General features: G+C 45.4%; 11 protein-coding genes and 1 long non-coding RNA gene across 14 annotated transcripts; 6 read left to right on the top strand and 6 right to left on the bottom strand.

The window, feature by feature from the left end:
- Positions 1–52,528: 52,528 nt before the first annotated feature.
- Positions 52,529–55,115, top strand: MYOD1 (myogenic differentiation 1). Its single transcript, XM_080817678.1, has 3 exons — positions 52,529–53,346; positions 53,822–53,900; positions 54,173–55,115. The coding sequence occupies exons 1-3, from the start codon at positions 52,717–52,719 to the stop codon at positions 54,421–54,423; spliced, it is 960 nt and encodes a 319-aa protein (XP_080673804.1). The 5' UTR covers positions 52,529–52,716; the 3' UTR covers positions 54,424–55,115.
- Positions 55,116–67,450: 12,335 nt separating this feature from the next.
- Positions 67,451–110,011, top strand: KCNC1 (potassium voltage-gated channel subfamily C member 1; the record flags this gene model as incomplete). Its single annotated transcript, XM_080817677.1, has 4 exons — positions 67,451–68,020; positions 98,560–99,493; positions 107,714–107,902; positions 109,947–110,011. 4 exons carry the CDS (start codon positions 67,451–67,453, stop codon positions 110,009–110,011), a joined length of 1,758 nt encoding a protein of 585 aa, XP_080673803.1.
- Positions 110,012–115,977: 5,966 nt separating this feature from the next.
- SERGEF (secretion regulating guanine nucleotide exchange factor) lies at positions 115,978–335,675 on the bottom strand. 2 transcript variants are annotated; one of them, XM_080816889.1, is made up of 12 exons: positions 335,600–335,669; positions 331,701–331,836; positions 330,151–330,306; positions 328,054–328,148; positions 324,236–324,296; positions 319,515–319,628; positions 316,712–316,774; positions 312,663–312,821; positions 287,279–287,445; positions 198,964–199,000; positions 134,755–134,867; positions 115,978–116,565 (listed from the first exon to the last, which is right to left on the bottom strand). In XM_080816889.1, exons 1-12 carry the CDS (start codon positions 335,660–335,662, stop codon positions 116,236–116,238), a joined length of 1,494 nt encoding a protein of 497 aa, XP_080673015.1. In that variant the 5' UTR covers positions 335,663–335,669; the 3' UTR covers positions 115,978–116,235. The 2 variants fall into 2 exon arrangements, with proteins under 2 accessions (XP_080673015.1, XP_080673016.1); XM_080816890.1 differs by lacking the exon at positions 134,755–134,867 and having other exon boundaries at positions 335,600–335,675.
- On the bottom strand, positions 275,345–281,909 carry LOC308351333. Its single transcript, XR_013967576.1, has 3 exons — positions 281,601–281,909; positions 277,411–277,514; positions 275,345–275,600 (listed from the first exon to the last, which is right to left on the bottom strand). It is a non-coding gene; the product is annotated as an uncharacterized lncRNA (long non-coding RNA).
- Positions 335,676–343,972: 8,297 nt separating the features above from the next.
- On the bottom strand, positions 343,973–360,490 carry TPH1 (tryptophan hydroxylase 1; the record flags this gene model as incomplete). The annotated part of the gene is made up of 10 exons (XM_080815195.1): positions 343,973–344,147; positions 346,136–346,269; positions 347,502–347,597; positions 349,079–349,205; positions 350,159–350,294; positions 352,540–352,736; positions 352,875–352,942; positions 355,979–356,079; positions 358,136–358,319; positions 360,374–360,490. 10 exons carry the CDS (start codon positions 360,488–360,490, stop codon positions 343,973–343,975), a joined length of 1,335 nt encoding a protein of 444 aa, XP_080671321.1.
- A 32,075-nt stretch (positions 360,491–392,565) lies between these two features.
- SAAL1 (serum amyloid A like 1) lies at positions 392,566–417,737 on the bottom strand. Its single transcript, XM_080817510.1, has 12 exons — positions 417,565–417,737; positions 416,094–416,207; positions 409,519–409,602; positions 405,704–405,783; positions 404,019–404,078; positions 403,772–403,887; positions 403,245–403,425; positions 400,995–401,077; positions 400,718–400,906; positions 395,777–395,970; positions 393,653–393,745; positions 392,566–392,964 (listed from the first exon to the last, which is right to left on the bottom strand). The coding sequence occupies exons 1-12, from the start codon at positions 417,694–417,696 to the stop codon at positions 392,872–392,874; spliced, it is 1,419 nt and encodes a 472-aa protein (XP_080673636.1). The 5' UTR covers positions 417,697–417,737; the 3' UTR covers positions 392,566–392,871.
- Positions 417,738–420,956: 3,219 nt separating this feature from the next.
- LOC308351355 (serum amyloid A-2 protein-like) lies at positions 420,957–423,892 on the bottom strand. The gene is made up of 3 exons (XM_080816913.1): positions 423,803–423,892; positions 421,857–421,995; positions 420,957–421,474 (listed from the first exon to the last, which is right to left on the bottom strand). The coding sequence occupies exons 1-3, from the start codon at positions 423,888–423,890 to the stop codon at positions 421,312–421,314; spliced, it is 390 nt and encodes a 129-aa protein (XP_080673039.1). The 5' UTR covers positions 423,891–423,892; the 3' UTR covers positions 420,957–421,311.
- Positions 423,893–436,609: 12,717 nt separating this feature from the next.
- Positions 436,610–439,328, top strand: LOC308351263 (serum amyloid A-2 protein). The gene is made up of 3 exons (XM_080816785.1): positions 436,610–436,699; positions 438,507–438,645; positions 439,029–439,328. Exons 1-3 carry the CDS (start codon positions 436,612–436,614, stop codon positions 439,189–439,191), a joined length of 390 nt encoding a protein of 129 aa, XP_080672911.1. The 5' UTR covers positions 436,610–436,611; the 3' UTR covers positions 439,192–439,328.
- Positions 439,329–451,587: 12,259 nt separating this feature from the next.
- Positions 451,588–455,857, top strand: LOC308350989 (serum amyloid A-2 protein-like). 2 transcript variants are annotated; one of them, XM_080816433.1, is made up of 4 exons: positions 451,588–451,620; positions 452,668–452,762; positions 455,031–455,169; positions 455,559–455,857. In XM_080816433.1, the coding sequence occupies exons 2-4, from the start codon at positions 452,672–452,674 to the stop codon at positions 455,719–455,721; spliced, it is 393 nt and encodes a 130-aa protein (XP_080672559.1). In that variant the 5' UTR covers positions 451,588–451,620; positions 452,668–452,671; the 3' UTR covers positions 455,722–455,857. The 2 variants fall into 2 exon arrangements, with proteins under 2 accessions (XP_080672559.1, XP_080672560.1); XM_080816434.1 differs by having other exon boundaries at positions 451,590–451,620; positions 452,661–452,762; positions 455,559–455,853.
- A 13,798-nt stretch (positions 455,858–469,655) lies between these two features.
- HPS5 (HPS5 biogenesis of lysosomal organelles complex 2 subunit 2) lies at positions 469,656–523,356 on the bottom strand. The gene is made up of 23 exons (XM_080816666.1): positions 523,270–523,356; positions 517,022–517,185; positions 510,453–510,563; positions 510,221–510,285; positions 509,342–509,534; positions 507,557–507,690; positions 503,718–503,930; positions 503,337–503,408; positions 492,240–492,328; positions 488,913–489,091; positions 488,357–488,515; positions 487,391–487,577; positions 486,592–486,715; positions 485,196–485,345; positions 483,703–483,780; positions 482,630–483,201; positions 479,633–479,753; positions 479,282–479,437; positions 478,427–478,546; positions 476,861–476,974; positions 475,382–475,488; positions 472,409–472,679; positions 469,656–470,575 (listed from the first exon to the last, which is right to left on the bottom strand). Exons 2-23 carry the CDS (start codon positions 517,127–517,129, stop codon positions 470,515–470,517), a joined length of 3,384 nt encoding a protein of 1,127 aa, XP_080672792.1. The 5' UTR covers positions 517,130–517,185; positions 523,270–523,356; the 3' UTR covers positions 469,656–470,514.
- On the top strand, positions 511,190–511,930 carry LOC308351202 (acidic leucine-rich nuclear phosphoprotein 32 family member D-like; the record flags this gene model as incomplete). Its single annotated transcript, XM_080816667.1, has 1 exon — positions 511,190–511,930. The coding sequence occupies one exon, from the start codon at positions 511,190–511,192 to the stop codon at positions 511,928–511,930; it is 741 nt and encodes a 246-aa protein (XP_080672793.1).
- An 87-nt stretch (positions 523,357–523,443) lies between the features above and the next one.
- On the top strand, positions 523,444–563,036 carry GTF2H1 (general transcription factor IIH subunit 1). The gene is made up of 15 exons (XM_080816114.1): positions 523,444–523,911; positions 533,076–533,244; positions 536,624–536,816; positions 537,521–537,683; positions 538,840–538,933; positions 540,421–540,570; positions 540,697–540,776; positions 546,052–546,179; positions 546,287–546,374; positions 550,079–550,167; positions 550,737–550,854; positions 554,812–554,902; positions 555,353–555,468; positions 556,694–556,786; positions 561,900–563,036. The coding sequence occupies exons 2-15, from the start codon at positions 533,091–533,093 to the stop codon at positions 561,984–561,986; spliced, it is 1,644 nt and encodes a 547-aa protein (XP_080672240.1). The 5' UTR covers positions 523,444–523,911; positions 533,076–533,090; the 3' UTR covers positions 561,987–563,036.
- The last annotated feature ends 13,680 nt before the right edge of the window (positions 563,037–576,716 follow it).

The following is a 576,716-nucleotide window of genomic DNA, read 5'->3' as shown; positions in this document are numbered from 1 at the left end:
AGTAGGTTAAAAAGGAAAGAATAGAAAAAGAAACTTTACACAAAGATTAGTCATAAGAGCTATAATGAATATATTAATTTCAGACAGGGTGGACTTTGGAGCAAATATCACTAGAAGTTTTTTTTTTCTCAAGATTTTATTTATTTGAGACAGAGAGGGAGAGACACAGAGAGAGAGAGAGAACACGAGTGGTGAGGAGAGGGAGAGGGAAAAGCAAACTCCCCACTGAGCAGGGAGCCTGGTATGGGGCTCAATCCCAGGACCTTGAGATCATGACCTGAGCCAAAGGCACACACTTAACTGACCGAGCCACCCAGGTGTCCTTCATTAAATGTTCTTTTAAAAAACTTCTAATGATATTCCTGGGGTGCCTGCGTGGCTCAGATTTTTTTAAATCTCCAAATATCCAGAAATAAAACACTTCTAAATTATTCATAGGTTGGGGCACATGGGTGGCTGAGTGGGTTAAGCCTCTGCCTTCTGCTCAGGTCATGGTCTCAGGGTCCTGGGATCGAGCCCCGCATCGGGCTCTCTGCTCAGCGGGGAGACTGCTTCCTCCTCTCTCTCTGCCTGCCTCTCTGCCTACTTGTGATCTCTCTCTCTCTGTCAAATAAATAAATAAAATCTTTAAAAAAATAAATTATCCATAGATTGAAGAAAATATTTTTTTTAAATTAGTGATTAGAAATTAAAACATAGTACATCGAAATTTATGGGATGTTTCTAAAGCACTATTTAGGTGGAAAATTGTAACACTAATTGCCTATATTAAAAAAGAAGAAATGTCTCAAATCAATTATCTTAATTCTCACTAAGAAACTAGAAAGAGAAAAGAAAAATTAAATTCAAAGTAAATGTAAGAAAAAAAACAAAGGTTGTACCATTTTTTTAAAAAAGATTTTATTTATTTATTTGACAGACAGAGATCACAAGCAGGCAGAGAAGGAGGCAGAGAGAGAGGAGGAAGCAGGCTCCCTGCTGAGCAGAGAGCCTGATGGGGGGCTCAATCCCAGGACCCTGGGATCATGACCTGAGCTGAAGGCAGAGACTTTAACCCACTCAGCCACCCAGGCACCCCAGGTTGTACCATCTTTATTAGGAGGCTTTGAGATGAAAAAGACAAAGTAAATGTAAGAATGGAAAAATAATAATTAAAGTCAGAATGGATAAAATAGAAAACAATAGAGAATAAATAACAGAGGGAAGTCATTAAAACCAAAGTCTTGTTTTTTAGGGAAGCTTGATAAAATTGATATATCTCTATCCTAACTAATCCAGAAAGGGCAGAGGAAAAAATCACCAATATCAGTATTTAATAAAGGAGCATCAATGCAGGTCCTATGGACACTAAAGGAAAATGAAATGTCATTATGAACAACTTAATTCCCAGAAATTTAACAACATATATAAAATATAAAAATGAAACTAAAAAGAAAAATAGACAAACTCACAATTATAGTTGGAGACATCAGAAATCTTTCAGTAATAGATACAATAAGTACACAGCAAATGGTAAAAAGATACAGAATCTGAATAACACTACTAATCAAATTGACCAATTGACATTTAAGGAAAACTTTACCCACCAACAGCAGAATACTCATTCTTCTCAAGTGTACATGAAACATTCACCGAGAGAGAATATATTCTGGGTCATTAAACAAACCTCAAGAAATTGTTTAAAAATCTGAAATTATACGAAGTATGTTCCCTTGCCAAGCAGAATTAAATTAGAAATTAATAACAAAGATGTCTGGGAAATCCACAAGTACTTATAATTTAAACAATGTATTTATTAATAAATCATGGGTCAAAGAGGGAGTTGCAAGAGAAATAAGAAAATATTTTGAATTGAATGAAAATAAAAATACAACATATTACAATTCATGGGGTGCAGCTAAAGGACAAATATTTATAGCATTAAATCCATATGTTTGAATAGAAGAAATCAATTATCTAAGTTTTCAACTCAAAAAAACAGAAAAAGAAGAGTAAATCCAAACCAAGTAGAAGGAGGAAAATAATAAGGAGCAAAAATCAACAGAATTTAAAAGAAAAACATTACAGAGAAAAATCAATAAATCCAAAGTGGTTCTTTCACAAGATCAATAAAATTGATAACATTCTAGCCACTCAGATTAAGAAAAAGAAAAAGGAGAGATGATACATATTATCAACATCAGGAATGAATCAAGGGAGATTACTACAGACCTTACAGACACTAAAGCAGAATAAGACATTATTGTGCAAACAATTCCGATAAACTTTGGTAACTTAAAAAAATGGAAAAATTTTTGAACACATAAAATACCAAATTTTTTTTTAAAGATATTATTTATTTATTTGACAGACAGAGAGAGGGAACACAAGCAGGGGGAGTGGGAGAGGGAGAAGCAGGCTCCCGCGGACCCCGGGATCATGACCTGAGCCGAAGGCAAACACTTAACTGACTGAGCCACAAGGTGCCCCTAAACTACCAAATATTAAGAAGAATTAGACAATCTGAATAATACTATACTATTAAAATTTAATTAGTAATTAAAAACTTTCCAACAAAGAAAACTCCAGGATCAGATGTCTTCACTGGAAAATTCCACCATATATTAAGGAAGAAATAATTCCAGTTATATGCAAAAACTTTCAGGTAATTAAAGAGGAAGGAATACTTCCTAATTCATCTTATATGGCCAGAATTACCCTGATACCAAAACCAGAAGAAAGATATTATGAAAAAAACTATAGACCAATATGCTCATGGACATAGTTGCAAAATCCTTAAGAAAATATTAGAAAATCAAAATCTAGCAATACAGAAAAAAATTATATATCATGACCAGGTGGGGCTTATACTAGGTGTGCAAGGTTAGTTCAACATCTGAAAGTCAATGTAACAGAGAAAAAATCACTGTCAACAAAGGAATAGGAACAGACATAATATCATCTCAATAAATGCAGAAACAGTGTTAGAAAAAATTCAACATTTATTCATGAGAAAAGCTTCCAGAAAACTAAGATTAGAAGGAAACTTCCTCAACTCAATAAAAGGCATCTCAGAAAAATTCTCTAAGTTGTATCCTAGTTAATGATGAAAGACCGGGATGCTTGGGTGGCTCAGATGGTTAAGTGTCTGCTTTTGATTCAGGTCATGATCTTGAGATCCTGGGATCGATCCCTGTAATGGGCTCCCAGCTCAGTCCCAGGTAAACTCCCAGCTCAGCCCCCGCTCAGCAGAGCAGGGAATCTGCATCTTCCTCTCCCTCTGCCTCTCCCCCTGCTTATGCTCTCTCTGTCTCTGTTTCTGTCTTTCTCTCTCTCTCTCAAATGAATAAATAAAATCTTTTTAAAAAATGATGAGAGAGGGGCACCTGGGTGACTCAGTGGGTTAAAGCCTCTGCCTTCAGCTCAGGTCATGATCCCAGGATCCTGGGATCGAGCCCTGTATCAGGCTCTCTGCTCAGTGGGGAGTCTGCTTCCCCCTCTCTCTGTCTCTGCCTGCCTCTCTGCCTACTTGTGATCTCTGTCAAATAAATAAATAAAATCTTAAAAAAAAAAAGATGAAAGACTAAATACTGTCCCCCTAAATTTGAGAACAAAGATAGGATACCTTCTCTCACCACTTTCTTCAACATTGTTCTGCAAGTTCTATCCAATGAAGGAAGTCAAGAAAAAGAATCCAAAGGTATACAGATTGGAAAGGAAAAAATAGAACTATCTCTATGCCCAGATGACAATTATCTAAGTAGAAAATCCCAAAGAATCAACAAAGAATCAAGAAACTAATAAGTGAATTCACCAAGTTGGTAGGATACAGAATCGATACAACATCAAAGAACTTGAAATTACAATTTAAAATAAGTAATGTTTCAGATGATCTGCCATAATGAAAAAACATACAGTGGGTGGCTTAAATAACAGAAATTCATTTTCTCATAGTTCTGGATGTTGGGAAGTCCAAGATTCATGTGCAGGCTGACTTGGTTCTCCACCCTCCTGCACTGTCACTGATCTTTGTCAAGAGCAGTGAAAGGTTGATGGAGAGGAGCCTGCGGGTATGAACTACCCTCTTGTTCGCAGGTCCCAGCATTTCTATACTTTCATAGAAGCTCACACTTGGCCTTTAGCAGTTTGTTTTTAAAATTTCTCTCATGAAATAAGTCAGACAGAGAAGGATAAATACCATAATGATCTCACTTACATGCGGAATGTAAAACAAAAGCAAAAACAAAAACCAAGCTCATAGGTACAGAGAACAGATTGGTGCTTGCCAGGGGTAGGGGGCAGAGTGTGGGGGAAATGGGTGAAATTTCCAGTTATAAAATAAATAAGTCATGGGGATGTCATGTACAGCATGGGGACCCTAGTTAATAGTGCTGTATTGCAAATCTGAAAGTGGCTAAGAGAGTAGATCTTAAAAGTTCTCATCACAAGAAAGGAAAATTCTGTAATGATGTCAACTAGACTTATTGTAGTGATCATTTCACAAAACACACAAATATCAAATCATTACATTGTACACCTGAAAGCTAATATAATGTTACATGTCCACTGTACCTAAATAGAAAACATAAAAAAAATCATTCGATGTAACAAAGGTAAATAAATATTTGTCTCTATTCTTTTTACTTCTTTCTATAGCACCCAGATCTCTTCTCGTACTCTGCTGTAGGTAAGCAAATGCTCATATCCTGTCTCTGCTTGGAGGGCCCTGTATTTCCTTAGATTTCAGATGCCGGTTATCCTGGACCCTCCGCTCTCTGATGGGTTATTAGCTATCTACTGCTTCCTAACAAATTATCCCTCAAACATAGCAGCTTAAAGCAATACACAATTATATCTCACAGCTGCCATGTCTCGGGAATATGGGAGTGGCTTAAGGGGGTGGTTGTGGTTCAGGGTCTCCTGTGAGGTTGCAGTCACATTGCCATCCAGGGCTATAGACACCTCAAGACGTGAATGAGGCTGAAGAAGCTTCCCAAGCTCATGCATGTGGTTTTCAGCAGGCCTTGGTTCATTGCTGGTTGTTGGTCGGAGACTTCATTACCTTGGGCCCTTCCATTGGAACACTCTCAACCTGGCAGCATACTGCTCCTAGAGCAAGTGATGAGAGAGAGAGAAAGCCCAAAACAGAAAACCATATTCTTTTATAATCTAATCTTCAATGTGGCATATCATCACTTCTATTGTATTCTATGACTGGCACCATATAGTAGGAAATTACACATGAGTGTAAATACCAGGAAGTAGGGATCATGGGGAGCCATCTTGGAAGCTGGCTACTACAGAGGGGGTCAAGAAATGTTATGTTTTTTCTAATTGATCCAGCTTTCTCTTTTTGTTACTATAAGAACAATGAGCAAAGCTCTTTCCAGCTTTCTATATCACAGACATGTTAGAAGTCTCCCTCTACTTACACTTCTGTCTACACTTTTCACCTCTTTGCCTTATTGCATTGTATTTTGAGAGAATTTCTTGGCACTACTTTTCAGTTCATTGATTCTGTCTTGAGGATGTTCATCATACCTTCCACTATTTTTCCCCAACAATATAGTTTTTATTTCTGAGAAAAATTGAGAAGTTTTTAAAAAATCTATTTTTAAAGATATATTTATTTATTTATTTGACAGACAGAGATCACAAGTAGGCAGAGAGGCAGGCAGAGAGAGAGAGAGAGAGAGAGAGAGAGAGGAAGCAGGCTCCCTGCTGAGCAGAGAATCCAATGCGGGGCTCGATCCCAGGACCCTCAGATCATGACCTGAGCCGAAGGCAGAGGTTTAACCCACTGAGCCACCCAGGTCCCCGTAAAAAAATCTATTTTAATACGGACTAGAATGCATGCTCTTGGTAACTGCTATTGGTCCAGGGTTGCTCATATGACACAAAGTTGCCTGATCAGACTCAAGAAAAAGACTTACATTCCATGGCTGGGGAGAGAATATTTTCCTCTTTCCCATTAAACTGAATAAAGGGGGAAAAAAATTTCCCTTTTCTAGTGGCAGTTATCTTACAACTAGAAGGCGGCCATCTTATGACACAAAGTAAGGCAAAGCTGAGAGACAGAAAGAACCTGAATCCTTGATGACACGCTAAATAGACCAGCCCTGAAACCCACTTTATCTCTGAACTTCTTGCTCTGTGAGTTAATGACTGCTCTTATTGTCAGATCCAGTTTGAGCTGGGTTTTCTGTGACATGTCACCCAGTCCTTCCTGTGCCCATATAATGTCTTCCTTAGTAAATGAATCCCTCCTTCATGCAAACAGAAAGAGACAGTCACGGGCCAGAATCTAATAAGAATGGGCTCTCGTTAACCTTATCTTTTACCCTTAGCCACTGATCCTCCCCTCTCACCCCTCCTACAAAGTGGTCTTTGACTTTGTGGCCTAGTCACTCTTCACCACCAATCCACAGAGCCCCGATCTGTCACAAAACACTTTCAGGACAACCGTGGCCCCCAGTGACTATGAATCCAAGTTAGCCCTTGACATATGATCAGTAAAGCATCCCTGACGCCTGTTGCAGGATCCCATAGTAGGCAGACCCGTAAGTGAGAGCCCCACCGCCAGGTTCCCATCCTGGTCCTGTGTGATCTCTCTTCCCTCTCTGGGCCCTAGGCAGCCATCCACTTACAACAACTGAGCTGGACTCTATGTCTCAAGGTCTCTCCTGCCTCTGACGTTCCAGGATTTCTGGACTCTGAGATACATGAAACTCTACCTATCCTGGTTAGCCCAATGTCCCATTGTGCATTTGGCACACATCCATTCTGCACTGGTCTCCAGCATTATATGGCAAACATGAAGGAAAGAAGTTAGAAAACTGAGCTCCCCAATGTCCGGGCTCACGGCCCTGGAAGTCCATTTTCAGGCAGCTGATAACAGGCCAGCCTTTGTGGGGACTCATTTCCTGGCAAGTTAAGAGAGTTGTCCCTCATCTATAGAGACACCCAGGGGAGGAGTGGAAGTGCCAGGAGATGGTCTCTGTCCCAGGGATGCAGGACAAGAAGAGGAAAGACTGGGGTAAAGGGCAGACATTTGGCGGGGAAATGGGAGGGAAAGGAGTGGAGACCCCAAGGAGCTAGAGCTGGTCATCCAAGAGATCTCTGCTCTCTCCCCCTTGCTTGGGAACTTAGTTGGCCATTTCCTCCTCCAGCCCCTTCCCACCAGCTACACCAGTATCCCCTCCCTCCCCATCCCAAGCCTTGCTCCAATTTCAAAGCTTTCTCTGGCCCCAGCTGGGTTGGGAAACCAAGGAAGGGAGAAGGCATGATTTTTAGTCCTGTTTTGGGGAGGGGGTGTAAAGAAGGGGCTGGTGGAAGACAGAAAAGAAGTAGAGCCTTTTGAAATGAAAGCCGGGCCAAGCTCATCAGAGATTAATGTAGGAAAAGCCCCACTTGTGTGATGGGACCCAGATGGTGGGAAGACTTGCAGAGGCTGCTGACAGATCCTGATGGTCCACAGCCTGCCTCTCACTTCTCAGCCTCATCTTGGAGAAAAAGATGCAGGCCCAGCCCCTCAAGAAACTTGGGGCTGCCCCAGGGCTCCTCCAGACCAGGTGGAAAGCCAGAGTTCTAACCCAGTGGCTTCTTACTCCAGCTTCCTGAACACAGGCATACACATGCCTGTGGACACACGCACAGAAAGCGAGAGAGAAGAGAGAGCTGATCCTGGCCCTTTCTCCCATGAAAAGCCTGGCCTGGAGAAGAAAGGTCCCAAAGCAGACTGTGACCTTGTTTAATAGCTGGAAGTTGGTGGAAAGAGTGCTGTGACCACCATCCCAACTTCATGCCCAGTCACTGCCCTAATTTCTTTCCTTCTTTTTCTAGCCACACTCCTCAAAAGAGTTGACTCCCTTCACTGTCCTCTGCTTTTCCACTTACTCCAGAACTCCTTGCAGCATGCAGCCTGGTCTCCCCACCCAGAGAAACGATCCTGTTCCCACACCTTCCACACTAAATTGAACAGATATGTCCTCATGTCCAGACCTCCCAGCATTATAAGAGAGATTGGCAGCTGCCTCCTTCTGGAGCCTCTTGCTCCTTTCAGAGGAGCTCCCCTGGTCTCCCCTGACTGCTCGTTGTCTCCCTCATTCACGGGCTTTTCTTCTTTTGCCTTCCCATGCCTTTCTGTCCCTTCCCTAAAGATAGGCTTCGCAGTCTCCTCTCTCACAGTCGCTTCTGCATATGTCTTCTCCTCCCGGTCTTCAAACAGCAACTCCAGGCTGATGAGACCCAAAGCAAGGTCACTCACCTCACCTCACTCTCTTCCTGAGCCCCAGTTTATCCCCCATCTGCCTCCTGACAGCCCATCCTAGGCAGCTAAAACCCAACACAGCCCTTAACTTCCCACCAACTTCTTCCCCTCCTGAGATACCCATCTCGGGAGAAGTACCACCATCTACACGGTTACAGTCGGGAACCTGAGACTCATCACCACCCACCCCCCCCATCCACTCAGACCATAGGACATTGATTCTACCTCTTGAGTAACACCTGGACTCTGCTTCTCTCCAATCTCAGTAACCTCAGGCTTCCATGCCTCTTTCTCTCTCTCCCAGTCGGATGCAAACAGCTCCCATCTGATCATCGAAAATGACTCTCTCTTCACTGGGCTCTTCTGGCACCCTTCTCATGCCTCCAGTCCAGCACGTACATTGGGGTCTACCACACTCCTGAGGGTTCTTCCTCCTTGGCTAAACTGTGACCTCCTTGGGGGCGGTGAGGGTGTCTAAGTCACCTTCATAAAGCCATTCCTTAGTCCAGGACATAATGTGTGATCAAAATATTTAATGTTTGGCTAAATGATTCTATTTCAAGTATTGTGCCTGCTTCCCGAAACCAAGCCGACACTAGAATTTTCTGTGCTGAATCCAGGGTGTTGAATACCAGTGTGTCTGTCCCCAGATGGGGCATAAAGCTGAGCAATTATTTCCAAACTGGGTGTTTTCACCAGCACAGGCAATACTGTGGTAAGCATCTTTGGGCATAAAGCTATTTCTGTATTTTGAAGTCTGTCCTCAGGACAAGTAAGAAAGAACAGCGGTCACACTATCTGGCTCTCCCTTGGGAACAGATTCGCCCCGAGAGTGTGGTGAGAGCCTTTTCTGTAGCATCTCTGGGAACCTACTGTGCAACTTAACCACAGACTGCCGTGAGAAGTTAAGAAGTTACAGAATACGAGTGCCGAGGAGATTTGGGGACACTGTCGGTAAGACTCTCAGGCTCAGAGAAGGGGAGCAGCTCACCTAAGATCGTCCACGTTGATGAGCTACTGAGTCAAGCCCAGGAATGAGGGCTGCCTGATGCCTCTCTCTGCCCGAATCCCATGCCTGCTTTGGAACTGCATGCACTTACTAAGTTCCCCAGGGGGAGGCTCTCCCTAGAGAGCAGAGGGTCTGATGAAAGTAGAAACCTTGAGGATGAGAAGCAACTGGTTCCCCCTAGGAGGCAGGCCTTCCAAACCTTCTGCATTCCCCTGTCCTCTCAGGACATTCAACATTCGCTTAGGAGCTTCAGGAGGGAGATGGGAAATGCAGAGAGGGACACTCGAAGTGCACTAAGGCACTTGAAGGAAGCAGTGGAATCACCCTGCTTCCTCTTCATCATTCTTAAGAGAACAGAGAGAAACGACAACAACAACACTATACATTTAATTATCTAATTCTCTCAAGTTCTGTGTCGCCATGCTATTATTATCTGCATCCTACATATTTGGAAACAGGCTCAGAGAAGTCAATAACTCATTCAAAGCCATGCAATAAAGACTCAAGTGCAAATGTGCCAGACTACAAAGCCCACAGGATTCGCTCCCATGACAAAAGTTTCCCACCTTCGAGCCAGTTTCGGGCCAGGTTTCTGTCGAGCAGCTCTGGTCTGGAGTTGAGTAAGTTCTGAGTCCAGAGCTCCCACCTCTTCCAAAGAGCTGTTGTGAAGAATAAAATAGATCTGTGTGAACAGACACACATATCTATGGACAACTGGTTTGGGACAAAGATGCCACTGCAGCGCAACCGGGAAATAATGATCCTTCTAATAAATGGTGCTGGGACAATTGCATATCTACAGAGAAAAAATAACTATGTTGGCCCCCATCTCACTCTAGACATAAAAATCAATTCCATTTGGATGACAAATCTAAATGTAAAAGTTAAGACACCAAAGCTTTTAGAGCAAGATCTAGAACAGTTTTTTGACTTTGAAATAGATGAAAGTTTTTGGAATAGAACATTAAAAGCACTAATCAAAAAGGGATTTTTTTAAATAAATTAGACCATATTAGGATTAAGAATGCTCATCAGAAGTGCAATTAAGAAACTAGAAAAGCAACACATCAAAACACGGAGAATGCATGTCACACACTGGGAGGAAATATTTTCAAAAAGACATATCTGATAAAAGACTGTTGCCAAAATATATGAAGAACTCTTAAAACCCAACAATATGAAAATGAACAATTCAAATGTAAAAGCAGGCAAAAGATCTGAGCAGACTCCTCACCAGAGAAGATATACAGAAAGCAAGTATGCATATTAAAAGATGCTCAGTATTCATTAGGGGCTTACAAATTAAAACAATAATAAGATACTATTACATACCATTAGAACGCTCAAAACTCAAAACATTGACAACACCAAATGCTGGCAAGGATGTGGCACAAGAGGAACTCTCAGTCATTGCTAATAGCAATGCAAGATGGTACAGCCACTTTGGAAGACAGTTTAGCAGTTTCTTATAAAACTAAACATATTCTTGGGGCACCTGGGTGGCTCAGTCAGTTAAGCACAGCCTTCGGCTCAGGTCATGATCCCAGCGTCCTTGGATAGCACCCTGCATCAGGCTCAGCAGGCTCAGCAGGGAGCCTGCTTCTCTCTCTCCCTCTGCCCTTCCCCCAGCTTGTGTTCTCTTCCCTTCTCTCTCTCTCTCTCTCAAATAAATAAATAAAAATCCTTAAAAAATTTTTTAAAAACCCAAAACAAAAGCTAAATGTATTTTTAAAAGTTTTATGTATTTATTTATCTAGAGAGAGAGAAAAGTACATGATCACGTGAGTGGAGGGAGGGGCGAGGGAGAGGGAAAGAGAGAATCTCAAGCCGACTCCCCGCTGAGCTCAGAGCCTGACTTCCACTCACGAGCTGAGCTGAAATCAAGCTGGACGCTTAACCAACTGAGCCACCCAGGTGCCCCAAAACTAAACATATTCTTACCCTACAATCCAGCAATCACACTTCTTGGTATTTACCCAAATGAATTGAAAAACATATGTCCACACCAAAAAATACTACCCTGGTAGACATGCCATCATACATTTTTCCAAATCCACAGAAAGTACATCAAGAGTGAACCCTAACGTAAACTATCGGCTTTGGACAATAATGATGTGTCCTTGTAAGTTCATTGATTGTAACAAATGCAGCACTCTTCTGCCGGATGTTGATAGTGGGGAGACTGGGTGGGAGTGGAGGCAAGAGGTACATAGCAACTCTCTGTACCTCTGTACCTCTCTGTACCTCCGTACCTTCCACTCAAGTTGCTGAGAACCTAAAACTGCTCAAAAAAAATAAAGTTTTCGTAAAAAAAATAAAAAGAAAAAGGCAACGAACAGACTGAAGAGAATGTAATGCATATATCCAACGAAGCATGTTATCCAAACTCTTACAAATCAAGAGGGGAAATAAGATAGTGCAACTTTTACAAAGGGCAAAAGACTTGAATAGGCACTTCTCAAAAAATAATGTCCAAGTGGCAAATAAATGTATGAAAGGGTGCTTACCTTCACTAGTCATCAGGGAAATGCAAAGTAAACTCACCACACAGTACCACACGCATACCACTGCATGGCTAAAAGGAAGAAGACAGAAAATACTGAGATTTGGTGAGGATGTGGAAATGAGGATTCTGAACTGCTTATGGGAAAGTAAATTGGTAGAACAACTTTAGAAAATTGATTCACTGTACATATCAGAGATAAGTATACACATAATGTAAGACCCAGAAATCCTGGTAGAGATCCTGCAGAAATGCTTACATCTAGTCACTGGAATGTTCGTAACAGCCCCACTCATAACAAACACTGAAACTACCAAAATAGCCACCAACAGTAGCAGAGATAAATAGTTGTAGGATATGCACACAATGGAATACAATGAGAATAAACAAATTACAACGACACACAGCAACAATAATAAATCTTGCAAACATAATAATCAATGAAAGAAGCCAGGAATGAAAGTATATTATATGGCACCATTTAGATAAAGTTCAAAACCAAGGAAAACTGCGGTGATGGAACGTTTCTATATCCTGACTGTGGTGGTGACTAAATGAATCTACATAATGTGATAAATTTCATACAAGCACATATAAAAACTGACAAGAACTGAATAACACCTGTAGCTAAGTTACTATTATTGTACCTATGTCAATTTCCTGGTTTCGATACTGTACTATGGTTCTATACTACATCACTGGGGGAAATTGGGTAAAAGGTATGCAGGAACTCTCTGTGCCACTATTGCAACTTGTTGACAGTATAAGATTATTTCAGAATAAAAAAACTTTTTAAAAGCAGACTGAATTTATGTTGCTAGAAGTCAGGATAGTAGTCATCCTGGGGAGGGTTAGAAGGGATTAGGGGAGGACATTAGGAGGCTTCTGAGTTGCTGTCATGGTCTGTTTCTCAATTTGGGGGCTAAACACACAGGTGTGCACATCTTATACAATTTTATGAGAATCAAGTTGTACACTTATGTGCATTTGTTTCTATGTACATAATACTTCAACAAAAAATTGTTTTTTTTTAAGGCAAGGATTTGCTCATAAGAGCTTGGCCCAGTGCCCAGCATATTGTAAGGGCTCAGGAAAAGCATTTCTTTACCTGTGGCTCTTCTCCTACCTTACCCTCACAGGTTCCCTCTCATGTTGTCCTCACTGCCCAGGTGAGCACATTTCCTAAAGGAGGTGACTTGGCCCACAGACTACAAGGGTAGGTGTTCCAGGCAGGTCTTTTGGGAATAACAAGACCTTCTGGCAGGAAAAATAGGCCCCAGTGTGAAATATAATATGTCTCCTCCCAGCACGGAATATAATAAAAAAAGGCTTCATGTAAATTCTAGACATATAAATTTACTAACAATCAATAATTTCATTGGTTTATTGGTTAAAACAAAAGTACACCACACTGAAAAAAAAAAAACCCTGAAAATGTTAAACAATTCTTGACAGTATAACAATCAAAAATACTCTTTCCTTATGAAGAACTTTATACAACTTACAAAAGGTATGCTGAGGTTGCTATACCTGGGCAGGATTCCAGTCATTTGAGCCTTATTGATAAGCCATGGGATCTTGAATTAGTTTTAATTTGGAGAAAGAACATTTTGCCAAAGTCAAAAGTGATAGAAATTGCTCAAACTATAGCACACACTACAGAAAAGCAGGCACCAAAGTGGAACTATTTCAAAGTAACCATCCCAGCAAATTCAGTCTTAATTTTTCTCCAGGTTGGCATTTAATGATTTTGTAGAAAGCAACTTAATAATGCTTCTGAAGGGTCACTTGAGAATTGCTTTTACACCTTTCATGTGTCTGCCACACTGGATTTTTCACCCTTTTTTTTCAGAGTAAGATATGCAGACAAAGCCAATAGTTGTACTTTGCCTCTGAAATCTGGGTCTCGATAGGCAGTTAGTGTATCAATTACAGGATGAAAAATGATGAACTCTAATCCTTCCCCGTAAAGAATCTGCAGATCAGAGAACCATCGTACGCTCTGGAACAGATGACACAAAAATGTTTAAACTATTATCCTTTCAACCGAGAGAGTTTTACAACGCAGGAAATGTGATTTAAGGCAGTTGGTTTCGCATTGCCTTTTAGGACAATGCCACTGGCCACTATATACTTTTGTAAGTGGATTACAATGTATGCATTACAGTTCAGACTTGCAAGGAAATATGTGTTTCTTTATTGTTCCCTAAATATTTTTGTTATCTTGTTTCAAAGTCTCCAAATGAAAGGTGGGGGGAAAATATACTCCAGCTCCTCTGGTTAAAATCCCCTCTCACTCTCAAGGTGAACTCACTCTGCAGTGGGTTCTCAGCCTTCCCAGGGGCTCTCTGCCCACCCCTCCCTCTCTGCTCCCTGAGTACTGCAGGGGCACCAAGAGGGAGAGGGCCCTTGGGTCTGAGCCATAAGGCTTCTGCTGCTCTGGGGGAATGCGGAGCTCAAACCCTTTGGACAGGACCCCCTGTCCTTCCTCATCCTGTTGAGGGATCTGTGGTTGGATATCTTGCAGTGTCCTCAGAACAGGCAAACCATGTGGCAATTGCTTTCTGGGAGACGGCCCTCTCATTGCCGCTGGGCTCTTGCTCCAGCTGCTACTGCTGGAGATACAACTCCCACCTGCACCCTCAGCTTTGAGCTGCCTACCTGCACCCCCTTGTCAAGAGAATCCTCCTACTTTTGTACAGTGGGGTGGGTTCCCTGCACCTTCACTGCAGGGCAACCTTTGGGCAAGCCTGCCAATTCCCAATTCTCAGCCACCATCTCTGTTTACCATAGCAGAGCAGAAGCTTCTGGATCTCTTCCATGGCACCCAGAGACTGCTTCAGGCTACCGGTCTAGATACATCCTGCAGCATGAAGGTGGGGCTGGGAGAAAATGCAACAATAGCTTGCCCACTTGCAAAATTTTCCTAAATCTGTTGGGGGTGAGTGTATCTGTTGGGGTACCTTTCATTTTACCTGGTCCCCTGTATCCCTGACCTAAGGCAACACCCTGATCCTGTCTCATCCTTTCCTAGCAATTGAAGAGCTCTCTCTCTCTCTCTGCTTCCTGTCTGATGGGGCTTCTCCTACACACCCTCCGCCCCCTTTTCCACTCCAGCCCAAAGGCTGATGGCAAAAATGCCATAGGGCACAAGCCCAAACCACTTGGAACAGGAAAATACATCAGCAGGTATTAAAAAAATTATTTTTGATCCCTGACACCTGATTCTGACAAAGATTTCTATACACTTTCTGCTAACAAGCAGCCAGGTCTCAAATGCAGTGAGCCCTGACCCAGCTGTTTACCCTGGCCAGTGTTGACAAAAACTTCCAGATTCCTCTAGCAAAGGGCAGGCAATGACCAATTTTCAAAGGGCTTTCCAACATACTGACCAGATATATGTATATTATTTTTGCATATGAAAATAATTCAGGCATAGTAGGGCTTAATCATAAAATTGTAGAGGAATAAATGCAGGTGAAACATTCTTTGACAAAATAAAGTCTGAATTCCAAAAGCTGCATTCGACCAACCAATACAGCAATTTCTTGTGCCCTTTGTTTAACCCAGTGATGTTTTCATTTTTATCAGTACAATGTATCTTGTTCTTGCAACTGTTTAAACAAGTAAAGACTGGGAGAATGGCTACTTAGGGTTACTGGGCAACCACAGGGAATGGAGTAGCACAAAGATGCCCAGTAACACTCCTGAGATCTTCCTTCTGTCATAAACTTTGCACTTCATGATCCTGTAGTAATGTGTTTGGATCCAGATCCTTTATCCTATATCGGAACCCTGTAAGTATGCATTTCTTTCTTTGCTAATGCTTTTAATGCTCATTTTTAACTGCATTAGCATATTTAAAAGCCACAATCAATACTCTTGCCACCGCCCTACTCACTAGGTCTCTCAGAGCCACTGGTCTCAATGCAACATTCTTCATCCTCCTCCTGCCCCTCCTGGGTCTCTAACTCACACCGGAAACTTCTGAGGGACATCTCCTGAGGGACAGGCCCAGATAGGACCAGACCCTAGGGTTGCCCTCACTCAGGAAGATAACAACTGCATCCATAATATCACTGACCATTACTTGGGTCTGCACACTAGCTGATCTTTGGGCTGAATCCTTAATCACGGGATGACAAGGCTGGGTCTTTATTGTTCTGCAAGTTCCCTTCCCTCTAAACATACAACAGATAGCCAACATTTATTGAGAACTTACGCGTCACATACCTTACATGCATAACCTCATTTAATCCTCTCCAGGAGCCTTTGAGGTATTACTCTCTCTGTTTTATCGCTGAAGAAGAAGAGGCTCAGAGAAGTTAAGTAATCCATTCGGAATCACACAGCTATCAAACAATAAGCCATCTAACTCCAGTGCTCTTAGTTATTAAAATTGGGGGCATACAGAAGTTAAACAGCTGGGTTGCAGTTATAAAGGTAAGGAGTGGCTGGGCTGGGATTCAAAGTTCGATCTCACCTACCAGCAAAATTTTGTTCTTCACCCTACAGGACAGGAAAGAGGCAGGAAGCACGTGTATTTAAGGGAGGCCTATGAGAATAGCATACATTTAGACGATCAGAGCCGGAACTAGCCTTGAAATAGAAATTGGATGTAAAGTGTGTGAGAGCAGCGTCTTTTCAGCGGACTAGCTGGTGGGATTTGCCAATCAGAGAACAAGATCTTCGGAGAGTTTAGTGGACTCGACCAATGAGAGCTGCATATTGTGAGGCGTGGGGAGAGGAACCGGCCAATCAAGTAACTGAGAGACGGGGCTTCTCCCATGAAACTGGCCAATCAGTAAGTCGCAACTAGACCTGAGCCTCTGAGCTGGGAACTTGCTCCTTGGAGGAGTAGTCTGACTTCCTAATGTCACAGGGCTACTCTGGCCTCTGCCTGGCGCCAGGGTTCCCGGAAGCAGGTCGGAGGCCTTACCCGCGCCAGCAGCAACCGCCAGCGTGCCTTTGCTCATAGATTAGCCATGAGGTCAGCCGTTTTAGTGACTCACCTCGTGAAAATGAGGCGGCGGTGTCAGGCCTTACTGTTTCTCTTTGAGCATTTAAATTGATTTTTCCAGCTGGTTAAATTCTCCCCCTTTGTTTTTATACAGAGGCTTAAGATATGGCTGGGTATCAGCTCCAAAGATATTACTAGGTAAAACAGCCCCCCACCCCACCCATGTAGGACCCGCACTCTGTGACTAATGAAACTGGCTCATTGAAACCGTGGTCAGAAAGTGACCTACCTGAGACAGCCCCACACTGGTGACAGCCTGGGAAAGCCACCACCAAGGGCTGAGGGATAGCCCTAACTAGAGACGGGGACAGCTCCATCCAGAAACACCCCATTGAGTGATGACCCCACCCATTGCCACAAATTCAAGAAGTCACAGGTCTTTACTGGTCCCCCAAGGCATGCCATGCCTCCCTTTTGGGCACAGGCATCAGGAGCTCCAGGAATTTTGTTTTATTGTTTTTAAAAGATTTTATTTATTTATTTATTTGAGAAAGAGAGCACAACTAGCAAGGAGGAGGGGCAGAGGGAGGAGAAGCAGACTCTCCCCTGAGCAGGGAGACCCACACAGGGCTGGATCTCAGGACCCTGGGATCATGACCTGAGCCAAAGGCAGAGGCTTACCTGACTGAGCCACTCAGATGCCTCTGGGAATTTTATATGTAGAGAATCTTTTATATGTAGAGAACCTTTTATATGTAGAGAAGGAAAGGAGGTCTTGACTGCTGCATCCCTTGGAGTTTACTCTCTGTTCAAAATCGTTTGCTACTCTGCCACACTGTGTGTCCTCCCCCACCTCCCCTCCCCCCACCCACAGTGCTATTTCTAATTTACACAGCCTTCCAGGCACAGGCACACCATCTTGGTTTGGGTCACCCTGAAAGCAGGGCCTCTGGCAAGAATCTAATGCAAGTATTCTACTTAGAAGGTGGCCCAGGATGCAGACCTGTGGAGGTAGGAAGAGGGAACCGGGTGGAAAGGAAAAGCCAAGATGAGGGCTTGCTTCCTTGAGGTCTGCAGACACAGGGGGCTTGATTCTGCTGGAATCTCTGAGAAATGTACGGATGCCTCGCCGAAATAGCCACCCAACCCATGATAGCTGGATTCGTCCTTCATTGTCCCCCTCCCTCACTGGTTGAAAATTGCTTCTGGGGCGGCTGACTCCCCTGAGCTTCCCGACAGCATTTGCAAGCTCTGATCAAGCTTCTGCCGTGCGGCAGGGAACCATGAATCAAAATTCGGTGACTGGCTCTGCTTGAGGTAGGACAGGGAGAGTGAGTCTGAGCTCACCTAGGAAGGACTGTCCACTGGGCAGTGGCTAAAATCTGAGGAGGGTCAGAGGCTTGTGGTGCAGACACCACAGGTGACATGTGCTGACTACAACCTTTCTAAACAATGTTATGGGCTCTGCGGGAGAGCAACAAGAAAATAAACTCAAAAGGAGCAAGACGTGTGAACCAGTGTACCTCACCCAACCTGAAGAATGTAGTATTTCCACGTTTCTACCCAAAATTGGAGAAAAATGTACTGGCTTCTGAATCCTACAAGTTCGGGTTCAAATCCCAGCTCTGTCACTCTGTATGTTAGCAACCTTAGGTAAGCCACTTGGCTGCTCTTAGCCTCAGCTTTCTTAAGTATATAAAAGGGATAAAAATACTTTATGTGCAAGGCCCTTGGGACATAGCAAGACTTTTCTTGACATATGGCAACTCTTACTAAAGGGCTGGCACATTTTTCCTCAGCTCCAGGCTCTGACTTCCAGGCTGTCTCTGAGGGAAGGTGGCCATTTGACCTTCTCTAGACAAGAGCTACTTGACATCCTGACACTTTGAAGGCCAAGACTAGCTAGCCATATGGCCTCTGCTGTCCTCACCCTCACACCCTTAACAGAACCACTTCTTGTCCAAATATTTGGTTCAAACCTTTTAGAAAGTATAAGAGAAGCAGGTCCGAGTAAGATTGGTAAAATCCAGGTATCTTTTTTAATGGGATAATGTGAGAAAGATACATCCTTGAAGAACCATCTTGACCTTTCTCTCAACCACTGAAGACAAAAATGCAAGCTTTCCTCTATAAATTTTTCCATTTCATAGTTTAGGTTTCCATACCTTTGGGCAAAGCAATACCTTTAGGTGGACATTATAATAAGCAAACTCAGATTTCAGAGGTGAGTGTTCCTGTGTCAAATCCAACCGTTTGCATTCCTCAGTTGTGCTAACAAGTGGGGTTATGCCTATAAAAGATATTTTAAAAACTTACTTATTGCCCTTATTTCAATTATTCCCAAACTTTCATTCCTGCTGTTCCTCAAATTTCCAACTTCAAATGACTTAAAATTTGTCTAATTTTATCTGGGTTAAAAGGATCATGTGCTTTAGTTAAAAAACTGCCTTCCCCTCATATCCTCTGCCTTGGGAGTCTGGATTAGATAGGAGCTCCCATATCAGACCCCATCACCCAGAGATGGTAGGTCTACAGAACCTCTCCAGAAGGAGCTGGGGAAAGACCTAGGAGTGGAAAGATTAAAGTTCCGGTGTGGGCTTTGCAGTGAACAGGCTGTGTGACCTAGGGGAGGTACCTCACCTCTCTGGGCCTCGGTTTCCCATTCTTTAAGGTGAGGGGCTGAGACCGGAGGTGCTCTGAGAGTCAGCGGTTGTGATCCTTCAGGGCTTAGTCAGAGGTCTCCAGATAGCTGGGATTTTCTGAGCCCCGCCATGGCGTCCCTGGCTGGCTAGGAGCTCCCGCAGGGCAGGATCACATTGCCCCAGATTCCAGGACTGGCTGCGGCACAGACCCAGGATCGGGTGACAGATCCATCCAGCCTGGACTGGCTCAACCTCTCAGCTACAGTCGCAGCCATGGGGGCTGGAAAACCGGAGCTAATGCAAGCCAGCTGGAGGCTAGGACAAGATTGATGAAGGACAGGGAGAGGATTTGGCCAGGGGGCTGGGCTAGAGGGTAGAGCATAATTAGTCCTGCCTGCTTCCCAGAGGCCCCCAAGCCGGCTAAACCTTATTAATTGGGAACCCCCAGTGGGGAATGCCTGCTCATGACCTAGAGAAGGAAGGGCTAGGTAGGAGTTAATTAGTAGTGAAAGTGCCAATCGGGGAATGTTTAAACTATTAAATGGCTGAGCACCTGTTTACCTACAAACAACTGATATGTCAATTATTTGGCCATCAAAGCAGGTCCCCGAAGATAGTGATTACCAACCTCGGGTGATCCTCAAGGTCCCCTAGGAACCTTGTTAAACATCAGTCCCCAGTGCAGTAATCTTGATCGATTGGTCAACGGTGAGAACTGCTGCTCTAAACAATCCATTAGCACAAGATCTCTTGGCCCAATCTCAGTGGCTACATGTATCAGCAAGCAAGAAGTAACACCCGGCAGGTACCACTATCACTAGTCTTTCTATGACTTATTTAGCATTTACTATGCCCCAAGAACAATGCTTGGCTTTTAGAATGCATCGCCTCTTTTCATCCTTGTAACAGCTATTTTGGGGAGGAGTTATAATCCCTTATCTACAGAAGATGCATGGTAGTTGAATTCAAAGGGTGGAGGGTACTTACGGAAATAATAGTAAGTGGCAGAGATTATGTTTGATCTGATATTTTGACTTCAGAGCTCAAACATTCACTCCAACTTTTTTAATGATCCTGAAATCCTTTCCTGTCCTTTCACTGGCTAAGATGATACTGTCAGGCTTTTAGGGATAGTCATAGTGCTATGCAAGATACTGCCCATTAAACAGATGGGAAAACCAAATCCCCAGAAGGAGATATTAACTGATTTAAAGAGTCCAGGTTTATGGTTACCATGTCTGGGCTATTTTCCATTAGCTAGTTATGGACTAGAAGGAAGGAGAGAGGCCGACCTCCATCGCTAAATGTCAGCATGTTTCCTGGTATTCAAGGAGCCAGAGCGATTCAGTTACAAGCACTGGGCTCTAATCACAACCACTCCACTGACCCCAAGTGTGATCTGGAACAAGGCACTGAACTTCTATGGGTCTCAGTTTCCCCATCTGCCAAATAGGGATGCAGCTTATTTGGTTTGCCTCTGCTTTAGAAGGAACAAGGGAATGCATGAGTGAGAGAAGAGAGTGTTGTAATGGTATAAGGGATTGCTCCAACTGATGTGGGGTAACCTTGGCTTTAGGGAGCATCTTACACAACTATGTGACTACTTCAGCCTTGATAAGATGGTCCATTAGGCCCCAGGCCTCAGAGATGATCTTCCCCTCACTGGGTTACAGGAAGCAAAAGAAAACTCTTTCTAGTTTACTCTAGGAAACTGGCAAGATGGTTGACCAGATGGCTCCCAGGCTTTCCTGTGTAACTCCTGCATTTGATTTTATTGATTGGTCAAGACTTGCAGCCCTACCCCTCAGACCAAGGGCAGCTTCCCCCAGAGCCAACCTCACCTAGGGGCCACGTCCAGATGCTCGCCTTGTTCCCTTCCGGCCTTGGTGGAGGCATGAGCCTCCCCCACCTCCTGTTCACTCCTCGCTCCTCGGCCGCCAGCCCAGCAGCTGTTGCCTCAGATCAGTGTGGACCATCTAATCCTCTCTCCAGAGCCCTGGCCCCCTCCTCAGGCAGTAAATTAAGGAGGATGTAAGAACAGAGGGCACCAGCGTCAGCAGAGCGGCATCCAAAACATCCTCCCCCACCCTGCGCCTGAGTCATAGGGCCCTGATTTGCGCCCCCTCCCGCCCCGGCCCCCGCTGCCTGGGGAGAGGGAAGAGAAAGAAGAGAGAACCAGGCCTGAGGGAAGAAGGAAGGGGGAATCCAGAGGAGGGGACACCAGGGTCATGCAGGGCATGGAGTCCAGGCATCAGCTTCTTGATCATGCCCTGACCCCGCAATCCCATCCCTTTCACATGCCACACCCACTCTGACCACTATGTGTCCATCGCGAAGATGGGCAGAGAATAGTTAGCTGACAAGACCTCAAGGGAACACCTCACTCCAGGACACAGGATACAATGGGCAATCCCTGCGTTGAGGGCCTATACGACATCTTTGGAAATGACATCTTTGGCAGCTGTCCTTGCGTCCTACCCCTGGCAGCATAATCTACAGCAACTGACCTTAAAAATTCTATTACTCTCTGACTGAAAAACAGCATTTGGTACTCCCTATGCATGTCATGTCTTGAAGTGTACATCAAGAGCTTCCAGATCTGACCCCAGTCTACTAACAAACTGGAAATGGGAAAAAAAAAAAAAAAAGGAGAATGATGTCCAGATAAAAGTGGGATGACATCTACGGTATGACGTAGAAAGAAGAGCCATGTAGGGATGCTGCCCTGCTTTTCAGAGATGCCACCTGGGAGGAGGGGCTGGTGAAGAATGCAGTGGTTTCTGATGCAGAGATCAGAGTAGGGTGATAAGCCCCACGAGCTTGAGATTTTAGGCCAGCGAAGTCAACACTCCCTCTTAGATGTCATGGGGATGTAGCGGGATGAGACTCATCCCTCAGAAACAGGATGGAAATGATTCATGCAAAATGGGTCTGTTCAGAGGGAAGGACAAGCAATCCTATATGTCAAAACCATCAATGTTTGTATTTCAGTGTTGCTTTAAATACCATTATATACAGATGACTATCAATTTTCTATCTTCTGCCAAGATCTCCTGAATGATCTCCAAACTTACATCTATCAGCCTGCTTGATGTCATCACTTGGATATCCAACTGATGCTAATGTAACTTCTCCAAAACTGAACTCTTGATCTCCTCCCACAAACCTGCTCTACATATAGCCTTTCCCATCCCAGTGTATGGCAACTCCATCACTCACATGGCTCAGGGTAAAACCTTGACACTGCCTTTGAATCTTCTCTTTGTTTTTCCTCTCCATTCCCATATCCAATCTGTCATGAGAACCTGTTGGCTCTACCTTCAAATACTATAGCAGAAAGCTGACTACTACTTAGTCTTTCTCCCGTTAGCACTGCAAATCCAACTACAGTTGTCTTCTCCCTGATTCCTGCCAAAGCCTTTGTACGAGTCTCCTTGCTTCTACCCTTGCCTCATCACACCTCCCCACCCTGTCTGTTCTCAGCACAGCCACTAAAGGAATCCTTTTAAAATTGCAAGTTAAGGGGTGTCTGGTTGGCTAAGTTGAAATCTTTATCTCAGCACAGGTCTGATCTCAGCATCATGGGATCGAGTCCCACGATGGGCTCCACACTCAGCACGAGCCTGCTTGAGTTTCTCTCTGTCCCTCTCCCTCTGCCTCTCCCTCTTCATGCACAGATGTGCTCTCTCTCTCTCTCTTTAAAATAAATAAATAATTTTTTTAATAAATGCAAGTTAGGTCTCATAACTCTTCCTCTCAAAACTCTACAAGGCTCCCATTTCATTCAGACTAAAAGACAAAGTCCTGGCAATGCCCACAAGGCTCTATGTGATCTCGTTCCATCAACCCTTGGCCCTTATCTCACACTGCTCTTGCCTTTGCTCTGCTCCAGGCACACTGACTTCCTTGTTGTTTCTCAAATCCGATGGATGTGCTTCTGTTCAGAGACTTTGTTGCGATTGTTCCTTCTGCCTGGCATGTCCTCCTGCCAGATATTTACCTTTGTCATTCTGCACCACCTTGGAGTCTTTGCTCAGGTCTCATCTTCTCAACAAGGTCTACCTTGGCCATCCGACTGCAACTGAAGTTTCTCTTCACCAGCATCCTGACCACCCTTACTCAAATCTACTTTTTTATTTTTATTTTATTTTTTTTAAGATTTTATTTATTTGACAGACAGAGATCACAAGTAGGCAGAGAGGCAGGTAGAGAGAGAGGGGGAAGCAGGCTCCCCACTGAGCAGAGAGCCCGATGTGGGGCTCGATCCCAGGACTCTGGGATCATGACCTGAGCCGAAGCAAGAGGCTTTAACCCACTGAGCCACTCAGGCGCCCCTACTTTTTTTATTTTTTATAAGTAACACTAATACTCTTGGAGTACATAATTTATTTTCTTATTATGTGTATGCCTGCTGACCATCGCTCCCAGCTAAAAAGTAAGCCCCATGAGATTGGTGTTTTTTCAATACTATACCCCACGTGCCTGGAATGGAATGTGGCCCATGTACAAGTGAATGAATGAGTCCAGCTGGTAAAGGGGAGAGGAATGTTCCCTAAACCTCTCTGGCTAGATTATGGAAGTGGAGGTAGGTCTCTTGAAACATATTCCAATACTGGCCCAGAGGTTCATTTAGGCAATGATGGGGTTCCCATTCATCAGGACGTCCTGCCACAAGGGATCTCTGGCTAAAACTCTGACATGTTGCATATACTGAGGTGCCAAACTTATGACTAATCCAATCAAAATGGGCAAAAACTGGAAGCAATTTACTCCCAATAGCCTTTGGGTTCACTCCATGCTACTGTGTTCTTGACTTCATAACTGGGCACCTGTCCTGGTTTTTTATTTAATCCAACCCCTTAACTTAGATGTCTGTCATCCTACCCATGACAACCAGGCCCACCTTACAAGAATGTCATTTAGAGATGTTTTTGGCCACTCAACTCAAATGGCTTACTTTGTCAACTTTTGCCCCATTTCCATTTTTTGCCATCTGGGCATAAGAAAGCACCTGTATTAGTTTTCATTGTTGTGTAACAAATTACCCCAAACTTAGTGGCTTAAGACAATGCCCAGTCAACATCAATTGACATTAGAGAAATGCAAATTAAACCCACAATGAGACACACACTACAATGGTTTTAATGAAAAAATTTAGAAGACAGATATAATAACTGTTGGCATGGATGTGGAGAAAAGGGAACCATCATACATTGCTGGGGGTAATGTAAATAGGTACATTCGCTTTGGGAAACAGTCTGGCCATTCCTCGAAAAGTTAAACAGAGAGCTACCATGTAACCCAGAAATTCTAATCCTAGGTATTTACCCAAGATAATTTGAAACATATGTCCACACAGGAGTGCTGGGTGTCTCAATTGGTTAAGTGTCCAACTCTTGATTTCAGCTCAGGTCATGATCTCAAGGTCATGGGATCAAGCCCCACATTGGGCTCCTTGCTCCATGTCCGGTCTGGTTGAGATTCTCTCCCTCTCCTTCTGCCCCTCCCCTCACTTGCACATGCTCTCTCTCTCTCTCTCTCTCTCTCTCATAAATAAATAAATAAATAAATAAATAAATAAATATTTTTAAAAACCCAACATATGTCCACACAAAAGCCTCCTCACAAATAGTCATAACAACTCTATTCATAAGAGCCAAAAAAGTAGAAACAACTCAAATGTCAAAAATCAACAGATGGATAGATACATACAATGTGTCAGATCCAGAGAATGGGATATATTATTTAGCCATAAAAAGGAAAGAAGTGGGGCGCCTGGGTGGCTCAGTGGATTAAAGCCTCTGCTTTCGGCTCAGGTCATGATCCCAGGGTCCTGGGATCGAGCCCCACATCGGGCTCTCTGCTCCGCGGAGAGCCTGCTTCCTCCTCTCCCTGCCTGCCTCTCTTGCCTACTTGTAATCTCTGTCTGTCAAATAAATAAATAAAACCTTTTAAAAGAATTTTTTTAAAAAGGAAAGAAGTATGGTTACACATTATAATTTGGATGAGCCTTGAAAACATGCTAAAGAAACAAACAAACAAACAAAAAAGCCAGACACAAAAGGCCAAAAATTGTATGATCCCGTTTATATGAAATGTCCCTAATAGGCAAATCTATACATACAAAAAGTAGGTTAATGACTGCCAGGGGCAGGAAAGAGTGGGGAATGTGGGAACAACTACTTACTGAATATAGGCTTTTGTTGGTGGGGGGAGTGGTTGATGAAGATATCCTGGAATTAGACAGTGATGACGGCTGCACCATCTTGAGAATATAAAAACACAACAAAACATTGAATTGTACGCTTTGAAATACTCACTAATTAGTTCACAGTTCTGTAGATCAGAAGTCTGCATAGGCTTCGTTGGGTTCTAACCTCAAGGTCTCATAAAACCAAAATCTAGCTGTCAATAGGAGGGCGGCATGAAACATATTCCAATAATCTGCTTCTAAACTCAACAATTTGTTGGCAGGAGCCAGTCCTTGTGATTGTAGGGCCAAGTCCCTATTCCTTGCTGGCTGTCTCTCAGCACCTTAAAGCTCCCTGCATTTCTTCTCATATGATCCTCTATCTTTAAGCTAGCAAATCAGTTCAGTGCACGGGATCCTTCTTATGCTTCAAATCTCTCTGACTCCCTTTTCTGCCACCAGCCTGAGAGTGCTTTGCTACTAATGACTCATGGGATTACATTAGACCCCCTCAGATCATAGCTCCACTTCGGGGTCAACTGTCCCATATAACATAATATAATCGGGGGAGTGGTGCCTTATCATGTTCACAGGTTCCATGGATATAGGAGGAGAATCTTGGGAGGCATTCCTAAAAATTCGGCCCCTATAGCGCCTGATAATTATTTTGGGGTGTACTTACTGACAATTGTATCTCCAGAAGAAGCAAGCATTCCTGAGCATCTGTACCATTCAATGCTGGGGAATTCTGTGAGTTACTCCCTTGTCTCCCTGGTCCGTAGCCCAGTCCGGGCACACAGTGAACCCTTACATATCTGATTACTGTCCTCTACCCTGCGGTAGCTTCCTGTTCAGTTGAAAAGACAAGGAAATTCTGGAGGTTATCGCTGTGGGAGGTAAATACAAGTTCTGGGAGCATATGGAGGTTGTAACATAGGGAATGGTTTCTCTGAAACTACTCCTGACCTGTTCAATGAAGAGAGAAGCAGCCAAGTGACTTTAGAGCTGTGATAGCCATAAAGGTCATCTATCCACGTGAGAGAAAAGCCGAGCCTCTCCCCGCTTTTGGAAGGCAAATTTCAAAAAGTAGGAAGGGAGATGGGCTCCCATGAGCAGATGTGTTATTCAAAGGTAGTATTTTTTTAATTTAATTGCCAATGATTCCTATGAAGAAGAAAAGTTAGGGGGCGAAGCAGGGGGAGGGTAATATCCAAGGAGAAAAATCTGGAATAATAGAACCTCTGCAGAGATTCTTCTGATAACTGCTTTCATTCTTCCAACAAATATCTACTGAGGGCTTTGTGCTGGGTCCCAAAGCACAGGGAGAAACCCAATGGAAAATTCAGTGTGCAGCCTCGATGACGGCTCCCAATGATCCCTGCCTTATATATAATGTGATCCCTTCCCTCTGGAGTGAATATCAGCAGAAGTATTGGGATGTCACTTCTAAAATTAGGGTTTTTTTAAATCAAAGATGTGCCTTTGTTTGGAATACATTATCTCTCTCTCTCTCTCTCTCTCTCTCATGCTCTCCCTCAGCTCACTTGCTCTGAGAGAAGCCAGCTGCCATGTTGTGGGCTGTCCCACGGGGAGGCCTACATGGCAAGGAACTAACGTCTCCAGCCAACAGCCAGTGAGGACCTGAGGGCTGCCAACAGCCACATAAGTGAGCTGGGCCTGGATCCTCCCCTAGTCACGCCTGGGGTAACTGCAGCCCCAGCCAACACCTTGATAACCGCCTAGGAGGGACCCTGAGCCAGAGTCACAGCTGAGCCGCTCCTGGATTCCTGACTCACAGAAACAGTGGAATTGTAAAAATGTGTTCTTTTAACCTGCTAAGTTTGGGGGTAATTTGTTAGGCAGGAATAACTAATACAGAAAGGTATGTAATAGCAATGCCAATACTTTATAATAGTTATAATAAAGAATATACCCAACTATTCTTTATTTGAGGATGAACCACGGAGAGGGTTTGGGAGAAGGGAGGGTTTGAGAGACCAGAGTCAGAAAGGAGGGGACCCGTGTGGTGTGAGACTTGGGAAATGCTCAAGGCAGAAAACAGGATTTCTTGACTTTTGTTGAGGGCAAGAAGCAGACGGAAGAAGGCTTCCTGTCTGTCAGGGCCACGGGTGGCAGGGGAGCAGAACTCTCCCCAGTCTCATTCTTTACCTGTTGTCTCCAGCGGGGAGCCGTGAGCCTCCGGCTGCTTCACTCATTCCTCACATGCTGCTGGCTGGGGCAGACTGGAGGAGATGCTGAGGAAGACTGGCCCAGAGCTCAGAGCTCTGCTTCTGCTTTCTTCTCCTCAGGCCCCCCAAAACCTCACACTGCAGGCCCAAGAGCATGTGGAGTAAGATTGTTGAAATGCTATCGGTGGCTCTTGGAGGGGTCTGGGGGTATAAGTGAGGTCAAGTTGTTGTAGGGAGCAGACACTGTCCTTATCTCCAGAAAGACAGAGACGGGTCCTGAGACTCTGAGGGATCCTGATCTGAGGTGATGGCCTAGAACAGATTCTGAAGAGTTGATGTGTGACTCCAGGCCCAGCCCAGAGTTCACTAAACAGCTCAGGCCTAGGCTCATGTGCTTTCTTGGTTTTTAAATAGCAGAGAATGAGCAGTCACAGCCAGGACTCAAGTAACAATGTGGGAATGGCATATCCTGATTTCATCTCCTAACTGACAGCCTTAATTCCTGCAGAAAGTGGAATAAAAATGCCGCTAGGATGACTTATAACCATTGGAACAATTATGGCCAGAAATTACTGATCAAAGGAACATTATCAACTGTGGTGTCCCCAGGAGCCTCTCACCCTGACTGGATAATAATATTATCGGTTAACTTGCATCGTGGACTCACATTGTACTAGGAACTATTCAAAGCATTTTCTGTGGATTGTTTCATTTGGTTCTTCAGTCCTCAGAGAGAGATACTCATTATCCACTCCACTTAACAGATGAGGTCCCTGGGGTGCAGGGAGGTCGACAGAATCCCATAGTTAGTTTGCTATGTGGCCTTATCACCACAGAGAAGGCAATTCAGTGTTCTCCTACCTGGGGAGAAGCAACTTGGCTCAGTGTGTTTGAGTCTGAAGCAGGCTCTGGTGTGGCGCATGCGTTCATGCAGCCCCGTGTTAGTTCGCGTGTCTGTGTGAGCAGTGTGAATGGGTACGTGGGTTATATCTGTGTGCCTGTGTGCTCTGAGCCAGTGAGTTGCTGGGAAAAGCTGAAGGGAGGGGGGCAAAGCACTGCAGCCCTGATCATACAGGGGAGCAGCGGGAATTTGGTCAGTGGGTCAGGCAGCCAGTCACCCGAGCAGGAGGGTGACAGGTGGGCAGGGCTGAGGGGAGTGACTAGCCGGCTCCCACCTGCTGGGGCTGTCTGTCAGCACCAATGCTGGCAGTGCCTGAGGCCAGGACCCCCAGCAGGCTAGTCCCAGAGGCACACTCTTACAGGGGACATCCCAAGGTGGCAGAGCCACCCCCCCCCAGCCAACCCCAAGCTCTGACCCAGACCTAAACACCCACATTCCACCCTATTCTATCTTACTCACCCCCACCCCAGAGGCTAAAAAGCCTCCCTGCTGCTCAGACCCTGAGAGCTAAGTGATGGGATGAGATGGAGTGGGGCCACGTGGCCAGCGGGGGCCTCCCACACGCATCTGTCTTCAGCATACAGATGACTGGAAGAGCATGACCTTGCTAATGTTGTGGGATAAGAAACGGCAAGTGAGTGCTCAGAGGTCATCTAAATCACACCTCTTTATTTTTCAGACAAGTAAAACAGATTCAAAGAGGCCCCAGGATGCCCCCCACCAAAGACCCTAGGATCCATCAGGGGGTCTAGCAAAAGTCAGAGGATTAGAACTGAAGTTTGACTGCTCTGGAGGGAGGGGAGTTCTGGCTGGGAACAGCATGAACAGGCGAAGGCTGTATGTCTGTGTGGTGGAAGAGAGGCCTGGGGAACTTTGCTGATCCAGGTAGGGGAGGGAGCCGAGGACTGGCCATCGGAGAGGGGTAGAGCAGGTAAATGAGAGGGTCGCGCGGAGAGTGAGAGGTTGGGGCCCAAGAAACGATTCCCTTAGCGGCGATGGTAATGGAACCTGCCAGGTGGGTGGCTCTGGGGCAGGTCTGGGCAGCGCAGGTCCTGCGCTGGAGACCCGGGGCGGGGATGCGGCTCTAGCCCGCCTGAGGACCCAGAGGGAAGCTGATGGACAAACGGTGGGGAGGACCTGAGGGCGGAGCCGGAGCAGGGGGCTCTTGAGGGATAGCAGGGTGTTGGGAGCGCAAGGTCGCCAGCGATGGCGCCGGGGGCAGTGGAGGCTGCGCAGGGCTGGGGAGGTAGAGGCGGCGGGGCGCGGGGAGGGGCCCCCGGGGCGCGTGGCCGGGAGGCGGGTGGGCTGGGGCTGCGGTGATGGGCGGCGCGTGGCCGGCCGCCCCCAGCTGTGGTGTCGCTCAGGCCCGGCTTAGCGGGCCAGGCCCGGGGATTAGGGGCAGTGGCCGCACCTGGTGGGGCGGCCGCAGGGCTAATGCTGTGTGACCGCGCGGCCCCGCCCGACAACTGGCTCCCTCCCGCCGAGAAGGGCTGTGGGCTCGTTAGCCCGCCGGCGTGTGCGCGGGGGTGTGCGGCCCGGCGGCGTGCGCACGTGGCGGCTGTCTGCCGGCCACCGGCGGCGGCGCGGCCCTGGGAGGGTCCCCGGAGCGGGGCTGCCGTGGGCGGGGCCCGAAGGTGTCCTGCCCTGTGCCAGGGAGCTCTCGGGGTCAAGTGAGGGCCACTTGATTGTGTGCGGCTGTGAGCAGTTGTGGCCTGGTGATGGTGTTGCTCCGCGGGTCTGACTCCCTGGGGGTCTGACTGGGGCTACGTCTAATGTGACAGTCCCCATTATCACCCGATGTTGACTGCGTGTGGCCCGCCAGGACCTTACCCCGTATTTGCGAGACTGAGTGTCTCTGGACAAGACTCTAGGGGACACCTCCGTACTTTGGGTATGTACTTGGGGCGTATCTGAGGGGTATCCCTCTGCAGATGTAGCCTTGAGGGCACAAGCCACCCAACAAACTGCCTACTTCCCAGCGACAATGTCTCGGTCATGTGCCTTGCAGGACCCCGAGTCTCTGGTGCTGAGTGGAGACAGTAGGAGGGGAGTTCTGGCGCCCCTGCGTTCTTCCCCTCCCTAAACTTGGGCCTGCCCGGTCAAGAACTTCCCCAACCCAAGCCTAGCCCAGGGCCCCCAGAACTGCTTTAACAGGTATATTTTCCACCAAAATAATTGGATCTCGACAAAGTTTGTTCTGGAATTGGGAGTTCTTATCTAATGTCATAGGTAATCCTCTGGGCTTTTGTACCTGCTGTTCCCTCTGCCTGGAAAGAGGCTTCTCTCCCTTTCCTAGTGCGCAGGAGCCACCTCCACCAGCCTTCCCTGTAGCAGTCCCACCCCACCTGGCTCTTCCCTCTCCTTGCAGAAACTTGGATCACACCTGGCCTGGCTATTCCAATGTCATTTGTGTCTCCTGGAGCTAGGAGCTCTCTGAGAACGGAGGAGGGTCTGGACAGGGGATAAGTGGCAGGAAATGCTCACTGAGTAGAGGCACTGGGCAGCAGAGCCATGGACCCTGCCCTTGCCCACTACCAACTAACAAAAGCCTGTTACAGCCTTCAATTCTAAGAGGTGGGAGGGTCTGACCAGCCCTGCCTCCACTCACTCCTCTATGTTCACACACGTCCCCTCTCCTTCCAGGGAGGCACCAAGCTCCCATGAGTAGCCCTGACCACCCCCCAACCCTCCGCCCCCCACCCCCCCACCCCCCACCCCCCCACCCTCCGCCCACCACCACCACCACCACCACCACCACCCCCACCCCCCACCCCCCCACCCCCCCCACCCCCCCCCCCCCCCGTCTCCCTAGCAGTGAGGAGCTGGGCTGAGCTGTCCTTACCCGCCCTCCTGGCCTCACCCTGGCCTTGCCTGGAGATGCCAGGATACACAGCAGGTGCCTGGACAGACTTGGGGTTGGAGAGAAGGGCTGGGCATGGCAGGCCAGCCTCTGGCCAAGAATAGGACTCAGAGAGTAACAAAGTTCCAAAATCTTCCTCTACCTCCTTCTCCCCACCCCCTACTTCATATTATCAATATAACAGCTACTATTTACTGACCACTTAGTATCTGCCTTAAGGGTGTTTAATGATGTATGTGCATTATCTACTTAATCCTAAATCAATCCTGAAAGGTGGGTGCTATTATCCCTATCTCTCTGATGGGGCAGGAAATATTCAGAGAGGTGTACTTCTTGTCCAAGGTCACCTCGCAGAGCCAGGATTCTTTCCATGTCCTTGTCTTCCGGTGCCACCCCAGATGTTGCTGTCCTCACCCTGGGTGACAACTTTGTTATATACCCTTGCCTCCCACATTAGAGCAGGAGCTGTGGGATATAGGACTGTCCTGTCTTCCCGATAGCCCCAGAGAAGGCATCGAGGAATGCTAATGGAATGGTATTACCTTGGCTGTTAGCAGAGCAAGTGCTGGGGTTCCAAACCCAGTCCTATCTTAATTGTGCTGTAACATTGGAACACTAATCCTTCCATCTGTTTCATCATATGTAAGATGGGAAGGATAATCATGTGGTGGTATGAGAAAACTGAGTTAACTTGGGGAAGTTCTTGTCATATAGTAGGTAGTATATAAGCATTAGATAGTACTCTTATTTGTAGCTCCCACTAGTCCAGACTGGGCCCTGCCCCACTCTCTGCTGTATCCCCAGGCTTGGCCTCAGGTCGATCCTTGCATTTCCTTACCTGTAAGATGCAGCTAATAGCATCCAACCCCCAGGACTAAGGGGTTGTATGTAAAATGCCTGGCACAGGGCAGAGGCCGGCCATTGGGAGTGGCACTAGGGGCGTTGTGGGTATGTTGATGGGAGATGGAGCCAGAGCAGGCATTCCTGGACACCCCGTCTTCACATCTAGGGCAGAGGCTGCAAGAGCACATCCTCCTGCCCCCATACCTTTCGGGCCCCAGGACATAGGGCGCACAGAGCCCTATGGAGAAAGCCCCATGCCAGTAGTTACCTTGGAACCAAGATGCCTTCTCCTTACCCCTTTCAGGGTCTTCCCCAAGGAACTGGCAGCTTAGGGCTTTGGGAATAGAACCAGGTAGACGGGAAGTATCCAGGAGATCATCCCAAGGTGAACCTCTTTAGGAGCGGAATCCTGTTCAGACAAGTTCTTGTGTGAACCTTGATATATAAAGCAGAAGGAAGTGCCAATCTGCTATTACAAATTCATTTTTATTAGTTTAGGGGCCCGGGTGGTTCAGTCGGTTAAGTGTCTACCTTCAGCTCAGGTCATCATCTCAGGATCCTGGAATCGAGTCCCATGTTGGGCTTCCTGCTCAACAGGGAGCCTGCTTCTCCCTCTCACTCTCCTCCCCTCCTGCTCATGCTCACACACACACACACACACACACACACACACACACACACATTCTCTCTCTCTCAAATAATAAAATCTTTAAATTTTTTTTATTTGTTTAAATCTGTAACTCTCATTTCTTATAAAGAATGCTATTGTTCTCCACCGCTACAACAGAGCCTAGCACATAGTACACACTCAATAAATGATTATTGACTGAATGGATAGTCAATCTGTGGGAAAAAAAGGTATTTCAATGAGTACAAATATGTGAAATGGGGGGGAGGGGTTATGTATGATACTTGGAGAATCCTAGTAGCCTGAAATTCTCATTTAGCATTTGTGGAATCCCTGGAGCATTTCTGAATGGCCCAGGACTCCACAGAACACCATTTGAAAACAACTGGTCTACACAAGTCCTTTTAACAAATGAGGACCCTAAGGCCAGAGGGTGGGTGGGAAAAGCAGTCTAGAACCCAGACCTCCTGACTCCCCATCCCAGGGCTCCCTCTCAGCCTCTCCACATGATGCCTTCTGGGGCCCTAGGGTGGCCTCTTCCTGCCATTTCACCCTGCCTGGGACAGCCTGTGTGCCAGCAGCCCACAGCCCTGCTCCAGGCCCTTCCCGCCAGCCTCTGCCCTGAGCCCTGGCCAGGCAGGAGTCCGGGCCAGGCTCTGTTCCTAATGTGTGTCATCCGGGGAAGGAAGGACCATTGCCCAAGACCCCTCTTGGAACCACAGGGCCCCAAATGGCGGTCATTCCCAAAGGGTACCAGATTAGCAGAACCTGCTGGGTAGGTGAAAATTTGGGGGTGAGGGGATAAGTATAGCCATTGATGGCCTTGTCAGGGGAAGCATCTAGGAGCGCCCCAGATCACTGGCCCCACAGCAGTTGGGGGCATTTATGGGCCTTCCTATAAACTTCTGAGAGGGTAACTTTATCCTGCTTCTTTCGGCCAAGTATCCTCCTCCAGCAGCTGGTCACAAAGCTGGTTAATCTCCCAGAGTGCTCAGCTTAAAACCCGTGACTCACAGCACAGCCAGTGTGGGGGAGGGGGCAGCTGCCTCCAAAACGTGGCGCCCAGAGTCAGCTGTTCCGGGGGCCTTCTCGGGTTTCTCCAAACTCTGGTCTGAGGTTTGGGGCCTTCTCTTCCCTCCTGGAGTCCTGCTCCTCACTAACCCCTTGATATGAGCCATGAGAGGTTGGGGTCCTGGGAGGAGGGCCAGTTCCAGGGCCTTGGCTTTGGCCAAGATCTCAGGATGTCCCCAGGAATGACCAGCTGGCATGGGCCCTCAAGAGAAGGATGAGGTTTCAAGTGTAACTCTGGGACTAGGGAGAGGACAGCCCTGCAATTGGGGGTCCAGTGCTTGGATAGTTCTGGAAAATGTTTCCTTTAATCATGACCCCTCACTGAAGAACCCCTGTTACTAAATAAATAAATAAACAAATATGAAGCACATGGAAAACACCTGAGGCGCGCTAGCAGAAAGTGATGCAAATGTCAAGTGGCCTCTGACTTGAGATAGCAGAATAAACACAAGAACTTGAAGGGAGTGAAAGTGAAGTAATGAAGAGTGTTGTCCTTAGAGTTGGAGAGACTTGCGTTCCAGTCCCAATTCTGCCTCTTGCTAGCTGACTGGCTTTTCTGAGCCTCAGCAACCTCATCTGTCAAATGGGCATAGTGACAGTACCGACCTCTGTGAGTTGAGGTGAGAATCAGATGAGATTCTGTTTTGCCTCCTGTGTAGGTGGGAGCTATTATTATTCCGACTGTTATCATCATCGTCATTATCACTCAAAAGACAGAGGAATCCATTTTCATTTCTTTTATTGAAGTGAAGTTGATACACAGTGTCACATTAGTTTCAGGTGGATGACATAGTGATTCAGCGATTCTATACGTTATGTTACCCTCCTCACGAGTGTAGCTATGGTCCGTCCCCATACAGCGCTATTACCATAGCATTGACTAGATTCCTCATGCTGTGCCTTTTATTCCTGTGACTTACTCATTCCCTCACTGGAAGCCAGGATCTCCCACTCTCCTTCACCCATTTTGCCCATCCCCCGAGCCCTCTCTCCTCAGGCAACTACTAGTTTGTTCGTTTGTTCTCTGTATTAATGGGTCTGTTTTTTGTTTGTTTGTTTGTTTACAGCTGAGCCCATTGTGTATACGCCACATCTTCCTTATCCATCCATCTCTCAATGGACGCACAGGTTGCTTCCGTATCTTGGCTATTATAACTAACGCTGCGATGAACATAGGATAGCATGTATCTTTTCAAATTAGTGTTTTCATTTGCTTTCATTAACTACCTGGTAGTGGAATGACTGGATTGTATGATATTTCTATTCCGAGTTTTTTGAGGAAACTCCATCCCGTTTTCCCCAGTGGTTGCCCCAATTTATATTCCCACTAACAGCGCAGTCAGGGTTCCCTGAGGAGAATCCATTTTCATTTGTCAGGGACTGTGTCTGTGGACTAGAAGGGAAGCTAACGGTTTGAACGGCTCTCAGTGACTACCCATTCAGTAGGAATTTATTCAGATGTACTTAACTCTCTAAACGACGAGCAAGGATCTGCCAAGCAGTCGCATTGTACTCGCTATGGCTGAAGACAAAACCCAAGAAGCAGGGAGAGCGGACACATGATGCAGGGGCCCACTGGCAGCTCTACAGAGCAAAGCTTGAGTCCTGTATTAGCTTTCGCTGTTGTAGCTCCAGCAATTCCTAGTATCTTCTACCCTATCTGAAAAGCCCCAGAAACACCCAAAAATACCTGTGTGAGGAGGAACTGACCATTTTATAAGTTCCCATTAAGGACTATATATTTGACCACAACCAATCTTCGCAGAGAGCCTATGAGGTAAATGCACTATTCTCCCTATGCGGTAGACTCATGATACTGATGGACCCAATTCTTTGCTCCTCCTTGTGTCCATGCCCTTGGCCATGTGACTTGGCAGCTCTCCACCTCAAGTGGCATATTTTTCTATCCTTCCGTTCTGAATTCAGTCATGCAACTCGTTGTGGTGCAAGGGGTGACATCCATGACTCACATAGAGGTTTGGGGAAAGTGCTGCTTGCATTTTGAAAAATGCGATTGAGAAAGTGTGTTTTTGCTTGCATTTTGATTTCACGGCCATCAGTGTGAAAACATGCCCCGGCTAGCCTGCTGGACAATGAGAGCCCCGTGGAGCAGGGCTGAGGTGTCCCACTTGCCCCAGTCAAAGCCAGCCCAGAGCAGCCAAGAACCAGTCAGCCACAATATGTGAGTGAGTCCAGCTGAGCCCAGAACAGCTGCCCACAGGAGCCCAGGAGAACAGCCCGATCTAAATAGCCAACCTCACATAGCAGAGTCATAAATTAAATGAATGCTTATTGTTCGGGGGCCACTGAGGGTGGGGATGGATCATTACAGAGCATTATTATAGCAGGATAGATAATAGACACACAACTTTTTAAAACAAATAGATTGTTTGTTTGTTTGTTTCGAGAGAACGTGAACATGACAGGGGCAGGAGGGACAGAGGGAGACAGAAAAAAATCTAGAGCAGACTCCCAGCTGAGCGAGGACCCTGATGCCGGGGCTTAATCTCACAACCCTGAGATCATGACCCTGATATCGTGACCTGAGCCAAAAATCAAGAGTTGGACGCTTAACTCACTGAGCCACCCAGGCACCCCTCAAATAGACTATTTTTTAGAACCATTTTAGGCTAGTGGCAAAATTGAGCAGAATGTATAAAGGTTTCCTGTATATCGCCTGTTCCCATATGCACACAATCTCCCCCGCTATGGACTTCCTGGGCTAGAGTGGTACATTTGTTATAATCAATGTACCTACATTGATATGCCATAATCAGCCAAAGCCCCTAGTTTACATTAGGGTCCACTCTTGGTGTTGCACATTCTATGGGTTTAGACACATGTGTAATAAAATGTATCCACCATTAAAGTATCACATAGAATAGTTTCACTGCTTTAAAAAATCCTATACTCTGCCTATCGATCCCTCCTCTCCCCATAAGCCTGGTAACCACTCATCTTTTTACTGTCTCGGTAGTTTCGCCTTTTCCAGAATGTTTTATAGTCGGAATCATGCAGCATGTGTCTTTTTCAGATTATCTTCTTTCACTTAGCAATATGCGTTTAAGGTCTTTTCATACCTTGGTAGTTCTTTTAATAACATTCCATTGCCTGGATCTACCATAGTTCATTTATCTGTTTACTAACTGAAAGACATCTTGGTTGCTTCCGAGTTGTGGTACACCACATTTTCGTTGAGGAAACTAAAGTGCAGAGTGGTTAAGTAGTCTGTCCAGAATCACACAGCCATAAGTGGCAGGTCTGGGACTCAAACCTAGTTCTTATGGCAGAAGTCATGAACTTTCTGTTCTTCTGTTGAAGGATCCCTACAAAACTATGGTCTTTTGAAGCTCACAGCTTTGGCCTGCTCTGGTCCCTAGGATTAGAATGCTTTTCCTTCCCTCTCTGTTCATCTGTGTTTAACTCCAAGTCTGTCTCTGTGAGACCTTCCCCACTCCTCTCCTCCCCACTTCAGCCAAGGTATTCATTAGTTTTTTCTCTGTGTCTCCATTTTGAGTCCTTTGCATTGAAGATCTTGTAAAATTTCTCACAGAGGAACATGCCAAAGTGAGATCCCAAACTAAGACTCAAGCATTTCTAACCAGATAGCTAAGAACTAATTATCTTAAGGCATTAAGGGTTTGAGGGAGGATGTTCTTTGGGGGGAACTATTGGGACCATGAAGACTCCACCTTGGGGTGAGACATGTTTTCCCCTTTACCTCGAGTCAAGAGAGAGAAGCTTTAAGGACATCACATGGGGATCTGAACACATCTCTCCTACAGTTTGGGGGACAGAGCAGGCTGATATCTGAGTCATGAATACAAAACCGGAAGCATGAGAAGATGACCCAAGTGGCCTGGAGTTGCAGAGTACAAGGCTGCTTTCCCACAGATACCTAGGCAAGGATTCATGTGTACTTTCTGTGGATTATATGTGAGCCATGTAGGAAAGAGCCAGTATGGGGCAACTTTGAGATTGCCCTAGAGACCCTCTAGAGAGCAGTGGGGTCTCAGCAGGAGAACACTGGAGGTAGACCACTGAACACCTAAAGTTACGAGAGATCAGTAGAATAGAGTTGCAGGTGATGGGTCCCCTGCAACGAGAGCAGGAAGAATCACTAAAGAAAGCACCAAGATGGGAAGAGTGAGATTTAAAATGTCCTTTAAGCCTGGAAAGTGCTGCTAACTGGAATATTGTAACAGTAGCAGCCAAATAATTACATTTCTGCCCCACCCATCCCTCTCTTCTGTCTCCTCTTCCTGCAATGTGTAGCAAGTCTCACTGACTGTGGATGTCCTACCCACAGCAGACACAAGCTAGAGAGCAAGGGAGAGAAGCCTACACTTTAGTCACATTTCAGAACAAGAGTTTTGATCATTGTAATCTCTGAATTGAGGTTGCATTCGTGTTAGTTTTCTATTGCCCTGTAACATGATGATCGCAAATAGAGGCGTAAAGCAACACCCATGAAGTAGCTCTCCATTCGTTCTACAGGTCGGAAGTCTGGAGTGGCATGGCTGGGCTCTCTGCTCAGGGCCTCACGAGGCTGAAATTAAGAAGTCAATGGGCTGAGTTCTCATCTGGAGGCTCTGGGGAAAAATCAATATTCAAGCTCACTCAAATTGTTGGAAGAATCCAGTTCCTTATGGTCTTATGACTCAGGTCTGAATTTTCTTGGTGGCTTCTGCCTGGAGGTCCCCTTCAGCTCCTAGACTTCTTTCTCAGGCCCTATCTATGGGGCTAACTTATCCTCAAGGCAACGATGGCATGTCAAATCCTTCTCGTACTTTGAATCTCTGACTTCTTTCTTTGTGACAAACTGGAGAAAATGGTCCACTTTTAAAGGGCTCCTGTGATTAGGTTAGGACCACCCAAAGAATCTCCAAATCTTAAGGTCAACTATGTCATGTAACATGACCTTGAATAGGTTATGTTACCATCAAATCCACAGTCCTAGTGATTATCAAGAATGTAGTACCATGGAAGGTACAGGGGAGGTGGGGGAGAAATCTTGGGGGACATCTAAGATTCTTCCACAGTATTGTAAACCCAAAATAATAGTAGGACTTTTTATTATCTTAAAGAGACCAGAGAAGTCATGAGACTACCTAACATTTCACCCAGGACCAGAAAAAGAGCTATTATGCTAAAGAGCTGCTTTAAAGAGATTGTGAGAGACCCCTTCCCAACAATGACAAATATTTGTTCATGACGATCTCCCACCATTCATTCTTGCTCAGGGCAAGGACTGTCATGGCAGCACCCCTCCCATGTTAACACTAATTTCCTCTGCCTTCTGGAGTCAGAAAATGTTTCACCACCTGCCCTCCCCTCTAGAACTTTAGGGATTTGAAGGAAAAGACCAAGGCTGGTTCATTTTTACATCTTCCAGAACCGGGTGCAGACCAAAAGCTCATGGTTTGTTGAAAGAATGCATGAATGAGTTAAGCAAATAGGAACCATTTGCCACAAGTAGTAAAACTGTGATGCCCTTCCTCCCGAGAGCCATTAGAGGTAAGCCATTAAAGACCTGCCCTTGGGAGCCATTTTTAACAGGATCATGCCTGCATTTTATACATTTGCTGTTAGTTGCTCCCCATTAGGCCAAGCTCAGTCTCCATCTTCAGTTAGGACAAGAGAGAGGAGGATAGGGGGAGGGGGCAGGCAGGATAGACCTTTTTACTTTCTCCTTTACTTGGGTTGAACCTGTTAAATAACAAGTGTAACTACTCTAGAAGTCAGTGTGTAACAGAGACCTGCTTAAATGTTGGCAATTCAGAGACTGAGGGGTGTTGGGCCTCTCTACCATTCAATAGGTGGGCCTGACCATTGAGTTTGGGACAGGTGAGACCTTAAAAGAGAGCTGTTTATTGAGTCCTTCCTGTGTTTCCAGCATTGTGCCTTGGCTCCGCTCTTCATACACTCACTTACTCACATCCAGCACTTCGACAAATGTCAATTAATCTCTTCACTTATTAGATGGGGAAACTGAGGCTCCGAGAGATTGAGGAACTTGCCAAAGTCACACAATTAGTGGCAAAGTCAGGAGTACAACAGAGGCAACGTGACTCCCAGAGTCCAGAGGCTTAACTGTGTCCCTTCCACTGCTTCTCTTCCTGGACCTCTTACTCCTCTTTTTCCCTAAAGGTTACCCCACAACCTCTGCTGTCATCTCAGGGTCCCCATCTGTCGGCCTGAGGGAGAATCGCCAACCTCTTGGTCCTATCTGCAAAGTGAGGAGAACAATCCTTACTTACCTGCTGGCAGTCCTTTATGGTCACATAATTTCCTGGGCACGCCTCAGCCATCACACTTCACCACGTGCTTGATACATGTCATTTCCCAGGGCCAATGTCATTGCGGGACACATAGTAGTTCATGCACGTTAATTAGGATACAGCTTAGGCTACCGTAACAACAAAGACACCTAAAAATGCAGTTCATTCCTTTCTTACATGATGTTCCAGGAGCAGGAGATGGTCAAAGAATGGTGTGGCCGCTTAACAGTACAGGGGCCCAGGTTCTTTCTGTCTTATCGCTCTGCAATCTTCAACAAGCTTTATCACTACTACATGATCGAAGATGAGATATCTGTTTCCTATTGCTGCTGAAAGAAATCACCAAAACTCAGTGGTTTCAAACAACATACACTGATCTTGAGCACTGAGTAATGTATGGAATTGCTGAATCATTATATTTCACACCTGAAACCAATGGAACACTGTATGTTTTAGGAATTTTAAAAAGATGAATAAATGAATAAAAGAAGAAAACACATACTTATTATCTTACCATTAGGGTGATTAGAAGTTTGAAGTAGGTCTTACAAAGCTAAGATCAAGGCACTAGCAGACCAGGGTTCCTTCTGAAGGCTCTGGAGGAGAATCCTTTCCCTGCCTTTTCCAGATTCTAGAAGCTACCTCACTCCTTGGCTCATGGCCCCTTCGCCCTGACCTCTGGTTCTGTAATCACATTTTCTTCTCTGACTCTGACTCTCCTGCCTCCCTCTTTCCCTTTAAGGACTCCTTTGATTGCATTGGAATCACCTAGATAATCCAGGATAATCTCTCCTTAACTTAATCACATCTGCAAAGTCCTTTATTCCCCTAAGGTAACGAGCCATGAACTCTGAAGATTAGGACAAGGACATCTTGGGTGGCCCATCATTCTACCACTGGTGGCTACATTCCAACTAGTGAGGATGAAGGAAGAAGAAAAGTTACAACCGAGAAGTTACATGCAAATCATTTCCACTTTTACCACATTGGCTAGAACTGATTCATATGACTACAGCTAGCTGCAAGGGGTTCTGGAACATGTAGCCTTTTGCTGGGTGACGTTACTGCCAGCTAAAAATTGTATCAGTATGTTTTTTAAAAAGAGAAAAAGACCCACTACACTATTGGGAAGCGATAAAGGAAACCTCCAGAGAGTAGGAACTCCGCAGGACAAACAACTCGGGTTTTTTCAACAAATAAACTGCAGAGAAGAAAGATATGAAGAGCAAGTTTACAAGTAAAGGGACTTAAAAGACAGATTAACAACCACAATGGGTAGGCCCCATTTGGATCCTGATGCAAACAAACAGGAATATTTATGAGATAATTGGAAATTTGATTACTGATTAAATATTTGATTGTGTGAGAAATTACATACTGTAAATTTCATTAATATTCTAATGGTGTCGTACTTAAGTAAACAAAAAGCTCTTATCTTTTAGAAGTACGTAATCAAATATACACGAGTGAAATGATACAGTGTCTGAAATTTGTTTCAGAATAACGGCGGGGGAGGAAGTGGGCAGTATGTCAACAGGTCAGGTCAGTCAGTTAGTGACTGTCAGAGCTGGTAATGGGCTTCTTATACTATCATGTCTATTCCTATGTTTGGAATTCTTGGCAATAAAGAGTGAAAAAGGAGGTTTGGCAGGGAAGGGAAGAAGGGGCAGGGGAGGGGCTCAGTGGACAAGAACAAATTTGATGAGCCCAGCAAGGCCCCAAGACCAGACGTCTCTTTCTCCCCACTTCCCCGTCCTCTCTCTGGTTCCTGGATGATCCCACTCTCAGCCCCCATCCCGAAACAGCTAAGGAGGGACTGTGAGACCCAAAACCCCTGATCCAAATGAGTCAGACGTCTTATGTCAAGGCAGAGGTGGCTACCTCCTAGCCATAGATAAACCAAGTCAGCCCCAGCCCCTGGCGATCCTCCATTCACCTTCATCTGCCACAGGTAGAGATGTCCTTGCTTTAAGGGCGTGAGGTGGTGCAGGTTCATCCTGAATATCAAGGGACCTCAAGAAGCCATCAGGTCCATTCCTCTGTCTCCAAGGCTGGGCTTCCTAAAATTGGCTCGGCCGAGAGACCAACATTCCCATCCCAGCGCCTCCAGAGCTAAGCTTAGGTGAGTCCTGGGCGGCAGGGTACTTAGAAGCTTGGGCCTCATATCTCTCCATTATACAAAGAAGATAAATGTTGTCCCTGGTGTTGAAGAAGGGAGACGACACTGGCCACTGAGGTGTGGGCTCTCCTGGGCCTCAGCCTTCTCCCGGGACACCTTCCACAGAGCTGCCTTCTCTGGCCTCTCCCAGCCCCCGCCCCCTGGCCCAGCCCGCACCAGCCTCTCTGCATCTGTCATCGGCCAGTTCTGCTCCCCTCGGGCCAAGCTTTGTTTGGGGGCGACTGGCAGGCTGCCCGTGTGTGCATTGGAGGCGGTGGTACTTACTGCTGCAGTCAGATGCTCCACAGGCTTCAAGATGGCCCCCACCTCCAGCCACCTCACCATGGCCCCCACGTCCAAGAGCTCCAGAGCCCAGAATAGGCAAGGCCAGACCCCCCACTGTCCCAGCCCCACCCCACACACAGCCTGCTCCTAGCTTCTACTAAAAGGAGAACAAGCCAGGCTAGAATAATCTCCAGGCTTCTACTGTGCTCCATGAGACAGGCTTTTCACAAGGACGTCACGTGGCTTGCCATATTGAATCCTTAAGAGCCTACAGAGTAGGTACTGGGACTGGTCACGGTTTACAACTGGGAGAAGTGACACTCAGAGAGGGGAGGTAACTTACCCTAGCTAAGTAAGGGGCAGGGCCAGTGCGTGAGTCCCGGTCACTCTGACCCCTAAGCCCAATAGAGATCCCTGGCAACACAGCCTGAGGAACTGGAGACCCAGCCTCTGTGTCAGGCAAGATCAGCTCCATGTGCTCCAAGGGCAAGTTCAGACAGGCTGCAAGGGAGATTCTGCTGCGTCTTCAGGAGAGAACTAAGCAATGGCCTTCATGATTCCCCAGTGCTCCTTGGGGCGGGACCCCTCATGTTAACTGCCTTTCTAGTCTGAGGAACGGGCTTCTGGGTTCCATGCTGAGCCCTAGTCTCACTCAGGCTCCTGCTTCAGCTACCCCTGCTTCTGGGCAGGCCAGCTGGACAGGTCACAGGACAGGCTTCTTCCTCCATGACGAAAAGGGGGACCCAGGAGAGAGGCTGGGGGCTCAGGGAGAAACAGGGCCCTCTGCAAACCTCCTACCTGAATGGGAGGGGAGCCAGGCATCCAATGCCTCCAACCTACCTGTGGAGAAAGTGAGACCCAGGCAGGGCATAGAAGAGCTCGAGGAGACCACAAACCCGCGCACAGCCAGCGCAGTGAATACTGGTGTTTTGGCTCAGGACAGGCACTCTCCACTGTATAAGGTTGCTGCTCTCCCCCTGGAATCCTTGCTCACACCCTCCTCTACCCTTGGCTTAACTTGTCTTTTCTGGAAAGCTGATGAGCTTCACTTCAGACAGAGCCCCTTTACCCCTCTGGGGTATGAGCAGGTCCCAAATGACCAAAGGAACCCCAGATACAGTGTCAGCCCCCCCAGGACTATCCCATGGCATGCTACAGTGCCTCCTGGCCTTTACTCATGCTGCTCTGGAGTGCCTTTCCTCCAGTTCTCCCACTGGGCCTCCTACTCATCTTCAGTACCCAAGAAGAAGGATATCAATAGGTCTTTCTTGGGGCAGTCCTCTCAGGTACCCACAGGAGAGTTAGTTGCTCCCTCTGAGTATTCCCACAGGGTGATTTGATGATTCATTCATGGGTCTCCCTCTCTCCACCAGGTGGAGCTCCCAGAAGCTAGTGGTCCTGTCCGCAGCCCCTAGCTTGAAACCTGAGAACAGGGTGGGTACTAAGGAACACTTGAGGAATGGTCAGAGGGTAGACCTGTGGAGGCACTTGGGCCATAAATTACTTTCCCAAACCAGAGGGGAAGCAGCAATCCAGGAGGGCTTCGTGGAGGTGGCAGGGCAGGATGTAGGACAGAGAGGGATGACAGGTGTCCCAGGCAGCCCGGTTATTAGTCATGAGGCCCTTGTCCTCTCTCTCTCTGCCAGGAAACTCTCTGTCCTGGGTGCCACTGGCCAGGGATGGGCAGGTTTGGGGGAAAGAATCAGGCCTCCCCAAGGCTCCCCGCCTCCGCTCAGAGGCGTGTGGCTGGGGCAGCTGCTGGGGGCAGCAGCTGGTGTCTGTCCCTGGAGCCCAACGGCTATGTGTGTGTCTTAATCCCAGCTCCTTGGAGCCCCCCAGGCTGGCAGGTGGGCTGATTAGACAGAAAGAAGGCAAGGGAAAGGGGTGGGGAGCCGAGGCCCCTCCCCAGATGCCCACAGCTGCCCACTGGATTCTGCCACATGCGCCATGCCATCCCCATCCCCCAGCCCCCCATCACCAGTTCTTTCCTCTGCCCAAAGCTCTCCTCCCTCAGCCCTTACATGGAGGCCTGACCTGCTCTAAGCAGGAAGATGCCCTTAGAAAGTTCCAGCTAGCAACTGCAAAGGTGTGGATGCCACAGCCCATAGGCCCCCTAGTGTTTTCCTTCTGGATGGAGTGGGGAACCTCCAGGCACACAGGTGGAGACCAGCAGTCACACTGGGACCAAGGTGTGGATCCACCTGACCTAGACTATGAGCAGTGTGGAACACAGGTGTGGTGTGGACATGGAATGTGAGGCATGTTCTGCAGGGGGGATGGACACAGGCTATGAAGTGTACAGTGTGCGAGGTGTACATGGAGCTGGAGGGGCCCGTCGTCTACGATGTGCAATGCACGTGAGGTCGACAGAGCGTGAGAGGGCTACGTAGTACGGAAGGTGTGGCCACACGTGAGACAGACTCACCGGTGAGGCGTCTGTGGTGTGGGAGGTATGAACGGATCACGAGAGGCATGTGGAGTGTGGCGCGCATGTGGTGGGTGTGAGAGACGTGCATCGAGGATGAGCTGTGCACGGAGTGTGATGCGTACACAGAGTGGGAGGTGGACACGGGATGTGGGGTGGACACGGAGCATGTCATGTGCGCAGACTGTGAGGTGGGCCCGGGGCGAGAGGGGGCCACAGTTTATGAGGTACGCGTGCGCGTGACATACTATGAGAGAGCATGGGGGTGTGGGGGGAGAGGGCAAGCAGTCCCTCCAAGGAAATGTACTTGTCCACTCTGTCACGGGCCCAGATGCTAGGACCTTGGCACGAGCTCCACGGAGTGTCCTAGCCAGAGGAGGCAAGAGCACATCCTGTGGCTTTTTACTGATCCTTGTGTGGATAAAGGAGAAGGTGACTTTAAGAGGTCTTCCCATCTTTCTTCCTCCTCCACCCGAGCCATCTTAGCTTAAACACAAAGTACTCTTTGAGGAGATAGTACACTTGGGCAATAGTATTTCTTTTGCCTTTCTTAAATTCCTCACACTGCAAGTTAAATTCACATTTAAAAAAATGTGTTTTGGTATTCGATCAATAGGGGTGGTGAACTCTCCATTACGAGCTCTCCTCACCCCAAAAGCCTGATGTCGTCAGGCTGGAAGAAGAATTGGGACCTTCACGAAGTCCACCTTCCTGAACACTTCTGGTCGTGAAGCTACTGTCACCTTACTTGTGTTATTTAGTGAACCACAGTAAGTTTGTATTTCAGACTCCAGGAATCTGGGCCTTCGAAGACCGGAGAAAGGCTCTAGTTCTGTGAAGAATGTGCTTGAGGGGGAGACTCTGCCTGAGTGAACTCCTCAGTTCTTTCCAGAAGTCAGGCATCAGGTGATTTTTTTTTTCTTTAAAGATTTATTTATTTGTTTGACAGAGAGAGACACAGCGAGAGAGGGAACACAAGCAGGGGAGCAGCAGGGGGAGAGGAAGAAGCAGGCACCAGACATTTAGGCCCCAGGTTCCTAGAACAGGAACCTGTCTTATCCCCTGCAGAATCCTCTGCTTCTGACAGAGGCAACTGTCCCATAGAAGGTGGTCCATAATGATTTGTTCTTTCTGCCTGGAACCTTCTGTCCCAACGGGCACATGCCTCACTCCCTAACTTCCTTTACCTCTTTATTCCAATGTCACCTTGTCAACCTGACCACTCTAATTCTGCAGCCAGGCCTGTCCTGGCACCTGAGACCTGCTCGCCCTGCTCTACTTTTAGTATTTTTCCTCTGCACATCTCATGTTCTAATGCACGCCATAATTTACTTCTTTTTTTTTTTTCCAGATTTTATTTATTTATTTGACAGAGAGAGAGAGATCACAAGTAGGCAGAGAGGCAGGCAGAGAGAGAGGAGGAAGCAGGCTCTCCATGGAGCAGAGAGCCCGATACGGGGCTCGATCCCAGGACCCTGGGATCATGACCTGAGCCAAAGGCAGAGGCTTAACTCCCTGAGCCACCCAGGCGCCCCATAGTTTACTTCTTCGTGTGTCTCTTGGCAACTCCAGGTCTTGCTGGGTACAATGTCTGCTCCACGAGGGCAGGGGACTTTGTCTGCTTTGTTCTCTGCTATGCTCCCAGCACCTAGCATAAAACAGGAACAGCTCTGGTATCTGGAATACATGAACGAGGCCGAGCGGACAATGACTGCGGTCACACACACCCCTCCCCGGGCACACAATGCCCCACAGAGATACACCCATTCGCCCAGCCCAGGGCTGATATATGGGCTGTCTCTTCTCTCCCTGTTCCCTCCCCGTCCATGGGGGCTCCTTTTCTCCAGCTCTGCTTTATCTTCTGGGCTCCCTGCTTATTAAGTGGAAGGCTGGGGAGTCCCCTAAAGTGGGATGGGTAGCCATCTGTGAAGAATCCCTGGGACCCTGACTCTGAATCTGGAGCCACATCCACCCAACCAGACTGGCCTCAGGGCAGGATTCCTACCCAAGGAACAGCCAGATTCATGCCTTGCCAGGGAGCAAGGTTGGCAGGGGACAGCGTGGGGACACTCAGGGAGGATCCAGGGACAGGAATGGGAAGACTGGGGACAGAGAGGGGACCTAGAACTGGCCCTGTTCATGTTGTCACCCTGGGGTCCTGTGACACCCCCCAAATCCCAGCCAGCTATGCTGCCTATGCCAGTGAGAGGGAGAGGCCGTGGGTCCAGCCTGGGCAGGGACAGGGTGCCTGAAGACTAGGGCAGGTGCAGGCCGGATTGGGTTTCCAGAGGCTATATATATAGAGAGAGAGGCTGCTGGGAGCCCTGGGGCCGGCCGCTCCCTGAGGGTGAACACTAAGGGGCCCTGCCAGGCCTGCATTCCTGCTCAGGGCCAGCACTCCATTTATAGCCCCAGGCAGGCATCAAGGGAGCTGAGGAGGGTGGAATGGAAAGGGTGGAGGGAGAAAAGCCTAGGGATCCCTCTCTTCCCACCTGCTGCCAAAGGAGCTCCTCACTGTGCAGACCAGAGAACCAAAGGCCAGGGTGAGGTGTGCCCTTGCCCACCAGTCTGCTGAGCCCTGAGTCGGAGATGCCCCTGCCTGTAGGTCCCTCGGCCCATCGCCCCTGGCTTCCCCCAGAACAAGTCTGGCACGTGTGTCCCCAAGAGGCACCCTCGACTAGACTCCACACCTATAAGAGTTTGGACTCTTTCCACTTCCAGATTTGTCATTTTCCCCCTCCCTGGCCCCAACCCAGCACTAGGACTGAAAAGAGGGCATCAGCTCCCTGCTCTTTCAGCAACAGAGATGGAACGGTGGTGTTGGCAAACTTGTCCCCGAGAATGTGGTGTCACCACAAGGAGAGTGACCCCAGTCAGGCAGGGATCCCAGCCTGGAAGGTCTGTAACAGCCACTGAGTCCAGTGATTTCCAAACTCTTCAAGCAGCAAGAGCCTTGTAACAAACTAAATCCTACTTGGAAGTCTAATAGAAGAATGGCAGCGTGCCAGTGGGCCCGTGTGCTTCCTAATTACTGAAGAAGATGAAGCTACAAATCAAGTTTAAAACTGTCAAAGCAGTTTAGATGTCTAAGCCACAAGTGCTAATATATTATATGTTTGGTAAGTCTGAACGTACAACGTTTACTTATCCTAAAGGCAATTTGATGATGACCCCAAGGTGCTTTTTGTGAATAGAAAACCCAAAACACAAAGTTGTAATCTTGTAAGTCTTAGCATTAAGTCCTGCTTGCTCAGACTTGAGAAAAATTTTGATTTGCATGGATAAGTGATTTGAGGAGCTCACCTGGAAATCTCAGGGGACTCTACAATCAAATGGTCTGATTCATTAATTGATTCATCCAACGAGTATTTATTGAGAACCTACTGTGTGCCAGGCATTCTGCTGCTGATGCAGGAACAAGTAGAAAGAAATATGTGTTTTGATCTAAATCTATTATAACAATTATTTGCCCACACATCGTGAGTGTGTAAGACAAATGAAAAGACACAAGCTTCTAGTAAGTGCCCAGTCTATAGTACATTGTTAAGATATTGGAGCAGAGCATGTGAATTTGTTCAACAGACAGGCCCTGAGTCTTGCCTGGGCAGAACAAGTGTGACCCAGCATGTATGTTTAATTGTGTACTAGCTTAAAAGAGGTACAACCAGGGGGGCCTGGGTGGCTCAGTCATTAAGCGTCTGCCTTCAGCTCAGGTCATGATCCCAGGACCCTGGGATCGAGCCCCACACTGGGCTCCCTGATCGGCTGGAAGCCTGCTTCTCCCTCTCCCACTCCCCCTGCTTGTATTCCTTCTCTGGCTGTGTCTTTCTCTGTCAAATAAATAAATACATAAATAAATAAAATATTTTTTAAAAAAAGAGGTACAACCATCCTCATTAATGACCTATTTCACAATATTCAAATATATACATAGAGATTCAAAGGGCAGGAGGCCACCCATTCATTCATTCCACATTTATCAAGTTCCTACTATGTGACAGCCACTGAGATGGTTTCTGGAGATGCCATCGTGAGCAAAACGATTTTGCCTTCCTGAGGCTACATCCATCAGTGAGCGAATTAAGAAGATAATTACAGAGTGGCCCTGTGACGAAGGAAATGAGCAGAGTGACGTGACCCAGCTACCTTAGAGGAGATGGTCGGAGACATCCCCAGGAAGTGATGTTTGAGCTGAGACCTGATAAAGGAAAAGCAGCGATTGTGGGAGGAGCTGGGGCCAGGGCAGTAAGCAGCAAGGACAAGGCTCTGAGGTCAAATCACGCTCTCAGCGTTCAAAGATGGGAAAGGAGCTCAGACTAGAATGGAGTGATCAGAAGGGGTGGTGGCCCCAGATGAAATCAGACAGATAGGCTGAGGCCAACTTGTGTAGGACTTTACAGGCTAGTGTAAGGAGATGAGATTTTATTCTAAGTGCAACAGAGAAGCTCTTAAGGAGTTTAAAGCTGGAAAGGGATATCATCTCATTTACATATTTAAAGGATTACTCAGGCTGCTGTGTAGGGGGACAGATTATGCTGGGGCAAGAATGGAGGAAGTAAGGAGAGCAGCCAGGAAGCCATGGTGGTCATCCAGGTCAGGAGAGTGGCACCTTAGTCCAGGGTGGCAGCACTGGGGTTGTCTGATGTCTCAGTGGACAGGGCTTCCCCCTGCCCAGACCTACCCCCTGGAACTCCAGCCTCATAAAACCCCTGCCTACCTAATCTCTCCACCTGGATGTTGAACACCCATCTCAAATTGTGTCTTAACTTGGACTCCTGATCTGCCACCTGCAAACCTGCTGTTCCCCAACTCCGTTCTTCTCCAAGTCCTCCTCAACTCCTCTCTTGTCCTCCTGCCTACATCCAAACATGAATAAATATTGCTGACTCCATCTTCAAAATATGTTTGGAATTGAACTATGTTTCACCATCTTCACTGCTGGTACCCAGATCTAAACCACCATCATCACTTACTTGGCTCATTACAATAGTCTCCTAATGCTCTCCCTGCTTCTGCCTTTGCTCTCCAAAACCTGTATGCTCCTGTTAAAATGTAAGTCAATCGGTAACATTCTTCTCTTCCACTCAAGCCCTCCAGTGGCTTTTCATCTCAGAATTCAAATTCTTTGTCCCTCTTTGACCCCATCTGTTACCACTCTCCCACTGGCTCATTCTGCAGCAGACACACCAGCCTCCTTGCTGTACTTTAAATATGGCAAATACAGTCCTGCCTCAGGACCTTTGCATGTGCTCTTCCTTGTATCTGACTCCAGATACCTGCTTCTGCCCTCCCTTCATTCTGGTCTCTGCTCAAATGTAATCAGCTCAGAGAGGCCTTACCAGACCACTCCATATAATGAAATAATCTTCATCAGTTTTTCCCTTTGCTTTATTTTTCTTCATAGAACTGAAAACTTCCTGATATCACATTTTTCTGGCTTATTTGTTGATTATATATCTCCCTACCCTACAATGTAAACACCACGAGAGCAGAGTCTCCATTTTATTCATTGCTGTATCCCCCAACACCTAGGCCAATACCTGGCACATAAGGGATGCTTCATAATATGTGTTGAAGGACTACATGAAGGTGGAGTTACAGAGTGAAGGGAGGGGACCACATCAGGAAGGGGACCTTCAGCATTGCTAGTGGCAGAGAAGTGAAGAAGGCAGGGCTCCAAGGCAGAGCCATTAGGTTTGGTGGGAAGGGAGAGCTTCCCAGGGTCCAGGGAGCCAGTTAGGACAGCTTCTTGAAGTAAAAGGCACAATGACTACTCTTGCTTCTATCTACAGGTGCTGCAGGGAGAGAGCCCTGGAGGGCTATCTAGTCCAAGGGAGACCTCTAGTCAGAGTGCTGATAGGAAGATGTGGACGAGAGATTCAAGAAAAGATTAAGAGGCATTCTGGGGGTGGAGGTTACCCGGGGCTTGTGAAGGAGCCAGAGATCCCCCGAATTGCCTTCTCCTTCTTTTCCCAGTCTTTCCAGTGGGCTTGCTGGGAAGAAATGCAGCTAAGACCTCTGCAGAAGCTAAGCCCTGACATCACATGGGTCCCTGTCAGGGCTCAGTGCCCCAGCCAACAGCTGGGAAACCTGCAGGGAACCCACAGCTCAGTCTGGGCCAATGACAGAAGCAAGTCCCTTCAGTAATATAGCCTTGTATCTGGGACTAAGGGCCTCCACATCTTTGGTCTCTTTTAGATTCTCACCACCACCACAATTACTCCAGGAAATAGCTATTATTATCCCCAAATTTACAAAATGGGGAAACTGAGGCTTAGAAGGTGGTTTGACTTTGGCAAAATCACACAAGAAGCTATGGGATCTGGACTCGAACTTAGATCATTGGTCTACAAACTCTACTCTCAAAGATCCCCCTCTGAAGTGGGGTTCTCAGGCTGAGTCTGGGCGTTCGAGGCCTTTGCACCATGAACCTCACTGTGCAGCGCTGTGTGCAAGGAGGGAAAACCAGAGCCGTTTTCTTCCCAGCGGAAGACACATCTCCACCCAGACCCGCACAGGGCACTCCGCTGAAGAAACACGCAGGTCGAGCTAGGCAAGCGCTCACTCCCTCCCTCCAGGCCAGGGCAGAACCTGGGCTCGGAGACACTGGTGAGACGCTTTGGCAGCCATCCCCCTCTTCTGCGTAGATGCAGCGGCTCAGTTTCTAAGCATCCAGAGGGGGGTGCTGGGCCCACCGCCCTCTAAGCGACTCCCAGATACGAACTGGCCTATTGACCCGTCCCCCACGTCCAGTTTGTCTCAGGTTCATCCACTTAGACTGTAATTCTCCTTGCAGATTTCTCTGCCTCTGGCTTTAGCTTTCTGCTCTCTGTGTCTGTCTCTTGGCTGTATCTCTCAGTGTCTCACCTCTGAGTGTGTCTCTGCCCTATTGCCATGGGTCTGTCTCTAAGTCTCTCGAGATCTGTTCCTACTCCTACCCTGCACCTAGGTCCCCCCATAAATCAGAGGACAGAGGGAGACCCAAAGTCAGCTTGGAGTTGAGCGCGCGCGGCCAACACTTCCCGGGGACATAGGACGAGTACGGTGCTGGAGAGGTTTGGAGCAAGTGTGCCCCGGAGCCAAGTGCAACCGCGTTGGGCTGCCAGCCTCTGCCTCCCTCCCAGCCTAGGGAGGGGCCGGAGCGCCCGCGCGCGGGGGTCGAGGGGTAGGAGGTTGGCCAGTCTCTTGCCCCAGCAGCCACCCTGGGGATCCCAAGCTCCTCCCCACCTTGTTTCTATTGGCCTCGGGCGCCCCCGCCCCCAGCCGCCCGCTCCGGCTCGGGGGCCCTTAAGCTACTACTGGATAAATAGCCCCCCGCGCCTGGCTCGAAGATAGGGGTGGGGAAGCCCCGGGGCGCTGCCGCCGCTTTCCCATCAGACCCGACAGGACCCGGCAGAGGGGGGATAGTAGGGTGTACATTCAGACCCCCGGTACTTTACTATCGCACGGCCAGGACTGCAGAGAGGCAGAAAGTTTCGGGTAACCCCTACCGAAGCAGGGACTGCGCCACCCTCTGCCGGGATATGGAGCTGCTGTCGCCGCCGCTCCGAGACGTAGACTTGACTGGCCCCGACGGCGCCCTCTGCAACTTTGCCTCCGCGGATGATTTCTATGATGATCCTTGTTTCGACTCCTCCGACCTGCGATTCTTCGAGGACCTGGACCCGCGCCTCGTGCACGTGGGCGCGCTCCTAAAGCCCGAGGAACACTCGCACTTCCCTGCGGCGGTGCACCCGGCGCCCGGCACGCGCGAGGACGAGCATGTGCGCGCTCCCAGCGGGCACCACCAGGCTGGCCGCTGTCTGCTGTGGGCCTGCAAAGCGTGCAAGCGCAAGACCACTAACGCCGACCGCCGCAAGGCCGCCACCATGCGCGAGCGGCGCCGCCTGAGCAAAGTCAACGAGGCTTTCGAGACGCTCAAGCGCTGCACGTCCAGCAACCCGAACCAGCGGCTGCCCAAGGTGGAGATCCTGCGCAATGCGATTCGCTACATCGAAGGCCTGCAGGCGCTGCTGCGCGACCAGGACTCCGCGCCCCCTGGTGCCGCCGCCGCCTTCTACGCGCCTGGCCCGCTGCCCCCAGGCCGTGTGGGCGAACACTACAGCGGCGACTCAGACGCGTCCAGCCCGCGGTCCAACTGCTCCGACGGCATGGTAAGGCCGGGACCCCCAGCTAGAGAAGTGGGGGCAGCTCCTGGTATATCTGGGACGTGTTTCCGAGGGCGAGGATCAGGCCCTCCAGAGGGAGGTTGGGCAGGGAACCTTGCGACGAGTAGACCCCGGTGTCCCAAGCAGCTGTCACTAGGGGTGGTCTGGTGCCTTGGGGGCGCACGGGACAAATGCGAGCCACCCTACTGGGGGCGCTGTTAGAGCTCAGCTTCAGCGACATGAAGATCTGCGTTTTCCCACTTATCCGTATTTACAAAATGCAGACTTATGTTCTTAGGCGACTATCTGCCCTCTAGTTAGCCCGGGCGGCTGCAGACAGCGCCTGTCTGCCCCGAACCCCCAACCAGGGCCCAGAACTCGTGGCTGAGACTTGGGGACTTGAGGCGGGGTGGCTACAGGAAGTGATGCTCTGGCCCGACGCGGTCCCCGAGCCTGACTCGGTCGCCCTTACCGTTTGCAGATGGACTACAGCGGCCCCCCGAACGGTGCCCGGCGGCGGAACTGCTACGATGGCACCTACTACAGCGAGACGCCCGGCGGTGCGTATTCGCGCCTCCTTCCCACGTTACCCCCTTTGAGCTGCCCCGGCTTCCCTCTATCTAGAACCTTCCCCTTGCCCCCAGTCCTGGGAGACTGTACAGGGAATGAAATACTAAGCGTGCAGCTCCCTTCCTTTTCGCTCCGGACTCTCTCTGGGTCCTCTCGGACTCGGGCGGGCCTTCAGTTTCCTGTCTGCCCCAAAGCACTGAGCCCGTAGGTGGGAGACTTGTCCACCGCTCAACTGCATACTCTCCTACCCCTCCCCGCGCAGAACCCAGACCCGGGAAGAGTGCCGCGGTGTCTAGCCTCGACTGCCTGTCCAGCATCGTGGAGCGCATCTCCACCGACAGCCCCACAGCGCCCGCGCTTCTGCTGGCGGACGCGCAGCCGGAGTCTTCTCCCGGCCCGCAGGAGGAAGCCGCCCAGAGCGAGGTCGAGCGCGGCGCCCCCACCCCTTCCCCGGACGCTGCCCCGCAATGCCCCGCGGGCGCAAACCCCAACCCCATCTACCAGGTGCTCTGAGGGGGTGGGCGGCCGCATGGGAGGGCTCCGCTGCCTGCGCGCCCGAGGGACGGTACCCCTAGAGTCCCTTGCGCCCGAAAGATTGAGCTTAAATGCCAACCCCCCACTCTCAACCGCGCTTTAAAAGCGACCCCTCCCGAGTTGGGAGAGGCGGGAGAACTGATGTGTTTCCACTCCCGCACTCCACAGCAAGGACACAGTCCTTTTTTCCCACGCAACACCCTTCCCTGAGACTCGCTGCGATGGCCTTTAGGTGTTCCTTCTTGGGCCAGAGCTGATCCTCGAGGGGCCAGACCCTTCCTCTGCCTTTCCCCACCTCCCTAGGAGGGATGGGACCCGCGCAGATCTAAGCCCCGCCTCCGGACGCCAGTGCTGCTGAAGGGGGCGTGGCCTCCCTCCCCGTGCCCCGGCGACTTTGCCCTTCGCCAGCGCCCGCGGGGCGCCGTCGCGTTCCGCGTGTCACAAGTGTTAACAGTAACCACTCCACCCCCTCCCCCAGTTCAGGACCACTTTTTGTAATACTTTTGTAATCTATTCCTGTAAATAAGAGTTGCTTTGCCAGAGCAGGAGCCCTAGGGCTGTATTTATCTCTGAGGCATGGTGTGCGGTGCGACAGGGACTTTGTACGTTTATACGGCAGGTGGGCGAGCCGCAGGCGCTCGCTCAGGTGTTCAAAATAAAGACGCTAATTTATACCGCGGTGGCTCCGACTTTCCCTGGGGACGGGGCTAGGAAGGGAGGAAACCCGAAAACTTGGGCCAGCTGTACCGCAGCGACCCCTGTAGGCGGAAGACGGATTGCAGAAAGGAGCCTATACGTGGGGGAGGTTCCTCTGACCCATCACCACACACAAGTCAGTGGTTCTTCTGTCAGGATGCATTTCAGAATTATTTGAGTAGTGAAAAAAAAAAGATCCATGTCTGCCCCACTCACCAAAGATTTAATGTATCTGCCCCTGATATCTGGGGCCAGGTACTGGTATTTTTCAAAAGCTCCCCAAGTGATTCTAAAGCGCGTGCAAGGTTGAGAATCACGCCCCTGGATACACACTGAGTGAACCCAGGCATGGTGTCCAGAAGGAACACTGGGAATTCGTGCCACCCGGAAGTCGCATGGGTATAGACGATGCATCAGGTGCTCATAACATTATAAGGAAAAACTAAATGATTGTGAAGGGGCGGCGATGTAAGCTGTATGGCACTTACAGGCTCTCAGTGATAGGAGTAATCTTAAGGGGACCACATAGGAGGCCAGACAGGAACAGACATCTCTGCTTAGCCAGGAACTTAGAGCATCCTGGCCGTGTCAGGGCAGTGCAAATTGCCATCATCTCAGGTTTGGCTATAAACGCTCTGAGAGCAGCGGAGAGGACATTGATTTAGTCAGCGTGCTGGAGAGGGCTTCCTGGAAGAGGTGCCATTTGAACAGTGTCTTAAGAAACAATAAAAGACAACAGACAATGCCCACAGACCCATGCATGTGTGCATGCTCGTGCACAGCTGGGAGGACACCCCTGGAAGGATGGTCTGGTAAACGTTCTTCGCCATCCCCATGTCATGCAAGCCCGCTCCCAAACATACATATATTTGTCACCAGGACCCCAATGTCTCCTGCATCTCACACCGACAGACGCTTTTTTCCTGAAAACCTTACAGGCCCACTTTCAAAGGCTCTGCTTGGCAGGTGGGATGACCCTGAGGACTGCCGGCAGGGTATGTTGCCAGCAAGAAGGACTTCTGCTCTCTGCTCTGGGGAGAGCCTCTGCTGTCCAACACAGGGTCCCTGAAGAGCTGTCTAGAGCTGCTCTGTTACTAATAATCCTCAGTGTTTCTTCTGGCTGTTCTCCAGTTGCCCCTTGGGGTTCTTTACACTCCTTTGAGACCCTTTGGGGGCTCACTCATTCAGTAGTTGCCAGGTCCTATGCTGGGTGAAAACAGAGATCAATGGACAGTTCCTGACTATGGAAAACACTGAGACATTTGGGGAGATTGGATCTCTTAGCAGTTGGTTACATCACAATGAATTGTTATAATGGAGGTGTATGTGGTAGAAGAACACAGTAGAAACAGAAGGTAGAGACAAGCACGTAACCTCTAGTAAGAATCTTGAAGGAGTTGGTCATGAAAGGGGAGCCAAAGAAGGGTACTCCAAGCTACGGACACAGCAAGAGCAAAGACCACAAAGTGACAGAAAATAAACTGTTCCTTCACATAATTGGGTATAAGAAGGTACAGAAAGGAGGATGCAGAGTGTCTGCACTGAAGAAACCGATTACACATATGAAGAGGGCCCAGGAGCTAGTGTGCAATTGGAAAAAGCTGTTCCTTCTTTCCTGAGGGTGCTGCTCTGCACCAAGGTTCATAGCTGGGCAATCATAGAGCAGGCTGGACTTCAGCCCCCCACTGACCATTGTAGCCAGGTACATTTGTTCAGTGAACAGCATGCATAACTGTTCACAGAGCCTTGTATATGGAGGCCCTAAGGATGTGAGGGAAAAGGGGGAACCAAGGCTGACTCAGGCTCTGGTTTTGTTCAGAGTGGACAGTAATACCATTACAAAGATGGAGACCTCGGGTGAAGAAGAAGTGGATACGGCAGAGATTTAGTCCAGGAAACTTGCAGTTACAAGGAACAGAAACCCTGTTCAAATTAGCTTCAACCTCCCAGGGGTATGTGGGAAGGACAGGGGACAGTTCATATATAGAAGCAGCACTACAGGAACCATAACATCCATAAGTTTGACAGCAGGGACCAGAGCCTGAAGCCCCTTAGCCTTCCACCATTCCTTGGGTTGCCTCTACCTAGTTTACTCTCTCCAAGTCCATATTGGTTTTCTCCAGCAACTCAGGGATCTCACCATTAAACTCCAGTTTGAAAATTCCCAGAGAAGAACCCTTATTGGACTAGCTTAGGTCATGAGCCAGGATTTGAATCCAGGCAGACAGGCAGAGGTTGCATGCTTAGCTGCCTTGCCTTGTACCTGTGCATGGGAAGGAAGGAGGGAGAACTGAGAGGAAGTTGGGAGGGAGGGGAGCACCTGGAGATTGGATCATTCCATGGATGATGGGGTTTGAGGTCCCCTTCTGGCCCATCTCTCACCGCAGTCCCCTGGATTTAGGGGTGGGAGGAGTGTCTAGCTGAGGCCAACTCTATTTGCAATGTAGCTGAAGTGACCCTTGTCTTTGGGGCCATTTTCACATGGGCAGGATCTGAGGAAGCCCTGGGCCCATGTCCATACATGTGTGCTCATACAAGAGTACACATGAACCCAGAACATAACACGAGGGGCTGGTGCACCTTGTAGGCAACAAAGTTTAAGCTTAGGACCCTTGAATGAGCCCCTTTCTAAGGCCCTGGGCCAATCTCCTTCTTAATTTGCCAAGGTAAATTATTTTAGCCAATTAGTTATGACCACTATCCCCTTCTACTCTGACTTCTCCCTTCTGGAAGGTGGCATTATGAGCATGTTGGGGTCCAATCTAAAGGTATACATTTTGTTTGGGTTTGGTGGGATATGTTTTAGATAAATAGAATAGAAAAGCAATAATAATGAACAATGAAATTAATTGAAATGATCTGACATTGAAAAGACAGTTATACCCAAAATATCTTTAGATCATACCAAAAAGCAGTTCATTAAAAGAAAGAGGTGACTTTTGAATGGAATGATTAAAAAGACTCTTGCGTTGTTTGATAATATATTCAATGAAGAGTAAATTATATGAACACATTGGAAAGAGGCTTTAAATCTTTGGCTGATCTAACACAAATCACTGACACCAACAGAGTAAAATTCATAATATGCCACTGTCACAAGACCTTGACATCAACCAACCTTTTAATGAACACTATCAACTTTAAAAAAATAATAATAATCACTACAGAAGAAAACTCAAAATACGTTGAACTTCTACAGTCCAAAAATGAAAGATTCTTGATAGAGTTTTCCCCAAATCTGACATCAACCCTAAAATTGTACATGACATTTCCAATATAGGGGTGAGCCTGAAAAAAGCTTCCCTAAATTATGAATGATACAAAACATGTCTTGATCACCATGCTGAAGGAAAGACTAAACTCTCTGAATGGTCTCAGTTCTCCGTCTAGAAAATGTTGTTATAAAACCACTGTCACATGAAGAAGCAATTAAAGAATGTGCAGCCTGATATGGTAGAAGGGAGTGGGCAAGACTGAACAAAGGCAAGGAAAAAAGCAGGAGGAGGGAGGCAGAAGGCTGAGGAGATGAGGAGGAAGATGAAGACAAAAATGAGGATGGTGTTAATGATGAAGTTGATTCTAGCTCAGTGTTTTCTTTTCCTTTTTTAAGATTTTATTTATTTATTTGACAGACAGAGATCACAAGTAGGGAGAGAGAGAGAGAGGGAAGCAGGCTCCCCACTGAGCAGAGAGCCCGATGTGGGGCTTGATCCCAGGACCCTGGGATCATGACCTGAGCTGAAGGCAGAGGCTTTAACCCACTGAGCCACCCAGGCGCCCCAGGCTCAGTGTTTTCTAATCTATGAAACACTTAAAACATCTACACACAACTCACTACAATCAAAGGAAACACATGAGAATGTGAGGCTGTATAATACTGGTTTTTCTATTACACAGGGTCGTTTTCATATAGCTAATTTTTTTTTTTTTTAGACAGTTAACAGCAAGTTTTAATTCAGGCAGAGCCTTCCCAGTAGCAGGAGTTAAATGAGTCCTGGAGGGTGTCGATGACTACGTAGTTCCCGGGATCCTAGCCTGGCTGTCCAACTGACCAGCTCTGACGTTTGGACATGTGACTTAACCCATCTGGATCTGGGCTTTCTCTTTGTATCATTGGATTAATGAATTTAAAAGGTATGCATCAATTCTGAAATTCTTGAGTAATTTGCCTCAAGCATTTCAGAGAAAGAAAAAGATAATGAAATAGATCTTTTACAGAAAAGAGAACGGGCCCCATGACAAACTGAGATTTTTCTCAGCATAAGCAAATTATTTGTAACCTGGTACACAGATCCTTCTTTACTTTTCCAAAGTTAATCATTGAGGTATAATTCACCCACCATAAAATTCAGCCTCTTCAAATATCGAATTCAGTGGTTTGTACTATATTTGCTCTGTTGAGCAACATCAACACTACTGTCTAAGACAGAACATTTTCCTTACTCCCAAAAGAAACTCTTCCCCGTTTGCAGTCGCTCCCCACTCTTCCTCCTCCCCCAATCCCCTGGCAACCATGAATTATTTTCAGTCTCTATGGATGTGTCCATTCTGGACATTTCAGGAGCGGAATCACAGGCTCTGTGGCCTTTTGTGCATGACTCCTTTCCCTTGGCTTAGTGTTTCCAAGATCTATCCATGTTGTAGCATGTATCAGGACTTCATTCCTTTGCATAGCTAAATAATACTGCATTGTATGGATACTTTGTATTTTGTTTATCCATTTATCAGTTGGTAGGTACTGGGTTTCCATTTTTAGCTATTATGAATAATACTGTTATGAACATTCAAGTACACACTTTTGTGTAAACATATGCTTTTAATTCTCTTGGGTATATACCTAAAAATGAAATTGCTGGGTATATCATAAATCTATGCTTAAATTTTTGAGGAACTGCCAACAGCTTCCCCAAAGCAGCTGCACCATTTTACGTTCCCATCAGCAGTGTACCAGTGCATCAGTTCCAATTCATCTACATCATCGACAACACTATTACTGTTTGTCTTTTTTATTCTAGCCATCCTAGTGGGTGTAAAGCGGTATCTCATTGTGGTTTTGATTTCCATTTCCCTAATGACTAATGATGTTGAGTATCTTTTCATGTGCTTATTGGCCATTTGTATTTCTTCTTTGGGGAAATGTCTATTCAAATTCTCTGTCTTCTTAAAATTAGGTGGTTTGTCTTCTTATCATTGAGCTTTGAGAGTTCTCCCTATAATCTAGATACTAGACTTTTATCATGTCTGTGATTTACAGATATTTTCTCTCATTCTATAGGTTGTCTTCTCACATTCCCGACAGTGTCCTTTGAAGCACAATTTTGTTTCATTTTGATGGAGTTCAATTTATCTAAATGTTGTTGTTGTTGCTTGTGTTGAAGGCACAAGCAACATCCTCTGTAGGTTGCTTGTGTCTAAAAAACCATAACATAAGCCAAGTAAGAGTATTACAGTTTTGGCTCATACATTTAGATATTTCACCTGTTTTTAATTGATTTTTCTTTTCTTTTTTTTTTAAAGATTTTATTTATTTATTTGACAGACAGAGATCACAAGTAGGCAGAGAGGCAGGCAGAGAGAGAGGAGGAAGCAGGCTCCCCACCAAGCAGAGAGCCCGATGCGGGGCTAGATCCCAGGACCCTGGGATCATGGCCTGAGCTGAAGGCAGAGGCTTTAACCCACTGAGCCACCCAGGCGCCCCAGTTGATTTTTCTATATGGTGTAAGGAAGGCATCCAACCTCATTCTTTAGCATGTAGATACCCAGCACCTTTTGTTGAAAGGGCTATTCTTTCCCCCATTGAATTTTCTGGGCACTCTTGTTACAAATTAATTGACTACAAATGTATGGGTTTATTTCTGGGCTCTCAATTCTAGTCCATTGATCTACACATCTGTCCTCATGCCAGTACCACACAGTGTTGATTACTGTAGCTTTGTAGTAAGTTTTGAACTGAGGGAGTGTGAGTCCTCCAACTTCGTTCTTCAAGATCACTGTGGCTATTCTGGGTCCCCTGCATTTCATGAATGTATCTTTAAAAAACCCAGTCTTGGCGGTATTTTAAGTAGCCACAAACCTTTGTCTGGTACAAGTTAGGAGCTGCAAGTTGGCACAGAAATTTGAAGCAGGTTCTTGTGTGGTGGTGCACAGAAAAAATAGTTATATGGGAGGATGGTGATATTTTCATTTTCAGTCATCTTTGGTGCAGTTTTAATGAAACAAACGTGGTGTTAACTGAACATCCTTCTGTAATTGCAAAAAAAAAAAAAGTTGCAACTGCTTTTTTTGGCTTCCAAGTAAATATAACTTATTAAAAAGTCTTATGTTGGTGTGTTAGGCAGTTAATAAAAATATTAAGCAATTTTTTTCTGGATTTTTAAAGGTTTGTAGTATTTGTCAGCTTTCTAAAATTTCCATTTGTTCCTGATTTCTAAGTCTAAATATATATTCCCTTTTGTGCCCAACTTTCTATTCTTTCTTAAAAAAGTATAACCCCCAAAATATCTAAACGTCAGGCCTCACAAAACTGCCAATCAGGCTTACCTGCAGACTGACTCACGTACAGGTGTCCACAAGGACAACCCACAAGGCTCCTATCAAAGACATTGCAGCCCGTGGGATAGCCACACATCTCCAAGCTGCTTCCAGAAGATTTCAGTGGCCTCTGCCCAGTCCTGCTGGGGACACTCTTACAAAAGTGCCTGGACCCACCTATCCTCCCTACACGTACGTCATCTCTGACCATCCACAGGCTTCCTTCACCGCAGCCTTCATCATTTCCTACCCTCCCACCTCACTCAACCGGCATGAGAGGCATCGAAGCCTCATCTTCCCCAAAGCCAAGCCTAGGGAGGACTGACACTCTGCCCCCTGGGGCCACACTGAGACTGAGGGAGTGGCGGACATTGCTGAGGACTGGCAGGAGCCCAGGATAGAGACATGGGGTCAGAGCAGGTCACAGAGTGTTTGGAGGGGATAGGCAACCTGAGGGAAGGGGGGAAAGGGAAGGAGAGGAAGTTAGATGAGAGTCACTATCTCATGTAGTCCTCTCAAACTGTATCCCCTTTATACAGATGAGGAAACAGAAACCTAGAGATGAAAAGTGAACTGTTTACAGTCGCTAATAAGCAGCAAGTGAGATATGTGATCAAATCTGTCTAGACATGTGGTTCTCTCAATCAGGGGAAATTTTACCCTCCAAAGGACTGTTGGCAGCATCTGTAGACCTTCTTGGTGGTCACCACTGGGGATGGGGCTCTAGTGACATCTAGCTGGTTGAGGCCAGGGATGCTGCTAAACGTTCTACAAAGCACAGCAGAGCCACCACAACCAAGGATTGTCTGCTGTGAAAGGTCAGTGGTGCCAAGGTTGAGAAACCCTGGTCTAGAACTTCCCCTGGGCATTCGTTACCTTGCCTCCTTCCTAGACTTCTTGGCCTAAGAGATCTGGGCCCCACTCACCCAGGGGAGGGGGGGTCACAGGAAGGAAGAGCTGTGCACCCTACCCCATTCCCAGGTTAGGTGCCAGGGTCAGTGCTCACGCCACAGCTCCAACAGCAATGGTCACCAATTTCCCACTATGACAACTCTGATCTCAGTCTCCCTGTCCATTGGAGGGAGGAGTTCTGGTCAGGGCAGGAGACCCCAGTTGGTTACACTGCTTATGGTGGGTCACCCCCAAAGCCTGCTCAGTCCCAACCGGTTTAGGTTAGTTTCCAGTTGTGGCCACAAGATGGCACTCCTACCCACTGGGACTGCTAAGGCTCTGAGCCTGGGAGAGCAGCATAGAAGATGTGCCAAACTGGACAAAGGCCCGGGGGCTGGACTTGGGCCAGTTCCAGAGCCTAGCAGGACCAGATCTAAGGCTTGCAAGTGCCAAGTGTGAGAACATAGGCCAAACTTGGCTTCAGGACTCCCTTCACCTTTTTCTAGTCCACTCTCAGCCCCAGCTCCTCCTAGAGCCTTTCTCACCATAGAGCTTGTGGAACCTCGCACACTCTCCCCTCCAGGCAGAACAAGAGAAATCCCAGAGCTGAGGTGTTAAAGGATATAGGGCTTATTATTATTCATATCCAACAATAAAGAAGCTGAGGCCTAGAGAAGTTGAAGAACTTGCCCAAGGTCATAGCTAAGTCAATGATGGAGCTGGGATTTGAATACAGGCAGTCCGGCCCTAGAGTCTATGTTCTTGACCACTGAAGAACACCAGAGCACTGGTAGTTCATTGCATCCTCTTCTCACCAGCCACTGATCCCAAGGACCCTCTGGCATAGGACCATGAGGCTTCCTCTGCAAGAGAAGGGACAGATGGCTATGAATAAAGGGGGTATAGCTCAAGTGGAATGGGGTGAGGGTCTCGGCTGGGCTGAGGGCCTATGGTTAGTGGTTGTGGGTGAGAAGCTAAGGCTCAGGCAGCAATTCCTCCTCCCACCCCCATTTCTCTGGGGGAGGGGGGGTTCTTTCTTTCTGTGTTGCCCTCCCAATTTTTCTGGGCTTTCTGCAAATGCCAGCCTTTTACAGTGTGAAAAGGAAGTGAGAGAAGGGACTTTTATGTCCTTGCTTGCCGGGGGGTGGGGTGGGGTGCAGGGAACATTGTTTGGGGCCTGGGCTGGGAGTTGCCATCAAGGATCAAGGTGAAAATCCTAAAGTGGGATAGCTCCCCTGTCCCCTGGGAAGCTCCTCTCTCTGAGCCTTTCTGCTTGCCATGTAGGGGATTTTAGGGTATAGTGTATACACTTTTACATTTCCCCTCACTCCAACTTTTATCTGCCTCTCTTTTTCTAGTTCATCCTCCAGGGCCAGGACTGACTAGGGCTCCTAATCACTAACCTTGCTCCTACGAGCAGCCTTCCTCTACCTCTCCACCTTTCCACCTGTCCACTACATGGGGCACCCTTCAGCTTCCCATCGTGGTTCACCATGGGGGTAGTGGCCTCAGTGGGCTCTGCACTGACTCCCTGAGAGATCCTGGGTATGACCTTCTACCCTGTCACAGCCTTGGTTCAGGGCTCTGGACATTCCTGGCCTCTGACACTGGGATGCTCTGACCCCAGGCCCTCTCTTGGCCTTTCTCAAATCATCTAGCCCTGAGTGAGGAACTGCTGTGTTCTGGGCACTGTGGAGGAAAGCAAATGAGCAGCAGCCCCAGGGGAGCTGAAAGTCCGTTTCGGGGAAAGAGATGAGCTATAGTGAAGGCGGGGGAGGGATACTCTGATCCAATGTGGTTCTTCCTGCAGGAGAGGGAGGAGGGTGAATCCTGGACCTCTATGGCTAGTGCAAACACCGAGGCCTTCTGAGAGAGAAGAAGGGGTTAGACGTCTGGCTAGAAGGAAGAGAAGGTTTGCAGAGGTCTCTTTCTGGTGTCTCCCCATCGTGGTATCTCCTAGCCAAATGTGTGCAATGTGGATGTGGGTGTGTTTGTGTGTGTGTTCATCTCTCTGTGTCCATCTTTTTCTCTTCTTTCTGGGAGTCCCCATTTCTCTGTTTTATCACCTCTTTGGATTGGGGCAGAGCTTTCTGAGAGCCTGTGTCCTGGCCAATCTGAATGTGGTGAGACTGAGCTGCATCAGGTCGGACTTCCTCCTGGTATAAGGGCCCTCTCTTTGTTTTATCTCTGCCGCTGTGTCTGCCCCAACTCTGCCTCTCTCTCTCTTTCTGCTCTTGTCCTTCTCCCATCCCTCATGTCATGCTCTGCCCCTCGCCCTTTCCAAACTTCTCCACTCCTCCAAACCTTTCCCTACCACACACAGATTTCCCTGGGCTGGGATTTCCCTGGCCAAGTGAGGAGAGAGATGTCTAAGGCACAGCTTTGTCCTCAGGCTCATAGCTGTGTCTGTAGGTCAGTGTAGAGGGACAGCTGTCTGCACAGTTAGCAAGTGCCGACAGGTAAATAAGAGCCTCCTGTCTTCTTAATTAAATCGCCCTTTGCCCAGGCAGCCCTGTGTTCGATTGGGCTGGGCTGGGATCAATAAGCTTCTTTCCTGGTGCGGCCAACCCTGGAGCTGGGCCTGACCTCCCCAGCCCTGCTCAGGCCCACCTGCCTTCTTCCCCAAAAGCCTGAGAGCCCTGGGAGGGCAAGATGTCTTGTACCCGTGTGCCTGGGACAGAGTGTGAAACAAGAAAGGAGTAAAAGAGTGATTGAGTAAACTGAGGCACTGGCAGCAAACATGGGCCAGAAAGGCTTGGAGGCCCACACTGTAACCCCCCCATCCCCAAGATCAACTGTGAAGCTGTGGGAATCATAGCAGGAGCTGCTCCCATCCAGCTCCCTGCCCCAACAACAGCTTACAGCCCAGGGAAGCTGAAGCCCAGTTGGGAGAGGGGTGATGTCAGTGTTCAGGACAACTAGGAGCAGTTGCTCCTTCTGACCTCTAAAGTCAGAATACCCCTTTCATAGGGGATCGCCACCTAGGGATCCAGAGCTAGTGTGGGAGGATCAGTGAGCTGGGATCAGTATGGCAGAGTCTGTGGCCCTCAATGGGAGACTAGGGTCAGCCTGGAGTTGTGAAGGGCCCAAGGTGAGTAAGGGGTCGAGAGGCAATCACAAGGTTCCAGGCTTATTGGGTTGTTAGGAGGGCTTAGAGGACAGGGTTCGTTGTGTGTTGTGTGTTTGAAGGATGTTATTTTGGAGTCCATTCAAGAGGAACCTCTGACAGGATCACGGGGGCTCCAGGTTCTGCAGAAAAGGTCGGTATTAAAGGTTGCTTGGAGCCGCCAATACTGGTCCAGGTCAAGGCGTCTCTGATAGCGGTCGGGGTCGTCACATTTCACTAGGGGATCGGAAAGTCCCTTGTTTGGAAGGACAGGGACGCGTGCTGACGCCCTTGTAACCTCAGTCTGACCCGGGGGGCGCAGGCCTTAGACGTCTCCCGGAGCCCCCGCCCATCGAGTGGCGTTTCCCCAGGGCGGAACGTCGGCGGGTCCCCCAGGAGAGCAGGATCCACGCGGGGCGGGCGCCCCCAGCGCCGGGGTTGAGGGAGGCCGGCTCCGCGCCCGGCTGGGAGGGGGGCGCGGAATCGGGGCTTTTTAGGACCCAGCGCGGCGCCTCCCTCCGGGGGCGAGTGCGGCTGCGCGCGCCGTGTGCTTGTGTCCGGAGAGCGGCGGGCTGGACGCGGACCGCGCGAGCGAGCAAGCGAGCAAGCGAGCCTAGCAGCAGCCCGGGCGGCAGCAGCGTCGCGGCGGCGGCGGCCGCTCCGCGCCTCGCCTCCCCGGCCTCGCCGGCTTAGCCGGCCTCGCCTCGCCGCGCCTGGACCCGCCACCCCCGCCTCCCGGTCGCGACCGCCGCAGCCCCCTCGCCTTGACCGGCACCTCAACCGCCTTCCCGAAGCCGGGCGCGAAGCGCGGGGCGCAGAGGCACCGGAGCCAGTGCCCACCGGCCTCGCAGACCGAGCCCAGCCCGGAGAACCCGTGCCCGGCCCCGCGCAGCTCCGCCACAGCCCGGGAGCTGTCCCTTCAGCACCGCCGCCGGAGCCTGAGCGTAGCCCCGCTGAAGCCCAGCTCGAGGCGGAGCGCGCACCGAGCGCGGCGCTCCGCGGCCGCCGCACCGAGCAGCGCCCCGGGTGCCCCTGCCCAGGGGGCCCGCCATCTCCTCCAAGAGGCGGGGAGAAGGAGCGAGGAGGGCGGGCGGGCAGGCAGGCGCGCCCGCCGCCGGGGGGAGCAGGCAGCCAGGCAAGGAGAGAGGGAGGGGGCCGGAGCCTGCCCTGCGCCCGGAGCTGCAGCCCGGCCACGCAGGGAAGAAGGCAGCGGTCATCCATCTCCCCAGCGCCGAGAGCGCGCTGCGGCGACCACCGCACAGCCGAGCGCGAATTTCCCGGCCCCCTCTCCTCCCCTCCCCCTTCCGGGGGCTGATCTATCTGTCCGGCCTTTGGAGCAGCTGACCTTCCCCCAAAAAAGCTTTGTGTCAATTTCTTCATTTTCCCGCTGAGATGGGGACGGGAGCCCGGCCCCCCAACCCTCTTTTCCCTCCTCCCGGGGCTTGCCGCTGAGCGCCGTCCCTCTTCCTCCCTTCCTCCTCCCTTTCTTCCTCCCTTCTTTCCTCCTCTGCCTCCTCCGCAGCCGGACCAGCTCCCTCCCCACATCTGGCGCCTAGAGACCCCTGGGATCCCGCGCACACTCCCTCGGACCAGCACCCGACAGAAAGCGCCCCGAGGGGCTTGGGTCGCTCTTGGGGTGGCCAGAGCTACCATCCTCTGTACCCCCCGACGGCTGGGGGGAGGGGGGAGGAGGCCCCGCGCCCCCCTCCCCGGCGCCAACTCCCCCTGGCGGCCGCTCCCATGGGTGTCGCTGGGCCGCGCCATGCCTAAGGGGGCGCCGCGATGGGCCAAGGGGACGAAAGCGAGCGCATCGTGATCAACGTGGGCGGCACGCGCCACCAGACGTACCGCTCGACGCTGCGCACGCTGCCCGGCACGCGGCTCGCCTGGCTGGCGGAGCCCGACGCCCACAGCCATTTCGACTATGACCCGCGCGCCGACGAGTTCTTTTTCGACCGCCACCCAGGCGTCTTCGCGCACATCCTGAACTACTACCGCACTGGCAAGTTGCACTGCCCCGCCGACGTGTGCGGGCCACTCTATGAGGAGGAGCTGGCCTTCTGGGGCATCGACGAGACCGACGTGGAGCCCTGCTGCTGGATGACTTACCGCCAGCATCGCGACGCAGAGGAGGCGCTCGATAGCTTTGGCGGCGCACCCCTTGACAACAGCGCCGACGACGCGGACGCCGACGGCCCCGGCGACTCAGGCGACGGTGAGGACGAGCTGGAGATGACCAAGCGCCTGGCGCTTAGCGACTCCCCGGACGGCCGGCCGGGCGGCTTCTGGCGCCGCTGGCAGCCGCGCATCTGGGCGCTCTTCGAGGACCCCTACTCCTCCCGCTACGCGCGGGTAAGTGACAATCTCTCCATCAAAAGAGCGGAGCCTGGTGGGGAAGGCAGGGTCCTCTGCCTCCCTGGGGCGGGGGTGGATTCCAGAACTGGCGCTTATAGAGTCAGAACTGAAAGGAGTGTGTGTGTGTGTGTGTGTGTGTGTGTACATAGGAGACCGTGTATAAGAGGGAGGATAAAAAAGAGGGTGCTCTTCGAGGGTGACTAGTTTTGTAGGTATGGAAGGTCTGCGTCTGTATTTCCAAATTTAATACGTCTGAGTGAGTACAAATGGGTGTTTGTGTGTATGAGTAGATTGTGTGTGCATATTTATGTAAGTATGGTGGTGTCTATTTGGGTGGGTCAGATATTAGTGGGAAGGAGAGAACATGTGTGTATGTTTGAGTGTGCAGGAGTGCCTGTGCATGCATGTCTGTGTCTTTGCCGATGTACACTGGGAAGATGTGAGCTGCCCTTTAGATTTTGTTCTGGGGAGAGGAGCTGGGAGCCCTTCCTCCCTCCCAGGGAAAGGCATCTGGAGCCAGTCAGGGCCTATAGAGGAGGGCCTGGCCTGGTCCGATGCTTGAGGCAGACCACCCCTCCCCAGGGAACAACCTCGGTCTGTTGTGAAGAGATGGTCAAGGGGGAATCTTTATGGCTAATTAATAGCTTGGTAGTGGGTATGGATGGGCCTGGGCTGTGGAGAGGGTGACGTGGCCCCTCAGACCTGCTTCTGGGAACACCGCCTGTCCTTCTTCATCAAAAGGGGCAGCGGTTTGGAGGGGGCCACTAGGCTTATGCCTGTGCTGCCTCTGGGACCTGTCAGGAGCTGAGTGGGGGCTTCTAAAAGGGAGCCTGCAGGAAGGTGTGTGAGAGGTGGGCGTGTCTTCATCGGCCACTCCCCTTTCTGGATAGCAGCGGGTTGCTGGAGAGCAAGGGCACCCTGCTGCTGACCTTGGCCTCTCAGAGGCTTCTCTGGATTAGTTTCTTCCTTTGTAAAATGGGAGAGGGGGTCTGGTGAAATCTAAGGGTCTTTATTTGCTTCACTGAGCTGAAAAGGGAAACACTGGTAGCAGCCACCCACCCTGGAGGAGACGCCCCTTGCATTCCCTGGGTTCTGTGAGGTCTGAATGGAGCCTAAAGCATGAGGGGGAAGGTCTGAGATGGGAATTTAAAGCAGAGACCCCCCCCCAAACCCCTACCAGGCAAACCACTGCTCTTTTTTACTGCTCCACATCCCTTCCCTCCTGCCCCCAGGAGCCAAGGTGGGGAGGATGGGGCAGGGGAGGGGGCAGGATCAGTGCTGAAGGCTAGTGGGGGAAGGGGACTTGGGGGACACTGATGTGTCCCAGGGAGAAAAGGGCTGTGTTTAGGCAAAGGCCTGGTAGATCTGTGATGTTTTAGCATGTGAAGGAGGGAGAAGCAGGACAGAGTCTTATACGCTAAATCCTAGAACAGATGTGTGTGTTGGGGGGGTGGTTGGGGAGAGAACCAAGCCCCTCATTTTGCCACTGAAGACCCTACACAAGGTCACTCAGGGAGCTAGAAGCGAAGCAGGACTAGAACCCAGGTCTCCTGGGACCCCATCTTTCCCTGAGCTGGCTGCCAGCTCCCTGCCATTCCCAGAACGGACAGGACCCTCAGAGGTCTACCCTCCCCTCTCCTCTCCTGACAGAGGCCACCACAGCCAGGGGATTATGTAACTGGAGGCTGTGGCTGAGCTGTGGGGAGGGGCAGGAGAGGGGGACTGGGAGGTTGAACCAGTACGTGCTGGGGCTGGGGGCATGCTGGCAAAGGCCTGGGTTACAGCAGCCACCCATTCAGCCTGCATTTGACCTTGGACAGCATCTCACCAGCACCACCACCCTCCTCAGCCCAGGAAGGAAGGAGAAGGCCCAACTTCCTCATTGTCCTTTCGCCCACCTGGCTCCCCAGTAAGAGGCTGGATACCCCCACCCCAACGTTGGACTCAGCTTTCAGGTTCTGGGCTGTGCTCCTGACTTTCAGGATAGGCAGGGGCACATCAGGGGCCTCTTCCACCCCATCACCGTCCATCCTCTTCCACTTGACGTTCCTAGGCCATGGGGTGGCCTTCACCCAATGCAGATAAATGGACTGGTTAGTGCGGTTTGGGGTCTTATTGGTGTTTGAAACCTTACAGAAACGTCCGGATTGTCTCAAGTGTTCACTGAAGAGCAGACTCTAGGCGAAGGGCTGGAGTGTCTTGGGGAGGTGGAGGTGGGTTAGAAGCCCCCCACCGTCTGTGCCACCACCTTCTCTCCCCAGGAGACTCATAGAGTCATTTTAACTCCTTTGAGTGACATCTGAGGACACTGAGGCCCACAGAGGAGGGACCTGCCCAAGGGCACTCAGGAACTGAGGGCAGAGCCTGGATTAGAACCCAGGCTTCCTGCTGCACGCCGGGCTGGCCTAGCTGCATTGCGCTGCCTCTCTGCGGCTCATCTGCGCAGGGAGCAGCCGGCTGCCTGCCCTTCCTCCCCCTCTGTCTCTGCTCTGCCGCTGCTGTCACCTTTGTTTACCCCTCCCCCCTCCTCACACGGGTGGGTCAGGATTTAAATTTGTATTCTAGATGCTAGACCAGAATCCTGGATGTGTGCGACATTGCATGTACGTGTGGAAGAATAGCTGTACGTGTGTGAGAGAGACTCTGTGTAAGAGGGATTTTCTGTGGGTGTGAGAGACGCTTCATACGTGTGAGAAAGGCTGGATAAGAATAAAAACATGTGTGAGAGAGACTGTGGGAGTAGGGTGTGTGTGCATGTGCCCCTGTGCACGTGTGTGTGGTATATGTGTGCTTGTGGTGAGACTCTGTGAGAGAGATTCTGTGAGTCTCTGTACCAGAAATCCTGTGTGAATGTGAGAGAGGCAGGTTCCATGTGTTTGGAGATGGACTTTGTGTGTGAGAACGAGACAGCGTGGGAGACAGCGCGTACATAAGAAAGAGAGGGAGACTGTATGTGTAAGAGAAATGCCGGGTGTGTGTGAGAAACTTGAGGTGAGTGTGTCCCTGTGTGAGCGTATGGCTGTGTGTGGCGAGTGTGACATCGCACATGTGAAGCTCTGCCTGTGAGGCCGTGTGTGTGTGTGTGTGTGCGCGTGCGTGTGTAAGGCTGTGTGCATGAGAACATCTGTGCATGAGGCCATACATGGTGTGGGGGACCCTGCGTGTGGCTCGGACTGTGTGTTTGAGGCTCTGGGTGTCAGTGTGCTGTGGGTGCTTGTTTGTGACAGAGATCCTGTGTTGCCCAGATGTGGGTGTGCCTTGGGGAGGATGAAACTCCACACCAGCTTCCTGCTTGCTCCCTTGATCTCCTGGTCCTCCAGAGCTGCCTTAGTGAGCGGTTTTCCTCCTCATGCCTGTCCTCGGTTGAAATACTGCTCTAGCCCAGGCCAGTGGTGGGCGCGTGGATCAGACAGATAGTGAGGCCACCCTTTCCCAGGCCTTCTTGCTGGCCCTGGAAGGTAAGGGCTGTTTGGCTGGAGCGGGAGGTCCCATCTGACCCCTTGAGGGGTGACAGTGTGAGCTAGAGCAGCCGGTTTCCTGGGTCCCCTCTCCTATACTTTCCTGGCTGAGGGGGTGAGGGGTGGGGAGGTGAGCTGGCACAGGATGGGGTGAAGTGTGGACACACACAAGCAGAGGATGATGGTGACACTCTGTGGTAAGGGCTGTGAGGGGGCTTTCCTGGGCTCTGAGAGGACGCACAGTCCCAGAGGAGGCAATGCTAGGGTAAGCTTTAGGGGGCAGGTTGGAATTAGCCAGGCAGATGGCAGGGGATGGCAATCCTGGCACGCAAAGCCATGAGGGTGTGGGAGCAGGCACGGCTGTTGGCAAAGCCTGGGGCAGCCCTGCCTTCAATCCTGTCCTTCTCTCTGTCTTGGCTTTTATCTGAGATTTGCATGTTTTCATCAGGAACATTGTTCTGTGTCAGGTCAGGGCTAATGATGGTCCTTGTTCCGTAGGCCAGAGTGTATCCTTAGTATGTGGTGTGTACATGTGTGTGTGTCATGAGATCTGTCCCCCTTTCAAGTGACAGTCATTTGACCTTCCAAATGACAAGGAAGTGCCAGTGGCTCCCAAGCTGGGGAAGCCCCACCAGCCCACTGCCCACCTCCCCTCTGATGCTGGCTCTCTGTCTCTCTGCCTTGTCCCCTGCTCTTTGGGACCCAAGGCAGCCCTAACTTCTCCTCAGCTCCCTGGGAAGGAAATGCACTTGGTGACTGGAGTAAAGAGAGCAAGAGACTTCTGTTCCTCCCTTGGGTCTTAGCTGACACAGGGCTCTTGGAGTCTTGGTGAGAGGCGGAGGGAGAGAGCTGTTATCAGGGACTTCTGAGAGAGCCCCCCACCTCAGAGTCTGCCAGGGCCCCACCTCTACTCATGGTAACATGTGAAGGAGACCGTGAGCAGTGGAGAAGGGGCTGCTGGATTACCCTCCCTGCTGCCACCCCGTGTGCCCCCCACCACAGTGTGTCTGTCCCCCACTTGCTGTTTTTCTCCTTCTTATGATGCTTTTATAGGTGTCCTTGTGACTCTGGGTGGTACCACCCCCCGCCCTAGCTCCCTTGTCAGTAGAGAAAAACCACAAACCAGTGTCTCCCCATCCCAGTCTCTCAGCCCCTTCACCTCTAAAATTCGCCCTATGATTGAGTTAATGAAAGAGTCATTGAGGTGGTGTATGGAGAGCCCCCTGTCACAGGGCCTCACGTGCAGTAAGTGCTCAGTAAATGTTGGTTGCTATTATCACTCCGATTATCCGTCTTATCCTTCCCCTACAGGGCTATCTAGAGTCCACCCTTTGCCCTCCATCTCCACGTGCACTGTTCTGGTGCAAGCCACCATTGTTCCCCTCAGACCTACCCCTCCGGCGGCTCCCAGCTGTTCCCCTGCCTTCAGCTCCCGGCCCCTCCAGTTCATTCTCTACTTGGCCACCACAGAGAGAGGTCTCTTTAACTCATGAATCTGTCAGTCTATTCCCTTGCCTGTTTAAAACCCTTTGGTGCTTCCCTGGACCATACTTTGGGCTCTCCAGTCCTACCTGCCTCCTCAGTCTCCTCTGGCCTGGCTCTCTCTGTGGCTCACTGAGCTGCAGCTACCCTGGCCTCATTTCAGGTTCTTGCCTGGGCCAGGGCCTTTGCACATGTTGTTCCCTGGGGAGCATTCTTTCCTCCTGGTCTGCACTTCTTTATCCTTCACACCCTGCTTGAAACATTGTTCCTTGGTGATGCCTTCCCAGACCCCACACCCTGGGTCAGGGTTGAGAGTCCTTCCTTTCCTTCAGAGAAGCTATCTGGTATGTAATAAAATGTTCATTAGCAGCTTTACTTGATTCAAGTTTGCGTCTTGCTCCAGACTCTAAGCTTCCTATAAACTCAGTATAATAGGAGCTACTATTAGGACAAAATGAGGAAGTTGTGACCCGAGAGGGGCCACATGTGAGCAGATGTGGGGCTGGTTCAGAAAGCCAGATCTCTAACTCCCAACTCTGTGGCCTGAGAGCCCTCAGGCACCTTTGCCATGCCTCAAGGAGTGTCTAGAGTCCTGTGCCCTGGAGGCAGGTGTCTGTGCTCCTTGACTGTGGGCAGGAGGCCTGCTATCTGCCAGAAGCTTTGGGAAGACTGGTAGGCGGTTGTCTTAGAGGTGGGGTGGGGGCGGAGTCTGGAGGGGACTCATTTCAGGGCCCGCTGCTTAGGCCAGGGATCTTGGGGCCTCCCAAGACAGCTGAATATAGTGCTATGGCTATTCTGAGCGGTCCCATGACCAGTGTGCTCACTCTGGACTAAAAGGTCAGGGCCTTGAGCCGCTCCCTCCCATCAACCCCTAGACTAGCCACCGGCCTGAGCTTCCCTTCCCTAGAGACAGGGTCCGAGGAAAAGGGGACTCTTGGCTGCCCAGGCCTGATTCATGGAGACCCCTTGGGCGGGAGGGACCACCTTCCACATGCATGAGGGCTGTTGGAGATGGATGCTCCTGGGCCACCTCTAGTCACTACCCTCATCTGGTGGAGGAGAAGCAGACTCAGAGAGGGGAAGACACTTGCCCAAAATGACACAGGGAATTAGTGAAACTCAAACTCTCATTCGAAGCCTCTGGGCCCAGGGCCTGGCCATTTGCATCTCTTTTGGCTCTCAGTTTTAACAGAGCACCAGTTAACAGAGCACCAGGTACTACCTGCACATGCTGTTCTCTTACTTACCCCCATTATTTCCTCCCCTGAGGGAGGGGGATGAAGCCTTGAACGGCCCTCCCACCCCCCTTCTCCAGGCCCCCCGTAACCCCCACCCAGGACTCAGCACAGCTGGTTCAGATGTTTGCAGGTCATTTAACCCAGAGTTGTCCTAAATTCCGTTCTTACCATCCTCCTAGCAGGATTTTTCTAGAACCCCTTTCCTTTCTTGAATCATAATACTAACGGCTGCTATTTACGAAAGCATTTACTATGTATCCTTCATAAGGGCTTCATTTCCATATTCTCATTTAATTCTCACAAAAGTGCCATGGAACTGTATCATTATCATCACGCCAATGTCACAGATGAGGCTGCTGAGGCTCAAAGAGGTGAGTAACCTACCCAAGGTCACTCAGCTCCCGAGCGGGAGAGCCAGCCCTCGGACCTGGGCTGCCGGCACCGGAACTCTGTCTGGAACCACTGCTCAGGACTGCCTCCCACTGCCATTCCAGGATAGTGGGGTCTCTGGCCCAGGCTAGGGTTTCCGTCTCCTTCCCCTCCTCCCCCAGCAAACACTCATTCTTCACAACCTGTCTGGGATTCCTGCTCATCAAGTTGTGGGCCCTGAACTTGGGTAGGTAAGGGTCCAGCCTCATGGGCTAAGACGTGCTCTGGCAGTCCCGAGGGAGAGGGTCTTCTGAAGGTGCCGTATTGCCCCCGACTAACCGTGCAGGCCCTGGGGCTCCATATGCCTACAGGAGAGCGGCAGAGGGCTCAGGGAAGGTCCAAAGCTGTCCTGCACAAGGTGGTAGATACTTGGGGGAAGCCAGGGGTAATGCTGGCTCCCCCTTAGTGTGGCATTCGAGGCCTTCTGCGCTGGAACCCGGACATGAGCTGCTCCCTTCTGCCAGCCTCCTCCCAGGCCTCCTCATCTCCAGCCCTCATTCCAACCTCCGGGTTTTTGCTCACCTCTTTCCCTTTCTCGGTGTCTCTTCTAGATTTGCTGAATGTGACAACCCATTCCACAAGGCCCCTAACACTTACCCTGGCTGCTCCTGCCCTAGCTGACCACTCTGGGGAGCGAGGGTTGGGCATGGAGTCGCCAGGCTTGCACGATTTGAGCTGGAGGACAGTGGGGGCACTTCTGGAGGCCTGTGCTAGACCAGGTGGGCCCTCGGGATCAAGGACCAGGTGCATGGAGAGATGAGGCCACAGACAGTTGCCCCGTTGTGGGCATCAGGCAACTAAGCCAGAGCAAGGTCTGTAGCCGAGCCATTAAACCAGGCCAGGCTCCCCTGGGCCAATCCCAGCACCCCCTCAGGCTGCAGGGTGGGCCTCTGTCAAGTACAAAGGTCATTCCAAGTGACCAAGTCCCTCCCCAGTTCTGACATTCCAGGAGCTTAAGAATTCTGGGCTTCAGGTTTCCAGAGTTGCTGTGGATGCCAAGTTAGTCCTTCCCTATCTCTCCATCCACATCTTCAGCCCTGCCCCTCTCTAGGACACATTTGAGCTCTCCTGCCAAGGGCCCTGACACCAAGCAGGGAGGAGCCCCAGGGAAGGGCTCTGAAGAGCTTCCTCCTTTCCTCCTACATTCATTCAGGCTCTCTCCACCTGCTCTCATTCATTCCTTCAAGGCACAGGAATCACGCCCTGCCTGGGCTTGCCACTGTGACTGCTGTGACCCTTCCCTGGCTCTCCCAGCCACTCCTGGGCATAAATGTGTGGGTCCCACCTCCTCAACGTGTGCTTTGCTCAGGCCCAGCAGGTGGCACCTGTTTGCCCTCTTCTGCAGGCCGTTCCCTTGGCCTTGTGCCCTGTGGGAGCTGCAGAGAGCTGCATTCAGAGAGGAAATGCTGCGGCCGCCTGCAGGGGCTTGGGCCAAGCAGGGCAGCTGGCTTCGATGGGGCAGGGGGCGCTGTGGGGCAGTGAGCTCCCTCTGTGCCAGGTGGGGCTGGCCCTGGGCAAGGCTCTCGGCAGCGGTTGCTCTGGGGGCTGCAGGGGTGCTTATGGGGGCATTCCCACCTGTGACTGACTCTCACAGGCTGCTTCCAAAAGGTCAGGCTCCTGGGCTCTGTCCCTCGAGAATGATTCCTGGATCTGGGGGCCGGGGTGCTCGGGATGCTGGCTCCACTCTCGGGCGAGGGAGACTCTGCACTGGGGGCTGTGGACATAGGGGCTCTTGCCAGTTGGCGTGGTCCTCTGACCAACAGCACCGACGTCACCTGGGCACAGGGTAGAAATGAAGAGTTTCAGGCCCTACCGGAGACCTCCAGAGTCAGGACCTTCATGTTAACAAGATCCCCAGATGAATCATACACACCCTCGGTTCTGAGAAGTGCTGAGGCGGCAGCCATTCCCAGTTGAGAGGAAGTATCAGGACACCGGGAAGCCTGAATGGGTGTGTGCAGGGTGGCAGAGCTTCAAGAGGGGTGATTCTGATCTTTCCTTGTGCCCAAGAAGTTGGCACCAGGGTGACGGGCCTGGGGATGAGGCCCAGGCCAGCAAGTTCTCAGACCAAAGCCCTTGGCACCATCCTTGAGTCCTTCCTTTCTCTCATGCATCAGCAAATCCTGTTGTCTCCATGTTGAAAGCATCCCAGAACCCAAGTGTGTCACATCACCTCCACCACTAGGTCCCTAGTTGAAGCCGCCCTCTTCTCTACCCTGGATTACTGGGAACTGTCCCCCCTCCGGATCCTTCTCCACATGCAGCCTGGGCCATCCTGGGTAAAATGCTGGTCAGACCAAGCCACCTCTGTGCTCTGCTAACCCCAGCTTCTGATCTCACTCAGGGAGGAGCCCAAGTCCTCCTCAGTGTTCGGGGGCTCCACATGAGCTCCTGGCCCCTACCATCTCCCTTCTGCTCTCCTGCCTCTCTCCCACTTCTCATTCTGGCCTCTGTGGTTTTCCACCAATACAGTGTTTGTGCCTCTGCCTCAGGACCCTTACTCTTGCTGTTCCCTCCACCTGGAGCATCCCCCTCCCCCTCACTCCCGCACCTGCTTCAGGTCTGGCTCGGATGTCATCTGCTCAGCTCAACCTCCTGCCGTTCCATGCTCTCCTGTTTCTTCCTTTGCATCAACACCATCTAGCTGTATTTTACTTATTTACCTCATTTACCGTCTGTTTCTTTCACTAGAAGAACCTAGAACAGGACCTGGCATGTAGTGGGTGTTAAATAAATATTTATTGAGAGGATGGATAAGGAGACCAGAGTTCAAGACCTAGGTCAGACACCACACCCTGGAGCCTGTTCCCGGCTGACCCCCTTCTTCCTTGCCTCACCCAGGGACGCAGTGCCTCCATCCCCGAGCCTACAGCAGTGACAGAGAGATAGAGACTAAGGCAGTGCTGGGGCCTCGGAGTGTCCTGGTCAGGGCTGGGGGGGTGGGGGGAGGCAAGCAGCAGCCAGGACAGGTCCCACCTGCCACTGTCACCACCCAGGGCCACATGAGGCTTTTCCCATCCCTCCCCCTTCACCTCAGCAAACTCCTTTTTCACTCCGCCTCAGCCCAGTGAGCCCCTGGCCCGCCCCCCACAACCAGAGCTCAGAGGCTAAGGAACTAGTTTCCTGAACCAGGACTCACGAGCTCTCACACAAGGACACACGTGTTGCAGGGACAGTGTTCCCAGGTCCAGGTGGTCCGACCAAATGCCCAAGTGTCACTTCTCTTGCGACTCCTCCTGGAGGCCAGCCAGGCTCTTTTGCTGTCCCTCCCCATCTTCCTCCCCATCCACCTCCTTCTGTTCCCTCTCCCTTCTGTCACCCCCTTCTCTCTATGAGTTACTGGCTGTCAACACAGACTCTTCCCCTTGAAAGCCTAAGGATGCTTTTTGTCCCAAGGTCCCCGGCTAGGAGTCCCAGTCACATGTTCAGCTGAAAGTGGATGGGCCTCGAGGCCCCACTTGACAGTGTGACCTGGAGCCCAGTCTCTCCTAAGAGTGTGTCCTCTGGAGCCAGGAGGCCTGCATTCATGTCCCGGCCCCAGCAATTCCCAGCTGTGTGACCTTGGACAAGTTCCCTAACCTGTCTGTACCTCGAGAGGGATATTAATAGTGCCTGACTCATAGGGAAGGGGAGAGGCCTGAATGTGTTAAGCACTTAGCCCAGAACCCGAAACATAATAAGTTCTTAATTATCGTAGTTTCCATTATTGTCTTTTCGCCGGCGCTTGGCTCTAGAAGACCCAGACCATCAGCTGTTCTCTGTCTGCTTCCTTCTTTCGGAAACTGACTCCCCTTTCAAATAACTCTCTAGGGGTCACCTCACCTACCTTGGCCCTGGGGGGCTCCCGCTTCTGGAGTCTGTCTCCCAGGGGCCAGATTTCAGGGGCATCATCTTGGCAGGGCCTGGATTCTGTCTTGCTTTCTGTCACAAAGCTGCTGGGCATCATGGACAGACCACGGCCCCTCTGATCCTCAGTGCCCCCACTGGTCGGTGAGGGCCACTGGTCCCTGCTCTGCCTCCTTGTCCCAGTGTAGTGGGCGATGAGGGAGATGAAAGACGGAAGTTGTGCCGCAGAGTAGGGGGGCGGGGGGGCCTCTGACATCTGTGGTGGAGATCCAAGCACAGGCACCTGAGATGCTGACAGAACCACCAGTGTGGAGGGGGCTGGCAGGCAGGGGACCAGGTATCCCAGCTTCGGGCCTCAACATGCCTAACTTTACAGGAGATGGACAGTAAGCACTGGCTGCAAGGGGCCGGGGCTCCTGCGGGTGCCAGGGGCTGGTGCCCTCTTGGGCTGGCCTGCCCCGCCAGGCCGACGCCTGGCTGGGTGGGGACGAGCTAATATTAGCTGGGGCAGCCCCAGACAGCTGAGCTCAGGGGGCCTCGGAGCTTCACTGGGCCCAGGCTTAGATGTAGCTCCGGCCTGGGCCACAGCCGCCAAAGGAAGCTTTCTCAAGCCTGCGTACGGCCTTGGGTGCCCCTTCAACCCTGGCCGGGTCCAGACCTTCCCCAGACCTAGCCTGGCAGCTCTGCTCCTGCTTCACTCTGGCTCCGGGCCTGCGCACAAGCCCCTGGCCCCCTGCCCATGGTGTGCCCCCACCTTACCTCTTTCCTTCTCCATCCACAGTGCGAAGGGCCTTCTCGCCCTACACCCCTACTCTACACTAAGGATGCTCTCTGGCACAGCCAGGGGCTGCTGTTAGCATTCATTTGTTCCTTCATTCAGTCAACGTAATTATTGAGTGCCTCCTTACTCGGGGGCAGGCACTGTTTTAGAAGCTAGGAATAGAGTAAAGAACAAAATGGTCAGAAATCGCTGCCCTCAAGAAGCTTACATTCTAGCGTGGGGAGAATAAGAAATAAATGGACACATGAATATAAAGTGTGTTGGATGGTGGGGAGTGTCGTGGAGATACGTCACAGAGGGTAGGGCCCAGGAAGTGCTGGGGGGTGGGGAGGATTTTAACCAGCGTGGCAGGAAACGCCTCCCTGAGCAGGTGATGTTTCAGCAAAGACTTGAAAGCGGTGAGGGAAGGAGACATGTGACATCTGGGGAACGGGGGTCATGAGACATGCCGAAGTCCTGAGCGGACGACGCATGTGCCTAGGACTGAAGACCCCGTGGAAGGCCAGTATCCAGGGCCGGGCTCAGAGAGCTGAGAGACTGTGGGAGGTCAGAAAGAGAAGAGCAGAGCTCCCCACAGCCCCAGTGTGCTCTTGGCGGCAGGGTCTTGCCCCGTGGGCTCTCTGGGTGTGCTAGCCTGGTGCTTGGTGGTGTTTATGTCTCCACCGTTGTCCTCTTCCCTCCCCTTTCCTCCCCTCCCATGGCCTCAGGGGCTGCACAGTCCTCACATCTAGGAAGCTGGGCCTCAGGGAGGGGGCTCTTGCCTCACCACAGTGGCGACCCTCCGTCTTTTCCCTAAAGGCCAACTGTGCCAGTCAGGGTGAGGTGGTGGGGCCACACAGGGCTGCCACCAGGCTGTGGGGATGTGGTCCTCTCAGGGGCTCTGGGGCTGGAGAGAAGTTGGTGTGGGAGCAGAGGGAAAGGGCCCTTCCAGACCAGAGTCTTTCAGCAATTTTCATTCTCACAGCCCCCCACGGCTGCTTACCTGCTTCTCACTCGGTCAGACTTTGAGAAGATGGTCAATATAGTGTTCACCGGCCAGACTGGAGCAGACTGCTGAAGTCCAAACTTGGCTCCGGTGATTATTAGCTGTGTGACCTCTGTAAGCCTCAGCCATCTCAGCCGTAAAGGGGGGATACCAAGAGTTCCCACTTCAAGGGGCTGCCATGAGAACCCAACGAGATAAGGTCCAGAAAGCCGGTTCGCGCGGTACATGGCCCAACGCAGGTGTTCCAGTCATGCCTGATCATTCTCACCGTTCGGCACGTGAGGCATCTTTCTAGGAGGTCCCGCAGACACTGGCCTCTCCCTCCAGGGGATTTGGAGAACATGAAACGAATGTCTAGAAGGGGTTGCTGTAACCAGGAGGCTTTGCTGGCTCCGCAGGGACCTTCTCTGCCCATGAGGATGGTAGAGCAGGGAAGTGTGACTCCCTTGGGTCTTGTCACCAGGGCAGGACTCTGAAGTATTTTAGACCACAGCCTCCTACCAGGGCCAACATCTTACCACTTAAAGATTAATGTTTTATACTCAGCCTCAGGGGTTCTCTTAGCAGCTGTGAGGAACACAGTCACCCACTGGGCCACCTGGAGCCACCAGAGTCCCAGGATGAGGGCAGGGCTCTTGGCGGCATACATGACAGGCGCCTGCTGAGGGCCAGGTCCAGGTGGTGTGCTTCTCCCCATATTGCCACGGGAGCTCCCACCTGGGCGCCCAAGCAGCCCACACGCCCGGAGCATGGTCCTTGTCTTGGTGGGTGGGGGGGGCTTTGTTATCTCATCCATAAACTGTGCATAATGGTGTCACTTACCTCTCAGGGGAGCTGGGCGAATCCACCAAGCAGAGGCAGAAAGATAATTCGTGAGGAAGAAAATATGGTTCAAAGCAGGGCCATGTGTGCCGGAGACCGCTGTCTCAAGGGCAGGGGAAGGGTGAGGAGGGAACGGGTAGAGGCGAGAGCACAGGCCTCAGTGTGGGCTTAGGCAGGTGGCATCTGGCCAAGCCTCTTTGCTCCTGGTGGGGGTGAGCTTCGGAGAGCAGAGCCTGAAGCATTGTGCCTAGCACATGAGACACGCTTACCTACCAGGGGCACCACTGAACCTGTTCCTGGGTTCAGGTGCCCTGGGAGAGCTGGCATGCTGAGGGCCTGGCTAAGCCACAGAGACAAGGAAGCGAGCTGTGGAAGCTTCGTCCGGTGGCCCCACAGCCTCAGGGGCACGAACCACTGTCACCAATGATGTATTTAGCAGCACAAAGGTTAGAAATGCCGGGCACTGGCTTCTCTTCTAGGCAGCAGGAACCATGTCTCCTGAGGCCTGGCTGTCACCAAGCAGATTTTTTTTTTTTTCCGTCTGGCAATCTGGGGACCTGAGTAAAAGTCTCAGAGTAAGGAATTGCTGTGGTTTGTACCTGTTGGACAAGTCTTTCCATGCCCATGGCCTTCCTGAACTCTGTTGTGCTACCCTGGGAAAATCCCACCCAACATGTCTTTCCAGACCACCCACCCTTGGCCTCCAGGTACATTCACCATTTCCCTAGCTGCTCCCCTGTGTCCTGCCTTTGCCTGTTCTGTTCCTTCTTGAACAGTCTGCTCTGCCAGAGAACTTCTCCTGCCCTTGTTCGAGCTGCCCTATTGAGGTTTCCTGTCTCCCCAGCTCAGCTACAGCCTCTTCGAGGAGGAGGGTCAGCTCAGGGAATGATGGTTCCTGTTACATAATATGGAATCAATAAATCCTTGCTAAAGTGACATACTTCACCACAGCCCTCTCAGGTGGAAGGATGAGATAGTATCCGCATTTCATTGATGAAGGAACAACTGGCCCAGAGAGATTAATTTATTTGCATGGACCATCTAGTTAGTAAGTGGTGGAAGACGGCCTAGATCCCCAGGTCATCTTTGGGCGATTGAGAAGACCAGTTACAGCAGTGCTATGTTCCTTCCCATTCTATTATGCTAAAGTTGTCAAGAATGAGGTGCTTGGATGGTCAGATGGGTGATAGGCAAGTGGACGAAAGAATGGATAAAAGGAGGGGTCCATGGATGGAGATGAATGGGTAGAAGGAAGAAAGTATGAATGGACACCCTGCTGGGTGGGCACCTTGGCGGATGGGTGCTCAAATCAATGGTTGTAAGGATGGATGGAGGGATACTGTTCTAGTCGCTTGGCTTCAAGGCGGGAAAGGAAGTCTCACCTCTCATTCAAAGAAAGTATCCCAGAGGAGAGGACTGGGAAGCTGAAGACTTCAGGGTGGAAGGCAGGGTAGAGAAACCTAGCCCCTGAGCAGAGAAATTAGGTTTGCAGATGCAGGGGTGGACGGTTCTTGGAGCGAGGGAGCTTGGAACTGGGGGCCAAGACTGATCCAGGAGACCACCCCATACTCAAAGGTGAGAGGTTCTGATCAAGCAGCTGCAAGACAGGCTGGAAAGAAATTGCACTCAGAGCCCCATGACAGGGAAGCCTTGGGGTCCAGGGTTTTCTGGATGCCCTGCAGCCACTGGAAGGCAGACAGCGAGTGGCAGGGGCTCTGAGCCCCAGGCTGCACGGAGCATACCTCTGATTTCGGTCTGTCCTGGGGTCGGGAGGCCACTCCTCCTCCCTAGGTCCCCAGCCTCAGTGAGCAAGTCCCTCCAATAGCACCAGGAGGCTGTGTAAAAGGGGACAGTGCCGCTCTCCTGGCTGGGGCAGGGACCCTCCTGAGTCCCCTGGCTCGGGAACTCCCAGACACATCGTCTGCCCCTGCTTCTTGTCATCAGTCCCCAGGGTCTAGACATGAGCTCTGAGGCTTTCATTTTATTTACTCAGCAAGGGCCGGTAGAGGGACCACAGACATGGGCGGCAGGGTCTGGAGGCTTAGAGGATGCTAGCCTACAGCAGATCCTTCCAGCTGGAGCTGAGGACATCCATTTGCACGATGCATGGAGCTGTGAGCTCCAGGCTCCCTCCCAAAGCCCAGAGCATTCCCCAGTGCCAAGCTGCACCCCCTCCACACATACACTGGCCCCAGCGATCTCCCTGGGAAACCAGGTCCCAATGAGAGTGCCTGGTGTGCCGCTAACCACTCATTACAGTCACGGCTGCAGCTAAGTATAGCTCCAGCACACACAAGACCAAGACAACAAGGGGAAGGCTTTCCATAAAAAAGCCCCACAGGCGAACACACAAACATCTGCACATACGTGCTCCCCATGCTCGCGCGTGCCAACGGCCCTAGTTGGTCACAGACCTGTACCTGCACCAACACAAAGTTTCACTCCCTCCCTCAGGCTTTCATTCCATGAATGGGTGTTGAGGGGTTGGGAGAGTGGTGGAGAGCCTGCGTTCTGCAGTCAGACAAAGCTCAGACAAAGCTGGGTTTCCAGTTCCAACTCCATCACCTCCCAGGTTCCTGATCATGGGCAGCCTAGCCTCTCTATGCCTCAGTTTCCCTCCCTACAAAAATGGGGTGATCACCACAGTGCAGAACTCAGAGTTGGTCAGGGTCAGTAAGATGTGTGAGTGCTTAGGATGGGTCTGGCTCAGGGAAAGGGTCAGCACATGGTAGATGTCTGTATCCTCACTCCTGAGTGAGGGTGCCCAGCTCTGTGCTGGGAGCTTTATTTAAAGCTGTTGTTTCTGGAGGTGGTTGTGAAAAACGGTGCCTGGTGTATTATAGGCACTCAGTGAATACTGGATGATTGAATGAATGAACAAACCACTGAAAGCTGCATGGATGGATGGTCGGATGTCCCCGGAGCTCTCTCCTCTGAGGAGGCCTCCACCCTCACTCGTCTCTCGGCCAGGCTGTGTCTCCAGTAGGATCTAGGTATTCTTGTGGGTAACATAGGGATCCTAGGGGTAGAGGAGGAGCTCCAGGGGGTCTGGGCGCACCCCCGCCCCATTTTGCAGATGGGGGAACGGCCGCACCATGGGCAGTGCCCAGTCCTGCTTGGACAGACAGAGTAGACACGCAGCAGCAGGCAGGGGCCTGGCGACAGGCGGGCAGGCACTGGGGCCCCTGGGCTGGCACTAGGCAAGGCTCTGCTTGCCGGGAAGGGGCTGGAATTCTGTCCCGCCTAGATAGGAGGTAGGAAACCAGCTTCAGGGTTTAAGGGTACTGTCACCGTTCCCAGCCTTTGAATAGGCCGGCAGCTAAACTGCCTGGGCCATCTCCTCCCATCGCACCTCCTCAAAAAGAAAGTGACATTTCCTGGTGCTTTTTTTAAGCCCAGGCTGGCTGGGCCCGGCCCCAGGCGTGGGGTGGGGAGGGGGCGGGTGGCACTGGGAGTCACATAACCTGAGTCTCTCCTCACCTTGCGTGATCTCAAGGCCCTGGGAATAGACAAGGTCTCATCTCCTTGCCATGTGCCCCCGATGCCAGTGGCCACACTCCAGGACTGGCATGCAGGTTTTGAATTCCACATCCCCATGCCAGGGATGCCCCCAAGGCAGGCCTCGAGCTGTTACACTCCATAATGAATGTCTTCGGCCGGCCGGCCTGCTGGGGGTGAACAGGAACTTTCACGCCTTCGTGTCCACTGTCCTGACTCATTCATATTCACGGCCGGTGGGCACCCAGGTCTTTTTTGGCTTTGCCCACTGTCAAGAGAGGAACATGGTTGTGCCCGCTGCCGGGGTAGGCATGAGTCTGCTGTCAATGAGTGTCCCCGTTGCCGGTGTAGACATGGATCTGCTCTCAATCTCTCTGCCCACCGCCAGTGTAACAAACAGCCTCTGTGGAGATGAGGCTGATGAGGACAGAGCCAGATGATCAGTGACCAGATGAGTCACAGCTGCATAGACAAAGATTATCCTTGCACCAGTGTCCACATACATCTGCTGTAAGTGTGGTCAGTGCCGGTGTAAGCACGAGTCTGAAGTCAGTGTCTGTGTACCTCGCCAGTGTAGACACCGGCGCTGTGTCAGTGAATCAGGGACAGTGCACGCTGCCCGTGCAGAGGAGGGGACGTGGGCGCCAGAGGAAGTGAACCCCTAAGGAGGATGAAAGGGGTAAACTTCGCTCTGTTCATTGCATAGATAGAAGGATTGAGACAAGCAGACATGGGCATATATCCATGACCTTCTCACAGAAGGGAGGCCGTCCTGGTGCTTAGCTGTGCTCCTGGTCCCCGAGAAAGGGGCCCCTTTTTCCCTACTAGTGTGTGGCACATGGCTGGGCCTGACAGCAGGGCCAGCCCCCATCCCCAGATCTGGCCCCTTAACGGTACTTACATTCTAAGGTGGAAGAGAGGCCAAGGGCAAATACCAGAAGTAAGGAAGTCAGATGGTGGAAAGTACCAGCACTCACGCAGCTGGCCCCTCGGACGGGCTGAATGTGGCCCGCTGTAAGTTACACATCAGTAAAGCTGGGGAGGTCCATGATGCTCTGTGCTGTGAGGGGAAGGAGAGGAAGGAAGCTCGGATCGGAGAGGGGTGCTCGTTGAGAGTTAAGCCCCAGGAGGTGCCGAGGGAATGAGCTGTGAGGATACCTGGGGAAGGGCATCTGGCCGGGGGGAACAGCCAGTGCGGGGGCCCTAAGGCAGGCGTATGTCTGGCATGTTTCGAGAACATGTTTGAGGAGGCGGGTGTGGCTGAAACAAGCGAAGGGGACAGCAGCAGGAGAGGAGCTTGGCGGGGTGGCGGGGGGCGGGGGGGGTACTGTGGGACCAGATCACGCAGGGGCCGCATGGAACGGGAGGACCTTGGCTCCTCCTCTGAGAGAAACGGGGAGCCTGTGCAAGGGTTCTGAGCAGAGAAAGGACACCGGCAGATTTCTATGTTAAAAGGATCATCTCGCTGGTCTGTTGCGAATAGTTCTCGAGCACCAGGAATTGTGACAGCTGGGAGACCAGTGAAGGGGCTCTTACTGTGATCGGGGGGTGGGGGGGGAATGATTGATCCTGCCAGGGATGGAGGTAGTAAGGGTAGTGCTGGGCAGGCGGGTCAGACTCTGGATTTGTTTCAAACTTCGTAGGTGGCCTTTCCTTACGGATTAAATTCGAGGTAGGGCAGGAACGTCCAGAAGGTTGGAGCTGCTGCTTCATGGGCTGGAGAGGTGTGGTCAGTGGAGGCTCTGCGGGAGCTCAGGGGGCACGTCAAGTTGGGGACAGCGCTATCAGACCTCCCCCTGGAGATGCTAAGGAGTCGGATGCCGAAGTCCTGAGTTCAGGAGAAAGGCTGAGCTGCAGGGAGACATCTGGGAGTGTTCGGTGATATTTGAATGGGTGATGGTATTTAAGGCTGGAAACTAGGTGACTCGCTAAGGGAATGCATGTAGATGGCGGAGAAGACTAAGGTTCTAGGGCACCCTGATCGCTCGAGGCAGGGGAAGAGGTTGGCAAAGGACATCAAGAAGGAGCAGCCAGTGAGGTAGGGAGAAAATCAAGAGAAAGCTGGAGCCTAGGAACGTGACATAAAGGGGGGGCGTATGGGCAATTTCAGATGTTGCTGACGGTCAAGGGATGGGAGGACTGGAAATTGCTCCTTTTCTTTCTGCCTAAATTGCTCTTCCTTGCAACCTGTATTCCCCCTTGTTGGTTCTTACCCACTCTTCCAACCTCTGCACAATTGTCACTTCCGCCCAGAAACCACTTGAACCTCAAGACGTGTTGTTAAAGTCCCATCAGATGCCTTGTGCTTTCCCCTGAAAGCCCTTATCACCTCATACAGGTACATATTTGCTTGTATGTTTCCTTGATACATGTCAGCCTCCCCTACCAGAGGTCATGACAGTTTTTGTTCACTCTGTGCCCTGCACAGCCCGGGGATAAGGCATAAATATTCACCGGAGAGAGAGCAGGTGGGCAGCCAACTGTGGTCCCACCTGCACTGTGTCCACTGCCCTCCCTGAGCTGTCCCTCTTGGGGCCATCTTTTTATTCCCCTCTCCACGACACATGCATATGTCTACACACAAGCACACCCTGTTGGGAGTCAAGACCACTAACTTGATGCGGAAATACAAGTGGGCCCTGGGAGCAATTTCCCATTAGATTCCTAGTGGGAGATGATGGAGCTGCGGACCTCAGTTTTCTCTTCTGTCTAATGGGGACAATCAAGACTGTCCTGCTGATGGCACAGCTGTTGATGTGTGTGTGTGTGTGTGAGAGAGAGAGAGAGAGAGATGTGATTCAAAATGTGAAGATTATTGTAGTGTCGACAGCTGTACCCCATGTCATCATAATGGGAAGACTAATGTCCTCCTCCCAGCCTACCTAGATGGACATGGAAGAGATTTATAAGTGGAAGCCCCGGGGTTGGGTGGTTTTAGAGTCAGAGATACCTGGATTCTGCTTTTAAGCTCTGTGGGTTTTGGTGTTTTGGCACATGTCTTTACCACTCTGAGCCTCAATTTTTTTTTTTTTATCTACAAAATAGAGGAAATGACCTCTGCCTCTGAGAAGTTTTTAAGGATAAATGAGATCACGTTGGTAATAGCGATCATTATTACTTCATAGCAGAGCACAGTGGGGCTCAACAAAGCTAAACACTCCAGCCACTGAGATGATTGTGGGAATCCGAAAGGGTAACTTACGTGTGTGATCCATTCAGCCACACACAGTGAGCACTTAACCAAATCAGACTCTGAAGCAGGGGAGCTGGCCCAGGAGAGGGAATGTGGCGGAGGCCAGGGAAGGCCTGGCCTGCAGGAGGGACAGCTCAGCGGTGGGTCCGGAGGCCCATCTGCCTGTGTGGACAGGGCTGTCACAGGGAAAAGGAGCAGGTGTGTTCCAATGACCCCAGAGGGCAGAACTGGGATTGTTGGGAGAAAGGCGGGGAGATTGACTTAAACACAAAATCAATGCATACCTCTAGAGCTGTCCAAAGCCAGGATGAGTGGTCTTGGAAGGTTCCCATCACTGGTGGTCACCATCAGAGACATCTGCCTCAGGGTTACTGAAATGCCCACATGGGAGGCCTGTATCTCCTAGATGGGGCACCTTCCTACTCACTTCCTTATCTAGGAGCCTCAGTCACATAGTTCTTATTACCGTCTGTGACACCAAAAGGTTTGAGGCACATAAGACACACTTATAACAGAATCCTTAGAAATAAAGAAGAAAGGAAAACATGGGAGTGGTATAATAAAGAGAAGAAATAGCGATGCCTTGCACTTGGGTGAAAGATGAGTTCAGACTTGAGCATCAAATGTCACTGAGCTCCCTGGCAGCCAGAGCAAAAGAGGAATTCTGAAGGGTTCCATCACTCATCACTCACGAACAGAAAAGTCAGCAAGTGCAGCAGAGACAGAGAAACATGGTTCTGAACTCTGAAACAGAACAATTTCCTGCATGGAATACTGGTGTTTCTCCGAGTTTAACATGCTAATGGGTGAGGATATATGTGTCTGGTCTCCTGGAGGGACTCTCAGGTCACAGGAGTTGGCAGGATGTCGGCTTCTGGTGGGACCTTCTAGGGCCCTGACAGCCAGCCCTCCAGGCATGGGGGACTCAAGGGGCACTCGGGGACAGCATGGCCCTGCTTCCCTAAAGCACACAAGCCTGTGTACCTCGCTGGGGCTGTCTAAGGTCCACATCAAGCCAGAGCAGCCAGGTCTGGCTCTCGGGCACAGCTAGGCTGACTAGCACTGTGGATATAGTGGGTGGGGGGCTGGGTTGCCCACGGGAGGCCTGGAGAGCAGGCCTTCGAACCAGGCTGGGACTGATGGCACGGCAGAGGCCCTCCGAGTGCTTGGGCAAGCTTCTCCACCTCTGTAAACCTTAGCCTCCTCGTCTGAAAAATTATACCAGTCAAACTTCCCTCTAGACCCATGTGAGGTTTGAGAGACCCGATGCATGGAGAGCGCAGGAGGCAGGGACCCCTTGAGCCCCGGAAGCTGCCGTCATCAGCCTCCATCTTATCACCAGAGTTAGGCCAGAACGCCAGGAGCTCTGGCTCCCACCCTGCTTGCCTTATGACCTTGGGTGTCCTTGCCCACCAAGCCTCATTTGCTCCCGGGCCCACAGCAGGGGCTCATGTGGATAACCATGTGGCAGTGGGCATGTGAAGTCACCCTTACCCTGAGGACAGTCCCTCACTGGCAGGAGGCTGGTGTTCTGGGTCTCAGACATGGCTTTGCCTGGGTCTGTGGCCCCGGGAAATGGGCTCTGAAGGCCATGCCGTTGGCTCCCATGAGGCTCTCATTTGCTCCCAGTTTGTCAGCAGGCAAGTGGTAGCAGGAGAGGAAAACATTAGGGAAAAATTCTGAAATGAAACGTTTCTCTCGTTAGCTGTTTGCTGCTGCTCCCTGTAACTTCCACCCTCCCCCCCCCCAATAATTCAGGGGGGAAAATGCTGTGTTTAGATTTTTGTGGAAGGAAGCCTTGGCCCAACTCCTGGAATCCTAGTGTGCAAGGGAACTGGCAGTCTCGAGGTGTCTCCCAACCCCAGAATTCTGCCTGGGATTTAGGGAAAGCCTAGACACCTGGCCTTTTGCTCTAGGAGCTCCGTAGCATCCGACTTCCCAGGCTGTGTTATTATTATTGTTAGAGTCCCTACTTGAAAAATGATGGGGCTGCGTTTCCCAGAGCTCACTTGCCTGCTGCAGTCAGACAGACCATGGTGGAGCTGGGACTCAAACTCGGGCCTCTGAAGCCAGGCCTGGACTCCGCCTCCTGCCACGCTGCCCACTTCCCAGTCTCCAGGGTGTCCTGGGCTCATGAGCTTCATTATACACCGAGCTGCCCGGTGCTTGGGTCTCATCTGGCCTCATGGATACCCAGTGCGAGGATGGGGCTGGAGGCATCAGAGCCATGGAGGGCCCAGGTCGAAGGTCAGTTTCTGGTCCCACCTATACCTGCTGACCCTGTCTCTGAGCATGGGACCAAGGAGCCTGCATTTGTGTCTCTGCTGAGTCCCTCTCCCCCAGCACACCCCACTGCCTTCCTGTCCATCACGCAGGCCTCAGCCCACTCCTGCCCCGTGCGTGCCCCCACAGCGCCCCCAGGGAGGGCTTCTTACTTCCAGCCTCCCCATCACCCTTCCAAGGGGTCTGGCTTTGGCTGTCACCAAGTAAGTTCTCCTTGGTGCTGCACCCAGAGACTGCTCCCAGGGGCTGTCTTTCAGGGGACACTCCTCCCTGTGTCCTCCAGGACCAGGGCTAGCCCCGGTTGGGCAGACGGGTCCCCATGCTGCTTAGCCAGGACTGTGTCGGTGCGTGCGCCCAACCTCACTCCTGCCGCTCTCGGAAGGGCAGTGCTGTTGTGTTGGGATGGGGGGGAGGGGCACATCCACCTCAGTCCCCCAGCTGCCTCCCAACTCGGTGGTTCCTATGTCATGACTGTAAGAGTCTTCTCTTCTCTAAGTCTGCGATGCTCTGATCCTAAGCACTTTGTTGTGATGGGACCCATGAGGGCCAGAGGTGCAGGTAGGGTTTGATCCTGACTTCAAGATCCTGTCATTTCTGCTCCGGCCATTGCCTCCCTTTGACCTGGGGTCTGGAAGGCTGGTGGGGCTCGGGGAGCAGAGAGGCCTGGGCGGGCGTCTCAAGCAAAGGCTCAGAAGCCGTGACCATGAAAGCTCCAGGCAGCAGTCCAGTACCGACGCTCTTATCTCTGTCCGCCTTCAGAGTTCTGTGACCTGGGGCAGATCCTTTCCCTTGCTGGGTCTCCTTGCTGGGCCTCCGTTTCTCCATTCATGCCACAGGGGGCAGCTTTTAGACCAGAAACCTCTGAGGGCCTCCTCTTCCCTGGTGTTTGGGGTTTCTAATGACCTTGTTTTCACAAGTCTAAGGCACCATCGATCTAACACATGACATGAGTTGAATAATAGCACACTGGGGATGGGGTTAGACATACTATTTTAAAGATGTGTACATTTTATGACATGTTTTCATTTCCAAAATGCGACAAAAGAATGTGCATCCTGGAACGAAAGCAACACGGAAACTGTGGCCACCTCCAAATTTGCCTGCATAGCTGTCGGGGCAGCCCTTTCTGGATATGGCCTAGCTCTAGGGTCGTGAGGGAATTCAAGGAAGCCTCTCTCTGGAAGGCTGGAGGCCTGGGCCCTGCCTTTCCTGGCCTCGGTTCCCCCACTGCCCAGGATGGGTCCCAGGACTGAGAGGGGGAGTGTGACAGGAGGAGGGGGTTCTGACCTGAACACCACAGCCCCGCCTCCCTGTGGCCTTCCCCCAACCCTTGCCCTTTCTCTCCTCTTTCTCTCAGTCAGAGACAGTTCCAGAGAAAGGACCACACCCCAGGGCTAGTGTGTGAATGATCATCTCTGGCATGGAAAAGGGTCACAGCCCTGGGCTGGGTCTTATCTCAGAGAACACGTGTCCAGAGTGCCTAGCCAGCCCGATTCCCCTAGGAGAGGGCTCCTACGTGCCCCAGCCCCATACGATCCCATACCTGTCCTTATACACACACGCAGACACATCACACGCCAAACATGTCCTTATCTACATACAAACACACACACCACTCCTCATATATTCTTAACACACACACACACTTGTGCACGCATGCACACACTCACACACACACTCCTACCACCTGTAGGAACCACACACTGCACATGGTGATCATTTACACAAGCTTTTCACACATGCCTGGAGTCAGGTCGGATAAACAGGGGACACACCTTCACCATGTCTACACCCACTCCGCGTTGACAGTCTGTCCCCCTCTCCCCCCGGACTCTCCCACAAACATGGACTTGCCCAAAGAGGTGCCCACTCGGCCGTGTTATGTTCTCTGCACAAACTCTCGCACACTTCCACTCACCCCCTCTGTGTAGCATCGTGGGGAACTCATCCACCTGCTGCTCTCTGAGCTGGGTGCCAAGGGGGAAGGACTAGTGAAAAGGAACAGGGGCAGGGACCTGGATGCCGGGATGGACTGCCCAGGGCCCCCCATTTATTGATAGACCAAAAAGGAACTAGACTCCAAAGAGGCCCCTCCCCCGCTGCCCCCTTGCAGCCCTCAGCCAGCTCAGCATGCCGGGGGCCTGCCCAGCCCAGGGAAGGCCAGACGAGTGTAATTCAGTTTCCAAACTCAACTCGACTGACAATTTATTTAGTCCAATTAGCCATCCCGCCTGCTCTGCATCACTGACTCCGCCTGGATTAACTCAAACGCCATATACCCTCGCTGGGCAGATTTAATTAGGCGAAAAAACTGACCTGAAGCCTCAGGGGGCTTGGGCCTGGACAGCAGCCAGGGGCCCCGGGATCAGCCCCACTGCCTGCAGCCTTGCCTGGTCTCGGAATCCTCGGAAGGGACCGAGTCCAACCCTCAGTGTACCAGTGATGAATCTGAGGCCCAGAGAAGGGAAGTGACTTGCCAAGGTCACACAGCACGTGAGCGCCAGACCCGAACGGCGGTCCGCGCACCGCAGTCCCACCATCGCCTTGTTCCTGGAACGCCAGACTGCGAGCACGCAGATCCCCACCGCGAACCCCGGAACAATTCTGGAAGGCAAGCACAATCTTCTACAGATGACTGTGGCATACATAATTTATAAATGAAAGTCATCGCACATATTGGTCATTTTAATAGATAGTAAATTGCTTTTCTGATTTATGGTTTCAGGGGCGGGGTTACCATAAAAATAACTTGGTGATTTATAAAACATTTTCTTAAGTCAACAGAGCTTCAGTAGGTTTGTCTGACTTTACAGCCAACAGCCTCGCCACCCCAGTTACCATAGAAATGGGATGCCTCCTTCTGTTGCCATGGCTACCACTTTCTAGAACACTATTGGTGGGTCTTTCACAGTTTGTGATTTGGTTCTGATCGGGGAGGGGCGGGGGGGACGCCAGGACTACCAGCTTGGTTGGGTTTATGCTGCATTATCAGGCGATCTTGCCTGTGTTGTCTTGAAATTTCACTGGGTGGTCTCTGCGGTGGCCAGGCTAGGTGACAACTGTCCCTGTCCCTGGGCTGCTAGGCAAAAGTCCCTTTGTGCCTCTCTTCCTCCCCTGGCAAACTAGTAGCCCAGGAGACGCTGGTCTTACAGTGGCCTGGATCCTGGGTGCGGGGGGCAAGGCGGCCACTGGGGTGGGCTAGAGAAGGGACACGAGGCCTGGCAGCGGGGGTCAGGGAGGTGGGCAGGAAATTAGGCAGCTGGGGACTGAAGGGCAGATGTAAGGCCTGGAAATCCAAGCACTGGCACCATCACCGTGGGGAGGCAGGCTGAGGGCATCGAGGAAGGCCGAAGAGGCAGAGGCAAGGCGGGCTGGAGCTGCTGTCCTGTGGGAAGGACAGATGCTGAGCCAGCCACACCTGCAGGGGTGAGGTGGGCAGAGGAGGGGCTAGCCGGGTGGCCAGGCCTGGGTTCTACTGTACGATAGTGAGAATGCCGTGGGGGGATGGCTGCCGCATCATCGTGTGCTCCCAATGCAGGGGGACTAGAGCTGCAGGGGGCTGTGGGTGTGCTTCCATACAGCCCCTTGGCCCCTGTGTCATCTCCGGATGTGCAGTCAGGCCCCCAGGCTGTAGACTGTGTGGCTGCATGGTCGGCGAATGCGCTTAGGGTAAGGGTGAAGTGTGTGCTCTGGGTAGCTGTGTGTGTCCGTGGTCTCTGGGAGGCGGACGGCTCACGTCGGGTGTGGCCCTTGCCCTTGCCTTCAGCCCCTGCTGTCCTGGGAGCGTTGGCCCGGGATTGCCACAGACATGGCTCCCAGCGTCACTCCCTGCCAGGGCTCGGCCACCCCCAAGAATGCCCCATCCCCACGCACTTGCCCAGTCCCTCCGGCTGAGCTCCTTGAACAAGTTGGGATCATCTCCCAGCCTGCCCTTTTCTGGGCGTGTGAGGAGGTGGCCAGGTGGGGACACAGGTGAGCCCATCCCAGGCTGCAGTGGGTGGTGATTCCCTGAATGAGGTGGGAGGCAGCCTCCCTATCCCTGGGGCTGCTGTTGTCCCGTGAGCTAGCAAGTCCTGGGCGGCTGGGCCGGCCCATGAACAATTCACTGGGGGGCCGGGCAGCCCAGTTCTCTCCTTCACCGGGATAGGCATAACCTGCCCTCGGGGAGTCTGACCTGTGGGTGCCAAGCTCCAGGATGGAGGCGTCGGAACACAGGGCCGACCACCCAGGTGCGCTGGCAGCTCTGCTGGTGGAAGTAGGTTCGATTCTAGAGCTAGATAAACTTGGGTCCAAGCCTCAGCCTCATCATGAGCTCTGAGCCCTTGGTTTAGTCGCTGACCTCTGTGTACCTGGGTTTCCTTTTTGGCACAGTAGGGTAGGACTCCCTGTCTCATTAGGTCAGAGAGAGGACTAACGGTGCCGAGTGGGTCCTTAGCTTTGGAAGCTTCCTGCCCCCTCCTTCCTGTGCTCAGCTTCTCTAAGGACGGACCATAGGAAGCTGGGACTCAGCTGGAGGTGAGCTCTCCCTTTAGCTGTGTGCTGTGGCAGGCCTGCTGGTCTCTGGGCATATGAGAATATGGCAGTCTGAGCGAGCCAGGGGCACCGGCCTCTACAGCCCTCCTAGGGGCCCTCCTGAGGGTCTGGATGTTGCTGGGGCTTGGCCTGTGACCGAGGACCAGGCCTACCAGCAGCAGAGACCAGGCAGGGGGGTGCCCGGGAAGGCGAGGCTGGGTGGCAGGCCTGGCTGCCGCTTTCCTTGCTTCCTCCCTAGTCCTGGTGCCGGGTTCTGGGCTGGGCTGGACTGCCACCCTGCCCCTGCCAACTCCCTGGGCACTAGGGCCCAGAGAGGAAAGAATCTAGGCAGGATGTTCCATGGATTGCTAACTGTGTAAGACCCGCCCTCTTTCATGGCCTCAAGTGTTCCCATCAGGACTGGCCTGTGAGAGGGGCAGGTGGAGTGAGAGCTCTGCGGGCCGGCAGAGGCACCTGGGACATCTGGGCCCTGCTGGGGCTGTTCCCGTGAGCCTCCCCAAGCACTAATGAGCCGGCGTTGGAGACTGTTTGCTGCCTCCTTGGGGGTGAATTTAGAGACTCCTTGGGGAGGTCCCTTCATTTGCTGCCTCGTTAGGGCCTCAGCTCCAAGAGGAGCCTCACCTGGAGAAGGGGTCCCAGGAGTAGGGCTACTTAGTGGGGGCACTGAGGGATGAATGGGTTTTTCTAGAGGTAAGAAGACACAGAGACTGGGAGACCCAGAGAAGGGGGTCAGAAATGGCAGAGAGTTGTGTATGGCGAGAATGTTGGGTGCGGGTAGGGAGTGAGCTCTCGGAAGCCGGGGAGGCCGGGCGCAGAGCGTCCCCTGTGTCAGGGCTCCTCTCTGTGGGCAGCATGGTCGGGTGGCCTGGGCAGAGGGCTGGGATGCCAATGGGTCGTTCCCTCTGGTAGCCGTATGGAGACTGGACTCTAAGCCGGAAGCCTTCTGACTTTGATGGCAGTGGTCCTACGGAGAGAGGATCACATGTGAGCAGAGGGGATGGAGGAGGACAGGTAAAGGAGGGCTTGGGAGGAGGAGGCCATGGCTGAAGGGGAGTGCCTCGTGCCTCCTGTCATTGGTCAGGATGGGGAGCTCAGGGAGGCAGGGTGCCCCGCCTCTCCACATTCCTCAGCTGTGCATGTCTCTCAAAAAGCCCAGGGCAGGGACAGGACCTGCCCTTTGGGATCCGGTGAGTGCCAAGCCCGATGACGGGGCCTCTGGGGCCTGCGAGGAAACCTGGAGGCAAATAACCAGCATTTTGGAAGGCATTTTTAGCTCTAGGAGCTTTGGCCACTTTGGTGATGGCAGGAGCTTTGGAGCTAGATAAATGTGGGTCAGAGGTGGTGGCCGCTCGAAGTTGTTGCCACTTGGCTTTCCTAATCCACTTCTGGGGTGAGCCAGGTCTGCCCTATCCAGACCCTTAGAGAGCTGTTTCTGGAGTTGGGAGACCTGGCTTAGTCCCTACCCTGCCCCACCTTGTCCAAACCCCACATGCTTTCCAGGGCCTGAGGGAGAGTCTCTTTTGAGTCCACTGCATTGGACTTGTCCTTGCATGTGTCTTTTACTCTCTGCTGGGCAGGGAGCTCCCCAAGGCTGAGGCTTTATTCCACTCTGCTGGCCATAACCTGGTGGCTGGTAAAGAGTGGAAGGGAGAAAGGATGGGTGGATGGGTGGATGGGTGGATGGGTGGATGGGTGGATGGGCAGGCGGTGGAAGAAAGGGAAGAAGGAAAGGAGGGAGTAGAAGAAGAGGGAGGGAAGGAAAAGAGGAGGGAAGGGAAGAATGATTACCTGCATGATGGACGGGAAGCGGGGGGAGGGAAGGGAGAGAGGAACAAGAAAGGAAGGAGTGGAGGGAGGGAGGAGGAAAGAAGGGGGAATGGATAGAGGATGGGAGGGAGGGAGGGGTGGGGAGGAAGGGAAGAAGGAGGGATAGATGAGTGACAGGAGGGATCATCAGTGGATGGAAGGAAGGATTCACAGGGATCATACTTGATAGTGGTCTGGATAAAATATTGAAAAGTGTACAGTGCCCTAAAACCAACAGAACTATGAGCATAGCATAAGGCCCAGAGACTTCTTCCTGTCTGGGGGACCCCAGACTTCCCATCTGTAGCATGTAGTGTCTTGGACCAGATAATTTCTAAAGGCTTCTTTTACTCTGACATTCTAAAATGGTGTCTTTGTCGCTTCCCCTTTCCTCTCCCCTTCCTCCAAACCAGAATGTTCCTTGAAAGGTCCACACAGTTCTCGGTTTCTAGATCCATGCCAGATTATGTGGCAGGTCCATGGCTATGGTCAACCCAGACAGGGCTGTTCTTGGACTTACAATGCTGCCCCCACACCGACGACCACCACGAGGTGTTGGGGGTGGGGGGGTGCATCTCTGCACACTACATTGTTCTAGAAGCAGCATGGCTGCTGCTTGTTGTGGATACAGGGTGGGGCCTTGGCCCTCCTTGAAGTTCTCTGTGAGGGCAGCTCTGGAGAACACAGGGGTCACCCCCATCCAGACTGTAGCCCAAGGCTGCTTCCAGAAGATGGCCTGGCTCGGGACATTGTCTATCTTACACAAGCTGGGAGAAGGGGCCCCAGAGGGAAGGGGAGCTATGGGAACATGCAAGCAAGGATGACCAACTGGACACCTGGAGGAGAACGGACTGGCTGGGGTTCTTCTAGAGCTCTGGGGGACCCAACTGGAGGCTGTAAGAAGAGGCCTTGCCTGGAATTCAGTCTAGCAGGACAGCTAGCTCCTCGGTTCTCTTTCCTCAGGTACCCAGGTCTACTGGGGGCTAGTGAAGCCCGGGGTCATCAGATGGGGCCACCAAACCAAACCAAAGGAGCTCCTGAACCTTTCTCCAGGGGCGCAGGTGGTTCTGGACAGGCTGGGCCATCCCGGCCATTTCCTTCTCACTGGTGGGGTCTGAGAAGAGGAGGCAGCCACATATGTTCGGAAAGCCCCAGCCCTCCAGCGACTCCTTCCTCGCCTCCACCCACTACCATACCCAGCAGGAGAGAAGCAGACCCTATGGTTTTGGTGCCTTTGAGGACCCCCAGTGCAGTTGTCCTTCTGATACTGGACCTACAATACAGTGTCCCTGACAAATGAGCATTTAGCCTGTATTTCAGTACCTCCAAGAATGGGACGCTCACCTCCAAGCTGGTGGTGGGAATTCCTAGGAGGATGGGGGTGGGGGTGGGCGTAAAAGCTGTCTAAGGCCCTGGGGCAGATATCTATCTTTGCAGTTCTAGACTTGAGAGAACCCAAAAGAGACCACATCGGTGAGGTACACATTCCTGAAAAAGAGCATGAATGGACTGTGGTAGGAAGAGGAGGGCTGGGCCATGTGGCCACTGAGGGGCCCAATTCCACCATCACAGCCCTGTCTCATTCCTTTGCCACCTTGAGCCTCAGCAGACAAAGTCACTTTTATCAGTCAGGGTAGGCTAAGTGCTTTACTAAGTCACCCCCAAATCACAGCAGCTTAATACCTCAGTAGTTGATTTCCCACTCAGCTACTTAGTGGATATTTTTATTTTCAGGGACCAAGACTTCATCCTTGTGGTGGCCCTTCTGGCTCCTAGAGCATCAGCATGTAACCGGCAGCTGGGGGAGGAAAGAGGGCCTGGAAGATTGAGTAGAAAGGTGCTAAGCGCCTGGCCTGTCATTAGCACACATCCCTTTCACACGCTGTCCCCTGACTGGGAACTCAGTCACGGGACCCCACCTCACCCCAAGGAAGCCTGGCAAATGGAGTTGAGCTGTGCGTCCAGGAGGAAAAGAAATGCATTCGCGAAAACAAAGCAATTCTGCCCCAACTTCTTACCTCCCTGAGCATCCTAACTCGGTGCTCTGAGGAGGGAAAGGTGGCCCGTCCATTTGGCCCATGTTGGAGGGGGCTCCTCTGACCGGAGCCAATGCCAAGGTACCCCAGTTTGCTTTGCTCTGGATGGGAGGGCCTCCCTCTGACCCTGTGTTTCTCCTCCACAGTATGTGGCCTTTGCCTCCCTCTTCTTCATCCTGGTCTCCATCACCACCTTCTGCCTGGAGACCCATGAGCGCTTCAACCCCATCGTGAACAAGACAGAGATCGAGAATGTTCGGAACGGCACGCAAGTGCGCTACTACCGGGAGGCGGAGACGGAGGCTTTCCTTACCTACATTGAGGGCGTCTGTGTGGTCTGGTTCACCTTCGAGTTCCTCATGCGTGTGGTCTTCTGCCCCAACAAGGTAGAGTTCATCAAGAACTCGCTCAACATCATTGACTTTGTGGCCATCCTCCCCTTCTACCTGGAGGTAGGCCTGAGCGGCCTGTCTTCGAAGGCCGCCAAGGACGTCCTGGGCTTCCTGCGCGTCGTCCGCTTCGTGCGTATCCTGCGCATCTTCAAGCTGACCCGCCATTTTGTGGGCCTGCGGGTTCTGGGCCACACTCTCCGCGCCAGCACCAACGAGTTCTTGCTGCTTATCATCTTCCTGGCCCTGGGCGTCCTGATCTTTGCCACCATGATCTACTACGCCGAGAGGATAGGGGCACAGCCCAATGACCCCAGCGCCAGCGAGCACACCCACTTTAAGAACATCCCCATCGGCTTCTGGTGGGCCGTGGTCACCATGACGACGCTGGGCTATGGAGACATGTATCCGCAGACGTGGTCCGGCATGCTGGTGGGAGCGCTGTGTGCGCTGGCGGGCGTGCTCACCATCGCCATGCCTGTGCCCGTCATCGTGAACAATTTTGGGATGTATTACTCCTTAGCCATGGCTAAGCAGAAACTACCAAAGAAAAAAAAGAAGCATATTCCACGGCCACCGCAGCTGGGATCTCCCAATTATTGTAAATCTGTCGTAAACTCTCCACACCACAGTACTCAGAGTGACACATGCCCGCTGGCCCAGGAAGAAATTTTAGAAATTAACAGAGCAGGTAGGAAACCTCTTAGAGGCATGTCGATCTGACCTTTCATCTCCGCCCCCCGTAGCGATGATTCCAGATTCAGTCAGACTGCTTCCTTAGTTCCGTGGGCGACCCGGGACCCCGCACTCAGTCTCGAGGTGTGGAGCCCGGGGGCCCAGGGAGATGCTGGGCAGCCAAATTCACAAGGCGAGAGCCTGCTGGAGGAACCTCACTGGTGGCCCTGGGTAAGGAGGTTGGCGCGCTGGTCTCGTGAGGTTCAGAAGAGACGACATGGCCCGCGAGGTTGCTGAGGACTCTCTTGGCAGGAGCCCAGGGGGCTGCTGCTCGGTGGGCAGGAGGCAAGCGTGAGTCTCTGACTCAGGCCACTGTCCCAGGGCTGGGGCAGGGCAGGGCAGGGGTGGGTGTGATTCAGAAACACCAGATAGCTTCTGGTTTGGTCTTCCCTTGGCCCCCTTCAGGCTGTGCAGACAGCACAGCTGGTGCAGGGGATCGGGCAGGAGGGTCCCTGCAAAGGCAGTAGCAAGGATTCTCACCCCGCAACAGAGCCTGTCTCCACAGCTGAGTAGAACTCCTGCTCTGATTCCGGCTGCCTAGCTCCAGGTGCGTCCTCGGGGACACCTGTAGCCCTCCGTAACAAGCTTACTTACCCCACAGCATGCCGAACCAACTCACTTTCTACCACCACTCTAGAGTTTAGCATTTATCTTTAGGAACCTGTTGGAGCGACTCTAGCTTTCACGTTGTCTGTTTGGGTTGATGGTCGAGCGGGAGTTTCCGGTGGCCTTCTGATGGAAGCGGCTGGTGAGCAAAGGACGCGCGGGGGCCACCATCCCGGGCAGCTTTAGGCGAAAGCACTACGGACCAGCAGCCACCTCCCACCAAGGGTCCTCCCCATGTCCGGCAGTAGGGACTGCAGCAGCAATATGTGACAACCAGACCAGTGTCCAGCCACATTCCCGTGAATTCAGTGGGGGGCCGGGGGGGGGGAGGGGGGCCATGAAACAATACTAGTCACCGTGGGATATATTCTCATATTCCATGGCTAGTGGTTTGTTATGGGACTATCTCAGTTTTATGAGAACCTGCACATAGCACATAAAGTTGATCATGGGGCTCTGGTCTGAAGATATAAAGCCCATAGTCTACCTCTACCCATGGAATACCATCGACTTATTCTGTGGACACAGGGATTTCAAGGAAATGAATGACCCAGAGAAGAATGGCAACACTGAGCTAAGAGGTGCCGGGGTGAGGGAGGCTGAGTGAGTGACAGGTAGCATTTAGTCTACGGAGGATGTCCCCGTGCCCAGGTGTGGCAGGCGAGCTCAACCCTGGATGAGCACGTTTCCCCTGGTGTGGGTGGCCTCCCCCAGCGGATGAGGGGTTCCTCATTCCTGCTCCCTGCTGACACACCCACCACCCCGTCCTGCTCCCGATCTGGCTTCATTCCACACCTGTGCTGCCTAGTGCAGTACCCCCAAGGCCCACTTCTCTGCCCGTGGGGGCTCTCTCGCCCCTTCTTCTGGTCCCATACCCCTCCCTGCTTCCTGGATTCCTCGAGGCACTCAAGAAGAACATGGTTAGTGTCCCGGGCCAAGCCAGAGGGTGGGCGAGGGTCTCCAATGCTGGAACAGGGGGCCTGAGGTAGGGCTGCGTCCCCCTGGCCAAGGCATGGCTCCTGCTCATCAGGGGAGGCACATGCGAGTGAAAAGTTCCCACCCCACCTCTCTGCTTTGGATTAGGTGGACGTCTGACTTCAGGAGCCGCCATCATGGCAAGGAAAGTTCCTGGGGCTCTGGGGAGGGTCTGGGCTGGCCTGGCCCCCACCTTCAGTCCAGGCCCCAGCAGGGAGAGCTCAAAGTTGGGTGACATCCCTATGGCGCTACTTGGCCCTCAGGATCAGTGCCCCAAGCTTGGGTGCCCAGGCCAGCCTATCAAGGATCCCCAGTTCACTCTAGTCAGGCACAGATTCCTCTGCACTCCTAGAAAATGCCAGTATTCTCCATGTGCTGAGGGTGCACACACACACGCGTGCACGTGCATACACCAAGTGCAGACGTGTTCTGACATGCACACCAGCTAGTCCCAGAGACACAGCCCTCTTCCTGTGCTGCAGCAGACCCGTGAAGCCCTTTCACTCCTGGTGGATTCCCTGGGTCCCCCAGCCATGGCAGCCCTGCTCCCAGGAGCCTCCTGGTCCCTGGCCCCAGATCTCAGGGACCCAGAGAGCCCTGGCTCGGTCAGTCCTTGGCTGAGGAGGGATTTGGGGGCCTCCCAAGCTTGCCCTCAGGAGCCCAGATGCCCAGGCCATCCTGCCTTTCTTCCCCAGCCCCACACTCTGCCCGCCCTCCCTTTCCAAATGCTCACTTGCACTAGAGGTGCTGTCCTGTTGTCCAGACCTGTCCACCTTGGCTCCCAGACCCCTCTGAGCCTCCTCCCTTACCAGAACACTCCTTCCAAAAGCTGGTGTGTGAGACCCAGGTGATCTGTCACCAAGGTGTGTGGTCCTTAAAGGGACCTCCATCTCAGCATCATGGGGTCCCTTCCCATTTGCTTCCTTCTCTGCTTGTAGCCACATACCCAGATGGGTGTGGGGACATCTGTGAGTTGCGGGGGGAGAGGCAGAGGTGAGGAAGGCAAATATGGGTGGAGACCTGACCCTACAAGAATTGAGAGAGGTAAGACACAGCCCCCAAGTCCTTTCCAGCCTCGCTCCATCCCCAAGGACAGTCAGGTGGCCTCAACGAAATCTGGTTTTCCAATTCCGCTTTTAGAATCTGGTTTAAGGCTAAATGCAGCTTGCTGGGCTCTGGGGCATCCCCTACCCCTGACCACCCCCAACTCCCCAGGGCCAGACCCCAAGGTCTCAAGGCCTCCCAGTCATGTCAACAACACCTTTCCTCACCTCCACCTCTTGGTCTGTCCTGAAGCCTCAGGTCTGTGTGTCTGTGAGGGGTGATCTGGTCTCCTCTGTGCCATGGTAGGCATAGCCTCCATGTTTGGGGGACTTGTCCTGTGGGGATCGCGGGGGCGGGGATGCCAGGAGGGCATCCCACATAGGGACCGCCTGGGGCTGATGGTCCAGGAGAAGCTGCTCGTCTCCCAGAAAGGGTCTCCCACCCCATCTAGAGGCGGGGTCCTAGAGCACCTGCTCTGGACAGTTTGGAGTGCTCCCTCTGTCCTGCCATGTCCATCCACGTGTGTGTCTCGTTCATCTCTGCTCCTCTGATATGGGTTGGTCCTTTGTGGTGCTGCATCTGGGGCTGCGGGGTCCTACCATAGGTGAGCAGGGTGCTGGCATGGGGGAGGGTTGGTGGCCAGACCCACTTTTTGTCCACTGGCAGGCAGGGCAGCCGGCAGCTGTGAAGTCCCAGAGAAAGTGCTCCCTGGGCTCCCCAGGAGCCACACACTGTAGCCTCTGGGTCATCTCTGGAGGGGGGCTCCCCCCTGAGCAGCTGAGTGTGCAGCACCCCTGGCCCTGGCCTTCTGCCTTCCCCTGCCGGGCCACAGTGAGTGATGGGAGCGGCGGGAGTCCACAGGGCAGGGAGGGTGACAGGAGCGGGCAGAGGTGACAAGACAGGGTGTGGGCAGGGGCCCTCCGCACGGGCCGACCGAGTTGTTACTCGGGGTAGAGGGCCAGGTTGGGCAGCGGGGGCCCAGAGTGGGGTCCTCGAGGCCCCCAGGTGGGCCGAGGGGGGAGCGGTAGGGAAAGGAACCCGCTCTGAGGGCCAGGCATGGGCGTTCTTTTCTGTGTTGTTCACATTTTCTCTCTTTCTCTCTCCACTAATCATGTCTCTCTCTCTCTCCTCGTTTTGTTGCATGACTTGTGCCAGTTCTCGTGATTATACTCCGCTCGTGTCTCTCACAGACTATACCCACTTAGCCTGGGACTTTTCCCCCGAACCCCCCGCTGGGGAGACCCCTCAGGGCTAAACCCCAGGAAACGCCCAGCACCCCCCACCCTGCCCCAGCCCAGCGTGCGCCACCTCCCCCCGCCTCCCCCGGCGCCTGCTGCTGGTGTGAACAGTAAGTAGTCGGTGCTGCCCGGAGAACAGGGCGGAAAAGCCAGCCATGCTGGCCGAGGGCCCAGGCACCGGGTTCTCCTTGCTCCAAAGTTTAAAAAAAAATGACCCTCTTGCAGATGCTCATCTCTCTCAGTCCATTTCAAAGCCTGGAAACCATCTCCGTGAGACGCTGCCCATGCTCTCATTCCATCACTGCAGGCGGGCGGGGTGGTAGGGGGCCAAGGGGTCCGGGGCCAGGTGCGCAGTCTTCGGTCGGGGGGCCAGGTGGGAACCAAGGCTCCCGGTGGCCCTCTCCTCCAAAGGACAGCGTGGGGGCAGGAGGGCAGGGAGGTATGGGGGAGCCGGCACTTCTGGTCCTTTTCACGGGCTCCCCAGCTTTTTAGAGAGTTGGCCCCTGCTTGGTTTCTCTCTCTTCCAGCCAGCCCTCTGGACTTGGGGAGGGAGTTTCTGAGAGCAGCCTAAACCACAGATAAGCCCCCTGCCTTGGGAGGCTGGCTCCTTCGCAGAGGGAGACCTAAATACACCCACCCAGTCACAGCTTCCCCTCAAAGGGCATGGTGGTGCTTGAGAGAAGGAGCAGACCCCAGGAGTGACCTGGAGTCTTTCCAGGGACAGAAAGGTGCCTGATGGCTGTCCCTGCCCCCAGCCCCAGTAGGGGAAACCAGCCCAACTCGGGGCCCTTTAAAGGCCCTGGGAGCTCAGTTCCTCCAGGGCCAGGGCACCAAGGGGCAGAGCTGGTAAGTGGGAGCTCAGCACTCAGGGCCAAAGAAGGGGTGTCAAGCTTTACCACCCATTGACCCACTCCTGGGCCAGAACCACCGGCCGTAGATTCCTCCACCGATAGACGATGGCCTCCAGAGAGACAGCAAACCCTGGCTCCCCTCCCAGAGGGAGAGGCTGTCGGCTAGGACTTGCTGTTTTCCCCGTGAGGACCATTTGTGCAGGGTACTGTGGGCCCCAACCCCGCACCCCCATCCACTCTCACCTCCCTGAATACCTCTTCCCTTCTCTCTCCCCGCTGCCCTCCTCCCTCAGCCCCTCCCCTGGGAGGGAAGACAGGGGCCAGCCAGAACGGGGAGGCAGGCGGGGCTTGTCTGTGCGCACACGTGTGTGCCCACAGACACGCCCCAAGCGCTAGGCAGCTCCCAGACCCCAGAGAGGCCCCAGTCACGTGGTGTCAGAGTTACCTTGGTAACTGGCCTTTCTGGTTCAGAATAAATCGGGGAGCGAAGCCCCTGGGATTTGTCAAGAAACGCACTGTACGTGAAATGCTTTGCCATCTTGTACGACAGACTTTTTTTTTAAGTTCCAAAATTATGATGGGATTTTTTTTTTTGGATTTGCTTTACAAATAAACCTGATTGGTCCATTTCTCTTTTGACTGACTGCCTCTTTGTAGTGACATGATGTGTACACGGGCCGTGATCCCGCCCACGGGCACGCTGAGTGTGTGCACGTGGAGAAGGATCACTCGTGCGTGTAGTTACATGATGTGAACAGGGTCGTGGAGGAGGGTCCCCCTTTAGTCTTTCAGAGAGCCCCCTCTTGTGTTCACACCCATGTTGGTGGTGCCTTCCATTGAGGCTCTCCCCCCAGATGAAGTCTTTGAGGGAGTTCTGTTGCCCACCGTGGGGTCTGAGTTGCTCCCCCCTGGCCTGGAAGATTCTGCCTTGAGGGCCGAGAGCCGGGGGCAGGCTCAGCCCCCAAGAGTGATGGGCGGGAGCTGAGGCCAGACAGAGCCGCCTCCACCAGCTCCAGAGGTTTCCACAGCTCTGCTCCTGGACTTGGGAGAGGGAGAGCTGCTCGCTCTGGCCACACTTTGCCCCCCCCCCCCAACCGAATATCTCCTCAGACCTCTTCCCAGCTTCCTTCTCAGGCTGTCCCAGAGGCCAAGACTCCTCTTTACCCACCCGAGTCCATCCGCCACTGTTGTCTTTACACGTCCATCTGCTCTGCTTTGCTGGGACACTGCTGCGAGGAGGCAGAGGAATGGGAGGCCCTCCCGAATCATGGCCCGCTGTCACTGCCTCATGCATACATCCCTGTTGTGCCTTTGCAAGCTGACCAGGCCCGCTGCGGGCGGAACGGGATGGCGGGCGCTGGCGGGATCAGTGTGGGGGGTTAGAGCAGACGGAGTGACTAGCTTAAGTCTGCGTGGGGGATGGAGCAGATTCGATGGTTGAATTGAGTCTGTGTGGGGACAGAGGAGACTGTGTGACCAGGCCTGGCCTGTGTGGGGGGTGGGACATACAGGGTGACCAGCGTGAGTCTGTGTGGGGACAGAGGAGGCTCAGTGACCAGGCCTGGTCTGTGTCGGGGGTGGGACATACAGGGTGACCAGGGTGAGTCTGTGTGGGGACAGAGGAGACTGTGTGACCAGGCCTGGTCTGTGTCGGGGGTGGGACATACAGGGTGACCAGGGTGAGTCTGTGTGGGGACAGAGGAGGCTCAGTGACCAGGCCTGGTCTGTGTCGGGGGTGGGACATACAGGGTGACCAGGGTGAGTCTGTGTGGGGACAGAGGAGGCTCAGTGACCAGGCCTGGTCTGGGGTGGGGGACATACAGGGTGACCAGGGTGAGTCTGTGTGGGGACAGAGGAGACTGTGTGACCAGGCCTGGCCTGTGTGGGGGGTGGGACATACAGGGTGACCAGGGTGAGTCTGTGTGGGGACAGAGGAGGCTCAGTGACCAGGCCTGGTCTGTGTCGGGGGTGGGACATACAGGGTGACCAGGGTGAGTCTGTGTGGGGACAGAGGAGACTGTGTGACCAGGCCTGGTCTGTGTCGGGGGTGGGACATACAGGGTGACCAGGGTGAGTCTGTGTGGGGACAGAGGAGGCTCAGTGACCAGGCCTGGTCTGGGGTGGGGGACATACAGGGTGACCAGGGTGAGTCTGTGTGGGGACAGAGGAGACTGTGTGACCAGGCCTGGCCTGTGTGGGGGGTGGGACATACAGGGTGACCAGGGTGAGTCTGTGTGGGGACAGAGGAGGCTCAGTGACCAGGCCTGGTCTGTGTCGGGGGTGGGACATACAGGGTGACCAGGGTGAGTCTGTGTGGGGACAGAGGAGACTGTGTGACCAGGCCTGGTCTGTGTCGGGGGTGGGACATACAGGGTGACCAGGGTGAGTCTGTGTGGGGACAGAGGAGACTGTGTGACCAGGCCTGGTCTGTGTCGGGGGTGGGACATACAGGGTGACCAGGGTGAGTCTGTGTGGGGACAGAGGAGGCTCAGTGACCAGGCCTGGTCTGTGTCGGGGGTGGGACATACAGGGTGACCAGGGTGAGTCTGTGTGGGGACAGAGGAGACTGTGTGACCAGGCCTGGCCTGTGTGGGGGGTGGGACATACAGGGTGACCAGGGTGAGTCTGTGTGGGGACAGAGGAGGCTGCAGTGACCAGGCCTGGTCTGTGTGGGGGGTGGGACATACAGGGTGACCAGGGTGAGTCTGTGTGGGGACAGAGGAGGCTCAGTGACCAGGCCTGGTCTGGGGTGGGGGACATACAGAGTGACCAGGGTGAGTCTGTGTGGGGACAGAGGAGACTGTGTGACCAGACCTGGTCTGTGTGGGGGGTGGGACATACAGGGTGACCAGGTTGAATCCAAATGGGGGGGAGGCAGGATGAGTGATGAGATAGGGTGTGTGTGGAGGACAGTGTGGAGTGTGTGATGAGGTAGGATCCCAGTGAGGGGTAGAGTTGAGAGTTGGGGTCTAGATGGGGCTAGGGCAGCCTTGAGGAACTGCTAGATATGGGTGGGCAGCAGCCAGGTTCTGGTCAGCAAGAGAGAGAGGTCTGAAAAGGCCACCTCTCTGGACTGGAGTTTTTCTGAGTGTCTGTCTGTCTTCTCCCTGAGCTCTGTGTCTGGCCCCCTACCCATGACCGCATCCACACCACCCTGTCTCATTGGCCCTGCCTTGGGCCCTGGGCTCGGCCCCCAGCACCACGCTTGCTGGACCCATCACCAACTCATCTTTTTGCAAACTTTGAGCAAACACAGGAGCCCCTCCTTCCCTGCACTGTGGGCAACTCACAGGCTGCCCGAACGAGCCGGGAACCCGTAGCCTCGTGCCCCCCTCCATGGCCCACTCGCTCTTCTGTCCTCAGGGACAGGCTGCCCTTTGCCAATGCCCCACCTTTGGCCTGTCCCCCTCCCCCACTAAACAGTTTTCAGTGTCTCAATAGCTTCTGCTTATATGTTTGAAGATTCCAAACTGAATGGGGAGGTGGCGAAGGCCGCGCTGGCGAACGAAGACTGCCCCCACATAGACCAGGCCCTCACTCCTGATGAGGGCCTGCCCTTTACTCGCTCGGGCACCCGCGAGAGATACGGACCCTGCTTCCTCTTATCAACCGGGGAGTACGCGTGCCCACCTGGTGGAGGAATGAGAAAGGGTATGTAGGGGAGGCGGGGGCACTCTGCATCAGCTGGGCCGCCTCGCGTTCCTGCAGGTGGGCGGGTGGGCGGCGGGGGAGGGGTGCTGAGGGGCAGGCAGGCACGCGGGGTGGGGGCAAGGAGCAGAAGGAGCCCTCCCAGGGTTGGTCTCTGGAGGTCGGAGTCCCTTTCTCCCAAGTGGGATGTCAGGCTGGCAGAGAGCACTGGAGGTCCCCGCACCTGGGGTTGGACTGAGCTGAGGGGTAGGAAGGGGCTTGGGGACAGGCTGGATGACCACGGGGCTGTGACCCTCAGGTAGGGTGTCACCTGGGGATATAAGAGGAGCCTGGACTCCTCCAAGCTGCTCTGGGAGATAGCAGGTGAGACCCAGAAGGCCAACTGAGCTCCCCTGTCCTTTGGCAACAGGGTGGGCCAGGCCTGGCCAGGACCCTGTGGGCTTAGCCACCCAAGGTCCATGTTCTGGAAGAGCACCCTTTGAAGAGAATCTGTAGGTCAGTGGGAGGGGAGGCATGAAGACAGAGGTGGCCTCAGGGCTTGAGGTGAGGCCAGTGTCACTGCAGAGGTAAGATGTGTGCTAGTCAGAACATTGCCCGTGGCAGTTAGAGAACTCATGGAGAGAAGGTTAAGCAGGCCTCTGTGCCCCATCTTCCATCCTTGGTCATTTCCCCGGGTGTGGTTAGCGCCCCCTTGTGGTTGGTGAAGGTTGAGCCCCACAGTGACCTCTGTTCAAGGTCTCCTTGTATCAGACCCTTATCTGAGGCTGTCCCCCAGCAAGGCAGGGTGGCGGGGGGCAGCGGGGGGAGACTTCTACTAGAGCTTGAGCTTGGGCTGGAGAGAAGCTTGAAGCGGGGGCCCAGAGCACCCTAGCTCAGGCTTCGGGCATTGGCCTGAAAGGCAGAGGAAGCCATCCTGGGCCTGTCGACTGGCTGGGCAGCTCATGCATGCCTGGGAGTGCCTTGCGGGCTCACTCCGGGTGCATGCTGACTGGAGTGGGCAGGCTGGGCGGGAGAGATTGTGGGTTTTTCTAGAGCAAGAGTTGGTTAGCCTGTGGCCATTCACAACTGCTCCAGTATTTGAAGTGGTTCAACAATGCACCAGGAGAAAACACAGAATTCAAAGTCCAGGGCAAACCCAAACCCAGGAGAGGAGAGGCAGCCTACACTGAGATGGGGAAGTCCTTCTGGTCACTGGTGCTTAGTGGGCCCACCGGATCCAGGCTGGCCCCCGCTTCCTTACCCTGCCTGGAGGTCCCTCGGACCCCAGTGCAGCCTATACAGCTGCCCGCATGGTGCTGCATGGGGGAGGGCTGCGGGCCTGGGGTGGGCCCATCCCGGGCACCTTCCGTGGATAGGCCTGACCCTCCCCTTCTCAACTGGCTTTTTCCTGGGGGGAGTGCTCTAGAATCCAAGGAGCAGGGGCAGCCAGGGGGAGGGAGAGGGAAAGCAGGGAGGCTTTGTGGCTGTGCTCTGCCCGGTAAGGTCTCCTGGGCAGCCTGTCTCCTTCACCTTGAATGGTGGCTCAATCTGGGTGGCCTAAAAGAACGGACAGGAGAGTCTCTTCGCTGTGCTTCCAGAAGCCCAGGGAGAGTGGGACAGAAGAAGCCCCACCTCCCTGTAGTGGCCAAGGGAGCCCAGCGGCAGCCACTGTCCACAGGTGGGACCCGCTCCCCAGTCCCACAGAAGTGGGGGTGCCAGAGTCTCTGGGAGGCACTGAGGGTGAAGTGCCCCCACCCACATCCACCCGGCCCTGTTCTCACGGAGTCGTGACAGCGCTGAGGACTTGCTTCTCTCCGGAGAATCGCAGTGCCTAAGCCACGTGCAGAGTAGGGAAGTTAGGGACCCGACACGGTCCGCAGGAGGGAGAAAGAGAGGCGCGCTGGGCCGGCTCACTGCATGGGAAAACCAAGCCAGCTGGAGAAGAATCTGCCTGCCTCTGCATGCGTCTGCTCTGTCTTTCCTCCTCCTTCCTTAAAAACTAAGTACCAAGCGGGATGGGAAAGCCGAGAAGAGAAGCTCAAGTGTTAATTGTATTCTTTACATACAGATCTTTGCAAAGAAAGCCCTGTCATTGCTAAGTATATGCCGACAGAGGCTGTGAGAGTGACTTGACCAGGCGGCTTGGCCGAGGACACTGGTGGCTATTAAGCATCTGGGTGGACCAGCAGCCCCTCCTCACCCTCGGACAGAGTAAATTCACGCCAATGCAGGTTTGCCGGACGAGTCCGAGTGGCCCAGGTCTTGTACTAGGACGGACGTAGCTTTTTCTACGGCCAAATGGTAACTGACCGTAGAGGATTTCTTTTCCTTCTTTTCCTTTTCTTTTTCTTTCCTTTCCTTTTATTTCTTTTTCTTTTTCTTTTTTTTAACATTTTATTTTATTCGGGGCGGGGGGTGGAGGGGTTCCTTAGCATGACTTGCATGAAGTTAACAGAAAACCCAGCAAACCAAACCCACCAACCCTCCTGCAACTGTCATGATCACCCTAAACAACTACAACAACAAGAAACAAAAGCAAAAAGTCCTCTATTTTCTTTCCAAGCTCTTTACTTTGACACACGTTGCTGGAGCCAGACTGTATCAGCGTTTGGTAGAAACCTGTACGTTTCTGGGGGCGGTGGGGGGGAGGGGTGGGGACTGGGAATGGATGGATGGCTTCCCTTTTTGTACACGAGCTCGAGAGTCAAGGTTCCCAAAAGGGCAGTCGGTCAGTCATCGGTCATATTGACCTCACCTTCATAGTTCATCTCTCACACGGAAACCGAGAACTTTGCTCCAAGTAGAATTGTGGAAACGCGCACTGCTGCTTTCTTCCCTCTCTGTCTGGCATGCTTGTGACCCAGCGGATGTCTCCCCAAGACCCCTGACAGCGGCTAGTCTAGGTTGATTCTATCATCTTCTTGGTGTGTAGACCCAGTGTGACCAGCTCCCATAACAAGTTGTTCATAGTAAATAATCAACACCGTGCGGATCTTCCGAGTGTTACTTTAGAACACCAAAATCAGGACCACGGGAGGGGCGGCCCCCCTCCACCTTTATTAAGGCACAACCTGGCATTGTATGCAATTTAGTACTTCAGAGTAAAAAACTGCATGCCCAATGTGATGCAAAGCGATTCTAGCATGAAATAAATTTTGTATCATGGTTTCTGTATAGTCTAAAGCAGATTTGTTTTCCTGAAGCAATTGGAGGTTTGCAGAGACCCACTTCTGCATCTTGAATAAATATAGTATTTTCCCAACAGAAACAGAGGACAGTAGCTTGGCTTTGATCTGATTCTAAAATTAGTGGTGGGGTGGGGGGTGGGGAAGGATGGTATTTTTGAAAAACACATGCTTGAGTTGAAAAAAAAAAATGCAACATCTCGAGCTTTCACTGCAGCTCGCAACATTTCCTGGAAAGAGAGCAATGCTGCTTTAGCTCAACACCCTACCCTCCTTGGGCCCTGGCCCTCCATAATAAAAAGCTGACTTTTGAGATGAAGCATGGATTCGGGTTTTTATTGCCTTGGGCGGGGTTGCGATGTGCCTATAATCAGGCCTGCTGGGCTGGGCTGGGGTAAACCTAGGGGCTGGCTGTCCTCCTGCTGGGAAAAAGCAGGTTCTTCCTGTTTGGTGTGGGGAGGGAGACCATTCTCAGAAGGCTTGGAGCAGACAAAGACTTGACCCTAAAAGGAGCATGCCCTCTGGTGGGGTTCAGTGACCGGGAAACTTCTCTGCGCGTCATGCCCTATTGACGAGTCCTTGAACCTGACCATGTCAGAGCCCCCAGCCCCCGTGCAGACATTAGCCACCCCCTCCCAGGACCATTCATGCATCTGATGGTGGCAGAGGCAGGGGCCCGACTGACAGGTCTGGGTGCCCTACCCTGCGGCACCCTGCTGGGTCCAGTCCACCAGACCCCCTTACTGCACACATCTCACTCAGCCGGGAGGTGTTTTGAAGACGAGGAGCCCTCTCTCGGGGATCTGGATTTGTGCGGGTTGTTCACTTGGTTTCTCAAGGGGAATAGAGTAGGGACTGGGGTTCCAATTCTTTTTTTATCCATTGGAGAATCCAGGAATGTATGGGTGGAAAGTCCCTAACGGTCATGGCAGTCAGCCTTTGAGCATTTTATAGATGAGGAAATGAGGTCTGCACAAGAGAATGCAGGAGAATGGGCTTCCCAGGGCCACAACCAAGTGGGCGTCAGTCTCTCCAGACTTTGGCTCCCTTGATGCCCCCAGCATGGCCCAGGTCAGCCGTCAGATGGGTGGGTGGGAGGCTGAAGGTGGGCGTGAATTCTCCTCCAGCAGTGCCTTGCCCCCCCGGAGCCTTTGCCCGTGGAGCCCAGGAACCAAGGGCGCAGGGTCAGTGGGCAATGAGTACAATAAGGCCCAAGGGGTCATGCAGCCAAAGAGCTGCCAAGTCACACTGTGTGTGTCACAGCCGTTCACAAGTATCGGGACGTGAGAGCCAAGCAGCCTCAGCGGCTGCAGGGAACATCATGTTCATCCTGCCTGGGAGTCAGCCTGGTTCCTCTGGTGGACCCAAGGGTACTGAACACAAAGCCATTTGCAGTGCAGGTTTTCTGGGACAGAGTAGCTGATGGAGAAAGGAGACGAGCATACATTGAACGTCTGCTGAATGGGCGGGGTGTGTGTGGGGGGGGTTCATCTGGGAAAGAGCCCACAGTAATTCCACCTGCCCATTTTAGAGGCAAGAGGACAGGTGCAGAGAGGTAAAGGAACTGGTCCAGCGGCACACAGCTAGGGAAAGGTGAAGGAAGATTTTCACCCAGGTGGGCTGGCTCCAGGGCTCGGGTGAAGCCATCTCAAGCTAACTGTGGCCTTCTGGCGGCTAGAGCCCAGAACTGACAAGATCACTAGCATGGCTGGTCCTGAATCCCAGGGCGCTCAGGACCTGGCCTCCTGCCCTCCTTCATGAAGTGCCGCAGGTATGAGGGAAGTGGCCATTTTACACGCTGCTCGGAACCTTCCACACATCTGGCCACCTCACTCTCCTGCTTGAACATCTGCCCTCGCTCCCCCCCGACCGTCCCACCACGTCCCACCTAACATGCTGACTGCCAATTCCCATCTGTAATACTAAGTCTCTTTCTGTGGAAGTGGCAGGAGCCTGGGGTGGGGGGAGGGGGCGAGCAGGGTAGGGGGCGGGGAGAGCACTTTCCTCTGAGCCCCCGGCCTGGATTCACCTTTGGAAGCACAGTCTCATCTAGTTTGGATTTGACAGCTACTGGGGCCAAGATGGTGGCGTATCAAGGGAAGAGGGGGTGCCTGTGGCCCGGGTGGGGGGATTGTGTGGCAGACATGTGAGGGTGCAAACAGCCCACTGACACCTGGAACGTGGGGACCGCACAGTCATCGCAGATGCCAGGCGCAGGACCTGTGAGCACACCGTGGGGCTCACACCCCTCTTCTGCTCCCTTCCTTCTTCTCATGCGGGAGGAACTTGGAGGCCCATCTACTTGGCCTATCAGAAAAGAAGTAATTTTTAAAAATGAGCGGGTGTTTGCTCCAGTTGCCTCCTAAGGCGCATTACCTAACCAGGTGGAGGATACTGACCTTAAATTTCAACTGGTTAGAACGCACAACACAGTCCCCACACACGTGGAAGAGATGAATGGAGGCTAGGCGGGTTTGAGGGATCGGACCCCTTCGTTGAGCCTCCTCAGCCCTGGTGGCCCTAAGAGTGTGCTCCTCGGTTCCTTCGTGAACACTTACCAGGCACTTCCTCTGTATCAGGGCCCATCCTCGGTGAAGGGGTTCCAGAATCCACCAAGATTCTGTCCCTTGCTCTCAAGGAGCTCAGGATCTACTTGGAATGAGGGGCATGGACATCTACAAGTCTGAGAGTGACCACAGGAATCAAAGGGTCCGGAAAACATCTGGGCGACACTGTCGACAGCCCCCGGAGCTCCCAGGCACTCATCAGGCCCAGTGGACAGGCTTGCAGAAAGCCCGGCGGCTGCCGTAGGGAAGGCAGACAGACGGAGGAAGTGGAAGTGACGGGACTGTGTGCGGTGTTGTCGAGTGCCGGGAGCCATTCACTCCCCCGTGTGGGGAAGGTCTGTGCCCCGCAGGCTTGCCAGAAAGGTCTGAGTCAGCTTCTGAGCCAGAGTCTGAAGCAGGCCTGCCCCTGTTCCAGACTGGGAAGGAGCCCCGAGATGCTTCCTTCTTATGCCCACGGGGAGGGCCTCGGGAGAGGCACCAGGGCTCAGCAGAAGACTTGGAACTGGGGCTTCTTCCAGCCGGTGCTGACAGAGGCGGGAGGGAACCCTGGGCCACCACGCTGCGGGAGAGAGTGTGTTGGCTCCTTGTGAGCAGTAAGCCTGTCTAGGAGTATGGGCCTGAGTACTATCCGGGGTGGGACAGTTTTCTGGCCGATGCGTCTGATGCCGATCATTCGCCTGGAGGTAGGGGGCGGCAGTAACTGGGCTTGCTCCAGGATGGGTCATCTCTGGGCCATGCAACTGCCCCATCTTTGAGGGTGTGGGAGCCTTGGCAAGAGCAGCTCAGGTGCACAGAGATGGCCTTCCCATTGCGGAAGTGCCTAGAGGCCGTTCTAGCCTCTACTGCTTGTGGGAGGCAGGCACCCAAGGGCTGTGCTGGCCAGGGCAGTGCTGGTTTCTAGGATACAATACCAGGAGAGGGCTCCATGTACTGGTGTTCAAGGGCAGCCAGTGGCTGTGGGTGGTCTCTAGGTTCAGACCTGGGGAGCTCAGGACTGTCCTCATCCCCACTCCACAGAGCTGAACCCACTCCTGGTCCCAGGGGTGCCCCTTGTCTGCCCCCCTGGTTTAGCTCAAGGCTCTGGATGGGTCACCTCCCACTCAGGACCCTGGGCCAGGAGTGAGGTATGTGACCCCTTTCCCTTTACAGGCCTCTGTTTCTCCAAATGAATAATGAAAATGTTGGATAAGACCAGTGGTTTCAAAACTTTCTCAAGGACCCCTTGTCAATTCTGTGTGAAGCCCAGTATATAATATAGATGAAAATAAAGCTGCTGTGGATAACGTGGAGGGTGGGGACCCGGACCTCTGTCCACATGGCTTTCCTTCACCCACAGCCCACCCAGGTGGCCACTGAATTCTCAGGAGACGTCTATGGCTCTCACAAATGCACTTTGAAGGCCACTAGGCTAGAAGGTCACCTTTCTGGTCCTCTGCTCTGATGTCCTGGGGTTTTGTCACTTTCTAGAGCCTAGCCCTCACAGACCCAATCCTCTCCTGAGTCACAGAGGGAAGGTAGTGTGGAACAGGCCATGGACTGGGCTACCTAGCTAGCGACACTGCCACACAGTCCCCCAGGGAAAGCCATTCTCTGAGGCAGAGAGACAGGCACTATGTCCCTCCCAAGACACAGCTGCCACCTAGGGAAGCCTGGGGCCTGTGGTCTGGCCTGGTCCCCATTTTACCTGAAGGCCCTCCTCCTGCAGAGGCAAGGAGGGCAGACAGGCAGATATCAGGGGTTGGGGGTAGACTCCCCTGCCCATGCTGTGGCCCGTCCCTCCTCATCGGAAACTACACAGCTTAGCTGTTAGTTATACAGACCATGTCCAGGGGCCTGCCTGGCTCAGATGAAGACACCGATCTTCTGAGAGCCCACTAGGTCTAGATTCCCTTGTCCGTCCCAGGCATCTCCTCTGTCAGGCCTTCCCAGGAGTCCTGCCCCTTCCTCCACTCTCTCATCTCCACTTCCTTCCAGCCCCCCGTCCAGAACCTTCTCCTTTCTCCCTTCCCCTCCCTTCACCAAGACAAGAACTGCTTCCTGTCCGGGCACCCACCTGCCTGACTCAGTCTCCTTGAACCAACAAACTAACGCTCTGGGCGCTGAGAATCGAAGGCTGGGAGACCGTAACCACCCCAGGGGGCTGGGCTTTCTGTCCCCACCAGGTGAAGACAGACTGGAGCCTGCTGTTTTCCACGTCCTTTGGCGATTCTAGTTTAAATGTCACTCAGAGACCCGACTCCCCAGCCAGGCAACCCACTTGGGTTCTTGTTATTGCTCTCAAGAGGATCCTTGTTCCCATCTGTCTGTGTCCTTGAACCCCAGACACTGGCCAGGTGGCCTTTTTTTTAAAAATTTATTTTAATAAACATATAATGTATTTTTATCCCCAGGGGTACAGGTCTGTGAATCGCCAGGTTTACACATTTCACAGCACTCATCATAGCACATACCCTCCCCAATGTCAGGTGGCCTCTCATCGCTCTGGCCCGTGGTCAGCCCAACCACAGTGCCTCCACAGCCCTTCTCAGGCCAACCCCACAAGCTGACCAAGCAATCCTCTGGGAACATACTGGGTGGGAAAAGTCACTTTATTAAAGGGCCTCTGTCACAAGCCCCCCATTTCTGGACCTGCCAGATTGGCCTTGGGCAGAAGCTTCTGGTTGCCTTTCCTTCCAATTTCTCTCTTTGTCCATGGCTTCCTGAGATTCAGCATCCTCAGTGGCATCTGGGGAAGAGCCAGTGACCTTGGGGTGTTGACCCAACTCAGGGAGGGCTGGGAGCTGGCAGAGGGCCAGGGAGTGGCCAGCCCCACAGCCCACGAGGAGTCCCAGTGACGACTGCAGAGCCTGCACGGGCTTCGGGGCCCAGACGTTGTCTTCAGAGCCATCCCCGCACATGCCGTGCTCGTTCCAGCCCCAAGAGTAACACGTCCCTCCTGCGAAAGAGAGAGAAGACTGCTCTAGAAGAGGTTTGGAGAACAGGGCCGACGCTCACGCTGGGGGCGCAGGGAGACCATAAATCCCAGTTTACACACAAGGAAACCAAAGCTCAACCACACTTGGTGGCACACTCAGCACCCCTGCTTCCACCCTGCCCCCCCAGAGCAGTGTCTCCCACTCCTGCCAATCCACAACTGTCGCTGCCCCAAACCTGGCCCTCCTCCTTGGCCCTTCCCTCACTGTAACCTCCTCTACCACCGGCCCCGACCCACCACGATCCTAGACCTGCCAACTCTGCCTTCAGAAAGACTTCAAACCCTTCCATGTCCCCCCATCTCTGCTGCCATCCCCTGAGCCTGACACCATTCTCCCTCATGTGCAGCCATGCCAAGAGCCAACAGACTAGCTGGGCCAGTCACCATCCACCCCAACCTTCACAGAGCATGTGGGTGATCCAGTGGTCACATCACTCCCCTGCTCAAAAGTCTTCAGTGACTTCCCATGTCCTTAAAGGCCTTTCCTTGGCCCACGAGGCCCTGAGTGATCTGGTTCCTGACTACCTTGCTGGCATCCCCTGACGCAACTCTCTCCCTCACCTGCTGCATTCCAGAAACCTGCCTTCTTTCACATCGTTACATAGGCCTCACAGGGCCTTCCTTTCTCTTGAAGCCCTCTTTTTACTGGGCTCCAGACCTCCTCGTCCTTTATTTTATTTATTTATTTTTTAAATATTGTTTATTTATTTATCTGACAGAGAGAGATCACAAGTTGGCAGAGAGGCAGGCAGAGAGAGAGGAGGAAGCAGGCTCCCCACTGAGCAGAGAGCCTGATGCGGGGCTCGATCCCAGGACCCTGAGACCATGACCCGAGCCGAAGGCAGAGGCTTTAACCCACTGAGACACCCAGGCGCCCCCTCCTCATCCTTTAGATTCCAGTTAAATGTGGCTCTGCAGCCAGAGTCCCTGGCCACCCAGTCCAACTTGGATTCCTGTTATCACCCTTGGACTCTCCCCTCATGGGGGCCCTGGCACTCTGCAGTGAAGAGATGACTCGTGTGGTGATGTGTGCATTGTTCCTTCTCACCGGCCCGTCTGCTCTACAGGGACAGAAGGACGGGGTATGTTCCGTTCACTGCTGGATCCCTAGCCTGGTACACAGTTGGTGCTCAGTAAGGGCTCACGGATGGGTAAAAGATTGAATGAACTGAGTCATACAGCCAGAGAGTCTCCAGGCCAGCATTCAAGCACAGATTTCTCCGACAGCCAGTGATGCCCATACCCCACCGTACACTCTCTTCCTAGCTTTTAGACCCTTCCCCAGGGCCAAACTCACTCATATTTTTCTATTGTCATTAAAAAAATTTTGTCCAGTTTATTAAACTATCCAGTTTATTAAACTAATACATCTTCATGACAAAATGGAAAATGACAAAACAGAAAATACGGATGGGTATAAAGAAAAAGCAGACTTTGAGTCTTGCCACTAGAATGAATATTTTAATCTCTTTCAAGACCTTTAATTTGTGAAATTTGTAAATATTTGTGTATATGTTGTCCTGCTTTCGTCCCTTACTATTATAACACAAATATTTCTCCACAGAACTGCAAATTATTCAAAAAGTAAATTTAAAAAATGGTTTGAGGGGCACCTGGGTGGCTCAGTTGTTGGGCATCTGCCTTTGGCTCAGGTCAGATCTTGGGGTCCTGGGATCTAGCCCCACATCGGGCTCCCTGACAGGTGGGAAGCCTGCTTCTCCCTCTCCCCCCTCCCCAGCCTGTGTTCTCTCTCTCACTGTGTCTCTCTCTGTCAAATAAATAAAATCTTTTAAAAAATTGTTTGACATTTTGAAACAGTTCAATATCCAGAAAGGTACAAAAAATAATTTAACAGAAAAGACACATACTCCACCCGGACTTAGAACATTAGTCAACATTTTGCTGTATCGGCTTCAACCCTCCCTTAAAAAAAAAAAAAAATCAATCATAAAGATACAGCATAACCCCCACCTCCCATTCTTGCCCTGTAGCCACTTCTCCCAGCAAAGACCCACTCTTTCGAAGCCGGTGTTCATTACTGGTGTGCTCTTTTTACACTTTCTACCTATATGTCCTTAAATACTATGCAGTATTTTTAGTTTGTTTTAAAGATTTACATAAATAGTATCATTGAGATATCTTTTTTATACTTGCTCACTGAGCATTGTTTTTTAAAATTTATCTGAGCCTACAGGGATCTGAGCCAGTTAGGGATCTGGCTCATTATTTCAATGCATAGTATCCCATTAGGTAGAAGTCAGATTTTACTTGTCCATTTCCCTTCTGATGGATAGTTCTTTAATGAGAACTGTTATTTTATTACACAATATCACGTATAATGTACAGTCATATTCTACAACAAGAGGAATATTGCTGCTATTATAAGCAGCACTACCATGAACGTTCTTGACCATGTCTCCTCGTACCAAATGGTGTTTGTGCAGCATTGGTCCCTACAAGCATGAGGGTGGTGGACATGTTTGGATTTCGGTACGGCCTCACAGCTGTCCACAGCGGCTGCGGTCACGTCCAGCTCCATCAGCGATGGACCTGAACACTTCCCTCTATCTTTGCCTCTAAACTCTCACTATTCTGCATTTCCCTGACTCCTAGTGAGAGGGATTGTCACTCCGCGTATCGCCCTGAGTTGCCTCTTCTTATGAAGGCCCTCTGTTTTTCTTTGTTTGCCTTTTTCTAACTGCTTTGTAAGTTTTCTTTGTGTATTCTTTTATTTACACAATTCTTCCCTGTGCTGTGCATTCTAAGTGTCTTCCCCCACGAGTCCATGGTCTGTCTCTTCACTTTGCTTATGGTATCTTTTGTTAAACAAATTCCTTTAAAATGACCATCTAATTGCTCATTGTGGAGATTCAACAGTTTCCTTAACCTGTATTCAATTATCAGACGCATAGGTTGTTTCTAATTTTTCATTATTTGGAATAATCTTCCTATGAACATCTTCGCATGTGAATCTCTGTCTAACTAATTGCTTTCTCAAATTAGATTAGAATGGGAACTCCTCATCAAATGGCATGGACATTTTTGAGATTCCTGAGGGCTGTTCTGAGTGCTTCCACAGTATTTTCTCAGAAAGGTCACCCAAATACAACCAAGTCTACCTGCGGAAGTCTCCCTTTCACTCCAGCATGGCCCGTATTTATGGCTTATTATAACATTTAGAAATCTGCTCTGATTTGAAGACAGAAAAGGCATCTCATTGTTTTTATTGGTACTTTACTGCCATTGAAACTGAAAAATAATTCTTATGTTTCTCAGATATTTGTATTTCCTCTTTTGTGCATTGTCTGCTTCACATCTTTTTTTCTGTTTAGTACAGAAGGCTTTCTGAGGCAAGGGCCAGATGGTCTGGGTTCAAATCCCAGCTCTTCCATTTATTAGCTGAGTGACCTTGGGCAAGTTACTTAACATCTCTGTGCCTCAGTTCATTTCATCTGTTAAATGGGGACAATAGTACTGGTACGATAAAGTTGTTTACAAGAATTAAAGTATGTATAAAGTACTTAAGACGGTGCCCAGCATGTAGTATTATATAAATATTTGTTACTGCTCTCGGTTAAGAACCTTCTTGTTTTAAAGATTGTTAAGAATATTAATTCTTTCTCTGCCATATCCAGCATAAATATTTTTCTCAGTTTGACTTAAAATTTTGTTTTGGGTCTTTTGATATAAAACATAAGCTTTATCCTTCTTTGTAGTAAAATTCACTGATCTTCTATAATTTCTTCTACTGCTTCTAAGAACTGAAAGCCCATCCCTATCCTATCAGGAAATACTCTTTTTTGATTTTTCAGTAATTTGATTTTTTTAAAAAATCTTTACATTTCACTCTTTATCCACTGAAAAATCTGTTTCACCGACCACTTTTTCACAAGGGGAGGCTGGCTGGCCCGGGACTACCCTTCCTCTTCCTTCCCCCTAGTAGGAAGGCAATCACTGGCCAAAAGCTTGGGCTTGGGGAAACACAGATGTCTCCCTGTTTGGCCCACGAGTGAGGAAATGCACGCAGAGAGGATGGGCCCCGGGCTGCGGCTCCTGCAGCGACCAGTACTCTCCGCCAGGTTGGTGTGAGGCCCGAGTCGGGAAAGTGGAAGAGGCTTGGTACCTTGGGGCCTCGCTCGGCACCTGGTGTGGGCTCAGTGCCCGGCCCCGGCGAGCAGCAGCAGCTGACGGTCAGCAGGAATGGGGGCAGAGCGGGCCCGCCAGCAGGATGCGGCCCACCGGGCGGCTGGCAGGTCCCTCCCCTCCCGCCAAAGGAAACTCTCTCCGAGGGGCCGGGGCAGCCAGAGGCCTGGAGCCAGGGCTTTCATGCCCACTGGGTCGAGAAGGCTGGCTGAGGGCCAGAAATGTCCTCCCCCAGTACTTCCAAAGAAGCCTACTTGAAGTTAGGTGTTGTCTATTCTTCCTCTCTTTTAATTCGAACAACCCCGTGGGGCCGCCGCGTCTTACAGACTCTCCTCGTTTCATTGGGGACGACGCAGAGGCGCCAGAAACCAGGCCGAACGGCTCCAGAATCGGAGCCGACTCTGCAGAGGATACACCAGCCCTTGCCAAATTCATTCTAGAAAGGTAGATGGTAAATATTTTAGGTTTGAGAGCCTCATTTGGTTTCTGTTGCATATTCTTATTATAACCCTTTCAAAACCCTTCTTGGCTTGCAAGGCCATCCAAAATGGGCCCCAGGTCAGATGTGGCCTGCGGGTCACCCTCTGTCAGCCCATGGCATACCTGCAGGACATGCACTATTTGCTGTGGGCTGTGCTGTGCTGTCCTGGGTCCCACAGTCCCAAACACCTGCGTGATCACGGTGCCTCCGTCCCCATCTCTGTCCCATCCCCAGGGCTTCTGGGGGGAGGGGGGACTGCACGAGGAGACACATACAATGCCCCAGCACGGTGCCTGACGCCTGGTGACAGTTCATGGCCACGTATGAAGCAGACCATGGGGAATAGAGGAAAAGGCAAGATAGGCCATGCTAGGGTCCAATGGCACAGAGAGGGAGGGGCACCAGCAGACGGGAAGGCCTGGGGTAGAAGGACCAGCTTTGAGTTTCTGAACAAACTTCCTATGGGGCAAAAACCAGACTGCTGAACTTTGAAAGTGAAAGATTAGCTATGCCCTGAACAGAAGACACCTTTAAGTTCCGAGCCCCTCCAGCATTGTAGGATTGGTTCCCATATCCCTCTCCAGCCTCAGCGAGATGCGACCGTACAGGCTGCTCTCATGAAGAAGCGACAGGAAGGAGAACGGCCTGCAGTAGGCCATTCCCTAAGCTAACTGGAATGTGAACACCCAGTTTTTAAGACAGGTAGGTTACAGGATGCTCTCTCGGCCGCACGCCTGGCACTGCCCAGGTCCTGCAGCGGCTGAAACCCACCTGATTGATCCAGATCAGCTTTACTGGCCCCAAGGCACATAGCTAGGCCTTGGGTGGAAAGACCACAGTTACTGGGGGATTCCCTAGCCTCTTAAGAGTTCAGACCCGCAGCTTATGAGGCTCAATGGACTTGGCCCGAGCCAGGCTGTGACAAGGGATGGGCTTGTGGCCCACCACACTTGCGTCAGCCGAACAGCCCTGCGGGCAGCGGAACCTAGGGACTGGCAGGGTCCTGGCACAGGTCGGATACAATACTCAAATCTGTTCAGGCCTTGTGGCACCTGCATGAGCTTCTTGGCAACCTGGGTCCTTACAGGGCCTTATGGTGCTGGGATTATAGCCCAATGCTAGGGAGGAGGCCACATTTCTGCTGGAGAGCCTTGCCGAAGAGGAACAAACCCCTGAGCATGTGTGACTGCGTATGAGTGGGAAAGCTTCATTCTGAACCACACAGTGAAGACTACATTTCCCAACCTCTCTTGCAGCTGGGTATGGCCAATGAGATGTAGACCAGAAGGTTCTGCAATAGCTCATGGCACCCGGCCTTCAAAGTTGGATGGCATGCCCCTAGAATCCATGACTCCCAAGTCTTAGGCTCACTCACTAGGGCCAAAACATGTAAAATGTTAAAAAAGAAAAAAAATCACTGCTTAGTGTATGCCAGGCCGTGATAAACACACAGCTCACTGAATCCCCCCCCCAAAGACTGTGAGATACAATCTAACATTATCCCCATTTTCCAGAGGGATGGCATGAACCATGCAAGGTAACATAGCTGGTAAGAGGCGGAGCTGGATTCGAACCTGGGCAGTGCGACCCTGGGGCCTCTTCTGTTATTATACTGTCCTCTTGGGCAAAAACCTTGCTTCCCAGGTAATTAGGGAAAGGCACAGAGTGACAGCCTACCTGTGTGGGGACAAGGGCAGTGGCAGAGGCAAGAGCTGCTGCTGGCGAGAGGAGCACTCTGCCGAGCAGCGCAAATGCACTGAGCCCTTGCAAGCGCTGAGGCCCACGGCCTGAGGAGGCCGTGCGGGTCCTGCCCCTCCTGCCTCCAGTGGGGTGAGGAAGGGAGGGAACAGTGAGGACAAAAGTTCTGGCAACTAATGGCTCACCCTGTCTCCTGTCAAAGACCTCCCAAAGCCCTAGAGCGTCAGGAGGGGCTGCTCTTCTGTCATTCCAGGCAGAGGGAGAGGACGGATAAGGTCTGAGTACCCTTACGAAGAAGGCTCTGGAATTAGGAAGCTGGTAAATGTCAGCGTGGCCACAGCTGGCTGGGAACTGCGTAAATCTGGGGAAAACTTTTGAGTGTCCAGCCACCAAGCTCAAACGGATCCCACCCCTTTGGAGGTCACTGCTGGGGTGCTCCCTAAGGTCCTGCTGGGTGAGCAAGGAATGGCATGTGAAGAATCCAAAATTCAGGCCTCCTGAAGGGTTTCAGGTGTAGGCGGTGACTTGAGGATAGAAAGGAGTTCAGGTCGTCACCCTCTCTTGCCCGGACAACTGTATCAGCTACTTTATCCTTTGCTCAGAGGTGGCTGGCCTGTGTGGACTAGCTCCTGTGGACGGCCTCCCATCTCCCACCACCAAGGAACCCAAGGGCAGCACTCTTAGCTGGCTCTCCAGGCCCTCTGTGGTCTCGGCTATGTCACTCCTCTTCCCAAGGCTCTGCTCCAGCCCCGCCGGCTTGCTGCTGCTCCCTGCATCCCCCAGGCCTTTCACACTGTCATGAATTGGCTCAGACGAGCCCGAGCCCGTTTATTGCATCCTGTAGGCATGTCTTCTGCTGAGGCCCCATGCTGGACACAAGGCCTAGAAGAGGAAAATTCAGTTTCTGCCTCAGGGCTCCCAGGCCACTGGGGAAGACAGCCATGAGAAAAGAGGATGATGGGGACCAATGGTCTGTGTTTGCAGGGAACCACGCACAACAGTGTTCCCTGCAGCACTGTTTGCAATGACAAAAGACTTGGTGTCAGGGAGGGGAGGCAAAACAGTCATCAATAGTGAAGGGTTTAAAGAAACTATGATTTGACCCTACCACTGAGCTACTATGCAGCTATTAAAAATAGTGAGGTAGGGGTGCCTGGGTGGCTCAGTGGGTTAAAGCCTCTGCCTTCGGCTCAGGTCATGGTCTCAGGGTCCTGGGATTGAGCCCTGCATCGGGCTCCCTGCTTGGCAGGGAGCATGCTTCCCTCTCTCTCTCTCTGCCTGCCTCTCTGCCTGGTTGTGATCTCTCTCTCTGTGTCAAATAAATAAAATCTTTAAAAAAAAACAAAAACAAACAAAAAAAAACTAGGTAGTTGTCTATGGCCGGATATGAAAGATCTCTAAGACATTTTAAAGAGAAAATAGGTTGCAGAACAATAGAGAGTATGATTCAATCTATGTAGATCCCCTACACATTTCTGGATGTGCAGATCTTGAGAAATACATCCCCAATGTAGAACAATCTTGGAGAAAGGAGGGGAGAAATGGGGGCAGGGGAAGGGTGACAAAGATTTTGTCATTTGTTCAAATACTTTAAAAAGTAGTGACAAAGGATGATGATTTTTTAAAAACCAATAGTATTTCTAAGGGACAGAGGTAGCATAGAGGAGAGGATGACATGCTCTGTTGGGGAGAGGAGATGGGTGTCACTGAAAGTTCCAGAAGTTAATTCTTGGCTAGTGAAGGATGAGTAGGAGTTCACCGATCTTAAATAGAGGGTACCCACTGAAATTTGCCCACTCTGTGTTCTTTTCATTGATCCCAAAGGCATCCTGTTTTGCTGCAGAAATGAATGTGGCTGGGTGTAGGGCTGGGTCCCACTGGGCTGTGGGAAGGCTATTAATTTCACTTCCTCTAGCTCCTAAACCACCCGGAAGCCTCTAAGCATATGCACCACACCCCTCCTGGTTCTACAGGTAATTATATTTGCACTTGGCTCCCTAGTCTGGGAGGTGGGATATGAGTGGGTACTGAGAACAGGGCACACTCATCCAATAGTCCTCAGGCACACGGGACAGGCAATCGGGATACAGCTACTGAGGGGAAGTGAGTACACGTGGCCCTTTCCCCTGCCCGCAGTCTGTCTGGAGAGCAGCAGAGAGAGGCACATACACAGAACACTGAAATCGGGTGCCATCAACCCCAGTCCCATGCCTGCTTGCTTGCCTTTATTCCCTGGTCCGTGGCCAGAGCTGCCACCTGGCCACAGTCCTCAAGAACAGAAAGCTGCAAGTCTCTGTCCCCGGTCACATTGCCCAGAAGAGGGGCAGCTCCTACAGAGAATAGCCTTGAGGACAATGGCCCCACCAGGCCCAGCTGAGGGAAGAGGCAGGGGCAGTGTAGGACCCTTCCAATAATTAGTCCATCCATCACTCTCCAGGGCCAAGGATGCCCCGAGGCAAGAGCTGAGGCAGCAGGAAGAAGCCATTCCAGAATCAGAAAGTGGGGCTGTTTGCCCACAGAATCACTCTGGAGATGTTCTGGGATTTTGGCCCGAATTGCCTCAGGGAAGGCTGTCAGTGGAAGCAGTCTGGCCTAGGGGCCCTTCTAGAACAGGATCCATGGCAGCACTGTGAATGCACTTAGAAGACGGGGGTGAAGGCTGAAGGTGAGGAGGAGGAGGGTGGGGTGTCCACATGTAAGTAAAGATGAGGGCTTGTGGAAGAAAGGATTTAGGGAGGTAACGTTCAAAACACGGCCAGAACCCGGCCACTTCTCGCTGCCCCATTACCTCACACTGGAACCCCATGAGGGCTTCATACTTGTCTCTCTGCTGCCTCTCTTTCCTCTCACTGTCTGTCCTCCACACAGAGCCTGAGTGATCCTACTAAAACCTAAGTCAGACACGGCACTGCTCTGCTCAGAATCCTCCAGTGGCTTCTCCGCTTACCAGATAAACAACAGCATCGTCTCTGACCTCAAGTCCCATGTGTTCTACCCTGCTGACATCAAGATAGCTACACTGACTTCTTGCTCCTCAAGCAGTACTTGCCTCAGGGCCTTTGCACTTGCTGTTTCTGCTGTCTGGAATGCTCTTGCCACTGATAAATAACCACAGGTTCACTCCCTCATGCTGCTCAGGTATGTGTTCAAATGTCACCTTATCTGAAAGGCCTTCCCTGACAACTCTCTTTGAAATGGCTATCTATACCCCTCTCCATTCCTGTCTCATCTGCTTTATTTTTGTTCACATTTTTACTGTTGGTTTACTGTCTACCTCTCCTGACCAGAACATAGCTCTTTGAAAAAGCAGGGACTCAGTTTTGTACACTGTGATATCCTGGCACCTAAACAGTGTTTAGCATACATTAGTACTTAAAAAATAATTACCTGTTGTGGGATTGAACCAACAAACACATGAACGAATGAATGCATGAATGGCTAGTGAGAGCACGGAGCTGCCTTGTTCTCTCCTGGAGGGCCAAGAGAGTCTGTGGAAGTGGGGAGGGAGGAGATGCCATGGGCAGACCGATTTCAGCTCACTAACAGGAAGAAAGCTGGTATGGCTGGGAGGCTGCCCAAGAGAGCAGCAGGTGGCCTGCCGCTGGAGGTGTGGAGCCCCTGGCTGGCATGGGCCCTCCCACGGTGGGTAGAGTGTGGATGAGATACGTCAAAAGTCCTTCTGACCGCGGAGAGTGTGTGTGGTGGTGTGGGTGGGTGCAGACATGTGTGAGAGAGGGAGGAAGGTGGAGGCCAAAGGGCAGAGTAGGGGCCTACCCACCTGGGCCCCAGGGCTTCAGGCTGGCTCCCTCATACCACACAGATGAATGGCCTTGGTTCACATGATAAACAGAAACATGTTGAATTTCTGGGTTTGCCCTCACAGGTCTCACTTTGAGGCTGCAAGGCTGGGGGCTGCTTGAGAACCTCTTTTAAAACCCCATATCCCCAAAGTTGCCCAATTCTTCATCAATCTGTCCCATTACCTAAGAGGAAACTGAGGCCCAGAGTGGGGGTCCTCGCCTCCGCACCTTCCCGCTGCCCTCCACATGGGATGGTCGGGGCAGCCCAGTGAGGGAGCTTTGGGATCAACACTGCGCAGGAGAGAAAACGGAGACTGGGAGAGGTTTGGAGAGAGCTAAGCCGGGAGAGGCAGAGGCCTGCCTTGCCGCCGTCCCCCAGGCTCCCCGGAGCAGGAGGTGCTGGGCTGCTGGGGGTACATTTCCCCAGTCACCTGTGCAGAGAGCGTGCCGTGGCACGCGGCACGGTGGCCCCACTGGGGGGCTATTCTTAGATCTGGGGAGCTAGGCATGATGGATTTAGAACTTACGAGGTGGAAACGTGTTGGCCTGTTTTATAAACAACTGAAATCCTCCCCACAGACTGTCTTTCTGAATTCTGTGTCCTCTGTGGAACTGCTGGCTCTCGGGGCTTCCTGGCTGCACTGGGGGGTACTATGGCCGCGTACGGAGCTGGGGCTTTGGCACGACCCCTCCCGCTTGGCAGTACCACCCTGGGAAGATGGCACTGTGATCACACTCTGTGGAGGGAGAGAAGCTGGAATGAGCAGGCCTGGTGTGCAGCCTGGTCCTGTCAGTGGGTCTGGCCCTGGTGGGTGGAACATTAAGGGCGCTGGAGTTCAATTCCTTCACGTGTTGCCAGAGGCTCTCCTATTGTCTAAGCTTTCTTCACTGGAGGTGACCTATCAGCCCCCGTATACCCTGGTGGCCTGTCCTCCCCGCCAGCCAAGGACCCTGCCATCGCCCCTGAGTGTGTCCCCAGACTTGGCTAAGGGCTCTGGGCACCATACGCCTCACAAGCCATACACTTGGTCCTGGAGGATGCCTCTGTCAGTGTGGCCTGAGGTCACATTAGCTGCACTGGAGTCCAGGTCCTCTGCCTTTTGCTGAGCCCACAGCCCACATGTAGGCTCCTAAACCAGGCACAAGAAGCTATGCTGTCAGGGCCTGGCCTGGCCTGAGTGCTGCTGTTCTGAGCTTGGCCAGAACTTTCAGGTTGTCTCCATTAATTATCATCTTATTAAATGAACACAGCGATCCCTGAGGGGCACCCGCGGAGGGGTGGGGGCACAGATGCAGCTCTGGGACCAAAGGCTCTGGGACTCCTGCCATTTCCGGAAGCTGGTCACCGACAGAGCGTCTCTAATCTGTGCTCCCTGTGCCTGCTTGGGAATCATCAGTGTGCAGGCGAGGAGGCTGGGAGTTAGAGCAGCAGCGGGGGTGGGGGTGAAGAGGTCTGTTCTGGAACCCAGAGCCAGGGCCAGAAGAACCCACATGCAGATCAGAAGATTAGGGCTCTAGAGAGAAACTGCTGGATAACACAAGTCTGAGAAGGAGTTCTCCCTCGCTCTCCAATCACTCACTAGAAGCCTACTGAGTGTCCGCTCTGTGTTTGCTGCTGCACCCGGCTCAGTCCAATGCTCTTGGCCCACAGCGAACAGCTCTCAGACAGCGCGGCGCCCAGGTCTGCAGCACCTGGAAGAGCGGTGGCCGGTTCCTCAGAGGGATCAAACCCGTTGGGAAAGAGAGTCTGGCTCTTATTACCTTTCCTTTTCCAGATAGTAAATTTTTACTGAACTACAGGACAGTCAAAGAAAGAAAGAAAGAAAAGGAAGGAAGGAAATATAATAGTACAAAATAGTGAAAAAGCTAAAGGATTAATCCTTTTTTTTTTACCTTAATATATTTTTTCCTTTTAAGAAAACTTTATTTTTTAGAGCAGTTTCAGGTTCACAGAAAAACTGAGCATAAAGTACAGAAGGTTCCCGTCCCTACGCGTTCATAGTATCGCCACCATCAGCTTCCCGCAGCTGAGCGGTACACTTCGCTACAGTCAACGAGCCTCCCCTGACACATCGTTATGGCCCAGAGCCCACGGTTTACATCCGAGGCCACTCTTGGCATCGTGGTACATTCCGTGGGTTTAGACAAAGGCCCAATGGCATGTACCCACCATTATAGCGGCAGACAGGACAGTTCCACTGCCCTACGTCCTCTGTGCTCCGCCTGCTTATCTATGGTTTTATCCGCCAGAGTGAACACGTGAGCCGAGGAAGAGTTCAAGGGCACCCGAAGGTTCATGCGCAGCTCTAGTGGGAGGAGTAGAGCAGTAATAAGACACGGGCCCCCATCCTCCAGGGGCGACAGTCTCACGGGGGAGCGGAAAGCAAGGAAACACACACAGATCAACAGGATGCAGCTCGTGAGAAGAGCTGTGAAGAAACAGAATGGAACGACACGATTAGCAGCACAGGTGGTCAGGAGTCCCCTCTAGTGAGGTGGCCCCTGAGCTGTGACCTGGATGCTGAGAGGGAGCCAGCCACACAGGCACATGGGGGAAGAGGTCTCTAGGCCAAGGTGACAATAAAAACCAAGTCCTGAAGGGGCACGTCCTGCCAGTTCCAGGAGCAGCTGCGTGGGGCCCCGGGAGCTGGGGTGAGGTGGGCCTGGGGAGGGAAGGGAGGCCTGCTGAGGAGTGAGGAGTTTATTTTGAGAATGCTGAGAAGCCACCGGAGCTTTTTAAGCAGGGAGTGATAAGTCCTGACTTATGTGTGAAAAGGCTGCTCTGTGAAAGGCCAAGCAGGGAGATGCATTCAGGAGGCTCCTGCAGCGCAGAGGACGGCAGGAGGGGGCGCGGCTGAGCGGGCTGGGGAGGTGGGAACGGATAGATTTACTCTACTTTGGTAGCAGGGTGTCTAGGACCTGCTGATGGACAGACACAGGGAGTGAATGTAGGGGGGCTCACTACAGCAGCGCTATCTATGAGGTCCAGCAGCCTGAGGGAGGGGAGGGCCAGGCTTGGTGAGAAAACCTGAGAGTTCCATTCTGGACATTTTAAGGTGGACATGCCTGTTAGACACGAATGAGTGAATGAATGAATGAATGAATGATTGAATGAGTGAATGAATGAATGAATGAATGAATGAATACCTGCCCCACAGACAGACTTCTGGCGAGCCTAAGAGATTATGCACCCGAGTGAGAACTGGGAAACCGTGGGAATGACCAGCATAGGTGCTCCCAGGCGAGCAGCGGCAGCTCTGGAGGTAACAGTGTGCTTCTGACTCTATGGGGCCTTTGTTCAGGGCTCAGTTTCAATGCGACTTTCTCAGAGAACTTTCCCTGACCACTTAACCCCACCTCCTGTCCCCTCATACTGCTTTCTTTTCCTTCCTGGCACATAATACCCCATCATGTATTTACTTGTCTATCAGAATGAAAAAGTTCATGAGAGCGAAAATTCCATTTTGTTCAATTGCTGCGGCCCCAGCACTGAAAATAGTTATGGGTATATAAAAGGTGCTCAATAAATATTCATTTTAGGAATGGACGGGTGTCACCTGCCCCAGGAGGAGCTCATTTCCTTGAGAGGACAGCCCAGTCAAAGAGCTGGGCAGGCCACCCTGGGGGTAACCAACCCAGAGGAAGGGGGTGGGGGTAGGCGGAGGGGGATGTCAGGGCAGCCTGTGTTGAAGGCACATGCGGTCTGTAGTTGTGGGGAAGGGACATTACAGCTAACGACTGGCCAGACTCAACCTCTGGCTCTCTCGTCCCCGCCTGGCCCAGTCTGTCCCAGCTCTTTGAATAAGCTCCCACTGTAGCCCCCTGCAGGCAGACCCCCGCTCCCCCAGGCCGGGAAGAGTCCGCTGGGCAGCATGCATCTCCGAGTTGTCACTGGATGGACTGGAGACTTTGGAAACACTATTGCCCCTGAGCAGCTAGGGAGCCAGACAGGCTTGGCTAGGATGCTGCCTGTCACCTGCTGTGTAGATCTGAGCCTTGGTTTCTTCATCTGTAAATAAGGACAATCATCTTTCCTTTACCATTGTTTTTTTTTTCCTGAATGAACGTGGAGAGCACCCAGCCCAGAGTCCTGTGATCCTGTGATCCATGCCTGGTTGACACTTGTTCCCTCCCCCATCTCCCCAGCTGCTGCTGGGGTGGCCTCGTGCCTCCTGCCCAGGATCCAGTTCCCGCCCTCCTGGGTCTGGTCTATGTTGCTGCCAGCTGTTAGGACATTTGGGAGACTCCCCATGATCAAAGCGTGCCATCCTTCCTCTCCTCCCATTCCCCCAGACCCCTTGCAAGGAACAAGCAGGTAAACACCTCACACGAGTTCCAGCTGAGAGCTCAGATCAGTGATTGAGGTGTCCCGACAGGCACAAGCCACTGAGCATTGCTATGGAAACCACTCTGTTATTCTCCACGGTGTCACTCGCTTCCTGGCTCGGCTGCCTTCACGGCTAAGGCGGGAGGGCAGTGGATGAGGTAGGGAGATGGGACTCCTAGGGGGGGCCTCTGCGCCTGCGAGCTGCGAGACTGAGCCTAACTCTCCGCTTCTTCCTGGGTCTTAGTTCCCCGGCTCTAGGCAGTAGGCCACTGTTTCTCAGACCATGGCCTAATTACTATCTGCGCTCCTTAACAGCCAGAGTTCTGGCGCCCTGTCAGACCAGCCGTCAGGGTCTCCCTTGGACGGTTATGATAAACACCAGAGTTTGGGGAGCACTAAAGTAGGAGTCAGACGAGCTGAATTGTTTTCCATCTCCCAGTGGACAGAACATGCCAACCGGAGCTGCTCTGCTTGGAGCAGGGGTGATGGGCTCAGAACCCCATGTGCTCAGCCCCCACCACCCACAACTGGCTCCACAGCACCCTGGAGTTTCCCAGAGCACAGTCTGAAAACCCCTAGACTCAGTGATTTCTAGCATCTTCCCTGGAAGGGAAGTCAAATGTTCAGTCATAGATACTAATTAGGTGTCTTCTGCTTTCTTTACGCAGGCATTCGTTTGAAGTCAGAAGCTCCGCTACTTACTAGATGTGTAATCTTGGGGCAGTTAATGTCTCTGAGGCTCAAATTTCTCATTTGCAAAATGGGAAAAGAATACCTTTTTCCCTACCTTACAAGATTCTTATAATGGGCAAATAATCGAATGAGAACACCTATGAAGGAGTGGCTAGGGGCGCCTGAGGGGCTCAGTCGGCTGAGTGTCTGACTCTTGGTTTCAGCTCAGGTCATGATCTCAGGGTCGTGGGATGGAGCCCAGCATGGGGGTATCTGCATCCCGCCTCCTTCTGCCCCTCCCCCCACTTGCGTGCTCTCTAGCCTTCTCTCTCTCAAATAAATAATCTTAAAATTAAAAAAAAAGTGGTGTGTTACCTGGAGGAGGCTCTCCAGACACTAACCACCACTGCTCCTACTATTAGTGGTAGTAGATAGAACTGCCTCAAGTTGCAGAATGGAGGGCCTTAGAGGCGTCTGTAAATGTTAATCTCCCACTTTCTGTAGCTAAGCTTCCAGAGGGTGCTACAGGGCCCGGCAAGCCGTTCGTCTGAAAGCTTCATCTAAAAGATAGCAGGCTGGGGCGCCTGGGTGGCTCAGTGGGTTAAGCCTCTGCCTTTGGCTCAGGTCACGATCTCAGGGTCCTGGGATCAAGCCCCGCATCAGGCTCTCTGCTCAGTGGGAAGCCTGCTTCCTCCTCCTCTCTCTGCCTGTCTCTCTGCCTACTTATGATCTCTGTCTGTCAAATAAATAAATAAAATCTTTAAAAAAAATAATAAAAATTAAAAAATAAATAAAAGACAGCAGGCTGCCCCAAAGGGGTGTTCTTAAGGTTTAAGAGCATTACTCAGTTATCTTCTAAGTAGAATGTTTCTCTACTACCCAAACTTTCTTCACAGATCATATATGACTTTTATAATAAAAGATTTTTAAAAAATTATTGAGAATGCTGATACACAAAATTCTTTCAAAAATTCTTATGTCTTTATCTGATGCTTTCAAATGAGTTCAGACGAGGCACTCAGAGCGAGGGCGACCGTCAGGCTCTGCTGGGTGTGGGCAGCCCGGCTCTACGGGAGTAGTGAGGGACCAGCTCTGTCACCGACTCAGCACGTAGGCCTGGGTGAGCCACTGCCCCTCTCAGGTCCTCTGTTTCCACACTTGTAAACTGAAGGCACCGCTTTACGGCCCTCTGGCTCCGAGGGCTAATGTTTCGGGATGACGCTTCCCACACATCCAGGCTACCTGTCACTTCGGAGCTCATCTGGACGTGCTAAGGCTGCAGCCTTGCTGGGCTCCGGGTGGCTCATGGAGACACCATTTGCTGAAAACAATGCCCCTCTCGCTAGTCCCTCACCTGGAGTTTCAGACTTTGCAAAGCACCCTTGGCCTCACTATAAACCCAAAGCCGGAAGGTCAGGGAGCGAGCATGTTTAGAAGAGAGGTGCTCACTTAGGAACGGCATGATGGGGTCATGACCAAAATCATGGCATCTTGACTCTAAGCTCAGAGCTCCTTACCTCACTGTGATCACATCTCAGGGCTCTCAGTCCCACAGAAGAAAAATGGACCCCAAGAGCTTTCATCTGGTGGATCACCAGATGTCAGATGTCAGAAGACAGGACCACGCCCCTGCGCCAGCTCTCCCTGCTGTGTGTCTCTGGACCACCCACTTCCCAGTACTGAGCCTCCAGGAATTCCTCCTGAATGTGGGGACAGAACTCCTGACCCACGCTACAGTGGGATTCGTGTGAGAGCGAATGCAAACCTTCTGTATATTATAAAGCTATGTACTAGTTACCATTTATGCCATGTATTGTGCCCAAAGGTTGAAGGAATCTATTCCTGTCCTTCAAGAAACCAACAGTCCTGGGAAGTTTAAGTCCTCCACAGGGCAGCAGGGTCTGGGACCTGAGTTGCACACACCTGACCGGAGAGGAGAGTCCATCAATGGGCAGTTCTTTATTCCGAGCATCCATCCAATCCACAAACATCCTTCTACTATCAATTCCAGATGCAATACTATCTGGTGTTCATGCGTATGAGGAAAGAGAAGGAGGAATGAGCGAAGATGAATAAGGTGGTTGCCATTTCTTAAGGAACTTAAGGAACTCCCAATCTCTCACTAACCAACATTTTTGAGCGCTCACCACATTCCAGAATTCTGTGGCCCTACCTACATGCTCTCAGTTCTCACCTGTAATACCCAAGGGCAGGAATGCTCAGGAGCTCTACTTCACCCCTGAAGAAGGTGAGGGTCAGGCTCCCCTGGAAACTGAATGGTGGAGTCAGGACTCAAACCAGGTCAGTCTGTCTCCAGAACCTAAGTTCTTAACTCCTATGTCCCATGGCTTCCGTGTCTCAGAAACCTCAGGCAAGCATCTTCCTACCTGGATCTCAGTTTGTCTATGAAATGCAGAGGGTCAATGATGCTAGTGGGTACAAGAGATAAGGCAAACACTCGGGAGCCAGAAAGAGAATAAGAAATGGGCCCCTGAAGTAAGGCGTGAGGTGTGAGGTGCAGAGATGAGTCTCCATACCTCGGGAAAGGGAGCAGAGTGGCCTCCGCCCACTGTCTGGGTGGAGCGAGGCCACCATCAGGCTTTTGCTTAGGGCTCAGAGCAGCAAGTTTCAGAGAGGCAAGGCCAACACCTGTCTACCTCCACCAACGTCTTTTCTCCCACCAACCAAACTGCTCACTCCATCTACTCACTCCATCTGCCTTCCCAGCTGGGCCTGTGTTCATACAGTTCCCCCTACTCTTCCCCATCTCCTCTTACTTTCTTCCTCTGAGTGGTCTCTACTGATCCTGTGGCTCACCCAGATAGACTAGAACAGACAGAACAGATAGCTTTAACTATTTCAATGTCATTTCACCAAGCTCCCATACCAAAGGAACAGCATTTTCCTTTAAGGTCTGGTCCTCGGTGTATGGCTCCCTGCCTTCACAATTTGCTCAGTCTCTACTGGAGAAAGAGCAATGGCCCTTCTCCATCTGAATCTTTCACTGCAGCAGATGCCAGGAAGGTTACCTGGAGTGTCTGGAATGCCACGTTACCATAGTAACAGCACACCAAGGTTCGGGATGCTTTATCCCCCATGAGCTGCCCTGGCAGTGCCATCCCAGGCTGCTGGTGGAATCTTCCTTAATGAGCCAAAAAAAAAAAAAAAAAAAAAACAACAACCCATTAATGGACAAGCAATTGCTCCACTGGTGTTGAGGTTCAGCTCTTGCAAACTCACTTGTGGGCCACTCAAGTGGCTGTTGACTGATAAGGAGGCCCGACCCTGGCTCTCTGCACTATGGCTCACTCAGGGTAATACGGTTTTTTAACTGGCTCAGCCAACAAAGCAGGCCTTCCCCCACTCCAGCCCCCAAATTACCGCTTCTCTTGTTTGATGCTGCCAGCCAGGGATCTGCCTGCGTGGACCCTGGCAATTAGCACAGCACTTGCATTTGTTGGGGAATTAAGAGTCACTGATTAGCCTAATTCCACGCCATTTATAGGCAGTGAGTATCAGCCTGAGATTGACTTTTCCCAACAGTGGCCCAGAGGTGGCTAGATCATGGCCCGAGTTTGAAATGGAGGCAAGGGACTGGTGAACCAGACTGCGAACCAGGAGGAGAGACAGGACTCACCTCCAGGCCTGGCAAACTGTCAGCCACTGCCTCCCCCAGTTCTGCTTGCCTAAGGGAACCGAAGACCAGAAGATTGAGGTCATGCCAGTTTCCAAGTCAATCCTGACCAAAGAGGGAGCCCATTTCCCTTGGATAGCCTCCCTGCTGAACCCCACTGGGAATGCCCAGCCAAAGGACTGGTGAGGGTTTCTGAGGCTAGAGGGTCTGAGTTAATTGTAGCTGGATGGGCAGGACCCTGACACTATGTCTACACTCTGTTGCCATCTTACCACCTAAGGGCCAGAACTTTCTGTCCCCCAAGCTGATGTCTGGCTGGCTCCTCTTGGAATCTGAATGCCCCATGATCATTACCTTAAGATTCCTGCTCTCAGACCCCTCACATTCCTGTTGAAGAACCCCAATGGCCCCTCCAGGATACATAGCCTCCAGGATACATTCCCAGATCATACAGGCCCCACACCTTGGATGGTTGATCCCTATTCTGACCTAGCAAGAGCCAACTCCTTAGCGAGTATGGTTCCCCTGGGTTTCTACCCTTTCCTGCCAATTTGCTTGTATGCAGCAGAGACGAGGCACAAGGATGTGGAGCTCGCTATGTGCCCATGGACACTGGGTAACTTCCAGATCCCTTCAAGGAACAGCATAGGTATTGGGGCCTGGCTGAGCTTCCCCCAATTCCAAAGTCCCTAATTTCAAGCTTGCTCAAAAACAGGGGATTTTTTTTTTTTAAGATTTTATTTATTTATTTGACAGAGAGAGAGATCACAAGTGGCAGAGAGGCAGGCAGAGAGAGAGAGGGGGAAACAGGTTCCCCGCTGAGCAGAGACACCAATGCGGGGCTCGATCCCAGGACCCCGAGACCATGACCTGAGCCGAAGGCAGAGGCTTAACCCACTGAGCCACCCAGGCACCCCCCAAAACAGGGGATTAACCTAGGTCTCCTAGTTGCTCAAACATAAAAACATTTTGTTTTTGTTTACTTTCATAGATGCCTTCAGGGATACAGAATGAACCATCAAGGAATATGTAGTCTAGGTGATCAGAGGAGACTTTCTGATGAAAAAAGAAACGTTAAGGGCGGGGGAGGAGGGGCTTTCCAAGCAGCAAGAACGTGAACAAAGGGTTTGCTGGGAAGGGAGATGGTGCTTGCAGACCTATTGGTGGTAGCTCTGTTTGGTGGAAGAAGAGGCAGTGCACGAGGCAGTAGAGGGGAATAAATTTGGCATGACAGGTAGGGGGCAGATCACTGCAGATGGCTCAGGAAATATAATACTCAAAATGCCTGACTACAGATTTTGGACTTTATCCAGCAGCCACTGGAAGCCACAAGACTTTTGAGCAAGGGAGTAGCCGAATCAGAGCTGTGCCTCAGAAGCAAATTTGGGTAATAACTGTCATCATCACTATCGTTGTCGTCACGGTGGAGAACAGTGAGGGAGCACTTGGACTGAAAACAGAGGAGGGGCTACAGGAAGATCTGCTTGGAGGCAGAGGCAAGGTCCAGGGGAAAGAGCGCAGTCCACACTATCTCAGATGCAGTGGGAAGTAGTAGACGGCGGGAGAGAAAGCAAGGAGGCAGGACCCAGAGGGCCTGGCATCTGTGAAGCTGCAGGTTCAGAGTGGAGACGGGAGTCAGCCTGAGCCAGAGGACTGGGATGTTGGAGGTCACAGCTAGATCTAGGATGTGAGACCCTTTGATTCATAAGCCTTGTAGATGGATCTAGGATCCATTTCTGAGGACACAGTCAAAATATCCCTCTTGTCACCCTGACTTCAGGAAAACATTCGGGGAGGAGCAAACCATGACAGAAGGGCAGCTCTCTCGGGTAGATTTACTCTCCCACACTCTGCCCTGCTCCTACCAACCAAGAACCTGCTGGCTGAAGTGAGAAAGAAAGGACCTGGAGGGGGTGTCCTCTCCTAGCTTTCACCCTTGTCCCTTCTTGGTTGGAGGTCTTTCTGTCACAAGAAGCATTAGACTGGGGCCCCCAGATAGGGAGGGGGTTTAATCCACTTTGCTTACTTCTCTGTCCTTAGGGACCACTGCTACCCGTGCCCCTGGGGACAAGGGCTCTCAGAGGGATGGCAAGAGCTTCCTTCTCCAAGACTGCTCTCACTCCTCATGACCCACATGAACCCTCTGCATTCAACAGGAGAGCTTTCCACCCTGCTCTACCCTCCCCTATGCTTTACAGTCTCTGCCTGTGCTCACACACGCTCCTTTCACTTCGGCCAGTCAGGAAGGCTTGTATCCATTTCTCCTGGGCCAGCCCAAATCCTCGTCTAGCCTTCAAGGCTCGGCTCCACTCCTCCTTCCACTAGAAAGTCTACAACGAGCACTCCTTCCCTGAGCTGAGCTGCAGCACTTCAAAAAAAGAAGTTCCAGAGCAGGAAGGGAACTGGGAGATCACTGGCCCAACCCTCTCAATGTGACGGAAGAGGACACTGGGCACTGGAGAAGGGAAGAACTTGCCCAAGGCAGAAGGACTAGGACTAGGTAAATTCCCTGGAGAAGCCACTCAAGAACTTTATGGCTCTACTTTGTTTCTGTTTGTGTTTGTCCGTAACACGGATTGGCGTCCATGACACTGGGGGAGGGGGGAGTGCCTCCGCTGTCTTCACCTCTGACACAGAGCCCTGGCTTGCAGGCAGCTCAAGAAATGCAATCCTCGCTAGCCAAAGACTCAGGAAGGCAACAGGTCCTTAAGAAAAGCAAGACACGGGTGAAGAAGGAACAAACTCCTCCCTCCAGCAACTCCCCACTGTTCTGGGATACCGGCCAAGCCTAGCCTCTAGATTGGGGTGGACAGAGATGATGCATTCAAAAGGACTACTGCATCCAAAAGAGATTTCTGCAGCCAATGCCAGGGTTCCAGCTCAGAGCTTCCTGGGAGAGTAGCTTGAGAGGCAGGCAGAAGAGGTCATGCTGAGGCCAGCCTCCGACCCGGAGGCACTGGCGATGATGGTCACACCCGCTATGGAAAGATTTTCTTCTTTTAAAGTTGACCCTTCAGGTTTTTAGAGTGAAAAGAACTCTTCAAGATCACCCAATCCAATTCCCAAATTTTTCAAATAGGAAAACTGAAGTCTTGGTCAGGAAAGAGACTGGATCTTTCCTCGTCCCACATGGGTGTGGAAGAAGAGCGCCCGGGAGGGTAAATGGCCACCAGTACTTCCCATGCTGGTTTTTAAAACGTCCAAACTCAATTACTGACTGACAGGCGGTTCAGGTTTAAAGAAAAGTATGAGGTTTGACTAAGGCTCCAAGTGAAAGACCCACTTGCTTGAGACCATACAGCTAGAAAAAGGTTGTATCAGAACTCAAGCACAGATTGATCTGGTTCCAAAGTCCTTCCTTTCTCCACTGGCTCATGCTGCCACCCACGCTGCCTCTAGGCTCAGAAGAGAGGAAGAAAAACAGGACAGACAGACACCCTGAGAGTCTGAGTAAGGGTTCCACTGGCCACATACTTCCTGGGGGATCCCTTCTTTTGCCTGAGATCCTGAGCCGGGTGCTGGAGACACGGAGAGGAAATGAGATCCAGAAGTGCGGAGACTAGTAGGGAACTCCCAGGGAGATTCTAAATGAGCAGTGATAAAGGTTGGAGGAGAAGCACACACAGTCCTCTAAATTCTAAGAAAGAATGAGGTTGAGGAACAGAACAAGAAAGGGATGTGTGAAAGAACTGGCCGGCAGGGTCCTGCCTGAGGATGTGGAGTTTCCCCTCTCCTTCCACCCACCACCACCCTGACCCCCGCCCCCCAGCCCCCCGCCACAGTCATCTTTGTGCTGGCGGAGCACAGCGCCATGCCTGGCCCGCAGAGGCAGGCACGACAGAGTTGCTGAGTCAGTACACAGATGAATGAAACTCCCACCCCAAAGGGAATCAAGATGCAGCTCCAGTCCCTGCAGAGAAAAAGGACTGCCCACCCAGTGGGGTCCTGTGCCCCCTCCATCTGTAGAAGGGCAGGAGGCAGCTGGCAGGTCCAAAAATGCTGACACAGACAGGGACAAGAGCTTCCAGCCCCAACTGACTTCTCCATGGCAACGAGCTGACAGAAAACTGCACGGGAGACCGAGAAGCCAGTTTTAAAATAAAGACACAAAACACTGAGTCTAACATCACACATGCAAAGCAAGAGCTCAGCCTCTCAGGCCCCAAGGAGGGGTAGGCACAATCAGGAAAAAAGGTACGTCCTTCCAAGCCACCTGTTCCCCTGCCAAGGGCCCCCTGTGCCTCCCCTCCTCCCGGGTACTCCTCCAAGAGCTGCCAGGCACAATCTCTCTTGCTCTGCACTCTCCAGGCACTGCAGTAGATCTGACAAGCAAGGGTAGGGGCTTCCCCGGGGCTGGAACCGGCCATGTCCTCCAGCACACAGGCTGTAGCAGCCGGCTTCCTGTCGCACCGCAGCAGCGGTGGCTGCCGCAGGGGGCCACGGAGGAAGAGCAGGGCAGAGACCCCTTTCCTCCTTCTGTCTCCTGATGGTCAAATCCTGCTTCATCCTTCAGGGCTCAGCTGTATTTGCCTTCATCTCCCCAGGATGACTCAATCGCATGCACCTTCCGGTGTAAATCCAAAGCCCTATGTTTACATTTCAAATATAAAACTTTTCATTATACTTCTGTTTGCAGCAGTCCATAAGACAGTCTACTTTGTATTCTACGTCTGCTTCCTCATTCTGGCCCCCTCCTCCCTAGTAGAGAGCCTGGTCTGTGATAAAGCCTCCCTAAATGTTGTCTGAATTGTCAATAGCATGAGAAAACATTTTAATTGAGCAGTTGGAGACCAACCCTCCCTCGGTGTACGGGTGTCCATCCACTGAGACTAGCCTGTGCCTCCAAAGCCTTGGGAGCTTCGGGAGCATGACGGCGGTACACCCTCTCTGATGCTGCTATCGTCCCCACTGGCTTTCTGTCTACTCCCCCTGCGCTCTCCTTTACAGTTCTAGAGACGCTGCCATATTTGAAAGGATAACCCCGAGTGAGCTGGGCTCCATTCTAGCTACATCACCTCCTCCTGTCTGTGCGAACTGGGGCAAGTCATTTAATCTCTTTGAACCTAGTCTGCAGAAAGTGAACAATCCATTTCCCTGCCTATATCCTGCCTACCTCATGAGACTGGCAGGAGGAACAGAGATGACACATTGAGAAGATGGCTCTGAAACCTATAAGGTAGGGACGCCTGGGCGGCTCAGCGAGTTAAGTGTCCAACTCTTGGTTTTGGCTTTGGTCATGATCTCGGGGTCCTGAGACTGAGCCCCGCACTGGGCTCTGTACTCAGCGTAGAGTCTGCTTGAAATTCTCTCCGTCTGCCCCCTCTCACACACACGCTCTCTCTCTAAAATAAATAAATAAAATCTTAGATAAAATAAAAGCAGTGAGGTGCTATGTGTACAAATCTATGGTAGTGGAGTATGGTTTCCAAGATTTTGTGAAAGAGGAAGCTGAGGCCTACATTCAGGAAGTGACTTGTCCATGATCACACAGGGAGACTGTGGCAAAGGAGGGTCCAGGTCTAACTCCTGGTTCGGAGCTTTTTCCTTAACCTTATGCTGCCTTAGAAGTCCCATCCAGGCATTCTTTGGGCAAAAGCAATTCCACATTCCATTAGACTGAGAAGCAATTTGGATCACCTGCAGAGTATGAATCCCTGAGATGGAACGGAGGCCAGCTCTGTACTTCCAGGCAGAATGCCACCTGAAACATTCTAGGCAGGGAGTTAACTCTCACTGGCCCACCAAGCCTTTCCTCGCAGCCTCTCCGTCCCCGCTAACTAGCCCCGCGGCAGAAAAGCCATCCTGGCAGGTTGAACAGCCTTGCCCAGGTCTTCTGATCCAACCCCAAAAACAAAATAATGAATTCCACACCTCAGGTACTGGAGAAGTGGACTGGGAAGCCTGGACAGAGCACAGAGGAAAACTGGTATGGCTCCAACGGCAGACTTCAACGGAAAACCATGGAGGTGACTCCAGCTCTCGACTCAGTAAGTAGGGACACCAATTCCCTAGGGCATAGAGTCAGGAGAAACAGATCTCAGAGAGACAGGAGAGACACACAGGTCTCACTGCCCAGATTCTAACCGCTTCCAGGCCCACATGCCAGAGACGTCACTGAGTGAAGCCTCTTTGGACCTCAGCAATGACTTTGAAAAGAAGAGAGAAAGAGAGGGAAGGGAATGTCTTTGTTGAGAACCCGAGCCCTTTTGTGGTGTAATGGTTAACTCTGTGCCACCCTGGCCAGCTTATAGTGACTAGCTGTTTGGTTAAACACCCATCTAGATGTTGCTATGAAAGTATTTTTTTTGAAATGTAAGTTACAGTCAATTGTGGTGGGCCTCATCCAATCAGTTGAAGGCCTTAACAGCCGAGACTGGCGTTTCCTGAAGAAGGAATCCTGCCTCAAGGCTGCACTACAGAAACCCTGCTTGAGTTTCCAGCCTTTGGATTCAGGACTGTGACATCAACGCTTATCTAAATCTCCAGCCTGCTGGCTTGCCCCAAGGACTTCAAACCTGGCAGCCTCCACGATCAATGTGAAACAATTCTTTAAAATATATCTAGATAGAGAGAGAGAGATAGAGAGATCGATTGGCCCTATCAGTTCTGTTTTTTTTACCCCAACTAATACATGAATACATGTGAGGCCAGGTGTTTCCATCTAGCGTACAACATGTAATCCTCCAAAAGACCTGAGAGGTAGGTCTTGCTATTCTTTTTTTTTTTTTTTTAAAGATTTTTATATATTTATCTGACAGACCACAAGCAGTCAGAGAGGCAGGCAGAGAGAGGGGGAAGCAGGCTCCCTGCTGAGCAGAGCCCCATGTGGGGCTTGATCCCAGGACCCTGAGATCATGACCTGAGCCAAAGGCAGAGGATTAACCCACTGAGCCACCCAGGCGCCCCAGGTCTTGCTATTCTGATGTTTACTTACAGATAAAGAAACTGAGGTCCAGAGAGTTGAGTCACTTGGTAAGGGAGACCCCAAAGCCCATGCTTTACCAATTTCATCACAGGGCCTGAAGAAGCAGAATTTCTCTGAAGTACACCAGGACAAGAATCCTTCACAAACAGTATCGCTGCTTCCTGAGTTCTCCTTCTCCATGGGGGTGCGGTTAATGCCAGCAAGAACTGGGGGTATGAATAGGTTTGCTCATTCAAGCAGGACACCCTACTTTTGCAAAACATGGTCTTTAGGCTCTCCATTCTACCCTGGGATGTGTTTCTGATTTGGGATTTGGGTCTGCATCTATCCTCCAGGGTCTCACCGTTTCTAAAGCTGAGCTCTGAGTGTCGAGAGTGTCGGGGGAAGACACGGATTTTGTTTATTATCTATGAGTGGTTTTCAGCCTGAAGGCAAATCCAGGCTGGAGCCTATTTCTATCTGACTCCTGGTGGGAAGTGGGTAGATAGACTGTGTTCTCTGCTCAAATAACAGGCCGTGAAGGGGCTGCATTCCCCAGGGCGGTGATGGAGCAAGCAGGCTTTGCTCCGCCTCCCCAGGCTGCCCTCTCCACACCCCAGGCCGCTCACCACTGTCTCTGGGGGAGGCGGGAGGAGTTCCTCCCCTGAACCACATCAGCCCAAGGAAGGACGAACCTCTTTCCTCTGTTCCCACTAGTGCAGCAGAAGCACTATTATATACTATATATTATATATAGTATATAATATATTATATTATATACTATAATAAGTATATAATTTATTATATAAGTATATAAAAGTATATTATATACTATAATATATAGTATATTATATGTGGGAACCTTACTCACCTCTCTCTCTATATATATTTCTCTCCTTCCCTTAGATGGAAAGAAGGCCTAGGAGAGCCTTATTCCCATGACCAGGCACACATTTCCCTGTCATTGTATCTGAAGACTACATGCTTAAAGCTTCCTGGGTGTCCACTCTACCCAGGTGCTGCTCTAGAAGTGGCCTCATACGTGAATCTTCTTGTGTCCGAGATGGAGTGAGACTCAGAAAGCAGAGTCTTCCCAGTGGAAGGGCAAAGGCTTAGAGGGACCCAGAGCTACCATCCACGTCCTGTGGGGATGTAGACCAAGTTTCTTAATCTCAGAGTTTCAATTTCCTTACCTATGAAACAAAAAAAGCAAAGAAATTCTTCCTTTCGGGGTGGTTATGAAGAAAAAAAAAAAGAGAAGCATGAAATTTTACAGCAGAGAAAGAAAACATGTTTATTAAGTACCTATAATATGTCAGACCTTATATGTATGTATCTCAATTATATTTCACAGAAACCCCATGCGATAGCTTCTCCCCTTTATCATTAAGGAAACTGAAGCTCAGAGAGGCTAATGTTTGTTCACTGTCACATAGTGGCATGGCTGAGTCGTGAATCTAAACCCTCTGGCTTGAGTCTGGAAACTTCACCGCCACACCAACTGCCTCTCTAAAAAGGCCCAACAGGCTCCCCAGTTCCACTGGGGGGAGCACCTCAGGCCTTTCCCTGTCAGCGTGGCCCTCTCCTAAGGACTGAGGTGGCATATGCCTCCCCAGTCTTGGTTTCTGTGAGATTTCCATAAAACAAAGGAATGGATATTCCAGGCTTGAACTTAAGTGATCAAAGGGAAGGGCCCCTCTGCCTCTTCTCTCAGGTTTCTGGGTGGGATTCTTCCCTGGACTTTCAGATCCCATGGGGAAGAGAAGAGGCCATCATGGTAAGGTCGCTGTGGTTTGACCTTGGGGGACAGAGGCTATTCCTTTGCAGAGCCTTAAGCACCCATGCCTGGGAGGTGGCAGCTGCTATTGTCTGGGACATGGGTACAGAGATGGGCCTTTGGCAGCACCAGGCCCAGGGGGTGACTCAGCACCATCTGGCTCTGGCCCTCTGCCCCTGCAGGACAAACCGCAGAAATTCACGGGTCCTCAGAGCGGCTCTGATGGGGGCATGTGGCCTGGCTCTGTGCAGTCCTAGTAGGTGCTGTGGTCCCACCTGATGTCCACAGTTCCCGGTCACTCAGCCCTGTGGGGTCTGCGGGAAAAGATCGAGACGATGTTTCCTCTTTTCCATCCTCAATTTTGCTGTCCTAATTTAGGCCCTCATCCTCACTTCCCTAGCACAATAATATTAACTAACATGCACGTGAAATGTATTTTTTCTTATTGTTTTTTAAAAAAAATTGTGCTAAAACATATCTGACATAAAGTTCACCCTTTTAACCATGTGTAAATGCACACGGCTCCATGGGATGAGGCATGCTCGCACGGCGCAACCGCCACCACATCTCTGTGTCTTCCCGTGACGAAGCTCTGTACGCATTAAAGAATAACGTTCCGTCTACCCCCTCCTCAGCCCCTGCCACCCGCTGTCCTATTTCCTGTCTCTCTGAGCACAACTGCTCTCAGTACTGGCTGAGTGGAGTCACATAGCATTTGCCCTTTGCGACTGGCTTACGTCACTGAGCGTGACACCCTTGACGGAGGTCCGCACTGTAGCGTGCGTCAGAATGGCCTTCTTTTCCAAGACTGAGTGTCCCATAAAGACTATTTGCTTACTTAATCCTCCCATGATTCTCCTATGAAGCAGATACGTTATTATGTCCACTGTACAGAAAGGAGATGGACGGACAGAGGGACAAAGTGCTTGGATCCCTCTGCTGACAGGGAGCAGAGCTGAGATTGAGGCCCAGGGGGTGGCTTTCCAGAACCTCATGCTTCCTCACTCTGCTCTGTGCCTTCTCCCCAACATCCCTCCTACTCACAAGCCTCCTGAGCTCCACTCTCCCATCAGGGCAGTGATCTTTCTAAAGGATGAACCTAGTATTGGTACTGCTCTCCTTCAACCCCTTCCTGGCTTCCCCACCTATGAGTGATCTTAAACCCACTAGCACAGCCTTCAGGCTCGGCCCTGACCCAGCTCCCACCTCCTTTTCTGGCCTCTCCCCATGGCTCCCCCAAACCTTAGTCCTCAATACTCAGACTCTGCCTTTTAACCTGCTGTTCTCTCTACCTGCATTGCCCGCTCCCCAAATAAGGCAAACTCCAACTCATCTTTGAAGGCCTAGCCTAAGTATCCCCCCTCCTCCCCGGAAGTCTCCAGGCAGTTTGTCCGGCTTTCCTTTATGCTTCTGTAGAACCCAAACGTTGCTCTGTAAGAACACTGCTCCCATGCCTCTGGCTGGTCAGTTTAGCCCTCTGTGCCCCACATATTCAAGTATGAAGACTCCTTTTCAATATCAGAGAACCTCAGGATCTTTCCAGACACGCTGATAAGCAACACATAATAGTAAGACGTCACTATGAATTCAATAAGCTTTTAAATGTAACTGTATCTGACTCAATATGACCCCATCTCCAAATATTTGAAAGCAATGCTGCTTAGAGGTGTAAATAGTGATTTGGGGATCCTGTTCTTTACTCTGGATTCTAGGTCCCAGAGCTTACAGTTTGTGCACCCCTGCTCTGGCCCAGAAAGTGAGTTTCTAATGCAGTGGAAGTAACATTGATGGCCTCTATTATATTCTGGGCTGTGCCAGTCATTTCTCATTTTTATCTCCTTTAAATCTCAAAAAAATCCATATTTTTTTCCAGACAAGAAAACCAAGGCTTGGAAAGGTAAAGTATGCCTGGATGGAGGTCACGCAGTGAAAGAAAGGCAGCGTGGGATGTGACGCTCTGTGTTTTTCTCCTTTGCTGTACTACCTCTGGGGTAAGGACCACAAGGTATTCATCTCTGAGTTCCTGCCGCCTCCCTCAGAGCAGTGTTCAGGAAATGCCGGGGACACAGCTGACACGAACCAGAGAGCCCTTCCCCCCACATTCTCAGGTCCTCCATTTGTACCAGTGTCTCTGGCCAGGTTTCCCCAGCTGCAGGTGAGCACAGAGGAGAAGGCATCGTGCAAAACTTGGAGATGGCAGAGCATGGCCCACTTCTCCTCTATATGCTATTTCCCTCATTTAGCAGGTATCTCCTCCCCAAGCCTGGCTCTAGATGCCCCCCTTCATTAGCAGCCCTCTGCCTCCCTGCTCTCGTCCCTCCCCCAAACTTCCTTTCTATCTCCACCTCAGCCTGCTCTCAGCTAACAGTGGTCTCAGACTAGTTCCCACCAGATCTTAATGCTGGTAGAGCCAGGTGAGGGCTTCCCATGGCCACTTGTGGTTTTGTTTTTAAAGATTTTATTTATTTATTTGTCAGAGAGAGTGAGAGAGCACAAGCAAGGGGAGCATCAGGCAGAGGGAAAGCAGGCTCCCCGCTGAGCAAGGAGCCTGATGCCGGACTCAATCCCAGAGCCCTGGGATCATGACCTGAGCGGAAGGCAGACACTTAATGACTGAGCCACCCAGGCATCCCACCGCTTGGGTTTTAAAGCAAAAGGACAGATGGCTCAAAAATCTAGCTGGTCAGGAGCCATGGGAGGAAAAGAATGGATTTCAGAGTCAAGCATCTCCTGGAATCCACCCTTGATTCGGCTCCTTCCTTTTTGAATGCCCTCTGGTAAAGCACTTCCTTTCTGTGAACCATAATGTCCTCAGGTGGAAAACGGGACTACAGCCCATCTCACAGGCTATTCAAAGGCTATATGACCTTGCACTGTGTGGTGGGTTAGTGGCCCTCCAAAAGATATGCCCATATCTTACCCCCCAGAACCTGTGAATGTGTCCTTATTTGGAAAAAAGTCTTTATAGATGTGATTAAGTTAAGGATCTTGAGGTAAGAAAATTGCCTCAATTATCTGCATGGACCCTAAGCACCATCACAAATGTCCTCTTAACAGAAAGGCAGAGGGAGGTGGGAGGATGGGGATGCCAGGTGATGGGTATTAAGGAGGGCACATGTGGTGGTGAGCACTGGGTGTTGTATGCAACTAATGAATCACTGAATACTACCTCAAAAACCAATGATGTACTATATGTTGGCTAACTGAATATAATTAAAAAAATTTTAATAAATTAAAAAAACAACAACAACAGAAGAGAGAAAGGCAGAGGGGCTTCTGACACAGAGAGAAAAGAGGAGGAGGCAATGTGACCTTGGAGACAAAGACTGGGGTGATGGGGGCCACAAGTCATGGAATGCAGCTATCTGGAGCTGGAAGAAGCAAACGGTGTGCTCCCCCATACAGTCTTTGCAGATGTAACTTTGTGACTGTGTTCAGGGCCTTGAGATGAGATCATCTGGGATTATCCAGGTGGGTCCTAAATCCAGTGACAAGAGTCCTTATAAGAATCAGACCGGAGACACAGACACAAACAGGAGAAGGCCATGTGAAGACAGAAGCAGAGAATGTTCTCAGCCATAAGCCAAAGAACACCGGGAGCCACCCCAAGATGGAAGAGGCAAGGACAGATGCTCCCCTGGGCCTCTGGAGGGAGCACGGCCTGCCGACACCTTGTTTTCAGACAGAACTGTGCCCCTCGGATTGTGGTACTTCATTGCTGTGATCCTGGGAAACGAACACTGCTTATCTCCTTAGCTTACCACACATGGCACCCATCTCCTGCTTTATGTTGGAGCCATACAGGCCACATGTATAAGAATGTGGGCTTCTCAGGGCGGGGGACTTTGTCTGATGAGGGTCACTCCTATAGCCCTAACGATCAGCATGGTGTCAAGCTCACGGTAAAGGCCCAATCCGTTGCTCGAATACATGAATGAACTGTAGTCCTCCGAGGGCAGGAGCCGTATGTGATTTACTTCCACATCCTCAGCACCCGAGGTAGAGTACCACACTCCAGACCTGTGGAACGACCCCCTCCTTTCATATATTCTAGTGCCGAAGGGGCAAATCTTATCATGCCAGTAACCAGAAATAAACCTATGGGCTTCAAAGAGGCCTTCAGTTCTTTCTAGACCTTGTTTCCAAGCTCCTTCTAAACAGAAGCCTTGAGAGAGCCCATGACTGCAGAATCCCGGGGATGATATTGTTTAATTAAACAGAGACTCAAGTCACCAGCCTCTGGCTCAGGCTGGGCCTCTGGGACCTGAGCAGGCAACATTTCATCATTAGGAGGAAAGGAGATGACAAACTCTTTCCTGAAAGAACCCAGCAGGCAGTCAGAATTACTGGATGTGGATAAATAAAACCATTATTTCCGAATACATATCCCAGGCAGCACTAAATGCATTCTCCGTATCACAGGCAGGACTAAATTTAGAACTGGCAGTTTGAATCATATGCTGATTCCTGAAGAGAAATACCAAATTCAAGGTGGGGGGGATCAAGTGAAATATGAAACTAAAAATGCAGTCTTAATCCCTCAGAGCAAGCTGTCAAGAGAGGTGAGGGCATAGTTTCCTGCACAGAAGTCTGGCTAGAAAGGCCGTGGGCCGCGCTGGGGGGCCCAGGGACTGCAGTCTGTGGGGAAGCCTCTGGAGCATGTCTCTGTGTGCATCTGCAGGGGCAGGAGGGGAATCTGCATGCTGAGCAGTGATGTGGGCACACTGTTGCCACAGCGCTGCCACATGCTGTCGCACTGAAGCCTTTTCTCAATCCTGCTGTGAGGGTGCTGTCACCCCCACTCTGCAGCTGAACCAAGTCCAGTGGGGTGAGGGGACTTGCCCAGCTCACAGAGTCAGAGAGCAGGAGAACAGGGACTTATTTTAATCAAGGTCTAATTTTAGAATAGTGTGAGATTTATAGAGAAGTTGAAAAGATAGTACAGCTCCCAAGTGCCTCTCCCCAAATAGGGGGGCCTTCTTATTAACCTCTTATGTGAGTGTGTGGTGCATCTGTCACAATGAAGGGACCACTATTATTCACTAAATGCTACACTCTGTTTAGACTCCCGGAGGTTCCCCTACGGTCCTTCTGCTCCAGAAGGCCATCTGGGACACCACGGAAGGCTTAGTTGTCACGTCTCCTCAGGATCCTCAGGTCTGTTACCGATTTCTGACTTCCCTGTGCTTGTTGGCCTTGACCATTTTAGAAGTACTAGACGGTATTTTATAGGATGCCTCTCAGTTTATTTTTTTCTGACGTTTTACTCATGGTTAGGCTGGGATTCACAGAAGTGAAGCGCCCTCCTCATTGCATCATATCCAAGGTATTTAATATCGACCTAGTTTATCATTGATGCTGTTCACCCCCAATCAACTGGCCTCAGTAACGTTCGCTGGGTTTCTTCCCTGTAAAGTTCTGCTTCCTTCCACCAGCCATCTCCTGTCTACGCTTTGGAAGCAAGTCACTGAGCAGAGCCCACACTCAGGGAATGGGAAGTTAGGTTCCAACTCCTTCACAGGGGAGAACCTACATAAATTATGTGGAATTGTTCTGTATGGGAGAGTAGGAACTAAAATCTGGTCTATGTGAGACACCACCTATAATATGCTCCATCCCTCCATTTTTCTCTCTCATTGCATCCCGTTTTTTTTTTTCCTTGACAGTATTTCTCATAATTTGCAATTACATATTTACCAATGTTTTATGTATTTACCAATTTGTTGCCTAACCTCTGCAACTCCCTGTGTTCCCAGGTTAGCAGGCATCATGAGGACAGGGACAGTTTTCCCTATTGCTATAACCCTAGGGTCAAGCAGAATGCCTGACACTTAGTAGATGCCCAGTAAATGCTTGGAAAATCCTGGTAGTATGGCAACAAGACGATGCCATCCCTGCCCTTGGGGCAGGCACACATGAAAAACTTATTATATAAACTTCCACATACACACAAAGTAGAGACAATATCCTACATAATTCTTAATTGCAAGTGGCTCATGATGAATATTAAAATATACATGTAGGCAAAGTGCACGGGAATATAGGATAGGGAACACTGCACATCACCTCAGGTGCTCGCAGGAGGAAATGTTTGGGTGGGCCTGAAAGGATGGATAAGATATTAGGGTGTCAAAGGGCAGAGGGCATAGTTCAGGTAGAGGGAACTGGAAGGCAGGTGAGTGCAGGCATATTCAGGGAATGGGGCTAGGGACAAGGTGCCGGTGAATGGGTTAAGAAAAGGTTGCGAAGGCGGTTGACGGCAAACTGAGCCATTCCCTCCAGCCCAGCAGGGGCACAGGCTACCCTGCGGGCAGCAAGAGCCTCTCCTCTTGTAGCTTGCTCAGGGTACTGGTGGCGGCTCACAGGCTCTGAGAAATGGGATTGTTCTTATGACCGAGAAGCTCATTTCCAGACTGCTCATTCCCCAAAGTGCTCGTGCTTGCTGAGGCTATCTACTCAAGATCCATTCTCCCAGATTTCAGTCAGGGAAGCCATGTGTACAGCTGAAAGACTAATTTCCCAGCCTTCATTATGATTAGGTGTGGCTAATCATAATGAATCAACTAGAATCAACTACATTCTGGCCAATAAGTTGTAGATGGGCACTGCTGGGTATCACCTCAGGGTAAGTGCCTTAATAGGGCTACTTTTTGTGTTCTTTCCATCTGTTTACCTCCTGCCTGAATATGGATGTGACAGCCACAACTCTAGCAACTATATTAGACCATGAGAGAGCCTTGAAGAAGAAAGTCTGAGGACTTTCTCAATCCTACTATGCCAGCCCCAGACTGAACATCACCAAGACTTCTCATACATGTGTGTATCAGTCTCCTCAGCCTGCCAATGACAAATACCACAGACTGGATGGCTTAAAGCATAGAAATGTATTCTCGCACATTTCTGGAAGCTAGAAATCCAAAATCAACATGCTGTTAAGGTTGGTTTCTGGTGAACCCTCTCTTCCTGGTTTACAGATGGCCTTTCCACTGTGCCCACATGAAGGGAGAGTGATCTCCAGCATCTCTTCCTCTTCTGGAAGCAGCATGGTTTCTGTTTCTTTCTCTAGAGCAAAGAGCTTATTAAGACTGTGAGTGATCACTTCGAAATGGCACAGCGACTGGGGACTGGTAAATCCAGAAAGCTCTGAAGCTGGGACATTTGGTGTGTGACTTTATGAAGAAAGAGCAAGAAGACAGGAGTCCAGAGAAAGGCCAGGGTAGGTGGAAAGATGAAATACTGAGAATGAAGTCAATACGACTGACCCAGAGTTCCTTTCTTGGTATAGCACAACAGGTGGCATCTTACGAGAGAAAGAGGATGGGTTTGAATCCCCACTCTGCTACTCACTACTTACAAGCTCAGTAATTTGGGGGGGTGTTAACAGCCCAGAGCCTTAGCTGCCTCATGTAAAATGAAGATGGTATCTGTCTCTTGTGGGGATTAAATACCCAAACATTACACATAATAGCTCCGCCAGAGCGCAGTAACAAGTCACAGCAGCCTACATATACAGGTCTTATCTTTGCCAGGCACTGTATTATACACACGGCATGAGTTCTTTCATTTAATCTTCACCAGGAGGTAGATGCTATTGAAGAATTTAAAAACTGTTGGTTTCTCCCCAAAGCGATGCCAAGCCACATTCTTGGGTATTTTTAGAGGAAATGTACCAGTCCTTGGAAGCCTCTTTGCAGATCCAACCCATAAAAAGCAGCCGAACTGACATCTATTTTGTAACCATTTGCAATCCCCAAAGTTTGCTGCAAATGGCAGAGACCTTTAACTCCCAGTCTCCCCAGCGGGAGTTCAGAGAACTCAAAGAAAACCCTACCAAGAGCTACTTTCTAAGCCCCATTTCATGGGAAGAAAGACAGTGAAGAACTTGGAGCATGCTATTGAAAAAGAGAATGACCAGACTGGGCAAAGGAGGGAATGGGGAGTCATTGTTCAACGGGTAGAGTTTCAGTATGGGAAGATGACAAAGTTCCGGAGATAGATGGTGGGGATGGGGACACAACAATGTCAGTGTAATTAATGCCACTGAATTGTACACTGAAAATGGCAAGTTTTGTTATGTGTATTTTATCAGAATAAAAACTATAATAGTAATAGTAATCATAGTAATAAACAGAGTAACCATGGTAGCAAGTAGTCTAAATCCCACATTTGCTAGAAAGCACAGGAAAGAACTCAGGTGTACTTTAGGGCTAAGTTTAAGGCTAAATTTTAAGCTAAGAAAACTATTCTGGTTTTTAGAATAATGATATTCCCCACTCCTTATCAAGCACATCACATATGTAGGCCCTTTATCTGCATTATCTTTATTCTCCAGTAAGGCTCTTCAAGGCGTTTCTTGCTTAGAGAGATCAGGTGACCAGTCCAGGATCACACAACTAGAAAGCAGCAGAGATGGGATATGAAATAAATCGGTTCAAAATACCATGTCCTTCTACACCATGCTGCCTCTCACTCAAATATTCAATAGATACCTGGATTTTAAAATGCTGGTGATTTCTTTTAATCTTATTATTCTGAATTGGGGGGTGGGATACAGAAAAGTCAGATATCCATCTTCTTGAAGGCTCCTTACACTGCCAGGGCACGGAGGTGAACCCAACCCAATCGCATCGGTGCCCTGGTTACTGATGCCCAGGGGTAACCATTCTAGTAGGAGGAACCTGGAAGAACTTTGAGACTAGAAGCAGCAGAAATACCAGGTTGACACTACCAGGGGACTGCATCAGGACCCATGGACCACAGCTAGCTCCCATGACTGCGGAGGAGGCCATCAGCCAACAGAGGACACAAAGCAATGTCCAGATACACTGAGAGCTACTGAAAGCATTTCCCTCCAGCTCCTCCAAGTGTAGTCACCACATCCCAGAAGAGAAATTTGGAAGAGGAAGAGGAAGGAAGAAGATGAAGCAGGGGAAGGAATAGAGACGGGTGAGAGGTTCTGAAGGCAATGACTTCTGTTCAAATCCCAGCCCGCTGTTCCCTGTTAGTAAAAGCAAACTCATAACCACTCTAAAGCCAGCACATAATCTCATGACTGCCTTGGGTGTCCCCAGAAGTCCCAGGTATCACCTTCTCTTTTTTAGTGACCTCCCTCCTGCCACGGGATCTTGCCCTCTATGGACAAATGGGTTTGGGTCCTCAGGTCAAAGTCAGTATCACAAGCACCCATGATAACAAAGGTATTATGGCAGAGTCAAGGGATAGGTGACAGGAAAATGGGTTTTCCATAATGCTGGCTGTTGATCAGAGACTCCTAGACACCGACTCTGTTTCCTCCCTACTGGCCGAAATGTAGACTTGCTGACCCTGAGTTTGCTTCCAGAAGCAGGAGAGCTTTTTGTAAGAGAAGTGTTTGTAAACTTTCTCTTGAAAGAAAACAGAGAAATTATTAAGTTCTTCAGGAACGATGAGCCAGGCCTTGAGTAAAAAAGATCTGGGCAGCAGCAAGAAGTGGCTATTTCTTGGATGAGGAGGGGCCTCCTCTGCGTGGACAGCATCATCAGCAGCTGTATGCTCCGTTCTGGAACTAGGGGCTAGTGAGGGCAAGGCTGAGAAACTCCGCATCTCCTCCTGTCCTGCCCGGCCTCCTTACTCCCAGGACATACCTGCATCCTTGGGTTATTAAATCAGAAACTCAATGTAATCTTACAACTGGTGTGTGTGTGTGTGTGTGTGTGTGTTCCTACCAATTCCCACCAATCCAGAGACTCTCACTACCTTTCTCCCATTCTCCTTCAAGGATCTCCACATTTAGCTGATCTGTGGTACTCATTTGTAACTGGGACCCATTCCTAGCAGCTGCATGGCCACCCTGCACCAGCAGCAGGAGCCCCCTGCCAAGAAGGACCCCTGGGTCTCTGAGCGGCGCCATGGCTGACCAGCCCTGGCGCGTGGCTCGAGCGGGACTCTGCTGGGCTCTACTCCACAACGGTGCTGGCTGTCGCCTGCTCACTTTGAGTGGAGGATCCGGCACTTATTTTAGGCCCTTATAAATAATACATTCTGTCATCTTGATTCTTCAAGGCCTTCTTTTAAGCTATTTTCTCCTCTTTGGGAAAACCTCTTTTACTCTATGAGACAGAGTTGTTCATAAATCAAGAGGAGTTCCAAGTGACCGAAGCCTGAATTCCTGACTTTGGAAAGAGTGGGATGCCACCAAACCTGACTAGTCATGGAAGACGCTGGCTTCACACAGGCAGAGGATCTTCACGGATGAAAACAAATGCTCACAACATCTCTGAGGCCTTGACCTCTGCCCCAGGAAGTCCTAGTGTCAGACCGTTAAACATCACCTCCAACTTCTGCCTTACTAAGAGCCCCTACAGGATGGGTACACTCAGGAAAATGCGAAGAGTTCTTACCATCTGTAAAATGGAGACAAGGCTACCTGTCATGCAGACCTTCCAAGTGCCTGGTATAAAGTCAAAGCTCGGTGCGTGAGCTCCCCTTGACTCTCCTTTTCCCCTGCAGCTCTCAAGAAGATACATTAGTACCTTGAAAAAGTGTCATTGTCCTACTCTTCGGTGACCAGGAACCACTGAAGAAGTGCTCTTTAATTAATACAGCACAAAGAAGCTCACCTGTACAGTAGACAGAGCACTAAACTTGGAATTGGACAGGACAGGGCTTGAGTCCTGGCTCTACCTTTAATGTAATCTTGGGTAAGTTCCTTAGTCTCTTCAGACTTTAGTGTCTTAATCAATGGGGATAAATCATTAAGTTCAGAGTCTCTCTTAAACTTCAGTGGGCAGATGAATTGTCAGGGAATCTTGCTAAAGTACAGATTCTGACCCAGCAGATCTCAGCTAGGGCCTGAGGTTCTGCATTTCTAATTAGTGCTGGCCAAGGCCAAGGCCGATGGTTTGTGGATCACTGTTTGAATACAAAGGACATACATGGGCAGGGCACTAGGTGAAGGGCTATGTCAGTTTAAGTTTCTGATTCCTGAGCTAGTGTTGTTCTACCTTATAATGCAAAGAAGGCCATTCCGCAACTTAGCTTAGACTATGTATTAATCTTTGATTCTTTATACTGATTATTTACCTAGTAAAACCACAAGGGTTGGGGAAAACCACTTGTCACCAATCTTCCTCCCTCAATCAATCAATCAATCAATAACCAACAAAGCACAATACATCAGCTGGCTGATGTAAAAGGCAAATTTACAAAAAAAAAAAAAAAAAAACCAAACCATCTCCAGCAGGACTTAAAATCATTTCAGATGAAAACTTCTGGTGTAACAATGTAAACGGCATTTCCTCCACATACAAAAAGGCACCGTTTTAAACCCCAGTGTTTATGACTAAACCAAAGCTTGACTTAACACTGAAGGCAGGTTTTGGGAGGGTGAAGGAGGAAGTGGCTAAGACCACTGCGTCCCTGAGATTGGTTTGAGGGGGCAGAGGGGAGCAGGGGGAGAAAACTGATGAGAGAACTTGATGGAATGGAAGAAAGAAACCAGTGGAAAGGACTGTGCAAGAGGCTCTCCTTCCTGGAACAATCCACATTTGTGTTCAAGACACAGCTCCAGGGTCACCTCCTTGGTGACACTCCCTTGGCGACACTTTCCCTGACAGCTGGTTCCTGCTCTTGTTCCCAAAGCACTAATGACCACTTCTCTACCCCACCCACCCTACCCCGAGCTGGTCTTGAACTGTCATCGAATGCTCATTTCCATACTGATCTCCAGCCCTTTGAGGTCAGGGACCACTTTGTATTCATCTCCACAGTCTCAGCCTGGCACAGTGCATGGACACGAATTAGGCATGGATTAGGCGCCCAGTGAATGATGCTGATCTGGATGCATGAGGTGGAGGATACTAAAGAGAAAGCCTAATAACCCTGCCTCAAGGTTTATCTTATATAACGCTTTTAGCATTTTTCCAAAGTGCTTTTCTATTTTCATAATAATTGAAAACATAATTTCCCCATTTTCAAACAAGGAAACTGAAGCCTAGATAAAAAACAAGGTGATCTAAGGCAGTCTCAAACTTTAGGTTCATAAGAATCACCTGGAGTACTTGTCAAAAATCGAGTCCTGAAAAAAAAAAAAAATAGAGGCCTGGCCTCCAGCCCCCAGAGATTCTGATTCATTAGGTAAAAGATAGAGCTCAGGAATCTGCATTTTAATTCTCCCCAGGTTCTGGGACAGGGGGTCTACAGTTCTGGGGCCAGGGCCCCAGATGACTAGAGCTCACCCCAGTGCCTTCTTCAGGCCAGGTACCCAGCATATTCTAGAGCTCAGTGTCTGTTGAAGGTTGTTTCAGGGCTTTGGTTCCAAACCTAGAGTCATGGGATAAGATGCTAGTCATATAAGATTGCACCTTCACAGGGCCTGGCAGGAAACCTAAAACCAGAGACACTCAGATGATGATGGCAGTTCCCATAGCCCACGTGTAAAACCAAGAAGCCAGAGTGGTAGCTGGGGGGATGGATCACATTTCTGAAGATGTTAAGACCTAGAAGGCCAGGTTCTGGAAAAGAACCAGACCCTCTAGGCAGCAGGGACCACAAAAAAAAGAAAGAAAGAAAGGAGAAAAGAAGAAAAGAGAAGAGAAAAAAAATTGCAAAAAGGCTCAACTGAGGAAATACTGATGTGCTAGATACATTTATTTTGGATTTGTACCCCTTCTTCCTCACTGTAAGGTAGCTTACCAAAAGGAACCCAATGGTACAACCCAGTAAAGAACAGCAACTGAAGAAAGACAGGCAAGCAGACGTCTCCCTCTTGTTTGCCTTCCACATGCACACCCTGCTGACTGGACCTCTGCCTTGTCTCTCCCATCAGCCCCTTCCCAACACCCACCATGGCCCTGATTAAAGACCTCAGGTGTTACCTTTCTTCTGAACTTTATATAAAAGTCGCCCCAGGCTTTCCCTGTCACCCTTCTTTTTCCTTCAATCTTCCTCCACCAGAAAGACTGTGAATCTCCCAAGCACAGATCTCATCTTGGAGTGGAAAAGACCACTGGATCTGAATCCAGAAGATCTGGTTCTGGCCCTACCTCCAGCTCCAGCTCCGTCGTTAACTAGCTGCCTGACTTTGGGTTACTAACTTCCATTTTTGGGATTTGGTCTTTATGTGTGAGGCAGAGGGCTGCACTGGCTCACCTCAAAAATCCTTTTCAATCATAGGATTTTATACACATGCCTACTTAAAAACTATTAGTGATATCTTATTGCCTGTAGAATTAAATATACAACTGCCTCATCCTGGAACATTTAAGGAAGCCCTCTGTGATCTGGCCCAACCATGGACTGAATGTTTGTGTCCCCGAAGAATTCGTATGTTGAAATTCTAATCCCTGCTGTGATGGTGTTTGCAGGTGGGGCCTGTTGGAGGTGACTAGGTCATGAGAGTGGAGGCCTTGTGATGGGCTTACTGTCCTTATAAGAAGAGACACAAAACAAAGCTTGCTCCTCTCTCTGCTCTCCACCATGTGAGGACAAGGCAGGAAGATGGCCATCTGTGAACCAGGAGAGCTCTCAACCAAGAACCTGACCACGCTGGCACCCTGATCCTGAACTTCAAGTCTCCAGAACCATGAGAAATAAAGGTTTGTATAAGCAACCCAGTCTGTGGTATCTTGGTGTAGCAGCCTGAACTGACTCAGACAGGCCCCAGCTTTTTAAAAAGCATTACTCCCCTTCATGTTCCCTTTGTTAGAGTCAAAGTGAAGTATTCCTGTTTCTTAAATATGCCTGGAGTTTTGGGCTTCCTCAATGCTTTTGTCATTATTCTGGAAAACCTACCACACCAATTTCGATGTGGATATGTGGACAATCCCTACATTTTTCAAGGTCCAAATCACATGGATCTCTTTTAGGTTTCCCCTCCATGCCCTCGCCTCAAAGCAAACTCTCTCCTCCAACTGCTGGTTCTTCATCCCGCCCTCTCTCACAGCTGGCAATACAGCCCTTCCTGGGCCCGGCTGGAGGGCAGGACCTGTGTGAGTCTCCTCCCCACTTAGCACAGGGCCCTGCCCAGGGAAGGGTTTGGCGAGTAACTTTGAGGGGGCAGGGGGTAAATGTCAGAAAGTAGATGCTCTCATTGTGGTGAGATCCTGAGTTTCAGTAGCAGCCAGAGCAGAGAGGGTCACACGGGCAAACAGTTTCCAGTCTTACAAAAGAAAGAATATAAATTCTTGTTAGAGTCAACACATTTTTCTTGAAATCAACTCCAAGGGTGTAGCCATAAAAAGGGGCCCACTGAGTTTGGCCAAGCGGTGCACCCACTGCTCATAAAAGCCAAGGGCTGAGCGCCTGAGGTGATTTTTCCCTGCTAACAACAGCTAGGGCTGAGGTGCTCGGTTGGGTGGACTGGGAGCTCCAGGCAGCCACAGAGCACGTCTTCACGGCCGTGGTGGCTCTGGGAATTCTAAGCCCTACAGGGTGTGGTAAAAGACAGACTTCTTGAGTAAATGGTGTACTTGAAGGGATTTCTTCCTCCGACCTCCCCAGGTGGATCCAGCCTGTCCCAGCTTATTCTCTGCCCACCCGAGGTCACAGTCAAGTATGTATATGTTTTATCTTCCTGTCTAGACCGTCAGTTCCTGCCTGGAAGGATCTTGTTCATCTTGTATCTTGTTCATCCTCCTATCTCCCACATGCCTAGCACAAAACCCTGCTCATAGCAGATGTCAATAAATGTTCTCTGGATGGATGCTCAAATTTAGATCAAATTGACTCAAATCCCAATTAAAATCCCTAGTCAGGAAGACAAGATTTAATTCATATTTTTTTCCTACAAAAGGGACAATCTTGCTGTCTAATATAACCTAATACATTTTCTTCACAACTCAGAGACAGACACAGGTTCTGTTTTTAGAAGGCATATCTGAGATATTGTAAAGTAGTGCTAAATTTTGATATTTTGTTCTGATTACATTTGAGACCTATCAGAAATATGGGGTGCCTGTGTGGCTCAGTGGGTTAAAGCCTCTGCCTTCGGCTCAGGTCATAATCCCAGGGTCCTGGGATCGAGCCCCGCATCGGGCTGTCTGCTCAGCGAGGAGCCTGCTTCCTCCTCTCTCTGCCTGCCTCTCTGCCTACTCATGGTCTCTGTCTGTGAAATAAATAAATAAAATCTTTAAAAAAAAAAAAAGAAATATGAGCGATGACTTGGTTTGCTCTGAACCTTTCTATATACGCATCATTCTAGAATCCTAGAACAGCACAGTGAAGGTCTGTGGAGATCAACCAAGTCATTACGTGGCTGAGAGAAGGGAGGTGCAAGAGCTGGGCTTAGAACCATGTTTGGCGGCTGGTTCATTGGTTTTCTTTGCCCTGTTGGTTTACTCAGGTCCTGTGTTAGGTGTGAGGGATATGGAACTGGCATTGGCAATCACAGCCATGACTGAGCTCTCAGACTAATGGTCACTTCCTGGTTCCTTGGCCCAGGATATTCTACTTTCTTCAAAGGAGCAACATGGCCTCTCTAAGAGAGCTTCGTGAGGAAAGGACCAATGTCAGTAGGACAAGAAAGCCTTGCATTTACCAGAGCACTGCACTTCCCTACAAGTCAAGGGCATCCATTCCAGGGCTAGACGACTGGAACTCCTTAAAAAAGCCTAGTACTTTCTGCCACAGCACCGCCCTCTTGGAATTCATACAATCACGGCCACACTCAGAAATATCTTCCTTTAGACTAGACTGTTACTTCTCCCTTCAGTGTTCTCCACCACATCTTACACAATGGAGGCAACTTATGCTCATGGCTGATGAGACAACTGTATGAGGTAGTTTTGGGTCCTAAACATTTCCCCCTTTAAACTCATACAGACTCATTTTGTTTTGGGAATGGAGAATAGGCCTCATCCTCTGCCAGTTCTGGCTGACTGGAAGTGACTGCCTGGCGTGCCGTGTTGAGAACATTTCTGAGGCTGCATCCAGACGCAGTAGGAAATAGGAGATTTGATTGATTGGCGGTCTACGGGGGAGCTATTTGCTTTCCACCATCTAGACCCTGGCTTTAAAATCTCTGTTGGTCCCCTGGTGCCTAAAGGATTAAGTCCAACACTGTCAACATGGCACATAAGACCGTTCATTGTGCAGTCAACAACCTTACACACCAGCCTGTGCCTTAGCTCCACACACCCTACACCCCAGCCACGCAGAGGTGTTTTCTATTTCTTGAGTACACCCCAATCCTTCAGGATTCTGCGCCTCTGCAAATGCTATTCCTTTTTCCTGGAACGTTCTCTCTTCTTACCCCCCTACCCCTTCTTTTAGTAGAGAACAAATAGATATTGATCTTCAGAAACGGAACTGTTCCTGGTCATTAGTTGTATTATTTTAACTACATTTTTTTTTTGTTGAAATATAAAGTATTGGGGCGCCTGGGTGGCTCAGTGGGTTAAAGCCTCTGCCTTCGGCTCAGGTCATGATCCCAAGGTCTTGGGATTGAGCCCCGCATCAGGCTCTCTGCTCTGCAGGGAGCCTGCTTCCTCCTCTCTCTCTCTGCCTGCCTCTCTGCCTACTTGTGATCTCTGTCAAATAAATAAATAAAATCTTAAAAAAAAAAAAAAGAAATGATCAGTCCATTTAAAAATAAATAAATAAATAAATAAATAAATAAAAGGTATAGTGTCTTCTTAACCCCTTTTAATGCCTAGTTTACTTGTGAAGACCTTTCATACTTACTGCATGAAAAGGCAGTGTTCCTCCTTCGTGTTCCTACACCCCCTGGTTTGTCCTTTTGCTGATAGACGGGCCAAGATTTACCTATTTACATTTCTACCTCCCCCAAGAGGGGAGGCCTAAGGAGCAGAGCCCTATCTTGTTTGCAAAAAGTAGAACACCAGCCACAGATAAGGCACATGCTACAGGACTCATGAATGAATGAACGAACTTGAAAACGCCTCCCTTTTTCACTTCTCCAAGATGTCTTTCTGAGATGCAAGAACCATCCCTTACCTACAGTCTCTCAAGCTTGCAGACGTGCATCCTGGCAGTGAGGTCTGTCACCTGCCAACATGTCCTCCCCTTGCCCCAGCTTAGGAACAGAAACTAGGCATCACTTTGATCCACACTAATTGGGTACTGAGTAGGCTCAGCAGAGCGGATTACTTCATCTAATCCTTCATCAAACCCGTTGCCCTAACTTCAGCATAACACAAATGTATCTGATAGTCTCCACTGTCATAACCCTGTCCAGGCCATTGTCACTCTCCTGGGCTATTCTAACAGCCTCTTAACTGGCATCTCTGCTTCCCTGTTGACATTTTACAACCCATTCTCCACTTAGCCACCTCAGTCTTCTTTAAGATCACACCACTCCCTGGCTTAAAGCCCTTCAGCGGCTTCCCACTAATTCTAGAAAAGACAAAAAAAAAATCCAAACTCTTCCATGGCCTCCAAGGCCCAACACAATCCAGCTCACGCTCTCTTATCTTATGGCTCCTCCCTCTGGCACACTGTGTTCCAGCCATCCTGATTTCCGTTTTACTCCTCTAAGGCCCAAGCCCTTTCCAACACCGGGTCTTTGTTCTTGGCTCTCTCAGTCTGGAATGCTCTTGTCCTGCTTTTCATTTGAGATCTCAGCTCAAGTTGTTGCCTCCTCAAAAAGTCCTTCCCAGACAATTCTATCCAAAACGCACCAAATATCTTCCAGTGGGACTCAAAATCTTTATGGGACTTAAAATCTAAAACCATCTTACTGACTTACTTATTTTTCCATCATTGACCTCTCACACTATAATATGAGTTCCATGAAAGACAGATTCGCCTCCTTTACTGCCATAGCTACTATCACGGGGTCTGGCTGAAGTAGGTGCTGAGGGGTTGGGGGCTGGTGTGGATCAGTCAGTTAGGACTCTTGATTTCGGCTCAGGTCACAATCTCAAGGTCATGAGATCAAGCACCACGCCGGGTTCTGCACTCAGCATGGAGTCTGCTTGTCCCTCTCCCTCTCTCTTCCCCCGCAACTCGCACTCTGTCTCAAATAAATAAATAAGTAAAATCTTTAAAAAAAAGTACTGCATAAATAAATTTTTACTGAAAGCCAAATGAATACATTTCTGAAGATCTCCAAAGACAGGGCTCCGATGTTATCCCCTGACCTTCTGCAGACTCCTTTTAAACATGAAATTATAAGCTGGAGAACATGATGCTGGGAGTCAGGAGACCTGGATTCTAGGTCACTTCCATGTGTGGCCCCTCGTGAAACCCAACACAACAACCTGAAAGATCCAGGCAGGATGCCAAAATAAGGAAAACAACCTGTGTCTGCCTTAGAGAAAGTCAGGAAAGGGGAGAGCCCTGCAGCTGGAGAGGCCAGAATAGGCTTTAGCGTTCCAGAACACAGCCCTGGAGCAAATGTCAGGGGTGTGGTGCAGCATGCCAGGGAAGGATGGTGTTTCCTGAATTGGCAGAAGACTAAACAGGCAGTATCTGACAGGGAACTCAGATCAGAGGCTGCAAGTGGCCTCTGAGGGGGCGGCGGATATGATGAAGAAAGCTAGGGAGAGGACTTCAGCATGACCTCAGTTTCTAAATGTATTAAATGGGATGCAGTGGAAGGACCACTGGATTAGGACACAGAGGGGGAACTAGAGAAGGCAAAGGAGCACTGACCCAGCACCCCCTGCCCACTGCGTTTCTGTGCTAGGTAGTGCTCCCACATGACCTCCCTCCTCCAGTCCTCATAATCACCCTCCCAGGGAGGGAGCAATACTCTCATTTTATAGAGAAACTGAGGCACAGACACGTTACTTTAGGTCTCTGAAACTCAGGATGCTTCTCCGTAAAATGGGTCATAATAGAACCCATCTCCCAGGTCTAACGTGAGAAAGCAGGGAGACGTGGTGGGGAAGTACCTACATTGTGCCAGCTGTTTTGTAAATTTCACTGTTACTATTAATATTAATAACCGCTTGTAACATCAACCATTAGCTTGTGCAAAGACACATGGCTCACGAACATCCGAGGTGAGCTGGGAATGCTGGATGGGGTTTTCATGGTCAGGCTGCCCCGCAGAAGACCAGGAACTGAAACACAGCTCTGTCAATAATCAGCCGTGTGACCTCAGATAAACTACTGCCCCTCTCAAGAGCCATGCTCCCTTTATCGGAATAAAGGGGCCAAGAACTCCACCTACAGGGCCTAGAAGGAGGCGGGAGGAGTAAAGAACCAGGGAACGTAACTATGCCTTGTGTGTGCAGTTGGGAACCAGTACATCTGTGATAAGACCCCAAATGGGGACAAGTGTCTTCAGGTTGCCATGATTCAAGTGTGTTACATGGTGACACATGAAGCCAGAGCCCTTCCTGGGGTGCCATGGATTTGCAGGCAGCAAATGGCCTTGAGCTGACAGCGACTATGCTAGCTCCATTCAAAGGCTAGTCTATAGCTTGTTACTGTTGGAAAATAAAAACAGTGTGAACTTGCTAAGACACCCTCAGAAACATGCTACAGGATTTTAGCCAGTACATTAGGAAAATCACTCCTCATAAAATCAGCTTTAGGAGAGAGCTGGTATGAAAAAGGGACACAGCCAGAACTCTCCAGGGGGCTGAATACAAGCAGTGTGTCACCTTGGGCGCCCGAGAGGACTTTCTGTGATGAAGACTGAGTGAGTTCTTTGGGGAAACTTAAGCCGGGTGGGCTGCTTCAAGGAGCGAGCATCTCCTCAGGCAGAAGCGGGACAGTGTGTCCCTGCCCACTCCAGGCTGCCGGGGAGCTGACCTGCACCCCACATCTGTGCTCTGGGAGCAACAAATGCTCTGAGTGGAGCGCACAGACCCAGGCCACGTGTGCACACCGCAGAGGTGACGGCTGATCGGAGGTACCGCAGGCTTCGCCTGTTCTTACATCCTGGGGTGCTGGCTGAGAAGCTTAACTCATGGGACCCCGGTAAATACACAGCTCTGCAGGGTATCATGACCCTGGCTTGGCGGACTGGGAGAAGGAGGTGCAGAGAGCAACTCACCCAAATCACACAGTTTGAAGAGGTGGAACTGGGATTCAGCCAAGATGCTTCCGACTTCAAGGACCCTTCAAGTCCTCGACAGACTTAACTTGTCAAGGTGAAAGGCAAAGCCAGGAATCAGAGACTCTTAAGAGATGCAATTCTCAGCCCACCATCCCACCTGAGGAAGCAGTCTCTCTGTCCCACCGGACACATGGTTAGCAGCCCTCTGCAGGGACACCTCCGCTAACAGGGGCTCACCATCTGCTCCTGTTCTAAGAGGTTCTTTGTCCCACTGACACAGAGAAGGTCAGCTTTCCTTGAGTACCTGACTTGGCATCGTTTTTCCCCCTCCCTCACTGCACGTTAAATATACTAGGGGATTTAAAAGGACACCTATGTTCCCTTTCATGATGGTAATCACTCCTGTAGCTCGTGAGTTTAGATTTTCGCCAGGCAAACCTGTTCTTAGAGCATGTATTATTCCCCCTGGGTATTCATAACCCTATCACATGGCACCAAGGCTGGTTGTGTCACTCCGCTGCTCTCCTCCCCCAACACCCACCCGGCTTGCTGGTCCTTGACCATCTGATGGTCCTCGACCATTCCACGGGAGGACACAAAGCCTGCTCTGCCACTTCTCTCCCCTCACAGGGACACAAAGAGATGCTCTCAGACAATAAACCAGCGCACGTGGCACCGATGAGGGGTGGGCGGTGGGGCTCAGACTGCACAGCTGAGCCCCATTCAAAGTAAAAAACTGGCATTGATGTAGTTACTGTCTAGGGAGACTCTGCAAAAGACAGGAGGCCTGGGCATGGACCTGGGAGTCGCAGCTGCAGAGGGAGCCCCCGACAAACCAACTCTCAGAACTCAAGGACATGCCCCCTCGATAAAAGTCAGCAGCTCTGCATCCTGGGGAGGGAGTATTCAGAGAAAGGGCAGCATCCTGCTGGCATCTTTATGATCACAAGAAGAGCAATGCCAAACGGGTTCTGGGGATGTCACTTCCCAAAGAACCAGGGGTCCTTTCTGACTTGGCATTGTGCCTGCCACATTGTAGATATATATTAAGAGCAAATATTTTAATAATAAATGAATAAAGAAATGAAGAAAAGAACACACATCAAACACAAATATCTCACACACAGATTTGGGGAAAAAGGCACCTCAAACGACATGCATCAATATTTTAGCTGTTTCCCCTGAAGAAACAGACTCTCCCCCAGACTGTTCATGGGTCAGACTTCATAGGCTGAATTCTCTCATGTGTCCCTTTTCAGGATATTCTGGTAAGGAAATAGAACCACAAGGACCCACCATGGGTCAGACTTCATAGGCTCAATTCTCTCCTGTGTCTCTTTTCAGGATGTTCTGGTTAAGGAAACAGAACCACGAGGGGAAGCAAACCAGGAGTCCGCAGACCAACTGGAGTAAAAGAAGCCTGACCCCCACAGAGGCTTGATCTGGGTCAGACTGCCCAAAGGTATTTCAAGGCCATTGTGCCCTCCCACAGATGCCCCTGAGCATGGGACATCTATGCTTGGATGTTGAAAAGCACCCAAGCACAGTGTATTCAGATTCTCAAACCAAGATATTTCTACCCAAATCAGATTTTCTTCTACCTTTTTTTGTTTTTTTAAGTTTAGAATGGCAGGAAACCTGGTGGTTGTTTTTTTGTTGTTGTTGTTGTTGTTGTTTTTAATTTAAATTCAATTTAGTTAGCATTTAGTGAACTATGAGTTTCAGGAATAGGATTTAGTGATTCATCAATTGCATATAACCCCCAGTGTTCATTATATCACATGCCCTCCTTAGCCCCCATCACCCATCCCCCTCCTACCTCCCCTCCAGCAACCCTTAGTTTGTTCCCTATAGTTAAGAGTCTTTTATGGTTTGTCTTCCTCTCCGTTTTTATCATGTTATTTTCCCTTTCCTTCTCCTATGTTCATCTTTTTGTCTCTTAAATTCCCTATATGAGTGAAAGCATATGGTATTTGTCTTTCTCTGACTTACTTTGCTTAGCATAATACTCTCTCGTTCCATCCACACTGTTGTAAATGGCAAGACTTCATTGTTTCTGATGGCTGAGTAAAATTCCACTCTGTATCTGTATCACATCTTCTTCATCCATTCATCTGTTGATGGACATCTGGGTTCTTTTCATAGTTTGGCTATTGTGGACATTGCTGCTGTGAACCATGGGGTGCATGCGCCCCTTCGAATCATTATTTTTGTGTCCTTTGGATAAATACCTAGTAGTGCAATTACTAGGTCATAGGGTAGTTCTACTTTCGACTTTTTGAGGAACCTCCATCCTGTTTCCCAGAGTGGCTGCACCAGCTTGCATTCCCACCAACACTGTAGGAGGGTTCCCCTTTCTCTGCATCCTCGCCAACATCTGTCGTTTCCTGACTTAATTTTAGCCATTCTGACAGGTGTGAGGTGGTTTCTCACTGTGGTTTTGATTTGTATTTCCCTGATGCTGAATGATGCGGAGCATTTTTTCATGTGTCTGTTGGCCATTTGTACATCTTTTCTGTAGAGAAATGTCTATTCATGTCTGCTGCCCATTTCTTGACTGGATTTTTTGTTTTTTGAGTGTTGAGTTTGATCAGTTGTTCTTTAAACTCTTTGCCCATAGCTATATATATCTAAGACACCATCAAGGCCTGAGTTCTACTTCCTAAATATCTCAAACCCCCTCACTCCCCTCATCTCTGCCATCACTAGTCCTGCTCTGCCCAACCTTATTTCTCACTGGGACAAATGCAAAGCCTCCTATGAACTAGTTTCCCTATGACCATTCTTGCACCCTCCAACCCATTCTCAAGACCACTGTCAAAATAATCTCCTGTAAATACCAAATGGGTCATATCACTCTCCACACGTGCAACACACACATATTTTGCTCCAAAGCCTTCAATGGTCGCAATGCTCTTAGAATAAAGAAAAAAAATCCTTAACAAGGCCCTGATTTCCCTTTCCAGTCTCTTCTGCTCTTTCCCGCTCTCTACACTCAAGTCATACTGAGCCTCTCAGGTCTCTAAAAGCACAAAGCTGCCTCTCACCTTCAGGGCCATATGGATACATAGGCCTAGAAAGCTTCCTCCCCAATTGCACCTACTCCCTTCTCCTAATAAACCACTAATGACCCTTCAGATCTCAGCTCAGATGTCACTTCCTCAGCAAGTAAGTCAGGATCCCTGTTATATGCTCTCATGGCAGCTTGTCCCATTCTCTCCTAGTATTTAACCTAGTTTATAATTTTATACGACTGGCACAACTAGTTCTGTAGTACTGTGCGTGTGGTATTCATGCAGTCCTCCTCATACTATGGGGCACACATGATTAATCCTATTTTGCCGATGAAGAAACTGAGACTCAGAGGGGGCTGGCTAAAACATGGTGGGGCCAGGATTTGCACCCCAGTCTGACTCTAAAGTCTATAGTCTTAATTACCACCAGCTGCCCAGCAAAATGGAGCTAATCATACCTACTCACGGTGATGTCGTGAAAATTCCAGCACAGTAGGCCCTGGGTAAGGGGTGGCTGTTATGATTACTGTGGTGCTGGAGGCATTGTAGGGGGATCGCTTACCATTTTCCCCAGGAGAGAGCTAATCTGATTGCCTTTCTGGGGCTGTAACAGTTGGACTTGGTTTGAAAAAGAGACTTTTGTGAAAAGCAGCACGCTGTGGCAGTTCCAACACCGAGTATGTGGAGACGGGAGCTGATGTGCTAACAAAACCAACCCTAAGATCTCTGGCCCCGGGAACTAACCATTCTGAATGAACTCGGCTTTTTCACGGTAAGCCCAGACATTGGGCCTGCACAGGGAATCCAAACCTACAATAGTTCCTTGCATTTCTTTCACTACTTCTTCTTCTGTGTTCCTGCAGCGGGGTAAGAGAGAGACCATGCTGCGTCTGGCGTCTGATTCTGAGTCTGAATTCTGACATGCCCAGGGCCAAGCAAGAGGGGATCCACCAAGGTGCCTGGGTCTCAGTCAGAGCCTCAGGGTCCCAGCAAGCCAGGAGGCGACAAAGGACCACAAGTCATTCTCTTGGCCTGCTTGGGGATGGTCCACTCTTCTGAGTCCCCCCTTTTCCTGTCATTCACCTGCAACCATGGAAAGGAAGAAACCAGCCAAAGGAAATGAGCTCCTACTATATGTTGAGAACTTTTATGTGCATATTCTGATGTGGTAAATTAATCCTCCCAAATGTGGTGAACAATAAGAGCCTTTATTCTCATTTTATAATGAAGGAAACTGCATTTTAAAGAAATTAAATGACCTGGGGCAAATCACTACATAGTAAGAGGTGAAAGAAATTCAAATCCGGTTTTGTTAGATTCTGAAATCTGTATTTCTATTTACCATATCAAAAGACTTAGAATGACTGAGTGCACAAGAATAATTCTGGAAATTACTTGGATGTACAGAGTGGTAGTGAAGCCCATTTGTTCCCTCCTCCGGCTTACTAAGCACCTCCTCTGTGCCCAACATGTGCAGGATGCCAGCAACACAGAGGGGGCGAGATATGGCCCCTGCTCCTGAGAGGGTCACAATATAGTGAGGGCGGCTCTCTGGGGGGAAAAGGCTAAGACAATATCAGGAAATTAAGCAAGAGAGAGAAGGCAGAGGATTCAAAAACATCAGAACCAGATGGGGTTCTTGGAAGACAGCCACTCAAAACCTGGCTGCGTCACCTGGAATCACCTGGAAGATTATTAGAACTAAAAATTTCTAAGTATCCAATTCCCAGTTCTACAAATGTGCAAGTGGGCCCAGGAATCAGTACATTTCACCACTATCCTAAGTGGTTTGGCAGAACTGGCTCCCAGTCCAGGTGAATAAACCACGGATCCATCCCCGTTGCTTGGCAGGTATGAGAGCAGATGGGCAAAAAGGGAACGTGACTAACCCAAGGACACACAAGAATCCATGCTTCAGACTCAGGTCTCCAGCTCCCAGCCTAACGACTTGAAGTCATTTTTCAAAAATTCTGAATGATTTACTTGTAAGCATTACACATGCATTGATAAATGTACAGATGACGTATTTTATGCACATGTACTTGGTAGTTCTTTCAGGACAACGTTATGTGCCTTCTGGAAAAATAGTTTTTAAAAAAGTGCAGTGTGGAAAATAACACAGATCAATGCAGAAGACTAAAATAGACATAGAGAATGGGTAGAGGTTTTCATAATCAAAAACAGTTTTCTCTGCCCTCTCCTGCCTCTGACCACCTCCATCCTAGGGGAGCACTATAGGGCAATAAACTTTATTAATTAATTAAGGACGGTGCTTCAAGGTACAGGTTCCCAGACTGCGATGAAGGGAAGGTAATAGACAAACAAGGACTTTGGGTTGGCTAAAGCCTTGCTATGCCTACAGCACCTTTCTCCACCCAGGAGGGGACGTTCTGGTCACTGAAAAAGTGCTGAGCCGCCTGCTCCTGACTTCTCCACAGGCAGCTTGCCTCCCCAGAACATCAGAGTGACCCTTGTCCTTCCAGCCTTAGATTCCTTTCACTGGAAACATGTAGGTGACAGGCAAAGCTCAGAGGTTCTAAGGCTTGCAGGGAAGCAGGCCTTTCTGCAAGTGTGAGCTCACTGAGCTGCTGCTCACCAGCCACTGCCGCTGGGTCTTCTTCTTTTTCAGTTCCACAGAGGCTTGCCCAGACTGCTTGATAGAGCATTCTGACAGCAAACTCAGCAGGCTCTGCCTCAATTTCCTCACATCCTGCTTTTGGGTAGTCTCGCCCGATTTCAATCCCGTTTGCCAATATGCGTGTCATCCTTGCGCAAGGGCTCTGCTGACCTTCTCTGAATCATCCCAATTTTAGTGTATGTGCTGCCGAAGCGAGCACCCAGTTCCATCACCTTCTGAGGCCCGGCTACCAGAACGACTCCTTCCTCTTTCACCCGGGCTCTGAGGCTGGTAAGGGAGTCCAGAAGCGGTGGTTAGAGTGGTAGGTAGGAGAGGCTCAGCAGAGCTCAGCGTTGGAGAAGCTAAATGCAGAAAGGCTTCCAAGGAGGGGGGCAACAGCAGTGCTGGGTGGGAAGGGGCCTCCAGTCAGGAGGACTGGAGGAGACACGGGCTAGCTCACTGGCCTCCCCACCCAGGCTCTGTCACTGATATGCCAGGCAAGTCACAGCCTTCTTTTAGCCTCATTTTTCTCATCTGCAAGTGAGGAAATTGAATTAGCTTGTGTCCATGGTTCCCATCCAGATTCTGAAATTCTATTTTTTTCTTTTTTGGCATTGGATGCAAATGACTAAGATTGACACTATGACTCAATAATAAATGTTTATAACCCAGAACTACAGATTCTGCAATCTTAGAGCTAGAGAAGAGTGACCGATCCAGTTTTTTTCTTTCCTACCCATTTGATGATAAGGAAATCAAGGCCCACAGAGGGACTATAAATTCTCTGAGGGCTGGGACTATCTGTCTCATTCCCCACTGCATGCCTGGTGCATTTTCCAAATGTTTGTTGAATGAATGAATAAATGAACGAACGAATGAATGAATGAATAAATAACCTCCCTCCAAAGTCACGTGGCCTGGGGGCAAGGGAAATATCCTTACTCCTTGCCTGGAGGGAGGGAGCGGGATAAGACAGAAGCCTCAGGCTGCTTCTGGCCCTTGAAGGTATGGTGCTCTCCAGCTGGAGAGCCCGAACAGAGCCAGGAACAAATTCTCAAGGCTGGTGGTGCCAGCGGCGGTTGGCCACAAAGAGGGCTTCTGCTAGAGTCCTCCGTGCTGTGCATAATGAATCACGATATGTCAATTACTACATTCTGTTAACAAGCTCGGGTCCGTCTGTGCATCGCCAATGAGTGCCCCGCAATTTGCCACAGATCTGTGGCAGAGCAAGTGTGGCAGAGGATTCCGAGATACTCCAGGCCCGGGGAAATCAGGTGGTTGGTTTGTTTTTGGCAACGACTGCCCTCAGTGATTGGGCAGCAGTATGTAGGGATGTACATTCTCCTTTCTAGGGAACAGGTCTGTGTCCTGGGGGGAAAAGGATATCTGACTCAGCTAAGTCCAGCTGGAGGAAGCCATCTCTGTACTATTTTGTCTGAAGTACTGAACAATATGGGGCAGGGGTAGAGTGGGAATTAAAAAATCACCCCAAGCATGGTTTGACGGCCTGGTCATCTATCATCAGCTCTGAAGTCACAAACAGGATTCAAAATCTGGCTCTCCTGCATATGAGCTCTGTAACCTTGGATAAGTCTCTTAATTTTGCTATGACTCAGTTTCTGCATCTACAAATTGGGGATAATCTTACCTACTTTGCAGGGTATTTGCAAGGACTACATGAGATAATGCATATCCAACCCAGAATAGCAGCTGGCACATAGCAGGCGTGCAATTCATAAGCCTCCTACCATGTTCGAGATGTTTTCTGAAGGGATTCTACTCTCTGGAGGAAGACTGGGGCTGGGACCCTAGGTTATCCCAGACGAGCATGTTCAGACGTGTACGTGTACCTCTCCACCCTCCACCCCCTGGTGGCTCCACAGTGACGACTGCCACCACAGTCATGTGAGGACATCAGATGTGCCTCCCTCACCTCCACACTGGACGCGCGAGAAGTGAAGAAGCCTCCCAGTGAGAGGGGAGGCTGCTCATTGCTCAGGCGGCACCGCTGCAGCCCCTGACCTACTTTCTTACTAAAAATAGCCCCTCTTAGGTCACTGTCGCAAATTGAATTCCACTGCTTCACTGCACCCTGGAAGCAGGTGGGTGGGCGGCCGAGCACAGTTGGTGAGCCCGAGTCTCCGCCTCTGTGGCACACGGCTGCCCACAATGCAGGCTAATCCCACACATCTGCGTGCGGGGGCCGAGGGCTCCAGTGCCCACCCCGCCCTGGTCGGCATGGCTGCACACAGCAGGGCTGCACCGGCCCCGCAGTGGGGGCTTTGTGGGGGTGGGCAGGGAGAGAAGGGGTGGAAGCAGCGGTCCCAGTTCCTGGGCTTAAGGCTGCTAGAACTCCATTCAGCTATGAGCTCCTGCATTCTTGTTACTTCACCTTGAACAAGACACTTAACTTTTCTTTGTCTCAGTCTCCTCATCTATAAAACGGGGATACTACAACTGACCTCGAGTTATTAGACAGCTAAGAAACGCTGTATGTAGAGCAGTTGTTGGCAAAGAATAGTGCTCGATAATGAAGCGATGGCCATTATTCTCCACTGTCTGGCCCACCGCTCTGCAGTGCCCTCGTGCTGAAGCCTCCGATGGCAGCAGGGGTGAGGGCCAGAGGACTCTGAGAGCCAGATGGAGTTGAGGCTGAAAGCACCTTAGAGGCAGTTAGGTCAAGGCTTCACACACATGGCTAAGCATCACAGTACCAAAGTGGCTTATGAGCACTACTGATTCCCGGGGCACCTCCTGGGGCTCAGTCAGTTAAGCATCTGACTCTTGATTTCAGTTCCAATCATGAGATCCTGTCCCACATCGGGCTCCATGCTCAGCTGGGAGTCTGCCTGGGATTCTCTCTCCCGCTCTCTCTCCCTCTGCCCCTCCCCACTATGCTCTCTCTCTCTAATAAATAAATAAACCTCTAAACAAAAACAAATAAACAAACAAACCAATGCTGATTCCACGTCTTTGCCTTGGATTTTGGGATTTAGGACACTTGTTCAGGGACATGGGAATCTGCATTTTAATAAGCTTTCCAAGTATCTGTGATGCATTGCCAGGTTTGAGAACCTTTGAGTTAAGCCAATGACCTCCTTAAAAATAAATGGGTAAATGAATTACTGTTATTTGTCCTCCATTATAAGGAGAGTGAATGGTCATTATAAAATATGCATAAAATATGGAAAAGCAAAAAGTAAAAACAAAAAGTGAAAAATAGTTCAACCAACTTGTATCGAGTACCCATTAAATGCCAGACCCTCTGCTAAGCAGTGGGGATTTGATAACACAGTTCTGACCAGGATGCCTGGGTGGCTCAGTTGGTTCAGTGTCTGCCTTCAGCTCAGGTAATGATCCCAGGGTACTGGAATCAAGCCCCATATTGGGCTCCTTGCTGAGCAGGGAGGCTGTTTCTCCCTCTGTCGCTCCCCCTGCTTGTGCTCTCTCTCTCTGACAAATAAATTAATAAAATCTTAAAACACACACACACATAGTTTTGACCCTCAAGGGGCATCCAGTCTATGTGTAGAGACAAAAACAGACACGGAAGAGTCTTCTTACAAAATGTACAGAAACAGAGATGATGGTGCAATTTACTTTTTCTAGGAAGTCAGGGAAATCTAAAGCTGGCCTGGAAGGAGAGTTAAGTATTCACATGCTGGCCAAGGGAGGAAAGCTCATTTCAGAAGGAATGAACAGGACATATAAAAGCATACATGGTGTTTGTTGGGAAAATGTCCTAAGGTCACCTTATATGGCAAATGGTGGCATAGGGGTAGCTAGTGTGAGTGACCGTGGCCAGATCACAAAGGACCCTCAATGACATTAACAATGTCGCCTACATTGGGAAGTATGATTTTTCCCACTACAGTTTTGTTTTTAATAGATGCCTTTTTTGTTTCATTCTTATATGACCAATGCTGGTACTCTTAGTAAACACTGCAATTAGTCAAGGAGATGAACCATAATTTATCCAATCCCAATTTTCAGACATTTAGGCAGCTTCTAGTTTCACTAAATTGTACAAACACAACAATGAACCTCTTTAACCATAAAGCTGCTTCCATATTTAAGGTCTTTCCTTAGGAGACAATTCCAGGATATGAATTCATAAATGAAAGTGAATGGGCATCTTCAAGGCTCTTGATTAATAGTTTCAAAGGACTTTCCAAAAGTGGTCTGTTTTTGTAAATGAGGAGGTAAGGCCCAAAAAAATTATATGTCTTGTCCAAGTCACACTGCTGAATGGGGGTGGAACCAAGAGCAATACCCAAGCCTCCTAACTCCTGGCCCAGTGTTCTTTCTTCTACGTCATGTTGCCTTCCCATAGATGAGGGCTAAAAGAAACAAGATCTACTCAGCCAATGTCTGTGATAATGTCTAACTAAGGATTTTAGGTTTGCAGCGTACATGGGTAGGATATTAGAGTAATAGGTATAGATTTATGCATAAAAACACATGTGAAGATCTATATGAAAGGTTTTTTCTAATCTTATCATGTATGCTCCCCCTGCAATTACAGTTTCTGTTCTAACCAAGCCAAGCATATCTTACACTGTCTTACCTCTGTACCTTTGGTCCATGAAATGTTTCCTGTTCACCTCTTCAAATTCTATGCACTTTTTAAAAAGACAGACCTACATGATCCAAAAAGCATCTCCAGACCGTGGGCCATAACCGTCATAACACCCATATATGATACTCATTTTATTGCTTTGTAGCACCTTTGATACTGATGTGAAATTATTTAAGTTTAACTACAAAATACAAGTCTGTCTCAGGCCTCTGTTATTGGAAGCAAAACACTCCCCCCCCACCAAAGTGAATGAGAATAGATTTACTTCAAAAAGGCACTTCTGGAGTTTGATGGCCTCAAGACAGATCAGTCTCATACCCTGTACCTCCCGTAACACTACAGCAGACAGACATCTTGGTAGACTGGAAAGGATCGGAAGAGCAATAGTGCCGTGTGTTAAGGACCTATCCTGACCAGGCACAGTGCCAGCTGCTTCACATACATTACTTAGAATGACCTTAAAATAATCCCAGCAAGTGAAATAATCATTCTTGCCATTTTACAGATGAGGAATGGTGGGACCTGTGAGACTGAGTAACTTGTTCAAAGGTCAACACCATTAGAAAGTGTCAAAACTGGAATTTAAACTCAAGTATGTCTGACTCAAAGAACCTGGGTTTTTTTTTTTTTTCCTGCTTTACTACACTGTCTCGACAAATGTCATTTTAATTCTGGCTGTGCTGTGATCAAGCTCTGCGGTCCCCAGCGAGGATTCGTGCTGAGTCCTAGCTTTCTCACCTGTGACATGGGGATAATTACCTTCCCGTCCGGCCCTCACTCCCAACAGACACACACACACACACACACACACACACACACACACACACAGCTGTTGCCATGACTGAATGTTAAGAGTGTCAGAGATCCAGACAGACATACAATTAGAGTCGTGAACATTACAACGGGTCATTATGACAAATGACTGGAGACCCTGCCAAGATGTGTCATTCAAGAAGGATTAACTGACGCTCACTAGACAGCTTCTCCTAGCTCCAGAAAGTGATTTGCTGCAATGCATTTCATAATGATCTGCAACAAGACCTGAAACTAAGAAGTTAATACTCAGAAAATCCATTAGCCAAAACGCTGCATTCGTGGAGCTTCTAGGGAATCACGGTTTCCCAGGACATTCCCTTGCTCCATCATTTATATATATGTATTTGTACACAAACCTGTGTAGGCACACATGCACGTCTGTTACCAGCAGCCCGTTTCTAGAAAGCAGGATTCAGCAGAAGGAAGGCTGGGCTCAGGTTCCACCACCAGGGGGCTGGTTATAAATGGGTTTGGGGCATTAAATTCAGTTTTGCAGAGGCTTCTGGTACAATGTCAGGAGACCCGGCTGAGGTGTCAGGAGAGCTGGCTTATAATGCAGATTTTGTAGCTTACTATTGTATTGTATAACATTGGGCAAGATCCATGACCTCTCAATCTCCGTTTTCTTTCACAGAAAACAGGGTTAATGCCTTATCCTACACAAATGAGTTAACCCCCCCGGACTGCCGTTTGCTCTGCTCCAAGACCAATGCCCCGGGTACCATGTGTCAGGGGCTCACTGTGTGCCCAGTCCTGTGCCGAGGCTCTGCGAGCATTCTTTCACTCATCCTCACTGTCCTAAAGGACGGGACTACTTTTGCTGTCCCATAGATGCGGAAGCCTACACTCAGAAGAGCTCAGGAATTCGCTCCAGGCCACCCAGTGTTTGGCTACGGAGTTAGGATTCAAACCCTCCTCTCTTTGATTTGAAACCCTCTGCTCTTCACCACCAAACCAAACTCCTGCTCACCTGGGAGCTGTTGCGGGTGACATGCAATAACATTTATTACTATAATGTGTGCATTTTGAGAATGGAGGGGAGGGACAGGAACTGCCAGAAAAAGATTTACTGCTGCGCTCCCCAAATTCATGAAGTCAGCCGCACGGTGAACATGGGCCAGGGTGATGGATGAAATCCTCCCAGGCTGGAACAACTGGAGAGCTGAAGGCCAGTTTGGCAGTGAGAGAGCCTTGCTGAAGACCAGGACAAAGCGCTCATGTCCGAACAAAAGCACGGCTTCCTCGAAGCTCATGATGTCCAAGGCGACAGTGCTGGACATGCAGGAGGAGGAAGGTGTGACTGTGAAGGCGGGATAGCCCCTCCTCAACCTGACCCCCCCCAACTCTTACACTGAAAGGATGAAGGGACACTTGAGGCAGACACCACATTTTTAAACCTTAGGCAGCAACGAGCTAAAAATAGAGCTGTGAGTCAAGTGTCTATTACTGAGTCTTCTGCCTCTGCACTCTGGAAACCAGACCGTTTCACTCCTCATCAACCCCACCATCCCAAGGCGCTCATTGCCACAACTCGGAGACGCGGGGAGGTAAGCGTTACTGGGAGTCTAATGAGCACCGGCTATGATTCTGGGCCCTTTGTGATCTCCTCTGAGCTGCATGATGACCCTGTGAGGCAGGTCTTATCACTCCCGTTTTATAGATGAGGACACTGAGGCTCAGGTTGGCGTGAGGACTTGCCCAGGGACACTCGGCTTATAAGTGGTGATGTTGGGAACAGACCCCAGGTGAGTCTGGGTCTGGAACACCTGCTCTTTCAAATACACATGCCCTCTATATTTTAAAGAAAGAAGTTGAGCTTCACCTAAGTCTAGTAACTGAAGAAAGCAACAGTGCTATCCAATTCACCTTATGGCTCTGGAAGGACGCAGCAAAGCAGCCATCTGAATGATTCACTCCTGTGACTGACAAGAAGACTCCCCTTGGTTATAACTTTGGCAACTGCTCAGTCTGTGTGGCCACCCCACGCCCTCCAGCTGGCTCAGGGAGGTAGAATTATTTATGTAACAATTTTGGTGGCCTCCTGCCTCAATGCATGATCATCGGAGACTTTTAAGTGGTAAGAACGCCATAAATCATAATGAAGGACAAGAGGAGTCAGGGTCAGGGGAAGATGACAGGAGAGGATTTTCTGAAAAGCAGGGTAGTTGGTACAAAGGCAACAGAATAACCCCCAAAGTTTATGAAAACACTTTCTTAGAAATTTCTTCATCCAATGCTCATAACACCCTGGGAGGTAAGTGTCAGAATCTGCATTTTGTAGGTGACGAAAATGTGGTTCCAAAAGGTTAAGGTCTAAGGTCCCAGGTCAGACAGAGGCTGGACAAGAACCTACATCTCCTAATTCCCATCCAGGGCTTCCCCCAACCCACCCACTCCTTAAAGTTGTAAAGACAAAAATCTGTGAGGCCTGTGAAAGAAAAACCCTATAGTCTGGCTCCCCCAAATGACAGGAACAGCGACGGTCAGGGCCAGAGAGAAACAGCATAATGTCTGAAAGTCTAGGCATGGGAATCAGAACTTCTTTCAAATCCCACCTTATTTATTTATTCAAATCCCACACTAATTGTATGACCCTGGGCAAGTTACCTGATCTCCCTGCCTTGACTTCCTCACTTGCTGTGGTGGTTTTTTAAGATTTATTTATTTGAAAGAGAGAGAGACAGAGTGGGAGGAGAGGCAGAGGGAGAGAATCCTCAAGCAGAGCCCCTGCTGAACATGGAGCCCAGGGTGGGGCTCGATCTCACGACCCTGAGATCAGGACCTGAGCCAAAACCAAGAGCAGGACGCTCAACCAACTAAGGCACCCAGGCATCCCTTGACTTCCCCACTTGTAAAATGTGGCTAATAATAGTACCTATCTCGCATATCAATTAAATCAAATACCCGCCCAGTGCCTGGCACTAAGGCAAATACCTGGTGAGTTAATTGTCACCGTTTTCATTATTATCGTCACGAAGGAAGGTGCCCAGCACACTGCTTGGCCCACAGGCCCACACTGCTCAGGGTATACTGTCCCCTCTCCTTCTCCATGTTCTCACTCCTCCCAGGGCAGAAACTCCCCATCCATTAGCTGCAGATCTATTGAGGGGAGGTCGAGGGTTGGAAAGTGGGAGAACAGAAGGTGTTCTTCCCATGCAGCCTGACTAGGCCGGCCTTGTTTTGTGGGGCAGTGAGCTGCTACATGAAGTCGTTAATCCTGCTTTGTGTGATGTGCTTTCAGGTCACTCCCCAGACATTAGAGATTCCATCCAGGCTTTTCCTCAAGGAGACACAATCCTCATGTGTATGGGCTCCTATTGAGGACCAAACCCTCACACTGGCTTCTCGACATCTAGGGAGAAAGTCTTGCAGGCTAAGCAGATCCCTGCAAAACATGGCGAAGAAAGCTGTCCCTGCCCATGACTAGACTATTGCAGTGGCAGGAATAATCACAGGATGGTCCCATTGATGTAACAGTATCAAACGCATGATGACACCATACCCTAGAGCAGGGCCACTCAGCAAAAACACCATCCGTATAGACATGAAGGAAAAAACGACTCAAATAGTCCTGCTTCACTCACCTTTCTCTACAGAAACTACCTGACCTCTCCAATGAGTTAGAAGTCTCCATCCCAATCTCCTACCAGGTAGTTCAATTTGGATGTTCCACAGCCATCGCACACTCAGTTAAGTTCAAAAATACATCCATCGCCTTGCCTCTAGCCTGCTCGTTCCACTTCCCATGTATTGCCCTTCTTGGTCAATGACGGCGCATCCACCCAGTCTACTGAGCAGGTCACCGGATACCAGCCACCATCCTGCCCGTTTCTCTCCTTCCTTTCTCAAGCCTGTTCAGAATGGGTCACTGAATCCCAATAAGCTGAGCTCGGTCTTTCAAATCTCTTCTTACTTTCTATCTCAGTTTTTCAGTTTGCCGCTACTCATTTCAGGTCCTCATCACCATTCCCTTAAGGTAATGCTCTGGCTTTTCTACTCATCTCTCTGCTTCCAGACCCTCTCCCCTTCAATTAAAAACCCTCCTGTCCCCAGAACGATTTAAAATGCAAACTGGACCATGTAACAGTCAGTTTTATCTGGCATGTGTATCCAGTTATTCAATCAAACACTAACCTAGACATTGCTGTGAAGATATTTAGTAGATGTGATTAACATCTATAATAAATTGGCTTTATGGAGAAATTCTTCTGGATGATTTAGGTGGGCCTGATCCAATCAGTTGAAAGGCCTTAAGAAGAGACCCCTTTTGCTGTTTGTCTTCAGGATGGCTCGACTGCTTGTCCCACTAACAGTTTAAAGGCAGTAGAGTCATCAAGTTCATCTCTCCTCTGCCCACATTTCTGCTGCCATGGCTGGCTCCTTGGCCTTGACCTCACTGCAAGTTGACCAGAAATCAGGAGGCAATTAACATCCAACACTCAGAACTTCTACCATTAGGCCTGCCCTTACATTTATACCCAGTTAAACATTACTTTGTTGGCTTCAGCTCACATTTCAACAATTGTTTTGTTCCTGATTTTGTCATTCTTCACATACCCTCCCAGTTTTCTGATATCTCAGAAAGTGGAACATTCATTCTTCTCTGCCTTCATGGGGGCAGTCTGAGGCTGGAAACCTTGACAGCCATTAGAGATCCCTCTGCAGCTCTTATCAATCTACTACTGAATAATCTGGGAGAACATCACCCACTAATAGTGAATCTACCACATTGGATATCTAGCTCCTTACAATGTAGAGTAGCCAGGACAATGCTCTTCTCCTTGAGCAAGTTACTTAACCTCTCTGTGCCTTAGTTTCCCTATCTGTGAACAAGCATAGTAACAGTACCTACCTTATGTTTAATGTAAGAATCAATCAATAATGCATATAAAATGTGCATTATTGCACATTTATAAAATGTATACCTGCTCCATGCATAAAACCATACATGGTCCATAGTAAGGACCAATAACGTCAGCTATTACTGTTAATATGGCCAATAAATATTCAAGAGTTGGTAATTTACTGTGTTGGCTTATTTTCCTTTACCTTCCCCAAACCTGAGTTATTGAAGTCTTTTACGTTTTTTTTTTTTTAATAACTGCAATTAAGTTCATATAGCAGCCCCTGAAAGAGACTCAAATTTGGGGGAATGAAAGGAAACAGGTCTACTTTCTGTACTGCACTGGGCTGCATGTGCTAAGAACCTGTGACCTGCTACAGAGGAGGGAAATGGAGGACACAATAGGTCTACTGGGGACGAGCAGCAGTGAAGTCAATGGCTCCCCGTGGCATCCATGCCACGGATTCCAGGTCACAGTGACAAGGGTGAGACCTTTGGAGCTCACCTCCAATGTTGCTGAAACTCTGTTTCCAAAGAGGTATGATGATGCCAGCTGGAGCCAAGACTCAGGGGCTATCATCCTGGGCTAAGCCTCTGACTTGCTGTGTGACTTTGGGCAAATCATTTCCTCACTTAAGCCTGCATTTCCTCTTTTGTGGCAATTAGGCCCTCTCTGGAGTCTCCTATACTTGTAAAGTATGTGGTTCTATAATCCCAGGTCTCTTCTTAGATTAGAGCAGCTAAAATTCTGCTCCCCTCCCTCAGAAAGGCAGGCCCCTCCCACAGTAGACGCCCATAAACATTTGGCCATCCACTCCATCTGAAAAACTAAGCTTTTAAAATGCATTTGTCCGGACGCCTGGGTGGCTCAGTTGGTTAAGCCGCTGCCTTCTGCTCAGGTCATGATCCCAGGGTCCTGGTCCCAGCGTCCTTGCTCAGCAGGGAGCCTGCTTCTCTCGCTGCCTCTGCTGCCTCTCTGCCTGCTTGTGTGTACTCTCTCTCTCTCTCTGGCAAATAAATAAAATCTTAAAAAAAAATTTTTTTAAATGCATTTGTCCAAGAGTCCCTATCATTTTACTTGGGGTTTTTGTTGTTGTTTGCTTTCCGTTACATATTGCCATTTGTTGAATCTTTTTACAAGTCAGTTCCCAACTGATGGAAATAAATTATCTTCATATGTACAATTCCTCTTCTAAGAGGTGCTGCCTGAATAAAATGGACAGACTCATATAATTCACAAAACCCACCATTGCAAAGGCCCTGGTTGGGAGGCTTCTGGTCTGGGTGGCTTACCTTCCACCAACTCATGGCCTGCCTTGCAGGCTCCGGGCCACTCTGGGGAGGAAGTGGACTAAAGTAGGAAGAACTAAAGAAAGTATAAATCCACCAAGGAAAGGAGAACAGAAGGAGAAACAGAAGACAAGATAGCACAACACATTTCAGATGAGGAAGAGATGGAGGAGATAACCAACTTCTCAGGGTGGAGCCAGCTGCAGCCCACTGTGGGCTGAGGGGACAGTAAAAATGGAACCCGCTTTTCTTACAAAACTTGGGGAAGCCTCAGGACTAAGAGGTACCAAATGCTTCTGAAAGTGGGGTAAAGACACAGCTGAAATTAGAGGGATTGGCTGAAAGCCTCTGTATGGGATGGTTAGATTCTCAGACTCTCCCAACACACATAACCAGGCAATCTACTGCCCAAGGAAACACTTGATATTTGTTCCCTGGAGAAACTGACCCAGGGAGGCCCTGGACCCAGGAAAAAACCAGAAGCACTAGATGGTGGGAGTGACAATAAGGATGAAATTAACAGTTTCAGAGACAATCTGTGTATGAGTGATGGGACCCCAGGCCTCCCGCCTCCCTCCTGTTCCAGAAAGTCAACAGCCAGGCATATATACGCCAAAGTAAGAGATTAGAAAAAAGCCCATAATACTGATCTCTGGAGGTCCACGAATGAAAAAGCTTCTCTCATTCCTCTGTCCCCCATCTTACAGGGAAGTCTACCAGTCAGGGAGACCTCTCCATGCACACAGAGCTTCACAAAGTGTCTCACTTTCCAACATGAACAGACAGCTAAAGATCACCACGGTTCTAGAGAGGAAAGCCTCTGCAACAGTCCGGGCCTCAGCACCCCAAAGAAGCAGCAGGGAAGAGTTTCATAAAGGAACCACTCACAGAAGCAGGGACAATGTTCAGGGAAAGCAACAGGGAGAGTTTCGTGGCCCGGGACCACTAGGGAAAGCTAGAGCTTTACCACCTCTCAGCCAGTAGAGGCAAGGGAAGGTTGTGGCTAGTGCAACCAGAGAGGGTGGAGTTATGGAGAGGGATGCCAGGTGGCAGGAGCTGTGCAACCAAGCAGGGATTCAAGCCGGCGGGGGGGGGGGGGGATAAACACCCTGTACTCACCTTTTTCTGGTCCCCAGATCTCCTGCTGTGCCTCTCATTAGCCAAATCCCACCAGAAGCCAGAGGGCAAGGGAGCCTGCTGGTGCAGGCCACAGAGATCAGTCTCCTGATGCAGGCCAGAGAGATCCATTACCCGGGAGACACTTAACAGGGTGTAAAGGGTACTTATTGGGGGGCAATAAACAACATCCAGCGAGTCTCCAAGATGTAAGACAGAACCCCAAATAAAGAAAAAAATAGACAGAGAAAGGCAGAGGGCAAAAGAAAAACATTTTTAAGACACTACAATAATATCCATTGAGAAATAATAGATGATAAGACCGCATTATAATCAAAAATAGAAAATTAATTTTTTAAAAAAAGGATTGAAAAAGAAGAAAGAGTGCTTGAAAATTAAAAAGACAGCCAAAATAAAAATTTCATTTCAAAGGTTGGAAGATCAAGTCAACTAAATTTCCCAGAAAGTGATCCAAAAAGTATAAAGATGTCTAAGGGGAGAGAAAAACTAAGAAAACTAGAAGGTAAGTCTGGGAGGTTCAATATACAGTTAAGAAGTCCCAGAAAGTGAGAACTGAGACAAATAAGGAAAAAACTATAAAAGACTATTTCAAGAAAAATCTACCAGAACTGAAGGGCATAAGCCTCCAACAGAGGGTTCAGTGAGTACCAGGACAAGGAATAAAAGAACACCCACACCAAAGCACATCATCATAAAAGTTCAAAGCAATGAAGAGGAAGAGAAACTCCTAAAAATTTCAAAGAGGAAAAAAAAAAAAAAAAAAAAAAACCTGGTCTCATACAAAGGAACAGAAATTAGAAAAAAAAAAATGACAGACTTCTCACTAATAACACTAGAAGCTAGAAGACAATGGGAAAACCTCCAAAAATCAGAAGGAAAAGGACTTCCAATCCTGAGTCCTACACACAACTAAACCACCAAGTGTGGGAACAGAATACACGTATTTTCAGAAATTCAAGGAACCAAAAATTTATGTCCAACTACTCTTTCTCAGAGAGCTACTGGAACCTGTGCTCCACAAAGTAAGAGACCAATCTCAAGAAGGAGGAAGACAGAGAGCAGATGAAACAGGGTTTAACACAGGAGAGCAGTAAAAAGAAATCACATGGTAGCAGTGGTGCAGACCTGGGGTAAGCATTTCCGCCAGAGCCAGGAGGCAGGACTCTGGAGTGGGCGGGGGTGGGGACACTGCTAACAGACTTGACATATCTGACCATATGAAAAGAGTATCAAGAGGTGAAGAGGCGGGTGCCTGGGTGGCTTGGTTGGTTAAGAGTCTGGCTCTTGATTTTTGGCTCAGGTCATGATCTCAGGGTCATGAGATCAAGGCCCAAGTCCGGCTCCGCACTCAGCAGGGAGTCTGCTTGAGTTTCCCATCCTCTGCCCCTCCCCCTGTTCGCATGCACTCCCATACTATCTCTCTCTAAAATAAATAAATCTTTAAAAAAAGAAGAGAGATGAAGAGGTGTTTTATAGATATTTTGGTGGCATTTGGGAAGAATTAGCGGTTAGCATACAGAAAATCAAACCAAGGAAGAGGGAAAAAACAACAAAACAACAACCAGGCAATACCCCAGAAAAAGAGAAAGTCAGCCCAGGAGCTCTATCATGATATGTTACTTGGCTCAGCAGTGAGAAAGGTATTTACACTGATCTTAATAACAGACTAATGATTTCAAGTACAGTGGGAGGATGGAAAGGAAATGGGGGTGGTGGTATAAGATAATTTTTATTTACATTAAAAAATCAATAGAAATAATTTGCTTTATTTATTTACCTATTTATTTATTTAGAGAGGGGGAGAGAGAACAAGAGAGAGCAATGGGGAGGGGCAAAGGGAGAGAGAGAGAGAGAGAGAATCTTAAGCAGACTCCATGCCCAGCGCCGAGCCTGACATGGGGCTCGATCTCATGACCCTGAGATAATGATCTAAGCCAAAATTAAGAGTTGGATGCTCAACTGACTGAGCCACCCAGGTGCCCCTAAATTTTAATTTATATTAAGAAATCAATAGATGTAATTTGTTTTATTTAAAACTGATATCTTTTTTTATTTTATTTTTTTTTTATTTACTTGACAGACAGAGATCACAAGTAGGCAGAGAGGCAGTTAGAGAGAGAGGAGGAAGCAGGCTCCCTGCTGAGCAGAGAGCCTGATGCGGGGCTCGATCCCAGGACCCTGAGATCATGACCAGAGCTGAAGGCAGAGGCTTTAACCCACTGAGCCACCCAGGTGCCCCTAAAACTGATATCTTAAATGAACATTTGGTTTATAAACACAGAGGTAAATACCTGAAAAGAATTCAAAACGGCTGGCTCTGGGAATGGGTCTTGGGGTGGGAAAAGATGAGGCAGAAACTGCTATTAAGCCTTTTAGTACTTTTTTACTTGTTAACTACATATATTTGTGTGTGTGAGTATATATGCACACACACACACACATACACACACACACACACACATATACACACTATTCTGTAGTAAACAGAAAGTTATCTAATAAGAGCACATGTTCCAGATTCAGATAATCTGGTTCAAATAGTGCCACCCAGCATCAGTTGTAAGATCTTAAAACAAGATGTTTACCCTTCCCGAGCCTCATTTTTCTCATATGTAAAACAGGACTGAAGGCTACAGTGTAAGGAAGCTACAGGCGCACGTGAGTATGTGGGAGTGTATACCGGAGCTTAGAAACAGTACACGTAAGAGCTTAGCCCGGCGTGTGCCACAAGGTAAGCTTCTGGAGAAGGCAGGAGATCACTGGCCCACAGGATGGTCACATCCCCTTGGCTCTATGTCAAGAGTGAAGGCTAGACCCTCTCTGCTCCCACACATGCCCCACCAGGCCATATGCAAAGTGAGGGTAGGGGCCATTCCCTGTGTCCCATCCACAGGGCCCAGCTTCACACTGGGCACACAGGAAAAGTATTTCCAGTAGTCTATGTTGTAGCATTGACTTGAGAAGAGAGGAGCAAGATGACAAGAAGGGCCATATGGGAAGCAAGGCGAAACACCAGAAAGAGCCCTCGAGTGAGTCAGAATCAGACACGCTGTGCACCTTCTCTGTGCCAAGAGCTTTTCCAGAAACTACATGGTTCACTCTGGTGACAAGCATTTATAAAAGCAGTTATTACCTCAATCTTCAAAGAAGGGGAACCCACAGTTCAGAGAAGGTGACAACTTGCACACGGTCACACAGATATGAAGAAGCGGAGCTGGAATTAGAAGCCCCGGCCTCCTAACTCCAAGGCCTCAGGCTCCTTACACCAGCTAACGCTGCTGCCTGGGGCAAATCAGGCAACCTTTCTGAGACTCCCTGTCCTCACCTGCACGATAGGGACCAAACCTTTCCTGAGAACCCCTAGACAGCGGTGACCATGAAAAAGGGCAGGTGAGTTAGAGAGCCCTGGGCACTGGGAGCTGTGGGCACATGTCAGAGGCACTCATGTCCACACATGTGCCACACGAGGACTACGCTGTGAGCTTCCTGTCCCTGTTAGCTTCATGGATGCTTGGGGAAGAGGAAAGGATTAGCCTCGAGCTAATCCCACCTAGGATGGGGTGGGTCCAAGCCAAGGAAACTGATGGGGATTTTGGAGCCAGGATGCCTGGTCGGAGCCATCAGACATTCAGTGTGCTGAAGGCTGGAAGGTCAGCAGCATCTTTCTTGTCTCAAGCAGAAAAGCACAAGATTACTGAATTAATATCTTACAAAGCCACAAAATCAAACCCACTGCCATTCCTCTGTGATTCCTCTGTTGAAGTATATGGAAAATCAATCAAAGGAAGAAGGGAAAAAAACAGGCAATTGTAACCCCAGGAAAAGAGAAAGTATAGCACAGGAGCTATACCGTGATGTATTACTGTTACCCTGCAAGTTGAAGTCCCAACTCCTTAGCTTGTCATTTGGGGCCTTTGTGACCTGGCTGCAGACATCCCGCAGCCTTGTCTCCCACTGCTCTGCTCCCCTCCTGATCCCTTCTTTTCCCCCAACATGCCATGCCTTCTCTGTGCTCTTGTTCATGCTGATCCCATTTGCTGGAATGCCGTTCTCCTCCTCCTACTCATCCTTTAAGATCCACCATAAACATGACCTCTTCTGAGAAGCATTCCCTTAATGCTATGTTAGGGGCAAGGCATGACTCTATGGAAGAACAAAACCCAGAAAGGGGCAGAGCTGAAAGACACCTTGAAGATTATCTTATACAATTCTCTTCTTTTATCCATAAAGAAAAGGAGGACCAGAGAGGGAAAGTGGTCAGCCCAAGGGGACAGCAGCTAGTCCTGCACTCAGGTCCCTTGGCCCTGGGCTCTTTCTACTACATGGTGCAGCCTCTTAATGAATCAGTAAATCCATGAATGGCCAAATGGGCAAATAGAGCATTGCTGAAGCCCTGCCCAGAGAGAGCACTTTGGAATGAACAGTCTCAGCTGTTCTGTGTTAAGGGTTTTCGGTGCACGCAGGAGGGAGAGGGATTCCAGAGAGATAAGAGGTAGCAGGGACAGCAGCCATGGGGTTGGTGGTATTTAGGGCTCCAGCATAAGCCAAGGCCTTTGGGTGCTAAGGGGCAACACTGTGAGTCTAGGTACCACCCAGGCTCAGGAAGCTTGCTCAAAGGAAGGACAGAGCAGGCCTGCAGACCTGACTTCTTGGTCATGGTCAAAGCTGTCCCATGCTGTCCATGCTCCCGGAGGTGCTACGCTCTGAGGACAACGGGGCAGAGGCAGACAAGAGCTATCAGTACTAGCTCTGCTGCTGCTTCTTCCTGGCTTCCAAAGTCACCTGCACGCTCTAAGATTACTGGTGCTTCCTGATATGCTAATTAACCCAAAGCATGACCCCCTTCAGGGATGTGGCAGGATGAAGGGGGAATGGCAGACCTTGGAGTCGATAGACAGTTGGTCTAAATCCTGGGCTCCACCTCTTTTGAGTCTTCAATTTTCCATTTGAAAAAAACAGGGACAATGCTCATCTGTCTACTTTCTATCCTACATGGTGATGGTAAAATGAAATGATACATGCAAAATGCTCTGAATGGTGCCAGAACATAGTAGGCACCCAACTACCATCCATTTTCTTTTCTCTGCAAAAAGGCATTATCCATTTTTTAAAGGCTTTTATCTTCTGTTATAATTGTTAGCTTCTGAAGTATCTTCCTAAATGACCAATAATGGCTCCACACTGTTTATATGATAAAGTCAATGCCCCTCAGCATGCCATTGGAGACCTGGCCCTAGCTTACCCTCGGCTGTCCTGATGGTCGGCCACTGTCCCTCAGCCATGACTCACTCTTTTTTTTTTTTTTTTAAGATTTTATTTATTTATTTATTTGACAGACAGAGATCACAAGTAGGCAGAGAGGCAGGCAGAGAGAGGGAGAGGGGAGCAGGCTCTCTTCTGAGCAGAGAGTCCGATGCGGGACTCGATCCCAGGACCCTGAGATCATGACCTGAGCCGAAGGCAGCGGCTTAACCCACTGAGCCACCCAGGCGCCCCCATGACTCACTCTTTAAAGCCTAAACCTTCCTTCCCTTTCCTAATGTTGGTCCCTCAGCACACAAGGCTCTTTACCCTTCCTCCGCTCAAAAGCTACCTTTTCTATGAGCATTTGCAGAATTAGCCATTCCTCCCTTTCAACCCTTTCCTCTAATTCTTACCACTCTATGCTTGGGATTCACTCACTGTTCATTAAGTACATAACTATGTGCCAGACTTCATTCATAGTTCTTTTTCCCACTTAATGTGAGTTCCATGAGGGAACAAGCATTGGCTGTCTTCCTCCACAGCACCCAGAATGCCACAAGGCAAACTGTCAGCCACTAGTAAGGGAAGGAATGAGGAGAATGCTGTATGTAACAGTTGGTTGGTATTTAACAGATAGGCGCAGAGCCCTGCAGGCAAGGCAGGTAGAGACAATTCAGCCTATTAAGAGGTACGACACATAAAAGCACTCTGGCTACCATATACCCATGTCATAGGAATTCCATTTTTTCTAGTGGTGGGGAAGAGAAGGGAGTCCTGGTATAGTTAGGGTTACAGAAACAGTCCCAAGGAGGGACCCTGGTGGTGTGGACTAAGCAGTAGTAGTAGAAATGGAGCAAAGTAGACGTTCTCAGGTAAAGTCAGCAAGACCTCCTAAGGGAGTCGATGTGAGGATGAATGAGGACAGGAGAGGAATCAATATGGACTCCTAGATTTTTGGCTTCAGCAATTGGGTCGATGGTGATGCCATATACTGAGAAAAAGACCCAGTAGAGATGGTCTTGAAAAAGACAAATAAAAGATCTATTCTGGGCACATTACACTGGAGATACCTATTTAAAATTAATGTGGAGATGTCAAATGGGGACCTGGATATATAATTTGGTGCTCAGAGGAGAGGTCGGAGCCGAACATAAAAATTGGGAAATCATCAGCATACAAAAAGTGTCTAAAGCCATGGGACTGAATGAGGTTGACTGGAAAACCTGCAGAGAGAGAAGAGACGGGAGACTAACACAGAGCCCCAGAGCGCTCAGACCTTCAGCATTTGAGAGGAGGAGAGGCAGAGCCCATGAAGGAGACTAAGGAGAAGCAGCCAGTGAAACAGAAGGAATCAAGAGAGCAGGGTGTCATGGACACCAAGAAAAGTAACTGTTTCAGGAAGGAAGATGAGTAAGTTTTAGAGGTCCCTGGTACAACACTGTGCCAACAGCTAACAATACCATATCATACACTAAAAAATCTGTTACAACAGCAGGCCTCATTAAATGACACCACAATACAAAAATTATTTAAATAAATTAATTAATCTTTTTTGTTTAAATGGGCAACACAGTTTGTCTACATGAGGCCAGACCTGAGTGGTGCAGCAGACTTTAGAAACATTTCTTGTGTGGGGATCCCCAGGCCCAGAGAGAGAAATGACTGCCCCGGATCACATAGAAACAGGTGGCAGACAACGCTGGGACCAGACCTCAGCCTCTCCACGGCAGAAGGCTGCCTCCAGCTCATCTACCTCTCTGTAGTTTCTACCTTGAGTTCACCTTTGTTAGATTTACCTTTGCTAGGCCCCAAGCCTTGTATTTGTAAACAAGGACAATGGGTCACGATTGTGGTTTCTGCTCCTGGAAGCAATCCTAAAAGGACCAGAGCATTGTGCTAAAATGTGGTAAGCAACCTTGTGCCCACAAAGGCTGGCATGAGAGAGTAATTAGCAAGTACGTGAGTCTCCTTGACAGCCTGGCACCCTCATGTGTGGTCTCATAAAGAATGACTCCTGTGGAGTGATACTGCCATTGCTTCTTTGGAAATCATAGTGGAAAAAAAAATCCACCTTTATTGAAAGCTGAAAAGGCACACCTTGTGATGTGAGGCCAGGCCTTGAAAACAAATGACTCAAAAGAAATGTGACTTAAACAATAACCAGTGGTCCGTAAATACATCTCTGCATTAATTGTAAAAGATCTCTCCTGAATGCCAAAGATTTTATCACATTTTCAGCCTGATAGAGAAGAAAACGCAGTACCCATGCAGCGAGGTGTGACAGTGGCAACGAATATATCTCACTCCAGAGATGAGCAAAGCATGACCTGGGAGAGCGCACTGAGAGCCCACGGAACCAAGGGGCTGCTCTGTCTCAGCCAAAAGCCCAGGAGGCCACGACCCCCAGGGAAAGCTCCTCGAGAACCAGCCACCAGCTTCAGACTGAGCAGCATGAGCTGGACCCGAGGTCTAGCCAGCTCTGCCACTGACCAGCTGGCAATCTTGGGTCAGTCACTGCCTCTCTTTATGCCGTAGGGTTGCCCTGGAAGCAATGGGATCCAGGAGGGCAGCCAAAGAAAGGGAATTCAGTAAGCAGTGTTGAGACAGTATTGGGTAGCCATCTGGAAAAATAAAGAAGTTGAATCCACACTTGACATTGTGTATCAGAGTAAGTTCCAAACGGATCAAAGACTTACATGTTAAAAAACAAACAAACCAACCTAAAAAGTAATAGAGTAAAATATGAGAAAAGTCTTGTATACCCTGGAATAGGGAGGGCTTCTCTAACTCAAAATCCAGAAGCCACACAGGAAAAGACTGATAAATTTCGTCTGTAGAGAAAGAAAAGGTTGCATGGCAAAAACAGGACAAAACAAAACAAAAAAACACCAAGAGTAGAAACTAAAAAAAGATGAGAAAATACATTTGTCGTCTGAACCACAAAGGCCTAACTGCCTTAATACATAAAAAGCTCCTAGAAAATTATTTAAAGATTTTATTTATTTATTTGAGAGACAGAGCACAAGCCAGGGGTTGGGAGGCAGAGGGAGAAGAAGGAGCAGATGCCCCGCTGAGCAGGGAGCCCGATGCGGAGCTCAATCCTAGGATCCTGGGATCATGACCTGAGCCGAAGGCAGACCCTTAACCAACTGAGCCACCCAAGTGCCTGGCTCCTAGAAATTTATTAGATAAAGACCAACAATCTATCTGGAAAAAAAGGGCAAAGGATATTGAGACAAGCCATATGATATCATCCCAAAATCCTAATCCCTGGAGCCTGTGAGTGTTACGTTACATGGCAAAGGATAACTGAGGTAGCAGATGAAATTAAACTTGCTAATTAGCTGACCTTCAGATACGGAGATTATGCTGGATTATCCAGAGTGGGAGAGGGGGCCCAAAGGAATCACGAGGATTCTTAAATATGGAAGATATTGGCAGAAAAGTCAGTGTCAGAGCCGTATGATGAAATAAAGATTCAACCAGCCACTTGGGGCTTTGAAGATGGCAGGAGCCACAGTCAAGAAATGCAGGTGGCCTCCACAAACTGCAAGCAGCAAGAAAACACTCTTCTTATAGATTCCAGAAAAAAATGCAGCCTGTTCACACCCTGACTTCAGCCCAGTGAGACCCATTTCAGACTCCTGACCTCAAAGTCTACGATAACTCATTTGTGTTGTTTTAAGCCACTAATTTTCTGGTTTACAGTAGCGATGAAAAACTAATACATATGTGGAGAAACCCTTCATAAAGAAGAAAATACAGGGGTGACTGAGTAGCTCAGTCGGTTAAGCATCCAACTCTTGGTTTTGCCTCAGGTCCTGATCTCAGGGTCTTGAGATCGAGCCCCATGTCAGGCTCCGTGCTAAGTGCAGAGTCTGCTTGAGATTCTCTCTCTCTGCACCTCCCCTTTGTCCCTCCCTCACTGGTGAACACACACTCTCTCTCTAAAATAAATACATAAAATCTTTAAAAAAAATAAAGACAAAAATACAAAGAGCTCCCGAATATACAAAAAGGTGCTCAATCTTCATTCATAACTACAAGCAGAGGGACTAGAAAGGTCACAATCACCTTAAAGGAGAACAGAGTTGGAAAATCTAAGACCAGATATTGGAATTTATTATAAAGCTGCAAGCAAGGCGAAATGGTACTAGCATGCACATAGAAAAAGAAACTAATGCAAGAGAAGAGAGAATCGAAAACCAAATTTACACATATATACAGTCTCTTGATTTATAACAAAGGAGCCTCTAAAATTCAATGGGGAAAGGTTGAACTTTTCAATAGATGGTTTTAGAGCAATGTGTTGTTGGATTTTTTAAAATACAGATTCAAAATGGATTCTAAACCTAAATGTAAAAGGCAACATTAATAAAGTTTCCAGATGAACACAAAGGAGAATATTTTCATTTCGGGACCTTGGAGCAGACAAAAATGTTCTAAAGAGAGCACAAACACCCCAAACCATTAAATAAAAGATTGATAAACTAGACTTCATTGGAATTAAGGATATCTGTGCATCAAAAGACACCAATAAGAGAGCAAAAGACAAGCCACTGACTGAGAAAGGAAAAGATGTTCGCAATATATATACATATATAAAACAAAGGATTTGAATCCATAAGATAAAGGATGCCTTGTGCAAAACATTAAGAAAAACACAGAAAAAACCCACTTGAGAGTGTTTGCACTAAGTCTTTGCACTCGACAGAAGAAGCTGCCCGAGTGGTCTCTAAGTATATAAAAAGGCGCTCTGCGTCACTGGCTATGAGAGAAATGTAAATGAAAATGACAGTGAGGTTCCATACTACTTATTCAGCAGGATGGCCTCTATCAGCAAGACTGAAAACACCTGGCAAGGATATGGCACAGTTGGAACGCCCATATATTGCTGACAGGCAATATGTAATTGGCACCACTACTTTGGAAAACTGTTTATCCACTAATGCTAAGGACCGGATCCAGAAATCCTACTCCAGCTGTGCACTCAGGAGAAACCAGTGTGTATGTTCACCAAAAGGCATGTGTAAGAATGTTGACAGCAGCCTTATTCACAGTCCTCCAAGGGGAAGCAACAGTGAAATGGACATCTGAGTTGTGGTATATTCACCCAGAGGGCTAATACTGACCAATGAAAAAAACTTCCACTACACACAAAATAGAGGAGTCTTAGAGACACAATGCGTTGAACAAAAGAAGCTGAACACAAAAGGGTACACGGTGCGTAACACCATTTATATGCAGTTCAGCCACTGACACAGCTCATTTCTGGAGACAGAAGCTGGAGTAGTAGTTAACTCTGGGGCTGGGGTATTGCCTGAGAAGAGATACCTTCTTGGGTACCTGAAACGTCCTGTGTCTTGTACTAGGTGGTAGTTTCCTAGGTATGTGCATATGGAAAAACTCATCAAACTGGACCTCTAAAATCTGTACACTTTACTGTATATATACTGTAACTCAATTTAAAAAGTAAAAAATGACAAAAACCACCCTTAGTAGTTTTTCACCTATCAGATTGGCGAAAATCTAGAAGTTTCTTGACATACTCTTGCTGTAGAAACAGGCACTCATTTATTGCTAGTGGGAGTGAAAAATGGTATAATTCCTATGAGGGCAAAATTGCCTATGAAGGAAATAACTCTTGCAAAATTGTTATGCTTACTCTTTGATACAATAATTTTGCTTCTAGGGATTTATTCTTCAACATCTCACCAATGAAATGACATATATACTCAAGGTTGTTCACTACACCATTACCTATAATAGCAAAATATCAGAGATGATCTACATGTCCATCAAGAGGGTATGGGTTAAATAAATCATGGTACATAGGTACATTGGAATATTATATACCTGTAATACTATCTGGGGAGGCTTTTATGCTAATAAACTGTTGAAAGAAAAAAATAAGACACTACAAACTATGTACAATATAGTTCCACTGATGTGAAAGGAGGGATAAAAATATATCTTAGCATTTACTTAATATGTGCAAAAAGAAACTAGAAAAATACAGATGAACAGACATTAGTTGCACATGTGGTAAAAGGATTTTTGTACATTGGACAAATAGAAGGACAGGGAAGGAGGAAAGTTTTTCATTTTAAATCTTTTTATGCCTTTTAAGTTTGAATCATATGTGTGCATTAATTATTCAAAAATTAAATAAGTAATTTAATTTTTTAAGCGGTAAGGGACAATGAGAGGGGGGAAGAAGAATCCTAAAAAGGGGTAGTTTTCCAAACAATGTCATCAACTTCACAGTTCTATCTGGTGATTATACACAGAACTGCTGAATCAGAAGGAGAAGACATTTAGGGTGCAAGACAGAAGTTGCTAACATGAAGGGGAACTAAGTATTGAAAGGAAGGGATGAGATCATCTTATCTGGTGGCCTTAAAACCAGGCTAGACTGTCACTGGTCCGCAGCCTTACTGCATGGGGAGAAATATCCGCATGGGGAGTAGCGGACCACAGCCTCTGAAGTTAGAGGCCTGGGTTAAAGACCTGGCACACTTACTCCTCCCAACAAACTGCTCAGCCCAGGCTTCAGCTTCCCTCATCTAGAAAATGGAGTTAACAACGGCACCAACTCAGCGATTTGCTCTGAGGATTAAATGAGATAATATAAAGCATTTATGCTTTGCCAATCACACTGTGCACAGGACCGTACAGTTTACACTTGCCTCTAAGCTCTCTGCAAGCCCCTGGGGTTTGGAGGTATGGCCTCTTAGAGGAACAGCCAGTGTCAAAAAAGATTTAGTTCTCACATTAAATTGCTCTCTGACACTGCTTGATGGGTTTCAAGTGAAGGTCAGATGTTTTGCCACACATATTACAAAGGTACAAAGGTTCAATAATTGGAAATCATCACTGAAACGAAGGAGGGAAAAGATCCTTACATAGATTATAGCTCCGATTTGGTAAGAGAGCTGGCTTTGCTTGGAGGAGGAGGAGGAGGAGGCGGCATGACACTTTCTTGCCAAATATCTAACCCTTTAACAATGCATGTCTGGCAAGCCTGAATGCTCCAGGAAAAGGCCACCAATAAAATCCTTTCCAAAGGTCTGCATGGAGTGGGGAGAGAGGAAATGCAGTCAGCTCTTTTTTTCTCTGCAGGAAGGGAAGGCTGAACAACTGCACATCAGGAGAAAAGGCAAACAAATTGCCCATTCAAGCCAAAATAAGCTGCTCCCAGGGGAAGCAAAACAGCTGGAGCCAATTCAGCCAGACACAGAGGTGAGGGCCCCAAAGACGGAGCCGGACCTGGGAGCCAGCCTCTGGTAGGCAGGGATCTTCTGAGCAAGTGGTGGTCACATGCCCTCATGTCACCTCTGCTGACCTCAGTCTCTGCCCACGAATGGGAGCGAGTCAGCCAGCTCTGTGAGATGCAGAGGGAAATCCTAGGTGGGAAGGCAGGAAGAAAGAAACAACCAGGTGAACCTGCCAAGCGAGTGAGCACCTGCTAAGCACCTGTTACATGGCAGGCACTGAGCAGGCACCTGACATGCCTATGCCATTTCAAAGAACAACTTTCAGGGGCGGGTTGATCACACACATGAGGAATCAGGCCGCCTGAGCCGGCGTGACCGTGCACGGCACACAGTTAGAAAGGGTCAGGCCAGCTGTGGCCTCTGCCTCAGCTCTCTCCTTCCGGATCATCACTTGAGTTTCTCTGCGCCTCACTCCAGCAGCTACTCCTTTGTCTGAAGTAGGAACTCGAGTCGCCTCAACCATCCTGTCTAGCGACGGCCATGCCTCATGGCAGACACAGAGTATGTCAAGAGAAGCATCATTGGAAAATTAAGGAAAGAACCAAACCAAATTGCAAAAGAAGGGGAAAAAAGAAACCTAGAAGCAAATGAAGTAGCAGAATAGAATTATTTTGTTCCCTAGAGAAACCTCAAGTGTGGCTGCTGTGGGGTTTGCTTCAGGCTGGAACGTGCAGGTTCTGAATCCCTGTCTGGGGCAGCAGATAGCAGAAGCTCCATCTGGAACCAATCCGGCCTAGCACTGTTTCCAGATCCCCCAGATTGGCGTCCCCAGGCTCCAAGTTTTACAAATCCCTTCTGTAGCTACGCTGAGATCCTGCACTGGTCCCTGGCATTCTGGGCGGGGAAGATACTTCCCTCTCTAGCTCCTGAGTTCCTACCTTGAACATTAAGCCTTTTTATACTCATCTTATAATTACTTCCTTCCTTGAAGTCTTCATACATGATGATGATGACAATGATGATGATGATGATGATAATGCCAGCTAACATTTATTGAGCCTCTATTTTTGTGCCAAGCACTGTTAGCACTTTATGTAACAACCTTATGAGGTCAATAATATGATATTCCAGATGAGGCGATCAAGACACAGGGGGGTTAAGCCACTTATACAAGGGTACACAGCTCCTGAGCACAGGAGCCAGGACTAGAATCACGCAATGTGGCCCGAGGGTCTGTGCTCTCCCTGACCACCACCCACATTGGGTAGGGTGGAAAGAACAGTCTGGTAAGTCAGGCAGGCAGCTCTACTATTTATTGCTACCTACCCCTGATCAACCCGTATATCCTCTGAGTCTCAGGTTTCTTCTCTATTAAATGGGTACAGCAAACACTTTGTGGAGTGTCCATTCCAAAAGCAGGTCCTGAGTTACGTCCTTCCACCCATCTCTATTCCGCCTCCCTCTCTGGTTTGTCTGTCGCACATTCATTAGACACTAAAGCTGCTTCTACACTCGAGGAAAGTTTGGCTCCCTTATATTCTGTTATAGTCTATTCTGTAACTGTTCTGCGCCTACCACATGGGAGACCCAGCACCAAGCACAGAGGGCCCAGATCTCAGGGAATGAGACTGGAGGGGGAGGAATCCATCTAAAGTAGGCAATGGTAGAAGGGCTGAGGCGAGGAGCTGGCTGTGAGAACCAGGTTTTACCTCGGTAGGAACTCTCCTCCTTCAGCTAGTCTCCCTCTCCTGGCCTTCCGCCAGAGTCAACAGGCACTTCCTGTCACACAGCCTGCACTCTGCAGGGCACCCATGGAGGGCCCCATGCCTCTGCTCCCAGCTCACACACATGCAGGGAGACAGGCCCAGAGCCGTGTGACTGGACCCACCTTCCCTGACTCTGCAACCATGCATTCAATAGACTGTGAGCCAAGACCAGGCACTGAGGACAAAACAAAAAAGAACAGGTCCACCCTCCAGGAGCTCACTGGCACACCTTGCTCTCTGTGGCCTCTGATGTTCTCCACACTCAGGTAACGCTGGCCACTTTTCCAGAATGTTATCATCTCTTCCTCCCAAGTAACAATGACTTCACTAGCACAGTCACACTAATAAGCCATTCTCCCCTCTCCCCACCCTGACCAAGAGAAACAAGAAACAAACAGAACTATAAATATACACACGCACGCATGCGCACGCGCATTTCTCTCACACCTCCTATATACCAGGTATCTCACACACATTAATCCTCACAGCAGTCCTGCAAAGTGGAATTCCCCACATTATGGAGATGAGGCGGGAAATGGAGGCTCACGCGGAGATGCAGCCGGTGTGAACCAAGGCTAACTGCCTGCACAGGCTATGCTCTTTCTATAGCCCGAGGCTGCCTCTGTCTGCTCAGCCCGCTACCCTGCTAGCGCCGGCCCCTCTTTCATCTGGACTGTGTGCTTTCTCGTACTTAGAGTCCCTGCCATCTTCTTTTGGCGCTGGTCACAGAGGGAGCCAAGCCCTCTCCTGGACCGGCAAGTGCAGCAGTGGCCGCGCCCCTGGCACCACCTCAGATCCCCTGCTTAGCTTGTCTTCATTACAACCAGGCTGGAGCAGCTCTGGTACAAAGTATCTGGGGCGGCTGCGAAGCGGCACAGGTTTGCCATTACATTTTCTCGCTCCTTCTCTGACTCCAGCCCAGTTTACTCCCCGCCCCCCTCTGCTGGCTGGCAGCCTACCTCCTCAGCTGTCCTTGGTTCTGCCTCGTTGCACATCACGTTTGGGCCTACAGAGTAGTGTTTCCAACTGCTGCCACCACAGGCGGCTGAGCCTGTCTAAGCTCGATTCAGACAACAGTGCTCGGGTCTCTGCCGAGTACCAGGCACTGCTCTGGGTGCTGCAGATCGGCAGGAAACAAAAGGAAAATGCAGGGGCCTTGCCCTTCAGAAGCTGAGTTGGAGGCTGGGAGAGAAGTAGCCAGGAACAGAAGTCACCAACAGAAGGCAGGCAGTGATGGGTTTGTAATAGGATCCTAAAATATCAGAGCAGGAGGGAACCTTGATTTTCTGTTTTAAAGCCTCCATTTTACAGATGGGGAGCTAACGCCCAGAACAGGACAATTAGAACAAATATCAGATAATAATAATGGACATTTCTAAAACCCTTCCTAGGAGCTAAGCACTGCTCTATGTGCTTTATATATATTAACTCCTGGAACCCTCACAACTCTAGAAGGTAGGTGCTACTGCCCTCCCATGGAGGGGTCAAGTACCTTGTCCAAGTTCACACAACTAGTAAGTTTTTAAAGAGCTGAGATCATACCACATATGCAATACAGAGGCCTGTATTGCACTCAGGCAGCTGGGCCCTACAGACGTGCCTCTTGAATGCAGTGACATGGATACTAGTCTACCTGGAGAAGTAACGAGGAAGCATCTTGAAGGAATTACTCATAGGCCTAATCATAAAAACAGTGAACCTTGGTTATCCAGAATCACTGAAGAAGAAACCTCAACCAGTCAGAAGGCTGGCTTCTTCTGGGAGTTCCCGAGTGCCATGGAATACAAGGCAGTGGGAGGCAGTGAGCAGAGCCCCTTACTCCCAAGAAAGAGGAAAGAACCAGAGTAAGCGATTTGTTCAGAGAAACAAGAGCAGCCCAGTCTTCTCCCCCTTTTATGTCTGGCTTTCTATACATGATATCTCTCATCTGTAAAATCTTTAATACCCTCAAATGCCACTGCCTGCGGCAGGGAGGCCAGCTTAGGTACCTTAAAAAGACACTCAATAATGTGGATAGAAATTTCTAGCAAAGGGGCTTCTAGTGGGGCGCCTGGGTGGCTCAGTGGGTTAAAGCCTCTGCCTTTGGCTTAGGTCATGGTTCCAGGGTCCTGGGATCGAGCCCCACATCGGGCTCTCTGCTCGGCAGGGAGCCTGCTTCTCCCTCTCTCTCTGCCTGCTTCTCTGTCTACTTGTGATCTCTCTCTCTCTCTCTGTCAATAAATAAATAAAATCTAAAAACAAAAAAATGAGTTTAAAAAAAAAGGGGGGGGGGCTTCTAGTAAAGCCTTGAGCAACCAAAGACTTCCATATTTCCTAGAATCTCCCCCAACATGTGTACACACACACAAACACACACACACAGAGGTACCCTGGCCTTTGATCAACCAAGTCTTCTCTAACTCTGCCACAGAGTTTCAGAACACACACAGTTCTCAGTATACTAATTACTCACCAATCACAGCCAGATTATGCTCTGAGCCACAAGAGATCTAAAAAAAGAAAAAAAAAAGTTATATTAGAGAAAGAAAATTCCTTGTCCAAAGAAACGTACTCAACTTTTTCTCATCTGCTCACTGCCCCTTTCACCCTCCTGGCTCACAAAGAATATGACATGTACTTTCATACCTCAGGGCCTTTGCACATGTGGCTCCTCTGCTTGGAATGCCCTCTTCTTAACTGCCTAGAAAACTTCCACTCATCCTTTAAAGGCTCAATGTGTCCACTGAGACCCCTTTGCTTCTAAGTGGACTCAAGTACTCCCTTCATAATGCAACTTATCTGTACCCCATTGTAGCAATTCTCTTGTTGCCTTTTATACCTGCTCCTGTCTCTTCGATAGACTGCATGTGTCTTGAGAACAGGCCTGGATGACACAAGGTGTGGGACTCAGTTAACATCTGCTAAGTGAGAGAATGAATGAAAAAACCAAGTACATAAAAGAAAAAATAGCTACAACATAAGAGACGAAGAATCATTTGGGGTTCTGAACCTAGTGTTTTCACCCAGCGAGCAGCACTTCCTGACTTTCAGTCTCTACTCATCCCAGCCGCTACCAGGAGGAAGTAAGTGGGAATATAAACGCGTAAGTGCTTCCCCAGGTACTAATTAAAAGAAACTCTGGACTCTAGAGAAGCATCCTGTGACCTTTATCAGGATGCTCACTTCAGCTCCTGGCGAGAGGAAGGCTTCAGGTCCCTGTAGAACATCAGTGCTGCAAGGGCCCTGGGGGATCATCTAGTCCGATCTTTCTACATTGTGGGGAGACAACAGAGGCTTGGTAAGAGGAAATAACTTGCCTTGGGTGTCAGAGCAAGCATGCATCAAAACAAAGACTAGAGCATCCCTGATCTTCCTAAGGCTCACACTAGTTCCTTTCTTGAGGCTGTAGCTTCTCACCCCTTCCCAGTTAAAACCACTTGGAAATGATATTCAAAGGTCATTAGCACAGGCCCCTGACAGTCAAGGTAACAGGCTCAAAAGCCATTTGAGTATAGGAGGCCTACTAACACACTGGTAGGTGAGAAGGGTCAGCAAAGCTTCTGAGACTTTTGTCTTTGTAAAAGCTGTGTGCTCCAGATCCCAGCCTCTAGAGGAAACAGAGATACCCGCACTTACGTGAACTCCCTGACAGTGTCTGGCAAAGAAACACCTGCATATTTTGCCCTCGTCAATATTTCCAGGTGTCTAGCCTCCGCATTCCCTTGAGGCTCAGTGCCTGAGTTGTCTGATGGGTTCCCCCATCCCCCGCCCAGGACCATACACACAGCACAAGTTCACTATATGCCTCCTGGTGACACTGAGGCTGGGGCCCTAGCTTCTGCCAGAGGGAGCTGCTTAGAATAAGGAATCGGGAAATACTTCGATCTCTAACGGTAGGGGAATGCTTATGTAAATTATGGTGGATTCACCTAGTGGACTATTATGCAGCCTTGGAAAATAATGCTTACAATAAAGAAAAATGCTCTTGATACCCTATGAAAAATCACAGAAAAACTGTATATGTGGTATGATCTTGACTCTTTAAAAAAACACAAACAAAAGACTGGAAGAAGATACATCAAAAGTTCATAGTGAGGGGTGCCTGGGTGGCTCAGTGGGTTAAGCCTCTGCCTTTGGCTCAGGTCATGATCTCAGGGTCCTGGGATCGAGCCCCATATCAGGCTCTCTGCTCATCAGGGAGCATGCTTCCCCACCTCCTCTGCCAGCCTCTCAGCCTACTTGTGATCTCTCTCTCTCGCTCGCTCTCTGTCAAATAAATAAATAAAATCTTAAAAAAAAAAGTTCATAGTGATAGCCTCGGGGCTAGGAATGAGGTATGCATTATAAGTATGGTTTTCCTTTTGCTTTTTCTATGCTCTCCTACATTATATACAGTGATCTCATAATTAGGAAAATAAATATGCTATAAAATCTGGTATGTTCTGAAGTTGTGGGGAAAAGATTTGAAGGAAATATAACCAATAATAATGATAGTTGCATTGTGATGGTAGGTTTATGAAATACTTTTTCTTATAGTCTCTGGTTTTCTTTTTTTTTTAAGATTTTATTTATTTATTTGACAGACAGAGATCACAAGTAGGCAGAGAGGCAGGCAGAGAGAGAAGAAGGGAAGCAGGCTCCCCGCTGAGCAGAGAGCCCGATGTGGGGCTCAATCCCAGGACCCTGAGATCATGACCTGAGCCGAAGGCAGAGGCTTTAACCCACTGAGCCACCCAGGCGCCCCTAGTCTTTGGTTTTCAAATAGTTTTTAACAGTGATGGCAGTGGTGGCAGTGGGGGAAGCAGTAACAGCAGGATTTCAGGTCACCATATATTGAAGATGTATGAAATCCAAGCAGCACGCCAATGTGCTCTGTAAACAAAAATATCTTCTTAATCATCCCAACAATCTTTTCAGAGGTTTAACTGTGTTCATTTTAGAGATGAGAAAACTGAGGTCTACACTGCATTAAATAACTTCCACAGCTAGCTAGATGGCAGCAGCAGAAAGAAAATCCAGTTCCGCCTGATCTCCAAGCTGATGTTCTGTACTGCTAGACGTTATCTTTGTTTTTTAAAAATAAAGTTATTTCATTTTTACAAACTGCACACAGAGAAAGGGCTTGCCTCTGACCGCCAGGGTTCACCCTGGGGCTGCAGACAACAGAGCTGACCAACCTGGAGGACAGGATCTTGCAGAAACAAGTCCCTGACAAAGGCCAGTATCAGGCAGCAGATGCTGTCCTGAATTAATGAGCGAGGCCCTGATGAATGGAGTTTGTCAAGAAAATGCAGAACTGGAAGCTCCAAGCTCCCTGCTGCTTCTTGCTGTCTGTGCACTAGGTCAGGAGACCAAACACCACAGGCCACAAAATCCCAGGGCTACAACTCCTTCAACAAGATCATATCAATAACCATTTGTTTCCCATGGCTTCTGTTAGCATCCACCCACTACCCAGCTGCAGGCAGCTTTCTAGAAGACTCTGTTAACAATGGCAGCATGCCCAGGAGAAAGAGGTTCAGAGCCAGGAAGCCAGGTGAGTCCTAGGCCCTCTGCTTTCTGGCTGAGACCTTTGGCAAGATATTTAAGTGCTCGGGCCTCAGTGTTCTCTCTCAGGTGTAACCAGTAGATAATGGCATCACCCCGTCTGCCTCACAGAACTGCTACAGGACAAACGAGACAAGCCATTCCCTCGCAGCCATTTGTCTCACTTTCCTTATGTATATATGTGAATGTCCTGCCCTTTCATAGGCTCCCCCATGGTGGCCTTCAAGGCCCGCATGAGTAGGTCCTGTTTAGCTTCTGGCCTCACTTCTTCTCTCTGCTACTCATGAACCTCAACCCAAATAACATACTCCCCCCCCTTTTTTTTCCCATTCGCACTACATTACATTTTCTCGAAGAACATAAGGCAATTTCAGGCTTTTATGAACACTATTTTCCTTGACTTGAATTCCCTTTCTCCCACTGTCTACCTAGCTAAATCCTTTAAGATTGCCCAAACATCACCTTCTGGTAAAGACTGCCCTGATTCTGGAAGCAGAGCCGGCTGCTCTGCCCCACATGCTCCCATGGCACGACGCATCACAGCCTTATCACACAGGACATGTCTATTTGTGAAGTGTGTCTGTGTGAAGCAGCTCTGTCCCTCAGACGTCCAGCAGACTGCCTCCCCAGGAACGTCTCTGTCACACAGCCCAAGCAGACAAGGCATCAAGTTGGAGGTAGGGGAGGGGTACAAAGAGGAGGGGTACAAAGAGGAGTGAGATGATCCCGAAACAAGTATGAGTAGCGGTGTGGCCACTCCAGCCCAACAGGAGCCAGGCGCTGAGATGCACAGTGAGGGCAGGAAGGGAATGGGGCTTCAAGAACATAGTGTTGAGGTGAGAAGAGGCTGAAAAGCAACAGCAGGATTGTTTCAGGAACTCCGGCATGGCAAAGCACAGCAGACCAGCAAAGGAGGCTGGTCCTGGGAGACAAGAGTCCTACTACAGAGAAAGTAGCTTCCAGCTGGCTGACTGGGGCCTTCAGGAGAAGGGGGCACTCCTCCCCACAGGCGAGGGGAGCAAAAGTGACTGTGGAAATGTATGCTGACTCAGGGCTGCTGAAACACTACAGGGGTCTGCTCTGTTCAGGCCCCTCAGCCACAGGAGGCAGAGCTACAGGAAACGGTTTCCAAACCCCCAGCTGCCACAGGGCCAAGATGCCCCGGCAAGCCTCCTGCCAGACTAGACTCCATCAGTTCTTGTGAAGAGAGTCGCAACTCCCATGGGGGCTGGATCCCACAAATACAGTTGGACAGGGATGAACTGGCTGGTAGTAGATGCCCAGGGAATCTGTGCTCGCCTCGGGGGCATAAAGACTAAAATCAGAACACTACGAGAGTAGATGCCCACAGAATATATGCTGAATGCATTAACGGGTTAAATGAATGAAGAACTAAGTGAATAAGCAAAAATTGGATGAATGTGAAAACATGTGCCAAATGCTACATGTGAGTACTCTAGCTCTGGGCAGTACTGCTGTACCACTTCCAGAAAGAGGTGACTGTCCCTTACTGAGTGCTTATGGCCAGCCAGCTGACTGCTTTGCCTGTATTATTTACTTATACCAAGGAGAGCATATAGGTTCTTTTGTTACAACTGTTTCTATAAATGGGGCGATTGGGATTCAGAGAGTACAGTCACTTGCGCCGCCTCTTACAGCTCGTGGGGCTGCAGATTCTGTGATCTTTCAGATTCAAGTGTTCTGTCCTCCCAATGGTTTTAACCTCCCTGTTGGCAAACAGGATGGAAATAAACCAACCACCCAGGCCCAGTTCCTTGTATCCGGAAACCATGTAGCTACCAGCAAGGGATTTTAAGTTGGGGCAGCCCTAGACTTAAAAGGCCCAAACATCCTCCTAGGGCTCAGACCGCCCACCTCCGGACCAATAAGGAGCTGCTGCAGAGCTTTTTCTTGGGGGAAATGGCTATGAAGTGGCAACAAATCTTCACCCCTGCCCTTCTTAGCGGATAACTCCCATCAGACTGTTCAACTCTGAACGCGGGAGGGGGACAAGCAAGGAAGGTGTGTGTGTGACGGGGACTCTGGAAAAGTAGCACTGAGATCCCCAGGAGAGGATGCAGGGCCTGGGCCAGTTCCGCGCCCCTGGCCAGGAGCCATCCTCATCTTCCCAGGAACAGCCCCGCCGCAACTCCCCCACCCTAACCCCGCCCCAGCCCTGGGACCACCCAGGAACACCTCGGCCTGCAGGGCCCTCTGATTGGTTCCCGCCCTGTGCCAATGGGCCCGTGTGCCCCGCGGATGCTATGGCAACCAGGCGCCTGGCGGAGGCGGGCCATTCCCCGGGACTCGGAGGAGGGATTCGAAGCCTGGGCTCTGCGCCGCCGAGAGTCTTTGGCAGGCACCACCGCCCAGAGGAGAAGCGTGTTGGGAGAAGCTCCAGAAAGACAGCCTCCCGACGGCGGGGGTTAACTGGGAAGGGAACGGGTGTCTCCGTGCAGCCTTTGCTAGAACTCCACCCAAACCCATTTGCCCTGTGTGTAGAACTCAGAGGAGACAACTGTAATTTCCAAACCTGTTAGAAAAGCAGGCTGGGAGGCTGTGCATGTTTTACAGGCAAACTGCAGTCCTGTCAGCCAATGGAGTTTTCCCCTTAGGCTCAGAAATAGCCCCAGATGGAGGCCATCGAGGCAGGAGAGAGGCAGCAGAGTTGCTTGCTTTGGAAGAACGTAGCCTTGGGTGCAAAGATACTTCTAACTCCCTTGTGAGGCTTCAACTTTTAACTGAAGCCTAGATGTCAGAGGAGGCCAAAAAATAAGAGGCTCCATCTGTCCTCCAACTCGAAGTCCCATTGACTGTGTTCCCAGAGAACCCATTTTCCCTGTAAAGCCAATTCCTTTTTTTCAAAGCACATTTTATATATAAGAAGATGAGGTTTAAAGTAGGTTCTACTACTTCCTCAGAGAGATTGGGCTGGGGAGGAAGGGAGCTAAAAGCTGGTAATTGCCTGGATGCCAGGCATGTGGCATCATGGAATTTCACTCTACCTGCACAGCATCACAGCTGCTCTGGGAAGTAGGAATCTGTGCCCCTACTCAACAGGTGAGCAAACTCAGAGGACTAAATCACTGGTTCCAAGTCACAAGGGGCTATACACAAAGTCAGCCTTGATCCAAAGCCTGTGAGCATCACCACTATATACATATTGTCTCTGCTCTTCTGATACTGGTACCAGATCACCCCCATCACTAAGGCTCAAACTGTCACGTGGCAGCTCTATCTCCTCCTACCCCGTCTCCAGCCTGTTGCAACGTTCTGCCTTTTCAAAGACTCTCAAATCTATGTCTTGATCTCCATCTTCAGTCCTTTTCACTCCAGCCTGGAACATTTTTGTTTATTTTTTTAAGATTTATTTTATTTATTTGAGAGAGAGAGAGCACAGGGGCAGGGCAGAAGAGGGAGAGAATTCTCAAGTAGACTCGTCACTGAGCATGGAGCCCCAATGGAGGGCTCGGTCCCAAGACCCTGAGATCATGACCTGGGCCGAAACCAAGAGTTGGACATTCAACCAACTGAGCAACCCAGGCACCCCACCCTGGACTCTTTAAAGAGCCACCTAAATGACTTCAAGCTTTCTTCTGCCATGTCTGATTTTTTTTTTAACTTGGAAGTTGTCATAGTCTCAAAGCTTCCTAACAACTTCCTACCACACCTGATCTCTCGCTCTCCTTTGCTACATAGAAACCTACTAAAACCATCAACACAAGTAGCTTCTCTGCCCCTAGGAAATCTGTTTCCCCACATCTGTACCATTTTTTTATACCACTCTCCCTTCTCCACATCGTTATGAACCCTACTAAGCCTACACGACTCAATTCCAAACCCACTTCCTTGAGGAAGTTTCCCAATCTTCTCTTAAATCCTACCACTTGTCTTGGCTGAAGTTTCCTTTTGTCAACTCTCCTTTGTACTATTAATAATTTGGGCGTGAGGTAGACCATGTCTCCCCAGTCAGTGTGGGGTAGGAGTTATGGAACCAGAAGACCTAGATGTTAGTCATGGCCCTGCCACTTCCTGGCCATGTGGCCTTGGGCAAATCTGTCTGCATCTCTGGACTTCAGTTCCCTCATCTTTAAAATGGAACAGTAACAACCAAATAGATCTCATACATACTAAAACCCGTTCATGCCCTCCCCCATCTACAGAATAAAATTTACTTTGAGCTTGACACTGTTCTGCAGATAATGTGTCCACAATATATAAAAATACATAATTTGGGAACATATAAAAGGAACTGGCATAGCTTCATTTCCCTTTTCTTTTTTTTTTTAATGTTTTTTTTAAAGATTTTATTTATTTGCCAGAGAGAGAGAGAGAGTATACACAAGCAGGCAGAGAGGCAGGCAGAGGCAGTGAGAGAAGCAGGCTCCCCTGCCGAGCAAGGAGCCCGATTCGGGACTCGGTCCCAGGACCCTGGGATCATGACCTGAGCTGAAGGCATCGGCTTAACCAACTGAGCCACCCAGGTGTCCCTTCATTTCCCTTTTCAACAGAGTTCCTCTATTGGCAAAAAAGGAGAGGACTTAAGAAATGTCTGCTGAATTAGAATATAATATACACAAATTAGCAGACACTCAGAATGCCTGCTTTCCCCACTTTAAGGGAATTCCTTTCTCCTAAGTTGCCATGTTGATACCAGGAACTCCTGTTTCCTGTGGCCAACCTAACCGGTGTGGATGGACTATGGATGGAAACCTATCTCAGAGTAGGTTAATGTATAGATTGGCTAGAGCCTGTGAAGTGGCCTGATGGGAAAATTCTGCCTGCAAGGGGTTATAGGGAGTGAGTCCCCTAGTTTGCAGCTGGAGCAATGGCCAGAATAAACAGACACAGGTTAATATAAGGAGCAGTTACAGGCAGAAGAACCAGGACAGCAGGAACAATCAAAGTAGAGAAGAGTAGCTAAGTCACTAGAATGTGAGATTTCTTGATTCTATTGCTGAGGGTTTAAGAAGGTCTAGGTTTTTGAGGTGGTTTGTGTTCTAAATGACCTTCTCATTGTTCTTTTATACGGTATTCACTTAACCTGTTCTTCCTACTTGTACCCTTTCTTACAATATTAAAGTAACCTAAGACTATCTCTGATCCTTACTAAAGCACTTAAAGCAATAATGTATCTAGACTTCAGAAAAGGTGCACCATTAAGTTACCTATACTCTTGAGAACAGCCTGGAACGCTGTAAGCCAACCAACCAACCTCAAATACAGGTAATTAATGGAATCAGGCCAGTTAGAAAATACCCTATAGCATCTTTCTCAAAAACAATTGAACTCTTGCCCAGTAATAGCCAAGACAGGCTGAAATCTAAAAAGACTGCCGGGGTGCCTGGGTGGCTCAGTGGGTTAAGCCTCTGCCTTCAGCTCAGGTCATGATCTCAGGGTCCTGGGATCAAGCCCCGCATCGGGCTCTCCATTCAGCGGGGAGCCTGCTTCCCTTCTTCTCTCTCTGCCTGCCTCTCTGCCTACTTGTGATCTCTGTCTGCCAAATAAATAAATAAAATCTTATAAAAGACTGCCAATACCAAGTGCTGGTGAGGATGTGGAAGAACTGGAAGACTCTTACCCTGCTGGCAGGAATATAAATTCAACAACTGCTTTGAAAAACTATTTGGCATTATCAACCCAAGCTAAACATAGATCGATATAGATAGACACAGATGCCAGGAGAACCAGGTACCCAAAATGATTACTTCGTTCCATCCAAAGGCATGTATAAGAATGTTCATAGCATTTTTATTCATAATAAAATAAAAAAATAAAATTAACCAAATATCCATCATCAGTAGAATGGATAAGTGTGGTATTCAAAATATTTTATAACAAAAGGGAAGAAAACTGCTATTCACAACATGAATAAATCTTCAAGAATCTTGGTGAACAGAAGAAACCAGAAACAGAACGGTAAACAGTGTGTGACTCTACTTACAAGAAGCTCAATAATAGGCAAAACTTATCTCAAATAAATAATACAACTATTCTGAAGGGGGTTAAAAGTAACCAATCCTGGGGTGCCTGGGTGGCTCAGTGGGTTAAAGCCTCTGCCTTCGGCTCAGGTCATGATCTCAGGGTCCTGGGATCGAGCCCCGCATGGGGCTCTCTGCTCAGCCTGCTTTCCCCTTCTCTCTGCCTGCCTCTCTGCCTACTCGTGATCTCTATCAAATAAATAAAATTTTTTTAAAAAAGTAACCAAACCTAACAACTTTTTTTTTTTTCAGATTTTATTTATTTATTCGACAGAGAGAAACAGTGACAGAGGGAACATAAGCAGGGGGAGTGGGAGAGGGAGAAGTAGACTTCCCGCCAAGCAGGGAACCCGATGCGGGGCTCAATTCCAGGACCCTGGGATCATGACCTGAGCCAAAGGCAGGCACTTAATGACTGAGCCACCCAGGCGCCCCTCCTAACAACTTTTTAAAAAGATTTATTTTATTTTAGAGAGAGAAAGAGAGAGTGTATGTGTGTGTGTGCGTGTGTGTGTGTGCGTGCACATGCACGCATGAGTGAGCAGCAGGGAGGGGTGGAGGGAGAGAATCCCAAGCAGGTTCCCCACTGCAACAGAGTGAGTGGGGGAGGGAGGGGAGAAGGGAGCTCCATCTCAGGACCTTGAGATCATGGCCTCAACTGAAATCAAGAGTCTGACACTTAACCTACTGAGCCACCCAGGCACACCCCCTAGTAACTTTTAAACAAAATTCTTTGACTAAATAACTTCCACCTAAAAACAAAAAGAGCTATAAAAAAATCTTTAACTTAGTGAATTCTTTTTTTTTTCATAGTAGCACACAGGTATCAATTCTGAAAATATTTTGTATGTATTGTAGGACTGTGCAACTGAGAGAATATGTTAATGGCTCTGGGAGCCAGAGTTTTCACTGTAGATGAAGGAAACACAAATATGGAATAATGGATGACAAAGAGGAACACTGTGGACATTGGATTTGAATGACAGGTATCAGTGTGAACTCATAGTTTCTCACACACACACACACACACACACACACACACAGAGGTTGAGTTCAACGAATATGACATTTCCTAGAATCGATGACATCTCAGCAGCAATGAGTTCACTTGGTGACCAATTTTGTCCTTTAAATACTATTTGACTAAGAGGAATCAGAGCTCCTTAGAGAAATGGCTGATTCCAGGATTGGGAGAGGGAAAGAACAATTTGAGCCTGTAACACCTATCTGTGCCAGGAAGTAAGGAAGTGATCAAAAGATGACAGGGAAATGTCAAAAGGATACCAGGTTTTCCTGAAGGGTTTTCCACTGGCTAAATCAGAGAGAATTTGAATATCAGAATGAATAATGATAGTAGTAGATTATGACTCATTGAATAAAATAAAAATTCATAAGTACTTCCTGAATAATAAATAAATAGGGGAACAGGGAAAGCTCTTCCTCAGAGTACGATGTCAAGAGTAATAAATGTAGAAGAAATAATTGGGAAAGAAAATAATTGTGCAATAATAATAGTTAATTCAAGCAAGAATCATGAATGCATGTTGAAATTACTGGGCAAAAGACTGAAGAGGAACAGAATACTTACATAGTTTCAGAGCATCCCTTCATAGATCATTCTTAATTACAAAGAAGAAATGGTAACTCTGTAGCAAAAAAGGGAGGCAGACACCACCTTACCCAAGCCATCTAACTCAGGATCACTAAGAATGAGAATAAACTGACATCAGGTTCCCCTTCATGCAAAGCATTAAAGACACAACATGACTTACTTAGCACTCCTGCCCAAAGTGCCTATGTGAAATGTAGTCATGAGGGGAAATCAGATAAAATTGAGGCCTGTTATACAAAACAACTGTCCTGTACTCTTAAAAAAATATCCATGTCATTAAAGATAAAGACAAGCTATTCCAGACTAAAAGAAGCAAAAAGACATGACAACCAAATGCAGTATATGATCCCGGATCAAAGTGAAAAATTGCCATCAAAGATATCATTGAGACAACTGGAGAAACACGAAGGTGCTCTGTGCATCAGGTATCACTATTCTATCCATGCTGAATCTTCAGAAAAGAGACAGAGGACACAAAAGCACACATGGGATAAACTGTCACTCCAACCAATGTTCTGTCAGCAAGAAACCCACAGGCACACAGGAAGAGAACTAAATCTTGTCCTCAGCCTCTGTCACGCTGAGGCAGTCAGAGTGCTGGAATGAGGAACAGAGTGGTTAAATACTTTGACTAAAAACAGAGAGCCAGAAAGCGGCCAGGCCATGTCAGAAGTAATGGCTCCCTCCTCTGGACTCTGCTACAGAAATAGCACTTATTTCTGCTATAATTAAGTGGTTCACATGTTTGTCTCTTCCCAGATTACATAGATTAAAACCTTCTTAAGCATGAGGACTGTGCCTCGTTAATTTCTTTGCTCAGTGGCTCACACAGTGCCCTGCACATAGTAGGTCCCAATCACGTGTTTGTTGAAGTCACTCATCCATGTACCTCCCTCCCACGGCTCTTGGTTCTGAGTCCAGCACAGAGTAGGGACTCAGGAAATGCTAGATGAAGGACACTGGATTTATCCTTGAACTTCCTCAGCTCCTTAACAGAGTATCTCCTAAAGGCTTGGAGCTCTGTAAGTAACAGTTGAATTCAGAAACTAGATTATCCTTCAGATGTTCAGAATTTGAGTCAGTGGATAAGTAGAACCACCTCCCAGGACAAGATAGGTAGATCCCACAAGGCCTGTGGGAAAGCCCCAGGGGAACCCCCAGGGTGGAAACAACAAGAATGTGAACCCACAAGTGTGTGAAGGGAGATAGCACAGCCCCTCATATCTTGATTCTATCACCAATAATTGCAACAGCAAAAAACAAGCCACCAGGGTGACCCTAAGCCATTTGTACACAAGGCCCAAGAATGCTCCCCTTTGCTGAGCTACACAGTTGAGCCTGCTCGGCCATCGTCAGGCAAGGGGACCAAGAGGCCAAGTGAGGCTCCTTCCAGAATGGATCACTTTTGCTTGTTTTGATTAGAATACAACAAAAAATCTAGAGGCCCATATTCTAAAGCCTTATTCTTTCTGAGATTAAAAAGTCAAGAATGCAGATAAGATGTGACAGAGAAATCAAAGCTTATCATAACAAGTACCTGCGCCGCAACAATGAGCACAGCACTACCCACGATGACTGTATCTGCTGCATCTGGGGCCACATGACCCAGCCGGCCAGACTTCCTTCCCAAGTGCAGCCCCACAAGTCAGCGGTCCGATGAGTGCTGCTGGCCTGCCCCCGGGCACAGCCTGCTAGAATCCCACTGCCTTCACTCCCGTTCCCAGCTGAGTGACCCTCGGAGGTACCTTCTTGATCTATAATGTGACTCTGCAACTTTCCTGGTTCAAGACGAAGTTGAGGGTTATCAGATTCTGTGCTGGGCTACACACACAAAGTAGTTTTTAAAGAAAGTTTATTCATATTTTTTCAGTTTATAAAAGTAATATACATGGGGCGCCTGGGTGGCTCAGTGGGTTAAAGCCTCTGCCTTCAGCTCAGGTCATGATTCCAGGGTCCTGGGATCAAGCCCCGTATCGGGCTCTCTCCTCAGCAGGGAGCCTGCTTCCCTTCCTCTCTCTCTGCCTGCCTCTCTGCCTACTTGCGATCTCTGTCAAATAAATAAATAAAATCTTTAAAAAATTTTTTCTTTAAATAAAAGTAATATATAACGATGGCAAAAAATATATAAATAATGAGGAAAACTTTAAAACACCTTAAATCCCACCACCTACTATTAACACATGGTGTATTTCCTTCTGATCTCTCCCTACCACTATTTACGCATTAATAAAATATATGTAATTTCAGAAACACAGTTCAGGTCATGCTATATATTTCATTTTATATCATGACTTTTGCAATTAACATAATGTTGTTTCCTATGTCATTACTTCTATTGAAATTGTGATTTTATGGCTTTAGAGCATCATAGAAATGTACCCTAAACCCTAATTTCATTATTTCCCTACTGTTGGATACTCAGATTACTTTCAATATTTTGCCATTATAAATTGTGTTGTGATGAACATTCTGGAACAAAAATCTTTGCGTATGTCTCTGATTATTTCCTTGGCATAAATTTTCTAAAGTAGAATTATTGAATAAAGGACTGTAAACCTCTTTACGGCACTTATGCTATTCAGGCAGTATATTTTATTAGGGTCACTGACAAAATAGATCACATCCAAAGGGGGGGAAAAATGAGGAAAGGGTAACAATATGAAAGTAATAATATTGGCTAACATATATTGGGTACCTATGTGACTGGGAAGGTGCTTAAGAGCTTTGCATGCATTAGCTCAAGTAATCTGTGAATTAATCCTATAAAGTATGCATAGATAAGGAAACCAAGGTTCGGAGACATGAACTGGTCCAACATCACAGTTAGTAGGTGGCACAGCTGAATTTCAATCCAATTACATGTGCCGTTCCAAGAGACTACATTCACTGTTACGCTGCAACAAATCATGTAAAAAGTAAAGGGAAGGGGCAGCTGGGTGGCTCAGTGGGTTAAAGCCTCTGCCTTCGGCTCAGGTCATGATCCCAGGGTCCTGGGATTGAGCCCCACATCGGGCTCTCTGCTCAGCGGGGAGCCTACTTCACCTCCCCCCCCCACCACCTGCCGCCTGCCTCTCTGCCTACTTACGACCTCTGTCTGTCAAACAAATAAATAAAATCTTTAAAAAAAAAAAAAAAGTAAAGGGAAAAATGAGTGTTTTCAATCTGGAGAAGAGAAAACTTGGATGGTACAACAGCCACAGCACAGGGAGAAGGGGAATCAGACTGCAGACTGAGATGGCAGAATGAGGATCAAAGGGGAGAAACACTTAAAAGGTCAAAATACACCTTAATATCAGGAAGGCCATTCAAAAAACAGAAGTCTACCAAAACTGGAAGGGCTATCTCCAGATGGGCCAAATGTAGTCATATGGACTGCTTAGAAACAGTCTTCTCCAGGTGATGGCAGAAGAATCCAGCAAGATTTGAAGCAGAACAACAATTAGAGGCCCTGTAACTGGTTCTGAAGGTAGAGGGGCTGGGTGCAAGTGCAAGGACTGGGGAGCAGCATCTAATTGTGGAGAGCAACCTCGGGCCAACAACCAGCACGGAAATGGGCCCTCAGTCCATTTCATACCCAAAGAGCTCAATGAGTTTACAAGCACACTCTTCCCAGAGTTTCCCAGTAAGAATCAGCTCAGCTGATGTGTTGATTTTGGCTTTGTGAGATGCTAAGCAGAAAACCTGCCTTAGCCCACCCAGACTTTTGACCTACAGAACCATGAGCTAATAAAGAGATGCTACTTTAAGCCTCTAAGTTTGTGGTAATTGGTTACGCAGCAGCAAGAGAAAACTAATACAACAGGTAAATGGATAAACTGCGTGGATTATATAACAGAGTACTACTCAATAAAAAGGAAGCATCTGCTGATACACACAACATGGATGGATCTCAAACACGGTGTGCTGAATGAAAGAAACCAGATGTAAGAAAGTACATACTATAGGATTCCATTAACATGAAACTCTAGGAAAAGCAAATCTAATTTATAGTGATCGAAAGCAGATAGACAAATCTCATCTACAGTACAAAGGCTGGGGTTGGGTTGGGGTGGGCAGGTGGGCTGGTCCCATCTCCTTCCCGGCTGACTTTCTGGCCCCACCTGCATGCTAGGCCCTGCACAGGAGCGAAGAAGGCCCGTTCACTTCCTTCCCTGCCACTCTAATAAGACAGAAGGCCCCAAAGACCCTAACATGGGTAAAATGTTCTAGCAAAAGCACAGTTTGAAACCTTAAAACATACATACCAAAGGGGAGTAATCAAGTTTTCAAAAAGCTATGCCACAGGGACACCTAGGTGGCTCAATCAGTTAAGCATCTGCCTTCGGCTAAGGTCGTGATCCCGGGATCATGGGATCGAGCCCCATATCGGGCTCCCTGCTCAGTAGCAAGCCTGCTTCTGCCGCCCCCTCTCCCCCTGCTTGTTCTCTCTCTCAAATAAATAAGCTATGCCACAGATTTCTCTTGTCAAGTCCCTTTTAACAATGTGTCCCATTTATAGAGGGACTATACTGAGAGAGTTGAATATTCCCAATAATTTAACACTTATAAAAAGCATTTTGAATAAGTAGCAGACAGCAACGGTGATGGAGGAACTCGAGAATCTGGCCCTGCCTTCAAGCAAAACAGAGGTCAGATATTTTTGAATGAGCCACTTGTTCCAGCATCTCTAGTGTGAAGCTGTAAACATAAGCTGCCATCCGCGGCCACAGGCAGCAGCGAGGCTCTCGATCACAGACTGTCAGGAGGCTGCCGCCCAAGTCCAGGTAAAAGCAGGCTTCACCTCTGGTCCTATCGCCTATTCTGTGTACTTGGCCAAATGACTAAGACTGTGTAAGCCTCAATGTCCTCATCTGCATGGCTGGAATGAAAGCAATAATCTCACACGACTATCATGAGGATTGAATTCAATTACCTATATTTAGTACCTTGGACAAAGCAGACACTTCTGTGTTAGTTCACTTGCCCCTCTATCTGTCTGGAGATCCGATGGTGTAGAGAAACAAGAGGGCAAGTGGGAAGTGGTTGAGGCGGGGAAGCAATCTTTTTTCCCCAGACCTCTATTATCCTCCATCAAAGAAAAAAAAATGAGAAGAGAAAACCAACTCTTGCAAAATTTTCTGAACTTGATTCTCTCTAAATGTGTCAGCTACAATAACTTCGTGAGCAAACACACATTTTTATATTCGTCAACTAGCAATAATTTTAGACCTCTATAGGGCCCTTTAAAAGCACTGCACTTATTTCCATATTAGTCAAAAACAGTCCTAAACAATGGCTTTTTTTTCCCTTTTACAATTTCAAATTTTCCATCAGTAAGAACATAATTCAAAATTTACTGTGTGCTATGTGCCAAGTACAATGCTAAGAGTCTTTATTCTTAATACCAGAAAACATCAGTCTTAGCATTGGTATAATTTGGAATATATTTTAAAACTTGACCATTCTTTCTAACAGAGTCCACTTGTAAGAGCAGCTACAAATCATCCTAACTTTCCCATCTGGTATGTGCTAATGTCTTCGAACTGCATTTATTAGTAAAGTAAAATCTACCATTTATTCTCTAAGAACCTTTTCAGCTTATTGACTCAGTGGTTCAGTGACCCTACCTGGGATGGCCTTGCAGGGAAATACAACATGCTTCTGGCCATTCCAAGTGCTTTACCACCATAAACATCCCAAAAAACATGAACTACTGTTGGGATTATGCCAGCTATAACCCACCAGGTACTCATCCTACATATTCCTGGTATAATTATGTGTATGGGGCCCATGCTGGGAAAATATTGAGTGGCATGGATGGTGCATCAGAAATTCAAAGATAAACAAGGTCCCTTTTGAGGGCTTCATTCAACTGGACCGTAAAAGGCAGCCGAGAGTTCTCTTAATAAAGAGGAAGGACAGAGGGGGTCAGGAATGATGGCAGTAGTGGTGAAGAGCACTGAGCACAGAGGTGAAATAAGCAATTTACTGGCACCCAAACAAAACAGAATGAACCACCTACCATTCCCCACCCCGCCCACCCCCAAATCTGTTCTCCCTCCTGACCCTCCTCTTTCTGTCAGGTGCTGCCACCACCATCCTCATGGTCACCTCAGAAGTACCCAGGAATCCCCCTCTCATTCGTTCGTCCTGTCAACCTCCAAGTTCTATAATTCAGCCTCCCTGGTTCTGCTCTCATGCTGCCCCTCTTCTCCCTCCCCATTGTCACTGTGCTATTTCAGACCCTCAGAACATCTGTGCTGGACAATTGCAATAGCTTCTCATTATTTCCTTTCTCTGCTGTTTCCCTTCCCTCCAGTTCACTGGGAGCCCCAGGTAACCTTTCTAAAATCTCAGCTTTGACTAGTGACTCCCCTGCTCAAAACCTGCCAATGGCTCCCCTGTGCCTAGAGAGCAAACAATGAGCCTTTTCACCAGACATTTAAGTCCATCTCTGAACTGGCTACAGCTCTCCTTTGTAGCCTGCTAGCCTGCCACGTCTCCCCCAACAAGAACTCTGTGTTCCGACCAAAATGGACTGTTCATTGACGATCTCTGATGCTACCAAGGGCATTTCGCTCTCTGTGTCTCTGTCCACGCTCATCCCCCCTTTCCTATCCTGGCCTCCTAGCTCCTCTGGTTAAATCACCGCCCATCCTTCACACTCAGTGAAGACCTACCTTCTCCATGAAGTCTTCCCTATCTCCTAACTGGAAAAAAGTTCACCATCCTCAGAATTTCTAGAGCACTGTACCTATAGTTCTTAGGACAATGGCATTTTCTTCCATGACAGCTGAGTATGTGCTTGCTCTATCTGTCCTGCCAGCCTAGAAACTTCTAGCTCCTGCCTCCTATTCTACTTCTAGTACCAGGTCTACAGCATCGCAGACAAGCACTTGCTTTTTTTCCTCAGGGCCCCTGTTCGCACATCTGTAATATGAACACAACTCAACCCAATTCACAGGAAACGAAGGATTAAAGAAGATAACATATGCAAATTATTGGCACACTGTAGGTAGTCACCAAATCCCAAGCCACATTCTTTCTTTCCGCATAGCAGAGTACTTGTTGAAAAAATAAAAACTTGCATGCTTTATAGTTTGCAAAGAAAGGTTATGATATTTTTTTCACTGAAGGAGGGAGAGAAGGAAGGAAGGAACAAATGAGCAAAGAATCACCAAATATGTAGGAGACGTGAGTAGCCCAGTCTGACTGGTCTGAACAACTCACACGGGGGCTGGAAGGGTAGATTATGAAGGAGCTGGAGTGTTTGGGCCTGGTGGTTTCAGGGAGTTTTAAACTCAAAAGTGGATCAGTGCTTAGACTCTACCGTCTGTATGACGGACAAAGAACTAAGGACTAGGAGATCATTAGGAGGATCTCCTCCTCCTAATAAGGAGGTCGCCACAGTGGCTGGAGGAAGAGGGCACCAATGCCTGGCTGTGGCTGGTGGCAGCCACAAGGGAGCAGACAGGAATGGCTGGATTTGCAAGGCAGGCCCAAGTTCAAAAATGACAGGGTCAGCGAGCACTGGCAGACTACATGATTAGAGAACTCTCATCAAGCTGAGTCTGGGAGGGCTCCAAGCCTCGGTAATGAGGAGGACAGAAGGACACCTGGAGAACTGAGGGCTCGCTGGGAGGTGGGGAGGACACGCAGGAAGCAGTACATGCAGGAAAAACACAAGTTACTGTTTTTAGCTGGAGGTAGAATGCAGACAGAGATGAGGACTTAGTGCGTGGTGGTCCTAAGAGACTGAGAAACCACTTTAGAAACACACCAAACCCTCCTTTTGTACATGAGGGCCTACAAGGATTCACTGAACAAGAACCATGTAGGACCAAGTATCCCACACACTGATTCCAGGAGCTCTCTGAGGGGCAAGGCCGACAGGGATGTCCACCTACCCACCCAACATCACCTGCCTGGGAGAAGGCCGCTTCTTCTAGGCTGCCCTTCCTCACACTGACAAGGCACAGTCCTGGGGGAAAAAAACAAACCAACCAACCCAGGTTCCAAGTTGTTTTATGTGCAACGAGAAATGAAGAGAATTGGTGTCTTTTCCAAATAAAGGCTTATGTGGACAGGATAAAGTGTATTTACAGCCTGAAATCTAGTCTGGCATTAGGATCCAAAAATCTATGAGCCGGGTAACCTTGGGTTAGCCACTTAAACTCTCTAGGTCTTGGGTGTTTTCTTTCTTAAGTGCAATAACAGTATCTCACATGCCAGAAGGAACCAGAAGCTTTCAGGAGGTCTCACCCGTTCTGAGATCTTCGATTCAGTACTGAGGCAAAATCCTGCAGGTCAGACTGCAATCTCTCAGAACCCCTGGACAGTGAGTCACTGCAGAAGCCTCCATGGTGTGGAGATGGGGAGAAACCTGGCAAACGCACAGATCTAGAGCAGGGCAGAGACTCCAACTGCCAGGTCCCTGTCACAAGAAGATACAGCTAGAATATTAAAGCTGGCCCAGGGACAGAAGATAATTAATCTTCAAGGCAATAAAAATATTTAATTCATTCATCTGAGAGAAATGACAAGAGAAAAGATAGATATTTGCTTTTTCGCTCCCTGTTCTGACAAGGTTGCCCTGGATGGATCGTAGAACGTTTAATGAACATTTAATAGAAGAGCCTGAGACGCAAACAAGTAAATGATGTTGGGGCCTGGGTGGCAAGCAGTGGAAGCTACAACCAGGGCGGACATTTCCAGAGCTGATCTGCAGTAGTTCAGGTGACAACAGAAGGGAGTGGAAGGGGATGGAAATGCGGGAAATCACAGAGTTGGAATCCTAGGGTATGAAAGGAAGGAAGAGGCACATGGAAGCTGCCTGAGCTTCCTAACCAGCATCAGAACCAGGGAGTCACCAAAGTAAGCAAGAAGACAGCCATGGAGAGACAACGAAAGGGTAGTCTGCAGGTCTTGTGAACAGTGTTAAAGGACAATAGTCATCAGCTGTGAGCACTATAATCCCTCCTTCACCTTAGCTTTACGGCCTTTGAAGGAATGACCACAAAGCACCAGAGCAGTCAGTCCACATCTGCTCTCTGGCCAGAACAGGGGAGCGGGTGTCTAGCATCAGGAAAGTTCATTCAGGGAAGTGTTCAGGGGCTGAGAGTAGCAGAGCAGGGGGAAGAGGAGAAAATATATGAGGTCCACTGCTTCAGACCCTGCACTGGTTTTGTGTCTCATATACTTTCCTCCTTAGGAAGGGCCAGTGAGGGCTCCAGGAAACAGAAAAGCATTTCCAATGCTGGAAATGGGAGCATGGGCCACGGCCTGACCCAGTGGAGCCGGGAAGGGAGTGGTCCTCAGGGAAAGGAGCCTGGGTTCTCCAAGCTGCCCTTGGCAACAGCCAACACCAATGGCTGAAGACTAAGGGCCACTCTTAAGCATTCTTAATCAAGGAGGCTATGGGCAGGGGTGGACAAGTTCAGGAAAAGACCATCCAGAGAGCCTCCCTCACGGCCCGGCATCCACTGTGGCTGCAGCCCTGCCTCTCGCCTCCCTTTATGTAACCCTGCAAGGAAGATAGGAGACTTGACAAACTTCAAAATACAATCTCTCTCCCGCTTTTCTCTGTCTATTCCAACCACTTCTGTGCACTGTTCAGATGATGCTCACTCTGGTGACAAGTCCTAGTATGACCCCAAAATGAGAATATATGGAAATTTCTATGAATGTGTCAGCCTCTGGGTAGAAACCTGCCTCAGCATCAAGAAGCGTTTCATCTTTCCTTCCTTCCCTTCCCCCCTTTCTTTCTTTCTTTCGGCAGATGCCAACTAGACACAAGGCCTACTAATTTACAAATGAATATACCTTCAAGACCAGGGAAATTCCTTCTAGGCATCTAAAAACCACATGCTCTGACCCAAAATAAAATAAGATAAAATAAAGTAAAATAAAATAAGGGAATCTCTGCTTTGAAGAGGTCTGGATCTGATCTGGCCCCCTGACTGCCAGGGCTATCAGAGCTCGATTTCACAGCCAGAATACCTCATGTCTGCGAGCATGCTCTCCTGCTCACTCCACTCAGCTCAAGCCACAGACTACTTGATATTTGAATTGTCAACTGTCTTCCAAAGCACTTTGGCTCTGAAGTTGGCTTTGAAAGATCCTGTGCAAATGGTTCACTTGATCAGCAAACTTTGGTATGTCTATCAGAAAATGGGTATATATTTCTGCATTTCAATTATAACATCAGTACTTGGTCTGAAGACAGAATTCCTCACACTGAATTGAGACCATCCAAAAGACTGAGGGAAAATTACTAGGGAGACTGTTTTATTCCCACCCTCTGATTTCTCCTCAAAAAGGAAAGAGATGCTGTACAGAATTTAAATGGGCTAACAAAAGTTGTCTTTAAAGCACATTTCACTAAATTTAAGTATACTTCATTCAAAACAATTTTCAGTCAAAATAAGCCCAATTTTCTCGCAAAATAACATAAAAGTACAATGGCCTGGATTTCTGCTACACTCATCTTTTCTGTCTGTGAGAATTTGAGCCCTCACTCTGAGGCAAGACCCATTCCTACCAAGTATTCTTGGGGAGGCACCAGCCCTACGGAAAAACCAGTTCTGGCCTCATCTGGCTTGGCCTAGGGAGGAAGGGATATGACTGTCTAGCGGGGATCTGAGTGACCCAGGAATCTGATGCCAACATGACTCCAGTTCTCTCCTTAAAGGTAATTGCTAGGTAGAGACCATCGGGCATCTCTGAGTTCACATGAGAGGAGTCAGAAAGGAGATAACAGACGTGAAATCCCGAAGGAGGACGCGGATGTTCTGAGAGCCCCATTTGAAACGAGGACAAGTGCATAACTGGGCGTAGTGTGGTTAGAATAGCATTGGGCTGGCCTCTGTTCCAGTCTCTTCTTCTCTGTGCCTTCATCTGCCCATCTATAAAACAAGGAGCTTAGATGAAAAGGTCCTTGGGGCCCAGTCAGCTCCAATGTGAGTAGATAGGTTCTAGCCCCAGATGACAGGAGAGGTCTCCAGCCTCCACAAGGCAGTCCTGAGACCAGTGTGGGGAAGCCACCAGCATCTTCCCCTCATTTATTCTTATCTTGACCCAATTCATTGCTCAAAGCCTACCTCAAATGTCATTACCTGTAAGAAGCTCCCCCTGACCCTTCTGACAAATCATGCACACCTCCCTCTAGGAGCCCCTGATTTGTCTTGGTGCTCAGCACTGAGACCTTTAGAGATTAATGCCATGTAACTAGGCAGCAGTGAGGGGTGGAGGGGACTGGAGAGAAATAAACGGAAACATTGCAACCCTTTCCTCTTCACTGTGTAGAACTCTCAAACCCAGTTCCAGCTTCCTGACAAACCCAGCTCTGGAGAGCCAAGAGACTCGCTCCATGATTTGGAATACCAATGGCTAAAGATTCCATCTGAGCCAATCTTTGGCTTTTTAGTTGAGAAAGCACCATTCCTCAGCTTTGCAGGTATAAAAGCTTTGCAGTCTGGAGAGAAATAGAAGGCAAAATGGCCACAGGAACAATCACCTGCAAAGGCAAAGGCAGGGGGGCAGTGGTGGGGGGGTGCTGCAGAGCAGGGCTGGGGGCGGGGCGGGGCACTCAGTGGCTCAGGCTCTGGGAGACAGTGCCATGCTGTGGCCACCTGCCGCCTCTGCGCCGCCTTCCACAGCCGCTGCAGGTACAGGAGGCTGTTTCCTGACCCAGTTTTCTCCCCAATCTCTATTTAGCTGTTCGCTAGTGATGCTCCTGGCATGCCAATCAGATACTGCAGCCTGCAGTGCAGTTTGCGACAACAAATTCACAGTTCCTAGTAAATTCAGTGGAAAAGTACTGTGTCAAGCAGCCTAATTAAACTGACGTAATTTCCACAGCCACACACTTTTATCAAATAAAGGGAAAAAAAAACACTCAGGGGAAAAAGAAAAAGGAAAGAAATTTTGTCTTTCAGAACTTAAGAAATTGGCTATGGTTGTGATGCATTTGAAGGACGCTGCTGCTCACTGTCACTGGAGCCCAGCTGGCCAAGCCTTGGATCCCGGGTGAGACCTTGGACGATGCTGGCAAGAGCAGGAGACTCCAAGTCTGGTGGCCCTTCTACCCCTCACTCCCGCTGTGACCCTGGACACAACAGAATGGAAGCTACTTCCATTCTCCTGGGAAAAGGGAGACTATCAAACTATACTGTCATTAAAACAGCCTGTTCTTTATTCTCCAGACTGGCAAACTGTCAAACTTAACGACCAAAGGAAAAAAAAATACTTGCATGGGACTAGTGAAACAAGAGCTGAACTAGAGGGCCTCGATTTGGTCCCAGTTCTGCCACTAGCTAATCGTGACCTTGGCAAGCCATACCACCCCTAGAGACTTCAAATACCCCATCTGCAAAATAAGGCGGAAAAACTGGATGAACTTTAAGGTCCCTTCCGATACTAGCTCTATTCTATTCCATAAAAGATTAAATTGGTCAGCATGACCACGGAGGGGATAGTTCCAAATGTCACCAACCTGGAGCATTTCAATCTACCCACACCAGGCCTTCCTCTTCACTTGATGGGAATTAGTTACACGTTCTTTACTGCTGTATTTAAAGATCTTATGTTCTAAAAATGCAAGAGGGATACTTATCTCTTCCTCCTCTAGAGGTAACTCAGCAAATAAGGTCACCTTTCATCTCAGTCCTCCCCAGGAACTACTCTGAAAAGAGGATGGAACCACCCAGGCGGGGGGCATTGGGGAATGAGGTACCCTACATGGAAACTTGAGTGACACCTCTTGGTTGACCTATGGTACCACTTGGGTTTCCAAATGCAAACTGAAAGAATGCCCTGGACATTGATCAAGCAATGATAAGGGGAGGGTTAGCTAAAAGTAGAAGGACTTTGCAGGGAAAATGGGATATGGGAAGAGGGATGGGTAAACAGAGCCAACCAGGAATCAAACATCAGATTTCTCTTCTGACATTAGAAAGGGACTGCATGTAGGCTAAGGCAAGGCAGACAAACATAAGGGTGAGGCAAGACAGCACACACCCTCTTAACTGTACGGACAACTGATCAGCCACCAGCCCTAGCAATCCCACCTTCCTTATATTCTGCAACCATTTATTTCTCTCCTTTATCACTGACATATCTTAGCTCAAGTTCTCAACTCGGGCCTCAGTCACTGCCCCAGTCTTCTGACTCACCTCTTATCTGTGTCTCTCTCCAATCCATCCTTCATTCTGGCACTATAGGGATCTTTCTAAAACAGTATCCTAAACAAGTCACTCTTCTACTTAAGATCTTTCTGTGACCCCTCACCACCTTCAGAACAAAATGAGAGCCCTGCACTGTCTGGTTCCAGATTACCTCTCCTACCTCATCCCTCACCATCCCTACAACCTCTGTTCCAGTCAGGCTAAAATGCTTACAGTTCCCTAAACGTACAGCTTCGTACAGCTCATTCTGCCTAGCACTCTGCCCTCCCTACAGATCACCACCACCACCACTCACTCTAAGCCAACTTGAACTTATCCCTTAGGACTTAGTTCAGACATGATCTCTTCCAAGAAGACTTCTCTGACAGCCCCAAATCTGGATGACGTGTCCCTCCTCCTATGTTCCCACGAACATCTTTTGTTTATGCTTCATAACAATTACCATAGTGGATAGTAAAGGGCTACTGATTCTTTGGTCTCCTCAACCATATCCTAACATCTTGGAAACATGCCCCTCCCCATGCCTAAATACAGTGCTCGACAAAGGCACTCCAAAAGTAGCTAATGAATAAATGAAAGAGTAAATAAATAAATGTGAGAAACTGAGCCTACCCCATAGGAGGCAGAGCCTTAGTCTATCAAAGAAGCAAGACTCACAGGAAGAACCATAAGAACTATGGGACAGGTCAAGGGAAAAAAGACAAGGGACAAAGCAAGGTCTAAGGTTCAGACCAAAGATAAACTTGACAGTGGGAAAAATAAAGGCAGAGACAGTGGGAGCTCTAGCTAGGGGAGCTAGATGGAGTTCCATAGTCAGCATGGGAAGTCACAAAAGAATCTCAGGGTCTGAGAGGAATAAACTTCCTGCTGGAATCTATGGAACTCTCCCAAGACTAAAAAGGTATAGAAGCAGCAGAGAAAGTAATAAATAGTTTAGCTTGGTATCACAGAAAAAAACCTGGGGTTAAAGCCAGAACAAGCCTAGGCAGATCAAAGAGAAGATACTGGTAGGAGAGGCCAGGAGGTACAAAGGAAAGAGAACAGGGTTTGGAGCCAGGTACTTCAGCACTTACCAGCTCCATGACCTTGGACAAGCCAAGCCTTTTCTCTAGGAACCTTAGGTTCTTCGTTGGTAAAAATTGGAACACAACACCCATTTCATAGAACTGTTTAAAAAAAACACACAGGAGGCATGCTATACTTTGTAAACGAAAAGAATAATGTAATGGGAGCCTATTATTATGAACGATGACCAGAAGCTGGGCCTCTTCTGTCCCAAGGCATCTAGTGCTTATGAGTTGTCCCAGATTTCTTGGGAAGGGGAGGAATGCATGTTGATAAATGAACATACTCCAGGATATGAGGGACCTGATATGTCACCATCCCCAGTGGGAGATGCTGCTGGAAAAGGCAATACTTAATCCAAAGGAATGGCATGAGCGATGATCAACTTGTAAGCTAGATCTGGTCCCAGCAGGGACGGCACAGAATAATGTGTAATTTTGTGCAAGTAACAGCCACAGTATGGATGTCTTGCTGATGGTATGGCTGAGGTATCATTATTTTATTAGATTTGCACAGAAGACAAGCCAGAACTACATCTGTAAGAAATGGAGTGTCAAGAGTGTTGCCTAAATAGTGATCATCCTGAGTGCGTCCCTCAAATTGGAAAAAGAGAAACCAGGTTCTCTGGTCTATGACACAAAAATGTCAAGGTGTCCAAGAAGGAGCTTCTAACAAATTAGCTTTCAGATTGAACCTTCCACATTAGCAAGAGGCAGCAGCTAGAAAACAGAGGATCAGGCCAGAGACAGGGGAACTGTACCCAACTCCTTGGCCAAGAGATACAGTGTCTTGGCCTCAGTGAGCTGGTCTGTTTCAGCTTCTCCTACCCCCTTTGCCAAATCCCCTTTGGCTCCCTCGCTGTGGTTCAGACAAGCCTTTAGAACAGTTCCAGTAGCCTGCCTCAGCTGTACTCCAGGGACTCAGAGAAAGATCGGTGTCGAGGCTCAGGCCAACGTTCTTAAGGAGGTCTACAATTCCCCCAAGACCCAAAAGGGAAGGTGAGATGAGAGGGTCAGAAGTAGTACCACTTGCCACCTGCACACACTTGGAAATTTTCCCTTCAGGAGTCCATTTTATAAGTTTTGTGTTTGTTTTCATAATGAACTGATGGGAATTTGTCTCATTGCACGAAGCCTTCCTAATACCTTGCAAATCATATACCACTCATTCATTCATTCCACATCTATAGAGCATTTAACCTATGCCCAGCGTGGTCAAAGGGGAAATAGAGAAAAAAAAAAATTAGAAAGGACACATGCTCTCAGAAGACATCTGAGGTAGATGGAAAGATAAGATACATACACCCGAGGCTGCTTGAACACACACACAAACAAATCTGGCTATGAGTCAGTGCCAAAAACACTAACACAAAACTTCAGGGAGGAGGGAGAGGAGGGAGGCCAGCAGGGCCTTGTGGACTCAGGGGAGGGGAGAGAAGGTACAGAACTGGTGCTGGATTTTAAAGAAGCAGAAATGCTTGGGGGAAAGCTGGGGGGGAAAATAGCGCTTCAAGATCACGGCAGCATTCTTTCTTCCGTTCGTTCATTCCCAAACACTTATCGCACACCTACTCTCTGCCAGACACCGTGAGCCTGAGATGAGTAACCCATAACAACAAACACCTGGAGAGCTTCACCTGCAGCAGGGAGGGTTCTAAGCAGTTTACCTGAATTAATGGACTTAATCCTCCCCCATTCCATTATAGTAAGTTACTGTTACTATCCTCCTTTTACAGCTGAGGAAAATGAGGCACAGAGATGTTGAGTGACTTGTCCGAGTAGTAGAGCCGGGACTCAGACCTAGGCTGTTTGGCTCTGGGATGGTCTTTTTTTTTTTTTTAAGCCTTTAAAAAATGTTTTATTGAGGTATAATTGATAAATACATATTTAACATGTACAATCTGATAAGTTTTGACATATGTATAAAGCCGGCAAAACCCTCACTGCAATCGAGACAGGGAGCGTATACATCACCCAAAAGTTTCCTCACACGGTTCTGGGCAGTTGTAATGCTAAGTCACCAACAGAAACAGGGAAGCCCAGCAGACAGGCACAAGGGCATTGGTTTGGGGTTTAAATAATGACAAGTTTTGTTTAAGATAGGATTCTGCAAACAGGCAGAAACAGGGAATTGGAGAGAGGCTTGGCACTCTGAGGTGGAATTCTGACTTCAGAATCCTCGAGTAAAGACAGAAGCAAGATTCCGCCTAAGGAAAAACCCCGGTGAGGAAGAGCAGGGGCTGAGACGTGAATCTGGGGAGACAGACAACATAGAAGACAGGAAAACAGTGAAGACGACCAGGAAGATGTGAGGAAGTCACAAGAGATGCACAGTGCTATAAAAACCAAGGGAAGAGAAAGTTTCTAGAAAGTCAGATGCCACAGAAAAGTCAAGTACAAAGAAGACACTGCATTTTGGAGCTAGGAAAACAAAACACTCGGAAGTCCTATAATTTTTATCTGAAAAGATAAAGGAATTCTGAATAAAGTGTGTGGTATAGTTACCAATAGGTATTGTATCCAAGTTAATTTCCTAGGCTTTTTTTTAAAGGATTTTATTTATTTACTGAGAGCAAGAGAGAGAGCAAGTGCGTGAACGAGCAAGGGTTAGGGGAAGAAGGAGAGAAAGAATCTCAAGCAGACTCTGAGCTGAGCACAGAGCCCGAGGTGGGGCTCAATCTCACAATCCTGAGATCATGACCCAAGTCGAAATCAAGTCAGCCACTCCACTGACCGAGCCACCCAGGTACCTCAGTTTCCTAGTTTTGATACTGTAACTACTTAAGAGTCTACCATTGGAGGTACCACTCTACCACCAGGATCTTCTGTACTATTTTTATAACTTCTTGTAAGTCCGTAATTATTTCAAGAAAAAAGTTTTTTGGGGACACCTGGGTGGCTCAGTCATTAAGCATCTGCCTTCGGCTCAGGTCATGACCTCAGGGTCCTGGGATCGAGCCCTGCATAGGGCTCCCTGCTCAGCGGGGAGCTTGCTTGTCCCCTGCCTGCTGCTTCCCCTGCTTGTGTTCCCTCTCTCACTGTGTCTCTTTCTGTCAAATAAATAAATAAAATCTTTTTTTTTTAAGTTTTTTTAAAAAACATTTTATTTATTTATTTGAGGGAGAGAGAGAGAGAACATAAGCAGGACAGGGAATGGCAGAGGGAGAGGAAGAAGCAGACTCCCAGCTAAAAGGGAGCTCATTCAGGGCTCGATCTCACGACCCTGAGATCATGACCTGAGCCAAAGGCAGACACTTAACCACTGAGCCACCCAGGCACCCCGTTTTTTTAAAAGGAATTAACTGAATATCTGATTTATGCTAGGTATTATACACTTTTCTTAATGAATGATCATTTAACCCTCAAATAATCCTATTAAGTAAATATAACTATTCCCATTTTATAGCTGAAAAAGTGAGACACACAAGAAAGGACTTGCCAAAGTCACCACTTAGTTAATGAAGAAGCTAAACTGTTAACTTCTACTGCAACATGCATAAATTCCATCTAAAGTAGCCCTGACAATAAATAAAGAAAGAAAGAAAGAAAGCAAGCAAGCAAGCAGCCCTGACAAGTCACCTCTTGGCTCCTGCATGAACAAGTCCCAGCCCTTGTGCCCTGTATCTGTAGGACTTTAGAAAAAGCTACCTAACCCCACCCTAGCCCCAGTTTTCTCATCAGTAAAATGGATCAATAACTCTTGTCCTAATTAGTTCACAAGATTTTTGTGAGATTCCAATGAGACGGAGTATGAAAGCTCCTTGCAAACTGTTCGAGTCTGTGCATGTCTGAAGGACCGACTTTTGAAACTGACTGTGAATAAGGTCAGTCCTGGCAAAACAGACAGAGGAAAGGAAAAGTATACACACTAGCAACTCCTGCTGGCCTGTCCTTTTGGGTTGCATATGATGGTGGGGATGCACCAGCTACCAACAGCATCTGGCCAAGGACAGGCAGCCCCTGGCACCAGGCTGTGTCAGCAAACTGGACCCAATCACCATCCTCCCTCCACCAACCCCGCTTTCCCCCAGCCCCACACACATATGGTGCCCTTGTCTATGCAGATGTCCCGTGCCCCCAAAAGCTTCAGCTCTTTGTAGTGGAGCATTCTGCTATGAGGCTACTGGAAATACACCCTCTGGCCCACGGCCCATGGCCCTCAGCCCTTGTTCAAAGCTGTCTAGCATGCTGAATTCAGGCAGGATGTCCTCAGCACACCCCAAAATTAAGAAACTAGCAGCTCCAGATTCTGGTAGAGCTGACCTCTACCAGCCCTACCCCATAGTGTCTGTGGTGCTGGAATTAGCCAGAGATGAAGCAAAGATACACCCTGCTGTATTGAAACAACAGAAAAACCTCTGTCTCAAAGGTAGGTTGGCATGGTACTGAATTTCGCCCGGAGAAACGCTTCCGTGGATTAAGTGGCCTCTCATTTCAGGAAAGAGACCTGGCTGTCCAACCAGTTCATCAGTCACACATAGGGAAAAATTGGGCTAGGGATGCTGGTGTGGCCCGATGCCCTGGCTAGATCCGAATACACCGATCACCACAATGTCAGTGACTCCACCAAAAGCTCTCAAAGGAGAACCAGGGCTGGAGGATGAGCAGGCCTTGCAGCCCGGCTCCACCTCAGCCCTCTTCTCCAATGACAGTGATGCAGCCCAAAGCTGAGCCCATGCTACGCTGCCCCCTAAACTGGTCTCCCTGTCTGCTTCCAGGGAGAGCTCTGATTACATTGCTTCTGTTTAAAAATCATGCACAATTCTCACTGATTGCAAAACCAAATGAAGCCCAAATCCCCCAGCCTAGCATCCAAACACCTTCTCAAACTGGCCCCAGTCAACCTTCATAACTTTGCTTTAATTATTCCCTTTTGTGTCCTGTAGGCTCTAGCCGAAATGAACTACCTCTCATCCCTGAGCTCAGCCTGTGATTCTTGCCTCCGTACTTTGTGTATGCTGTGTGCTCCGTCTGGAATGCTTCCTTCCTAGCCAAATGCTACCTGATTTGAAGCCAGAAAGAGTGGTCAGGAACCCCTTCAAGACCTTGCCTAACAACAAAACCTGTGTCTAATTCACCTTCGTATTGCTCACAGCTTTTTGCATAGTGCTTGGCACAAAAATAAATGTTTGCTGTATGAATGAATGAAAGCATGAGTGAGTGAATGGATCAGCGTGCCTCATCTGTGGATACATTCCTCCCCACCCCGACCAAGTGCCCGGGAAAGTACCTCGAATACACTAAATGTTCAATAACTATTGGTTGAACAGGTGAATGGCACATGTTCCTAGGAACAGATCGTCATGAGATCACAGAATAGCAAGCTGATCTTGAGATAGCTGAGCCCAATCTTCTCATTTTAAAGATAAAACTGACATCCAGAGAGGTGATTACTGGGCCAAGATCACAGAAGAAATCAGAGGGAGAGCTGACCTGAGTCCCCAGCTCTTCTGACTCCTGGTATAGTGCTCCTTCCATCAAACTGAAACATTTTTCCTATTAGCAACAGAAAATTATTTTGAGGGCTATTAACTGGCCTAAGAAGGAATTCAGATTAGCACCAGTAGAACTTAAAAAAAAAAAAAAAACACCCTCAATTTTCTTTGGTTTCAGAAATGTCTTTCCTGACGGCTAAAATATGGTGCATTTAACAGACAACGTCATCCTCGCTGTACCTCACTGCCCCATTACACCACCTCCATCAAGGCAAGCAGACAGGGCCTCCCAGAGCAGGTAAGGGGTTGGTGAATTTTCAACTGTATCTAAAACTCTGAATGTTTCCCCTTTTCCAACCTCAGCCAGAGTTCCAACAAAGTATGGAATACGCCACCATAGGCTAAACGGAAAAGCCCATGTAAAGAAGCCAGTGGTTGGGAAACCAGAGAGGAGCTGAAGACCCTGGCCAGGTGAGGGAGACCAGCAGGTACTGGGATTGCTGGTGTCTTGATGGGGTGTGCTCTAAGCAAGCGGTTGGCCAGCTGGCCTGGATGTGGGCAAACAAGCTCTGGCCTGACAAGAAGCAAATACAACATTTTCTTTTCATTTTTCTTAAAACCCTGTGGAAACATAGAGTCCATCTGGATGCAATGAAGACCAATTTCCTAGAATAACATTCCGAACAAAATGCTCTTCCTCAAGAGGGCCAAGTATTATACTGTTGGCATAGGCTTCCTTGGCCTTTGAGTAAATAAAATGCCCTATCACCTGGCCTTTCTGTACCTCTACAGTCCCGGGATGGTCAAAATGAGGACCCTAAAGCAGCTGGAGATTACAAAGCATTTTCCGAATTCTCAAAGAAAAATGTGACTTAGTGCAACTTTTAATGTCAAATATATTGTGTTAACATTGACATGGTACTTCTTCGAAACTGGCAATTTTCTACCAGGCACAGGTGAAGAAGTAGAGAGCTGATCAACTACAGCAAAGAGGCCCAGCTACACCCGATCATAAGAATCTCCTATAGGAGGGTGCCTGGGTGGCTCAGTGGGTTAAAGCCTCTGCCTCCAGCTCAGGTCATGATCTCAGGGTCCTGGGATCGAGCCCCACATCGGGCTCTCCACTCAGTGGGGAGCCCGCTTCCTCCTCTCTCTCTCTCTTCCTGCCTCTTTGCCTACTTGTGTTCTCCATCTGTCAAATAAATAAATAAAATCTTTTAAAAAAAATCTCCAATGGGGTATTGGACCTCACCAAGTTGGAATCACCTAGAGCAGAGCTAGAAATCTGTGTTTTAGCAAGTGTGCCAGGTGATTCTTATGAATTGGTTAGCATGGGAAACATCAAGCTGGAAAAACCACGGTATCCACTGCATAGGGTTATTATCAGAATTAAGTGGAGCTATATAAAGCTCGTGGCATAGTGCCTGGCACATAATAAGTGCTCAGTAAGTGTTGGTTGTTGCTGTTACTTAATTATTTATAAGACATTCCAGAGCCTGGTCAGATAATAGTTACTATATGGACATCCACAGTAAAAAGAGCAGAAAGCACAAGTATCCTACAGCGGGAGAACTACCATCATTTACCTCTTTGTTTCTCTTTAATTTCATCCCTGTTATCTCCCTAGCACAGTAGTTCTAAGAGTGTGGGCCCTGAACCAGCATCATCAGCACAACCTGGGAAATTATTAGAAATGAAAATTCTCCGGCCCTACCCTAGACCTACTGAATTAGTACATCATTGGAGATGGGGCCCAGAAATCTGCTTTAATAAGATTTCCAGATGATTTAGAGGCAGGCTATAGTTTGACAACCATTGACCAAACATCTTCCTACTCCAAGTATGCTCAGCAACATGGCATATCAGAAATGCAGAATATGGGGCACCTGGGTGGCTCAGTTGGTTGGGGGTCTGTTTTCGGCTCAGGTTATGATCTCAGGGTCCTGGGATCGAGCCCCGCATCAGGCTTCCTGCTCAGTGGGGAGCCTGCTTCTCCCTGTGTCCCCACCCCCAAACTTGTACACTCTCTCTCTCTCTCTCAAATACATAAAATCTAATGCAGAATTTCAGGTCCCCATCCCCGGCCTACTATATCAGATTTCATATGTTAATGAAGTCCCTGGGTGACTCACATGAACAAGATCATCTAAGCAACATAGTCCTAAGCCACAGGAATGTCACAGATGCACAACAAAAAAAGGGAGCTGACTGTGGCATTCTGATTATTGTTAAATGGCATTCTAAGGACTTTCTAGGCACTACCTTTTAACCCAGGTTACCTCATTCATCCTCACTACACCTAGCGGGAGGTATTTTTATTCCTGTTTTGCAGATTAGAAAATTGAGGTTTAAATCAGTAATTTGCTGATGGTCACATGACTAAGTAATAGTAGAGCTGGTCATCTCTGTGTGACCTAAGTCTCCATGTCTTTCTCTGCCCGATGGTGCCCGGGACCGTGGCTGACAGTTTGGCTACGCAGACACCACCTGCCTGCTGGTACAAGGGAGTAACTTGGAAAAGGAAGCAGTCTCCAGCTTGTGAAGGAGCAAGCCTCCAAAAGTGGGTGCTTCTGAGTCTGCCATTTGGAACTCCTGATGGAAATACTTGCAGAAACTATTTACATCATGACTTCTACGAGAAAATGCATTCTGGGTTATAGCACTGGATGGTAGCAGCTCCCTGCAGGGTCATTACCTCTGGGCTCCAGAAACTTAGGAGCAGTTCATTCATATCTCCATAAGAGAAGAACACACCTCCAATGCAAATCCATCCCCCCATGTTATGGCTCGGGAAACACCCATTCATTCCCTCACTAAAGGATTTATGCCTCAAGGAATTCATGATCCAGTAAGGAAAAAAAAACCAGAAACACACACACCACTACCTAACCCCCATGGTGGTGAGTGGCAAAAGAGAATGGTATGAAAGCTGAGAGAAGGAAGAGATCACTTAGCATCAGGGCAGACTTCCCCAGAAGGTGCCATCTAAAGCTGAGTGTGGAAGGACAGCCAGAACACAGCTCAGCCCAAACTGCCACTCCCAGCAAATGGAAGAGTCTGAACCAAGACCTGGAGGTGTGAAAGAGAAGGTCACGTTGCAGAACAGCAAGATGTCTCCTTGGTTGAAGCAAAAGGTTCACTTGACTCCGATGTGGGAGATGAAACCAGAAAGGCAGGTCTGTGCCTAAGCAGGGGGACTTAAATGGTAGGTTGAGAGACTGGAACTTGGCTTTGTACATACAGAGAGCTGCTGCTTCACATTACTCATCATATTATATAATAAAGCTACTGAACTCCAAATCCTTTTTGAAACAAGCTAGGGTAAAAACAAACATTTCTGAATTGGTATTGTAATTATTTTCGAGGCTGCTTCCTCCATTAGACTCAATTCAAATGAGTTTGAGCATTAGTAGATGCTCAAAAGATGCTGGTGGATGAACAAAGGAATGAATAACGGGAACACCAATGAGCGGGAGAGGGTGGCTCCTCCGTGCAGCAGGGCATGGAAAGGGAGGAGGAGGGGAGGGGTGGCGACGGAGGGACTGGAGAGGGCGGGTCTACCAGTTAGGAGGCTACTGTGACTGGACAGGTGAGAAGCCAAGGGGGTAAGGTCAAAAGGAACAAGGAGAAAGGGACAGAAGAGAGACAACCAGCTACAGAGCCTAGCAAGAGACTGGCAATGGGACAAAAAGAAGGGAGCCATCAGGGTCTCCCTGAAGTCAGCAGCCCGGGTGGCTGGGAGAGAACAGCGCCATTAGAAAATCAGGCCGCTGGATGAGAGAAGGTGATTACAGAAATCACTTCACTGAATCCTGACCTCAGCTCCTCTTATCCTCGCCCATGCCGCCCACTCCCCCTGCTTGAGCCATGCCAGCTTCCTTGCGGGTTCTAGAGCATGCTAGGCCTGCTCCTCCTTTTGAGCCTCTGTGCTTGGACACTTTGTCGGTTACCTGCAGAGCCAAGTCCCTCGCCAACTCCACATCTTTGCTCCAACGTGACCACCTCAATGAGGCCCATTAAAAACTGTAACCCATGCATCCCAGCTCCCCTCCAGAGTTCCCCAAGTCCCACGCCCTGCTCCTTTTTTTTCTTTTTTATTATACTTACTACTTTCTAACATGTAATTTTCTTATGTCTACGGTTGAACGTTGGTCTCCTCTCACTAGAATGTAAATTCCACAAGGACACGGATTTCTATTTTGCAAATACCCTGTACAGTGGCTAGCACATGACAGGCATTCAACAAATAATTGCTCAATGTATTATCTCCATTTTACAGATAAGGAAATGGAGGCTCAGAAAGGCAAAACCACTTTCCCTAAATAACACAGTTGTCAATCAGTAGTGGGAGCCTGAATTCAAACACAGATCTCTAACTTCCTCCGCCAGGCTGAGTCTTGCTTTAGACAGGCCAACTCTGAGGGAACAGTGACCCATCTGGGAGGACATAATGAGTAAACAGTGAGAAATGTGAGATTCGAGGCAATGGCAACCAAACCTGCAAGACAGGAGACCCAGCCTGGCTGAGGGCAGGTCCACAAGTACGGGTCTAAACTGCCTGCACCCGGAAACACAGGCACTCTGACCAGAGAACCACCAAGTGATCCAATGGCTTCATTCCCTAAATGCAAGTCCGAAGAATCAGACCAGCTTCTCCAGCAAAGCAGCTCCTAATTTTTCCAGCTGTCTAAACTGTCAAATCACAGACTTCTCTTCAGGGGAATGAACTGAACAAAGGGACATGTCCAATTTCCCTGCATACCACCCAACCAGTAGGTCTGCACTCGGTTTCATGGACCCCGGATCCACCCCCCCTTCCCCTCCCACCGCATAATCTGTATATCACAGGCTCAATTCACAGCGCAGCGCGGCCCGTTAGCCACTGGAGCTGCTCAAAATAAAACAGGGTTGGCAGAGTGTAATTATTTCCAGCAAAAGAGTTGGTTCTGCATTTTGACAGTCATCTGATATATTATTGTACTCGATGCTAAACTGTGAAACTACAAAATTAAAAGAAAGCATTTTTTTAAGTTTCAAAAGTCCTCATTATTTAATTATAAAGCAGGTCATTTATGATGAGTCAGTCCAAAACCAAGGATAACAAGGAAAGACTGCAGGAATCTTGACTTCTTTCTATAACCTCTAAATGTTCACGATCCAAGGCCGTTGTGAAAGTTGAATGAGACAGCACATCTAGCCCAGTGCCTAGGTCACAATGGGTCCTCAATGTCAGTTGTCTTACTTGATTATTACTGCAATTTTTCCAGGAGCAGAATTCACAAACTACCTCAATTTGTTCCTTTAGTCACAACTCCATCATCCCCAAAGAGCTCTGGGTCCACTGGCGAAAGGCAGCCACGCAGGTAACTCTCGCACGGGAAGAGGGGGAGACACACAGGGCTGAGGGGTGTGCAGAGAAAGAGCCCTTTCCCGGGGACAGCAAGGCCAGAACTGAGCCAGAAAGGGAAACAGAGGTCAGCAGAGTGTAGGGAAAGGTGGGGAGGGCAGGGAGGCCTAAAAGCAAGGAAAGAGCACATGACTTGGAGAAAGCTGCAGTCGGAACCAGCCTAGAATGACCGGCACAAGGCGAACGCTACTGGCGTTCAGACCTGCAATGGCTCCTCTCTCATGTTTAAGTGACAAAATGCACCGAGTCCTCAGCACAATGGGAAGTGGCTGAGCAAGTCTCCTGCAGCCCACCCTCCGGAGCCCAAACTCCCAGGAAAGTGAGGGTGGGCCCCAGCCACCCAGCCTCCCATGCTTGCTCGCAAAGATGAGACAAGAGAGATCCCCCTTGAAAAGAGGATCTGATGAAACCCAAGCTCTCCAATGGCAGCGTGTGAACATGCTGCATCAGCTGCACTTCAGGAAACAGCGCGTCCTTGGGAGACAGGGCATCTCACTTACACACAGAAAACCACTCCTGGACACGAAGGACAAGCCGTGAAACGTTTAGCACTGGCCTTCAATTATTAAACGGGCTCGAACGAGCTGTGGCAGTAAGACGGCTCACACACACTCACAGAGAAGACTCTGGCAGGTCAGCCTACATTGTCTTGGGGTCATTCATCAAGGCACCAACAGACAGGGCCACTCGGAGGGCCCTCTTAGAGGTCGCAGGCTCATATGTTTACCCAGAGCTCTTGCAGAACCCTTGGGAGCAGCAGTCCTGGGCAGAGCAGGGAAGAGGATGTATCAAGAGCCTGACGCTGTGGAAAGTGTGGGTGTTCTCAAGGTAGAACAGCCCAGGCTGGCAAAGAGCTCATTAACAACTTTTTGCTCCTTGGTTGACATTTTCACACTGTCCAGTTTGGGGCTTCCTGTGTGGCACTTAAGATTTGAGCCAACCGTCTCCCAGGGTGTATCTGTCAGTCCCTTGAGAAAAGGCAGCACATGGAGGTGAAGCTCTGGAGCCTCCCCTGGCCTCAGAGACCGCTCTCTCCTGTTGGCCAGCTGTGTGGTTCTCAGTCCCCGCTTCCTCATGTGTCAAGGCCGGTCCATGGCGTGGTTGGGAAAATTAAATAACACACACATGATTTAATAACTGGGCACAATGCACACTGGAGGGGCTTCTTATTTTTTGCTTCCCAGTCCCTTTAGTCCTTTGCTTTAGTGCCTCTGAAACATTAGAATGTTTTCCTGGCTGGGTGGTGGGTTTACCTCTTTTGATTTCAGATCAAAATGGTATCCTTTGGGGCCTCGGCCTGGTTGGTCACTAACTTCTGTTTGGGAGTTACCCGAATGGGAAGAGACTCAGGTAAGGACCCCAGTCCTTTCACACCTTTCCTCACTTGGACCTCAGACAGTCTACCTCACCTGGTCACAGCTCTGTCTGTGCTCCTCCCTAGCTGACTCACCTGTGAGGCTGGCCTGTTGCCCTGCCCATGTGGCCCTCCTCTCCTCTCACAGCTCCTTCCTATTACTGGTCCAGCGCTGCTGTAGGCGCAGGGTCCCCCACAGGGCTAGCCAGCCCTCTGCCCCTCACCTGGTTCCAGCTACTGGATCCTGAGCTCCTGGAAAGCAGGGGCTACATCCCAGCACCCTCCACTCTGTGAGTGCCACAGACTTTAGCAAACAGCAGAGGCCGGCCAGTGCTGGTGGGGTGAGAGGGACACGGTGCCAGAGGGCCCAATCCTAGGACTTGTTCTTAGAAGTTCTGTCTTGAGGCCAAAAAAAATTTTCCTAGGATGGAAACACTCCAGGAAACCTAGGCAATGACAAATGAGCTTAGCGCAGGCAATCTCCAGAGACTCCTGGTTCCAGAAACCTTCACACTCTCCCACACATCCCTCACACACCAGGGCAGCTTGTGTGGATGGGGTGGCCCAGGGTGCAGGTAGTAAAGACTCCAGACTCCATGTCAAGGAAGCTGCTGTGGCAGAACAGATGAAAGCGTGGAGACTGGAAGAGGGGTGACAGAGACACGGAGTCCTGGTCCCAGGAGAAGATAATCTGACACCGTGCTAGGTGCTGGGGATGCCAGAGTGGGTAAACACACCGCCCCAGCAACCCTCCCCCAACAAAGCACCCTGATCCTCCTCAGTACTGGATCACTCTGACTTACCTGTCCCACCTTCCAGACCACAATCCTTGAGGGTAGAGATTATGTCATAGTGAACATTATGTCTATAGCTCCTAGCAAAGTGTCCACCCCAAGTCCCAGATCTACCAATTCCTAACTCTGTGGTCTTGCCAAGTCACATAGCTCTCTCAGCCTCAATTTCTAGTCTCCAGAGTAGAGAGAATGATAACCTCTACACCAAAGGAGGATGAAATGAGCAATGTACATAAAGCTCTTACTTAGCCAAGGCCTGATTTAGTGTGGAACCATAGTTAGGCGGTAGGGGTAGTCCAGAACGGCCTGTGAGCAAATGCTTGATGAACTAGGGGTAGGACAGACGGCTTCACGTTCTCATAAACTGCTACAGAATTATGTGACAATATAGCAGGAATATATTTGTATTACTCGAAGAGCAGAAAAGAGAGAGCACACCTAATTTTGCCTGGGTTTATACAGAGAATTTCACAGAGGAGGTAGATAACATCGGACTTAAAATCTGAAGAGCTAAACTCCAGTCAAAGGCACAGCATTTGCAATAGCACACAGGCGGGACAGAGTCTGGTGTGTTCGGGAACTGCAAGTCTGGGTGCAAGCAGGGTCTGTCCACGGGAGCAGCGGTAACACAGGCTGAAGAGATCAGGAAGGGCCAACAGCTCCCAGCATGCTCTGCGGAGGAGACAGGCTTCTCCTGTGACACAGCAGACAGCCACGGCAGGGTTCTGAGCAGGGAGGGAAAGGCACAGGCACTCTGATGGCTATGTGGAAGGTGGGCAAAGGGGGCAAGGCTGTGGGGGACAGGGTAAAGAGGAGAGCTGATGTGGGCTGGAGTGTGGGAGGGAATGGGGTGATGAGAGGGGGGACACGAAGCAAGCCAGCTCAAGGCGTTGGGTAGAACCTGAGTCTCAGAAAAACTGCACCTGGCCCCTGGTGCTCCCCAAGTCTCCTTCATATAAAGTGTGGCTCTGTGAGTTAGCTAAATCCCCTCCCCTCCATATTGCCTGCCTCACAATTTGCTCAACAACTGAGGAGCACGAATGTGGAAAATTCCAGCCGAAAGCTGTGACTGGGCTGAACAGGCCCAGAGGTCACAGTCACCACTGGGCAAAATCACCTACAACAGGCCTGGGATGGGGGCCAGCATTTTCCCACTCGCAGGCAAACTTGGGGCCCGAGTTTTAGTAACAAAACCTTTCAGGTATACTTTTTTTTTTTTAAGCTATTTACAGGAACCCAAGGTCCTTCAAGTACTTCAGAGAAATGGCTTACATTCTAGTTTGTTCTTAAAGAAAAAACAATAGTCTCTTTGCCCTACATGCCTGGGTGCCAACAAAAAGATACAATGACTCATCAAGTCTCTAGGGTCCCAGAAATCAGTGTGTCTGTATGTCTGTCTCACACACACACACACACACACACACACACACTGCCTCTGCCTGCCCCCACCTTCCTCTAGTCTCTCCCCACTTTTTCCCCCTCTCTCCTACCCCCCTCCCCCTCCTCCCACTTCCCCCCCAATCTGTCTTTCTCTGCAGTAGAAATCTACTACATTCCCATGAAAGGAGCTGCATTCTAACGGTCTCCTGGAAAGGGGAGAAAGGGAGGGAGGGTTCAAAGCCATACATGACCATTCCTGCTCAACACAAAATGGTTGCCTTTGCTGCTTCCTTCCTTGGTTTCAATCTAATTAGACAGAGCTAATGAGTAGGCAGCAATGGTGCTTGGTTCAGCTGTTCCAGACCCAAGCGTTTCTTCCTTATTAAAAATAAAGACACCCAAGGGCTCAATTTGGTAAAGATGCACACAGAGAGGCACATTTCCTTTAAAAAAAAAAAAAAAAGTTTCATCATGATCCCGGGGTCCTGGGATCGAGCCCCGCATCGGGCTCTCTGCTCGGCGGGGAGCCTGCTTCCTCCTCTCTCTGCCTGTCTCTCTGCCTACTTGTGATCTCTGTCAAATTAAAAAAAAAAAAAAAAAAAAAAAACAGTATCTCTTTAATACGTACCAAAAATCAAATGTACAACAGCAAGATCCCTGGCAATACCTGCATGCGCTTTCAGACAGTGTCTTCAAGGAGAGAACACTAGAAAGAGACTCAGAAGACCGAGGGCTAGTGTCAGCTCTGCCACTGACCAGCGGTGGGATCACCCTGAGCCTCGGCTTCCTCAGTATCAGATATAACGCTCTACCTATCTCACAGAGTTGGGGGATAGCATGTATTTGGAAGTATTTTACAAACTATAAAGCACTTTGTGAACACCAACTCAGTCAACAAATATTTACTGAGGGCCTACCAGGGGCCAGGCATTTGTTCGCCTTTGTTACCATCAGGAAGGACACTGCACCACTTCAGCTCAGTTACTGGATATCACTTTCAAATGCAGCCTGGGCTGTGGGCTCAAGCCAGGTACCCGTTCACACACTATATTTTCCCCACTGAAGCATTCATTAGTCACTCACTTCCATCAGCAGACACTTAATAACATCTCAGCCCCGAGAGACCCTGGGGCATGTTAGTACGCATGTGGGTGGGAAGCGGGGCCTCTTGCCACCTCTGCTGTTCCAGGGGCCCTGATCCTGTGAAGCTTCCAGAACCTTATTCTCCATAACCACAGAATAAGATGATTCTTGCAACCAGGGCCAAGGCAGGTGAACAGATGGCAAACCTGCATGGCTATGTCCTTCTGGTATCAGAGTGCCTCGTGCCATGTCCTCGCCAGCTGACCTTTACCTACAGGCTCAGCCCCAGACCAGCCCTGACCAGTCAGTACTGTCCTTAGTTCAGAAAGGTTTAAAGTCTCTGAGGTTAGCAACTCAGAAGCAAATTCAGTATGCTGTCCTTCCTGTTCTGACCTTGTTCCTTGGTTTTCATCACTAAGCATCTTGCCTTATTCTGGGAGCCAGGCCCTGCTTTGTGCCAGCGGTCCAGTAACTATGACCCTGTCTTCTCTGTCTGAATCCACATCTAGTGATCCATTCCATCAAGACCAGAGTGCTGCTTACTCTGCTTACTCTTACTATTACTCCAAGAGACTGTCTTGATGCAGAATCTACCCAGGAGTCCCCAGAGACCAGAGCTCCTAGAAATGCATCTCCATATCTCCCAGTGCGCAGCTCAGCCTCTGGCATGTGGCAGGCACACAATAAATATTTGTAGAATGAGCAGTTTGCCCACTTGCCTAGATGACTGCAACCCTCTGCTCCCATGCCTACCCCACACACAGGACCTCCTTAATGGACAAAAGTACTGTTGTTTCATGCCATATCCTCTGGCTGCTGTGCTGTTCCCAGCAGGATCTCTGGGTCAAACTCACCCATCCCATTCCCAGTATGTCCCCTTTGCCAATGAGCGTATGCTAAGAGCAGAAGGGCTAAGCCAGTTCTGCAGTCTGCTGCCTGGCTCAGCATCCTAGCCCCATCTTTCACTCCTGGAGTCTGAGAGTTGGTTCAGTCTAAGATTCATTTGGGGCCATCTGGCACCTTCTGGCACCAGCATGGAAGGGACTCAGCTCCGTCCAACAAGCACAGCTGAACACTAAGAGTGGTACGAGGGAAGCTCTGTTTAAGACCCGGAGGTGGACACAGAAAATGTCTCACTAAAACCCAAGAAAGAAGGGCCCCGGTTAGGCCTAGACTACAACTCACCAGAGTTCAGCTCTGTGAGGTTGCTCTAAACCTGAGAATGCAAATAGGAAACCTGATTTCTACTTCTTTACTTCTTTATTGCTACTTTTTCCCAGATCAGCAGAGGGAAAGCATACCCGACACAAAGGGAGAAAATGGGGACTAAGCTTTAGCCCTGGTCTCTTCTACCAATTTGCTGTGTGACCTCAGGTAAATCCCTCTCCTTGCCTGGGTCTCTAATATTCTCCTTCACGCAGTCCCAGGCTTTCATCTGGCGACCCATGTCTTCGGACCCATCTATGCCTGATATGCCGCAATTTTCTTGCTACTGAAAATGTGGTTCTGAGACGACAGCGTTGGCATCACCTGGGATGCACACAGACCTACTGACCGGACTTACGGAATCAGAATCTGCATTTTAACAAGATCCCTGAGGGATGTTGCATGCATGCACGCATCATTCTGCAGCTCCTCAGAAAGACCATGCCAACCCGGAGCACGACCTCTTCTGCAAGAAGCTGGAAGAATGAGCCAGTCACAGGACTTTGCTGGAGTGATTAGAAGCAGCTGGCCAGTGGTACAGGCTGGGGGGAGATGCTGCAGGATCCTTTTAGACTCAGCTGTGATCCATAAAAGATCTCTCAAGTACTTAGAGTCTCTAAATTTGAAGTCTTTAGATAAAATGACTTTAAAAATACTAATTATGCACGGAAGTCTAACCAGGACCCAAGCCGTAGTGACTCCAGAACTCCTTCTGTGCTGGCATCCTGCCAGCCTGCACTGAACAGAGCTCTAAAATCAGCAAAGAGGTCACCTCTGAAACCACAGCACTTCTCCCTGCCCCACCTGTCTCCTGCCTGGTCCTCACCTACCAGAACTTCGGTCTCGGCTGGAATCCCATGGACAAGACCACACTCACAGGAACACTGCCTGGGGCCAATGCAGCAGGCCAGAGTCAGGGGAGGGCCACAACCTGAGGGTCACAGACCCACACAGTCAGTTCTCTGGGGCAGAAAGAGAAGGGGAGAAACACAGACTGGGAGTTTAGCAAAGACTAAACGAGCCTGGCCCTTGTTTCCACCATCCAGGGAGAAGACCAGCTTCTGGCCTGGTGAATATCCAGCTGAGAAAGTCTCATTCAGCCGGTGAGGCTTTGAAAATAAGCAGAGAAAACCTCCCAAGGCCCCTGTTCTAGTCCTGAGGCTATGCTAATGTGCTGTGTGGCCCTGGGAGGCAGCCTCCCTGCCTGGCCCAGTTCCCTCCGGATGAGAGGCACCACTTGCTCCTCTGGGATGGGACTCTGCTGCACATTGCAGAATTATTTATCTGTTTGCATGGCCACATCACCCAGTATGCAAGCGCTCTATCTCCATTGCCTGTCTTCCTAGCAATGGAGAGGGCAGGGGGAGGGAAGGAAGGAAGGAAGAAAGGAGGGAGGGAGACGGATGGGAAGGGAGTGGAGGCCAGACTTGGACCTGATGGCCATGCAGGTCACCAGCAGTTCAGAAAGGGGCCCCTTTCTTGAGGCACTCTCCATGTCAGTGTCCATTTTACATCTCAAGCACACTGTGAAAAAGCACACTGTGAAAAGATAACACGTGACCCTCAGAGCCCAGCTCTGAAGCTTCTCACTGCACCTGCCCAAAGCCTTCTTCCCCCTTACAATGGCAGGCTCACACCATAACTACATCTTGCATCTGCGAGGATTTCTGACCACCTGGTCTCCCCAAACAACTCTGGCAGAAATCTCAAGGAGAGATGTGACTATAAAATTCTCCATAAGCCACTCGCTATGGCTATATTCAGCCTGAAAAAAACAATCTTCAAGACCTCTAAACCTTTATACAGAACCCAGAGGAAAAAGCACCAGGTCTCCTGATTATCCTTTGCAAACAGCCTTATGCTTACTGTGGTGGGGACACAGGCAGGATTACTCGGAGTACTGAACTGAACGGATGATGGCCTGCCCCAATTCTTACTTAGGGTGGGTATGGTGGCTCAACTTTGGGAGTCATCACTGAGAGCTGACCCCTGGTGGACCTCTAAGATTCACCTCCTCTAGGATGCCCTCTCTGACCATACTGTCACACTAGGGGTCCCCTCCAACACTCCCCACCTCATCTCCTATCACACGCTCTTATCTGTCTCTCCCATGCACTGTGAGAGTTTGAGGACAGTCCTGTAAAACGTGTCTCTATACCCATGGCAGCCTACACACAGAAGTCATTCAACAAAGGTTTCATGAGTGAGTGAATCAATCAATCAATCAATCAGTGAAAACCGAACAAGGACCAAAGATTATGTACTCAGTTTTATCAGTGTCTGTCAAGACTGGCGTTCAAACTCATTGGGAACCTGGCCTCCTACTCAGTCCGGAAGCTAGAAGAGAAAGAGAAGGCCTCAGAGGTCTGGGAGAGTTAACTCTGGAAAAAATGGGGATTCGAATTGGCCAGGAATTTTTTCTGGACCCATGTCTACTAACAAGTACACTGTTCTCACCCTCCTTCAGGTTCTGCAATGTTCTGTGCTCCTCTTACCAGAACTGTTAGGTCAGAAATGGATTCTTTAGAAATGGCATACTCTTTATATTTTAGCTATTAAATACAATGTGAAAGTACTCTGCACATGGGTCATTGTTTAAGTTAACATTTGTTAAACCCCAATCTATAGAATGCTACTTCTCTATGTCAGGCATTAGGAATTTGCAAATAGTGGAGATACAGAACCACTCCGGGCCACCCACTTTTGTGAATATAAAAGCATTAAAGTAAGGCAAGCTGACTTTGGTGGAATAGCCTCTATTTTTCAACTCCTTACATAACTCTGCATTGTCAAAGAGCACCAATATCTGGTCCTGTCATCTCTCATGCCCCCAAGAAAAACCTCCTTTGGGGCTCTTTCTACATTTATTTTCAATTGCCAGATCCCCAAAGGAAAAAATCAAATCACTGACGCTATTTCAAACTTCATGCTCAAGGCAGCCACTAAGAGGATAATAGGGCAGCTCAGCTTTTGCTCTCTTTGAGGCAGGAAGACACCCCATGGCTATGAAGGAAAGGCAGGACACGTGTGAGGACATTCAAAATAGAGCAAGGAAACCCAAAACAACAGAAAGATAAGAGATGCTGGAGGAAAAAGCTGTTCGGCACCATGAATCATGCCAAGGTAACTTATTATGTTATTATATAAGAAACAAAATGAGCTCTCAGCATTGCCGGTCATTTACTGTTTCCTCCCTTCATGCATTCAGTCAGCAAACATTCACCCATTATATGCCAGGGAATGTGCAAGGCAGCACAAGGAGGATTTCTAGTAGCAGAACATCAGCCCACAACTGCTCACTATGTTCCTGCCAAACTAGGCTTCCTTCAGGTCCAAGGTATAAGGCCTTTTCATGCTTTGAGACAGGTTTCAGCTTAAATGTCTCTTCCTCCGGGGGGGGGGGGGTCTCACCTGATGCTCAACAAATATTACTCCATTACCCCCAGCGATTCCTCTCTAGTGAAGAAATAATGGATAACAAGGCAAGACCCCAGCCTTTGCTATAGGAACTTATCGGTTATCAAGGCAGAATCAGGCTCAGGGTAACAGGACAGGAACGGGGGCAGGTCGATACAGGGGTAGCAACTCAGATGACATCTTACTGACTCCCAGGCTCTGAACACGAGCTTCTTCAATCTCTGTGACCGAAGTATAGTTCTGGGCCCTAGAAGGAGCCTGAAGCTAGAGATCAAATGGCTGCAACTAGGGGAGAAAATGGTAGGGACCCGGCCCATCCTTCATGCCAGAAGATGGCCGTTGAAGCATTCAGACAGAAGTAGACATGACTCTCCTCCCCAACTATGCTGTCCTTAGGAAACTAGAGGGAACCCAAAGGTCTACACGTGGACCACGATCTCTGAGTAAGACTGTAAGACCAGCAAGGGGAAAGGCAGCACAATGCAAAGGGAGGAGGGCTTGGCCTAGGCACGGAGGACAGGGCTTAAGTCCGAAGTCTGCCACCTATTAGACTCATGCTATAGGGCAAGTCTTTCGCTTACCAAGGCTTCATTTCACCGTTTGTAAATGCCCAGGTTGGACTAGGACAAAGCCTAAGAGCCCCTGCAGCACTAAAGATCTGAGATTCTAGATGCAAGCCGACCAGCTGTAATCAATGGGCAGCAGGAGAACTTTTCAATCATGCACACCACTGATCTGATACTTGGTTGCACTCTCGATTACACAGTGGGTACAATGGTCAGAAGGAAGAGCTAATACAGTATTTCCTGAGCCTATTTAGTCTCCAGATTCAGCACTGCACCTGCTTCTTCTGCATTTGCAATTTACCAGATACTATCACAGGCGCTCCCCTAAAACAGCTACCATTTGTCACTTGCTTAGGTATTTAAACCTGTCTTCTTCCTTTTTTTTTTTAAGACAACTAGATCATTATAAAGACTAGTCATTAAAATTGCCAAATAAAATTTACCCAGAAAACAAGTTTCTCCTGTCTTTGTTTCCATTATAATAGTAATACCTATAATGAATTACTGACCTGCACGGAAGAAAAAAAAAAAAAAACCTATCAGAAGGAACATGGAGGCAAACAGATATGCCTACTTTGGAAACAAATAATGCCACACAGAGCAACGTAACTCATTCCTTAACCAGAGCCTTTTCCTTATGGAAACAATACTATAAATGATCCTCGGTATCCCAGGCTTGTTGCCTTGCAACAATACCCGCCCTCACCTGCAAACACATACCCAACATTCACTAAGCATCTTTTAATATAGCCTAGCTATTCTTTTCAGGGCTGGAGAAACGGTGATAAAATGCACTTTCTGTCCTTAAAGTATGAGGCTCCAGGTCAAGTGGTCCCAGCCATGGAAGAAAAAGTGGCAGAACCCCGGTCGCAGGCCAGGCGACGGCAGGTGCAAGCACTCAGGCCAAAGAGCAGATTGCAAAGCACTGCCCCATGTCCACACCATAAAGGCCACATAATCCCGGGGCAGCAGTTTTCAAACTGAGGCCCCAGACCATCAGCATCAACACCATTGGGAACCTGTTAGAACTTCAACCCCAGACCTACTGAATTGGAAATGCCCAGCACTCTGTTTTAACAAGTCCTCCAGGGGATTCTGAAGCATGCTTCAGTTTGAGAACCAGCACCTTAGAGCATCCAAACTGATCCAAACTGCTGCATCTCTGCAGTAAAAATGGTAGAGAACTAAGTTGCCCATTAAACCTAGCGGAAAAACAAGAAAATTGGGTAAGAAATTGGTTTTTAAAAATATCTTCAACGGTACCTGGGAAAAGCAGGCTTATTAGAGAAGGAAGAAAGAGACAGAAGTGCTGGCCTTGATGCAGAAGGGACTGTCTGCGCAAATTCAGAAGCCTCGGAGGCCGAGGCCCCAGGCATTTCCCTGTGCGGTATTTCATCTCCCAATATTATAGCCTGTTCAGTCCCTTGAGCTGACAGCCCATCACTGCAGACGGCGTTCCCACACATTCACCACCAGGCCTCGCAGACCTAGTGTCCACCATTAAGGCCACTTGGTTCTGGATTCATAAATAGGAGGATGGAAAGTAAACAAGGAGCAATAAATGTTGTGAGGTCACTAAATCTAAAAACCGAAGGGACAATTAAAAGTAAGAGGGAGAAAGAAATGCATGAGTATGTATGAGAAAGAGACTGCTTAAAGTAGGATCTGCTGAGCTCTGAATAACAAAAGAGAGAAGAGGAGGGTTGGATCAGCCCAAGGAGAGAAGAGGAAATGCAGGAATATTGAGTCATGGTGAAAGGAACCCAGCACAGCTTAGTTGCTGTCCAAAGCTTTAGTTTTGTTTGTCTTTTTCTGTTCAGTTACTGCTTTAGGGGGGAACAGCGGTGCAGAACAACTTCAGGCTGGGTGGGGGAGGCAAAGAGAGGATATTGCGCAGTGGATTATTTCTACACACGTTAATTCAGTCAGTGACCTTAACTAGCAGTATTGTTACAATTTAACTTGTGGGAACAACCAAGTAATAAAAAGTACCCCTGATGACAAAGACTGCACGTTAATATTTCACTGCAACTAAATTTTAAGACAATACATGTGATTTTAAAATATCTGTTTTCCTGGAATGAAACTCAATGTCAAGTTAGGTTTAATTTTATGGTCCAAATGCAATTTTTCCTCCAGCAGACCACAAAATGTTAACTACTGAGGAACACAATAATAATGAAAAGGCAGCTTTACTGTAAAAGCAAATTTCCTGTAGAGATGACCTGTGATCTACAGATCACAAAAGAAAAGACACTCATGGTTAATCATAAACCCATCTAAAGATAGTTCATTTCTAATATCTTTCACTTTAAACAATGTAAACAACTCTCTGGACTTTTAAGGTTGTAAATTTAATAATGTTGTTTCAATTCACTACTGGTTCCCATTGATTTTCTCTCATTTTAATCTTTATTGATTGATTAATGTCATCTTGAGACATCCAAATGACAAATTGAGGCGGGGGAAAATGATAAGCCTTGAGTTGGACCTCTACTGGAAAGAGCACTAATCTGGGAATCAAGAGACCTGGGTTCTAGTATTTGCTCAGCCACTACCATCCACCAACCCGGGAAAGTCGCTCCAGCTCTCCAGGCTTCAGCTTCCTCATATATAAAATGACACAATAATCTTTGCCATAATTCACTAAATTGTTGTGATTAGCGCATGAAAAAAACAAGGAGCTGTTACTATGAGACAGTACCAAGATTCCCATAAATTCAAATGAAACAAGGAAGCAAACAAAACTTCTACTGAAAAACAAACTGCTTTTAAAAGCTTTTAAAATTAGACAAAGAAAAACACTCTACTTTAAGGATCACAAATATCAAGGTGGGCAGGTAGAAACACTCAAAATTTGTTCTCGGTGTGGTTGGATCCTCAAATTTTGGATCATCAAAATAAGCGTCTTTGGAAAAATCGAGTTTGAATAATCCCAAATGATGCTAGAGTTACCATAGCAACAAATGGGCCCATTAGGTTGGGGCAATCAGTAAGAGCCATCAACAAAGGGCTCTGCTTTACCTATGAAAACAACCACGAGAAAGTTTCTACTAAGGGTGGTACCTCTATGCTTGTAACTTCTTTGAAACAAACAGGTGCAAAATGCTCATGAAATTAACAAAATTCAAGTGATTTTTGAATAAATTGAATAATAAAAAAGACTAAGCAAAACACCTTTTTTAAGTGTTGAGATCCTTGAATGAAAGGTATTGTCTGGATACATATATCACTGCTCTTTATTCAGGAAGGAATATCAATCAAATGAGTCTATAGACAATCTACTCTGAATGTTTCTTTAGCTGCTATATTAATAAAAGGTAATATAATACATGGTAAATATGTACTCGACAAAACAAGAGCTTTCGATCTCTCCTGATTATTAGGGGATACTCAAATTCAAACAAGCCAAACCATCCTTCAAACAATTCAGATCACAGAGCTAGACAAATATTAGCTTAGCTTGCTTCCCAGCTGGTAGGCCAGACAGAGTTCAATCTAGTTACAGATTCAGGAGAAAAGAAATGGCCTATGTCATTTCATTCACTGTCCTATTGAACCCACATATCTGACAGCTCTCCTCCAAGTGAGACCCAGGGCTTAAAAATTAGTTCTACTATTAACTACAATGGTCCACTTCAATGTGATGGGACTAACGGTGGGGCGGTAGGGCGGTGGGGTGAGGACTGGGGATCTTAATGTAAAAACTTCACAAAGACCCTTAATCCTCTGGCAATTACAAAACAAGCAGATCTCTAGACCTCAGACTACTTGATACTGGTAGCCCTATAAGATAAAGGAACTAGAGACTAGCATGTATTAAGTAACCTCAACCACATGAGTTTCTAATAAAACCACATAATCGAAAAGTTTTATCCCAGTTTTATTTTTGTATAATAATAGAGGAAATTATACAAAGAAAATTCCATCCACAAGTCCACCATCTAACACTTTTTCTCATTATTCAACATTCTCTTTCAAATCCACATCTGAGCACAAACAAAATTTTACTCAGAGATATGACCCAGTTCCCATTTCTCACTTAATCCAGAGAAAGGGTTTTCAAACTGTGTCCTACAGAGCCCGGTGTTCCCTGGATGTACCCCAGGGGCTACCGTGAAGAGCGGACCTGCCAGCAGGCAGCCAAGTGGTAAGGCTTTATTCTCCCTTCCCCCACATTTCTTTCCCTGTTCCCAATTCAATCAGAACAGTTCCACTTCTGTTTTACATTTTGAGATTCTGCATAAAATTTTATTTGAAAATAAAACAAAAAAATATTTCTCTTACTACTAAGCATTTGAAAACTAAGAACACACAAAACTTTGAAATTTTCAAGCTAGGAAGAAACTAAAGAGAGTCAATGCTTTTATTTTACAGATGCTAAAAGGAGACCCAAAGAGAAGACAGACTTGCCCAAGCTCATACAGCAATTAGGAACAGGAATTAGATCCCAGTCTCCATCCCCGATTCAAAGATCCTATTCCTAATTCAGGAACTATTCATTCACTTTTTCAATAAATATTTATCAAATGCTACCATGAGCCAAGGACTGATTTAAGTGCTGGGAAATTAAAAGGGACAAAAAGTCCTGCCCTCATGGCTCTTATAATTTAGTAGAGGAACACAGATAATAAATATAAGAAATGAGTATACAGTATATTACAAGGCAATAAAGAAGAAAGATGGGGGCACCAGGACAGAAGAGCTTGAGGTTACAACTGGTGAATTTCCTCAAAGACCATTATCATTAGTTCTTTATGTACCTAATAAAAATATCTGTGTTTGGTTAAAATGTTAAACAGGAAAATGATGATATCAGAAGATTCTGAATTTGCCTTCTCCCACAAATGCACTGAATCCATGGCTGTATATGGAACAATTTCCTCTGAAGAAAACCTACAACCTGGCAGAGGGACCCTTCTCATTGAGAAAAGAAGGAAACCACATCAAAGCAGGTAGGAAAGGCTGAGACACAATGAATAAACCCTACCCCTAGTACGGGGACTTACAATCAGGAGGGGAATCAAAACTGGGAGCTTCTCCCAGAGGAGCAAAGGGTCTGTACTCCACAACAGGCACGCTAACTTTTAAGACTGGCAACTGAGAGGCAAGCCCCCAAAACACCTAGCTTTGAAGACCAGCAGGGCTGTGGTGAGCTGAGGACGTCTCCTAAAGGGCCCTGCACACAGACCAACCTGCCCCAGGGTCTACTGCAGAAGCAGCACTTTGAAAAGTGCCCAGATTTTATGTGAGTGACCCTCATTCCCTAATCTTCAAGTGCTGAACTGAGGGACAGGTGCCTGCTGGGATACTCTCCAGGAACAAAGGCTGGAGAGCACCATCTTCCTACTCTCATTCTGCCTTGGTAAAGCAGCCAAATGCCATCTGGGTTTTGTTCCTCCTTTTTTTCCCTTTCCTGCAGGTGCCATCTTTATGCTCCAGCTGGCAGACACCGTCTTCCATGCTCCCCCTCTGCCTTGGTGAAGTCAGCAGGCACCATCTTTTTTCCTCTGTATTTCTCTTCTTTTCCTTCCTTTTTTTCTCTTTTCTTTCTCTTCCCCCCCCTTTTTTCACCAAGTGCCATCTTTCCACTCCCCCTCTGCCTTCCTCCAGCCAATGGGCATGATCTTCACACTCCTCCTCTGGCACACTCCAGAGCACCAATATCTCCCCAAAGGGAGCTTCTACACACATCTGGTACCCTGGTTTTTATGTCAGGGAACCCAGTTTTTGTAGCTATGGCCTGGGGAACACCCCCTTCATCACCTGGCTCTGAAGGCTAGGGGTTTGTGTTTCTGGGTCCCATAGGACTGTAACAATCAGAGAAAGAGTTCTTGGCAGGTTACCACTCCCAGGGCACTGCAGAGACAGTACCCTGAGTCCTTCTGAGAAAGAGGCCTACTTCCTGGTCCAGGAGCTTTGGCCTGAAAGGCAGACCTTTAGTTTGGCATACTTATACCGGCCTATGGGGGGACTCTCAGGCAACAGAGCCTGGTGTTCAATCTCTGTTCTCTCCCTCTGCATCCCTCCAGCTCACCAGTATCTTACAGACAGGAGCCTATTCCCTTCTCTGGTGCCCTGATTTTTGTGGCTGCTACCAGGGGACACGTCTAGATTGCCTGGCTCTGGTAGCTAGTGGGGCTTTTGCACGTGGGTCCCACGGGACTATAATCAATGGAGAAACAGTTCTTAAACAGCTTTGACCACGGAGCACAGCAAGAAGCAACAGACCCAGGAGCTCTATCTTTCTGGAAAGAGGCCTATTAGCTTATCATTATAACTGCAGCCTGAGGGCAGGTTTCTAATTAAACACACATCTAAGCACTGACTGTTAAACCCTTCCTGAGAGTTCGAAAAACAGGCATTATATTTGTGCTCTCCCTCTGCCATGCTCCAGAGCACTAAAGTTTCTTGGAGGGGAGCTCTTATATGTCTGGCACCCCAGTTTTTATATCTGGCATCCTAGTTTTTGTGGCTGCCACCCAGAAGATACCCCTTGATGGCCTTGCTCTGGTCATTAAGAGCATTTGTGTTCCTGGGTCCCATGGGACTGTAACAATTGGAGAGACACTTCTTGGCAGGCCACCATCCCAGGGCACTGCACCCACTGATCTTTCTGTAAAAGAGACCTTCTTGCTAGTCCTGGCACTTCAACCTTAGGGGCAGGTTTCAGGTTTGGCACACATCGAAAGGCCACAGAAGTGCAATCAGGGAACATAGGCCAGGGGATGCCATCTTTGTGCTGTCTTTCTGCCTCACTACACCTCACCAGTATCTCCTAGAAAGGAGCCCTGATTTTGTAATTGCTGCCTAGGGGACACTTCCAGATTGTATGACAATTGGGGCCAGCAGGATTTACACCTCCAGTCCCACAACACTGTATATATTCGCATTATTTAAAAGCTGTTGCCTGGGTGTCTGGGTGGCTCAGTCCGTTAATTGTCTCCCTTTGGGTCAGATCATGATCCCAGAGTCCTGGGACCAAGCCCCCATCAGTCTCCCTCAGAGACTCCCAGGGAGTCTGCTTCTCTCTCTCCCTCAGCTGCTCCCCCTGCTTGTATGCACTTGCTCCCTCTCTGTCAAATAAATAAATAAAATCTTTTAAAACAATAAAAATAGAAATAAAAGCTTTTGCCTGATGTTCTGGCTTCCAATAAGCTTGAAACTAGGTGCTAGCTGAGATCCTACCCTTTAGAACACCAACTGGTCTTGGCACACTCTCAACTACTAGGAGCTATCAAAAATAAAATAGGCTGCTTGGAAAATCATAAAGATTTCAGAGACAACCAAGAGATAGGGCAGGGTTGAACAAGAAGGTTCATCTCCTACATAAGGCCAGCCCTTTAAGGATGGAAGAAGCAGCTGTTTTATCTAATGGACAGAAACCAATACAGAGCCAAGCAAAATGAGGGAACAAAAGGATATTTTCCAAATGAAAAAGACAAGACAAAATATCAGGAAAAAACACTGAATGAAACAGAAATAAGTATTTTATCTGACAAAGTGTTCAAAATAATGGTCATAAAGATGCTTACCAAATTTGGGAGAAGAATGGATAAACAGTGAGAGCTTTAACAAAGAAAAAATATATAAGAAAGTTCCAAACAGAATTCAAAGAACTGAAGAATACAGTAACTGAATTGAAAAATACACTAGAGGGGTTCGACACCAAACTATATGAAAGAGAGGAAAGGATAAGTGAACTTGAAGACCAGGCAGAGACACTCACCCATCAGAACACCAAAAAGAAAAAAGAAAGAAAAAAAGTACAGATAGCTTAAGGGGCTTGTGGAATGCCACCAAGCAGACTAAGACTGGCAATATAATAGTCTCAGAAAGAGAAGAAAAGACAGAGGCAGAAAACTTATTTGAAGAAATAATATCTGAAAACTTCCCTATCTGGGAAAAACAATAGTATCCAGATCCAGGAAGCCTAGAGAACTTCAAAAAAGATAAACCAAAGAGACACACACCAAGATATTAAGATTAAAATATCAAACACTAAAGACAAGGAGAGACTCTTAGAAGCAGCAAGAGAATAACAACTTGTTATATATAAGGGAACTCTCAGAAGACTATCAGCAGATTTTCTAGCAGAAACTTTGCAGGCCGAAAGAGAGTGACATGATATATTTGAAATGTCAAAAGAAAAAAATTTTCCAACCAAGAATATTCTACCCAACAAAATTATCATTTGGAATTGAAGGAAATAAAGAGTTTTCTAAACAAGCAAAAGCTAAAGAATTCTTCATCACTAAACCAGTTTATAAGAAATGCTAAAGGGACATCTTTAAACTGAAAAGAAAAGGTACTAAGTAGTAAGAAGAAGACATATGAAAGTATAAATCTCACTGGTTAAGGTAAATATATAGTAAAGGTATGACTGAATCACTTACAAAGCTATATGAAGGTTAACAAAACTAGTAAAAATAGCTGTAACTATTATAATTAGGTAGGTATACATAAGATAAAAAGATGTACAATGTGACATTAAATTAAAGCATTAGAATGCATTCAAACTTAAGTTGTTATCAACTTAAAATAGACTCTTATAAACATAAGTTATCATATGTAAGCCTCACAAGCAAAAACACAGTAGATACACAAAAGATAATGAGAAAGAAATCTAGGCATACCTCTAAAGAAAGTTACCAAACCATAAAGGAATGGAGTAAAAGAAGAAAGGATATAAGGAACTACAAAATAGCCAAAACACAATTAACAATTGTTAATTGTGTGTGGCAATAGGTACAAACCTATCAATAATTACTTTAAATGTAAATAGCCTAAATTCTCCAGTCAAAAGACACAGAGTTGTCAAATAGATCAAAAAAACAAAACACAAGACCCAACTATATGCTACCTGCAAGAGACTCACTTCAGATAGAAGAACATACACAGACTGAAAGTGAAGGCAGGGAAAAAGACAGTCTATACAAATGAAAGTCAAAAGAAAGCTGGGGTAGCTATACTTACATTAGACAAAATAAACTTCAACAAAGACTATCATAAGACACAAGGAAGGGTATTACATGTTGATAAAGGGGTCAATCTAAAAAAAATAACTTTTTTTTAAAATATTTAATTTATTTATCTGACAGACAGAGATTGCAAGTAGGCAGAGAGGCAGGCAGAGAGAGAGGTGGGGGAAGCAGGCTCCCTGCTGAGCAGAGAGCCCGACACGGGGCTCGATCCCAAGACCTTGGGATCATGACCTGAGCTGAAGGCAGAGGCTTAACCCACTGAGCCACCCAGGCACCCCTAAAAAAAATAACATTTTAAAATATTTATGGACCCAACATAGGAGTACCTAAATATATAAAGCAAATACTAAGAGACCTAAGGGAAAGAACAGAAATACACTAATAGGGGACTTTTAATACCTTATTTACATCAATAGGTACATCATGCAGACATAGAATCAATAAAGAAACATCAGTTTTAATCAAAATGTTAGACCAGATGGACAAATCTAAACAGACCACTCATCCAAAAGCAGTAACATACACATCTTCTCAAGTGCACATGGAACATTCTCATTATCCAAAAGAGATCATATGTTGGGCCACAAAACAACTCTTAGCAAATTTAATAATATTGAGATCACATAAAGCATCTTTTCCTATCAAAAACTAGAAATCAATTACAAGAAGAAAACTGGAAAATTCACAAATATGTGGAGACTAAACAACATGCTACTGAACAACTAACAGGTCAATAAAGAAATCAAAAGAAAAATAAAAAAACATCTTGAGCTAAATGAAAATACAACATACAAAACTTATGAGACGCAGCTAAAGCAGTTCTAAGAGGGAAGTTCATAATGATAAATGCCTACCTAAATAAGCAAGAAAAATCTCTAATAAACAACCAAACATTACACCATAAGGAACTAGAAAAAGAACAAATGAAGCCTAAAGTTAGTAGAAGGAATGAAATAACAAAGAGCAGAGCAGGAATAAATGAAATATAGACTAAAAGACAATAGAAAAGATCAATGAAACCAAGAGCTGGTTCTTTGAAAATATAAAAATTGACAAAACTTGAGCTAAACTCACTAAGAAAACAAGGCTCAAATAAATAAAATCAGAAATGATAGAGAAGATGGTACAACTGATATACAAAAGATCATAAGACACTACTATGAACAATTACATACCAACAAACTGATAACCTAGAAGAAATGGATAAATTCCTAGAAACATACAACCCTTCGAAGACTGAATCATGAAGAAACAGAAAATCTAAACAAACAAATTAGAATTTGTTAGTGAAGCTGTCTAGTCCCATACTTTTGTAGTAATTTTAAAACTTTCTACAAAAAAAAGAATGGGACTAGACAGCTTCACTAACAAATTCTACCAAACACTCAAAGAAGAATTAATACCAATCCTTCTTAAACTCTTCCAAAAACTAAAAGAGGAAGGGACACTTCCAAAGTCATTTTACAAGGCCAGGATTACCCCTATACAAAAACCAGACACATGTAACACACAAAAAAGAAAATACAGGCCATTATCCCTGATGAATATAGATGCAAAAATCCTCAACAAAGATCAGAGCAGAAATCAATGAAATAGAAACTAAAAAAACAATAGAACAAATCAACAAAACTAGGAGCTGGTTCTTTGAAAGAATTAATAAGATTGATAAGCCCCTGGCCAGACTTATCAAAAAGAAAAGAGAAAGGACGCAAATAAATAAAATCATGAATGAAAGAGGAGAGATCACAACCAACACCAAAGAAATACAAACAATTATAAGAACATACTACGAGCAACTCTATGGCAACAAATTTGACAACCTGGAAGAAATGGATACATTTCTAGAGATGTATAAACTACCACAACTGAACCAGGAAGAAATAGATAACCTGAACAGACCCATAACCAGTAAGGAGATTGAAACAGTCATCAAAAATCTCCAAACAAACAAAAGTCCAGGACCAGACGGCTTCCCAGGGGAATTCTACCAAACATTTAAAGAAGAATTAATTCCTATTCTCCTGAAACTGTTCCAAAAAATAGAAATGGAAGGAAAACTTCCAAACTCATTCTATGAGGCCAGCATCACCTTGATCCCAAAACCAGACAAGGATCCCACCAAAAAAGAGAATTACAGACCAATATCCTTGATGAACACAGATGCGAAAATTCTCACCAAAATACTGGCCAATAGGATCCAACAGTACATTAAAAGGATTATTCACCACGACCAAGTGGGATTTATTCCAGGGCTGCAAGGTTGGTTCAACATCCGCAAATCCATCAATGTGATACAATACATTAATAAAAGAAAGAGTAAGAACCATATGATACTCTCAATAGATGCTGAAAAAGCGTTTGACAAAGTGCAGCATCCCTTCCTGATTAAAACTCTTCAAAGTGCAGGGATAGAAGGCACATACCTCAATATTATCAAAGCCATCTATGAAAAACCCACCGCAAATATCATTCTCAATGGAGAAAAACTGAAAGCTTTTCCGCTAAGGTCAGGAACACGGCAGGGATGTCCGTTATCACCACTGCTGTTCAATATAGTACTAGAAGTCCTAGCCTCAGCAATCAGACAACAAAAAGAAATTAAAGGCATCCAAATCGGCAAAGAAGAAGTCAAACTATCACTCTTTGCAGATGATATGATACTATATGTGGAAAACCCAAAAGGTTCCACTCCAAAACTGCTAGAACTTATACAGGAATTCAGTAAAGTGTCAGGATATAAAGTCAATGCACAGAAATCAGTCGCATTTCTTTACACTAACAACAAGACAGAAGAAAGAGAAATTGAGGAGTCAGTCCCATTTACAATCGTACCCAAAACCATAAGATACCTAGGAATAAATCTAACCAAAGAGGCAAAGAATCTATACTCAGAAAACTATAAAGTACTCATGAAAGAAATTGAGGAAGACACAAAGAAATGGAAAAATATTCCATGCTCATGGATTGGAAGAACAAATATTGTGAAAATGTCTATTCTACCTAAAGCAATCTACACATTTAATGCAATCCCTATCAAAATCCCATCCATTTTTTTGAAAGAAATAGAACAAATAATCCTAAAATTTATATGGAACCAGAAAAGACCTCGAATAGCCAAAGGAATATTGAAAAAGAAAGCCAAAGTCGGTGGCATCACAATTCCAGACTTCAAGCTCTATTACAAAGCTGTCATCATCAAGACAGTATGGTACTGGCACAAAAACAGACATATAGATCAATGGAACAGAATAGAGAGCCCAGAAATAGACCCTCAACTCTATGGTCAACTAATCTTCGACAAAGCAGGAAAGAATATCCAATGGAAAAAAGACAGCCTCTTCAACAAATGGTGCTGGGAAAATTGGACAGCCACATGCAGAAAAATGAAATTGGACTATTTCCTTACACCACACACGAAAATAGACTCAAAGTGGATGAAGGACCTCAATGTGCGAAAGGAATCTATCAAAATCCTTGAGGACAATGCAGGCAGCAACCTCTTTGACCTCAACCGCAGCAACTTCTTCCTAGGAACATCGCCAAAGGCAACAGAAGCAAGGGCAAAAATGAACTATTGGGATTTCATCAAGATTAAAAGCTTTTGCACAGCAAAGGAAACAGTAAACAAAACCAAAAGACAACTGACAGAATGGGAGAAGATATTTGCAAACGACATATCAGATAAAGGGCTCGTATCCAAAATCTATAAAGAGCTTATCAAACTCAATACCCAAAGAACAAATAATCCAGTCAAGAAATGGGCAGAGGACATGAACAGACATTTCTGCAAGGAAGACATCCAGATGGCCAACAGACACATGAAAAAATGCTCCACATCACTCGGCATCAGGGAAATACAAATCAAAACCACAATGAGATACCACCTCACACCAGTCAGAATGGCTAAAATTAACAAGTCAAGAAATGACAGATGCTGGCGAGGATGCGGAGAGAGGGGAACCCTCCTACACTGTTGGTGGGAATGCAAGCTGGTGCAACCACTCTGGAAAACAGTGTGGAGGTTCCTCAAAAAACTGAAAATAGAGCTACCCTATGACCCAGCAATTGCACTCCTGGGTATATATCCTAAAGATACAAACGTGGTGCTCCGAAGGGGCACGTGCACCCGAATGTTTATAGCAGCAATGTCCACAATAGCCAAACTGTGGAAAGCGCCTAGATGTCCATCAACAGATGAATGGATAAAGAAGATGTGGTATATATACACAATGGAATACTATGCAGCCATCAAAAGACATGAAATCTTGCCATTTGCGACGACGTGGATGGAACTAGAGGGTATCATGCTTAGCGAAATAAGTCAATCGGAGAAATATAACTATCATATGATCTCTTTGATATGAGGAAGTGGAGATGCAAGGTGGGGGGGTTTGGGGGGAGGTAGGAAAAGAAAAAATGAAAAGATGGGATTGGGAGGGAGACAAACCATAAAAGACTCAATCTCAAGAAACAGACTGAGGGTTGCGGGGGGGAAGGGGGACGGGAGAGGGTGGTGGGGAAATGGACATTGGGGAGGGTATGGGCTATGATGAGTGCTGTGAAATGTGTAAACCAGATGATTCACAGACCTGTACCCCTGGGGATAAAAATACATTATATGTTTATTAAAATAAAAAATTAAAAAAAAATATTAATAAAAAAAAATCCTCAACAAAACATTAACAAACTGAATTCAACAATATATTAAAAACACCATATGCCATGATCAAGTGGGATTTATTCCGGGGAGGTAAGGATATTTCAACACTTGAGAATCAAGTGACATGATATGCCACGTTCACAAAATGAAGGGTAAAAATCATATAATCATTTCAATACGTGCAAAAAAAAAAAAAAAAGCTTTTGACAAAATTCAACATCCATTTATGATGTTGGATAGAGAGGGAATATACCTCAACATAATAAAAGTCATATATGACAAGCCCACTATATATATATACATATATGCACATTATATGAACATAAACACAACATAATATTATTCAGCCATGAAAAAGAAAGAAATCTTGACATTTGTGACAATATAGACGGACCTTGAGAGCATTATGCTAGGTGATATAAGTCAGACAGAGAAAGGCAAATACCATATGATCTCACTTATATGTGGACTCTAAAAAACAAACAAAACACAACAAAAAACCCAAGCTCATAGCTATAGAGATCAGGTTGGTGGTCACCAGAGGCAGAGAGTGGGGGTGGGCAAAATCGGTGAGAGAGTCAAAAGGTACAAACTTCCAGTTATAAAACAAGTAAGTCATAGGGATGTAATGTACAGCAAGGGGACTACAGTTCATAATATTGTATTGCATATTTGAAAGCTACTGAGAGTATATCTTAAAAGTTCTCATCACAAGAAAAAAACTCTGTAGTCATGTATGGTGACAGATGTTAACTAGAGTTACTCTAGTGATCATTTTGCAATACACACAAATATCAAATCATTATGACTGTACACCTGAAACTAATACAAAGCATGTCAATTATAACTCAATTTTTAAAAAGTGTTAAACAGTACCCTAGAAGCACACATGAGCGAGATATTAATTGTTGTACTTGGCTCTAGTAGAAATCCACGAATGTGGCAAAAAGAAAAAAAAAAAAAAAGGAAGTGAGGAGACCTGGCTGCCAAGCGTACTCTTCAGTGTGACACTGGATAGGAAGATTAAGTTCTCTGAGCCTCAGTCTCCTTATTTGTAAAATAAGCGAGCCAGAGTAAATCTTCTCTGAAGTTCCACACCATCATTCAAATAGCAACACCCTCTAATGTGCCAAAAGTATTACATAATATCTTAGTAGTCATATCAGCATTATTATTCCAATCCAAAGTAACCCTAATAATAACATTACATTTATAGAGTTCTTCACAGTTGTCAATGTGTTTTCACATGCATTTCTCATCTGACAAGTAACAGGACAGCATTTTTTTCCATGTTGTAATAAAGAAGGCTGGCCCCTTAGTCAATGCAAGGTAATAGGAAGCCACCCGACCTCCAGGGCCTACATTCTGGTCCTGGTATGGCTCTGGTCAAGGAAACCAGCAAGACCCCTCACACAGGACAGATCCCCAGATTTAGGGCTGCCATTCAATAGGGCTGAGGATGACAAGAGGTTTTTGTTTTGTTTTGTTTTTTAAGATTTTGTTTATTTATTTGAGAGAGAGAGAGAGAACACAAGCAGGGGGAAAGCAAAGGGAGAAGCAGGCTCTCGATGGAGCAGGGAGCCCAACAAGGGGTTCAGTCCCAGGACCCTGGGATCATGACCTGAGCCAAAGGCAGATGCTTAACCAACTGAGCCACCCAGGTGCCCCAACAAGAGCATTTTAAAGATTTTTATCTATCTATCTATTCATAGGCTCCACACTCAGCATGGACCCCAAAGTGGGGCTTGAACTCATGACCCTGAGATCAAGACCTGAGCTGAGATCCAGATTCAGATACTTAACTGACTGAGCCACCCAAGCACCCCCAAAGATTTTTTTTAAGATTTTATTTATTTGACAGAAAGAGATAAAGAGCACAAGTAGGTAGAGCAGCAGACAGTGGGAGAGGGAGAAGAAGGCTCGCCACTGATCAGAGAGCCCAATGCAGGGCTCAATCCCAGGACTGTGGGATCATGACCTGAGCCGAAGGCAGATGCTTAACTGACTGAGCCACCCAGGATCCCCACCCCTGAAGTTTTTATCTTTATTTTTTTTTTATTTAGTAATCTCTACACCCAACATGGGGCTTGAATTCACAACCCCAATATCAAGAGTCACATGCTCCTCCAACTGAGCCAGCCAGGTACCCCAATAATCCCTTCCCCATTTAAGGGGTATAGGAAATTTTCCCAAAAAATGAGACACTTCAGACACACTCAGGCATCTGTCACTATATTAGTGCTTCAGCAAAGGGATTAGGGACTAAGATGCAAACTTTAATAATTCTTGCCATACTAAATATATGTCAAGAGCTATTAAAAAGCCTTGATCCAAGAATCTTATTTCTAGAAATCCTTCTGAGAAAATAATCAGAGTTGTGACCAAAAATTCAGGGAGAGGTAACCTTGGTTTTTTTTTGTACTTCTCTTTATTGCACTCTACAGATATTGCATTTTTTACAAATTGGAGGTTTGTGGCAATCCTGCTTTAAGCCAATCTATCAAATCAACTCTCCTGACAGCATTTGCTCACTTTGTGTCTCTGCATCATATTTTGGTAATTCTTGCAATATTTCAAACTTTTTCATTATTATTATATTTGTTATGATGATCTGGGATCAGTCATCTTTGATGTTATTATTGTAACTGTTTGGGGATGCTACAAACTATACCTATATAATAAAATGAACTTAGTAAATGTGTGTTCTGACTGCTCCATGAACCAGCCATTCCCCCATCTCTCTTCCTCTCCTTGGGTCTCTCTATTCCCTAAGACACAAAAATAATGAAGAGAGGTCAATGAAAAACCCTAAAATGGCCTCTATGTTCCAGCGAAAGGAAGACTCACACACCCCTCACTTTAAATCAGAAGCTAGAAATGATTAAGCTTAGTGAGGAAGGCATGTCAAAAGCTGAGACAGGCTAAAATCTCAGCCTCCTGGACCAGTTAGCCAAGTTGTAGACGCACAGGCAAAGTTCTTAAAGGAAATTCAGAGAGCTACTCCAGTGAACAAACTGTAAGAAAGTGAAACAGCCTTATTGATGATAGAAGGTTTTAGTGGTCTGGACAGCAGATTCAACAAGGGGCAACACTCTCTTAAGCCAAAAGCTAATCCAGGGGCAAGGTCCTAACTCTCTCCAATCCTATGAAGGCTGAGAGAGGCGAGGAAGCTGCAGAAGTAGTCTGAAGCCAGCAGAGGTGGGTTCACGAGGTTTAAGGAAGGAAGCCATCTCCAAAACATCAAAGTGCAAATGAGTGCTGATGCAGAAGCTGCAGCAAGTTATCCAGAAGATCTAAACTAAGATACTTACTGAAGGTGGTTACACTGAATGACAGATTTTCAATGTAGGTGAAACAGGCTTCTATTGGAAGAAGCTGTCATCTAGAACTTTCACAGCTAGAGAGAAGTCAATGCCAGGCTTCAAAGCTTTAAAGGACAGGCTGACTCCCTTATTAGGGGCGAATACAGCTGCTGACTTTCAGTTGAAGCCAATGCTCATTTACCATCTCCAAAATCCTATGGCCTTTAAGAATTATGCTAAATCCACTCTGCCTATGCTTTGCAAATGGAACAACAAAGCCTACATGACAGCACATCTGTTTACAAACTGGTTTACTGAATATCACAAGCCCACTGTTGAGACCTACTGCTCAGAAAAAAAGATTCCTTTGAAAACGTTACTGCTCATTGACAATGCACCTGGTCACCCAAGAGCTCAGATGGAGATGAATGCTGTTTTCATGCCTGCTGACACAACATCCATTCTGCAGCCCATAGATCAAGGAGTAATTTTGACTTTCAAGGCTTATTACTTAAGAAATATTAATTCCTAAGGCTATAGCTGCCATAGGCACTGATTCCTCCAATGGATCTGGCTAAACTGAAAACCTACTGGAAAGGATTCAACATACTACATGCCACCAAGAACATCTGTGATTCCTGGGAAGAAGCCAAAATATCAACACGAACAGGAGTTTGGAAGAAGTTGATTCCAAGCGCCATGGAGTTTGAGGGGTTCAAGATTTCAGTGGAGGAGGTAATGGCAGGGTGGTGGAAAGAGCAAGAGAACCAGAATGAGAAGTAGAGCCTGAAGATGGGACCGAATGGCTGCCATCTCGTAATAAAACCTGAACAGATGAGGAGTTGCTTCTTAAGGCTGAGCAAATAAAGTGGTTTCTTGAGACGGAATCTACTCCTGGTAGATGATGCTGTGAAGATTGCTGGAATGACAACAAAGGATTTAGAATGTTACATAAACTTAGTTGATAAAACAGCAGCAGGGCTTGGGAGGACTGACTCCAATTTTGAAAGAAGTTCTTCTGTGGGTGAAATGCTATCACACAGCATCGCATGCCACAGAGAAACTGGCTGTAAAGGGAAGAGCCAATCAGTGCGGCAAACTTCATTGTTCTTTTCTCGTAACAAATTGCCACAGCCACCCCAACCTCCAACAGCCACCATGCAGATCAGTCAGCAGCCATCAACACCGAGGCAAGACCTTCCAGCAAAAACATTAAAACTCTGAAAGCTCAGATGATGGTTAGTGCTTTTCAGCAAAAAGTATTTTTTTTTTTTTAAGATTTTATTTCTTTAACAGAGAGATAGAGAGCACAAGCAGGCAGAGCAGCAGGCAGAGGGAAGAGGAGAAGCAGGCTTCCCAACCAGCAGGGAGCCTGAAGCGGGACTCAGTCCCAGGACCTGGGATCATGACCTGAGCCAAAGGCAGATGCTTAATTGACTGAGCCACCCAGGTCCCCACAAAAAAAGTATTTATTAATTAAGGTACATACATTGGGGTTTTTTTTAGACATAATGCTACCGAACACTTAACAGACTACAGTGTAGTATAAACATAACTTTCATATGTGGTGGGGAACCAAAAAATTCATTTGACTCACTTTATTGTTACTTGTTTTATGGGTCTGGAACCAAACCTTTAATATCCCCAAGGTGATTATGTTGATCATGGCACAATTTTTAGGAGCAAAAATTTAGACCTAAATTTCCATAAATAATCACATGAACCGTGCCACATCCAAATAATGGAATATTACTTTTTAATGCTGAGTAATTATTTTAAAGAATATTTAATAGCATGGAAGAAATGTTCCCAATATAACTGCAGGTGGAAAATTTGGATATAAAGCAAACATATAATACACATATCTTGTTTTTTTTTTTAAATGCATGTAGAAGATGGAAAATGCCTTAGAATGTTGTAAGCGGTTTTCTCTATTAAAATTATGGTTGATTTTCATGTTCTATAATTCTACAATGAGCATTGAGCATGCACTATTTTTATAACCAGAAATTTAAAATTAAAACATCTTTGTCCTACCTACCTCCCAGAATAGTGATAAAAACAAATATGAAGGATGAGCTTTCCAACAGTATGGATGACCCTAAAACGGAATTTGTGGGGAGAGGACTCAAATAGTATTGTGTGACCTCATGACCCCTGGTCAGGTCAGACATTAGCAACCTGGAATTCTAGAGTCCTCTGTGAAATCTCCCCCTCCACAAGATGTGTCCTGCATTATTAGCGGGACAGGACTGGATTGGGTTCATCCCATCCTTTCTGCCTAGTGCCCTAATGCCCAGGGATAAGGCAAGCAGTCAGTGGCCAAGAAAGACAGACCCTAGGGGACCAACCCTAGCAGCCAATGGCAACTGTGCCCTTACCAGCTACTAACTCAAGTGGTGAAGGCCCTTCTGGTCAGCAAGCATGTCGCTGGGACCTCTGCTACTGGCTCCAGAATATGGTGCTCATGATAACATCCCTGGGGACCTGACCCTGAGACTTCACTCTGTAGCTATATTCCCAGGCATGGCATGGGAGGGGAAAGAACAAGTGAGTGTATCAAATACAACCCTCAGATATTTTTTGTTTGGCCCACCAAGCATTTTAAAGGACAGTATACCTGAGTAGGGGTTTGGCTTGGCCACAATACAGTATAAGCAACTTACCTTCTACCTACACCCCTACAGGCACCAAAACTTATGAGAGAGGGGAAAACCTGGACTCAGAGGACGATTTATTCAAGACCATGAAGCAAGTTATTGACAAACTGGGTCTAGAACCTGGGTTTCCTGACTTCTGGTTCAATGTGTTACACTACAGAATTGCTGGTTCTCCAGAGATTCTACACCCCTTCTAGTAGGAGGCACCCACAGCAATTTCACCTCCTATGGGTCTCTTTGCTGAGGATTACAGGAGACTTTAGTTATTATTTTAGGTTGTCAGTGACCAAAACATGGGGGAAGAAGTTGTTCATATTCGGGATGCAGAAATAACTGACAGTGGGCAAGCGGGAAAAGACAGGACATGGTAGTAATGAGGGGTTGAGGAGACAGGAGAGCCCCTGCTTCTGTAGGACAGGTGATAGCGAACCACGTTAAAGAAAGTGAACACAGAACCTTAATGGTAAGTAGATGCTTGAGCAAAGCTGTACTCATCCACACTGTTCTCCAGAGAAGACAAGAAAGGAGTACTCCGAGAATTAAAGGAAGCTAAATTGATGAAATGAAGGAGTTAGGGAAAGGTAGTAATCCACTTCTGCCTTGGTTTCTTGGTCCTCCCTGGCTTGGATGTAGCCTTGCTCTCATCCCCGTCGTGAAATGTGTGGGACAGCGCGTGATAATGCAATAAACTCTGAGTGAATGTTACATTCTGGACTTCCTCTCTTAAGACTCTGTTACCTAGGGAAGGGGAAGAAGGAGTTTAGTGCTGTGCTGTATTATCCTTACCTTTCCTTATTTTTCCTAGTCTCCGAAAACAAATGACAAAAGAGTGGAAGATGCGGTGGGGATGGGAGGAACAGAGCAGTGAGGCAAGAGAGAGAGAGACAAAGGAAGATTAGGGTAGAGGAAAAAAGGAGGAGTAGAAAAGCAAATAAACAAGTTAGATGACAAGGCAAGAAACAGAAGAGTCTTTTCTTTCTAACTTAAAAAGAAAGAGGGACTTTATTATTCTGATTTCTAGCAACCCGCTGACCTGTCTCTGTCTCCCTCCCGAGACTGTGGGCTTCCAAGGTCATGATGTATCAAGTTGCATCAGGCAAAAGCATTTGCGTGTGGACAGAAAAATCGGCCTCTCTCCAGCACCTTGTCTTCTTGCATCAGAATGCTGTGAACTGCCATGAGTCTTCTCAGCTGGGAGGACTGCTAACAATGATGAATTAATTTGGCCATTTTCCTGCACAAAGCTGGGGTGCCCCACCTCACTTCAGGAATAGCGTGCTGTTGGCTTCCTCTGGACCACCAGGTGTGCCCAGGCATCACAGGCAGGGCGACTCCTGAGGGACTAGGCAGCCTGAAGTGGGGGCGGAACGGGGCAGGGAAGGCCGCCAATGAGCCAGCAGGAAGCCAAGACCCGATGGGTATTCCCAAAGTGCAAACACACAGAAAAGGCCAGCCTTCAGGTCAAATTCATAGTCAGTGGAGCCCTGTCCATCTGGCAGCAGATGGCTCTTCTATTCTAGACTTGGGTCATTCCCCTTGAGAAAACCTCTTTGATAATGTGTTGTCAGTCCCTTTCTCAATTTGCACGGAAGGCTCAGACATCACCAAGACATGCAACCAAGAACACCACCACAAAAATTCTCAGCAATACTTGGGAAGGAGGAGGAAGAGAGTTATTTGCTTGTTTTATTTTTAATTAAAGGTGTTAACTGCAGAGGAAAGAGCCCCAGAAAAACCCTTTCTAATAACCCAGGCAGTGCACTCTCCTTAAAATCCTTAAAATCCTTAAAATAATAGCACACTCTCCAGGCTGGCTGCTCCTTCCCTCTTCCAGTTTAGCAAAGAAGGGGAGAGTTGAAGGGGTCTATCAGATCAATGGAGTCCATTCCTGTAGGCTCAACAGGGAGGCTGGAAGAGCACTTTACAGACCAAAGAGAGGAATCAGAGGAAACCCAAGCCACCCCGCACCCTCAGCACTCCTCTCAATGTGCTAATGTGCTAATATCCCAGAATGCTAACAGGGCCACCTCAGGGAATGAAAAACATGGTGCACCGGGAGTCAGGACATCGGAGTGGTAGGCCCAGCTCTGCCACTGGCTTGCTGTGCAGCCCAACACCAGGTGCTTAGATTCTCTGAGTGCCAGTGTCCCCATCTATGAAACAGGCGATGTGTACCTAATATTATTGCCTGTTAGAATTTCATATATAAGGGGGCGCCTGGGTGGCTCAGTGGGTTAAAGCCTCTGCCTTCGGCTGGGGTCATGATCCTAGGGTCTTGGGATCGAGCCCCATGTCGGGCTCTCTGCTCAGCAGGGAGCCTGCTTCCTCCTCTCTCTCTCTGCCTGCTTCTCTGCCTACTTGTGATTTCTGACTGTCAAATAAATAAATAAAAAAATCTTAAAAAAAAAAGAATTTCATATATAGGGTATCATGCACTGTGTATTCTCCTATGTAAGGGCTCTTTTCCCTCAGAATAATGTTTTTGAGATTTCATCCATGTTGCCTGATGTACCATTTTGGTCCTTTTGAATTGTATGATTATGCCACATTTCTTTATCCATTCTCCAGCTGATGGATGCTTGAACTGTTCCCAGTTTGGGACCACTACAAATAAAGATGCTACTTTCTGTCTTTATGATTTTGCCTACTCTAGGTACCTCAAGTAAGTGAAATCATCAAGTATTTGCCTTTTACAGCTCGCTTCTACCACTTAGCATAATTTCCTAAAAGTTTATTCATGTTGTAGCATGTATCAGAACTTCCTTCCTTCCTTCAGGCTCAATCATACTCCATTGAATGTCTTTCCCACATTTTGCTTATCCATTCATCCATCAATGGGCACTTGGTTGCTTCTACCTTTTGGCTCTTGTGAAACTCTATTACGAATATTCTTCAAGATCCTGCTTTCAATTTTTGGAATACACACCCAGAAGAAAAACTGCTGGATCATATGGTAGTTCTATATTTAATATTTTGAGGAACCACCAGACTGTTTTCCACAGCAGCTGTACCATTTTACATTTCCACCAACAGTACAGCGGATTCCAAATTCTCTACATCCTGGCCAACACTTGTTACTTTCTGTTTTGGGGTTTTTTTGTTATAGCAGCCATCCTAATGAGCATGAGGTAGTATCTCATTGTGGTTTTTGTTTTTTTCTAAGTATGGTTGACATACAACGTTATGTTAGTTTCAGATGTACAATACAGTGATTTGACAATTCTAATCATTATGCAATGCTCACTATAATAAATGTAGCTAGCATTTGTCACCATGTAATTGTGGTTTTGATTTGCATTTCCATACTGATTAGTGATGTTGAGTATCTATTCATATGCTACTAGCCATTTGTATATCATCTTTATTTTTTAAAGATTATTTATTTAAGAGAGAGAAAGAGAGAGAGAGTGAGCAGGGGTTGGGGAGGGAGGCGCAATGGGAGAGGGAGAGGGAGAGAATCTCAAGCAGACTACCTGCTGAACAAGGAGCCTGCTTGAGATTCTCTCCATCTCCCTCTCCCATTGCCCCTCCCCTCCCCATCCCCTGCTCAATCTCACAACCCTGAGGTCATGACCCAAGCCTAATCCAAGAGTCGGACACTTAACAACTAAGGCATCCAGGAGTCCCTGTATATCATCTTTAAAGAAATATCTATTCAAGTTTTTTGCCCATTCTTTAATCAAGTTATATGTATTTTTTTGTTGACATACTATAGTTTTATAGCAAATCTTCAAGTCAGGAAATGTGAATCCTCCTAATTTACTCCTTTTCAAGATTCCTTTGGCTATTTAAGGTCCCTTACATTTCCATATACGTGTTAGAGTCAGGTTGTCGATCTCTACCTCTAAAAAAGCCTTCTGGGATTTTGAATGGGATTGCTTTAATCTACAAATCTATTTGGGGAGAACTGACAGTAACATTGAGTCTTTCAATCCATGAACATGATACTCCTCTCCATTCATTTATGCCTTCTTTAACTTCTCACAGCACTGTTTTATAATTTTTATGTATAGGTCTTCCATATTCTTCTGTTAAGTTTATTACCTAAATATTTTATGCTTTATAATATCATTTAAAAAGAAATTGTTTTTCTTTAATTTTTATTTACTTTTTTTAAGTAGGCTCCACACCTAGTGTAGAGCCCAACACGGGGCTTGAATTCATGACCCCAAGATCAAGACCAGAACTGACATCAAGAATCAGACACTTAACTCATTGAGCCACCCAGGTACCCCAAAAATTCCTTTTTAAAGATCTTCCAATTATTTGCTACTGCTACATAAAAAATATAATCAATTTCTGAATGTAGACTTTGTACTCCATTAAATTCACCTATTTTATAGATTCCTCATGATTTTCTATGTCAACAATCATGCCATCTGTGAACAAAAAGAGATTTGTTTATTCTTTTCTTTTCTTAAGATTTTATTTATTTATTTGAGAGAATGAGCGTGAGTACAAGCTGGGGAGGGGCTGATGAGGAGAGGGAGAAGCAGGGTCCCTGCAGGGAGTCCAACATGGGCCCAATCCCAGGCTCCCGGAATCATGACCTGAGCCTGCTTAACCTACTGAGCCACCCAAGCACCCCCTGCTTATTCTTTTCTGACTGTTAAGACTTTTGTTGCTTTGTCTAACTTTATGGCACTCACTAGAACCTCTATCCAGTATGATGTTGAACAAAAAAGATAAGAGAAAACATATTTGCCTTATTCTAATCTTAGGAGAAACACTTTCCATTTTTCACAATTATGACATTTGCATTTTATTTTTTTTAATTTATTTATCTGAAAGAGAGAGAGAGATCACAAGTAGGCAGAGAAGCAGGCAGAGGGAAGGGGAAGCAGGCTTCCCACTGAGCAGAGAGTGGGGCTGATGTGGGGCTCAATCCTAGGACCCTGAGATCATGACCTGAGCCGAAGGCAGAGGCTTAACCCACTGAGCCACCCAGGTGCCCCGACATTTGCATTTTATAAATGTTCCTTATTAGATTGTGGAACTTTCCTTCTATTTTTTTTTTTTAAGTAGGCTCCATGCCCAGTGTAGAGCCCAACACCCCAAGACCAAAACCTGAGCTGAGATCAAGAGTTGGATGCTCAACTGACTGAGTTACACAGGCATCCTACTTCCCTTCTATTTCTAATTTGCCAAGAGTTTTTATCACAAATGCATGTCAAATTTTTTTCCAGCTTTACTGAGGTATAGTTGATGAATAAAAATTGTATATATTAAAGATAAACAAAGAGATTTGATATAGACATATACTGTGAAATCATTAACACAATCAAACTAACACATCCATCACTTCACCTCACAGTTACTATTTTTGTGTGTTATGTGTGTGGAAAGAATACTTAAGATCACTTTTAGCAAATTTCAAACACATAATACAGTATTATTAACTATAGTCACCATACTACACATTGGTCTCCAGAACTTATTCGTCCCACATAACTGGACCTTTCGTACCCTTTGCCCAACAACTCCCTATTTTTCCACATGGCAACCACCGTTCTACTTTGCTTTTATGACTTCAACTTTTCTAGATTCCACATTTAAGTGAGATCATGCAGTATTTGCCTTTTTGTGTTTGGCTTATTTCACTTAGCATAATGTCCTCCAGATTCATCCATATTGTCACAAATGGCAGGGTTTCCTCTTTTTTAAGGATGTATAATATTCTTTTGTGTGTGTATGAAAGAGAGAGACATTTTCTTTAGCCATTCATCCATCATATCTTAGCTACTGTGAATAATGCTGCAATAAACATGGAAGTGCTGATACCTCTTCAAGATACTGATTTCAGGGGCACGTGGGTGGCTCGGTCATTGAGTGTCTGCCTTTGGCTCAGGTCACGATTGGGATCGAGCCCCGCATGGGGCTCCCTGCTCAGTGGGAAGCCTGCTTCTCCCTCTCCCACTTCCCCTGCTTGTGTTCCTTCTCTCACTGTGTCTCTCTCTCACTGTGTCTCACTAATATATTCTGTCAAATAAACAAATAAAATATTTTTTAAAAATAAAGATGCTGATTTCATTTCCTTTGGATATATACCCAGAAGTGGGATTGTTGGATCATACAGTAGTTCTATCTTTAAATTTTAAGTTTTTGAGAAAACATCATACTGTTTTCCATAATACATGTACCAATTTACATTCCCACTAATTAAGTACAAGGTTTTCCTTTTCCTTGTCAACATTTGTTATCTCTTGTCTTACTGTCTTTCTTGTCTTATACCTAAGATGTATACAGTGATATCACATTGTAATTTTCTTGCTGTTTTTTTCTGCATCTAATAAAATGATTATATGATTTTTCTTCTTTATTTTGTTAGTATGGAGAATTATATTTTTTTTTTCCAAATGTTAAAGTAAGTTTTCATTCCTGGGATAACACAACTTGGTCATGGATGAATTATCCTTTTTATATACTGCCAGATTTGATTTGCTAATACTTTGTTAAAGATGTTTCTATCAATGTTTATGAGAGACTCTAATCTGTAGTTTTCTTTTTTTGTAATTTCTTTGTTGGGTTCACAAAATAGGTTGGGAAGTGTTCACTCCTCTTTCCCTACTTTCTGAAAGAATTTGTGTAAAACTGTGTTTTTCCCTTAAATATCTGATAAAAATTACCGGTTAAACCATCCAGGCCTGGAAGGTTCTTTGTAGGAAAGTTTTCAATAATGAATTGATTTCTTTAACAAATATATAGTTGTTCAGATTTTCTATTTCATCTTGTGTCAGTTTTGGTTAAATTGAAATTTTTTTTCAAAAATTTATCCATTTTATCTAATTTGTCAAATTTATTGGCACAATAGTGTTCAGAATATTTCTTTAGTATCCTTTAATGTCTATAGAGTCTGTAGTGACATACATGCGCTCATTACTGGATACTGGTATTTTATGATCTCTTTCTCTTTTGCCTTATCTGTTCAGCTAGGGCTTCATCAATTTTGTTGAGCTTTTCAAAGAATTGCTTTCGGTTTTGTCATTTTTCTCTATTTTTGTCTGTCTTCTATTTCATTAATTTCTGCTCTTACCTTTATTATTTCCTTCTTTCTACTCTGCATTTACTTTTCCTTTTTCAGGATCTAAAGACAGAACATGAAGCCACTGAATCTTTTCCTTTCTTTTTCTGTATTTTTCTAATACATGCATTTAAAGGCATTTAAAGACATAAACTTCCTTCAAAGCACTGCTTCAGCTATATTCTACCAATATTGAAGTGTTCTATTTTTATTATCATTCACTATGAAGTTTTAAAAAATCTTTCCATTTTGAAATAAATTCAGAGAAAAGTTATAAGAACTATATGAAAAACTCCTATTTACCCTTTACTTATTTCATATTCCCCAGATATTACCATTTACCATCTTTGCTCTGTATTACCTTCTCTCCTTTTCTCCAATTTTTTTCTGAACTACCTGTGAGGAATTTGGCAAACTGATGCACTACCACTCCAAGATACATCAGTGTATTTGTCAACCAAGCTGTCAACACTCTATACATAGCAACAACTCAACCATAAAACTAAAAAGTTAACACTGGTACGTAACCACCAACAAAACTGCAGATTCCATTTAGGTTTCACCAATTGTTCCTATGGTGTCCTTTACAACAAAAGAATCCATGCATTTCATTTAGTTGCCCAGTCGCTTTAGAGTTCTTTTGATCTGAAACTATTCCTCAGACTTTCCTTGACCCTCAGGACCTTAATTTTGTGAAGAATGGGCCTGCTTTTGGTCACTCTCCAGTTCCTTCAGCTGGTTCTTTTTTATCTTTTGTCTGAGTTTACAGTTGTTTTCTTTGGAAGGTTGGTCCAAAAGAACTACTCCACCAAAACCAGAAATGGAATCAAGATGGAATTTAATCCTCTTCTGACCACAGATCCCACCTGAAAAGCGCGCCTGTCTTTGTTTGACTAGCATGACAGTTCTTCTATCTATGAAACAGGCACAGTTCCATTATGCAGCCTCATAGCATTTCATATAATTTTCCCAAATATCTATCTTTATTATTATTATTAAGTGATGCCTATATCGTTAAAAAATTAGAAAGTACAGAAAGGTACCAAATGAAAAGAAAAAGTCCCCCTCCTAACATTAAGAAGAATTGCATTTAATGGGACAAATCTCTCTCTAACACTAGGCTTGGCACACCAGTGATAGGAAAAATAAAGGAAACTCTGGCCAGGAATCAAAAGATCTAAGTTTCCAGTCCTAATCTCCAACTCCAAAAACGGCTTTAGGTACATTACTTATGCACGCAAAAAGTATTTACTCAGCTCCTAGTAGCATATTTAACTATTCCATGCCTCAGTTTTCTGAGAAATGCACATAGCACTATCCATCTTTTCTATTTGTCTCATAGGCAGGAGAAAAATGATGCAATATTGTGTGTTTGAATTGCTAAAAGTTGAAAGCATAATACAAATGTAATAATATATCAGGTATTAAACCTCTAGAAAAATTAACCATGGAAATCAAAAGCCTTAGTTGGAATACAGGAGACAAATTAAAGATGACATGGCAATGGAAGAATCTATACTATTTAGTTTCATACTATTATACTATCTATACCTCTACTGTCCAATACAGTAGCTACCGTACATATAGCCATCTAAATCTGAATTAAAATAAATGTAAAATTCAGTTCCTCTGTCACACTAGCCACATTTCAAGTGCTCAGTAGCCACAGGTGGTTATCAGCTACTGTACTGGACTGATACAGACCATTTTAATTATAATAGAAAGTTTGACTGGACAGTACTGACCCATTTACACTCTGTATATTCTTCATTGCCTGATATTAATGTTGTTGCTGAGGAATGAATACATAGCAGCTAGCCTTCCTCTATAAGACAAAACAAAAATTCTCAAAGCTAAAAGAAATCCACATAGGTAAGAGTGCTAACCAAAGCAGAACGGTACCGGGCTTAGTGCTGTGGAAGACCCCTAGAACTGGTTCTCATCAGAGAGATTAGGAAACCGAAGCCCGGGGAAGCAGGGTCTCTGGCCCCAGGTGCCACAGTGAATTCACATTAGAGTTCAACATGGAATCCTGGTATATCATAGCATAGGCCTGGCAATAGGCTCTGTCACTTATTAGCTACATAGCCTTGGATGGGTAACCACCCCTGAGCCTCACTCTCATCATCTGCAAACTGAGGAATAATAATCCCAACTCTGCTGGGTTGTCATGAAGATTAAAGAGATGATGTCTCGAAAGCACTTGGCAGAAAACCTGGCACCCCACCGGGACTTGGTGAATGCCACCTGCTGTCATCATTAGCGAATATACTGCTCTTTCCACTGTACCACAAGCTGAGCAGGGAGGCTTTGGCCACCAGATGCATCATCGTCACAGAGCTGGGGAGTGTAGGAAGGAACAGGGAAATGATGCAGCTTGGCAAAATGCACCAGGGGAGCAGAATGATAAATGCATTGTACGGCAGCAGCTACAGAACTGCGCCGGCAAGTCCCCATGCCGTAGCAGAAATTTCACCTTGAGGGGTGCAAAGGAAAATGTACCATTTGCATGCCTCTGTGTTCTTACCTTTAAAAAAGGCATGTGAGGGATGGAGCCCCACAGACGGAGGAAGATGTTTATGTTTCTATAACCCTCATGCTGAGACAACCGGAGGAGTCAGCATTCTGTTTTTGTTCTTCTCCCTCCAGAAGTAATATATCACAATTCTGTTAGCTACAAACACAGCGATCCCACCACAGGCCTCTCCAAGCTGGCTTCAGGGTAGGTGGAGCTCTCCCCAAGGCTTCTCTAGGTCCCTCCTGTGTGCCCTAGGCCCTCACCCCCTGCCCAGCAGGGCGTGAGATCCAAAACAATCGTAAAATACAGTGTCCACTCTGCAGCACCACACGCTGTCTTCTGGAAGACCCACCACCACACATGAGGCAATCAGATGTTAGAGGAAAGTCAAATAGCAGCAAGTGACTCGGACTCTAAGTGATAAGAGTTTTCCATTCCATTCTATAACAAATCCTAACCACATGCTTTCTGACAGGCACTACGCCCTGCACGGATGATACGGCTGCAACCAAGACATAGTATCTGTCCTTGAGTAGATTCTACTTGAAATGGTAACTGGAATTGTCCACCAGAAATTCAACTGGGTAAACTCTAATCTGAGCCTTGTGAAATTTGGATTTGCAGGTAAGGGAACTGGGGTTGGGATATTCCAAAACTCATCCTTGCTGCCACTCTGAATGGAAACAGAAGCCCAAGAAGGGACCATGAGGAATTACAGTATCTTTTCTCAGCTCTTCAAAGGCACACTGCTTTGTCGCAGCTTTAAAGTGGCAGTTTCTGAGGAAGGAAAGCCACTCAGCTGTCCTGTGCACCTGCCCCAGCCTGTGCCTCGGCTCCAAAGAGACAAGAATGAGTTGTTGCAGGCTCTACCTCTCCCGGCACCAGTGGGGCAAGCACCGTTCACAGTCACCTCTTTCTCCTCCAGCCTGGTAAGCCACCATCCAGGCACCTGTATGTCCTCTAACCACAACACTGCCACCATGTTAGCTCTATTTCCTAGCTGTGTCCTTAGACAAGTTACTTCACAAGTTTCAGTTTCCTCATCTACAAAACGGGGATAAAACCATACGTGATTCCCCGGCATCAGTAAGAACTGAAAGTGATCATTACACAGTGCTAAGCGCCACACATGGTACACAGTCAATGACCAACAGATAGGAGCTATCATTATTGTTTCTAAAAAATCCTGTTGTTTCCAATCAAGTCTCCATTAACTGGTTATTCAAGCCTCCCAACACCATCCTCAGAAAGAACCAGCCTCTTCCTATAGACCCTTCAGGAGCCTAAAAAGAATCTTCTCAACCACAAAACTCAGTCTAGTCCAGCTTTTAAACGTCATCTGCTTGCAGAAGCTCTCCCAAAGACTCAAGGAACTCAGCCAACAACTCTTCCCTGATACCGTCTCTAGATCTCTGGTCACAAATCCTCAGCTCTGACCTGTAGGAGATTTATACTATCAATCACACCCCATTTAGACAGCTTCAGAAGTTTGTGCCCTCCCTGTTGTCATATTCCAAGTCCACAGCTTGAAAGCATCCTGGGTACTCAAACAAGTACTGATGGGTTAAGAGAAACACAAGAATCATGGAAATGACTCACATCAAATTCCAGCTCTAGGATAACAGATAACAATTTCCAAAGAGTTATAAGAAATCAAAGTTTCCTGAAAACCCAGAGAAGGTTGGACATGACAAAGAAATCCAGTAATATAACTTACATTTATTGCTTCATAGTTTACAAAATGCTTTCACATTCACAACATCTTTTTGACAACAACTTGGAAAGATAGGCCAAATAAGTATTAATATGCAGACATCAAATCTGAGGCTCAGAGAAGTAAAGCAGATTGTCCAAGAATGAAACCACAACATTAAGTCTCTTGATCCGTCCAAGTCCTTCTTCTGTTTGTTGTTCCTTGATACATACTCTATCTTCAAATGATATGCATGCTCCAGGCTATTAATAAAAAAAAAAAACTCACTCAAAGGGAATCACGTGAAATAAAACCACAAAGAAGATCCTCAAGAATGACTAAATTACCTTTTTGGAGTAAGGAATGTTCCTCACACAATCCTGGAGCTACTGGCTACCCGACCTACATTTTGTACACTGTGCCCAATCAGCCGGGTCTCCTGAAATGGCAAGGTCCTCACGGGAGCTACCAGCAGCCTCCTGGTGCCTGCGAGAGGGCTCCCACCCTGCCTCCTGCTTCCCTTTCCCCTTCCACTTCTGGCCTCTGTGAAAAGCCAAAAGCTTCACAATTCATTGTAACAGCAGCTGCTCCTTTCACAAAGATTTCTTCTATTTCTGCTCCCCACAGCCAGTCTCCCCCAGTGCTGGGTGATACCATGCATTCAGGGAAAAAAGCTCCCTTCCAGTCATCTGAAGGTGCAGAAGGTCCCTACCACAGGGCTCCCACAGAGAGAGCCACTGCAACACAAAAGGGAGTTACATAATCACGCAAAGACTAACTCCCCCTTCTCATCATAATTTGGTGGTCCCTCCACCAATGAGGTCCTGGGGCTCTGAGGGCTACCTCCAAACAGAATGGCCTGGTTTTGTTTCCTTGTTCGTGACGAGAGCAATGTTTTCTCTTTATCTACCTCAAATAAGGGGTGCCTACCAGGCAAGGCCTCAGCGGCTCAGGACACTGCAGGCCAAGAAGAGGCTGGAACTCCATGGGAATAACCTTTGGAAAGAGGCAAGGCTACGGGGCTGGCTCCTGAAACAGCCATCCAATATAAAGTACCCAGAGGGGCCTGGCAGAGAGAGAGCTGATTGGGGCCAGTGTCAACACCAAAAAGGGCCTCCAAGCAGGAAGCTCCAAGCAGCAGCAACCCTCCAAATCGAGCACATGGCATCTTACTGAGGAATCCGCCATTCAGAACAAGGTCCCAGACAGCGCTCAGGGTCCAGGACACAGAGTCCAGTCCCTGGGCAATGAGATTGGCAAAATCCATGCCCTGCTCAGAGTAGAGAGTTCACGTACAAGCAGAACTGGCACAGAGGTCCAGCTGTCTAAATGGGGCTGGTGTGGGATGGAGAAGGCGCTGAAGAAACACAAAAGGAAGGCCATGGTTCATCAACCAGCACCCAACAAACTCCAGATCTGGAATCTTGAGAGGGCTCAGGGACAAGGAAGGTGGATGGAAGGTGGACTAGAGCTTCAGGGACAGCAACTAACAGAGCCAAGGAAAGTGGGTAATGACACTAAATAAAGAAAAATTCAATCTAGAAAGAAAAAAGAAGCATGTTTGTCAGGCCAGATGGCAGGAATACTGAGATGAATGTAAGACGTGATCTTTGTTACCCACTGGGGGATGAGCAGCAATTGTCCAAGCAGCCAAGGGCAAACGGACGCAGAAGAATGGGACTGTGCAAAAACTCAGACGTATCAAACATCATGATAATTCTGTTGGTTCAGAATAGATGAGGTGCAGAATGCAAGGGAGAGACTAGTAGAAGGTGAGGCTGGGTGTTCTGACAGGGGCAGGATCAAGAAGAGTTTATGTCAAGCTGGAGATTTTGGACTTCATCCCAGATGGGAAGCCACTGGAAAGTAAGGGCACATGTTCATCCCTGTAACAAGTATCTGCTGAGCACCTACTATGTGCCAGCCACTAATCAAGGTGATAGGGATTCCATGGTGAACAAGGCCCACAACACCCTGGAATTTATGCTCTAATAACCCCATTCTTCGCACACTGGCCGTGGGGATTACAGATTATGTTTCTCCTTCCCCTTGAGGGTAGAGGCGAGGTCTTACCTTCTTCCATTTCCTAAAGGCTTGGCTGAGTTTCTTCTACACAATAGGTTTCCAATAAATGTTTATTGTGGGAATGAATTTTTTTTTCTGTATTTTCTAAGAGTCTTAAAAAACAAAAAGGTAAGAACATCACAAAATTAGATTTATTTTTTTTTAAGATTTTTTATTTATTTATTTGACAAACAGAGATCACAATTAGGCAGAGATCACAATTAGGCAGAGAGGCAGGCAGAGAGAGAGGAAGGGAAGCAGGCTCCCCACTGAGCAGAGAGCCCGATGAGGGGCTTGATCCCAGGACTCCGGGATCATGACCTGAGCTGAAGGCAGAGGCCTTAACCCACTGAGCCACCCAGGCGCCCCAGATTTATATTTTAGTATATCATTCCAACAGCCTGTTGGGGCAGCTGGGATGAGGCCAAACTAGAGACAAGGGGTTCTCACTTGAGAGACAGCCACTGAAGTTAGGTGGTAGATAATGGGGGTCTAGGCCAGAGGGACAGTGGCAGAGATGGAGGCAGCCTTAGTCCTCTGGCCAACCAGCCCTCACAGAGCTCACACTTCTCCCATCAAACCGCCGCAGCCTCCTTGAAACCCTCACCGGCTTCTGTTTTCCCTCTAAACCTCTGCATGGTTTACTTCTACCCTGGGACAGCCCAGTTTTCAAGGTCAAATGCAACAAAAGACAGCTGGTCAGTTCCAGGGTGAACGTGGGTGCAGCCTGGGGCAGTTGTCATGCTGCAGAGCACGGTGGTGACACGTGAGGTCACTGGGACTATAAATCAGTGCTGATGAATTTCCTCTGCAGCTGGGACAAAGCAAGCCAGAAGCATCCTTGCTGTCAACACTGATGGCTAACCTCAACAGGAATCCATGTTCTGTGGCACTCCGCGGAGACTGGCCATGGATTACCAAGCCTCTGGCCTCCATTATGTTCACTGGTTCTGATTCCAAGATGTGTTTATCAGAATATCCAGGACAGTTCTGTGTAGCTCCTTAGATCTCAAGTGATTAAAGACAGGAGAGGAGCTCTGACCCATACTTATCACAAAACCCGTATCCGAAACACAGAGCGCCTAGTATGCTATGAACCTAATAGCATCTGTACAGCACTTGAGAGTTTATAAAAACCCTTCTCTATCTTATTTGCATACTCCAATAATCCTGTGGGCAAGATATAGCAGATATTATTACTCCCACTTTGGAGAGGTCTGACTGACCCAATGTCACAGGGATTGTGGGTGACAGAGCAGAAATTCCATCCCAGGTCTCACTCCACGTTCAAGACTGCCCCTCAGACCTCCCCCGCCCAGCGAGCACTATGGTTTCCCAGAGTCGTGGGTTAACCTCACTGCCCTGGTCCTTGCTGAGGCTATCTTCTTCCTCCTGCTGTTCTCAGAAGACACTGACCCGGACTGCAAGTCTGGAGAGGGCCACCGCTCTCACTACCACCTAGTGAGAGCCAGAGCCAAAGCCAGAGCCCAGGGCCATGTTGGCGTCAGAACTGTCCCAAGAGGAAGCTGTTGGTAGATGGGGCTGGCGATGAGAATGAGGGCTCCAAGTGCCAGGTTATAGCCCCGGCACTGTGTCACCATGTGCCATGTAACCCAGGGCTCATGACAGCTTTCTCTCGGAACTCTTGTCCCTCACCCCTAGCATGAGGGTGGCCACCACTGCCCTGGCCCACCAGTGCCAATAATGGTGTCTCTCTTCTGTCATTTCCAGCCAGCTGCCAGACTGTGATGGATGGACTCGCTATAGAGTAAAACCAACTCATCCCTGTTCGGAGGCCTCCCCAAATTAACCTCATCATGCCAGCAAACAATCTGGCTTTCAATCTAGCCAGGACAACTGAAGCCACCCATCAGGGGCTCTCGCCCTCTTCTCAACACACTCACACCAGTCCCTTGCTGTGGATGAAGCTGGGCCCTCATCACACATGGATAAGTAAGACAGCATCTATGCTCAGGGCGCCTGGGTGGCTTGGTGTGTTAAAGCCTCTGCCTTCGGCTCAGGTCATGATCCCAGGGTCCTGGGATCGAGCCCCGCATCGGGCTCTCTGCTCGGCAGGGAGCCTGCTTCTTCCTCTCTCTGCCTGCCTCTCTGACTACTTGTCTGTCAAACAAATAAATAAAATAAAATAAAATAAAATCTTAAAAAAAAAAAAAGACAGCATCTATGCTCAAAGAACTCAATGTCTGATTTAGAGACGGACATATTACTAACTACTGCAGCGTTTAAATACCATGTGACAGCTTGGGCAGCAACCTGGTCTTTGCTCTGTGAATTCTTGGCACCTTGCACTGTGCACGGCCCACACTGGGATGCAGTAAACATTTATTGAATAAATAAATAAAACTAAGACATAACATGATGACAGAAGATATAGACACACTTCAAAGAAAGCATTTCTCTTCTCCACCTCAAAAATTCCATCTTCACATGTCCCCTTTCCTCTTGACTCCTGTACTAGGAGAAAGTATCCTTGCGTCTTGTTAGAACTCATCCCTTCACAGAGACTCCAAGCCTCTCTCATCTCCCCGGGTGCCTTGCTCCAGCTGTGCCCTCGGCCTCCTGCATCTTTGCTCACAGCTCAGGCTCGCTCGCTCTCTCTCTCACTCACTCTCTTGCTCATGCCTTCCATCGGCCTTCGCACACACTCCAGTTTCCCCACACTCACAAAACGAACTCGAACCAAGCCCTCCTCCCAGTTGCTGAACTTGTTCTCTCATCCTTCTTTGGCCACTGAATCTCTGGGCAAGGTTGTTCACACCTACTGCCTGCATTTCTCACCATCCCCTCATTCCCTGTGTCCCAGCTCGAGCCTCTCAGAGGTGTCACCACAACCTCCCAGCCGTCTTTTCTCAGCCTCTGACCTCCCTGACCTCCTTGTTGAAATTTCCTTCGCTTCTGAGAACGCTGCCGTTCCTGGCTGGCTTTCTCCTTCTCTTGTCGATACACAGTCTCTATCTGGCTGCTCTTCCTCTGCTTTCCTCCTAATGCGAGTTCTTGCCAAGATTCCCCTGTTATTTTGCATTAGCTCCCTTGAGAAATAATTTCATGTCAAAGCTTCCAATTTAGGAAGCTTTTCCAGTCACCACCTCCCACCCCAACCACCCCCCACCCCAACCCTGCAGGATCCAACAGAACCGGAGGGGCTGAAAATGCAAGGAAGAGGAGGTCCCCAAGTTCATGGTTGGGATGAGATTGTTGTCAGACGCTCTCTTACAGCCTTTGTCACCTTCAGCTGGTCCTGTAATGAACTGATCTTAGCCCGGCCACTAGCTGACAAGCCCCTAAGATGGGAACTCTTCCACCCTTCCCTGCTCCCCGTATTTGCCTAATGTAGTGCCCAGACAGACAGGCATATGTAAGCATCTGCTGGAGGAAAGACTGACAACCAGAGGTGCACATGCATGGCAGCACTTGGTAAGCTGTGAAGCCCTAAAGGACAATAAGCCTCATCCTCAGCAGACTCTGTAAGAAACTTCTAGGCTGTTTGAGTCTATTACAGGGTCAGACACTGTTCTCTGGCTCCACAGGACACATGATGCCCAAATGCCTGAAAACACGCAAATGCCTATTCCGGCCCGGGCCCGGGCCTGGGAAGCGCGGACTATAGGGGCGAGCGCAGAGGACCTGAAGAGGGCCATGTATCTCTGAAACTTTTCTTTCATTCTGTTTTCATTTATTCAGTCAGCAAACATCCACTGAGCACCCACGAGGTGCCGGGAGCTATTCTAGACCCTAGGAACAGAGCTTTGGAGGAGACAGACAAGGCCCTTGCACTCCTAGATCTGAAAGTTTCGCGCGAGGAGATGGTGAATACACACAAGTAAGACAAAAGTGGACGGTACAGAAGGGCTGGCTGTGTCGCATCCTTTCCCACCTCTTTCCAACGAAACAGCCCTGGCTGTTGGCTCCCCTCTCTCTCCTGAGTGTTCCCACGGACAATGCCCGGCTGAGGCTCTGATGCGTGCTTGTGTGAGGACTCCTCCTGTCAGGCCAGCAGCTGCACACAGAAGTGCCGCTGTTCTCACCTCCCAACGAAACCGTCATCGCGGGAACACTGCTCCCCTCCTTGGGGAGGCCTCTGGAGCCTGCTGCACTGGAAGGGCTGGGCCGCGGGGGCTGCACGGGCTCCGAGACCTCACGCTCCTCTAAGAACGGCAGTGACAAAAGCGATTACTTACCGGAGAGCTACTTGGGAATGCTTTTTTCGGGTTGTGTTCAATTCTGTCAGAACCCTCCAGACTCAGCTGATTCTGGTGGTAGATTTCTGTGTTATTGAGGGCACCGAAGTCCCACAGTCTTGACACAAACTTAAAATTAGAAACGCATTAAATATAGGAAAGGAGGAAGGTCATTCAGGAAGGGCAGCATTCCGAGGGAGCTGCAGGACAAAGACGCCCTGGAAACTTCCAGGTTCGTTAATGGGTTTTACACAGCATTCGAGTGGTATTTCTCCTTCTGAAATAACCCTGTGGAAAGCGTAGGGGACTGGCTCAAACCTCAGCTAGCACCGCCGAGTGAGTGACTCTGCAGACTAAAAATAGCTGCTTTCCCACTCGCTCTGACAGCTCTCACCCAGACCCAGCGCACAGGTAGGCCCTCCAACAAATACTTCCAGTCCTGCAGCAAAGTCAGGGTTGATGGCTTCTGGGCTTAACAAGTACCCAATCCTTGGTTCAACTCTTGTTTATTTCCATGTTTCCTGCTCTTGCTCCAAGGGCTGTGTGTGCGTGTGTGTGCCTGTGTGCACACGCGTGCACATGTGCCCTGAGCTCCCTGACTGGGATTCGGTGCTCTTCAACCAGACGTGGGCAGAATTTAAACCGGGAACATGACTCAGGCCCATGGCTGCAGAATGAGCCCAGAGCAAGGCCTTCAGAAACCCTGGGAATCAGGCTGTTTGTCCTGGGCCTTCTCTTAACCTACCTAGCCTCTCTGGGTCTCAGTTTCCTCAACTGTAAAAGAAGGATAATCATTCCCAGTCTGGCCTATTTCACAGCATCATGCTGGGAGCAAATGAGATAAGAGACATGGGAGTTATTTTCCTTCAGACAGTAATCCTATCAGAAAGACAGATGGCAGGGACTGGACAGGCCAGACCAGTAGCAAGACTGCAAAACAAGGCTGGACCACTGGAACGGGCAGGCATCCTGAGCGGCCCAGGAGCTAGAACAGATCTAGACTCACAGCTTCTGCTCATGATGTCCCCTCTGCTGGAATGTCCTTCTCCCTCTGCCAAACACCTCCTCGTTTTTAAGAACCCAGCTCAAATAACATTTCTGCTCATGGGTGTCTTCGGCATAAATCCCCCCATCTCCCCTGTTCCCTTGGCCCTTCATACATACCACTCAGCACATCCATTCTGCATAGTAAGGATCTATTTACAAACCTGGAAGTTCTTCAAGAGCGCAGGCTAGATTCTTTATCTTTGTATGCACCCCCCCGACACACACCCCGGTCCCCACTGTGTGGTCAATGCAGGCACGTGGCAGGTGTCAACCAATGTTTCCTGGGTTGACTACAGAATAGGCAAGATCCCAAAGCCAAGATGGAGATAAACTCAGGAAAGCAGGAACAGTGAGACAGCACATACAGAGCTCATAGAGGGGGTGGCAGGTGGGGAACCCAGGAAGTACTGTCATGGGAGGTCTGCCTGCCCCTGGCAATAAGGTCACAGCCACAGGGACAGCAATCAAAGCTGAACTGCAAGTCCTGGGGGGACCAGACAGCAGCATCACACTAAATCCCAATGACCTAAACTGGAACAGGAGGCCCTGGGGACGAGGAACAAGGGCAGAGAACAGAGCCAAGGCAAAGAGACAGAGCAAGGCTAAGTGTTACTGAAGCCTGGAACCTCTGGATTACTTAAAATGCCCAGGTCTGCCAAAGTTGAGCCAGCAGCTGGGGTCAAGTCATCTTGACCATGACCCTGAGGGACTCCAGGGCAGGAGTCATTATAACTTTATGTAGCGATCATTTCCATAAAATAAGAATCAGATCTGGAAGGGACTCCAAGATCTGTAAGAAACATCAGGAAACACCTTGTCTAACATCCCCCACCCATATCTGGGGGAACTAAGGGTACAGGAGGAAAAGGGGTTGCTCAAATTCACTCAGTCTGGGCAGAAGCAAAGCTAGAAGCCAGGTCTTCTGACTCCCGATCCTCATCCCCTCAGAGGCTGCTTGCCCTCTTCTGAAGGTCCCATGCACATACTGGGTGCCCAGCTACAGCTGCTTCAGAACCCTGGGGAGACCCCAACATACGAACTAAGTGAGCACAAGCACTTCTGCTTCCACCTTTGGGCAGAGTTTAGAGCCAAGGCTCCATAGGAAACGTGCAGATGATAGCCCCAGCTGGGGCCAGGGAAGCTGTTGTGGTTCACACACACTCTGCGCAGATATGTACATTGGGGGAGTAATCCCGATTACTCTGCTACTCCTGGAATTTTCCAAGAGTGGCTAGAGGGCCCTAGTATCTAAGGCCAAGCTGACAGAAAATGATACACATAGTCTTCACCACTGTAAGAACATTAAAGACCTGCCAAGGCTACAATCCCAAAGTCTTTCTCAGGCTAGAGATGAGACATGGCTCCAAAGAAAGTATTCAAACTCTCGGGGGATCAGAGACTCTGCCTCCCAGACTCCTGGAACATTTATCCAAGTGAGGATACATATGCAAAAGGACAGATGCAACTTTACTTCATCTACAAGGCAAGTATGTGAGCTTCAAATACTTTGAGTTCACGTCCCACCCCCACTGTTTACATACTGTGTAATCTGGGGCCAGGGACTTGCCCATCCTGGGCCTGAGTCTCCTGACGCATAAAGCAGTGAATATAACACTTGCACCCAGTTTTATTGTGAAGATGAAGTAATACATGTCAAGTCTTTCATATGATGCGCCACCAAATCACATTGCGTTTGTCTGCTTTCTTTGGTTCATAGAAAGGGATGGTTATACCGCCTGTGCTTCCCTCTTCTGTGTGGCTGTCACTCTGGATCCCAGATACCTTGCTCTCACTCTGCTAATCCCTGGGACACAGAAGAAGGCAACTGGTCGGCTGTGGACCACACTCAATTCCTTGAAGGTCAGGAATCATTAGCTTCGTTCAAGGCCGTTCCTGCTCCCCAGGTGTCCCTGGACTTCCCTGGCCAAGCCCCTCCCAGGGCAACCCCTCGTTTAGTAGGGCTTTATATCTTTTCCAAGGTGAATCCACTCCTAATAGCTAAGAGCTGCCCACTGGCCTGGCTCTGGGCCGCAGGCAAACAGATCCTTGACAGGTCAGACTGGAACATCGACAGCAGGGATGACTCCTGGACCAAATTTACCAAAAGGAGACAGCCTGGGGCCTGGGGTCCGAACCTGCAGGGAGCCTGGCAAGTACACACACCAGCACCCCAGAGCCTGGAGCAGAGATGGAGGGAGCACTGACATGAAGCTGTCCCATGGCTTAAGGGCTCAAGCCAGCTCCTCAGGCAGTCCCGCTAAGAAACGCTAAGAAAGGAGCACCTGGGTGACTGAGCAGGTTAAAGCCTCTGCCTTCAGCTCAGGTCATGATCCCAGGGTCCTGGGATCGAGCCCCATATCGGGCTCTCTGCTCAGCAGGGAGCCTGCTTCCTTCCTCTCTCTCTCTCACTGCCTGCCTCTCTGCCTACTTGTGATCTCTGTCAAATAAATAAATAAAAATCTTTTAAAAAAGAAAAAAAAATAAAGAAACTACACAAAAGTCACCTCAGCGTCAGTCTCTTAGGCTGTACATGCACTGGTCATATCTGTCACAGTGCTACACATGACAGCCACCACACAGTATTAAAAGGCAAAGAAGAGAAGGGCCCAACAGGTAGAGGGCCTGCCGCACACCACGAACCCCATGTGTCATGCTCACAGGTGACACATTGTGGCAGACATCATGAGCCTCATCTTGCCAAGGAAACCAGAGACTCCAAAAAATCCATGAGGCCTCTGGGCCTCTGCTGTGCTACCTGACCACGAAGTCCTAAATGTTCTGAGAAAGGCAAAGAAGAGTAAAGGGTCTAAAACCCTCAGTACCAGGTGCCTGGGTGGCTCAGTGGGTTAAAGCCTCTGCCTTCGGCTCAGGTCATGATCCCAGGGTCCTGGGATCGAGCCAGCATCAGGCTCTCTGCTCAGCAGGGAGCCTGCTTCCCCCTCTCTCTCTCTGCCTAACTCTCTGCCTACTTGTCATCTCTGTCAAATAAATAAATTTTAAAACCCTCGATACCAAGCTCTTAGCACCTTAGTATTGTGGCTAAGCAAACAATATGAGCTAAAATAGTTCACTCCCTCATTCACTGCTAGGGGAGTCAACGTCTCTCAAACAGAATCTAGAGAAAGCAAAAGTCATAAAGATGTTCATGGCCTTTGCCCCTGCAATTTCATCCCCAAGACTGTATCTTCAAGAAACAGTTCAAAAGGGTACTCACTGCAGAGTCCACCACAGTAACAAAAAAGAGGAAATGAGATAAATGTCCAACATTCGAAGAATGGTTTGGAAAATACCAGAACCTTTGACTCCTATAATGTTATAGGGCCCATTTTAAACGACCTTCGAGATCAAGAAGAAACAAAGCAAAGCATTTGTGATCAAATAAATGAAGACTGAATACCAAACATCCTCAGTGCTCTCACTACAAATTTATAAAGGAGGTACATGTGTATATGCAAAAAGTAATGCAGTTGTGAGGGTGGTTAAGATTAGGGATGGTTTATCATCACCATCATCATCATCAACATCATTATTACCGTGTCTAAATTGCCTTTGTGGTTCTGTTTAATGAGTGCCTTTTCAATTAAACAAAGAGAGAGCGAGAAAGACAGACAGACTTAACCCCAGCACTAAGGAAAGGCCCAGGAGGAACAGGTCTGGGATGTGAAGCAGAAACTGAGAACCGTCCTACATACCCGGAAGGAGGAGGCCAGGCAGGCCCCGGGGGAAGGGAAGCCCTCTAGGTATGAAGAGGGTTGTAATTAGTCTGATGCTAATTACAGAAGTCTCGCTAGCTTATTAATTTTTTTTGACAGACTCTGAATGAAGACTGAATTTCTTCATTAAGCCAACTTGGGTTCAGAGGCACATTTCCTACGTGGCCTTCCTCATTCTTTTCAAAAAACCTAGCCTTTCCTTTTTTTTAAGGACAGCAGTAAAGTAAAATTTAGTAACAGAAACACACACCCTGGAGAAATTAAGCCTCCTGCCTTAAATGTAGAAATTCAAGTCATTTCAGGGAATTAAAGGGGCTTGAATAAGGAACTGAACTACAATATTTTCCACGCTGGGAAATATAAACAGTAGTGCAGAATACTTAGCTCACTACGAAGGCCCCTCAATCAGGTTCCAACCTGTCTTTCCGACATCACCCCGTATTTGCCCCCACAGACACCTCATGCTCCAGCCAAAGTGAACCACCATGGTCCCCCAAACACTTTCTTCACTTTCCCACCTCCGTAACCCCATCCCAGCTATTGCGCCTACCTGAAAGTCCTCTTTTCTCTTACAGCTGCTTCCTCGAGTCAGACCCATCCTTCCAGGCACAGCTCAAAGCCGTGTCCTCCGTGACACTGGCCTAACCCAATCTGCAGAGCCTGACTCCATCTCCCACTCTCTGAAGCGGACCCAGAGTACGCGAGGTCTCTCTAAAGGAGTTACGCCCAGTCTGCTTGCGGTACAGTTATCCCTTTCTACCTTACCGAACCCCAAGCAACTCAAGGCAAGGACCCCTTCAGAGTCCTGTGTGGAACCCACAACGCCTCTACTAGAAGCACACAGTAGGCCTGCAGTCAGTACTTCGACGCAAGACAAGGGAAAGAGAAGCATTCCTTCTGTGGAAGGTCACTTCCTACCTCAGCTGCTCCTGTTAAGCAGTGCAGAGGCAAAGGCATGCTCTTCCGAGGTCCTGAGCAGGGGCGCGATGAATCCTGACTTTGCAGTTTCCAGTCTTCATGAGATGCCAGCTTCCTCCCTAGTTGACCATAGTCCGCTCGGCCCCAGGTAAACACCTTGCCAGTTTCTAAAAACAAACATTAGCTGAATTAAGGTTACATTCCACAGCTGTGCTCTCATGGGCAGGCAATGACTTATGAGAGAAAGGGTGAGCATTTTTTTAGTACCAACTACCACGTACCAGGAGCCGTCCTATCTTCCTGTAGGGAGAGCACAACTATTCACACTTTCACAGACGTGGGGACTGAGGTACGGAGGGGTGAAAGGGCACAACCAAGATCAAACAACAGGGAGCACCAGAGCTGGATTCCAGCAGAGGCGGATTCCAAAGCCTGTGTGCCTGCATTTTGACAGGGGACGGGGCGACAGGGAACTCTGGCCACACATTATGGCCTCCCCACCCCTCCTTTGCTCCACCCAGACATCTGTTCTCAGGCTGTCAGCTGCCTTGAAATCCCCAAGGCTCCTGCCTTGCCCCATGCCACAATCTCTTAGCACCCTCCTCCTAGCACAATTAACGGCCAGTTTTGTGTGTTTTCTCTCCACATAAAAGGACCGTCAGAGTCTATGCTCTTACCCAAAGGAGCAAGTCTCATAGTCCCAAAGCAAGTGCCTATGTGAGGTGGAAGGGAGTGAGAGAAGGGAAAAAAGACAAAATCATTTACAGCCAGGAAAGCCTCAGTCCCCCAGATGCACCATCTGGGAAGCTGGCCAGTGCAGAAGATGATTGAAGAAAATGGATTTTGGAAAAAGAGAAATGCCTTTCTTCTCCCAGATAAGAAGAAATTCACCAAACTCGCTCAGTTGTACCAAGTGCCACATTTGTTATTTCAACAGAAATGCAAAATCCGATGAGGCATAGATTATTAACAGATTCTCTGCAATAAATATGCATAACCATGTGCGCTGTATAAATTCTTTATACATGTTTATTTTAACAAAGAGACTCTTTGCTTAAGAGACAAAACACCAAGCAATGCATATTAAATTCTAGACAAATCTACTACTATGATACTACTGTGTTTAGTATCAAAGCTTCATCTGGCCCTATATTCAACATACGGTTTATAGTGTCAGCTACAGTACAACCACAGACTCAGGGCGGAAATGTCAGAATAGCGAAGGGATGCCGTTCAGAGGATCGGCCTGCTCATAGACATCATGCAGGCACCAAGGAGTTCACGGGAAGTTCTGAGCTTCCTCACAGGGGAACAAAGGCTGTGTGGCCCATGGGGTACGACAGGAACTGGGAGCGGGTCTGCTCAGATGCGCCACTCCGTGGCCTCACACGTGTTATTCCTCTTGCCGTGGACGCCCCTTTCCTTACATTAGTCGTTTGATAAGCTACGGCTCCAGCTATACAGTCCAGCCCACATACTGCCCATTCTGTGAAACCTTTTTTGACCCCTCAATCCCTCACAGAAAGGATGAAACCCCTTATTACTGCACTCATCAACTACTGTGTTCTCATTTCACAGGTGAGAAGTTAAGGTTCAGAGAAGTGACTAGCCCACGGTCATACAGCTAAGCCACAACTCCTTTTTCTATCCATGGTACCATTCTGTATTGGTTATTCACACAGGGTCCACATCAATGGATAACCAACGCCCAACACTCAACACTCTCCCCTCACTTTTGTAGGACCCACAAAAAAGCTCATGTGCCCGGGACCCACAAAGCATCCAAAACAATACATAACCAGACTACCCTAGAGAGGAGAGTTCCAGGAAGCTAGAGGATGAGACTGTCACTTCTTAACTTGACCCTACATTCTTTTCCTGCAAAGAACTGGCAAGTTGTTATCTGCAAGACTATCAAAGAACTAAATCCCACAATGAATCCATTCCTGTGAAGTAAGACATCTTAGAATCTTCTCTGCTATTGATTACTGATGTCCAAGGCAAACAAGACTGCCAGGATATGGTGTCGCCATTATTCCATCTCCAATAGCAATTCAACCATTCTATTTACATAGCACTTTTCACCTTCAAAGCACTTTACAAAGATTAACTAATTAATTCTCATGTTCCCTGAGGAGGCCACAGACATTCTATTAGAGACAAGCCCAAAACCAGACTGACTGGATGTCCAGCCTTCACTCTCCAGTCCAAGTTTGCCCAGTCAGATAGGTGCATTCTCTGAAGCTGTCTGTTTTTCCCCAAAATACACCCTGCATTAGAAGGCTCACAGAAGGGGCGCCTGGGTGGCTCAGTGGGTTAAAGCCTCTGCCTTCGGCTCAGGTCATGACCCCAGGGTCCTGGGATCGAGCCCTGCATCGGGCTCTCTGCTCAGCAGGGAGCCTGCTTCCTCCTCTCTCTCTGCCTGCCTCTCTGCCTACTTGTGATCTCTGTCTGTCAAATAAATAAATAAAATCTTTAAAAAAAAAAAAAAAAGAAGGCTCACAGAAGACAAAGGAGATTCTTATTTTTCCTTTTCTTTTAAACAGACACTTACTGACCATTTCCTAGGTACCCAGCACATTCAGAGACACTATCTTAATTAATCCTCAAATATAGTTCTACATAGTATAGATTACTAAACTTATTTTACAATGAGGTTAAATGACTTGGTCAAGACCAAACAATCAGCAGATGGTAGAATCAAGATTAAAACCCATTGTTTCTTCTGACTCCAAGCCCTTTGGTAGCTCCACTGACTGCCCAGCTGCTGCCAGTTCTTACAGTGTTTGAGGAGGGGGAAAGTCCAGATCAAATGGGTATGTTCCATGTACCCGCTCATTTCCCAGGACACCTTGCAGAACTCAGGACTTTAAGTGCTGAAATGAAGGCATTTAATGCAAGGATGATGATTTTAGGTCACCTGGAGTAAAAAGAAAACAATAAATCCACACACACAAAATATTCACTAAGGCACTGTAGACAAAAATATGTCTCAAGCAGAAGCCTGCTGTCAAACCCGAGGAGATTCAGAGCACGAATGTAACAAGCGCATTTTTGCCTTATAGCCAAGAATTATATGTTACTGTGGCCAAAGAAACATACATTAATGTCATCCAAAAAGTACAAGTATATGTGTCTTCAGATAAATGAGAAAAAGGACCAAGAGCACAAAATAAAGTCAGCAAGTAAAATATCATTTCAAGGCCTGCCCATGCGCAAACTGACACAAAATCACTATGGAGCCAAGACGTTAGATACAGATGGCAAAAGATCCCAACACAACACAGAACACAATGGGCCAAGTAAGCAGCATTGACAAAGCATGCCTAAAGAACTTGCAGGATTTCAGGCCAAAATTGTCCTGACAGGCTTGATGGAACAAGTGACATTAAAGTTGAACTTCTAGATAGGGAAAGAAAAGGGGACAATGAGGTAGAATATTCTAGGAGTGGGGAGATGGGATGAGCGATGACAGAACCAAAAGGCAAAGGTGGGGCAGGTGGAGACAGAGTGAGGGTTACAAGGAAGAGGGACTTCAAGGTGGGGGCCCCCAGGACTGCGGGCTGGGGTCACCACAGAAATATGCCAGGCTTGGGGTCTGGATTCCACCTTCCAGACCAGTCCAAACTTGCTGCCTTGTACTCCCCTGTTAGTAAAGTATTTTTTTCACATACCATATATGTGTATACACACATATACACCTCCATGCACATATACGTATACATTCATCTATTTATTAAAATATATACTTGTATTATATACATATGTCAATTATCAATATATCCTTATTTAAAAATATACAGTGTAAAATATACTCACAATGTAGAAAGCTTAAAAGAATGAGGTAAAAATACATAAAATAAATCATATTTTCTTCCCATACCCTGGCAATTCGTCTCACATGCTCACTTTAGGAACTGCTGCTAACTAGACCATGGGGAGACTGTGGACGGGAAGCAGGGGTGGGGCCTGGCCAGAGGAGTGTTTGGGAATGGCGCATCTGGCAAAGGTGGAGGGCCCAGTAATAAGAACATTCATAGCATTCATAGCTAACACTAGCGTCGCACCTACTGTGTACTATGTACTGGTCCAAGCATTCTCTGCATGGTATCCTGGGTATCTCTCTGCCCAGCCCCATCTGGTGCACAAGGAACTAGGCACTTATCCAAAGGCAGAGCAGTAGTAACCAAAGGGAAGGAAGAAAGTCACTACAATTACACAAGCCTGAGACGGATCAGGGTTTGAACCTACGGTTGAAGTCACAGGGGAAAACAAGTTAAGAATGTGCAAGACTTGGTATCCCATCAGATGTCAGAGAAAGGGAACAGGAGGAGAAGAACACCACTCTGAGATTTCAGGATTTCAAGGCTGGTGAGAAGGTGGTGGTGCCATTAAAAGAAATAGACAAAAGGGCAAAGATGTTAGATCTGCGGTCCCATCAAAGGGAGTCATGAAATATTATTTCATTACTAAACGATTTAACTCTCCTGAGTGGTTTTGCAAACATCTTATCAAACAGTCAAATATAAATAAAGAGGAAGTGGGGCGCCTGCGTGGCTCAGTCTGTTAAGCATCTGCCTTTGGCTCAGGTCAGGATCCCAGGGTCTGGGATGGACCCCTGGGCCCTCCCTACGCAGTGGGGAGTATGCTTCCCCCTCGCCTGTCCCTCACTGTCCCCCACCCACCTGTTCGCTCTCTCTTATTCTCTCTCTCAAATAAATAAATACAATCGTTTATTTAAAAAAAAAAAAAAAAGATGAAGTAAGTGAGGAGAAAGATTATTCTGTGCCAAGCCCTAGCAGGGGCAGAGGAAGTCAGAAGGCTGGGGGGCTGGTGAATATTCAAGGGGCCAGCTTCCTTCAGCATCTATCACAGGGCTTTCTGGAATGAGAGTAAAGGCAAGTAAGAAGCCACTTCAGTAATATCTAAGCTCTTTAGGGAAGGGGAATTTCTACCCCACTCCAGGGAAAGGGGTCCTGAAGGTGAGAAGAAGATGGAATGTGATATAAGGAACATTCACACTTTAACAGAATGTCCCAAAAGGGAACAGAGTGACATTGGATGTTTCTGAGGGAGTCAGCAAACAGAGGTAGATGTTATAAAAACACACCCTTGGGTCAAGGCAGAGAAAAGGCCATATAGCGCCCCCAGTCCCTCCCATAGCATATTCCAGGGTGCTAAGAAGCCTCCTGGAGCACACACAGGTGACAAGTGAGCCACTCCCTAGCTAGGAGTTTGTGACATTTATAATTCATCTGCTAACAAATACCAGTTACTCTCAGGTTATTAATTCTAAGTCTGCAAAGTGTGAGAACCTGATTTCTCTAACTCATCCTTTGTTCTGACATTTGGACAGAGATTTTATTAAAAGGCACTGATGACAACCAAGGACTGGTCAAATGCAGAACAAACTGGCATCCCCAGCTTAATCTTCCCATGGAAGGAGGAGAGCGGGAAGGGAGAGGGCTCAGGGCACAGGTGACAGAAGCAGTCACACCAGGCTGTGATAAATGTGCCCTGCCTCCCTTCCACAGGGCACCTATGCCACTCCCCTCTGTCCCTGGCTGTCGCCAATATCCCAGCCCCCTTCACCTAGTCAACTCTGAGGGTCCTCAGTCCAGACAAGGTTCCTCTGTGCAACAATCTTGGAGAACCACGTTCCTCATCTTGGGGCACTTCTCTCGGAAACATACACTCATTAGAAAGACTTCTGATTAATGTCTGCCCCCCCTCCAGAGAGTGAGCTCTATGACTTCGGGGACTGTCTGGTTTTGCTCATCCCTAATCCCTAGAATAATGCCCAGCACAAAGCTAGTACTCAATGAATATTTGTTGCCAGAATAAACAAATGAAATTAACTACTGAATTTTATCATTCATTGGTTCCATAATCTTGAGAAAATTACTCAACATTTATAAAACGGGAATAATAACATCTACTTGAAAGGCTATTGTAAGGATACTTTTGCAAAAAGTATGCAACACAGTACATGTTAGCCACTAGTACTCTCATTCTCCTGGCTCACCTCCACAGCCTTAATCAAGGATTTTCAGTGTACACTCACAGTGTCTACCAATTTGTCAGATCTTCTCAGCCAACACCCACCTACCAATGTCTTAGGGTCAATGTCTCTATGGACAACCAAAAAAGCGGAAGAGCACTGAAGGCTCCATCTTGGAATTCTGGATTTTTATAAGATTTGAGCATACTATCTGGCATGTCAGAGGCCTCTGAAGGACCATGAGATACCAACAAATGGAAGATAGGGAAAGAGAAGAGAGCAGTGGGGAAGCAAGAGGAAGCTTTAACCTAAGACTCAGAAGACCTGGCCTACTCCTGATTTCTTTTAGACTATGTGATCTTGAGGAGGTCCCCTCTCCTCCAGGGGTCTACTCTTCCCAACCATAAGAAAAAGAGGACTGGGTTAGATGGTCTCTGAGACATTCCTGATCTACACTTCAATGATGAGGTCTAAAAATCTTCACTGTCAAAGTGAGTGGTGTACAACCCAATTTTATTGGCATCCTTAGAATATTTAGTCTGACCAGTGTCCTAAAATAAAACACCCACTCATATCAAAGACCACTCATGGGGCCCCTGGGAGACTCAGTTGGTTAAGCATCTGCCTTTGGCTCAGGTCATGATCCTGGGATCCTGGGATCAAGCCCCGTGTTGGGCTCCCTGCTCAGTATGAGCCTGCTTCTCCCTCTCTCTCTACCTGCCACTCCCCCTACTTGTGCTCTCCCCACCTCTTTCTCTCTCAAATAAATAAAATCTTTAAAAAAAATAAAAAAAGGACCACTCATAGAGTTAACAATTTAAATGAAGATTGGGATTGACTGTATATCCTGTTATTTCTTAGTAAAATTTCCTTAGTCTCCAAAGTTGTATCATGGACAATATCTCCAATAATAAAAGTTTGGAATTTTTGAAGTTAATGCAGGAAAAAAATTTCCAAACATCGGCTGCCCAACTGAAAAGGAGCAAGAATGAACAAAAGGTAAGGGACTGTGGAGACTTCTACAGAGAGTTGACTCTGGGTGAAACTCTACTTTAGGCACTGCCATTAAGTTATCTACTCTAATCAGCCCTGAATGACTGGTGCGAACCCCCTCTTACAGATAAAGAAACAGATCACAGAAGTTGAATGACTTGCTCAAGATCACACAGCTCATATGCTGCAAAGCTACGATGATAATAATAATAGTAGCTAATATTCTGAGGGCATTTCTTTCATGCTAAACTCTCCCTGGCTTGTCCCATTTAGTCCACAGAAACACCTCACGAGTAGGCATCATTAAAATCCTCAAATTATAGGTGGGGAAATTAAGGCACAGGAGAGGTTAGGGCTGAGGTTAGGGTTCAGGCTCAGCCTCCTGCAACTGTCAGCTGCAGAGCTTGGACGGAGTCCAGGAGCCCGGCACAAGCACTGGGACCCCCAGTCACTGCCCTGGAGAGGACATACTGCTTTTCACTGGGTCACACTGCCTCTTCAAAAAGGAACATTCCCGAGGACTTCTGGAGGTTGTTCAGGGTCACGGGGACACAAAGAGCCTAGCTGCTGAGTGACTGAGCACACTTCATCTGTGGCCTATATGGCCAAGGTCAGAATCCCACAACACACCACGCATGCCACGCAGCTGCCCCATTTTGTCTTCACTGACTCTATTAGCTGTCAAATCGGGAGCACTGGTAATGGAAGTCAAGACAGACTGCACCCTGAGGAGGCCCCAGACCAGCTACAGGATGATACCATGCAGGGCTGGGGCTTCCCGAACAAAAGCAGGGAGGAATGGCTTCTTCTCCCAAACTAGGTCCTACTTTAAGTAGTTCCTTGGCCTTCCACATAGTCTCTCTGTTTTCTCCATGCTAGACAGCTGCTCCTTTGTCAAGGGCATACCTTACTTCCTCCTTCCCAGGATCTAGGGTCATGCTGGGTCCCAGCCCCTAATGCTGGTCAACCCATAATACTGCTTTGCTCGTTCTACCTACAGAACTACTTCTCACCCTTCAGGGCCCAGCTTGAATGTCACTGCCACCCTAAAGCATCCCATCATCCTCCTGTTTCGACATCCCTTCCTTTAGGAGCCACTAGCATAAGGCTTGTACCTTTGTTCCAACAACTATTCTATACCACCAAATGCAAGATTATTTGATGGCAGGTCTTGTGTTGCCCTCTGTCTTAGCCAACGTTCTCCAGAGAACCAGAACTAAGAGGATTCAGGGGAGCCTAGGTGGCTCAGCCGTTAAGTGTCACCTTTGGCTCAGGTCATGATCCTAGGGTCCCAGGTTTAAGCCCCACATCGGGCTCCCTGCTTGTGTTCCCTCTTTCGCTGTGTCCCTCTCTGTCAAATAAATAAATCTTTAAAAAACAAAAACAAAAAACTAAGAGAATAGAGAGAGAGATGTATAAGGAATTGGCTCACATGATTATGGAAGCTGCAGAGCCAGTGTCTCAGCTCCAAGGCTGTCAAGCAGCAAGAGCTAATGTCCCAGAAGACCACCAGGCAGGACAATTCCCTCTTCTTATTCAGGGAAGGGTCTGGTCTGCCTTTTGTTCTACTCGGGCCTTCAACTGATTGGAAGAGGCCCACTCATATTAGTGAGGGCCAACAATATTCAGTCCATGATATAAATGTTCATCTCATTCAAAGACACCCTCGCAGGGGTGCCTGGGTGGCTCAGTGGGTTAAAGCCTCTGCCTTCGGCTCAGGTCATGATCCCAGGGTCCTGGGATCGAGCCCCGCATCGGGCTCTCTGCTCCATGGAGAGCCTGCTTTCTCCTCTCTCTCTGCCTGCTTCTCTGCCTACTTGTGATCTCTGTCTGTCAAATAAATAAATAAAATCTTAAAAAAAAATTATAAAAAAAAAAGACACCCTCGCAGAAATACTCAAAATAATGTTTACCAAATATCTGGGCACCTCATGGCCCAGTCAAGGTGACACATAAAATCAACCATCACACCCACTAAAAGGCGAAGAGCAATGATCCTTTCTTACTCTCTCTGTATTCCTCTCAGCACCTAGCACAGGGCCTGGCCCAGAGCAGGTGCTCAATGTTCATTGAAGAAAAGGGGGTCTAGGCATTGCTCTTACCATAGACTTTGGATGCCACCAAGGACATCAGAGACCATCCCATCCAACTCCCCCAAAGAGAAGACAGCACTGAAAAAAGTATCTTCCCCAAGTCCCAATGACTACTTAGAAGCAGAACCTGCACTCACAACATTCAACACAACGTTACTGCCCACTTTCTGTAGGTCAGGTGCTCTCCCAGGTACTAGGGGCTACAAAACTCTCCTCCTCCTTCGTGGAGCTTATATTCTAGTGGGGTTGGGGGGAAGGATGGGGGGAGACAGGCAACTGACCAAATACCATAAAAAACATATGCCCCGGCAAATGACTCTAAGTGCTACAGAGAACACACAGAAGGGAAAAGGGACAGGCAGAGCTAGGGAGGGCACTGGAGACCTAGGGCAGGCACTCAGCTCCCAACTTCCCATCTGGGGCTCTTCCTCTGCTACACACCACCTTGCTTAAAGGAATAATCTTTACAAGAACTCAGCCAGCTGAGGGGGCAATGAAATTTGCTCTATCTACTTCTCAGGACTGTGATGCGAAATAAGGGGGACAAACATGAATACTCTGTAAACTCCAAGGGAGGTGCTACTAATATCATGAGCAATCGCTCTTTGTCTAAAGCCAGACTGTGAGAGCCACTGGGAGAGGCGAGGCCTTGAGCCCTGGCTCTCAGGGGGCTGCTCTGGCGGGATGCCTGGTTGAGCCCTGGCTCTCGGGGGCTGCTCTGGTGGGATGCCTGGGTTCCCTGTTCCTCCAAGGACCTGGGCACACACCAGGATGATGGTCACCCCCAGGACTTATTTGGTGTCTGGAGAAAACTCTCTGGGGGAGGTTGGGGGCCCTGCAGATGTTTCCCAGCACACGTCACATTCAAACTCCAGAGCTTTTTCGCACACTTTTAGACTCTTATTAATAACATTTTAAAATGCAGATTGCTGCCTAATCTTAGCTGCGTAATTAAAAAAATAATCTTGCTTCTCTCCCTCCCAGCGAGAAAGGAAACTATACCCCAGGGCTTCTGCAGCTAAGAAATCACGCCCTGCAGAAGAGCTGGTAGGAGGCTCAAGTGGAGATGGGGGCAGGGGAAGGGGGGGTGGAGGTGAAGCCAAGAAGCGAGTCTAATCCCTTGACTTTACAGAAAATGAAAAGGAGGCTGAAGGAGAGGAGTGATCTGCCCAAGGACACACGAAGTGTTCTGGCAGAGCCAGAATCAGAATCCCACTTTCCTGCTTCCCAGCAGACTCTGTACTGTCTCTTAGAGCAAGGAAAGAAGAAGACAGCCTGTAAGTTCTTAGAGGGTAGGAGTCATACCTATGTCCTCACGCCATGAGCACTGTTCATCGGGAGAAGTAGCTACAGGTTTCAGATGTTCAAGGTGGTCATGGGAACAAAGCTCAAAATTCTTTACATTTGTGACAGACTCACTCACAGCAGGAAGGGATCTCAGAGCACTCTAATCCAACCATCCACCCGCTTCTGGCTGGAAAAAGTGAGGCCCAGTAAGGAAAGTGACTTACTCAGCCAGGGGTAAATAGCGAGTTAGAAGCAAAGCAAAACTAGGGTTAGGGTTAGGGTTCTAAGCCAGGTCACCCTAACTTCTACTCCATCCTGTCCACAGCCTCTGAGAGAAGTACCAGTCAGCCTCTCACAGGTCCCACTGCTAGCTGCATCAGCTAAAGCTTTCTAGGCTCCTTGGCAGAGAAGAAGAGACACGGGTGAGGCCCTGCCTTTCTCGCAGGGATGGCTTTTCGGGAGGCCCAAGGGCTGGGGAACAGAAAGATACACATCCCTACCCCATCTCCTCGGGGTTCCTTTTCTCCCTACCTAGAGCTGCTGCCCTCGCCCTGGACTCCACCTCCAGTCACTGTCCATTACAAAAGGTCAGCAGCAGCTCCCATCTCTGTGAAGTTACTAAAAAAGAAGGGGAAAAAAAGGCCAGGCGCTGCACCCAGCTGTTGGCGAGGCCTCGTTTTCTGCTGCTGATGATGACTCACAATGCCCAAGCTGGAGGCTGGAGCTGGGAATGAGACCTGAGAGGCTGGTTTGCCGAGGAAAGCCGCAGTTCCCAAGCACGCCAGCCTGCGGAGAGGAATGCTCCAGGCCAGTGATGTCCCAGCCCATGGCCGCAGGAACACAGCTCCCCCTGCAGACCACCCCGAGGCCCTGCAGGAGCAGGACCACAGCCAAACCACAAACTGGGACGTAAGGCCCGAAAAGCTCACCTCGGTGCTAGAGCTGTTATGAAGAAGCGAGGGCTCCAGTTCAGAAGCCGCAAGAGATCCTACGACCCCCCAGAAACACAACTTGCACTCCAAAGAGAAACTGGCTTTCATTTCATGAGGCCCAGATTCACATCTTCAAACAGGGGAGACAAAGATTGCTGCCACTCTTTCAGGGGGCACATAATTCACCAGGTTCAGGAGCAAGGAGGGGAGGGAGCCTATCCTGGGATGCCAGTGCATGCCGGACCAGTGAGAATGTCTTAGGACATGACTTAGCCTGGTGCCTCTCAAATTTCCTCCAACCCCACCCCTGGGAATCTCTCCCAGGCTCTTTGTGACAGGTGTCCTAACAGAGCGGCACTCACAAATAGGGAAGCACTCTCCCACCCCCACACGCGAGGACCCATCAAGGGCAAGAACTGAGCAGCAAGACAAGGTCAGGAGGGGCCTTGGAAGTGAAGCCCACTTCACAATGGCTTGGAGATTTGCCAGCTGCATCAAGCAGTGTCAGAAATGAGCATCACCAGAGGAGGCCACTGAAGAGAACCCAGTATGATCAAGCACCCACCAGGAAAGCCAAGATAATCGGGAGACCCAACAATTTCAGTGAAAGGGAATGGGGGAGGCTTGAAGTCCAAGTTCACGGTCAAGGCTGATGTGCACGGCAAACACTGCAGTTACATTCAAGTTGCTCATCTGGAAGTGCATGGCCTCCTATGTGTGAAGGTCCGTCAGACCAGATCCATAGTGGGACAGCCTGTCCTTCCTTCCCTTCCACATCTGCTCATCTCCCTCCCACTCTGCTCCCTGTTCCCATCTGTCCCTCAGGCACCAGAAGAAACACCCTTTACCAGCACCCCACCTGCCAAGAAACTCTAACTTGCTAGTGCGGCCTCCTGGGAAAATCGGACATGGTTTAAGTCTCCCTCCAGTGATTCACCTCTAGCCACGCCAGACACAGGCAGGAGCCAAAGCTACAGTGCCTTCCCTGGAGAGGCTGACTTTTCCATGGCCAGGGACTGCGAAAGGCATCTGCTACACGGGATTTTTCATTTCATAGGATCAGTTCCAACCAAATCAGCAGAGCACTGTTACTATGGACCATCTGCCAGGACCCGGAAACAGCCCTGTTACATAAAGGGCTGGTGTAATGAAATTGATTAAGCTGGATTCTTCCTCCATAAAGGCGACAAAGCACTTGGAGTCTCCTTCAGAGGGGCGATGTGGGGCAGTGAAGAGGTCCCGGGCAAGGGTCCCACAGGGTTCCAATCCTGGCTCTGCATCCATTAGCTGTATAACTGTCCTCCCGGCCTTGTTTTCCTACATTTCAAATAAGGAGAAGATGGTCCCTTCCAGTATTAAAATTCTGTGACTTACTACTGTTTTTACCAAAATGGGGAAAAAAAAATTAAGCTCATTTTGATGTTAATGTTGTACTACAGGGTTAATATTCTTCCTCAAAAAAGCGGGGGGAGAAGGGGTGAGTGGAGCCATTCACTCGGGCTTGCTGGAGGAAAGTGTGAGGAGAGAAGAAACCAAAGGCTGGAACCTTCTATTAGCCCAAGCAGGAAGGACCCAAGCAAGTCCCAAATAATTTCACTGGGAAGCGGTACTTCTGTGACTCCCTGCCCGCGCACACAGCAATTCCCAGCCTACAAAGTGCTTTCCCCACAGCCTCGAGCTGACCAGTTGTCCTGCTAACCGCCCTCCCTTGCTGCACGCTGAGCAGAGTATGGCTCAGTCACTAGGGAGGGGGGCCCACCTCTCTCCTAAGCCCCCTTCAGGCCCTCCTATGTGAAACGGGAGTGAGCCTCCCTCCGCAAACTGTGCAAACAGATGATTCTGTAAAGGCCTGACAAACACCTGGCCCAGTGTGTCTTTGGTAGAGGTGAACAGCCCTTCCCCACACACCTCCATCTCCTTGGGCAGGTGTGGGAGAAGCCCCCAAGCTGCTCCTCTTTAGGCCACGGAGAAATGTGTATTGATGGCAGCATAACGGCTTCCTAAGTGACCTTGCATGTGGCCTAGGACAGCTCCCCAGGAGGCAGACCAATGAGCCAGAGAACTCCAGTCCCTACCAGGCTTGTGCATTCTGCTGGTCACCCAGTTCATGGGGAATAGGGCCAAAGTACCTAAAACTCAGCCACAGACGTGAGGCCTGAAGCAGAAGGCCGATGTGAGGTAAGAGTCACCCTGAGGCATGGCCTTTCCTTCCTTTCATTCCTATTCCTCCACCGCGCCCCCCTCCCGCACTCCGACAGAAACATCCAGCTGCCTCTTCCATGGCTCACACATAAGGCCTGAATAAGGACCCACTCCTGTTACACTTGAGTGATTCCAGTCTCTTCCCCTTCTCTCCGGCCCCTAGCTAGGCAAACTATGCCAAGGGGCACCGCCCACTTCTACAGCTTTATTTCCAGTATTCCTTCTGCCTGGAGTGCCCTCCCTTCACCTCTGCCTAGTCAACAAATACTTGTCGAATAACAGAGAGAAGGAGTGAAGAAGGAATGTGTGAATAAGTGAATGACATAATATATCCCACGAGGCAGACAAATCAGAGATTAGGAGGCTCATTTAACAGATGAGGAAATTCAGGCCCAGAGAGGTTAAATGACTCGCCTAAGATCACACAGCCAGAAAACAGCCAAACAGAGCTTGAACCTGGCTCTTCAGGTCTTTTGGCCACATGAGGCTTCCTCCTGAAGTAAAAAGTCACTCTCTGATTAAGAAGAAGATGACCCAAGATTCCTCAAAATGGCCCACTTTCGTCTTGGCACACATCCGAGAGCACTTTAAGGCACTGGCTGTCACTATGATTACTGAGAGCTCCCATGAGACAGGCAAGGTCCCCTGAGGAAGGGCAAGTGCAGTGCCATCTGTCAAGACCCTAAAAATGATGGTGAAATTACAGGCCAGTCACTTAATGCTCACTTTGAGAGAGCTCCTGGAACAAATCAATCCACCAGGAAAGAGGAGAAGGATTCCTTGAATGGAAACCGAGCCCTCTGCCTGGGTCCTCTAAACCCTTCCCAGAACCATCTGGTGAGCTCCCAGCGTGGCTGGAGTCCACAGTGGCTGAAACCAAGGACTGAAGGGAAGGCCTCGAAGACATCCAGGGCAAGGCTGGCCCTAACACCGTGCACCACCAGGCATCACTGTCCACCCCAGGGAGCGGAGGCTCTCTGCCCTGGGCTCCTGAGAAGGCAGGAAGAAGGCAGGGCTACAGGCCAGGTCTCCTGAGCCCAGGCCTCTGGAATGGCCCAGCTTCCATGCCCAGAAGCTGCAGCAATTCCGTGCAGTTCCCACTCACTGAGCCTCTCCTCTGGGCCTGGGGAGACACAGAGGTGAGTAACACAGAATAAGACCCTCACCTGGCAGGGCTCACGTTTGCTGAGGAGATGTGACAAGTAAACAAACAAACAGAGATACCCTAGGTCCAGGCAGCAAGAACTGCTATTGTGAAAAATAAAGCCGTGCAGGGAGAGGAGCGTGCTGAGAGGGTGGCGGTGGACAGGGAGGGCCTCTATGGGAGGTGACCGTGGGCAGAAGGTGCCTGAGTGTGTCAAGGGGGGGGGGACAAAGGTCCCCCTTTGTGGGGACCATGGTCCCGCACTCCTGGTGCAGGGAAGGGCTGGAGCACAGGCACAGAGAGCAAAGGTACCCAGCATCCCCTCAGCCGCCACCCAACCTGCCTGTGACTGCCCTCCTCTTCCATGTTTCTAAGGCCTCCTCCCCAGCGCCCCTATAATGCCCCTACTTCCCAGGAAGAGAAAACAGTATGTGTTCCTCCCTGCCCCGCAGCCCGAGAGTCGCCTGCCACATCTGCAGCACGGTCACTTTGAGGGGAGGTGGCATGATGCAATAAAATGAGTGTGACCCCTGACATCAAACAGAGCCTGGTTCAATGGTCTGCTTTGCTTAACTGGCTGTGTTACTTTGGACAAGCCCCTCAGCCTCTCTGAGCCTTAGTTTCCTCACTCAGAACGAATGGAAGGGAAGCTCACCTCACAGAGGTAGGAGGAGGATGTAAGTGGCAGCTCCGGGCAGAGCACCTAGCTCGTGGTACGTGCTTGGCAAAGATTGGCTCCCCGCCCTACACTGACACCCTTGGAAATTACTGTGTTAACTCGTGTCTTATTACGGCGGAAGGCCCTGGACCTACCCATCTGTTGGGTGTGGGGGCTGTGAGATGACCCTTAAGGAAGATCCCATCACGCCACAGCCTGACCAGAGGGCCCTGGCCCAGAGGAGAGCTGGGAAGACAAGCACGAACAGAAAAGATACCAGGTGTTGCACTTACTGCAGGTTCAAGGGTGAAAGTCATTAGGACCAGACGCTCAAAGACACCAGGATCAAGGCAGGACACTTAATTGCTGCCCTCTTCCCTTCCCACCTCTGGCTCGCTGGCCCAGGGCCCAGGCCCTTGTCTGCTGTCTCTCCTGGGGAACAGCCAACTGGGGGCCAAAACGATCTCAGTTCTTCTCCTGAGCAAGGAGACAATCAGGTATTAACTCATAGCAAGACCTTAGGTAACCTCTTCCTTCTTTGGGCCTGAGTTCTCCCATCCATAAAAAGAGGGCCTGGATGACCTCTAGGGGTTCTTCCAGCTTTGACCTTGTTAATTCTGATTCTGGATGTTGGCCCTACTCATCTCACCCCAAGGCTGTCTTCTTGCCCACTGCTGCCATCTGGTGGCCCTCTAGGCCCAGCTGCACTTGGCTTTGGCCAGGCCCCCCAGCAACCCCCTTATTCAAATGAGTCCGCTTCAAAACACAAATCTTGTGTCTGCTTCAGCTGGACACATACCACACTTTCATGGACCACAGATCAATGGGCATTCATTGCCAAACATGAAAAACAAAAATAATGCCAGACCTTCATCTCTCTAACAGAGACAACACCACTGCAGCTGAGAGCCGGACCTCCCTGCCCAAAGACAGGAAGGAACTGCCCAAGGTCGCACAGCTGCCTGGCTCCCAGACCAGCCCACAGTTCCACTTTACCACAGTGCTCAGGGCTGGTGGGCACCCTGCAAACCAAAAATAAAGTCAGCCCAAGACCAAGGAAACAAAGCCTTTCGAAGGTGGGAAACGAACTGTTAGGATTCCTTGCAAACTTCAAGAAAGGGTAAGACAGGACATGGGAACACGTAAGCACTGCTGGCAGAAATGCCCCGGGAATTACAAACTGGAGGTGCCTGGGGAGTCTATCTCCTAACCTTGGAGGGCATCAGTCATGAGGACACCTGCCGACCTCCCATAAGCCAGCCTCCAAGTCAACACCCAGAGCAGATCCCAGGAGGGCACACCATCGGAGGATGGGGAAGGTGTGCTGGGGGAGGCTCATGTGTCTGCATGCGCTTCTTCTAGCAGACACGAGCTCCTCAGGGTACAGTTAGGTCTTTGCTTCTCTATCTCCAGGCCTCTCAGCACCTGACCAGAGCAGCACAGTAAAGGTGCATACAGGCAGATATCTCAGATTCCTGCACAACTGTGGAAACTGTCCACATTTTGTGGACTCAATGGACCACACTCTTGGCTCTGTCTGCAGCCTTCTCCTAAACCCTCTAGTTCAGACCCTAAGAAAACATACTGTGTGGCTTTAAATAGGTCACTTGCCTTTTCTGGTCTCTGTTATCTCACATCTGCAACATAATGAGGGTTCTACTAGATGATCCTGAAAGTCCTTTTCATTCTAAAATTCTAGAATTTGAAACCCATTCAGGGCAAATCAGGCTATTTTTTACCCGCAGAGCAGATAAGGGACAGTGGGAAAAGGGAAGCAATCAAACAATGCTTCCCTCTAGTGGTGTAATGCTGTCACTACAGCCTCTCGGCCCCAAGCCCTACCAACAAACTCCATTCAGTCCCACCTTGAACTTGGAACAGGAAAAGTCAGCTGGCATCCAGTGCAGAGGAGCAGGAAAGAAAACAAGGACACCAGGAACCAATGAGGCCCTAAGCCAGCACCACGACAGTGGAGAAATTCCATCTTTAGGAGCAAGTATATCTTGGAGCTCAAAGAACTTTTTGTGACCTCCAACTCCTGTCTTCCGATGAGGAAACCAAGGCTCGGGGATGTTCAGAAGGGACTTGTCTGAGGTCACAAAGCTGACTCATGACTAAGCCAAAAATAGATCTCTGCATTCCTGCCTCCTTCTACAGTCTCTTGCCTTTCTTCCATGCGACCTCCCAAATGAAGCCCGTGAAAGCAACGTGTCGAGGACACATACCCAGGATGGGAGGTAAAGGGGCTAGTTCCCAGCACGGAGGGGCAAGAAATTTTATTCATTAACCTTAACGTTTATGGGAGATATAATCAGACCACAAACTATTCAGCATAAAAGTAAAAAAGAAAATAAAAGCCCCACATAATTCCACCAATCAGAGGTAAAATTCTGGTATGTTTCCTTCTTTCTTTCCTAGTCAAACATCCTTTTAAAAGAAAAGTTGGAAATTACAGTGCAGTAATTTACTAGAATCCATTCTTTTCACTTACTATCTCATGAGCATATTCCTGTCATTAAATATCCTTCTACAACATCCTATTTAATTGCTACATATTTTAACATATGGTTATATAATTTATTTTAACAAATCACCCTACAATCCCTCTTATATCCATGCATTTGCTGTCACTATAAATTAGTCTGCAATGAGTGGCAATATACTTAATCTTCCAATACTTCTGTAATTATTTCCTTAGGTCCATTTTATTTTAATATAGGGTGGAATTCCAGAGCTGGATTGGTCCCTAGAGATCACTATGTCCACAACCTTCTGTTGGCCAGATGGGAAGAAAGGGACCAGGGAGTTTTGTGTCTTGCCAGAGGACAAAAAGAAAGCAAAAGAACCAAGTCCCAAACTCTCCACTTCTCAAAGGTGACCTTCTCAAAGGATTTCACACCCTTCCCTGACCACCATCACCCACGTGGACCTCTCCTTCCCCTGAAACCCCAGAGGCTTCAGTGTCTGGGCCAGTCTTCTGACTCTTTGCCACATGCTTTTTTATTCTTCTACTAAATATTTCACTTGCTCATCCAAGTAGTTCCGGATTTTCTATTCCCCTGTATCCTGTAGCACAGTGCTATATACATACAGCGTTCCGCAAATCCCACGAAAGGATCGAGGATAACTAAGAATTTCCTTCCTTATTGCTTGGAAGAATCACTGGAAGAAACTGGAGAAAGAGGCTTCTCTAAAGAGCAGAAGAAGTTCAGTTCATGAGCTAGAGCATTCTGAGATACCCACTTGGAATCAGAGAAGCAGGCTTGACCGGGTTCAAGTTTTGGTTCTGCCAGTCTGGTCAGGGCGATGCAGCTGACCAATTAGGGACTTGTCTCTGACACAAGGATAACACCCATCTTGCCAGCTTCACAGGAGGAAATGGATACAAAAGCACTTTATAGCGATAAAAGTGGTCTGTGAGAGCTATGACTGCTACGGTACGATCACAAACAGACACGCCACTGCTTCTGTGAGTCCTGGAATGGTGTCCTGACCCTTGCTCCTGGGCACCATCTCCTACTTTCTACTTCACACACAAATCCATTCAGGGACTCTACGGCTACACACTTGAGGTAAGAATCAGTGTTCTCTTGAAGCAGAACTTCGGGTCCCTGGGTTGCATTAGTGAAGTCCTCCACATCTCATCGTCTCTGGAGAGGCTGAGACACGGTGGAGAGAGAACTGCACAGAGAGACTTGACACCTGAGTTCTGCTCCACCTCCTCCACTCACACCCCGTCAGTCCTCAGTTTCCCCATCTCTAAAGTGAGAGTCCGGCCAGATGAGCTTGAACTTCTCGTCCATTCCTCACATTCTAAGGATGCTCAGATAAAAATGAATGACTTTAGAATAAGCAAAGCTAATCATTTCAAAATAGTCCTTTAGGCTCGCTTTGACTTTGAACCATTGGGTTTTCAGAGTTCTAAAGCACAAACATCATAAATTCCAAAGCATCTGCTTTAAATAGAGCCCATGAGGTCAGAATCTCCCTGAGCTCGGTTGAGGTTTCACGATATTTGGTCCCAAAGAAGATGGAGTAATACACACTGTCACCCTATTCTAAAAAGGATCCTGGCCCCAAAACAGAAAAATCAGCATTAGATATATTTATAAATTCAAAAAAAATAGTATGAATCAATGCCTGGGCTTGGATTTCACTAATGCTTAGACATCAAATACAATATAATATCTCTGGGTCGGTGACACTTAAAACAAGAAAGGAGAGTGGCTAAGAGCTGGTCCCTTCCACATGTGCCTGCAACTCCCCACTTTAAAGATACAAAAGAATAAAACATATCTCAACTATAAAAGGATATAACCAGGAACCAAGAGGACTATGAGGGGAGGGGAAAAAATTTTACTGAAAAGTATAACTGGACTTCCAGCTTTAATGCTGCCATAAATCACTCTCTCTCCTCTTTCAGTTTTTTCAGCTGCAAAGTGAGGAAGTCTCTTCTTCCATCTCTGATTCTCCAACTTCCAAGACTCTGGGACTTTCTTAGGTGACACTGAAGAAACTGAAGAATCTCAAGAACTCTGTATTTGGGCTTTCTCAGTCCAGAGCCATCGTGAGACCACAAGACTAATTCAGGATACTGCGTGGCTCGGGGAAAGCTTCCAGCATGCCAAAAGCAACCAGATTCTAGACACTCTGACCAACTCCATACTAAGGTCAGGACCTTGTGTAAATCATTCCCCTTGAGATTCTAATAAATCACCAGCCACCAGCACTTAGCATTTGTAAGCATCGATCTTTCTGCACTCGCCAGGAGACTTTTGAATCAACCTGTTACCTGTTCAGAGACATCCAGTCAGCCCCATGGAGACTTCTGTTGGAAGAAGATATGGGGCATGGGATCTCCAGAGAGTTCCAGAGTTTCCAAGAGCAGAGGACACTAACGTGTACTGAACTGACATATGAACCCAGTCCTCATGGATCCTGGAAGCTTTAAGACATCATCTCATTGAATCCTCACGCAAGGTCAACAATATTCCCCCATTTCCCTAATGAGAAAATAAGCTCATTTATTCATTTGTCCAACATGTACTGAGCACCAACCTCCCATCTACCAAGTACTTTGCCAAGCACTGGGCATATAATGCTGAGTGAAAGCAATGTAGCTCCTGCCCTCATAAGACTCCCTGTCTAGTGGGAGGAGAAGCTAGTCAAAGAATCTACAAAAAACAGCACAAAGGAGCAGCTGTAGTGCTTGGAGATGGATAAAAGGGAAAAGTGATGAGTCAGGGGCGTCAAGGGAAGGTCTCCCTGGGAGGCAATGACTAAGCTGAGGTCCGGAAAAAAAAAAAAAAAAAAAAAGGATGTAACTAAGTCAAAATGAAGAAGGAGTGCAGGGATAAGTGTGCCAAATTGAGGGAACATGAGGTGCAAATGTGGTAGGAAATACACAGCGCAGTCAACATTTACAGTGACCGTGTAAAGGCCAGAGTGGACATCGGCTGGACAGGTACCGAGCCAGCACGGTACGAAATGGGGCCAGCATGGCAGGCAGAGGGCAGATTACAAGGGGCCTCGTGGGACCATGAAGGAGTACATTTTTATCATAAGAACGTTGGGAAGCCACTGGAATGCGACATGATGGGACTGTAAAGACCTTCCAACTGAAGTATGGAGAACAGACTGGGGGAGGGGGCTGATTAGGGGGAGTGATTTGGGGAGTGAGTGTGGGAAGACAAGGAGGTCAGAGGCCACAGGCCAATGTGGGAGCCAGGGAAGAGGTTTCAGAGGCCTGACCCACGGTGGTGGCAACAAGGGTGGAGAGAGCTGGGGCTGCCCACAGCCACACAATCAGGACGCCAGCAGAGCGGAGATGTAGAGACCTAGGCCTGTCTGACTTCAAAGCCCCTGCTGCTCTGTACCTTGCCATTTATCCGTTCATTCAACAGTCTCGTTACTAACCCTATACTATGTGCCAGGCCTACGCCAGGTGCTGGGGACACAGCCATGAGCAAAACAGACACTGCTTTCACGGGGCTGACAGCGTAGACGTTAAATGAGAACACACACGGATGTATACAATTACAAACTGGGATGTGTACCATAAAGGAGCGATAGTGTAATCAGAGATCTCCGCAGGAAAGCTATCTCGAAGGCCACGAAGATCCTCCTAACTGTTGGTGAGAAGAAAAAAGCCGCCACTTGCCAGCCTTCGTGTAAGTAAAAGACTTTAGGAAACTCTCCCTCTCAGAGCTGGACACTGAGCATCTCTGGCCTGCTCATAAGGCCTTGGGGAAAGCTGGATGTCTCAAGCTCTGCAGATCCTGTCGACACAGAAGTCCTTCTAGAAGTATCACTCACGCCTTAGCACACTCACATATCCCAACCGCAGGCACCCCTCCCTCACGTGCAGACAGCATTTTAGTTAGATGGGCTCTTTCACACAGATCCACTCATTTGACCCTCACAGCAGCCCTGTGTAGAATGCAGGCAGGCTGTAACCTCCTCCCTGAGAGAGGAGCAAGTTGAGGCCAAGACAGGTCAAGTGACTGGACCAAGGTTGTCAAGCTAGGAAGGTACCCAGATCTGCTCCCAGACCTCACTAAAGCATCTCAGGCCAGGAAATCAGGACTCTAGGAGGAGACGGCTGCAGGTCACTGAGCCTGGGTAAAGTCACCCAGGAGTCCCACGAAGTTCCTGAGAACAATGATCAGGGACATTAAGCAGCTTAGGAAAGGTTTCTAGAATGCAGCTCCTCCAGCCTGAGACACAGGTATCCTTGCCAACTTTCCCAGATTAGAACAGGTTCTCTTGGACTCTTTCCAAGTGACTCTGACTAACAGAGAAAAGTATTTTTCCATCGCAAACACTGCAGGCAGGCACCAGACTCCTGAAGGGGGAGGCCAGAGCCTGCACCCCGGATTCCCATACAGATAAGCTGTAAAGTTAGCTTGATACCGTGTGAACTGCACTAGCCGAGCACCCACCACTGGGGATGCAGGGCAGTCTCAGGCCATCTAGGATGTCTCGATGGTGCCAAGACTCAGATTTGGGGCTAGTATTTCTTTGTGGTGGGGGGACTGTCCTGTGCACTGCAGGATGTTTAGCAGCATCTGGGGTGTCTACCAACGAGGGGCCAGTAGTGCCCCCCAGTTGTGAGAACCAAATATGTCTACAGGAGCACCTGGGTGGCTCAGTGGGTTAAGCCTCTGCCTTCAGCTCAGGTCATGATCTCAGGGTCCTGGGATCGACCCCCCCATCAGGCTCTCTGCTCAGCGGGGAGCCTGCTTCCCCTGCCCTCTTTCTCTGCCTACTCGTGATCTCTGTCAGTCAAACAAATAAATAAAATCTTAAAACAAAACGAAACAAATATGTCTCCAGACATTGCAAACAATCCCAGGCCATAAAATTGTCTGGGGTTGACAGTACTAGCCGAGGACTGTGCAGAAGGGGAAAAGCAGAGTCCACTCCTCTTCCTCTGCTCCTAATCCACCCCTTCCCATCCCACCTAACTGGAGAGACAGATGGCCAGAGTGCAGAAATCCTTCTTTTACTCAGTATCACACAATGACCGCCTTCCATAATAAGCCCGAGAGCAGCCTCTGTGCTGATGTGGCCTGCAGGTAAGTCCCAGGAGCAATTTCTCACTGGAGCTTGTAAAAACAACCAGAGCCAAATAACTCCTTGTTCCATTAATGAGCTGCTTCTGACCCTGTGAGCAAATCTTGTTCCCATTAATTCGAGCCGCTGAGTCTGACTGAACTGGAAACCCTGGGTGTTTCTTCTCAATGACTCTGGGCCAGGGCAAAAGCTGCCACTGCTGCTAGAAGGAGCACAAAACTGGTGAATCACGTAGCGGGAGACTCCCATTTCCCCAAATTCAGTACAAGAGCCAGGACACTCAGACACCCCAGCTTACAACCATTCTGGACTAAGGAGAAAGGGGAAAGTGACAGAGTACCTAAACAAGAGATCTGAATTAACAAGTTAATTAAACAGCTGAAACATTAGCGAAAAATCTCGCTGTCAAGTGGAGGTGGTGATGGGAAGCTGAGCTCTAGAACGACTGGGGTGACTCAGACAGTGTCAGGGCCGCGGGTTCCAAGCTCGCACACCGAGGGCTGGGCTTTGGCCCAGACGTGGAAATCAGTGTCAGTTCCGAGGCTACAAGGCTAGACCCCAAGAAGCAGCATCTTGCATCTCTCGTTCATCAGCTACCTACGCAGTTAGAGGGTTTACTGACAGGCTCAACCAAACTCACGGCCGTTTGGTAGAAGTGTACCTGACTGTGTGGTAGTTCTTTGGAGACTGACTAACCATGAAACGCCCACCTGGTAGCACCCAACTGCTCACACTCCTGCCCCCTTCTAAGCCCCTTCTGCACATTGTATTTCGCTCTACTGCCGCACAGGTGTGCCGAAACTGGGTAACAGGTCGGTCTCCCCCAGTGAACAGGGGGCTCCCTGACAGCAGGATTTGTATCTAGTACAAGGTGTAGTACATAAATAGACCCTCACCATTTGTATGATGGATGGATGGATGGATGGCTGGTAGAATCTTCCATGTCTACCTTCTTAGACCCAGGCCTGTCTATGCATTCTAGTGAGGGCATAGCCCAGGTCTTTTCCCCAACACTGACCACATCGTTCAGTAGGTTCCCAATAAGCAAGAACCGATTTGCTTTGAGACAAACTGAAGCCTTCTGTTCATGAGCCAGTGAGACCAAGGAAAGAGGTCAGAAATCCTAGCTGTCTACATTGACTCATGTGTATCTGAAGATATTTACTCTCTTCTAACTAGAAAGGGAAGAGACAGAAGCAAACAAGACTAACACGGTACTGTCCCTCACAGAGCTCATCGTCTGAGGTAAAAGGCAAATATTAACAATTGCGAATACACAACTACCATGCTCAGTGAGTCTCCTTAGGAAGAGTTTTTGTAGATAGTCCCGATCTTCTAGCAGTCTGAACCTCTTTGAGGAAGTCATGACTTTCCCCTTTAGAGCATCCTCTGAAGTGGTCAATATGGAAAGTTTATTTTACACCTTTGTTATAAAGGCCTGTGTTCCAAAATGGTCACAAAATCTTTTCAAAGACCAATGAAAAGCCTCATAGATATGAGGACTCCCAAGTGTATGTCTGTGTGTTCCAGTGTGTAGTGAGTGGGGCACGCCTGCCAGGGATAACTGAAGGGGAAAACCTACAAAAAGCAGACAGCCCTGCAGTAACTAGCAGTCACTAGGTCGGTACTTGGGAGTCTGGAGATCCAAGTGTAGCTAATAAGTAGGCAAGGGCAGGCAAGGGGACTCCTGAGAACCCCTGAGCTTCAGGGGTCTCTGACACAAGCATAGATCTTAAGAATTACAAATGGCCTGTCTGGGAAACTCTACGTAAATCAGCAGAAGCACTGGGAAGGCAGGGAAGAAGACAGGCCATAAAAAAAACAAACCCAGAGAACAAAATCAGCAATATGAAGACCACAAAAGGAGACAAGCCCTAAGGGAAAGATGAGAAATAAATACTCAAGAAAAGATAAAGATGTCTGAAGCTGGATGGCGTGGCACTGTAAGGTGACATCTGACAGGATATATCAGATGTCTGAATCAATGCATGTGGTTTGTTAGGGTTAATGGAAATATGAATCAAAGTATCACACCAGGCATGATTCAAAATAATGCTCCTGCCTCAATCTTGAAATACGAATCTTTAAGTTTCAGAAGCCTTTAATTTAGACTCAGGTGGAAAGGCAAGTAGAGTCATCTCTTCAGCTAGGACAAGGCAAAAACTTCCCAGCAACCCAGACAAACTTCTCGGTGATGCTTGCTACAATAGTTACTTCTCAAAACCTCAAGGATTTGTAGGGCCAGAAAGAGCCCATCTAACTGAGACTTGCCTCTTTTGGTATAAACCTTTGATCCAGAGAGGAAAAGCTCCGTATCTGGCTGACTGCAGAACCTGATCCCAGAACCTCCCCCATCCCAGTCCATAGAGCATTTCATAGTAAAAACCCACCAACTTAGTCTTGAGCATTCATAGCTGTCTAGACAGCTATCCTCCCAGCCTTCCCCCCCACCCCGCCTCACTGCTCTTACCAACCACAAATTCTCTGCTCCTCTCTCACCTGTCTGAGCAACCAGGTGCGTCCACCCACTCCAGACAGAAGTGACCTTTTCATTCTGAAAACAGTGTGCTTCTATTTTCTGGGGCATAGGAAGAAAAGCAGCCAAGGAAGCCAGTTGCCCATGCTTGTTGCTTCCCCAAACATACAGCTCTCCTGCATCTTAAACAAACAGAAGGGGAACAAAAGAGGTGAAGGAGAATTAGCTCAAAATGATGGGAAATAAGACAAATCTGGGGGGAAAAAATGGTTAAGAGAAGTTGTATTATTCTCATGCTATGACGTTGAATAGGGCAAAGCAGGATACAAAATTCATGTATAGCATGTTAACATACAAGATTGCTATTAATTCTATAAATAGGAAACAAGGCCAAATGTTCTCAGTAGTTTGTCAAGGAATAGGAATGTGTAAGTTTATTTTTTCATTAATTCATTCAACAAATATTCATAGAACATCTGCCAAAAGAAAAACATGTTTCTCCATTTTTCAAAAACTATGTTTATATTGCCCTTGGTTAGGAAAAATATATATTAACTTTTTAAAGTAACAGGTTAAAAGATATATTATTTAAACTTAAACTTTTCAGACCTAAGACTATCTCACGACATGCCCTGTCCAGCAGAAAACACAACGCAGCTACCTCCCATCCACACACACAGCATTGTAGCTCACTTTGAACCTCACGGTGGTCCTGAGGTTTAAGCAGGAACGCCACAGACTGACATTGGGAATTAACAGAAAGAAAGCAAATTCAGAGTCAAGTGACTCTGGCTTCTATTCCTGGACCTGCTAACCAGCTACTGACCTTGGACAAATCACTTTCAAAGCCTTAGTTTCACCAGCTGAAAACCAGAGGGGAGGGCACATGGCCTAGAAGGGCAGACCGTGTAACAGATGACACAGGCCACAAGAGGGACTGGTGGGCCACAGTAGCAAGTCATAGAGCACACACTTCTCTAAAAGGCATGTATGTTCAAAAACATTTTTAACCGGAAGCCAGACCAAATGGATCTGTGAGCTACACAATTCGGCCCATGAACCTATAGTTTGTGACTCCTTAAATGATCTCTAAGATTTTTCCAATCAACCCTAATATTCCACATTTCTACACTGCACTGTACAGCACATAGCACACACACATGGCTCCTAAACACTTGAAATATGACCCGTCCAAATTGAGATGTGTTGTCAAATTAAAAAAGCACAACAGGAGCACCTGGGTGGCTCAATTGGTTAAGTGGCTGCCTTTGGCTCAGGTCATGATCCCGGGGTCCTGGGATAGGATCAAGCCCCGCATCGGGCTCCCTGCTCAGCAGAGAGCCTGCTTCTCTCTCTCCCTCTGCCTGCTGCTCTGCTTGTGCTCCCTATCTCTCTGTCAAATAAATAAATAAAATCTTAAAAAAAAAAAAAAGCAAAACACAAACAAACAAAAACCCCAAAACAAAAAACACGTATCTCCTTAATAGTCTTCATATTGATTACTCGTTGAAATAATATTGTGGGTATATTGGGTTAAATAAAATATATTATTAAAATTAATTTATCTTTTTACTTTTTGAAATGTGGCTCACATTATATTTCTATTTCTATATTATATTTCTACTAGAGAGCATTCTTCTGGAAGCTAAAGCAATCAAGGCTTGGAGATTTAAGTGACTCTCAAGATCACATGGTTAGCAGAAAGCCAAGTCCTCTGCTTCCAACAGCATTTCGTGACCTCCCAAAAAAGCCTTCCAGCACTGCTTGCCATAGGGCAGTCTGGTATAGAGCCAAACAGTATTATTAAGGACATCAGACCAAGATTTGGGGTTCCAGTCCAAGAACTGCTACTCCGTCGCCCTTCCACACCGGCTCTAACATTTCACATTCTGGGCCTGTTTCATCAGGTCTAAGATGAGGGAGTGTAAGTCAGTGGAGTCATTCTGTCACTCAGTTGACCTTGCAGGACTGACATTCTGCAGTTCAATGATGTGAATTTGGTGTACTTCATGCCCTGAGAGAGGGCAACCTCCCTGGACTTCACCAGACTGTACAAAGTAGGGAGATCCCTTACAAGAGAGCAGAGAAGTCCCTCAGCAAAGTCTCAGCCCATTTAATGGACTGGTTAGCTACCAAGCTGCCACTGACGGTGAGTCCATGTGTGTAATAAGCCTTCATTTATCTTAGAAAGTCTAAACCCTCTTTTTGCAAAGACAAACTGCCTTCCACATGCGAATCATTACACTGTTGCACCAGCAGGCACACTTACGTTCTGCTGCAATGCCAAAGAGTTATATAACCTACCACGACTCCGGAGAGAAGGTCTAAAGAGCAATGAACAAAATCCGATGGGTAACAGCTTCAACAGGAAGGAGGGATATGAACCTTGACAATTTTTAACTCACTTTTAAAATATAAAAAACCAATTTCCTTTGTGAATATACTTTAAAAATCACTAAACTTTATACACTGTAAAGGGGTGAATTTTATAGATGAATTATATCTCAGTAAAACAAAAATTCTACATCTATGTTTTAAAAACACCATAAAAGTGTTCCATATATGAAATAATAAATAACTTCACTAATTTTAAGATTTTTGAAGAAAGTGTTAGCAAGCAATGAGGAAATCTCTACGTTTATATAATGCTGGCCATTTCAAACTGACTAGGATAGGGTAGAAATATCTCTTATGATACTCTTAGTCTCAGAAAAGAATGCCTTCCTCAACCGTCACTGACTGTGGGGCACAGACTAGTCACTTCTCACCCTGGGGCCTCCAGCCCTTCCTCTACAAAAGAAGAGAGGGGGCCAAATGCCCACAGGCCATTCACTTCAACTCAACCCTTTTAACATACATGTAAGTCTACCAAATACGAAACATAGGCTAAAAGTAGGCATTTCTTTTATTGGCTGGTTGTCTGAATTTGTTAAATAACAAATTATTGGTAGTTCAGAATTTGTAATGTATTTAAACTCTCACATCATGGCTTTGTAATCTGGAAACAGTAGCAGCTTCTTGGTTGAACTGTATTACACATTTGACATTGAAGAATGCACGTCACCATTAATTATCTGTGATGTGTACCTATGTACACATACACCCTAATTTCCACATAAAACACTCAAAACACTATGTATGAAAGTCATTCCCCTTTGCTCAAAAAAGGTCTGCCTTCAGCTCTGGCCTTACCAAAATAAATCTCTTGGAGCTCTCGTCTCAGTCTACTGGTAGGGATCAGGGCACTCTTGGCTTTGAAAGAGAACCTTTGGAAGAGATAACCTTCACTTCCAAGAAGGTGCTGCTTTGTCAATGGAAAGTTTGTACTGTATTGGTGGGGTGTGTGGAATGATGGAAGGATGCATAACCAAGAAGAGGGATACAGTGTGCAAGAGAAAAAGATTAGAGAGGTGGAGGGATCAGAGAGATGGAACAGATTGCAGAAATGCATAAAAATACAAAATAGATTAGAGAAATATGTGCAAACTCAATTTAGAAAGATATACAGACACAGAGATTAGATAGGAAGATGTGAAGATGACAGGTAAATAAAAATAGAGATAAACAGATAAAGAGAAGATGAATACAGACAGAGCAGAGAGGTATATAAATGCACTGGAAGACAGAGGTGGACGGAACAGGTTGTCAGAGAGCAAACAGCTAAAGGGAACAGACAGCTGTATTAGACACCAAATGGCTCTGGGGGATATGACAACAATGGGCTCTAATGCCTAAGTACTGGCTGTGTGACTTGGCAATCACAACCACCCGGAGAAGAGGACATTCTTGTCCCTACCATACAGCTGAGAGGAAAGGAAGGGAGCCCATGTTTCCTTCCTGTGGATGCCTTACCTATATTTTCACCTTTACTTCTCAAAACTGCCCACAGAGAATTCGGTAGAGAAGGCAATGGTCTTGGAAAGTAAAGTGACTTCCTAAATCAGACCAGGGAAGGCAGCAGAATTCTGACTCCAAGTCTATGCTCCTCCCTCTGTTTCCCAACATCCACCATTCGAGGCGGAAACGTGCAGAACTCCGAACGGCGTGTTAGACTCGAAGAGTGGGTCCCTACCTGTCAGTGAGGCTGAGTGATCCGAGCCAGCAAGAACACAGGTTACTTTAGAATTCTCCAGGCCTACAAAAACCAAAAAAACGTTTGAAAGCACATTTATAACAGAACAAATCGGTCAGAGAAGGGGCTCAGACAGCACCACTGGGCCTGAAAGAAACTTGAGGTAGAGACGGCAGGTCTGAGTCAGCAGCACTGGCCAAGAAGATGGGTGACATCTTCTGGGGACACTGTTTCCATACCGAGAGACTGAACAAGCAAGTAAATACACTGAAAACGAAGGAGCCCGATTTCTCACCAGCAGAGAGGAGAGGAAAGGTTCAGACACAAAGAGACGGAAGGCTAGAATCGCCCATGTCATAGTGGACTGTAATTGCAGAAATGACCATAAGCTCATGGTTTCGAGACAAACAGACATGGGTGTACATATGTGTAAATATGTGTGTGCACACATCTATCTCTTAGCTCTGTCCATGCAAGGGCCTAGAAGCAAGGACATCTCACCCATTCAGCTGCCATCTCATACATGAGCAGGCAAACTCAGGACTCTAAAGAACGTAAAGACAGAACTAAGAATCTGAACCGGACTTCCATCCCCAAATCTAGCATTTTTCCTCCCTTAATTACACTGCCTTCATTGTCCGGTTATAATCTCAATCAGCTCTGCTAGAAACCGTGGTCCCTGGGTCTAGCGTGTGGAGACAGGCACTCTTATTCCATAACTCTTATCTGACACTTCTGTTTAATTAACTAGTATCTTAGTAAAATGCCCCTCACCCCTTTGAGTACCCTGTGGAATGAGAAAGGAACAAAACAGATGTTTCTAGCACATTCACCAGAGAGGGAGCACAGGGCTTCGTGATCTGGCAAGGAGAGGATGTCCAGGGCCGCAGCTCCAAAATCAGCGGCGAGGAGGTAACGATGGGCAAACAGAAAGGGGAAAGAGAGAGCGGGAAGCTCATGATCTATTCCAAGGTCTCATCGGGAAACTCCACCAATCACTCAAAATCTAAGCTGCATCCCCAAACAGACCCAAACAGATCGTTTAAATCAAATCAAAGCACTTGTGATTTCTTCCATATATAGGACCTGTGCTGAAACCGACAGTTCCTACCCTTAAGAAGCTCAGTCTTTGGCATGAGGAAAACATGTAAGCAATTCCTAATAACACAGTACATTGTGCCCTCCACACACACGGGGAAAATGCAATGGAGTTATAAAAGAGAAGACTCTTCACTGAGAAAGCTGTATCTGAGTTAGGACTTGAAAAATTATCAGGAGAGACTAAAGATTACCAGAAGGAATGGGAAGGAAGATATTTCAGGCAGGGCTGACAGCTTGCCCACAGACACAGAGGAATAAGAAAGCAGGAAATGCTCAGGGAGCAGTGAATACCTAGATGAGGCAGGAAAAAAGTGTTTGGGAAGTATGAGTTTATGGATGTGTTCAAGGTCATGTGCAGTGGACTGCCTATCCAGCATCCAATACCCGCTTCTGCTTCACCATCAGTCCCCTCCCCAACTCTACCCCTGGCTTCAGGGTGCCACCCTCACCCCAGCTAAATGGGAGAGCCCCCAGGACTTAGGAAAATGAGAACCACCCCAACACCTGTGCAGCACTCCCACTGTGGCTTTCCCTTCCCTTCTTTCCCCGCTTCCTATCCCACCTGCAAAAATTCCTCCTTTGTTCTCACCTGGAGGAGAGCAGAGGTTTACTATGTGGGTTCTTCCTACAGCCAACCCTCAGGAGACTGGGGCACACAGTAAGAGAACAAGAGAGGAAGAGAGGAAAAAGAGGAGAGGCAGACACGGTGTTATACAGAGAGAGAGACAGGGACCCACGGTGAGAGTGTAGAGCAGAGGGAGAGGCGGGCAGGGACATCAGCTAAAAGAGACTGAGCCCCAGAGTGAAAAGCAGAAAAGAGAAGTGCCTGGATGGCTCAGTCAGTTAAGCGGCTGCCTTCAGCTCAGGTCATGATCCCAGGGTCCTGGAATCGAGCCCCAATCAGGCTCCCGGCTCAGTGGAGAGCCTGCGTCTCCCTCTCCCTCTGCCTCCCACTCTGTCTACTTGTGCTCTCTATCTCTCAGTCAAATAAATAAATAAATAAATATTTTTTTTAAAGAAGGGGGAAGCAGAAGAGAAAGCCCTACAGGCTAAATGACCAACAAAAACAGACCAGACCCATGGGCAGAATGATCACTACCCACTCCTGATGTGCCCATGTAAAGAGACTTCCCTACAGAACATTCTAGGCCCCTCAGTCTACATCCTCGCTCATTCCTGCTCTCCTTTTGGGAGAAGGACCTGGGCTTGTAAGGTGCAGTCCTTCCAGGTTCTCCCTTGGGATGTGCCTGCCTGCAGAGAGGGTGCCCCCTCATGTGCTCCCAGCCATGAGGGAGCTTAGCTGAGCTGACCTTATGCAGCGGCTACCGTGCCTGCTGAGTAAATCCAATCCGGGATTCAGAATCTAGAGGCTCACTGTCACTACACATTATCTCTAAACACCTAAGTCACATCTCCCAACCTAACTTTTAACAGTTCCAGAGCTACCATTCTGATCTCCACTTACCTGACCTGCATGTACCTCTCAATGGCCTCCCCCTCTGGCAGCGAGGAGGGGTCCTTTTACAGGGTCCACAAAAATTCTAACAAGACTAACACACAGACTAACACAGAGACTGAAGACAGAGGAACTAAGAAAACAGCAAAAGCAGTGTAAAGAGTAAACTCCATTTACCCATTTTCTTCATACGTGTGTCACTATTTCTTGATAAAGAATATAGGACTCAAGAAATAAGGGCCTTACCTGTCACTCTGCTGGGTTCCCTTGCTGTCAAAAACGGTGGGAGAGTCTGCCCAGGGCACAACCGCCGTCCAGATGATGCCAAACCGGTCCCCCACTGGAACACGACGCCACTTGCTTCCCGATGGAGCACAAGAGGAAAATGAGAAAATGTTTACTAGGATTAAGACCGGATCACTCTTGGGGCTCCTGGGTGGCTCAGTGGGTTAAAGCCTCTGCCTTCAGCTCAGGTCATGATCCCAGGGTCCTGGGATCGAGCCCCGCATCAGGCTCTCTGCTCTGCAGACAGCCTGCTTCCCCCTCTCTCTCTGCCTGCCTCTCTGTCTACTTGTGATCTCTCTCTCTCTCTCTCTCTGTCAAATAAATAAATAAATAAATAAACAAAAATTTTTTTTTAAAAGACCAGATCACTCTTGGAGCCCCATGCTGTGGGGGATTCTCAATGCATTCTCGGTTAACACACCTGATACGGAGAAGCATAGTGCTTCCAGGGGCCCTATGACTTGGTTACCACCAAGCCAATCACAAGCCCAATCTTCAGGGCAATCTAAGACCATCAAAGAAAATTCCCACATATTAAAACTCCTTCCAAAAAGTTCCAGGACACTCTTCCATAGTCAAATTACTGAAATGACCCCTTGTTCATGACTAACCTGGAAGGACAACTCAAACTCCAGACCCAGCAGGAAAGAACCTTGAAGATTATCAAATCCACCGCTCATATTTAGTAGACAAGCAAACTGAGGGCTTGAAGACACGATGCGCTCTGCCCAAGGTCACACAGGGAGCTAGTAGCAGAGAAAATACTAGGACTCAGCTCTCCTAATGTCTAATGCAGTGTCTTTTCTACTATACCAAGATAAATGCACTGATTCCTAGTTACCAAAAAAATATATACTTATGACTGCAAGATAGTTTAACAGCCACTCCTTTAAGGGAATGGCCATTTATTTCCCTATCCAGTGAATCTAGGTCATGTGTCCATGTTCTGAACATCACACAAATGCATGACACTTCATATATTTAATCTACAGTCACTCCTCTGGAAGAATGCTGTAACCCACAGTCCTTTAGACTGTAAACACACCAGCCCGCTTTGTGAAATGTAAGTGATGATGATTAGCAAAACACAGTGCTGAAATAAAACAAAAACTTACCATCTCTTCCACAAATAAATTGCAAGGGGGAGAAAAGGGGAGGAAAAAAATGTATAGATTAAAAGAATCTTGTGATATCTGATAAGGGATTAATATTCCAAATATATAGAGAACTCCTAAAACTCAACAACTCAAAAAATTAAAACTGATTCAAAACTGAACAAAAAGGACTTGAAGAGACATTTCTCTAAAGAAAACACACAGATGGCCAAAAAGCACATGTTAAAGAGGCTCAACGTCACTAATTATTAGAAAAATGCAAAACAAAACCGCAATGAGATACCACTTCACACTCATTAGGATGACTGTTAAAAAAAGAAAAAAAAGAAAACAGAAAATAACAAATGTTGGCAAGGATGCAGAGTTATCTGGAACCCTTATGCCTACCGGCAGAAATGCGAATGGTATGGCCATTGTGGAAAACAGCAGGGCAGTTCCTCAAAAAGTGAAAAACAGAGTTACTACACCATCTCAACAATTCTGCTTCCGGGTGTGTCTCCTACAGAACTGAAAGCAAGACCTGGGAGTGCCATTTGTACACCCATGCTCATGGCAGCCTTTCCCAATAGCTGACACATGGAGGCAATCCAAGGGTTCATCAACGGGTGAACAGATATGCAAAATGTGATCTGTCCACACAATGGAATAGTCGTCAGCCTTAAATAGGGACCACACTACAACATGGACAGACCTTGAGGACACTATGCTAAGTGAAATAAGCCACAAGAGGACAAATACCGTACAGTTCCACTCACAGGAGGTACTGGTGTGAGTGGTCAAAATCACAGAGTCAAAAAGTAGAATGGTAGTCGCCAGGGGCTGGGGGCGGGGGCAGTTATTATTGTCTGTGGTTCCAGGAGATGAAAAGAGTTCCAGAGATGGATGGTGGTAATGGTTGCACAACAACATGAATGTGCTGTACACTTAAAAATGGTTAGGATGGGGCGCCTGGGTGGCTCAGTGGGTTATGCCTCTGCCTTCGGCTCAGGTCATGATCTCAGGGTCCTGAGATGGAGTCCCGCATCAGTCTCCTTGCTCAGCAGAGAGCCTGCTTCCCCCTCTCTCTCTGCCTGCCTCTCTGCCTACTTGTGATCTCTCCCTGTCAAATAAATAAATAAAATCTTTTTAAAAAAATGGTTAGGATGGTACATTTCATCATGTGCATTTTATCACAATTAAAAAATTACAAGGAATAAATAAATATTTTTAAAAGAAGAGACACAATATTCATATCCACCACTTGCAGGACAGACATCATTCAGATCCTGACTCAAACAAACTATTAAAAAAAATATTTTTGGGATAGCTAAGAAAATTTAAACACCGAATACTTGATGATCGAATTGCAGATTTATTGTTAGTTTTTCGTAGATATGATGGTGCTCTGGTAACGGTTTCAGAAAGAGTCCTTATCTTTTAGAGATGCCTACAGAAATATCTACAGATTAAATGGGAGAGAGGAGGACTTACAATTAAGTCCATCAAATACGTAATGGAAACTGCAGCTATGTAACTGGACAGAAATGTATACATAAGACTAGCAATTACAGAAAGTTGGTAGGAAAGGGGGAATTAAACCAATAATAGGCAACCTTCCAGTCCTGCTAATTTCTAAAAGGAGAAACAGCTTATAAAAATGTAATCACTATCATACAACTCAGCAATCACTCTCCTGGGCATTTATCCCAGAGAAATGAAAAGTTATGTTCACATAAAAACTTGTCCACAAATGTTTATAGCTTTATTCTTAATAGTCAAAACCTGGAAACAACGAGATGTCCCTCAATGGGTGACTAGTTAAACAAACTGCATTGCTGTGGGCTGAACTGTGCCCCCCAAAATTCCTATGTTGAGGCCTTGAACTCCAGTGTGACTGTACTTGGAGAGAGGCCTGTAAGGAGCTAATAAAGGTTAAATGGGTCGTAAGAGTGAGGCGCTCATCTGACAGAACTGGTGTCCTTATAAAAAGGAGAGGGGTGCCTGGGTGGTTAAGTGAGTTAAGCCTCTGCCTTTGGCTCGGGTCATGATCTCAGGGTCCTGGGATCGAGCCCCACATCGGGCTCTCTGCTCAGCAAGGAGCCTGCTTCCCCCCAACTCTGCCTGCCTCTCTGCCTACTTGTGATCTCTGTCAAATAAACAAATAAAATCTTTAAAAAAGAAAAAGAAAAAGAAGAGACACCAGATATCTCCCTCTCTCCGTGAGTGCACAGAGCAAAGGCCCTATAAGGACACAGCAAGAAGGCAGCCAGCTACACAGTCAAGAAGAGAGGCCTCACCAGAGAGCAACCCTCCTGGCATCTTGATCTGGGGCTTCTAGCTTCTGTAACTGTAAGAAAATTGTTTAAGCCACCCATCTGTGGTATTTCATTGTGGCGGCCTGAGATGACTAATTCAGTGGTACGTCTATACTGGGGAATACTACTACCCAGCAATAAATAGGAACCAATTACTGACACACACACTTTGGATGACTCTCCAGGGAATCCTGCTGAGCAAAAACAGTCAACCCCAAAAGGCTACATACTATATGATACCATTACTGTACAATACTGTACGATTCCATTATGTAACGTTCTTGAAATGACATTACTGTTGGAGAACAGAAGGAGGTCAGTGGGAAGTGAATGTATAAAAGGTATAGACAAGGGTATGTAAAAGTGGGTGCAAGGAAAGGACCACAGGCCGGTGGTTATGGCGCTGGAACTGTTTGTACCTGGACGGTAGCAAGACCAGCTGTACTGAGCTACACTTTCGTAAAACGTCACCGTGGGGAGAAGCTGGGAAGAGAGTGAGTGAGATCTATTTCATTTCTTGCAACTGCATGTGAATCTGCAATTATCTCGAAATGTATTTCCTACAGGAGCAACGTCTAGCCCCAGGTGAGCATCAGTACCGAGCTGCACCAGACCCTTCCTTGCCCCCTCCAGCCTCCCCTGGCCATGACCAGGAGCAGAGAAACGACCCAGGGAGAGAAGAAAGGCTCACTGCTCTTCTGCAGGCCACCACCTCTCTCCACTTGCCACTGTCACCCTCACGCACACTGTCAGCCCGAGGTCCATCACCACCCTTTCACTGGACAGAAGGCAAGTTCATTGGAAGCTTTGACATTAATAAACATTAAAATCCGCTAGGAACGCAGTGCAGTTCACAGCAAAGACTGTGGGCCTTGGAAATGAGATCATTCCAGACTCTGTTCCCAGCTCTACCTCGGACCACCTTATCCCCTATGCAACCTTAGACAAGCCCTTGAGTCTCTCTGGGCCTCAGCGTCTTCACATGTAAAAATGGAACTTGCACCACAGCGAGGTTTTAAGGATTAAATAAGGTATGGATTAAATCAAGAGAATCTAGCAACGTGCCTAGAACATAATAAGGAGCTAGGAAACCTCACTGCCTTCCTCCCAACCTGCTAAAGGTTTCCCACATGACTTTGGTCTTACGTCCCCTCCTTTTAATCAGAAATGCAGCACAGCAGGACACCCTGAATTAGTCCTTAAAGTTTATTACCTCTAAAGCTCTGTTTCTCCTTATTATGAACCTATTTTGAAAATAAAGCAAAATGATCACCTGTAGCAGCTAAAGCATGCCTCAGTCCAGCAGCAATGCAAACAACCTTCTCTCTCAGGAGCTGTTGAAAGAAGGAAAGAAGGAAAAGGACTGAGATCTTAGAATCACCCATCTGCAAAATGTTACATACTTATGCCCTGATACAATGCAGCACGGCCCTCATTACACAACCTCCAACATTCCCATTCCTAAACCCCTCTATTGTATCCCTAATACATCTTTTAAAGATCATCTTTTAAAAATAAACGTATCACAATGTGTCTCAGGGCTGCAAGGGACCTTCAAGGTCATCCAGTCCAGGGTTTGGCAAATGTCTTCTATAAAGACCAGATAGTAACTATTTTAGACTCTGCAGGCCATACTGTTTGTGTCATAGTCTCTGTTCTGCCGTAGTAACATAAAAGCAGCCACAGACAGTACATGAATGAAGGGGCATGGCTGTGTTCCAACAAAATTTCACTTACCAATGGTTCTAGCTGGATGACCTCTGATCTAGTCCAAGCCCCATCCAATGCCAGAACCCCTCCACAACACCCCAGGAAATCATCATCCTACCCCTGCCAGCCAGCTGCCTCCAGTGACATGGGCTTCCCAACCCCAGGTGCCTGTTCTGTGTTTCCACCATTCCATTTACCTCCTGGGCTGCCTCTGACCTCTCACAATGCTCTCCAAATACGTGAAGACCGTTGTCATGTCCTCTCTAAGAGGTCTTGTAGTAGCCTTAAAACCAAGTCCTCAAATTCCTTGAAACCCATCCCTTCAAGTTGTGGAGCCTAATTCCCCTCTGGCTGAATATGGGCTGGACTTGGTGACTTGGTGACTTGTCTCTGGTGACCAGGATAAAGAAGTGTGAGCGGTCTAGAGACAAGGTGATAAAAGGCACTGCGGCTTCCGGCTTGGCCTCACTCTCGAATCTCTCTTGGGGGAAGCCAGATGCCATGCCTGCACAATCCCATAGAGAGGCCCATGTGACAAGAAACTGAAGCCAACTGCCAGGTGAGAGAGCATGGTGGCGGAACTGCCAGCCCAGCCCAAAGCAGACAGTGTGCAATCCTAGCTAACATCTTGACCATGACCTCATGAGACCAGCTAAGCTGTTCCCAGATCCCTGACCCTCAGAAACTGAGATAATAAATGCTTGTTGTTTGAAGTTGCTAATTTTTTTTTTTTTTAAAGAGAGAGAGAGGGAGAGCGTGTGCTCTTCACTCCGCCCTCCACACTACCCCTTCTGGCCCCTCCCTGACACACTGTTCTGACCTTCTGCCATTCACTACCTCCCCAATGATCCCCTCCCACTGACACTTCTACCATTTCCTTATATTCCAATCATAACTAAACTGCGAAACCCTGATATTTTATCCTTCTACACCTTTGCTCACAGTTCCTTCTGTCTGGTCTACTCTTTTATAGCTACTCTGTGCATCTTATCTCAAGACACGTAAACTTTGACTCAACTTTCAAGATTCAGCATAACCTGTTCTCACTATACCTCCCCCTAAAAAGAGTTAAACAGTCCCTCCTTTGAGGCTATAGCTACATCCACCACAGTTTTAACATGGCAACCCATTTAGATGTTTCTAGATCTAACATGTACCACTAAACTCCAAAACCCTGAAATGCTAAGATTGGATCGTGCTCACCTTTGTCCCCATGGCCTAAACACAGAGCCTATACACAACAGTTGCTATTAAATAAATGAATTTCTCTTATATTTCACTTTGGCACATTCCTCCTCTATCCCAAAGGAAACAGCCTGACAAATGTTTTCACCTCCTGATTCTGTCATCCAACATATTTTAACCATTGTTCCCTTCTGTCTTCTTTAACCATGTGACCTAAGCTAAATTAATTATAACATACGTAGGTTCTTCAAAAGCCATTTATTTGTAATTTGCAACTTAACACTTCCTGTGACAGGGACCGTAGAGTCTAGATTTCTGTGCATACCATGTGCTAAAGACTGAATGTTTGTTTTCCCCTGAAATTCATACACTGAAACCTGTTACCCAATGTTATAGCATTTGGTGATTAGGTCATGCAAATGGAGCCCTCATGAAAGGGATTAATGCCCTTATAAAAGAGGCCCCAGAGAGCAACTCTGTCTGGCAAAATGAGTGTCTATGAACAAGGAAGCAGGTCCTCCCCAGACACCAATTCTGCTGATGCCCTGATCTTGGACTTCTCGTCCACCAGAAATGTGAAAAATGTTTGCTGTTGAAGCCACCCAGTCTTTGGAATTTTTGTGACAGCAGCCTCAACACTCTAAAACTCTGTGGTGATCATGACCTCAAATAATGTCCCACAGACCAGCAATTGTAATTCAGCAACATGACCATGCTCTCGCCAATGAAAACAGATCGTCCACTCTGAGTCAGAGTTTAAGAAAATTAGCTAAATGTGAGCAGCTGAGGTGGTGAAACTGATTTTAGATCCCAGTATATTTCTTTTAAAATTCCACAGGCTTGGGGCACCTGGGTGGCTCAGTCAGTTGAGCAACCGACTCTTGGTTTCAGCTCAGGTCAAGATCTCGGAGTTGTGGGATCGAGCTCTGCTGAGCTCGGAGCCTGCTTCTCTCCCTCCCTCACTACCCCTCCCCCCAAACACACTACCCCTCCCCCCAAACATAGGTTCTCTGTCTCTGTGTGTGTGTCTCTCTCTCAAATAAAGAAATCATTAAAAAAATTAAAATAAAATAAAATTCCACAGTCCTATTGTGACCACTTGCATACAAACTTCATAAAAATGTATACGTTTTAAGTATGATGCAGTGGAAAGAGCTCTGAACTAGGGCCATGAGTCCTGTCTAGGACCCATGCTACCCAGGAGGAAGCCACTAGCTACACACAGCTACCAAGCAACCGAAATGTGACTAGACATGAGTAGGCTGAACTGAGACACACTCTGAGAACAAAATGATTTCAATACGAAACAGAGAACACAAAGTATCTCATTAGGAAATGTTAACATTAGTGACACATATGAAATGATAGCTGGAATAAATTGGGTTAAATTAAAAGTTATTAAAATTAATTTCACCTACACACCACAATATGAGTGAAACTTAAAAACATCATGGGACATGAGAGAAGCCAGACACAAAAAGCCACATATTGTATGATTCCATTTATGTGAAATGCCCAGAACAGGCAGATTCACAGAGAAGCTGAGTGGTGGCCAGGGGCTGGGGGAGGGCAGAAGGCGAAGTAACTGCCATCGGGTACACAGTTTCTTTCCTGGTGATGAGAATGTTCTGAAATTAGATAATGCTGATGGCTGCATGTCTCTGTGGTCTACTAAAAACCACTGAATTATACATTTTTAAAGGGTAAATTCCATGGCATGTGAATCACATCACAATAAACCTATTATTTTAAAAATTAATTTCACATTCTTCTCTTTAGTCTTAAATGACACTACTAAAAAATCCTAAATTACATATATGATTCACACCACATTTTTATTGGGCACTACTGGCCTACCATTTGCTGAGCTTAGTGTCTTTAGGTAAGTCACTTCTATCTGGACCTGTTTCTAACCTGGTTCCCATTGTTACTAATCTTAGAATTGTAAAATGTCATTAATGTCTTTGTAACATGTATTACCTTCACTGTTTCATTTCACAAAAATTTGTAACATGTTTGAGGACTAACAGGTTTTTCACTCACAGCCTCCACCAACCTATTTTTTCCTGGGAGAACCTAGGTTTTCCAACTTAAATTCCAACTAGCCTGTGGGTTTTCAGGGACCCAATCCCTGAGCTAGGGAGGGAAACACTTTAACAGAACGTGGGTCAGCTGCATATTAGGTACTATCCTTACCTCAATGGCCTGGGGAACCACGCATCTTCGAGGGCCATGAGGAACTCCTAGCTGGCCAAAGCAGTTGGATCCACATGACAAAACTTGACCACTCTCTGCAAAATTCAAATACTTCAATCATAATCTAAGAAATAAGATATATGTGACCAGTGGGTAAATGCGGAAGGATGGGAAGAACAAAGGGAATGAGAGGAGGAAGTAGGGCCTCAGATTCAGCGCATTCAAACCACAGTCCCTGCTTTTTCCCTCTAGGAATATAAACACAAGGCACTGGGCTGTTTCACTGATTCCCCATCCCACTACCTAATTAATGGCAGCTTATCTGTGTAGAACATTCACCTGCTACCCGGTGCCAGGCATCATCATGCATCACAATCACAATTTTCATTATTTTAACACTCCAGGCCTCTCTCCCTGGCCTTCCCCAGCTCACTGCTTCCCAGGGAAAAAGGGATAACTTGGCCAGCTGAGAAGTTTGGGAGAAGGAACAGGACACATGTTGCTTGGCACCTTCCTCTCAGGTACTCTGGCTTGGGGCATAGTAAATGCTTCACCTACAGAGATAACCTAGTGTTTGCAGAATAAGTTTTGCTCAGAGGAGTGTTGCAGAGCCACTTGGTCTGACCACTAAACCTGTCCTCCAACGTAGCCTTTACCAATAGTGTGATCTCCAGCTATCTGACCGCTCTTCACCTCTCTCACAATTGGCTCCAAAAGTGAGCAGACAACAGAGTGTTAACCACGGACAACCTACAACCCCAACACAGCCCACGAAAAGCACTTCAGAAACCATAGCTATTCTTTAGAGTTATTACTACTAAATTCAGCCCACATTACAGAACCCCTCTGCAGAAGAGATGGTGATGTCTGAGCAGGGTTTTAAAGAAGGGATAAGAGTTCATCAGACAAAAGAGAACAATGTTCTGCATGATATTTCTAGAAAGAAAAGTATGGGGAATGTGGAGAATAAAAGACAAGGCAACAAGAGGGATAGGCAGGGAACAATAATTTTTTTTATTATTATTGACATATAATGTATTATTAGCCCCAGGGGTACAAGTCTGTGAATCGTCAGGCTTACACACTTCACAGCACTCACCATAGCACATACCCTCCCCAATGTCCATAACCCAACCACCCTATTCCTACCCGCCCCACCCCCAGCAACCCTCAGTTTGTTTCGTGAAATTAAGAGTCTCTTATGGTTTGTCTCCCTTCCGATCCCATCTTGTTTCATTTTTTTCCTTCCCTACCCCCCACATTCCCCCGCCCTGCCTCAAATTCCTCATAGCGTAGAGATCATATGATAATTGTCTTTCTCTGACTGACTTATTTGGTAGGGAATAATAATTAAAGCCATGTGCTAAAAGCCTGGGTTCTGAGCTATGCACATGAGAATCCACAAGGGTGGGTGGGAGAGGATATGGTCAGAAATGCCCTTGCCAGAGGACTGTGTCCAAGACGGAATCTAATCAGAAACTCTAGATGTCCTTTTCCATACAGAATGACATGCTACACAGGGAGGGAAGTATGCTACACATACTTCCAGGGAGAAGTCAGCTGGACAAAAAGTAACTATTGCTAGCTGTTCCCAAGAGCATTATCCTACTAACCCTTTGGCCATATCCCTCTACATCCTATTCTGCTATCTGGTTTTGCAGAGACCAAACAGTTCTGCCCAACCATACTTAATATTCTTTTAAATTCTTCACTGGGGAAAAAGTTGTCACTACGGTTGTATGACTTCTGACTTCCTCATGCTTCCCCACCACGGTCCCCCACGAGTAGCCCTTAGCCAGCATGAGTGGCCAGCTAGCCCAGGGACACAGCTATCATGAATTTCTAGGACAGGAAGTAGCCACCAAAGTTAATCTAATCCATTCCCCAGTTTCTGGCAAAGAATTGTCTAGCCCAAAATTTTGCTGTTCAAACTCCTCTTGCAAAGGGCGCCCACAACCTTCCTCAATGACCAGAGAGAAATTTGTATGTGTGTTTACACATAAAGAGGCTTTTACTTAATCAGAAGGATTGCTACCATCAGGCTCTTCTCACCCAATGCCTCTGCAGTGATAAAGATTTACCCAAGAGTGAACTCACCTGCGAGAATAATGGTAAAATCCCAGCCACAGGCCACCTGTAGGATAGGACAGGCAAGGAGCGATCTGCAGGCAGTAAAATACAGAACATCTTCTGTGTGACCAAGCCCCAGTTGCCCATCTTTATTCAGGCCACAAACAAAAAGGCCTCCACCATCTGCAAAAAGCAGAGGCTTTGGTGATAGGGTACACAGGGGAAATTACAACTGTCAAATCGAGAAAAAGGATTTCACTAATTAGTTGCAGTCACAAACCCAGCAACTCTTTTCCCACTTGCACTAATAAGCCACATAGGTTAATGTGCACTGGCCTAAGTGGCACAGGGCCAAGGCGCTCAAACCTAGTAGCTACATGGGACACTCCAAGTCCTAGAGCAGTGGCCAGTCACCAAGCTGAGCATCTGCCATCCCAAGAAAAGCCAGCACTCATTTAGAACTTAGAATGTGCCACATATTACGGTATGAGCTTTATCTTTTATCTGTGGTGCCAATTTATCCTTTAGGCATCGTGCCTAGGGCCCACAATACTTTTAGAGGCCCACAAAAATGTTTTAATTCTATATTCTTTTATTTTTTTAAGATTTTATTTATTTCACAGAGAGAGTGAGAGAGCACAAGCAGGGGGAGTGGGAGAGGGAGAAGCAGGCTCCCCTCTGAGCAGGAGGCCCAATGCAGGGCTCCATCCCAGGACCTTGAAATCATGACCTAAACTGAAGGCAGACACTTAACCCACTGAGCCACCCAGGTGCCCCTAACTTTGCATTCGTATAAAATAAGAAAAAAATAAATGCAATAATAGTGAAGATGCAATGCTAAATCTAGCCTGGATTAGACTAATCTTCATATCAATGTGGTTGTAAAATAAAATTCTTACTATTTCTTTATAGAGGAAAGGATCCACAAAGGCAAAAGTGCCAAGGACCCATGAAAGTCATACTGCAGCCCTGTCACTCACTGATTCTCCTCATCCAGCATGATTACTCCCATGTAGTAAACGGGAAACTGGCACAGAGGAATTAATACGCTCAAGGCCACACAGATAATAACAGAACCAGGATTTAAACCCAGGCAGTTGATTCCAGAACTCATGTTCTTAAGCAGGATGTAATATACCCTTCTTTGCAAAATCGTGGTTCCTGTAATACGTGTTAAGTACTAGCATAGGCTCTGCAAAACAAATTAAGGAAAACACAAAGTCCTTGCTCTTAAGGAATATTCGATCTACTTGCAAAGACTTCTAACTCACAAGTCAAAGTTAAATAGCAATATATGATATAAAATGTAAGGTATGTTGCAACTCTACCACTAATGTGTCTTGTAACCTTAAGCAACTGGTTTTCCTCTCTGCACCTCATTTGTACAAATGAGGGCGGGGGAGCCTAGAAAATCTCTGAAGGCCTTTCAGCTCTGACAATCTAGAATTCTCTAATGGTAACTTGGCTCTTTAACAAAAATGTTTTCCTCTGCAAAATGTAAGCAACTGAAAGGTGGCAACATCACATGCTAGTGCGAAATGTCAAAATAAGAGACGTCCACTCCAGAAGGATGTTACCTGTGACAACAGCAGAGTGGCCCCCTCCTCCAGTGATCCTCCTGATACACTCAGGGTTACAGAAGTCACTCAGTTGCTGGGGCAAAAGGACATCTTCCTTATGGCCAAGGCCAAGTTGCCCGTAGCTATTTGCACCCTAGGGATAAAATAAGGCAAGGAGGAATGAGTACGGGAACCACAACTGTCAATGTGCATTGACCTGTCCTTATCTTTCTCATCCTGACAAGCCTCTCAGAGCCTTTGACAGTGGAGATTTCATAAACTCATTCTTAAGAGGCTGTTACATGCAACCCATACTTAGATGGTGGCCCCATCCTGAGAACACTGTGATTTCTGTGGGAGAGGAGCCCTTATCCCAAAGATACTCGCCTTCTCCTTCCAAAGCCCCAGCCCATATGTGTCACCTTTAGGGGGCAGCATGGGAGTTCCTTCTCCTTCCAAAGCCCCAGCCCACATATGTCACCTTTAGGGGGCAGCATGGGAGTTCCTTCTGATAAAAGCTAATCCTCTAGGGAGGCTAAGAAAAGAAATAAGGAGGGGAAATGGGAAAAAAGTGGCTGGGAAATACACTGGACTCATCCCTTCTCATGCCCTCGCTGAGAAAACTGGCAATGACTTCTGTAATCGAAGTTAGCTGAGGGCCTTGTGCCCTCAAGCAGGGCATGTCATTGTTATTTCATTGTAAAGTGAAAGAGGTTGGCAGTGATCTCCAAGAGCCTTTCCAAGTACAGTGTTGTGTGACTCCAAGATTCACGTGGTGAGATTCCTGTAAGGGAACAGATTTCCCCTTGGTGGGCAATATGTCTATCTTTGTTATTACGAAATAAAGGTCCAGAATCTCTGATCTGAACCCCTTGCAGCCAGATGCATTTCAGATTCAGAATTATACAGACTTTAGAAAAGTAATACCGTATGCAAATCATATACACTACTGTGAGGTTCAGGAGCAGCACCCCATAAGCAAAATAGTATTATTTCTGCAGTAAGAGGCATAACTTATAACCTATATCCTGAGATAGGATATCCATAGATATCCATAACCTATATCTTGAGATAGGACCTTTTAAGAGATAATGAAGGTTAAATAAAGTTGTAAAAGCAGAGCTTGAAACAAATACAGTAAGCAGGCAAAAACTATAAAGAGCATTATGTCAGGTCAGTTTGGGGGTTTTGGAGTTTTATGTACTCAAAATTGAAAATAAGGAATTATAGACCTGCAGGGAGAAACTTTAGATTTCAGAAATCTTTACAATTCCTCCAAGTATCTACTCCTGGCTGTTTCTCCCTAGATATGAGGAGTAAAACCTTCCAAATATGTTTGTTTTTTAAGACACCTGAAAGAGGAAAAGTGATTTAAAATAACAACCCAAAATACATACATGCATACAAACTTCTGTCCCTTATGGTCTATTTCACATTTGTACTGGGCTGCAAGGACTCCAAGCTGGAAGTGCAAGCCATGGCAGGGGCATGGGTCCCAGAGGCTCTCAGGGGCAGTATCAGCTGTCAATTACTAAGTGCTTCTCCAGTGGTTGGCATTCACCTTTAATTCTCACAACAGAGGAGATGGACATTATCACTCCCATTTTACAGATGAAGAAACTAAGGCTCAGAGGGGTTAAGTGACCTTCCATAATCACATAGCTGGGAAGGCACTAAGTCAGATATGTCCTTTCATTATATTGTACTGCGTCTCTAAGGATATATGGTGGGAACTTCAGCCCAGAGCTTCCCTGGCAAGAGGTTAACCGTATAACTATATCTACGGTACCCCCATCACTTTATCCCCCTTTTTCTGCTTTATTTTTCTTCATAGCACTACCTGACGTGACCTTTGCTTATTTTTTATTGCCTACCTCTCCTACTAAAAAGTAAACTCAATGAGGGCAGGAACTTTGTTCACTGCCATTTCCCCTGCATTCGAAGCTGTGTGGGCCCAGAGAAGGTGTACATATATTTTATAGTGAATACAGTAAATGAATGCAAGATCTGATGAGGCCCTACCTAGGAAAGATGAAAGGAAAGACATGCACACTGTGGGGTGCCCACACACAGGATGTCTCCATCAGCCCTAAGATCTCCATGGCTGCCCCATGAGCAAGACTGCAGCCTGCTGAACAGAAAGTGAGAGAGACATGGGTACTTGAGGCTCAAATTATGGGACTCAATTTTTATAACGCAGCAAGAGGCCCAAAATCCAGGACAAAGCAAAACGGAGGAAAATTTATACATGTTACAGCTGTATTTGCCTCCTTTCCTTACAAACCCTTCAGCCATATCACACACACACATAAAACTCCAAGGAGATAAATTTCCTTGTTATGGGCTGAATTGTGTTCCCCTAAAATTAATTTGTTGAAGCCCTAGCCTCCAATATCTCAGAATGTGACTATATCTTGAGATAGGGCCTTTTAAGAGATAATGAGGGTTAAATGAAATCGTAAAGGCAGAGCTTGAAACCAATACAAGAAGAGACACAGGAATGCTCTCACATAGAGAAAAAGCCACACGAAGACACCTCAAGAAGGCAGCCATCTGCGAGCCAGAGAAAGAAGCTTCAGAAGAAAGTAAACCTGCTGCCACCTTGCTCTTGGACTTTTGGCCTCCAGAACTGTGGGGAAATAAAATTCTATTTTTTAAGACCTCCCAGTCTGTGGTATTTTTCCATCACAGCCCTGGCAAACTCATAGACCCCTCCACGCATATTATGCAGCAAGAAGGCCCACAGGCCTCCAAGCAGTGAAAGAGGCCGTATCTGACACGCAGACCCCTGTCTCCCGCCTGGGAAAAACCAGAACCGGCCCTCACCCAGGTGCATTCAATCGCCAAATCAAGTGCCGCCTCAAAGATCGTACCCAGACAACCAGACTACCTCAAGCCACAGCGCGGTCTCCCTTCTGCCAGTCTGCTGCCTTACATTCAACAAGTGCTGCCCGGTACTGATAATTACCTTTGACGAGTCAACATAGGTTCGTTTTAACAGTAATATAGGTGGTATCCTGCTCCCTCAACTCCAAAGCTGGATCTCTCACTTGTGTGTTTTTCCCAAAAGACCAGCACATAGCTAGGCACACAAAAAGGTCTCATTCATTCGTCAACAAATATTTGCTAGGCATCATGAACAAGACAGGCACAATACCCACCCTTATGACGCTTACATTCTAGCCAAGGAGACTGACATTAACAAATTCTACATTTCATTACAATTGTGATATGGGCTGTAAAGAACAAGACACTACGCCTGCTTATTTCCATGCATCTCTCTGGTTGGCCGCTTGCAACACAACCCTTTGCAGAGACCCTCCCCTCTCCTAGCCAGGACACGTAAAGAGGACCCTCTCTCTCAGTGCCTTAGTCAAGCCAACACAACGGCGCAGACTCCCACGCCCCCAACACAGGCAAGATCCGGTCACAGAAGAATACCAGCAAACAGGCAGGATCTCCGCCTCGTGCACGGCCCACCACCGCAGGCCTCACATGAAAGGATGCTCCCGCCAGGGTGGGGCTGGGAAGGGGCCGCATCCTCCGGGATGGTGAGGAGCACAGGTGGCCCCATAGGGCTCTGGACGGGGCGATCCCTCCACGCCGTCCCTCCCGGCGTTATCCGGGCCTGAGGCTCTCGCGGAACCAGACGCTCTGCCCAGAAGGCAGATGCTTCCCGCTGCGCCGCAGCCCCTCGGGTCCGGACCCCACCAGCCAGCAGGCCCCTAAGTCACCCGTGAGGGCGCCTCCCTCCCGACCCTCTACATCTCAGGCTCCAGCCCCGCGTCCTCCAACCCAGAGCCTGGCGGGGACCTCGGCCACCCAGCCTAGGAACGCCCACGCAGAGGCCGCCAGCTCCCCGCGCCTCTGCGCCCCCTCAGTCCCAGCGGTCCCGGCCCGGGGGCGGAGTCACGTACCCAGGCGAAGAGCGCGGGCGGCGCCGCAGGAGCGGCCGCGGAGGCGCTCGGCTCGCGCTCCATGTGGGGACGCTCCGCAGGCGCTTCCGGGAGGGATCGTAGGAGGGGCGTGCCAGGGGCGGGATTAGTGACTGAGGTGGGTGGGCACGACGCGGGTGCGACCTGTGATTGGGAGGGGTCGGATCGGGGGAGGAGTCTGCAGTGAAGGCGGGGTCGGTTCTCGGGAGGTGTCTGTGATGGGGCGGGGCCAGCGCTGGGGGGGGGCGGTCTGTGGAGGAGGCGGGGCCATCGCTGGGGAGTGGTCTGCGGTGGGGACGGGGGCGGAGCCGAGGGTGGGCCAGCGAGAGCCGGGCTCTCGCCTCTGAATCTTTCTCCCAGTCTCCCCGCCCAGGCGCGCTCCGCGTGTCTCCACCTCCGGGCCCCAGCCTTGCAGTGCAGCTGTGCGGCTCCCTACTTCCCCTCCCACTCTATTTTTAGTAATATACGAATGCACTACGCTCCTTCATGTTTTTTATCTCCTTGGAGTCCCACGACAGCCCGGAGGAACTGACAGGGCAGAGATTGTATCACCAGTTGACTGGGGAGAAATTGAGCCTGGGAGCGGGTGGAAAGGGTCCTGTCCCAGTGTCTTAGCCGATGGGTCTTTGGATCTGCTTTGGTGTGCATTTGTAAAATCTGATCTTGGTAAGCGAGTGTGCGGGAACTTACTCCTCAGGACACTAAACTGAGCAGGCTGGTTCTCATGGATTCCTGCCAGGGGCAGCCTTCTAACCCTCAGCGCTCAGAACACGGTCCTGCCCTGATTCTGATCATCAGTACTGGGTAATTTTCACCCAACAGAGGTTTTCATATAAAATGGCTTTTATCAGACACTCTCATACACTGCTGATAGGAGCTAAATAAGTACAATCTTCCTGAAGGAAAATGTGGCAATGCGTATGAGGAACATGAAGATAGATAAATAGATATTTACCCAGTAAATTCCACATCTGTTAATTTATCACAAGAAAATAATGAGAGCTGTGCACAAACACTTAGACTGCAAACTATTCGCTATGGTGTTGTATATAATAGGGAGGAACGTTATTACCTGAAAGTCCAGAAATAAATTGTTTAAATTGTGGCATAGCCATGTAGTGGAATACTAGGCTGCATTTTTTAAAGATTTTATTTATTTATTTAACAGAGAGATACAAGTAGGCAGAGAGGCAGGCGGAGAGAGAGGAAGGGAAGCAGGCTCCCCGCTGAGCAGAGAGCCCAATGCGAGGCTTGATTCCAGGACCCTGAGATCATCACCTGAGCGGAAGGCAGAGGCTTAACCCACTGAGCCACCCAGGTGCCCCTACTAGGCTGCATTTTAAAAATATGTTTTGGAAGATATTAAGTAAGGGAAGTGTTCATGATATGTCATAATTGTAACTATTATGGCAATTTATACACACACAACAAAACACCTATACTCAGAGTGACAGATTGCAGCTGAATTTCATTTTCTTTGTTGTACTTTTTTTTGTACCTAACCTCCATTTCCAGAGCCACCCATAATCTTGTGGGTACAAATGGGGTAACATTAAAGATGATAATCCATATTCACCAGTTCTTGACCCCCTTTGCTGATGGAAGCCTTCAGTCCTCATTACCCTGTATGCCTGGGAGCCTTGGAATGTATCTCCAATGAGCCCTGAACAGACAGACCTTTCCTGTCCTTTGACCCCAACTACTCCTTGGTGTTTCTGCCTGTAAGACCACATGAGGGCAGCACCTCACTTTTCCCTCTCCAGCCTGGGGCATCTTGAGAACATCCATGACCATGTTAAGAAAAAAACGAACTTGTGAAAGAGGTGTCTAGAAACCAATGAATGACTTCCAGTCTATGAAAGAGGTTGGAGAGGCTGAGAGAATTCTGGTAGGATACAGGGGAACCGTTGTCAAGGTGCTGTGAGCACTGCCCATTTCATGTCTCAGGAAAGGCATGCTGCTGCAAAACCACTTAGAGAACTTGGTATATATGTATCCCTCCAGACTGGTGCCTGGGCAGGCTGTTGATTCATCCTGAGAAATCCAATGGCTTCTGGCCAGATGGCTGAGCAAAGAGAGATCAATTTGGAAAGGTCTTTCATGCCCAGAGTGTCTCCCGTATATTTCCCACACAATAATTTGGCTAGGGGAAGGTCTTAGACCCTATCCAGAGAAATTTCTGAAAGGGTGAAGAGACACCCTACTGGAGTTGACCACTAAATTCCTAGAGAGTGAGGGAGATGAATTCAACAGCCCAGTCACATCAAGAGATCTCAAAAAATAAGAAGGTGGGAAGTTCCTCCAAAACACCCCCAGAGAATGAGTCAGCATCACTTACTAAGTACAGAAAGCACTGATGCCAACTCACAGCAGTATCAGACCAAACAGAGCTTTCTACTCGTTGCCTCTCCTCCCCACCACCATTCCCAAACTGGCATCCTAGTGCGTGGGTACAGAGGAACAAGAAAAGAGAGAGGGAAATTAGGAGCTAAGGACTGAGAATGAGCGGAAAATTCAAGGCCAGGACCTGAGATTTCAGCCAAAGGGGAAAGGACTATCACAGAGTAGCTTGAATAAAGAGAAGATCTAGAAGAATACACTTGTTTTCCAATTTCACCCCTTAAATGTACATACATGTATACTTCGCTAGCTTACAGTTATATCATTATCTTATAGCTTTTAATACAGTTTCTAGGCAATGTTGAAATGTTGCCACTATTTCAACTACGTGCACGCCACTGAGTAATTCTGTCCATTAGCCACCTGGCTGAGTTGCAGTTCTTGAATGGGGCTAAACTCGTTGATCGTGTAACTTTCAGATGCCTTGTTTCCACATAAGAGGAAAGTATAAAGTACTTTGGGGCCATATAGGCTATGTCTATGTACCATACAAGTTAGGAAATGTTTTCCTTTAGATTATCTGATTTTATAGATGAAAAAACTGAGGCTCAAAGAAGTTAAGTGATTTACTCCAAGGTCAGATTTCTGCTTTTGATAAAGACAGATTAGCTAACTACACACCAAGCCTCTTACAAAAACAACTAGAAAAGCTGGGGGATAATATTTTAAAAATCTATTTCAAGTCATTGAAGAACTATCAAAGCAGCCAGAATTTGAAGGGCCAAGATCTGGAAGCTGAGAGATTATATCTGGCACTACTTTTCCACTGGAACTGTTTGCTCATTAGCAAGCAGTGACTTGGAGGCTAAGAAACTGGGCTGAATGCTGCAGTTGAGAAGAGAAGCTGAACAGTACTTTCAGCAATCATATGGGGGTGGAAAGAATGACAAAAGTAGGGGACAAAGGTAGGAGTCCAGGTTCCCAGCACACACCCATAACTTTCCTTTGAGATCCCTAAAGTGTAGCATCTTGAGAGTAGAGGTGAACTGGAAATACACCAGCCCTCGCGGAGACTGATGCTCAGCTTCAAATTTGCTTAATCCCTCAGGGGACCAGGATCTTCCCATGCCATGATATACTGCCTGCTAGAATTCCCTATGGAGGAAGATTAAGTCATCCAGAAGTTATGGAGGATCCTGGGTCAGGACAGTGATTATATTAGTGATGCTTTAAATATGGATGTTTCTTTTTTCCTTTTTTTGATTGTGTTCTGTTAGTCACCATACAATACATCATTTGTTTTTGATGTAGTGTTCCAAGATTCATTGTTTACGTATAACACCCAGTGCTCCATGGATGTTTCTTTCTACAACGTCCTTTTGCAACATAATTCTTCCAATTACTCAGTGAAGCAGATTTAGCTCCTTATACAGATGAGGAACACATGCTTGAGACTTTATCAGAAATTCCAAAAGTAGTTCTAGGTTCCAGGTGTATTTGCCTTCCTTTATATCTCATATTCACAGGCTTTTCAAGAAATGTAAGAATGGGGGCCCCTGGGTGGCTCAGTCGGTTAAGTGTCTGCCTTCAGCTCAGGTCATGACCTCAGGGTCCTGGGATGGAGCCCCACATCGTGCTCCCTGCTCAGCAGAGGGCCTCCTTCTCCCTCTCCCTTTGCCTCCTGCTCTGCCTATTTGTGCTATCTCTGTGTCAAATAAACTTTAAAAAACCTTAAAAAAAAAAAAAAGAAATGTAAGAATGTTACAGATTTCTTAAACTTATGAAATTGCTAATATATATTTAAACCAGGTTTTGTTTTTTGTTTGGGGGTTTTTGTTGTTGTTGTTGTTGTTTTGAGAGAGCGCCTGCCTGTGCTTGGGCGTGTGAGCCAGGGGGCAGGGCCAGGGGGCAGGGTGAGGAGAGTTGAGAATCATAAGCAGACTCCATGCTCCACCTGAGGCTTGCTCTCACAAGCCTGAGATCATGACCTGAGCTGAAATCAAGAGTCAAAAGCTTAACCAATTAAGTCACCCAGGTGCCCCATAAATCAGTTTTTAACTTACGTTTGACCAAAACCAAAAAAAAAAAAAAGTTTCTTAAGAACATGAATTTGGGGGGTGCCTGGGTGGCTCAGTCATTAAGCATCTGCCTTCAGCTCAGGTCATGACCCCTGGGTCCTGGGATTGAGCCCCACATCTGCTCTGGGTAAACCTGCTTCTTCCTCTGCCTTTGCCTGCTGCTGACCCTGCTGTGCACTCACGCTCTCTCTCTCTCTCTCTGTCAAATAAATAAATCAATTGTTGTGCCCGAGTTTTCGTGTCCGAGAGACCACCAAGGAGCCAACACCAATGCAATCGCATGAGGGTTTATTTGACAAGCTTAAGCTTGGGCCCAAGTATACCCGAAGCAGCGGAGTAGGGACTTGGACCCTGAACCAGACTACAGTCAGATTTTTTAAAGGCAGAGTAGGGGTGGACTCAGCGGTGGGTGAGGACAAAGGGGATATTCAGAAGGGCTATCAGGGTAAAAGAAGATTGTCAAGATATTGGAGGCCTAGTTATTATCAAGCCAAGGCCATTTTTCCCTCTAGTGAGGCACTAACATGAAGACAGTTGGGAGTTTCCTGGTGGAATGTCACATTCCTCCTATCAAGCGTCCTTGTTAGTGAGATTTAGCACTGGGTCATTTGTAAACTGAGGGAGACTCCTGTCTTGCAGGATTGTGATTTCTGCACGTTAACTATTTGTTCACACATACTACCAATGGGAGGGGAGCGGGTGGAGAGGCGGTACAAGGTGCCAGCTTTTGCTTTGTCAAGATGGCTGTACTTATGTCAGGGCTAGACTCAAGGTGGGTACAGCCTTGTTTTTCTTGGCCTCCACATCAATAATCTTAAAAAAAAAAAAAAAAGAACATAAATTTTGGGGAGCCTGGGTTGGCTCAGTCAGTTAAGTGGCTGCCATCAGCTCAGGTCATGATCCCAGAGTCCTGGGATCAAGCCCCACCAAGGGTTCCCCACTCAGATGTGAGTCTGCTTCTTCCTCTCCCTCTGCCCCTTCCCCTGTTTGCACTTTCTCTCAAATAAATACAATCTTTAAAGAAAAAAAGAACATGAATTTTTTGCCCATTTATCAACCACTTGAGTAACAAACTTACAAATCATAAAAGTATATTACATAGTAAAATAAAGACTAGATTGAAATGGACCATAGCATCTTTATTCATTTCCTAGAAATTAATATATGAACTCTATTATGTGTGCTTTTAAAGAACTCCAGGATTTTTTTTCCTTTTTCAGTTTGAAAGCCAACTTTAAAACTAAGTATAATTGTATACATTCTGGTGTGTCATTACTATTAATAACTCTGAATTACAAACCAGGCAGATTAAGAAACATAGGCATTTTGGCAACCAGCTTTTGGAGCTTTCTTCAAAAAATCAGGAAAATATCACCTAAGTCCTTAAGTAAAAAGTCACTGATTAAGAATTATAAACCAAAAAAAAAAAAAAAAAAAATTATAAACCAAACTTTTGGCTCAATTCTGTTCTCATATTGGAGTAAATATTAACATATTCTTAGGTGCTTTGAAGATATATTTTTAAAATGCATGAAAACTCTCAGGACTCCTGATTTACCAATTATCACAAATCCAGAGGTTAGTAGAACTGAAATCAGTCATTAACTATTTCCATTACCTGAAGTTATGAATAATAATGATTGTGCTTTAACATTCATTTTAGTGTGCTTTAGTCATAGAGTGGTTTTAAATACCATAATTTTAAAATTCAAGAACTATGATCAAAGTTGTATGAAAATAACCAGATACAGTATCTATAAATTGCTGTTAACTGTTATCTGTCATGGTTTTCTTACAATAGATTTCTTTGCAACCAGATACACCAACTAAAAAACTAGCTAACCAGTATTTCAAATTATTTTAGATTGGCTAACTTAGATCAATTACTATCAAAGGTATATTAGTAGTTATACTTAATTAAAATTATAAGTAATGTATAAATCTGAAATAGCATGAATTATTCTTCCCAATTCTATTTCATTGTATGATAAAGTTTTTTATAATTTGAGGTCTAAAAATGATTAAAAGATCTAGGGATCTTTTGAAATAAAATGTGTTAAATGCTATAAAATTTGACTATTCATGGGGGGGAGTAAAGACATAGTTTTTTAAGCAGCTGATTAAGAATAAAAACTTGGTGGAAAATATGACCCTTAATATATCATTAACAGAAATGACATCACTGGGAGAGGAAGCTGATGGGGTATAATATTCAGATGATTCTAAGGTTTTTCTTTGGGGATTTTTTTAACCTTTTGAGTTTGAGATACTTGGCAGGGCTACCATGTTGTATTAACCCATTTCATTCTATTTGAATGGTACCATAAGAAGTTGTACAACATTGGCCTGATTTATAGAATATCTAGATGGAAAATATCCAGCAGGCAGCTGACTTAAGATGCAAAAATTCAAGAAAGATGTCAAGGTTAGAAATGCAAATATGGAAGTCACAGAAAACAAGAATTGAAGTCATAGAGGAACCTGGGTGGTGCAGGTTGAGCATCTAACTCTTGGTTTTGGCTCAGGTCCTGATCTCAGAGTTGTGAGATCAAGTCCTACATCAGGTTCCACACTCAGTGTAGAGTCTGCTTAGGACTCTCTCTCCCTCTGTCCCTCACCACCTTCTAAAATAAATAAATAGATCTTTAAGAAGAAAAAAAAAAAAGGAATTGAAGTCAGAGATGTGGATGACATTTCCCGTGAAGAGATGGCAGAGAGAGAAGAGGGCCAAAGACAGAAACCTGAGGGGAACTGAGGGAGGAGAAAAGGAACAAATGAAAAAGATACAGCATGTATTCATGAGTCCAGCTTCATCCTCTTCTAACAGGCCCAATCCCTGTCCTACATACCTAACAGCACATAAAAACCAGTCCTTGCCACCCTCGCATTATTGGTGTCAGACCTAAAATGGTCTTGAATTTTCTTACACCCCATTTCCTAACCCGTTTCCCCACTCTCTACCCCTATACTTTGCCTCCATATTCATGACCTCACCTATACCTTGGAAATGAAGTGCTCAGTATTGCTTTCCCAACCTTAACTTTGTGTTTCTTTCATCTGTCTCAGTTTGAGCTCTCCATTTGACAATGACGTCTTCTGCTAACCTGAGGACAAATCCCATCATAATACCCTGCATGTGTGAGTATAGGGCCTTGCATGTGGTCCCCCGAAGTTCCCTTTGGCCCCATGAGTAGAAGAGATCATCTAAAACAAAACCAGCCTCATGCAGTGCCTTAGAAAGCAAAGGGTCTCACTCAAGGAGGATGGTCGCTTGGGAAGGGACTCCCTAGCTCCCTACTGAATAAAGTCCCAAATTATCAGCCTGCTCTTGACGATTATACCCCAATCAACCTTTCCAGACTTGGCTACTCATACTTCCCTACAAGATACCACACTTGGAAACTAGACTACTTCCTCTTTACAAGGTAGGCTTCACATACAAAGACCTCTATACTCCTGCCCACACTAGAAGTGGAGAAAGCTGGTCTCCTATTAAATTTAGGGCTGTGAATGTGATCAAGCTTGGCACAAAGCCAAAGATAAGTAAGATACTTTAGAAGTAAGAGGATCTTAGGTAGCAGTATGGGTCAGGTCCATAATACCCATCCAGGTATTTTAAGTGATTGTAAAGGTCATTTTATTCAAGAAGTATTAGAGAAAAGAGAATCAAGCTCGTATGAGATCTATCTCTGGGATGAAGAAAATTCTCTGAGTGGTCAGTGAATTGTAATGTATATGAATCATATTCCACTAAAGCTGTTATCCCCCCAAAATAGTAGGTAGTGGTATAGAGTATTCAGGGAGAAATTTTTGAAGAACAGATTAAGGAATAGGGGTAGAGAATATCATTTGGCTGCTGTCCCTCCACAAGCAGGTCTTCAAGAAAAGCAGGAGCTGGCCCACAGGCCTCGGAATTGGCGCTCAGACCCTCTCAGGATCAGATGATCGGCTGTCTGCTGACCTTTGCAAGGGCATCGCTGACAACATCGAGATCATGCTGCAGCTCATTCATGGCGCTGGTTATGCTCTTGGTGTCTTTCAAGATCTGAACACTCCGTGTGTATGGATTATACTTCACTCCAAATGGACGCGTAATTGTTTTGGTAAATTCTCTATTTAAGAAATCAAATAAGAGGCAATCAATTTCCAGGAAGCAGAGGATGAAAACTGAATGAGCAACAGCAAACCTATTGCACACCCTAGGCCACAGATGAATCTTTATCAGTTGCTCACACAACAAATCTGACCTGCTTCCCTACACAGCATGTGCAGAGATCCCCTGGAATCCTACACAGATACGAAACCTAAAGCTGTCATAGACACATCCACGCCTGCATTGCTAGGGAAAGATCCTGTGGGTGACTTTATTAATGATTTATACTTTATACATTTCTTGGCTACAGTAAGGAGACCAACTACAGTAGCTTGATCAGGAGACAACGGCGCACTTGACCACCTAGTAACACCCCTCAGCTGTGATTTTCCTAACTACACACACACACACACACACACACACACACACACTCACACACCCCAAGAGCAGTCCTGCCTCCTGCACATGGACATTCTTTCTGTTTAGAATGTTTTCCTCTAGCTTTCTCTCAAATGACCTAACTTCTACCCTTTCTTCATGCATTTGAGTCCTGCCCTCTTCATCAAGTCAACATTTGAACCTCTCATTTGGCACTCCCCAAAACAATTGTGTTCCAGATCCCTAGGAACACAGCTGAGGACAACTGTGCATGAATAAGGGCTGAAAAGCAGCTTGCAATCCACCTGGTCTACCCAGGAGGGACCACTTCTTTGAGTCTGCACAAAGAGACCATATGAGATAGAGGGAGCCCTGCTGGTATTGTTATTTGGCTCTGGGTCTGGCCTAACTCCCCAAGTATCAGAAAATCTCTGGAAAACAAGGAACATGTCTTCAACCCCATCTTCCCACAATGATCTCACAATGTGATCTGATACCCCTTCCACCAAATATTTTGTTGATTCTCCTTCTCTAGTCCTTCCTTTCTTACTACCTCTGGCTTGGCCCAGCCTCTTATTTTCATCTGAAGTATTACAAAAATCTCCTGAGTAGTTTCTCTGTCTCCAGTGTCTTTCTTTCTTAACAACACATGTAGCTGATTAATAATTAAAGCATAGTGGGGCGCCTGGGTGGCTCAGTTGGTTGAGCATCTGAGTCTTCATTTCAGCTCAGGTCACGATCTCAGGATGTTGAGATCAAGCCCCGTGTCTGTCTCCATGCTCATTGCAGAGTTTGCTTGAGATTCTCTCTCTCCCTCTCCCTTTCCTCCTCCCCTGACTTGTGCTCTATAAATAGATAGATAGATGATTGATAGATAGATAGATAGATAGATAGATAAAATCATTTTTTAAAAAAAAGTGGTTAAGGCATGGGACACCTGGGTAGCTCAGTCATTTAGTGTCTGTTTTCAGCTCAGGTCATGATCCCAGGGTCCTGAGATCGAGCCCTGCATCAGACTCCCTGCTCAGCAGGAAGCTTGTTTCTCCCTCTCTCACTCCCCCTGCTTGTGTTCCCTCTCTTGCTGTCTCTCTGTCAAATAAATAAATAAAATCTCTTTTAAAAAATAGTTAAAGCATAGCTTCATTGCATCACACTCATATTTTTCCACCTCCCTTACTTGTTTCATGCTCTCCCTTAGCCTAAAACTTCGCATATCTAAATCCTATTCATCCTTCAAGTGCTTTCTCAGATGCCATTAAGCCTTCCCTGTTCCCCCATCTAGAATAAATTGCTCCTGAATAAAATGGAAAACAAAGTTTCATCAGTATCTCTCTAAGGCTTTCTATGTTATGATATAGTAATTTGCATGTAGTTTATTTTTCCTAATAGATTATAAACTCTGATGGGAAGAAACCAGTTTCTCAATGTATCCAATTCATATATGTAATCACCAAACATCACCATAAACAACATACTCTAAATATTTGTTTGTGAAAGGGAGCTACATCAGAGGCAGACGTTACCTCGTCGGCTTCTAACTATCCAGCCCACTTACTTCTGTGATTTGTTACCATCACTGGACCTATCTTTTGCAGAGGCGAGTAAAGTCATGGGGAAGATATACCTTACCTCATCTTCTCCTTTGCATCTTCAAAGCTTTCAGATACAAAGTAGACATCCTGAAAAGTTGTGATGAGACACTCCTGTTTGCAGGTAATCTTGGGATCAAAGGGCTTTACTTTGGCATGTCCAGAAAGTGAATGCTAGAAGACAGAGAGTCAGCGAATCAAAGAATACTGTTTATCTTCATGGATCACATCCCAAACATCACTACCAGAATCATCACACAGCTGAGGGCACTGATGTAATGGCCCAACCTATAATTCCAAAGTTATTTCCTACAGCATTATTTGACCCACAATATATTCCAGCAAAACAAATGGCTTGCTATTCCCCATAAATGCCCCAAGATTATCTCCATGACTTTGTTCTAACACTCTTTTCAGGTAAGAGGCACCTGACGATCTTCATGTATATTCCTGCATTATGACACCAACTTCCTAGCCTGCACTAGTTATTTCTGTATGTGACTTGTACCCGCCATCAGGCGGTAGACTCCTGAGAGCAAGAAGTACCATGAGCAGTATTTCACACACAACCCATCATTCAGCAAACGTAAGATCATTCCTTTATTGGGTAAATAATAATTCTCAAAGAATTCCATAGAATTTAGGAAAAGTTATGGCTTGCACACTAAAGATGGTGAGGGAACAGCAAAACTTTGTAAGCAAAAGCTTTAAAATGCTTTAAAAAAAAAATATATATATATATACACATATACCTGGGTGGCTCAGTTGGTTAAGCGCCCAGCTCTTGGCTTTGGCTCAGGTCATGATCTCAGGGTCCTGGGGTCAAGCCCCGTATAAGGTTCTGCACTCAGCAGGGAGTCTGCATTGGGAATTCTCTCTCTGCCTCTGCCCTTCCCCCTGCTTAGGTACTTTCTTTCTCCAAAATAAATAAATAAACCTTCAAATAAATAAATAACATGTCTATAGTGTGTCAACTATGCTCAAAAAAGAGAAAAATGAATTAAGTAATTAAATTCCACATATAAGGGGGTGCCTGGGTGCCTCAGTCATTAAGCGTCTGCCTTCGGCTCAGGTCATGATCCTGGGGTCCTGGGATCAAGTTCTGCATCGGCCTCCCTGCTTGGCAGGAGGCCGGCTTCTCCCTCTCCTACTGCCCCCGCTTGTGTTCCTGCTCTTACTTTCTCTCTGTCAAATAAATAAATAAGCTCTTTTTAAAAAAAATTCCACATATAAGTAAAAAAGGAAAAATAGGGTATCTCTATAAACCTAGGAAATAGAGAAAATTGTCTTTGCTGCCACCCCAAGTATTTTCCATAGTATGCACTTGTTTAAATCCAAAAACTCTTTACGGTCGTATCAATTATAGCACGTGAACATGGCTATGTGGAGAGATTTATGACTTTTACCTTAAGTTCACTGATAGAAGAAAGTAATCCAGCACCAAAGACTCGCAGCTGCCCATCTTGCTTACAGAGACCAAACTCCACAGTGAAAAAGTAGCACTGCAAAAGGACATTGATATTACTTTCACAGCCTGAATAACTCAATTTAAAACAAACAGCAACTATTAGTCACCAACCCACAGTGCCCTGGAAAGAAGTTCAAGATCCCTAGACCGGTTCCCAAGTATTTCTACAACCTGGCCTCATTCTAAACCAGCACTTCTCAAACTGCTGTTCCCAGGACTCTTGCATATTCTTAAAAATTAATCAGGACCCGAAGGACCTTTTGTTTATGTGGATTACAGCTCACTAAATTTATTATAGTAAAAGTTAAAACTGAAAACATTTACATGTCTACTAATTAATTTTAAAATGTAATAAACCATTTTATGATAACATACCAATTTAATGCAAAGTAACTCTATTGCACAACATTTTAAAAAGGGTCAGGAAAGAAGTATTGTTTTACATTGTTCTCAATCTTTTTAAATGTCTGTCTAGATGTTATTGAATGTCTGGCTAGAAAAACGAGATGGATTCTCATATCTGCTTCTATATTTAACCTGTTGCCCTATGTTGTTTCAGTTAAAGGCTATGAAGAAAACTCAGCCTCACACAGATAAGCAGTTGGAAGAAGGCTATGGATTCTAATAGCCTTTTCCGATAACTGTGGATATTCTTTGACACTACATCAAAACTCAACAAGTGCTAATTTTTTAGAGTTCAGCTGCAGTGTGGAATCTGAAACCGTATCAATGAACTCTAGCTCTTATATTGAAATCCACTTTGCACCCTGAGTGTATATTTCACTCAAGGACCCCGTCCAAGTGTTTCAGGAACACCAGGGGGTCCCCAAAACCACAATTTGAGAAGCACTGTTCTAATCATCTAGCCTTTTTCATACTACGTCCCCCACCCTATCACACTCTGTTCCAGCTTCTTGTCATTTCCCCCAGATACACCAAGCACCTCCTTGTCTTCCCTTGGGTGCTGTTATCCTAAGATCCTCTTCCTTCCTTTCTTGGTAGGTGAAAACATGACTCACCCTCCCTAGGCTAGTCCAGACATTCCTCTTCCATGAAACCTTCCCCAAGCCATTCTCTGCCCTCCCAGAATACTCTTCCTGAACTTCTCTGTAGAGTTTATCCCATTCTAAAACGACTGTCTCCTTAAGTTGTACATAAACTCCTTGAAGGCAGGAACCAGATCTTACTCATCTTTGTATTTCCAGCACAGAGGCTCAAAAGCATCTTTAACATCATTTTCGGAGGACTCATCATTTTTACTAAAAAAAGATCTACAAACAATTAACATGATTGAACTCCAGTTTTCTCTGCCTTTTTTTAAAGCCCATGTCTCCTTTCGATGAATCTTAAAATTTCAAATCCTCCTTTACTGCTATTGAAATTATTTAAATTAAATTAAATATGAGCAAAGACAAACTGTCTAACAGTCACCTTAAATACGTCCTTTTAAACTGACACTCCCAGCCCAAACCCAATAAGAATTACTGATCTCCACAGCTATTTTCCAATTTATACCGTTGCCAGTTTTTGAACAGACTCCTCTGAAGCTCCAAGGGAAGCCAGGCCAATTTCTTGGGAGAACTGAGCAAAACTAGGTTCAGCCAAAAGGGGTACGTGACCTAAGAGCTCATGGCAAGTATCTCTGAAAAAGAGGTACAAGTTCGACACTCTGTGATGCTCATGTCACATATAAACCACGGTCAACAACTCAATCAAACCAAAATCTGATCTTACTTTGATTCGGGTGGTATTACTTTGCAAGTGGACCACGAAAGACACTAATAATTTACTGAAGAAACTATTTCGGTTCAAAACTTAGGCCACTTACAAACATATACACATAAGATACCCATAGACATGTCTGTCCCACACCCCAACCAAATCAGGTCTCTGTATAAATGTCCCCTTCTCAGTGAGTCCTTGTCTGATCACGCTTTTCAAAATAGGAACACTCCACACATCCGCCACATTCCCCTTTCTCTGCTTTACTTTTCTCAGTGGCACTTAACACCATTGATTGGTGATATTAAATATATATATTTACAGGGGCGGCTGGGTGGGTTAAAGCCTCTGCCTTCGGCTCAGGTCATGATCTCAGGGTCCTGGAATCGAGCCCCGCATCGGGCTCTCTGCTCAGCAAGGAGCCGGCTTCCCCCCACCTCTCTCTGCCTGCCTCTCTGCCTACTTGTGATCTCTGTCTGTCAAATAAATAAATAAAATCTTTAAATATATATATATTTACACATATATAAATTTACATATATTATATATTTATTATATTTATATATATTTCCTTGTTTATTATCTCTATCCCCACTGGAATATAAATTCTATGAAAGCAGAAACTTTTGTCTGATATTTTTATACTCCCTATGCTTAGGCTAGCACTGGGCACCTAACAGGTAACAGGCTGTCAATAAAAATAGTACTGATACGGCTAACATACATAGACCATGGAGCGTGTATTATGTGCCAGGCACTGTTCCAAATTTTTTACACGTGTTCATTCATTTAATTGTCATACCAGACTCCTGAAGGTAGTACCATCATGACAAGTAACTATTTGATGAACTAATACTAAACAGAAGTACTCACGGCTCTGGGGTATAGAGAGGGTCGGAACTGTGTCTCACGTACTGTGTGCAGTGGAAAACCCGGAAAGCTAAACCTGATAAGAAATCTCTTGGTGACAGGTAACCAGCCACAGGACGGATGGAAAAACCAGTGCGCTCTGCAGAGCAAAGGAGAAAATGAAGAAAATCTTCACCCCAACAGGCCATTTTCTGCAATATTTTAATTCTGCCAGTGGCACCCAGTAGCACTTTGAGGGAAAATATGGAAACTAAACGTACATGTGTGTACTATGCAGAAGTAATAATTTTCAAGCGCTTACAGTGGGTCAGGCAATGCATTAGACCTTACATATCACATCTCCTTTCATGTTTATAATTTGAGTTGAAGTTTACTCTCCTCATTGTGACGACTATTAAACTGAGGCTCAGAGACTCAATAATGTGCCCAAAGTCACACCGTAAATGATAAGCTTAGAATGAGAGCCCAGGTCTCCTTATATTATACCTCACTGTCTCCCTAAAGGATTTAGGATATCTCCTAGACAATCTTACTTCCTTCAAAAAAAAAAATTTTTAAACTTAAAAAAAAAAAAAACCAACCCCAAAACAACAACAAGACCTATTAATTTAGATCAGAACCACTTTTTAAGCTATATCACTTTTAGCCAGGACTTCCTCTTGCAAAGTATATTTTATCTAAATTGGATGGTGCTCTTTGATTCCCCAACAGCTACGGCTGCTTGCCCTCCGTAGAAGGGGCCAGCCAGTAGGGCAGCAGTGACTCAGGGAATAAGCTCAACACCCACCATTCATTTCAAACCCTCGCCCTCTGCTCTTCCACTTCCACCTGGTTCCTTTTGTACTCGGATTCCCCACTCGGATGGGTGGACTTCATAGTCCAATAGAACTCTCCACAATAATGGAAATGCTCTACAGCTAGGCTAGCCAGTAGGGTAGCCACTAACCACACGGGGCTATTAAGCACTTGAAATGTGGCTACTGTGGCTAGGAAACTAACATTGTGATTTACCTTAATGTGAATTATTTAAACAACCACATGCATCTAGGGGCCACCATATTTGATAGCGTAAAGAGCACCTTCTAACCAGTGTTTTGTTTGAACAATCATTTAGGTTTGGGTTTCCTTCTTTGACAATTTCCCTTGAAACACCTTTAGCAACCTGTTCAGCAGCCAGCTCACGCTCCAGACCCCAAGTGAACAGCTTTCCATTTTCTATCCCTAACAAAATATTTCCTCCAAATCTCAAGCAAATTTAATGTGATACCTTCTACAGCATATGCTTGCCCATCATTGTCAGACCCATGTGTGAGGTCATGTGTGTCGGTTCTCTGTCATCCTAATCACTCTTTTTTTTTTTTTTAAATCTCGTCTTTATAGGAACCATTTATAGGAGTTCTTCTCCTATGCAATAGTGCATTTTTCCTGCTTAGTTTTTCTTAGTTTTGTGCATAGTGGTTGACTAACAAGAATTATGGAGTCGAATAGATATATAGGTTTTTACGATGATCTATGTAAGAAATTCAAAGATAGGAATTTCAGACCACAATAGAAATAAACTAAACTCCCTTTGAGTGAAAAACATAACTTCTATTTGTTCCCTAAGGTTCTAGTCTGCTGAGATCAAAGGGGATATTTATTTTTCTTATATATTGTAAACCCTGGAGATCACTGATCATCTTACTTCCTGTACTAGCTAGAAAAAATAAGGAAGCCTGAGCCAAATAAGCAGGAAGAACTAAAAGGAAAAAAACTGTTGGTGCTTCTTTGTTGATGCTTCTACTAGCACATCTTCTTCCTTGGGGAAATGATGGAGTCTTAGGGTAGAAAGGAGTTTTGGAGACCATTTACTCCAGTCTTCTCCAAGGAGCCTGAGTGTCCTCTACCTCATCGCTGATAAGTGGGTGTAGAACTTTTGCATGAAAACCTCCAGGGGTGCCTCATGAGCCTGTTCTATTTTCAAATGGCTCATTTAACAAGGTCTTCTCTATTTTGAGCTAAAAGCTTGCAGTTTCTATTCAACTGTCATTTACTTTAGGGTCACATAGTATTCCCTCTATTACATAAGATGATCAGCTAGTATTTAAATAAAGCTATAATGTCCCCTGTATCTCCAGGTTAAACATCTTAAGAGTCCTTCAGACTTTATTTATATAATACATTTTCCAAGCCCCTTATAATTCTGCTCCCTTTCCTCTACAGTTGCTCCAGATTATAACTGTCCCTCTTCAAATGGGATGCCCAATACTGGGTCCAATACTCCAGGACACAGTAAGGAAAATTCTGACCTCCCATATACTTGAACTTTTTATTCCTCTATTAAAAATTCTGTAATGATCACAACAGAACTCAACATACCCCTTACAAAAAATTAAGCATATTACCTTTTAAAAAGTTTGAGACATCTTCCAATTGTGGGATATTATCTTCCCGGTATCCACAATATTTAGAAAGCAAAGGTAAGTTTTTGAGATACTCTCTGCAGGCATGGGTTGGGTAAAGTTTGTTGAGCTCTCGGAACACAGTTCCCCAGGTCTTAATCTCCTCCTCAGTGAATTCAACTTTGGGAATGGGGTCTCCACTAGTGAGACATACAGAGTTATTTTGAATTAGCATTCAGTAAACAACAGCACTTATCTTTTATTTACTAAGTGAGCATAATCTACTCTATTCATTTTTTATTTCAAAATTGAGTAAGTTATTTTTATAATATACTTACTGTTTATAGTTCATAGCCAAGTCTGCAAAATATTTCCGTCTTTTACGATAAACATTGTCTTTGAAGCCCTGATAATTAAAGAAAAGTTTTAAAATATCCATATTTTAAAATGTTGACTAATGATATTTAGGGAACATTTCATTATTACTCAAGTTATGATATTAAAGGACTACATAATTGTAATTTTGAGCAAGCACTGTTTAGAAATGTATGATTATTTTTATTTTAAAGGCAATCTTACGGGTGAGGGGGATGGGGTAAGTGGGTGCTGGGCATTAAGGAGGGCATGTGATGTAACGATCACTGGTTGTTATATGCAACTGATGAATTACTGAACTCTGAATATCTGAAACTAATGATACACTAAATATTAACTAATCAATTTCCAATAAAATAAGTTAATAAAAAAGGCAATGTTATATGAAAGCTTAATACTATAATGGCTACTAAATAAAAGATACTATAGATACAAAGATACAAAAAATCTTATAGTGGCTACAAAAATAAAATGTTTTGAGGAATAAGAAAAGCATCATCCTAATTAAACACACAACTCTTTTTCAAATGTGAGGGGTTTTTTTCTTAATCGTTTGACCACATCTTTAGTTATATTTTCCTGTAATCGTAATTAATAATAAAATGGTAACTAATAATACATGGAGTCATGACAACTAAATCTAGCTTTAGATTTCATCACAAAATGCAAGCATATTCATATTTGCTAAAGCAAACAATAATAATTAAAAGATAAAATAGTAACATTAGAATTTATACCTAGAAAATGTTTTTTAAAAAACAGAAAAAATAAGACTTCAAAAAGCAAAGCCCAGGAGAAAACAGCCAATAATGCAAAACAGGAAAGAAGGGGAAGACCCTTGAAAGGGGAGAATGAGACTCATCTCTTTAACACAAATTTACAAGCCCTTCCTATGCACTTGGCTTTGTGCTAAAATCCAGAGAAACAAATAGGAGCAAAGCACAACGTGGGTCTTCAGGGAGTTTACATCAACCAATTATTATGAAACAATATGCTAACAATATGCTAGCTAAATATGCTAATTTAGAGATATGCCCAAAATGCCACTGAACTCAAAAGAGAAACTCCTAATCCAGCGTATGTGAAAGAGAGTAGGGGTGGTCAGGAAAGGTTTCCCAACAGTGACTCCTAAGCTAAGTCTCAGAAAAGGAGTGGGGACAGTTGGGTGGGAAAGGACAGAAAGGATAGCATCAATGTCAGTGCAGCAATGAAAAACAGCAAGCTGTGACTGAGGAAATGTGAGCTGGAGCTTGGAGAAGGAGGTGGAGCCTGGCGCAGACTAGTTTGAGGTCTGCTAGTCAGGGTCTGAAACAGCTTGGATTTCAGTCTTTGGGTGATGGGAAGCCATTGGTGATTTTTCAAAAAACAAAACAAAACAGCTTTATTGATATATAATTCACACACCATAAAATTTTAAAGTGTACAGTGTCATGATTTTAGTACAGTCACAGTGTTGTGCAACCACTTCCACTATAATTTCAGAAAATGTTTATCCCCAGAAGAAACACCACACTCATTCCCTTCATCTCCAGCCCCTGGCAACCATTAATCTACTTTCTGTTCCTATGAAGTTGGGTATTCTGAATATTTTGTATAAAAGGAATCATAAACATATGGTCTTTTGTGACCAGCTTCTTCTATTATCACAGTTTTCAAGGTTCCTCCCTGTTGTAGCATGCATGTTTCAGTGTTTTGTGTTAATTTATGATCACTAATATTCCATTTTATGGACTTATCACAATTTACTGATCTGTTTATCAGTGGATGGACATCTGGGTTGTTTCTACTTTTTTGTTACTATGAATAAAGCCGCTACGAAAATTTGTGTACAAGTTTTTGTATGAACATATGTTTTCAGTTTTCTTAGATGGGTACCTAGGTATCGTTGGTGAGTTTTAGGCAGAAAAGGGATAATGATCATACTGAAGTTTTAGATCATTCTGGTGACTATGAGGAGGATGGGTTTGAGGTGGTGAGCTGGAGGCTGAGGGATCAGTTAAAGGTGTGATAATGGGATAAATAAGGAACAAATTTAAGCAATACTTAGGAGGTAAATATCAGTAGCACTTGGTAGTAGATCAGAAAAAATTATTTAGCCACCTCTCCATAAACATGCTCTGGATTTTCTTACCTCTGAACCTTTTGCTCATGTTACAATGAACTCTCCTTTCTCCCCATCTCCCCAAACTCCTTTAAGACTGTGTTAAAATGTTGCCTTTCTCTGATCTCTTCAACTAGAAGTGTTTGCCTTCTTAAGAACACCTCAAAGCAATCTGTTCATTCCATTTAGGACTTTTCACAATTTAATCACATGTTTATTTATTGATGTGTGCTTTATTTTCCAACTAGACTGCAGATGCCTTGAGGGCAAATACAATTGCAATTAATAAATTGCTCAATGCGCTATTATAGAAAAAAAAGGGTAGATCAGCTGAGGGCTCTCTAAGGCAATATGCAGCCAACGAACAGATCTACTAAGTGGCAGATCCAAGACCTGCTGCATACGACTCCAAAATTGCACTCTTTTTTTTCTCGACCTTCCCAGAACCCCACGACTCCATAGGCAACCCTAATGCTCTGGGCATGCTAATTCTCCAACTCATGCCTGTACTATGTCTCATATAATTTTCCAAAAAAACACCTTCCCGGTTCATCAACTGCCTAATAAATCAGTCATGCCAGACAGCGTGGGTAGTAAGTATTTCTCCCTTATCCTTACCTGTCCCCCCCATTTCCAATAATCCATACCCACTTTAACAAAAACTGCTGCAGATACTGTCTTCATTTTAGCAGAATTCTTGAGAATTCTACTACAGAGAAGCTCTTATTAATAGGAATGCCAGACATGGGACAGGTGTTTCAGAGCTAATGAATTTAGATGCTCTTCAGACATTAGTTGGGATTCCACCAATGTGGAAAACTATGGGCACTTCCCGAAATCCAGATTAAAACCAGATCCCATTTATTCTAGAACAAGCACGTTCTCCAAAAAAAAAAATAATAATTTCCCCTAATTTTTAGTTTGCTTTAAATTATTTTCATGGAAATATTTATTAAAAATATTTACAGGATGATCGGCATCCAGTTCAGATCCATACATCAGAACTCTGTTGGCACAATGGTCCAGGTCAGAAACCTTCTTTGGAAACCAAGGAACAGTTTCCATACCTGCAAAATACAAAACCACTAACAGTTGAAGAGATGATCTGAAGGCAATAAGAAAGAAGAAATTAAGAAAGTCAGAAGTACATGTGGATGAAATTTTTTTTATTGTAGCTTGTACTTTGAGGCAAAATTTATATAAGTAAATTGCCCTTTTTCTAATAAGTAAAATTCATTCAAAACTTTTTAGTTCAAAGAAATTTTTGAGCCTTGACTTCCTAAGCTTTGGAGAAGTGCTATACTTTAGTAATGGACCTAAAGTATCAAAAAAAAAAAAAAAACCACACACACACACAACTGTCTAAGCTACATATTAACTATACTTTTTTTTTTTTTAAGATTTTATTTACTTATTTGACAGAGAGCTCCCAAGTAGGCAGAGAGGCAGGCAGAGAGAGAGGAAGGGAAGCAGGCTCCCTGCTGAGCGGAGAGCCCGTTGCGGGGCTTGATCCCAGGACCTCAATCCCAGGACCCTGAGATCATGACCTGAGCCGAAGGCAGAGGCTTTAACCCACTGAGCCACCCAAGCGCCCCTAACTATCCTTTTAAAAAAGCAGAATAAGGTGCTAATTTAATGAGAACTTTGAATGTTTCTTTTCATTGATGCAAAGGCTCTTAGAGATCACTGATGCCCTTGTCACTTTGATCTCTCACCCCCTCACTGTCCCTCTGAGATACAAGCCCTCCTGTAACTCTGGGCGTTTGCACCTGCTGTTCTCCTCCCCCCCCCCCCCCCCCCCCCGCCCACCATCCTTCTATTTTCCTAAGAATATCCTTTTCCTCCTTCAAGACCCAAATTAAATGAACCTTCCCCAACCCTGTAGGTGGAGCTAATTCTCTGTCCCTGGGGCTCTGATTCTCTGAAACTGATCTGCTTATATCTTACAGGAAAGATTGGGAAGGACTCTAGGGGAAGGGCTATATATCTGTATCCTTGTTTCTTCATAGAAACAACAGACATAAATCAGTATTCCCTAAATATCAACTGAACCATTTAGCCCCTAGAAAACTCTTCATTTTACAGATGGGATAATCAAAGCCCAGAGAGGTAGTTTATCCTAGGTAACTCATCTCTGTTGGAAGAGAGAGGACTAGAATTCAATCCACCTTGTTCCAGCCTAATGCTCTTTTTAACATACGCAAAAGTGATAGTCAAGTAGATTTAACCAGAAATACCACAGGGGCACACGAGTCACTCAAAATAGACAGGAGCAGAGTCCTAGGCTCCTGCCCCACCAGCTGTTAACCCTTTGGTTATTTGTAGCAGGCCTGGGACTCCGAGGGTAGCATGTGGATCACACAGGCTTCAGGCATGGTGGGGATATGCAAGGAACTCGGGGAAACAGCTATCTGCCACTCATAAATGGAAGCATATTATTATTTTAATAACTTACACAGCCATACAAATATATAACAGATGAATATCAGCCCTGATTACACCCCAGTATCGTGCATGTTCTAAGGGATTATTCTAAATTATGTACTATATACAAAATGTGGTTCAATTATCCTTTTATCTTTTGTCCCAAGGATTTTTTTCCACAATAGAAGTTCTTAGCCACCTGAAACTTTAGGAGGCTTTGTTGCTTTTCACTCACTTTTGGTAGGAGTGGGGAAAGGGAGGACTGTGTAAAGAGTGTATTCACATCATAGTTGTCAGCAACTGTCAATATTCTCAACAAATTTGAATACTCACTTCATATCTGCCAGATGCTAAGCCCTGTGGGAATTTCCAAGTGCTCAGGAGTTGTAAATCGAAGGTTTGTGAAATTAAGAAACACTTGATGATTTGGAAACTGAGAAAACTTAATCAATTTCCAACCATTCTGAATTCTTTTTTATACCCAGTGTTTCCCTTTCACTTCTCTCACACTTGATAAAACGTTACATTATAATTGTTCTATAGTATTTTGAGCAATTACATTTTGGGCTCCCTTCAGTACCAAAGGAATTTGAGGAGACAGTGTTTTATTTTTATGTTCATGCCTTCAAGATAAATATAAGATTGGACACACTTTATGTACTTAATCTTCTGAGTGGGATTTTCACTTTTCAAACTTACCATCTTCCTTCACAGTAAAATTATCTGGTGGATTCACAGAGAGAACGTTAGTATGGGACTTCAACAGATGAAAAATGTCATTCAATTGTTCTCTGTTGATATCACAGTCCACAAAAATCTCAAATTCTGAGTTTCTTCTCTTTGATTTTCGAGACTCGATATGTAACAGGTTCACATGCTTCTCCTGAGTAAAGCAGAGAGTAAAGATACATATGGCAGCCTCAAGTGGTAATAGTCGCTGAGCTCATTACTTTCATTACCACTAAAAATCAATTCCACTCTCGCCATCATAGTCAAAAGAGAAAAATGGTGTTTTTAATCTGCCAACAACAAAATAACTCCCCCTAAATATTATTACTGTTCAAAAAAGTTTGAAAAATTTATCATACCCTCCAGAAACTAATAAAATAACACCTACTAGAAGGCCCTCAATTTCCAGAACTGAACAGCCTCAAATCAAAACATCAACTCTCCTAGATAGAAAGAAACTTACAAAAATTGATCACAAATGAAAGTGTTTTCAAAAAGTGATATTATTGTTAGTCCTTTAGAAAAGAAAGTTTCCTTTGTGAATACGCATTTAATAAAATTAGATGAACAGCTTGAACAGTGTCTTTAATACCTCAAATCTCTTAAGCTACAAACTTAGTAACCGGCTGAGGCAGATTGCTTCTTCTGCTCTCTTCCCATGCCAGCCCAAACTGGGTGCAATATGTGCAAACCTGTGGGAGGAGGATATCTTCTCTTACCAACTTGGATAGCTGAGGACCAGCACCAGTGGCATAATAATGAAAAATAAGAACCAATTACTCAACATCTAAAAAAAATGAGGTTAGAATAGCTGATTTCCAACACTAACCAGTTCAATTTGAATTAACTTGGTAAACACCTAAGTACCCAGGTAAGAACTGTGAAGTATACAAAGAAAAGCAAGTCAAACAAGGAGTTTACAATCTAGTTGGCTACCACAGGAAAGGCTAAAAGAAAACACAAGCAGTAAGTATTTAGGTGCAGAAGATGTTCTGGGAAAAAGCATTATGAGCCAGAGAAAGTAGACATTTTCATGAAGCACACAGGAACTGAGATGAGTCTTAAAGAATAGATAGAGTAGGAAGACAGAAGGGCAGAAGGAGGATTCCAAACAGGAAGAACTGTAGATGCAAGGGTAGAGATGAAGTAAGAATTATTAGGAACATGAACCAACAAGAAAAAAGCGTATCAGGGATGTTGGGAAAACTGTTGGGACTACATCAAAATAAAAAGCTTCTGCACAGCAAAGGAAACAACCAACAAACCTGAAAGGCAACTTACTGAATGGGAGATGATACTTGCAAATGATGTATATGATAAAGAGTAGTATCCAGTGTATATAAACAACCGATACAACTCAACACCCCAAAAGCAATTAATCCAAATTTGAAACCAGTAAGACAATACTTGATAACATTACCCAAGTTCTGGTTTCCTCACTTGTGAACACATGTATTTGTAGATACCCTGTTTTCTTAGGACGGATTTATCGACCGGGGGGGGCACCTGGGTGGCTCAGTTAGATAAACCTCCAGCTCTTGATTTTGTCTCAGGTCATGATCTCAGGGTCATGAGCTCAAGCCCTGCATAGGGCTTCATGCTGAGCACTGAGTATGGAGCCTGCTTAAGATTCTCTCCCCTCACTGCACCCCACCCCAAGCTCATGCATGCATGTTTCTCTCAAAAAAAAAAAAAAATTAAAAGATGGATTTATGGAAGTGGAATATCTGGGTCAAACTGCGTGAACATCTTAAGGTTCCTAATACATATTGTTTCCCTGCACGTTATGCCAACTTATGCTTGCACCAAAGGTGTATTTAAGTTCCAAATGCATTGAAACTTTTACAGTAGGGAACAGTATAATTTTGGAATCTTTGTTATTTTGCTATATTAAAAATACCATGGAATATATTACTAATGTCATTAAATAATATTAAAAATTTAATATTCTATTTAATTAAAACAAAATTAAAATCTGCTTCTCTGAAATCCGTGAAGTGAATCTTTCTTCCCATTTGTGTCTTCTTTTCTGTAAATGGTTTGTATCCCTTGCCCATTTGTTAGAATTGAGCAATATTTTAAAAACTTAAGTGCCTAAGAAATTTCTTCCATCCATCTCCAAAGAATTTACAGTAATTTATATTTTAAATATAATTTTAGAGACTCATTTGAGAAGATGACTATGCAAAAAATATGGAGAGTGCTTACCTGGAATATTTTCAGTGCTTTTATGAGTCCACCAACTTCATTCTTCAAGGAAAAAATGAGGGTTGCTCTCCCTCTTTCTAAGGAATGGTCTTTATTTTCCTTATTGTCTTCAATCATGGTGAATTTGGTGTAGTTCTCTAAAAACGAAGTATGAAAACAGAAAGAGAGCTCTAAAAAAGAAGTTGTGCAATATAGACTATACTTGATAATATTTGAAACCAGTAAGACAATACTTGATAACATTACCCAAGTTCTGGTTTCCTCACTTGTGAAACATGGATTTGTAGATACCCTTCGTAAGACTATAATGAGACCAATGTAAGATAAAACATGGCCTAACATAGTTCTTAGGATATAATGAGCATACAATGCATGTTACTAGTTTCCTTTTTCTTTTTTTCTAATCCAATCCCTTCAGGGTGTAATTCATACCCACTGTCTTCCTGCAGTCCTCCTACTGTGGCCTGAACTGGGCACTCTTCCTCTATGAAAGCCTACCTCCTCTCCCCCCACAATTTCAGCACTTTATTATATTGGGTCTCTAATGTTTTATTCATGTATGTCTTGTCTTTCAACAAGACAGCAAGCCCTTCAGAACAGGGACAAGTCCTTCTATTTCTTTCGTAAATTCAAGAGCCTGGCAGCTCAGGACACATGGGGGACCACAAGGATTATGGCTTGAGAGAATTCTGGTTTCAGTATTTTCTTTCTTCTCTGACTTGGAATCCCTCAGACCATGGGCCCTGAAAGGCTAGTTAGCTCTTTAGTATTAGCCTACAAGAATTATATGATTATAAATCCAACTGTGTGTGTGTGTGTGTGTGTGTGTGTGTGTATTCAGAAGGTAAGGATATTGTGGGGGATGAAAGTGGGGTATAATAACTTTCAACTGAGATACACTTGATAAATAAGATGGGGATTAATACATGGAAACAGCATATTGAGGATTTATTCTTATTAGTTTTCTTTTGGTTATTAATTCTCCCTAATTGCCCAGTTTCATGTTGGAGTTCTAGTGGAATTAACATTTATCAACTTCAATTAATAAAAACCAGTTCCATTGTCTTTCTCCTGCTTGCACTCATTGATCTAAGCCTGAAGCAGTATCCACACAGAACAGGCATAGGATGCTGTTCCAGGCTTGAAGCCGGATAAACTGTGCCCAGTCCCCCACAATTCAAACTTCATTGCCTCATGGACATCCTCCCTGACCTCCCTAAGTCAATTCCCTTCAGTTCCAGAAAGCTGCACCATATACCTCCCATTCACAGCAATGGTCACAGGTGCAGCTGTAGCTCTGTTTCAGTGAGTATTTGGTTATATTCAGAAACACAGAAGGTAGAACAAAATTCCTGGCATCTAGTTGAAAGCTGTCTTCTCAGAAGATGAACTAGATATCTACTTTGACATCTTCTCAAGTACCTATTTATGTTACTAAATAGTGTATGCAAATATTTGGAATGCAAAAATCAGACCTATCTATTCACTGTTCTGAGGTTTATCAGTTTATGACCTCGGGCATGTTACTTAACCTTTCTAATATAACAAAGGTACCAAACAATTCACTGAAACTCACAACATCCAAAACTCTCTCACACATTTTTTGTTTTGTTTTGTTTTTTAAGAGAGGGAGAGAGAGAGAGAAATCTTAAGCAGGCTCCACACCCAACATAGAGCCCCATGTGGAGCTTGATCTCACAACCCAGAGATCACGACCTGAATTAAAATCAAGAGTCTGATGATTAACCAACTGAGCCACCCAGGTGCCCCTCTCTGACACATTTTTAAACACATAATGTGACTTGGTATTCTGTTGTTTTCCCCACAGAAGAAACTAAGCTATTTAAGGCACCAAGAAGAGACTGGGATATATAATTCAAAGTTTACTTTTTGCTTCATTGAGTTTTAAATAAAAACTGCTTAAATATTTTTAATTGTGTCAATTTATTCTCTATAACTAAAACAATCTCTATGCCAAATGCTTTAAAACCAAAAATCTGGTTAAACTTAATAATAGTCTGGATTTTTCTGTAATTCAACTGTTTACTAATGGTAAAATAAATGAAATTTCAACCCAAGCACATTCATGTATCTAAAATACCATAGTCAGTGTTAAAGCAGTAAAGAATAAAAAACAAGATAATTTGCCTGCAATGGATTCACAGACTTATGTACAAGGGAGGGGGAAGAGAGACAGATTTCCCAAAAAGCACAAATAAGCAGAAGAGACTAAGATTCTGAGATCCCAGCTATGATATCTGAGGGGCATACCACCCTCCCCAACCCCCACCTTCCCACCCTGTGACAAATATCCTAAAGATAAACAGAGATGGCTTCTGGCCCATCCATAAGTCTGATCAGAAAGGATTTATGAATGAGAAACAAGAGGTCTTAAAAGAGACTTTCAGCTGCAAAGAAACTGTACCTTTGGTAAACTTAAAGTATATACAGGAAATTCTGAACTGATAGCTCTGGGGCTAAAAATTCAGGGATGCATTCACAAATTCACAAATTCACAAATGCATTCACATCACATTTAGAGATGTGAAAACCTCTGGAGACATATCTAACTATCACTGAAAGACAATAGGCTTTTTTTCCCCTACACAGAGTATGGGTAATTTTGTCCTATGGTATATAGATGCAAGCGATAAGAGATACAAAATCATATGGTAAATTGCTAGTAACAAATTCATCTACGAATCCACCTAGACAAGTTTCTAATTTCTATGTGTATAAGTTTCCTTATTTGCAAAATTGGAGGGAAGATAATTGACATCAGTCTCATAGTTATAAGGAGGATATGCTTATGTATATATTTAATGTGTATAAAACCATTAGAACAGTTGCTGACCTACACAAAGTACTCAACTAATACTAGCTCTAATAATGGGAAGTGCATCCCAAATTTCCTGGTCTTCAAAAAAAGATAAAATATTAAATATAATAAAATGACATTCTAAACTCCTCTGGCTAAGAATTTTTCTTGCCCTGGGAATTAAGCATGTTACAAGATGGTAAAGGTTGTTTTATGACATGAAACGTAAGTATTCTTTTGTCTTAAGGTGATTTTCAGTTTCATTAGTTTATTTATATGAAACCCCTAAAATATATTAAGTTTCAAATCTCAAGTGAATGATTTAGCAACACATTTGTAAATAGATGAAGACCCTAGTCAATCTATACTTACCATGTCCCCATTTTCCTTGATATTGTCCCCATGACATGCTGAAGAAAAAGGATTCTGCAAATATAAGCTACTTCCTAACACACCATCATGTTCATAATGAAAGCAAATTTTAGCAACTGGGAGCAAGGATCAGAGAACAGTAGAGAAAGGTGATTTTTGCCAGTCAGTGTGAAAACTTGACAGAATTTCAGATCTCCTGACAGTTCATCCTTCAATGATCTTTCAGAGTTTAGAATGCAACTCTTGTATAAAACCATATAAAGATTTCCTCTCACATTTCAAAACTAGCCCTTAGCTCCCCTAGGAGCCATTATAAAAAAAGTCATGGCTGGTCTCACTCCATCCTTTTGGGTTTCAGAAATCTCTCTTCTTTCCCTGGTTCTGGAGTAGATCTAGTTTTGCCACCAACATCTCTTGAGTGGGTTGGGGGAGAGAAGGGTGAAGGATACCTTAACAGAATATTTATTACACACAGGGAATTTTATATTGAGATTTAGAAACATTCCTATCCCTAAAATTTCTCAAAAGGAACTTTTGGTAAAATAAATAAATAAAATAAAATAAAATAAAAACCTAGAAGAGGGATGCCTGGGTGGCTCAGTGGGTTAAGCCTCTGCCTTTGGCTCAGGTCATGATCTCAGGGTCCTGGGATAGAGCCCCTCATTGGGCTCTCTCCTCAGCGGGGAGTCTTCTTCCTCCTCTCTCTGCCTGCCTCTCTGCCTACTTGTGATTTCTCTCTCTCTCTCTGTCAAATAAATAAATAAAATCTTTAAAAATAAATAAAAATAAATTTAAAAAAATTTTTTAAAAACCTAGAAGAAAACAATTCTCATCCACTCCCCTTTCCCCACCCTCTACCCACTGCCCAAACCCCCAAAATAAGTTTATAGAACACAGGACTTTGATCTAAGAGCATAACTTTGCCTGATTGAGTTTATGAGGCATCAGTCCTTTTTTCCCTTTATTCAACTACCCCCCAAACCCTTTTCAGAACCTCAACATTTTCTCTTGTCACTTTGTTTCCTTTCTCCCTTCAGCATATCTACCCCCTCTACTTCTTCAGGGGCAAAAACCATAGCACAGCCTGGTAAGATGAAAAGCTATACAGTATCCAATGCGTCACTCCTGTTTAAACCCATGTCTCATTTAAAAAAAAGTACATATTAAAAAAAAAAAAAAACCCTCTAATGGGCCAATGCCAACTGGTATTTTCCCCTTTCCTATAAAAGGCAGGGAGTTGTTCTGCTTCATCTTCTGGCCGGACTAAAGATGCACTGGTGTTCAGGATATACCATGGGAAATAAGAAAGACATATCAAGAAGGAGGTCAGAAGATCAACAGCCCCTTGAAAGAGTAGAGGTCAAGGTCCTTATTCCTTTCTCCCTTCAGTTTAATCAGTAACAGGTATCATTTAAATGTATCTGTTCTGGGGTGCCTGGGTGGCTCAGTGGGTTAAAGCCTCTGCCTTCAGCTCAGGTCATGGTCCCAGGGTCCTGGGATTGAGCCCAGCATCAGGCTCTCTGCTCAGCGGGGAGCCTGCTTCCCTCTCTCTCTGCCTGCCTCTCTGCCTACTTGTGATCTCTGTCTGTCAAATAAATAAAATCTTTAAAATAAATAAATAAATAAATGTATCTGTTCTAAGAAGCACAAAGCACTATCAAATTAAAATATTTTGAAATCACAGATGCTGTTTGAAGACAGAACTAAAAGCTGTGGAAAGGACTGATGCGGAGGGAGAGAATCTTCCAGAGAATCTTGCTTCTCTTTTTTGACTTGGGGAAAGGAATAAGAATGAAAGTGGAGATGAAATAAAAGAGAAAACAGTGCCCATGAAAAACATTTTCCTAGGAAATAAAGTCACGGGCAAGGAAAATGGAAATAGAAGACGTATCCCAACCTGAAGATAAGTTAATATGATAACAACATATATACAAGTGAACTCCAGTGCTGAAATTCATAAACCACACATTATGTCTTTACAGGAACACTTCTAGTTACTTTAAGCTGTGTTCACATCTACTTTTTTTTTTTTTAAGATTTTATTTATTTATTTGACAGACAGAGATCACAGGTAGGTGAAGAGGCAGGCAGAGAGAGAGAGAGAGGTGGGGAAGCAGGCTCCCTGCCGAGTAGAGAGCCAGATGTGGGGTTCGATCCCTGAACCCTGGGATCATGACCTGAGCCGAAGGCAGAGGCTTTAACCCACTGAGCCACCCAGGCGCCCCGATGGGTACAAACTTTAACTGGATGGATTAGAACTAGAACTTCAGTTTTTTCCCCCAAACCAACTAGAGTAGAACATCAATGGGGAATTAATTTTAAGCCACTGAAACCAAATGGTCAGGGGCAAGTTTAAGCTTACCTGCTGGATGTGAACTACTAGCACTGTTTGTCAATTGTAACCTTGTACTGTGTTAGGGTGCAGCTGATGAAGGTAGGTGTGATGCTGAGAGGCTTGGCAGCTGAAATGCCCTTTTCTTTGGAGATGTCTAAGGGAAGGTTCCCTTCATGAGAGAAGGAAAAAAGAGATGCTGCCATTTGGTTAAGAGGAAGGAAAGGAAGAAGAATGCATTTGTTTCTTGCTAACACAAAGAAGTCATACAGACTTGAGTTCAATTTTGAACTTTCCAAGAAGTGCAAAAATAGAAGAAGCACCCACCTCACAGATTTTGTCGTGAAGGTGAAATCAGATGATGTGTAAAGAGCCTGCTGTCGGCACACAGCAGGCCTTCGGAAACTGTCTTTTCTTCTCAAAGAGGGTAGGAGAAAAGAAGAGTCACCACAGGGGTACAATTCCGACTCCCCAGATCCAGATCTCCACAGGTAGTTACTTCCTGAGTGACCGACCCTGCCTCTGTGCACTGGCCCAGCGCCCCCAAATCCTCGACGACGGTGGTCCCTGATCCCAGCGGGAAGGAGCCACCCCACTCACCTGTGAAGCTGCTGACGATAAGCTGGAACTGCCCGCGGCACAGCACTTCTTATAGGAAGCGGGAGTTTTAGCGGACCAATAGGCGCCCGAGGGGGCCGGGAAGCAGCCAATGAGAAGGGAGTTCGCCTGCCGGGCGGGGCGAGTCGGCCCGGAGCTGACCGCGGCTTGGTGCTGACGGTCCCCGCCAGCCTGCACCCTTAGCCTTTAGATATACCCGACTCGTGTTTTAATTAAGCTAATGCCAGGCCATTCTTAACTACATAAGTCTAATATTAAACAACCCAGCGCTGGAAATTCCCTCCAAACCAAGATGACATCTATTGACATAACGACCTTCTATAGGCTTATCTGTTTCTCCCGGTGGGCACCAAAGCAGGAATTCCCCCCACCTCCCCCATGTCTCTGTGCTTCTGGTTTATTTGATAGCCCAGCCCTACTTCACCATTCTTTTGGTGCCTTCCCTTGTTCCTTGGGGAAGAGCAATTGTTTAAATTATTAGAAAGGAAGAGCTCAACAGGCTTTCAATCAAAGAAATGTTAAAGTTGCAAGCAGATGAGCATGCTTTATGAGCAGAAAAAAATTAGCTTTATGAGCATGCTAATGAGTAGAACAACATGGCACAAGAGCCAAATATTTGGACTAGGTTATTTATTGGTTGAGTGCTCAGTCCCTTGGATCCTGTCCCAAAGGACTATGTATGTAACACATTATATTGTAGGATATTTTTCTTCAATTTTTTAAAGTCACGTTTATTAATGTATAATTTACATACAGTAAAATTCCCCCTTGGAGATGTACAGTTCTGCATGTTTTGACAAACATATACCGTTGTATAACCACCAAACAAAATATAGAACATTTCCATCACCTCAAAAAAAGTCCCCTCGTCTCAATCCTTCCTCTATCTTCAGAGCAGGCAATGCAGCATCTTTGACTCTGCCTCTGACTTGCCTGCCTCCTGCTATCACTTTGTAAGGACCTTTGTGACTACTTTGTGCCCACCCAGATAATCCGGGATAATCTTCCCATCTCAGAATCCTTAATCACATCTGCAAAGTCCCTTTTGCCATGAAAAATAACATATTCATAGGTTACAAAGATTAAGACATAGACACCTCTTGCCAAAATTAGAAGTTTTTGAGTGGTACCCAGATGGGAAATGGTCTTTTTCCTTATGTTTGTACTATTTTCTAGATCTGTGAAAATCTTTTTTTTTTTAAGATTATTTATTTATTTGAGAGAATGAGTGTACACACAAGCAGGGGGGACGAGCAGAGGGAGAGGGAGAAGCAGACTCCCTGCTGAGCAGGGAGCCCAACATGGGGCTTGATCCCAGGACCCTGAGATCATGACCCGAGCCAAAGGCAGAAGCTTAATGACTGAGTCACCCAGGCATCCCAAGATCTGTGAAAATCTTTGGCAAGGAGTTTTCTGATCCAGTGATGTGCCCTTTGAAATATTAAAAGTACTGATTCCATGGATGGAGGAACACTCCATTGCACTCCCTGGATCTTCAGCAGGACATATTTGAGAGGGGACACATCTCAACTTCCTGTTTCTCAGATGCTAACCTGCCCTGGTGTTTGGATTGGTCCTCCTTGGTCTTTACCAGCTCTTCCTCTTCTTCCTCCCAGATACCCCGGGTTCTTCTGAGCAAGGATCTAGGCCTTCTTCTCTCAATCTATACCCTTTTCCTTACCAATGTTATCCTCTCGCCTGTTTTTAAGTGCTCTTGGTATGCTAACAATTCCAAAATATATAGTCCAAGACCAAACCTTCCTTCTGAACTCCAGACCTTTATATCCAATAGCTTATTTTATTCTCTACTTCCATAACACATTGGCATCTTGATGTCTCCAAAAGAGGACCTGGGAAAGTAACAAGTGTTGGAGAGGACGTGGAGGATATGCAAACTGTTGCACACTGCTGGTGGGAGTATAAAATGATTCGGGCATTGTGGAAAACAGTTTGGGTTCCTCAAAAAGCTAAACAAAGAATTAACACATGACCTGGTAATTCCACACCTAGGTATACACTCAAAAGAAATGAAAACAGAATCTAAGCAAATCCTTATACACCAATGTTCACAGCAGCACTAATCACAATAGCTGAAGGATAGACACAAAAGTCCATCCAAATGTCTGTAAATGGATAAATGGATAAACAAACTGCGGTATATACATACAATGAAATACTGTCCCACCATAAAAAACAGGGAAGTACTGGGGCGCCTAGGTGGATCAGTGGGTTAAGCCTCTGCCTTTGGCTCAGGTCATGATCTCAGAGTCCTGGGATCTAGCCCCAAATTGGGCTCTCTGCTCAACAGGGAGCCTGCTTCCCCCTCTCTCTCTGCCTGCCTCTCTGCCTACTTGTGATCTCTCTCTGTCAAATAAATAAATAAAATCTAAAAAAAACAAACAAACAGGGAAGTACAAATACATGCTACAACCTGAATGAGCCTGGAAAACGTTATGCGACCTGAAAGACAGACACGAAATGTCACACTATTGTATGATTCAATTCATAGAAAATATCCAGAATAGGTAAATCCATAGAAGCAGAATGCAGTGTGGTGGCTGCCAAAGGCAGAGAGGGGGAGATAAGGAGCAACCATTTAGTGGGTACAGGGTTTTATTTTGGGATGATGGAGATAGTGGTTACACAAGATTGTCAAAGTACTAAATGCATTGCTCAGTTTTAAATGGTTAATTTTATGTTATATGAATTTCATATCAATACAAAAAGGTAAATGATCTCCCTGACTGCCTCAAGTCTCTTTTCTTCCTGCTTATGCTTCTTTTTCATCTCCTTCATCCCACAAATGACTAAATTTGATCTCTTCTACCTCTAATATATACTTGAACTCATTCATATACTCCTCTCTATCTCCTCTGCCACTATGCCAGTCCAATCCACCACCATCTTGTCTCTGAAATACTGCCATTATCTCTTCACTGGTTCTCCTTTTTCTTCCTCCATTCTCATTTTTAAACTACACCAAGAACTACTATTGAGTCTACACAATCATTTTTGCTGCACTTTACAAATGCAAACAACAGTTACGTCACTACACCGACTATAACCATAAAATGGCTCCCCATTATTCAAAGGATGAAGTTTACTTATTATTTTTTTAAAAGACACATCTAAATGATCAGACTATTACATTCAGCAATCAACAGCATGGGTGCAAAAAAAAAAAATCTACATTAAAACCCTTTGTTGGAATGCTGTACATTTTCCACAGAATAGAAACTAAAATAACCTGCTATACAATTAGTCACAAACACAGGCCTCAAGTTTTTTACCCAGACACTTGGGGGTTTTCTAAAACATGCCTTCTTTGTAGCAGCTCAGCCCTGCCCCCACTCTGCTCTGCCAAGTTGACAAATACGTTGTAACCCATAGTTTCCCTGTTCCTTCTCGGGCTCTCCTCTCTGCTACACTGTTTCCTGGCAGCAATGAAAACCTCCTGTCACCGCTGTCTCTCCTGCTGCTGCTGCTGCTGGAACCACCACTGCCACCTTGATTTCATGGTTTGGCAAAGTATTGGCCTCCACCACCACAGGGCCCAGAGCTTCTGCTCCAAAATTTCCTCATTTCAAGGGTCCAAACTTTGAAGATTGATTGTTGTAGTTGCCATAATCATTACAGTTTCTGCCATCTCCAAAGCTGTTTCCATCATCACCAAATCCATTACAGCCATCCCCAGTGCCCCATATCCACCCCCACCTCAACCGCCACCCACTGAAATTCCTTCCACCACCAAAGTTGTCATTCCAACTAAAACCACCTCCATGACCTCCACCAAAGTTTCCAGAACCACTTCAGCCTCTTTGGGTGGAGGAAGCACTAATCTCTTGCTTAGTTAGGACTCTCCTTACTTCACAGTGGTGGCCATTCACAGTATGGGAATTTTGAATGACGATCTTGTCTACAAAGTCATGGTCATCAAATGTTACAAAAGCAAAGCCTTTCTTTCTGCCACTGCTTCCATCAATTGTGATTTCAATCACTTCAAATTTCCCCTACTGTTCAAAATAATCTCTTAGATGATGTACTTCAGTGTCTTCTTAATGCCACCAACAAAAATCTTTCTCACAGTTAAGTGGGCACCAGGTCTTGGAGAATATTAAGATAGCCCTCTTTGGTTCCACACTCTTGTGTGGCCTTGTGTGGCCTTGCATTCATGGCTGCAACCACCTCCTCCACAGGAGCAGAGGTGACAAATCCAAAGCCTCTGGAGGGTTTGGTGTTTGGATCTCTCATATTCACACAGCCTGCAGGCGTTCTCCATTGCTCAAAATGGCTCCTCAGATGTGTGCTGGTTGTTTCAAAGCTCAAACTTCTGATGAAGCACTTCCACAGCTTTTCAGGCTCTTTGGGAGACTCTGGCTTAGACATGACAGCAGTGGGAGGGAAGATTCTAACCATCCTTACTCAGCGGCATCCGCAGGCTGAGAGCCCGGGGATGAACTTTTAAAGTCTTTTTCATCAACTTCAAAGACATTCAATCTGGCCCTAACGCACCTCTCTAGCTTGTTACCCTATCACTCTCCCTTCCTTGACTGCATTCCATCCACCATTGTGTTCTAGACTTCTCTGCAAAGCTCCTTCCCACTTCAGGCCCTTCCCACATGCTTACCCTAAAGATCTCCACCCTCACAGGCCAACTCTGTCTCCTCACCTGATTATCTTTTCCCATCCTTTATTTAGATTTTCACTTCAGGGTCAATTTCTTCCCTGAAGTAAACTATCCCTCAGTCTAAGTTAGGTTCCCCATTTGCCCCTTCCTCATACCCCGCCCTTTTACCCTAGAGCACTTACAGCAAGTTATTACCCAGGTAGTTGTGTGGCTTCACTTATATCTCTCACAAGGCAAAAATTGTTATTGTTGTTGGTTTTTGTTTTTTTTTTTTTAATAAATCTCCATTGGCTATCCCAGTGCCTGGCACATAGTAATCTCTTGATACATCTTTTCAACTCATGACAACTGAATTATAGAAGCTATGTTTTCTGCATATGTGCAGTCTGGCATTTCTGTAGAACTCATTCCCATTTGTGCAATACTGCCAGACTGCCTTCCAGAAAGATGATACCAACTTCCATTCCTACTTTCAAGAATATAAAACAACATCCTCACCCCAACCAACGGTGGATGCTATTCATTTTAATTTCGATAATCTGAGATATTTAGACAAATATCTAATTTTTAACTAGCATTTTTGTCATTATTAGCAGAGCTGAGCATCTTTTCAGACATCTGTTCACTTGTGAATTTCCTGTCACTGCTCATTCTTTAATGGACTATTTTTTTCTTGTTGATAAGTAGGAGCTCTCCAGATATTATGGATGGTAACTATTTATGCATCACCACCACCCAAGCCTTTCATATGTCTTTAAGGTCATTTCAGATATCTTATACCTTACAATGGTTTTGTTTTTTAAAGTCAAATCAATCTTTTGTGCTGGAGTTTAAAGGAGCCCCTGGTCACTGCCTTCTCCCTCGTTCCAGTTCTTAGGTGGACAGGGGGAGATTAGTTATTGGTGCAGGGTTCAAGAAGTTAGGAGTGAAATGGGGTGCCTGGGTCGCTCAGTGGGTTAAAGCCTCTGCCTTTGACTCAGGTCATGATCCCAGTTTCCTGGGATGGAGCCCTGCATTGGGCTCTCTGTTCAGCAGGGAGCCTGCTTCCCACCCCCCGCCCCCTCTGCCTGCCTCTCTGCCTACTTGTGATCTCTGTCTGTCAAATAAATAAAATCTTAAAAAAAAAAAAAAAGAAGAAGAAGTCAGGAGTGGAAGCAGGGAGACTGGCTGAAAGGCTACCGAAGGGATCCAGCTGAGATAAGATGCTGGGTATGAGCAGAGTGCAGCTGAAGAGAATGAAGAACCTACAACCAAGGATGTCCTTCACAGGTGGAGTCAACAGGATCAGCTGATGGCGGAGGTGGAGGACTAGTTAGGGAAACTGAGTTTCAAGGATAATTTATAGGCTCTTTACTTGGCAGCTGGTAGATTATGGTTGCACTTACTGAGATGCAGATGGTGGAGGGGGAGCAGGTTTGGTAAGGTGGAGAAAATTAAGGCTTGTTTTGGACGTACTAGGTTTGATATGCCCCCTTGCTATCCAGATGAAAATGTCATGTAGGCATGAAGCGATGGGAGTCTAAAATTCACAAAGAGATCATGGACAGAGAAATAAATGTAGAAGTCATTGGTATAATGATCATACATAAAGACAGTGCATAAAATCACAGGGCTAGGTGAAATTTCCTAGGGAGAAAATGTATCAAGAGATAAGAAAGAGGCCCAAAATTGGGCCCTGGGGTATGCCAATGTTCAGAAGCTAAGAAGAGAAGGACAAGGAGGCTAAAGAGATGACACCAGGGAGGGAGAAAACGCAGGTGAACATGGTATCCGAGAGCCAAGAGGAGAAAGTGTCTTAAAAAAGAAAAGAACTTAAAAAGAGAAAGAAAGAAAAAAAGGAAAGAACTGTCTGTTGCCTTTAATGCTACTTCAAGTGAAGGACAGAACTATAACCTGGATTCAGCAACAGGGAAGTCACTGGGATCCCTGAAAAGGGCAGTTGTCAGTGGTGTGGGACAGGGGAATCCAGTCTACATGAGCAGAGGTGAGATCAGGCCAGAGCCAACTCTTTCAGAGAAGTTTTGTTGTAGAGGAGCAGAAACAATGTGCTTGCAGCTGGAGGGGAATGTGGGATAACGGGGGCGATTTTTGGTTGTTGTTAAGATAGGAAATACAAAAAAAAAAAAAAAAAGAAAAAAGATAGGAAATACAAAGAAAAAAGGATCTAGTAGGGCAGAAGAAATAGATGATTTTAGAAAGTGGGAGAATAATTATAGGAGCGAAGTCCATCCTACTGATCTCATTAGTTCTTTTTTTATTGTGTTATGTTAGTCAGCATACAGTACATCATTAGTTTTTGATGTAGTAGTGTTCCATGATTCATTGTTTGCATATAAAACCCAGTCCCCCATGCAATCCGTGCTCTCCTTGATACCCATCACAAGGCTCACCCATTCTAATAGGTCACCGGTACACAATCATATCCTCTGAAAAGGCACCTGGAAAAAAACAGCACTTTTCAAATAAGTGATCATCATAAAAGTCAGCATGGTGGTTTGTTTTGGGGGAAGGCATATAGACAGACTTCTGGCTGACTGGCAAAGTTCTATTTCATGAACTAGGTGATGGATATGGGAGTATTTGCTTTTAAATAATTCAATAAGATGCACATTGGTTTTATGCAGTTTTCTGTTTCTGTGCTTTATTTGTAAAAAAAAAAGATTAATGAAAAACAAACTGTATAAAAATAATAGTATTTTTAATCTTTTCTTTTTAATATTCATACCTTGTATCTGTTTTTCATCCTACTGTATTAGGTAGGGTTGTCAGAACAATGCTTAATAATAATGCTTAATGTTTTGTTCCAGGCTTTAATGGCAATATTTCCAATGTTTTAATTAAGAATCATATTTGCTATAGGTATCATGTTTTCTTTTATTTCAGACTACAGAGGGATTTTTCTCAGAAATAGATGTTAAATTTTATCAAGTGAATTATTGGCACTCACTGATATGATGACATAGCTCGTCTTTTTTTAAATCTATTAATCTATTAAAAGATTTCCTAATGTTAAATATTTGTAAGATAAACTCACTTTGGTCATGATGTTTTTCATATGTATATTTTTATATATGTTAATATGGTGCTAACTTCTATTTGCTGATATTTTGTCTATAATTTTTGCATCCATATTAATAGAAAAACTGGCCTGTAGTTTTCTTGTTGTATGACTGTTCTTAACCAACTCTGTTAACAGGGTTTTGTTATCTCTGTAAAATTAACTTAGAAATTTCCCACCATTTTCTGTTGCCTTGAGACAGAGACAAGGGTAAAAAAAAAACAAGGTTTTTTTTTTTTTACTACCTTTCCAATGTGAATATTCTTAGTCTTTTAAGGTTCTCTACTTCCTTCTGAGGTAATTTTAGTATTGAACATTCTCCTAGAAAATTATCCATTATTGAAAGGTTTCCATTATGTTATGTTCTTTTAGTTTCTCCGTTATTATTTCGTTATGTTCTTTTAGTTTCTTTTAGTTCTTTAGTTCTTTTAGTTTCTCCCTTATTATTTCCAGTTATGTTCTTTTAGTTTCTCCCTTATTATTTCCTTTATTACACTAGAGCACTAGAGTCAGAGAATGTGCCCGTGTGATTTCTGCTTAGGGAAATTTGTAAGGATGTTCTTTGTGGCTCATTACATTATCTAATATTATGGATACTCTATTACATTTGAAAAGACTGTGAATTCTTCATTTGGGGGCACATACTAATCAGGGTAAGCGATCCTGCAGGAACAAGTTATCCCTTTATTATGTTGAGACGATAAAGGTTTATTTCTCTCTCACTCTAAGTCCAACACCCACTGGGAGACTCTGCAGGGCAGCTCCCCTCCATGTGCTTCTCTGGGTGGGCCGTTAGGGATTCGGGTAACTTCCATCTTGTGCCTCCACCATCTGTCTACGGCTGTCACCAGAGAGGAAAGAGTTGTGAGGTGGCATGCCAGCTTTTAAATGCTTTGGCCCAGAAATGACACTTGTCATTTCTGCTCTCCTTTCATTGGCTACAACTAATCACCATGCCCCTCCTTACCGCAAGACAGATGTCAAGTCGTCTTCCTAGAAGCCCAGGAAGAAGACGGGAACCAAATACGAAGAGCCCAGCTATTTTTTACTATAAGGTACAAAAGTCTATACATGTGTGTGCATTTAGAGCATAAGAGTTAAGAACATGGGCTGTGAGGCCAAAAAGCAGTTCTGCCATTTACTTAGCTGGGTGACCTCAGGCAACTTACTTAACTCTTTCATGCCTCGGTTTCTCTGTCTGTAAAATGAAGATGGGGGCACCTAGGTGGCTCAGTGGGTTGAAGCCTCTGCCTTCAGCTCAAGTCATGATCCCAGGGTCTTGGGATCGAGCCCCACATTCGGCTCTCTGCTCAGCGGGAAGCCTGCTTCCCTTCCTCTCTCTCTGCCTGCCTCTCTGCCTACTTGTGATCTCTGTCTGTCAAATAAATAAATAAAAATCTTTAAAAAAATAAAATAAAATAAAATAAAATGAAGATGTAATCGCATGCTTGTCTCAAAGGATTGGAATCCTCATAGTTAGCCCTTGAGACAGGCATGCTATTATATTAGTTGTACCACTTGTAAGACAGCCCAGGCGTCCCTTTAACTTTTTTTGCTTTGAATCCTATTTAGTTTTTTGATTCTTGCCCTCTACTTTACCACTTACCTAGCTTTTCTTCGTCCATCCCTTTATTGTGTGTTGTCACGGCTATCTTCTTTAAACAACATAAAATTTGATTTTCATCTCAACAGAAAAATCTTTACTTTTAATAATAGGATTTAACACATTCAAATCATGGGTATTAAATGCATTATTTCTTTTCCTTTCACAACCAGATTTTTGCTGGATCGACCAAATTTTCTTTGTGCCCCCCCTTAGTAATCCAGTTTAGAAATTCGTATCTTTTTTCCTTTTTCAATAGTGATTATTCTTGAATGCTTAGTAAACACACTTCACCGTATATAATCCTGTCAACACCAAGATTAATCAGTAACTATAACCTTTCTCCTTAACAAGACAAAGAATTTAGAATGCTCTTGCTTCTCTTTCCCCAGTCCACTCTATCTCAAACTTCCTAACGCCTCACTCATTCATTCAACAAATCTTTACTGAGCCTCAAATGTGTGTTCAAATTTTATTTGCAAATTATTAGTACATTAATGTTTAGTGATTGCATCAAATACTACATTATCAGTGATGATTTGATCTCAACTAACAATTTTCCTTGTTTATTGGTTCATTGCTGGTAGAGGACATCACTGTTTCTGACTTCTGGATCTATTCCCCCTTCCTCTGTTAACAGAACCTCTTTCCTCTGGGGACTCCCTCTTGACTCCCACACTCAGTCCACTTGCTTTGGATGAACCTGATTCTGTCTCTGCCTACCCACTATTAAGACAATCACATGACTCTACATTGGCCTGGCAGAGGATTGCTAGCCAAATTAAAGGAGGAAGGGCCAGTGATGGTCACATGACCCAATCTGGACCAATAAGAATCAGGCCCAAGAACTTGTTTACAATTCAGAAGAGAAATTCTTTTATCTTTAACCTTGAAGGATGATAGCTAATGAAAGTCACCCAGAGGAGAAGACTTACTGAGAGTGATACCAACATGCAGACAAGCACTACTGAAAGAGAAAGAGAAAGCAGGACCTAATGACATTGTTTGAATATCTGGAACCAGCCGCAGCTGACATCTCTTTTTCATCAAACAAAAGGGTTCTGACCCATAAGTTACTGTTTCTTCTAAACTGTGAACTAATTTTTTATTTTCTTGAAGTAAATCCTTGAAAAACGATTTTCAGAAAGATTGCATGGGTGTTATACCTTCAGAATACTCATAAGACCAAAAGTGTTCCAATGCTGGAAACTTGCTTTGTCCTTTCGTGTGTCTCCTTGGGAAAATAACGAGTAAAACTAATGCAGCATTTTGTATGGGGGCAGTTCAATGTTCATGTAATAAAGGAAAACAAGCATATTTAGGTAAGAAAATAGGTTTTATAGTAAAATTTCAACTCAAATTCCAACTCTTCCACTTACTATGTGATCAAATTTCTTGATCTGTCTGAACCTTTCTGTACCCAGAAAAGAGATATTATTATCTCCCTCATGAGACTGTTGTATTCAGATTATGTAAGTACCTGGAATGGCAAATAGAGATGTACTGTGCTAGCCTCAAAATACTTGGTCAATTGGGCAAATTTCTCTCTGTAAACAGTAGGCTTTAAAGCAAAGAAAGGCTGTGGTCAATCTGAGATATGGGCAAATTAATTAGCAAATGAAGGATAAACAGTGGTGTTGAGGCAAGATGTTTGTCAAGTTGAGCCATCCCAATAATCCTGGAGAAAAGTAATGACACATAAAGGAAGGAAGGATTGCAGGAAAGATTATGTCAGGGGTGGTGGTAGGTTACACAGAATGTAACCCATAAGACAGAGAGGAAATAATATATAAAATCTACCAACTAGGTACAATTGGAGATTTGGGTAGGGAGAGTTTAAAGTATGATCCTAAATTTTATTTTATTTTATTTTTTAAGATTTTATTTATCCATTTGACAGACAGAGATCACAAGTAGGCAGAGAGGCAGGCAGAGAGAGAGGAGGAAGCAGGCTCCCCGAGGAGCAAAGAACCTGATTAAAAAAATCAGAGGAAAAAAGATTGTCTTTTCAGGTAAAAAAAAAAAAAAATGGGGACAAAGTAAAAGTTGTGCTTATTATTCTTCAGTGTGTGAGTGTGTGTGTGTGTGTGTGTGTACATGTGGCAAACTGCTTTTTTTTTCCCCTAAAAAAATTCTTTTAAGTGTATATAGTGTTTTTCATTTCACAAAGAACTTTTATTTATATTGTTTTTTTATTTTGGTCTTTAAAGTAATGGAGACAGAACAGTTCAGTGACTTGCCCAGACTTACATAGCTTGTAAAGGGCAGAAAAAGAACCCAAAACTAGCTGTTCTGACAGCGCTGTGCTGTCTTACTCATCATGCTACCACTGGTTTGAATGCCCATGAATGAGTATACGTTTAGTTTACATTTTGCCATTTAATTAAAGGGGATCTCGGAAACAAATTGCAACCATACTCCAGAAGCCACAATCACAGCAGGAATGCTCCCTGAGCTTACTCTTGTCTATGGATTATAATTATTTGTTTCCTTGTTTCTCTCCTTTACCATAAACTCCTCCAGAGCAAAGACTGTGCTTTTCATCCCTACAGCCCAGGATCCAACACAGCACCTGTGACAGAGAAGATGTTCAACATATGTTTGTTGAGAAAGAATGAATGAATACAAACATAAGCAAGGCTATGTGAGAGAAATGAAAATGTGATGATAAAACAAAATGCTCTCTGTAATCCTTTATCAGAAAGGTCAAAGCCCCATGTATCTGAGTATGAATCAGAGGTGTTTGTACAAGACCTCAGATGTTACAGGCCATATGGGATTCTACTCATGTACAAATGGAAAGTAATTTGATGAGGCAAAGGGATGAGGGAGAGAGATCAGGCCAGGACATAATCTCTTGAGTCCTCAAAATCCAAATCTACTAAATCTTCCTCCAAAAAGCACGTAATCTTCACAACATGACACCTTCAGTGAGCACTCAACTCCGACAACACCCAAATGGCTTTCCGGGAAGAGCTGTGCACACGTCTGGTTACACACAGCTTTATGCAAGTTTCATTCCAAATCTACTTCAATTGTCAATTACACTTTTAAAAATTACAATTGGAAACCCTATTTTTTATTTGAACAACTTTGCTTTGCCATTATTACTCCAAGAAATGTTGGCTTATGGTCAAACACATTGAACAAAACGGCCCAATTAGTACAGGTCACAACAAAGCCTTCTATTTGCTATGTATTATAGCTCACCTAAAGTCACAGAGAGTGACAGAGGGGGACCAGAGTCCCAGGCCTCACTTATTCCAGGTAATTTTCACCTCAATGTACCAAAAAATCTCAAATAACGGACTATGGAACCCAAAGGATTTTTTTTATTTCTTCAGGTTTTTAGCGCTCTTTAACTTTGGGTTCTAAGTCATAGGAAGCTTCCTTGCCTATTATTATGAGCTAATTATGAAGTGCCCAATACCATCCGGAAGAGCCACGGCATTCTAAGTCCAGAAGGCATGACCTTCATAAGAGACAGTGTGAATGCTGCCCCCTGGAGTTGTGCAAGACAGCATTCCTGCTCATGTTTATAAAGCAAACTGTGAGAAAATCCCATTAACTATGGAAATACAGAACATTCCAAATCACTAGGACGAGCCGGTTGTTCAGATTTTCGAGGAGGAAGGAGACTATCTTACAGCATTTGAAAATAACTGTGCATGGAGAAATGGGCCTTGTTGCTCAGGTGCACTTGGTTTCCCCAATGTCTGCTCTTAATGTTTGCTTTCTACCATTCAAAGAGGCATTATCACCCCCCTCATTCAGTGCAACTAGTCATTTCTCCTACAAGCCAAACAGCATTTGTTGGGGCTGCAGAAAGCAAAGCTGGTACCATTTGTCTAATTAATGATCTCTGAAGCTTTTATGAAAGGGTATCACTAAGTCTACATCAGGGAAAATGAGCAAACTTGATTAACCTCTTTCTCCTTTGTATTTCTAACTGAGTTCATCGTAGTGTGGCCAAGCTTTTATAATGATCAGGAATATTCTGAAAGAATCTAAATGTGACCATCAAGAAGAGTGAAGAAAAAAAAAACACCATAGGGAGAAAAAAAAGGAATGCCACTCCAGGAGTTCCAAATAGACACAAAGGAGAGATCATCCCTTCATCTTTGGGGAACTCCTACCCGCAAGGCATTAATACCCCAGGACCCCACACTGGAAGAGGTTAGTTGGAGCCACCTTTTCTTAGGTGCCAGATATCAGAAGACTTTACAGGCTCCATTGTGACAGAAATCAATTTTAAAAAGCCTCAGTCTTTTCTTACAAAGAGAAGCAGCCATGCCCTTAATCTGCCTTGAGTCATCACTGAAGACTCTGGCTTATGTATTACGTAACTTTTCCTTGAAAGGTAACATGCCATTGATAATCAGATGTGTAAATAACCTGGAGATGACCTGCTAAGTAGGCATTTGATACACCTAAGGGGCCAAGAGGACTCGCAACAAAACACGACCAGGAAAACGAAGCCTCAAAGAAGCCAGGAGTAGCCTTTGTACTTAGTAGATGATACTGGCAAATTAGCTCACACAGCAACTTAGCAAGCTCAGAGCTGCTTCAAAACGCTCCTGCACAGTGAGCGGCTTCATTCTTTCCTCTCCAGGCTGTGTGCATGCTCATCCCATTGAAGCAGGGACACACAGTCCCAGATGCTCACATGGCCAAAGGCAAAGAAGCGGAAATTCCACATGTGGCCATTTTGTTTGCCAACTGGCCCACATGTACAGCAGAAATGGTTATTGTTTGTCTCTGTAATAAAATCACTGAATAAATTTTGTAGAGCTTTAAATCAGCCTTGTAAGCGTCACCAGGCAACTCCCCCAGGAAAGACAGGGAGAATGGTGAGGTACAGAACTCCAGGGACACAGAAAAGGACCAGCGTACGAGCGTGTCTCTTGCAAAGGACTGGTGCTAGAAATGCTAGAAACTTTGTGCTAACCATGAAAATCCAATCATAATGCAAAACCCCAAAACCCATGGAGCCCTGACATTGGTAGCAACCAATTCTACGCCAAAGTGGAGCTCCTTCTGAAAGCACTGCCAAAATCCAATGTCACGGTCATGGACCAGAAAAACAAGAGGGATGAGCCCACAAAAAGTGGCACGTATTGTTTATAATAGTTGAGCTTTCATGTGGTGACAGCCATAAGAGGACTGGTAACCTGCATCTTTCAGCCACATTATATATCTGAAAGGCTCGTGCTAGCTGAGTAATCTGCTGACTGACAAAGAACGCCTCAAGGATACAGGTCGGATACAGGTTTTGTAGCACCTGAAGCTTATTCAATTTGGGAGACCGTTCAAGAAAATAACTAAAAATTTCACAGCTGAAATTGTTAGGCACCTCCCAGGCATTTTGGAAGGGGCTTGAGCAAGTTTGAGGCCCTTAACATAGTAGCCCTCAAACTTTGTTGTACATTAGAACCATGTGGGGAGCTTTAAAAATCCTGATACCCAGTTTGCACCCCATACCAAGTAAATCAGAATGTCAGCAGAGGGGGCATGTGGGGTGAGGAGAGTCAGGTATCAGCATTTTTTAAAGATCTTTAGGTGATTATTATGTGCATCAAACTTTGGGGACCACTGCTTAAAGGTTAAGCTTTATTAGCTTTAGGTAATTCTGTCTCTGGATAGGGAGCATAGCTTTCATTTATTTAGGCAATTAACACTTGTGGAACAACTGCCATATTCCAAGCACTGTATTCCCAGCCCTTGGGCACTGACATGTATCTGGGAATCAGCTGATGTTTGCTTAATATACAAACGAACACTAGTTAGGCTGTTTTACATTGGAGGTTGGTTGTAAACCAGATTTGGAATTCCCCAATTTCTTTTCCTTTAGAGATGTGCCAGCTCTTAAAGGAACACTCTGGGTTTACTCCAAGATAAAGATGCTTCATAACATATATATTAGATGGTCCCTATGGATTCTAGATACAAAGTCAGTCAGCAAACCTCCAGCCTCCTAAAATGTAATGAAATCAAGTCCCATATCGGGCTCCTTGCTCAGCAGGGAGCCTGCTTCTCTCTCGGCCTCTGCCTGCCACTCTGCCTGCTTGTGCTCTCTGACAAATAAATAAAATCTTTAAAAAATATATTTATCATCTATCATTACCTGCCCCTTTGTTTTCTTGGAAATAAACCTACGTAGAGGAATACAGAATATATCTGACTGTAGAAATACCAAAAGACGTCTGTAAAGATTCTCTTATCTATTAAAACTTTGGTAAGTCCATCCCCTCTGACTCTTTCCCCTCTGTTATAGGGTCTCAAAATTCAACTCATACTGTTTCTCAGATGTGAAAAGGTACAGCTTCATTTTGCTTACATCAAATCTGCTATTTCTCTGGAGCCCTCATCTGTTAGTAATAGGAAAATTAATAAGTCAAAAATCAATTCATTTTGGATCCAATCTATTTTAATTTACTCTGGTTCAACAACTGAAATTGATAGATATTGTCAATATTGTCAGAATTCAATCTTCAAGAATTCTTCAAGAATTGTCAGTCTCAAAAAAAAAAAAAAAAGCTTACTGTCTTTATAAAGATCTTCCTCCTAAGATGATGTCCATAGGGGTGTAACCATGAGACTTCATGGTAGATGTGAAAAGGACTGTGTTCTTTCCAACTGTGAACTCTCAGCTTCCAGAGTGCTGGCTGCTTCACCATTGCTTGCACCTATGTTCTACAGCTAATGCAGATTCAGGATTTGGGCTCTTTTGGCTTGGGTCAGGCTCTAGAATTCTCCCTAGGTGATGGGGCTTCATCTCAGCTCCCAGTAGCACCAAACCATTCTTCCAGCCTCCTGGACCAACTCTCCCTCTACCCCCTGCCTCCAGCCTCTGCGATGGCATCATCATGCTGTGGTATGGCAGGGCTGTTGGCATGACGGCTAGCTCTCAATTCAGCAGATACCTGTATGGAGAACTCAGAGAGCATGGGAAAGCTAAAACTCAGAGCCTCCCTCTGAAGGTGGGATATGGTCAATCCCTGGAATGGAATGAGAGCAGCCTGAGAGGTGGTATCTTTGTAAGGTCCCAAAGAGGAGTGAGGCAAACATTTATCTTCTGTCCTTGTCATTGAAGGTGGCCAGTGGTGGAAGGGTGCTTGTTGTTGGGCCTACATATAAACTGCAGGGAGATATCCACCGAAAAAAAGGCCAATCTATCTTTTATAATCACATAAGAGTAAAAAAAAAAAAAAACACACACACACCAAATCTCCTACTGGCAGATACCTTGCAGGAGTGAAAGTGTAACAGCACCCCAATTGGTCTTAAGGGTTAACTTGCTTCAAGCTTGTGCACTCCTTGCTTGCTAACATCAATCTCTTGATCTGTAGCAGAACTAACCTACTTTCCTTGAGATGTGCAGACCCCTGGCCTTAAGCATCGAAGGACCAAACTTTCCCAGAAGATAAAGCCTGACTACATCAAAAAACAGCTGCTGCTAATGCCAGCAAGTCTACTCAGGGTCAGGTTGACAAACGAATAACTACCTGGACACCTGCTTCTCTGGCACGTAGAACCTCCTCTCTTTTCCCATGCCTTCCCCTGGATGGGGAAGATGGTCTTTGAGACCTTCGTCCACCACTTTCCCAAGTTGCAAGCTTCCTGAATAAAGCAACCATTCCTTTCCCACCATCACTTGTCTCTTGAGTAATGATTTTCAAGTGGCGAGCAGCTGAATCTGAATTTGGAACTGGTTCTCTGTCTGGTAACAAAAGTACATCACTTCAAGGGAAGTGACATGGTCCTTGACTTTCAGGAACTGATAGAATGAACAACTATTAACTAGCTCCCTGTTTTCTTCCTATTTTGAATTGTCACCTTCTTAGTCCCACACACTAAACAGTGCTTAACACGTGCCAACTCCAAAAAATCACAATATATTGTGGCATGAATGAATAAATGAGAAGTGTTCTACAATTCAGTTTCTCTTACTGGTTCAATAAACTTCAACAAAACACTTATTGATCACCTGTTGGAAGTTCATCTCTGATTGAAGATACAGAACATTTTATTAATATCCCAATGCTCCTAAGAAGAACCAAATCCTCTGCCCACTGAAATCCTCTGAGGCTCAACAGCAACATTACAACTATCAGCACTGGCACAAAGGGCAAGAGAACTGGTCAGAGTGACGGTCAGGGCTAAAAAAAGAACTGAGCTCCAATTTCAGAGCCAGAAAAGAATAGATTCTAACCAAAGAAAATATTTCCCAAACTCCAAGGATGTGACAAATAAGCTCACAGCACCTTCTCTATAGTGGAAGTAGAGCAATCTAATTTGTCTGATGGCAATCACGTGAACTACAAAACCCCCTTTTTGCTTCTTCTGCACTTACTTCCAGCAGCAGGTGCTCACGGCTTCATAGGTATATACCGGGTTCGCTACCAAATGTTTCTCTTCTGTTTGGAATTATATATGCAGAGCTGTGCCCCAATTCCCATGCCTATATCCTCCCCACTATCCAGCTACTTTCTTCTGGATCTTTACATCAAGAACTGCAAAAGAGAATAAACTTCTTGGCTTCCACTGACAACACACCCTTGAATCTCCTTCTCATCCCTTCTCCAGATGAGAGGCTTTGGAAGCGAGGCAAGAGAGGAACATTTTTTTTTCTTTTCCAATTAATTTCCATTTCTTTCAAGTCTAAGTAAACTCTGGGCACAGAGAACCAGGATGATATGATTATGGAAACTATTAATCTCTCCATCAAAGGAGAGCCAACTCATGGTTACGGAGTAATTGGCACGTTCCTCCAAAGGGCCTCTGCAGCACGATCCCCCTGGTTTCCTTTAGGGCCACAGAGTTCAGGGTACAACTTCCTAGAACATAAAATAATCCTTGAGTGCTTCGTGAATTGTTGTGAAAAACTGTGTCTTCATCCAAGTGCTCTAAAGAGATAGCAAACCCACATTAAAACATGTCCAAATAGAATGAAAGAAAAAAAAATCTAAGATTTTCAGATTACTCAAGGTTCATCTGAAAACGTGAAATCTGGATCTTTGAAGACCATTCAGATATCACTTGCTGTGAGCAACAAGCAAACAGCACATCTGCAGCAAGAAGTCTCCAAATCATTTTCAATATTGACTACTACAATCACAAAAACTGAAATTATTTCTAGAACTGATTATGACAAATAGGACATTATCTAGTTCGTCCAAAGCTAAAACAAACATTTAAAAAAAAAGAGGGCATTTTGGGGACTTTGTTCCTGGGTCCACAACATCAGATTTTTTTTTCGCCCAATGGTGAGACAGTACAGACTTCTCCGAGATGGGGGAGTTAAAGGATTTGTTTCCTCCAGGAGTACCTGCTGATTGGCCAAATGAATGCTTGCTCCTGGGCACAGGAAAGACAAGTCCAATACCAATCGTACTTTGAAGAAAGCACATTCATGGATTTACAAATGCCACCAGCCTTCCAAATACAGTCCCAAAGGAAGAGTGAATTTATAGAGCTGCCAAATTCCTCAAATGGTATGGGGTCAACAGACAGCACTCAAAACAAAACTACCGACTCAGTGACTTATGCTAAAGCCATGTACATGCATTTTCTTGACTTGTAGACTATAATACAGTCTTCGTCCACCCACCCACCATGATTTCAATGTACACTCCTTCCTGGAAGCAAGTCCATACTTCAGGAAGTCAGAACTCCTCCAGGAGAATAAAAAGTCTCTTCATTCTCCCTTCCCACTGTCCCATTGTCATAATCTAACTGAGCAGGAAACTCAGTTCTACGAAGAGTCTGTTCCCAAAATGTTTCAATTTCTTATGTAATCACATAAACCCTGTACAGTAAGAGGGAAAGCCCATAAAAGTCATTATAAACAGATTCCATGATGTCAAAGGAAAACCAGCTGGGGAAAGAGTTTAATAAGCAGCCGTTTTTTTTTTTTATTACAATAGGCCTGACGTCATTATTTATTATTTCCAGCACTACAATACAAAGCCATGTGCTACACTGTAGACCAAGATGAAAAGGATATGTGGACTTTCCTGAGTATTTTAATATCCTCTTATTGACAATAGATAGAAGATCTGAACAAGGACCAGGAACAGGAAATGATTTTAGTGATTTCATTACAGTAATAGGGAAAAGCATTTCCAATAGGCAGGGTCTGGCAGATGGTCTGAGTAAGGCTTCAACTCCTAAATAGCCTGCAGTAAACAAGCCCAATATTGATATAAGTCCAATATGTAATTAACAAGGTGTCCTAGTGAGCAGAAAAGTTTTTACAAATATATACTGTAGCCTTAGCAGTAGAACACAGGAAGCTGGTGTTTCCAAGGCAAATTTAAACCATTTCACAAGGAAAGGTATTTAGAGGCAGCAAAAGATGCATAGTAGGCTGTAGCTAAAGAGCTCTTGATATTCCAGTACAAGTCATATTTGCAATGAGGTATCAAGTCTGGTACATCTTCACCTAATTTATCGCTCGTGAAAAAAAAATGCATTTGTAGAATTTTCAGATTCTTGAAGCTTTTCAGATCTCATTCATGAAACCCTAAAAAGCTCTATATTTTGAAATCATGAAGAGTGGTGCTTCCAGCTTTGCTCCTTTAGCTAATTGCTTTGGCTATTTGGAGTCTTTTACGGTTCCACCTGAATTTTAGGACTTTTTTTTTCCTATTTCTGTGAGGAAAAAAAATGCCCAGTAGGATTTTAATAGGGATTGCATTGAATCTATAGATTACTTTGGGCAGCATGAACATTTTAACAATGTTCTTTCCTCCACTTCATGATCATGGGATGTCTTTCCACTTATTTGTGTCTGCCTGATTTTTTTGTGTGTTTCATAGTTTTCAATGTATTAAGTATTTCATCTCCTTGATTCCTGATTAAGGTTATTCCTAAATGTTTTATTTTTTTGATGCTATTAAAAATGGGATTGTTTTAAAACAGACATATGGACCAGTGGAATGGAACAGAGAGCCCAGAAATATACCCCCCCACACACAAACAACTGATGTCAACAGTGGTGCCAAGAATACACCATGGGGAAAGGAGAGTCTCTTCAATAAATGGTGTTAAGGAAAACTGGATATCCACAAAAAGGAGGGAAACTGGCCCTTTATCTTACACCATACATAAAAATGAACTCAAAATGGATAAAAATGTAAATGTAAGACTGAAATGGTAAAACTTCACAACGAAAACGGGAAAAGCCTCTTGACAATGGTCTTAACAATCACTTCTTGGAAACATACCAAAGGAACAGGCAACAGAAGCAAAACTAGGTAAGTGGGACTACAGCAAACTAAAAGCTTCTGCATAACGAAGGAAACAATCAACAAAATGAAAAGGCAACCTATGGAATGTAAGAAAATATTTCCAAACCATGTACCTGATAATGAGTTAATAATCAAATATACAGGGAACTCCTTCAACTCAATAGCAAAAAAACCAAATAACTTGAATAAAAAAATTTAGGTACGGAACTGAATAGACGTTTCATCAGAGATTACAAATGGCCAAGAGGTATATGAAAAGACACTCAACATCACTATTCACCAAGGAAATGCAAATCAAAACCAAAATGAGGTATCACTTCACACCAGACACAGGATGGCTATCATTAAAACAAAGGTAACAAGTATTAATGAAGATGTGTAGAAAAAGGAACACTCGTGTACAGTTACTGTGAACATAAACTGGTACAGCCACTATGGAAATATTATGGAGTTTCCTCAAAAACATAAAAAATAGGGGTGCCTGGGTGGCATAGTCAGTTAAGCGTCCAACTGGGGTTTTGGCTGAGATCGTGATCTCAGTATTGTGAGACTGAGCCCTGTGTCAGGATTCTCTTTCCCCCTCCTCTGTCCCTCCACCTAGTCACGCTCTCTCTCTAAAATAAATAAATCTTAAAAAACAAACAAACAAAAAAACTACCATTAACCCAGCAATCTTACTTCTGAGTGTATATCCAAAGGAACTGAAATCACGATCTCAAAGAGGTTATCTGCACTCCCAAGTTCACGGAAGCATTATTCACTAAGCCAAGACAGGGGTCAAACCTAACTGTCCACCAACAAACAAACAGATGAAGAAAAGGAGGTATCTACACACAAAGGAATATTATTAAGCCTTAAAAAAGAATAGTATAATAAGTACTCAGCTTACATCAGCTCCATTAACCTATTGGCCATTATGTAAATACATAAAAGTGGGGCTAGGAATTTTAGAGAGTGTAGAGAAAAAGGACTTTGGTCCTTCCTGTATTGTTAGGATTTTGAAAAATGGTGTTCACATATTACTAGTGTTAACAACAACAAAAAAAATCTGTCAGCAAACAAGTAAATAAATAATTCAGGAAAAATAACTTAAAAAAATAAAATAAAAAATAAAGTTTAGGGGCATCTGGATGGCTCAGTGGATTAAAGTCTCTGCCTTTGGCTCAGGTCATGATCCCAGGGTCCTGGGACTGAGCCCCGCATCGGACTCTCTGCTCAGTGGGGAGCCTGCTTCCCCCTCTCTCTGCCTGCCTCTCTGCCTACTTGTGATCTCTGTCAAATAAGTAAACAAAATCTTTAAAAAATAAATAAAGTTTAAATCACTACAATTTAAATTTTCTAGTAGTCACATTTAAAAAGCTAGAAAGAAAAGATGCAATTTAAAAGATGCAATTTAAGGGGCGCCTGGGTGGCTCAGTGGGTTAAAGCCTCTGCTTTTGGCTAAGGTCATGATCCCAGGGTCCTAGGATCGAGCCCCGCATCAGGCTCTCTGCTCAGCGGGGAGCCCGCTTCCTCCTCTCTCTCTCTGCCTGCTTCTCTGCCTACTTGTGATCTCCCTCTGTCAAATAAATAAATAAAATCTTTAAAAAAAAAATAAAAAAATAAAAGATGCAATTTAATAATGTATTTATAACTGAATATATCCAAAATATTATCTTTTAATATGTATTCCATATAAAACATTGATGAAAAATATCATATTAATTTTTTCTTATTACTTTTCCTAAAGTCCAATATGTATTTTACATTTATCTCAATTTGGACTAGTCATATTTCAAGTGTTCAGTAGCCGTATGTGTCCAGAGGATACTGCACTTGGTAACAGCATAGCTGCAGGCCCTTAACAGAGTACTGTTTCAAAACATCAGACACACAGACTCACGCACGTTTGCATACTCATTATATTAAAGTAAAACCTTCATTAACCAAAATGAGTGAAGAATGAAAAATTCAAATTAACTGCTTTTAATTGAATTATGTTTAGGGTAGGGTTTTTCCCCTAATATATATCATAGGTATATATATCTGTATCTTTCTATTATATATATAATATATATATTATATATGTGTGTATATATATCAATCCTCTTCTTTTCCTCGATATTTAGCATAAATATATTAAATATACATTTAAACAAATGAAGAAAAAAATTATATTGGCCAAAGCAAAGTGACTTGGCCAAACTCAAAGTCAAGGAACACAGAAGTATACTCTACCTACTGAGAAGCCATGGAATGAGAATGAATACACAGAGGTGAAGACTTGAGAACAATGATTAAATCTGCTACAGGTTGCGTGACTTTTTCTCTCTGTCCCTCTATGTAGACTGGTGGGGAGGGGCAAAAGGAAAATATGTCGTACGTGTTTGGTCTTAAGTGGTTTAGATACTTCAAAAATCAAACTCAAATTTAATTAGAAATAGAACAACACATTTAACAAATATTAACCCAAGTTCATTTTGTACATTTCCCCTTCTCTGCAACAAAGTATAGTAAAAGTTTCCATTTCATTTGTACATGTAATTCCAATTTCATATTTAAGCTCCTGGAGAAAGCACCATTTCAAAATATCACCTGTAATTAATGCAAGTCCTAAATTTTGGGGGTGAATTCATCAGACTGTATAGTATTAAAAAGATTCAGCATTGCTCATCTTTTATTTCTTTAAAAAACTATTATAATTTATAGATTTAGGAAGTTTGCAAACATATCAAAATATGAAAATATACACTACCTTATAATGTTATAAGAGCAATTAGTAACAAGTAACAGGGCAGGTCCAAGGAAGAAATGGGAAACAGAAAATAACCTGGACATTCCTAGCCTTCCCAGATGTATCCTTTTTCTCCCTTGGTGACTTACCCACCTGGAGTGGCACTCTTTCCCTCAGACAGCTAGGGGCTTTCTGCTTCCCTTTTAAAATGTGCTCTTTCTAAAACAAAAGGTGAAATTCATATGCACTCAAGTAAACCTGACTAATAACTTGGGAATATTACTCTTACAGGGTTATTTGTACCTTTCACCTTAAATTTCAAGATAAAATGGAATTCTTAGTACTAGCTAGCAGGTATCATTGGCAGATCCACTGAGCTCACCCTATAGGAACTGGTAATTTTATCTTTCAGAAACTAACAACAGGGGACGCCTGGGTGGCTCAGTTGGTTAAGCGGCTGTCTTCGGCTCAGGTCATGATCCCGTTGTCCTGGGATCGAGTCCCGCATCGGGCTCCTTGCTCAGCGGGGAGCCTGCTTCTCCCTCTGCCTCTGCCTGTCTCTCTGTCTGCCTGTGCTCACTCTCTCTGACAAATAAATAAATAAAATCTTTAAAAAAAAAAAAAAAAAAAAAAGAAACTAACAACAGGAGAACTGAGCTCCAGCCAGCCTTGACCAGTTTGGGCTCAACCACTAAGCCAACACTTGTGCAGATGGGCGATAAAGTGTCCGAGAGTTGCCACTGCCTCATCATGTTAAGATCTCTGCTCCAGAAGGAAGACAAGCTTCCTAACACAACACACAATGCATGTATAGGCATATTTTCTAAGTATGTATGTGTGACCTTCTACCCGCCTCTGCTTGCAATGATAAAGGTCTGCCTCTGAATATTCATTTCAAATCCTAAATAAAAAGAGCTCCCTTACCCCTCCTCAAGGATCACAGCTTTGGAAGTTATTCCTCATGATCTGCTGCAAAGAAAGATTACTTTGTGTGATAGCTCCACCTGGTGTAGCCTCTATCTGTGAGGCACCAAGGAGCAAACTCACATTAGTCCACATACACAGGCAGTGACTTCACCAGTGCCCTTGAGATCTCATGTTAAATACAGTCACATTCAGCCTAGGATAAGGTCAGCACAGAAGACATGAAAACCTATAGCGTAAACCTACTAATCACAGTTAACAGTAAGATTTTAACTTTATATTCAATTCTTTTCAGCAGGAATATTTTCAACAATAAACCTACCTCCAAACTGGAAATTGTGTATCTCTTCTCAGTAATGCTAGGTCCTAATGTTTTATCAGCAAAAGTCACTTAAGGAAAAAAGACAAAATGTGAGACAAGACCAATGCTTTAAAGCTAGAAAGATTCTGCAATAAATTGAGAAGGGGCTATATACCAGAAGAGGGGTTTAAAAAGATGGCTTTGCTTTTTATGCAAAGGAGGAGGCTGGGAAGCTAGCACAGTAAGAGGATCCAAAGCTCACCTCATCTCATAAATAAAACTAGATTAATAGTCACATCTACATAAATAATCCAGAAAACTACCTGAAGACTGGTAAAAAGCTAGCTTTGTTATTCATAACTCATATTTTCTTAAAAACCTATTAAAAATTCTACTTTCAGTAACTAAATAATGCAAACTGCTTCCCTAAGAATAGGGAATAGCTTCCCTGGCTGTCTTTCTGCACAGATCTTATTCTGAAGCACTATACAGAAGGATAAAAGTGTATGTGAGAGGGGCGCCTGGGTGGCTCAGTGGGTTAAGCCTCTGTCTTCAGCTCAGGTCATGATCTCAGGGTCCTGGGATCAAGCCCTGCATTGGGCTCTCTGCTCAGCCAGGAGCCTGCTTCCCCCCCTCTCTCTGCCTGCCTCTCTGCCTACTTGTGATCTCTCTGTCAAATAAATAAATAAAATCTTAAAAAAAAAAAAAAAAGTGTATGTGAGGGAAATCACATGTAGCCCAGTTTGCATACAGTCCGAAGTTCTTAAACTCCCTCCATCTTAATTTAAACAACTCCAAACTCACTCAAGCAAATCATTTTCTGAAATCCAACCACTGGAATTATGCTGAAAATAGAGATTTTTGCTAATACACTTTCATCAAAATGTTACATTTCTATCTTCATAGTTATAACGTTAAAAAAATTGAACCGTAACAAAGCTAAACTAAAACCTGCTTCTGAGTTAGTTGTTAATGACAATCTAGCACACAATCAACACTATTAAGAATCGCAAAAGGCTAAGATGTGCTTGTATACTGTAGCAAACATCACAGACTGACTATCAAAAAGCCTTTCAGAACTCTTCATGCCTTTCTCTCTTAAAGACCCCAGGGAAAAAAAAAAAAGACTTTATTTCAAATAGCTGTAGTTAGGGATGGCCATCGACACGGTTCTGGGCAGGGAGGAATGTCCTTTACAAATATGAAGGTAAGGACTTCGAAGGACAAAGCCCCTTTACCTCTTTCTCCTTTTTCCTGCCTGAATGTGGATGAAAGATCCCAAGATGTTAAAGTCCCCTTAACCACAAGACAATAAATATGAACACAAAGGTCTACACGCAGACTACACGGGGAGGTAAAAGGAATCAGGATCCCTGAGTCAACAAATTTGGTCTAGACTGCCCACCACTGGATTTCTTATTGCATCAGATACATAAAAGCTATCAGATTAAGCTCTTAGAGTAGGGTTTTCTATTAGTGCAGCTGAATGTACTTGCAGGGGAGACAAATAGAAAATTCTCACATAAAAATCAAATTAAGAGGTATGAAGAAAATCCTTACCAAGTCCTCAACCTAAAAAGAACCTCCATGATAAGACTGTATTTTTGTTTTCTTTACCTAAAGAAGACAACTAACACAAAACCATACCCTCCCCCCCACCAAAAAATGCATGTGGGGTGGTGTATTTGACAGCAGAGGAAACTCCAGATTCTAATGTCGAATGAAGTGAGAGAAGACTGGGGCAGAGAGAAGGGTATGGGTGTAATACCAGACAATGAGGGTCCAACAGGCTTTACCTAACATCTCCTAAATGTCAATTTCAACTGTCAGTGCCAAAAGTAAAGTTCATTTATTGGGCAGAGGAAACTCCAATTCAGTGTTTAAGTCTGAGCCTTCAAACTTGGGAAGCTTTTCTCCAGGTCATCAGCAAGAGTTTTATCAACTTCATGTAGAATTTTGAGAAAGTCTTCTATCTGTGAGTCAAACAAAAGAACCAAATAAACACAAGTAGAAGAAAATGTGGTTTTAAAATACCAGCTGTTGACTATAAAAATGTTCTACCCATGGTCTCTGAAGAGTCCAGAGGAAAAGAAATCTTGACAGATCCCCAGATGACGATAATACTGATTCCCAGGTAGTTCCCTGAAACATCAAAGTGACTAGCCCTTACCATTTAGTTTTATCTTGAACTATGATTTATACTCCCACTGCTTCCCCTTTAGCGTCCATTACTGAGTTTTATTACCCTACTCCTTGCTACATGGCTTCTCACTCCCACATTCCATACTTCATTTTCCTAAAAAAGTTCCTATTTTAAAACTGTCTCTAATGGTAGCAAATGTGATGGAATTTGATGAACCACAAAAACCTACTGTTCATTCCTACCCAAGAATCTTATCTTTGCTTAATGTATATGCGATTTACTTTACAATAGTAAGAGGTCCAATAAATTCAGTGTTGACTCCTTTCTCTTAAAATTAGAATCACTTCTCAGGCTAGTCCCACGAATTATCCCGCAGTCATCTATCTGAGGAAAGCACTAAGTCATGTGAATTGTATGCACGATCTTTCTTGATAATGGCCTCAGAGAGCAAGAACTTACATAAAAATAATACAGTAATCCTCTAAAACTCAGCCACCTATACATTTACTCATACTCACCACCGGATTATAAAAAGGAAGAAGGTTTTGAAATGCACAGGAACACTTCTCTTTGCTTAACTGGCCCTCCTTTAGTCCCTGAGCCACGGTCTCCTAAAACAAGCAAAGATTTAATGTTAAAAAGAAAATTTCTAAAGCTTTATCTGAATAATAAATACAAATCAGTACATGGAACTCCCTACTGATCCTACGGGCATTTCAAATGTCTCAAGCTGAGCCCAACATCATTCCTCATTATGTAACCCAAACACTGTTTCACTGTAGTCCTTATTTTAGGAAAAGCCACTGCCACCCACCCACCCACCCGGCTACACAAAGCAATAACCTAAGATACAGCCAAGATTTTTCCTCCTCTGCTGCTGCTGCTGACCCCTCCTCCTAAGAGTTTAATTCTACTCTATTAAATCTCTCTCATCCCACCTCTTCTTTCCACCAACTCTTCTGATGTTTGGGGTCTTATTATTTTTCAGATCACTCTTGAAGATTACCACCCACAAGAGCCTGTTGGTTGGTCTGCAGGCCTCCAGCCTCAACTTTAATCCTCTCTCTTGCTTTTGGAGTAATCTTGCTAAAAACATCATCTCACTTGATACTTAAAACAAAAACCTTCAGTAGCTCCTCAGTACTCAAGATTAAATCCATATTCCATTAGTATGGCATATAAGAATTTCACAACATATCCCTGGTTTATTCTCAGTCCACCTTCCTTCTGTATTCCTGTCACTTAAAAATAAACATCCCTCCAAAACCAAAAAGCATGCACAAAGGTCACTGCAAAAAATGTGAAAAACACTTGCAACGAATATGCAAAAGATATTATTATTGCCCGAAGAGTTCATATAAATAATCAAAATAGATAAATTTATAAACTAGGAAACACAGATAATATACAACTATATGGGAGGGTGCCCAGGTGGCTCAGTGGGTTAAGTGACTGCCTTCAGCCCAGGTCATGATCCCAGGGTCCTAGGATTGAGCCCTATGTTGGGCTTCCTGCTCAGCGGGGAGTCTGCTTCTCCCTCTCACTCTGCCCTTCCACCCACCCCTTGACCCCGGCTCAAGCTCTCTCTCTCAAATAAATAGATAAAATCTAAAAGAAAAAAAAATATGGAAAGATGTTCAACCTCACTAATAAAAAATACAAATCAAAATAAGGCACAATTTGTCACCCACTGAACTTTACGTGATATAATATAATTGTAATACCTGACAGTAAGAATCTTGTAAAGCCAACATTTTCACATAAATACATTTGGGCAATATGCAGCCATTAAGCCTCAGCCATCTCCACTTGTACAATGCCAAGCCCAGGAATCTAACTTCCAAAAATCTACGCTCAAGTAATAACCTCTATCTAGAAAAAGCAGAATAGTTGACCAAAAAAAACAAATTACCAGAATAACAGAAACTTCTTTTAGGAAATATTCTTCTTAAAAAAAATGCAATGAATGTGCATATATTCTTCAAAGTTATATTGAAATTTTTTTCTAAAATATATGGATAGAAAGCATGCTCAAAGGAAGAATATGCTAACAATCCTGAGCAAACTCAGGAAGAACAGCCCCTAAAACAAGTCTGTAGTAAATTATGAAAACCGATTTTTTTTTTTTTTTTTTTACAAATTGGGTATTAAACAAACTGACTTTCAATGAAAGGTCTTTCAGTAAATTTAGAGTCTGGAAAAGGGCTTATAACATAATGTTTAGTGAAAAGAGCAGCCTATAAAATTCTATATACTGGATTTTAAGTATGTGAAAAACACATATACAAACATACCAAACCATATCAGTTGTCACATTAAGATTATAAAGTTAGTGATAACTTTTTTCTTTCTCTATTTCACCAAATTTTATTAATATTCAAGCAAGAAAGCACAAGCAGGGGGAGCTGCAGAGGGAGAGGGGAAGCAGACTCCTGCTGAGCAGGGAGCCTGATGCGGGGCTCCATCCCAGGACCTGGAGATCATGACCTGAGCCGAAGGCAGACACTTAATCAACTGAGCCACCCAGCTGCCCCATTATACTACTTTTATGTTAAAAAAATTATACAGTGATAGTAAAGTTTGGAGCATTAAGCAATCCATACTTTCTTTTGCTGAAGAAACCATCAATACTTCTTTCTTACCTTTGTTAAAACCTGAAAAATATTAGAAAGAAATTCACATGAAATATCCTTCAAGATTTTCAAGTGGAAATCATCTTGGGTTAAATCAGACTTTTTCATTTCTTCAGTGTTAGAATCTGCTGAGTTCTCTGGTTTCTTCTGACAATGTTCCATGTTTTGTAAGACACGAATCAGGCTGTTGATTAGAGGAAGATCTAGTGTACAAACAGATCAAGAAGCACAGAATTAGGGAGACAAACCATAAGAGACTCTTGATCTCACAAAACAAACTGAGGGTTGCCGGGGGGAGGGGGGTAGGGAGAGGGTGGTGGGATTATGGACATTGGGGAGGGTATGTGCTATGGTGAGTGCTGTGAAGTGTGTAAACCTGGTGATTCACAAACCTGTACCCCTGGGCTAATAATACATTATACATTAATAAAAAAATAAAAAATTTAAACAAAAAAAAAAGCAGCACAGAATTAACTAGTTAAATTTGGTCTTTCCTCCTTTTGTTGACTGATTGATTCATTCAAAAGTACTGAACAACTTATTGGTGGCTAGACAGTTTACTTTAGGTACCAGAGATGATGGCAAACAAGACCTGAGGCCTTAGCCTCCAAGAGGCTCCCGTTTTCATATTCTCAAGTAAACTAATGAAAAGAACAGATCATCTCAGCTTTGACTGAGTTCTACCTATGAAGGAAATTAAAGGGGAGTATAATAAAGCCGCAGGTAGGGGAAGCTCTCTGAGGTGCGAACTACAGGAGAAGCATCAATGCCAGGAAAACGTTTCAGGCAGAGAGAAGTTAAATGCAAAAACCCCAAAGAGGAAATGGCCTGAGGATCAAAAAAGGCCACTGTGGCTCAAGCCAAGGGAAGCAAGGGGGAGGGAGGGCACGAGACAAGTTTAGACAGCTGGGCAAGAGTCCTATCATGTAGTGCCTTGGAAACCACAGTGAGAAAGGATTTGAATTTTAAACTTTTTATCGACATCTTAAAGCTTTTAAATTGTGTATTTCTTTAAGTTAAAGTTAAATTTCAAAAACAGTATGATTTCTTAAAAGACTGAATAATCATTTTAATTAGCCTCTAATAAAAACTAAACAAAAAAAGTAAATCTAAAGCTCAAACTCAAAATATATGTTACAGCATGAACATGTTGAAGGATATCTCACTTTGATCCAACCACTGATTCTAACCCAACCATTTGTGCATCACAATTACAAATCCAGGAAACAAAATTTTCTGTAGCACTGAACCCAGTATATTGATTTTAAACAATCTAAATTCACTTCCAGATTTACATCATTTGTAGTACACGAAAGTGCCATTTTTTTTTTAAATTAAAGAAATCAAAAAACTAGGGAAATCTTGTCCCTTATTTCTCAAACAAATGTCACCTCTTCAAAGCACCCAACCTGTGGAGCTGCTTTACTACAGTCCCCTAGGATTTATTCCCACTCTCTTCCTTGTGTTGTCACTAACTCTTGACTCTAACTCTCAGTTCTTTACTCCCTGATGTCCCGGTAGGTCACATCAATTTACACTATACTATTCTTCTTTCTCACCCCGAGCCCGAACTCTGCAAAGCCCTTATTCAAGGCTTAGGGCAGGATGACGGGTGACAGCTATTTAGCGGCTTCGAGTTCAAAGAGCATCTTTTCACTTTCTCCCCAATCATAAAAATCATACATAAAGTTTCAGGGAGTTGAGGGGTGGGGGAGATAAAATACACCTAGGTCCATCAAGAAAGAAAGATATGTTCCTATATCAAGAAAGATATGTTCCTAATATTGCAAATAAAAACTCATGATTTTCAACAGAAAGCATATATATACAAGGAGATAAGAAAGAGCATCCACCACCAGAGGAAAAAAAAGGAATATGAGCAACAAAAAACAAATGCCAGCTTAGATCAAATTAGGAGACAGCAGAAACCTCAAAGACAAGGTAAGGGGAAATCATGTCAATCAAGCAGAAGGTGCAGGAGGAAGTGACGAAAGGATGCCCAAGGCTGCACGTCTGAGAAAGGGCCAGAAAAGTCCATTTTTTTAAGGCAAAGCACATACTCTGAGGTGCAAATCCAGAATCCCCTGTTTGCAAGAACAGGAATGGAATGTGCAAGATAGCAGCCAGAGCTCCCCTGGGGGTTCTAAGAAACAGAGGAAGAGGGGGTAAATGAGTAATCCCAGAGACAAGCCATATTTACAGGAAGCAAATGGCAAGGGGGAAGTTAAGACTTAACCATAGCCATCTGTCACCGGGTAAAAAGAGCAGGAAAACTCACAGACCCAACTCCTATTAGCCTAGACGACAGCTTTAGCTGCTCTCTTATGTGAACTCCCTGCAAATGGCTAGTCCAGGAAAAACAAGTCATTCAAAGATGAGTCAGCAAAGGGAAACCAATATAGGAGCAACACGAAGACACTTAAAAGAAAAAAGAAAAGGAACAAGAAAAAAAAGAGATGAAGAATACCAAAAGAAGCTGTCATGGAAGCTTACACATATTAAGATAATATTTAGCTGTAAGTTTTAAAACAACATGTAATCGAGCACCAAGCAGACACAGAAGAGCTCAGACTAAGAAATGAACAAAAGGAGAGGAAACCTCAGCTGGCAGAACTCAAGGAAGATGTTAATAGAAAAATTCAAGCCACCACTGAAATGAAGGCAAAGCTGGCAGGGGAGCACAAAGGAGGGAAGACACTGCTCAAAACACAGAAAGGCACAAGGAGGTCAGAAAGACAGGGGGGCAAAACAAAGGGAATGAGAATAAAGAGGGTTTTGTTTTGTTTTTTTGGTGAAGAAAATTAAAATTATGAAAGACTAGAAAAGAGATCCTACACAAAATTACTGCTCTCAAAGAAAAAACTGAAAAAGATATTTTAGGGGCGCCTGGGTGGCTCAGTGGGTTAAGCCTCTGCCTTCGGCTTGGGTCATGATCTCAGGGTCCTGGGATCGAGTCCCGCATCGGGCTCTCTGCTTGGCAGGGAGCCTGCTTCCTCCTCTCTTTCTGCCTGCCTCTCTGCCTACTTCTGATCTCTCTCTGCCAAATAAATAAATAAAATATTAAAAAAAAAAAAGATATTTTAAAAAGTAATTCAGGGGGCGCCTGGGTGGCTCAGTGGGTTAAAGCCTCTGCTTTCAGCTCAGGTCATGATCCCAGGGTCTTGGGATCGAGCCCCGCATCGGGCTCTCTGCTCAGCGGGGAGCCTGCTTCCTCCTCTCTCTCTGTCTGCCTCTCTGCCTACTTGTAATCCCTATCTGTCAAATAAATAAATCAAATCTTTAAAAAATAAAAAAAATAAAAAATAAAAATAAAAAGTAATTCAGGAACACCATCCCTGATACTTGGATTTATTATCTGAAAGTACCAGAAAAAACTGATAAGGAATTGTTAAGTGAGATCATTTTCTAATTTATTAGATTTTAATGATTTTTTAAAGACTGGAGAGCAGTTATAATTCTATTTTTGGAGCAGTCATAATTATAAAGGTAACCATTAGACCAAAAATATTCACCTTCCTAAATGTTAGATCCACATACACAAACCATATATTGGTTTATTTAAATGTAAATATACATAATGGTGCTCCTAAACATTCATTTTTTATTAAAAACTTAATAAAATAGGAATAGATTAATTTCTCCTTAAATGGTAAAATGTAAATAGTAGTATCATGACTAATGGTGAAACACTAGAATCATTTCCAGTAAAGTCAGGAAAAAGGTAAGGATGTTTTCTACTACCAGAGGCACAAGGCAACCCACTAAATAAGAGAAAAAGTCAGAGGCAGAAAAATAATATCTAACTTAAGATAAAAGACAAAAAGATGTCTAACTTAAATCTAAAGCAGTATCAGAGAAAACCCACAATTATCACAGAAACAACTATTAAAAATATTAAGAGAACTCAGTAAGGTTACTATGGGATGCAAAATTAATATACAGAAATCAATCACCTTCATATATTCCAACAGCAATAATTAATGGAAAAAAAGATGTCACAGACAATATCAACCCAAAAGATATAATAACTAGGAATAGGCCTAATAGAGATATGCAAGATCTTTATGAAGAAGATCATAAAATGTTACTAAGAACATAAAATAAGACTTGAACAAATGGAAAAACATGATCTTAGACACTATAAATTTAACATGATCATAATAAAAATATCAGGAAGATTTTTGTTTTCATAACCTGTTAATCAAATTCAGTGTTAAATAAAAATAATGGTCAAAAACATTCTGAAAAATTAGGATGAAAGGGGACTACCCTCACTCAACATTAAAATATTTAAAAACTATGGCTTTGATACATGAGTAGAGCAATAGAAGGGAATAAAATATATAGGGAAACTCAGGACATAAGAAACTCAGAACATAATAAACTTCAAATCAGTATAGATATACTGGTTTATTCACTAACTGATGCTAATAAGACAACTGAGTAGCCATCTGGAAAAAAGGCTGAAACCACACTTCACATGTCACACCTGAATAAATTCTAGATGGATTCTATATTTAATTATAGTCATTAAAAAAAAAAACACTCTGTGAAAGACATAGAATAAATTCTAGATAGATTCTATATTTAATTGTAGTCATTTAAAAAAAATCATTCTGTGAAAGACATTGTTTACATAGGAAAATATTCATGTTATGCTTCTAAACGAGAAAAGTTGCCTAAAAAGCAGGACTTAAAGATATATATGCATATGAGTACACAGTAATGATCTCCGGATAGTGGGATTACAAGTGCTATGGGTCCTTTTATAAACTTCGCAACTTTTTTGTATTAAGCATGTAATATTTTTGTAATCAGGGGAATAAAAGCACTAAGAAAGAAACCAACCAGCCAACCAACCAACCATATGAACAATAATCATAAGCCTGGGCTTTAAAATCTGACAGAGTAAGAATAGAATTTACTTTAGTGAACTAAAATGGTACTTACCTTCTTCTATCTTTAGATACTCTTGTTCAGCCCGTGACGCATAGATAGCAGACAACACTGAATAAACAGAAGCTAGCACTGTTTTCTGTTCTTGAAGTATGATGGGTGGATCATCAGACTGGCAAAATTCATGGCAGACCAGGTCAAAAAGTAAATTCCAAGTGTCTTTTCCAGTATCAGGACACTGTACTTAATAAAAACGATAAAGCAAATAGTAATCTAACAAGAGCAAACAATTCAAAGAGTAACTCCAGTGGTTTCCTATAAAACACCTTACCAATTGCTTGAATTCCATCATCCACTGTGGTGAGCAGCTGTAAGATATGCATGTAAACATCGAGCCCTTCTGGATTTTCAGAACTACATACAAAAAGCAAAAGCACTGAATCAACAACTCTATGGGACTGTAATCATTCACTAATTCAACAAATACTTACCACTCTGTACTAGTCACTGCCCCAGGTGCTGAGGATAAATCAGGGAACAGGACAAAGTTTCAGTGCTCTCCACAGCTTACATTTCCATGGGGGTGGGGGGGAGCGGGGAACAATCAAAACACAAGGAAATATTTTGGAATATAATCAACACACAAGAATGAGAAGTAAAGTTTTTTTGGCCACATCCCACAAAAGCAACAATGCAGAAACCTTCTAGGTGATACTTCCTCATTCTGGCATACTGCAATAATCAGGATGAAAAACAACTAAAACATTTATATAATGAATGAAAGGCCCACTGCTGCAAGCACCAACAGTTAACGACATTCTCAGAACTCCACAACTCCCCTAGCTCCCTCGCTGAGAATACTAAAACGATGTTAAGCATAATTTTTGTGATCAACAGCTTGGATTCCTAGAAATTCACAATCTTAGTTCCTCAAAATGTTAAGTAAAAAACAGTGAACGATAAAAAAGATGGTTCAGCAAATACTTCATAACCTACTATTTTCAGGCACTATGTTAGCAGCTGGGAAAACAGATGTGTAAAAGACTGTTTCTATCTTCATAAAGTATCTTCATAAAGTAAAGAAGAGAGGGGCACCTGGGTGGCTCAGTGGGTTAAGCCTCTGCCTTTGGCTCAGGTCATGATCTCAGGGTCCTGGGATCGAGTCCTGCATCAGGCTCTCTGCTCAGCAGGAAGCCTGTTTCCTCCCCTTTCTCTCTCTGCCTGCCTCTCTGCCTACTTGTGATCTCTGTCAAATAAATAAATAAATACAATCTTTAAAAAAAAAAAAGAGAGAGAGCTTCTTTCAAAAAAAAAACAATAAAAAAATAAAGTAAAGAAGAGAATTAATGGGCAATTATGATAAAGTGATATGAATATAATACTAAGAGAAGTTCAAGGTGCTAGAGGACCACAGAGCAAGCAGACTTAATTAAGTTTGGAGAGTCAGGAAGGGTATCCTAAGACAAATGACATTTAGGCACAGAGCTGCAGGAGAAGTGTCTGAGGTAAACGAGACATGATATGCAAAGGCCTGGAGGTGAAAGAGCTCCGTTTCATTGATAAAAGAAATTCCACATGATTAAAACACATAACACAATAAGGATGGAGAAAACTAGATCCTTGTGAGCCATGCTTTAAAAAAAAAAATCTGGACCTTATCCTAAGGAAGGCCATGTCTGAAGCAAGAAAAGTGAAATGATGAGCATGTGCTTTGGATACAGTCCAGGCTTGGAAGGAGCAGCCTTGATGTAGGGAATTCAGGTGAGAAAATGCCGCAGGTGTCTAGGTGAGAGACAGTGGCGGGGTGATGGCATGGATAGGATCCTATAAAAGTCAGGAACAAGTTTTGGGAGGTTGACTGGCCAGGAAAAAGAACAGGACAGGGAGGAAAAGTCAGTAATGACTTCCACATTGTCTGAATGGGATAATGATTGCATCATTCACTGAGAATGAGAACAGTGAAAAAGGTTTGGAGGAAAGATGGTAAGTTTAATCCTGACTTGGATAAAGGACATAAAATTCACAGACTTTCCTATGCATTATGAAGCACAAAAAATAAACAACTGACCATTAAGCAGTTCAATTCACAAGTTAATTTTCTAGTGACTAGCAAGAAAGTTTCAATGATCTACACATAAAACCTAGTAATCACTCTTGGCAAGACATCAGAGCCCAAAACTCAGTCACTTATCCAAGACTGACATATATACATAAAATAAGAAAACAAATGATGTCTGACAATAACTGAAAAAGCTTAATGTCTGGTGGAAAACAAAACGTAAGAAAATCTTTTCTCTTTGACTTAAATTACACAAAATTGCAGAAAACTTTAAGACTGTAACCATAATTAATGCTGGAAAATAGCCTATAGCCAAGTAGTATTAGAATAGGTACTTTATAACCATTAGGATTTTTTAAAACAGCAGACACACTGTCATCACAAATGTTAGTAGTAAATCCAACCTGACAAAGACTAATGGGATGTTATTCATCCTGCTGAAAAGAAACTAAAACTTACATCTAAGGGTATTTCTAGAAATTGGATTTTCCCCGACCATTTTGCACAAAAGCGCTCACTTACCGTACTTGTTTTGCAGCTTCAAGTACACATGGCACAATCTTAAACACTGGCTGCTCTTCAGAATCTTCCTGGGGTGGGTCCAGATGCTGAACAGCCCCATTTCTAATCCATTCTAACATTAGCTTCTCATCCAAATCAAAAAGCTTGTCTACAACCTCCCCAACTTTGACCAGCAAGTCAACTGCAGAAAATAAAATCGATATTGAAATGAGAAACAAAATTTTAAAAGCAGTAAGTTTAGTCAAAATTCCTAAAGCTATTCCAAGAAAACCAAACCTTGCCATAGCATTACTTATTCAGAGGGCAATTTATTCACCTCCTTTGTTTAAATTTGCTTGTCTTCCTTCATTTTTAAATAAGGACTTGTCAGTATCCTGGCAGCTTAAGAAGCAATTTTATGCCTTGAATCGAAATACTTTCTCACCTTAGACTTAACACTTCTTTTACGCAACCTCCAGAAACAGTTACATGGTTTCCTAACAATTAAATATAACCAAAAATTATTCCTAGATTACATGGTGACTTACCATTTGTTGAACTTGACATAATGAAACAAATGCTATCATAAATAGCTGGATATTCCCTGATTCTTTCAACCCAGACACTGGCCACTTCTGTCTGGGAAAGACAAGTAAGCAACAACCTACAAGATAAACATGAGCTTAGTACCTATGTTTGAAAAACAGTAAAGGAAATTCAAGAATGAAGAATTAACTCTATTGTCCTAGATTCCTGTATGAGTGACTATACAGAATCCATAGAAAGAAAGCATACCGACTTGTTTCCAGAAGAGTAGGAGGGTCTGAATCATACAAACAGTGCAGTAACACCTGTCTATAAAAACAAAAGAAGTTAACCCAATATGTATCTCTTCTCTCGTTTCAAATATCTAGGTAATTTAATTCTTTCAACATTTTCATTTCGGATTAAAGTATATATATAAGAAAGCCTATAGATATAAATTTATACTTAATGACTAATTATCAAGCAAACACATATTTACAAAAAACAGTACTATATCTCCATAGCCTGTGTGTGTCCCTTCCAAATCACAATTCTTTTTCCCACCTAGAAATGACCACTACCTGGAATTTTCCAGCAATTATTTCTTTGCTTTACTCCATAGTTTTATTATTCCATATATTTTGGCTTTGAATTTTATGTGAAAAAATTATACTGTATGTGCTCTTTGTAGTCTTAGTTCTTTTGCTCAACACCATGTCTTTAAGATCTACCCATGTTTTCCCATAGCGATCATTCTTTGTTTGATTCATTGCTACAGACATTCCATCATATGAACATAAGACAATTTACTTTTCCAGCCTACTGTTGATGGATCTGTGGGTTGATTCTAACTGGAGCCATAACAAGCAATGCTCCTCTAATACATTTTGGCTGATATACATATGCAGAGTTTATCTTACAATATACATATGAGTGGAATAGTTTGATCACAGCATCTGCACTGCCTATCTTCCAGTTTAACAAAATAATGCCCAACTTCTCTAAAGTGGCTAAACAAATTTATATCCCATCACCGATGTAAACTGTTCCATATTTATCTTAACATTACTCATTCTTAGATTTTTGATAGGGACCACTAGAGGCCAAATATAATCCTGGATCATTTACTCCAGGAATTACTGAGGAATAAAGACCTTAAACTAGGATCTTAAAGTCACTCCACACACAGAAGAGATAATTACCTCTATTTTAAAGACCCAGGGACTTAAATCCTATGATAAACCCCCACAACCCTAGCTGATAATAACCACCCAGAACACTTTTCTTCATCTATTGTGGGCACAAATTTCTTTGAAATTCTGATTAACAGCCATGAATTCTCTCTGCCTAGAGAAAATGAATACGTTCACAAAATTCAGCATATTAATTCCAAGGTGTTCTCAGATCTCTTAAAGTAACTACTTGGGTTTCCACCACTAAAAAACCCTCTGCCTAAAATGTTCCAAGTGAAAAGATGAAAGCCTCTGAATCACGGAGGCAACCTTATATCTTCTAGTCTATCAATAAGCCCTATCCCCTGATGTTAAGTCAAGAATTCTCAAAAACTTGAGAAACTAAATCTAGTTTTTCAAGGCTCTAGTTCTCCGAGCCCTTGGATTCCCTGACCTTAATTATTTGGGACTCTCGTCAGGGGCCCCATCGCCAAGCTTTGCCCCTCTGGGTTTCATCTTGTCGGGCTTGCCACCTACTGATTGTTTGTCCTTTTGCTACCAATAAAGAAACAGGCCTAAATCCTCAATCATGCCCAAAAAAACCATGAAAGCCCCTAGCTACCGTTAATAAGCAATTAAGTTCCTGGAGACTACTCATCAGGAGAAAGGGAGTACTGCATTTTGTAAAATGTTCCTGTATCTCCTATGTATTAGGATTTCCTTAGGGGATAAGTAATACTAATTTATTTTGTAAAAACATAATTCTTATGTGGTAAAACTTACCCAAGATTTTTATCACTGCTGATGGACACACATATCTCCTGGAAACATGCCATATTACCTAATATTCCCACACAGATTTCCTGCCAAATCAAATGTCACAGGTCATAGGTCACAGTGTCTTGAAGATAAAAGACAAATACAAAAATAACAACTTGAAAAAAACTTTCACTGGGTCAGTATGGGGGAAGAAGAGAAGAGAAGAAAGTATGGAAGAAGAAATCTTATGGATGAACTCAGTCTTAAATGGTTAAATGGTTAGTAGGATTCAGACAAGCATAGAAGAAGAAAGATATCTGGGTAAGTGGAAAAGTATCAGCAAAGGCAGGAAGGGAATAATGCACACGGCTAATGCACTGAACCCTGAAGAGAGCAGCCTGGCTATTGCACAAAATTGGGAAAATAGCACAAGATAAATACAGCAGGTTAAAAGGATCAGGACTAAGGGACCTGATGTTGAAAAGATTACATTTAACCTAGGAGGCTATGTGCATCTATAAAGATCTTTACACTGCAATGTTATTTTAGGAAGATTTTGTCAGCAGCAAAATGCATAGTGCATGATAGTGGAAATGTTAAAGGAAGTTAATAACCTCAGTAGTAACAGCCGATGTTTACTTAGCACGTACTAGGCCCAGGCACTACTCCAAGCACTTTCCGTATATCATTATTCATGTAATAATTTATGAGGCAGGTACTGTTATCATCCCCATTTTTCAGATGAGGGGGAACTAAAGCACAGAGCAGTTAAACAACCTTCCAGGAACTCCAACGAGGCAAGAGCAGAGCTCCAGAGCCCAGCATCGAACACTATGCCGCATGGCATCTCAGGAGTCAAGGTACACGGAGATGAGGGTGCCTCCCTGATGGCAGGCAAGGGAAGGGAGGAAGCTGAGGAAGACTCAAGGTGAAAGCAAAAGAATGTGATGGCAGGCAACAGGAGTTCTCACTCCTAGGTTTCAAGTTTCTTCATTTTTCCAGTCAGAGTTACTGGTCCCACTGACAGGAAAATGGGAAAAGAAAGTATAGGAAAGGACACAGTGAGCTCAGGTAGGCAGTGAGTTTCCAAACTTGCTGGAATGTAAGACTCATTTGGACAGGGTACGTGTTAAAAATACACATTTCTGGTGCGCCTGGGTGGCTCAGTGGGTTATGCCTCTGCCTTTGGCTCAAGTCATGATCTCAGGGTACTGGGATCGAGCTTTGCATCGGGCTCTCTGCTCAGCAGGGAGCCTGCTTCCCTCTCTCTCTCTCTGCCTGCCTGTCTACCTACTTGTGATGTCTGTCAAATAAATAAAATCTTAAAAAAAAAAATACACATTTCTGAGTGCCATCTCGGAGCTACTGAATCAGAATCTCCAGGGTAGGGCCTGGGAGGCTACTGTTTACCAAACAGAGCACGTCATTTTTATGACCACTTAAGTGTGTTCATCATGGATTCAGGACATATGGGATTCTGGACTGGAAAATACAGCAAGCAAATACAGAATGTCTAGGTAAAGTTGAAGATGTGGCACCAAAGGCAGGGCGCAGCTTTGATCCCATGGGCATAGACTCACAACTTAAAGGTGTAAAGAGTGGATGAGCTCACTAGGGAAATGAGTTTAAAGAGGACAAGGGATCTGGGTCTACAGCTTAGAAGGAGTCCACACTCTGTGTAGGAAGAAAGATTAAAGCCAATGAAAGTGACAGAGAAGTGACTGAAGAGGTCACAGACTGAGGGAGGGAGGTGGCACCAAAGCTACAGAAAGGGAGTTTCAATAAAATGAGGGTTGTCAAATGCTGGGAAAGGATTAAAGAAGAACAGAAGCAGCAGAGAGACACGTCCATTTCCTTACAAATTAAAGGGAGAGTGACTGAACTCTTGGTCAAAGACGTTTCTCGTTTTGGCTGCTAGCCAGAATCAACTGAGGGAACTTTTTAAAAGTCGTGTGGAGCCTCACACTTGGGGATTCTGTTTCAACTGATCTGGGTAGAGCCCAACTCGGGATTTTTAAAAGGTCCCAAGGGTAAAACTTCTCAGAATGTGTGCCCTGGTGCAGAGCACTCACATTACCAGGGAACTTGTTAGAAATCCTCAATCCTACCACAAAAGCAATGGATCAGAAACTCGGGGGTGGGCCTGGGACATGCCAAAGTTTGAGAGTCCGTGTTCCCTTCTAACATGCAGCCACGGCAGAGGATCACAGCTATAGACAGGCTGTGGTTCATAGGCATATATAATGATATGACTAATTCCTGAAAGGTGCCCCTACTGACATAAGCTTATTTTCTTTAAGTGTTAATCATGAGTCAATGTATTTAAGATAGAAAAATAAGGAGAGGGGCGCCTGGGTGGCTCAGTGGGTTAAGCCTCTGCCTTCAGCTCAGGTCATGATCTCAGGGTCCTGGCACTGAGCCCCACATCGGGCTCTCTGCTCAGCAGGAAGCCTGCTTCCCCTTCTCTCTCTGCCTGCCTCTCCGCCTGCTTGTGATCTCTGTCTGTCAAATAAATAAATAAAATCTTAAAAAAAAAATAAGGAGAAAATCGTATGCAACTGCCAAATTTTTCTATCAACACAATGACCCCAGGAAAAAGCAGTTCGTCAGTTCATCAGTCCCAGTTCAGGTAAAACACTGTCCCAAATGAAATTTGAATTCAGCATTCAATATGTAAAAATATACTACAGAATTCTCCACTTCATATTTCAAAGAAAGAGAGGTAATACACTACAGTGGTCATACGGAAGTCAGGCCAGCTAGGCTCAAATCCCAGATCCATTCTTTCCCAGTTGTATGATCCTGGACACACTAACCATAGACTTAGCTCGGTTATTTATAAAGTGAAGATAAATTCCTATCTCATGGAGTAGTAAAATAAAATACTCAGTAAATAGCAGTTGCTCCTAAGTATAATTAATATTTACTAATCACCCACGATATGCATAGCACATCCCAAACTAAATGACACAGAAATACAATCCACCACACACAGATAAAGATGAAATGAGAAGCACAGATAATTCTTCTTGGGAGTTTACGATCAGCAATGGCCACTGAGAGCTTACTTATCTGGGAAGCCTTAGAAGAAGAGTAGCACCTTGGATAACAGATGTGATTTCTGAAAGGGATGGAGGGCATACGAAAGGAGGCATGGCGATGGCGATGATCACAGTAAGCTACTGAGACAAGGAGTGGACAGGCCTTGCTAAATCAGAAGCACCATCTGCATGATAGATTTTATGCTGGAAAGATGAATTAGATTCAGATTATGGAAAGTCCTGAGTGTCAGGCTGAGTTTAGAATGAAGGTTTTGTTTTGTTTTGTTTTAAAGATTTTATTTATTTATTTGACAGACAAGAGATTACAAGTAGGCAGAAAGGCAGGCAGAGAGAGGGGAGGAAGCAGGCTCCCTGCTGAGCAGAGATCCCGGGACCCCGGGATCATGACCTGAGCCGAAGGCAGAGGCCTTAACCCACTGAGCCACCCAGGTGCCCCGAGAATGAAGGTTTTTAAGCAATGGAGGATTTTATGAATAAAAAAGAGCAATCAACAGAAACAGGAAGTCCGGGCAATGTTCCCTGTTCTGCCACATACTAGGAACATAACTTTGGTTATGCCTGTTTCCACAGCAGTTAAACGAAAGTATTGATCTCCCTGGTCCAACCCACTCTAATAATTTTAAACAGCACATTATCAAGTGCCAGGCAATGTCCAATAAAAATCTGCACACTGATTTGTGGCCAGCAAGAAAATGAAAGGGAGAAAAATGAAAGACTATCAAGTACTATCTGCTGTTACTGCTTCAAAGAGGAAGCTTTAAAAGTGTACATACTTACTCTTAATCGAGGACATTTGGATTTGGCCAATACTCCCATAAATATGTCAGGAGCATTAAATTCTTGGAGAAATAGAGCCACGTCCTGAAAATAAAAAATGATTATTATTTTGGATGCAGAATAGTCCTCTTTAAACCCCCCAGTTCAGACAACCATTAAAAAAAATTATTCTAGGGGGCGCCTGGGTGGCTCAGTGGGTTAAAGCCTCTGCCTTCGGCTCAGGTCATGGTCCTAGGGTCCTGGGATCGAGCCCCACATCGGACTCTGCTCAGCGGGGAGCCTGCTTCCTACCCCCGCCCCCAGCCTGCCTCTCTGCCTACTTGTGATCTCTGTCAAATAAATAAATAAAATCTTAAAAAAAATTTTTTTCTATTTATACCTCCTTTCAGGCTCAAGAAAAAAAAAAAAAGCCATAGGTTAGGAATTCTATCATTACACAAAAATAATGTTAGAGAGTCTTTGTGCTATCTGGTCCCAAGACAAAGGAACAAATCCATAAACAAATGTAAACTAACTGTGATATTTCAGGAATATCTTCTTTTTTCTGCCTTGAATGCTTTTACCTTAATGATCTTTCTAGCCACCAGGAATGTTAACTCATTCAAACACATCTGCTAGTTGCCTGGTAACCTGCCAGACACTGGCGTGGGGAAAAATATCAAACTCATAATTCCTGTCTTCTAAGACCTTAAAACACAATGCAGGAACAAGTTAAAACCCCTACTGGGTCATGACCCAAATCAGAACTTGTGCTTTCAAAAGTCTCAACAGAAAATTCTGATCACAGTGTTAACTGCGACAGCTTCGTATCTCCTTCCTAGAGTTTGCCCAGGCCACAGGGCCCAGGGTCACACCATACAGGTGGATGAACCTGGGGTGGTCATGTGACCCAATCTCACACACTCCAAGACCAAATCACTTCGCTGTGGAGATCTGTGTTGTACAGTATTTAAATAAACTGAAGTTTTTGACGGTCTACTGCCTCAGATTTTCACCAAACTTGAAATGTATATTTGCGATAGCTTAACTTAAAACCAGAAGCTACTTGGCTTAAGTGAAAATGCTCTTCAAAGGGCCCTGGAAGCACCCCAAGGAGAGAGACAGTAATCCTTCATAGCAACTGAAACCAAGGTCACCTGCATGACTGCTGACTAGAAGAGACATCCTATAATTATTAAGAGAGCACAATCAGAGAAAAGAGTATTTTCAAAGATACACTCCAAACTGAAAGTGACGTCATCTGGGCAACTCTTAGGGCACGCAGAGACTGATTTATTTAAACGATAGTAATTCCTAGGGTAGCACAGGATTACATAGTTTAACAATATCAACACCAATAACAGAAATAATGGCAATTAACATTTACTGAGCAAGTGGTAAATAACAGGGAAGTGGTTTGGATACTATCTTATTCAATTCTCAAAACATCCCTATAAAGTAGTTATTATAATTAGCCCCATTCCACTAATAAACAGAAGTCTTAAAAGGCTAAGCAACCTGCCCAAGATTACACAATCAGTAGAACAAAGCCAGGAACACAGAACCCAGATAATTCTGACTCATGGCCACGCTCTTCATCAGCACACCATGCTGTCTCTTCGCTATTCATTCAGTCACTCATGCATTCATTCATTCACTCTTCACCAACTATTTACTGCAAAACCCAAGTGGCAGGCACTGTTTGAGGCTCTGGGAGATGCATCAGTGAACAAGCTAGACAAGGTCCCAGTCTCATGGAATGTTTATTCTAGACGGATGAACAAACAATAAACCTATAAAGAACTGATCTGAGTGCTACAAAGAAGAGAGACAAGATAATATGTGCTGGAAGCCAAGATGTGGGGAGGCTACTTCAGATATGTCAAAGAAGGTACCTCAGAAGAGGTAACATTAAGCTTTGAAGAAAAGGAACTTAAATCTATCCGAGAACACAAAGGCTGAATAAGTGTTATGCAACAGAGTGAACAGGTTTCATGAGAGCACAGAAGATCCAAATTCTGCCTGGAGTGTCTGGGGAGGCATCACACCGAAGAGGACATTTAGGCTGGGCCATAAAAGAAGAGAAAGATTTTGCTGGCTGGAGGCCATTCCAGGCAGACAGGGATATGAACAAGAGCATGAACACATGAAAATACAGAAAGCATCTGAAGTCTCTGGTCCTGCTCAAACACTAGTGGGAGGAGATAAGGCTGTGATACTGGAAGGACTTTTTGCCAGTGATAAGTGGATAGCTCAGTTCTCTAGAGGTGCTTCAAGACCTACCCTAAGAAGGTGAAAAGGAGGCCTGCCTTCCACCAACAATCTTACTCAAACAGCAGCTCTGTTTTACCTATTTCATATTTGAGGATTTCACATTAAGATTTCATTTTAAAAATGAGTTCTGGTTCTTTAAAACCAATTATTTTTTTAAATCACAGCTTCTCAATAATTGTAAAACAAGTAGAAAAAAACTTGAAAGATCAACCAACTAAAAAAAAATTTAAAAAAAGATCAACCAACTTGATCTGACATTTATATATGTGTATATCTATAGAACATTCCACCCAGCAACAGCAAAATACACATTCTCTTTCAGTTAACATGGAAAATTTCAAGATAAATCACATTCTGGGCTATAAAACAAGTCTAAATATATTTTTAAAAGGATTCAGAGTGTTCACAGACTCCAGTAACAGAAAGGTAACTGAAAAACTCCCAAATACATGACATCTAAACAATGTACTGCTAAATAACTCAACAGCCAAAGAAGAATGAAAGGAAAATTAGAACTAAACTAAATGAGAGGAAACCCAACATATCAAAGGAAACCCAAAATATACTGCTAAAGCAATAGAGGAAAATTTATAGTGTTATATGCCTATATTAAAAAACAGCAAATTAAACCAGAGTGAATAGGAGGAAAATAATAGAGATCAAAATGAAAATCAATGAAATAGAAAACAGTAAAGCAACAGAGAAAATCAATAAAACAAAGGCTGGTTCTTTATGAAGATCAATAAATTAAACTTCTAGCCAGAATGATGAGGAAAAAAGAAGACACAAATTACTAATATCAGGAATGAGAAAGGTGCTATTACTATAGATTCTACAGATAATGAAAGGACAATAACATAATATTATGAAGAACTTTATGCCAATAAATTTAACAACTTAGACAAAATAGGTAAATTCCCTGAAGAACATAAACTACCAAAGTAACCTGAATGGCCTTATACCTATTAAAGGAATTCATCCTTTAATACTTTATACCTATCAATCCTTACACCTATCAAAGGAATTGAATTTATAATCTTTTGCACAATATACTAAAAACCATTAAAGGGTGAATTTTATGGTAGGAAGTTATACCTCAATAAAACTATTATTTCTTAAAACTAATAAATATATAAAACTAAAAGTAAACAAGTAAAAAACAAAAAAAAATCTTCCCAAAAAGAAAACTCCAAGCTCAGATGGCTTCACTAGTGACTTCCACCAAATATTTAAGGAAGAAATAATATTAATTCTGCACAAACTCTTCCTGAAAAACGAAGAGGGAAAATTTCCCAATCAATGAGGACAGCATTACCCTGGTATCAAACCAGACAATGACAAGAAAATGAATTATCTCTCTTGAAATTAGATAAAATTTCTAAACAAGATTTTAGCACCTTGAAAATCAATCAACTTAGTTGATCATATTAACAAAATAAAAAGAAAACCACATGATCATCTCAAATGACTTAGCAAAAGCATGACAAAATACAAAATCCATTCCTGACAAAGACTCTAGGCATACTAGAAACAGAGGGGACTTTCTCAGTCTGCAACTACATCATATTAACGGTGGAAGACCAGATGTTCTGCCCTCAATTAAGAACAAGAGGATGCCCCCCTTACTGCTTTTCTAAACAACATCATACTGGAGAGAGCAAATGTGCAAGAAAAAGAAATAAAAGCAATTCAATTGAAAAAGTAGTAAAACTTTTTCTTCATAAATCAAATACAGCTACAGGATATAAAATATACAAAAATCAACTGTATTTCTACATACTAGCAATGAACAGATATTGAAGTTTTTAAAAATGCCGTTTATGGGCGCCTGGGTGGCGTAGTTGGTTAAGCAACTGCCTTCGGCCCAGGTCATGATCCTGGAGACCCTGGATCAAGTCCCACATCAGGCTCCTAGCTCAGCGGGGTATCTGCTTCTCATTCTGACCCTCTCCCTTCTTATGCGTGCGCTCGCTCTCTCTCTCTCAATCTCTCTCTCTCAAATAAATAAATAAATCTTTTTAAAAATGTCATTTATAATACCATGGAAAAATATGAAATACTTAGGAATAAATCTGACAAAAAATGTGAAATACCTATACACTAAAAACTACAAAAGTTTGCTGAAACAAATTAGAGAGGACCTTAATAAATGGAAAGATATATCTTGTTCAATTTATCAGTTCTTTCCCCAAATGATCTATAAATTCAACTCAATCTCAGTTAAAATCCTAGTAGGCATTTTGAAGAAAGTGTCAAATCGATTCTAAAATTAATATGGAAATAAAAAGGATCCAGGACAACCAAAACAACTCTGAGAAATAACAAAGTTGGAAGATTAACACAGCCCGATTTCAAGATTTCTTATAAATGTACGGTAATTAATACAATCATAAAGATGCACAAATAGGTCAATGGAACAAAACAGAATCCAGAAATAGACTCACATGTACAGATAAGTGATTTCTGACAAAGGAACAAAGGCAATTCAGTGAAGAAAGGGCGGTCTTTTTAAAAAATGAGGTTGGAGAACTGGGCATCCATAATGCAGAAAAAGTGAACTTCAATTCATACCTTGCATCACACACAAATATTAACTCAAAATGAGTCACAGACCTACCAGTAAAACTTAAAATTATAAAACTTACAGAAAAAAAAACCACACACACACAATTAAAAAGTGGGCAAAAATCTGAACAGGCACACACACACACACACACACACAAAAGATATATAGATTGCAAATAAACACATAAAAATATGGTCAACACTGTTAGTAATTAGGGAAATTCAAATTATAATTTCAATGAGAATCACTACACACTTATTAGTATGACTAAAATGAAAGGGCTGACCATACCAAGTGTTGGCAAGGATGAGGAGAAACTAGACCTATATCTCATACACTGCTTATGGTAATGTAAAAAGTAAAAATCACTTTGGAAAATACACTATTTTTTACACAACCTATAAGAAACGCAATCCAGACTATTTCTTAAAAAGTTAAACATACACCTACCATATGACCCATAATACTCTAGGTATTTACTGGAGAAAAAGGAACACATAAGTCTGTATATAATTACACACAAAAATTCAGTATTAACTTTAATAAACCATGAACAACTCAAATATCCACCAAGAGAGGAATAAATGAATAAATTAGGGCATACACATGTAATGAAGTATCACTCAGCAATTAAAAAAAAAATAAACTACTGACAGACACAACTGGCATGAATCTTAAAACAATGATGCTGAGTCAAAGAGGCAGACCTCTCCAAAAAAAGAATATGATCTCATTTATACAAAACTAGACAGTGCAAACTACTCTGAAGTAGAAGAAGGACAACCCAGTGGCTGTCTAGAGAGGTGGAGGCCAGGAGGGGCAAGAAGAAGGGATTATGAAGGGGCATAAGGAAACTTTTGAGGGTGAGAGAGATGTTCTCTTTCTTGATTACAGTGATGGCTTCGTGTGCATATACACACATAAAGTTTTTCAAATTGTGCACTTTAAATAGGCGTCATTTCTGCACATCAATTACATCTCAAGAATACAGTTTTTTTGGTGCCAATTCTACCTCAATAAAGCCGTCTCAAAAAACAGCCAAAGCCAGTGAATAGCCATGGACAATTTGTAAGACAGAAGAAAAGAAGACAATTTATTCTGTGTATTAGGAAAAAGAGAAATTTCGTGGCAATGTGGAGCACAGAAGGGAAGTGAAAGACTAAAATAAGGATTTTAATCAGGAAACTACTGCCAACAGTCCAAGTAATTAAGTGAGAGATTATGTATGTCAATCTCTTTTCATGTCTTTTCTTATCTGTAAAATAAAGGTACTACCTATATCACAAGGTTATTGTGAAAAGCAAATAGAATAATATACACATGAAAATGCTGTTGAGCTACAGAATACAATACAAATGTTAAAATACTATTTTGTAATTATATACACACGGGTACTTCTTGCCCCCTTCTAATTTAATCGTGGTCATCAGTGGTCTCCTAACTTCTAACCTGCTCTCAAACACAAGGTCAGCATTCTGTTTAGGCATCAGAACTTTCCTGGGCTACAAGCATTCTTGCATTCATGAGAACTATATATTTAGACCAAATCTAATGACAGCTCAGATCCTCTAGCTTCAGAAACAGAAGTTTAGCATTTAAGCTCACTCCCTATACCCATATGAGTGATTACAAACACTGAAGTATTTTCCCAGAGACTTAAGGACTGAAACTTAAAAAAAAAAAAAAAAAAAAAAAAAAAATCCATTCACCACCTCCTTACCCAAAAGTCTTTTCAGTTTCATTTCCAACCCCATACCTCATCCATTGACATATCCCATACTCTGCAAATTTCATTCTCCATTTCTTCATCGAGCTCCATCTGCTGTTCCTCATCATCTGAGCTGGATTTGGTGTTTTCAGGGCTAACGATCTTCAACAGAAAGGAAGAAAAGTGATGATAAAAGCAGTCCACAGTACTCATCACGTAATATTATCCCAAATCATTCACAAGTCACAAAGACACTGACCTCAAACTATCCTCTCTTGCAGAATCCTTGATGAAAAAAATGACTACCCTGGGTAGATCTATTCATTCACATTCATAGAGTAAACACTGTTACTAGGCACTGGGGTCGAAATACAGAGGCAAATAAATTTAACCCCTTGCTTTCAAGCAGTTTAGGATCTAGAGAGGAAAAGATATGTAAGCTAATTATCACAACAGAAAAGGCTAAGTGATTCAAATGAATTGTGGACAGAGTCCTGAAAGCAAAAACCATGGGCCAATGACCTATGCCTGGAGAAGGTGGGCAAACTTCTCCTAGGAAGGAATCTTCAAGCTAAATCTTTGAGGGAGAATAGGAGTTTGTCATGTGTAGAAGGGGAGATGAACATACCTAAGAAAGTGCAAGAGTTCAGAGTTAACAAACGGCCTAGTAATGTCTGGGGAATGGTGAGTAGTTTCGGGTGTGTGGGCAGATGAAGCTGGGGAGGTTGCAGGGAGCCCTGGATTCCAAGCTAAGAAATAAGCATTTTTCTCCTGCAGGCAAAGAGAACCAAAATGAGTTCCCACCGACAGTTTGTTTTTTTTGGTTGGTTTGTTTTTTAAGGACGATTATTCCGGCAGCTATGAAGTAGATGCACTGGAGAGAATAGATCTAAAGTCAGGCAGTACGTGAAACAAGGGAGAAGAAAGTTCACATTTATTTAGAGCTTCTATAAGCCAAACACCATGGTAAGCACTCTATGCCCCCTGTAATCTTATCTAACCTATACAATAAACCTATATACAATAATATAGGTATTTTCGTCGCAGTTTTTTGAAACTGAGAGAGAAATCGAGACTGTGAGGTTAGGTGACTTGCCCAAAGCAGGTGATGAAGCCACGCTTTCTGTATCAGAGCTGCAGGGTTCCAAATCACCATTTACTTTACTATTCAAAAGTCCACGAAATCTATTAGGCCCTGAGCTTCGGAAACGACAGTGGGAATGGGGAGCGAAAAGCCGAACAATGTCATGGTCAGACATTTTCGGAGAATATGTAAAAGTAAAATATTTTAACTGTAAGCATTCCCGCATCCCTGCCACTATACCTCCCCTCCCTTTGTGTTGAGGGGTACCGGGAAGTGGCTCCCCGCAGTTTGGGGAGTCCGTGGAGGCGGCCAGGACTCTAAGCGCCACGCCTCGAGAAGGGTCGTCGGAGAGGGGTGCTGTAAGGGGCTGCCACAGGCGGGACCAGGGGGCTGGGGCAATGTGGGCGAGCCCACGCGGGGCGCGACATTCCCCACCTGGATGAGCCCGCTGAGGACGCCGAAGAGCCAGTGTTTGCTGTAGACGGTGCTTCCTATGCAGTCTCCCCCGGCCCCCTCCTCCTCGTCCTGGTCCGGACTCGGTAGAGGCGGCGAAGGGTTGCGGTCCATGATTTTGCCTCCACCCGCTCAAAGAAGACGCGCCGGAAGCCGCCGGAGGAGGCGATAAGCGTTCTGGCGCCAGAGGGGCCGGCGCGCCCGGCGCGGCTCCCGCCACAGCGCCCCCTACTGCCCGGAGCCCTGCGGCCGGAATGCTCCGTTCTGTGCGCCCGCCCACAGGCTTAGGATCCCAGACGACTTGATCTCCCCCTACCCCACCCTACCTAAGATCCAATCACGGCCATATTCATATTTGTTATTTGTCACACTCCTAGGACCAGATAGTCCATCTCCTCGGGGGCTCTTAGCCTGATTGGAAGGAACAGGGAATCGGGGACAGTGTCTCCGGGGCAGACGTGAATTTCGAAGCTGACCCTGATCTCTGGGCCTTTGGCATCCTTAAAGACATCAGTAGGTGCTCATTCTTCTCCCATGTGTGTTTAGAATCCTCGGAAAGACGTAAGTCACCAGGAAGAACATCAATACCGTCAATATTACAACTCCTTGTATTTGCAGTTCCTGCTTCTTATTTAGTTCAGTGGTACTCAACCTCAGACCTAGTGCTCCCCCCAGACAGCAACAAATATTATACCACACCTACTTTACGTTGATGAAAGAGATTTAGGGACGCCTGAGTGGCTCAGTGGATTAAGCCGCTGCCTTTGGCTCAGGGTCCTGATCAAGTCCCCCATCGGGCTCCTTGCTCCGAAGGGAGCCTGCTTCTCTCTCCGCCTCTGCCTGCTTATGCGCGCGCTCTCTCTGACAAATAAATAAGTAAAATCTTTTTTAAAAATAAATAAATAAAGAGATTTATAGGTGATATTACCTACCTTAGCATTAATTTCAAAAATTGTGGTTCCCTAACGGAAAGAAGAAATGAATTAATTTAAAATAAAATGATATGTATTTTAATATTTTAAGCACTAAAAGACATAGTAGAGGGCTCCAATGTTAGCACATATACATCAGATCACTGTGAACCTAACAGTTACAATGCAGACTAATAGAGGTGTGATTCCATCCGGGGCTGTGCTTCTCAAAATCATAAACAGAGGATGGTAAAATTTCTCCCAAAACACAGTTCCAACTTACAAAGCAATTGCATTTCCAGGAAATTTTAAGTTATATTAAAACTGGACTAAAAATACTCTGTTAATATGTAAAATACAGTTGGATTCCAGGCTCAAATAATGATGAACATTTTTTCACTGTACCTGAAGGGGCAGACCCAGGTTTTATAAGGCCCGAATTATGGAATTTGGGGAGCCCCCTTTAGGAAAAACAACATGAAATTACAAATATTATATTAGCTACAATAGGAAATATTTATTTAGAATGGGGAAAAATTACAAATTTTAAGTAGCCGACAAGGATGTAAAACATCGCAAAACACAGAAAAATGTACAAATATTTTAATTAATAAGCAGCCTGGCACACTTCAACATTCCTTTTTCTTTCTTTTAATAGAATTTATTTTTAAAGCAATTCTAGGTTCACAGCAATATTGAGCAGAAAGTACAGAAATTTCCCATATAACTTATACCTGCCCCCATGCGTAACCTCCCCCATTAGTAGCATTCCCCACTAGAGTGGAATATTTGATACAATTGATGAGCCTACATTGGCACATTATTATCACCTACAGTGTTCGTTAGGATTCTCTCTTACTGTACATACTGTGGGTCTGGGCAAACTTATGGCACATAACCACCATTTTTGCATCATGTGGAATATTTCACTGCCCTAAAAATCCTCTGTTTTAATATAATCTTTTTAATATAATTTTAATTTTAATATAATTTTTTCTGAGTTTACTCTGATCTTCATTTTATGACAATGACCTAGTAAGATCATTTTCTATCATGAAAAATAAAAAGATAATTCTCTTTATTTTAGTGTGGTTATTTGATTTTTTAAAAATTATTTGTAGCTTAGGAAAGTTTCTTTCAGCTTCACAACTTGCTACTGGTAATATTCTATAAAGTTTGACCACTCTCAAATTTGGAAAACCTCTCTCTGGGGGAGAACTTCCATTTCGACTAGGATTCCATCAAGATAAAAAATCTTCCACTTATGATCTTACAATTCTCCATTGACTCATGCTTGACTTTCTTTTTTTTTTTTATTTTTTTTAAGATTTTATTTATTTACTTGACAGAGAGAGATCACAAGTAGGCAGAGAGGCAGGCAGAGAGAGTGAGAGGGAAGCAGGCTCGCTGCCGAGCAGAGAGCCTGATGCGGGACTTGATCTCAGGACCCTGAGATCATGACCTGAGCCGAAGGCAGCGGCTTAAACCACTGAGCCACCCAGGCGCACCCATGCTTGACTTTCAAAGTTGTTTCTTCCCAACTACCCACGTAATCTGTGCTGCCCTGTACAAGACATGTTCATTTTGCCATATGACTGTCGCTCCTGCACCCAGAGTAACCCCAGAAGCTGGTAGGAGAATATATACCTAGAAGCCATTCCTACTCCGGATAGCGATCAATAACTTAATCATACTTGGAAGTGACTGAAAACCACACAAATATGTCCTACTACGTGCAAACCAATTATAACCCCAATTCAACTGCTCCTTAGGTCCCAAAATGCCTATGCCCACCATCAGAGCCACTCAACACAAGCAGAAAATTCATGGCAGAATCTTGGTATGAACAGAAGCATTAACTGCCTTAGTTAAAACATTTTACTTCTACAGATTTTACAAAGATAATGGACCATGTGAATCCTTTCCCAGGGCCTCTCTGAGGATCTTGGAATGGTCCCATGTAAGTCAGGAGTCCTTGAAACTTAGCTTCATTCAATTTCACAGTAAATCTGATTCTGCCTAAATACATGTCTGATAGGACACTGCGAAAGTCAAGCAAGATTCAGGATGCCCCTTTGCAGGACTGTCTCCTAAATTATAAGCTTTGTGTACCTCTGATCTACCCACCAAATGCCCTGCAATCACTGTGTCAACCAAAAGCAATCCCAGATGTGTCCAAAAGCTGTGATGGGGATGGATGTGGCTGCCCGTGTTGAGAACTAGAGTTTAGGTCTTGCTCTGTACCTGGAACTGGCAGGTATGATCTGAATATAGTCTATATAGTATGGTCCCTATCATGAACATATGCTATTAACCCAAATTAGTATTATTCTTTATTAATGCCTTATCTCCTTTGGAGATAAAGTAAGTTGATCATGTCCCTCGTGTTAAAAATACCCAGGAAGATTGTCATTTGCTGTATGCAGAGGACAATGACAAATTGAATTTAACAAGCATTTTTTTAAAAAAATTTCATTTATTTATTTATTTGTCAGAGAAAGAGTGAGAGAGAGCACACAAGCAGGCAGAGTGGGAGGCAGAGGTAGAGAGGCAGGCAGAGAAGCAGACTCCCTGCCGAGCTAGGAGCCCCATGGGGAACTTGATCCCAGGACCCTAGGATCATGACCTGAGCTGAAGGCAGCAGCTTAAACAACTGGGCCACCCAGACATCCCATCACAAGCATTTACTAAGCATTTTAATGTGCTCTTTAAAGTATTCAGTAGAAAGGGTATACAATTCAGGAACTCTAACTCAGGAACTGTTCTTGCCTTCAGGGGCCTCACAGCCCGTCCCCCCAGGGCAGAGCCAAGGGGAAGCTCAGTACTTGTCAGGCAGGCCAGGGGGTCGGAAGTGGTTGGGGTCTTTGCCACTGCGGCCCCATTCGTTGGCAGCCTGGTCAGTCTTCGAGTCCTCCACTCCGTGGCCGCTGTCTCCATACTTGAAAAGGTCTGTGACTCTCTGAGAACTCTCTCTGGCATCACTGGAATGGAGGAAGGCAGGTGGAGATTCATTAGGGGCTGCTGAGCAACAGGCCCCCGCCCCCACCCCTCTTCTTTCCAAGGGATGGCTGAGAGGAGCCCAGGCCAGAGCGGCTGAAACACGGACCCTGCTCCACACACAGCCCAGGTCAGCCCAGGCTGGTCCCCTTGCCCACGGCAGGAGGGTGGGGGTCCCCCATTCCCACTGGCCTTGCTCTGGCTCTGCCAGCCACTCAGACCCCACACTGGGCACACAGGGGAGGGTGGGCAGGAGGTCCAGGAGCCGCTGTCTCTATAGGAAGCTTCTCTAGGGTTGACCCCTCCTGGCTCTCAAGGCCGCCATGCTCAGCCGGGTCATCCCTGCACCCCCGGGGCCCTTGTTACCTGATGACTTTAGCGGCCCAGGCGCCCCCAGGGCCCCTTTGTGCAGCATCATAGTTCCCACGGGCATGGAAGTATTTGTCTGAATTTTTGTAATTGGCTTCTCTCATGTCAGAGTAGGCTCTGTACATGTCCCAAGCCCCTGCAAGAGAAGGATAAGGCAACAGGGATATCAGGTGGACAGAGAGCCAGTGGCAAACCACAGGGAAGAATCAAGGAACGGCCAATCTCCCACCGACTCGAGATTTCTGCCTGTGCTCCCAGAACCCTTGGGCACCCTAGGCTGAGAACAACAGGCTTCTTCCAAGTCGGCTTCTCCAGGCATCCTTAGTGAGGGTCCTGGGAGCAAGGCACAGCCAGGCTGCACCTGTGTATCTGTCCCTATGCTATCTCCGTGCTCCATCCGCGGAGGGCTCTATGTGAGCTGCTCAAGAGGAGGAAGGAGGAGTTATCAAACAGCCTTTCTCAACCTCAGCACCACTGAGATTTGGGGCCAGATAATTCTCTGTTGCTCAAGCCTGTTCTGAGACCGTAGGATGCGTAGCAGCCTCCCTGACCTCTCCCGCTAGATGTGGACAACGTATGGCCCGAGGCTCACAACCAGAAATGTTTCCAGGCATTGCCAAGTGTCCCCAGGCACAAGATTGCCCTTGGCCGGGAAGCACTGGTGGAGAATGAAGCACAGATGGTGAGGCCCGGGGGACAGGGAAGTCTGATTCTGAGCCCAGGAGCATAGCACCTCTGCCCCGAGGCCTAGCAAATCTGTTCTTGTAGAGTGAAAGCACATGACTGTGACCCGAGTCCCTCTGAGTGTTGGGGCGTAAATGGCATCCTGACAACGCTCTGAATAGACCGTTCAGATGACAGGGACAGCTTGAGGAAGCACGAGCTAGAGCCCCGGCCATCAGCCATCCTTGACTGCTTTTTCTAATCACCAGGGGCCTCTGAACATCCTGGTGGCCAGGTCACTCCCCCCACCCCCCGGTTTCCTGAGCCTCTCAGGGGTGAATCTCAGGCGTCAGGGGACTGAGATGCTCCCCTGGTGAGTCCAACACCAGTGGAGATTGAGAGCCCCCCAGCTTTGGGAAGTGACACTCAGACACATCTACCTGGCCAGAGCTCTGACCTCTTGCACAGCTTAGTTCTAGCCTCTCTGCCGCCCACTGCCAGGATGGCAGTCCCTGACCTGGGACTCGGCTGCTCCAAGTCTCTGCTCCCTCCCCTTCATGTGGGGAAGATGACTGCCTCATCAAGGGGTCCTGAAGTCAGAGTCGGAGAGCACCTGTCCCAGCTTGAGCAGAAGTGTCCCTGTCGGCTCAGAAGCCTCCCAGTTAGCACTGACGGGGTCATGGAAAACCCTCAGCCCCGGGCTGACCAGCATAGCTGGTCACTGCCCATTGCATGAAGGTGCTGAGTTCCTAGTGCAGGCTTGATAGATGGTTGTTAGTCTCCCCTCCCCTTTCTTTTTTTGCTCAGGTTAAGGGCCAGGAAAGGGGAGGAAACAGACCTCCCAGAGGAAGCATCAGGGAGAGCCCTGCTGGAGGTGTCTGTAAGTTAGTCAATCGGGAAATGGCAGGAAGGGTGGATGGGAGGGAGGGAGGAAGAGCAGGAGGAAGTGCTGAGTGAAGGGACAGAGGGAAAGGAGAAGGAGGGGCGCAGCTTTAATCAGACACTGCGCCTGTTGCTACAGGAAATTCTGTGCCATTTCAAGACTCATTTTGTGTCTTCTAGTCAAACTGACCCTTCAGCTGGGAATGACGATGGCTCCTTCTCTAGTCACGGGTGGACACAAACCCTGTGCCTTTCGATCTGTTTGATGAAGAGCTCCCCAAACACCGGGCACATTCTACCACACAGGGCAACACACCTAACACAGTAGCTGAACCCTTGCAAGTGCTCAGGGCAAATCCAAGTGGCCCGTGGATGCCGCCCCCGTCTGGTGACGTTACCTTGAGCAGCCTCACTGATGAATGAATACCACTGGCTGCTGACCCCCAGGACCAAGGAGCAGAAGATGAGGCCCGTGAAAAGCTTCATGGTGCTGAAATGAAGGAAGGAGCGGGTCAGGGGGCAAGGACAGGACCCGCACCCCCCTCGGGGATTTGCAGGTCACACGGAGCCTGCTGCCCATTCCTTTTGTTCTCAGTAGACTCTCCGGGCCCACGCAGGAAACACCACAGTAGGTCCTCACTCAGAACCACAGTCCCCAGTGCTGAACACTTCAGCCTGACCCCAGGGCTGGCTAAAAGATCCTCAAGGTGGCACTGAGGGGGCAGCAGGGCAGCTGGGACCAACTTGTCCCAGCCTAGAGCAGCCTGTTATCAACCAAAAACCTTATCATCCACAGGGTCTACCGTGTGCCACTCTGCAAGCACAGACCCCATACGGGACAAATACAAAGCAGAATTATTTTTTCTAAAGGGATCTACATCTTGTTGGGAAAGAGAAAAGAGAGTCTGTTCTTCCATCCAGTCCCTCTTTGGAGTAGCGCCTCACCTGAGTTCTGGTGGAGCAGAGCTGCTGGTCCCTGCCGGCTGGTATTTATACTGAGCCCTCCCTGCTGGGCACCCGGGAAGAGAAGAAAAACCAGAGTTGGTGCCCGGAAAAGTCTCCCCAGGTCATGGCCCCTAGAGAGCTGCAAAGGAGAACTTACGGGACACCGGTGGTTTTCTTCATCCACAGGTCAGTTCCCGGTTGTGCAATCCTGAGGAAAAAATGTTGGCTGGTTGTGCTGGCGGCCAGGGCTCCAGAGGAGGGTCCCACTGTCAGAGCTGGAGGGGCTGTGGAGAGGAGCAGTGTGGAGCCCCAGGCGGGTGGCCCGCCGACCCCTGGAAGGTGTGTGGCTAGGTAGAGGAGGGCTCCTCTTGCTCCCTGCTCACCTCCTCAGGCTGGTCCCTGCCGGGCCAGATGGCAGATGTGCCAGAAATGAGAAATGACACCCTTTGCGTTCATGCCTAAAGCCCTTGAGCTTCAGAATGGAGTGGTGAGCCCCACCAAGTCCCTCGGGTGCCCTGGGAGGTCCTTGCCCCAGTCTGTGTGCACCTGCTAAGCTTTCAGCTCTGAGGCCCAGTGAAGCCCTGCTCAGCCAGCTCAGCCCATGAGCACCTGCATTATGGAAGCCGGTTCCTGGGTCAGGAGTATCTACTTGGAGGGATTCTGTCTCACTTCACCCAAACTTCGAGTTATCTTTTCCTGGAGTGAGAGTATTGTTCAGTGAATTTGCAGCTCAGCTGAGGTCCTAGATGGGGGAATGATGGGGGTGGGAAGTCTCTCTGTATTTTCTTACCGAAAGAAAGGGTCACTGTCTTCTCCCCGTCATTATAAGACAGAAGTACCAGCAGTGTCAGCCCAGCTCTGCAGGGGCTGGTGAGGGGTGATGGGGGAGATCGGAGTCAGTGCCCAGCCCGGGTGAGGCCAGGTTAGAAACAAAGGCTGTAGGACATGTCAGCTCCTGCTGATTTCTTCCTCTCCAGGCTGTCTTCCCACCCTCAGGGCTTGGCATTTACAGCCACCAGAGAAAGCTTAGGAAGGGCAGGACCAGGAAGGAGGAGGTAAAGGAGGGTAATGATCTGCAGGCAGCAAAGAGTAGCTACATCCTGCACAGCTGTGTTCCACTTGCTGCCCTCGGGCCACTCACACCCTCCCCTCTCCCCAGATACCACCCCCCACCATGTTAAATCCACTGGGTGTCATACATGTTAGACTTTATGCTACACACACACTCACACTCGTTCTAGGCTGACTTGCCCCAGGGAGAACGGGCTCACAGGAAAAAGTTTCCAGATAGTCAAACAGCACAGTTGCTTTTATCAAAGAAAGACAACCAACTAAAAATATAATACTAGGTGTCCCAGAAGTAATGGGTTGGAGAAATACAAAGAAACTCATAATACACTTAATAAATATCATCAAAAGGGGTAAAAGATAATATGAAGAAGGAACCATCAATTTTGAAGAAGAATCAAATGGAAAGACTATAAATATAATATTGAATAAAAACACCTTAATAAAGGGGTAAATAATGGATAAATGCAACCCAATGGTAAGGTAGTTGGCTACTTTACTTCAAAGTAGTTGGCTCTAGGATCTTTCCCAGGGAGCAACAGAAAAAGAGATGTAGTTTATCAGGAATTTTCAAAAGACATAGAATAGCAATAGAATTATCATTATAAATCCCCAAGAACAGAAAAATGAACCACAGAAAGGTAAAAGTAGTAGAAAAATCCCTGACTCAGAAAGAAAAGAATATGTGATAATACGTTTGGTAACCTGGATAAAGTAAACATATTTCTGGGAAAATATAAATTCCAACGTGGGTACGGGAAGAAATAGAGAACAATATACAGAACAATATACAGAAGTAAACGAACATGATGAAGACAGTCCCCACAAATTCCCAAAATGGAGTTCAGTTTCACAGATGCGTTTTACTAAATGTATACATGTCATTTGACAAAATAGAAAAAGAAGGAAGCTTGTCAACCCTAAGCCTGCTCACCCTCCCTCACGTTCCTTCCCTCGGAAACCACAAAAAATGCTCTCATCCATATTTTAACACCTCACTCCCTCTGCCTTCTGACCTTCCCTGGGAGCATCCCTGGGTGCTGCCATCCCCTCCCTGTGACATGGGGTGCCACCTTCTTTTGGGATCTGGGAGTAAAATACTACCTTGTTAATGATAGTCACCTCCTGATCTGTTTCTTGCCATACCTGAATAATAATACAACCTATATTTTTAATAAAGAAATCTTATTGTTACCAGTATTGCACACAGAATAGAGATCCCAAATTGTTGAAAATTGGAACAAAACAACAAAAGCAAAGACCCCGCACCCATCATCCCCTCAAAGGGAAGCCTCTTGAGGGTGATAGGCGGGCATACTAGCTGAGAGGCGGAGCAAGGTGTTGACCCTGATGCATTAAAGAAAGCCAGGATTTGAGGCTTTCACGGTTCATTGGAGGTGGGATGAGGTCAGGGTGAAGATCTGAGGAAACACAGAGGTATTTCCTGGCCTAATGACTCCCCAGCTGTTGAGGGATCCCAGAGGATTGGAAACATTTTCCCACAGAGCTGGCACAATGAGCTGGTCTGGTGGAGGTTGGGGAAGAGATTTGGGTCATGCTAGAGCCAGCGGGGCCATAGGAAGCCATAGGCTCACTTCTTCACGGGCCCTGAAACCTTTCTCACGGATCCAAATGCCAGTGGTTCCAGGCCTTTCTCAAGTGTGCCAGGTGCAGAGGTGGACACATTTGTATGCCACCACAGGCAGGGATCCAAGCAGGGGATCAAGTCAACATTGTGCCCAGGGTTTTTGAGTGGCACTTGCCAGCTTCCCTTCGAAGATCTGGTGGGGTCGCCTGGAGCTTCCTGAATCAGAAAAGTGGGGGGTCCTACTCTGGACGGTATGCTCATCCAGCAGGTCTGACCAGAAGGTCCACTACTGGGATTACAGAAAGAGTCAAGAGGAATGTGTGTCTCTGTTTAGGCAGAGAATGAGCTTTAATTAAAGGAAAAATGGGGGGCGCCTGGGTGGCTCAGTGGGTTAAAGCCTCTGCCTTCGGCTCAGGTCATGATCTCAGGGTCCTGGGATCGAGCCCCACATCGGGCTCTCTGCTCCGCGGGGAGCCTGCTTCCTCCTCTCTCTCTGCCTGCCTCTCTGCCTACTTGTGATCTCTGTCTGTCAAATAAACAAATAAAATATTAAAAAAAAAAAAAAAAGGAAAAATGGAAGGTAAAATGGAAGGTAAATCTTTTGGGGCTGAGAGTTCTTTCTGTTTACGGAACTGCTATGGTGTCAGTCATGTCTCTCTGAAGGTAAGAGAAGCCAGGGAGTTCCAGGATGTTTAGGACCCAGAGACCTAAACAAGCATTCCTTATTTTGCTAACTAAGCAGATTGAGACAGACTCTCTGGTAAATCTGAAAATTTGACTTTGCTCAATCGTAAGCGGTAAATTTTCCAAGTTAGATGTTCCTGCCAATGAATGTGACAGAAAAAGGAGCCTCTTTTTCATGTAACGTTTTATTGTCTCTCTAGAATGGAAACTTCTCTAAGATTGAGAAACATGCTTAATGACCTAGAAATTGGAATAGCCTAACTGGTACAAAAAGGTTTAATGACGATTCATAAGGTGGGCTTATTGGTAACACTTGAAAATTTTTTATTTATTTACATTCATTTTAAGTTTTCACTCTTTAGTCTCCATCAGTCAGAGAAACACAAATGCTATATGACTTCACTCATATGGAATTTAAAAGAGGAAACAAAGAAACAAGGTAATCACTTGAAATTTAAACAAAACTTATGACCAATTACTAAGACTCAAAAAACTTCCCCTCCCCAAATGAGTTCTTAATTTCACCAACACTGCACAATTCCATAAGAGATTTTGGGTTTCGAGTGGTTTCTAATTCACTACCCCCTGTTGCAAATGTTTAAAAGGAAAAGAAAGAAAATATTTTAAGGGGCACCTGGGTGGCTCAGTGGGTTAACCTCTGCCTTCAACTCAGGTCATGATCTCAGGGTCCTGGGATCGAGCCCTGCATTGGGCTCTCTGCTCAGCGGGGAGCGTGCTTCCCCCTCTCTCTCTACCTGTCTCTCTGCCTACTTGAGCTCTCTCTCTCTGTCAAATAAATAAATAAAATCTTTTAAAAAAGAAAAGAAAAGAAACTATTTTAAAACGCAATGTGGTATCTTTCTGTATGTTGGCAACACCAGTTCCAGACTCTGACTCGCTGTTGCTGATGGTCGGCTGGTGACTGAATCCCACCGGGTCCTACCGTGTGCCTTTAGCCATCCCACCAGGGAGAGGCCAGGAGCCTTCAGAGGATCAATAAGCCTCGGCTGACAGCCTCCGGGGGAAGAGACCCGGACCTAAGTATAGACAGGTTTGAATCAGGGTTTCCTGGTGCCTAAGAATGTTAATTGAAAGCTCCAAGCTGTGAGGGACATGCTCTCTCTTCAGGAGGAGATGTGGGCTTCGTAAGAGGGGATGCACACCAAACAGAATTAGGAGTCCGCACCCTCAGTTCAATGATTAGTCCCTTTACACTCCTGATGATCAGCTTGTTAAGTAGAAGCAACAGAAGAGAAGTCATTTCTCTTGTCTTCCCAATTGCAGTAATCGGTAGCCTGATGAAGAACTAGTAAAGGGGCAGGAGATCTTTTGACAGCTGAGCCACTTATGATTCTTTTTTTTTTTAGATTTTATTTTTTTTATTTGACAGAGATCACAAGTAGGCAGAGAGGCAGGCAGAGAGAGAGGGGGAAGCAGGCTCCCCGCTGAGCAGAGAGCCCCATGCGGGGCTTGATCCTAGGACCCTGAGATCATGACCTGAGCAGAAGGCAGAGGCTTAACCCACTGAGCCACCCAGGCACCCCAAGCCACTTATGATTCTATTAATGTTAAGGAGGACGTGACAGGAATGAGTAATGATGTCAGTACTTAGGGACTATGGTTCTTTGGGAGAGATAAAAATCTTAGGAGGATTGGTGACACCTTGTCTTCTCTTTTCTTTCATTATAATTTCTGTACACATAATCTTCTGCATTTACTCACTTGGATCTTATGGATTTACCATCAGATAAGTATGAATCTTCTCTCTATGTATGTATAATCATTTTTTCTCCCCAGTCACATGACTCATTTTCATGAAGACATAACCTGGATCTGGTTATTTCTCGCCTCTGCCTATACCCACCAGTGTATGCCCAACAGCTAATCTAGTGATGGTTGCATAGAGGGCAGTCAATGAATAGTTGATAAATGAATAAATGAAGGAACGTGTCATTGTAGGGAATTTTGAAAACCCAGAATAACACTAACAAGACCCACTACCTAGAAACACGGATCACTGTTTGATGTGCAACTTCTCAGGCTGTGTTTCACTGTGTTCACTGTGGGAAGACATCTTTGAACATTTGAAAAGTGAGATCATATTCTATTGCACTCTTTTTCCCTTAAGACATTATCTATGTTTCTATTGCACTCTTTTTCCCTTAAGACATTATCTATGTTTCTCCAGATCATCAAATGCCCGCCTGCAATATGAGTGTATGTAGAAACCATACTAGGTCTGTCTGAATCTAGGGCTTGGCTCTTGACTTCTATGCCATGCTGCCTCCAAACCCAGGTAGTTGGATTTTAGGATCTGTGATGGGAACTCAGTGTTACAATCTGTACTGGAAAGGTATTCTGGTATTTCGTAATGGGACATTCTGTTAAAGTTGAGAATGGACTAATGGAATAGGGCAAAGTCCAGATTTCTACTACCAGAAGCTCAGACTGCCATGCCCCATGGCATTCTCCCAAACCAAATCATCCAACCTGGAATTTCCATAAACCACTTCTCATGTTTTTTAAAGATTTTATTTATTTATTTGACAGAGAGATAGAGATCACAAGTAGGCAGAGCAGTACGCAGAGGGAGAGGGGAAAGCAGGCTCCCCACTGAGCAGAGAGCCCGATGCAGGGCTTGATCCCAGGACCCTGAGATCATGACCTGAGCCCGAAGGCAGAGGCTCAACCCACTGACCCACCCAGGAGCCCCACTTCTCACATTTTTAAAGGGTGTACAGTTTCCCAGAAAACAACACTTGCTAAGTTATGGAGGCAAGGAGCTAGAGCAGAAAGAGCACTGATTCAGGCATTGTATGGTTCTGGTCTGTGAGGGATTCATTTATATTCTCTATAGCTTCTCCATCTGAAAGGGGTTTGGAGGTAGAGTGTTTCTTGCTGAGCAAAAGAGAGTCACTCCTAGGAGATGTAGTAGATCAGCCTTCCACGGTCCAGCATCTCACACTCAGTTCCCAGGTAACAAATAACCCGGCCTGCTGTCCCTACCCCGTATGTTAAACCACTGCTTCCTTTACCCTTGTTCTTATGTCCCTGCTTTTGCTTGACCTAAAGTAATATCTTTATGGGTCAGTCTCAACCCTTTCTGTGCTCTATCTGCCCGTTCACCACTGTCTTCCCACAAGCCCTGGGCGAGAAGGCTCTGTGGGGAATACTCCCCTTTCTCATTGCCTATTTCCTTCCCCTGTCACAAAAACCTGACACTTGCCTTTCCCATGTCGGTTCCACTTTATTGTCATCTTTTCCCATGCAGACCTCCTGCAATTGCTGAACAAGAGAATGGGAGAGACAGGTTTACATCCTCTTTGCTCCCCACTGCCCTCTGCACATACTTTACCGCTGTTAGAGTAAGCAGTCAGGTAGGTTTTAACAGGATGCCCTGCAGCCAGCAAAAGGGGGATTCCTGGTCTGCTGTCAGGGGAACGTAAGAGACTCGTCCTGGCAGCACTCCCAAAACAAAACCACAAGAAACCGGATCGAACAGATGGTCCCAGGACAAAGAAGGCCGAAGACCCTCAACAAGTAAGGGAGAAAAGGCGAGAAAATCTACTCCCCCAAAATCCCCTCCCCATGTAATAAATATTCCAACCCCTAGTTAATAACTATCAATAAAAGAGACACCCAAACTCCAGGGTGTGTAGCTTTCCCTTGAGCTCACCAGCTCTCACGTCTTGGGAGTGTACTCTTGCTTTAATAAACTTAATAAACTTTAATAAACAACAACCCAACTGTTGTGTCTAGTCTGTCTTTGAATTCTTTCTTGTAACAGGACCAAGAGCCTCTGGCAACATCCCAGGACTGGCTGAACAGAGGCCTCAGGGTCCAGGGGTCCACCCGGCGACACCCTCATTGCTCTTTGGAGTGCCTTCTCCTAAGTCCCGATCAGATTCTTTACTACCCATTCTCCAGCTTTACCAATGTTATCTGCACAAGTGATTTCCAAAACATGGAGATTGTCAAACACAGGCAATCCCGAAGTCGACTCCAAACTTTCAGAAATCAGAACCTTCAAGATTCTGGCCTAGGAATCAGCATTCATAAAATGTCCACCAGATGGTCTTGATAGAGATAATCTAATTAGTACTGTTTGAGGACAAAGCCTCTCTCAATTACATTTGTTGATAGATCTCCCCACTCCTCTCCCACCTTCATGGAAAATTTCCACTTGTCATTCACAGCCCTCCTTTTGTTTTATTGGCTGCCAACATTCTTAGTGACATTAATAATATTGCTGAAACTTCCAGCATCCCGGTATCTAAGACCTTGGTCTTCCTAAAGCCCTGATACACAAATATCAAAGAATGTTCCAGATGAAAGGAATAATGACCCAAGCCCCAGGGGTGAGATGTGCTTGAGAGTTTGAAGAACAGGGAGGAGGCTAGTGTGGCTGCAGCAAAATGAGTGAGAGGAGAGAAGTAGGAAATGAGGTGTAAGACAAGTAGAGTCTTAGAAGCCATTGAAAGAGCTTTGGTGTCACTATGGGTAAAACTGAGATCCTCTGGAGGGTTTTGAGCAGAGTGACATGGCTTGCCTTTGTGTTTTAACAGTCTCAACAGCTATGTTGAGAAGAGACTAGTTGGAGGCAAGCGTGGAAACACAGAAGCCAATTAAGAATTCATCATAATAATCCAATGATGGCCCATAATAACAGGATGGACATGATAGAGTAAGTGTTAAGTATTTGTTTTCTGGGTACACTCTTTTTTTTTTTTTAAGATTTATTTATTTATTTGTTTATTTGACAGACAGAGATCACAAATAGGCAGAGAGGCAGAAAGAGAGAGAGGAGGAAGCAGGCTCCCCGCTGAGCAGAGAGCCCGACACAACGCTCGATCCCAGGAACCCGGAATCATGACCTGAACCCAAGGCAGAGGCTTTAACCCACTGAGCCACCCAGGTGCCCCTGGGTATATTCTTTGACAGTAAATTCAACCATTCCAAGTAGGCTGGGATTTTACTGCATGCAAACAATGTCCGTGTTCATCTCCAAATGGCACATTCTTTCAAATTCACAAAAATTCAAATTCTTTCAAATTCTTTCAAATTTACAAAACTCACATTCGTTCTTTCAAGGCTTTTCCATTCTTCTTAACCTCCAAACTCCACCATCTCACTACTTCTATCCAACCACATAGATTACTTCTCCTTCACTCATTCATTGTTATATTCAATCAACAAAAATTACTGAGAACCCGTCATAGGTGGGGTGCTCGGCTAGGTGTAAGAGATTTAGCAGATTGTCAGGGAAACCAGACAAGGTTCCTGTCCCTGGGTTTTGTGCACTGTGGGTCCAAACTCAGCAATGCAAACAGGTAGAGACTGATGAATCCTGGGACAAATAAAGCACCGCTGTTTCTGGTTTCCTTCAGCTCTCTGTCCTTCATCTCAAAGTACAACTTCCTCATCCTCTCTTCTTCCTTTCCTTTATTAGAGAAAGACCTGCTCCTACTACATTCTGGGTAACTCCATCCTCAGTGGTCCTCTCAGCTCTCGGACCTTGGAGTACATTTATGCCTTCATTCATCTCTCTTTGTTACTTCTCTCCCTATACCTCATAACCCTCCCTCATCTTTAAATGAATCCTCCTTTGACCTTCACATGTGTGTTAATTCAGTTGATAAGTCAACAAGTACTTACTGAGTGGTGAGATCCAACTCCCCACTAACTTCAAGTCTGTACTTTGGCAACTGAATGTGCTCAGGGAAAATCATGGTGATTATTCTCACTTTAAATTCGTGATCATTATCCTCGAACTTTCTTGCAGTCCTACTACACTTCCCAAGTTTATTCACTTTGCCATTCTCCTAGATGACCATATTTCACTTTTCTTCTAGAACTTCTGCCATGCCTCCTCTCCCATCCTCCTCTCAGCTGATGACTCTGCTTCCTATTTCACTAAAAAATAGAAGCAATCCAAAATGAACTTCCATGGGCTCCGACCACCAAATGTACCGATGTACCTGCATTTATTCGCAGAAACTCTGTCTCTCCTGTTACGAGGGGGTGACCTGCAGACAACAGAGACACATGTCGCTACTGAGTGATCAAGACATAAACATCAATATCCAATCCAAAAATTTAACTGCAAACACAGTCTCATATTATCAGGACTTGAGTGATAGAAAGTTAAGGTAACACAGCCATCTGTGTACAGAAATTCCAGTTCCAGTAGAAAACACTATCATCTAGCTCCTTGAATCTGAATATAGACAAATCTTAGATGGATAATTTTAAATTCATTCAGCCCCCAAAATTCCAGTATATTTTATTACACAAAAATTATTTGCATTCATTATCTTTTTTTTTTAACTCAGGACTTGATCTCATAACCAGGAGATCGAGACCTGAGCTGAGATCAAGAGTTGGACATACACTTAAGTGACTGAGCCACCCAGGCAACCCTGCATTCATTTTTTTTTAAAGATCCTATTTATTTACTTAACAGAGAGAGAGAGAGAGAGAGAGAGAGCACAAGTAGGGTGGTGGGGGGGTGGCAAGCAGAGGGAGAAGCAGGCTCCCTGCTCAACAGGGAGCCTGATGTGGGACTCGATCCCAGGACCCTGGGACCATGACCTGAGCCCAGGGTAGCCGTTTAACTGACTAAGCCATCCAGGCATCCCACATATCTTTTTTTTTTTTTTTTTAAGAAAAACATTTATTTATTTATTTTAGAGAGACAGAGAGAGAGAGAGCAAGAAAGAGCTAGTGGGGTGAGGGACTAAGGCAAATTGTTCAAGGATGGTATTTCCTGTAATCTGAACCTCCAAAAAAGACGCCAACTTGGTTGTCTGGACCCATTATTTGTCGGCCTGGTAATAATGTTATAACAGATGGAATTGACATTCTCTGTCCCCAAATGATACCTAAACATACAAGATATTTTGTGAAGTCGAAGGGAAACTTAGCATATCTCTCTTCTCCTATGTGCTAGATTTCATATTCGAACCAAGAGGTTGAGAATTTGAGATTCTGTATTTCATTCATATTAGCAATAGCAACAAGACAACAGTTGACTAACTAGACAGGATATTGAGAGTCAAAAAGAATAAATAGTACTTGCTGTCTTGTCCTAAAAGATCAGGCAAAGGGAAGGAGTAATAATAAGCTTCATTTTGTTTCAGGAAAATAATCAGGCTTTCTCTTCAATCAGTCTTCAGAGAGCTTGGAAAATGTCAACTGTGTACACTGAACTACGGTCTCCAGAATTCTCTTTTTATGTCTCTCTGTCTGTCTGTACGTATATATTTAAGAGAGAGAGAGAGAGAGAAATAGAGTGAGAGAGTATGAGCACGGGAAAGGGCAGAGGGAGAAGGACAAGTAGACCCCCAACTGAGCAAGGAGCCCAACCTGGGGCTGGATCCCAAGACCCTAGGATCATGACCTGAGCTGAAGTCAGGTGATTAACCAACTGAGCCAGCCAGGTGCCCCAGATTGTCTTTTACAATGTTTCCAGTTAGGAAAGGGATACAAGGTACAAAGGACAATTTCTTTGGAGAGTTGGAACCTATGTTCATATATACACAGACCTCATCTTGCTGGGCAGACCCTGCTGATATTTCTGACTCACAGTGAGAAGAGGACAGACAGTGACACCCCAGGAAATACTAGTAAAAGCTTTCCCCCAACATTCCCCTGACTGGGAGCCTAACCTCTCTCCAAATGCGCTGCCATTTTCTCATAATAGATGTCCTATTATAGGTTTCTTAGGGTTACCATTTTAGTCCCTTGCACGAAATACTCTCATTCCCACTATGACACAACTCCAGGATTGGGTAGGTGAGGCAGAATCCCTCCAAGTAGATACTCCTGACCCAGGAACCGGCTTCCATAATGCAGGTGCTCATGGGCTGAGCCGGCTGAGCAGGGCTTCACTGGGCCTCAGAGCTGAAAGCTTAGCAGGTGCACACAGACTGGGGCAAGGACCTCCCAGGGCACCCGAGGGACTTGGTGGGGCTCACCACTCCATTCTGAAGCTCAAGGGCTTTAGGCATGAACGCAAAGGGTGTCATTTCTCATTTCTGGCACATCTGCCATCTGGCCCGGCAGGGACCAGCCTGAGGAGGTGAGCAGGGAGCAAGAGGAGCCCTCCTCTACCTAGCCACACACCTTCCAGGGGTCGGCGGGCCACCCGCCTGGGGCTCCACACTGCTCCTCTCCACAGCCCCTCCAGCTCTGACAGTGGGACCCTCCTCTGGAGCCCTGGCCGCCAGCACAACCAGCCAACATTTTTTCCTCAGGATTGCACAACCGGGAACTGACCTGTGGATGAAGAAAACCACCGGTGTCCCGTAAGTTCTCCTTTGCAGCTCTCTAGGGGCCATGACCTGGGGAGACTTTTCCGGGCACCAACTCTGGTTTTTCTTCTCTTCCCGGGTGCCCAGCAGGGAGGGCTCAGTATAAATACCAGCCAGCAGGGACCAGCAGCTCTGCTCCACCAGAACTCAGGTGAGGCGCTACTCCAAAGAGGGACTGGATGGAAGAACAGACTCTCTTTTCTCTTTCCCAACAAGATGTAGATCCCTTTAGAAAAAATAATTCTGCTTTGTATTTGTCCCGTATGGGGTCTGTGCTTGCAGAGTGGCACACGGTAGACCCTGTGGATGATAAGGTTTTTGGTTGATAACAGGCTGCTCTAGGCTGGGACAAGTTGGTCCCAGCTGCCCTGCTGCCCCCTCAGTGCCACCTTGAGGATCTTTTAGCCAGCCCTGGGGTCAGGCTGAAGTGTTCAGCACTGGGGACTGTGGTTCTGAGTGAGGACCTACTGTGGTGTTTCCTGCGTGGGCCCGGAGAGTCTACTGAGAACAAAAGGAATGGGCAGCAGGCTCCGTGTGACCTGCAAATCCCCGAGGGGGGTGCGGGTCCTGTCCTTGCCCCCTGACCCGCTCCTTCCTTCATTTCAGCACCATGAAGCTTTTCACGGGCCTCATCTTCTGCTCCTTGGTCCTGGGGGTCAGCAGCCAGTGGTATTCATTCATCAGTGAGGCTGCTCAAGGTAACGTCACCAGACGGGGGCGGCATCCACGGGCCACTTGGATTTGCCCTGAGCACTTGCAAGGGTTCAGCTACTGTGTTAGGTGTGTTGCCCTGTGTGGTAGAATGTGCCCGGTGTTTGGGGAGCTCTTCATCAAACAGATCGAAAGGCACAGGGTTTGTGTCCACCCGTGACTAGAGAAGGAGCCATCGTCATTCCCAGCTGAAGGGTCAGTTTGACTAGAAGACACAAAATGAGTCTTGAAATGGCACAGAATTTCCTGTAGCAACAGGCGCAGTGTCTGATTAAAGCTGCGCCCCTCCTTCTCCTTTCCCTCTGTCCCTTCACTCAGCACTTCCTCCTGCTCTTCCTCCCTCCCTCCCATCCACCCTTCCTGCCATTTCCCGATTGACTAACTTACAGACACCTCCAGCAGGGCTCTCCCTGATGCTTCCTCTGGGAGGTCTGTTTCCTCCCCTTTCCTGGCCCTTAACCTGAGCAAAAAAAGAAAGGGGAGGGGAGACTAACAACCATCTATCAAGCCTGCACTAGGAACTCAGCACCTTCATGCAATGGGCAGTGACCAGCTATGCTGGTCAGCCCGGGGCTGAGGGTTTTCCATGACCCCGTCAGTGCTAACTGGGAGGCTTCTGAGCCGACAGGGACACTTCTGCTCAAGCTGGGACAGGTGCTCTCCGACTCTGACTTCAGGACCCCTTGATGAGGCAGTCATCTTCCCCACATGAAGGGGAGGGAGCAGAGACTTGGAGCAGCCGAGTCCCAGGTCAGGGACTGCCATCCTGGCAGTGGGCGGCAGAGAGGCTAGAACTAAGCTGTGCAAGAGGTCAGAGCTCTGGCCAGGTAGATGTGTCTGAGTGTCACTTCCCAAAGCTGGGGGGCTCTCAATCTCCACTGGTGTTGGACTCACCAGGGGAGCATCTCAGTCCCCTGACGCCTGAGATTCACCCCTGAGAGGCTCAGGAAACCGGGGGGTGGGGGGAGTGACCTGGCCACCAGGATGTTCAGAGGCCCCTGGTGATTAGAAAAAGCAGTCAAGGATGGCTGATGGCCGGGGCTCTAGCTCGTGCTTCCTCAAGCTGTCCCTGTCATCTGAACGGTCTATTCAGAGCGTTGTCAGGATGCCATTTACGCCCCAACACTCAGAGGGACTCGGGTCACAGTCATGTGCTTTCACTCTACAAGAACAGATTTGCTAGGCCTCGGGGCAGAGGTGCTATGCTCCTGGGCTCAGAATCAGACTTCCCTGTCCCCCGGGCCTCACCATCTGTGCTTCATTCTCCACCAGTGCTTCCCGGCCAAGGGCAATCTTGTGCCTGGGGACACTTGGCAATGCCTGGAAACATTTCTGGTTGTGAGCCTCGGGCCATACGTTGTCCACATCTAGCGGGAGAGGTCAGGGAGGCTGCTACGCATCCTACGGTCTCAGAACAGGCTTGAGCAACAGAGAATTATCTGGCCCCAAATCTCAGTGGTGCTGAGGTTGAGAAAGGCTGTTTGATAACTCCTCCTTCCTCCTCTTGAGCAGCTCACATAGAGCCCTCCGTGGATGGAGCACGGAGATAGCATAGGGACAGATATACAGGTGCAGCCTGGCTATACCCTGCTCCCAGCACCCTCACTAGGGATGCCTGGAGAAGCCGACTAGGAGGAAGCCTGTTGTTCTCAGCCTAGGGTGCCCAAGGGTGCTGGGAGCACAGGCAGAAATCTCGAGTCGGTGGGAGATCGGCCGTTCCTTGATTCTTCCCTGTGGTTTGCCACTGGCTCTCTGTCCACCTGATATCCCTGTTGCCTTATCCTTCTCTTGCAGGGGCTTGGGACATGTACAGAGCCTACTCTGACATGAGAGAAGCCAATTACAAAAATTCAGACAAATACTTCCATGCCCGCGGGAACTATGATGCTGCACAAAGGGGTCCTGGGGGCGCCTGGGCCGCTAAAGTCATCAGGTAACAAGGGCCCCGGGGGTGCAGGGATGACCCGGCTGAGCATGGCAGCCTTAGAGAGCCAGGAGGGGCCAACCCTAGAGAAGCTTCCTGTAGAGACAGTGGCTCCCGGTCCTCCTGCCCACCCTCCCCTGTGTGCCCAGTGTGGGGTCTGAGTGGCTGGCAGAGCCAGAGCAAGGCCAGTGGGAATGGGGGACTCCCACCCTCCTGCTGTGGGAAAGGGGACCAGCCTGGGCTGACCTGGGCTGTGTGTGGAGCAGGGTCCGTGTTTCAGCCGCTCTGGCCTGGGCTCCTCTCAGCCATCCCTTGGAAAGAAGAGGGGTGGGGGCGGGGGCCTGTTGCTCAGCAGCCCCTAATGAATCTCCACCTGCCTTCCTCCATTCCAGTGATGCCAGAGAGAGTTCTCAGAGAGTCACAGACCTTTTCAAGTATGGAGACAGCGGCCACGGAGTGGAGGACTCGAGGGCTGACCAGGCTGCCAATGAATGGGGCCGCAGTGGCAAAGACCCCAACCACTTCCGACCCCCTGGCCTGCCTGACAAGTACTGAGCTTCCCCTTGGCTCTGCCCTGGGGAGACGGGCTATGAGGCCCCTAGGGACAGGGACACCCAGTCATTGAGTTCTCTGTCCCCAGAGGCTGGTGGAGGGCACCTAATAGGTGTTTAATAAATGCTTAATGAGACTGTTGAAAAGTGTGTGTTACTCTTGGGTGTAAGGACTGCTTGTTTGCTCCCCAGGAGTGAAGGATGGACACCCCCACCCCGAGCAGGCAGAGCCTGGGCCCCAATGTTTGTTGTGGTGGGGAGGAAATCTCAGTGTCACACAGGACAGATGCCCTGCACCCACCTCTCCCCAGTCAGACCTGCTCCCCTGTCCAGGCCCCTCTGGTTACGCTTGTGCTATTTCAGGTTCATCCGTGTCCAGGTCCCTCACTGCTGTCCATGGTGTCCTGTCACTTTTTCTGTCCTCAGCATCTAGTTCCCTTTGTCTTGCTCCTCAGTGGTCTCTGTCCCTGGGGGTAGAGGACTTAGCAATGGGAGGGTGGGACGGTGGCATCCTGATCTGGCCACTGTCACCTTGATCTCCTGTTGGTTTCTCGGCATCACCTTCAAATCCATTGAAAACCAGTTTCTGACCCTGCCTTCTAAGAAACGTGTCCAGAGCCATTTTTCTCTGCCTTATTTCACTGCCTTACTTCAGGCCTCCGTGGAGACGTGATGCCACCTCCCTCGTGATCCTTTCCTCACCACTTCTGCCCCTTAACCAGTTAAAACTGGGTAAGTGATAGGAGGGAGCAGGGTAGAGAAGCCCCCTGTATCAGCTGGGGTCCAGGCAGGAGACAGACACCAGGTAGCCATCTGAGATGGGAAATTCTAACGGAAGGAGTGATTAACTGGGACATGAGTAAACACTAAGGGGTACAGTATACACAAAGCTGAGCTGTGGATCTTGTTGGAAACTCTGTAGCCCATGGGATGGCTCGTGAAGATTGTTGGGCATCACAGGCCACAGCCCACAAACAAGGACTCCCCCACTGAGGTGCCAGGAGGACACTTGGCAGAAAACTCTGAAGGAGGGCAGTTGAGTTGGGAATGTAGTTGGGCTGCTGCAAGCTCCCTGGGGGTAGGGGGTGGGGGGGCAGCCCAGGGTGGGTCAAGGGAGAGGCTGTCCAGGTGCCTGAGGCCAGGGTGCCAGGGGCGGGGCTCTGGGCTGAACTGTGTCCCCGCCTCTCATTCATATGCTGAGGCTCCACCTCCCAGCGTGGCTGTCTACTGGATTAGGGAAGTAACTGAGGTTAAGACAAGTCTTAAGTGTGGAACCTGGTCTGATAGGATCAGTGTCTTTAAATACCCGGTACTGGAGATCTTGCTCCCTCCTCTCTGCCCCGTGAGGACACAGCTAGAAGGTGTCCATCTGCAAGCCAAGAAGACAGCTCCCACCAACTACCAGATTAGTTTGATCTTGATCTCGGACTTCCCAGCTCCCAGAAAGAGGTGAAATACATTTCTGTGGTTTAAATCACTCAGAATGCGGTATACAGTTAGGCTCCCACTTAATACAGGGAGGGCGCTGCAGAACACCCTGGAAATCCAATGGAGAATCACAGATACTGTCAGGAAACCTCAGTGGGACACCTCGGAAACTCCCTCTGGTGAGTGGCCGTCAGGGCTCTGCCTTGAGAAGAGCACCACTGAAGCTTGGAGACCAAGCAAGCTCCCAGGACCTGAGGGGCAGGTCTTTCTTCCTCCTTGTCCCTCCAGCGCCCTCTACTGACAGAGTTTAGCACCTCGCTCCGGGGCACAAGGGAAATGTGGGCAGAGTCCGGCTCCAGCGTCGGAAACGGACAAAGAAAGGTGGATATGGAGCTCAAGTATATAAATTGATGACTGCCCATGCCTCCTCTCTGAAAGAGAAATTGATGAGAACTCCTAAGGGAAGAAGATTAATGATACAATTCTATAGCGGAAAGACAAATTGCATTTGTGTGTGGAGGATATCCCTATAAAATGGTTAGCCACAGGAGACCTTAGATGGACAGCACGGACAGCAGGGCAGGTGCAGGCTTTGCCCTGCCTGAGACATGGTCTGAGAGGCGCGAGGCTCCGTCGAAGAAGGCGGGGGGCGGGAGAAACAGGTGCAGGCCGCCCTGTGGCCGTTGCTGCTGAGAGCAGGCTCCAGGCACTGGGAGAGATACGGCCCACTGTGGTACCGTCTGAACCGACCTGACGTGAACTGTCACTAATACTCTTTGGCCCTGCCTTACTCCCTCCTCACAGATCTCCCTTTCTTTATGCAGATCTGACTTTCCACCCCGATCATTTCCCTTCCCTCTAAAGAATTTCTCCTATTTTGTGCCAGTCAGGTGTATGCCAACAGAGTCCCTCACCTTGTTTTCTGAGAAAGTCTTTGCTTCTCATTCACATTTTTGTAGGAAACTACACAGGGTCCAGAATTGCTGATGGTGGGTGTTCTCGCCAAGCCCTTTAAATATTTCACTCCACCGTCTTGTTTGCAGACACCGAAGGTAAAGTAGATGGAACAGCAGCTTCACCAAAGTCAAGGGGAAGCAAGTGGGGGTGGGGTGGAGCCAATGGGGGGGGAAGGGTGAAACCCAGAGGGAGCAGAAGCATCTGCTCTGAAGGAAGAAACTTAAGGAGAGTAGGGACGGCACCTGAGATGGAGGACAGGAACCAGCAGGAATCCAGTTGTACCAACTGTTGTGCCCCGAACCCCGGAACTGCCCACCCTCCGTTGCATTATCCCTTTACCGGTCTGTCTTTAGGGCAAGTAGACAGGAAACCCACCGGCAAAAAGCATGTCTCTCTTACTGTATGTGTCAGCCTCTATCCTCCATACCTGTCACATGGCAGGGCACAGCTAATACTTGTTTACTAAATATTTGTTGAAATGGGTGAATGAAGTATTGTTCGAAAGCTGACAGACCCAGGAGGCGTCTTGGGATTGCACAGAGTATGGATGTGTGGTGCAGGGTTTCATCTGGAGAACGTGCTAATGAGGTACTTTGGGCGACTGTCGAAATCTACACCAAAATCTGCAGTAAGATACTGGGAAAATGGACAAAATTTTACCTTGTCATAGAATATACCTTTAATTTTCTCTAGGCGTGCCTTGTACTCTCTGTACCCGGCCCTCCTGGCCCAGCCACTGCCTTCCTCCTATCCTCAGTGGTCTCTCCAGCAGACCCCAGAGTGCCCGAGAGCCTTATCTCCTCCTACCCTGGTCTCTTCTGCTGGGTCCAGAGGGAGAATGGGACGAGGAGGTGGTGATCTCACGGGGCTGCCCTTTACCTCATCATCGGCCCCGGGGCTCACGAGATCTGGCTGCTTCTTGGATGCTCTCCCAGGATGTGGGGTACGTGGAGCCTCTTGGTCCTCAGGTGTGGGACAGGGAAGAACTTCACCGTACAGTCTGCTCTTCAAACTTGGGTGCAAAGGGAGCCCTTTCCCAATTCTCTGATTTCCCAAGTTTGGTTTTTGAAATCTCTAACTAGAGCTCTAACTAGGGGAAAGACAACTCGGGTCTTTTCTGAGAAGATCGTGTGTGGTGTGCACACTTCATGATTTATGGAGTGCTGTCAAGCCATGCTGTTTAAAACATGTTCACAAAGCCTCCCATCAATAACCCACTTGTGCCTTTGCTGAAAGAGCCTGGGAAAGTGCCAAGAGCTCCAGGCTGGCCAGAAGGCCTTGTTCCCGGAATGACCTGACCTGGGAGGGAGCCGCCCTGCTCAGGGAAATTCCCTTAATCCCCTGAAGGCACCCATTTAGGAAGGTCCAAGTAATCTAACAACCGGCCTTTCCAAACCTCCTCCTATTTGCCCTGTCGGGAAAGATGCTTGCAAAACTCATCAACCCATCCATTCACTTGTTCACCGCCTACTGAATGAGCTCCCAGAATGTGGCAGAACTGATCCGGGCCCCGGGAACAGAGCGGGACATGGCACAGAAGAGACTGGTGCTCCTGTCCAGGTAGCATGCTCCCGAGAGAGCCCTTATTAAGCTATGCATATTTTCTATAACTGAATTAAATGATAGTGTACATTTACCAGTCGATGTGCTATCCTGCCGCCAAGTTCAGGTGGCAGGTGCATGGCAGATGGGGAAGAATCCAGGTGCCCCCTCCCAACAGACCACACTTGAATTTCAGCTTTGTCACTGCCTTTGGGGTGGAGAAGAGTGGAAACAAGGACAAATGCTCATAAGAAGTTGTTCAGGGAAAAAGCAGAATATCAAATGACAATTATTATATCCCCATATTTGCTTATGGATTCATATATGTACATACATTTAGACAATAGACCAGAAGCCAGACAGGAAGGTTCTAGGAGTTTCTTCCCACCCTTCCCCCAATCCAGGCTGATAAAGTTAGCACTGCTTATTCTTTTTCTCCTTATACTTATTTTATATTTGGCACGTTTTCTTCAGTAAACATGCCCATTCAAGTAAGACTCGTTATCTTGAGTATATTCCAGGCATTCTCCTAGGCAGTGGTTGTTAAAGGTGAGAAAACCAACAACCCAGTTCCTGCCCTGACTGGGATTCCAGTGTTGAGATGAGGGGAAGTTGCGAATGTCATATAATGTACATGTATGTGCCTTTCTCTCTCATCACACACCCCAACAACATAATGTGCAAATGCATCCATATATATCGATAGTGATTAATAAAGATTAGAATGAGATACACATTGGTAAATGTGTCAGGATCCCCCATGAAAGTCTAGAATGGATGATAAAAGGAAAAGGATGTTGCTGATGTCCATATTCCACATTCCATCTGTTAACAATCCTATTCTGATCTTTTCTCTCCCATATGATTCAGTTTTCTCCTAGGCTTGCGAACCAGTATTATTTCAGAACTTGGCCTTGAAAAGGACAGGCCCTACTAATCTCCCTGAGATGTAGAATGAGCAATCTAATCTTCTATCTAATCTAATCTTCCTGTGAAGGAAAATTGGTCACTGCAAGAAAGAAGAGTTGCCCTCTTCTCCTGCCGGTGCAAGAATAGGATAGGAGAGGGGCGCCTGGGTGGCTCAGTGGGTTAAGCCTCTGCCTTCGGCTCAGGTCATGATCTCAGGGTCCTGGGATTGAGCTCCGCATTGGGCTCTTTGCTCAGCGGGGAGCCTGCTTCCCCTCCCCCTGCCTGCCTCTCTGCCTACTTGTGATCTCTCTCTGTCAAATAAATAAATAAAATCTTTATAAAAAAAGAATAGGATAGGATAAGGTTATTATCCTGTTATTGTTATATAAATATGTACACATGTTACATGTCTCTGTATATAGCATATGTTCCATGTAGATGTAGATGTATACGTATAACCATATATACATATAACATATACATGCTATGTTGTATATAACATACACATATATGTGCACGTAATATATACAAACAATATATACAACACATACAAGCACTCCTTTGTCAAAAGTAACTTTTGTGCATACAGTGCAGGATAATAACAGGATATGTCTCCTGTGCTCCATCCCAGGATCCCAGGATTAGGACCTGAGTTGAAGGCAGACACTTAACTGACTGAGTCACCCAGGTGCCCCTGGTTTCTTATTTTTAATCATTTTTTTCTATTTGGTTATTTCCAGTATAGAGAAATGTGGTTGATTTTTGGATCAAGTGTTGGGTTCCATTATTCGATTCCCTTACTAGTTCTAGTAGTTTGTTGATTTGTGGGTTTGGGGGGTTGATGGTTATACTGTCTTCAAAGAATGACAATTTTATGTCTACCTTTCAATCCCTGTTCTCTCTTCTTTCTTTTTCTATTCCAAGGTATTTTCCACAACTTTCTTTTTCTATTCCAGGGTATTTTCCACAGCTTCCAGAACTATGATAGAAAACAGTGGTGATTGGCAATCTTTGCTCATTCTACATCCTCAGAGAAATGGATGACAAGTTTTCCATTAAGCAATATGTTTTACTATAACTTCATTGGATACATTTGAGAAAGTTACCTTTGATGTTTAGTGTCCTAAGGGATTTTTTGGAACCATGACTATGTCTTCAGTTCCTCAAATTATTTTTTTATCTATTGAGATGATATTATTTATCTTCTTTAGGCTATCAATTGACATAATATTACTACCTTTTTTACAATGATTGATATCATAGTTTTGACCTCTTTGTGCAATCCAAGAAAAAACTACAGTCAATGGTGACGCATTTTTCACACTCAGATCTGATTCGTTAACACTGTATTTCATTTTGAATTTTTGTGTCTTTGAAAACAAAAAGGGCCTATTGTTTTATTTTCTTGTATTGCCCAGCTCTGGTTTTGGGATCAAGATTATTCTAGCTTCTTTAAAATGAGCTGTACAACTTCATTTTCTGTTTTTTTACAAGAGCTTGTATAACATAGAATTAAGTGTCCCCTAAGATCATATCACTTTCCTGAAGAACATGTGGCCTCCGAGTAGATCCTGGGAGGAGAGATGTTATCTATCATTTCAAATTATCTAATATTTTTGGGCTTCCCAAAGATGACTATGTCTCCTTGCAACAAAAAAAGTATCTAACTTACATAAATACATTTGGGTGTTATCTAATCTAAATGAACACACGGTGTGTCACTGTAAGTTGATTAAATTGAGATCGGAGAACAGTGACTCTGTATTATGCCCAAACTTGAACCAGAAAAGAGGCCCTGGATGAACCTTTCGGGTCTGGACAGAGAGTCTGTCTGCCTCAGAACTGGCTCTCACCAGCTCAGAACAATCCTGCTGAAGGGCCTTCAAGCTGAGAAATGCTACAGTCATCGGAAGGCCGGGTAACTATGGGGTTTTGTGTTGTGTTGTCCTTAGCGTGGCTGATGGCTGTCTTCGGGCTTTGTCAGATGTCACTGGGTGCACATGCAGGGATGCAGGTGTCCTCTGACCTGTGAGCCCCCAGCGATCGGCTGAGAGGAGAAACGTGGTAGATCTGTTCTCTTCAGTGATGGTTTCTAGGTCTGATAGTTACTACTGTTGGGCTAGAGGCAGAGTGAGGAGCCCAGTGCAGGAACCACCCCCTGCCTCAGCAGGTTGCCTTGCCCCGGAGTTGGGGGGAGCTGCTGCCCCCTACAGGTTAACCGTGGAGGTGAAGATCCTGGTCGCAGGAAGCTGAAAGGGGTTGTACCAACATGTCCTTTTCTGATGGATGCTTTCTGCACCCGCCCCCCACCCCTGCCATGTTTGTTTCCTCGGGAAGAACATGCAGCATGTGATCAACATCGGATACAGGAATGTAATACTTTCCTCCGTTGTTTGAATGTGATATTTTCTTTTAATCCCCCTGCGTGCATTGAAGGATGGGGAAGAAACTACAGCTACACCTCTGAGTCTAAGCTGAGTGTTTCAAGGATTCCCCAGGAGGAAAGAAAAAAAAAAAAAGGAAGCAAAGCAAAACTTCCCTTTACAGAAGTGGTAGCTGTTAAAGAAAATTCTCCATCTTGAGAGAAAAGTGAAATATATCCCACAGTGTTTGCGAAGATAGCTAAGCCGTGAATGATGTCTCTGTACTTTGAGCAAAGACATCAAGTAGATTATGGAAATTGATCATCAGAGGAATGAATGAGATAATGATCCCCTTACAATACAACTTGATATTGAAAAAGAAACTACAAAAAAGAATTAGTGTTCATCAGGGGTTCCTGGTTCGCCCAGTTGGTAAAGCATGAGACTCTTGACCTTGGATTGTGAGTTCGAGCCCCATGTGGGATGTAGAGATTACTTAAGTAAATAAATAAATAAAATTTTAAAAAATTAGTGTTCGTCAAAGGATATCATCTAAAACTTAAAAAAAAAAAAGCAAGACGTGAACATCTTTGGTGGGGAACATTATTTTGTCTCATACTGATATACTCTGATATACTCTTACACTGATATACTCTGATGATATACTCTGTTAAGAGTTTCTTGACTTAAGTTTTTTAAAAAAGGTATTTTTTATATTTTTTTTAAAAAGTTTTTTTTAAAAGGTATTCTTATACTGGATATAGTAATTATTTTTAAAACCAGCAATATTTTAAATCATACCTGAATCGTAGCCTCAAAGGATGCCTGCAAATGTTCTCACCTGGGTACTAAAGAAGTAGTTCAGATTGAAAAGAGACATGTGAAGAGTAAGAGTAAAAGGAACACAGGCAGGTGGAAACCCAGGTGAAGTTTTGTTTCACTAAATGGGGGGCCTTTACATGCAAACGATGACACAGTCAATATTCTGACTGGTCCCAAACTACATTGATCCTCTCTGTTCCCCGTGGTATGGTTTGAGCTCCTCAAGGCTCTCCTTCTCCCAGGGCTATGCAGTAGAATTGCAGGGCTTAGGCTGTGGACAACTGTGGGACCTCCCACCTGCTGGTGGGTAAGGAGAGAATGTCCCTCCCCCTTGCACAGCTCCCAGCACTCCAGCTTGTTTTCTGCACCAAACCACTGTCCTGCCCACAGTTCTTTCTAACAAAGGGATCTTCAGAGACACCCAGACTTGAAAGAATGTTGCTATGTCCTGAAAAATTAAACCAGGATCTTTATTTTTTTTATGATTTTATTTATTTGTTTCCCAAAGAGAGAGTGCAAGTAGGCAGAGCTGTAGGCAGAGGGAGAGGGAGAAGCAGGCTCTCCATACCAGACCCCGGGACCCCAGGACCATGACCTGAGCCAAAGGCAGATAGATTTCAAGCAACTGAGCCACCCAGGCGCCTCTAAACCGGGATCTTTAAAAATAGATCTCTGCTTGGTAATCTTACTTATTAAAGTCTTCATGATGTGTGGCCTCCATAATAACATACTAATTAATCTTCCTGTCTCCCGCAATGTATAAAGTATCATGAGTTGTCTTGGCTAAGCCAGGAGAGTTCAGTGTATTAAATGGTTTGCAAGTGCTCAGAATGGACCCAGGCCCCTTTCAGCCTTAATGACCCCATCCCGACAACAAACCCTATGAGGCAGGGTTTTAGGGTCCCAGATCCAGTTCCAGTGTCTGAGGGGTTCCCCTCACACATCGCCAAGCAGGGTGTGTGAGACTTTCAGTTCTGACACCCTCTACGCGAGGTACGACAGATCCCGCCTGCTAAGGGTTCATCCTCTTCATCCCCCGCCGGTCAGATGTCCATCCTAAACCCCGCTCTTCTGTGCGCTTCTCACAGATCCCAGACGGTGTCGACCCCACCTCCTCCTTGGGTTTGATTAATGTGCTAGAACCACTCACAGAACTCGGGTAAACACTTACTTATATTTACCCGTTCAATAAAGGTTGTAAAAGAGGATACAAATCAGAGCCAGAAGAAGTGACATGGAGGGCAAGGTGAAGGGTCCCAGGCCACAGGTCCTATTTCGCCACTCTCCTGAGTCTCCACATGTTTACCAGCCTGGAAGCTCTCTGAGCCCAGTTCTTCTGGGTTTTATGGAGGCTTCATTGCATCAGGGATTACTTAAATCGCTGGCCATGGGTGACTGATTTAACCCTCCAATCCCTGACCTCTCCATGGAGGTCAGGAGGAGGGAATGAAAGGTCCCTCTCATCACATGACTGGGCCTTCTGGCAATGAACCCCCATCCTTATGTGAGGTCCAAGAGTCACCTATGAACGTAACTAAAGACACATTTGTCACTGTCAACACTTAGGGAATTCCCAGGGTTTGCGAGGCAGCCCCTGTGAAAGACCAAATATATATGAGACACATTGTCATCTTCTGAATGATCACATTTTTATTTCCTTTTTTTTTTTTAAAGATTTTATTTATTTGACAGAGATCACAGGTAGGCAGAGAGGCAGGCAGAGAGAGAGAGGGGGAAGCAGGCTCCCTGCTGAGCAGAGAGCCCGATGTGAGGCTCGATCCCAGGACCCTGAGATCATGACCTGAGCCCAAGGCAGAGGCTTAATCGACTGAGCCACCCAGGCGCCCCCAAATTTTTATTTCTTATATGTGCGAATCTCGCAGGCAAGTATCATTATTCTTCTCATTTGAAATTCAGGAAACTGCTCATGCTTCCTTCTGCTGTCACTCCGAGTCTGGGCCCCAGGCCTCCTACCCTCGCTTGGTCACAGTATCCTGTGGGGCGTCTTGTCTAACGTTGGCTTCTGGCTCTCACAGGCTTGCTGTTCTTCTCATCCACTGAAATCCGCTGTAACGGAGAAAAGGCAGGTCTCTGAGGCTTCTCCACAGCCTGGTCACAAGGGGCTCTTAGAGGAGGGGGACCATCTCATGTCCTCTGTAAACCAGGTCACTTCTGGGCGCAAAAGGCCTTGCCACTACTAACGAAGCTGGCACAATGGCCCTCACGGACACAGTCTCTGCACACGGGACACAGAGACTCATGCAAGACTCCGGAGGCCTCAGTGGCCTGGAGATCTGATACCGCCCTCCCAGCGTCTTTCCTCGGCAGAAGACACAAAGTGGATGGCTGCCTGTCCCCACTGTCTATTGTTCTAACCTTGGCCCTGCAGGGAGTTGCAGGTCCCTTCCAGGAACATAGAATACATGACGGAACAAAGGAAGAGACAAGCCTTGCTGGCCCAAGTCCCCATGAGGAGCACCTCTTGGTTCTGGAAAGTGTACTCGCTGCGTCTGTAATGTTTCTGTCAAAGAAGGGAATGGCGTGAATGCTGTCTGAAAGTGGGGAGGGCTTTCCAGCAAGGAGCGGCCCCAAGGGAGCAAAAGAATGCCACAGGATGGGATCACTGGCCCCAGATTTCTGCCCTGGGGAGCCTGGGAGGAGGGGTGTGGGCACCACACCTCCTTCTCTGGGGAGCAGCCCCCAAGCTCCCTGTCACCACTGGCTCTGGAGGGCTGACATCTGCCCCTCTCCCCACATGTCTACTCCTGGGACTAAGGGAGCCAAAGCAGCTCAGGGGCCCAGACCTGGCAGACCTCAGTGACCCCACCTTTCCCAGGGCATGGTTTGGGTGGGGAATATCCAGATTTTGCTTACCATTGCCTTGGATAAGAACCACAGGGATAGAGGGATCCTTTGACAGCTGTCTGCCCTACACCTCTCTTCTCACTGTACCTACAGGAATTCCAATAAGACCCAGACCCAGAAAGAGGCATCACTTCTCATGCTGGAAGGCTCCAACCCAAGACCCTGATTCCCTCCCAGTAGTGGAATCCTTGCCTGATTGGCTTCATCCTGGGTCAGCGTCCCCTTTGCAATGTCCTACCCATAACTCCTCTAGTCTTGTAACAAATCAGAAGCCCGCCTCCTGCTTCCTCTCTGGGTTCCTGACGGAGCCTGAGTCCCACCTCCTTCCTGGCTACTGCCTCGCATCTTCCAACCTCCAGGCTGTCCAGGCTCCAGCATTTGCTTGCATCGGCCCTGGAGGCACTTGTGTCCTATCTGCAATGTCTGCACATATTCCTTGTGTCCCAGACACACCCCAGGCAATACCCCTGAGCCAGCACTCCCTGGGCTGGGCCTCCCTGGACCGACTGCCTTAGGCTTCCAGCCCCAGGCCCCACTGTGACAAGAACCAGGTCTTTCCTCTCCACCCCCCATCGTCACTGTCACTTCACACATGCACCATCCTCTCCTCTCCAGGAAAATCCCATGACCTCTAAAAACTTCCCTTTCACTAACAGGGGCAGGGAGGGGGTAGGTGAGGGGACCAGGGCCCCCATCCCGCTGATACCGCCTGCATGCAATTTCTTCCCACCATCATTTTCCTAAACTCTCACAGGAAAGCGCAGTCCTGCTTTTCCAGCTGAAACAGCTGTTCTGCATGTTCGCAACCTCCCAGCTTTCTTGCTCTGCATCCAACTTTCTCCGCATCCTTCTTGACTCTTCTATTCTCCTAATTTAGCAGCCAGCATCTTTCCTGATCACTTCTAGGATATGTCATCTCTCCATGATAAGTTCAATGTTACTGACCCACAGTGTCCCCCATTAGAGCCTGCCATTAGGAGCTCCCACAGCTACTGGTCATGAACACACTCAAGTCTGAAGGACTCCCTTTTCCAGCATCCAGGCTACCACGCTGGTGCTGCAAGCTTTATGTTCCCGGTCCTTCCTGACCCACCCCTGCTCCCCAGGGTCCCACCTTCATCCTTATCTCTCCCTTCAATGGAGCCTGTTTGCTCTTCCATTCGCCTTCTATGCACATTCTTTAGACAATCAAATCTCTTGTCTAATATTGACTACTCTTCACACCCATTGTCAATACCTCATTGTGTTGAGAAGGAAATCTTTCCTCACCAGGAAGGAGACTGAAAAACAGGCAGAAAACCCCAAGTTTGCTGCACTCTGGAAGCAACTGCCAGGTTGCACAACCTGGGAAATTAGATGGGAACAAGGAAGGAGCCTGTCATGCTGGCTGCTGGGTTCTGGCCAAGGAGAATTTTCCAAATCTCAGGGTTTTGTTTCAAATCTGCCCTCCCCCTTGTTCCCCCAGCACAGCCCCAGCATATAAAGTGCGGGCGTTTCTCACAGGAAGCTCAGTTCACCGGGAGATCTGCGGGAAGCAACAGCCCAAGGTGAGGTGCTAGAATTTTCCAACACTTGTTCTCTCTGCAGATTCCCTTTCCCCACAGCATTCCTGGGCTGTGTCCCAGCTCTCTGCTTCCTCCCTGCATCTCGTAGCCTGACAATTAGGAGTCAGCAGATGTGAATGCTTTCTGGGATGGGTAGAGCAGGCGTTCCACCAATATTTGTGCATTGTTTCACTCATCTCATTCGACAGACTGGTATACGGTCATGCAATGCCCAGACGCCTTTTATACATTGGGTGTCAGGGCTCATAGGTGAGGATTGAAATGCGAAGTGGTTTCTTTCTTTCTTTTTTTTTTTTTTAAGATTTTGGGTTTTTTTTTTATTATTTATTTGACAGACAGAGATCACAGGTAGGCAGAGAGGCAGGCAGAGAGAGAGGGGGAAGCAGGCTCCCTGCCGAGCAGATAGCCGGATACGGGACTCGATCCTAGGACCCTGGGATCATGACCTGAGCCAAAAGTAGAGGCTTTTACCCACTGAGCCACCCAGGCACCCTGCAAAGTGGTTTCTATAAGAAGCGTGTTAAGCCTCTGCCTTCAGCTCAGGTCATGATCCCAGGGTCCTGGGATCGAGTCCCGTATTGGGCTCTCTGCTTGGCAGGGAGCCTGCTTCCTTCTCTCTCTCTCTGCCTGCCTCTCTGCCTACTTGTAATCTCTCTCTGTCAAATAAATAAATTCTTAAAAAAAAAAAAAAAGAAGCGCAGTGCAGCCTCTCATGCTGGGATTCCAATGAGGCAAGTGGAAATGGACAAGTGGACCCTCTGGAATTCCTTATGTATCTATGTATCACCTGCCTAATATATGTATACGTACTATCTACTTCTTTCTACACATATGTACATACATGTATGTATATACATGGATGTATGTGTACACATATGCATGTGTGTCTGTGTGTGTGGATATATAGATAGAGATAATCCTGAGTGTGGCTCAGTTTTGGAATACAATAGGTCAATATCAACGCTCCCCCCAAATCAGACCAAACAAAAACTAAACACCTGTCATCTTTGTGTGTCTTTGAGTCTGCAGCAGGATGAAGCTTTTCCTGGGCATCCTCTTGTGCTCCCTGGTCCTGGGCGTCAGCAGCCAAAGATGGTTAGACTTCCTCAAGGAAGCTGGTCAAGGTAAGGTCAAAAGCATGGGAGCAGGGGGAGGCTGCCCCTGGATTCCCTCCAGGATTGCCCAGAGCGGAGGCCATGTCTACACAGGCCAAAGGCCACAAGTGGGAAAAGAAGAAGCATGGTTTTCAAGATAGCAGTTTCCCAGGCTTTTTTTTTTTAAATTGAACTATATCTGACATATAACATTGTGTATATTTAAGGTGTATGTGATGTTAATTTGATGCATTTATATATTCAATCTGATTGCCACTATAGCTATAATTAGCACCTCTATCATGTTACATAATTATCCTTTCTTTTTAGGAGTTGAAGTAATTAACTAGACTATAGCATATTTCATAGCTATAATACAATATTGTTTGGTGTTCATTATACTGTGCATTAGGTCTCTAGGGCTTACTTACTACACATGGTTGTTCCCCTTAAACCACATCTGTCCTATCCCTCCACCCCTGGCTTTTCTAGGCAGCATCACACTCTTCCAGGGGATCCCCAGGCTGGAGGCCACTAAGTTTAGGGCTTCAACTTGGAGCAGGAGCAGGAAGAGAGCTGGGGTCCAGGGTGCCCGCGCCCTCCTTACAATTGGGACGTGAGCGCCACCTAGCGGCAAGTCAGGGACCGCTTGTGGCTGGGTCTCAGGCAGCCAGGAAAGGGGAGCCTCATTCCATCCAGGAGTCACTAAGCTGGGCCTGTGCTAGGCATTGTTCTAAGAGCTGTGCGTGGATGAATGAATTTGTTCTCATCCTCAGGTTTTAATGTGTAGCCCTGAGATGTAGGGACCATCATCCCTTGACAGAGGACCTGAGGCACAAAATGATGAAGAGTCTGACAAAGTCCTCAAGCAGAACCGATGTCCCCTGTGGTGGCGCTCCCCAGACCTTTCTAGAACAGCGCTGTCCTGCCTCCCAGACCAGAAAGTGCATGGCCCACGGGGTTGGGGTGGGTTGGGATCACACAGCCTCTTGTGTATCTGAGCAAATGGCAGACAGGCCCTGGGAGAGTCAGAGGGCCACGCCGCAGAGCTCCGCTCCCCACAATAACAGGCACAAGGAATTAGGTGATGGTGGTTCTGCGGACCTGGGGCCTGACTAGGCAGGGGAGCAAGAGGAACGCAACTTAGCAGTCAGACTCAGTGCCACAATTTGTGTATTACACATTTATTTATTTATTTATTTATTTTTGGTGAGAGTCACGGATTATTGCTTTGAGGGTTTGCTGTCGATCCTTTTAAATTCTCACAGGCACAGCTGTAGCCTGATCAGATTCCTTCAGTCTGTAACTCACTGCTCTTCCTCTTCCTTAGTCCCTTTCCTGGATTTGTCCCAGACTTCCTAAGGCCCAGAGCGGTGATAGCATCCTGAGCAACTACAACCTCCCAGAAGTTCTATGCGTATTTTCTCAGTTTGTCTGCGTAATCACTCTGTGGAAGTCAATACTCTTCCATTTACTGGGGAGAACACTGGACTTTAGAGCCGGTGGGTCAGTTGCCCTTTTTCTGCCTTGATGGTGACCCCATTTCTATAAAGTTCCCTTGGGGGAACTCTCCTTTATCAATTATATTTATGATTGAGTTTGGTCAGTTTCCTGGTGCCACCTAAGCCCCGGATACTCTGAAGTACACAGGCCTGTGTTGTCTTCATGCTGCCCACAGGGAGGAATTTCTCTTGTCGACTAGGTTGGGAGCCCTCTGGGTCAGCATCCTCCCTCAGACTTGCCTTTGTCCTCATGCCCCAGTCCACGGGGTCCCTGTCCTTCCCAGGTAGAGAGGTTCCCTTGTACAAGAAGCATCCTTTAAAGACCACCCCACCTCCCATTCACACACATGACACACACTCAAAAACCAAGTAGCAGGGGCACCTGGGTGGCTCAGTGGGTTAAAGCCTCTGCCTTCGGCTCAGGTCATGATCCCGGGGTCCTGGGATCGAGCCCCACGTCGGGCTCTCTGCTCGGCAGGGAGTCTGCTTCCTCCTCTCTCTCTGCCCGCCTCTCTGCCTCCTGTGATCTCTGTCTGTCAAATAAATAAATAAAATCTTTAAAAAAAAAAAAAAACAAGTAGCAAAGTACTTAGAATGGACTCAAAGAGAATAAAACTTGCACCAAGTGTGATTCTCCTAACATTCACCCAGGGGAGTGAAAAGTAAAGGAATATTTATCTCAGCCAATATAATGTCTGAGGACTTTGTCAAAGGCTGAAGTCTTAGAATCACTGGGAGAAAAACGTTTTCTCTATTTTGCCAAGAGATGATCACTTCCATTTTCTTTCCTTTCCAGGGACTAGAGACATGATAAGAGCCTACTCTGACATGAGAGAAGCCAATTACAAAAATTCAGACAAATACTTCCATGCCCGCGGGAACTATGATGCTGCACAAAGGGGCCCTGGGGGCGCCTGGGCCGCTAAAGTCATCAGGTAACAAGGGCTCCGGGGATGCAGGGATGGCCCAGCCGAGCATGGCAGCCTTAGAGAGCCAGGAGGAACCCTAAAGAAGCTTCCTGTAGAGACAGCGGCTCCTGGTCCTCCTGCCCACCCTCCCCTTCCCCTGTGTGCCCAGTGTGGGGTCTGAGTGGCTGGCAGAGCCAGAGCAAGGCCAGTGGGAATGGGGGACCCCCACCCTCCTGCCGTGGGCAAGGGGACCAGCCTGGGCTGACCTGGGCTGTGTGTGGAGCAGGGTCCGTGTTTCAGCCGCTCTGGCCTGGGCTCCTCTCAGCCATCCCTCGGAAAGAGAAGGGATTGGTGGGGGCGGGGGCCTGTTGCTCAGCAGCCCCTAATGAATCTCTACCTGCCTTCCTTCATTCCAGTGACGCCAGAGAGCATTTTCAGAGAGGCACAGACCTTTTCAAGTATGGAGACAGCGGCCACGGAGTGGAGGACTCGAGGGCTGACCAGGCTGCCAACGAATGGGGCCGGAGTGGCAAAGACCCCAACCACTTCCGACCCCCTGGCCTGCCTAGCAAGTACTGAGCTTCCCCTTGGCTCTGCCCTGGGGAGACGGGCTATGAGGCTCCTGAGGGCAGGAACACCCAGTCATTGAGTTCTCTGTCCCCAGAGGCTGGGGGAGGGCACTTAATATGTGTCTAATAAATGCTTAATGAGACTGACTGTTGAAAAGTGTGTGTTACTCTTGGGTGTAAGGACTGCTTGTTTGCTCCCCAGGAGTGAAGGATGGACACCCCACCCCGAGCAGGCAGAGCCTGGGTTTGGTGTAGGGGGGACACCTGAGCATGACACAGGACAGACACCCCACACCCTTCCTCCCGGATCAGACCAGCTCCCCTGTCCAGGCCCCTCTGGTTGCACTTGTGCTATTTCCAGGTCTTTCCATGTCCAGGTCCCTCACTGTTGTCCGTGGTGTCCTGTCACTTTCTCTGTCCTCTGTGTCTAGTTCCTTTTGTCTTGCTCCTTAGTGCTCTCTGTCCCTGGGGCCAGGGGACTCAGCGGTGGGAGGATGGGATGGTGGCATCCTGATCTGGCCACTGTCACTTTGATCCTCTGTTGGTTTCTCAGCTGAGCGTTCAAATCCAGTGAAAACCAGTTTCTGTCCCCGCCTTCTAAGAAACGTGTCCAGAGCAGTTTTCTCCACCTTATTTCACTGCTTAACACAAAAGCTCCCAGGAAAAAAACATGTCAGGAAATGGTGGCACAGTGACATCATCAACATCTGGCAAGTTTTGTTATCACCTCATCTGGGGACTTTCTTGCTCAACAACTTTGACTTGTGGCACCCAGCAAACTTTTGCTGCCAAGCAAAGGACCAAGGCCACACACTTTCTAACAAGACCTTAATGTCAGCCTTGCGAGGAGGGCCTGTCCTGAATTCATCCTTCCTTTATTTTTTATCCCTTAATAGCCAATCTTCTGCAACTATATAATAATTATGTTAAACCCTCCCTCTTCAAATCACTGACCAGTTTCTGTCTCCTGACTGGCCCAACTGATAACGGGGTCTCCAATCTGGTGGGTGGAGGGGGTCTACATGGGCTCGCCCCTTTGATACCCACAGCACAGAGGACAAGACCTCTTTCACCTCTCTCCGCCTCTTACTCTTACCGTGCTGAGGCCTCTCCAGGTGTTTTGTTGCTATTCCCAGACCTGTGTCCCCATCTCTTCATTGCCCAGTCACCTGTGTCCTGTCCGCTGCTCTGCCTCTGCACCTTGTCCCTCAGCAGCCTCTCTCAGAGCATCAGGCTTTTGGGAAGCCTAATCCCAGGGCCTCTGGCAACTGATGTCTTGGCCTCCCCAACACCAGCCCCTGTCTCTGATGACATTGTTTCTAAAGATGTTTTTTATTTGAGAGACAGAGAAAGAGCAGGGGGAATGGCAGAGGGAGAAGGAGAAGCAGACCCTCTGCCAAGCAGGGATCCCGACCTGGGGCTCGTTCCTGCCCTCCGGGACCATGACCCAAGCCTAAGGCAGATGCTTAACCAACTGAGCCACCCAGGCGCCCATCTGATGACATTTTTAACCAGTTCTTTTTGGTCCTACCTGAGGAATGCCTCTCACATTAGTTTCTCTCATCTTTATTCCTACTGTTCTTGAACTCAGATCCCAATAAAAATTCTACTTCCTTGAAGAACCTTCCCAGTGGCCCGGGCGGCACATGGGCTCTCACAGAGCTTCATTCATACCTGCAGGCTCTTCTTCACCTCATCCCCTCTGTTCCTTTCATGTGTGAGCTCCCCTGATAGATTCCAAGCCTCTTTAACGTAACTCCCAAACAGTTGTTTACAGTTCATAATACACTTCCATCCTATTTTCTTTTTTAAAAAAGATTTTATTTATTTATTTAACAGAGAGAGAGAGAGAGAGAGCGATCACAAGCAGGCAGAGAGGCAGGCAGAGAGAGGGGGGAAGCAGGCTCCCTGCTAAGCAGAGAGCCCGATGTGGGCTCGATCCCCGGACCCTGAGATCATGACCTGAGCTGAAGGCAGAGGCTTAACCCACTGAGCCACCCAGGCGCCCTCCATCCTATTTTCTACATGACTTTTCTTCTGACAAGGCCCAATGTTCTAGAAAGGAAGCCAGATATGTACATAGACACTTACAACACGCTTTAATAAAGAGCCTCCATGGAAGCACATGGGAGGCGATCCCAGCTCTGCCGGGGTGTGGGAGGCTGGTGAATACTAATTACACAGAGTAGCCGCCATTTTCTTTGTCTGCAGATGCCAAACCATCCTCTATACTGTACGTGCCTTATTTGATGTAAGCCACACGGAGTCTTTGTGGTTAGCCGGAGAAACCCCAGTGGGGAGGTATATAATTAGGACGGTCTCCAGGGTTGCACACAGCATGGGTGCAGAGCCAGGACCACAGGCTGGTGTGGCTGCCCAGGTGCTCAGCACCACCTGCCTTCTCCCGCCTTCTTAAAAGATGCCCTCAACTGCCTTCATGGTTTCATGCGCTCCTTTTGTCACACCCTCCTGGCCCATGGTTTTCCCTCAGTTCCACCAAAAGGTCAAGCTCTGATTTGCCACAGTGCCTCGTACACTCCATCCATCTGTTCTTCCCATAGCTGCTCCCTTCTTAGCCTGTGTCTCTCACATGAAATCTCCCTTCAGAGAGTCCTTCTCTGACTGCTCTGAGTCACCTACTGTAGCTATTCTCTCCTTCCTATTATTAATATGTAATGATTTTTTTCATTTCTTGCTTTACGTTCTTCTGTTATTGTTTTGTTTTTGTTTTGATGGCTTTCTTGGTCCACCTTCCATCCTAGGTTGCAACAATTTCTGTCTTATTTAGCTTTAAGTATCTGGCACTAAGCAAAGTATCTGGTGCATAACAGAACCTCAATATTTACTGAATGAACGAATGGTTGAAATAATTTAATTAGTCAAAAGGAGGGAATGAGGTCAAGCTCACTGATGATGGGTTAACCTGAAAAGGAGCAAGGAGGTACTCCTGAGAAAGGGAGGAAGGTAAACAGAGGGCAGTGAGGAGATGCAGAACATTTTGAGAGAGGGAATGAGGAATCTGAGGGAATTCAGTTGTAGCTGCTATTATTGTACATCATTGTCCCCAGGACCCATCACAAAGGGCAAAAAGCATGTGTATTGGTAGCGCCTGGTGGCTCAGTGGGTTAAAGCCTCTGCCTTCAGCTCAGGTCACGATCTCAGGGTCCTGGGATCCAGCCCCGCATTGGGCTCTCTGCTCAGCAGGGAGCCTGCTCCCCGCTCTCCGCCCCCGTCTGCTGCTCTGTCTTCTCGTGATCTTTCTCTGTCGAATAAGTGAATAAAAATCTTAAAAAAAAAAAAAAAAGACTCCATTAAGAAAAAAAAAAGCATGTTTATCTTGTTGTATGTCCTCCTCATTACCCAGAGTACCTACCAGAGCTCCTGGCACATGGTAGATGCTCAATAAACACTTACTGAGTGAATGAATGAAGCAGGAAGAAAAGTATTCTGCAGAGGATGGCAGGCCCGGGAGCAGCGTTTGGGACATGTGGAGGGTATTTGGTATTTGACACGGGTTTTGGCCTGCAGAATATGGTAATGTTAAAGATCAGTATCCAAATCTATACCAAAATCTCCACTAAAGTTCCATCTAAACTGACATAATCTCACTTTATCATAGAAAAAGTCCTTTCCTCTAGCAATGCTTTGCAAGCTTTCTCATTAAAAATGAGAACTGTGGGGGCGCCTGGGTGGCTCAGTGGGTTAAAGCCTCTGCCTTCGGCTCAGGTCATGATCCCAGAGTCCTGGGATCAAGCCCCGCATCGGGCTCTCTGCTCGGCAGGGAGCCTGCTTTCTCCTCTCTCTCTGCCTGCCTCTCTGCTTACTTGTGTCTGTCAAATAAATAAATAAAATCTTAAAAAAAAAAAAATGAGAACTGTGACTCCCAGTCATGGCTCTTGAATGTGTCCACTTGGCTGGGCTGAACTACACCCTCACAGTTCATCCGTGAGGCCAACTGGATGGCCCATAGGAGACACTCCCTGCCCAGGCTTAAAGGATGAAGGGGAGGCGGAGCCACTTTGCTGTATACACGCGTGTTCCCTCAGTTATTCAAACACTAATTTACATGCTGCTGTATTTCGCAGACACGACTGAAGTCCTTAATAAATTATCTTTAATCAAATGGGTGATTATTCTAGGTGGAACTGGCTTCATCAGTTGGAAGGGCTTTAGAAAAAGGCTTATCTCTTCCTTACCTGCTCTCCAAATAGGCACTGGGCCTACAATTGCTCTCCTTTCCCTCGGATCTCGCCATCCTGCCTGCCTCTCCTGACTGCTTGGCCAGCCCCTACCACTGGGCAAGCCAGCTCCTTGTAATAAGGCCATTAATATATACATCTATGTATTGGTTCCACTTCTCTGGTCAAACTCTGATTCAGAATTTGGTGCTGTAAGTTGTTTTAGAGGAGCAGGATCATAGAGATAGGTCTAGATTTAGATCTCTCACAAGGAATTGGTTTATGCAATGGCAGGGGCTGGCTAAGGAGGCCCAAAGTCTACAGCGAAGACCTGTTTTCCATGCAACCAAGCAGGGAGGATCACAAGCAGGCTGGAACGCCACAGGTGTGGGCTCAAGCTCTTGTCTACAGGTGGAATATGCTCTCCCTTGGGTGGTTCCTCTCTTTGGATCTAGTCTTTTAGAACACCAGAACTTCAAGTCACAAGGACAGAAAACAAAAAATTTTGCTAGTGGACCAGTAGGGGTAATAGTGAGAGAAGCCACTAACATGATACCTCCGTGCCTTCATTCCTGGACTCATGAATTGTGGCTATGGGAGAAACAGTACCATATATCGGACACTGATTTAAAGCACATACCATAAGGGCGGCGGTAGGGGAGGGGCATTGCCTTACGCCTGCAAGGTGTTGCTCTCTAGCTAGAACTGTGGCTGAGTTTTCAAAACATTATTCCACCACTCTACCCAGCCGGCTACCTCAGGATAATAGGGAACATGGTTAAACCAGTGAATTCCAGGAGCATAGTCCCACTGCCACGTTTTATTTGTTGCAAACGAGTTCTTTAACCAGAGTAATACCGTATAAAACAAATACCATGGTAGTGCATAAGGCATTCAGTAAGTCCACAGACTTTGGAAGAAGCACTGGATGCAAGGAAGACCAATCTGTACTCATTGTGTCTATTCCATTAAGGAAAAGCATTGTCCCTTCCATTATGGAAGTAGCAGCATTATTCAAAATACCCAAGAAATAGACGCAACTCAAGTATTTATCAATTAATGAGTGTTTAAACAAAATGTGGTATATTCATACAATGGAATGGTATTCAGCCATAATAGGAATAAAGTACTAATACATGCTACATGAATGAACCTTGAAAACATTAGGCTAAATAAGAGAAGCCAGACACAAAAGGTTATATATGATTTTATTTGTATGAAATTTCCAGAAACGACAAATCCAGAGAAGAAAGATTAGTGGTTGCTATGGCCTGGAAGGAGGGGGAGTAGGGAGTGACTGCTAGAGTATGAAGTTTCCTTTTGGCATGATGGAAATATTCTGGAATTACACGGAGGTGAAGAATGCACAATATTGTGAATATACTAGAAACCTCTGAACTGAACACTCAGGGTGAATTTTATGGTATGTGAATTACATCTCAACTAAAAAACTGTATGAGGAAAAAAATGTAAATAACAGACTAGGGCCCAGGGCGGGGGGGGGGGTGGGGGGAGAACAGAACATTCATCAAATAATATGAATGATTTAATATGACCATAAAATGGAATACTATGCAGTCATTTCAGGTAATACCCATTTTACCCAGGGGAGTTTTTTTAAAAATTCTGTTCAGTATTATCTTGATAAGACAACAAAAGAATCTGTTGTTTATCTTATGCATAGGGAATTTTGTAAAAAATATTATTACCACCTCCATATGAAAAAAGAAAAGCAGAACTCTTGCTATGTTTAGTGTGAAATATTAACTCTGTTTTGGTTAAAAAATAAAAACCAGGAGGCATCACATTACCTGATTTCAAGCTTTACTACAAAGCTGTGATCACCAAGACAGCCTGGTACTGGCATAAAAACAGACACACAGACCAGTGGAACAGAGTAGAGAGCCCAGATATGGACCCTCAACTCTATGGTCAAATAATCTTCGACAAAGCAGGAAAAAATATACAGTGGAAAAAAGACAGTCTCTTCAATAAATGGTGCTGGGAAAATTGGACAGCTATATGTAGAAGAATGAAACTCGACCATTCTCTTACACTGTACACAAAGATAAACTCGAAATGGATAAAAGACCTCAACGCGAGACAGGAATCCATCAGAATCCTAGAGGAGAACATAGGCAGTAACCTCTTCGATATCAGCCACAGCAACTTCTTTCAAGATATGTCTCCAAAGGCAAAGGAAACAAAAGTGAAAATGAACTTTTGGGACTTCATCAAGATCAAAAGCTTCTGCACAGCAAAGGAAACTGTCAACAAAACAAAGAGGCAACCCACGGAATGGGAGAAGATATTTGCAAATGACAGTACAGACAAAAGGTTGATATCCAGGATCTATAAAGAACTTCTCCAACTCCACACACACAAAACAGATAATCATATCAAAAAATGGGCAGAAGATATGAACAGACACTTCTCCAATGAAGACATACAAATGGCTATCAGACACATGAAAAAATGTTCATCATCACTAGCCATCAGGGAGATTCAAATTAAAACCACATTGAGATACCACCTTACACCAGTTAGAATGGCCAAAATTAGCAAGACAGGAGACAACCTGTGTTAGGATGTGGAGAAAGGGGAACCCTCTTACTCTGTTGGTGGGAATACAAGTTGGTGCAGCCACTTTGGAGAAGAGTGTGGAGATTCCTCAAGAAATTAAAAATAGAGCTTCTCTATGACCCTGCAATTGCACTACTGGGTATTTACCCCAAAGATACAGATGTAGTGAAAAGAAGGGTCATCTGTACCCCAATGTTTATAGCAGCAATGGCCATGGTCACCAAACTGTGCAAAGAACCAAGATGCCCTTCAACGGACAAATGGATAAGGAAGATGTGGTCCATATACACTATAGAGTATTATGCCATCAGAAAGGATGAACACCCAACTTTTGTAGCAACATGGACGGGACTGGAAGACATTATGTTGAGTGAAATAAGTCAAGCAGAGAGAGTCAATTATCATATGGTTTCACTTATTTGTGGAGCATAACAAATAACATGGAGGACATAGGGAGATGGAGAGGAGAAGGGAGTTGAGGGAAATTGGAAGGGGAGGTGAACCATGAGAGACTATGGACTCTGAAAAACAACCTGAGGGTTTTGAAGGGGCGGGGGGGTGGGAGGTTGGGCGAGCCTGGTGGTGGGTATTAAGGAGGGCACGTATTGCATGGAGCACTGGGTGTGGTGCAAAAACAATGAATTCTGTTATGCTGAAAAGAAATAAAATAAATAAATAAATAAATAAAAACCAGGATTACTGGGATTAGCCAGGAGAGTATATTAATAATAATACTAGTCATAATGGCTAATATTTACTGAGCTCATTCTAGTCCCAGTTGGCCACAGCTCTATGGGGCAGATTATTTTTCAGATGAGGACACTAAGGGGCAAAGAGACTGAGTAACCTGCTCAAGGTCACAGAGCTAATGTGTAGTAATGCCGGGATTTGAACACAGGAAGTCTGGCTTGAGGCTCCTCCTTTAACCTACACCACTACTTCCTTGGACAGTATTAATAAATAATAATAAGACTCCCCAGTTCTCTGATAGGGACTTACAGTTAATAGGCCAGCTTGGACTCTGCTTGGCATTTGGGCCACCATCTGAACGGGCCCTGGGCCCTCTGGATCTCTCACTATTGGATAAATATGGACGTGCCATGCTCCCCTGTACCCCAGGTTATAGCTGGAGGTTAGAGAGGGAGGAGCCTCCAGTACTTTCTATAGTAAGCTATGAGTTGAGCTGCACCACAGGTAGGGAGGTAGGTCAGGGGGCTTAGCTCTGGGGAACTGAGGGCATCAAGGTAGGAGGAAGGATAGGAATTGGGTCATGTCAGGGGAGAAACTATCTATCTACTTTTTCTTACCTAATGGACCCCTGACTTGAATAGCGGATTAAGTCTAAGTGATAAAGCCTCAAATAGAAGAATCCTCCCACCTCCTGCCTTCCTTACTCCCACCGCCTCCCCTAGGTTCTCAGGTACTTTACTGGGAAACAACTCCACGGAGCAGACGTGAGAGACGGGTGTAGGCCAGCGGAGGAGCATGGCCGAGAGACGGTTGTATTATAGGGCAGGCCACAAGTAAGAGCTTTAGAGCTGGAGCTCAATCCCACTGGGGCATCCTGAAGATGCAGTACCAGATGCCTGAGCGCTATCCACAAGGATTCAAAAAAGAAAAGCACCTATCAACTGGCTTCCAACTCTACTGATCAAATGTGACCCCTAGAATATTAGGGTTCCTGCATTTCGTGGCTGTGCACATGTGAGTGCCTGAGGGTTTCCCTAGTGTAGGAAACAGAAGCCCTGTGGAACAGACCCAAAGCAAGGTGCTGCCCAGCTGCCCCTGCAGGAAAGGGACCCAAGCCCATGTGGAATCGTCAAAGAAGCGGCTGCAGGAAGACAAGGGGGCCAGAGATCTGAGGTAGCACATAAGCCAGACCTGATATACCACAACCTTGTGCTTTTCTAAAGCTCATGGAAAAGCACAGGGATCTCCAAGGCACGGAGAGTAAATTTACTCCGGAAGGAAGGCACTGATGGGATCTTAGGTTGAAGATAAGAGAGAGAAGAGGAAAAGGCACTGGTTAGCCAAGGGGAGGGGGAGGGAAGCAGGAAGGGCAGAGAAATGTAAACTAATGGACTTGTGAAATGAGGAGCCATGAACCTAGCGGTGCCACACAAACAGAGGCCACCCCGGGGGGGACAGGATCTGGAGCACAGTGCTCTTTGAGAGACTGGGAATGCTACAGGGGTTGGTGACATTCTTAGCAACAAGACTGGATCTGCTGCACACCATGCAGTATTTTGCTTAAGATAACTTGCTTTTATTTTCTTACAACAGAAGTTGTTTTTTAGAAGTTGGGGTAGCATCAGGGTGATGTGATGACCATTTCAGTTAGAGGATCTGAGGAATATATGACCCACAAGGTCCCCAGTGGAGGGTAAGTTTCAAGGGCAATAAGAAGCAAGTTTTTGTTAGCTAGGGCCTGCCTCCGAACATCAAGACTGAACTCTGGTCAGGCTGAGTGGCACAGCCTCAGCTCCTTCTTCTCTCCAGTCCCCCAGGTCCTAAGGGCCATTCCAGTTGGCACCCTCCAGCACTGGAGGAGGGGGACCAGAGAGCCTGAGCTTGAGTCTGACATGGACAGAGGCCAGTTTCCAGGCACACTTCACAGAAGGCTCTTTCTCCATAATTATTTAAGCCGAAATAAACTGAGAACAGAACATCCTGTGAGACCAGTTCTACTTCCCTTCCTTCAATTAGACTAAAGCTAACTTGCTGTAACAGAGATTCAGAAGCTTAAGGAATGCAAAGATTTATGCTCCACTTAATGTGGCAAGTAATCTACCTGCTGGGGCCTTGGCTCCTTCCAAGTTGCTGCTTTACCAGATTTTAGCCTGAGCCTTGCTACCCAAAGGGCGATCCAAGGAAGCATGGCCTGGGAATCTGCTGGAAACGTAAAATCTCAGGCTCCAGCTTAGATCTACTGTGGCAGCCAGAGCCAGTTACTTAATATGGGGTTCCCAAAGCAAAGGAAGAATGTGGAGAACCTTATTCAGAAATCATTTAAAATTCCAAGATGATGGGGACGCCTGGGTGGCTCAGTCAGGTCAGCACCTGCCTCCGGCTCAGGTCATGATCCAGGTCCTTGGATCGAGTCCTGTATCGGGCTCCTTGCTCAGCGGGGAGCCTGCTTCTCCCTCTCCCTCTGATGCTCCCCCTGCTTGTGCGAACGTGCTCTCTCACTCTCTCTTCTCTCGGTCTCTCTGACAAATAAATAAATAAATAAATAAAATCTAAAAAAAAATACTTAAAAAAAAAAACACTGACACTACGTCACTAAACGCAGGTTTTACCTACTGATGACAGGTATAAACATTGCCCACATCACTAGAGGGAAACATCAATTTGAATATTCACAATGATTCAAAGTTGCCCATCTAGAAAAATGTATTACTTGGCAAGATGGGAAAACCACAATCTGGGAAAACATTCTTTGTATTTAGGCCACACTGGTGCCAGTCAGTACTTTTCTGAGCCCTCTGGAAAGAATTACCATGAAGGATTTTTTTCCGGGCTGCTTCTGTGATCTGTATTTGATCCAGAAGGCCAGGGCTGCCTGGAAACTCCAGACACCATACAGCAGCTCTGTGTTGCAACTCTGCAGTGTTGTTCAGGAAGTTTAGTGGTATGCAGAGTCTTCTAAATGAAGGGGTACGAAAAGCTCTGACCCCACTCTAAAGTTGCTGTTTCCGGGCACAAGGAGAGATGTCAGCCCCTTGTTCGGCCACAGAATGGTTAAGATGATGAAGTCTGTGTTATGTGTATTTTATCATAATGTAAGGTAACCCACACTTGCCGTTCAGAGGTTAATTAAGCAGGGGCCCAACCAGAGGTTCACATGCAGAGCGTATCCAGAAGCAGAGAACCCGGGATGAGAGATAAACTCTGGAACCGGGAAACTGGACTTGGAAACAAGTCACCGACAGGCCTCAATGACAAGCTCAAGGATTCGGGCTTTATTCGGAAAGCAGAGGGGAGCCACCAAAAGTTACAGATGGGGAAGAGGCCCAATTAAGGCTGTGCCTCAAGAGGACAAGAAATCTGGCAGTGGATCTCTCATTAACTTCCCATGAGACCAAGACAGGGGTTTCTCTAGAATTCAAGATCACTCTTCAGCTAAATCTAGGAACAATGTAGGAGTAGGAGGATTAAATCAAACCCTTGATCTGCAGATCCCAGGCCTGGGGCATAATCCCTGACATCAGTATTTTTCACTAGCTCCTGCGGTGACTCCAATGTGTAGCAAGTTCTTGAGTCACCTGACTTGGGGGATACCTAGGTGCTTCTGTGTTAAGTAGCTGAGACTGAGTGGTAGCAGAGGGGAAGGCAGAGTTTAGAAGTGAAGGAAGAAAGGTCATTAAGACCGCTCCGACTGTCCGGGCAGGCAAGAAGGAATGAGAACATGGACCAGTGGCAACAGCAAGTGGGGGAAAAACTGACCAATGGAAAAACACCACCAACACAGAACGGAGAGCACTCCCCTAGGGATGGCACGTGAGAGTTGAGGATGGGGAGAGGCAAGGACCACCACAAGGTTCTGAGCCTTGGGCAGGACAGAGACAAATTTAACACATGCAAGGACATTCTTTTTTTTTTTTTTTTTAAAGATTTTATTTATTATTTATTTGACAGAGAGATCACAAGCAGGCTGAGAGGCAGGCAGAGAGAGAGAGGAGGAAGCAGGCTCCCCACCAAGCAGAGAGCCCGATGCAGAACTCGATCCCAGGACCCTGAGATCAGGACCCGAGCCGAAGGCAGAGGCTTAACCCACTGAGCCACCCAGGCGCCCTGCAAGGACATTCTTAACTTCAACTTTGGTCCTCCCACTCTCTCAGAGTCATACGAACCAGCTTACTCGTGTCTAATCACTACCGGGCACAAGGATATTCCAGCCCTTTCACACCACAGCTAACACGTGTTCCTAGCGCACTGTCACAAGCTCTATTCCCCCGCACTTCAGGCTCTGCCTGCACTCTCTGCGCTGGGCACCTGCTCCATGCTTCACTTTCATCACCTTCGTGATCTCCATCACTTATCAAACCATCCTGAGTGCTAATACTGTCCCCATCGTATAAATGAAAAAACTGACACTGAGAGAAACAAAGTAACTTCTCCAACATCATTTAGGAGGAGACAGAACAACATTCAAAGCTAGACAACCCGCCTCTGCACCCACGCTCTTAGCCACTATGCTACCCTGTAGCCCTGTTGAAAGTGAGGCCACCCTGCATCACTCTAGAATTTTTAGTCCAGTGAAAGATACAAGTTGTATTGGGAAATACTGCCTAATATCCAACTGACTGCTGAAACTTAACTGCTTAACCGAAGGGGCTTTCCACTGTTGCTTGGTTTACTTTGGAAAATAAATTCAGAGGATGTGATTTTTTTGTTATTTTTTTAATGCCTGAAATTTCTCTGTACCCTCTTGGCAAATGAGGACTGCTGTATGATCCCTTAGAGCAATCTGTCAGGAAATGATTGCACCATCAGGCCAGTTTAGGCCATCTCCTTCTGAGATTTCTTCTGGGTCCTCTTTTAGACAGTCATTATATAATGACAGAAGCCGATGGCCAGTAAAGGGAGGCGTCTTGCTCTTTACCTCAGTACAGACGAACATTTGACATAATCCAATACAGACAAAACCCAGCTGATTCTAGTGGGAAGGTAAGATATTGTGACTGACAGTAAGAAATACGTATTTGGCCGTCCTCCCATTTCTGGCATAAAGCTCCTAAAAACCCTTGGAATTTCCTAAGAGATGAGCGCCACAGAGGTGTCTTGTAGTACTAATGAGGTGACATTTGGACTGCTCCTACGGATGGGGGCTGGTTGCCAGTACAGCCAACCACATGATTTAGAGAATTGGAACTTTCAGTCCCACCCTCCAAACCACCACCACCCCCCGACCTCAGGAGGGAGAGAGGGACTGGACATTGAGTTTGATTGCCAGTGACCAGTGATTTAATCAACTATGCCCTTGTAACGAAGGCATAAAAAAACCCCAAGAACTTGATTCAGAGAATTTCCGGACTGGTGACCATGTCATATTCAGAGAAGGTGGAGCTTGGAGCAGGCACGGAAGCTCCTCACATTTTTCCCCAAATCTTGCCCTATGCATCTCTTCTATCTGGCTGCTCCCGAGTTACATCCTTATATAATAAACTGGCAGTCTAGTAAACAAACTATTTTTCTGAGTTCTGGGAGCTGCTCTAGCAAATTAATCAAATCATCAAACCCAAGGAGGAGATCATGAGGACCTCTGATTTATAGCCAGTTGGTCAGAAGTATAGGTAACAATCTGGATGTGCAATTAGTGTGCAAAGCAGAGGGTGGGGGTGGGGGGGTGGGGGGATGGGGTTACTGGGTGATGAACATTAATGGGGGCACGTGATGTACTGAGTACTGGGTGTTCATAAGACTGATGAGTCACCGATCTCTACCTCTGAATAACACATTATATGTTAATTAACTGAATTTAATTTAAAAAAAATAAAATGAAGGCAGTCTTTTAGGACTGAGCCCTTTACCTGTAGGATCTGATGCTACCTCTGTGTCAGTAGTGTCAGAAATGGGCTGAACTGCAGGGACGCCTGGGTGGCTCAGTTGGTTGAGCCGCTGCCTTCGGCTCAGGTCATGATCCCAGGGTCCTGGGATCGAGTCCCACATCGGGCTCCTTGCTCAGCAGGGAGCCTGCTTCTCTCGCTGCCTCTGCCTGCCTCTCTGCCTACTTGTGTGTACTCTCTCTCTGACAAATAAATAAATAAAATATTAAAAAAAAAAAAAAGAAAGAAAGAAATGGGTTGAACTGCAGCCACCCAACTGGTGTCAGAGAATTGCTTGGTAAGAGGAGAAAACACACACACACACACACACACACACACACACACACACACACACACACACCACACACACCCTACCCCCACTGTTGAGCAGAATCGTTAGGTTTTCTATGCTTCCCAAAATTCTATGAAACTCTGTAAGCCTCCTTTCTCTGACAATCTCTTTAACCCATCTGGTTACATAGTATCCGAATATCAGATGGAAGTCTGACAGCCATTTCTGTCTGTAGCTCTCTGTGTTATCACTGAATCATTTAACATATCCAACTTTTCTTACTCCACATTGAGGTTACCCACAACTTCCTGCAAATTGTTCACAATAAACCTTGTGTCTGTATCTATTCAAATAAAAACAGATTTTACATTTATTATTAACGTTAATGTGCTATGCAAAGGTACAGGAGCCTGAGGAAGGCATTTTAGTACATGGCTTAAATGACACAAGCGCCTACTACCGTCTTTGTTAGTACTTAGCTTTCCTTTATTATGGCTTTTAAAAAATAATTTTTAAAAGTGCATGATTCCTTTGGGCCACCGTTTAGTAAAGATTAGAGACAAAACATTTCCAGTAATAAATTAGCCATTTGTATATAGGTTCATATTAGAAAACATCAAATACTAGGAAAAATATATTTTAAATTAGCTCAATTTAAATATGGGGTCATCTCATGTAAATATCTAACTTGAATGCTCAATGTTTCACTTCTTTGATGTGCTAATTCCATTCTGCCAGGTCTTATTTCAGTAATTTCTCAACTATTCCAGCTAAGATATAAAATGAATTCAACTCCTGCCAGTTACTTTATCTGTCTTCATGGAACCAGGAGGAGAAACTTCTGCTCCCTCCATGAGTCACAATAGGAAACTAATTATCCCAATCCACCAGCAAGGAGAAGATAATACTGTAGTTCAGAATAAGGCCGACGTGGCTGTGAACTTTCATATTCTGATTCCAGGGCACTTCATTTCACCAAACAAGGACTGATTCCTTTCCAAGTTCAATCCTGGTTGAGAAACACTGAGGTCACAGATAGAGCCACAAACGCAGAAGTGAGGGACACTGACAAAAGTACCCCCCAGAAGGTGGCGGGGTTTTCAGGTGGTACTTTTTCCTTCAACAGCAAATGCACTCAGGATGTTCGGGAGCATGATTCAGTTTTTCTCAAAATGTTGTGACATTTGCTCAATCTTCTTCCACTAGGCCTGCTGAGACCAGAGAAACCGATCACATTTTTCAAGCATGCTTTGTATCAAGGCTCTGAAATCCCAAAGAAAAGAAACAAGCGCATTTAGTTTTTGTTGTCCTTTCTTTACAAGACACTTTTTAAAACACACAGAGAATTGAAGGATTCAGAAAGTTGACTGATTCTGTGCATCAAAAGACACGATCAAAAGAGTGAACCAGCGTTCTGTCCTATAGGAGAAAATATCTGTACATCATGTATCTGGATAAAGGGTTAATATCCAGAATATACAAAAAATTCATAAAATAAAAAAAACAATACAATTTAAAAAATAGGCAAAAGGACATGAATAGAGGTCTCCAAAGATAATATACAAACAGCCAACAAGTGTATGAAAAGATGCCCAGCACCATTAATCATTAGGGAAATGCAAATAAAAGCCACAGTATCCTCTTACCTCATCCCCATTAGGATGGGTATTGCCAAAAAGAAAGTAACTGGGGTTACTGAGAATATGGAGAAAATGGAACCCTTCTGCACTACTGGTGGGAATATAAAATGGTAACCCCTATGGAAAAGAGTATGACAGTTCCTCAAAAAATTAAAAATAGAATTCCATATAATCTAGCAATTCCACTTCTGGGTACACACCCAAAAGAATTGGAAGCGGGAGATGAGACAAATGAGACATTTGTACGTCTGTGTTCACAGCAGCTTTACTCATAACAGCCATAAGGGGAAGCATCCCACGTTGAATGGATCCACAAAATGTGGTACGTCCACACAATGGACTACTACTCAACCCTAAAAAGGAAGGAAATTCTGGCACATGCTCTAATATGAATGAACTTTGAAAACACTATGGTAAGTGAAATAAGCCAGTCATAAAAAGGCAAGCACCATATGAATTCACTGATGTAAGATACTTATAATACAGTAGTCCTCCTCCCTGACCCACAGTTTTGTTTTCTATGGTTTCAGATACCCACAGTCAACCATGGTCCAGAAGCAAAGCATCCTCCTGACATCTCATCAGAAGGTCAAGAGTAGCCGAACACTACGTCATGATGCCTAAGTCACTCCCCTCAGTCCATCTCATCACGTGGGCATTTTATCAACTCCCATTATCACAGGAAGAGGGGTGAGTACAGTACAATAAGATATTTTGAGAGACAGAGAGAGAGCGAGAAATGGAGAGAGAGAGAGGGAGGAAGACCACATTCATATAACCTTTATTCCAGTATGCCGTTATAACTGTTCTATTTTATTAGTTATTATTAATCTCTCACTGTCTAATTTACAAATTAAACTTTATCACAGGTATGCCTATGTAGGAAACAACTCAGTACATATAGAGGTTCAATATATCCATGGTTTCAGGTATCCACTGGGGGTCTTGGGGAATACCTCCCTTGGATAAATCAAAATTATGGAGACAGAAAGCAGACTGGTGGTTGCCAGAAACCACACAGAGGCGGTTATGAGGAGTTGTTCAATAGGTAAAGTTTAAGTTTTCCAAGATGCTATGGATATACTTAACACTACTGAACCAGACACTTTAAAAATGGTTAAGATGGTAAATTTTACGTTATCTGTATTTTACCACAATGAAAACAAAAACAAAAAAAGCCCTGAGACAATGTGACATTTGGTGCTGTCTTTGCAAACTAGTACACGTCAGCTCTGGGTATTCACATTGGTCCGCAAGGGTCTCGGTCATGACTGTGAAACACAGCATTACCTTAGGCTCATCCTTCAGCAGCAGAGAAGTCTCAGCCCCCTCAGCTAGTAGGGAAAGGCTGGGGCTGAGTCATCTCTAGAGCCTCACCCCCTTCTGAAAATCTGTGAGCTTCCACATTCCCCAAGTACCTGTGGAAAGGGCGTGACAAGGCATGACAAGTTATTACCTCTGTCTTTTCTCAGCAATCCTTAGGATATCGCAGGTTCTGGTAAACCTCTCTGACAGCTCCACGGTTAAACCACATTCCTGTAGGAGGGACCAGGCCTGATCTGGGCCCATGGCCTTAGCTAACAGGAGTGCTACATTCTCCACGTTGATGGGGGAAGGCCCATCACTGAAGTTCCCATTTGGTGACTTCTGGGGGCTTGGCTTTGTGCTCTTGTTCTGTACGAGATGTAGGAGAAGCTTCCATTCCTCCACAGTCTCTGGGATCCAACCTACACACACAGCAACACACAAATGTTGGCTCTAATGGCTCTTAGCACTCTGCTTGCATACAGGAGATGGTCAAAACCATCCTAACACAAAGTTGCTTTCTGAACATTTGTTGAGTAATGTATGATAATGAGAAGTCACAAAATTAGCTCCAAAATTCTTCATTCACCCACTCGCTCAGGAATTTCCCAGGTATAGCCTAGGCTAGGCACCCAAGGTGCTGTGCGGGACCAGCTAGACATGATGAGTGCTGAACTCTTGTGGAGCTCACAGTCCAGTAAAGGGGGCAGAACCCAGATAAACACAGAAATAAATCTGTACTTATAAACTGGGCCAAGTGTGATAAAGACCAGAGAACCACGGTGCCTGTGTGGCTCAGTTTGTTAAGCATCTGCCTTTGGCTCAGGTCATGATCCCCAAGTCCTGGGATCGAGTCCCACATTGGGCTCCCTGCTCAGGGGAAGCCTGCTTCTCCCTCTGCCTGTGCTCTCTCCTGTGTGCACTCTCTCTCAAATAAATAAATGAAATCTTTACTTTAAAAAAAGAAAAAGATCAGGAAGCCATTAGAGAGAATGACAGGTTTGGGGAAGGATCTGAGAAGGGCTCCATGAGGATGGGACAGGTAAGCAGACAGCTGAAAGACCCGGCAAGCTTAGAGAGCACATGCCTGCGGCTCACATATGGGCAGCCTGAGGTCGCAGGGTGTCATGACCGGAAGATGAAGGAGCCTGCCTTTCTGACAAAGGAAACATGCAAGGCAACTTGTCACAGGACAGAACCTGAATTCAAGGAACTCAAAGAAAGGCCTACAGTGCATGAAGGCCTGAATTTTATTCTGAATTCTACATAAGGGGCTTCAAGGAGAGCCACATCATCCAATTTTTGCAAAAGAACGCTTCTGGGGGCGCCTGGGTGGCTCGTGGGTTGGGGCCTCTGCCTTCAGCTCAGGTCGTGATCCCAGGGTCCTGGGATCGAGCCCTGCATCGGGCTCTCTGCTTGGCGGGGAGCCTGCTTCCTCCTCTCTCTCTCTGCCTGCCTCTCTGCCTACTTGTGATCTTTGTCAAATAAATAAATAAAATCTTAAAAAAAAAAAAAAAGAATGCTTCTGGCTGCTATAGGGAAAATGGATTAAATGTGAGAGAGAACAGAAATCAGATGACTAATTGTGAGGTTACTGCAGCCATCTGAGCAAGTAGCTAGGACCAGAGAGCTGGTGGTGGAGCCAAAGGAGATACACAGACAGAAGATCTACATCTGGCAGTAAAACCAACATGCCTTGAAGGGTGATTAATAAGAGTTACAGGGAAACAGAAGTGTCAAGAATAGACCCCCATTTATTACACCAAGGGTAAGAACAGCTGCTATTATTACTTTAGCAAAATATTCAGAGTCCTTTTATCTGGGCAGAAAGGATTTTAAGTGATATTTATCTTCTTTATGCTTCCTGAATTTTCAGTTTTTATGTATAATAAACATCCCGATAGAACTTGAAAAATATAAACCATGCCTATCGTAACTGTTCTGGTTATTTTTCAGGAGTGTATCCATGTCGACAGCTCTAGTCCTGCAGAACCACCCGGCCCTCCTCTTCGTTTCTGAAACAGAGATGATCTCAGTAATTTTTGTGACAGCTGGGACAACTGAAGCTAACACTTGCCAGTCACTGGCTTCTCTGCCCGGTTGGAACTTTCCCTCTCCCACACCAACAGGGCTGAACCAGGCTGCAGGTCACACTGATGAATGAAGGACCCTGATGTCACGCAACTGGCATCTTTGCACGGAGGCGAATAAAGCTACACTACGGAACACCCACGACGGACTCTCAGGCCTCACATACATACCAGTGTCAAAGCCTGGCCTTCTGATTGCCATTGTATCTGGGTTGGATTGATGAAAATTTTTAAAAATTTTTTATATTATCTAAATACCTATGAAGGCTTAGGAAGAGCTGACTGCCACTCTACTTTAAGTTCATTCTGATGATCTAACATTTGGCTGTGGAAAAGGCAATATGGTTCTGAGAAAAGAATCTGAACACAAACTTTAGAGACAATCAGACCTGGGTCTGACCAGTAGTATGGCTCTGGGGAAACTAACTGTCCTTCCTCTCGGCCTCAGTTGTAACTTCTGTAAAACAGAAATAACAGGAACTATTCCAACAGTTTGTTATCTCACTTAACCAGCAAATGAAAAAGGACCTAGTATAGTGCCCAAAACAAAGCAGACACTCATTAATAAAAAATATGATTGTAGTTTATTTCTAATTATGATTTTGTAATACACTAAGTGGCATAGATAAAAACAAACAAAATAAATGAAAAAGAACAAACCTGCGGGATGCTTTGGTGGCTCAGTCAGTTAAGCATCTGCCTTCGGCTCAAGTCATGGTCCCAGGGTCCTGGGATTGAATCCTGCGAGCAGGGAGCCCGCTTCTCCCTCTACCTCTGCCCCTCCCCTCGCTCCTGCTCACTCTTGCTCACTTTCTCTCTCTCAAATAAATAAAATCTTAAAAAAAAAAAGAAAACCAACCCAGAAAAACCCACAAAAAAACAAAACAAAAACAAATGTTCACAAATTTGATGGCTAGCTAGAATTACAGAATTGCATATGGGATCATCAAAATGTTCACCAAATTTCTTACTGAAAAGTCTGCAGTGACTTCTAAAATACTATAATCAAGAGTAACCAGTTGGGACTTACATACCATTGTTCCCTTCCATCAGGCTCATATCATTTAGGCACACAATATTGGTGAAGGCCTCTCTTCTTCTCTCCAGCTCCAAACAAAGAGAAAGATATCCAGGCCAGAAACTTTAAAGAGAACAAAGTTGAAGAAAGGAATCAAAACAGTGAATTTATCTGGAGCTATGCTATCCAATATAGTAGATGCTAGCCACATGTGACTGCTTAAATTTATATTAAATAAAAAGTCAGTTCTTCAGCTGACCAATCCATATTTCAAGTTTTCAATAGCCACAATGGCTAGTAGCTACCATATTGGACAACGCAGTAGAATAATTCCATTATTACAGACAGCTCTATTAGCCCTGATCTGGAGTGTTTAAGGAAAAAAAAAAAAAAAAAAGAATAAAAGCTAGAGATAAATACTGACATTTTAGGCCAAGCCCCAATTATGAAACATGTAACCTTATATACTTCATAAACTTTCAGATTTCTTCCCTAAATATGCAAACTATGGAAGTTTTCCTTGACTCTTCCCCCTCCTTCATTTGCTATGCCCATTGTCTCTAATCTCACTGCATTTTCCTTCAGAATGGGCTCCTTCTGCTGCCCTACTTACTAATCACCAATTCAGTCGTACCTGAATTACTGCAATAGCTTCCTAGCTGGCCCTCCTGTCTCCAACCCTTCTCATGTATGACACCAGAAATGATCTCCAGAAAGCTCCATTTTTATCATGCCATTTTTGTACCCCAAAGTCTAAAAGGTCTCTACTCATAATTAAATTCTTCTGATGAACTTTCAAGGTCCTACATGATCTCATCACCCACCACACCTGGCTAGTTTCATCCCTTATTATCACGGAACAAATATGTATCAAGTACCTACCACTGTCTGAATTAAGGCATTATGAGGAAAAAAGGAAGACACAGGTCGCTATCTCCAAAAGATTATAATCCAGGGGGAGCCATAAGATAACACTGCCAGGAAATAAAGAACTAATATGTGGTGCAGACAAAAAGCGATGTCAGTCTCTCATGCCCCTGCCTTCCTCCTCTTGGGCTCCTTTATCAATATAAATCCTGTCCAGTCTTCGGGGCTTTCACCTCCAAAGTCTCACCTCTTCCTTAAGTCCTTCACCAGCACTTCTACTGAGCACATTCTGATCTCTGGCTTCTCGAGAACCCTGCACCAATTATAAATCTTATCACAGTCTGGTGCTTAACTGAAAACCATCTAAGTGCCTGAGAACTGGGGCTAGCTAAGGACCAGGGGGAAAGAGAAATTCACAAGGGCCAGTGTCTTCTACACAAAGAAAAAATACGCACAAAATTTAAAAGGAAAAAGACGTTTACTCTACTAGCACTTAAAACAAGATACTTTTCCATAGTAAAGAGAATTCCCAAATGATAAGCATAACAATTCAAGCCCTTCGCTGCAAAGCTATTAACTGAGATGATTCTAATCTTTAACTTCAGCTTCTAAAAAAATTCTCACTTACCCATGAGACTTACAGATGTCAGTCATTTTCTCTTTGGTTGTAAAATCTGCAGGTAGTTTAATGAGATGTAGCATCAGCTGACTGTAGCCCCACGAAGACAAGTGTGAATGAGGCCTGTGAAGTGAAAAGCTCTCAGTAAATGGAATAGGAAATACATTCTACAAAATGTTTATTCATTATCTAATAGATAAGAACAGAGTTTAATTTTATTTGTTCTATTACTATTGCATTTTTCAAACATTTCTACTTGGCTTTTGAATAATTAAAAATAGCTATTTTTCTCTGTACAAATACCTATTTATTTTTTCCTAAGTTTTATTCTTTTTTTTAAATTTTTATACGTATATTGGTCACTGATAGGTTTTATTTCCTAATAGTTTTGTAACTACATTCATCTAATTATATATAAATCTCGTTATACTTTTTCTCTCACTGTATTCCACTCATCTGAATTTTGGGTAACAATTCCTCTTTAGTTTCTTGCCATAAACCTTGCAGAGGATCAGCTATGTGCAAAAGCTATAGGCAGCTAACTATATTTATATGACGTGGAAGGCATTAAATACCTTTTATAGGACAAAGGCCTTATCACTAGTCTACTGTGGTACTTAAAATTTCACTGTGGTTCTGTAAACATTTGGTGCTTGCTTGGTTAGATTTGTTTTGGGCATAGTCTGCTGGTTGACTGAGATTACTAATCATAATATTCAAATATGTAATTTTAATTTATGCCAATTCTGTTTCTCCAGTAAAATCAATTACCTATTTTTAAAAATTAGACATTTTAATTATTCAAAAGCAAAAGAAAAAAGCCTATAATTCATCACTCACAGACAGCCATTGTATGTCATTCTAGACCTTTTGTCTAGAATATAAGATAGGATAGGCACTTAGGGGGCTTTTACAAAGCTTCTGCTAGAGGAAAACACAAGGAACATTTTTTTTTTTTTTTTTAAGATTTTATTTATTTGACAGAGAGAGAAAGCACAAACAGAGGAAATGGTAGGCAGAGGGAGAGAAAGAAGCAGGCTCCCGCTGAGCACAGAGCCTGATGTGGGACTCGATCCCAGGATCCTGGGACTGTAACCTGAGCTGAAGGCAGAGACTTAACCCTCTGAGCCACACAGGTTCCCCACAAGGAAAATTCTAATACATTACATGTATCAATGCATTTTTTTTATGAATAGTTATTTTTTTTTAGTCCCAAATCAAGCTATGTCTAGAAATTTCCAGTAAGAAAACACACAATTTTTTCCCTCTAATACAGACTGAATCATCAAGGACTCTTAATATAGATCCATAAAAGAGCTTCAGGTGGTCAGTTTAACCTGAAATCATGTGCAAAATTGTGCACAGATGTGCATTTTTTTTGAGAGGAATCATCAGATTCTTATAAGATCTGTAACTCAAAAAATGTTCAGAACCACTAAGAAATACAATCTCATTACTATCATGACTTGAGTCAGTCTCTTCCATAGCTCTTCCTGAAGAAAGCCAAGAATGCTGTATGTGAATAGTCGTACCATTCTAGAAGAACATCAGAGCTTAGAAAGAGAACTTCTATACCTAGGGTTTCCTTCATCGTCCATCGTGCTTGTGCTTGGGGGAGCATCGTGGGACATGGCTAAAAGCAGCCAATCCAATCTCAAAGACTCTGGTTGTAGAAGGGACTCAAGGAAGGATGGCCTAAAAGAAAGTTGGGGACAAAATCACCAATCTTCACACTGAGAAAGGAGACATAAAATGTGGGAATGTGAAGAAAATGTTGTTAGGGGATCAAAACAGTAGATGAAAATGCTCTGCTACAAAACGTCTAGAAATGAGGGTAAAAATCTGACAGTCTTTTATATGAACAGGTGAGTTCAAGATAATAAGGAAAATGTCAAAGAGCCAAAAAAAAAGGAGAGAGAAATAAGGCCAGCATGGCACATGTAAATCAATCAGAGGAAAAAAGGGGGTGATGGGGGGCTGTTGCTAGTTTCAACAACCAAGGGCCATGAGGAAATAGGAAATGAGACCTTTATCTAAAAAAGGGACAAAGAACTGGAACTGAGATCCACAGAAAGATGAGATCCCACAAAAGCTGGGATATTATCACTAAAGAGGTGGCAACAAATCCACTCACCAGCAATGACAACAAAGAAGCTTATCTGCCCTAGCAGAGGACCAGAAACAGGGCTTTAATTTTATACTGGTCACCTGAGAATCCCTGAGCGGGGAGGGAAGAGAAGCGTAGTCTGTGCACATTTATGGTGTGTGCTGTGGACTGTGACAGAAGGGTAATGACTACAATCACCCTTTTTCATAGTAGGGGCCTCAGCTCTGCGGCAGTTGGCAGCAAAAACATTACAATGGCTTCTACAAGGGAAACAATATCCCATCAATGCAAAGGGGAGTCTGCAAATGTTCTCGCCTTCTCACCGTTGATCTTCAGGCCTTGATTTCACCAGACTGTCTAAGTAGGCCAAAAACTGACCAGGACGATGATGACAAAGTTGCATGACATCCGAAGGCAAAATAGATGGGTAGAATCTGATTAAGGACCGAAGGGCAGATTCTCCAAACCTCTCATACAATCTGCATTTAAAAACAAAACAAGTTAGTCTCCAACTTCAATGGGATGATGTAACTTAGTTACATCATCTAAGCACTTATGAGAAATAAAAATAACAAGAAACTGCCCACCAGGCGACTGAGTAAAATTTTAGAGATTAAGACACAAACAAAAAAACATGTGCTTTATTCATATAAACAACATACACGACAACTCACCGGGCAGCATGAGCAATCAACAAAGGACTGTCAAAGGGGACTGAGTCATTCAATAACTTTATTCTTGTTGGTAGGTCTCCTTCTTCCATCTGTATATATGTAGGATTGGAACCTGCCATTTCTGAAAGATAAAGCACACCCTTTTCCTTTCATCTCATAGCTGTTGAGTATTCAGTTCAACACAATAAACACACTCATTCAACAACCATTAGTCATGGACCTACTGGGTGCACGGCACAATGTTTAAGCACTGAAGGACTGACAAAAAAGAGTAAGACACAAGGCCTACTTTTAAAGACCTTAAGATCAGCGGCACCTGGGTGGCTCAATGGGTTAAGCCTCCGCCTTCGGCTTGGTCATGATCTCAGGGTCCTGGGATCGAGCCCGGCATCGAGCCCCGCATCGGGCTCTCTCCTCAGCCAGAAGCTTGTTTCCCTGCCCCCCACCACCTGCCTCTCTGCCTACTTGTGATCTCTGTCAAATAAATAAATAAAATCTTAAAAAAAAAATAAAGACCTTAAAATCAAATTGGGAGGCAAAGCACATTGCAATTTTTAAATAAGAACATACAACCAATATATAAGCCACTATCACTCTGAAATAAGGATAACATATATTAGTATATACATGTTATATACTAAATCAGTAGTGTGTGTGTGTCTAATATATATATGTTATATATCTACCATCAAGGCCAAATTTCTCATTTTTCCTAGAACCAGTGCCCATACTCGAACTTTTTGGACAAAATAAATTAACTTAAAATTTCACCTATTTTTAATAACTATCCGTTATAGTCAGGTCATTTAAAGAAAAGCATGAGTTATGACCTAGCTAAAACTACTTGTAGTTTAAAAATACACACACACACACACACACACACACACACACACACACATATCTAAGGTGAAGGCTTTTAAAAAAGATTTTAAAAAGATTTTAAAGTTGGGTGTAATCTCTATACCCAACGTGCGGCTCGAAGAGTTTCGAGTTTCATGTTCCACTGACTGAGCCAGCCAGGAGCCTCTAAAATGAGTTTTTTGAAGTAGTTTTCACCTGGCTCTGAAGACAAATCCCCAAGAACAGCTCCAAAAGCTGCTTTCCTTAATTACACTAGCAAAAGGGCAGAACCTGTTCGGATCATCTCTAAAAACCTGACCTTCCATTTCTGATACATGGGCTTTTTTAAATCATTTTTTGTCCCAGGTTCATTATTGTCTATATGACTATGTCAGGCAGTAAGTACTTGGACAAATTCAGAGAAGGCAGCCAGCATTTAGAGCTGGAGACGAGAGGGCAAGTTTTGTAACTGGGTAGGGGCTAAACCAAACGTCTCCCCCTAAAGTCAAGCAAGCAGCTGCATCACCTCAAAGCACCCAACCCGCCGGCTCTCTCCAGCTCTGGTAGTAAGTTAACCACCACTCAGGTTGATGAAACTCTCTTTAGGGTTGAGTATGATCACATAAGAGACAGATATTGCAAAGTTCCGCTAAGTAATAATGCGAAACATTCGAACCTACTGGAAGAGAAATAAATTTTCTTATTTAATATAAAAGTCTACCTCAACTCAGAGAAAGAAACCGAAATCATTTTGTATGCTGTTAACTCTTAAATGTGAATGAAGCAGAACAAAAACCACAGATCATGTTTCTGGAAAACAAGAAGGTCTTTAAGTGTATAAAGACAATATAAAAATCTATAGGTACTTGTGATTGTTAACTTTTGGTAATGAATGAAAGGTATGCTTCCAGTCTAAATCAATTATTCCAAAACATGGGACCGTACAGTGGAAAGAGCATGCGTGCTCTAAGGTATGAAAGCTGGTTTCCACAGGAGGATGACACACACTTTCAGTCAAGTGCTGAAATAGAGACTGGTGCCTGTCCCAAAATCCCTGAGGCAGACAGGCAAGCTCTTCACCCCTACCATTCCCTTCTTTCTAGACACCTGGAGAACTTACGTTTCCCAGACTCCTTCGCGGGTAGGGAAACCATGTGACAGAATTCTCACCAATGGAACATAAAACACGAGAGATGTCAGGCACTAGAAGATCAGGCCTCTAAGAGGGCACAGCATGTCTGCCCCTTCCACATGCATTCCCCAGGACATGGCAATCCATTCGCAATCGCAAGCCCAAAGGAAGACAGAGTTCAAAGAAATGGAAGAAACTTGGAATCCTGGATTACCCACATGGAAGAGAGCTTCCCACTGACCTGGAACCTGTCCTGGAGTGACAGGAGCAAGAAATAAACTTCTATTGTATCTGAGTTATTAGGAGATATTTACTCAGCATTTTAGCCTACTCAACTATTATAATCTCTCTCTGCCTCCGTTTCTTCCCCCGTTAAATGGAATAACACCATCTACTCTGAAGACATTTGTAAGGAAGAAATGAGATGATGCCTATGAAATGTTTATATCTGACACACAGTAAGTACTCAATAAATGGCACAGATTATTTCTGCATTATTAAGTTACATAAAGGATTCTGTTTTTCTATTTATACATTTATAAAAGTTTTACATTATAAAAGTTTTACATTAACCTCAACTTCTTCAACACTGCTATGTACATTCTTTGAGTAGGACTGTGCAGAAAATAAAGTGAATTTCTTATGATACCACTGCAAATGAAATCAATGTTTGAAGAACTATTAAAATTTGAATTGAAGGGCGCCTGGGTGGCTCAGTGGGTTAAAGCCTCTGCCTTCGGCTCAGGTCATGATCCCAGGCTCCTGGGATTGAGCCCCGCATCAGGCTCTCTGCTCAGCAAGGAGCCTGCTTCCCTCTCTCTCTCTGCCTGCTTGTGATCTCTGTCTGTCAAATAAATAAATCAAAAATCTTTAAAAAAAAAAATTAAATTGAGTGGGAAACAGAAGGGAGGTTGGCCAGAATAGAAGTGATTTTGTACTTAAGTCTTTTTCTTTAAATGTAAAAATGCTAAGATGCTACTGTGCTCTGTACTAATTTCTATTTGATAAGGCATTCTGATTATTACCTTTCAGTCCTTCAATAAAAGTATCCCAAACACAAGGACTGTTAGCGTAACTAAGCTTGATACTCTCCTTTGCTCTTTTCAAGTCCAGGAGAAAAAAGTACTTCTTTATGAACTGGCAAGCCAGACTTTCAGGACAATACTTCTGCGAAGTGTGGTCCACATGTCCACTTGCACTTTTGGTCTCAGGATTCAATACATTCAATTCCAAACACAACGTTGTCAATTCAGCCAGGTCCTTCTGAAGACAGCTGGCTATGCTGCATGGAGAACATACTTGGAAAAGGTCATCCAAGGGCTCCCTCAGACTATTTGTAGATTCACATGCTGTTGGATCAACAGTTTCTTCATTGCCTAAAGACTCTCCCTTTTCTTTTTCACTGTCTTCATCTAACATTTCCTTTTCTGCCTCTTCAAGCATATCCTGGTTTGACGTCATGGATGAGTCGCCAGTATCTGAAATAACTGAAAAGTCCTTCGTGGCAAACGTTTTTTCTAACTGCGAGAGCCACTCCTGTAAGATCATCCTCAGAGACGTGGGTTCAAACAGAACCAGTGGGTCCTCTAGCTTGGTCCTACACGAGACAGACAAATGTGAAATTAATGCTCCATGTGTTTTTATATTTTTTTAAAGATTTTATTTATTTGACACAGAGAGAGAGAGATCATAAGTAGGCAGAGAGGCAGGCAGAGGGAGAGGGAGAAGCAGGCTCCCCACTGAGCAGAGAGCCTGATGCAGGCTTGTTCCCAGGACCCTGAGATCATGACCCGAGCCGAAGGCAGATGCCCAACTGAGCCACCCGGGCATCCCATGCTCCATGTGTTTTTTTAAAACACATTATTTCATGCTAAACAAACCTACCGGATGAAACATTTCTTGGGAATAAATGTTACTTTTCAACTCTTCAACAATTATCTCAGCAAGATGACAATACAGAGAGTGTTAACTTTAATACTAATTGTTGAATTTCAATTGCAAATGAGACTACCTCTGCCCCACACTGTGTCAGGACCACTACTGATGACCTCAAAGTATTCCCATTCATTAGAAAACTCTCTCATTCATAAATACTCACATTGCTTCTGCTGTTGCTACTTTGAGCTCTTGGAGCTTGTCTTCTTCTGGAGGTTGACTAATTACTTCTTTTTTGCCCCTAGAAAAGTATGAAAAGAATTAGAGGGGATTAGAGCATCCCTAGACAAATGTTTCTAAGTGCTTACTAAGTGGCAAGTATTGTACTTAATATTAATATTATAGGACACAAACAGAGGAGTATTAAAAAATGGTCTATGGCTTCAAGATGAGTAAGGTTTAGTGAGAAAGAAAGGTATGCAAACAACTAACTACACATGAGAATAAAGCAAACACCAAATAGCAACACAAGCGTTGTGCTATTAAAGCACAATGAAAGCAATTATTATTCTGACGAGGCAATCAAAGGATGCCTTCCCCTGGGGGCAGTGTGTGAGTTCAGAAAAATAATGGGGGTGGGGAGGGAGGATAGTGCAGGTGAAAGAAAAAACTCAAAGAAAGGCAGTGAAGTGTCCCCACCCAGCGCTCTGACAGGACTGGAATTTACAGCACTTGGAAGGATGTGGCTGGAAATGAGGCTGGAAAGGGGGGGGGGGGCTAAGGTCACACTGAGGGCTCCTTTCAAGGCCACAGCTATACCTGTACTGTTTTTCCTATATATACACGGATTTGCGAAACTCTTCTGTTTCATCTGACTGTCCATATACACTGGACCTGTGGGGCTCTCAATCCCTGGGTAAGTGCTGAGTCTGCACGCTTCTAATGCTCAGATCCCCTGAACTATGAGTTAAGGCAGAGACCAGATGGACACACTTTATACTGTGCCAGAGCAAGGGCTCTGCTACAACTCCATTCGTAAGGACGCCGCCACAAACACACCCTAAGAAGGTTCATGACAAGATCTCAATGCACTACAGGCCAGAGAGCACTAGTGACTTACCCAAGGTCACATGCTAGTCAGAAGCACAGGGTCTTGATTGTTGGTCATCCTCTTAATCTAATACTCTAACATCCCAGAAGTTTGAAGAGATTAGGAGGGAGGGAGTTTATGCAGGGCAAAGATGAAAGAGGTGCTAAATTAAAACTCTCTCAAAAGATGTGCTTTGGAGGGGGCGCCTGGGTGGCTCAGTCAGCTGAGCACCTGCCTTCAGCTTGGGTCATGTACCCAGGGTCCTGGGATGGAGCCCCACATCAGCCTGCTTGTTCTACAGGGAGCCTGCTTCTCCCTCTCCCTCTGCCTGCCGCTCTCCCTGCTTGTGTACTCCCCCGACCATGTCAAAGAAATAAATAAAACCTTAAAAAAAAAAAAGATTTGCTATGGATACATGTCATTTTCTAACACTTACTTTATGGTATTCACATTTTTTATGAGCTACACAATCTACAATGAACAGGGTCATATGTGTGCCTTCTCTAATAGCACAGGGTCATATGTGTGCCTTCTCTAATAGCACAAAGTCTAATAGCACAAAGTCTTTCTTCAAAATGACAGCTGAGTCCTCTAGAATTTACCCAAATATATATGCAAGAGCTTACTCAGCGTCGTCTTCCTTTGGGCAGGTGACTGGACTCATCTCCTCTTCACATAACTGCTCCTCACCTCTGGGTTCTGGTCTTGTTTTCAGATCAGGGCTTGTATGAAGGGTGCCAATCTTCTCAGTAGTTTTACGTACAAAACTAGAAACACTGGAAGTCAAATACCAAAACACTAATATGAAAAAACCTCACTACTCCCAAAAACAAAAAATTCAGTACCTGAGTGCTCTGTCTGTTCCTATTAGTCCTAGAAAGGCAATCTGGACTTAATAAAAAGAAAGACTATGTTTATAGCAACTTCCCTAATCAACCACAAATTTCATATAAGGCCACGTAAAATTTACAGTATAGTAAGGAGTCACTTCATTTACTAAACTGCTTTGATTTGGTGCTAAAGGAACATCTTTAACTCCAGCTATGTCTACACGGTTTCTGTCAACTTAGGCAAAGGAGGCCATGCGATCACCTGCCCCATTCTGGCCAGAGAAATAACAGAATTTCTCCACGAGACTCAGCGGCTAACTAGTCACAATATATCCTTCAAGGATAAGCAAAACTGCAGCTGGTAACTGAATCACTATATTTTACATCTGAAACTAATATAACACTGTATGTTAATTATACTAGAATTAAAATTAAAAAACAAAAAACATAAAACTGTATCCAGGGAGACTCAGATAAGCAGTTAACAAGCTTTACAAAATCTTTTCTCTCAAACTCAAGTGCCAATTCTAGGCCCATGGAGTAGTGAGAAAGACTTCCAAAGAATCTCCAATTCTGAGCCTAAACTGAGAAAGGATCAAGAAATGACTAGACAATATATGGAAACTATTCCCATCAGGGATAAGGAAAAAAACAGATTTTTCAAATTTTTGCTCTGTCTCTTGGCTGGAGGGCACATTTAAAAAAAAACTCAAACATCCAACTACTCAAAGAGGAAAGCTACATTGCTCAAGATGGAAATGAGAAGCTAATAGCCTCCAGTAAGAGTTTCTATGAGAAATAACCTAGAGGCTTTGTTTTTTTTTTCTCATTGAAAATGTCTTTCCAGGGGCACCTGGGTGGCTCAGTCGGTTAACCATCCACCTTCTGCTTGGTTCAAGATCCCAGGGTCCCGGGAACAAGTGCTTCGTCTTTGCATAGGTATCAGGCTCCCTGCTCAGCAGGGAGTCTGCTTCTCCATCTCCCTCTGCCCTTCCACCTGCACCCCCAACCCCATACCACCCCCCCAAGGCTCTCTCTCACTCACGTGTGTTCTCTCTCTCAAAAAAATAAAAACCTTTTTAAAAATAAATTAATTAATTTTAAAAATGTCTTTCCATTCTCAGCACAAAGGCACCCAATGTAACAACTGAAGTGAAACAAGAAACGGGATTCTATGACAGGACTAACGTACCTTTCCTTGACAGCCTGAAGAGACACAAGAGGAGATGGAGAACGAAACGACAGTGGAATGCTGAAGGGGAGAAAAGTTTCATTCTTATCTGTCTCAGATGTCCCGGGAACATGGGAAACACTGTCTGATAAATGGAATGGGGGGTACAAAGAAACAAAATTTAATCACACAGATTTTTTTAATCTTTAAAAAAATTTCTGAAATGAATAAACCAAAGGAAATGAAGGGTTCCATACCAAAATCACAACTGACCCAGATACAAATGAGCAGAACACAAGTTTACAAGATGCATGGGATGGTCCACATATAAAACACTTAGGCAGGTACCTTCATTTTCCTACTAACCCTGAATCCCCATAAGTCAAAAAGGAAGGTTTACAGTCTCTATTATCTCTTCTCAACAGTTCAGTCACAGGAATATTCGAACATCGAAAAGTGAAGGCAATGGCCCCCAAAACGGTAGTAATTTTTCATTCCTGATGGAAAATAATTTGGTTAGTCAAGATAAAACTGTTCTACTCCATTGGTTAATGACCTTCTTTCTTAACTTCTCCAGGACTCTGATGCATGATCAAAATTAGGGACTGTATCAAAGTTAGCCTAAACAGGAAGGGGGAAAACACAACTAAACATAAACCCATTCTTCCAGTGGCAAGTAGATCTACATGAAAAGTCTATCAACATAATAAAAATTATTAACACCACGCAGAAAACTTGATGCACAAGTTAATCCTGGCAAACAGAAGTCACAGAAAATAACTGCTTCCCGTCGGCAACCAACAAAACACATCATCATTACCTTCATTTCCGTGTGAGCCCCAACACTGATCTGGTGGGTCCTCTTCTTGATGTGAGGCAAATTCTTTGAGTCTCTCATCTTCTGAGAGTGTTTGGCTATGAAGCGAACAAGAATCTTCATCTGACTGACTGCCTCTTCTACTGCTAATGATACGATAAATACCAGAGTCCAAGATGCTAAAACTTTCCTAAAAATAAGAACCCCCCAAAAAATCAAAGTGAAACTTTCCTTTTTAACACAAAAATGGTTTTTTTAAAAAGAGAACAACCAACACGAGTAGGTAACAAGTCAGTAACAATTATGGGGTTTTTTTTTTAAGATTTTATTTATTTGACACAGACAGAGATCACAAGTAGGCAGAGAGGCAGGCAGAGGGGGAGGGGGAAGCAGGCTCCCCACTGAGCAGAGAGAAGATGTGCAGCTCAAACCCAGGACCCTGAGATCATGACCTGAGCCAAAGGCAGATGCCCAAAGACTGAGCCATCCAGGCACCCCAACAATATGGTTTAAAAGAACCAGCTAGTGAACAAGGTTTAGGTCCCTGGCTGCTGGCTCACACTCACATGCTACCATGTTTCCCTAGCTTGCCTCCGTGAATCCCAGCAGTGAGAACAGGGCTGCAGGGACACAACCCTAAAATGCACTATGACTCCAATTACCATAGAGCATCTGAAATCACAGACTAGGAGCAACTGAACTTGTACTAGAGGCTATAGGAGGTATGTCTGGAAACAGATATAATAAATAAATGATGATGAAACAAAATGTGGCTCCCACACACACCTAAATGGCCGCTTCATGAGGGCTGCCCAACAGCTGAAAGAAAGCCTCATCTTGGCAACTGCCCCCACCCCAAATCTACTATATGGAAAGGAAGATTTGGGATCTGAAGAGATATGTGCATACAACCTAAGGAAGAGAAACCTTACTGTGCAGACAGGCCTTCTAAAAAGTAAAAATACCTACATGTGACGAAATGGAGCTTCTTCTACTGCTGCAAGCTGAATCCAAAGGCTCGAATTTTAAGATCAATTCTTCCAGTTGAGAAATTAGATCACTGTAGGTTGTGACATCCAGCTGAGACTTCAAATGCTCCAATTTATCCACAGTCAAAGATTTTCTTCCCTAATGAAAGGGTAAGCAGAAACCAAATAGAAGACCATGGAACCTCAAAGGTGCTTTAAAAGGTTTAATAAGCTCAAAACAGATTTAATGGGAATTATCTTAGGAATTAAGAATTAAGAGTTACCGTACACACAATCAACTCCCTTAAGACAAGGCCTGAAATTCGACGAAGGTTCTGAGAAAATGCAATTTTTTTTTCTTCAATGGGAAATATACCCTTTTTCTTACCCGCCACCCACCCCTAGATTTGTCTGGCAAGCTTCCATTAGGGATTTATTGATGCTTCATCTGTAGGCCATACTGACAGGGCTAATAAAGACAGGCAACTCTGCAGCCCACTCCTGCAAACTAGTGCGGTTCCAACAACCCAGGTGAACAGGTAAGCACTCTGACTCACTCTGCTGGCAATAATAGAATTTTGGAAAAGACAGCAAGTGCGAGCAGCCAGGTTCCACAGGCCTCTCCTCAGCAGGCGTTCCACACAGCGTTCCACAGACAACAGAGAAAGATGTGAGACTTTCCCGTTGAGGTGCAGACAGAAGAGCTCATTCTTGCAGACAGCTACATCCTGAATATCTACAAAACCCACAGAGGTGAACACACAGAAGGTTAACCACGTACTCTTTCTCCATGTTGGTAAGGATGGAAATTATTCTAATAAATTCATTTTTTACATTGAGTTTGGCTTGCCTGAATTTCGCTGCTATTACACTTGCAATTCAATGAAGAAATACTTTAGACACTTCTAGAAAGATTAAAAACAAAAAACAAAAACACATCTCTCTTCTCTAAAATTCTATGTGAAAGATGCTACTTTCTAAACAAAACAAATGAGCAAAGAAACAGACTCTTTACTACAGAGAACAAACGGATGGTCACCAAAGGGGAGGGTGGCGGGGGGATGGGAGAAATGGGTGGTGGGGATTGAGAAGGGCACTTGTCATGGTGAGCACAGGGTGATGTACAGAACTGTTGAACCACTATATTGTACAGCTGAAACTAACATTAAACTGTTTGTTAACTATACTGGAATTAAAAATAGTAATGGTATGGTTTCACTTAGTTCTGGAGCATAAGGAATAACATGGAGGACGTTAGGAGAAGGAAGGTAAAAGTGAATTGGGGGAAATCAGAGGGGGAGACAAACCATGAGAGACTGTGGACTCTGAGAAACAAACTGAGGGTTTTGGAGGGGAGGAGGGTAGGGGTTGGGTGAGCCTGGTGGAGGGTATTATGGAGGGCATGTATTGCATGGAGCACTGGGTGTGGTACATAAACAATGAATGCTGGAACACTAAAAAGAAATAAAATAAAATAAATTGAAAAAAATACTAATGGTAAAACAAAATAAGTAAAATAAAATGCTACTTTCTGTGAAAAGAAATTGGGGCTTTAAGAGAGCACTCGACATCAGAGACCAGATGACAACATTTCTGAGTTACAATATGATGTCAACAAACAGATTTTAACACAGTATGTAAATCGACATTCATGAGAAAACACCTATCTTGGCAGAACATCATGAAAGGAGTTAAAAAACTAGTTTTTGATCTCACTTATAGGTGCAATCTGAAAAAGCCAAACAGATAGAAGCAGAGAAGAATGATGAAAACCAGGGACTGGAGGGGTGGGGGATATTGGTCAAGGGGTACAAACTTGCAATTAGCTGACAAGTTCTAGAGATCGAATGTACAGCATTGTGACTACAGTTCACAATACTGTACCATATATTGCAAAATTGCTAAGAGACTAGATCCTAAACGTTCTCATCACAAAAGACAGTAATCATATTGCAATATAAAGTTGATCCTTGAACAACATGGGTTTGAACTGCATGGGTCCATGGATATACAAATTTTTTTCAATTAATACAGTATAGTAAATGTTTTTACTCTTATCATTTTCTTAATAATGTTCTCTTCTCTAGCTTTCTTTCTTGTAAGAATATAGCAAATAATACATATAACATACAAAGAATGTTACTCAACTGTTGATGTTACCAGCAAGGATTTGGGTCAACAGCAGGTTATTAGTAGTTAAGTTTTGGGGGAGGCAAAAGTTACATGCAGGTTTTCGACTGCACAGGATCTGGGTCTGTGCCCCTAAGTCCCACATTGTTCAAGGGTTAACTATGTAACTGTATCAAATCAAAACTCTGTATACACCTTAAACTCACACAGTGTGTATGTCAATTTTTAAAAAACAATCTTGTTTTTGAGGGACAACCTTAGCAACTTAAACCAAAAGAAATCAGTATTAATCGGATCAGGAAGTAAGGGTTCCTCTTTCTTATATTTCTGCAATGTAGAAAAAGACCCAGAAAAATATACTGAGTAGCAATGCTAATGATGCAAGATTCCTTCCATTTTTGGTTTAAACTAAAAAAAAAAAAAAATGTTATTCCCACAAGGAATAACAAAGAAGAATTCCTTGTGAGAATAACATTTTTTTTAAAACATTTTATTTATTTATTTGACAGCGAGAGAGCACAAGCAGGGGGAGCCTCAAGCAGAGGGCGAGGGAAGCCCAACGTGGAGCTCGATCCCAGAACCCTGGGATCAGGACCTGAGCAGAAGGCAGACACTTAACTGACTGAGCCACCCAGGTGCCCCCCTCCACAAGGATTCTGAACCCCAAACTATTAAGACACAAAATGGAAGCAAAAGCAAGACTTCTAATGCAGATAAAGATTCAGGGTAATTAGAAGGAAAAAATTAACCCACCCAATCTTTAGCAGTGGTTACTAATATTTAAGAATAAGTGAAAATTATATTTAAAATTATCCATGAAGGGGTGCCTGGGGGAGGCTCAGTCGCTTAAGCAGCTGAGTCTTCAGCCCGGGTCTTGATCTCAGCAGGGTTCTGAGTTCAAGCCCCACATTGGGCTCTGTCCATGGAGCCTACTTAAAAAAATTAAAAAATAAAAAATAAAATTATCTATGAAAAACTGAATAACTGAACACAAATTCCCAAGTATATGCTTGGGAAATATATTACAGTGGAAAACATCTATGACATTAATCTTTATTTTTTTAAGATTTTTATTTATTTGAGAGAGAGCAAGCAAGCAAGAGAGAGCAAGAGCAGGGTGAGGGGTAGAGGGAAAAGCAGACTCCCCACTGTGTAGGGAGCCTAACATGGGGCTTGATCTTGGGACTCTGGGATCATGACCTGAGCCTAAGGCAGATGCTTAACTGACTGAGCCTTCCAGGCACCCCTGACATTAATCTTTTTTTTTTTTTAATTTTTTAAAGATTTTTATTTATTTATTTGACAGACAGAGATCACAAGTAGGCAGAGAGGCAGGCAGAGAGAGAGGGGGGAAAGCAGGCTCCCTGCTGAGCAGAGTCCGATGCAGGGCTCGATCCCAGGACCCTGGGATCATGACCTGAGCTGAAGGCAGAGGCTTTAACCCACTGAGCCACCAAGGCGCCCCTCCCCCCGACATTAATCTTTAAGAGAAACACCACCTCAGTCTATTTATCTACTTTTCACACTCCAAGAGAATTCTCTTATGATCACTGAATCTTTCACAAGCAAGAGATTAAAATTTACATAAGGAAAGGGACACCTGGGTGTTTCAGTCTGGCTTCCTGCTCAGTGGAGAGCCTTCTCCCCCTGCCCCTCACCCTACTCATAGTCTTTCTCTCTCTCTCTCAAATAGGTAAATAAAATCTTTAAAAATAAAATAAAATAAATTACATAAGGAAGAAAGATGTAATTACCTTTGACTTCACTCCAGAGAAGAACCTGAACATTCTGAGGAAGGAAAACATAAATTCCTCTTTCTGTCCAAGTCAGCACACAGTGCTCACTACAAAAGAAAAGGGAAGACGTTAAGAGAATTCTAGTTTGCTTGGATACAGAAATTTATGATCTAATTCCCTGAATTCAGATCCTCACATCAGCTATTAAAGAAGATTGTACAAAGACGACACAATAGGGGCGCCTGGGTGGCTCAGTCATTAGTTGTCTGCCTTTGGCTCACGTCCTGATCCCAGGGTCCTGGGATCGAGCCCCACATCGGGCTCCCTGCTCTGCGGGAAGCCTGCTTCTCCCTCTCCCACTTCCCCTCCTTGTGTTCCCTCTCTGGCTGTCAATCTCTCTGTCAAATAAATAAATAAAACATTAAAAAAAAAAAGAAAGAAAGAAAGGAAAGAAAACACAACAGTGATCCAGTTAGTCAAGTCATAACACCCAACAAGAGTCCTTTAAAAAATAGCATAATATGGCACCAAACTGGGAAAAATTTAGATACATACAATAAAAATCTTCTAAAAAAAGAAAAGGTTGGTATTTACCTAATGTTTGTTAAAGCATCTAAATTTCCACCACTGGTATGAAAAGGGCACATTTAAAACAGACAACACACCAGCACAGATCACTGCTCTAGTGAGCCACATATGGGGATGGTAATATTTTGATGCCCTTAGTTGTGTGCAGGCAATAAAAGGTTAAAAATTCCTCATCAACCATCTGCCAGGAGCTTTATCAAAGGCTCTGTCTATATTATCTTAGTTTGTGGACACTCACCAAGACAGATGTGCTTTTCCCTGGCTACAAGAGCTGGACTTTTTTTTTTTTAGATTTTTTATTTTATTTGACAGACAGAGATCACAAGTAGGCAGAGAGGCAGGCAGAGAAGGGGGTGGTGGGGAGCAGGTGCTGAACAAAGAGCCCGATGCGGGGCTCGATCCCAGGACCCCGAGATCATGACCTGAGATGAAGGTAGAGGCTTTAACCCACTGAGCCACCCAGGTGTCTCAAGCTGGACTTTTTTCTCTATGCCTCACAGAATCCTACTTCTTTCCTCATTTACCCTCACTGACCCACCCACCAACTATTACCCAGAATCCGGACTACTTCACATAACTGCATTTTTCATAAAGTCATAGATTTCCTAAGTGCCAAACCAAATGACCCTTCCTTATTTCCTTTCTTCTTGATGCTCAAGCAGGGGCCAACCCTGCAGATTGTTCCTTCCTTCCTGAATCTCACCTCCCCAGACTCTGGGACACTTCCCTTTCCTGGGCCAGCTTTTCCAGTCCTCTGGTACTCTCCATCTCTGCTCATCTCTTTGCATACCCCTTTGCTTGTATTTACTTGTATACTCTTTCTCAAGGCTGCTACTGTTTCTCAGATACCAATGGGTCATCTCTGCTTCTCCCCCTCAGTCAGGGCATCCCAGCTTAATAATGCTCGCTCTAGCCGCCTCCCAAGGATCACAGAAGTGCTACTCCCCTCTGGGATCCTCCAAGAGCCCACACCAACCGCTCTTCCTCCTGCGCTCACCCTATTTCCTGTCACCCGTGTCCATACGGCACTTAGTCATGTACTGTACTGCTGCAACCCTCACTTTGTGTTGAAATACCACATCGCCAACAAATTATAATCTTAAGAATAGGAACACTGAGGCGCCTGGGTGGCTCAGTTGGTTAAGCGTCCGACTCTTGATTTTGGCTCTGGTCATGAACTCAGGTCACGGATTCGAGCCCTGTGTCACGTGCCATGCTCAGCAGGGGGTGGGGGAGTTGGGGGAGGGTCCTGCTTGAGATTCTCTGCCCCTCCTCCAAACTTGTGCTTGCACATGAGTACTAATAAATAAATAAATTAGGAAAAAAAAAGAACAGGGACCTTTCTTAAATTTATACTCCCGAGTACTAAAAACGGTACCTATGTGGCTATGAAACACCAGGAGTGATATTTAACAGGAACTGGGTCCTCACACAAATATTAAACATTTTGTCAATATAAGACCAGGTCACACTGTCCCTATGAGCAAATAATATTTGACACGAAGACAGAAGAAATGGTCAGAATGCTAACCTAAAGGAAGAAAAACCAGAAGGTTACCTTCAGGAGCCAAAGAAGAAAAAAAATAAGAAGACAAAGGATCCCTGAGTAGAGAAACAAAATGATTTTGACACTAAACTTTGATACTCAGCTTCCTTAGGAGGGGATCTTAGGTAAGAGCTGATACTTTACAATTTACACGTCACTTATCCCCTTGTCCTTTCATTGATAATAAACAGACTAGGACACAGCCTAAGAGCACTGCAAGGCCAAGGAAGGGAAAGTAATACTGTTTACCCAAAGAAAACAAAACATATAAATTTGCTTCTTTTGGGATTTGTGGGTGTAATAGTAAAGGTTACCATTGGACACAAGTGTATAGCGAGGGGAAAAAAAAGAAACAGAAACAAAAAGCCTTTCTACTCATGTTTAAAAAAAAAAAAATCTTCACTGAATTCTTTAACTGAGCTGTTATTTGAAAGCCTTCTGTGTGCCTAAGACCAAGCCCAGAGCAAAGGAGTTGACAATTTGGTGCTGAGATTGATATTCGTGGTAAAGTGAAATGGGTGGTGACAGAGGAATCAACAAAGTGTGACAATAATGCCTGGGAATAAGTATCTAATCTCATCCTGCTGGAGGAGTCAGCAGAGGCTTCAAACCGGCATTAATTACTACTTAAACTGAGCAGTAGGCAGAGCCAGATCATCAAGGGTTTTGTATGCTACAGCAGAGACTATAACAGGAGCTTTAAATAGCTTAACTCAAAGAACAACTCTGCCAGAAGGACTGAGCGACTGTGGCCTTGCCATTAGAAAAGATACTCTTGGGTAAAGGGCTTCCTCACCAATCACACCACAGTCAGCCCGTCTGTCATGTGCAGAGGCTAGGCCAAGCACTGAGAATAATACAATGAACAAAACAGACACATAGCACTTAGTAAGAGTAAAACAAGCATAAATATTGTATGAATATGTAATCATAAGTCATAATAAGTGCCATAAAGGAAGAAGGATTTTTTGGGTCTTTTTATTTTTTTATTTTTTTTTTTTTTCCCTGAGGAATGGAATCTTAAATTTTATTTAATTTAAATGAAACCCTGAAACAATAGGAAGACCTTTACATTAAATAGAACCTTACTGTTACATAAATTAAAATTACTAAACAAATGCATTGTTAAATTTTTTTTTTTTTTTTTTTTTAATAAACATATAATGTATTTTTATCCCCAGGGGTACAGGTCTGTGAATCGTCTGGTTTACACATTTCACAGCACTCATCATAGCACATACACTCCCCAATGTCCATTTCCCCACCACCCTCTCCCATCCCCCTTCCCCCCCGCAACCCTCAGTCTGTTTCTTGAGATTGAGTCTTTTATGGTTTGTCTCCCTCCCAATCCCATCTTTTCATTTTCTCTTTTCCTACCTCCCCCCAAACCCCCCCACCTTGCATCTCCACTTCCTCATATCAAAGAGATCATATGATAGTTGTCTTTCTCCGATTGACTTATTTCGCTAAGCATGATACCCTCTAGTTCCATCCACGTCGTCGCAAATGGCAAGATTTCATGTCTTTTGATGGCTGCATAGTATTCCATTGTGTATATATACCACATCTTCTTTATCCATTCATCTGTTGATGGACATCTAGGCGCTTTCCACAGTTTGGCTATTGTGGACATTGCTGCTATAAACATTCGGGTGCACGTGCCCCTTCGGAGCACCACGTTTGTATCTTTAGGATATATACCCAGGAGTGCAATTGCTGGGTCATAGGGTAGCTCTATTTTCAGTTTTTTGAGGAACCTCCACACTGTTTTCCAGAGTGGTTGCACCAGCTTGCATTCCCACCAACAGTGTAGGAGGGTTCCCCTCTCTCCGCATCCTCGCCAGCATCTGTCATTTCTTGACTTGTTAATTTTAGCCATTCTGACTGGTGTGAGGTGGTATCTCATTGTGGTTTTGATTTGTATTTCCCTGATGCCGAGTGATGTGGAGCATTTTTTCATGTGTCTGTTGGCCATCTGGATGTCTTCCTTGCAGAAATGTCTGTTCATGTCCTCTGCCCATTTCTTGACTGGATTATTTGTTCTTTGGGTATTGAGTTTGATAAGCTCTTTATAGATTTTGGATACGAGCCCTTTATCTGATATGTCGTTTGCAAATATCTTCTCCCATTCTGTCAGTTGTCTTTTGGTTTTGTTAACTGTTTCCTTTGCTGTGCAAAAGCTTTTGATCTTGATGAAATCCCAATAGTTCATTTTTGCCCTTGCTTCTGTTGCCTTTGGCGATGTTCCTAGGAAGAAGTTGCTGCGGTGGAGGTCAAAGAGGTTGCTGCCTGCATTGTCCTCAAGGATTTTGATAGATTCCTTTCGCACATTGAGGTCCTTCATCCACTTTGAGTCTATTTTCGTGTGTGGTGTAAGGAAATAGTCCAATTTCATTTTTCTGCATGTGGCTGTCCAATTTTCCCAGCACCATTTGTTGAAGAGGCTGTCTTTTTTCCATTGGATATTCTTTCCTGCTTTGTCGAAGATTAGTTGACCATAGAGTTGAGGGTCTATTTCTGGGCTCTCTATTCTGTTCCATTGGTCTATATGTCTGTTTTTGTGCCAGTACCATACTGTCTTGATGATGACAGCTTTGTAATAGAGCTTGAAGTCTGGAATTGTGATACCACCGACTTTGGCTTTCTTTTTCAATATTCCTTTGGCTATTCGAGGTCTTTTCTGGTTCCATATAAATTTTAGGATTATTTGTTCTATTTCTTTAAAAAAAATGGATGGGATTTTGATAGGGATTGCATTAAATGTGTAGATTGCTTTAGGTAAAATAGACATTTTCACAATATTTGTTCTTCCAATCCATGAGCATGGAATATTTTTCCATTTCTTTGTGTCTTCCTCAATTTCTTTCATGAGTACTTTATAGTTTTCTGAGTATAGATTCTTTGCCTCTTTGGTTAGATTTATTCCTAGGTATCTTATGGTTTTGGGTACGATTGTAAATGGGACTGACTCCTCAATTTCTCTTTCTTCTGTCTTGTTGTTAGTGTAAAGAAATGCGACTGATTTCTGTGCATTGACTTTATATCCTGACACTTTACTGAATTCCTGTATAAGTTCTAGCAGTTTTGGAGTGGAGCCTTTTGGGTTTTCCACATATAGTATCATATCATCTGCAAAGAGTGATAGTTTGACTTCTTCTTTGCCGATTTGGATGCCTTTAATTTCTTTTTGTTGTCTGATTGCTGAGGCTAGGACTTCTAGTACTATATTGAACAGCAGTGGTGATAACGGACATCCCTGCCGTGTTCCTGACCTTAGCGGAAAAGCTTTCAGTTTTTCTCCATTGAGAATGATATTTGCGGTGGGTTTTTCATAGATGGCTTTGATAATGTTGAGGTATGTGCCTTCTATCCCTACACTTTGAAGAGTTTTAATCAGGAAGGGATGCTGCACTTTGTCAAACGCTTTTTCAGCATCTATTGAGAGTATCATATGGTTCTTACTCTTTCTTTTATTAATGTATTGTATCACATTGATGGATTTGCGGATGTTGAACCAACCTTGCAGCCCTGGAATAAATCCCACTTGGTCGTGGTGAATAATCCTTTTAATGTACTGTTGGATCCTATTGGCCAGTATTTTGGTGAGAATTTTCGCATCTGTGTTCATCAAGGATATTGGTCTGTAATTCTCTTTTTTGGTGGGATCCTTGTCTGGTTTTGGGATCAAGGTGATGCTGGCCTCATAGAATGAGTTTGGAAGTTTTCCTTCCATTTCTATTTTTTGGAACAGTTTCAGGAGAATAGGAATTAATTCTTCTTTAAATGTTTGGTAGAATTCCCCTGGGAAGCCGTCTGGTCCTGGACTTTTGTTTGTTTGGAGATTTTTGATGACTGTTTCAATCTCCTTACTGGTTATGGGTCTGTTCAGGTTATCTATTTCTTCCTGGTTCAGTTGTGGTAGTTTATACATCTCTAGAAATGTATCCATTTCTTCCAGGTTGTCAAATTTGTTGCCATAGAGTTGCTCGTAGTATGTTCTTATAATTGTTTGTATTTCTTTGGTGTTGGTTGTGATCTCTCCTCTTTCATTCATGATTTTATTTATTTGCGTCCTTTCTCTTTTCTTTTTGATAAGTCTGGCCAGGGGCTTATCAATCTTATTAATTCTTTCAAAGAACCAGCTCCTAGTTTTGTTGATTTGTTCTATTGTTTTTTTAGTTTCTATTTCATTGATTTCTGCTCTGATCTTTATGATTTCTCTTCTCCTGCTGGGTTTAGGCTTTCTTTGTTGTTCTCTCTCCAGCTCCTTTAGGTGTAGGGTTAGGTTGTGTATTTGAGACCTTTCTTGTTTCTTGAGAAAGGCTTGCACTGCTATATATTTTCCTCTCAGGACTGCCTTTGTTGTGTCCCACAGATTTTGAACTGTTGTGTTTTCATTATCATTTGTTTCCATGAATTTTTTCAATTCTTCTTTAATTTCCTGGTTGACCCATTCATTTTTTAGAAGGATGCTGTTTAGTCTCCATGTATTTGCGTTCTTTCCAAATTTCCTCTTGTGATTGAGTTCGAGCTTCAGAGCATTGTGGTCTGAAAATATGCAGGGAATGATCTCGATCTTTTGGTACCGATTGAGACCTGATTTATGACCCAGGATGTGGTCTATTCTGGAGAATGTTCCATGTGCACTAGAAAAGAATGTATATTCTGTTGCTTTGGGATAGAATGTTCTGAATATATCTGTGATGTCCATCTGGTCCAGTGTGTCATTTAAGGCCTTTATTTCCTTGTTGATCTTTTGCTTAGATGATCTGTCCATTTCAGTGAGGGGAGTGTTAAAGTCCCCTGCTATTATTGTATTACTGTCGATGTATTTCTTTGATTTTGTTATTAATTGGTTTATATAGTTGGCTGCTCCCATGTTAGGGGCATAGATATTTAAGATTGTTAGATCTTCTTGTTGGACAGACCCTTTGAGTATGATATAGTGTCCTTCCTCATCTCTTATTATAGTCTTTGGCTTAAAATCTAATTGATCTGATATAAGGATTGCCACCCCAGCTTTCTTCTGATGTCCATTAGCATGGTACATTGTTTTCCACCCCCTCACTTTAAATCTGGAGGTGTCTTCGGGTCTAAAATGAGTTTCTTGGAGGCAGCATATGGATGGGTTTTGTTTTTTTATCCATTCTGATACCCTGTGTCTTTTGATTGGGGCATTTAGCCCATTAACATTCAGGGTAACTATTGAGAGATATGAATTTAGTGCCATTGTATTGCCTGTAAGATGATTGTTACTGTATATTGTTTCTGTTTCTTTCTGATCTACTACTTTTAGGGTCTCTCTTTGCTTAGAGGACCCCTTTCAATATTTCCTGTAGAGCTGGTTTGGTGTTTGCAAATTCTTTCAGCTTTTGTTTGTCCTGGAAGCTCTTTATCTCTCCTTCTATTTTCAATGATAGCCTAGCCGGATATAGTATTCTTGGCTGCATGTTTTTCTCGTTTAGTGCTCTGAATATATCATGCCAGTTCTTTCTGGCCTGCCAGGTCTCTGTGGATAGGTCCGCTGCCAATCTAATGTTTTTACCCTTGTATGTTACAGACTTCTTTTCCCGGGCTGCTTTCAGGATTTTCTCTTTGTCGCTAAGACTTGTAAATTTTACTATCAGGTGACGAGGTGTGGACCTATTTTTATTGATTTTGAGGGGCGTTCTTAGCATCTCCTGGATTTTGATGTTTGTTCCCTTTGCCATATTAGGGAAATTCTCTCCAATAATTGTCTCCAATATACCTTCTGCTCCCCTCTCTCTTTCTTCTTCTTCTGGAATCCCAATTATTCTAATGTTGTGTCGTCTTATGGTGTCACTTATCTCTCGAATCCTCTCCTCGTGTTCCAGTAGTTGTTTGTCTCTCTTTTGCTCAGCTTCTTTATTCTCTGTCATTTGGTCTTCTATGTCACTAATTCTTTCTTCTGCTTCATTTATCCTGGCAGTGAGAGCTTCCATTTTTGATTGCACCTCATGAATAGCTTTTTTGATTTCAACTTGGTTAGATTTTAGTTCTTTTATTTCTCCAGAAAGGGCTTTTATCTCTCCGGAGAGGGTTTCTCTAATATCTTCTATGCCTTTTTCGAGCCCGGCTAGGACCTTGAGAATTGTCATTCTGAACTCTAGATCTGTCATGCTACCTATGTCTGTATTGATTAGGTCTCCAGCCTTCGGTACGGCCTCTTGTTCTTTTTTTTGAGGTGAGTTTTTCCGCCTTGTCATTTTGTCCAGGTAGGATTTGCTTTCTCCTGCTGTGGAATTCCGCTGTTCTTGGTGACTGAAGTTGGTTTTGGATGGTTTCTTGTTGATCTTCTGGGGGAGGGGCCTGTTGTAGTGATTCTCAAGTGTCTTTGCCGCAGGCGGAATTGCACCGCCCTTGCCAGGGGCCGGGCTAAGTAATCCGCTCGGGTTCGCTTTCGGGAGCTTTTGTTCCCTGAGCGCTTTCCGTAGAGTTCCGGAGGACGGGAATGAAGATGGCGGCCTCCCAATCTCTCGGCCCAGAGGAGCCGAGAGCTTGGGGTTCCGCTCCTCAGTGCGCTCTCAGAGCAAAGCGCCCAATAGCCCCGCCTCCCTGGCTTGCGGTCGCGCCTCGAGGAAAGCAGTCAATTGTTGGAGCTGGAGAAAAGCGCCGGGTCGCTTTTGTCTCCGTGGCCTCCGGCCGCGCTCCGAGCCCACCCAGCCTGCGACCGGCACAAGGTAACCCCGGGCTTAGAGCTCACTCCTCGGCTTTGTCGCTATAGCCGGCTTCCCCGCTCTAATACCTGCGAGCTCTGCGGCACTCAGACACCCCCAGTCCTTCTGTGACCCCGCGGGTCCTGGGGTTATGCTGACCCCGCCTGGGTTTCCCCCCAGTTTAGCCTCTGGAGCGATGTCTCCCAGTGGAGCCGACTTTTAAAAGTCCCGATTTTGTGCTCCGTCGCTCCGCCGCTTGCCGGGTGCCGGCCCCTCCCCCCGGGGTCTATCTTCCCGTCGCTTTGGATTCACTTCTCCGCAGGTCCTACCTTTCAGAAAGTGATCGATTTTCTGTTTCTGGGATTGTTGCTCTTCTTCTCTTCGATTTCCCGTTGGATTTGTAGGTGTTCACAATGGTTAGATAAGCTATCTAGCTGATCTCCTGCTACCCGATGTCGTCTCAGCCTGCTACTTCTCCGCCATCTTGACTCCTCCCTTTTGGGTCTTTTTAAAAGATTTTATTTATTTATCTGATAGAGAGAGAGCACAAGTAGGCAGAGTGGCAGGCAGAGGGACAGGGAGAAGTAAGATCCCTGCTAAGGCAGGGAGCCCTATGTTCGGCTCGATCCCAGGACCCTAGGATCATGACCCAAGCAGAAGGCAGACGCCCAACCGAGCCACCCAGGCGCCCCAGGAAAAGTTTTTAATATGATTTATCCAATCATGAGCAAACAGTCATCTCTACTCAGTAATTTTCAGGGTGAATTAGGAATATGTTAAACTGTTTACAATTTAATTTTAAATATACCCGTGTAGGCAGTGTGACATATACATACACCAGGGGCAATTAGTTAACATTTCAAGAGTATTTTTTTTTATCACATTCTAAGAGCAGTTAGTTAGCCTTTGATGGAAGAACCCAATCAGACTATTCTACAACAACCTCTAAATAACATTCTCTGAATCTGCATTAGAGATATTATGCATTAACTTAAGGGATATTAGAAATAATACCCATCGATGAAATGAGTTCAAGACTCACAGACTGGGTGGAAATCATAACACTGGCAGAACAAGGTGTAAGACTCAGCAAACCCAGCCTTTAGTGGCACTCTGTGCTGCCACTTAGTGGACTTTTGCACCTAATCCAACTGGAAGGCTAGCTGAACCCCAATGTTAGAATATGGCTGAATGTGGGGCACACAAGTGGCTCAATCAGTTAAGCATCTGCCTTCAGCTCGGGTCATGATCTCAGGGTCCTGGGATCGAGGCTCACATCAGGCTCCCTGCTCAGCAGGGACTCTGTTTCTCCCTTGCACTCTCCCTCTGTGCTCTACCCCCCAAACAGATAAATAAACTCTTAAAAAAAAAGTTAGAATATGGCTGAACGTGCCTCAAGCAGATCTTTCATGCAAGGTACTTACTTGTCAGAGCACCTAAAGGACACAGAGCTAAAAGTTTACCAAGCTTAGAAGAAAAAGTTCTATAATTAGGTTTGTGCCTACCTGCTAAGAAACACATCTATGTGTGGCTGACTTCAGTCTGAGACTTGCTTTCATTTTAACCTCCCAGCAGGAAGGAGAGATTATGAAAGAAAGAGTATCGACAGTTCTTAGCTCTAATTATCAGAAGTTCCCTGACAATTACAGACTGTCCAACTGGTTGAGATCAATTCGCAAAAAGCAACATATTTCCATGATCTTTTTATTCCTCTTAGAACACTTCATGTAACACAGGCATTTCCTAAAATTTCCAAAAACAATTAAATACAAAAACCTTTTAAAAAGCTAACGGCTGGGGCACCTGGGTGGCTCAGTGGATTAAGCCTCTGCCTTTGGCTCAGGTCATGATCTCAGGGTCCTGGAATTGATCCCGCATTGGGCTCTCTGCTCAGCGGGGAGCCTGCTTCCTTCTCTCTCTCTTTCTGCCTGCCTCTCTGCCTACTTGTGATCTCTGTTTATCAAATAAATACAGAAAATCTTTAAAAAAAAAAAAAAGAAAAGAAAGAAAGAAAAAAGAAAGCTAACTGCCAGGGTGCCTGGACGGCTCAGTCAGTTAACTGTCTGCCTTTGGCTCAGGTCACGATCCTGGGGTCCTGGGATGGAGCCATGCAACAGCTCCCTGCTCAGTAAGGAGTCTGCTTCTCCCTCTGTCTCTCCTCCTGGTTGGTGCTCTCTCTCACTCACTCTCTCTTGATCTCTCAAATAAATAAAATCTTAAAAAAAAAAAAAAGCTAACCACCTGTGAACAAGCAGCAAACAGAAAAAGTGTTCATTTTTTGAAAGTTCAAAAGGAGAAACTTACCTAACATGCAAGAGTCTGGGGAAAGACAAAGATTGGGAGGATCCAACTGTATGATCATACTGAGGATCTGATCTAGGAAGTAAACAGTCTGTTAATGATTGAATCACAACATAAAAGTATCCTGTTCCCTACACAGAAAAAGTTTTGCTGCATCTAACTCATCTACCTTTATTCAATCTACTTCAATCATACCAAAGATAACTTCAATCATACCAAAGATACCAAAGGACTTTTTGGTTTCTCTAAATCTTTAATAAAAATTCTACTTCACTCTTAGAAGGCATAATAAAATCTTTAACTCATCTAGAGTATCAGAGATTTCAACCCAACTCCTGCATGTGAATTCCTCAAATAGTCCCTACCAGCCACACAAATCATTACCTTAGGGTAATCACAGGGAGAGGTGGTGACGAGAGGAGTTTCTTAAACTGATGTGTACTTATAACTTCCCCATCGAAGTTCACTTCCCACATCCTGGAGCCAGGGCGAGCACAATATATTAGGGGTTGCTGGCCTGCAGAACATCTTCCAGGGAAGAAACAAGCTCCGTATTCTCCATCTCTGTCCTTGCTACCAATTCTCCAAAATTTTTCTCTGATTCCCAAAAATGAACAGAAAGAAAGTTTACTCATAAAAAAAAAATAAAAAAAACAAAAAACAATGGCACTACAAAGCAGCATGGCTGTAATATCCTCTCTATATTCATAGTAGCAGTATACTGGAAAGAACAGCACCTTGGAAAGGTCAAAACAGGGCTATAGCTTTGACCTGCCATTAACTATTTCTACAACAGGAAGCAAACCACATCACATTAGTACTCAGTTTATTATCCACAGAATAGGGGCTCACAATTCTATGTGAAGTCCCCTTTCAAATCTACAAAATGAGCGCCAGCCAACCATTTCATACATCCTTAAATCCTACAGAAAAGTTATTTTAAAAAATCCATCCCTGATCACCTTGTAAAAGGTGGACTCCCCATGGGAGTTGCTAAGCTACCTCTCCCACCCTGTCTCGCAGCTGTCCCCACTACCAACACCCAGGAAATTCCTCACTCTTTCTTCAAAAGGCCAAGTCCTTCTGAAACATGGCAACTCAATTTCCTGATGAGTACATGAACTAAATAGAAGAGCTCAGTATACTGCCTGAGAACACGGAAGGTGACAACATGAAGATGTCTCTTCCTAAAATCTGCTTTACTTATTCTCCAGGACTTCATTACACCATTCTTCTTCGGAGAGACTTCCTTGATGCCCATAAGCTGAATTACATGCTTCCCAGGTGCTTACCATGTTATATATGGCAACTGTGTCTATCAGAACAATAGATTATGACTTTCTTTAGGACAAAAGCCATTTCTTACTCTTCTTTAGTTGAATTTCAAGGCACAGCATCTGGCCTACAGAAAGCATGGATCACGCATTGCAGTGTTCCATATACGCAAACTCTTCTATTAGAGAATGATCTAATATGCTCTGTAGTGTGAATTTACAAGGTGATTTTAGATATAATTCAATAAATATCCCTGTATTTATTTGTTTCGTGAATCAAACGTAACCTCATAGTGTACCTGCGTACTATGAAAAACTGTAAGAACGGTACATATCATGAGATCATGATGTGAAAGTGCCTCGAAACGCATACAGAGCAATCTAAGAAGCTACGGATTTATTATTTATGTTATTTGGGAAATAAAGTCTATTTCTTGCTTACGTTAAAATCTCTGTGGCTTAATACAGTACTGAGTCCAGAAGAGGGCAAAGAATGTTTGCTGAGTGAACAAATACAGGCAACTCATTCTTACTCATATGCTCATTAACCCTGCTTTCTACATTTTCAAACAATAGGTAACAGGCACAAGGCTAAGTAATTCATATACATTACCTTAGTTAATCCTTAGAACTATCTCTATGTTTTGGATGGGGAAACCAATATTTAGCAAGGCTTAAAAAGTGGTGGAGCCAGAATTTGAAATCATATTGTCAGGCTCCATTAGTCAATGTTCTCTCCCCTGTACACTATAGTACTTTGTTTCTATCTTTTTTATTCCTTCCTGGGATCCATCTTGCTCATCAACAATACTAACAGAAAGTAGCGAGTAGCTGGCAGGAGAAGAAAATTTGTATCTATCACTTCAATTAGTTATTAAGAGCCCCTATTTAAAAAAAAATGTTGGGGTGCCTGGATGTCTCAGTTGGTTAAGCGTCCGACTCTTGATCTCAGCTCTGGTCTTGATCTCAGGATCAAGAGTTCAAGCCCTGCAATGGGCTCCATGCTGGGTGTGTAGCCTACTTAAAAAAAAAAAAGAAAAAAAATGCTGTTTGTTGGGAGGGAATATAGGTTGAAACAAAAAATTTTAAACATAAATATATTTTTAAAATTATTGTACTATCCATGTCCTCCCAAACTGAATTCCAATTAGCAGGAAGTGGGCATTTCTTTAACATGTTATTCTAACAGCAGAATCTATGCTATTCTCATAACCAACTCTAGTCACGCCCCTGTGAATGGGAAAATGATGATGAGCAACTCTACTGCACAGAAGGAAAAATAAGCCTCTACTTATTTAGCTCTTTATTTTAAAAAGCTTATCATATATCTTTCTATATTGGGTCTCTTGGTAAACTTGAAAATCTACAGAATAGTTAGGAACTTGGTGAAGCTAATAAATACTTTGCCAAAATCTCAAGTGTGGAGTTAATGGCCAAAGGTCCAATGTCAAAGGTTGCTTTGGGGGAACTGTGAGATAAGAGCAGAGGCACAGAATCGAGACATAAAGGTTCTAGTCTTGCCTGCCTCTTTCCAGCACGGTGATATCAGGCATGCTCTATCACTTGGGACGCCTAGGCTTTCTGACCTGTAAGAATAAAAGGGTGACAACTAGATGATTTCCAATTCTCCAAGTCTAACTTCATCACTGAGCTATAGTCTAAGACAGGCCAGAACCAAGTGCATCCTCCTTCCCACAAACTCATGTAAACTGACCATGTGCATCTCAAGGCCTTGCCTCTGTGCTGTCCAGCTAGGTTCTCTGATCTCAGACACCTGCCACCTACTGTAACTGGCCTCCTTTCCATGTGCCTTTCCCATCCAAGAAAATAAATACCAAGTATACCTTCTCCCCAACCTTCCCTCTACCATCCCTGACTCTGCATACCTTCCTTCAGACCTTTTGTAATAATCTCCTGCTTTCTAGAATAGCTGCCTTCTAAATAAGATATATGAACTCCTAGAAATACATAAAGACTTTCCAAGCCTGAATAGTTCTAAGGAAATCAATTTTCAAACCCTGACATTCTATATGCACAACTTCTTAAAATGACCTGAGAACCCATTTAATTATGTGACATTTAAGGCTGCTGCTCTCACTATGGTGCCAATTTACTAACCTGATCTTCCCCAACTGCCCTACTTAAGCCAGGCTGGCAGGTTTTAAAATATGCCTAATTCTTTCTCACTTTTCCCCAAGAGGCTGTTCCTCCCTGCTAGAACGTCCCTTCCTTCTCCTCTTACTCCAAATTCAGCCTACCAAAATCATCATCAAAATTAGTGAAGCTGCCTGGCGACTTCACAGGGGTTCAATATAAAATTCTCTTTCATATAGGCTCAAAATTTTCCTTAATAAGTATTCAAAAGGGTGGCTGGTCCTGGAGAATATGGTACTGGGAAAATAGAATCAGGAGTGAAAATTTCCCTGCAGGGAGAATGGCTGAGGAACTTCAGCACAGGGGTACATAATATTTATTCCAAGCTGTTTCCTATTTGGCTCTGGTGTTTCACAGCTACCTCTAACACACTCCTTCGCCATTCACTGAACCTTTGCCTCCACCCTGGAGATTTTGGTAAAATATCTGTCAGCATCACAAAGTTCTTAATTATTCTTCACCCAATCAGTACAATGCTATTAAACACACAACTCTAAACAACAACAAATTCAATCAAGGAAGACTTCCTGAGCCCCATACTGAAACAGGCCTTTGCCGGGCCTCCCCTCATGGCACTGTGACCATCCTTCACGGAGTTAACTGAACATCTGTCTTAGTCGCCCACTGGCCTGTCTCAGTCTCCTGTCTCTCCTGTTCTCTAATATCAGCTTGCACACAGCTGGTTCCTCATTAACATCTGTATTATTGAACAGAGGGATTTGGGCTAGATGACATCGGAGTCTCTGAGAGTTCCAGAACTCTGCATCACCTATGACTCATGGCTGGCCAATATACCTCTCAGTGTCACACAAGAACGACCGAGTAAGTGAAGATATAAGGAGTCTTCCGTCCAAATAATCTAACTGCACAACACAGGAGTCAACCGTTGTTATTGTCTGGACAGGAAACATCACAAAGGCAGCAGCTGCCTAAAAGAGACATGACAAGGAAAGAAGACTCATTTTTACGTACCCGTATAATCTCCTTCTCTTTACCTTTTAAGTGAAAATAACTGGATAGCAAAAAAACAAATTTCAAATGGGCCAAAATTTAATTTGCCTATTAGGATATCGAAGTTCCACTCGTTTAAAAGCTGTGACATACTTGGTTACATAACCGTAGAAGACAACTCTTAAGGCTCTGTTTCTGGGTATCTAATCTTAGAAACTGGAATGACAAAGATAAGGCAAGTTTTGGAACATGTGACAGAACTTTGTCACACAGAAAACAGTACTTCTTCCTTTGGAAAAAAAGACAAATTAGGGCTATAGCACCTGTAAGGTTCCAAATGCTTTGGGGATCAAAAACATGTTAGGAATCTCTCTCTCTGCCTGCCTCTCTGCCTACTTGTGATCTCTGTCAAATAAATAAAATCTTTAAAAAAAGGGGGGGGGGGACACCTGGGTGGCTCAGTGGGTTAAGCCTCTGCCTTCGGCTCAGTTCATGATCCCAGGGTCCTGGGATTGAGCCCCGGATCTGGCTCTCTGCTCAGCAGGAAGCCTGCTTCCTCCTCTCTCTCTGCCTGCCTCTCTGCCTACTTGTGATCTCTGTCTGTCAAATAAATAAAATCTAAAAAAAAAAAAAATGTTAGGAATCAAGCAGTAACTTTGATGGGTTACCATGACCAGATCAGAAGAATATTCTGATGTGTTAATTAAAATAAAATAATTTAGCCAATGGTAGTTAGATTTCTTCTTGTCCTTCAAAGATCCTATGTGGAAATAAGCCAAGCTCCCCATTATAACAATTTTGGAGAAGAGGGACAATAAGAATTTGGTCTGCTCTGCCTTAATGAGAGACTGGAGCATTCTGTTAGGATAACCTGAAACTTAACCCTTCTGCTCCAACAACTGTAGCAGGAAGCCTGGGACCCATGCAGCTGAGCACAATCCAGGAAGTACCTTTAAGATTCAATTTACGGTAAGTTACATCCATTTTGAGAAAAAATGTACCTAGACTCATGAGTCTCTTCTAAATAGGGATCAGGAAAATAGAAGCCTGGACAACTGATACCATTTCTATGTTTCCCATTTTGTTCACACAACTAATAAAGAGGCATCTCATTGGGGTGCCTGGGTGGCTCAGTCAGTTAAGCGTCCAACTCTAGGTTTCATCTCAGGTCATGATCTCATGGATCCTGGGATCAAGCCCTGCATTAGGCTCTGTGTTCAGCAAGGAATCTGTTTGAAAGATTCACTCCCTCTGTCCCTGCCCCCTTTCATTCTCTCTTTCTCTCTCTCTCAAAAAGAAAAACAAAAAAAGAGAAGAATCTTATCTTTATTAATAGCCTAGTATTAATGCTTAATTTAAGTGCATCATACAGGTGAATTACAGAGTACTGTAATAGACAATGTGCAAATTATTGAAGTCAGCTCACAAAAGCCACCCTGCAATAGTATCAAGTTGAATCAGGCTACTATATGTACTACACACAAACAAGTCTCCTCAAAATTAATAGCTTGGGCTCTAGATCAGTCCCCCAAGAAATATAGTAGATAAAATTGTGTCCTTCAATTGAAATTCTGTAAGACAGTATCTTATATCTCATCCACATACACAAGGAACTGGACTGTTTCCTACCTTTGCTTGTTTAGAAGTGTTAAGTTTGATGGCAGAAACTTTCCCCATATGATCACCTACAAAAACTCTAAGAATAGCTGTGTCCCAACAGAGAGCTGTAACTTTTCGGCCTTTGTGCTCTGAAGATACATAAATTCGTTCTGGTTTCCCACGACGCTCCTGATTTAATTCCCAAACAACTACGAGACCTTGACTGCAAGAAAATGAGTCACAAAAGCAGACATTTGGCAATGGTGAAAAAGGTGCAATTTCTTTGTATCATAGTATCAATTATATAAAATATACATGCAAACTCCTGCTCTTCAAAAAAGAGGAAGTAGAAAGTCAAGGTACTAATTTCCTTGGTTTAGTCCACCAATCCAGTACAAGAGAACTTAGATGTTTTAAATTATCTCAGTTACCTTTCTCTTTTAAGGCCACTGAAATGTTGTTACCACATACTGACATTTTCCATAACCCACAGTGACCAACTGTCTGTCCTGGTTTGCTGGAAACTGAAAGATTTCCTTAGGATACAAGACTTTCAGTGTTAAAACTGGGACGGTCATAGGCAAACCAGGATGGTTGGCCACACTAACAAACACACAACTACATCTGTCAATTTAAACTGTATTTAGAGGGCCTGCTGGGTGGCTCAATCAGTTAAGTGTCTGACTCTTGATTTTGGCTCAGGTCATGGTCTCAGGGTCATAGATGGAGCCCGTGCATGGCATTGAGCTCCAAACTCAGCATAGAGCCCGCTTAGGATTCTTTCTCTCTCTCTGTTGGCTTGAGTGCTCACTCTCAATAAAATATAAAATACAAAATGTAAAATACACAATGTAAAATTAAATTAAATGTATTTAGAAAAGATCACATTATTTTAAAGCAGTTTCTCACCTGGTAGCTACAGCAACATAATCATCATCGTGTAAACAACAGGCAACCTGAGAAATTGCACCTTCCTATAACACAAAAGGAAAAATACTAGGCTTCTCAAAAACGTTAATTTTTTACTTTTAAATCTCAAGATTTACATTCCTCTTTGACTCCAAATGATTATTCATAACAGAGAAACTGGAACTTACAAAAGATATTCCAAATGGTATGAAAGGACTACCCTTAATCTTACCCTGTGTGAAAGAAAGAGCCTGTGCTTCCAGCCTTCCTTCTGAATGAGATTGAGTCCTCCTCCTGAACTGCCCAAAGCCAACCATTTCCGAGACACAGCTATGCTCGTGCACTAAAAACATGTAAACAGACAAGCAAGAGATCATCAAAGTCACATAACCAAATTAACTACAGGAAACAAATATGAAGGATCTGTGTAGCAGGTTCCTTCCCGCACCCTACTCCCTGCCCAGTTGGACACCACATAATGCCACTTACCCTTTCATTCTAGTATAGTGAAACATACAGAACATTTTGGTTTTAAATGTTTAATTGAATCTCAAAATGACTGAATAGGCTCAATTGTACAAACGAGTAATTTTCTCTCAGCAAAATCCAGTTATAAGACTATTTATCTTTTGGTTAATTTGGCTAGGTCATTCCAATGGTGGAATGACCTAGCCATCAAAGATGAAAGATCAAGTAAGTCTCCAGGAGATAAAGCAAATGCTGTAACCATTTACTCAACGTGAATCATCTCTAGTCTACATAATTAGCACTCAAACGACCCATAGCTTTTAGTACAAGTAGGCCTGTGGAGGACACAGATGCAGGTCAATTATGTCTTCCCCAACCCTCAGCTTAATAATCCCTTTTCTTGCTCTGCGGTCTGTATGGGGAGGAGGAGGATGTGAAGATGGCGGAGCTGCAGATGCTGCTGGAGGAGGAAATCCCGGGGGGCCGCCGGGCCCTCTGGACATGGACAAACGGATTCATTTAGAGCTGCGGAACAGGACGCCCTCTGATGTGAAAGAGCTTGTCCTGGACAACTGCCGGTCGATGGAAGGCAAAATCGAAGGCCTCACAGATGAATTTGAGGAATTGGAGTTCTTAAGTACAATCAACGTAGGCCTTACCTCAGTCGCAAACTTACCAAAGTTAAACAAACTTAAGAAGCTTGAACTAAGGGATAACAGAATCTCAGGGGGCCTGGAAGTATTGGCAGAAAAGTGTCTGAACCTCACGCATCTAAATTTAAGTGGCAACAAAATTAAAGACCTCAGCACAATAGAGCCACTGAAAAAGTTAGAAAACCTCAAGAGCTTAGACCTTTTCAATTGTGAGGTAACCAACCTGAACGACTACCAAGAAAACGTGTTCAAGCTCCTCCCGCAGCTCACGTATCTTGATGGCTACGACCGGGATGACAAGGAGGCCCCCGACTCGGACGCCGAGGGCTACGTGGAGGGCCTGGATGACGATGAGGAGGATGAGGACGAGGAAGGGTATGATGAAGATGCTCAGGTAGTGGAGGATGAGGAGGATGAAGAGGAGGAGGAGGAAGGAGAAGAGGAGGACGTGAGTGGAGAAGAGGAGGAGGATGAAGAGGGTTATAACGACGGGGAAGTAGATCATGAGGAAGACGAAGAAGAAGTTGGTGAAGAAGAGAGGGGTCAGAAGCGAAAACGAGAACCTGAAGATGAGGGAGAAGACGACTAAGTGGAATAACCTATTTTGAAAAATTCCTATTGTGATTTGACTGTTTTTACCCTGACTCCCCCCGAAACATTTTTTTTTTATTGTAACGTTGCTGTGGGAACGAGAGGGGAAAAGTGTACTGGGGGTTGTTGGGGGAGAGGGAGGGCGGGAGGGGGTAGAATAAAATACTATTTTTACTGCCACTCTTTATTTTTTTTCCCTCCTTTTTCTTTGTGTCTGGTTTTGTCCCTGTAAATGCGATAGCTGAGTAATAAATAAATAAATAAATAATCCCTTTCCTTATCCACCAGAGAAAATAGTGGTCATACTGTACCCAATAATACCCTGTGACAAAATTTGCTGCCTGCCTGATGAACAGACACTCCCAAATCTCTCAACCTTGCCTTCCACCACAGAAGCTGGAAAATCTAAATATGCATTTACCCAAGCTGTCTTTTTTTTTTTTTTTAAAGATTTTATTTATTTATTTGAGAGAGAGAGTGAGCACACAGGCAGGCAGAGGGAGAGAGAGAAGAAGGCTCCCTGCTGGGCAGGGAGCCCGATGTGGAGCTCAAACCCAGACCCTGAGATCAGGACCCCAGCTAAAGGCAGATGCTTAACGAGTGAGCCACCCAGGTGCCCCATTACCCAGTCTCTCTTGAAGCTAGGGGGAGCTATGTGACTAAACCCAGCCTGCTAGGGTTTCTTAGAAAGGTATACCTTACTAGGTAAAAGGTAGAGTGAAGAAAACAAAGCCTTCAGGAAACAATGGATAATGATACAATCATAGTAGGGGACATGAATAACCATTCCCATCAATGGACAAATCATCCAAACAGAAAATCAACAAGAAAACAGTGGCTTTGAAAGACACACTGGACCAGATGACTTTTAACATACTCAGAACATTCCACCCTAAAACAACAGGATACACACTGTGCACATGGTACAGTCTCCAGAGCAGATCACACATTAGGCCACAAAACAAGTCTCAACAAATTAAAACAAAATCAAAGTCCTACCATGCAACTTTTCTGACCACAATACTATGAAATTAGAAATCGAACACAAAAAAAATTTGGAAAGACTACAAATACGTGGAGATTAAATAATATGCTACTAAACAATGAATGGATCAACCAAGAAATCAAAGAAGAGATAAAAAAATTACATGGAAACAAATAAAAATGAAAACAACAGTCCGAGGGGCAGCTAGGTGGCTCAGTTGTTAAGCATCTGCCTTCGATTCAGGTCATGATCCCAGAGTCCTGGAATCAGGCTGGCATTGGGCTCCCTGCTCAGCAGGAAGCCTGCTTCTCCCTCTCCCACTCCCCCACTTGTGTTCCCTCTCTCATTGTGTCTCTCTGTCAAATAAATAAAATCTTAAAAAAAAAAAAAAAAGAAAGAGAAGAAAAGAAAACACTCCAAAATCTTTGGTATACAGCAAAAGTAGTTCTAAGAGGGAAGTTTATAGCAATATAGGCCTACATCAAGAAGAAGCAAGAAAAATCTCAAACAACCTAACTGCACACTTAAAAGAGCTAGAAAAAGAAGGATAAAACCCAAACCAAGCAAAAGGAAGGAAATAATAAAGACTAGGGCAGAAGAAAATGACATAGGAACTAAAAAAATAGAATAGATCAGTGAAACCAGGATCTGGTTCTCTGAAAAGATCAACAAAATAGATAAACATACAGTCAGACTCACTTAAAACAAACAAACAAACAAACAAAAACAGAGAGAGAGAGGACCCAATGAAAGAGGAGAAATAACACCACAGAAATAAATTATAACAGAGTATTATGAAAACCTATATGTCAACAAATTGGACAACTTAAAAGAAATGAGTAAGTTCCTAGAGATATAATCTCCCAAAACTAAACCAGGGAAAAAAATAGAAAATGTGAACAGACCAACTACCAGCAATGAAAACTGAAACAGTAATCAAAAAACTCCCAACAAGCAGAGGTCCAGGGCGAGATGGCTTCACAGGAGAATTCTGTGAAACATTTAAAGAAGAGTGATGGGGGGCGCCTGGGTGGCTCAGTGGTTTAGCCTCTGCCTTCAGCTCGGGTCATGATCCCAGCGTCCTGGGATCGAGCCCCACATCGGGCTCTCTGCTCAGCGGGGAGCCTGCTTCCTCCTCTCTCTCTCTCTGCCTGCCTCTCTGCCTACTTGTGATCTCTATCTGTCAAATAAATAGATAAAATCTTAAAAAAAAAAAGAAGAGTGATGGGCGCTTGGGTGGCTTAGTGGGTTAAGCCGCTGCCTTCGGCTCAGGTCATAATCTCGGGGTCCTGGGATCGAGTCCCGCATCGGGTTCTCTGCTCAGCGGGGAGCCTGCTTCCCTCTCTCTCTCTCTGCCTACTTGTGATCTCTGCCTGTCAAATAAATAAATAAATAAATAAATAAATAAAATCTTTAAAAAAAAAAGAAGAAGAAGAGTTACGACTAGGGTGCCTGAGTGGCTCAGTCGGTTAAGCATCTGCCTTCAGCTTGGGTTGTGATCTTGGGGTCCCGGGACTGAGCCGCACATCGGGCTCTCTGCTCAGCGGGGAGTCTGCTTCTCCCTCTCCCTCTGTGCATGTTCTCTTTCTCTCTCTCAAATAAATAAATAAAATCTTTAAAAAAAAAATTAAAAACCCTAATTCAGAGGGATACACCACCCTATATTTACTGGAGCATTATTACAACAGCCAAACTATGGAAGTAGCCCAAGTGTCCATCGACAGATGAATGAATAAAGACGTGGTATATATCTCCAACAGAGTATTATTCAGCCATAGGAAAAGAATGAAATCTTGCCATTTGCACCGACATAGATGGAGCTAGAGGGTATAATGCTAAGTGAAGTAAGTCAGAGAAAGGTAAAATGCCATTATGATCTCACTCATGTGGAATTAAGAAGCAAAACAAGCAAGCAAAGGAAAAAAAAAAAAGAGCTAGAGAAACAAACCAAGAAACAGACTCTCTCTCTCTCTTTTTTTTTTTTTAGTGGGGGGAGGAGAGTAGGGGGAAAGGGAGAGAAAACATCCCAAGCAGGCTCTATGCTCAGCATGGAGCCCAGTGGGAACCTGGATCCCACAACCCTGAAATCATGACCTGAGCGGAAATTGAGAGTGGGACGCTAAACCAACTGAGCCACCCAGGTGCCCCAAGAAACAGACAATCTTAATGAGAGAGAACAAACTGATGGTTACCAGAGGGGAGCTGGGTGGGGGAATGGGGAAAATAGGAAATGAGGATTAAAAGTGCACTCATCATGGGGCACCTGGGTGGCTCACTCAGTTAAAAGTCTGCGTTTGACTCAGGTCATGATCTCAGGGTCCTGGGATTGAGCCCCGCATCAGGTTCCCTGCTCAACAGGGAGCCTGCTTTCTCCCTCTCTCCCCTGCTCCTGTGCTATCTCTCACTATCTCTCCCTCTCTCAAATAAATAAAATCTTAAAAAAAAAAAAAACTACTTTATGGGGCGCCTGGGTGGCTCAGTGGGTTAAAGCCTCTGCCTTTGGCTCAGGTCATGATCTCAGGGTCCTGGGATTGAGCCCCACGTCAGGCTCTCTGCTCAGCAGCCAGCCTGCTTCCTCCTCTCTCTCTGCCTGCCTCTCTGCTTGCTTGTGATCTGTCAAATAAATAAATAAAATCTTTTTTAAAAAAAACTGCTTTAAAAAAAAGTATACTTACCATAATAAAAATATAGTAATAAAATTTAAAAATAAAAAAATCTATAGGGGCACCTGGGTGGCTCAGTGGGTTAAGCCTCTGCCTTCGGCTCAGGTCATGATCTCAGGGTCCTGGGATCGAGCCCCGCATCGGGCTCTCTGCTCAGCAGGGAGCCTGCTTCCTCCTCTCTACCTGCCTCTCTGCCTACTTGTGATCTCTCTCTGTGTCTAATAAAAAAATCTTTAAAAAAAATAAAAATAAATAAACTTTATTAAAAAAAACCTATAATAAACTGGGGCGGCGGGGGGGTGGGGAGGGGGCCTTTGCCCATGGCCTCATCTTTCCTGCTTGAGATGCTAATGGAAACATCAAGACTAGCGCCTGGACACCTATCTTGCAACTGTGACTAAAAACCAATATATAGATGATAGTGGAACAGGAAAGATGGGAGAGCCTGGTACCTCAGTGATATCCTTGGGCCACTACACTAAACACAGAAACACTAACTTCCAACAGCATTATAAACACCCTTATTGGTTAAGCCATGCTATACCAAGTAGGACATCCCATAACTTGTGGTTAAAAAAGTCTAACTGAAATCAACCCTCATGATTGCTGCTCATTTCACTTTGCCTATTATGCTGTATTCTTTTGCTTAGAGCTGAGAAAGTAAGTGGGTGGGGGAGCACAAGTATAAAAATGAAATTACTTAGGAACTGATTATGAAATTTTGCTCTTCACCATGTCATTCCTGAATTTATCAGAAGAACCCAGGGTTTGAGGGGAACACATACTTCTTCCCACAGAGCTAATAGCTTTTGCTCTGTTTCCTAAAATGGAGAGTACATCAAACTCCTTTTTTTTGGAATGAGCTTTAGTACAACTGCAATGGTTCACACTGCTTAAAATGCAACAGGGTATACTCTATACTATTTTACTTTCAATCAAATACATCATTTTCTGAGGAAAAAAAGTAAGATTATTGTGAAGGAAAAAAAAATCCAGCAATCAATATCATGGTTTTCAAGGATGGGAAAGAATAATTCAAATGATAGCTCCAAAAGTAAATCTAGAAAGAGCTACGGGGGCACCTAGGTGTCTCAGCTGGTTAAGCGTCTGCCTTTGGCTCAGGTCATGGTCCCAGGGTCCTGGGACTGAGCCGAGCATCAGGCTCCCTGCTCAGTGGGGAGTCTGCTTCACCCCCTCCCTCTGCCTCAGCCCCAGCTTGTGCTCACGCACATACACACATGCTCTCTCTCAAATAAATAAAATCTTTAAAAAAAAAAAGAGCTGAGAACATGATACTTGTGTGTAAGATATTACTAGCATAGGGAAGAATACCCAAGATTCCAGTAAACATAAAGAACTAGAGGGCAGGGAGCATATACAACAGAGCACACAAAATATACGAATATGAACATGAAATTGATATAAGGGTCAAGAAATTCACCTTTAGACGACTGGAGTCCAGCCTCAGGGCTGAAAGTAATGGATCCAGAGACTCAAACTCTGCAAGAACATGGCTGTAGGACTCTGGTATCACTGGCACAAAAGTCATTTAGCTGGAAAGCTGAAACCACCTTGAGTGACAGGCAAAGTACTCCTGAATAAAACCTGCAAAAATAAAATTTAAGAAGCTCTTTGCTCAGTCAGCATACATTTAATGGATATATGGAGAACAAAGAGAATCATGAGAAAGGGAGAAAGGGACAAGGATCCCTACTCCGGCGGTACTTAGCATCTAAGTGGAAAGAAAGCACATAGATAATATTATATGGAACCATCACCTTGTACTATATCATTGCCTGATTCTGAAACTCCCAGAGAATCAAGTCCAGAATGTTAAGGACCTCCCAAATCCTACCCCACTCTATTTATCTCACAGTGTGAGTAGGTAGGATAGGCAATGTGGGATTTAAGAGGGAAACTGGTCAAGCTCCTCTTTGGTAAAAATAGCAACCTCGGTTGTACTTCAAGCTGTAAGTCTTCTTCTGCCTTTCAGAGTCTCTCATTAAAAGGCAATGTTCTCTAAAGGCTTCAAACTATAAACCCTATCACCAAACTCAATGGTTAGCAGCCAACAATTTAACAGTGCTTCAAAGAAATAGACTTCTGGATCTCTTTCTCCAAACCATCAGGGGCTCAGTAAGTATCTGCTGAATGAATGAATGTATCTACTATGTGGGAATTAAGGTGCAGGGAATTAAAAACTCAGAGAAAAGAGCTTTAATAAGAGAACTAATACAAATGAATAGGAATAAGAATACAAAACAGCAAATGCTAAATACCCAATGAAGACTTTGTAAACTAACACGAGAGTTTATCTGTTCAGCAACTCTCAAGTGTGTATTTTTGTTAAACTGCACCAACTTCCAAAAAAGAAGTAAAATTCAAGAAAATTCTTACCCATTAATTTTCACTTTCCTAAGTCTTTTGAACATGCCAAATTAAGAAAAGCAAACAGTACAGAAAAATTTAGAAACAACCATTTATTTTTGTTTTTAAACTATTTATACTTTTTTTTTCCAGAACCACATGTATTTACTCACTCACTTATTGATCAAATATGTACATAGCGTCACCAGCTAGACCCTAGGACCTGACCTTTAGTTCTCACTGGCTTTTTCCCACTGACCTTTGTCCCACATTTTTCCTTAAGCTCTGCTTTCTAGCTTATCTCTTAACTCAAGCAAAAAACCCCAGGGGCCTAACATCCCGTGATGGAAAGAAACTGAAACTACCCCTCAAGCAGTAACCATTGCCTGGACAGGAGCTCCATTTGCTCAGGCGGTCCGGACCAGTTTGATTAACCCCGGAAATCAGGCCTTTTCAGAGCAACCATGCAGTGACCCAGGGAGTGACCCACAGTTACTTTTACCTCAGTAGAATACTAAAATCTCCACCCACGGAGGGGCACAAGCCTGCTTTACGTTTAACATACAACATATGCATAAGCATGTTTCCTTAAGGAGCATGCACGACCTTATGCCAGCCTCTACATACCACAAGGCTCCCCTATCTAAATATTCATCCTAACCCTAAGTAAAAGAAACCCATTCATCCTTGCTTGGGAAGTCACAGCTTTGGAAGTTATTCCCCATGATCTCCCTATTTGCTGCAAATCAAGTTTCCTTTGTGCAACAACTCTACCCCGTGTACTTTCCACCTGTGACTCACAAGAGTGAACTCAAAGTTTGTTAGGTTACAATAGCACCCACCTGTGCACTGTTCTAGGTCCAAGAGATAAAACAGGACAAAACAAAATCCTACCTTTCATGGAGCATCCTTCCCAGTGGCAAAACACACATAAGCTTATGATGTTTTTTATTGCATAGACGTAATACAGTCTTATTTCCTATTCATTATAATGTTCTTAACACAGCTTGATCTCTGCAAGGTGAATAGTAGTTCAAAAAAAATAACAAATCTTTAGCAGTCCCATACGCAAAATATTTGAGAATTCCAGGGTGCATGGCTGGCTCAGCCAGTGGAGTATGTGACTCTTGATCTCAGGGCTGTGAGTTCGAACCCCACTCTGAGTGCAGAGATTAACTAAAAATAAATCCTTCAGACTGCTTGGGTGGCTCAGTCAGTTAAGGGTGCGCTTTCAGCTCAGGTTAGGATCCTGGGGTCCTGGGATCAAACCCCATGTTGGGCTCCCCGCTCAAGCAGGGAATCTGCTTCTCCTTCTCCCTCTGCCCCTCCCCCCTCTCTCAATAAATAAATAAATTTTTTGCACTCTCTCAAATAAATCAATAAAATCTTTTAAAAAATAAATAAATAAATACAATCTTTATGACCCCCCCAATTGAGAATTCCTGACCTGTGAAAAATCTCTCATTCTTTTCACTCATTCATTTTATTAAGTTCTTAGTAAGTATGAGGCACAATGGTGGGAACAAGACAAATTCTTCCAGAAATCAGTCACTTTATAAATAGGGAGAAAATGCACACACACGCACACACCCCTCAAAAGGGAGAGAGAAGCAAAGTGCTATGTTGGAATTGGGAGGCAGAAGAATCACAAAGGAATCACAGAAAACTTCCTACGGAAATAGCACTGGAGCTGAGCAGAATTTTATCAGAAGGAAAAGGAAAACGGCAGCAATAAGCAAAAATATAGAGGATCCATTTGGAGATACATTTAGTCTTTGGTTGAAACACAGGATACAAATGGAGTAATGAAAGATAAAAACAGAAGAGTAATTAGGCACAAGGTATGAAATGCTTTTGACTTTCAAACAAAGGAACCTGAAGAAATTTTGAGAGGCAACAGAAAGGAACTGAAGGATTTGGTGTTAGGCAATCACAACTTCCGTGAAGTGCTGTGGGCACACGCTAGAAAACAAAGACTTGAGAAAAATGTTGAGTGGTAAGGAAGTAAAGATAAGGCCTTCCAATTATTCAAGAAATCTGGTGGAAAAGAAAACTTTTCTTGACTTTTTTTTTTAAAGACTAATTTGAAAGTGGAGAGAGGCAGAGGGACTCTTCAAGCAGAGTACTGCTGAGTGAGGAGCCAGTGGAGGTGGGGCACGAGCCCAAACCCCTGAAGTCATGATCTGAGCTGAAATCAAGAGTCCGACACGTAACCAACGGAGCCACCCAGGCACCCCAACCTCTCTTTACTTTCTGAGCAGGAAAGACTCAAACGATTTGTAAGTGTAAGGGCCTCTTTAGCCAGAGCAGCTCCATCCTGACCATGCCCCCCACCCTCTCAGGGAACTTACTTAAAAACAAGTACCAGAAACCAGTCCCAGGTAACAAAGCCCAAATACAAGGGTGGGTCAGGCCAGGTGGAGGTATCCAATCGGTGGGGGTGCATACGGTCTCCCTAGCTACCAAGGAGTATGGGCTCCGCCATTTGGGTGCCCTTTAGGCGCCAATTCTGACCAAGGTGATACGCTAGTTCAAATATCTACTATAGGGTAAATTGTAATTCAATTGGTCACTTATGTGTGACCTAGCAGGACTGTGCAGCTTTCTCTGTGTTACAATCTCACTGGTCACCTGTGCGTGGCCAGGCCCAACCACATGGCCTTTGCCCTTAAAAGCTAGTCTGTAAAGAAGAGAGGGGTCGCCCCTTTGCAAGAGACGGCCCTGGCCGGTCAGTTTGATTCTCAATGCTTGGCGCAAAATAAAGCTTTGCTTGACCTTCGCTTTGTATCAGTCTCGCTCCTTTGACCATGGACCCAACAGTAAGTAGTAGCTTAGAGTCTTTAGAATGAAAAGTACTGAAGGTACAAGAAAAAAACAAAACCATAGTATAAAATCCTAAAGAAGACAGAGAGGAATGACATCAAGCCCACAGTATCTATCTCTTCTGTTTGTTATCCTAAGCTCTGAGGTGGATAGGCCATTTGGCCTTGATCTCAGTGTCCTACAAGTTATAATTTAATGAGGTAAAAAAGAACCTAGTAAGTCCCTGTTTTTCAAAAAAAAAAAAAAAAAAAAAAGATTTAATGGGAAATGAGAATGAAAAAGAAACAGCAAAAGCAATGCCAGTTCTCCAAAAAAGTTGCAGGGTGATGATGGTGGTAAGCTAACTCCAAATTTATACTTCTTCGTGCTAATTTTCTCCTTTAATATTTAAATTTTATTACTTAGAGCTTTCACTAATTATTTCTGATTGTGACTTCTGCAGTTTAAGGGAGCAAATCTACTTCGTCCAAAACAACCCTTCAGTATCTGAAAAGTGCTATCAGGTCTTCCAAAAATTTAACATTCCCAATTCTTCAATCTTTCTGGCATGACAATTTCCAAATTCCTCTATTCTTGTCAACCTTCTACACAGGTGATAGGGTTTGCCTGAAAATATGGTACCTAGAACAGAACATAATACTCCTTAAGTAGTTGGATAACACAGAACAGAACAGAAACAGTAACCTCCTGGATCTGGACACTAAGTTTCTACATTACAACCTAAAATACCATCTGATGTGTTTCTGAAGTGGCCATGTCACACTTTTGACTTAACTAAAACCCAAAGAAATTTTCACATAAAATGAATATAATCTTTCTACCTAGCATTTATATACAATAGAACGGAGCTCAACCTGAAATTTGCTATTAATCAAATGTGACAATGAATATAAAAAGTATTCACACATTTAAATTCTCTGTAAAAGCAATAGTACGATGTTGATTATTAAAGATTGGTTCTGCGTACATGGGGTTCATTTTATTATCCCATCTACTTTTGTGTTTGTAATTTTCCATAACAAGATTTTTTTAAGCACATACTTTTTTTTTTTTTACAGATTTTATTTATTTACTTCAGAGAGAGAGTGCGAGAGCACGGGGTGGTGGGGGGTGGTGTTAGAAGGAGGAGAGAATCTCAAGCTGACTGCGCTTAACCCAACAGGGGGCTTGATCCCGCCACCTTGAGATCATGACCCGAGCCCGAATTAATAGTCAGAAGCTCAACCAACTGACCCACCCTGGAGACCCTTTAAGTACATACTTTTTTTTTCCCCCCCAAGATTTTATTTATTTGAGAGCAGGAAAGTGAGAGCGATTGGAGACGGAGAGGGAGAAGCAGAGACTCACCCCTGAGTGGAGAGCACAATGTGGAGCTCGATCCTAAGTCCTTATGATCATGCCCTGAGCCAAAGGAAGATGCTTAACCATCAGAGCTACCCAGGCACCCCAAATACATAGTTTTAAAAAGAAATCTCTGTACAAATCTTCAAAGGCTCCCCTTCTTACATAATCTATGATCTCATCCTTACTTCTTTTTCCAGCCTCATCTTCCACTATACCATTCCACTATACCATTATACCATTTTCCAACTATACCAAGATATCTTTTGTCCCTCTTTCATTGTATAAACTTTCTGTGCCTCCATGGTTTAATACTCTTTTTTTGATCCTCCATCCATCTAACAAAACCCTTTCTGCAAAACTGAGTTTAAATATTACTTGTTAAGCCTGCACACCTCTAGCCTAGCAAAAAAAAAAAACCCTAAACAAATAGACGGTGGCTATAAATGCTTACCAAAGTCAGTGCAACAGTCTTAAGGGTTGGCTTGCCCAAGGTTACAGAACTCTGCTAAGCCAAAGCAGAGACTACAATCCAGTTCTCCTGAGTTCAAATCGAATAATCATCTTTCCATTTCCACGCATAACTTCATGATAACATAAACGAGTTAGCAGAATTAAGAAAAGGTTTTTCTCATCACCCTAATACTTACTCTGCCAATGGACCAGCGTTTGCTGCTCACACATCAAAAGCAAACAACAGCGTTCTCTTTCCCCCACTAGCTACGTGGGAGGAGAAGGAAGAGAGAAGGAAGCAAGCAAAAACTAAAGATACTATGCGAAGAGTAACAGGAGATTCCACCATTCCACAACAGGATCGTTCTACCCAAGAAGTAATAATCCGAGAACTCCTCAGAGAAACTCTTTAGACAAATGGAGACTCACTCATAAATGCATCAAGCATTCGGCATGCCTTGTACCCACCGCTGCACACGGTCCCTGCGCACAAGAAACTTCCTAGCGGAACCAATAACTTTCTGGCAGCGATATCTTTAATACTATATTCAAATTTCTCCAGGAAAGAAGCATCGGCAACCAATTTTTCCAAAGCAAGGTTTGACAGACCAGCAGCACCGCTCAGCCCCGCTTCATCTCCAGGCCGGCAGCCCCCAATTCTCAGTGAATCAGCCCTCTCTCACGGTCGGCCGCCGTGACACTCACCGAGCAACTAAAAGCGGTACAGACACTCCACGAGCAACTAAGAGCGACACCTGTGAATCTTTCTCCCCTTCCGCACTTCCCGGCCCCGGGTTACGTCATCCACAAGCGCCGAGGACGCGGGGACAACGCTATTAACGGTACTTCCTTGTCACGTGACGGGTTACGCCCCTGCTTGCGCGTGGTCCCTCCCCCTCCGGCCGCGGTCGCAATTACGCTCCCTGCGGCCTGCAGTTCACGGGTTGCTGCCGGCCGAAGACGCAGCGCCAACGGGGACCGGAGGACGTTTAGGCTAAAGGGGTGAGCCAGCCAGGATCCTGGGACTTTTCACAGCTTAAGACCCGCGAAAGGAAATGAAACAGGCGGGAACCGGCGGGGGAGGGAGGGAACTAGCGGAAGGTGTCATGGCGGCCGCGCTCTGGGTCACGTGCCCGGCAGGCCCGCCTTGGTACTTCCGGTCACGTGCCCTCAGAGTCCTCGCAGCCAGCGATGGAGGCGAGACCCCCCAGTAACAGAGGCGGTGGCGACGGCGGTGGCTACTGGGTTTCAGCGTCTTCCCGGCAGCGTCTTTAAGAAGCGCAGCGGAACTCGACCCGACTCAGCCCGGTTACTTTATTCCCTGCCCAAGGCCGTAGCTTCCACCTGGTAAGTTTAGACCGAAGAATGGGGGTGGGTGGGTGGGTGAGGAGCTGACAGGCCCGGGGGCCGCAGGACGACGTGGATTCTGCCCCTTTTCCCTGTGTCCCTATTGCCGTCCCCACGACTCCTAAGCCCGGCATCTTGGTAGCCCTCTATTGTCCTGAAGCGGGGGATAGGCGACCCCTAATCTGCTGGCTTGTAGGAAGTCTGCCCCATTACTAAGAGCAAGGGACCCGAAGATTTACTGAAAGCCAGGATCAGACTTGGCTCCGGAGAATGAAGGACGTGGAGGCCTCTGCCTGACAGAGGATCCCTTTCCGTTAGGAAATGTGCTGTTAAGTCTTTCAGTTTCTGTAGCTTTCACTGTAATGTCCGCACACCTTTTGCTTCACCTGTCAATCCTACCGCTTCTTAAACCTTCTTAACACGTGTGCCAATCCACTCGACCAGTTTTGGTCTGTTCCCAACCTGATTGTCTTGTAATGATGAAAAACAGACCACCAACCCATGGAAATGTATAATTATTTTTATAAATTCCCCAATGTTCTCAGAGACAAAATTAATTAGGGCAGTATATTCAGTTGACTCTTAAACGCCCATTTTGGCGTTTAGTGGGGGGCGGAGGAGGGATATAAAAACTTACCCTTTTTGCCTATTAGAAGACCGAATTTTAAAAAACATACAAAAACTAAATGGTTTGAACTACACCTTGAAGTAAGTATTAATTCCATGAAGGAGTGGAACAGTTTCTCCCCATGAATTCTTACTGTGAATTCCAGTATACAAAACAGCATTCCATGCTGGAATTGGAATTGGGATGGCTAAGCCCCACCCAGTCGGCTTCCCCTCTTGGAAGAGTTTGAAAACCACTTAACTGAGCTTTGGTAAATAAGCCAAAATTGCCAATCCTAAAATAGATTTTTAAAGTCAAAACTATAGCAAATGAGATGGAGAAGTCACACTAGAAGGGAAGATAATCTCCAATATCAGGGCTATGGCTTACAGAAGGACTGGGCTCTGGAGAGAACTTTGTCTTTTAGCAGACCTAAATCCCTCATTTGGGAAGGAGGGAGAGAGAATTTGAGGCCATTAAACCTGTTTTTTTTGCCCTCACTCAGCTGACATTTAGCAGTGCAGCAGATTAAAAGTGTGAGTTTCTCTTAGGTGATATTATATACATAGGGTAGTGCAAATGTAAATTAGCCATGGAAATGCAGGAAGAGCTCTTTAAAAAATACTAGGAAGATTGGTGCAGAGAGGAATCTTTAATAAACCAAATGATTGGCTGCCTGCATGGAGGCATTTATCTTCTGCCTGCTGATTTATCTTTCCGTCTTTTAGCCTTGCTTTTCTGTGCTGCTGGGGTTTTTTCCCCCTAACATCAGACTGAGCTTTCCTAGCATTTTAACCACTATTTCTACCTTCTGGATACGGCTACTAGAGGTGTCTTGTGCCCTTCCTCTTTTCTCTCTTAGCCTGTCTTCAATGTGGCAGTATCAGGCATCCAACTAATAAGTAATATCTCTCCCTGCCCCACTTTGATTACCAACTGATTGCTCTCTCAATTTTGATATTGTACTCGTGTCGGCATGCAGTATTTATTAGTGAATATGAGCATACATTTCATTCTGTCTTGGTCTCTGTCGCATTTTCCTCCTCCTGCCTCTCCCTGCACTGCTGTAAAATGAAAAAGTGCTTGGTCTCAAAATTGCTACATCAGTTATTCCCCTTAATAGCTTCATTGTGTGTGTAACTTTCATTAAAATGGTAAATTTTGTTCGCTTTTTACATACTTCCAAGGTCTTGTTCCCTGTAATGCTGAATTGTTAACATTTTTTTGGATTGCCTCATAGCAAGCAGCATTCCAGATCTCCATTTTGTATGCTGGCAGATACAGCAGCTCTCTCTAATAATAATTCTCCTTTAGAGGCTGATATGGAGTTTATATTTCACCTGTTGTCCTTGTTTCTGCCCCATTTATCTCTGCACATTAGAAAGAGATGTAATCTAGAGGTTTCTGTTGATCAGTTTCAAATCCTTCCTATCCCTGTTTCCTTATAAGCCAGTTATTGGGATCTCTGAGGAATGATACTGTGATCTCTGAGTAAAGAGTTATAATGCTTCCTGGAGGTTAGCCAAGGATATAAGTGTAAAGGTGTCTTATGTATCTTACTAAGCTGGTGTTCTTTTTTTTTTTTTTTAAAGATTTTATTTATTTATTTGACAGATCTCAAGTAGGCAGAGAGGCAGGCAGAGAGAGAGAGAGGGGGAAGCAGTCTCCCCAGTGAGCAGAGAGCCCGATGCGGAGCTTGATCCCCGGACCCCGGATCATGACCTGAGCCGAAGGCAGAGGCTTAAACCCACTTTAAGCCACCCAGGCACCCCCAAGCTAGTGTTCTTTTAACAAGAAGGACCTTAAGTAGACATCAGAGATATTTATTGGACTCTCCATGTAGGCCGAATAGGTGGCTGGCTGCTGTATTGCAGTGATTACATGCATCCTCTTCCCTTTATGAAGCTTGTAGTCTGTCAGGGGAGACAAGCATTAAAAGAATTACTTTAGAAATTAATTATAGTTGTGATAAATGCTATCAAGAGAACAGAAAGTCTTGTCTAGTAATTTTGAAACTTAGTACTCTAACCCAAAAAATGATTAAAAGCCAGTTGATAAGAAAGGAGGAGAATTTGCAAAGGCTCAGCAAGGCATGTACATTTAACTTCAAGCAAATATTTAACTGCAAATGAATTAATCCCTTTACTGGAGGATCTTGCTATTTAAAGTAGTCTTGTGGCAGATAATTTCACAAAGTAAATAATCTTTTAAGCAGGGGCACATGGGTGGCTCGGTTGATTGAGTGTCCAAGTCTTGGTTTCAGCTCAGGTCATGACCTCCGGATCCTGGGATCGAGACCCACTCTGTGCTCAGTGAAGAGTCTGCTTGTCCCTGTCCTTCCCCCTCTACTGCTCTGCCCCGCCCCCTGTCTCCCCCTACTGCACCATCTCACTCTAATAAATAAATGATAAAACCTTTAAAGTCAGCGAGAGAGAGGGAGAGAGCACAAGCAGTCAGAGTGGCAGGTAGAGGCAGAGAGAGAAGCAGGCTACCCACTGAGCAAGGAGCCAGATGCGGGACTTGATCCCAGGGTCCTGGGATCATGACCTGAGCCGAAGGGAGAAGCTTAACCGACTGAGCCACCCAGGTGTCCCAAAAAAAATAATCTTTTAAGTAAAGCTAGATCTTCAAGCTGATTTGTTGAGATGGAGCTAACCAATATTTTTCATAAATAAAATATTCTGTGGCTCTTACAGAGGTTTACTGGGAAGAAGTTTTTGCTTCTCTCTAGGAGAGAAGGAGCCATCTTCAAGAAAAATCTGGAAATCACAGAAGACATTGTAGGATATCCCCACCAGTTTTATTACTTTCTAAAACCGGTCTTGTACAGTTAACAGAGGTGGTACAAATGAACAAGGAAATTTGCCAAGCAAGTTAGCTGTGAGACAATTGGCTAGTCATCCCAATGTTCAGTTACTTATCTCTGATTTATTTTGAATGTTTTCCCAAATGTATTTTTTTTTTAAGATTTTATTTATTTATTTGATAGAGATCACAAGTAGTCAGAGAGGCAACAGAGAGAGGGGGAGAAGCAGGCTCCCTGCTGAGCAGAGAGCCCGATGCGGGGCTCGATCCCAGGATCCTGGGATCGTGACCTGATCCGAAGGCAGAGGCTTTAACCCACTGAGCCACCCAGGTGCCCCACCAAATGTATTTTAATATGAATGGTGATATTTTAATATGACGTGCTAGTGATTGACTCTAATGGTTCTCTCCATTCCCTGATTTATTCTCCATTTTACAGTTTCTCTGTCTTCACTCATCTTTTCTTTCTTACCTTCTTGTCTCAGAAAAGTTTTTTCTGTTCTTTTCCAAAGCTAGCACTTTTTATTTGTGCCTATAAGCTCAGTTAATTGGAGACTTGCTCTATCAGCTAGCTGTCCTTGCTCACTGCTTTTTCTCCATATATGGATATACTTAAAATTGTCTTAAAATTGTCTGCTTTCCCCTGTCCATAAAGCTTCCCCTCCTATCTTTCAGATTTTGATTCATGTTTCTTAAAATGTGGTTTATATAGTATATAGTGTAACTTCTGATAGTACAGACTTTTTAAACTTATTTTAATGTGTATTGTAATGAATATAAAAATTAATATTAAAGTATTAAATAGTACCATGAATGTTATAAAATTGTCTTTATACATTAAATTTTTAAAGTAAATAAAAAACAATTGATATGTATTACAGAAATATTCAAAATAACAAACAATTGTTTTCTTATACTAACGTTCCTAACACTTTCCCATGTTACCTTATAAACCTCTGGTTTGATAGGGAATAAACTCTTGGAAAGACTTTCTTAAAAACTATTTTTCTCATTATAAAATATGTATTTATTATAGGGGCACCTGGGTGGCTCAGTGGGTTAAAGTCTCTGCCTTCAGCTCGGGTCATGATCCCAGGTCCTCGGATTGAACCCTGCATTGGGCTCTCTGTTCGGCGGGGAGCCTGCTTCCCCCTCTCTCTCTGCCTGCCTCTCTGCCTACTTGTGATCTCTGTCAGTAAATAAATAAAATCTTTGAAAAAGAAAATAAAAGTACTTAGTATAGATAATCCAGAAAACAAAAAGAACGTTCAAATCGTCTGTAATTCCATCACCAGTAGGTAACCACTATGAAGTTGGGTGTATATCCCTCCAGTTACATATATTTGCAAAATAGCATGGTGGAACTCCAAGGTCAGGCTGACCCAGATTCAAACCTGCTACTTCCTTGATGCATTGGGAAAGCATCTTGATTTTTTTTAGACCCAGTTTCCTTTATCTGCAGACTAGAACTAATAATAGAACCTACCTTGGGATTGTTAACTGGGGACTGAATGAGATAATACCTATAAAGAACTTAGCCCAGTGCCTGGCACATGTTAGTAAGCATTGAGTACTTTTTTTTTCTTTTAATGTAAGCTCTACACCCAGCGTAGGACTTGAACTCATGACCCCTAGATCAAGAGTTCCATGCTCTACCAACTGAGCCAGCCAGGCTCCTTGCATTGAGTACATTTTAGATGCTACATTAAATTTTTTTAAATATAATAATATGAAATCAGGCTACATGCTTTTTTTTTCCTGCTTTCTTTACATAATAGTGTAACTTTTCATATCATTAGTCTTTTAAAAACAGTAGTTTTTCAAACTTCTTAAGCAGCAATAACTAATCAAAATCTAAGAGGGTGTTATGTAAGTAAATCAGTTAAAAGATGGTATTAATATATTAAGAATATTAATCTTTGTCATGTATGTTTTATAGATACCCAAACTGGATGTTGTGAAACAACATGGGGAAGTATTTTCAATGACAGGTGAAAAACAAGTAAATTTATCTCCACCTGCATGACTAACAGCACCTCACATTCTTCGTGTCCGGAACTGAATTCCTTGTCTTCACTTTCATACCTGTTCTTCCTTTCAGAATTCATTCTGTGCTCATGTCAGTAGGGCTTGGGGGTGGGGTGTGAGCAAGCAGCCGTGACACCTTTGGCGCTTGCAGTTTCTGTTTATCCTGCTTCCTCAGTATTCCTCCTTGTCCCTTCCTCTTCATTCTTGCTGCCACCAGCTGGGTTCAGACCCTTGCTAGTCCTTCCCTTAAGTCTCTCTCATATTGTCCACAGATTAATTTCCTAAGATAGAAATTACTGCCCTATTCAAAAGTCCTTAGAGGTTTCCTGTTGTCTACTATGTATGGTAGCATTCTACACTACCTCCGTCTTAGCCATCTGATTCCATATCCCATTGATCTTTTTTTTTAAGATTTTATTTATTTATTTGACAGAGAGAGAGATCATAAGTAGGCAGAGAGGCAGGCAGAGGGAGAAGGGGAAGCAGGCTCCCTGCTGAGCAGAGAGCCACTCAGGTGCCCCCGCATTGATCGTTATTATGAACTTTATACTACAGCCAGAGCAGACTACTTACCACTCCTAGTATCTCAAGCCTTTGCCCCAAACTATTCCCTTTGCCTGTAATGCCTATTTCCTTTTCTGTCAAAATCCTTATTTAAGACCCAATTCATGATTAACATAGGTATAAGAAAGAACAAACTACTGATACATTTAGTAATGTGGTGCATTTCAAAAAACAGGTTAGGTGAAAGGTCAGAGACAGTACATGGTGCATGGTTCCATTTATATGAAAACTTAGAAGAGAAAGTAACTAACCTGTGGTGGATAGAAATCAGAAAATAGTTGTTGGAGGGTGAGAGAAAGAGAATTGAATGGAAAGGAACATGAGAGAATTTTGGGGGGTGGCAGAAATGTTCTCTGTCTTGTTTTGAGTAAAGGTACATGCATGTATACAATTGTTGAAATAGATCAAACAGACCACCTAAAATGAACGCATTTTGGTAATTTGATAATTATACCTGAAATTTTTTAAATAATTTTTTTATTTTTTATTAACATATAATGTATTATTCACCCCAGGGGTACAGGTCTGTGAATCGCCAGGTTTATACACTTCATAGCACCCACCATAGCACATGCCTTCCCCAATGTCCATAACCCAATCACCCTCTCCCTACCTGCCTCCCCCTGGCAACTCTCAGTTTGTTTAGTGAGATTAAGAGTCTCTTATGGTTTGTCTCCCTCCCAATCCCATCTTGTTTCACTTATTCCTTTCCTACGTCCCAACCCCCCCACGTTGCCTCTCAACTTCCTCATATCAGTGAGATCATATGATAATTGTCTTTCTCTGATTGACTTATTTCGCTCAGCATAATACCCTCTAGTTCCATCCACATAGTTGCAAATGGCAAGATTTCATTTCTTTTGATGGCTGCATAGTATTCCGTTGTGTGTGTGTGTGTGTGTGCGCGCGCGCGCGCATATATATATACCACATCTTCTTTATCCATTCATCTGTTGGTGGACATCTAGGTTCTTTCCATAGTTTGTTGTGGACATTGCTGCTATAAACATTTGAGTGCACGTGCCCCTTTGGATCACTACATTTGTATCTTTGTATCTGAATTTTTTTAATTACACTAAAAAAATCTATGACAAACCTTTGGCAAAACCTCCTTTGTGAGGAAATGGCCTCTGAGTCCTAATTCAGAACATTTTTTTTATCTCTCTTTAGGAACTTCACACATTATAATTTGTATACACTGATACATATCTTACTCACTAACTGGAAGCTCTTTAAAAGCAGAAATCATGGGGCACCTGGGTGGCTCAGTGGGTTAAGCCTCTGCCTTCGGCTTAGGTCGTGATCTCAGAGTCCTGGGATTGAGCCCCGCGTCAGGCTCTCTGCTTAGTGGAGAGCCTGCTTCCCCCTCTCTCTTTGCCTGCCTCTCTGCCTACTTGTGATCTCTGTCTGTCAAGTAAATAAATAAAATCTTAAAAAACAGGAATCAGGGTGCCTGGGTGGCTCAGTGGGTTAAAGCCTCTGCCTTCAGCTCAGGTCATGATCCCAGTGACCTGGGATCGAGCCCTGCATCGGGCTCTCTGCTCTACAGGGAGCCTGCTTCCTCCTCTCTCTCTACCTGCCTCTCTGCCTAGTTGTGATTTCTGTCTGTCAAATAAATAAAATATTAAAAAAAAAAAAAAGCAGGAATCATTATTGTCACACATTCATCTTTGGATAACCCTAAACTTGTTGGATCAGAACAAATTTATTGAAAGGTATTCACATTGACCCTTTTTCTTTCTATTCCTCAGGTAGAGTAGCCTGGTAATATTTGGCTACTCAAAATTCAGAAAATTAACTTCAGAGAAATTAAGATTTCACTTTTCACTTGTATTTTTTATTTCTAAATTACTGCTTGAGTGAATTTTTTGATTGTAGCTACAGTTGTGGACATAACTTGTCAGATTACTATATTATACATATGTGTGAAACTAATGTAATATCATGTGTCAACTACAATTAAAGTGTTTTTAATCCAGTCATATTTTTCATTGATCCTAAGAGCTAATGGAAGAATTGGTGATTTCCATTATTTTTATTTTTTTTCCTTTTTTTTTAAAGCCTGCCACTCTTCCTGATGCTTACTTTCCCACTATGTCCAAATAGAAGTGTTCCTCAGTTATTTGAATAACTAATGGCAGATTCAGTAACTTCCAGGAAAAGGGTTTCTTTAAAGTTTTGCTTGTTTGCTCATGGCAAATTTAATTTTTAGACCTAGTTACATTAATTTCTCTAAAATTGTATTTTAAGCTATCCCTGAAGAAGTAACTTTAAATCATTTCTTTGGAAATAAAAACTTAAAGTCATAACTTCACCAGAAATGACATATATGGGCATTTGTGCTATCACTTTCCCTTCCCAGCCCATGAGAGACATTGCCATCGATCATGGCTTCTTTCCTGTTAAGCCCATACAGCCTCACATTCCTTTCCAGCCTCATATTCCAGATAGCCACACCCAAGCCTCTAGGGTTTGGGTTGAATCTTTAGGACTGGGAAGGAAGGGGTAGAGGTAGGGAGACTAAAAGCTGTTTCCTAGGTAATGAATTACCTATATACAAGTGAATTTTCAGCCTAAGCCTGGAGAACAGTTGAAGACATTTGCTTGTTAAAAGATGGGTGAAATAGCATCTGAAATGTTAAGGGTTAAAAATTTTGTTTTAAAGCACGCAGGAAGAAACTTAGACCAGGAATCAGGAAATGAGGGTGTGCTTTCAGCTCTGAGAGTGGTTCTGGAAAGATCACACAAACCCTGTGGCACTTAGTTGTTTCAGCTGAAACAAAATTGAACTAAACGTTCAGTAGGGTTCTAATTCTAGATGTAGATAGATAAAAGGCCAGCATATCTGTAGTCAAATCATACATTTAAAACTTAGGAATGTTATGGGGGAAATAAAAGTAAAACAGAAAATAGTCTGAATAGAATATGTAGAAATGGTTTAAGAACTTCCAAGTGTCATAAACTGTGTTGTGTAAATTCACACCTGTGATATCAGGGGTTAAATTTGATTTTAATGAATAATGCCATACAACTTTATCTTCAACTTTCAATCAGGGACTTTTTTCCTCCTCATTATTAGTTTAGGTTTAGATTTGGAAAGGACTCCAGAAGTCAACAGATCTAATCTTAATTGAGATGTGAAATCTTTTGTCTTGGTTAGCACTTTCTAGGCATCATGGCAACTTCATCTGAAGAAGTTTTGCTGATTGTGAAGAAGGTGCGTCAGAAGAAGCAGGATGGAGCTTTATACCTCATGGCAGAAAGAATCGCTTGGGCACCTGAAGGCAAAGATAGATTTACAATCAGCCATATGTATGCAGATATTAAATGTAAGTCAGCTATACTAAGGTCTGATGGAAGATTTGTTAGTCATTTTATAAAAAGATTGCTCATACCATCTTTGTGGGGTTTTTTATTGTAGTTTCCAAAAAAATCGACCATATTGAAGTAAATATAAAGTGGGTTCCCTGAATATATGTTATTCTGTAACCTGGGATTAATAATGGAGTTTGTATAGTTTTATGTATGAAATCTACGTCATGTAAAGATCTCCACATGAACCTTCTTTTAGGAGTTGCATAGTAGTCCACTAAATGAATATTACAGTCATGTATTTAATTAATTTTCTGTTGAAGGACAGTTAGGAAGTTTCCACAATTCTTTTAATGCAAACAGTACTGCGGTATAGTTCTGTGGGCTAATATCTTTGTGAAGTTGTATGTGTGAGGTACATCCTGAGGTAGATTTACTGGTTCAGATGGTTCATGCATTTAAATGCGTTAAAATGATGGATTATGGCAGATTGCCCTTTAATAAAATTGTATCATTTAAGCAAGTTGTCTAATTAATCTTTGGTTATGTGGCCACCATCTGTTGAGAAGATAGATTCACTTTTTTTTTTTTAATTTAATACTCACTTTTTTATTGGACATAGATAGGAGATATAGAGAGAGTATCCTTAGCAAATTGTGGTATCTGAACTATAACCATCAATGCAAATTCATTTATTTTCCTGGATATGAAATTCTTCTCCTAGATAAAATCCTGTGTAGATTTCAAGGAACATGACACCTGAAAAAATAGTCAACCTTACACATTCAAGGGCTCAATTTGTAAATGTTCTTTGTGTGTGAACAGTGGCCCTAAGAACTTACCTCTACTTGCTGCTGGAAATGACCAAGATTTTCTCCTGTCTCCACTGAGATAACTTAGATTTTTAACTTTCAAAAGGAAATGCTGTTTAAAATTCATCATAGTTAGGTACTGCCTAAGCTAGCTGGTGTTTTGTCCACTATTCTGGTAATACTACCTCCTTTCAAAATTCTGTGGAAAAGTGCCTCACCAAGTTCCTCTTAGTATTCTTACAAACTAAAATTTGTACCAGAAGAAACTCATAAATTAGGAACTGCCTCTATTAGCATTTCTCTTAAACAGGAAGCTGATCATGTAGCTCTGCAAAACACACACTCATTGTGATACCCACAACATACAATAAAGAATATATGCTTTTCCTATTTCTCGACAATTTTTCTGTTATTGAGAATGAGAGCACAGACCCAAATCTACATCTGCCCCAAATCAGTTTTTGTTTTAAGTTGAATATTTGAAATAATACCCATTTCTGAAAGAATCCACTGAAAGTTACCAGTAGTAAATTACTAAGGTGAAAATCAGCAGTTAAGTAAGCTAATTTAAAAACTTAAGAGGATACCTGGGTGGCTCAGTCGGTTAAGCTGCCTTCAGCTCAGATCGTGATCCTGGGTTCTGGGATCAAGCCCCACACTGGGCTCCCTGCTCGGCAGGGAGTCTGCTTCTCCCTCTCCCTCTGCCTGCTGCTCCCCCTACTTGTGTTCTCTCTTTTCTCTTTCGAATAAATAAAATCTTAAACAAACAAAAAAACACTTCAGAAGTGAGGCCTCTCAGAGGCAAAGTCTTAAGATGGAGCAAGGGTAAAGCAATGACTGAGAAAAGATGCCTGGAAAGGGGTGATAGTTTTGGAGAAACAGAATAGAACACCGGAGTAGGCTGGCTGACAGTGTAAATTGCCCTATATTGCTGGTTTTGGTTTAAGATATTTTATCCAAACTGTTGGTCTGGAAGCTGTATCTTTATTGAAAAAGTTTGTTTAGGAGGTAGGTGGTTTGGGTTGTGAGCTCTAGGGAGCTTGTTTCACACTTCCAAGAGTCTCCCCTTCATGGGACCAGGCCCCTCCATCTCTCTCTCTTCCTCTGACAGAGACAAGCTCTACTATTGCCATGAGGCCCACTAGTTCAGAAGTACAATTTCTCCATTACGTTGGTGTATTTTGACATTCCCAGCCTCAGCTTAGTATGAAAAGTTTCAAAGTTATAGAAAAATTTTAAGAATGGTGCAGGGCGGGGCGCCTGGGTGGCTCAGTGGGTTAAAGCTGCTGCCTTCGGCTCAGGTCATGATCCCAGCATCCTGGGATTGAGCCCCGCATCGGGCTCTCTGCTCAGCAGGGAGCCTGCTTCCTCCCTTCTCTCTCTGCCTACTTGTGATCTGTCTGTCAAATAAATAAATAAAATCTTTAAAAAAAAAAAAAAAGAATGGTGCAGGGCATACTTATACGACATGTCCCACTTAAGATTCTGTGTGCATACACTTTGCTTGGTAGTATTTTCACACCAAGAAATTTTTAATCATAGAATATCCAGAACACTGTTACATTTCCCTAGTTGTCCCAATGTTTTCTGTAGTAGTGATTTTTTTTTAAAAGATTTTATTTATTTATTTATTTGACAGAGAGATCACAAGTAAGCAGAGAGGCAGGCAGAGAGAGAGGGGGAAGCAGGCTCCCTGCTGAGCAGAGAGCCTGACATGGGGCTCGATCCCAGGACCCTGAGATCATGACCCGAGCCGAAAGCAGAGGCTTTAACCCACTGAGCCACCCAGGCACCCCGATTTTTTTTTAACTATATCCAGTCTAACTTCACAGATGGATTTGTAGTCTCTTCAGTCTTTATAGGCTTGTCAAATATCATTCTGATTGTTTGCTTGTCTCAAGGTTTTCTTTAACTTATTTGTGTAGGCCTGTATTTCTCAGAAACTGAAAATCATGTCTACAGGCTTGATTGTACTCAGATTAAACCCTCACAGCAAGAACAACACATGGGTGGTGGTGTTTACTTACTATTCTATCCCCTCAGAAAGCCCATAGTGTGAGGTTGTGACACCCACTTTGGATGAGACTAAGTTTCCTCACTTGGTTGAAGTGGTGACACCACATCTCTCAAATGTAAAATTATGTATTATTCTTGGCAGTGAGTAAGACACGGGGTGTGTTTTGGAGTTTTTTGAATTATGACAAATCATTTTTATTAATGATAATGTTTTTTGGAGTCAGATGTTCAGGGTGGGTTCAGGACTCCTAGTTGGCTATTTAGAGATCTGCCCCGGTTGAATGGAAACAAAAGCCCTTTAGTATCTTGAGGTGGAGGCAGTGGGTGAGAAGTGCCACACAAAGAGGATACTGAAGAAGGAAGCAGAGTGTTAGCAGTGCAGTTGTTAAACTGTGCTCTGATTATATGGGATTATTTGAGAAGAGGGTATTTCTGCAAAAGCATTAAGATTGGAACAGGGCAGCTAAAGCCCAAAGGAATTCTGAATCTTCTTGGGAGGAGAAGTAGCCTATTGTAGGACAGTTTCCAGTGTGTGTCCTCATCTAATTTGTCTCGTGCTTCTTTTTAGGCCAGAAAATCAGTCCAGAAGGAAAAGCTAAAATTCAGCTTCAGCTGGTGTTGCATGCAGGGGACACAACTAACTTCCATTTTTCCAATGAAAGCACAGCCGTGAAAGAGCGAGATGCAGTAAAAGACCTTCTTCAGCAGCTGCTGCCCAAATTCAAGAGGAAAGCAAATAAAGAGCTGGAAGAGAAAAACAGGTGAAGGGGGAAAAGAATAAAGACATGTAACCGCTTGTTATTTCTTATCCCTTGTGCTGCATTAAGTAATTTAACTGCCTCAAGGCTAATATCTGACAGGGAACACAACTGAGACTCAAAGGTGATAAGGTCCTTTCATTCCTTCTCCCAGTTCTCTGTCACAAAGATGACATGAAACCATTAGAAGTGTGTTTGTGAATGAGAAACCTGAGAGAAATCACATTGTAAAAGAGTTGAAAATGCATATAAAATAATGAGTTTCTGGTAAGACAAATGATTCCATCACCAGTATCTTGCAGGCCATCCATGCTTAAGTCTCCAAGTGCTTATCAGTGAGAAATTGGTAGCCGGAAAATCTCAACCATACCTCCTCTCTCCCCTTTCACCTTCATTTGTGAAAGAGAATACAGTACAGACAAATACATCGTGATCTTGCTATCACTAGATAGATGAATAACACCAAATCTGTACCCTCAAAGAGTTTAGTCTTTGCTTCTTCAGACTTCATTTATCTTCATTTGTTCCTCCAAAAATGTTTTTTGTTTTAATTACTAACAAATGAACTAAATGACCTCTGCTGCTCCAGCCTCATAAAATGAAGGTTGAGTGTCTCAGGGTTTCTTGTTCTTAAGGTCTTTTTAAAGTGTTATATAAATAGCGTTTTATTCTAGAAGTTCAATATATTCAATATATTCTATCACCAGAATGCTGCAAGAAGATCCTGTTTTGTTTCAGCTTTATAAAGACCTTGTTGTGAGTCAAGTGATCAGTGCTGAGGAATTCTGGGCCAATCGTTTAAATGTGAATGCAACAGAGAGTTCTACATCCAATCATAAGCAAGATGTTGGCATTTCTGCAGCATTTCTGGTATGTTACCCTTCCAGACTTCTGAAGGGAAAAGAAAAAAAAAAAAAGAAAATCCTGGTATATGTGTTAACAATGCCATTTCTTTTGTAAAACTTAGCATTTCCTTAAAGTAAATCAGTGGCTACTTTGCTATCTATGGTATTCTTCTAAAGTATTTTAAAAATATATGCAATATTGGGGCCCCTGGGTGGCTTAGTCAGTTAAGTGGCTACCTTCTGCTCAGGTCATAATCTCAGGATCCTGGGATGGAGTCTCACCTTGGGCTCACTGCTCGGCAGGAAGTCTGCTTCTCCCTCTCCCTCTGCTGTTCCCCTGCTTGTGCTCTCTCATTCTCTCTCTCTCTCAAATAAATAAATAAAAATTTAGAAAAATATACATGCAGTATTTTTTAAATAGATACTTTTTGCTAGCTATACTTTTTTGGTTTGGGGACTTCACCCTAACATGCTGGAAATTAAATGGACTTTAATTAAAGAGAATCTTTTAGCAACTGGACTAATACTTGTTTCCCCTAATTCTTTTAAATTTAGAACTTTCTGATAAGTGTCTTTATGATTGCTGTATTTGTAATGCAGAGTTAAATGTGTTACAGAAGAAGTAAGATTTATAAAATGTATTTTAGTGAAAAATTGGGAATAACTTACCTGTAGAATTAGAAAGTGGCATTCATTTGGTTTATACCCTGGTGGAACCAAAGCAGTATTTATGCATTTAACAAAAACTTGAGTACCAGTTATATATTTAGTAGCTTCCTGGTTGCTTAGTAGTGAATTGAATTAATAAGCCCTTTTCTAAAGAAACCAGTCAGATAATATTGATTTAGTAACCAAGGTTTATAGTTGTTTTGGTAACTCTACAAGTATTATGGTAAAGCTCCACTAGCTATCTGCCTTTGGCCACACTTAAAAATACCTGTTTGACTATGTTGAATTTTCAAGGAAGCAGATTTTACACATCAGTAATATTGTGTGAAACCAAGCCAGGCTTGGCTTCTTTGAGCCCTGTCCCAATGCCAACATTTAAGGGTGAGAAACTTAATTTCTGTCTCTAGTTCATTCAGAAAGTCTGTTTTACCACCTTTATCCAGTGTCTATTATGAGCTTACACATCTTCCCTCAATATTCTAATGAACATATATGTGTGGTCTTTATTTTAGGCTGATGTCCGGCCCCAAACGGATGGATGCAATGGTCTGAGATACAATTTAACTTCTGATATCATTGAGTCCATATTTAGGACCTATCCAGCAGGTAAAAAGAATCCATTTTTCCATATAGTTGAAATATTTTGGGCACCTGGGTGGCTCAGTGGGTTAAGCCTCTGCCTTTGGCTCAGGTCATGATCTCAGGGTCCTGGGATCGAGTCCCGCATTAGGCTCTCTGCTCGGCAGGGAGCCTGCATCCTCCTCTCTCTCTCTCTCTGCCTGCCTCTCCGCCTACTTGTGGTCTCTCTCTGTCAGATAAATGAATAAAATCTTAAAAAATATATATAAATATTTCTTTGGATGAATTCAGTAATACATCAGTGAAAAACAAAAAGGTTTACCTTTTATTCCTGATGAAGTGCAATTAAGATACGTGAAGACATATGGTAGTTATTGATGGGTCAGTATATGATGTGCTGTCATCAGTTACATTGGTATGATGACTTTCCCATTCTTCCGTCAGCAGCTCTTAAACTTTATTTACCCTTTAGTATACCTGCACAAAATGATCTGCTCCAGAGGCATCAATAAATGAGTTTCTACTGCTGCAATGCAGATCATCCTTCAGGCTGCCTCCAAAGTGACCTTTCTAACACACAAATCCTAACCCTTGCAGAAACCATCCTTAAAGTATAAATTACTTGATCCCAGCCTTACTCATTTATGCTGTGCAGCCAAGGTTGAGAGTCACCACTTCAGTTATTCTGCTGACTAAACAGTTCTCTCTCCACACTTCCTCACTCCTGCTCTCTGTTAGTCCTTTGGAAATATATATCAAGAACCCTTAGGGCTTAAGTATTGCCCCGCTGCCACCTCTATAAAATCCTGACTTCTTTGGGCAGGTACAAGCCTCCCCTTTGCTTCTGTAGGAACTTGTGTCTGCCTCAAAAAGTTACTAAATTGTAATTATTTTCATGTTTTTCTGATAGTAATAATTATATAGTGTTTATTACATATCAGACACCATTCTAAGGTCTTTATGTATATTAACTCATTTAGTCATTACAAATAACCCTATGAAGTGGGTGCTCTTATTACCTTCACATGACAGAAGAGGAAATCAAAATACAAAGAGATGACATAATTTGCACAAGATCATACAGATGATAAGTGGCAGGCCTAGAATTTTAAATTCGGGCTCTCTGGCTCAAGAGACTCATGCTCTTCTTTGCTGATTGGACTGTGAGCTTCTGGAATGTGCTGAACTGATAGTCTGTTGGGTATTGATTCTTGGTATTTCTACTAAAACTTTGAAACTTTTAATTCTCTTGGAGCAAGATAAGGTTTTGTTTGTAATTTGTTAAGATTCATAAAGGTAGTGTATCACCTAGTGTATCACCTAATCTCTCAAGTTACATATTTTATTTACAGTTAGATTATTATATACAGTATATGAAGTTGAGCAGTTCAATCTAGTTCTTGCTGTTAGTCTATATTTCAATTAATTTGAGAGATTTTAGAAATTCTGAGAAAATTGAGAGATTGAGAGATTATGGAAATTCTGTATGTAACTATTACGGTTTTTTTCTACAGTAAAAATGAAATATGCTGAAAATGTTCCCCACAACATGACAGAAAAGGAATTTTGGACACGTTTCTTTCAGTCGCACTATTTTCACAGGGACCGGCTGAATACAGGGTCAAAGGACCTCTTTGCAGAATGTGCCAAAATAGATGAAAAAGGTAACTGTTCATCCCTGACACACATTAAATTTAATTTGCTGCTCTCTAATCATAATGTTGTTAGTGAATTTTTTATTCCTGAAAAAGGTCAGACTTGACCAACTTTTTATTTCATTCATTTTCTAGGGTTAAAAACAATGGTTTCATTAGGAGTAAAAAACCCATTACTTGATTTGACAGCTTTGGAAGATAAATCATTAGATGAGGTAAGTGGTATTAAAAGAATTTCTGAGAGGGGTGCCTGGCTGGCTCAGTTGGTAGAGCATGCGACTGTTGATCTAGGGTTTGTGAGTTTGAGCCCCATGCTGGGCATAGAGCCTATTAAAAACAAAAACATATATATTTCTTAAGGTTTTATTTATTTGAGTGAGAGGCAGAGAGAGCATGAGTGGGGGGAGGGGCAGAAGGAGAGGGAGAAGGACAAGCAGCCTCCCTGTTGAAGCACAGAGCCTGATGCAGGGCTCGATCTGAGGACCCTGAGATCACGACCCAAACCAAAATCAGATGCTTAACCAACTAAGCCACCCAGGCATCCCACAAAAAAACAAATTTTAATTAAAAAGAACTTATGAGAGAAAACAGTCTTTATTAGAAGTGCTTGTCAGTAGCACTGTTTACTATTAAAATCGCCTTGAAAAATTGAAATCCCTGTATGAATTGCTCAAACTTTTTTAAAAGAATTTTTCCCCCATTGGTACATCTCTAGGTAATGTGAAGGCTTAACATATTTGTGAGTCCAGCTTTATTTCTCTGGTGTTAATCTAAAGAAATGTGGATAAATATCAGTAGGCCAAGGAAAGATAACCATTTTTCTGTAGCCCACTGAGCACACCCATGACCCTTAACCCTTGAGCACACCTGTGACCCTTGGCTGCACACTAGTTCCAATAAGTTTCAACAGGTTGACCACCAAGTATGCACCACCTACCTCTGCATCTTGACCGTAGACTTACAAATGTATCCAGTCATGGGGAAAGATGGGATCCCTTTTGATTGAGGCAAGTTCCATCCCTGAGCCTACTTATAAGCTAGGAGCCTGCCTTCCTCAGTTACTCTCTTCACACTCAGATTTTCGTTTTCTTACCTTTCTTTTGGCTCCTCTTCTGCTGGCCATATACACATGCTTAAACCTTCCTGTCTTCTTTTTCTAAATTTTTTCCTTTATTTTAGTGTATGGTACTCACAAGGTAAGGAAACCAATGTTAAACTTTTGACCTACAGTCTCTAGCAGAAAATAATCCTTGGTGCCAAAATGATTCGTTTCCTTAATGAAATTGAGTTTTCTTGGTAATTTTCCACATTCAGGCACTTCCTTGGTGAATTTCAGCATATTAAAACATGGCCCTCCTAAATCATCCTGAAAAAAATGAAGCTTTGTGAAGCTTAGAGGTATAAGCTTAATATGGGGAAAAGATTTTAGTGCCTTTTTTTTTTTCCCTAAAGATTTTGTTTGTTTATTTGAAAAAGAGAGAGCAGAGATTACAAGCAGGCAGAGAGAGAGGGAGAAGCAGACTCCCCGCTGAGCAGGGAGCCCGTTGCAGGACTTGATCCTAGCACCCTGGGATCATGACCTGAGCCCAAGGCAGACGCTTAACTGACTGAGCCACCCAGGCACACCATTAGTACTTTTTAAAAATAAAAATGAAAATGGGGGCACCTGGGTGGCTCAGTGGGTTAAGCCTCTGCCTTCAGCTCAGGTCATGATCTCAGGGTCCTGGCATTGAGCCCCACATCGGGCTTTCTGCTCAGCAGGGAGCCTGCTTCCCCCTCTCTCTCTGCCTGCCTTTCTGCCTACTTGTGATCTCTCTCTGTCAGTTAAATAAATAAAATCTTTAAAAAAAAGAAAATGAAAATGATGGTATATTGGGATGCCTGGCTCAGTTGGAAGAGCATGCGACTCTTGATCTCGGGATTTTGAGTTCGAGCCCCACTTTGGGTGTGGATTACTCAAATTTTTTAACTTTAAAAAAAGTTATATTACACATATTTATGTGTGATTTTGTTCTTCACTTTGCCTATTATCACTATCAGTTCCAGCTAAACCATAGTTGTTAAGTAGATAAACTATAAAACCAAACTACCTGGCTTAGATGTTATCATTTTTTTTTTTAAACATTTTTAAGCCCAGTTTTCTTATAAAATGAGGTTGATAGTACTGATCTTAGCAGGGGGTAGAAAAATTGAGGAGATGTTCGTTATGGGTACCAACTTGCCACTAGCAGGTAGATAAGTTCTAGAGATAAAATGCACAGCATATAGTCAACAGTGCTGTATTATAAACTTCAGAGTTGCCACATCTTAGTTGTCTCTCCACAAAACATGAAATGATAATTACATGACAGATGTCAGCTTTAGGGTAGTCCTTTTGCAATATATAAATAGCAAGTTAATCCTTTTTTTCCTTTTTTTTTTAAAGATTTTATTTATTTATTTGACAGAGAGAGATATATATATCACAAGTAGGCAGAGAGGCAGAGAGTGGGGGGAAACAGGCTCCTTGCTGAGCAGAGAGCCCGATGTGGGGCTCGATCCCAGGACCCTGAGATCGTGACCTGAGCCGAAGGCAGAGGCTTAACCCACTGAGCCACCCAGGCGCCCCAAGTTAATACCTTTAACTTATAAAAGGTTAATATGTCAATTATACCTGAATTGAAAAAATCCAATACAAAGAAGGTGTTGACTTTATAGGATTGCTACAAGAGAAGAGTGTGGTACACAGTGAGTGCTCAGCAAATAATAGGTGTTACTGTCGTTTATGTTTTTTTAGTGCCTGCCCGGTATTCCGTTGTATGGAAATGTAAACATTTACGTAACCAGTCCCTGTAATAGAAATGTTAGGTGATTCCGTTTTTTCCTTTGGTGCCTCTTTTTCCTCTATCATCCTCTAGGTGTTGTAATTCTCCCTTGATAAGACTTTGGGCCATGTAATATGTTGTCTTCATTCCATTGCTTTAAATACTAATATGTAATGATGAATCCATGTAACCCTGTCTCTCTGACCCCAGAATTCCAAAATTATACATCCACCTGCTTACTTGCAATCTTCACTTAGGTACTTCACAGACACCTCAGCATAGATGTAAAATGGAGCCTTTTATTCCTCTCTTAAACCTGTTTGTTCCTGGGTCTTCTCTGTGTCACACACACAAAAAATCATTACCATCAGAACTCCTTAGTGGTTCAGTCGTTTAAGCATCTGCCTCCGGCTCAGGTCATGATCTCGGGGTCCTGGACTAGAGCCCCACTTTGGACTCCCTGCTCCATGGGGAATCTGCTTCTCCTCCCTCTGCCTGACCCCAGCCCCTGCCACTTATGCACATGCGCCCATGCTCACATTCTGTATCTCTCTAAAATAAAATCTTTAAAAATATATATATACATTTGAGTTATTTTACAGAGCTTAGAAAAGCAAGTCCTGTATAATACATACATAATACATCTCCAGTCTACATCTGTCCATCTCCACACTTACATCCTCTCACTATTATTAGGCTACCGCCTAATATTATTAGGCTACCGCCATTTTTGTCTTGATTGCTTTCATTAGCTTCCTAATTGAGACTCCTATTTCCACTTTTGTTCCCTATAGTTACTTTCCCCTAACAGTAAAATTTATAAATCAGATCACAGTAGTTTTCTGTGTAAAACTCTTTGGTGGATTCTCGTTGAACTTAAAACTCCTACGAGGCTCATCTTGATTTGGCCTCTGCCTGCTTCTACCTCAGTTTGGGCCACTTACACCCATTTATGCTCTAGATACCTTCTTTCAGGTCCGTTCCAAGCTTTCTCTACCTCATGGTCTTTGCACTTGCTATTCCTCCTTCTTGCTCTTCTCCCTAACCAGCTTCTTTTTTTCTTTTTAATTTTATTTATTTATTTATTTATTTGTCAGAGAGAGAGAGAGCGCGCGCGCAAGCAGGCAGAGTGGCAGGCAGAGGCAGAGAGAAGCAGGCTCCCTGCTGAGCAAGGAGCCTGATGTGGTACTTGATCCCAGGACCCTGGGATCATGACCTGAGCCAAAGGCAGCGGCTTAACCAACTGAGCCACTCAGGCATCCCTCCCTAAGCAGCTTCTACCATCTTTTAGACAACTCTTCAGACTGGTTCAGGAGAGACGTTCCCTAACCACTGTGTGAAGTAGCTCGTCCTCTCCGTCCAGCCGCTGTATCATGCCCCCTTTCTTTATTTTCTTGATGTCACTTGTCATTTTCAAAAGCGATCTTCTCTCAGTAGAGTATAAGTTTTGTGAGGGTACCTCGTATTTACTGGCCTGTCCCCTGCACGTGGCATAGAAAAGGCATCAGTAATTACGTGATAAATGGATGAATGCTGTGAGTCTTTTCATAATCTTTCATTTAACCGTTGTAGCCTTATGTCTCAGCAATCCCTGACACACCCTTCATTCCAGATGTGACTGCAGTACAGAAAAACCCAGTGACACAATATGCATTATGTTGTTTTTACACCTATATTTAAGCAGTTTCCTCTTCCTGAAATGTTATTGTCTTCATGTCTGGCTTGTAAGAACTGGATCAAGTTATGGTGCTCCCTGAAGCTTTTTTGAACCTACCTCTGCTCTCCTCCAGTGGGATTAGCTACTTCCTCTCTTTTAGCACGTAGAAGCCTTAACTATGTGTACTGGCTTACAGCCCAGGACCCTACTAACTAGTATTCTGGCTCCTTTGGCACAAAATATGAACAACTTTCTGTCTGCAAGGCCTAGCACAAACTCAGTACATATTTGAAAATATTTGAATTATTTAAAAATATATATATACATTTGAGTTATTTTACAGAGCTTTGAAAAATTGACTATCCTTGCTTAAATAATACTTAAAAAATTATACAGCTAGAATTTGAATCCCTATTTATATGATTCCAGAGTCCATGCTTTTTTTTTTCCGCTGTATTCTATTTCTTCATTTAATATTTTGCTAACTATATCCAAAACTCTTTAAAAAAAATTTATGGTTTGGGGCAGTTGGTAGAACATGCAACTCTTAATCTGAGGGTTGTTAAGTTTGAACCCCACATTGGGTGTAGAGATGACTTAAATCTTTTTTTTTTTAAATGCGCAATTTAAATTTGTTTTGTTTTGTTTTTAAGATTTTATGTATTTGAGAGAGGAAAAAAGAGCACAAGCAGGGGGCAGAGGCAGAGGGTTCAGAAGCAGATTCCTTGCTGAGCAGGGAGCCTGATGTGGGGCTCAACTCCAAGGCCCTGGGATCATGACCTGAGCCACCCAGGTGCCCCAAAAATGCATCGTTTTAGCTTAAGATTGTTTTTTTGATGCCAGAAGGAGAATATTGTATTTTTGTGTATATAACTTTTTAAAATATTTATCTGTAAAAATTTGAATAATGCTCAGAATTAATACAGTCCCATCATCCAGAAAATTTTTTCAGCTAAGTGTCTCTCTCATAATGGAGAAGAAAACCAGAACTTTATTTTGATTTTTAATCTTCCAAATTGTTTCTTTTAGGGCTATGGCATTTCTTCCATACCATCCACTTCTAATTCTAAGTCCATAAAGGAGAATAGTAATGCTGCCATCATCAAGAGGTTTAACCATCACAGTGCCATGGTCCTGGCAGCAGGTCTCAGGAAACAGTTAAGTATACATGCAAAAGTGCAATAACTGGGCTTTTCAAGGCAGCCAGATGGAATTTTCTCGTTGTTCTGCTTGTGATTTTTAACATTTCCCCCTTTGTTTTAAGAGAAGCACAAAATGAACAAAATGGTGAGCCCAGCAGCATCGATGGAAATTCTGGAGATGCAGATTGCTTCCAGCCAGCAGTCAAAAGGGTACGGGTAAAAAGTTCAGGTTTAGAGCTCGGGTTTCTTCTGATACCCTGTATAATTGCTAGAATTTTATGTTAATCCTCGATTACCTCAGATGACTCCGTTCTTCTGACCAAGACATTACGCATTTGGCATAAATCGTAGAACATCTTAAAGAGTACTTCCTCGGTTTTAACTTGCCAACCAGCTTTCCATGCACCCTTGTCTGTTAACTGTCCTTACTGGTTTTGTTCTCTTTTTTTCCTTCACATGTACACATACACACATATTGACATACAGTTTGTGTTCTGGGCAAGAGTATTCAACAAAGGCAATATAACAGGAAGAAAACCTAAAGGTTTGTGTATATGATTTTAAAAGATAGGATTGGGACCTCATATTAAACCTAGCATTTCAGAGTTAGAGATGTGTTCTTACTAAATATTGAAGAAATCATTTGGGGCTGTGGGGGAATATGGACAGAATTATCTACTTCCATATTTCCTTCCTTGCAATTTTGCCAAGCTACTCTACCTCTCTGTGTTTTCAAGTTCCTCCCCAATTATAAAAATAAGTACAATAAAGGTTTCTTAGAGGGCAGTCAGGCAATATGTATTAAAATTTTTGTCTTGCCCTTATTCCATTTTTGGGACAGCATTTCATTTTGGAGAGTTATTTAAAGAGGAAAAGATGTGCATATATTTAGATACAAATACTTATTTCAATATTATAATCGCAAACATTCCAGTAGTAACATCTGTGGTATGTCCATATAGTGGAGACTGATGCGGTCGTGAATAACTTGAAAAGGATTGATGACATTCTGAATTAAAAAAAGAGTTCACATAAGTTTAATTCATAAAAAATTAAATTCCAAGAAATTAGGGGCACCTCGATGGTGGCTCAGTTGGTTGCACATCTGCCTTAGGCTCTGGTTCTGATCTCCTGGGGTCCTGGGATTGAGCCCCACATCGGGCTCTCCTCTCGGTGGGGAGCCTGGTTCTCCTCCTTCTGCCTGCTTCTCCTTCTCCTTCTGCCTACTTCCCTGCCAACTTGTGCTATCTCTCTCTGTCAAAAATCTAAGAAAAAATAAACTCAAGAAACCATTTTTGAGTTGCTACAAGTATTAAGGGGTGGGAAACAAAAATGAGTAAGAGTTCTTATCCTCAGAGTTTAGTGTATATAGGGAAGACAAAATCAAAAGTCTTTCGAAATAAAACTTGTAGTTTTTGTGTTATTTGTACTAGGAATCAAAATAAAAATTTGTAAATTAAATGAAAAGTTCACAGAACAGATTATGTGATGCAATTTCACTTGTAAAAAAAAAACTTAATGAACTTTTTAAAAACACCTTCAAAAGAATACGTTAAAAGGTTATCTTTCTGTAAAGGAATTACAGATGAGTCTTTGGTTCATGCTTCAGTAACTTAATGTTTCTACAGGCATATACGCTTTTATTTACTTATTTTTAAACCTGATTTTTTTTTTCAGAATTTATTTATTTATTTGACAGAGAGAGACATAGAGAGGGAACACAAGCGGGAGGAGTGAGAGAGGGAGAAGCAGGCTTCCCGCCGGGCAGGGAGCCTGAGGTGGGGCTCAATCCCAGCATCCTGGGATCATGACCTGAGCTGAAGGCAGACACCCAACAACTGAGCCACCCAGGCACCCTGCATATACACTTTTTTTTTTTTAAGATTTTATTTATTTATTTGACAGATAGAGATCACAAGTAGGCAGAGAGGCAGGCAGAGAGAGAGGAGGAAGCAGGCTCCCTGCTGAGCAGAGAGCTGGATGTGGGGCTCAACCCCAGCACCCTGGGATCATGACCCAAGCCTAAGGCAGAGGCTTTAACCCATTGAGCCACCCAGGCGTTCCCCGCATAAACACTTTTAAAACTAAGCCATAGGCGCCTGGGTGGCTCAGGCAGTTAAGCATCTTCCTTCAGCTCAGGTGTGATCCTGAGGTCCTAGGATTGGGCCCCACATTGGGCTCCCCACTCAGTGGCGTGTCTGCTTCTCTCTGTCCCTCTGAACCTTCCCCTTTTCTCATGCTCTCACTTTCTCACTCTCAAATGAATAAATAAATCTTTAACAAAGCCAGTAAGATTTTTTTTCTTTTTAAGTTTTTATTTAAATTCCAGTTAGTTAGGATATGGTGTAATAATTTGTTTTCAGGTATACAGTTTATTCTTTTTAAAGGTTTTATGTGTTTGAGAGAGAGCATGAGCAGGGGTCGAGGGGAGGAGAGGGAGAAGCAGACTTCCTGCTGAGCAGAGAGCCCAGCATGGGGCTCAGTCCCGGACCCTGAGATCATGACCTGAGCCAGAGTCAGCCACTTAACTGACTGAGCCACCTGGGCATCCCTACAACTTAATGGTTCAGTACTTAACATATTACATTACCTGGTGATCATCACAAGTGCACTCCTTTAAAAAATATTTGTGAGTTGAATAAATACTTTTTTTTCTGATTAAGGAAAGTGAAATTAAAATGAAAGAGGAGTTTAAGATGAAATCTAGGAAATGATGCTTTTCTTTGCGATACTGTGGCACTAAGTACATTTGATTTTTGGTCATTAAAGATTTGTCAAAAATCATAGTTTATGTGAATTTTCACTATGTTCAGTAATAAATGCTGACTCTAGATGTTCTTTCAAATCAATAGTTTGAAATAGTCTGATGTGTGTTCTACAGAAGGGTTTTATAGAATGGGAGATTCAGAAGTTGTAATAGAGTCATTACTTGAATGGAGTTTCCAGTTAAGTAGGAGAGTCAGGTCACCGAATGAGGCCTTAGCCCAAGTGTAGGATTTGGGTTATCATGGGAGGTTAGGTTAGAGGCATGACTTAGGTAGGGAGCAGCAGGGATAGAAATGAGCTTGATGTTCTGTGAAAAGTAACAAAGATTAGATTTTGGTATGCCTTGAAGTTGCTGGAAAGGTGGAGAAAGTAGTAAAAAAAATTAAGTTTTCAGCTTGACCTTTTTTGAGAGATATTTAATAACTGAAATGTTTTGATTCTATTCTTGGTAGCAACAGATGAGGGTTTATCAGGTGAATTTCATAGCTATATAAGGGATGAAATATTGTAGAATTAATTCCACAAACGGCCATGTAGATTGCTTTCCTATATCTTTTTTAATTAACATGGGCTGTAGAAATTTAGCAGTCTTTTACTAGCACAGGAGAAAACAGATTAGTAAAACCAAAATAAAGAGCACAGAAGTAAACCCAAATACGTGGAGAAATTAAATAAACATAGAGTAAACATGGTATTTCAGGATCCACAGGAAACAACACATTATTTTACAAATGGTGAGAACTGATGAGTAAAAAGAATTCCTTATTCCAAAATAAATACTAAGTGGATCAAAGATTTAAGCAAAAAATTAATCCACAGAAGAATAAGCAGTAAGGGAATAATTAAAACCAAACAACGCCAAATGAGAAGAAAAAGTATTTACAACACATAATAAATTCGTCCTGCTTATTTGGTGGAAGAATAGTAAAATACACCATTTTCACCTGCCAGATTGTAGGAAAGCAGGTACTGTAAGTGGTTGGTGAGAAAATGAGTTCAGCCAGTTGTTAGAATAGTCATCTCTAGGAATTGAAGTTCACGGTGGGAAAACTTCATGTTTTACCCTGTGTATAGTTGTACTTTTTCAATCATGTTCATTACTTTTATAAGGAAAAGTACCATAAAAAGTGCTATGTTGATAATTGCAGGCAAAGTTACAAGAGTCTATTGAATATGAAGACTTGGGGAAAAATAATTCCATAAAAACGATTGCACTAAACCTCAAGAAGTCAGATAGGTAAGTTTGGACAATATTAACTTGGGGCACAACAGTTACATAACACAAATCACTGCAGAGTATATTCTGCAAGTATAGCACTCAAGTTTTAAGTCTCTTTGTTACCATAAGAATAAACCATCTTTTTTCCTTGAAAACCTAATTTGTGCGTTTCTGAAAAGGATGCTTAAATGATCAAAGCCAAAATAAAAATGTGGTTCTCTGTGCAGTTTTCTTACTGCCCTTAATTATTAAGTTATTTTAAGTTAAGTTAAAGTTATAATTAAATAATTATATATAGTATATTATTATATATTATATATTATATAATTTTATATATAATTATATATAAATATATATTATATATAATATATAAATATATAAAAATTATATAATTTATATATAAATTATATAATTATATAGTTATATAATTGAGTTATTAAAATAAGTTATATAATTAAGTTATTTTACTCAAATCTGTTTAAATATATTATTTTTTGCTTTGGGGACATGGAGACTGCTAAAATATTTGAAGGACAGATGTTTATTCTGTGTGATTAGTAATTTCTTTCTTCTTTGCTAATCTTCAGGTATTATCACGGTCCAACTCCAATCCAGTCACTACAGTATGCAACAAGTCAGGACATTATTAATTCTTTTCAAAGTATTAGGCAAGAAATGGAAGCTTATACACCCAAATTAACTCAGGTAGGTGACTTGTACTGTTTGAAAACCAGAATTCCCATAGTTCTTTCCTTAGTTTATGAGCATAGCCAAATTGAACTATATAAACTGTTTTAATTGGGTTTAAAGTCATGTTTCTACAAATAAATTGAAAAAAAAAATTTTGGCACATTCCAGAAGTATCTAAAGTTAAGATGATAATGAAAAATAGATGAGTTTTGTGATTGCTAATTATTTTCCTCCCACATACACAGTGTTATTGGGGAGATTTCCCAGATTTCCAAAAAACTGGACATCACTGTCTAGATATTCTACATGACTTAAAACTAGAATACATAAAATTGAGCTTATTATCTGTAGCTCTTATTCATACTTTTTTTTTTTTTAAGGATTTTATTTATTTATTTGTCCGAGAGAGATCACGCACAAGCAGGGGAGCAGCAAGCAGAGGGAGAAGCAGACCCCCCTGAGCAGGGAGCCTGATACGCCATTCGATCCCAGGACCCTGGGATTATGACCTGAGCCAAAGGCAGATGCTTAACCCACTGAGCTACCCAGGCATCCCTCTTATTCATACTTAAATTGATCTGGAAGTCCTGTCCATTCTTCAGTATTTCTTGACTCCTTGGTTTAGGCATACATGATCAATTTTATTTAATCTTACCACTCTACAGCTTAAAATTTTTACTGCCTCCTTTCATTGGCATAGCAATTGTCTGAATGCCTTTGTCTGGCGCACAGAGCCTTTACAGTCTGGCCCTAATCCACGTCTCCAGTTTCAATTCCAGCTGTATCTCTACCATTCCCTTCCACACACAACCAAGAGTCTTCTCTCCAGCCTAATACACTAAACTACCTAAAAAAGAGAGAAAGCTCATGCTTTCTCTCTCTTAGAATACCTTTAACCTGTTTCTGCCTCTGTGACCTAATAATTACCTGAAACTCAGGTCAGATTTCATTGTCTCTGTAAAGCAATCTTCAACATGCCCAGTAACAAGTTTGGGGCAGGGGCAGGGAGGGTGTCTGTTTTCATAAACCCTGAGGCAGAGTTCATACATGTCTTGTAGTGCTTGTCACATATTAGAAGTTATTTTTTTACTTTTTATTTTGAAGTGATTTCAGATTTATAGAAAGTTGCCCAAAAAAAAGTTTTCTGGCCCATTTTGAGAGTAGAAACTCTGAAATATTTCAATTTGTATTTACTAAAGATACTCTCATAAACAATACAGTTAGAGAAATGATGACTTAACATTGATAAAGCATTATTATCATTATTATCCAACCTTTTAGGTCTACAAAAATTTTACCAGTTGTACCACCAATGTCCCTTACAGCAAAGAAAACTCTTTGGTCCAGCATCCAAGTCAGGTTCATAAGTTGCATTTAGTTCTCATGTCTCTTTAGTCTCCTTTCAAATGGAACCATTTTTCAATCTTTCTTTGTTTTTTCATGATCTTTATATTTTAGTAAAAGCCAGTGTTTTGTAAAATTCCCTCCATTTGAGTTTCTCTAGTGTTTCCTCATGATTGGATTCACATTATGCGTTTTTGGCAGGAATATCACAGAAATGAGGTGTTATCCTTAGTGTACCATATCAGGATACATGTATTTATTTTTCCTAACTTCCGATCACTCAGGTAAGGTAGTATCTACCTGGTTTCTCAACCAAAAAGTTACTGTTTTTCCCCTTGCAATGAGTTATCTTGAGAGATGCTTTGAGACCATATAAATACTGTATTTCGTATCAAACTCTCAGCTGTGAATTTTGTAGAATCCATTGGTGATTCTTACCGGCAACAGTTACTACTGTAGTGGTGGTTAAATGGGATAAGAGTGAGCGAGTGCACAAGCAGTGGGAGGGGCAGAGGGAGAGCATCTTAAACAGGCTCCACACTGAGCATAGAGTCTGACGCAGGGCTCATTCTCACGATCCAGAAAGCATGATCTGAGCTGAAGTCAAGAGTTGGACACCCAACTGACTAAGCTGCCCAGGTGCCCCAAATGGTGATTTTCTAATTCCATCATCCCTTCTACATGTGGTGACACTTTGCTAAGACAAAGAGCTTCCCTTTCCTTCTTGCATATTTATTTATATCACAGAGGAGTCATGGTTTCTTAGGTTATTCTGTGGGTTATGAACTGTTGCTGTTTTTTGGTTTTTTGTTAAACCAAGGTATGATGTACATACAGTAAAATTACCTTTTTTAGTCTCCTGGAAATTTTAATAAACATAAACAGTTGTGTAACCACTTACACCATCAAGTAAAAAAGCAGTTTTTTCACCCCCAGAAATATACCCATGCTTCTTGTAAACATCAACATTCTGACAGTGTCTTCATCAATTTTTGAGCACCTCCTTTTTGAGTACCTTACTTTATGGAACAATGAGATAGATGTTCTAGGTTTGTCTTAAGCTTTCCCCACTCCAGCCACAAAATCTTCTTTAGTGCTGGGTAGATTTAGATACCAAGATTTGGGGGCGCCTGGGTGGCTCAGTTGGTCAAGCATCCCACTCTTGATTTCAGCTGAGGTCATGGTATCAGGGTCGTGAGATTGAACCCTGCATCAGGCTCTATACTCAGCATGGAGTCTGCTTGAGATTCTCTCTCTCTGTGTAGAATAAATAAATAAATCCTTAAAAAAAAAAAAAAAAAGAAACCACGACCTGGGTACAGTGTACTCATTGCTGTTGGGGTATCATTTGCTGCTGGTGTTACTGTCCCTTCCACAGGCAGAGCTGAGAAATATATATATATGTGTATATATATATATATGCACACATAATAAATTTGGCATTACTTGACTACTTTTTCTTTCTGGAATATAATTGTCCAACATCTGGCCCTTGGGCCCAGGTAGACCATTCTAACTTTTTTAAGCTGTGGTCCATCTTAGATATTTAAATTCTTCCCCATACCTACTCTGCATCCCAGAAATAATGCTGTATCTGAGATGCATGGATTGAGACAGAAAGGCCCAAGAAGTTCTCTCTCCTTGGGTGTGTATACCTGAGTGCAGCCCAGGGCTAATCATCAATCACTGAAGCTTCTGATTCTGACACGTCGTAACATTTCTGACAAAAGGAGGTAGGAATGGCATGAACGCCATGTTCCCTTGATTCATGGTTGTTATGTTCTGTACGCTTACTCCAAGTTGAAATTTTGTTTTCATCCAGTCCATATACACATGGATTTCTGCTTACAAAAACATCATTGAAAAGCCTTAGACAGGGGTGCCTGGGTGGCTCAGTCATTAAGCATCTGCGTCTGGCTCGTGTTGTGGTCCCAGGGTCCCGGGATCGAGCCTCCACATCAGGCTCCCTGCTCAGCAGAGAGCCTGCTTCTCCCTCTTCCACTCCCCCTGCTTGTGTTCCTTCTCTTGCTGTCTCTCTCTGTCAAATAAATAAAACCTTAAACAAAAAAAAAGAAAGAAAGAAAGAAAAGCCTTAGACATACTAACCCTGCACTTGAGCTATTCACCGAATGATTTGTTCCTCTATAACCACAGTGCCTGGCACTTGTTAGGCAGTCACTGAGTAGATAGGCCAATTATTTCCCTAACTGTTGATACTGATAGAGTGGGGAGTATGTTTTCCCCCTTTGGCTAGTTGTATTTACTTCCTTGGAAAATAACAGATGATCTATTTCTGCTCTGTTGAGGGTTTTGTTTCCCCAGCTGCCAGCAAGTATATGTTAATGTGTTGTTTTACTTCACAAGTTGAGTTGGTGCTTAAGAAAGGGCTTTTACTCAGGAAAAGGGTGAGTTTTGAGGTCTAGAGTCTTGCCCAGTATTGCTGGAAGACTGGTGGGTATTCTGTTTCTGTGCGCACTGTGTTTCTGGCCTCAAGCGAAGTCCTTCACTCTGGCTGCTATAAATTATGTATTGTGATACAGGAATAAAGATGTATGCTGTAAAACTGAAATATGAAGTAAGGAAGATGGCAGGAAAAGGAAACCCACTTTGTGTGTCCGTTTCTTTCAGGTTCTCTCAAGTAGCGCTGCCAGTAGTACGATCACAACACTGTCACCCGGAGGAGCACTTATGCAGGGAGGGACCCAGCAAGCCATAAACCGTACGTGCGGAGCTACTTTCTCACTGATTAAAGCTCTAAAGAGCGAGTTGGGAGGAATGCTAAAGTAATTAGATTGGATTTTCTTTGGGGCATTTCTGACACTTCTGTTTTTATGCATATAGATCCTGAGATCGATTTAGAAAAGAGCTTAGGTTTCATAATTATCTTAATATTACGAACAGTGGTACATTGTTAGTCTCCCTATATCACATGAAAGCTTTCTTTTTTGCTTTCTAACCTCTTAGAATAAAGGGAAACCTGAAAATTGCTCCAAAATCTCAGGGAATTTGAATTCTAACATAGCAACAAAATCATTACCTTACCTCAGATTCGCACATCCTGGCTTGGCATTGGCTAAGTGCACATGTGCAGATTTATTCTGTGAGTGGTCCTTCTTTCAGAGAGTGTCCATATGTGGAAATAACTTTTATCCTATTCTTTTTTCTGCAGAGATGGTGCCAAATGATATTCAGTCTGAATTGAAACACCTTTATGTGGCTGTTGGGGAACTTCTACGGCACTTCTGGTCCTGCTTCCCTGTTAATACGCCATTCCTAGAAGAAAAGGTCAGAACTGATTCCAAACACAGCCAGCTGTGTGGTAGTGTGACTTAGCGACGTGTTATTTTGAAATTAGAAAATTGTATTGAGTGTTTACCATGTGCTAGACACTCGGATAGCTACTTGGATACGTTAATTTAAGCCTACAGCATCTTAATGGAGTAGGTATTCAAAGCCATTTTATAGATGAAGAAACTTGAGATTCAGACAAGCCTATAATTTACGATTGTACATCTTAAAACTTGTGTCAAGCTGTAAGCCACTGGGAGCAAATAAAGAACGGAGACCCAAAACAAGTTACATCAATGAAATTATTTATTTGGTATATTTTGTAGAGGTAATGAAATTCAGACTGAGATAGACAACAAATACAGCACTAGCTATTTAACACTAATACCCTTTTAACCAATTAAAGGACAGTAGACAAATGGGAAGATATTTATAGTATTAATAGTAATAGTTTAACTATATAGATTACTCTTTTAAACAACTCTTAAGAGAAAAGGTTAAATACACCATTAAAAATAATAGGCAGGAGACTTTCAACAGGCATCTCACTAAAGAATGAGGGTGGCTCAGTAAACCTAAGAGGAAATTTTCATACTCATTAGTATTCAAATAAATTATCTTTAAAACTACAGTGAAAGTGTTTTTTAATCTGTGGTTTTTAAAATAACAAAAATTTAAAATTATCAGTGATGGCCAGGTTGCTAAGAGTCCTTTCTCCCATTACTCATACTACCTTTTTAAAAAACGCTTTGACCCAGAAATTCAATGTTTAGGAATTTAAGCTAAGGAAATAATTAAGAATATTTAGCAGTAGAGATGTTCCTCTACCACTGTCTCTGAAAGAAAATGTGGAAGTGGCCTAATTAGCTACCAGAAGGGGTTTAATTAAGAAGCATTTGCTATGCATACTTTGAAATACAATGCATCCATTTTAAATGATGACTTAAGTGAGTATTTAATGACTGAAGGTTGTTCGTGTTAAGTAAAATTTTAAAACAGTATAATAAATGTGTTTATACACATAAAAAATATTGAGAAGGGTATGAATTATGAACCACAGTGTTTATGAACCACTGAATGGTGGTAGATACTGTTTCTTTGCCTGAAGCCAGTTAATCTAGTAAAAAAAAAAAAAGTAACCTTCCTATGTGTGTTTTTCTTTTGCCCCCTATAGGTTCTTTGAGATTTCTGTATAATTTATTATTTTTGTCATCTTTTGTAGGTAGTAAAAATGAAAAGTAATTTGGAACGATTTCAAGTTACGAAGCTCTGCCCATTCCAAGAAAAAATTCGGAGACAGTATTTAAGCACAAATGTAAGGCAACAATATGATTTTGGCCTGATTTTCTTTCTCTGTGTTGCAAAATGGTGAAATTAACTTTGTTTTCATGTGAATGAGTAGATACATTTGGGGTTGTTTTTTTTTTTTTTTCCCCTGTTGCTCAGAGTGTGTTTTTTTGTTGTTGGGTTTTTTTGTTGTTGGGGTTTTTTGCTTTTCTTTTTTTTTTTTTTTTTTTTTTCTGGTAATCTTTGTACCCAGTGTGGAGTTCTCAGTCACGACCTGAGATCAAGAGTGGCATGCTTTTCCAACTGAGCCAGACAGGTGCCCCTCTGAGTACTAGTTTTTAAATACAAAATGTATCATATATTCAGAAGAGTGTATAAAATACCTAACACTTTTTAAAACAATAAAACAAGTATTTACCCACAAACCATCATAAGAAATGAAACAATACCAGTACCCATAGATATTCCCTCTCCAGTTGCCTACCCGTCCCCCTTCACAGTCTTCCAAGGCCACGACTAACCCCAGCATTTGTAATAACTCCATGAGGTAGGTTGGTTGGTTGGTTGGTTGACTTAAAACACTCTGTCTCCATGGTGGGGCTTGAACTCAACCCCACATCAAGAGTTGCATCCTCTACCAACTGAGCCCGTGAGATGCCCCAATCATCTCTACACTTTGTTCTGTAGATTTAGAATCTATGTGTATGTCCCTAAAAAATTATTATTTTGAAAACCTGAGGAGCAAGCTCAAATCTAACCCTGCAAAGAAGGGCAGAATTGCTCCTCTGTAACAGGAGACCTCAGAGTGGCTGCCTTATGGCCTGCCTTCTGCTTCCCTGATTGCTTACAATAGGGTGGGGCTGTGGGTGAGGGAGCAAGTGAAAAGTGTCATTTTGTGCCCAGGAATTTTAACATTGTTTTTAATGCAAGGCTAGAGCAACCTGCAGGAGATAATTTTTTGTATCTGTTATGCAGTCTTCTCTGAGATTAAGGGGAAGGAAGAGTATATACAAATTTAGGATTTAGTATTTCAATAAGTAGGTTAATCAAAAGGTGTTTTACAGTTGAAAGCTGAAAATTCTTCATCAGTAAGGTTTTTGGTGTTTATTCCCTAAATGTTCTAAGTGGTTTTTCTCAAAATGACAGTACTACTTACAATCAGGAAAGAAGCTTGAAGTACCTTCCCACAAAAGAGCAAGGACAACACATAAGTTTCAGTTCACGTGCCCTTCTTGATTGTAACTGCCTGGAACACTGTGGTAAAAAGGACTCTGAGGCCATGTACACGCATTATCTCAAAGACGCAGATTTGGTTCCAGACCACTGCAATAAAGTGATGTAAATGATTTCTTCTCTTTCCCAGTGCATATAAAAGTTAGGTTTACACTCTCCTGTAGTCTATTAAGTGTGCAGTAACATTACATCTTAAAAAACATTGTATATACCTTTTTTTTCTTAAGATTTTATTTACTTACTTGAGAGAGCACAAGCAGGGAGGAGAGAGAGAAGCAGGGAGCCCCACGTCGGCTTGATCCCAGAACCTCGAGAACACAACCTGAGCCAAAGGCAGACGTGCAACCAACTGAGGCACTGCAGTACATCCCTTAATTAAAAATGGCTAAAACTTCCTATCTACCTGAGCTTTCAGAGAGTCATAATCTTTTTGCTGGTGGAGGGTCTTACCTCTGTGTTGGTGGCTGCTGAAGGTTGGGGTGGCTGTGGCAATTTCTTAAAATAAGACAGCAGTGAAATATGCTGCATCAATGGGCTGTTCCTTTCATGAACAGTTTCTCTGTAGCATGCGGTGCTGTGTGTGAGCATTTCAGCCATATTAGAGCTTCTTCAGAGTCAGTCCTCTCAAATACTGCTGCTGCTTTATCAGTTAAGTTTATGTAATATTCTAAACCCCCTGTTGTCATTTCATAGCATCTCCACCAGGAGTAGATTGCATCTCAAGAAACCACTTTCTTTGCTCATCCCTGAGAAGCAACCCCTTAGATGCCCGTCATTCAGTCACATGTTCAGGCTCCACTTCTAATTCTAGTTCTCTTACTGTTTCCACCACCTTGCAGTTACTTCCTCCATTGAAGTCTTGAACCATTCAGAATTAACCATGAGGGTTGGAATCAGCTTCTTTCAGATTCCTGTTAATGTTGATATTTGACCTCTTCCCATGAATCACGACTATTCTTAATGGCATCTAGAATGGTGAATCCTTTTTTTTTTTTTTTTAATTAATATTATTTATTTATTTATTTATTTGAGAGAGGGAAAGAGAGTGCACAAAAGCAGGGGGAGAGGCAGAGGGAGGGAGAGAAGCAGACTCCCCGCTGAGCAGGGAGCCCCTCAACTCCAGGCTCCGGGATCATGACCTGAGCTGAAGGCAGTCACTTAACCAACTGAGCCACCCAGGTGCCAATAGAAATGTGAATCCTTTCCAGAAGGTTCTCATTTTACTTTGAGTAGATCCCTCAGAGGAATCCCTATGTATGGCATCTAAAGCCTTAGGAATTGTATTTCTTAAATAGTAAGACTTAGAAGTCAAAATTACTACTCAAATTCATGGGCTACAGAATTATGTTGGGTTAGCAGGTATGAAAGTAACATTCATCTTGTACATCTCCATCAGAGCTCCAGGGTGACCAGGTGCATTGTCAGTGAGCAGTAATATTTCAAAAGGAATCTTTTTCTGAGTAGGTCTCCACAGTGGGCTTAATATTCACTAAACCGTGTTATAAATAGATGTGCTATCATCCGGGCTTTGTTCTGTGTATAGAGCACAGGCAGAAGAGATTTATTATAATTCTTAACAGCCTTAGGGTAATCGAATGGTAAGTGAGCATTGGCTAAAACTTAAAGTCACCAGCTGCATTAGTTCCTAATAAGGGGATCATCCTGTCCTTGGAAGTTTTGAAGCCTGGCATTGACTTCTCTCTAGCTATGAAAGTCCTAGATGGCATCTTCTAGTAGAAGGCTGTTTTGTCTCTATTCAAAATCTGTTGGTCAGTGTAGCTACTTCATTAGTTAACTTAGCTTGATCTTCTGGAGAACTCTCTGCAGCTTCTGCATCAGCACTTGCCGCTTCACTTTGCACTTTCCTGTTACAGAGACTGCTTTTTTCCTTAAATTCATGACTCAGCTTCTGCTGGCTTTGGACTTTTCTTCTGCAGCTTCTTCACTTCTCTCAGCCTTCATAGAACTGAAGAGAATTAGGGCCTTCCTCTTCATTACCAGACCACTAAAACTTCATATCAGCAATAAAGCTGTTTTGCTTTCTTACCATCCATTCATATGTTCACTGGAATAACGCTTAATTTTTTTCAAGAACTTTTCCTTTGCATTCACAACTTGGCTAACAGGCACAGTGAGGCTTAGCTTTCAGCCTGTCTCAGCTTTCAACACACCTTCCTCACTAACCTAAATCATTTCTACCTTTTGATTTAAAGTGGGCGATGTGTGACTCTTCCTTTCACTTGAACACTTGGAGGCCATTATAGGGTTATTAATTGGCTTCATTTCAGTATTACGTGTTAGTGAATAGGGAGTCCCGGGGTGGGGTAGGGAACAGCCATTCAGTGGAAGTCAGAACACACAACATTTATAAAGTTTCCCATCTTACAGGCATGGTTCGTGGTGCCCCAAAACAATTGCATAAACAGCAAAGTCACACTGGCTACAGATTACCATAACTATAATGATGAAAAACTTTGAAATGTTGCTAGAACTACCAAAATGTGACAATGAGTGAGCAAATGCTGCTGAGAAGATGGCACTGATAGACTTAATCAGTGCAGTGCTGTCGCAGACCTTCAGTTTGTAAAAAAAAGTACTTAAGCGTGATAAAATGTTGCATAATAAGGTATGCCTGTACAGCCTTACATGAGGGTATGGCATTCATCTCCTAATTGGCATTATGGAACCACTGGTGACCATCAAGCAAATTAAATTATTTTTATGTATTTTCCAGACAGAACGAAATAACCTAATACCTCATCGCCTGTCCCACCATAATGATAGCAGATGGGGTAAATAAGAGTGTTTTGTTAATTCTTTTTTTTCACCAAAGATTTTATTTATTTATTAGACAGAGATTACAAGTAGGTGGAGAGGCAGGCAGAGAGAGAGAGGAGGAAGCAGGCTCCCTGCTGAGCAGAGAGCCTGATGCAGGGCTTGATCCCAGGACCTAAGCAGAAGGCAGAGGCTTTAACCCACTGAGCCACCCAGGTGCCCCTTGGTTTTTTAATTCTGCCTCAGATTGAATCTAAGTCATTGCCATACTACAAGGATTTAGGACTTCCTGTCCCTATCCACATACTGCCAGAACTGATTTACAGATTTTATAAGACTGTTACTTCCAACCACATAAACACTTTCCATCTCCACAAAGAAATGTTCTGAAGACATTTTCCTTCAGGAGTCTTTAGCAGCTTAGATCGGTGTGGTCCTGTTGACTGCTAGTTATATCCATGACAAAGGTAAAATCCTTTTCTACCTGAGATACATAGTCCTGACCTAAGGTATGACAATAGTACTTATGTGAAACATTGACACTATTTATATTTTCTTTAATCTACTGAGTTATATTGAAATTCTGTAAAATTGGAGCTGGAAAAGACCATTAAAAACTTGGAAAAGTGCTTCACAAGATTGTGCAGCAAAATTAGTTACAGGAGCTTTTGAACATCATCCCACACCTGCTACATCAGAATCTTCAGGAGAGCAAGGCATTTTTTTCACCTGTTCTATAAAATAATGTTGATGCCACCATCCTGGCTTTAGCCCACAGACTAGTGTTTAATCTAGAAATCATCATATTAGTATACCTCCTTCACTTGACAGAAGAAACTAAGCCTAGAGCCCAGTTACAACTTCCGTGTTGTCTTATAGCCAGTTAATGACAAGACAGACACTGCAATCCAAACCAAGCAGGCGAACTCCAGCCTCTTTCCCACCACCTCTTAACCTTTTATACAAAACCTGTCTGCAGATACCCTCACCGAGGGCTTGCAAGTTGCCTCATTGGGGTAATACAAATGAGCTTGGAAACTACACTCCGAAGTATGTGCCAGATCTGGATCAGAGGCATTCACTTCCCCAGCCTTTGCCCAGTTATTGCTTAAGTGTCTTGCTGTGTTTTTCAGTTGGTAAGTCACATAGAAGAGATGCTGCAGACCGCCTACAACAAGCTCCACAAGTGGCAGTCACGGCGTCTCATGAAGAAAACGTGAAGGATCTGTGGCTCTCGCAAGTTTTTGTGAAATTGAGAGAACTGTGACCTGCAGTGACTCTGGAAACCTGGCCTGAGACATGCCAGTGATCACACAGAAGTGACGAACATCTGCACCACGCCAACTCTTGGAGCTGATGCTGTTGTACTTGCACATTGTGACCTGAAAGGAAAGGAACTGTGACTAAACTCAAAGCTGGGGAGGTAAATTAAGGCAGAACCAAAATGAGCTAAGTTACAGATATATATATATATGTGTGTGTGTCTGTGTGTGTCTGTGTGTCTACACACACATAGACACACACACACACACACACACATATCTTAAAGAGACACTGTTTACTGCAGTTACTCAGGAACTGCTTTTGATTCACATTAAGCTGCTTTCAGAAATTTAAAAAAAAAAAAAACTTTTTAAAAGGGTGCATTGATAAAATCTGAGGTGTTTTTTTTTTCTTTGTAAATTTTTTTCCTAAGTTTATGGCACAGGGTACACCTTAAGTATTTCTCCTCCATCCTCCACTTGGATCCTCAAGCTGTAGTGAATTCTAGTTGTCCCTTACATCAGCAGGTTAAGAGAGTACTTTCAAGTAAAGCAGAAGGAGACTGTTGCTCAACCATCAGGAAACAGTTATAGTCAGAAGACATCATTGGTCCTGTGTTTCCTACGGAAATAAGAAACAATAAATGTTGCACTGAATGTTTGTGGTTTGGAGTCCCTAAATGATTAAGAGGGAACATACTTGCAGAAAGTTGCGTGGGGGTTTTTTATGCAGAATTTTGTCGGAAGACAATGGCGCTGCATGTTTTTCTTTGAGTGCAAATGTACATTGCTAAGATTTTTTTTTTAAGATGGCATGTGCTTTGAAAAGAGGAAATTGCATTTTTAAGAGTTTAAAAATCTTATGAGTGAGAAATATAAGAAATCTTACTTATTTTCACCTCTTTAGAAAAAAATAAAAGATGTTTCTCATATCTTCTTTTCTCCAGTATCTGTTACTGTCCTTGGCGAACCGATAATCATTGCATAGTGACTGAAAAGCCTAAATGCAAAAAAAAAAAAAAAAACATTCTTGTTTCTGGAATCATGCCATATTTTGTTCCTAATAGGATCAACTCCCTGTTTAAGACTTTATAGATGTCTTATATTTAAAAAGTAAAACTTTTTATAGATACTCTTTTAACTGTTAAGACATCTTGTGGTTTCTCATGTGTTACATTTACTTGGGTGGGCCACTCATTCTTTTTTAAAGCCATTGTACAAGCTGGTCGTCTTTCCTTTTTCTTCTTGCTTTTTAAAAAAAAATTTTTTTTATTGGAGTATGGTTGACATACAATGTTATCTGGGTTTCAGGTGTACCACATAGTAATTCAGCAACTCTACATGTTATGCTCTGTGTTCACAAGCGTAGCGACCATCTGTCACCATTTATTGCAGTACCATTGACTATATTCTGTATGCTGTACCTTCCATCCTTGTGACTGATTCCGTAACTGGAAACCCTGATCATCTTTCATATAATGGCTACAACAGGCTGAAAACCTGCCCCAAAAGGGGCAACCTCCCTTTTGGCTTCAGTCTTCCCATTTCTCCTTCAGATCCGTATAGTAGTGGTAATCTCTTACACCTTACAGTTTTACAGAGTGCTTTTCAAGTGTCTTATCTCGACAGTTACTCTAAGCAATAGCGATGGGGCAGGTAGAAGAATGTTCAAAATAGAAGAGTTTGTTTGTTGGGAAAGGCGGTTGTAAACAAATGCTCTGTTGAGTGCTCTGTTAAAGATTAAGTGATCAATGTAATGGAGACCGAAAAAAGAAACCATTTTGGGGAACTGGGTACCTCTTTACTAAAGAGGTAATATTTTAGCTAAGCCTTGCAGGTTGAAGAGGGCAAAGCATGATGAAGGTGGGAGGGCTTGGAAAAAGACCCTAGTGTGTTAGATTGGAAGATTGGGAATGGCAAGTAAATGACTGGGAAAATCAGTGTAATTCAGGTTGTGAACGGTTTTGCATGCCAAAGTAGGAAATTCAGACCTTATCCTTTGGGGATCTGGAGTCAAGATGGCGGAGAAGTAGCAGGCTGAGACGACATCGGGTAGCAGGAGATCAGCTAGATAGCTTATCTAACCATTGTGAACACCTACAAATCCAACGGGAAATCAAAGAGAAGAAGAGCAACAATCCCAGAAACAGAAAATCGATCACTTTCGGAAAGGTAGGACCTGCGGAGAAGTGAATCCAAAGCGACGGGAAGATAGACCCCGGGGGGAGGGGCCGGCACCCGGCAAGCGGCGGAGCGACGGAGCACAAAATCGGGACTTTTAAAAGTCGGCTCCACTGGGAGACATCGCTCCAGAGGCTAAACTGGGGGGAAACCCAGGCGGGGTCAGCATAACCCCAGGACCCGCAGGGTCACAGAAGGACTGGGGGTGTCTGAGTGCCACAGAGCTCGCAGGTATTGGAGCGGGGAAGCCGGCTACAGCGACAAAGCCGAGGAGTGAGCTCTAAGCCCAGGGTTACCTTGTGCCGGTCGCAGGCTGGGTGGGCTCGGAGCGCGGCCGGAGGCCGCGGAGACAAAAGCGACCCGGCGCTTTTCTCCAGCTCCAACAATTCACTGCTTTCCTCGAGGCGCGACCGCAAGCCAGGGAGGCGGGACTGTTGGGCGCTTTGCTCTGAGAGCGCACTGAGGAGCGGAACCCCAAGCTCTCGGCTCCTCCGGGCCGAGAGATTGGGAGGCCGCCATCTTCATTCCCGTCCTCCGGAACTCTACGGAAAGCGCTCAGGGAACAAAAGCTCCCGAAAGCAAACCCGAGCGGATTCCTTAGCCCGGCCCCTGGCAAGGGCGGTGCAATTCCGCCTGCGGCAAGGACACTTGAAAATCACTACAACAGGCCCCTCCCCCAGAAGATCAACAAGAAACCGATCCAAAACCAACTTCAGTCACCAAGAACAGCAGAATTCCACAGCAGGAGAAAGCAAATCCTACCTGGACAAAATGACAAGGCGGAAAAACTCACCTCAAAAAAAAGAACAAGAGGCCGTACCGAAGGCTGGAGACCTAATCAATACAGACATAGGTAGCATGACAGATCTAGAGTTCAGAATGACAATTCTCAAGGTTCTAGCCGGGCTCGAAAAAGGCATAGAAGATATTAGAGAAACCCTCTCCGGAGAGATAAAAGCCCTTTCTGGAGAAATAAAAGAACTAAAATCTAACCAAGTTGAAATCAAAAAAGCTATTCATGAGGTGCAATCAAAAATGGAAGCTCTCACTGCCAGGATAAATGAGGCAGAAGAAAGAATTAGTGACATAGAAGACCAAATGACAGAGAATAAAGAAGCTGAGCAAAAGAGAGACAAACAACTACTGGAACACGAGGAGAGGATTCGAGAGATAAGTGACACCATAAGACGACACAACATTAGAATAATTGGGATTCCAGAAGAAGAAGAAAGAGAGAGGGGAGCAGAAGGTATATTGGAGACAATTATTGGAGAGAATTTCCCTAATATGGCAAAGGGAACAAACATCAAAATCCAGGAGATGCTAAGAACGCCCCTCAAAATCAATAAAAATAGGTCCACACCTCGTCACCTGATAGTAAAATTTACAAGTCTTAGCGACAAAGAGAAAATCCTGAAAGCAGCCCGGGAAAAGAAGTCTGTAACATACAAGGGTAAAAACATTAGATTGGCAGCGGACCTATCCACAGAGACCTGGCAGGCCAGAAAGAACTGGCATGACATATTCAGAGCACTAAACGAGAAAAACATGCAGCCAAGAATACTATATCCGGCTAGGCTATCATTGAAAATAGAAGGAGAGATAAAGAGCTTCCAGGACAAACAAAAGCTGAAAGAATTTGCAAACACCAAACCAGCTCTACAGGAAATATTGAAAGGGGTCCTCTAAGCAAAGAGAGACCCTAAAAGTAGTAGATCATAAAGAAGCAGAAACAATATACAGTAACAATCACCTTACAGGCAATACAATGGCACTAAATTCATATCTCTCAATAGTTACCCTGAATGTTAATGGGCTAAATGCCCCAATCAAAAGACACAGGGTATCAGAATGGATAAAAAAACAAAACCCATCAATATGCTGCCTACAAGAAACTCATTTTAGATCCGAAGACACCTCCAGATTTAAAGTGAGGGGGTGGAAAACAATCTACCATGCCAATGGACATCAGAAGAAAGCTGGGGTGGCAATCCTTATATCAGATCAATTAGATTTTAAGCCAAAGACTATAATAAGAGATGAGGAAGGACACTATATCATACTCAAAGGGTCTGTCCAACAAGAAGATCTAACAATCTTAAATATCTATGCCCCTAACATGGGAGCAGCCAACTATATAAACCAATTAATAACAAAATCAAAGAAATACATCGACAGTAATACAGACCTTATCCTTTGGGCATGGGTTATGTCAGAGAAAATCTTGAGTAAGTTATTTTTATGAGGGTGGGCTGGTTGGTTGTAGATGAAAAGTCTGACAGTTAGGAAGGCCAAACCCCTAAAAGGCTTTTGGATCAGACTGGAAACTAGGTCCAATTTAAAGTGGAGTTCTGGAAATTAGGAGGGGATGAGTAAAGACATTCTTAAGGTATGTGACCAGCTGTCACAGGAAATGAAGGATTTAAGGGTGATTTCACCGGAAATAGCTCTCAATTTCATGTCTAGCTTGTGTTTAAAGTATTTGATCCTTGGTGTCTTTTTAAAGTGAACTTTGGCTGCGGTTTAGGCCTATTACTTTTCCTACCTTTCCACTGTGGAAAATGATAGCGCTTTTCTGGCTGTATGTCAACTTCATTCTCACAATAACAGTGAAGTGGGTAGGTTAAACAGATTATTTTACAAATTAGAATTTTTTCCCCCTAAGGACTTTATTTATTTGACAGGGAGAGAGAGACAGTGAGAGAGGGAACACAAGCAGGGGGAGAGGGAGAGGAAGAAGCAGGCTTCCCACGGAGCAGAGAGCCTGATGTGGGGCTCCATCCCAGGACCCTGGGAACATGACCTGAGCTGAAGGCAGATGCTTAACGACTGAGCCACCCAGGAACCTCAGAAATGGTTTAGATGTTAAGTGATTTACCCAGATTCACAGACCCAGTAAGTGCCAGAGCTGGGATTTACCCCGAACTTCTAAGCTGTGCAGTCCCTTAGGAATAAGATCCTTGTGTAGTTGGAAGCTTTTATTCCCCAACTCATGCCTCCTTTGGCTAGTTTTTCTTTTGACTGCCCTTTTATTATTACCTCTGATTCTATTCTGTATTGCTTTTTTTTAGAGAGATCACAAGTAGGCAGAGAGGCAGGCAGAGAGGGGCAGGGAGAAGCAGGCTCCCCACTGAGCAGAGAGCCTAACTCGGGGCTTGATCCCAGGACCCTGAGATCATGACCCAAGCTGAAGGCAGTGGCTCAGCCCACTGAGCCACCCAGGTGCCCCCTGTATTGTTTTTATATCAAATCACAGTATAGAGTTAGTCTGCCTAATGGGTCCCATTAGCCCGGTGGGCTGCAGAATATAATGGAAGTGCATCTGCCTTAGGAGAATGAGTTTCTCCTGGAAAGAAGAAAGCCCATAGTGCTAGACTGCTTTGGACTTACACTACAGAATGAATAGCTATGTTGTGATGCCCACTTCAGTCTGGAAAACTAAAGAATTCTTTTACACCTCTACCTAGAAATAGATAGGTAACCCACTCCTCCGGGGGGTGCAGTTTAATGCAGAAATTGATGTCCAGTTGGTATATATACCATCTGGAGCCAACAGCGGCCCTGGGATGGAAAGCTGCCCGTTTTAAACTTAGATTTGCTGTCTCCAGTGTCAAGACTTGCACGGGATTCCTCAGTGTGTTACCTCTGCCCTTTCCCAGTTTAGCTTCTTGAAGATTCAGCTGTTCTCCCAGTTCCTGAGGCCAAGGGAATCTCAGTTATTTTCAGCGCTTAAACTGTCCAGAGTTAGAGCATTGTCTAGAACCGGGTTCAGGGGTGGTCAGCCCTCAGTTTGCAGTCTGTGTTCTTGCTTGAGGGTATTCAAGTCACTGAAAAGACTTTAGAATTCCAGCTTTGGAACCACAGAATCCAGTTTCCATCATCCTTCATAGAGTTCCTAATACATACGACAAATGTGGAATTGAACCTGTTGAGGTAGAGACTCATTCCAGTTCCTCTCACTGCTCCCCCACCCCCATCCCAACAATACACTGGGAATACAACCTGAGAAACAGACTCTCTCTGGCCGCCTAGCAGCCTGCTCTGTGTATTGTGATGGCTGATATTAGGAATAGACAAATCGAAGATAAATTCTGGCTTAAATTTAAATTATACTGTTCTGTAGTCATAGAAATAAATAGCACGATGGTACTTAAACCCAACCTGTTAACAATTATATTAAATGTTAACAGACTGAACACTTCAAAAAACAAAATTTGGTCAGTTTGGATTTAAAAATAATACTCAGTTATACACTAGTTATAATTACAAAAACATCCAAATTTACCTCACTGGACTTGCCCTCCCATCAGGTGTCAAATTCAAGTTCACTAGGTGTTAGAGCTCAAAGTCCTTTATTACTCAGATTTATTTCTCTCATTCTAGTAGCTAACTGTAGTGAACAGATCTGTGAAAATGAATGACTTACACGATCATTACCATTGGTGTCATTTTAAAAATTATTATGAAAGTACAATTTTTTTAAGGGTCGAATAGTATTGAAGTATATAAACTAGAAGATGGTTCTGTACCCTTATCATCAAATCTCACTCTCTTGAGATAATCTTTGGTGCATTTTCTTTTCTTTTTTTTCTTTTCAGATTTTATTTATTTATTTGGCAGCATGAGCAGGGGGAGAGGGAGAAGCAGACTTCCCAATGAGCAGGGAATCCAAGACCCTGGGATCTTGACCTCAGCTGAAGGCAGACACTTAACTGACTGAACCACCCAGCACCCCTCTTTCTTAATTTTCAGATTTTATTTTTTTATTAGAGAGCATGGGCAGGGTCGGGGCAGGGGGGTGGCAGAGGAACAAGAAAGACTCCACACTGAGCAGGGAGCCTGATACAGGGCTTGATCCCAGAACCCTGAGATCATGACCTGAGCTAAAGTCACACTTAACCAACTGAGCCACCCAGGCGCCCCTCAGTGCATTTTCTCATGGATATTTTTCTCTCCACTCAAAATTAATTTTTTTTTCTGGGGCACCTGGGTGGCTCAGTTGGTTAAGCGTCTGACATGTGACTTCAGCTCAGGTCATGATCTCAGGGTCGTGAGATCGAGCCCCATTTGAGCTCCATAGTCAATGCAGAATCTGCTTGAGTGTCTGTCTCTCCTTCCTCTGCCCCTTCCCCTCTCGTGTGCATGTGTGTACTCTCTCTCAAATAAATCTAAAAAAACATTATTTTTCTAGTCTACAACCTGAGATTTTTCTGGCAAGAGATATCTGTGCATACATTCATGGTCTTTTTTTTTTTTTTTTTAAGATTTTATTTATTTTTTGAGAGAGAATGAGAGTGAGAGAGCACGAGAAGGGAGAGGGTCAGAGGGAGAAGCAGACTCCCTGCTGAGCAGGCAGCCCGATGTGGGACTTGATCCCAGGACTCCAGGACCATGACCTGAGCTGAAGGCAGTTGCGCAACCAAATGAGCCACCCAGGCGCCCCTACATTCATGGTCTTTAGGATAAACCTTGATAATGGGTCTCTTTAGAAAATCCATTTATGGTCCTACTTCTGCAAGCCAAATTTTTGTAAATTTTGGTCCTATCCATTAGTGTACTGTTCTGGCACCTGGTTATCCATAAGAACAGGCTCTGCCTGGCCTGAATACAAAAATTGCTTGGCCTTACATGTACAATCAGATCCTATCACCAAGAACATTTGCATCCACAGATATAGGGAGTAGAGAAAAACAGTGTCCCCATGTGCCCAGCTGGGAGTGGTTGCAGCCTCAGTGAGCAGTAGAGACATGTTCTAGCAGGGCTGTTTGGGTTCGAATTGCAACTCCATAGCTCACTAGCTGTGTGACCTTGGACAATTTAATCTGTGCATCCATTTTTTTCATCTATTAAATAGGCATTATAATAGTACTATATTGATAAGGTGGTTGTGATAGAATATTATAACATTGTGATAAAGCCTTTAAGGCGCTTGGAGCAGAGTCCAGCACATGTGAGAGCTGTGTGAGTATTTGCTGTCCTTAAAGCTGATACCGATTTTCACTCAGCCACATAGTGGCTTGACTTCATTGTTGAAAACCTAAAAGGAAGAAAATTGCCCCAAAGAACAGTAAAAGTGCTTTCTTCCGTACTTTAATCCCCCAAAGTACTGCCTGAGTCTTAGTTTCATGGCTCACCTTCCAAAGTCACTTTGTGTGGTACCCTGCATCCTCCAAATTAGGAACTTTTTTTTTTTTTTTAAGATTTTTTATTTATTTATTTGACAGAGAAATCCAAGTAGGCAGAAGTAGGCAGAGAGGCAGGCAGAGAGAGAAGGAGAAGCAGGCTCCCTGCTGAGTAGAGAGCCTGTTGGGCTCGATCCCAGGACCCTGGGATCATGACCTGAGCCAAAGGCAGAGGCTTAACCCACTGAGCCACCCAGGTGCCCCAGGAACTTTTTTATGTATAAATTGCTTATGACTTACTTTGTACCTCAGTTGCAGTATTTATAAAATAAATTCTTTTCATTGGGAAACGAGGTTTCTGTGTTCTTGCCTGAGGTGTAACATGTAAATACAAGTCAAAGAACAGCTGCAAACCAAAGGATACTGTAAACTAGAATCCAAAATGCATTCCAAATTAATGTTGCACTTCATACTGCTTGATATTTAGAGGAAAAAAGATTTGCATTTATGAGTGTAAGGAAAGCACATACTAGCACATACTATTATCTTTTAACTACTTGCTGAGACTTTCTTTAAAATAGAAGTGGGATTGAGGCATGTGCAGGTCCCAACCTGTCCGTGGTTTGGGATTGCCATTTGCCTCTTAAAGTAGAGGGTTTGTCTGCTAGGAAGACAAAGTCGTCTTCTCCACTGAAAAAGCCTCCTACATAGTTGATTTTGGCATCTTCCAGGAGTAGGGAGTCAGGATTTGAGGCCTCACGAGCCTGGGTTTTCTTTTCTTTTCTTTTTAAGGTTTTATTTATTTGGCAGAGAGGGAACACAAGGGGGGAAGTGTGAGAGGGAAAAGCAGGCTTCCTGCTGAGCAGAGAGCCCAATGCAGGGCTCGATCCCAGGACCCTCGGAACGTGACCTGAGCCGAAAGCAGATGCTTAACGGCTGAGCCACCTAGGTGCCCCTGAGCCTGGGTTTTCAGCTGAGATGGAGAGCAGACAGTGGTATAACCAGAAAGCCCAGAGCAGGGTGTACTTGCCTCTAGGACCCACTAGGACCCAGCCTGGGCTTTGTGACAGTGATATAAGTGGACTCCTTAACAATACATACTAACAATCATAAAATGAAAATAAAAAGATAGAGGTTGGGCCCAAACTTGAGGTAAAAGAGGAAGTTACCTGGAGAACAACCCTGAAACTTGATTCAATAGGTGCAAAGGGTTTCTTTTCAAAACAAGGTCATTAACAGGCTTCAGTGAACATGTCCACAGACCTCAATATGGTGATTTGATACCTACAATTGTAGCTTAGGCAAGAAGGAATTTCTTTTTTAATTTCTTTTAAAGATTTATTTAATAGAGCAAGAGAGAGAGCATGAATGGGGTGAGGGGCAGAGGGAGAAGCAGACTGCCCACTGAGCAGGGAGCCTGATGCGGGCCTCCGTTCCAGGACTCCGGGATTACGACCTGAGCCAAAGGCAGATGCTTAACCGACTGAGCCACCCAGGGACCCCGCAAGAAGGAATTTCTTTAAAAACATGATAGTGATCCATTTTCTATGTTACATGAAGACTGGTAAAAAACCTAACGTGATTAAGCAGTCAAGCTCTACAGTTTAGCTGCCTGGGTTCAAATTTCAGCCCTGCCACTTACTAGTGGTGTGAGTACTTAGTCTCTTCATGCCTGTTTTCTCATCTGTAAAATGGGCATACTAATAGTACTTGTAGATTTATTGTAGTTAAATGAGATAATAAATGTAAGTGCTTAGAATACTGCTTGGCACAAATTAAGCAATAAATGCTCTGCCTGTCATTTATTATCATCATCTTCTTTATCATCATCATCATCATCATCATCTTCAGCTCAAAGCTTATTAACTCCGGTGAGTATATAATATCAACATTGATAGGCAGCTGAGGCAGAGAATGAAAGAAAGATACTGATACCTGTTAGCTCTATTTGCCAGATATTCGCCATGCAAAAGTATGTTCCTATTTAACGCTTAGGATTCTTTCCGCAGTGATTTACCAAGCTCCTACTATGGGTCAGTCCGCAGTCCCCACCTTATAAAGTCTCCAGTTGTGAAAAGGCACTGTCCTAGATGATGGGTGACATCGACCGTGCCCTCAGCAGGCTTACTTAAGAATAAAGCGAGGCTTGGGAAGGTCAAACAACTCTGCTAAAGCCCCTGACTCCGAACTTGGGAGCAGAGAGCTGACTCGAATGCCGCTCTTGAATGTAAGATCTGTGCAGCTGCAAACGATTGGGCCCTGTCTCCCCACCCTGCTCAGGCAGGCTGGAACTTTCTCTTCTACCTGCTATAAATAATAGAGCGAGGGAGAGCTATTTTATTTCTGTCAGGCCACACTGACAAGCACAGATGGCTCTGAAGCCGAGAGACTGCTTCATTCTCCTGATGTGCAATGAAGGGGACAGATTCTTGGAGCTGAAGCTGCCAGGGAGGGGCGCTTGGGTGTCTCACTGTGTTAAGTGTCTGCCTTCAGCTTGGGTCATGATCCCAGGGTCCTGGGATTGAGTCCTGGGATCAAGTGCTGCATCGAGTCCTGCATTAGGTCCACATCGGGCTCCCTGCTCAGCGGAGAGCCTGCTTTTCCCTCCCTCTGCCTGCTGCTTCTCCTGCTTGTGCGCTTTCTCACTCTCTCTCAAATAATTAAATAAACTTTTTTTAAAAAGGGAGGGGTGCCTGGGTGGCTCAGTCGTTAAGCATCTGCCTTCAGCTCAAGACATGATCCCAGCGTTCTGGGATCGAGCCCCACATTGGGCTCCCTGCTCAGCAGGAAGCCTGCTTCTCCCTCTCCCACTCCCCCTGCTTATAGTCCCTCTCTCACTGTCTTTCTTTGTCAAATAAATAAATAAAATCTTTAAAAAAAAAATAATAAAGCTGGTAGGGAGAGCCACACAGGCTTAAACTCTTCTGTTGGTACCACTAAGCATCCGTTATATGCTAGGTCCTCAAAAGAATAAAAGGGCCTTCACTCTCCTGTTTTCTCCTGACATTGGACCTTTTAAAAATTGTGTTCTCTAGCAAAGATATACCTGTTCATAATTTTATTTTTTAAGTGTTTTTTTTTTAATTTAATCTCTATACCCCCATGTGGGGCTCAAACTCACAGCCCTGAGATCAAGAGTCATGTATTCTTCCAATTGAGCCAGCCAGGTGCCCCAACCTGCTGGTGATTTTAAAGTCAAAAGTAAGGGTGCCTGGGTGGCTCAGTGGGTTAAAGCCTCTGCCTTCGGCTCAGGTCATGATCCCAGGGTCCTGGGATTGAGCTCCCCCGCATTGGGCTCTCTGCTCAGCAAGGAGCCTGCTTCCCCCTCTCTCTCTGCCTGCCTCTCTGCCTACTTGTGATCTCTGTCTGTTAAATAAATAAATAAAATCTTAAAAAAAAAAAAAAAGAAGAAGCACTACAAGGCACATACCAAAACATGTCTACCAACCCACTGCTCCCTGCTCTTTATTCCCTCTTCACAGAATCACTTTCAACTCCTTTCACTTATATACAATTTTTTCTTAATTTATCAATTTTGTTATTATCTGCTGACTTTCTATTTTGGTAGTAGAGGATTAAGTGTTCTTATATCATTATTCCCATTTCCCTCTCTCCATCCCAATATAATTATTTCACAGCCTTTTTTTTTTTTTTTAAGATTTTATGTATTTATTTGAAAGAGAGAGAGGGAGAGAGAGAGCAGGGGGAGAGGGAGAAAGGGAGAAGCAGACTCCCGGGCTGAGCAGGGAGCCCATCGTGGGGCTGGATCCCAGGACTCTGAGATCATGACCGGAGCAGAAGGCAGACACCTAACTGACTGAGCCACCCAGGCTCTCCCTATTTCACAGCTTTTTGATAGTCAATAGACAGGGTTTACATTTTGATTATGTAAATGTTGTTCCGTGCCACAGTCATGGTCCTAGCAGGAAACAAATGACACCCTCAAATTGGGGAATTTGAGAAGGTTAATGAAGGGACTATTTAATAAAGGTGAGGGCAAAGTGTAGAGAAACTATAGGAATAGGGTAGTACCCCAACCTATAGGGCCTAGGCCTGATGAGTGATGGAAAGGAGTGGTTCCTAGAAGAGAAGACAGGAGTAGAGGGACACAGCCCACCCATGGTCCCACGGGGAGAAGGTCTGCTCTCCCAGTCTCCTCCAGGGAAGGCAGAGGCAGAGGGCCTGGGGCACAGCTGCTGTGTGGTCCATTGAGGTCAGTCCCCCAGGGCCCAGAGCAGGGTTGGGGAAGAGGAGAGTGGCCCGGCAGGGCAAATAGAAGACCAACATTGCAGCCAGGCAGGGGGCTAGAACCAACTTGTGTTTTCTTTTCTTTTTTTTTTTTTTTTAAGTTTTTAATTGCCGTTAACATACAGTGCTCTATTAGTTTCAGATGTACAGTATAGTGATTCAGCAGTTCTGTCACCCTGTTCTCACCACAACAAGGACACTCCTTAATCCCCATCACCTATTTCCCCCATCTCCCCATCCCCCCACACCCTCCTCCCCTCTGGTGACCATCCGTTTGCTCTCTATAGTTAACAGTCTGTTCTTGGTTTTCCTCTTTCTGTCTTTTTTCCCTTTGCTTGTTTTGTTTTTTTTTAATTCCATATATGAGTGAAATCGTATGGTATTTGTCTTTCTCTGACTGACTTCGCTTAGCATTGACCAACATTTTTGCCTTTCCTGGGAAAACCTCATCATAGTCTGCAGCTTGCTTGATCTTCTGACACTCCTGTGGCTACTTCTCCAAACAGTGAGAAAACCATAAAACCCCTCAGCTAGCTTTTGTATTTGAGTGAGATACTTGAAAACAGCTTCAAAGCTCAATGTGCAGAGGCAGGCCTGTCAGGTAGAGGGCTTCCTGGGGGTCGCTGCGGAGGGAAGCCTGCTTTCCACCCATGACTCTTCAAATGTCAGTATTGGGGGACTTCTCTCTGAGGCTCTTTAGTCTCTCTGGGGAAGGTGCCTCCATGTATCTACCTGGGAATGCTTTAGCCTATTCTGGGAATTGCCTCAGGAATTCTGTTCAGCACACAGACATTCTTTTCTGCTCCTGTATTTAGGGCCACTCACCACACCTCTCACCATGCCTGAGTCCTGATTCATCTTTTAACATTTTTTATTTTTTATTTTACTTGAAAGATTTTATTCATTTATTTGACAGAGAGAGAGAGCGAGGGGGGGGGGGAACACAAGCAAGGGGAGTGGGAGAGGGAGAAGCAGGCTTCCCACTGAGCAGGGAGCCCGATTTGGGGCTCAATTTGGGGCTCAATCCCAGGACGCCCGGATCATGACCTGAGCTGAAGGCAGACACTTAACGACTGAGCCACCCAGGCACCCCAGTCCTGATTCATCTTCCCGAAGACTAAACGTCTCATTTTCAGTGAGGGTAGACACGGGAAAGAGTTGTTTCGTTTCACAGGCATCTAGGGGTCCAACAGTCCCTTGCATCCCTTGTTCCAGCCCCACACTTTACTTCTACTTTCCACAGTAGCTACTACCTCCAATTCCTAGTTGCAGGGAAAGTCAGCTTCTACCTCTTCACCATGTCCTGGGGATGCTTGGATTTCACTCTGGTGTGGATCATGCTGATTTCAACTTTGTAAAACCTTGTCAGCAGACATCACCAATGGTGGTCTCCTCTCCCAATCTCTTCCATCTTTGTGTGATTATACCTTTGTGTGTTCTTTTCCCATCAATTTAGTTAAGGTAAGATAAACATATGAATTCAATCTACCATGTTTAACCAAAGGTCCACTAGTGATGAATTTGGGAGATATTTTATTTTATTTAGGTCTAGGTGAATGGTCATCAATTCATGACTAGAGGCCCCAGAAGATGATTGCTCTAAATCAGTATTACGCACACCCCTATTAGCTGGCCTCAGTTCCTTGTGATACAGTAGTCCAAAGTTCTTTTTTTTTTTTTTTTAAGATTTTATTTATCTGACAGAGGGAGACATAGCAAGAAAGGGAACACAAGCAGGGGGGAGTGTGAGAGGGAGAAGCAGGTTCCCCATGGAGCAGGGAGCCCAATGCAGGGCCCGATCCCAGGACCCCGGGATCATGACCTGAGCTGAAGGCAGACGCCCAATAACTGAGCCACCCAGGTGCCCCTAGGCCAAAGTTCTTAACATGTTCCTAAGTATTCTCTTACTAAGTTCTTCACTAGCCCAGTGTTTTCTAAATCGTGGTTAGCACACCTCCAAGGGCTTGATTAAGTATCAGATGAAAGAGCACTTCACAATTGTAATAGTTGTGTATTTTACTCTGTGTGTGTGTATAACTAGTAAATCAGGCCCATATTTTGCTAAGAATGAATTAAAAAACAGTGAATCGATTTAAAGGAAAGTGTTGAGGGGCGCCTGGGTGGTTCAGTCAGTTAA

Source organism: Martes martes (assembly GCF_963455335.1).
Source record: "Martes martes genome assembly, chromosome: 10".
Lineage (NCBI taxonomy): Eukaryota > Metazoa > Chordata > Mammalia > Carnivora > Mustelidae > Martes > Martes martes.
Note: the sequence above shows the minus strand (reverse complement) of the source record. Positions and strands in the feature narration are given on the sequence as shown.

Coding starts and splice junctions, on each gene's coding strand:
- SAAL1 (XM_080817510.1), bottom strand. CDS start 417,696: ATGGACCGCAACCCTTCGCCGCCTCTACCGAGTCCGGACCAGGACGAG. Junction 405,784..409,518: donor CCAAATGTCCTCGATTAAGA/GTAAGTATGTAC, acceptor TTGATTTGGCAG/GAAATCTGTGTGGGAATATT. Junction 400,907..400,994: donor TGATGGAATTCAAGCAATTG/GTAAGGTGTTTT, acceptor GTTTTTATTAAG/TACAGTGTCCTGATACTGGA.
- LOC308351355 (XM_080816913.1), bottom strand. CDS start 423,890: ATGAAGCTTTTCACGGGCCTCATCTTCTGCTCCTTGGTCCTGGGGGTC. Junction 421,996..423,802: donor CATCAGTGAGGCTGCTCAAG/GTAACGTCACCA, acceptor CTTCTCTTGCAG/GGGCTTGGGACATGTACAGA. Junction 421,475..421,856: donor TGGGCCGCTAAAGTCATCAG/GTAACAAGGGCC, acceptor CCTCCATTCCAG/TGATGCCAGAGAGAGTTCTC.
- MYOD1 (XM_080817678.1), top strand. CDS start 52,717: ATGGAGCTGCTGTCGCCGCCGCTCCGAGACGTAGACTTGACTGGCCCC. Junction 53,347..53,821: donor CCAACTGCTCCGACGGCATG/GTAAGGCCGGGA, acceptor TACCGTTTGCAG/ATGGACTACAGCGGCCCCCC. Junction 53,901..54,172: donor CTACAGCGAGACGCCCGGCG/GTGCGTATTCGC, acceptor CTCCCCGCGCAG/AACCCAGACCCGGGAAGAGT.
- LOC308350989 (XM_080816433.1), top strand. CDS start 452,672: ATGAAGCTTTTCCTGGGCATCCTCTTGTGCTCCCTGGTCCTGGGCGTC. Junction 452,763..455,030: donor CCTCAAGGAAGCTGGTCAAG/GTAAGGTCAAAA, acceptor TTTCCTTTCCAG/GGACTAGAGACATGATAAGA. Junction 455,170..455,558: donor TGGGCCGCTAAAGTCATCAG/GTAACAAGGGCT, acceptor CCTTCATTCCAG/TGACGCCAGAGAGCATTTTC.
- GTF2H1 (XM_080816114.1), top strand. CDS start 533,091: ATGGCAACTTCATCTGAAGAAGTTTTGCTGATTGTGAAGAAGGTGCGT. Junction 533,245..536,623: donor TATGTATGCAGATATTAAAT/GTAAGTCAGCTA, acceptor GCTTCTTTTTAG/GCCAGAAAATCAGTCCAGAA. Junction 536,817..537,520: donor GAGCTGGAAGAGAAAAACAG/GTGAAGGGGGAA, acceptor TTCTATCACCAG/AATGCTGCAAGAAGATCCTG.
- SERGEF (XM_080816889.1), bottom strand. CDS start 335,662: ATGGAGCGCGAGCCGAGCGCCTCCGCGGCCGCTCCTGCGGCGCCGCCC. Junction 331,837..335,599: donor CGCCCGCGCTCTTCGCCTGG/GTACGTGACTCC, acceptor TTTTATCCCTAG/GGTGCAAATAGCTACGGGCA. Junction 199,001..287,278: donor GCTTAACAGGAGCAGCTGAG/GTAGGAAGTGAC, acceptor TTCTTTTTTTAG/ATCTCTTGTGGCTCAGAGCA.
- HPS5 (XM_080816666.1), bottom strand. CDS start 517,129: ATGACTTTTGTGCCAGTGATACCAGAGTCCTACAGCCATGTTCTTGCA. Junction 510,286..510,452: donor GGCTCTTTCTTTCACACAGG/GTAAGATTAAGG, acceptor TTTGTGTTATAG/GAAGGTGCAATTTCTCAGGT. Junction 489,092..492,239: donor TCTCTGGAGTGAAGTCAAAG/GTAATTACATCT, acceptor TGGGTTTTGTAG/ATATTCAGGATGTAGCTGTC.
- LOC308351263 (XM_080816785.1), top strand. CDS start 436,612: ATGAAGCTTTTCACGGGCCTCATCTTCTGCTCCTTGGTCCTGGGGGTC. Junction 436,700..438,506: donor CATCAGTGAGGCTGCTCAAG/GTAACGTCACCA, acceptor CTTCTCTTGCAG/GGGCTTGGGACATGTACAGA. Junction 438,646..439,028: donor TGGGCCGCTAAAGTCATCAG/GTAACAAGGGCC, acceptor CCTCCATTCCAG/TGATGCCAGAGAGAGTTCTC.